The 576,716-nt window shown below is 40.0% G+C and overlaps 7 protein-coding genes and 2 long non-coding RNA genes across 18 annotated transcripts; 5 read left to right on the top strand and 4 right to left on the bottom strand.

The window, feature by feature from the left end:
* Positions 1 to 76,708: 76,708 nt before the first annotated feature.
* On the bottom strand, positions 76,709 to 99,118 carry LOC134430094 (uncharacterized). 3 transcript variants are annotated; one of them, XR_010030734.1, is made up of 4 exons: positions 98,945 to 99,118; positions 93,038 to 93,149; positions 78,863 to 80,205; positions 76,709 to 77,540 (listed from the first exon to the last, which is right to left on the bottom strand). It is a non-coding gene; the product is annotated as an uncharacterized LOC134430094 (long non-coding RNA). The 3 variants fall into 3 exon arrangements; XR_010030735.1 differs by lacking the exon at positions 98,945 to 99,118 and adding an exon at positions 95,680 to 95,843; XR_010030733.1 differs by lacking the exon at positions 98,945 to 99,118 and adding an exon at positions 94,535 to 94,739.
* A 7,439-nt stretch (positions 99,119 to 106,557) lies between these two features.
* Positions 106,558 to 126,533, top strand: LOC134430092 (uncharacterized). Its single transcript, XR_010030732.1, has 3 exons — positions 106,558 to 107,095; positions 110,785 to 110,930; positions 126,389 to 126,533. It is a non-coding gene; the product is annotated as an uncharacterized LOC134430092 (long non-coding RNA).
* Positions 126,534 to 258,471: 131,938 nt separating this feature from the next.
* On the top strand, positions 258,472 to 288,512 carry NR4A3 (nuclear receptor subfamily 4 group A member 3). The gene is made up of 8 exons (XM_063164746.1): positions 258,472 to 258,871; positions 261,338 to 261,493; positions 264,052 to 264,938; positions 267,139 to 267,268; positions 268,232 to 268,404; positions 273,690 to 273,889; positions 275,065 to 275,243; positions 284,613 to 288,512. Exons 3-8 carry the CDS (start codon positions 264,054 to 264,056, stop codon positions 284,873 to 284,875), a joined length of 1,830 nt encoding a protein of 609 aa, XP_063020816.1. The 5' UTR covers positions 258,472 to 258,871; positions 261,338 to 261,493; positions 264,052 to 264,053; the 3' UTR covers positions 284,876 to 288,512.
* A 27,548-nt stretch (positions 288,513 to 316,060) lies between these two features.
* Positions 316,061 to 341,986, top strand: STX17 (syntaxin 17). 3 transcript variants are annotated; one of them, XM_063164733.1, is made up of 8 exons: positions 316,061 to 316,111; positions 321,537 to 321,718; positions 325,718 to 325,783; positions 331,923 to 332,139; positions 336,638 to 336,756; positions 336,843 to 336,893; positions 338,430 to 338,516; positions 339,184 to 341,986. In XM_063164733.1, exons 2-8 carry the CDS (start codon positions 321,596 to 321,598, stop codon positions 339,421 to 339,423), a joined length of 903 nt encoding a protein of 300 aa, XP_063020803.1. In that variant the 5' UTR covers positions 316,061 to 316,111; positions 321,537 to 321,595; the 3' UTR covers positions 339,424 to 341,986. The 3 variants fall into 3 exon arrangements, with proteins under 3 accessions (XP_063020803.1, XP_063020781.1, XP_063020792.1); XM_063164711.1 differs by having other exon boundaries at positions 331,920 to 332,139; XM_063164722.1 differs by lacking the exon at positions 316,061 to 316,111 and adding an exon at positions 316,176 to 316,270 and having other exon boundaries at positions 331,920 to 332,139.
* Positions 341,987 to 344,129: 2,143 nt separating this feature from the next.
* Positions 344,130 to 391,689, bottom strand: ERP44 (endoplasmic reticulum protein 44). The gene is made up of 12 exons (XM_063164698.1): positions 391,533 to 391,689; positions 372,332 to 372,404; positions 370,504 to 370,543; positions 368,987 to 369,102; positions 359,960 to 360,144; positions 359,426 to 359,541; positions 355,554 to 355,611; positions 354,121 to 354,237; positions 350,411 to 350,522; positions 349,796 to 349,937; positions 346,771 to 346,873; positions 344,130 to 344,716 (listed from the first exon to the last, which is right to left on the bottom strand). Exons 1-12 carry the CDS (start codon positions 391,587 to 391,589, stop codon positions 344,615 to 344,617), a joined length of 1,221 nt encoding a protein of 406 aa, XP_063020768.1. The 5' UTR covers positions 391,590 to 391,689; the 3' UTR covers positions 344,130 to 344,614.
* Positions 391,690 to 391,809: 120 nt separating this feature from the next.
* Positions 391,810 to 475,179, top strand: INVS (inversin). 2 transcript variants are annotated; one of them, XM_063164657.1, is made up of 17 exons: positions 391,810 to 391,918; positions 395,418 to 395,587; positions 401,329 to 401,495; positions 427,906 to 428,079; positions 430,333 to 430,500; positions 438,671 to 438,851; positions 442,458 to 442,567; positions 447,119 to 447,290; positions 451,351 to 451,506; positions 452,957 to 453,186; positions 454,183 to 454,289; positions 457,451 to 457,663; positions 464,372 to 464,673; positions 465,987 to 466,794; positions 470,870 to 471,102; positions 472,078 to 472,158; positions 474,272 to 475,179. In XM_063164657.1, the coding sequence occupies exons 2-17, from the start codon at positions 395,482 to 395,484 to the stop codon at positions 474,385 to 474,387; spliced, it is 3,324 nt and encodes a 1,107-aa protein (XP_063020727.1). In that variant the 5' UTR covers positions 391,810 to 391,918; positions 395,418 to 395,481; the 3' UTR covers positions 474,388 to 475,179. The 2 variants fall into 2 exon arrangements, with proteins under 2 accessions (XP_063020727.1, XP_063020736.1); XM_063164666.1 differs by lacking the exons at positions 391,810 to 391,918; positions 395,418 to 395,587; positions 401,329 to 401,495; positions 427,906 to 428,079; positions 430,333 to 430,500 and adding an exon at positions 435,382 to 435,506.
* A 224-nt stretch (positions 475,180 to 475,403) lies between these two features.
* On the bottom strand, positions 475,404 to 529,467 carry TEX10 (testis expressed 10). Of its 2 annotated transcripts, XM_063164675.1 has the most exons (15): positions 529,385 to 529,467; positions 526,555 to 526,743; positions 525,266 to 525,972; positions 519,540 to 519,783; positions 517,601 to 517,713; positions 516,582 to 516,820; positions 512,090 to 512,225; positions 509,120 to 509,295; positions 508,209 to 508,386; positions 493,206 to 493,294; positions 491,909 to 492,042; positions 480,103 to 480,183; positions 477,477 to 477,658; positions 476,311 to 476,521; positions 475,404 to 475,640 (listed from the first exon to the last, which is right to left on the bottom strand). In XM_063164675.1, exons 2-15 carry the CDS (start codon positions 526,732 to 526,734, stop codon positions 475,527 to 475,529), a joined length of 2,784 nt encoding a protein of 927 aa, XP_063020745.1. In that variant the 5' UTR covers positions 526,735 to 526,743; positions 529,385 to 529,467; the 3' UTR covers positions 475,404 to 475,526. The 2 variants fall into 2 exon arrangements, with proteins under 2 accessions (XP_063020745.1, XP_063020755.1); XM_063164685.1 differs by lacking the exon at positions 529,385 to 529,467 and having other exon boundaries at positions 512,090 to 512,222.
* Positions 529,468 to 533,041: 3,574 nt separating this feature from the next.
* LOC134422506 (uncharacterized) lies at positions 533,042 to 552,563 on the bottom strand. 3 transcript variants are annotated; one of them, XM_063164625.1, is made up of 18 exons: positions 552,444 to 552,563; positions 551,687 to 551,766; positions 550,751 to 550,819; positions 550,264 to 550,294; positions 549,046 to 549,105; positions 548,430 to 548,489; positions 548,044 to 548,124; positions 547,225 to 547,361; positions 545,302 to 545,424; positions 543,786 to 543,828; positions 542,756 to 542,869; positions 542,294 to 542,402; positions 540,242 to 540,287; positions 539,887 to 539,946; positions 537,766 to 537,873; positions 536,689 to 536,785; positions 535,501 to 535,698; positions 533,042 to 534,688 (listed from the first exon to the last, which is right to left on the bottom strand). In XM_063164625.1, the coding sequence occupies exons 2-18, from the start codon at positions 551,735 to 551,737 to the stop codon at positions 534,609 to 534,611; spliced, it is 1,467 nt and encodes a 488-aa protein (XP_063020695.1). In that variant the 5' UTR covers positions 551,738 to 551,766; positions 552,444 to 552,563; the 3' UTR covers positions 533,042 to 534,608. The 3 variants fall into 3 exon arrangements, with proteins under 3 accessions (XP_063020695.1, XP_063020704.1, XP_063020712.1); XM_063164634.1 differs by lacking the exons at positions 551,687 to 551,766; positions 552,444 to 552,563 and adding an exon at positions 551,034 to 551,658; XM_063164642.1 differs by lacking the exons at positions 551,687 to 551,766; positions 552,444 to 552,563 and adding an exon at positions 551,211 to 551,658.
* A 793-nt stretch (positions 552,564 to 553,356) lies between these two features.
* MSANTD3 (Myb/SANT DNA binding domain containing 3) lies at positions 553,357 to 563,990 on the top strand. 2 transcript variants are annotated; one of them, XM_063164612.1, is made up of 4 exons: positions 553,357 to 553,506; positions 558,908 to 559,211; positions 559,305 to 559,353; positions 560,660 to 563,990. In XM_063164612.1, the coding sequence occupies exons 2-4, from the start codon at positions 558,939 to 558,941 to the stop codon at positions 561,067 to 561,069; spliced, it is 732 nt and encodes a 243-aa protein (XP_063020682.1). In that variant the 5' UTR covers positions 553,357 to 553,506; positions 558,908 to 558,938; the 3' UTR covers positions 561,070 to 563,990. The 2 variants fall into 2 exon arrangements, with proteins under 2 accessions (XP_063020682.1, XP_063020673.1); XM_063164603.1 differs by having other exon boundaries at positions 558,908 to 559,353.
* Positions 563,991 to 576,716: the final 12,726 nt, after the last annotated feature.

Genomic DNA, 576,716 nt, shown 5'->3' with positions numbered 1-576,716 from the left:
GGAGATCATTTTAATCCAAACAGACTCTCATTTCGAAAGATATAAAGGACATTCCATTGCTTCTTGGGTCCAAAACACTCCTAAACTGACACATTTACCACTTGGTCTCAGTTTGCACAGCACAAAGCACATAAGAGTGCTTTGTCTGCAGTGTTATAATGCTGTTCTTTCAGAAAGCTGATAGTTCTCTAGCCGGAGCTTTGGCACAATGTGACTAACAAAGCTGAGCACATGGGCAGCAGGGTACATGTCTGAGGGATGCCTTGTGTCAGAGGCCTCAGTTTGTGATAGCACTGGGTGACCCTTGTCCTTTCCACATGCCTTCAGCCTGTGCAAGACAACGTGAGCTACAATCAATCACAAGCATCCCTTACATGCCAAGACTTCGAGCCCAGATTACTATCATCAACAAATGCTTGAAGAGCCATTACAGGCTAATTGGGCAGCAAACACTACTTTCCTATCTGTAGGAGCGTGAGAAATTCAACCTCAGCATTAAAGGCCAAAACCCCAAGGAAGGGATCTGCTCAAGACACCATTTGTCTAGTGCCTAGCTGCTCTCTCCATGTTATTATTAATCATCTAAAGTGAGCATGATTTGGGCTGTCAATCTTCCTGAAGAGAAAAAGTAACTTTGTCTGTCTGAGGCTGTTGATAGTTTCTTACCTGACAGTCGTACCTGTAAGAAGGCGATCCTGCAGCTGTCTCCACAGTCTGCTCCAGCTCTGTGCAGCCCCTATTAACACACAGAGTATGACACATAGGTGCTGAAGTTGCCAGGTACTTCAGCATTTGGACTGCATACAGCTTCTGAGCCTTACCAAGTGGGAGTGTGTTTGAGAATAGAATGAAAGGATTTGGCCAGAGAGCTGCTGAAAGGCTATCTCCCCTTCGAGGTGTGTGAGACACCTGGAGACCCTTGCCAGTCATGTAGATGGGGCAAGAAACATTCATGCAGGATCTGCAACAGTGCTCTTTCTGTGTGGTGTGAGTATGTGGCTGCAAGACCTTTCAGCTGACCTTGCCGAGGAAGAAGTCTGAGCCTAGCTTGAGGGAGGCTGTTTTATTCCTTCACTTCAAGCATTAATGCATTCTGAGCCATTTTACCCATGTGGCATGGATTTCAACCAGTTCCTAACCCACTACATTAAATGAGATAACAGTCCAGCTTTCAAATGTAAAATAAAATATTTTTTTTTTATCTAAGCCACTATCTACAATATAAGAGTAGAGGAATATGATTCAAAATATGGATTGAAATGGAAACAAGAACAAATTTTCACAGACAGGACAGACACCCAAAAACATTGTGTCCCAGAGTGTGAGGTAAATTGGCAGAATAGGGGCCAGAAAACAAAACTGTGTGGAGAAAAGAAAAGAAAACAACCCTGTGGTTCTCTGAAAGGGGCAGTCCCCTGTGATGAAGAGACTCTGGAGGCAGCTGTCTCCCCTATCTGCGCCATGAGTGGGATGCACTCCTACTTCCTGTCTGAACACAGAGATAACGTGAACAAGCCGCTGTGACATTTGACATTTCTTTTAGTTTCCCTTTTTATAGCCAAACAGTGTGATTCACTGGGGTTCTTCTCGAAAGTGGAGAGCTGTGAAAAGAAAATTCAAGCACTGGGCTCAGATATCAAAAGGTGACATTCCCACCCTTGTGACTGTCTCGAGAAGGGCTGGGGGTATGTCTGCTTTGTAGTAGCTCCTACCTCGTCTTCTGCCCCATCATACATGCAAGACAGTTCCCTTATGGTTGCAGTTCTGCTTCCCTGACCCTTGTCAGTCTAATTTAGGCCAGACAAGGGAAAATATTGGTGTCTTGGTTTTTGTTCTGGTGCATTTACTTTACAGTGCTCTGGAGCAAGCTCAGCACGTGCCCTCTCCTTTCAAAGTTATGTGATGGGCAGGTGAAACTGTGGAAGATGACAGATTTCAATAAAAAAGCTTATATAGGTAGTCTGCCCACCAGAGCTTTTGAGTTGCCTACAGTCATCAGATGCATATAAAGTATTTAATTTAGCTAAGTAAAGATCTAGTTAAGTTTATCTTAAAGGTGTTGTTAAGACTGGGTGGGAGACACAGACCACAAGTATCCATGACAGGTATGTAGCTGGAAGGGATTCCAGAAATTAGAAGGTCATTAAAACTCCTAGTTGTGAGTGATTCCCATATGCAGCATGCATGCCCATCACATAATACCTCAGTCAACTCCTTTAAAGAAAGACAGGATGGGATGAACTGCCCACTGTGCTGGGGTTGTCAGAGTGAGAAATGGCATGACCTGTGTGTGAACATTTCTGTGGTGAAGCTGTGCCCTGTGGCTTTGCTGCTGCTGCTGCTGCATTTTGCTTGAGCATGTTGAGACCTGTCCAGTCAATGCCACGCACAGCCACTCTATCTTTTCTCCCAGACACATCCTTTGTAGCTTTGCCAGAGATTTTCCCTATGTGGAAAAGGTGTGGGTATGTACATAGAGCTACTGAAATGTTTCATGAGTGTGGAACAAAGCAGGAAGCTGCTGGGCTCATGAAATTGTTGAATAATTTAAGTGGGATGTGACCTATGCTGATCACAAGTCCATCCTCTTTCTCTAAGCCAGGCTGGACTCTGAGCAGGGCAAAGCTGATCAGGTCCACATCCTACTGGCTTTTCAAAATCTTTAAGGATGTGGATTCCACAACTTAGCTGGACAACTTGTTCCACTATGCTCCAAGTCTTCTTTCTGTACTTTTGTGTATGTAAATGCAGAAAAAGGGGGTGACAGGAAGAGCAGGGAGTACACACAGAGGGGTGTGTGTGTGATTATTCATGTGCAGAGCTGTGCTCTCAAATTCTGTTTCTTTTCTGGCAGATGAAAAGAGCACACTGTCACTGCCAACCAGGGCAATAACTGAATGGCTTTTAAAAAAATCTTCACATTGAGCAGAATTGCAGGTTTGATTAATGAGATAATTTTTTAGGGAATATGCTTTTAGTTTGGGATTAGTCTTGCAGTTATGCAAGGATTCACTGCTTTTAAATAACTGGAAAAATTAGTGTCTTGAATCTCTTTCACATTTAGATCTATTGTCAGTTTATTAAATTCAGATTTATTGCTAGCTTTCCTAGCCAAAAAATAGCTGTTAGCACACTATAACAGAGCATAAATTTGAGTTCACTGAATCAAAGACATTATTAAAGAAAAAAATTACTTAATGACCTGTCTGATCTAATAAATCCTGCCATTCGCATAAAACAAAATGACAAGAATTTATGTCCACTAGATGTGTAAAACAAAGGCAGTCATGGTGGTTGGGTTTCAAAATGCTTTCTTCAGCCAGCTGGTCTTTACTGTAGAACCTTGTAGGTAAAAATAAGGTAAGGATAGAAATAGCTGACTAAGCTGCTGTTGAGATGATAGAGACATCTTTGGTAGCATTAAAATCAAAGTAGCCAGATGGTTTGAGACTTCTGAGGTTGTCTGTGGTTGTGCTTCATGCCTGGCAGAATCCTGTAGGCAAAAGACCTGCTTTTAAACTGTGTGCTTACATTGTGAAAGGGAGCTGATCACAGTCCCATTCAGGAAGGCCTGTTTAACAGTTTTACATGAGCTTGCTGACCAGCAGCACTGGGTGCTGGTAAATCTGTAAAGTCACTTTTCCTCTTAATTATCCATGAATAATATCTGACTGAAAATGTCTGAGTCTGGCCTGCCCACCACTTGCCTTGCAGCTGCTCCCTCTAACTACTGCAGTGGCCTTCATTTGTGGAAATAGAAACCGCCTCAATGACAGCCTCTTCAAAGCCTGGCTGAAATTTGCCTTATGCTGTTTTCTGACCTTCAGTGAGCCAGCGAAGAGCATGGGGCTGTCAGTTCCCTCCTGTCCTTGGTGAGCTGCCACTTGCATGGCACACCAGATCACATGCTGTTTACTTTTCTGGAATGAAGTAAAAATAAGAGAATGCTTTTGTATCTGCCACGTAATTTTGCATTTACCAAGCACCCACCATTCATTGTCAAGTCAAATAATTAGCTTTCTACTTTTGCCATTAGGCTGGATTATACAAATATATTATTCAAATTCTTTAAAATATTTGTGTGCATATGCATATGTATGCATATTATGTTGTATAGAAGCAAAAAGTTATTCTGAGGACCAGTTTCAGTTTAGTTCCAAAGCTTACATATGCCTAGAAAATTTCATACACCCATGGGCCATGCCTAAACTTCAGAGTCAGGCATGTATTTGTTCAGACTCAGACATCAGTCTTGTAACAGATGCCATGGAGAATCAAGTGAGTCTCTTCTGTTCTCCTGGAACAGCATTGCCCCAGGGCCATCCTTGAAGGCATCAGCAGAGACCCAAGTTTCTTTGTTTGATTCAAAGCATATCAGCATAGTTTCATTGATTGAAATGTACTTTGGTTCCATTCATTCCCACTCATGTAGTGCTCCCTCATGGCAAGGCCTTGTAAGTATGGCTCAAGCATCATTGTTTCTGCTGTCACATCTGGGCTGAATTTTCCCAGGAGCATAAACACTCCAGGATGGGTTTCCTAGCACAGCTTCAAAGTGGGCATTCCCATGACAGCATTTCAAAGCACTTTCCTTTTATTTTTTCTTTCCTGAATTCTGAAACTTCTATGAGCAGCACAGTAATTCAAAAGCAAACAACGTGCAGCCCTCAATTACTTCATCAAACTAGGCCCATGGAGCTTTAGCACCCTTCCCATTTATTCCATGCTTTACAGCCTTCAATAAGACTAATTCATCATAATATCTCCTCAGGACTTCTCTGTGTGTGTGCGTGCCTATGCCTGTGCCTGTGTGTGTAGGAGTGATGTGCCTGGAATGAGGGGTAATGGCAAATCCAAGAGAGGGGATCTGTTCAGAGAGAAAATGAGAGAGGAAGCAAAACTGTTTTTTGAAGGGTCACAGGAGGTAATAGTGAGCTCATCAAGACTAGGAAGAAAGAGGAAGCAAGTGGACGACTTGGGTTCAGAGAGATAGTGCAAAAACATCTCCACTTTCCTCAAGAGTGCAGGCTTTTTGTCTGGATGATTCCTTGCAATAGCTTTATTGCTTCAAAGGCAGGGCATCCCCCATTGGCCCTCTTTACTTTTCTCTATACAATGCTGTAGGACATTTGGGAGTAGAGAAATTTTCCACCCATAAGAAAAAAGCCCAGATGGCCTGGCAATGTTGAATTCCCTTGCCTCAGGGGCTGCATTGCTGTGTCTTTTCTGGTGATAATATGTCAAAATGCAAATATAGTTGGATTTCAGGCCTCCATGTGGAGCTTTTGCCTAGGAAATGTAGCTGATGCTCACATCATACTTTCATGTATTTATTTTTGTTGGTAAGTTTGAACATATTTTTCTCAGCCTGTGGTTCTCTCCCTGCTGGTTGTACGCATGTAGTGAATAATTAATTCCTGAGAATATAATTTCACTTCCTTAGTCCTGATGTTTTTCTTCTACATATCCAGATGTGCTGCTCCATTAGCATTCTTCTAATGTTAACATTAATGATAACTGGATTTGCCACTGATGGCAGCTGCATTTGCCTGCTTCAGCTCAAAGTTCTGTCAATGGACATCTGTGTGCCTTGAAAGCACAACCCTGTGATTTTAGGGTTGTACTGGCTCTGTCTGCTGGCAGTTGTGCAATAGCAGACTTTGGGGAAAGAGATCAGTTAGTCCTCTGTGGCTTTCTTGTTTAAGGTTAAGATCTGGCCAGCTGTAGAACTGATAGAAAACTCATTCAGGTCAGTGTTTCTCTTCCCAGTTAGTTCCAGCGTATCTTCCCGTACTTAAGTGAGACAGGGCACATCTAAAGTTGTGATACATAGAGCAGGGTAAGTGAAAACATGTTAGGAACTAACTGCTATGTATTTTCAGTTGGTGGAAGCAAACATGAGCATCTAAGTTTGAAAAGGCACAGCCCAGCATTGGGTCCATTTAGGTCTCTCCAGCCCTTTTCTGGAGCATCCATAAATCTCCACAGCGCCTTGTCCCTGGACATGAGCTCCATCAAGCAGGGTGGCAGCTATAGATGGCTTCTAGGCCCACCATGCCAGCAGCACCAGATGGGGAGGTTGAGAAAAGATCTTCCATGCTGCGAGTCTGTCAGGCAGATCTAGAAAGGAGGATGATGCTGGCCCTGAGAGCCAGAAGATCTGAGATTTTCCCCCACCATGAAGGCTTGTCTGGCTTGGTTTAGGGACAAATTAGAGAAAATGCATCTGAGGATCCCCCTTCTTCCTTTGGTGGTCTTGAAGATGACTACTCTGGCCCTCTTGAAGCAGTGATTGGTTGTTGTTCTTTTGTTTTAAAAAAGAATCCTCTCACAAATTAAAAATAGCCCCCCAAAAGCCATATTAATTTCCTTTATTTATTCTAAAATTTCAATGTGCAGCAGGTTCCCTGGTCACATTTCACCTAGAAATGTATAGATGTATACCAAAAATATACTGTTGAAGTTTGAATTTTTACTGTTTCTGAGAGAGAAAGCATATGGGATAAAAGGAACATACTGTGCATGAAACGTGAGTAAATAAAGAGTTTTAAGACTTACCACAAAGCTAATCCATACTCATGGGGTGATCTTTAACTTTTAATGAAAATAAAAGCACTCATCCAGAATTATCTGGTCCTCCAGTTAACAGCAACCAGGGACAATGAAAGGAGAAATGTAATGGGTTTCAACAAGAGTGCACCCAAGTTTGTGGGTAGCAGTCTGTTCTGGCCCTGGGAGAGAGAAAATGTCTGGTGGATGCAGAGCACAATAAATATTTGCAGAATTGTAGAAGTAGTGGCAAAGTCTCAGTAGCATGCCCTACACTCACCCTCACTCGTTGTACTACTCAGTCAATTGAGGTGTCTGATGAAAAGTACTAGAAAAAAGACTGTTGCAAGAAAGATAACGTGACAAATGGAAAACATCATCAGGTTTTACAAGCTTGTACCAATATTCCAGCCACTCAGCCTACCCAAAGATTCTTGCTTGCTTTTAAAAAAGAACCTCTATTAAGACATCTGACTTCTCAGATGGTCCATGCAAAATATTAATAGAGAGTAGGGCTTTGCCTTTTGAATCTGGCGTACACACCAAGCTTGTGACATACTTGAAGACACCCTGCACATCACATAATTAATTTGGTATGGCTTCATTTAGACTGTCTCACACCCAGAGACATGCAGTTGATCAGGTGCTGAATATGCATTATACCAAGAGGAATTGCAGACATGTCACACATCTAGACAGCCTCCAAAGAATAAGTGATGAAAATTGCATGCAAGGTCAGATGGGGGAGCAGTTGGATCATGGGCAGCAATTAGAACATCAAGAGAGGAAACAAAACATTCTTGTTGCAGGTCTCCCGTGTGGTTGCAGTTGATCTGTGAAATTCAGGTCACTTGCCAGGTTTGTGTTGCTACATTAAACAGCATTATAGGAGAAACAACATTGTACTGCACAAGGCTTAAAAATGAAGTTTGTTGCAATACAAAATGACTGTGAGAGCCAAAACTGAAGAAGAAGGACATGTAACCTTTTGAAATAAATATATGATCTTAATTTCTAAATTAGAAGCAAAACTAACTGGGAGAAGAGTTTAAATTTACCTTGCCCCCTCTTTCTGGGAGAAAACCTGACTGTTGATTGAGGGGGCCAGAACCTGGGCCAGAAATGGTCACAGTTAAACCGAGGAGCATTAACTGAACCGGAGTGTATCCTATGGCAATCAGGCAGTAGTGCAGGAATTTAAAACAAAAACTTCCAAAAAGAAAAGAGAAGCCAGCTGTGTCCACTGAGCATGGCATGAAGGGAGAAAGGCTGTGAAATTGGAAGACTCAGAAGAGGGTGTAGCAGTGTGTGCAGGGCTGGGTTTCCGAGGGGACCTGCCGGCAGGATGCTGCCCTCACAGCAGGGAGGGAGAACAGGAGTGTGGGCTCTGTCTGCTCAGTGCAGTTCAGTGGGATCACAAATAATAGATTATAGACATCTGCCTGTTTGATGTGGGTGTGAAATTCTAAATTAGCTAACAAAATGGTGCTTTGTATTAATAACATGCATGCAATTTAGTCTGTAATTTCCCTGAGAGAATGGCAAAGTTAAATAATTAATCATGCCTCAAAACAGGATTATTATAGGGATTAGGAGGAAGAAATATAGCTGCTAAAATTAAAAAAGGAATGTAGAAACAATGCCTCCAGACCATGGCTGTTGTACATAGCATTTTACATGTTAGTTAAACTAGAAACAGCTGAAAATGAGTAATCTTGGATGCATCTATCAACTTCCCGCTTTAGTGAGGAGACTGATCTCTAAAACATTGCACAAAGATCAACTGATGTTGTTTTTAATCAGTCCTGAAGTGTCTGTATCTGGGAAGTTTAGGGCATCTTCTCCTAGGGAAAAGGATGGGCTTTCACATGTTTTTCTTAGCGATGCACCAGGTCAGACTCAATTATTTTTGCTTTGATTTGAGTGGCTCTACTGATCATTTATTGTTTCCTCAGAATAAATGTGCATATTTTCTTTGTGTTAATTTAACCCCTTTGATCTGTGCTATTCACTTGACTATTGACTTCATGTTTAACTTTCAGTATTATTTCATGTATCACTTGATTTTAACATGGTTTTTTTCCATATTTCAGTGAATCTGAAAACAGTTTTTGAAATTTCTCAAATGGGCCAAAACCAAACAAGATAAATGCAAATCTGAAATGCATCAAAAAAACCTTACAGAACAGGTAGATTTGAAAGCCATAGTGCTCAGGTTATCCAGTCAGTGTGCATACTTCCCTGTTCGGGCCACTTTGTCTTTACTTCTTAGCTCTGTTTACTTCAGAATGACAGATAAATATTCCCTGGTGTCTTGTACTTCCTACAGAGTGGATCATCCACTCAGTACATGTAATTCACCTCCAGTGTTGCAAAGAACAGCAGCAGAACAAATTTAATTTGTGGTGTAAGTCTCTAAAAGGAAAGTATTTTTAAAGGAGAACAAAAGGGAAGACACTGCATTTAGTGAAGGCAGGTACCAGTTAACCCATGGCAGTCTCTTTTGCTCACATTCAGAATCACACCATAGATACTCAAAATTGCTTGAGCTGCTGCATGCATGAATTCCTCAGCAATGACTGAAGTCAGTGGAGGTTTTGCAATTGATTTCAATGTAGCCAAGATCCTATGCTGTTTCCCAGGGCTTTTCTTTCCTCCCAGGTGTAAATTTCTAGCATATACAGTTGCCAAAACATTTTTATGCAGGGAGCAGAGTGTCAATAGTGTTGGTTCTGAGTTTTAGATTATAGAATGTTTCTAAAAGAAAAATGTATTTGACTCAGAGCAATGTTAATTCTGAACATACTCATATGAACATATATATTGCAGGTATTTGTATGAAGACCAATTGTTATTCTTCCAAATTGATCTATGTGGCCCAAAACCCAAGAAGAAGAAAGGATCTGCATGGTGCATTGCTGTCTCATTAGCTGTGCTCATGTCCAATTCTGTTTTGAGCATATTTCCCATCTCCTGAGAGCTGTGCAGTGTGGTGGGAGCTCACACGTGTGACCACTGTGTGCTGTGTGCAAGGGCTCTAGCAGGGCCCACTTTCACTCCCAGCCTGTGTCTCAGACACCAAAAAAGAGCAGAGTTTTTACCTACCTTGTGCCAAAGATCATCCAGCCAGCATCAGTGAACTGCACCGGAGGGTGCAGTCTCACGTGCAGGTCCATCTACCAGTGGTATGTGCCTGGAAGCGTTTTTCCCCAAGGAGAATGTTTCTGTTACAAACCAGAACAGTGTAAAGGAAGAACTCATTCAGCTGTGACCACCTAAAACGGAACTTTGGTGTGTGCAAGTGATCTCAGCTTCCTCTTTAACTAATGCAGAGAAACAGGAGACAATTCTGCAGCTCACTGTCTAACAGCTGAGAGGAGTCAGCCCCTGGAAGTACCTGTTTTTCACTATGGACTCCAATAAATCAATATTTGACTTCAGGATTTGAGTGGGCCAAGTAATTTTAATTTCTGTTACTGCACACATTTGAACTACTTTGCAAGGTTGTTCCAGACGGCTCTTTTAATATTCTTTGACAGGTCAGAACACATCCTCTTCAATTATTAATCATATAAGCAAGAAAAGTTTTCCATAAGATGCACTTTAGGAGAAAAGAAGTTTTCCCTTTGGTTGTGTACCATGACAGGCCCAGAGGTGTCATGTCTTAGATCACCTAGTTCAGTTTACAATAATTAAGTCAATATCCTATATTATGACTAAATTTCTCCATCATAATATGACCTGAATTATTCATTTAATTATCCTGGTCCATAAAGACCTGGGTTTGGTATCAGATACATTAATCTCAGAAAACTTTTATTAGTAAAATCAGTTGAAACCAGCAGGAACATTGATTGCTTCACATGTAAAACATATCAACGCTGTGGAGTTTCAAGAGTGTACAAGAATATATGTTAGTAATATTTCCTTTCCAGTATTTTGTTGTAATATATTTAGGCACTTCTATTAGAATTTATAGTTTTAAAATTTAAATTTTTTAATTACTTGAACTATTTTTCCTGATTTCCATTATTTCCCACCAGTGATATTTTCTGGTCAGTGTCCACATTTCTGCCTCCAGTCCACAAGACTGTAGTGTGTTTTTCCCCTCAAAAAATTGTGTATACTTTCTGGAAAAATCAACCTTCTTATCAATCCTGTTTACAATATGGACATATCTGAAGGTCCCAGTATTAATCAGAAAAGCTGAAATTGATTGGTGACTGTCACAGGTAAATTCAAAGGGGAGAACTACTACATACTCCAGAAGAGAGACATGCAGAAAATTACACCCCTTGATACTGATTGTTTAAAAACAAATCCCAAAAAGCTTGAATGTAATTCAATCTCCTATTCTGAATGGCTGGTAACAACACTTTCTTAGTTATTCACACACTGAGCATGATGCCATAAACCAGATCAAAAAGTGTATTTGTAACAAGATCTTAAAACTGACCTGTCAAATCAAGGGAAGAATTGTTTGTTCATTTTATCCCTTTTTGGCAGGAATCACCTGTTTCATTATTGTATGAACACATGTTCAGCCTTTCCATGACCAAGTTCTTTGTTTGAGGTGGAGCCAGTCTGGTTATTGCTGCAATCATTTCTTGCTGCACAATTCCAACTGTTTGCCACAGAGAGACATGGTGGGGGGAGATTCAGCTTGCAGATTTGGACTTTAAAATCTAATTTAGCTTTGCAGCTATTCAGCTGCAATTGATTTTTAGGTGTGTTTGAATAGCCCTTAAGTTTCCAGTAACTGCAGTGGTATCTTGGAGAGACGTGAAAACCTAAGTTTAGATATCTTAATGTGGAACCAAATTTCTCGTTGGATACTGCATAGGGCATTGTATGAATAAAAATATCTTGCATGCTATTTGCTTCTTTGGTTCAAGGTCCTATGTCTCAAAGGCCTGGTTCTCAGCAACCACAGAGTACTTTTGAGCAGCTGCTGGTTTTACACCTGGTGCCCATCTTTCCGTGTGGGCATGGATGGAAGAGGGAAACTATCTTTGGGATTACACAAATACTTGTGATAACAGACAACCTGGCACTCAGGCTCCTCATGCCTGACAAACCAAAGTTTCAGCTCTATTTCTTTGTTTATTTATTTGTTTTCCAGATCCATTAAGTTCACTATGTAGTTGCAAGTGAGCAGGAATTTTCCCATGTGAGGCTGGAATGGGCTGAGCTGCATAGTAACTATGACCACAGTGTTCCTCTAAGACTGGAGATTTTAAGCCTGTGCCTTTGGACAGAGACTGGAGTAGCCATTCCTTGATAAAATGAAAGAGAGATGTAGGCAGGGTTCTTTTCCAAAAGACCCAGGAGGAAATAGCTATTGTTACAGACACTGCTCTTGGTTCCTCAATAAACTGAGCATGCTTTTCAGAGGACACCCTTGTTGATATTTGGCCTATGCTTTTTGCTGTCAATAGAGACTCTAAATCACCATTTATTTTTGTGGAAGCTTTGCTGTTGGATTAAGTTTTCCAAAGGGCTTTTCAGTCTTGTGCAAGAAATTAAATTCCAGCACTTTCTTTCCTTCCCAGCTCTGAAAGTTGGATTTCACAGTAACTTGGAGAACTGCATCTGTGGAGCAGGACTCTTTCAAAGGCTTTATTTTTCTGACTCATATTCTGTATAACCTTCTTATCCCTCACAAGGTTTGGCAGAAATGCACATTTTGAATCCTGGCCCAGCATTCCAGGGAGATGGATAACGCAGAAGAGCAATTCCCAAAGAAAATGTGCTAACACGACTGCTGTCAGCACTCAAGACTTTCTTGTAAGGTTCCTGGCATTGATCTCACCAGCTTTTTAATTAAAGACACTGGTCAGTAAGGAACAAGTTTTGACCACCAGCCAGTCCTGGACTATGGCTTAATGTCAGTGGTTGGAGCAATACACCCTGTAAAACTACAGCAGTGGTAGAAGTGGGCTGAGAAAAAAAACCCCAAACAAATAGCATAGTGTAGCATAGAAGAACTTCCAAACCCTGAAGCACCTTAGATGGTGGTGCAAAAGTCAATAAAGGAATGAGAAATGCTGGATCTGTGTGAAACTGAACCAGAAAATGTCTTTCAAAACTTGCTGAAGGGAGCAGTCGAACAATTAATGGGGAAACGTGGGTGGATGGAAAAGACTTCCCATGTCTCTTTTGTATTTTTCTCTATCAAAATGACAAAGGACCATTTGTCTCCAAGGAATAGTAGTTGCAAGCTTGGAATGCATTAAAAAACAATCAGTAATACTGGGATTGGTATATATGTGCAATGTGGTGTTTGTGCTTTAATTCCAGTCTGTTTCCTTATGCTCAAAGTAGCATTCAACTTTAAATGCTTCGTTTGGTTTGTTTCATCACTATGTGAAACCAGGGATAAGTAACATGTTCTTAGAGGCTGGGTTCTACCAAGTGAGCATCACTCCTCTACTTGCAAGTGCCCTTACTCATCTAATTGTACACCTTAATTGAATTTTGCCATCTAATCTAATGAATCAAGTTGTAAACCACTGTATCTTAGAAGATGAAAATGTCAGTTCAAATTTCATTTGAAATTAAATGACAGGACACCTTTTTGCAGTTTTTGTTTACCTTTTCCAGATCCTAATGTGGCCAATTATTCTAAAATGAATTAATCTATCTTGTGTGTTTTACAAAACATATCCTTACTTTACAAGGTAATTTTCATTGCAACACCTGCCTACAGCATGAAGTGAAGCATGCATACCAAGTCATGGAATCCAAGGATCATCCTCTCCAAAGAATGCTCAATGGAAAACCTGGCACTTGATCAGATTAAGTGGTTAGTCCAGTTTTATCCAAATGGCACCAAATACTGTGAGCCTGCTATGGTATTCCTCTGCCTTCTATGCTGCAAGGGTCTGGCCATGTGCAGAGGGGTTGGTGGTCCATGCACTTGTCCAGCCATGGTAGTCACTGTGAGAGAGGCTGGATGGTGTGTGATGGATTCTGGAGAGACAGGAGGAGCTGAGAGCTGGCTGAGGGTCAGGCGCTGGAGACACCAGAGGTCTGGACCTCTGAGAGACCTGTTTGCTTATGTGTGTGTGTGTCTGTGTATGTGGTACCAGGGAGCAGGGGGATCCAGGGGCCAGCCATTGGATGGTCTGTGTCCGAGGGGAATCTGTAGTGAGTGTGTGTATGGATATCTGTCAGAGGTACCAGTGGGTGGAGGAGGACTGTGGCCCTCACATATAAGTGTATGTGCAGGTTCCAGCTGCTGAGGTGACCAGGGGTCTAAGTGCCAGCTACTGGATAGGCGTGGGTATCTAAGGAGGGATCTATACTCCATATTTCTGTATACATGCATATGCATGGGGCACTGCAGGACATGCTTTAATGGTGGATTTGGCAGTGCTGACTTACTGGTTGGACTGGATGATATAAGAGTTCTTTTCCAACTTAAATGATTCCATAATTCTATGATTGTATGTGTCTGTGTGTGCACCTTGGGAATACATACTCAGCCTTACTACTGGCAGGACCTGGAGACATGGAGCTGCAGCAGCCTCCCTTCTGCTGGACTACTAGATTTTGGGTAACAACACAGAGTTTGTGTTGTTCATCTTAAACAAGTGAGTTTGCTCAGCCTTATTTCTTGTGCACGGCATCTCTGCACACTGTAGAAGTTTTGGAAAAAGGAGTCAAACATGGAATTTCAGCTTAGAATCACTTCCATAAGAGGAGAAATAAATTATTTGGTAGCCTCACTGCCATGGGCTCCTTGCTATCTTCTTATGGCAAAGGAAGAGGATCAGACACCCATGCTGTAATGAAACAAAATCTTAAACACTACCCTTCCTGGGCTGGAAGCTTTGGGAAGTTAGGGTAAAAGACTCTCTGTGGTCCTCAGAAAGCTAAGTGTCATGTTCAGGTGACAGTCAGGATCTGCTCTGCAGTGAAGACACTTTGGAAATTTGGGGTTTTTTTCCTGAAAGCTCCTCAAAATCCATAAGTTGCTGTCATTTCAAGTATATTGATCCAGTGCTGACATGTGTTGTTTACAGAGACTGGAGCAGGCACTAACACTAGCAAAGACAGATCCATAGTGCTGCCTCAGCCAGTCTTGTGTGTAACATGTCAGCTGGCACGTGTTATGGCCATGTTGTAAAACCTCACCCACTTCCCTAGGTCTGACGCTCCTTTGCTGAACAAGACAATGATTTCTTCCTAGGGAACCTGTTCCTTGGGATTACACAAGGCTTCAGCAAGTACAAACAAATACAAGTGTTGTTACCTTCAGTCTTCATTTTCACAGCTCTGCTCTCATTATGTTTAGCGCTTTCTTTGAGCTGTTTTACTTGTACAGTCAAAAGAAGGATCATTATAGCTGATCAGGCCCTTGTGTAGGTAGTCCAGCATCCATGAGCAAGGATTTGATTTTAAATTCCAAGGCAAAGTATGCAGTATTTCCAGTATGGATGACTCTGTCAACCAGAAAACATCTTTCTCCTTGAAAGTCACCAAATACTGGCTTACACTGTGAAGTATAAGAGGTGGCTATGCTAGGTTTGGATAGATGCATGTAGATGTACTACACCTATTGGATATTAAATCTAAGTTTGGTTAACACATGCACTAATTTATGAATGGAAATCAGATGAGGATTTTGGAAAACAGCCTGGTTTTACCCACATAATAGCTAAACAAATGGCCAGCAATAGAGTTTTCAGAGATCTTTGTCAGAGAAGCAAAATCTTACAGTGTAACTAGACTTACCGAAGTAATTCTTATTAGTAGCCACACATCCTTTTGTGTTTCACACTCAGAATAAGAGCAGACCAAAAGAAACCTCTCTCAGTCAGGTCTCTCCATTTGTCTTTTCACAACAAAGCAGCAATGCCCATGTTTCAAATATCCAACAGTTTTCTCCTTCTCTTCATGGAAACAATTCCTTCCTCCCCCAGAAAAACCTATCAAAAAGCCCCCACTCCCAAACATAAAGCTAGTACTAAATGATCAATAAAATACACACATAAATGTGTGGCTTATTACATTTTATGCTTCATCCTGAAACCATTATAAAAGTTCTTACAACATTTTGGCAGTAATTTCTAAAAAGCTGCTCTGTATTGGAGAGGGAGCATATGCACCATGTGATATGACATCTGCCGCAGTAAGTAAGCTTTTAATTGAATATTTGAGGAAATAAACATGTAAAACCCATGTAACTTGATGTCAAATAAGTTATTGTTGCCTCAAGGCTTTCTTGATTTTTCCATTTTTATTTTTGGCAGGAAAGTTTGAAATATTGTACATATTGGAGACAGGAGCACTTCACATACAATCGTCCGTCAGGACAGAAAACATAACGTTGCATTATTGTTGCTACAGCAGCCCCTCCCAAATCTTGGCAGTTATCAAAGTGGCATTTGGGAACTGAGATTAACGTCTCTGCTCACATCTAAATATATATATTGAGTGCACAGGGGAAGAAAGGGAATTGACACACATTCAATTGACTGCTGTACCAGTACTAACTAGAAACATCTTTCTTACATTAACTCTGTGTTTCTTTTTAGCCCTGTAACCTTTCACAGCAAGTGGTGTGGTGCTTTCTCTCTCAATTTTTTTTACACATACAGGTGTGCAGCTCAGAAGGGAGCAGTGTCAATCCATCCCTCCCTACCCTCACCATCTTTGAAAGATGGTGAGGGTAGGGAGGGATGGATTTGTTTTCCCCTGTGCTGCACACTGGCTTCAGGTGGAACATGTGAACAGAGTGAAAGACCAGCTCCTCAGCAGGGAACACATCCCTCTGAAAAGACCATCCTAGGTCATTTTTCAACTTTTCCATTCACCTACAGTAGTCAGTTGATTTTTATGTCCTCAGTGAGACACCTGTCAGTGCAACATATTTCAATCCTGTGGTAGGATAATAAATCTGTTTTTTTCTCAGCCATTCAATATCTGGAGGTGGTGAAGATCTTACAGTCTTGTTTGAGTAGCCTGTGTTGGTGGCACCCGAGAGTCTCCTTGAGCAGTGTGCTCCACACTGGGAGTTCCCTTGACAGGATCAGTCTTTCTCTTTGACCCTTCTCCAACTCACTCACAATGATGTCATAATGATGTCAAAAGTGATTATCTGTGCAGCTTCTTCCAGGATGATTCCCTGCATCATCACTGCATTTATGTCTGCATGGCAAATCTGCACAGGCCCATTTGAATTAATTTAGTAGGTAAGATTTTTAGAGATCTGAATGCTTTACTAAAAAATCCCAAGGCTCTTAATATTTTTAAGCCTACTTCTCACTTTGTATGTGCTATCTTATTCTGCTGTAATTCACCTGGGCAAGGTCTGCTCACTTGGTAGTTCTATAAATTTGATTTCCACAAGCTCAGATGTGACAGGAGTGAAAGCCTGGACCAAGGGAGTTTCCTCTTCACATTTTTTATGCCCTTCTGCCATAGACTTTCCTCACCCATATTTAGCATGGATTTCTCTTTTACAAGTCCCTAACACTTACTGATGATGAACCTAACATCTCCTACCTGTTTAAGAGCTATCACAAGCAGATACTCCATTTTTTCACTGAGCTGTGAAATGAGGGCCCTACCAGGCACTCACAGAAAATCAGACTGTGATGGCTCAGTAATAATAGAAGAGACTCACAAGATGTGTCAAGCAGTTAGATCAGTGGAAGGTCAGGCACTGGTTAGAGCTCTCTGGAGCAAGGTCTTAGTCCTGCAGCCAGATCTCAGTATGCTCACAACATGCAGGATCTCCCTGCAAAAGAAAACATAGGGGAACTGTCAGAGCTTCAGGGAGGCTTAACAAGACAACTGACTCCAGTCTGAAAATGAGAAACCTACGCACTATGGTTCCCTCTGTAGTATGTAATTGGTTATGAAATTCCATCTGTTTTGCTTCACTTCGTATTTTCAACTCAGCTGATAAGCTTGTAGCAGGGTCACATGCATGTTCTGGAAAAGCAATTAGGTCTAGAGGATTTGATAAGTGGGTAGGTGGAAAATGGGATGATTACGATGGAGAATGGGTATTTTTAGGATTATAGAATCATAGTACGAAGGGACCTTAAACATCATCTAATTCCAACCCCCTTGCCATGGTCTGGCCTTTTTCTAGGAAAAGGCCATTGGTAGGCTGCTAGGAGTGTCTGTCTTGAGACGGACACCTGAGGTTAGGGATTTAGATACAAATACTGATACTGGGAAAATGAACAGCAGGTTATGCACTCACCATGCCCACTGTTTTAGGTCCCTAATTATTAGGTCTAATTATTTAGGCAGCATCATTATGACTAAAATGGGTTGTAGATTGCAGGGTTTTTGTTTCTTCATAGCAAACTGTGGTGTGAGTTGTCAGTATGTGACACAGGCTAGTACCACCACATGGAGAGGCTGGAGAGATCAAGGGAGAGAGGCAGGAAGGCAGGAAGGCAGGAGGGAAGGCAGGCGGGCAGGAAGGCGGGCAGGAGGGAAGGAGGGAAGGAGGGAGGGAGGGAGGGAGGGAGGGGAGGAAGGAAGGAAGGAAGGAAGGAAGGAAGGAAGGAAGGAAGGAAGGAAGGAAGGAAGGAAGGAAGGAAGGAAGGAAGGAAGGAAGGAAGGAAGGAAGGAAGGAAGGAAGGAAGGAAGGAAGGAAGGAAGGAAGGAAGGAAGGAAGGAAGGAAGGAAGGAAGGAAGGAAGGAAGGAAGGAAGGAAGGAAGGAAGGAAGGAAGGAAGGAAGGAAGGAAGGAAGGAAGGAAGGAAGGAAGGAAGGAAGGAAGGAAGGAAGGAAGGAAGGAAGGAAGGAAGGAAGGAAGGAAGGAAGGAAGGAAGGAAGGAAGGAAGGAAGGAAGGAAGGAAGGAAGGAAGGAAGGAAGGAAGGAAGGAAGGAAGGAAGGAAGGAAGGAAGGAAGGAAGGAAGGAAGGAAGGAAGGAACATTTATTTCCCTTGTGCTTCTGTCGAGCTGGGAACTCAGAGCTAATGTGTAGGTGGAAATCATACAAGAAAGGACACAATGAACTCAGCCTTCCTGTGGTTCATCTGGGGTCTCATGTGAACTGGGATTGACAACACTGTCAGAAATTTGCTTGGAAAGGTGTGCCTTTGGCAGTCTGATAGGTTGCTGCAATACAGATATCTATATAGCAGAGGCACCAGAGGCTGAATCAAAAACAATTGTCACAAGCCTTAAGGTCACTCCTGAGATGGGTTACTGGAGAGAAGAGCAACTTTTTTGATGGCAGAAGTCTGAAAATGAGTTATAAAAATCTATACTGGGAATCATGGTGAGACTTTAAAGGGTAGACTACTCAACTCAGAAGTAATTCTAAATGAAATGAAGAAGAGAAAGCATGAATTTTCCTCAATTTCACCATTAGCAAACCAGAGATTTTGAATTTGAATTATTTTTTTTTTATGGAACCTTTGTGTTGCCTTTCTTCTGGGAGTCCAAGGGTTGAAGATGGCTATGTTGAGTCTTTGTGGACCACCCTGTGTACTGTATCAGTCAGGGACTTGGCAAGCATTTCAAATGCAGGAAAAAAAAAGTCTCAAATATGCTGTTGCATTGTTTAGTCAAGTGTATACTTTGCCAGGTTTATTTGGACCCTCACATCTGTTTATTGAGCTCTACTTCAAAGCAATCTATTTCTGCAGGACACAGTTGGCACTGTCTAAGTGTATTGTCTACTGCAGGGGAGAGAGAAGACATCAGAGTGTTAGTTTGTCATTAAGGGAAGTGCTCAAATTATTTTCTTTAGAAGCAAATACAGATGACGTAGCAGAAGCTGTGAATGTCCTAACCACAAAATAAATAACACAGGCATCTACAGTACTGATAAGATCAAATAGCCTCCCTCTCAAACACACACATTTTCTTGCATCATTCAAGAGGTAATGTGCACTCGAACATCCTTATATGCCCTCTGTAGCATGCTGTGGAAGGTTACAGAAGCCTCTGTGTAGCATAAGCAGACAAACAATAGCCTTATCCCTCTTTATTTTCAGGGGCAGTATGAAAAAAAAAATCTCCTTGTCTGACCCAGTTACAGTTATTTGTCTTTCCAAAAATATTTTCCATATGGAGATCTCCAAGCCTGAGTGCCATCTGTGAGGACTTCTTGGGTTTCGTTTGCAGAGAAGTCTCTGGAGAAAGCCCGAGTGCAAGGCTGGGCTAGGCTGACAAGATTTTTTCAGTGAGAAACAAGAGCTGTTATGTGTGGTGGGTCCTGCTTGCCTGTCATTGTTGAGCTAACAAGTCCTGGTGAAGGCACTTGGTAGTTGTTGTTCCAGCATGGCTTTGCCTTTTCTGCTCTGTCACTCTGTCCATGGTGGAAGGCTTGGCGATGCAGGAATCCTGACATCCTCACACAAACTGGCCCAGCCTCTAAGTGTGCTCTCAGCAGCCTTTCCTCTACCTAAGGAGGTGAATTGGTCTCTTCCAAAGGTTCGGGTGCTGTCCCTGAAACACGACAGCTCTGCACCTCTCCTGCTGCCAAGTGGCCTCTCAGAAGGCCCATTTGCGGCTGCAATAAATAATAATGAATTCAGATGGACAGAAAGATCACACTGATGTCAAGTAGAATGAAAGGGACCCCAGAAATTTGCTGGGTTTTTTTTCCCTGTATAATACTGTGGATGCTGGTTTGCACAAATTAAAGCACATTGGGACCAGAAGAGTAATGATTGCACTTAATGAGGGGCAATTGAAAGGTATGAAGTAGTTCTTCCAAACAAGTTCTAATCGAAGCTGGAACCATACAGACACTGCGCTCAACAAGCTTTCCTATGAATAATGCACCTAATTACCATCTGCTTTTTTCATAACATGGATAAAAATGTGATCACATATAAAATTCTCACTGTGTTTCCTAGGATACAAGGTGATCCTCATTTTAAACTAGCTTGAAAATGGCAAATGAGTAAACTTAATTTTAATAAAAACAAGGAAACTCACGCATGTGAAATATAATCTGGGCACTTCTGATTTCATGAAGAAGTGTCTGATTTTCATACAAAACCTGCTGAAGAACTTGATAGTATAGCACAAAGAGGCACTTCACACCTGTGGTTTAGACAGTCTTTGTGAAGGATGACAGCGCTTCTCCTAATGGACGGTGTGAGAGCAGTGTGAGAAAGTTTCTAACAAAACAGTAAACCCTACCAAAAGCTGATTTTTCAACAATGTGAGTCAAAAGATGAGCATAAATATCTGTCACAATGCAGCTTTTTCTAATTACTGCCATAGCTACCTTGCTTTTTTATGTAGTGGCAAATACTCTGCTTAGTGAAAACAGAGAAATCTAAATTTATACTTCTTTTACTTGCACCAGACTCAGTGTGAAGGACCTGCTTCATTCTTCTATCACAGAATAAAGCCGCAAGACACTCTGGTCCTTATTCCATGTCAGACCTGTGCCCTGTGCTGGGTTAAGGAGGTCAACTGGGATTTTATAATTTGAGCTCCAAATCCCTCCAACATTTGCTGTCAAGCATAGCACACACTATGCACTAAAGTATTCCACTTATTTCAGTGATGTCCCTCAGATGAATTGATTGGGATGATGGAGAAATTAAGATGTTGTCTGCTCAGCTTCTCATGTTCAGCAGCATGATCATGATAGATTTATGACATGAGAAACTTTTAGAGGAAACACAGCTTCTCAGTGTTTATGGCCTGTATGCAGCACTAAAGGTTAGCAAGCATCTCAAGACCTGTGTGTTCTCAGTACCTTATCTGGTAACACAGTAGACCAGGAAGAGGTCCAGTGGGGAAGATGTCCACTGGGGTGGATGGGAGTGGCTTCAGACAATGCAATCACTTCATTTCATTCCTCTCCATCACCTGAGCCTGACAAACAGCACTAAAAGCAGTTGCCTGACTACTGATAAGCCCTTTTGACTTCAAACATATCCTAATACAACATTAATTGCAAATACCAAACAAGACATGGTTGGATTAATCTGCTCTCTTCCGCTCTTAATTAGCAGGAAGCCTAACCAAGCCATTCTCACACTAAAACTGCAGCTCTGGATTTGGGGACTTCCAATGCTGCCTTGGGGCAGAGGGGGAGCAATGGGGAAGAAAGAATAAAGTAGTTTCCTTTATATAACTGGAGGGGATCTCTATTTTGCAGAGATTAGGAAATGCTGCAAAAGCCACATCTCCTGTTCAGAGACCAGTTTGTTCTGAGGCATCCATGTGATAACTTGCTATTCCTTCAATTCTCTCCATTCCCTGAGGTGGAGAGGGAAGGAGGAAATGACAAGAATGCAGTAGGGCTGTTGGGATTACATGGTCTGCCAAAGGAGCTTGTGCACACTAGGGGCAAAAGGCTCATCAAGGAAGGTGTCTGTGTATATCTTTCAGGGAGGTGTTGCAGATAATGCAGGATCTGGTAGCATTCCAGCTTCTCCTCTTCCCACGTTCTTCAGCCCAGAGAAGCCTGCCCTTCATCAGTCATTCTGGAAGAGGACTGAAAGCTGTACTAATTCACAATGGTGAGCATTCACCCTGGCTTCCCAGGACACAGTGGTCCTCTTTGCCCCCCTCTGACCCTCCCTACGTAAAACCCTGTGAGGCAGGCACAAGATTCATGTGCACACTTCTGTCCTCTTTACAACCACTCCTTTGCCAAGGACTGTGTATTTGTTTTAGTTAAAGAAGCTTGTGACTGAAAACAGCTGCAGACTGAGTGGAAAAATAACACCTAAAAATAGCCCCAGCCTGAGAGCACAATGTGCATTGATTTTACTATGAAGAGTACAAGAGCAGAGAGATGGTGACTAGGCTGGTATGTTCTAATACGCCTCACCCTGCCATATTTAGAGTGCATGTAGTAAGCCAGGCAGCCAAGTTGGTCCATGTAGGTATTTGACTGTTTTGGAAGGGTTCCCAGCAGAGCCACTCCAACTACAACAAATTACTGTCGTATTTTTATAAGCTGACAGTGAGGAAATCACCCCACAATATTACCATGTTCTGCAGAGAACAGAGAATATGTAACTGCTGAATAAGGAAGACAAATATCTCACTGATTGTTGCCACTCAAGGCATTTTCCGAGAATAAATTATCAGGTAGATATTATAATTTCCTCCCATCTGCTGTAGGCTGGGATGTCACCTGAAGCACAGTCCAGTTCTAGTCATGGACTCAAATACATTAATTTCTCTTGCAGTTTGGCCAGCTTCAGCAAGCTGAGCCCATGCAGCAGTTCAGTAGAAATATCTTGTTCAGATTCATTACCACAGATAGCTTGGGTGTTGATAGAAAGCACAACTCCACCAGAGACATCTTTTTTATGTTATGACCATTATGAATATGTTTTTTAAAAGGCTAACTCAGGTAATGAAGCAAACACTTGTTTCAAAGCTGGAAATGATGTCAGTTCCTGCACTTCTGCTTGATAGGGCCTATAGTTCTACCTTTAACCCTCTATTCTCTTTACGCTTTGAAATGTTACTGGCTTATTAATTGAACAATGTAGACCCATGCTGAGAGGTTGAAAAGTGCCCTGTCAGTTTCCAAATTGTTTCTGTGTCAACTACAGGTCTAATTGCACCCTAACTACTGATAGAGGGATGTACTCCCTAGAGAATGTGTCAAGAGGACACCAGGCTCAAAGGATGGGTGTAGGTGAAGAAGTTCAATGCTGGAAACCTTAGTGCTGTTAGACACCTTTAAAATCATGTACTTGTTACATATTTGTCTGCATACTATGGCCAGATTCTCATACCCTTTTAAACAACTAACTAAACTGAACTTCACAGGACTAACTCAGATTTTTGAAAATTTATTTGGTCTTCATGCAAACAGGAAGCTGAGAGAAGCCCAGCACTTCATCTGTGATTGGCAGTGAGGAGGCACTGCTACCCTTTGAGGTGAATTGATGCCAGTGGTGATCTTGCTCGAGGGCAGCAGTGGCAGGTGTTGATCTTTTCCAAAGTCAATGTCCTGGTTTGGGCTGAGGTCATTTCCTTCACAGGGTTTATAATATAGAGATGGTTTTGTTATGGCTGAGCAGGGCTTACACAGAGCCAAGGGCTTTTCTGCTTTTTGTACTGCCACGTTGGCAAAGGGCTGGAAATGAATGGGAGATTGGGGTGAAACACAGCCAGGACTGGTGATCTCAGCTGACCAAAGGGATATTCCAGGCCATATGGCATCATGCTCAGGGTATATAGAGGGTGGGGAAGAAGGAATAAGGTGAGGATATTTGGAGTGATGTAATTTGTCTTCCTAAGTCACTGTTACATGTGGGGATGGCTGAACACCTGCCTGCCCATGGGAAGTGGTGAATGGATTACTTGTTTTGCTTTGCTTTTGTGTGCAGCTTTTGCTTTCCCTGTTAAACTGTCTTTATCTACCTTAAGCTGTGCCAGGGGAAATTTAGGTTGGATATTAGGAAAAAGTTTTTTACAGAAAGGGTGATAAAGTACTGCAATGGTCTCCCTACCAGGGAGGTGGTGGAGTCACCATCCCTGGATGTGTTTAAAAAAACCTGGATGTGCCACTCAGTGCCATGGTTTAGTTGAGGTGTTAGGGCTGGGTTGGACTCAATGTTCTTGAAGGTCTCTTCCAACCTGGTGATCCTGTGTGGTTCTGTGTGATCCTGTGTGATCTCAACCCACAGGTTTTCTAGCTTTTGCTCTTCCAGTTCTCTCCCTGATCCTGCTGCTGGGGGAGTGAGGGAGCAGCTGCATGGGGCTTGGTGAGTGGCTGGGGTTAAACCATGGCAGAAAGATGTGCCCTGGTTTCAACCTGGTGTTGCCTGAACAAGCACCCATAGTTCAACCTTGATTTCACTGCAGATTTTTGAGGGAGAGTGACATCTGAGACCCACACGTGGGAGTTTTGTGTCACTCAGACCTTTTGCAGATACTAAAAGGAGCCTCATACACCAGTGTACAAATCAAGGCCTCACTTCCATACTGCACACTTAGCATCATCACAACCTGACATGTAAATGTGAATGAAAATCCTTATCCAAAACACAATCCAGTTACCTGGAAAGAAACAGTTTGTGTATTTCTGTAAACATTCACAGGCTGTTCACTTTTCTGGCACTAGTATTTTCATTTTTCTAAGTAAAGAATTCTTGCACATGACATGGCCCAGGGATCTGAGACAAAGTGACCTGACCTGGCTGACTAATTATAGAGGGAAGGAAATTAATTTCTGTTTAGGATATCTGTAATTAATCCATATAGTAATAAATGAATTAGTTGATGTTGGAAAGGTATAAATAATTAATAATTGAGAAATAGATGCAATCTGGTCATAGATTTCCCAGAAGGAGAAGGAAGATAAAGTGCTTGATGTAAATTATTTGCTCAGCTTTACCATTTTGATTAAACATTTTTTTCACTAAGAGCAAAACCAAGTGAAACAGAAATGTCTGCATGGTTAATGAGTCAGACATAAATGATACAGTACTTATTGCACTAGCTGATTTTGAAAGATACACCAAAACCGGCAAAATGTGTGCACACAGCAGATAAAATGAAACCATGTGACAACTTTTGTGCTGTAGGAGAGACAGCTTTAAGCAAAATTGCCAAAAGTAAGTTAAAACTCATACAATACTACAGATAATTCAAGACCTAAGGCTAAAACAAAACAAATCTAAGAGTATTATATGTAGCCAGAAAGTTTTTCTGTATATGATTTGCATGTATGCACATCCCCAGAGTTTCCTACAAGGCTTGTAGATTACTTGAATTTAGAAACTATCACTACAAACATTTTCTGTGAAAATGTCATGAAGCCATTGGGTTCCTGTGCTCCTTGATAATGAAAGTAAGCAGTGGTTTGGGTTTTTATGACAGGACCAAGTCCCTGTAAAAAGGTTAATGAATCTTAGAAACTAACTTGGATCTCAGTGAAACCCAAAGGCATGTAAGTTTCACAGAATGCTAGACTTCTTCTGTTGAGTACACCAGATGAACATCCCCAGGGACACAGCTTCAAAGCTAAGTATCAGGGAAAAAAGTGTCTCCAAGAGTACAGACTCATGAAGCAAAGGAGAAATTGTTGTCTGAGCAAGGAGGTGGGAAGACACAAAGATAAAGGGACAACTTTCAATAACATTAGTGGCAGGTTAGAAAAAGCTTCATCATAACAACTGAATTCAGAGCCCAAGGAAATAAACAGAAACTTCAAATTATGAATGTCCTGATTTTAGGCCAATAATGAATTTTTTAATATGAGAATAAATATACTTCCATGGATTTACCTGCAATATAGTATGAAGTCTTACTTCCACAATGCACTAGGCAGCACAATAACCTGAATATTGAGTATCAAAGTTAATCAAATACAGCATGAAATTCCCCTGCTCTGAGCTGTATTTAGAACACAACAATAACCTTGGGAAAGTTATCTTGTCTATGGGAAGTAGATAATTGTTCCAAGTCCATGGTTTCCTATCTCATTTGTCCCATGCTGCAGAACAAGCCACGGCCTGAGCTAGTGTCTAGAGGGTGCACCCTTGCCACAAATACAGGACAGTCTTTAAAAATGCAAAAGAACTTGGGTGATGGCATTGGAATGTCAAAACACAGCCCTTGGTGGCAGATACACAGTCAGTTTCCTCCAATTCTTTTCCACAAACTAGGGCCTCCAGAAGAAGAGGTGGCCTGTGGGCGGAGTTCCTCACCCAAGCACCCTGAAAACCAACGGGTTCCCTTGATACTTTCAGGCTCTCCTGATCATGGATGCCTGGTCATGCCGTGAACTCACACAGTGCACTGTGGTAGAGCTGTGAGAAACCACTGTGTTCCATCTGGTGTGCAGGTGAAAAAACACCAATTTCAACATCTGATGAAGAGTACTGTGAAATGAACACCAGCTTGGTCAGCCTGGTTTGATCAAGTAGGAGACAGTGAATTTCTGATGAAGTACTATGTTAATACTTACTGCTCTGACTTACCAAGGCTCAAATTTTCTCATGAAAATTTAGATTTTAAGAAAGCTGAATTTTTTTTTTTTATTAATTTAGATTTCAGCTCTGCTAATGTCAAGTCTTCACATTATATCTCCTCTTTTCTTTTACTTTTTCTCAATCTGCTTGCTTTGAGTTTGATTCTATTTGGAATATCAAAATCTTCTTAGCTGGTCAACATCCACTCCATTATCACTGAGCAACATTATACTGATAATATATTTTTGTTCTTCTTATCTACAAAGAAATAGGAAATGAAGTGTTATGTTTATAAATATCAAACCTCTCAAGTGATCTGCCTGATATTGTTTTGTCTTAATTTGCAGAGTTAAATACAAGGGACTTGTAAGGGGTTAAAATGTAAAGCACACCTGAAACTGGAACAAGGGACTTCTCTAGCTATAACAAGAGGTGAGGTTTTAGAGCTGGCTTAAAATAATCCAAAGCCCTGAAGAAGAATTTTCCCACGATTCTTAGATCCTGGCCATGTGTTCTTGCCCTTTCCTTTGGGTTAGTGCAGCTGATCACAGAGGTTATATTAGCTTTCCACTAAAAGGAGCTGGCACAACTCCCCTTGACTACTCATTCACGTTTTGGCAGACTAGGTAAGGTTAAATGGGTATCTGTCCCAATTAGTTGTCTTGTGCTTTTCTGAACTTGTTTTCATAACAGACATATGCAAAAAGTGTCAGCATTTCCCAGATGTGTGAAAGGATTAATATTTGTAAAGTCATCTATATTTCAGATTTGTTTGGAATTAAACATACTGTAACAATAAAGTTATTGTTGGTCTTCCTCTGAGCACTCCCATTTTGCTTCACAGCCTAATAGCCACCAGAAAAGACATCTGAAAACTTATTGTATTATTATTTATGATACATACAAAACAAATAGAGAAGAAATGTCACAAAATAATTTAAACATACTCAGCTTTAGCACAGAAAGCAAGATCAAGCTAATTAAATCCGTATTATCACTTTCTGAACAAACCACACACTGTTTTAATGTGTTGTAAATTCAACTCCCATTAAATGAAGACCTGATTGTGCATATATTTGTATGAGAGAGAGGAGATGCAAAGATCCTTCCTTCTGGGATTTGTTGGAAGCCCCTCTTGGCTCCAAGAATCACTGGGGCAGGGACTTGCATGCCTTTGTGCAGTGTCCAAGTGAAAAAATGCAAGAGTAGTAGCACTGCTGTCCCTGTTGTTTCCTAAAAGAGGTCTGGTGAGATGGAGTAGGTGAGAGTTAATTACTGATTTGGCACAAAGCATTCTTCTATGTTCTGCTCTGAATCTCCAAGAGACATATTGGATCAGCTGATCAGATTCCTTTAATAACACAGCTTCCAGGTCTACTCATGCTTATCCTTCTCTGCTTCATAGCCAATGATGGTCATGGCTTGAGGCCACAGTCTAACACTGTGACTCCAGAAAGAATGTTGTTTTTAATGTCAATCCAATGTTATTTTAAAAGAGAGACAAAGAATAAATGCATTTCCTGGAGTTCCCAACTTTCCTGGATACTGTTCAAGCTGTTTCAGAACTCAAGTGCTTCCTAAAAGCTGTCAGTGAGGTTGTGGCAACACTGCAGTGTCTCAGATGCAGCAGCTATGGAGTTATTTGACAGAAATGTGCTGAAAAATGCCAGCTGGCCAAACTTAAAACATTGCCTTCTAAAGACTTCCATTAATATTTGCCATGGTGACAGCCAGGTATCAATCTTGACCATTTCCTCAAGCATTTGCCCACCTGCTGGGGTTACTGAAAGCTGCTGCGCCCACAGGACTAGACCAGATCTGCCAGACTAATCTTACTTGCATTCAGTGGGGTGTCTGGGCAACTCAAGTCAGAAAGAGCACAACAGATACAGAGATGGCTGAAAAAGAGCTAAGGGAATACCTTAAAAGACTGGTAATTTTTCCAAAAGCATCCCAAGATGGCATCCATAGATAATTTGGAAACAAAGTTAACCATGATATTATGTATTTGCTATAAGCAGCTTACTCATTTATAGACATACTTCCTTTTCCCCAACTATATAATAATACTGGCAGTGCAGAAGAACACCCATTCATATTAGCTGTATGCTTAATGTATTTCTGCAGTACTGGGCAGACAACTCTTCAAGGCTAAAAATTCAGTTCTTCATTATTAAAAAATACCAGTCCTTGCTATAGAAGTTGATGACTCAGTGAGAATTATAATTATAATCAAAGCATAATAGGCATTTTGAGCCCCTTATAATTGCTGCCAAGAAACTATTTATTCAGCTAAAGAATTAAATCTTTGTTTGTAAGCTCTTTCTTGTTCACAATAGAAATAAAAGTGTGTGACTTGGCTCATGAGCAGATACCAGTCTGGCTATTTTACTCAGAGTGAAAAATAGGCCTTCATGCAGAAAGACTTGGGATACTTAAAACAATTATTTATACATATTTGCCTCTATAAAATCCAGTGTTCAGCTCCAATGATGCTTCTGATTGCTCTTCTCCTTTACTGCATGTTGAAGACTCTGTAATGTACTGTAGGTTCAGTGTTGCACGCATTTCTGGTACAACTCCCAAAGCTAGAAAATAATTTAGGAAAAATTAAATGCTGGATGCCAAGAAATTAATAAATGGCGCAGATGAACTTGATCAATTTTCTTGGTCCCTTACTTAGCTACTGTAATAACAATAAGACTCCCTGAAAGTACCTGATGATCTTTCTCTGAGAGGAAGGGGAGTGAAAGTGACACACTGAATTCTTCTACTTCTTACAAGCCAATACCTTAAGAAAAAAGACATTTCAGGCAGTGACAATCAATTTATATCAGCAGAAGAAATATTCTGACCTGCTACAGAGTCAACTGATGTCCTTACTTTCTGTCTTCTCTAAACATGTGAGCAAATTCAGCATGCAAAGTCTTTTAGTTTTAAGAAAGCTAGGCAGCTTCATGTAGAGCCTATTGGCTGGAAAAGCCAAATTCTTCAAAAGAGCATCACAAAGTAAGTTATTTTCATCTTAAATAAATATTATGAAGTTATGATGACCACATCGAGCTAAGGCAATGGAGCACCTCAGCAGCTGACCCTTTCCACAATGTCTGCTATACTTATCTGATTAGGTATGAGATTCTGGTTTAACTTGTGTGCTGTTTAGAGTGATTCAGCCTTAAAATCTGTTCTTCTTATTGAGGTAGGAGACCATGGCTTAGAGGATTCTACATGTGATCACATCTTTCTTTGATACTTGTATTTGGATCCCTAACATAAAAATTTTCCTTGTTAGGCATAACTGGGTTAGATACAGTCAAATTGAGTTATATTTGTGCCTATACCATGATGTACACTCGTTGCATTCCTTTCCCCCATCCAAGTTACAGAGCTTTGGCCAGCTGCTAGAAGAAAACAATATTTTGCCCAGGCACTTGTCCGAAATCAAGTGCCTTTTCTTGTGTCTTGTATCATATGTGCTTTGTACAGATCTAACTTATTTTAAGGTAATTTATTTTAAAATAGCCATGCCAACCAAGTGTTTCCATGAGTGAATGAGCATTTGCATTGCATATCCAAGTAAGAGAAAATGGTGGGAAAAAATGCTGATTTAAAGTTATTTCTTATCCCAGTAAAATGAGGGATGCTATAGGGTTGCTTTTTATTTCAAGTTCTCCTGCTGTTTGGGTCAGATTCTGTGTCAAGTCAGTAAGAATTCTCCCTTTAGCTTCAAGAAGATCAAGATTGGAGCAGCCACAGTAGTCTTAATAAATGTAAATCTTATTAGAAATGCCCTCTTTTATAGCAAGTGCCAAGCTGTGCAAAGCTCCAGGCTACATTACCTTACAACATTGACTGAAATGGCAGAAGAATTTACCATCCCCACTAATGAATTTTTTTAATTACTCTTTGCAAACAGGGTGATACCAAGCCTCTAGTGAGAAGAAAATTAATCCTTGAATTGGAATACACGAGTAAGGCTTAAATCATATTTTTAAAAGTCTTTTCTGGTCAGCAGTGTTACTCCTTAAATCAGTCTAGGAAATGACAGATCTTTTTTTATCTTATTTTTATCAATCACTGAGTTTTGGGAAAAGAGCTGCTAACACTTGTGGAGGACTTCTGCTTACCCAATACAGGCAACAGCATAGACATCAGAAATTAAAGTTTCCCCACACCATCAACTCTGCTTGTCATCCTATTAGCTAGGGATGCAGAGCCATTCCAAAGGTCTTTTAACGCCACCTTCCCTTGGGCTGTTACTGAGGAATTAAGCTTCCAAGATCCATTACAAGCTTTAATCTTCCTTCTGACCTCAAGAGATGTATCTGTGCAAGTGGGTGCTGGGATTGCAAGCGCAGTGAAAGGGCTTGGGCGTGGTTAAACTCTGGGAGCAATGAGCTGGAGATTAGGGGCTCCTTCAGTCTTGGGCCCTGCCTTGTGAGACACTGTGGAGGCAAAATTATCATCAGTGATGATAAATTGGTGATGAACTGGCTCTCCAGACTGATGGTGCACATTCCTTAACAAGTGGCTAGCTGTTGGAAAGATCACTGTGTGCAAATTTTATAGTGGCAGAAAAAATGGTGAGAACTGAGCCAGAGGAGCATGGCCTTCTACTGTACTTCCAACAGATATCTCCTGGGAAATTTGGATAGGCCTTATTCCCTTACAAAGAACAGGTGGCCAGATGGGAGACAGACTTTTTGCTAGGGAGACACAATAAAGAGAGGGTTATAGATAAATGTGAAAGTTAATATGTTTTCATTTTTAACAAAAAGGCAAGTTAAACAATGCAGGATCATCAAGAATGAGCCTCATTTTTTTCCCCCAAAAATGAAATTAATTCATACTGTAATTTTTAAAGTTTTAAACTTTTTCTCTGAATTGTCTGGAAATAGAAGTCTATGTGGATGCAAAGTACCTAAATTATTTACAGTCTCATTAGAACAAGAAAGTATCTATTTTCATTTACCTTCTCCTGTGAAAACATTTTGAGGCAACCAAGAAGTCTTTGAACTCTCTAATCTGTTTTCTAAAGAAAATAACATTAATTCAGCTGACTGAATTAAGATAGCACTCATGCATGCAAAAGCAGGAAATGCTCCAGCATGTTACTAAAATATACTGAACATATGACTAAAAGGAACAACCATTACTTAGGTAATTGGTTCAGCTATGACAGGTTCTCAATTTTTTTCCATGCTCCTGTTACATACAGCAGAGTATTTATCTTGTCCAGACCTGAACAATAATCACATACAGCTCATCATTTAAATCACAGCAACCACTAGAACCATAATAAGAGTAACAGAGGCAGAACAATTCTATGGGAAAATATTTTCTCCTCTTTTAGTTTAATAAAAAATATATATCTGAAATAGACTGCATGTCTGCAGAAAGAATGGACATGATACAAACACAGGTTCAAAAATTTTATGTTTTGGGATGTTTTGGGTGTTTTATTTGCATCCAGTTGTCAGTTTTTCTCCAATGGCTCCAGATGTTCCTCTTGATCTAAGAATTGCCACACAGAGAGAGGGCAAGGGAAGATCAGAACAGGATCTACTCTGAAAGTCTGGGTTGGCCTCACAGGGCCAGAAGAGTTGCAGCCACCATTTTGAGTAATCCCACATGCAAAGACAGTGGCACAGGTTACTGCAAGTAAGGTCTGGTTCTGCTCAGCTATAGAGCAGGTTTCCATGATGTCATGATGACATCATGAGTCATAAATACTGAGGAAAGGAGGAACAAGAGATGATCAAATGGCCGCAAGGATTAACCAGATTATGAAAAATAACATTAAGTGGAAGTTGAAAGGCCTGCCCAATCATCCTTTAATGCTATTTGCTATCACATTTCTTTATATCTTGGCCTAGACCCTGTAAGTGCAGTTAAGCAGACAAGATTACGGACTTGGATTTTGCAAGGGCAGAGTCAGTTACTTCTGAAGCCTGCCTTCATTCTGCTCTGAGGGTAAAGAGTTTGTGCTCCCTCCTTTTCCCTCTGTTCATCTCTGAATCCTTTCAGCCCTGGAAGGATCAACTGGCCCTTCCACATAGTGAGCTCAGCAGAGATGGATGAGTATGAAGACCCAGGGGGCTGCTAGAGCCAGGCAGGCATTTGCATAACTCCCATCTTTCCCAGAGAAATGTCTGAGCTCCACAGAATGTTCAGTACATATCTCGTTTTTACTAATGTCCCTGTACCATCATTATGCTGTTTATTTCTGCCCATTCTGAATTTGAATGTGAAGTGTTCATAAATAAAGGCACATACAGAGATGTATTTTGCGACCACTGTCCTTTATTAAATGAAAATTGCTTTTAAAAGTCTTATGAATGCTTAATATGAAGAGCATTAAAAAGTATCTGCAGGCTCCAGGATTTTTTTGGGTAATTGTTTTTTATGTTACAACATGTTTTTACAAATGGGTTATGTTTCTGCTGGTCCTTTATCGTGCTCCTGTCCTTTCCAGAAATTCTAAGTTTTAAATGAAAATATGTGACCTGTGTAAGATCAACTTTCGTTACTTTTGTAACTTGTGCAGAAAAGTAAGTTAGCCACTAAACATGACAAGTTTATTTGTTCATTTATTTATTTTTAAATTCTAATTAGAGAAAGGAAAAGGGTGTCAAGAGTCTTTAGTGATTCACATTTTAACAACCAGGTTATAATTTATTAATTCCCAACTTATAAAATTTTCACAACCTCTTTCCACAGGAGTCCAAGAGCGACTCAAATTTATTTATTGTTTCTACATAGGGTGTCATTAAATATTTGTTATCTCCTAAAGTTTGTTGGGAAACGGGATTATTTTCCACATCAAATCACACCAATGCTAATGGGAAAAGCATTAGATGTTGACCCAGCAAATTAAACTGTAAAATATGAGGCTCATTGTTATTATTACATACAGACACATTTTCCGTGCTCCTTATTAAAGCCATCTTAATAAAACTCATTGTATTTTAGTCATGTTTAAAATAATTATGCCAGAATACAAAACACATGAATATACAAAGAGAGCAAGTTCCACTTGAATATGTTCAATTTAACTCTTTAAAATAATTTTCCAATTGGTCTCCTTCAACATTTAAATTGATTACCTACCAAGAAAAAACACACTGAGGGTTGTTTATGCTTTTCTTAAAGCTTCCAAAGATACTATATCTATTTTATTTTGTAACAAAACCAAAAATTAATTCTGCATCTGTGAAGTTCATCTAATACATATTTCTGTAAATTCTCATTTTTAACCCTTTGTGTTTTATTGCAAATTTTTTTGTAAGCTTGAAAGTGTCCTATCATTGGGTTGAATGTTCTCTCCCTCTGGTGGCTACTCTTGCCTGGAGAATTACTGTGAAAATCCTCCTTCTCCTCTGATTCCCTTATGGATCTGCCCTCCACAGTTTGCCACAATGGACGCTGACCGAATTCATAGGACTCTTACTGGGACAAGGTAATTTTTAGTATTTTAAAACCAGAAATAGGATTCCTTTATCATCAGTGGAGATGAAATCAACATAGAGATTGGGATGTTTAATCTGACCAATCAGAGATTTGCCTTAGGATGAGACTGATAATGACCAGGGTTCTGTTGATTAGCTCTGAGCTGGATTCAAGGAGAGTCTAACTTTGACTCAGATTGTTTGTGTTTGCAGGAGTCACAGGTCACCCATGAAATCAGATCATATGTTCCATGTTGACACTGTTTCATGTGTTTGGTGAGGAGTGAGGGCTTTATCTCCTCTGCCTTTCTCATTAAATAAAAGTAAATTTTTGAAGACTAAAATGTATTGCACCAAGTAAGATTCTTAGTAATTTTGGGGTGGGAATCACAGAGCCAATGACTACAGCAGATTCAGCTGGTTGCTCATCCTACTCCCTTTGGAAACATGGAGCTTTGCCCACATACCAATTCCTTATCAAAGGATATAAATGATTGACTCTTTATGTTAACCCATGTTTAAAGAATTCAAACAAAGATTTTTTTTTTTTTCCTGGTGCCTTGTGGTGCGCATCTGCATAGGAGGAAATGGACCATCACCACAACTCCCAATACACACCACACACTGGAGCTCGTAAGCTCACCAGTCACAATGCTTCCAGTCTCTGGAATAGCTGCACACACTCAGCAGGCAGCTCTACATTCACTGCTCTAGCTATGACATGGGCCAGCACTGCTCTTCTCTGCTCTCCCTGCTGCTGAGATGTCTCTTCACTTGCTCATTCACTCACAATTCTAAAGATTCAAGTATCTCACTTCCAAATCAGGGTGTGAATCATTTGCACTCTAGCGCTGCTGGACTTTTATTGGCTGCAATAAAGTGGCATTCTCATTCCTTTCTTACCAAATACTTCGTAGACTTGCTAAATTTTGCTAAATGAATACTTCTTCTTAAAAATGTAACATAACTGTGAATTTCCCCTGCTACTTGAAACCCATAATTTTTCAGGACAGACCCTTAACTGTGACAAGGTTGAGAATTCATTATGAATTTTGTGATAGACTCCAAACTGAGCTCTCAGGTCAAGTCTTGCTTCCTGAACAAGAGGCCTGTGTGAGAGTCTTGTGGGATAGTAGGAGGTCCTGCCTTCCTGATGTTTGAACTTTCTGCCCTGCTCCCAAGGAAAGATAGCACTCACCATATTTCGTGATCTTTTTAAGTCAGCAAGAACTAATAAAGTCCTCTGTAATTTTGAGTTGAGTAATTGATTCCTTTAAGTTCAGAAACTGTACACAAAGGCTCTATGCACCTACCTATATGTATTTCCCATTAAAAGGTCCCTGACTTTTAAAGATTTAGGTGGAAATTGAGTATTAACCTTAACAGTGGAAATACTGATATGAGACAGACAAATAAGCCCTGGACACAGGTTAAGGAGTCCAACCTTGAAGTCTCTAGACCAGGTGTTAAGGAGTAGGTAGAAGAAACAAACAGGGCCATTTGGGGTATTTATCTGGGCTCTGTCCCTACCTCATAAAAATTCAAGTGGAAGATTCAGTGTTTGGATCCCCTCACAGCAGGCTGGTGAGTATCCAAGAGGTACAGCTAGTCCAGATTCTGTTACGTGGGCATATTTTCACACTGTCCTCATAGCTGGGAACTTTATAGTCCTCTGGCCTTGGTGAAACCTCTAGGAAAGCCCTCTGGAATTTAGCCACGTTCATTTGCTGTAGTCACAGGAGTAACTTCTGGCCTGAATACTTGCAGCTGAGGCACTGTGTAGTTCTCTAAACAGAGGAATAAAGTATGTCCTACTCTTACCTGAAGACCTGAGGTGTACCTTAAAATTGCACGTTAATTTTGGGAAAATGGATTCAAATGGGCTGGAAAATCTCTGTCTTTGGAGGTTTCATCTTTTCAACCAGATGAAGCCCTGAGCAACCTGCTCTGACCCTGGTCCAGACAGGAGGTGAGAAAAGGAACGTCCAAAGGAGGTTTCCTTCCAATGTAAATTTTTCTATGGTTTTATGACTCTATAGCTCTTTTATTTTGGGGTCTAAGGTTCTTTGTTGTACTAGGAATTTTCCATTAAGGCCACTTCAGCTTATAACCTCTGATGTAATGGACGTGCGACATGTGCCACACTGCTGGGGCCAGTAATCCCAGCCTCAGACTTGCCCAGAAGAATCACCTATTGCCTTTTAACAAGACATTGTAAAACATGTGAATACCTGCCTTCCAAGTAGCGTTGGCCCTAGCAGCAGCAGCAATCTGATATGGTTTCAAAGCCCAGACAGCCTGGATCTGAAGAACCCTTTCCCAGAAAGGAATATTTTACCAAGGAGTGATCTGAGCCAGTGTAGGGTCAGTGACCAGGCAGTCCTGCCAAGGCATGCTCTGCTTCGTAGCACAGACTCCACGTGGGTCACACGTCCTGCTGGCTCATGCCACCACCCTGGCCACTGTCCCTCCTTCTGTCCCTCACTCAGCAGCTTTGGGCGGCCAGCACAGAGTGTACAGGAGGGGCATGCAGAGGCTGTAAAAAAAGAATCCACCATAAAAATAGCTCAGGAGGCTCCTCACACCAAAGCTGGAAATAGCAGAGAAAACACCTCCCATGCTGGTTCAGGGGTGGCTGCACGGTGGGGAGGAACCTCTCCTTGAGCTACAGCTCTTGGTTGTCAGTTTGCATTTCGACCGAGCCACTGCAGGCTCCCGAAGCTGTGAGTGTTCCCTCAGAGGCACCACACGTTTCCTAGCGGTGTAACAAGGTGATCCCAGCAGCCATTTAATGTTTGCAGTGAGCAGCGTGGGAAACAAGCATCACCATGTGCATCCTACCAGGGATGAGCTCTTGAGGTGGAAGGAGAAGGAGATGATACAAAATTCCTGATGGAGAAGTCTGGGGAGGGAGGAAGAAAGGAGATGCAGAGTCTTGTCCAATTTGTTTTACTGCATTTTTTGAGAAACAAGTGTATCTGCTGAAATTCAGAATCTGCTCTAAATAGGGAACAGGTGTCATCTTTAAATGTGCTTTCCAGTTCAACCTCCTGGTGCCCAGGAGAAACATTATAATTTTTTTATCACTTACATAAGAGAAGACAGAGTGAGCAGGGGAGGGGGAGCATTGAGGAATGAGGGCAGGAGGCATATAAAAATTTTTATGTGGTTTACAAGGAAGAAGAACGCATTAAGAGGTTTTTTTCCTTCTTTTTAACCCCGTAACAGGTTAGGGATAATACTACTGGCTATGGATCTTACCAGAGGAGTGACAGAACACATTCCTAAGCCCAGGGGTTTTTTTGTGGTTTCAGAAAAATCTATCAATGTGCCAGGGTGCCTGATTATTCAGCCCCTGCCTTGGCGTTATACAACTCAAATGGGTGCCACACAGCATGGATTGAAGATTCACAGAGAAAAAAGCTGTTGGAGTTTGATAGTGTTCTGGATCTCAAAGAAATCTAAAAATACCAAATACAACCGACAAATACAGCCGACACATGTGCAGTGCTTTAGCAAGGCGAACATCTGGGGCTATTTCAAATGCTTCTCTTTTGTGTTGCTTATTATGCTACCCGAGAGCAGCAAAGTGCAAATAATAACTTAGCAGATTTTTGCACTGCTTCTAAGTTCAGCTACAAAGACATTAAAAACAATAATGCAGAAAATTAATATATGCCAGTTTACTGCCCCCATTTATTCTAGACTTAGAGGATACTTCTATGTGCTCTGCTGCAGCCCTCTCTAGTTTTCTGGGATAATTACTATCTTGTGGATGTATACGCACATTTTAAATGTATACATTGATATTTCCTTTATGGTGTGATTTAACTGAGATTTGCAAACTCTTTAACTGAGTTTGCAGACTCTAAATGAACTTCATATGACAAGGCTGAAATGATAATCATGTCACCTACCATTCAAAGACATGAGTTCTGTTGACATGGTACTTTTTATACTGTGATGTCAATGCAAAAAGTTTTCCTTTAAGTCAAAATCAGCCAAACAAGGATTGAGGTCCAAAATAAATAAAGCAGTTTTGCTCTTCCATGGAAGTAGCTTTGCTATAGACTTCAGTGAGATGAGGATTTCACTCAGTCATTTTTGTTTATTGATTTATACTACACAGTCTTTTTTTTAAATAAGACCACTTAAGAGAATGACCACAACTGCATGTGTCATGCATACTTAACAGATTGGGGCCAAAGGTATCCATCTGCACAAGGCTGCTTGCAAGTCAAGACAAATAGCATCATTTTGGAATCTTCTGGATCAAACAATAACTTTCCTAGATACATGCCTATTAGAAGCTTTTGTCAGAAAGGAAAAGTATTTTGCCAGGATGGAACAGCAACAGGGGACAAAGGGTGTAAAATGTCAGCATCCAAGGCCAGAGTCTGTTTTAGGGGCATGGAGTTCATCCAAAATGAAGGTTGAGGAGGAGGGGAAAGCCTTTTTTTTTTTTTGTTTTAAGTGTGTCTTTGAAATTGTTCAATTACACAGGGATGCTAACAGCTAACTGAATGGATCTTTTCTTTGGATTGTGTATTTTTGCACATCCTCAGATGGGCAATCAGCACTATTGCCTGGAAAGTAAACTTAAAATAAACTTATGGAAGTACAACTCAGAGTAGCATGAGAGCAGTACAAGTTCACACTGTGTTGGGCTGTAGGTACACACAGAGCTATGAAGGCCGGCCAAAGATCTATCTACTGGATGGTGTCTGCTATCTGTTTGTTTCAACAAAGAAATGGCTTCAAATATCAGAGGGAGGAGGACAAGGTAAAAGCATGGAAGGGTATCCTGTTTATCAAGAACTTTGACTTCCATATGGCCAAAAATGTTGTAAGAAATGCCATCATCTTGTAAAGTGAAAATGAACCATATTGGGCAAAACCATACCAGAGAATACTGATCATATACACTCACTGGCTCATCTTTAGGCACGTGGTGACAGCCTGCTCATATCCATCTAGGATTTCCATTTTGAGGGATGTCCAGCCCCCCTGGACACCTTTGCCCTTCAGGACTGCCTCTCAAGGAGCTCTGATGACTGGCCATGTAAACTCGCTGGCTCGTCTTTTGGCACGTGGGGACGGTCTGCTTGTACACCTCTAGGATTTCCCTCTTGAAGAATGTCCAGCCTCCCTGGACACCTTTGCCCTTCAGGACTGCTTCCCAAGGCACTCTGACAGCTGGCCTCCTAAAAACAGTCTGTGCTCCAGAAAAACCAAGTGACAGTTCTGCTGGCACCCCTCCTTACTTCTCCAAGAAGTAAGGTCACTATCATTTCATGATCACTTTGCCCAAGGTGGCCTCTGACCATCAGAGCACCCACCAGGCCATCTCTGTTCCCAAAAAAAGGTCCTGTGGGTGCCTGTCCTCTTTGGCTCCCTCACCATCTGTGTCAAAAAGTTATTTTCCACACACTCCAGGAGCCTCCTAGACTGTTTCTTCTCTGCAGTGTTATATTTCCAGAAGACATTGGCATGTGGAAATCCTCCACAAGAACAAGGGTCAGTGAATGTGAGACTTCTCCCAGCTGCTTACAGAATATTCTATCTGTCTCCTCATCCCAGCTGGATGGTCTCTATCAGACTCCCACCAGGATATGTGTCCTGTTGGCCTTCCCTCTGCCTCTCACAATATAAGACTCAGCCATATTGTCACCATGACTAAGTTCCAGAAAATCAAAACACTTCCATCTGACTGGAATGGACTTTCCAATGGTATTTGCCACCTATTTATTTAAGAATTTTAATTGGGTAGTCGTCAAACAGTAACTGTTAGAAAAGTCACGGATACACATGGAATGGTTTTTGCATGTCCATCTTTACCATGGTGCCCATGGGTACCATTTACAATAGGTATTTTGCACCACAGCCACCAGCACCTATCAGAACCACAGAACTCCTCCTGCCATCAAAAATGAGGAGGCTCTGCAAGGCTATTAGGACCAGCCACAAAGCATACATTGAGTATTGCATCCTCACACATTAAACAGTGGCCAGGGAGTCATAATTTTTCTTTCTCAGTCCCTTTCCCTAAAAGGAAAATAGAAACAAACAAACATCCTTTTACTTTCTTACTCCTCTGCCCCCAGTAAAGACATCAAAGTGTGATCAGCACAAAACTAAGCAATAAATGAATTGGAATATTTTGGGGTGAGCAGGTGTTCCACTTCCAGATCATCTTTAAAACCTCAACAGGGAGAGTTACAGGCAGGCTGCATAACCTGAAGAATGGCCAGATCATAGGATTTGTAATTAGAGTGAGTACATGGTGCTTCCTCACTGGGGAAAAAAAAGAGATGAGCAGCTGTCTCAGCAATATTGAAGTCAGTGAGGAGTCCCAATGAAATCAGATACTCATCTGCAGAGAGAGCAAGTCCCGTACATCCATCAGGCAGGCATGTGTCACAGCTAGTTGAAGAGAAATGGCTTCTAGAAAGTTAAGCTTCCTCTGAAACCTCAGTACATCTATTAATAAGGGAGAATGAAAAGAAGGCTAGAAAATAAACTAGAAATACAAGCAGTAGTCACCTGAGGCTGCACATGATTACTTCACTGAAGCACATTACATGCCTCTACAAGGAGAAAAATTCAAAGAAATACTTTATTGCATTAGCTAATGGTAAAAATAAACTAGTGTAGCTTACATACTTATGTGTAACATTTTCAAGACTTGAACAATTATTTGAAACCTGATTCTGACTTTACACCTGTTCTCTGTTGGATTAACTGCATTTATATTGAGATAAATTTCAATGGAGTTGTGCACACATCCATCATTTTAAACAGACAGAGATGCTCCCAAGCTTTTGTCTAAGCTCTGAAAAGATACTAGGCCTTGTTTGAAGAACTAGGAGTTCTAAGTTTTATCCTGCACTGTGCAAATATTATTTTACTGCTGCAAGGCAATGTGTTCAAGATGATCAGTAAAGAAGCCTGGGAGCCAGAATAATAAGCAACACAGTTTTCAATAGATGCTGACCTGGGAGGCCTCAGAGAGAGGGAAATTCACACAACGGTGTCTTTTCCCTCTGTTCTGCTGCTAGCACTGTGCCTCATATCGATTCTGCACAGCAGCTCAGCTTTGCTCTCACTGCAGGCCCCATCTGCCAGACCTAACCTGTCCCTGCCACACCAGGGGACAGTGGGGACAGCACGCACTTTTCCCCTGGCTCTTCCCAGGTGAGACCTGCTGTTATCACCACTCAGCAAGCAGGGCAGCAGCAAGAGGCACAGAGGTCCCTTCTTGCCTCTCACGCCCTCTCTCTCCATGTTTACCAAAGCCTCGTGGCCATTTTGAGCTCCTTTGCTGCCGCCTGAGTGGGTCCCGCGATGTGCTGACAGCTGCATCCACCTTGAGAAGTCACAGCCTGGGCACCAGGGGCAGAGGTGCTAAGAGGTACTCAGGGCCACTGCTGGGTTTCCTTTGAAGCCAAGAGCAGGGGACAGCAGCGAGCAGCAAAGATGAAAACCCACTCAGACCACTCTTTTTTTAACCACAGAGAGCATTTATTGTGTCTGTGTTCCATAATGTTTCTAAACAATATTATGGCCTGAAAGTGAAACAGAATTAAGTTGGATCTAATTTAAAAGTGCTTCAAAACCAGGTAATTGGCGTAGCAGACTAGCATGATTACATGCCTGCAGGATGAGGTGCCTTTGTTTCTCCTCAGTGGGGAAACAGGCTTCCATGGCAGTACCGTGCCACTTTCTTCCTCTCGCAGTCAGGAGAAGCAGAGAAGTAATAGCTCCAGCAAATGTTATTCTTCCTTTGGCTTGGAACAGACAGTGCTTCCCAGGCAATTGAAATTGGTACCGTTCTGTGACAGTCAGACAGCAATTAATCTGCACTCCCTACACAGCTAGATCCAATGGGGCTTCCATCTGTCCACCCTAAAACTCATGGTGGGCTGGGATCTGTGGGGAGATAAGCCTTTCTCACTGTTCCTGTGCACAGACAGCATGGCTGCAAAGCCTTGTGCAGCAAAGAGGGTGAATGAGCCTTTGTAGCCCAACCCTGCCCTCCTCTCCCTCCTCTGTCCTGGGAATGGAGGACTTTGCCAGCAGGACTATGCCAAAGGGCTTGGAATGCTCTGCCTTTTTATTGCATAATGCAGCTGTTTAGAAATGGGTGCAGGGACATAATCTTGGCCCAAAGGTAAAAAACTGCCAGCATTGCCAGCACATGTCCTGGGTGCAAACTCTTCCACCTGAAACACAGGTGACAATACACTGAAACACTGTACACATACAAAAAAACAGTGGCAATTTATATCCTTCCTGAGAATGTCTAAATTTTAATATTACTGCATTGGTGGCTGTAGTGAGCTGGGGGTCGGCCTCTTTCTCCGGGCGACAACGGATAGAACAAGAGGACACAGTCTCAAGTTGCGTCAAGCTAGATGTAAGTTAGAAGTAAGAAGGAAATACTTCACAGAAAGAGTGGTCAGAAACTGGAATCATTTACCCAGTGAGGTGGTGGAGGCATCATCCCTTGAAGAATTCAAAAAAAGACTGGATGTGGCACTTGCTGCCATGATCTAGTTGAACAGTTAGAACATCGGCTGGACTAGATGATCTTATAGGTCTCTTCCAGTCTTGAAAATTCTGTGATTCTGTGATCTCTGTAAGAGTCGGGAGAACAGGCTCAGGTCCAAGGACAAAGGACTTGCCCCACAGGTTAGCCATGGGAAAGTTTGGTGTTTCACCAAAGCCAGCAGCCCTGTGGGATGATCCATCTCATGGGGATTGCTTCTCCAAATGTGGAGTGAGCCACAGTTGTAAAGGTGACCTTCTCTCACTTGCCATGACTGTTTCAGATCAAAAACCTGATTTTCTATGGCTTGGACTAGGGGAGGTGAACCCTTCCCTTTATTCTGCTTGAATCCAACCTTCTACAGTAAACTTTCCTATATTTCACTGATAGTTTTTGACCAGGTCAGTATTTTTGGTCTCTGTTTGATAAGCTGGCATGGCTTGATAGCAGAATTTTTGCAGGGCTTTTTATTTGTAGTTCTTTTTAATTGTTTGAATTAATAATATGTTATGAATTTACACTGCATGTCACAAATTTTAGGCTTATGTGTTTCCAGCAGAACAAACATTCTGAATTTCCCAGGCAGACAGCTGTCATCCAACTCACAGGTCCACCCATGTAGTCCACCCTAGCAGCAGGCACAGTTACAACGCCCCAAAGCAGCAGAATTTTTTTTGTTAGCACAATGCAACCACTTTACTTCTAATGATCTTGTAATGCTGTGCTCTAATTGAATTTTTAATTTCTTTTATAGTATTCAATCCTGCAAACTGCTAAGTTACACACTCAAACAAGCTGCAAGATGAGCTTATAAAGTTTTCTACATTTGTTTGTTTTAGAAAAAGAGTGTATAATGACATATGTTCTTTGAACCAGTGCTTAGCAAGTGAAGTTGTTTGCTAATAAAAGTTTGTTGGTTTCATAATACACACAGAAATGTGTAACTGGGCTATTCAAGCAAACTTAAACTCCTACTTCAGGCTGATTGTTTGTATTTCTTACTTCATCTGTAATACATTGCAGAATATTCTACAAAGTAAACTTGACATATAAGAAGCTACAAAAGAATGCTATTAATATTTAATTAATAACTAAAAGACTCATTGCACAATCAAGAATTTTTAAAGTCACCTGTATGAAATATCATAAAGATACTGCATAGGCAAGTTATCATGCCTGTGTTAATAGACTTTGTTACAAAAATGTTGTTTTGACAATAAAAGCACCTATTGCAGCTCTGGCTTTATCAGCACGGGACTCTTGCAAAATGAAAGGATGCAGAATATTAACCTACAAGAAAAAGACAGGCTGAGAAGACACTGTAAAATGAGAAGTTTGTAGAAAAAATCCAGTTGAAAGAAAAGGCTTCTAGTGAGACATTGCAATGAAGGGGAACACCTACATACATCAGCTACGTGAAGATTTGTTCCTTTGTCCAACAAGAAGAGGACATATTGCAGAAGCACACTGCATAGTCAGCTGAAGGAAATGCACTAGTTTGTCTTCTTCTGGATGAATAATTAACATGCAGTTAATTAAAAGGAAAAATATATGCTAATGCATTCAAGTGAAGTTTTTAGCTACTCCTATATATGTTTTAGAAATCGAATGTGTGCAAAACAACTTATTTTGCAGGAACAGGGTACTAGTTGAAAACATCAGCTGTGCTTAAATGTAATGCCCATTATATGTTATCATTCCGTGACTAGAGAAAACTTGTAGTTGCAGAAAGTGTATTACAAAAATTCTGTATCCTCCTGCACTGAGTTACATAAAAGTGAGCAGAATCCAATTGAAATTCAATTAAAAATGAGATAAAGCAGAAGCATAGACCTCGCTTATATATGGGACTTCCTCCAGCTTCATCCTTTGCATTGTCAAAACTCAAACAGACGGAGCAGAAGGAGTGCATTCAGTTCTGAAACTGAAGCCAGAACAACAAGCAGAAGATCCAGGCAATCTGCTGTGTTCCTCACAAGGAGAATTTACAAATAGTGGGAATGTTTTTAATTGTCCGTCTCTCACAAAAAGAAAGGAAATAGCCTAATAACAACACAAAGTTTTAAAGTCAGACACATCTGGGAGTATTGTGTTAATACTCTGAGTACAAACAACAGGTGTAAAAGTTCAAGCACCAAAAACTAACATACTGTAAACTCAGGAAGTGAATTAAAAGGAGAATCAAACTGAGAGAAATACTGGGGCAGATCTATTTCTGTCAGTATTGAGTGATATGAGTTGTATCAGCCCTTCTTATTCGCCTTTCTTCCCTACCCTGTCCAAGGCACACGTTTACCTGTGGCCTGCACAGATCCTGTCCATTTGATATGTGTAGTTAATGGACATCTTACCTGCATTGCACTCATGCTCTCAGTGTGTGTGTTTCATCAGGCAGGTGTGAAGCTCTCTGTCTTTACAAAACAAAGTGGCTATCTGAAATCTGATTCAGTAGCCCGTGGTGCCTATAAAATGTCCTCTTTTCCTTGCTGGCAGCCAATGCAATTCCCCTTCTTCTTACCAGGTGTAGCCCAATTAACCCAGTGCTGCATATCTGTGAGGATAGGGTAAGTTTCTACCATTTGCAGAGGTGATGGATGCTGTGCATCCATCTGATGTGGTGATGCAGCTGTGCTCAAAACAACCCCTCCGTGTTGCATGCAGGCTCCAAGGCACTCCACAGCATCAGAAACGTGGGCACTGACTGAATTTTGATATGACTGTGGCACTAACCAAGGAATGGGGAAACAAACTTCGCCTCAAACCCTATTCTGGGTATTTATTTTGTCACAGCTATGTTCACATACAATCCACGTGATTCCTGTCTGCTGTGGCACGGGGCAAAGCATATGCAGCTCACACACATGTGACCTTTTGTGCCTAAGCAAATGCATATTGCAGAGGGAGCAACTATAAAACCTATATATTTAAATGTGAATATTATAATATTGTCTTCGTAATTATCATTCCCCTTGCTAGTTTCCAAGATGCTCTGGGAGGATCAAAACACAGCTGCTTCCCTACTGAGAATTTTCACACTTATCCCAGCCCCAGGTTTGTTTCCATCCCGGCCAACAGACGGCTCGGAGCTGCTGGTCCCCGGGCATGGCAGAGCTACGACTGTTGACTGTTACTTTTGAAAGAAGGCTAAAAACTGACAGGCTGTTTGAATACAACTAAGGAGGGAAAAGGAAAAGGACTTTGCTCAATCCAAATGATGGTCTTGCAAATCTTGACTGTTTTCCTTTAAGTCAACTAGCGATTTTTTTTTCCTTGCGTCTACAAGAACATCAGCATTTGAAACACCAATGTGGGCTTAAGGAGAAAATGGATTTTCACCATATGAACTGTATGCATAATTTCCAGATAGGAAATGGCATGTTACTTTATTCACATACATTCACATTCATTTATTCACATGAAAAATAGTTCATATTCTCAGCTATGATTGACATAAGGTACGAAGAGGATTTCTTCTGTAAAAAAGCAAACAAATTATGAGGAGTAGGAAGCAATAAGGTTGTTTATTAACACTCTTCTATCTTCACCCTCCTGCCCACCCCATCACCCATGAGATGGCATTCCAAATCCTTGACACAAAATGATAATATATAATATCAACCATACGTTCTCTGCCATTCCCATCTGAACCTCCAGCACTGCAAATGTAGTCATCTTCTTTCCACAGCGGGAAATAGCAACATTCATACTTGTGCATTACCTTTATTTGGCACTCAAACCCCTGTGAAGTAGAAATTTTACCATTTAGCACCATCCCAGCCTCACAAAATACAGCCTTTCAAAGGATAAAGATAAGCCTATGGTGTCTGAACAGATTCAAGATGCTTTACTAGCATTCTCACTAGGCTCCCGTTTGATTTGCATGATTATTCGGGTGATGGAGGTTAACTACCCTGAGCAATGGGAGGAAATCAAACCATGATCTTACATGCACAAATATGCATGAGGAGTTTTATTTCATTTCCTGCAAGATTACTGGCAATGCCTATAGTAACGCCTATTTTGTTAATTTTAGCTTTTATTACAGCCATCTCCAGGAAACAGCAACATTCCCAGAGATAATCCTTGAGCAGAAAAGAAAGTACATTCACGGAATACATTTCTTGTTGCAAATTATTGACCCGAGGCAAAAATGTTTATCAGCCTTTCTAATTTGGTGGCATAGTACAGCTCCTGGTGCAGGATGAGCTCAACAATTAATTGGTTGCACTGATGATTTAAAAAAAAAATTATACAAACAGTGCTGAATGCAGAGGTAGCTTTCCACCATTTACATCAAGGGGCAACATTGTGCTCATTTCCCTTGTACAAATTCTGGCACTGAATGAAACAAGACTGATTTTTTTTTTTCCCCATGGTTTGTGTCAGAAATCAAGAAAATGAAGTTTAATGAAAAATTTAGTCAAAGCAAAACTTAGTAGTATATTACAGAGATTTCGAAGTTTATAAATAACAGCAGGCAACTTCAAAGAATATCAGGTAGCTGGGCTGGACTGAGTGTGAATTCCCTATCACAGCAAGGCAAGAGGAGGAGGAGGAGGAGCGATATCTGATCCTTCAAGGTTCAGTAAATGTAGAGCAATTGTAATTAATCTTAAGTGACTCGTGATGCAGTGTCACTGTGGCACAGGACTGATGACAAGGAGGTGTTCCCAGGCGACAGAAGTGAGCAATTTGGTGCCTCGTGGACAGTGCTCAGAGACATGAGAGAAGTCTGACTTAGCAAATGTCAGGGTGCATCTAGAATGACTAGAGGTGAGCCAATGTCCTGGTGGAGACACGAAGGACAGGATTCCCTCCTGCCTGTTACTGGCAATGGACACAAAGCCCTTTGCCTGGTCTGCCAGTTAGGGAAAGCTCCTCTCCAACCAGCACTACCCCTTCCTCTTTGTTGTATAGATTTTTAAAGAAACACATCAAAGTAAGAAAGAACTGTTCATGTGTTTATGGAGCTTGCTAGAAAACTTGTGAAGGTCTGTGCCAGCTGGGTCACTTCTGTGTAGATGCTTATGGCGTGGATGACACATGTGGTGTGCCCTCAAGCATGAAACTTCCCAAAGGGGTAGAGAAAACAAACATGGGATTGAGGGACTGGGCTCAGCATCTTGTGGGAGCAGCCTGAGGTGGAAATGGCAATTAAGGGTTATTGTTCTGCAATGGGAGACACTGGGATTAGGTACTGACAGGGATTTGGTGACTAATTTCCCCAGAAGATTTTCCTTTAATATGAACTGATTGGTTTTTTTTGGAGGTTAATGTGTGATGCTTGGTAGAACTTAATTAATTAAAGTTGGCCAGAAGCCAGGCCATCCAGCTCTGTGATTGTTTCTGCTTTTGTTAGTTGAGGAACATTGGACTGGTTCAATACTTCCAGAGAAGGAGTGCTGACACACATGCCAGGTGCTTGGGGAGGTGCTGTTTGCGAGAGGGCTCTTCCCAGTCTCAAATGGATTGTGAAAAGATTGAATAGCCTGGGGAATCACTGAGCCACTGGGCGTATCCCCTTTCGGAATAAGTGCTCTCTATTCCTGACGGTCCTCACTGGTGTTTGGGCTGTTTACCCATGTGGATGAGAGAGACCCAGTTCTGCCTTCAAACAGCTTTGAGAATAAATTTGGTGAGGGGTGGTATGGTGTGGTGTGGTATGGTAGCATGACAGAATGGATTTAGGGAGGAAGGCCAGGGACAAATCAACAAGATGCTCTATCTAGTAATTAAAAATACATATGTATGTAATATATATATATATATATATATATATATATATATATATATATATATATATATGTGTGTGTGTGTGTATACAAATATGTCTGATCTATACATAATGTATACAAAGAGTTATGTAATTTAGCTGTTTAGCTTTCACTTCCTTCCCCAGAAACTGTTAGTGTGTTTCTAAGTGTGATTTTCCACTGCTCTCCCAGGGGGGCAGGGCCTCATTTCATGTGATGAAGTGTCTTTTCTAGCTCAGAGGGAAATGCTTCTGCTCCTGAAGTCAGTGTCCTCAAACTCAGGGCCTGCTTGTGGTGAACTCTCACCCAGAAGTTTTAGGTGACCACTGTTGCCTCTCATGTGCCTGTGGCAGCTGTCACAATCAAAAGTACCTGTACTCCAGCTAGAGCTGAAGAGATTTAAGTCAAATCATCAAAACCAATTAAAACAAATAACTAAGCACACCGAAGAATGCGATCAGCCTAAGATGCTCCAGTAGACCGAAGCATCTGTGCACCCAGCTGTTTGGTGTACAAAGCAGATGTGACAAGATGTTTGGACCTGGTGTTGTTTATGTATCAGGAGATTTGGGCTGGATGCATTCACAGGATATAACAAATTTATCCTGGCTTGTTCTTTTGATACAGCCTATTCCAGGGGACAGACACGTGGCGTACAGAGAACCCAATGTGTCAGGAACACTGAAATCTGGATATTCACTGACAGGTCTCTATAAAAGGGAATAAAAGCTCTTTTTTGGAACTTCTAATTCTTAAAAAATATTTTTTTAACTCTTTTTGAGAGTATGTTCAGTAATATGGAATACAGCAAAATTATTCTTGGTGTCTTTTCACAATTGTTGTTCAATAAAATTCCAACAAGTTTATTGTAATGTGCTCTGACACATGGGATTTTGTAGTGTGGATCTCCTAATATTTGGGATTTCAATTCAAGCACTGGTTTTGGAGTCAAATGCTTTGTGACAATCTCATTCTTCCTGCGACTTCTTACCCCCAGAGTTTCGATCTCTTCTGGTTGCAGAGAAAAGCCTGGAAACATAACCCATATTAAGTCTCAAACACCAGACGGCAAACAGAAATATACAATTTTTTTTTTTCATTCTCCTGATTTTTTAACAGTTAGAGTTGGCAATATTGCAACTGGAATTTGGTTTGAATGAAGACTAAGGGCTGAATGCCAGCTTACTCTCTCTGTCTCTCTCTGAAGAAAAGCAACGCTTGGAAATGCCTGGAAATGAAGGGCCTTGGTTCATGACTTCCTTCCATGGCAGCTCATGCTGCCTTTACCCTGCTTGTAAGCCTAGATTCTAATATTCATGTGTATTCCTAACTGTGTCCAAATCCAAACAGTACATATAGTATAAGCTCAGGTAAAAAATGCTTTGATTTCTGTATATGTGAAATCTGGATCTATTTTAAATAAGCCCATCTCTAGCTAAAACCCATCTCTGAAACTCCTAAAACAACGTATGTCAAATAATCTGAGAATTTTTTTTTAAATAATGTTTTACTGTCTTGTTTCTTCTGCAAGTTTTTTTCCACAAGAAATATTGTGAATTTTAAAAGCACTGATTATACTCTCTGAGTAAAATGGCTTCTGAATTCAAATGCTTGTACTGTAATTCTTCCTCAAAGCCACTAAATACTGGAATTCAATAGAAAAGAAAAAGTTAGTTCAACTGCTCTGAAAAATGCCAATAATTTTAGTGACTGCAGTCTTTTCTACCAAAAATTTCCAGTCTGTTACTTTGCCTACATATAATGTAACCTTCTCTTTTTGGATTGAAAGAGGCTAATTTGTCAATTTTTTTTTAGTAAATGAGAGATTAGTGTGAGGAAAAAAAGCCTCCCATACCACCCCAAATCCTTTGTGTACCTAAATATACCAGAGCCCCAAGGGTGAGCTGTACATGTTTGTGTGCATGTTCCTGTACTGCCAGCAGTTTCTTACACTGCTCAAAGAGCACAGGCTCACAGCTTACAAAAGGTAGCTAGCACAGCTGTCAGGTCTGTGGCTCAGTTTTGGGGCTTTGGACCTCCATGTGCTCTGGCAAACCATAATGAACCCTTCAAACAGCACAAATGAAATGCTCTCCTTGCAACAAAGGATGTTGTTGACAAGGTGACAAGTTTGATCAGTCACATGAAATGGAACTGGTGCTACAGGTTTTGAGTGTTGTCTCCTGACAACTCATGCATTTAGCCACAATATACTCATATATAGATTGAATGCATCCAGGAATCAATGGGGAAGGCAGTAAAACATCCGCTCTGAAGGCTCAAGTTTGACTGAAATAATCCATAAGCATTGTCCTGGTGCCTTTCTCCGTTGAGAATAACATAAGGAACTGCTTGTGAACGTGCCTCAGAAAGGCTCTTCATTTTAGTAACAGGTAAATAAATCCAAATTTGCCCTGATCTGAAGCATTTCCCAGCACAATCCACCCCAGCAGTCCTGCAGCACGCGCTCTCACACAAGCCATGCATGGCAGGGGACAGAAGCAGGCCACTGCTGTTCTCAGAACTGCCTCACCCATTGACTTGCCCTGGCAAGCACAAGGTTCCTGCAGCAGCAGTGTATTACCTCAGCTGCCAGTGTCTTCTATCACTGAAATATTTTCCATCAAAGGGAAACCTCTGCGAAGCAGCAGAGCACAAGGGCTGGCTGTCAGCTTAAACCCTTGTAATGCTTAACCCGTTGCCTCCCCTCCACAGTCACTCTTCAGATTAAAAAGATTCTCTTTGCTTTTGATTAGTATCCTCCTGACACAGTCTAGTGCAAATATTTGATATAGTAGAAAATCAGATATATTGTCAGCAGGCTGTCTTATGAGTCTATTTTCTTTTCCAGTAATCTGCCTGCCATTTGTGGCCAGGGAGTAAGTTCAGTATTACTATAAATTGCAAATAGTTTGCTGGGGAGAGATAGAAAATTTTATCACACAGAGCAGTGAGAGGATGCCACTGAAGCTTCCTGATATCTACAGACTCCTTCACACCCACCCTTTCCCTGTGGAGAACAGACAGGAAAACACCCATTCATACATGCATAAACATACCATGTCTTTGCATACACTACAAAAACTTGCCTGAGCACGGCAGTAAAAACATTGAAGAAAGTACTTTCGTGGAAGAAACATGGGGATTATGCCAGTTCACCTGAAGCAAAGTTATTGCTACTTGTAACTTGTGGCAGCAAACACTAATGGCTCTTTTAATTAGACAGATTTTTGTTGTCCTTGTTCCTTATTGGTGCAACACAGCCACTGGATTTACCTTGAAAATCCAGATGAGCTCACCTTTGCCCCTGGTACGCGCAGCCACTGGCCGTGTGTCACTGGTGAGCCATGTGCACATCACATGCTGGTGGCATGACAAAGGCAAGATGGGCTCTGCCCCCAAAAGCATGCTTACATATGCTCTTTCTCGTGCCATTTTAGCTGTCATGTGGCAGGGGGTATCAGAGACGCCACACGTGGGACAGAGTGTTTACAATTACGCACCCAGCAAAGGGCCAGAAGCTATAACAAAAAAATTCGAATGTGATTTCTCATCTCAAGAAGCCAGATCAGCAGTTACCCTTGCTGCTGGGCCCCACTAGCAGGAACCATGAGACAGCAAGAGAGCCGCGCAGATACCACACACTGTGCCGGCCTGGGGTGAGCCTTAGGTCCAGAATCCACTTTATTGTCTAAGGGTAAATTTAAAGCCTAGCAGGAACTGAAGGGGACTGAAAAAGACAAGATTTTTATAACACAGTTTTTAATAAAAGGTAAATAAAAGCTTTTTTAAAAAATTTTTTATAACACAGTTTTTAATACAGTTATATGGTGTTTTGTTGGGTTTTTAACAACCTTCATTTTCCTGGCATTTATTTTCAGATTTTAGTCTACAAACCGTAAAAAAAAAAAAAAAAAAAAAAAAAAAGCAAGCATCATCTAGCAGTAGAAAAATTATTTCCTATGGAAAGAACCCCAGATAGGGTAATATCATTAGGCTGACATGTTTTTAAATAAAGGCCTCTAAAGACAGGTATGTAGATTCATTCATGTTTAGTCACCTAAGTAAATGGATTAACCCATAGAGCATTAGGCACATGCAGTTCCCACTGTGTCTGAACACCTGTCCATGACTTAGTGAGGATTTCACTGCCCAGTTCTGGAAGCACAGATGTGAAATTAGCAGTTTTGATTTTAAAACTCAGACTTTATTTTACCAATAATTAGAAGTTATTGGGGTTTTTAAAGAAAAGGAAAGCTTTCGCTGTAGTGGGGGAAGAAACAGCAGTGCAAAAGTTATTTACAGGCAAAAGTAAAATATTTTATTCTGTTATGATCAGCATACAGAAATTTTGACTTATGTGAGGCTTGGTAAGTCTCATGTTGAAATCAGTCTGAAAAGGGAATCAATGTTGAGAGTAGGAAATACTGAGAGATTTTAGAAAAAAAACCAAAACAAACCTGTAAGCTTTCCAAAACACTTCAAACTTAAACAAAATTCACCTTGGGAGGTTCCATTGTAGCTTTCTTCTGTAACTTAATTCCCTGCTAAAACTTCCCAGTTAAGTATGCTGACAGCAAAGCGTTAAAGGATTTTCTCCTATCTTCCACCCCTCTCTAGGAATTCATCATCTAGTGTGACTAAGGATGCCACTCTGTGTGTAGAGAATAACCTATTCCCTACAAAAGCATGTGGGTAGTGGGTATCTCAAAATGCTGGGCATATGATGATGGCAATATCAAGTGAATCAGGCGTCCTGAGTCAGCATGCTGGATGAAGTGTTCCAAACCTCTGTAAAGGGCAATTCCCTTGGGTCAGGTTCAGGTCACTGGAGCAATGCAGGGAAACCCGTGCAGAAAATGCTGTGTACAGGCCCTGATTTACAGGCTTGATTTATGGCTGCACCACAGTACTTCCAGCATTTCAGGGGACTCTTACACTGAAAATCCGAACTAATTATCTGAAAATAACATCTGTTGCATTCAAGTTCCAAAGCATGCACCTATTAACAAGGAGGATCAGAAAAGCACTGATTATTTACACATCATCTATTTTAACTACCTGGTAGCAGTACTGAAATCACAACAATTTCCTGATCCCCGGCATCCCTAATCACAGAATAAGAGCTCATGGCTCCTCCAGGAGACACCAGAATAATTAACATACCTTTGAAACATCTTCACCTTTAACAAATGCAATGGGACTAAGAACACAGCTTTGTGTTTCCTAGACCAAGGGGTAAAAAATGCCAGCCATTAAAAAGCAGGTTTGCCAAATTTACTGCTGAGTTGCTTTTTCTGTGCCTATCTGTGTATCTGCTATTGTACAAAAGAGCTTTCAAGAACTGGCCCGAAGAAGCATTCTCATTCTTTCTTCCCATAAAAAAAGCAGACCTGGCACAGGCACAGTAAATAAAAATAACAAGCATATGATGCCCAAGATGCATGTGAACATTAAGTGACGTTGGCAGCCCCCGCAAATAGAACTCTGGTTAAAAATAGCCTTTGTCTAAATGTGGAAAGTGAGTAAATATAGTAGCAGTTTCAGCTTACTACAGAGGCTTACAGGCTCCAAGTAACAGAGCTTATTATAGAGCATGTGCGTCAGCAAAGGGGAGAAAAGGGGGAAAAGAAAGAAGACGCATTCTGCAATTAGTATCTACAATGAGACACAAATTAACTTTTCCCCTCGTTATTTTTCTTGTTGTTTGAGAATTGTTACAGTGCTAAAGTGGAAAAGATCTGGGATTGAGGAGACAGCTGAAGCTAGCACCGAAGAGCAGCACAGGGAGCTTTCTGCACGAAGGCTGGTCGCACAGAAAATGAGATATAAAAAGAGACAACAGGAGAGACTGTGATCTCAGGTTCTCCTGAGACAAATAAGGAGCATCATAGCCTGGCTAGAGGGAGCTCTCCTGGATTTGCTTCCCTCATTTGACTGAACATAAGCCAGTGAGCCAACTTTTGAACTGGCTGAACAGAAAGCAACACCGATGCTTTCCCTTGCCTCTATTCACTCCCTTCTTCCAAGGAACATTTGCAAGTTTTTTAGTGATTGCAAAACTTGCTTCACTGAATGAGTAAGTCTGCTCTACCTCATGTCTCACTTCATAAGCAATTTGCTATGCAGTTGAGGCAGGGAAAGCCCACAAACAAAACCTGTGGGATATCTTACACCTGTGGAAGAGCACCTGCTGTGTAATGCATGTGTATATTTAAGTAACCTTCCCAGGATGTTATTTCCAAGCATGACATTGCAGGCAGGGAATCCTTCAATATTTTTAACATTCTCCTCTGGCTGAATTGACAAAAAGGAGACAAACATTCCCTGCTTTGTGTCTCTGGTCCCTTCAAATCAGAGGGAGAGTGGGAAAGATCCTCTGTATTTCTTTCAGTGCTCAATTCAATTAAAGCACAACTCCCAAAAGTCCAAAGTCCTTCCCTCATTCATGCAGAAAAGGACACTTTTCACAGGGTTCAGTGAGTTTCTGCTTCTGTACACAGTTTCTTATCTTCTGACTTTGCATTGAGAAGAATGGGGCAACAGTGCATTACAGAAAAATTTCGGGAACAGTACATGAGATACGCCATGATATAAAAGTTGTGGCCAGCTAAGAGTTGTCAGCAAAGTTGCCTTATTCAAATGGCATGGTAAATAAATGTTATAAATTCCTAAGTAGATCCTAAATTAGCTTTTGGCATAGTGCATCACTATAACAAGTTAATTTTGCAGCTCCAAGGAATAGCCTTATATGGTTCACTTAAGTAATCGTGTTAAATGAATGTTTAAGTGAGAACCATTTGCCAAATGCAAAGCAAGTACCATATATAACCTCTTACACAACTACATAACACAGCAATGCTGGCTGGTTTTCAGAATTCTGGGGTTTGTACAGATTATACCTGCTAACTCCAACCAACACCTGAGTCAAAAAATACCTACCTGGAATATACTACCATGACTGTTTAGGATTAATAATTTAGCATTTATCCTGCCCTGTCTTCCTCACCCTGCAGAAGATCTTCCCTTCCCTTCCCTTCCCTTCCCTTCCCTTCCCTTCCCTTCCCTTCCCTTCCCTTCCCTTCCCTTCCCTTCCCTTCCCTTCCCTTCCCTTCCCTTCCCTTCCCTTCCCTTCCCTTCCCTTCCCTTCCCTTCCCTTCCCTTCCCTTCCCTTCCCTTCCCTTCCCTTCCCTTCCCTTCCCTTCCCTTCCCTTCCCTTCCCTTCCCTCAGTGTGACAAACAATAGTTTTGGCAATCTTCGTTATTTCATTGTTTTGCTAAGAAAGAAGAAATAAGAAAGGAAGGGAAGGAGAAAAACAATGTGCCAAAACCTTCAGTTATTATCTCAAAAGAATTTGAGCCTCCTCCTGGTGTAGTGCATCCTTCTCCCAGTATTTGTGCTGTTTCTCTGGCTTTCTTCTCTTACAGCCATCAGTGGCCAAAAAAAATGTACTCAGGAAAGGCAATTACAACATAATCTGTGTAAGCTTAATACTGATGGCTTCTCCCTCCCTCCCCCACCCCTGCATCCTCCACCACCTATAAATATGGCAAGCTAAAGTATTAGGGAAACTGAAAAAGTTCAGACAGACATGCCTGTGTCTATTAGTCATCATTCATGCATTGTACCAAAATAACCTGCAATAGATGTCGTCTTGTTTCTTGCTAGAGAGTGCTGTTGAGTTCTTGCATTCACAATAAATCTGTTTGGAAGGCTGCCCTTAAAGAGTTGCCATGGTGATTATTTTGGTACCATAAAGTAGAAGAAGCTAAAGTACTTACTAGCCCTATCCAAAATCTTGTCTTTTGGGAAGGAAAAAAAAAGAAATCAGCAGATGGCATTTGTCAGAAATTCAACATTCTGATTATTACTGGTGTTGTGTTTTTGGAGGAATTCTCCAAAAGGAGAGTGCATGGGGTAAGGGGAAGGGAATGGAACAAAAAAAATGACGTCAGTATATCTGAAATTCCTTTAGCTTGCACTATTACAACAGTTTAGGAGTAGTTGAAACAGTAGGTGTTAAGTAATGAAAATCTTCGAAGGAGTCTCCTTCCAGACTATTTACTAAATACTTAACATACTGTAAGCTGAAGAAGAGGAAATTGTTATTTCCTTGTGAAAACATCACAGACTTCCAAATGGTTAATTATAGCTCCCTTTTGCACCTTTCTTATGATGGAATCTCTTGGGAACATGAGAAATGTCCCAAAGAAATCCATGTATCAGTCTTTCTGCTTTGCATAGTAGAGGCACACAAACACTGCACTTCAAATTACACAGTGCATTTGGTGTGACTGTAATGGAAAAGGTGAATTTAGGTGGATTTAGTGAAACTACTGCACCATTTCACTTCAGTTAAAAAAAATAAAAAAGCCATCAGCTTAGCTGCTCAAATGCTTATTCGCTGAATTCTCCTGTCAGTCTTGGGCCTGTATATGGATTATGCACAGATTTAAATTCCAAAGCATGGCATCAAACTGGGTCAAGTATGTGTGCAAGCATGCACCAGGACGTGATGCTGGGTGTCTGCAGAGTGTCAGTGAGCAAGCGCTGGTCCCATCAGCACAGCACCGACACCAGCTTGTTTCCTAGAGGCAGCACAGCTGCACCAGGTGGGAGAGATGTGTACCAGGCAGAGTGCTGTGCTGACAGGTCTACAAAGCTCCTCAGATTTGGAGTTAGCTCAGGTATTACGGCAGGAGGCTTCCTCACATGATTTAGGGCAGTTGCAATGTGTCGTACGGCTTTCTTCATTCACAAGCTCCACTTCTGCTCCTTTTAGCTGTCAGTTTTTCTCTCAGGCAATTGCAGCCTCCACTTCTTCACATACAAAGAATCCAGAGTTTTGGTGAAAAACAGCTTTGTTTGCTTTAAACTTTATTTACTTAAAACTGTAAAATTGGCCCCTTCCTGGTGAAAGGTGCCAGCTGAACCGCTCCAGGAACTGAAACTCTTTATTTGCTGTGGCGCTCACTTGCAGCCCATTGGAGTCAATGACAAGCCTTTAATTGAGCGGTTTGCTGGCTCCTGGCTCCGGCCTTGCCAGGGCCAGCAGCAGCTGTGCAAACTCCCGAGCGCTCCCTCCCCAGCACCTCCGAGGGAGAGCTGGGTCCGAGCTCCAGGGAGCTGCCTCGGCCCAAAATCCCACCCCGAAACTGCAGCTGCCGAGCAGCCATGGAAATTCACGGAGCTGCTAATTGGGGCTGCTTTCTTCCAAAGAAGCTGTGTTCAGGGCCAGGGGATAATGGAGCTTTGGCTGCCTCTGGCACCTCTGGTGTGTGTTCCCCATCTCTGCCCTGTGCCAGGTGGGGGTATGATGCCAACAGGACAAATGTGAGAACATTCGAGGCAGCACCTCATCTCGTCTTGGGATGAGCTGTGTTCAGCTGCTGGGTCACCACTGTCTTTGGAATTATCCTTGTTTCCCAATTTTCCATCTCTGTACTTAGTCTGGGGTTTTTTTGCATTTTTACTGCCAAAAGCAGGAAGCTAGGTTATGTGGGGAAATGCAAAAGGCAGAAAAAGAAAAAACAAAAAAAGAAAAGACAAATTTTCACCTCCACCTCCAATTACAGCACTTTTGGGGAAGGAGGGATTTGTTGAAAAAGTTTCTGTAAAACTTTCACAGGACACGCTCTGTTAAAAAAGAAGAAAGCCCCACAAAACCAAAACACCACCAAATAAAACTCATAAAAGCATAACCAAAACCAACTTTACCAGCTTTATTTCCATTTCTGTATAGCTGCCAAGAAGATTTCAGAAATGACTTCTGGTCACTTTTGACCAACTAAGTTTAGCTTCAGGTTAGTGACTGGTCATAAGGGCCCTGCTGCACTATAACCTTAATTAAATATCCAGGCCCTGTCAGCATCTTCTCTCCCTGCAGATCTGAAGAGTGACCCAACATTCCTCAGCAAAACTGGTGATGACTCTTCATGGGTAAAGGACAGACAAAGTGGGGATATGTCATCAGAAAGGGCAGAGATTAAAGGCATTGTGATACAATAGGAAGCTCAAAAGATCAACCGAGGATTGTATTGTAAGACTGAATCCAAAGGTAATTCAAATATTTTGCACAGTTAGTAAGGTTAGTAGGAGACTAAAGAAAGTAGGGAAAGAGAGGAAAATTGAAACAATTTTATTCAGTTTGTTCTCTTAATGGGAAGAGAAATTGCAAAGAGGTAGCATGTGCTAATAATTTATTGTACAAAAGTTTTGAACAGCCCCATGTTACCTGTAAAGACAATCATTAAGCACTGGGTACGTGGTTAAGTAGTAAGAATGTCATGTGTGAAAGTTTAGTTTCACCATAATTCTCGAAATATTTACTGACATGTAAAAAACCCCTCTTTGCCGCATGTTATTACCACCAAGGTTTCCCCAAGGAATGAGTTTGTTTAATAATTGGCTTATAACAGATGTTAGAATGAATAAAAGAATATTAACCTGGACAATTTTGGGGTGGAAAATCTGAAATGGTGCACTAGAAGTTCCAGCAAAGAGTGATTGCAGACATCAAAAAAGTAAGAGAACAAAGGGAAAGTCAGTGGGACTGTAGAATAAGCACACCCCATGGGCATTTTCATTCAAGGCAGGGTGTAAATATAAACCACCTGGAGCCCTGGTTAAAAGTTACCTGAAATGATAGGAAGTACATGGGAGACATGACAAGTCCGGTTCTAAAGGGCTCACTCATGTTACCCTTCATTTGAGGTACTGTGGAACAACATTTGACAGAGGCTGTAGAATTTGGAGGCCTGGGGAGCAAGATGCTGAGTGGAAGCCCAGGCTGGACAGCAGCAGCGTTTGCTCATTTGACATCTCTTACTTTATTGTATCTATAATTTGGATGGACTGATGAAAGTAAGCCTGGGTCTGCTGATTCTCTCCTAGGTGCTGTTCCTCTCATAAAGCCTTACCTTAAAGTTCTTACAGTCCTGCACTAAATTATCAGTGTGTTCACTTTTACCTGTGTCAGTCTTATTTCCTCATTTCTTGATGTAATGAGTCGTCTAATTACTGCGACATCAATTCCGTCAGCAACTTCAAATAATTACATCTGTGTATTTCAATGACATCCTGAAGAGTTTGGGGGAGGTTTGCTTCAGGCTCAAAAGCATCAGGTGCCTCCTGATACATACACTTTCTGCCAAGATCTCCCTTCTTCACTACTTTCTGAAACATCTAGAAACAAATATATGTCAGTTCTAATTAAAACAATCACCCAAGTACTGGATCTGACTCAGGGATTATCATTGTAATTTTAAGAGCTGCTTTCTCTGTACAGTTGTATGAAGAGTCTCATTTTGTTTGTATTCTTCATGTTTCAGCGATACCATATTTCAGGTTTTTTCTTACCTTATATTTTAAAAAGTTACACTTTTATACACGCACAAGTTCTCTTGCTGCATTTACATATACTCAAAGGAGAAACAAAAATAGTGGTGAGCAGAAAAGTTTGCTGTGTTCTGTTACTGCACTGGTGTTGTTTGCTGTGTTCTGTTACTGCACTGGTGTTGTTTGCTGTGTGTTTCCCCTTGCTCAATGCAGAACTGCAGTCCTGCCTGGCTCTCACTGAGCCAGGGAAGGGGCAGAGGGAGCTGTAGGAACAGCAGTGGAAGGGGAGCTCCACACTGGTCTCTAAGACCAGCTCTTGAAACAAAAAGTGCCTTTCCAGAGCAGTGTCAGTATGGAATGAGAACACAGGCTGCTGTCCTGTATCCTGTACCACCACCCTGCATTAGTAGAGAAACAGCATGGTAGGCAGGCAGGCTCCCACCCAAAAATGAGCAGCCACAAACCATCTGAAAAACATGTCAGAATTCACCTTTGCAAGATTCAGATGTCCACACCTGTGCCAATCACCTAAATTTTGAAGCATAAGTGATAATACTAGGGTGGATTAATCTCATCCTAATAAAGCCATGTAAAGTAATTCAGGTAATTTATGCCACAGAAACTCCTTTCTCCCTCCTCCCAGAAATAAGAGTTCCATGTTGTAAGGTTCATTTTATCACTGATAAAGGCATTTGGAAAAAAAGCTCATGCTCTTGGTAGAGAGAACACTTGAGGGAAGAAAGTCAGTGATGTAAATGTACCTAACTGCACAGTCAGAAGACTTCACTTACAATAACCTTGGGCCCTTCTTAGCAGAACATTGCACAGGGATGTGGGTGGAGACTTTTTTAAACATTAATGCTCTCTGGCATATGTTCTAAATAAATGAGCGGAATGAAAAAGCATGGAAAAATATTTTGTACTGGGATTATTAATCTCTGTGGTATTCAGCCACTTCTTAGCAACAAACATTCCCCTGAGGAATTATTTCAATCAGAACTCACATCTTGGTCTTCAAGTTCTTTTGGGCATATTTGAATTGCATTTGGTGCATGAAATATATTTTGGGGCATAACCACAGGGCAGTTTGGAAAGACCTTGGGGACAGTTTTGTACGTAGGCTGTGAGCAGATAAATTGCATTTAAAATCATCCACTTGGAATTCCAGTGTTCTTGAGGTAGTGGCTGCTTGAGATCAGCATGAAACATCTCCTGGCTGAACACATGCAAATGTGTTATCAGGTGCATGGTATCCATCCTTAATCACAATAAAATCAGTGATTAGAAAAGTTATGGAGAAGCTTAATTATTGCAAGATTAGGTTATTTCATTAATACTTCAGAGATTGTAATGAACTTTTTTTTTTGCAAGGGGAGCAATAGTATATTTTTTTCTTGTAAAGGCCGTTGTCAGCTTGAGAAGCTTACTTCATCCTGCAGAGCTGTACAAAAGGCTGTGCTGAAGATAAGGAAGGATTTTATAAATGGTTTTTACTACATCTTTGGATAGTAACTTGGAAATTGCATATTCAGTGCTCACTCCAGTGGTCATTTATCAGAAAATGACCATGACCCTGTGGGAATTCAGCACATTATGAGGTAATTCCACGTAGAAAAGTCAAAGTGAATGATGCAAGGAATAAGTTCCAATAAGTCCCTAAAATCCCACACTTCTTTTCTGGCATTTAAGAACAAAATCTGTGTAAACAATGAATATTGGAGTTGTTTACCATCATTACTGCTTCTGTTCCATTTCTGTGGATGCACCCTTAAAGCTGTAATACTCTGAATAGCAACATAATACCTGCAATACCTATATAATTTGTAGGTATAATGAAAGACCAACATTTGGAAGGTCAAATGTAGCCAAGTGGAAGTATTGCTGTGAGCCCAACCTTTTGCTGCTGCCAGGCTTGGTTCCTGCACTGATCTTTCCACATCTGGATCAAAGAAACCAAGCATGAACATTTTTCCCCTTAGAGCAACGTCATGCCAGATCTTTGACACAAAGCCAGAATGGTGTGTGTATTCAGAAGCTCACAATGGCTACACTGTAAATGGCCTCCTAATCTCACCTAACTAGCAGGTATTTTTACATTGCAGACACACACAAACCAGTCATCCAGGTCCTCATTTAAGCCAGGGAAAAAAAAAAAAGCCTTTCTGTTGCACCTTTTTTTTAATTAACTGAACTTTTAGTTCTCTCATGCTGGAAGACACCAAAGGGTATTCCTGTATATTCATCTGGGACCATGTGGGATTGACTGGAGCCAGAGAGCCACATGTAGACCCAGTCTCATCCTTTGACACAGAATTATCCTGTCTAGGTCTGGACATCTGACAAAAGAACCTGAGCTCAGACTACCATTCAGAAGCCATCAAAGACTGATACCTTCCAAGATCAAGGTCCTATGCTGGACGCAAGTATTTCTATCAATTACTCCCAATCAGCCCCTAACCTTCTCTGCTGAGATTTGTAGATCAGAGGCATAAGGTGGCCTCCCATGATGAAAAATGCAGTGCTGTTACTGCTGCCATACCTTCTCTGTGTGCTCCTTCAGCAAGCCCTGAGCATTGAGCTGCATCTGCTGTCTCAGGCTGCCCAGCTTTCTGCACCTCCCACAGCAGCCTTCGTGTTCTGGGCATCTCACCAGGGGCTCACCCGACCCATGCAGCAGGAGGCAAAGGCAGCAGAGCACTCCATCCATCTCAGCACACCGCTCAAGAGCGCGTTTCCTGGGTAGTCTCTATTGTTTTATCCATTTGGTAACTAATTTTCATTGTGTATGCCAAGTTTCAGAGGCCAGTTAAACATTTGGCAACACTAAACAATCAGCAGATTTTCATTTACGTAGCAGTAGTCTTTTGGCAATCGCACCGACTTACAGAAGAACACTTCTTTGAGGTTTATTGGTATTACATATATTTCAGACATTTCCTAAAATAAATACTAATCCATTGCTAGAGAGAGCATTAACAAGAATATTCAGTCATTGCTTCTCAGTATCTATTTCCTGCACCTGCAAAGTCTCCATTAGTCTGCCAGCAGTACTAACACCTATTTTACTTCACTGTGCCTGTCCTAGAATTAAGTAGGCAAATAAGAGGTAGAACTGTCAAATAAGGCCTTGGAGGACATTGATTTTTGTAGTATCTTTTCCCATAATGTGGGGAGATAGGGATTGTTGTTCAGTCACTCTTTCAGAATCAGCTCACATTTTGGTCTCCTCTAAGAATAATAGAGAAATCTATTTTGATTTCAACATCTGCTAGGCCAATGAATGGGAGATTTTCCATATCTGAGATATTTTTAAAAATGCAGATGTTTATGTGTTAAATTCTGCTTGTTTTTCAGTTTACAACTGTTAGAATTGATAGGTTAAAAATCCTGATTCCTCTGTGTAAAATTCTCACCAAATAAAGCATAACAGGGAGGGGAGAATGAAATGCTGTTTTGCAAATATTCTTCTTTGGTTCTCTTATAATTTGCTACCTGGAATCTAATTTAAAATATGTAAATACAGTAAAATGTAACTTTAATCATAATTATCAGTCACCAGGTCTGGATTGCATAGCACACACAGCCTGACAAAGACCATTTTAAAGACAAAGTATCTAGCACTTCTCTAGCAGGTCTAATCCTTCATATCAGAGAAGGTGGAGGGGACTTGTTATTTTGATGAGGAGCATTTTTTATCAGGAGCAGTTCACAATGGAGGGGAAGACAGGCTTTCTCACTCTCCCTGCATTTTTCTTCATTTCTTTTGTTTTCTTTAAAATTAAACCCTAGTAAACTTAATTTTTAAATGAAAAAAACCATTTGTCTAAAGAAAAATCTAAGTATAATTCAAAAGCTTTGAACTGAACTGTCATTTCTTTTTGAAAGAAAACAATGTAATGAATTTTACACAGATGTTTCAATTAACTTGAATAGATATTTCTTAAAGGGAAAGCATCCCCTCCACATTCTACTGTTAGAAACGGGCTTTGCTGTCACTAAAAGCGGTTTGCTGCAGAAAGGGATCTCTGCCCTGATCTTTGCTTCTGTGGCAAGAAGCTACAGAGGTGAGCCTTCTCCACTCCACTCTCCACTCTTTTCTCCACTCCTAAATACATTGTCATTGTTGAGGGTGTCTGTCGAATTGTATTCTTTTCTTTTTCATCCATTTGTGCTTAACTTGAGCACAAAAACATCTTTTCCCCACTTGTACCCCTCGTACAAGCAAGGGGACAGGAAAAGTTAAATGTTTCCAAGTAAAGATGTTGCTGCTTACCAGGGTCCAGTATTTTTTCTCTCAAAGTGCAGGAATGGGAAGGTGACCATGGGGGAAATTACACATTACACTTAGCAGGTGGTAGGTTAAAGGCAGCAGAAGAAATTATTGTTTCACACATCAGAGAATCATTATGGAATGCATTGCCATTGGATATTGGAGAGGCAGGAAGAAAAAGAGTAATTCAAAGGGAGATTAAAACAAGTCCACTGGCAGCCTGTACAGCTATCATATGCTAAAGCGTGGAGACAATATCTGGCTCAAGAAGCCTCCACATTCCTGGTTTCCTGGCAAACCACTGAAAAGTATCTCTGTAATTGCCTCGCTCTGCTCCTCTTTCTCTAAACCTCTGCTGCAGGCCACTGTCAGAAGAGGCGTGTTGGGCTGGCTGCCTCTGGCCGTGACCCGTTGCAGCAGTTCTCGTGGCGCTCGCTGAGGGGACGAGGCTATCGCGCCCCTCACACTGGCCACGGAAGCTGACAAGATGCAGAAAGGAGTGCAAACCAAGCCCTAATTAATAGTGATGCAAGAGCAGCTCTGCAGGCACTGTGCCTCCCCAAGACATGACAACTCCCAGGACTGGCACGGGAGCGATAGGGGCTCCACACCATCCCTGGAGCATGGCTTGTTGCTTGATGCCATAGTTTAGTGCTAAGTATGCAAGTGCATTTTCAACATAGCTGATGGCAGAAATTGCACTTCTAAGCTGTCTGGTGGATTTATATGCTTAAAGGATTATGAACTACTGCAAACCAGTACCATTTGCAATGTTTTGCTTTCTATTCTACATATCCAATTACTTGAGGGCATATTTGATTGTGTATGTAGTTAGAATAGGGGTTTGCTCTGGTTATTTTACATTTTCATTACAAGTTAATGCAGAGGCAGACCTCGATCTAGAGATTCATGCTAAACTTCAACAGTATTACTAAACTGAGTAAAGTTAAGTATATGGGTAGGTAAAGAGGTAAAGAATTAAGCACAGACCTCAATAAACGGGCATCTCTAAGGATGGAACCACACCACAAATAAACAAATCTGGAAGGATATAAACCACACCTAATCCTGCATGAATGGCAGCAATTGTTTGTGCCTGAGCACTCACACACAACCAGATTTGAACAAACAACTTCTGGGATAGGAAGCAGAATCTATCATACGTATTATCATCCAAGTAAATATGAAAAGACTGCCAACTTTGCTTGAATACGCCACCTGATCTCATTGGGAGTTCGAAAGATGTGAAATGCATTTGCACAGAGCTGCTCATTCTGGTGCTGGTCTAGGAGGTGCATGTAGCACATATCTTGCCATGGAGGTATGAATGAGGAAGGAACATCCAGTGTGAGCCAGACTGCAGAGACTGAGACCAGAAATAGGGGAGAATGCACAGAGACCTCTGTTCCGCCTGCATTCCAGAGAGACTCAGACCTCAGACCTTACCTCAGGGATCAGTTGTCCAGTGCTAATACCAATTCTGTGTGAAACTTTGTACCAGAAGGAGGTATAAAGTCCAAAGGGGGGACTTTCACTCTTCTCTAGTTTTCACATTAGAACTAGCACAGGACACGCCTGCCCAGGTGCAGTGAGCAGTGCAGGGAGCAGGATGTGCTCCGGTGTGTCCACCATGGGTTAAGAACAAATGAAATGGCCAAGTAGGGCTCACAGACATTTCCAATTGTTTAAAACAATTGCATTTATTTTCACTAAGGAAAAACCCACCCAAAACCACACAGAGGAGAAGGAGCCCTTCTAGACTCCCAGTAAGACCTTCATAATGAAGGTTCATAATGAACCGTCAGGGTTCATTAAGGACCAAGTTTTTCCAAGCTACTATTTGCTACCTTTTGGAAAAAATACTATGTGCTCTAGTGAGGCAATTCTCACACAACAAGCACTAGGGGATATTTTGTCTAATTGTGAGCAGGCAGAGCCATAGAGAAGCATTTTGGTAGTTATACCACCCTTCTTTTTGTATTCCCAGGTAAGACCATCAGCACTTCATTTGGCTGCTCAGACCAGCTGTACCCCTTTCTTGACCTGCAGAAGCCTCTGCCCAGCAGGTTCTGATTTTATTTACTTCAGGCTGACAGCTTTTCAGAGTATCTGTCTCTCTTCAGCAGCCATTCATGCAGCTCTGTAAACAATTGCAGCATAAGTAAGTAATGGGTTGTTATAGAGAAAACAGACTCTTTTTGAAGATGCATAGTAATGAGACAAAAAGCAATGGACACCAGTTGCAACAAGGGAAATCTCAAGTAGATTTAAGAAAAAAAAAAGTCTGCATGGTGAGAAGAGTCAAGCACAGGATCAAGTAGCCTAGAAAGGATGCAGAACTTTAATCCTTGGAGATATTCAAATACTCACTGGACAAGGCCCTAAACAACCTACTCTATGTTTGGAGACAATCCTGCTAAAGTTGGGTATTGGACTACAGACCTCCAGAGGTTCTGCTCTTCCTAAGTGACTCTGTAATGCCAGTAAATCTGCATCAAATAAATGCATTTTTGCAATTAATCACCAAAGGAGACATTCTCTTATTAAAAGGGAAAAAAAAAGTTAATGGAACACGTTGATGTCCTTTGTAGAGTACAGAAAAGGCCATACAATTAGAGTGAACACCATTTTTAATGAGGAGAAGGAATCCTATTAACACACAGCTGCAATTACAAAGCATAATAGTGTTCTTCTGAGAGCCCAGGGTAAGTCTGTGCCCGTAGTTATTTAGGCATGGAGCTGTAGCATGGGTGCATGGAAACTGCACTATACATGCAGTTAGGGCTTTGATTACTTTTGTGAAAGTTGGCATTCTTTTGCATATGTTCCCACTCCCAACCTAATATCCATTTGCTGCAGACTGCAGCTTCATGCTTTTCGTCACTGAAGTAGCCAAAAGTTTGGCCATTAGATAGAGAAAGCACTTTAAACACAGTCTGTCCAGATGATTCACACTTGAAGAATGTAAAATCAGAAAAAATAGTTATGCATCAGAATGTAAGTTCAGGTGTAATTTTCCTTCACTGGTTATATTTCAGATAGAGCTTGGTCACTGACTCCCTATACATTGTGTCTGGTCAAAACTGATTTAGATCGCTTCAAAAAACTACTTTGACTAACTTCCCTTTTATGATCCTGCAGTACTACAACAGTTTTTACCTTTCATCCCTCCTCCCCCACCTGACACATCATCTCTATTTTTTTATCTAAAAGCCTTCAGCACAGAGTGACAATCACTGGTTCAAACCATCCCAGCCCAGGGAAGGAGCAGGGATGGTTGCAACACCTGAGCACAGTGTCTGCTCCCCATAGCAAAATCAATAATGAGGAGGGAAATAAAGGAGAGATTTCCCACTGCTTAAAGAGGATCTTCTAGTTTGCTAGGATCAGTTCCTGTTGATTAGATATAAAATGTAGGTACTGAAAGACACTACATCCTAGTTCCAAAAACTGCAGAAGTTCTTAAGATGTAGAGTGCCACAAAAAGCAAGAACAAAAATCAAGGGTTTGTGCACAACTTACTTGCTAAATCTACAGCAACTGGGAGCAGTGCCAGACCAAACTGCTCCAATGAAGAGAGGCATTTGCCACAACAAACATTCCACTCCACATCCTGGATCACACAGTTTTAAAAAGACATATTTGAGCAGCAAATAAAATGCAATGACGATATCAAATTTAACATCAGAGAGGAATCTTTTAGTATCTGCCAGTCCTTTGAGTGTCAAATAGAGGGGGAAAAAATCAGAGTAGCTAAGACTCTGCTTTTTGCTTTCCACTGTTTATGATGAAATGACTTATTCAGAGGACAGATACTGTGAATATGTGAGCTGTGCTATGACCAGCTGGCCTATTTTGGATTTCAGCCGCAATACACAGATGGAAAGTATGTTTCTAGATTGCATGATTTCTTTCTCAAATCTGCTTTTTTTTTTTTTTAATCAGCAATTACTGAGGTTACAGAGAAAGTGTGGCAGTTCCTTTGAAGCTTAAAGAGAGTTCAAAGATCATTCAAACACCATTTTTTGAATGTTTTTCTGGAGACTTGCACATTTTTTGTAACCCCACTGCTGAAATCTCAAACAGGTGACAGAAATTATATGTTGTTTCACAGTTTGCCCTATGGAAAAGGCATGAAAAAAAGTCAAACGATTTGACAGAGAAATTTGAAAGCTACCATGTGTATTTGCTGTCTCTGTCAACATGAGCTGCATTCAGTTTAGGCATGAGTCTTTCATTATCAACACCTCAAGGAATATAAGGAACTGGAGGAAATAGCAAGTAGGACCGTTCTAGGTGCCTTGCAGCACTGCTAGAGTCAAGTTGTCAAAAGCAATCTCCCTTCCTTTGCAAGAGCAATTTGCATACAAAACTGCAGAGGCTGAATCAGTCCTCTCTTCTTGCTTCGAATGCTGCAAGGCAACATTTCTGGATTAACTTCCATTAATCATTCCTGGATCTCAGCTTTTTTGTTTCTTTTTAATCCGTGCACAAAATCTCACAAACTGACTCTGACTGATGTCTTATTTCAGATTACAACTGCTATATCAATGCCCTATTTAGGACCAGTATATTTTACTTTGATTTTTACAGGGACATATTATCAAGCAGGTCTAATCCTTCCAAAATGTACACAACTAAACCAGTATCCTATGTGTGATGGGAAAAAGAAAGGTCCCAGGCATACCCATACAGCCAGCTGATTTCTACTCTCCCTCCATCAACAGATGAAAACTGTGAAGCTTCTTAAAACCGGGAAACACAGCTTCCTGGAACCAAAGCACTGTCTTTCCTAGGAACCCTCTGCAAATCCCAAAGGTGACAGTTGTCCCATAATCTGCATGTGAAGGAATCTGAAGCTCAAGATTTTATGTTTTCTCTCCTTAGGGAAGTCAAAGAGACAGCTCAGTCCTCAGCAAATGAAGTCTAAGTCTGGTTATAAATAATTGCTTCTGGAACTGGATTTGTTACTGTGGACAAGTAACAGTTATTAAAGCAGGATTTTATTCCAAAACCTGAAAGTCTACTAAGGGCAGCTACTTGCTGGTGAAACAAGAACATAAGTACCATGATTTTATTTCAGAAGGAGAAAAAATCCCCAGCAACTCCTGGACCTCCCCCATTCTCCCTCTCGCCACAAGCAAAGCACTTTACAGCCATAGTATTTTTATTCACCCATAAACAAATCAGTGGTTTTGCTCTCTTCTTGTACTGACAGGAAATGGTCTTCTGTGACCTGGAAAACTCAGCAAGTTTTTGAACAGAAACAACAGTATTTCTGGGTTGGTTTCTTTACCTATTCTTTAAGAGAAGCTTAGAAATGTATTTTTGTCGAAGACCTTGGCACTCTCTTCAAGAAAAAAAACACACATTGTAAAAATCATATTTTTGGGAACCACAAATCATCTCTATTTACCTTCATAATAAGCCATATTCTCTTTCTGTACAGATTGACTGTAGGACAAAGAAACCTTATGTAAGTAAACCTGTGCTGGAATGTTTTGCTATGCACCCTGTTCATGCACTTTCACTGATCTATTACTGAACAAAGTTAGCAACTGACCTTGAGAAAACAACAAAAAAACCCCCACGATGCCATAGGATAGAAAATATATTCTTTATGTGCCCCAAAATAATGTGTTGCAATATTCCCAAAATGGCAGCTTTGGACAGCTCTCTATGGAGGGGAAGACAATATAGACATAGCCACAAAAAACAAATATATTTGATTAAGTCATACACCAAAGAGTACCTTTCCTGTTCAATCAGATTCAGCTCTGTTGAAATAATATGACAGAATTTTTGCCTCATGTAGATACAAACAGGCAGTGTTCCAGATATCTCCACCGAGAATATCATTTTAAAACTAGGCAAACGAACAAAAAGAAAAGCCTCTTGAATAGTTTCAATTTCCTAGAATTTGCCAAGGCTGCTTACTGCTAGGCTGCTCTCCCTGCAGCACGCTTTTGTTAGACAGAGAGCCCAAGCCCCCTGGTTTCTTTAAGCCTTGTGCCTTGTAAGCATTATGCCCTTAGAATGGGCAACAATACACAATTATTTGAAACGTCAGAACAAAACAAAACAATTGACATCTAGAGTATCAGGTATCAACTTCTCAAAGCAAGCCATTGGTAACTAAACCTTATAAGAGAAAGGTCAGAGGAAAATTATCTTTTACAGCATACAATGTGAGGAATTTTTCTTTAATTCATTCAGCTTTGTAATTCAAATATTCTTTAATTCATTTCAGAAGAGTTAAGAGAGCCCTACTACGAAGAGGAACAGTTTCTCTGAAAAGTAACTCTTCCATCAGATTCTTTTCCCCACACTATCTTATGGACATATCTGTTCATTTTTATACTTTCAATTATTTTTAAGCTTCTCAGCAAAACATTTAGAAGTTCTAGAGGCATAATACTCTAATGATTTTTCCTAAAGTTAGTCCAGTAACTCTAACGTTTTGAGGAGTATTAGAGGTCAAGGGAGACTGAGACAGGTTATATTTTCCTAACACATCTTCAGCATAGCTGCCTTTAAGTTTTGAGTGAACCATAAGCAAGAGAGGCCATTAATGGACAGAGCCCTATTTCTGAGTCCCCCTTTGGTCAGGTGCATAGAGGAGCACTCCAGCATGTAAGAAAAATGAATAGATTCTCCTAGTTTCCAATACCTGTGTCAGTAGGTATTTGTGGTATTTCCCTTCCTAGGACTCATGTACCAAGGAAGGATTTGAGCCAGTGTGTAATATTCGTGCCAGGTCTGCAGTCTCCTGTGGACTTATAAGTAAGGTTAAATAAATGGAAATAAAAAGAGAAAACGAACAAAGAAATTAGGCCAAGAGCACAAGACATACATTTCATACTGATGAAAGAGTGATGTGTGTCTGCTTTCGTCTCTGTATAAAATGCCTGGGAGCTGTGGTAAGTCACTGGGAAAGTCTGCAATATCAACTCTACCACTTCTCCATCCATGAAAAATAAAACTATTAGTGATAATTTAGTCTATTAGACCTGCTGTCATCACACTGTAAATTAACCTGGAACTGATATGAAAAGAGGTGGGCTTTTTTTTTTCCCCTGTGAAAAAAAAATTTAAATATTTAAAAATATTCACTTTCCAGATAGTTCTTTCATTTCTGGTAATTCAAACACGACAAAAACCTGACAACCAGCACTTGCAGAGTGCTTGAGCCTTAGAGCCCAGTAGGCTGGAAGACCCCCCAGATTGTTCTGTGTGCAGCACAGAACACTGCATGCATGCCAGATCGTGCTCCCAAGGGCTCCCTTTTTAACCCTCCCACCCGCACCCCTCCAGCCTCAGGCTGACGTGCTCCCAAGGGGCCGATCCCCTTCCCTGGCATGGATGCTCCAGCCCTGGAGCCGGCTCTCCTGGCTGCCAGTCAGAAGGTGGCACCATGGAGATGCGGATGTCCCCGGGGCTGGGCTCCTCCCCTCCTGGCTGGCGCCAGAGCAAATCGGCTGCGCGGTAATTTTCCTGTAGGATCACGCAGCACTAATCCTGGTTGCTGGTTGGATGCATTGTCAGCATGAAGGTGTCTCTCATCATGAAACAAAAGGAGGAAAATACGCTGTCACTGTATGCCTTTCAGGACTGGCTGGCCAAGCTGAGTGACTTCATTCTCCATCATGTTGAGAACAAAAGTTGAAGAGATTAAAAAAAAAAAAAAGAGCATAGAGAAGGTAGAAGCCAGGTCAGGTTAGTAAGAGCAACCATAAAAAATTAGTTTAAGTGCATACAGTTAAAATTAGAAATGCCTGTGTGTGATATGAGTGATGTCTTGTTATATTTTCTGTGAACTATCAGTGCAAAGCAGATGATCAGAAAAGTTTCAGTCTGGTTGCTGGAGAATAATTAATGAAATGGGTAAATGAGACTGAGAACAGCAGCATGTTTCAATTTTTGTGTCTTTTTTTTTCTTTATTTTTCACACCTGCAAGCCAATGGCTAACAGATCTGAGACAAAGACTAAAACAGGTTACTAGAGCAGGTTTGACAGAATATATTTGGTAATTTTCAGATCAGCTAAGCCAAAAAGCATCCACTCTGGACTACTCTGGGTCAGGTATCTGTCAGAAAAAGATTTTTTATTATTTTTGAGAACCCAAAGAAGAGAGGGAAATGCCAGAAACAGAAAAATACAAATTCCTCATTTAATTACTGAAGGGAGAAGGTGGTGGTGGCATGAAATCACAGACTTGCCTTTGCTTCTGTTTTCAGAATAAAAATCTCACTCAAAAAGAAAAAGAAGGAAATGTGGTTTCTTAGTGGTTAAGTAATTCATATTAATTTTGTAGGTAGAATGATGAGTTGTGCTAAGAACAGATCTGCAGTAAGTATCTCTTGGACCACTTAGTATTCAATGTTTTTATTAGAGATATAGAAGATGAACTGGAGAGCCTGCAAACTTAAAAAACACACAACACAAAGCTGGGAATTACTGCAAAAATGGAGAAATGCAGGCTTGGAATACAAACAATCTTGACAAAATGGAGGAATGCCTAGAAAAAAAGACTGGCTGCAGTTTGTTTAGAACAACCACAAGTATTTATATTGATTGGGAAGGAAAAGAGCATAAAAATGGAGGGAGAATACCTGGCTAAGCATGGGTTTACAGAAATGGATCTAGGTATTATAGGAAATCACCAGTTGAATTATGTGTCTAAAATGTAATGCTGATCTGAAAATGGAAAATCAGAAAAAGATAGCTATGAAGAAAAATTAAAATAATTGAACCTTTTGAGAGATTAAGCATATTTAGCTATGGTTGAAAATGGATAGCAGTGGGGGTCTTCCAACTGAGAATGTGTGAACATATTTATTCTTAAAAGAAAGCTCAAATAATAAGAGAAATATGAAACAAACCAGGCCAAAATAGGATAAATGTATAAAAGCAATTGTTAAGGGAATTTAACCAATGGCAATTTCATTCTAATGCTGTATATCAGAGGTTAATATCTGAGTAAAGATAGTTAAATTGGCTTTTTATTATTGAATTATAATCACTTGAGCAATTATAAAAACAGGTGTTGCTGATTGAAATAAATTATTCCTTCACCTGATCACTATACAGCTGATAAGAACTCAAGATTGCTGCACAAGTACTCTTTTATTTGTGCTGAAGCCTTCTTCAAAGGCATTTATTAAGCCAAGATGCTCTGGAAAGAAACTCCACTGAAGGACAAGGACAAAGATTAAAATCTTCTAAGAAAGAGTGTGCAGGCTGTGGTGTCTGCAGATCTTGATTTGATCATTAAGTAGCCTTGATACTTAGTTGACTGTTGAAAATAAGTGTTTTCAATGTGTCTACAAGAATTTTCTCAGGCTTCTAGAGAAGCCTATCATTTAATCTTAAATCCTTCAGTCTGCGAAGTTTGCAAGAGTACAGTGTAATACTATGTTTAATGGCTCAGCTAAATACAAGGCAAAGTAGTAGATAGTATGTATTTGGCTTAGCCTTAGCAATAAGATGCCTGGAAAAACACCAGGGGGTTCAGCAGAAATATTTTCCACCAGCAGCTGGAAAATAAGCTTGCCTGCAAACCAGTGGATATAGCTGCTGCTCTAAAATAAAATACCAGTACATTGTATGAAGCAGCAGGCATTATCTGAAATACTTTAATGGGATCGATGTTACTCTGTATGGGTTATAATAAGTAAAATGCCTGCTCTGAGATGGTTTATCTGCCATGTAATGGGTGCTCATTCTGATTTTCTCTTTTACAGAACATTTCCTGAACTTTTTTTCTCAACCAGGGTGATTTGAAATTTTAATGTGGACTCTTAATCATTCTTTCTCATTGATAATTCCTCCATTCAACACAAAGTTTCACATATTTGTCTCACTATTGTAAGCAGTGTTATATCTCATGTTAGGTATCACTGACTCAGTTGGCTGGATAAACTCATCTTTATATACTTCTGTGAAAGTCCAGTTTCCTCATTAATGTAGAAATTGTCTACCTTCTGTGGCATAAGCATGCGTTGAAGTCAGCAGTTTGATTCATTGTGTTTTGAAACTGAGATAAATACCGTATTTTGAGGTACTTAAATTTTTCAGACTCTAAAATGTAAGTCTAGTTTTCACTCTAGCAAAATTTCCTTCTTCCTATTCAATCCAATTATTTTGCAGATGGAACAGCTGTCCAGTTTTATCAAGAACAGAATTCATAATAGGGTTTGTACAAGTTTTTACAGGAAGTAAAATGCAGGGTTACAGTTGTGGTGCTTTTATTGTGTTGTTTCATTCTGCCTTTGCTCGCTGCTGTTTGAGCAGTAGGACCTGAACATTTGCTCCAACTGAGGCTGTCATGGAGACAGTGCTAAGTTAGAGCTTAGCAAATGGTCTTAGCACAGTCTGTCTGTCCAGCTGCTTTGCCTTTTGTCACTGACAGAAAACTTTCTCCAGAGGCTACCGTAAATTCCTTTCTCAGCTGATGATCCATGTTGCGCAAAGAAGATTAATGCTTTTGGTACAAGCCAAAATATTCACTGCCAGATGTAAAAGAATAAGACAGCCTCTAGAGCAAAGTCTTTCCTCTGTTGAGAATTGCTTTGGGGCCTGTGTTTCATGAAGAGACCTTCGTGGTGGGTTTCTGAATTTCCTCTATCCCCACCTAAGTAAAGTGGCTCCCAGGAAGATGCAGGCAGCAGCATACAGGTCTCCTAGAGAATCTCCTAGAGAATTCCCAGTCCTCAAACAGCAGTGGAATCACTAATAATAAGTATTACTTGACTTACAAAGAATAAACCTCCTAAAAGCAAAGTTGGCTGATCTTGCTATGAGAAACACAAAATATGCAGGGAACAGAAATGTAGAAATAATTGACTGATATCAGCAAAACAATTGATGCTGTTTCACTATAACTCCATCAAAACCTGCAACTGCAGCACTGGCATGCAGAATAAAAACTCTTTCTGAAAATCCAAGAAAATGCATTTAAGGGCTTTGAATTCAACCAGAAAAAACTGTGATTTAGATAAGTCTTTAAAGTATCAGTTACTTCAAGAAGAATATAAACAAATCATTAATAGCAGATACAACTTAGAACAGCTTCCAAAAGTAGCAAAATAATGCAATTTAGAAGTGCAGTCAGTGTCTTAGTTACCTCAGAAAGGTTAAGATTTTTTCAAAGGCACTGACTTCTACAGATAATTTCTGGAAATTACTTTTAACATAGTATACTGTGTGTACACTATTTTTGATAGTAAAAATTTGAGCTGCTCTGGTTGCCTGGATGAAATTGTATGTTCCTCTGCAATACCTGATTTAACATACATCATCAAGTAAAGTTTTTAGGTAAAATTACTCTATTGAATTCCTATGATGCATTGCTCTTTAACCCAGTGAATTGGTTGGTAAAACTAAAACAACATGAACACCAATCTGAATCACATATTCATTGAAACATTTTGATTATCAAACAATTTCAATCATATATCTCAAGGTTGAAAATGCACAACTGCAATATTTGTGTGGAATTAGGGAAACTTGTCTCTACTTTTCAGAAGGGAAGAACATGGCATTTCTGATAGTAATCTGGTTAAAAATGAGAGAAGCTGAGTAACAAAAGATGTGTTGAACCTTCAGAGAAATGTGATGGTTTCCAGACCTCAATCTTTGAACCTCAAACTGTCTATGAGGATGAAGGACTTGCTCAGACTATCTTTGCTGATTGATGTTTATTGCTACAATTTGATAAAAATTACCTTTGATTTAATAAGGTGCAGTTTCAGGCAGAGTCTGTGGCCACCAAGCTTTACCTCAGAAAGTTCTAGCACAGGGGTCCCAGCAGATGGCACATATCATCATCTTTCCACAGGACCCCTTCCATCTGGCCCTTTTCAGTGAATGACTGGCTTTTCCAGGTTCTGCTCCTTTATGTTAGTTCCCAAGAAGATTTGCCTGAGCTAGAAAAGTTAATAAGAGGTTTCCAGCTTAAAAACATTTTATTTTATGATTGTTATTTTATATCTTTAGATACAAAAATAGTCAGTAAAGTATTAAACTATTAAAAAAATTGAAAAGCCGGGGTACATTCTTTCATTAAAGAAAATTTTGATGATTCGGGCCATGTAACAAACTACAGGCGAGTTCTAAATTCTCTCTTCTGTAAACAGCATCACATGTGGAAAAAGCAAACTTTGACTATATCAGAGACTTAGATGTCCAATTCCAAAGTGTGGAAAAAAGCAAGAACACTTATTCAGATGACTCTTGAAAATGGATACTAACGTTTCGCTGGGGAGCGTCTTCTTAAACAAGTTTTATTCTTCTCAATTCTTAGTTTTGAAGAAATTAAAGATGCCTCCTTTATATTTGGGCCTTGTAACTGTAGCTGAATCATTGTACTATATAAAGTACTATTGCAAGAAGGACATCTGTGTTTTTAAGAGCTAGTTAATGGGACAAAAGGCAACTACTTTTGGAGCTACACATTTCCTCACATATCTCCTTAATGGCACAACACAACATCCAGAATTCTTATTTGCTATTATATTTATACAGAGGGATTCTCATCCCACAAAAATGTGCATGTCATGTTTGGTTAGGGATAGCCTGAAGTTCCTTTTGTGGCCATGGTTTACAGGGCCTGCTGTCCAAAGCTACAGCCTGAGTCATGGCAATCTGCATGGGTAAAATGCAAAAAATCCAGAAAAAGAATATTTGAATTTCAGGGCTAGCCTGTGATCACGGAGCTACCAGACTTTTCTCCTATGAATATATGACTTTAGAAAAAAATCCCATCATAGTAAAATTCACATTTTGTTTGATGTCCAATTAGGGAAGTTATTCAGCTTTATAAGCATCATTTAAAACAATCTAAGAAAAAATTCCTCAAAACAACTGGTTTTGTAACTTCTTGATATTTCAATTTATTAAAGTGAGGATAAATATAGTATTATAATCATTACCAAGCAGTAATCTTTCATAACAAATCACAGACATTTTTCTAATATTTGGAGCAGCTTATCTGTCAGAACTCTGAGTGTACCAATAGGCCTCAATGGTGCTGTCCAGCCTGGCCTGAAACTTTCATCCACCTCCACAGCCTATGGACTAAAGAACTCCATCTAAACTCAATCCCTGTTCTTCATTCCCTCCACAGGCACAGCTGACTCCAGGATAGACCCTGGACCATGCTGCAGCCTTGTTTGTGGTTGTGTCTCCTGCGTGGATGTGGTTCAGGCTTTGCTGTACCTGTGCCTGTCCATGAACCTGTCATCAGCACTCTGCTCAGCCAGGCCAGGCACTGCAGGACTGCACTGTGCTCACTAAGGGTGGCCACCACCACCCTTGGATTTTGCCTTTTCCTCCCTTGTGGTGGAGCCTTGCTCTGGTTGCCTTTTTCATTTCTTTTTGAAGGGAGAAGGGCTTTCCCTGCCAGGCCAGACCCTGGTGAGCTGCCCTGTGTATGCCTCTTGCCTTCAGGGCTCCTCAGCAACCTGGGTGCCAGCAGCAGCCCCAGACCAGCCCTGCCCACCCTGGGTCCTGGTTCTGGCCAGGACAAAGCTCATTTTTGCAGGAAGGGGCATGGCTGGGACCTGGAGGTTGCTCTGTGCCAGCTCATTACCAGAGGTGGGGAGGAGGGAGTCTCTTTTGGTTGAGTGAGTGTGGCAGACGGAGCGCTGGGCTGCTGCTGGTTCTGAGTCAGGGGGAGCAGCTGGGTAGGTCCAGTTCTGAGCCAGAAGGAGAGTTTGGATGGCACCAGTGGTCAGGTCAGGCTCTGCAGGGAGCATTTGGCATGTGAATCACTCTGTTCTGTACACCTTAGTTACTAATACTGGTACTATCTATCCCTTTTCTTATCTCATTGCTGTTTCCTGTAAACTGCTCTTACCTCAACTAATCTGTTTCCATCTGATCTTCACCTTTTGTGCCTCTAATTCCTCTCTCCAGCCTGATGCAGAGGGGAGAGGGAGCAGGACAAAAAAAGCAACACATGGTTGGGAGAGTCTCAGTGGGAGCACTGAACTGGAGAGTAGCATTCCTAAACCATGACACCCTGCCCGGACACTGTGGGATGGGAGCTCAGGCAGGGACTGAAGGCCCCAGGCAAGTTCTGGGGCGCCAGGGCCTGGGGCAGGGGTGTGCTGGGGACCCTCCAGGACACCAATGGCCCTGCCAATATGCATCTCCATGACAAGGGTTTTGGTTCCTGTGCAGGACAACTTTGGCTGTCCAAAGTCTGCTGCCAATGTAAATTGAGACATAACTATTTTTCTCATCCATGAGAACCAGCCACAGCTCTTAATGGCCATACCTGGGTCTCCTAGGAGGTTGGGGGAGAATAGGGCCGGGGAGACGAGTAGGGAAAGTATTAATGCAAATCCTAGGATGTCTTTTATAGTATAGTACGGGTGGAAGGGGATTTTGTCACAGTCTGAAGGGATGCCCAGTGGTTTCTAGAAGCCTTGTATGTTTCTACAACTGTTTTCCCATTTTAGCCTAAAATGTTTTCAGTTAGCAGATAACAGCAGGATGGAGACCGACACTGCAGGGGAAAAGTAACCAAACTGTTCACTTTTGATATCATTCTCTGTGGCTGCTGTTAATCAGTGGAAAAAGAGCAGAGTAATTGGGGTTGATGGACTGCAGATACAGGAAAAGGACATATTCAGGATACATACATTGTTTTTCCACTGTGTTTTATCACCAGACTGCTTAATTAGAAAGCCAAACTTAGCTGTCACTATCAGAATTAATGATGGTGATGTAATTTGAAACATAAAAATATTTTAAATTTGATTGATCAGTAGTAGTATTGTCTGGTTAAGAGACACATTATAAAAAAAATGCCACATGGTGCTTTTGTTTCCCAAGACAATTAAATTCTTTAGTAGCTCTATATGCTCTAAAATATAGTTTTCAGCTCTTATTCTTAAGGAAAGTATTTGAATTACTAATATTTTTTATTTTAAATTTGACAATATATAATGTGTACATTTACAAAAAATACAAGTACAAATATTAGGAATATCAAATATTAGGCAATTACAAATGCAAATTTTAAGTCTTTTGCCATGATCCAGTTACACACAAGCTCACCTTTTTTTCTGCCAGGGGACCCACATCTCCACCACTCTTGGAAAGTGCCAATATCCAGAAGCTTCACGGAATTCATGCTGCAGTTCTGAACTCAGAGCTAGTTATTAGCTGCAGTCTTTTCCCCTCACAGCTTTATCAACACAGTGCAATACACACCCTGATAACTCACAATTGCTGAGGGCTAATTAAAAGGCACTGATATTTCTACTGACAGACTAGATTAGTTTCTCCTTTTCCTATCAATAGATTATTTTTGCAACAGGCAGGAATACGGCCATGACAGGTAGATATCATACTCCTACTTATTAGAAAACTTTACATCTTCCTTATTTCTCAGCAAAGGATTTCTCAGTAAAAAGCCTCTCATTTGCAAAATAGCAAGCAATGCATTACATTTGCCTCACAGGGAGAAAAGGTGCAGAGCTATTTATTCTGCTGATTTGAGTCATATTATAACTGAGTATGATAGGGCTGGGCTCTAATTTTTTTTTTAAACAATGAGCAATGGATTAGAGGCTTGCTTAGCTATTCTTCATTCATTAACACTGTAACTGTCGAATGCTCTGTGCTTAACAAAATCCGATAATTGCAGATAGCATTAGTTCTGCATCTTTGGCGAACTGCCAGCACAGATTCTAATGAAATAAGCCGACCATGCATCGGGGGATTTAGGAAGTACTGCTATGCTGCCTACAATGACATTTTATTACTGATTAAATAATCTCTGAATCTGACTGTTCTGCAGTATTTTGCAACCTTACAGTAGCTAGATTCAAATACTTTATGAAAAAAGAATAATGCGATTCTCAGTGGGTCTAATCTTTCATAAATAGAGTCAAGTTGTTCAAAACCAGAAGCTCATTAGCTAGCTCATTGCAAATTGTATTAATGCTGGAATCAAGCTGTATACGCAAAGAGTTTTTGAAAGCTTGCCTCTAAAGTAAATACATTCAGGCATATGCACTTTGAAAATTAGTATATTCATTCAGTAATAGGAACAATGTTTCATGTTCATGCTTCATAGTGGGCTGATTTTTTTGAAGGTTTCTGATTGGATTTTTAGGCTGGAATCTTGGCTTTTTGAAAGACTCGTCCTCCCTATAAGCCTCACTTCCATTATATCTCTAAAGCACTACAGCAACCACAGGGTTTCTGCTCTTTGTCCAAAGTTTTACTCTGTTTGTATGTCCAAATCAGGCAGCTCAATTCTTTAAGAGAGGATGCCACAGTCAGAGATTTTTCTGTAAAACAACACAGGTTGTAACACTGTTCTGCAGAACCTATAGCAGGCCACCATCCATCCATCCAGCTGCTGCAGATGCCTCCACTCAAGAAATGCAGTTCTGTAAATCAATAGTAAGAAAACAACTGCAGAAAAATGTAAGATGTCAAAATCACTAAATAAATTAGTCGTTCACATACATTTTATTCGTGCAGTTTAACAATCAGTCTTGCTATCATATGGACTCATGCATTATTGTGCTACAGAAGTATCAGATGTTTTCAGCAGCATAAATCTCAAGAACAACAACATATATTTTACTCCAGGGGAAATACAGTCCATGGTATTAATGTTACATTTCAATTTACTAACAGTTCCTTTGACTTCCATGAGATCTGTCATTTCAAAAGTGTCTCCGTAAGACCAGGAACTATGATGAAAGGCCTGGTGTGCACATGGGGTAAAATGTTTGGAGGTTCTTGCAAATAAACTGGCGCAGGACTTGGCAGATCATATTCTTTGACTTTTAAAATAAATTCCTATATATACTTGAACGTTATATTTGTCCTGGTTTGGGACAGATTTTGGGAGGAAACCCAGGACAATATTATTTTAGGGATGCAGTAAAAACAGTTGAGTTTTGGTGACCCTGACTGATTTGTAAGTCTTGATGCAGATGAAATGCAATCTATCATCAGGAAACACAGCATTAAATAAAATATTTGGGAGGAATTTTGCTGTATTCACTGCAGACTCCTTCTTAACCATAACTACAACTTTCTGGGACTTCTTGTCATATTTATGGTTCATACCATGAGTGAATATGGTTTGTATTTAACAGTTATGATTAATTGTTTTTATGCATCAGAGCAAAACTTGATATTTTATAGTTGCTTTGAATTTGAACTATGAAATATTCATTACATTTTCACAACAAAAACTTCTTCCAACAAATCACTCACTCAGTTCATTTTGTATACTAATTTTATGTAGGTCTAGAATACAAATTCTGTGCAGAAGAACGAGCATTACCACAACAGGCAGCTGGTTACCAAACATTGGGAATCGTGAGTATTTGAAGAAGTAATGTGACTTCAATTATTTTTTCTTTGTAGGCTGGGGTGGAGTCAATTCTTTGTTTGGGAAACACTGTTCAGACTCCATAAGTCAGCGGTATTTTTGTAAGCAGAAAATCCACACTCCCTCCACTGATGCATGTCACTCTCTGTGTCTATGGAAAGCTGATATAACTCACATAACAACTTTTAACTGATAATATTTGGCCAGCAGGTCGAGGGAGGTGATTTTGACCCTCTACTCTTCCCTCGTGAGACCCTGCCTGGAGTCCTGCATCCATCTCTGGGGCCCTCATCCCAGGAAAGATGTGGACCTGTTGGAGCAGGTCCAGAGGAGGGGGACAAAAAGGTTCACAGGGCTGGAGCACCTGTCCTGTGAAGACAGGATGAGAGTTGGGGTTGTTCAGCCTGGAGAAGAGGAGGCTCCGGGGAGACCTCCGTGGGCCTGACAGTACTTAAAGGTCACTTAGAAAGGGAGGAAAGTAACTTTTCATGTTAGCAGATAGTAAGAGGACAAGAGGAACAGTTTTTAAACTCAAAGAGGAAATATTTCAGCTAGGTGTTGGGAAGAAATTCTTTGCTCATAGGGTGGTGAGGCACTGGTAGATCTTGTCCAAATAAATTGTGGATGCCCCAATCCTGGAAGTGTTCAAGGCTAGGTTGAACAGGGCCCTGAACATCCCTGCCCAAGGATTCTGATTTGGAACTCCATAATCTTTAACGTCCCTTCCCACCCAAACCATTTTATGATTCTATGAATCTGTGATATCAGCTTCAGATCTATTTAAAATATATATTTGTTTTACCATACCTGGACATCTGTGGTTTAACTTTGATGCACTTATTTTTTATAGCAAGATGAATCATCATAGAACATAGTCTTATATGCAAATATGAAAAAATGGTGTACGTGGTTTTATACCATGAAAATCCAGAAATCTCTGAAAATCCAGAACTGAACGCTTTAATGCTTGACTTAATCCTCAAAAATTGATAGGAACCTGCTGACTTTTTCCATATCCATCCAACCTAGGTTAGCAATGCTGGAGTGAGAAGGAATATTATACTGAACCTACCTGCTTCAGATTTTGACCACTGGTGATGGCTGGCCTAGACAAAGGATCAAGGGAGTCATCCATAATGCCAACAGCTGGCCACCACTTTAAGTTTAACCATTGGCTTCAGTGTCTGGAGACAAAATGCTGAAAGCCTATACTAAGTTTGTCACAATTCAATCACCAGACTTTTGTTGTCATTGAGCATGATGATAGCTGAAGTCATAGTGACTGACTGTGTATATTTTTATAGGTAGCAGTGCTTTATGAATTTTGAAACTTTGGTCAAGGTTCCTCACCAGAAACTGGCATGGATCAGTAACTGATGCACTAAAATTGCTGGTTCAATGAGAATATTTAAAACTGTTGTAAGACAACAGTTACAGCTCCTAGACGCCATTATGTAAGAGGACCAACATTTCATATTAATTAAATTTTCTAAATTTTATGAATAACAATTTTCCTACATTTTAAGTCAGATAGTGAAAGATAAAATCATCTGTTTGAATTCAAAATGAAGCCAGTGTCTGTTTCCCTTCCAAAGCAAACAAAAAAAAGGGCTTAGCTTTGTGGGGTTTCATTTAATTTTAAAGAATTTTCTAAATTAAATGTAGGCAAATGTTGTAATGAAAGTAATTTTCATTAACAATCTGAACTTTCTAGAAAATGATCATAATCAAATCAATCTATTTCAACATTTTCTTTAGACTTTTGCCTGGTATGGTTTGGAAATTCTAAGTGGGTAAATTGTTCCAATCATCTTAAAATCCGTACAATTTCTTAAAATGTTATCATGACTTTTGAAAATATGCTTATGAAAAATTTCTTTGCTACGATGAATAAAATGTAGCTTGAAATGCATTTTTTTCTTGATTTTTAATTATGTGATATCTCTTTTTAAAATCAATTCAAATGAGGAGTCTGAAAACTTTTTAGCATAGAACTCTAACTTCTCTCCAAAGTCCTTCTCTAGTCCTTCTATATTCTGTGGGAATATAATGAATATAAACAAAGTAAAATTTTTAAAAAAATTAATTGTAAAACAAAATACAATCATTTATGTGATGCAAATGTTTTAAAGTCTGAATTTTCAAGACATTTAAATAACTGTGCAAAAATCAGACTATGTGTTTAATAGGTAACGCTGAAGAGAGACCCTGACCAACATGCCTGTAAGCAAATCCTTAAAATATCAACATTAGTATCAGATCTAGACAAATAAGTGATTTGAGCCACAAGATGCCAGAAGAAGAGAGAAATGGAGAGTTGCCACTGTGGACTGAAAAGGCAAAGGAATTGCTAAGAAAAATAAATACAAGTTTGTTAACTAAGCCAATAAAATAAGGGGAAGAGGTTATATAAAAGAAATTCAACTAATTCTGATACATAAGCACAGAGATAAAACTGGAATTCCATCATTAGACAATAGAATATGCAAGAACACAAACCTTAATCTTTGCTGTTTCTTCAATATAAACAAATCTGCTGGTTGCTAGCATTATTGCTGAAAACAGATCTCATCAAATTGTACACAGAGAATAATTTCATCTTTTGGAAATAAAGCTATTATTTCACTATACCTCTTCATCCAGGAAACCTAAATTTAAGTCTAGATTGAAAACAGTCAAAGACACAGCTTCTTATTATGTAGTCAACAACCTGAAGGCACTGCTTTCTCTAAAGGCTTAAATAAAAAAAAAAAAAAAAAGTAAATAGGGAAAGGGGTCCAGAAGGCAGGATCTAATGTAATTTAAAACTGGAATTACATCAGCAGTTTCAAACAGATGGCAGAATGTAGAGATAAATGTGTTAGCTCTTTTAGCTTATTTGGTCTCTCCATTGTTTGCATCATTAAAACATGCAATAGTTTACAATTTAAAAATATACTGTGTATTAGACACTGGAACAATGGACATGCGCCTACTGAGTGGAAGAAGGTAGGATTGAATTAATTTGCCATACTTTAATGTACAGTATCTGGGATGCTTTAGGCAAATCTGCAAATAGGTTTCCTAGGAAATGAGATGAACAAAAATATAATGACCTTGAAATTATAACCCCAAATGTCCCAAGTATTTAGCAACCTAGCTCAGAAGTGGTAATTACATAAAAAATACAAAAGATCCTTAATTGCTTCAGTTATAGTGTATCTAGGCAGGTCAGTTACTGTACACAGCTGCAAAAAATGGTACGTGATTAATAGGGGGCTGCTTATGATAGCACTAACTAGCTAGTGTGTAGTGCAAAACACTCATTTCTTTTCCAATTAAAGGAAAAAAATCTGGTTTTGATTAGGCTCTTCAGAAGGTCTAAGTCTGTAGCAGCAAAATACTCCACTCTCACACTGTTAAATGTTTTAGTCAAGGACTAAGCAGTATATATTCATGAAAAAGAGAAAGGTTTATATAAAATATTGGGGTGAAAATGCTGCAAATATCAAAATAAGACACTTCAGACCATTTTGGTTATTCTAGTTCATTGGCTATAAAACTACAGAGTAAACCACTTCAAATAAAGAAGACTGATACAGGTGCGTCTCCAGAGCTGGAACCAGGCATCAACCTTTCCTGTGATTCATTAAACTGCAGTTAATCATTCTTTCCACATAGCTCTAAACTCATTCCATCAAAGTTTGAAGAAGGAGTCTTTAAAAAAAAAATCGCGTAAAAGAACTTGCAACACTTCCACATGGTACTGAGGTTCCAAGAGGTCCAGGAGAAACGCTGAATTACATGGAGAGTTCTCTGGATTTGAGAACGTCTCATGGTTGACCCATCAACAGGTTGAGAAAAACGTGTGGTCCTGATTTTTGAAGCACTGCTTCAAGAACCTGCCCTGCAGATGAGTCATTACAGTGGTCCCTGCTCAGACCAGAGTGTGCACATATTGTAAGTATGACTTGGTCCACTGGGATTCCAGAGTTTGATTGTGCTCTGGTCACACTTTCATAGGCTCTGGTGTGCTCTAGGAATGGCTCCATGAATGTTTGGGGAGGGGAAGGGACCAGGAATCAAGGGAGGGGGTACAAATAGCAATCATCAGAGGGGATGAAATTCACAGAATTTGTGTGTTTCCTCTTGTCTCTAAGGAGTGGTAGAAAAGTTAGCACGGGTAAGTCAGCATTAATTCCTGGGGGCTAATATTCAAAACTTCAAAGGGTTGGGTAGAGAAGTTTGCTCAGGCATTTATTAGAGACTCACCTTGCAGATCTCTCCATATCCCGGCAGACTTGATTCGTGCGTCTGAAGTCACCAGAGCTGCTAGACAGTGATGACTTTTTAAGGCAGCAAAAGCTGAAGGTCCAGAAAATTAAACAAGGCTATCAAATATGTATTGTTGTGGGAAATGGGCTTTTGAAGTTGTTCTCCAAATCTTGGTCACACCCAGTTTTCTCTTCTCTTCAGGAAAAAAGTTAACAGCTACTTTTCTTGTTTCGCTGAGCATACATGTGTGTCTTCAGTCAGTGAATTTAAATCCTGCCTAATATATAGTTTTCAGAGAAAGTAACAGACAGATTTAAAAGCCCCTAAAACAACTGCATTATTCCCTGGCAGAGGAGTAGATTTACAGACAAAACAGAATCCTTTTGTGCTGTGATTTGACCCTTAAATTATTCTCCATATTGAGCATGATCAGAAGCTGTAGCCTTAGATCAAGCACTGTGAAAATAAATCGGTGAAGAAATTTTGAGAAATAAATACAGACCTGCATTCTGCTTTGCTTTTCGCTGGGATCATGGAAAGTGATAAAGGGAGATTTGGGATGCAGAGAAGTAAGGCAGATTCGGTTACTCTCTCCTGGGAGAAATCCTGAATTATCTTACCAGGGGATCCCTCCTGAAGTCTCACTGAAGCCATCTGCGGCAAGCTCCTTCCTCTGCCCTTAAAAGTCAGAGCTTGCCTAGCTCTGTGGCCACTTGGCTCTGGTCTAGGTTCACTTTGCACCCTCATCTTTTACCTGTGCAAATCTTAGAGAAGAGAACAAGCTAAACTCTCCAGCAGATTTTGAATTTGGTACTCTATAGTCTCATCTTCGGCATCTCACAAAACAGACAAAAAAGATCATTCAGAGAAAGCAGAATTTCCTACAATCAAGTCAAAGTCACACTGAATAGTCTAGTTTCTTTAAAGGGTCTGATTTCGCAAGTTCAGATTATGTGTGAATAATGATTTATAAGTGATGTTTTCCTATAGTATTCCTACTGAAGATTTCCACTCACCAAATCAAAAATAAAATTTTCATTTTTTAGAACTGAAATGCAGAGCAGAGTGGGTATCCCCCCAAGAGAAATTTGCACAAAAACAATATTAACTGCAAGGCAGGTCAAATGTTCACTGACACATCTTGACAATGCCCCTTTTCTTTACATTGACTCTATTTGATTAAACTGATTGAAATGCATTTCATACTTGTGCTTTGTCAGTCTATATTTTGGGCTTCATGAACAAAATGATACTAGATTGACTTACCCAGATACTTCACAAAGCTTGTCATGTTGAATTAATTAATGTTGCTTGTATAGCATGAGAATATGGAGATTCATCTTTTCAATTCTGTATTTGCTTTACCACCAAATAAGGGGATAATGAAACATTACCTTGGTAGTTAACAGACATTTTAAACGTCTTCATTTCTTTAGAAACCTACAATGGAAATATTACGATAATTGTTGCACACATTATGTAACACTAGTTACATAAACCCAGAAATAATAGATTGGTAACCAAGAGTAGTAGAGAATAAAAACAACTATGCTTTCTCTTTTTTCCCTTCCTTTTGGGTAATGGGTGGTGCAGAAACATAAATAAAAATGCTCTTCAGAAACCTGACCATAAATAATTTTGCTAAATCTCCAGAGTCTTGGTAGGATTTTCTGTACTGCAGTCTTGTAACATTGATAGTGAAGTCAGTAGAATGGTATTAACTGCATTTAGAATACAGTAGTGATTCCCCCATCTCATTTATGGTATCCATTTAGGATTTTTTATGGTATCCAGACCTCTCACTGTGAAACATTATGACTTAATAATTCTGCAGTCCACTTTAGTGCATTTCTTTTTGCACTAAATAAAACAAGTAAGCAGTGTAAAATATGAAAAATATCAATGAGTTTTACAAAATCAATTATAACCAATGATGTGAATACATTGTATTTTTAGGTGAGAAGATGAACAAAACATTTGAAAATGTGATTGTCATTCAGATGTTAGATGGTTGAATACAATATTCTTTCCATAAGCTGCTATTACTTGGTTTTGTTAAAAGCCCCTTTTACCTTTAATTCCTTAGTCATGATAATCCAGAGCTGGGAATTTAGGGCCGTGTAGCAAAGGTTGCTTCCAACTGACCTGATCTTTTGAAGTGGAAGGAGGAGTGAGCCTGGGATGCCATCAGCTACAGAGACAGCCATGCCATAATTTCATTGGGTGTCTGGGCCACATTTGTTTTAATTCAGCAGAAGAGACTGGGGATGTGGGAAGGAAGGAAGTGTCGGAAGGAAGTGTCGGAAGGAAGTGTCGGAAGGAAGTGTCGGAAGGAAGTGGCGGAAGGAAGTGGCGGAAGGAAGTGGCGGAAGGAAGTGGCGGAAGGAAGGAAGGAAGGAAGTGGCGGAAGGAAGTGGCGGAAGGAAGGAAGTGGCGGAAGGAAGGAAGTGGCGGAAGGAAGTGGCGGAAGGAAGGAAGTGGCGGAAGGAAGTGGCGGAAGGAAGTGGCGGAAGGAAGTGGCGGAAGGAAGTGGCGGAAGGAAGTGGCGGAAGTGGCGGAAGTGGCGGAAGTGGCGGAAGTGGCGGAAGGAAGGAAGGAAGGAAGGAAGGAAGGAAGGAAGGAAGGAAGGAAGGAAGGAAGGAAGGAAGGAAGGAAGGAAGGAAGGAAGGAAGGAAGGAAGGAAGGAAGGAAGGAAGGAAGGAAGGAAGTGGCGGAAGGAAGTGGCGGAAGGAAGTGGCGGAAGGAAGTGGCGGAAGGAAGTGGCGGAAGGAAGTGGCGGAAGGAAGTGGCGGAAGGAAGGAAGGAAGGAAGGAAGGAAGGAAGGAAGGAAGGAAGGAAGGAAGGAAGGAAGGAAGGAAGGAAGGAAGGAAGGAAGGAAGGAAGGAAGGAAGGAAGGAAGGAAGGAAGGAAGGAAGGAAGGAAGGAAGGAAGGAAGGAAGGAAGGAAGGAAGGAAGGAAGGAAGGAAGGAAGGAAGGAAGGAAGGAAGGAAGGAAGTGGCGGAAGGAAGGAAGGAAGGAAGTGGCGGAAGGAAGTGGCGGAAGGAAGTGGCGGAAGGAAGGAAGTGGCGGAAGGAAGGAAGTGGCGGAAGGAAGGAAGTGGCGGAAGGAAGTGGCGGAAGGAAGTGGCGGAAGGAAGTGGCGGAAGGAAGGAAGGAAGGAAGTGGCGGAAGGAAGGAAGGAAGTGGCGGAAGGAAGTGGCGGAAGGAAGTGGCGGAAGGAAGTGGCGGAAGGAAGTGGCGGAAGGAAGTGGCGGAAGGAAGTGGCGGAAGGAAGGAAGGAAGGAAGGAAGTGGCGGAAGGAAGGAAGGAAGTGGCGGAAGGAAGGAAGGAAGTGGCGGAAGGAAGGAAGGAAGGAAGGAAGGAAGGAAGGAAGGAAGGAAGGAAGGAAGGAAGGAAGGAAGGAAGGAAGGAAGGAAGGAAGGAAGGAAGGAAGGAAGGAAGGAAGGAAGGAAGGAAGGAAGGAAGGAAGGAAGGAAGGAAGGAAGGAAGGAAGGAAGGAAGGAAGGAAGTGGCGGAAGGAAGGAAGTGGCGGAAGGAAGGAAGGAAGGAAGTGGCGGAAGGAAGGAAGGAAGTGGCGGAAGGAAGGAAGTGGCGGAAGGAAGGAAGGAAGGAAGGAAGTGGCGGAAGGAAGGAAGGAAGTGGCGGAAGGAAGGAAGGAAGTGGCGGAAGGAAGGAAGGAAGGAAGGAAGTGGCGGAAGGAAGGAAGGAAGGAAGGAAGGAAGGAAGGAAGGAAGGAAGGAAGGAAGGAAGGAAGGAAGGAAGGAAGGAAGGAAGGAAGGAAGGAAGGAAGGAAGGAAGGAAGGAAGGAAGGAAGGAAGGAAGGAAGGAAGGAAGGAAGGAAGGAAGGAAGGAAGGAAGGAAGGAAGGAAGGAAGGAAGTGGCGGAAGGAAGGAAGGAAGTGGCGGAAGGAAGGAAGGAAGTGGCGGAAGGAAGGAAGGAAGTGGCGGAAGGAAGTGGCGGAAGGAAGTGGCGGAAGGAAGTGGCGGAAGGAAGTGGCGGAAGGAAGGAAGGAAGGAAGGAAGGAAGGAAGGAAGGAAGGAAGGAAGGAAGGAAGGAAGGAAGGAAGGAAGGAAGGAAGGAAGGAAGGAAGGAAGGAAGGAAGGAAGGAAGGAAGGAAGGAAGGAAGGAAGGAAGGAAGGAAGGAAGGAAGGAAGGAAGGAAGGAAGGAAGGAAGGAAGGAAGGAAGGAAGGAAGGAAGGAAATGAGGAGGGAAGGAGGAATGGAAAGGAAAGGAAAACAAGGGAGGAAAGGAAGGGAAAGAAAGAAGGGAGGGAAATATCAAAGAAGATGGGCATAGGTAACAGACTGCAGCAGGAATGAAGTTTTCAATTAGCAGACACAACTGACAAAATTAACTTTTTCAGGCAGCCCCACAGTATGAAAATTAGACTACAGGTTGGAGCCAATAAGTCCAAGGAAGAATATGACAAATAAAGTACAGCTGCACATCGTATTTGTAATAACACAGCTTAATTAGAAAGTGATTAGAAGGCATAATGGTTATCAAATGATGCTTATGCCGGAGATGCATTGCAACTCAACTGCAAGTGCTATGAGACCCTTTGCTTCCGCACAAAAGCCTAGATGAGATTCCTCTGTTACAGGCAAGCTGCCAGTTATTATTTTTTACTGTGGTAAAATGCTCAAAATTTCAGCATTGAAAACTTCCTTACTGTTCAGTGCATAAAATTATTCTGCTTTTATATATAGCATTGTATAAATCTCTTTGCTCCAGTCCGTGACTAATATTTCCACTTGAGTGCTTTCCAAGTAAGTTTTTTGAAGCACTTTATTCTTTTTAGCAGGATCTTTGGGATTACTTGATTGCTGACCTTTTTGGTCCCACACCTGAAAACACTTGCAAACTCAGAACTCCTGACTGAGATGAAATACAACTTTTATAATATATCCAGTATTGGCTTAACGATTTCATGTGACAGAAGCAAGGCTCATGTCTAGGTAAGTAGCTTCCAGGGGTCAACTGACCACGCCAAGAAGTAGGCACATAATTTCTAGCGTGATTTTCTACATTTACTTTCCAGAAATAGAAGTCTCATTTCTGCCATTTTCTTTGGTGTTCAACAGCTCTTTTCTGGCATGACTCCTCTTTTAAGCTTTTTCTTAATAGCATATTGCATCCATCACACTTACGTAGGTTTTCCAGACTTGTTGCTCTCTTCTGAACCCTTTCCTAAAGACAGGACTAGATAGGATTTTAGTGGCAGTTTCTTCAAGGCAGTACCTCTTCTATTTTTACTATGATATGAGGCTGCTCTGTTTCTGCATGGATCATCTGCCAGACACAGCCCAGACATCCATATTGCTATAACTGCTATAATAACTGGTCAGTCCTGGCTTCTATTATTATCTTCTAGTCTGTATCTGCAAAATGGACTTACACCACACTCATATTTTTTCCAGGTGAATGCACTGTAACTACTCAAGACAGCCAATGTTTCACTGTGGTGAGTTCTCCCTGATGATTTTGATTACCCATTGGCAGGATTTGGATGAAAATAGCAGCAGTGATGCAGCCTGTGCAGGTGTTGGGAGAAACAAACTATATTTGCTGTATTCCAGAGGGTCCTTTACAGGACCACTTTTGTCCATATACTCTTCTGATGGCTGCTAAGTGGCACTCACACATTTCACACCTAATTTCTTAAGTGGACAAAGGCAGTTGTTCACAAACTGAAAAACTTCTTATTTCTCAGTCTTTTTAATTATTTAGTATTTTCCTGCGTTAAAATCTTTAATAATCTTTAAAATATTTTTTAAACAGTCACATAAAAGAACATATTAGAAATAATTCCTCAACAGTCAGAGGAAATGCATCATGAGTGGCTCCTGTGTGTTTACAGGAACTACCCATCAGACAGCAACCTGCAGCCAACAAACAGGTCAGCATGTCACAAACAATATTCATTTATATGTTACTGATGAATTTTTGTGATTCTCAAGCAATAGAACAGGTAATTTTTGTGCTAATGGATAATTGAACCAACCTTGCAACCTTCAGTACAGACTTAGTTTCAAGCAACCACATTCAGCTGGAACGAGAGTACTTAATGGAACAGACATTGCTGCTTCATAGCTCACCCAGCCAAAATTGTCTTCTGCTTGAATTGGCCAGTGTGTATACCACAGAGATGCAATGCCAGCTACCTTCTGGTGGAATCCCCAGAAAGGTTTTGCAAGATCTGAGAATGCACACAAGTTGCAGTGAAAGCAAAGTAACCATGAAGTCATTCCTGTAGTTAAAATACTGTGCAGTTTTACTGTATCTTTTTTAATGTTCCAAAGCATTAAGGAAATTCCAGCTTAAAACTCTCTGTAGACAGCCTGCCTGTCTGTGAGAGGGATAGTGTGGTGGATTTGACTTTCCACTGTTTATTACAGTGAAGAGTAAGAACAGTAAGTACAAGGTTATGCACCCTGGTAACTGGAGGCACCAGAAAGATGCAGAGGAACAAACCCGTCAAAGAATATAGGGTGAGCTTGAGGGAATCACATGGGTGTAGCTGGACCTCCCCTATCTAATCCCACCAAGATTTCACACCTTCCTCTCCTGTCCCTGACCATGAATACAAAACCGCTAGGAAAAATATTTGGTGTCAAGAATGGTTAGCAACTAAATAGAGCAGAAGTAGTTAATCAATATCATATGTGAATTAATTGGATCATATTGTAAACAAACTTGAGAAGTTTGCAGATTTTGTTTGTCTTCACTGTGTTACATGAACAAAAGCTCGTACATTGCAAGCAAATTACTAGGATACTTGCCTACAGCTTCATGCATCAGATAAACAATTGGTTTGGCATTTTCAAAGGAACTTAACTGGTTGCCATGCCTCTTCAATGTATCTGTATTAAAAATATACTTATCTATATTTATAATGTGTTAAATACTTTCATCTTTCGTGTTACATTTGGATCTTTTCTCTGTGATATTGCCAATGTCAGAGAAGGATGGATTTCAGTAAACTGTCTGGTGCTCTTGGATGTAGATAAAATATATGTAACTGAAAATGAAATCTCAGATTTGTTTCATGAAGACGGGATGCATTTCAGTTTTAAATCTTAATGTTAATGCTATAGCAAAAAATGGATTATTTTTCCCCAATGTCATAAAATACCAATGAATAAAGTGGTCAGTCTCCTTGCTCAGTTGACATAGCAAAGAGAGAGGGATCCTTCAGAAATATTGATAGGTCAGGAATTTATATATGGAATTTACATTTTTAAAAAGAGACATATTTTACTCTGTAGAAAATCATATTTCACTGCAGAAAATAACAGTTGGTTTCTGTGCAGTTGCCTTGAGACTTGCTCTCATTATCTTCAATGGAGATGAATATGTATATCTGAGGAAATATTTTGGCCTTGAGAGAAAGAAAGAGGGAGCATTTGGACTTGAGTGTCTACATAACTCCAACTTTTCTTGGTACAGTTGAATCTACTGTGACTCTGGAGAGAAGTTGGCTTTTCTCACACTGAATACACAGCCCCAAAAGAGACTTTCATCTGGTGCTTGGTGTATGACAGAAATCATGGAATCAAAAGACTTTATTCTCTAGAACATTGTCTGGTGGGTGGAAAGGTAGAAGAGAGATACTTTACCCTCAGTTTGTTGTTTATCTACAGTTTGGGTTTTTTTGAATGTCCTGAGCTAACAAGCTCTTTTCTGGTCACATGTCAATTCTGCCTCCTCAGAGGGCTTAAGATTTCCAGTCTACAAGGAAAGGAAAGATGAAAAAGATAAAAAGAGTTATTTCTCAAGAATGACCTCTCAATTATTTTCTGTTGATATGGCACTCAGCAGAAGATTCTCTGTAGCAAAGTGCTGCCTTCTTCACTCCTGTCCACTTTTCCAGTTAAAGCAATATTGCATCCACACTCCTGCTTCACTTCTCAGCTAAATCTGTACCTATGTATCAGCAGTAAGTATAATTAAAAGAACAGGCAAATGTGTTGACTCTCTTCTCTTCAACATTTCTTTTTCAAACCTCTCTTGATAGTTTCCTCCCAGAAAGAGAGCGAGGAGTGTGTGCAAACACTTGTTCTCCACCTCAAGCCTGACTGAACAATTTCTCTGCTATTCTGAGTTTCTGGTGAACTGAAAATTACCAGCTGTACTGAATTGTGACAAACACTGTGTATGTGTGTCTCTGTGCGTGGAAGAAAATATATAAACAGAAATTATCATATCTAATGACAGCAAAATAGGTTTCACATTAATGACCCCATCTACCATTTTAATTCTATAAAATACAAATGTAGCTTTAATTTCTAACTAAAGCTTATTTCTTCAAGCCCTCACAGAAGAACATATCAAACCCTCATATATAGAGCATATGCAGAACAAGAATTCTCTAATGCCTTTCCTGGTTGAGGCATAGTCATTGAATAGGACAGCAACCATGTAAATGCAGTCATCATTGCACAGATTTAAAAAAGAAAATGAGATTGCACTAGGAAAGAAGACAGGTATTTTAGAGGTGTGCAGCATCCACTTCATACTTCAGGATGGCTGATCCACATCCAGATATACTCAAAGCTAATCAATATCAAGCTGATTTGCAATGACAATAGAAACTCATTGAACTGCAGTAACACGTTTGCCACCCTTTGATGTCTATATTCTTAGCATTAACATGGTAACAATCTAAGCTGTCTGTGTGTGTGCCATGTCACTCCCTCCATGTCAAAATAAACCACAGTAGCTATATAAAAAGTGTGGTCACAACCCAGCTAGCTAAATTCTTGCCAAAAATTGACTTCAATAGCTGTCTACAGAGTCTGCCAGATTACTGTCGGCCAACTCATACCATGTGTGTCTTTTAGGGTCATGGCTTTAAAAGAACAGCAGAATTGCTAAAATCTATCCATCTTTTCAGATGGAACCCTCTCCATCCCTCATGAATTATAGTCACACCTAATAGGAAGGAAATAGACAAAAGCCATCTGCACAGAGCACACCTAGGAGAAAGTAAATAACGCTTTCAGACTCTGAATGGGAGCACTTCGTGTTGGCAAAATTGGACTACCCAGACTGAGATGCATAGTTGCATCCTAAAAATAACGTTTTTTAAATCACTTTCTATGAATTGCCCTTACCTGAGAACCTCAGGGACAACAAATCTTCCTGGGTATTCAGTTAACTGAAACCCATACCTGATTTTCTCCAAGGACACTGTAAAAAATGCCACTTTTCTGAACATCATGGTCTGGCCAATCTGTTCCCTTGACATGACTGCTGTGGCAGAAGGCTTCTTCACAGAACCTTTTCTATCAAATATGGTCCCTCTTTCTCTAAAAGTTTGCAGTTCTGGGGAGGGATATGAGCAAGAACAGCAGAATTTAAAAGTCAAAGGCATGACTTTAATTTCATCATAACCATGACTATTTAGCCACTACACAGAAAAGCGCTACATTGTAAGTGCAGCAAGGCCACTACATCTGACAGGTGATCTGTGCTATTTGGGCACAGCAGCATTGCAGTGAGACTGTGGGAAACAAGACCCCTCCAATATTTAAGTGTGGAAACTGGGGGTTTTTATTTTACGAGCAGAGCTGGCAGGGACACAGACCAACACTATGCTTACAGGTCCAGCAGACTGCAGGAGAGGTGGATTGCCACAGAATTAATTCTGGTGGATTTAAGGGATACAGTCCTTAGGTCTCTTTCACAAACTCAGAATCTCAGGATTATGGGCTAGAAGGAGGTCACTGATGAGCTAAAAAATGAGACAACCTCTGATTGTCCCCACTGCCACTCCTGTTGTTCTTCTCTGGTATTTCCCATATCCACACTTGCATGAAGATTTGCATGCAATGTCTGTGTGCCCAGGATTACCCTTATTCACATGGCATGAAGGTACAGTGCTCTGATCTGGCAAGATGAAAGGCAAACACTGCAGACCTGCATTTTGTGCAGAACGGATAAAGTGAGATAAGCTAAAGAAGATGCAAGTTGAAAAAGGAAAAGAAAAAAATGGTCCATAAGGATCAGAAAGAAAAGGAATAACAAGAGACAGCAGAGAAAAGAAGGACCAAGAGTGGACAAAGAGAAGCAGCTGTAAAAGAAGTAAAAGCAGATGAAAACACCTAGGGAGACTGAAATATCCAGCTCCAAAGATCTGGGCTGTGACTGAGCATGAGCTCATTTCACAGTAAACTCCAACAGCAGGAAACTCTGCATGCCCACGTGCAAGGGGAATGGTGGCGACACTGAAGTCAGTGGTGGCACTAACTTTACTCACCCTCTGGGAGATGGGAGGTGGCACAAGGCAAGGGGATGCAAACAGCTTCAGCAGAACACTTCCAGGAGAAGAGAAAGTGACTGGTAGAAAACTCCCCCATTCTCCATCTTTCGTCCATGAAGATTGATGAAGTTCTCTGCAGCTCTATCCTCGTCTTTACAGTGAAAGAATCCTGCTAGCTTTCTCATAATGGCAGAAATAATTAAAAAGAGGATCAACTTCAGAAGAACATAAATACACACCAAAAGTCTGTCTCTTTAATGAAATCCCCTCCATACTTCACTGGCAGGCATTCTGCTAATCTAATACCTGTTAATTCTATTTCTAATTAGGGCTATAGCTCACCAGAGGCTGTTTTATACTTAATTTGTTGGGGTTTTATTATATGGCTCAACAGTCAGCCAACCACTGTATGCATCATGTGATCCTGGTTGAGATCTTTCAGGCATTACTGCACACTGAGGCCCTTGGAGAGAACGTGCCACTACAATTTGTGAGTCACGCGTTCCTGCTCTGCCTAGGTCTTGTCATGTGTGTGCTTGTCAGGATTCATCTCCATCTCCATTACCCCTGGGGCAGAAGTCATAGTCTGTTTCTGCTCACTTGTCTGATTTTTAGCAGATCATATTCCCATCTTCAGAACCTTAAGCAAGTGCCATCTTTGTAGAATTTAAGGTGGAATTCTAAGCGGTGATTTAGTTCAACTCAAACACATCTTCTAATTGACAGGAAATATCCTTAGTTCAACCATTTTCCAAGGCTGATGTAGACTGCTGTATAAAGAAAAATAATTAAGGTGAAAGCATTCTTCACTGTTACCAAAATGAAAACTAATTTCCTTAGGTGTTTTTCTTGTAATTCTGTCATTTTAAAAGTACTTTCTTTTAGGAGTTTGAAATGAAGATCTGAGGCAAATTTTAATTGTTTGAAACATATATCTGAGAGACACATCTTCATTAATCCAATTTTTGCCAAAAGGATTGCAATCAAGATATGAACCAGTTAAAGAATTAGCTGGGAAATTACAAGGAGAAAAATAAGAGATCACAGAGAAGCAAAGTCCATGGGGCTTTATTGATCGGAACAGAATATAGGCCAATGAAGAAACATTTTATTAAGCCACTGGAAGCCAGCCCAGGGGACTCACCAAACTTTCATTTGCCTCTAGAACATCAGCTGCCAGGTAAATAAGGATATTAGAACATCATTGACTCCAAACTGGTGAGCAAAGAAGGTCACCAACAGCTGTTAAATAGTAAACCTCATCCTCCCTCTCTGTGGGTGCCAGGAAGGATGACACTTAAAAGTTGTTCAGTCATACACTGAGAGTGAGGGTAGCACTTGTTGTGTCACCCTAAAAAACATATTGGTTCTAGAGAACCACTGTCCTTATCTGAATACACAATGGGTTTGACAGTCACACAAGCAATTCCTATGACTGGAAATTGCAGATCTTTCAGAAGCAGCATAATGGAACTTCTTGCCTATCTCCAGATAGCAGAAAATAACCTCAGAAAATTCCTTCTTTCTCCACTATCCTCTGTTAGGGTTTTACTGGAAGAGGTGGAGAGTACAAATCAAGATAACACTGGGTGTTGTGGAAAATCTTCAGAAACAGTATGTTAAATAAAAATAATAAACAAAATAATAAAGAATTTATAAATCCATATATAAAGATAACTAAGTCAGCCCATCTATCCATTCATCTGGTAACTTTAAAGATGTGACCTAGCTCCAGCCTGCTCAAAAGAGCAGTTGTTCTGGATCTGGTTTTGTCTACAGAAGCATGGTTAGCCAGATGATCTTGTGTGGTATTTCAGTGGGAAAACTACAGGAATCAGAGTTCCTAGATTGGGAAGTTCATGGCAAAGTGAAACAACAAAGAAAGCTGGGCTTCTACCCACTGTGTGTGTAGGTGAACAAGTCACAGCTGGCAACTCAGAAGTGCAGTCAAGCTACCTCCATGAGCTGTGGAAGATTAATTGTTCCAGATAGATCTCTAGAAGGGAAGACCTTGCATGGAAGGATAAAATAGAGAAGATAGATTTGCACAATGCATACTGAAATGATGCATATTGGTGTTACCCTGTGCTAGGCGAGCATAATAAACTTCTCTGAAAGACAACGAACACAGAATCATAGAATCATAAAATGGCCTGGGTTAGAAGGGACATTAAGTGTCATCTAGTTTCAAGGCCTCTGCCATGGGCGGGGACACCTTCCATTAGATCAGGTTGCTCAGAGCTCCATCTAACCTGGCCTTGAACACTTCCAGGGACGAGGCACCCACAATTTCTCTGGGCAACCTGTTCCAGTGTCCAATCACCCTCACAGTAACAACTTTATTCCTAAGATCTAATCTAAACCTACTCTTTCAGTTTGAAACTATTCCCCCTTATCCTGTCACTACATGCTCATGTAAAAGGTCCCTCTCCATCTTTCTTGTAGGCGCCCTTCAGGTATTGCAAGGCTGAAATTAGGTGGGCCCAAAGCACAGGAATGACGGTCATGTCCATCAAGAGTCTTCAGACAGAACAACTTGGATTCTTGACCAGTAAGTCTCTAGCCCAGGGACTGCTGGAGATAGGAAGGAAGGATGTAACAAGGGAGGAGTCACTCCAGAAATGGCCAGTTCTTCTGCAGGATCTGGTGCTGGCTCAGATAAGAAGTGCTAGGCTGGACAGAACTTCTCCTCACACAGAGCAGCTCTTCTGCTCTCTGCTCACCTGTCACCAGATTCCTTCCTGCTTTCAGCCCCGTTTCCATGCAGTGCTACCATCCCTGCACTCCTTAAGAAGGATTGCAAGCATCAAGGGACATTACTGCTGATGCGATCATCAATGACTGCTGCTGGAAATCCATGCAGAAATATGTGCTGTGCACAGGGAAGCAGGCAGCAACAACACCCAGCTCTCCTTCCCTCTCTCCTTTCCTCCCCCTCTAATTGAAATTCAGGGACTGTAAGTCCCACTATCTCCTGTCAGGATAGTTCCATTCCCTGGGGAAGGGGTTAGAAATAGCAAGCCATGCCTTAGCAGCAGAGTGCCACTCCACATGTGTAAAGACCAGTACATGCAGGTGGACTCTGATTTTAGCCAAGATTTTTTGGATGTGCAGGAATGAGGGATAAGAGCAAATCCATGTGCACAGGCTGACCAAAATAGCAATGTTTTGCTTGATCTAATTTTGAGGCTAATTTTCCTCACAGAAGGGACAGAGAAGTGGAAACACCCCAATTCATTTAAGACAAGCCACAGCTGTGTACCTTTGAGGAGTGAGGCTTCCTGTAGTCTCAAGCATGTTGTAGTGACATCTATATGCAAATCATCAGGCCAGGTCTGACAGCAGTAGCCAAACACATTCTCATGATCAGCAGGCAAGTCCATAGTGCCAGGGCAGGTCCCATGTCAGGCTAGGAGCAGGGGCCATGGCCAGGCATGACTGAAACACAGTTGGAGAGCAGAGCTCAGCAGAGACCGAGATGCAGTGGAGGCCCTGAGCAGAACATTTGGGTTGAGGCCCTATGGGAGTTTGATGAGAGCAGCTAAGTTTCATTAATGCACTTAGGACACTGACAATTTTTCTAGGATATATGCAACAGGAGAGGTGAAAAAGTACCAAGGAACTTTGGACTGAGCCAAAGATAGTTATTTACTATTAGATATTTGTCTGTTGTTAAATATTTATTGTTGTTAGATGTTTATTATTACTGTTAGTTACTTACTATTGTTATGTATTTAGCTGTTATTAAATACCTATAATTAGTAGATGTTTAGAATGGAGACTCGACAAGGTAAAGGCCTTGTCAAGCCTCTAAAGGAGGGAAATGATGTCTTAATCTTTAGCTTTCATATTTTTTAGATTCTGTACTGCCTTAGTGTATGACTCTGAACTTCATATAAAGTGTTAGCAAGTTCTCTTCACAGTTTAGTTAGACAAAACAATCCTTTTCCAGCCTGACAACCAAGGACACCATTGCAGCTTCAGGCCCAAAAGGTACAAATAACAGCAAACTGATGAGAGCAGCCGGGAAGGATGGGACTTCATAACCTGAAGGTGTAATTGGACAATTAACCCCAACATGTAAATGGACCAAAACTTACAAAAGTGTGAAAACTTGTGACTGGTTGCCCACCTTGGACAGAGCCATGGCTGGACTCTTGTACTGCCCAAGGTGTATCCTTTAAAGGCCTTTTAATAAATCCCTACTTTATTGCTTTAACTCTGTCTAGCCTCTGTTCCAGGTCAGCCTCTTTAGGCATCAATTCACCCCACAAAATAAGAAGCCCCAGCTGTTCCAGTGTGGTCCATGCCACAGGAGTGTCAGACAGAATCAGATGTGTCCTGTCTCATTGTTTTGCCCAGAACACTTGAAAAACAAGGAAGTAATGGTTAGCACCCGTCTGCAGTGACCATGCCCAAGAGAAGAGGCCTAAGAGAAGAGGCAGCCACCCAATGTGACTTTTGCTTTCCTGACACCCAGAAAAGCCAGCAAGAAACAAACTCTAAAGGGAGGTTAGGAGGAATATTAAAGGCATTCAGTTGCAATAGATTTTTAAAACAATCATTATAAAATTTAGCTCAAAGTACTACTTTTTTAGTATTTTCATAATACATGGTTTATATGCAAAATTACAGAGACCTACCTTTGGATGTCTCCGCTTTTGCTGTTTTCAAATTCACTCACAGGATTCTGAACATTACTTCTTTTTTAACTGAGTTTCTTCACAAGAATCAGACCTCATGGGAAGGAAGTGTCGGAAGGAAGTGTCGGAAGGAAGTGTCAGAAGGAAGGAAGGAAGGAAGTGTCAGAAGGAAGGAAGGAAGTGTCAGAAGGAAGTGTCGGAAGGAAGTGTCGGAAGGAAGGAAGGAAGTGTCGGAAGGAAGTGTCGGAAGGAAGGAAGTGTCGGAAGGAAGGAAGTGTCGGAAGGAAGGAAGTGTCGGAAGGAAGTGTCGGAAGGAAGTGTCGGAAGGAAGTGTCGGAAGGAAGTGTCGGAAGGAAGTGTCGGAAGGAAGGAAGGAAGGAAGGAAGGAAGGAAGGAAGGAAGGAAGGAAGGAAGGAAGGAAGGAAGGAAGGAAGGAAGGAAGGAAGGAAGGAAGGAAGGAAGGAAGGAAGGAAGGAAGGAAGGAAGGAAGGAAGGAAGGAAGGAAGGAAGGAAGGAAGGAAGGAAGGAAGGAAGGAAGGAAGGAAGGAAGGAAGGAAGGAAGGAAGGAAGGAAGGAAGGAAGGAAGGAAGTGTCGGAAGGAAGTAAGTGTCGGAAGGAAGTGTCGGAAGGAAGTGTCGGAAGGAAGGAAGGAAGGAAGGAAGGAAGGAAGGAAGGAAGGAAGGAAGGAAGGAAGGAAGGAAGGAAGGAAGGAAGGAAGGAAGGAAGGAAGGAAGGAAGGAAGGAAGGAAGGAAGGAAGGAAGGAAGGAAGGAAGGAAGGAAGGAAGGAAGGAAGGAAGGAAGGAAGGAAGGAAGGAAGGAAGGAAGGAAGGAAGGAAGGAAGGAAGGAAGGAAGGAAGGAAGGAAGGAAGGAAGAAGAAAGAAAGAAAGAAAGAAAGAAAGAAAGAAAGAAAGAAAGAAAGAAAGAAAGAAAGAAAGAAAGAAAGAAAGAAAGAAAGAAAGAAAGAAAGAAAGAAAGAAAGAAAGAAAGAAAGAAAGATTGTAGAAGTGCCATTTCATAGGAAAGCAAGTAAATTTTGACATACTGGTTGTAAAAGCTCTATTAGAAAAAGCAAAACCAGGAAAACAGAGGAGGGTTTAGGGAATACTTAAAAATACCAATAAGTAAGATAATAATATCTTATGTTTTCTTGAAATACATAGATCAAACTGTATTGAATAGCTTATGCCTCATCTGTAAGGCAAATTAAAAACATGATTACAAATGTTTTGAATCTTGCACAAGATCAAAATGCAGATCATTGCTGGATTGACAACATTACCTGAGTGTTATCAGAGTTATTTAGTGTTAATACCTAAAACTACTAGAAGATAAATATTATAACTTTATTCAATTGCTCTTTCAGTAGCAGAGCAAGGACAGAGATAATAACAGGGCTATCTATTCACCACATTTGTCAAAAGAGAAGAGCAGACAGCTACTTTTTGAAATCTTCATGTATCAGGGAAGATACAAGTAATTCCTTTACTTTTTATAGGTAGTATTTGCCAATAAAAGAATAATGTGAATGATCATAATCTTTGGATGTTTCTTCAGGTTTCATCTCCAAACTTTTCTCCTTCCCTACTTCCAAAACATATTATAGAAAACATGGCTGGAAGTGTTCTCAAAAATCAGCTTAGTTCCTTCCTCCTTTTAACCCACATCCAGACATAACTGAGAAATACTTGCCTAAAACATCAGCAACTATCTCCCTTAATGATGGAGATTTACAGCTTTCTCAGGCAATATAATTCAGTGCTAGGGTACCCTTTCATACTTTAGCCCTTGATTTGGCCATGAATCTCCTTTACTGCAGTTTAGGTCCATTATCTTTTGTGTATGCATTGTGAATGCTCTGACAACAAGCTATTACTTCCCAGCAAGCGCTTGCATACCTAAGGAATATTTCTCCTGCCTTCCTTTGGAGTTCTCTTTTTCAGACTAAATAAATCTAATTCTGCTTTTGTTTTCCTTGCTGATCACAGTTTCCAGTTATTCTTTTTAATCTCTGCAGAGTACATCCATTTGGAACACATATTTTCTGAAGTATGGTATCCAAAACTGTATGGAACAATCCAGCTGAGACTTCCATTCATCCACATTTTGACATGTCCAGATGCTTTCTTTTGGCTTGATTTGGTCTTGTGCAAGCTCTGTCAGTGTAAAAGGACATGAATATTTGGAAAAAAATTAAGGCACCAAATTAAAAACTGAAGGGTTAAAGCATATACTACAGGAGTTTGAGAGACCCAAACTGTGAGAATTTCATGATACTGTGATAACTACATGAATGTGCTCCAGCTACAGTCCTTGGAAGCCAACTCCAGGATTTGCAGGACCTTGCAGCTTTCAGAGCTTCCTTCCCCCAAGAGCCTTCAGACTTACAGCTTTGGGAAAGCTCAGACTCCACTGAGGAGCCCAAAATTTGGCAATATGCCTCTTGGATCTCCCTTGAACCAGAGTGATGAGTGACCTCCTTTGCCAGGAATCCAGCAACTCAGACAGGAATTCTACGGGACACCTGTGTTACAAAGTAATGAAAAATACCTGTAAATTACTCCTAACTAAATATTAATTGTTCAAACCCTATTTAATTGGAGAGCTTCAGCCTAACTTTGAAGATGTACATTTGCCCTCAAAAGAGGCAATACATACAGATATATATATATAGTTGCTCTTCAGAGGTTTTCTTTCCCCAGCAGCCAGGTGTTGTCTTTGCCTCACTACAGTCATGGATGGGCACTGAGAATGATTCATAATTCCATCCTGCCAACAGCATAGTGGCCCTAATTTTCTGAGTTTCCAAACATTGCAGGAAACATAGCTGTAATGAAAGTTAATGTATTTATGACTATGTTGAACTGTCTCTCTATAAAATCCACTGCTGTTCAAAGTAGTGGAGTTCCACACATCTTCCATGGTGGTTTTGAGCAAAGATAAAAACCACTGAACTTCCAGTATCTTGTGTGCCATGTCTTCCAGTCTCTTCTAAAATCTCTTTCCATAGCCCCAGACTCTTTCCCCAGACAATGATTAAAATCATGAAATGTACCTGTGTTAGATATAAAACATCCTTTAGTGAGCTATAGACCTGATTAGAAATAGAATTAGCAGGTATTAGCAGAATGCCTGTCAGTGAAGTATAGAGGGGATAACATTAAAGAGACAGAGTTTTGGTGTGGTTTATGTTCCTCTGGTGCTGATCCCCCTTTTAATTACTTTTGCCACTATGAGAAAGCTAGCAGGGTTCTTTCACTGAAAAGACCAGGACAGAGATGCAGAGAGGTCCATCATCCTTCATGGGTGACAGATGGACAACAGAGGAGTTTTCTACCAGTCACTTTCTCTTCTCCTGGAAGTGTTCTGCTGAAGCTGTTTGCATCCCCTTGCCTTGTGCCATCTCCCACCTCCCAAAAAACTTAGTGCCACCACTGATGTCACTGTCACCAGCATTCACATGGACACACAGAATTTACTGTGAAATGAGCTCCTACCCATCCTCATCCCAGGTCTCTGAAGCTGAGTATTTCTTCATTCATTTCTCTTCCTGAAAAATTCATCTACACAAATCAATCTGAGTCTCTCTAGAAATTTGATCTACAAAACCGTAATATTTTTTTGTCTCCCAGAATCACAAGTTTTCTCTTCCTTTTGCCTCAAATTATTTTTGAAGACCTTCAAGGTCCAAGTGGAGTGAGACACTGAATTCTACAATTTGATTCCTGCAGACAGTAGTTCTGTCTTCTTTTCATTCTGTCTGCTAAACTAAAGATGCAAAAGCTAGCAAGTTATATTGGGGCATTCTTCCACAAGAAGGTGGTTTCCTACAAAACTTCCCATTTAAAAGTCTTTCAGACTCTTTTGACATTTTTTATGTGAATCAGATCCTTCAACTTCACTGCAGTTTCATTTGTCTTCTCCAAAACACGTGCTCAGAACATCTTCTGATCCTGACTTTACCAATACCAGAAACCAGTATCTCCATGTAGACATGACCTTCTAACCATGGCCTCCAGTCAGACAACCAGACTAGGGAGATGGTGGCAAACAAAAGTGAGCACACCCCAACCATTAAGCAGAGCAGACTGAAGCCTACATCAACTGGACCTACACAATTGCATGTATTCCTCTCACAGCATAGAAGAAATTGTGCAGGGCAGTAGAAAGAAAGAACAGTGGGCAAGTAGTTGATGCATAGGGAGAGGCAGTGTTGGGAATTAGATGAGCAAGGTACTTTGATTCAGGCCTTTATCTACAGGCCTGTGGGAGATAGGGTACCACAAGACTGAGTAAGAAAGCACTGCCAGCCTTGAAATATGCAGGATAGGGCTTAGAATACCATTTTCCCCCCCAGTCAATATATTGCCAATGCAAATATTTTCTTCCTCAGAAGAATAAACCATACATCCAGGTAGAGAAAAATTAATATTCCAAACTCAAGCAACTCCTTTTTTCTTTTTAATTTTTAAAAAAGTTTTAGATTTTATTCCTTTCCCTCCCAATTATATGACATTAAGGAGTTAAGACAGCACTTCTGCAAAAGGTCTTAGTCTGTTAGGTTCTTTGTAACCCATTATTTTACTGAAAATTATAATCCTGTCCATTGTTCCCATACTTGTACCAGAAAACATCAGTAGCCTCCAGAGCCTAGCTGACACAAGATGGGTTCTTGAATAGCTCAATACTCAATGGAAACTGGTAGAAAGCAACAGCTATTGTCAAAAGGTGGCTGCAGTGTTCTGATAGATATCTAATGATTCAGTGCTCAGCAATCTGTAGCAAATGTAGCTTAGACTGCCTATCAATAAAGACATTGAGGCCAGACAGGCAAATTTTTAAACACACCTTACCAATGTCACCTACTAACAGAGAAGAATTGATCACAGAGTCATCCCTCTCTTCCTTATATATTATTCCCAAGAGAATACAATCCAAAAAATCCTACAGGTATCACGGTATGGATTAATTTCCATGCACACTACAGCTCTCACTTCAGAGGACAAAGTGCTTGGTTGAGGTCCAAGATCCATGCCAAGAGTGATCTCCCTTCACAAGGGAGACAGGGTCGTACATTGTTCATTTCTGTTCATTTCTTTGTTTCACTATCCTGTGGTAAAATCCTTGACCCAGTGAAGTCATTACAACCTCTGTCAAGGATTTTAATCTTGCCCTATATTAAGTGTCTACTTATAACTAAGGGAAGCTTTCTTGTGCAAGGACAGAGTGTTCTCAAAGTGCCATCTAAGGCTGAAATAATTCCCCAAGGAACTGGGGATCATCACAAATCTCATTACCTTCTTGTACAGGACACGTTGAATTTGCAATGTAACATGAATAGCAACACATATTTTAAAACAAAACACATTTGAACATAATGAACATTAAAAACAAAAGTTAAGGCAGTGAAGCCTTAGTAAAGCCAATGGTAATACCAGATAGTGCTGCAGCAAAAATCTTAATTAAAAATAGAAAAAATTAAATAAAGTACACTGCTCCATTTTTAAAAAGGCCAACCCCCATTTAGGAAAGGCTTTTCATCTTAAACAAGCTACATGGAGCAGTGACTTTACAATTGACAAAGACTTTGAAGCAGCAAAACCCTGCTGCATGTGACGAGATGCAGGACAAAATGGTGATGCAAAAATAGAAAGATAAATATAACTAAATGTGCCATGCAGAACCCAGAAAGCTGAGGCAGGTGTTGTCATAGCTGTCAGCTTTCAGGTTCCTTCTTTCTTCAATTTTTTCAAATAATATCTTGATTCTTCCATAAAAACCATGGAAAAGGACCAGATATGAGATTTTTTTCATTCAAATCCTTAATTCCAAGTGTTTTGAAAAGCCATCTAAAACTGTTGCATATCCTCTAAAAAAAACACCAAAAAACTGCAACCCAATAATCTTGATTTTCGTTTCAAAACTTTGTTTCTGAGAAATTAGGAAAGACAAGTTTTTGCAGAGGAAAAAAATAATAGTTTTAAAATATTAAAGCCTCAGATAAAACACATAAAATACAATTAATTTTATAAACATTGAAGTAAGAAGTACTTCTTCAAGTTACCTAGAAGAAATTGCAGCATGAAAATACTGAGTTTGCGCTTCTTAATGAAGTCTCAGAGGCAAAAGTATCCCAAGTTGTGTCACTTCTGTGACCTGGTCCCAAATGAGAAAATCCCCAGCACTGTGACACTGTTACAAAAATAGCCAGCACTGGCAAGGGAGCATCAAGTGACTTCAGTAAAGGAGGGAAATACTGGCAAGCTCAGGCCTTGACCTCTAGCAGTGATATTCTTGTTTCAAGACTTGGAGGTCTACACACATATCCACCTATTTCTGTCGGAGTCTACCCTAGCTGCAATCTATCCCTGGGCAGAGAGCCAGTGCAGAATCTCTCCAGCACAGAATCCCCACTTGAGCCATGGGTTTAACTGGAACATAATGAAGGGAGTGGCTGAAAATAACCTGCCCTTACAAGGCAATCACATTTCAGGATTCCCAGGCCATAGGGAAAAAGTATCTGTAAACAGCAGGGTCTCTGGGTCCTGCCTTTCCCATCACCTTCTTCTCCTTGGAAAAGGAAACCTTGAGAAACTTCTGTGAAAGCAGCAGTCCCAATGTGGGAAAGAGAACTTTTGGTGGCTTTGTTCTCCCTTGAACTGCCCCTCTGTGGCCATGCCAACTGCAGGCGAGCAGTGGAGTGCACTTTTTCCCAGTTCTGTACAATGTGAGAGCAGGGGAATGTCTGCTCCAGGAGCCTCTTTGCAGACGGTGAGTTTTTTTTCTGTATGCGTTCGTTCGTCCTTTCCGCTAGCTCATAATCTGCCCCCTAGCTTCCCTGGGGCCAAGGGGAGCAGGATGATCTTTATATAGCTGTCCTTGGGGACTGGGTGAATCACAGAGTAGCATCTAATCCCTCTTGCACTCCGCAACTGTAAAACATCCCAGCTGAATTTCAAGCCAGGGAAAATAAGTTGCAGTTTTACATACAAAAATCAGGGAGAGAGATCACAAGGACAGTTAGAGGAGCTATCAGTTTCCAACATAAAACTCAAACTGAAAAATTAAACAAAGGGAAAACAACCAGAGACCAGGGAGGGTGCAGAAACCACCTAGAAAAGCCAAGATACCATGCTCTTTACCTTGGCACTTAATTTTTCATAAATTTTTTAAAAATAATATTCAGTAGTCATTGGGTGAATCTATTGCATGATTTTCTTTTCTTTTTTTCTTTTTTTCTTTTTTTTTTTTCTTTTTTTTTTTTTTTTTTTTTTTAATGGAGAGGGCAAGGAGCCATGTTTTTGTAAAAGCCTGGCCACCATGTTTGGTATCTGAGCTGTATATCATGCACTGTTTGTCATTTCACGCCACTTAGAACAAATCCCAGCTGGCTGGGATCCTAGTCCTGTGGACTGTGAGTCATGGATATTAAGTGACCATCATGTGAGCTCCTGCATGCTGCTGTGTTTAGTGTGTGGCACTGTAAAGTTGTACAGTATCTTATCACAGAAGATCATCAGCATGCATACACAGTTTGAGCAGGAGCACTTTCATAACAACATAAATTTTTCGTTTTAGCAAGAGGCAAGAAAGGGGTAGAAAAGCTGAGGCAAAGGTACAACATTTATGTGATTTTTGGAAGACCTGTAAGAAACAGAAAATCAGTTGCTGGTTCTGTAGCAGCAGATCTGGGGGAAGAGTGGAAAAGGTACTGTCCATAGTAGAAGGCTTTGAAAGAACATTTAAATCTGCTTGAGGAAATCCTGTAGCAGGATTTTTGATGCATAATTATAATCCAGTCCAGTCTCACCCAGGATATCCAGTATCCTACCCAGGATAAGGAAATGAAGACAAGCATTTAAGTATTTGTCTCATAGGAACCAGAACAAATTTTGGGATTGACTAAAATACCAGTCCCAATTCAGAATTTTAAAACAAGCAATGAGATCTTTTCCATTGATGTGATATGGACAATCCTTGAAGTGGATGATTTTAGTCTAGCAGAAGCCCAAATCAGAAGATTTACTCAGCAACCCATTTTATGTTAATGACATGCAAGAAATCTGTACTACAAATCAGACTGGAAAAAACTTAGTGCTAGGGGAAAACATTTTCAAAGGATGCCATTTCATACCTGGATTAGGTAGGTTTATTCCATCCTAGTTGTGAGCTGGGCAATTTTCTGCCATCGGTGATAAAATGAAAATCCATTCTAAACAACATACAGGAGAACCCAGTAAGAGTTGGATGTGAAAGCCCATTTCCATCTTTGTTAGCATGGCTAAGGCATTCAGGTTAGAGATTGCTGTTATCCAGTCCCAAGTGTTATCCAGTTCCTGCAGGCTCCTATGAGTTCACGTACTGCTATCAGAGGTTCTTAGGAGTCTCTAATGTTTCAGCTCCCAGTTCTGGCTCCAACAAAACTACTTCTCTTGCTGCTGGTTACAGCTTAGATCTGTTTTTCTGTCTTTGCATATGATTTTCTTCCTGGTAGCAGCTACCAGCTTCTTCCCACTATCCCAGCAGTTTCCCCTACCTTTGCTTATGTTTCTACCACGTCATAGCAGTGTAGTTAGCTCTCCTTAGGTCAGCACAGCCAGGCGTTCATAGCTTGCACTTTCTAACACTTTTCAAGCACTGAGTCCTTTAAAATGTATTATATTTCTTGAATTAAGCATCAAAAACTTTGCACTTGAAGTCTGCTCACGGGCCAAAAGAGACAGTTAAAACTCACTTCTGATTTTTTGTGCAGAAGCCCAGGATTTTAGAGAAATAAATATGACTTGAATCAAATGAGGAAAATTTATTCACATTGATCCAGACTTAATCAAAATCACCATTATAAGGACATCAGCAAGTTATATGAGAGGAAGATTAAAACTACTAATGCACTGAACTCAAGTTACTCTGACTGCCAGAGAGAAGTCAAACACTATGTTGGGAAGTGTTAATAAAAACAGCATGTTAAATTACACTATGTCGCTACAGCTAGCTCCAATCTTCCTTGATTTTTTTCATTCCTTTGTTAATATAGGGGCAAAATTTAAAAATGCTGTTGAATTTGGAAGAGTTTAAGAGCAAACATCTTCAAATATGGAGAAGCTTTCATGGAAAGAGAACAGGAAGCAGGGTTATTCACAGACATATGAATGGATATCAGATAAAACATAAATCAGTCCCATCAACCCACTGGGAAGATCAGGAAGTACTATAATAAAGCATTAACAAGGAGAAGAGCAGATTAAAAATTAGACAAATTTTCATAAATATGTGAAGGCAAAATAAACACAGATGCAAATGCAGAAACAAGGTGCCAGGAAAAGCTATGAAATTAACTTCACAGGGGATATTCAAGACATTGGTCTGTGGGGAGTCACTTCAGAATAATGAAATCAGAGCTTTCAAGATGCAAAGACATGAACTGGAGAATCCATTCACCATCATCTAACCCAAATACTCAGAAATAGCTCTGGTGAGCTAAACATTATGTTGTCACAAGTTGTACTCGTTTATTACAACCCAGTTTTCTTGAAATGCATGGAATGGACAAGTATGCCTCATAACCTGAATGTGACAGCAAGGTCAGACATGGGTATCTGACTAAAAGTCATTGCTATTTTTCCAGGTAAAATCTTTCTTTTCATTTAACCTGCTTTAGTGAAATAATTTCAGAACTGTCACTTGAAAGCATACTGAGGTAAATTCTCAAGGAATTTTAATGACTAGATGCGCCTGCTTTGTTTCTAAGCAAAGATTAATGCTTTTGCATAAGGGTTGGAAAGCAGTTTTACAGTCAGAGGAAAACAGAAGTCCCCGCTGCTCCCTCAAAGAGAGCACAGGCCTGTCAGCCTGATTCTGGTGTTTGGAAATAGAAATATTTTCTTATTTTCTTTACACAAGTGTGATAACAATCTGTAAACCCATGTACAACTAAAGTGTCTCCAGGAATTACACTGTTTGCAAGAATTGCATTTTAAACTTATTATAATAGTGTACTCAAGAGCTTGAAATTTCCATGCCCACGGGGCAATATAGCACAACATTTGTGATTTGATGTCACAAGCATGTAGACTTCAGCTTTACAAATACTCTCCAAGAAAACATTTAATTTTTCTCTCCGGGGAAAACATTAAACCCTACCTCAGAAAACTGTACAGAAGGAAGGAAATTTGGTTTGATATGGCCATGTTTTGGCTTCCAGTCACCAAAATCAAATCTCCTCCCCATATGTATTCCAGATTTAGCTTCATAGCCCTGCTGCTCTGAACCTAAATAATAAAACTAGAACATATTTTACCCTTTATACTATGTTCCCATTTGTACCATTCCAGAGAGTTTTTCTTATTTTTCAGAATTCTGGAGGTCCACTATTACTTATGGTTTCTAAGGAAATATGCTTTAGATGATCACAATCTGCCCACTCATACATTTCTCTTTCCTTCTCTCTTTTGAAAAAACAGGGTATTTTTATTCACATTTGACTGGATGATGAAGATATCAAAGATAAAGCACTTCTTTGGGTAAAGCAAAAAGAACCAAGCTGGTTCTGCCAAAGGGATCCAGCCACTGTGTGGCCGTGGATGGGAGCCAGCTGCCCAGTCTGCATGTGTGTATTGACAGGGCAACCAGCACCTTGCTTGGCTTTGCCCTTGTCACACCATGTGCTGCCACTCACCCATCTGGTTAGGTAAAATTCCCTTACAAAGCTGGTACGTCAGAAATGGTCCACTAAAACCCTGCTTCTCTTTTTGGAGAGTCGTGTGGATCCCAGCCTCTGGAAGTACACTGTGCAAGATAACACAGATCCCAGCACTGCTAGGATTGCACAAGGGATGAGCCCTCAGAACAGGGGCAGATATCCATAATTATCTAATATCCAGCATTACTGAGGTCCTGCATCAAGTGCTCACCCAGAGCACATGCAGGGGCATGGCTTCAGATCTCTGTTTCTCGGCCAGAATTCATCCTGGTGTGCTCAGCAAGGCACTGCTCAGCCTGGGCTGCAAGATCAAGATGTGAGTACCCCCAGAAGTGTCGTGCCCAGTGCTGGGCAGGTCAGCACCGTGGGAAGCCCACCCAGTGTTCTGTGTTGGCAAAGAGGCTGAATGGCGGCTTTGCTGCCTCAGCTGTCATGCTCTGTTTAAAGGGAGTTCAGGTGTGAATTGCCCCTGCTTCAAATACATCCAGCTCATCATGACAATCAATGCATACACAGAATTTATTTGTACCTCATTCTGATCAGACTCAGGTTGTGCTGGGGGAGGCTTAGACTGGATATTGGGAAAAACTTGTTCACTGAGAGGGTGGAACAGACTACACAGGGATGTGGTGGCATCATGGTACCTGCAAGTGTTCAGGAATCGTGTATATGGCCCTTAGACACATGATTTAGTTGTGGGCCTGACATTGTTAGATTACTGCTTGGCCTTTTGCAACCAAAACAATGCTAGGATTGTGTGATTCTATAGGATCTAGAAAGATTTAAATCAGTTGAGCAAACACGAACAGAGAGCATTTAGAGAACGAAATTCCAAAACCTTAAAAGTGCTATCTAGCCAATTGCCTAATTAAAACCACAAGATATTAATGTTCACATTTGCCCTGTTAGTTTACAAACCACTGCAATTCTCACTTTTTACACACACAACATTGAAACACTATCTGCAGTGTAGGTACCACACATGAACCCTACAAATTCAGAGGAGAGTGGGCACTTAAGAGGACAAGAGCTGCCTAAGCAATTTCAGCCTCTGTCATGTGATGGGATCAGCTCCTTTCTGGGAAACTGGCAGCACATTAACACCATGCAGTGAGTCTGGAGCTGGCTCTGGCATCCAGAGTGTGGGCACAGCCTTGGTCACAGGGCTCAGAGGAGAGGGGGAGCTGAGACTGACAGCTGCACTGCTGGGAGCTGAAGTGAGAAAGGCTAAAGGTGAGGGTCAAATTGCTGCAGGAGCAAGTGTCATGGTATCTGGTTTCAGCCAAGCAAACTACCTACCTGCACCTAACTCCCTTACATATCCAGCATGTTTGTTAACATACTCATTTCTATCTGCTTCACATACAAACATGCCTAAAAGACACCAAAGTCAAAGGATGGGAGTTAATTTTTTCAGTCAGGAGAACTGTGCAGAAAGCTTAACAGAGAGTGATTTGGAGATCCAAAGGATTAGTATCTAATTTAGCCAAGAAGAATGCCAAGAGATAATCCAGAGTGAGCTTTGTGGTGAAATAAAGTGTTTAACAAGAGCATCTTCAAGAATCTCGCTCTAAAAGTTTTTGTGTTTCACTAAGGTAGAGGCTACATGAAGGCCTGAATGGGATGACCATTTCAGTGAAAGCAAATTAACTCCATCAAATTAAATGGGCAGGGTTAATGTGCTGGCCCTGGCTGAGCTGGAGCTCCTTTCCTCACAGCAGCCCTCACCAAACTCTGCTCTGCAAGGTGTTGGTAACTCACCAGTGCTTTGGGTGCTGCTGGGAAGGGCTGGCACAGCAACATCCCTCTCTAACCTTTCCCCTCCATCCAAAGGCTGATCCTGGGAGGGAACACAGCTGGGCTAGCTGGTCCAAATTAACCAAATGGATATTCCATACCATAGGATGTCAGCTCTGATATAAAAGCTAAGTAAAAGAGAAGGAAGGGGAGGCATTCCTTATTTACAATGTTTGCCTTATGGAGCAACCACTCCAAGTGCTGATGCCTTGCTTCCCAGAAGGTGGCCAGACATCATTTGCTGATGAGAAGCAGAGGATAAATCTTTTTGTTTTTTCTTTGATTGTGCATGCCCTAACTTCCACTTCTGCTTTGCTAAACTGCCTTATCTCAACCTATGCGTTGTTTTCCATTTTATTTTCTATCCCCTGTCCAGCTGAGAACGGGGAGTGATAGAGTGGTTTGGTGGTCACCTGGCATCCCACCACAGGGAAGAAAGAGGGGAAAAAAGCAACCTTTATGCTTTTTAATTTTTAATGATTAAGCCTGAATTTTCTTCCCTGCATATTTTAAAATATATTGTAAGAGAATTATGTGCATTGCCTACATAAATGTATGAGTCATGTAACCCTAACCTGACCTGACACTGGTGAGTTATGATTTTATATGGATATCACCGATACATTCCTGACCAACAAATGTGGCAAATCCCTAAGCAGGGCCTCAAAGCACCTCATCATGTAAAATCACTGCCCAACACACCTTTCAGAGTAGCCAAAGAGCAGCAGAGTAGATCATGTCAGGAGCTGTTCAGGTAGGTAACACTGGAAACAGATGGAAGTGTCTTCTACTGTCTGGTGACAACCAGGAAAGCACTCTGACATGCTGCAAGGTGCCAGGGAGGCCCTGGGAGCAAGATACCCTGACAAGCTGACAAGAGACTCTGTGCAGAGAAGGATATTTACAAACGTCCCACCTTTGTGGTCCTGAGGAACTTGAGAGAAAAATCATCCCAAGGGGTCCAACTTAACAGCATAGCCTCAGTTACCATGTGAGAGATGGTGGTGAGCAGAGGGGAGCCTGAACAGCCAAAACAAACACACCCGTTTTGTTCTGAGGAGCTTGGCCTGGGAAAAAAAATGGATTGTCCTTAGAGAAAGCTGTTGATAAATAAACAGAATCCAGCCATCGGTCTCATCAGGAGCTTAAGTGCAAAGGCAGAAAAGGACACTGAAGTGAGAGATGTATCTGGCACACACCACGTGCCCCTGAGGCCGCCCCAGATAAATGAAAGGTACTCCAGACTGAGACACTCAGCTGAATTTCAATTCACATATCAACATCAGTGAAAGCAGATCAGATGCACAGACGGTGGGAGAGTTTCTGTGGCAGAACTGGATTGCAGCAGAGATGGAAACAACCAGGAATGAGGAGAAAAGAGGCCAACCACCACACAGTACTACCATCACATCTGCCTTATATGTGTTCTGAAAAAGGTGATTCCAGACTGGCTTATGGCTTTTTTCAGCTGTCTAGAAATGTGTATGAGTTGCTGTCCAGGGCTGCTGGCAGAGGGTTCTGCAGAGCAGCCTCTGTGAGGAGCAGCCAGGCTGCTTCAGTCAGACCCATTCCAGATGGCTCCAATGGCCCCACCACAGGGCATGGCTGAGCCCAGGAACCAGGACTGTGACACCTTGGGGAAGAAGGGGCCCCTTCAAAGATGAGCCATTCTGTGATTTTATAATTCTAATGCCAGGAAACAACTTTAACAAATATGAATTTGATATCAGTCATGAATGATAGTAGTTTCAGACAAGCTGAAGTGTGAATTGTGGAGTTTTGTGCGTCACATTTGGCCACAGCAATTCCCATGTATCAGGTGAAAGAAATAGTGCTGAGTGTATCCTAGACAATTAGGGAATGCATTTGAAGGCCATTTGTGATCATGTCTGTATCTAAGTTGTCTTCAGACTGAAATACAGAGGGGGTAACACAAATGAGTTACTAGAAAACTGCTAGAAACAAAGCTAACCACGGAGCTGTCCAATGAACAGCTTTTATTTTGCTTTTGGTCAACTTTATGTAGTCTCAGAGTAAAATTGTGTACTTACTTATACTTACTTACATTTGTTTCAAATTCCCTTTCATATTCAACACAGATATTAATGCTTGTGGAATACACGAAGCTTAGGATGCTTTTTAGGTGACATGAGTGCCTTCTTACGCCTAAATGCATATACATTTTTGAGAAAATTTCAGACAGAACTGCATAAAAATGTTTCTAAGACTTAGAGAAACCTTCAGCACTTATATGTGCTTACTGCACTCCCATGAGAAGCAGGAGTTCAAAGCACACTAATTCTCCCGTGGGAGAATGTAACACAACTGTGACACTTCTGTACAGAGGTAGGCACCAAGCACAGTTGGCCTGCCAGTAAAATCTCAGTTTATGAGTTAAAATCACTTGAGCAGGTATTGCCTATGAGGCCCTTTGCCAAGCCAAACAACAGCATCTGAAAGCTGTTATTTACATTCTGTGCGGGAAAGAAGGAGGATCACACAGAGGGAGGTTCCAACAAGAATGGGAAAGGAATAAAATGATTTGCAATGATGAGTTGAAAAGTTGGAAAGGGAGAATATCACATAAATAGTTAAACATTTGTAATTACATTTGTGACAGTAAGGATGTTGTTTGACTTAGCTTGACTGGATTTCTTACCTAATGTATTTAACACAGTATAAAATTACACAAGGATTAAGAGAAATTAAATAGAATGGACAAAGCAAGCAACTATGCAAAGGATCATCACAGGTATTGTAAAAGCAATTACATGAGCTAGCTCAGGGATGTTCAGATGATCTGGAAGGAGAGGGGAGTGTTCAGGTTCAGGAAGGTAACAGCTTCCTGGTGTCTTTCATGTCGTGAGTTGTGACAGCTCTGCAACTTACACTTCTGCATAGCAGAATAAAAGCATTCCTAAGTGTCCAGCCCAAAGCCATTACTCCACCCAGAGCAAAGAGGATTTTTGAGATTCCGGATTCAGGGACATCTAACAAGGCTGGAAATGAGGAAAGCAGTTAAATGTCAGAGGATAAAGGAATTGAGGCAGAAAGAGACAGATGTTTCTCTGGCACATGGCTAAACTGTCTGGTGGGAGACTTTGGCAAAATCTCCTGGTCTGCATGTTCTTATTGCTGTTGAGAGGAACTGGGCTTTGTGTACAGTTATGTAAACAAACAAATGATCTCGAGACTTTCCAGCTTAGAACCCATTTTTCATCCAGATATACCCTCTTTCCTGCAAAGCCTCAGTGCTCAGTTTGCCATGAAACCAAAAGGGCAATGAGGCTATCATCCCCTGGGTTCACATAGTGAAGTAGCCCAGCAACAAGCAATGTAAAACCAAACTACACATTGCCCCGTCCATTAATCTGTGCCTTGCTTTTCTCTTTTAACAGTGATGAGCCAGAGGGAAAACAAAGAGTTGTTCTTGTCAGATTTTGGACTAACACATTCCTATTTTAATCACAAGAAAATTAGATTGGAATTAACAAGGTTTGTGTTTTCAGATGATTTGGGAAATGCTTTAAATGACATTTCTTCATATATTTTTTCAGTTTCAGGACACAGTACGGAAGAATGCAAAATGAAAATAACAATAGTTGACTTGCTATTTTGAACTGAAAGATACAATTCATTAGCAACCTGAAAGCAGCCTCTGACCTTATTGGTATCATTTTGTTGTACTCATACTAGAAAGGGTGGGGAATTCAAACAGATTAAAAATCTTCTAAATTCTGCAAAAAGCTGGCTTGAAGAGAAGGTTTTCATAGGCAAACACATTTTCTTGATTTGCTTTCCATCCAACAGTGTTCTAAGGCCGAGGTTAATAGCAGCAAAATAGAGTGACTTGCAATAGAAATACTTAATGGTCCTCTAGCATATGTGATAACTACACAGCAGGGGCTCACAGGAGCTGGCTGACAAAAATTGCAGTGCTCTGCTAGGTTAATCTAATTAGAGCTCTTCCTTGCAGCTTCGATTGACAGTTTGGAAACCTGTAAACTTCTCTAAACATAGACAGCCTTCCATTTGCTGCAGTTCAAGAGAGGACCCTCTTATTGCACTCTTCCCTTGAACTGTTTCCATGGAATGCTGTCCATATTCAGAAAAATGTACAGGTTGCCAAACTGTCAACTAAAGCTGTAATGAATGGCTCTAATTACATTCAAGTAGCAGAGAGCATTGCCATTTTAATCAAATCTGAGCCTTGTGAGATATTTGGCACAAATACAAGAGAAAGCCTGAGGAAAACACTGCCAAAATGTTAGCAACCTTTTATTCTAAATTCTGCCTGTCGGAGAACTGAATACCAACTGCTTTGCAAAGGTTTTTGTTTTATGGAATTTTTTATTGTTGCCTATATGGTCTCACCATGAATTATTATCCTGTTCTCTAACAACAATGCAAAACAAAATAAAAACCACAGCCCTGCAATTTCAAGACTAAAAATGATGATCAACAATTTCACTAATCAGTCAGCTACAGTCACGTTGCCAGTCACAGAGGCAAAGGGGACCTAATAACATCCTTTCACTCAGACAGCTTCTGCCAGTGCTCAGCTTCATGTTGTGTACAGCAAGAGACGTACAAACAAACTGCTTTGTCAAATATCCTGTCAGATGCTGGCCCAGCCCCTTTCCAAATGGCACCACTTTATGTTCTGCAGCCCTTTATTACCCTAATAGTGTGAAAGAGTTATCCTTACCGGAGTCTGGTGGTCTTGATGTTCTGTCCCTTTTCACAAATCACAAATTTGGAACCAACTCCAAAGTTATAGCTTTTTGTTTATTGATTTGTTTGTCACACCTTCAAGACCTCACACTGATTCAAATGTAAAGTATCAAAACTAGTTAGTGCCTGAAACGAAAAAGATAAGGAGTTATTCAATTATTCTTTAAGTTAAATGAACAAGAAGGAAAGCAAAATTTATAGAATTTTACAAAATCTACACTGTAGGCTAAATGAAGGCAACAAAGGAATTCTTTCTTCTTCTTCCAGAGGAATTAATTTGATAACATAAGGTTTTCAATTGTATTCAACTTCCCTCTCATGAAAGCATCTACACCAAGAGCATTATAGGTGAAATGATAAAAGAGGAAGGATTCACATCTCAGATTTTTTGTGTGAGCACAATCATTCTCAGTCCACCACCATTCTTCATTTCAGGAGATGGCTTTCATTTATTTCACAAGGCATTTTGCTGGACTTGTCCTGCCAGTTGTCACACAGAAGTCCTGCTGCTTCATGTCCCAGCAGACAGGCAAATGCCAGCCATGCCTCACTGCTTACTGTTGCATTACTGGAGTGCTCTTCCTCCAGCTCCTCTCCCAGCAACTAAGATCCTCAGAAGAAGCCTTCTTCTAAGTCCCAAGAAGTTTCCTTATTCATATTTTTTTCATTTGCATGACCTATGTTCACTCAGTATGGTTTTAAAATGGGCAAAACCTAAAAGAGGGGCAACCCAGGCCCTTTGCAACAGTCTAAGAACTAATTTTGAAGCAGCCTTCAATACATCACTACTCAGCTTCCTGAATAGTGACAGGGGCTGTAGAGAGGTTATAGGAAGCCTCACATGGTATCCCTTGGTGATAGAGCTTAGCAGCCCTCAGGAAACAACCTCTTGATTTCTAGACCTAATCTCTACTGCACACAGAGTTGAATTATTAGAGTAGCAAATCAATGGGTTTTCTTTGCTTTTTGGTGAACTTGTTTCTAAAGAAGCATTCTTTACTTATCTTGAAGCTTTTTTTTTTTTATGTGGTAAGAACTTTTGTGTATAAAGATAATTTTACTGTTATCTTTTTCTGGAAGCTGCATGTTTTGAAGCTGCTAGTGAATTACTTTTCAGGTGCATGGGATATATCATTGACAATTTCACTGTTGATGCAACTGAAATATCAGATTAGCTAATGTAAGGGGAAAAAGAGTTTTTAAAAAATTTTTAATGCTGGTTGTGTTCTCTATTCTTTAAATATATTCATTAAGTACATGCATAGGTCTTTCTGGCTTCAGCTAATAACAGATGTTTTAAACATGATGTAGAAGCTCCACACAGAAGGATATTTCTCTCCTATCAACTTCAGTTTGAAGCATGAAATATAATTATCCTTATATCATTATCTTAGCCTGCATAGTTCAAAGAAATAAGACACAATCTGGAAGTGTTTCTGTGCCAAAAAATGTGCTAGCCTTTTCTTCTTCGAAAATCTGAGTAGCAGCTAGGAGAGAGGAAAGAGAATCCTTCATTCGGGGTAATAAAAATGAGAGTACTTTCTTTACTTGATGTTCCAACACAAAGCCCAGTGTCACAACTGCCCTTCCTTCACAGCTAAAGCCTGGGACAAGATCATTCAAACTGCATGGAAGACACCTCAGTCAAAATAATTTGCTCTTCAGGCATGCTGAGTGCTTTCTGCAATTGATGCACCCCTGATGCCAAAGGACAGCACAGCCTTGGGAAACCAGGACCAAGTTTCCTGGGAGAAGTAATGTGCCCTGTTCTGTTCTATGTGCCCTGACACATATGTTCCATGTTACTACAATGGAAAGTAGCAATGGCAGAAGTAGGAGGTGCAAAACAGGTCAGAAGTAGGATCAGCAAGCAAAATAACAGCTATTTTATACAAATACTTGGATTCTCTAAGTTTCCCCTGAAACCTTGATAAATTAAGGTGGAATCAGCTACTTCACATATTAGGAACACCACTTGCCTGATGGTTAAAAGGTACAGTGTGGACATTTACATAGGAGTTAATCACTGTAAATTGTTCTTAGAGTCAATGGGCATCTAGTCAGTCTAATTAACACAAACTATGGAGACACTGTTCTTCACCTTAGGCAGATATTTAAGATATTTAAGTGGATCCCATGCTAATAGTTCTCATTGCTTTCCACTGCCAGCATGGATGGCAGTTATGCCTCCCCTGGCACAACCTGAGGCCATCTCCTTTTGTTCTCCTATTGCTTGTTACTTGGTGGAAGAGACCAGAGAACATGACAGTCAGAATGGACAAGAAGAAGCCAGAAGCTTCTGTTAGAGCATAATGCAAAGATCCAAATGGTACAGGTTATTTACTCCAACAGGCAGCTGTTTTCCTGTAGTTTTAATGCTGGAATATCCTAAGGGCCATTGTACAATGTCCTGATGCCAGCCCTCTTCATTACACAGTGTATGCAAACCTTATGGCAGCTCCATTTATGACTGAGGCAGTGCCTGGACAAGATGATGATGATGAGTCCATGGTGAGGCAACCCCGTCCCAGAGAATTGCTGTGGAAATTTAGTGGTCCAAAGGGTTTGTGGAAAGGATTGGTAATACAACAGTGTGCTCATCAACCTTCCTAGAAGTCATTGCAAATGACTACTCCCAGTGTCAAAAGCCAGGAAGCCGTGAATGCTGCTCTGCCTGAGTTCATTTTTAAATTGAAGGTGGAGGTGAAGCATGGGCAGTGTTCCACAACTCTCAGCTCAGTGATAGGGTTTTTTGTTTCTTCCATTATGTTTCACTATGTTTGTAGGTAACTTTTGTAGACAATACAGCCTGTTATTCCAGATTTTCCAACATATTTGAACACTCAAGGATAGATCAAAGCATAGATGACACTCACTGCAAAGTGTCTCAGATATATATTTATTTATATTTGGAACCTTAACATAGCTAATTATGATACCTAGCAGAAGCAGCATGACTCGGGTGGAGCAGGTTGCCCAGAGGCAGCAGCAGGGCATGTGTGACTCAGCTGCCAACAGATGATACTCAGTTTCACAGAGAGCTTATCATCATACTGCTGCCCTCTACTTTATGAACAGCATGGGTCAGCATCATACTTAGAATTCCAGGGGACCAGACTGGAACTCCCACCACATTTCAAGCAGCAGATTTTACTTGAATGTTTCAAGAGTGAATTGTAACTCATGAAGAATAAGCACAGCTTCCTCAGTAAACCACAAGTTTGCTAAAGCACCTTCTCTTATTTTTCTCATAATATAACACACTGAATGATCATGAAAATAAAGTCATGGGATAGCACACGATTATCTAAGATGAAGTCTTAATGTGTATTTAGTTGGTATACAAAAGGACGCAAATCTCTTGGTTAAAAGTAAATTTATCAGTTAAACCACTCAAATGATGGCAAGAACTCAATGATCACGAGTGAACCATGTTATCCAGAAAATGAAATGCAGTTGTGGCATTTTCATCTCACTGCTGAAGTTAAAGTAATGGCAAGATATCAGCTATAGGCATAACCAGTTATATTGTATTGGACGCTGATTAAGCAATCAGGAAAGGACTTCATGCTGCAACACTGAATGCATAAGAAATTGTAGACAAGACTAAGAATGACTGTGGTGGTGATGAAAGTTGTGTCTTTGCGTGTATCCTCATGTACACACACACTTTCCCTGTCTGATGGGCCATGTGGTTTGCCTCAAGATAAGAACACCAGGTGAGTATTTCAGGATGAGCTGTCTGGATAGATCCCCATCTCTGGCAGGGACATCTGCAGTGTATGTCCAGCACAAAAATGGGAACACTCATTTCTGGATGGTGAGTAAAAAGTACTAAATCTGATCAAATAGGGAGATAAAATCCAAAAGTAGTTACATAGATGCTTGGTTGTCTTGTAATTGCCAATCTGCAAGGCCAAAAACTTTAAACCTGTACATTTCTAGCTGGATCTTCTTATAATATAACCCTTAAGTTGTTGATCAAAACTGAGACTAAATGGATCTAACCACACCTAGGCATCTCTGTCAAATTTAGAAAGCAAGGGGTCTCTGTGAAGCTTGTGACACAACGACCTACTAAAATCCTTTCTAATGCTTGATAGAGCTGTTATTTAAATACAGCATGGGCACTTATTTAGATATAGTACCAGCAAAAATCTAATCATAATCATCCACAAAATCACTCAAGCCTGGCCAAGGACCTTCTCTTTACTATTCTGCCACAGTGACAAGAAGCTTTTACATGAAGATTTTTCTGTGTTAAAGCTGATATTTCTGGAGATATTTAAAGGTGTGGTAGAAGATTTGCTTTAAGAAATTATGGACTGGCCAGCCTAAGATGCCTACAGATTAAATCTGCAAAGAATCATGGAAAGAAGTCTGAGCCAGTAGGATTTGGACTATAGCTAGACCTGAAAATGTTCTGTTCAGATTGTATTAAGATGTCCTTTGAAATCTGGCCTATTCTGGGATTTTATTGCCATATCTTAACATATATTAACACATCTTACATAAATGAAAATACAAGTCATTGCCTTCACATGAAGATTTATGGTCATTAAGTCCTGGCAACCAGAATCACAAGCAACAATGAGCAATTGAAAAAATTGAAATGTTACAAAGGATATTATTTCTTTCCAATTGCATGATAACCAGAGATTCACTCATAGTCATTCAAAACCTTCTCAGAAGTATTTGTTCCCTTTTGACTGGCCCACACAACTCATCAGAAACTCTACAAAATGGACTTTTTATTCCTTGCCCCATCACTTCCTGAAGCTGAAAGATCCCCAGGAAGGAGACAGAAAGTGACTGCTGCATGCAGTGATAGACCTTAGCCTTAATTAAGATCTTCATCATCTGAATCAATGATCTGATGCAGAGGCCAGTCAACTGATGAAATCAGTATTTTATGTATTTCTATAATGTATTCAGTATTTCTTTTATGTATTTATATTATGTATTCAGTATTTATATCAACTGCTAAATCAGTAATTCCCCCTTGAAGAAGCCTAGGAAGACCACTTTCAACAGCCTGAGCTATTCCTCTTATCAAAGTCACTCTTCTGAAAGGCACCACACACAACTTGTTTGTTGCAGCAGGGAAGGCTCCAATCTGCCAGGCCCTCCTTTGCTCCCCAAGATCTTCACAGTTCGTACCAAATCCCATGCTTTGCCATCGTGGCTACTGTGTGAAGTGGTGGGTTGATCAGGGCATTCACATATCTCTCTGGTGCCAGCACTTTGAACACAAGCCATCTGGATGGACCTTCTGTTTGGCTTAGTCCAGACACAGGAAGCACGAGGCTGAGCTAAAGGACGTGCCACGTAGGCCACACAACCAACAAAAACCGAGGAGGCTTGGGCATATCTGAGGAGGGCTTCTTGATGGCAAGGCAAGATAAGTCTGTTTGGGAAGCAGTCCTGTTGCCATAGTCACTTTTGGTGCTGACACTCTTATAATCACTCTCAGAGCAGAAACTTCTGGGTATATAAATAACAAGAATATGTGTGACCTGATTCTCCTGCAACTTTCACCAAAGACACTGCCACTACCATCACGCATTATTTCACACTGATTAAAAGCATTAGAGGAGAATTAGACCCAAAAGCAGGGAGTGTGATAAATGCGTCAAAGTTTTTTGGGCACTGAATCTTTTAGTAAATATTATTAAGCAAATATACAGCTCTTAGAAAATCAGAGTCAGAGAACAAAGCGAAAGTTTGCAGCTGGAAAAGACTCTTGGTAGTACCATGGAAAAAGTGTAAATAGTATCAAATGGCACACTCTTCATGGATGGGGCTCCACCCATTTATGGTAGAAGAGGACTGGGCCCAGCATCTTGGTCTGTGTTCAGCTAAAGCTTCCTCTCACAAACTTTCAGCATCCCAGTTCTGCTGCTTCAAGAAACATGATACTTCCCAACATGAAGGATTCATTGAAGTTAGAAGGAGGGGCAGGAAACTTGTCTTTTCTTTCATTTGTTTCCCCCACTTGCATGCTTTGGTACCTTGCCCTGGAAAGACACATTTTATGAAAGAATTTTACAGATGGTCCTGCTGCTTAGAAGATCCTACAATTCATTTTGCTAGCAACAACCAAGAGTGACCAGCTCGATTTCCTACAAAAAGCTGGCAGCAGACACTCCAACAGCTACAGCCAATGCAGGGACCAACACAGATGAAATAACTGTCATACTAAAGATATTCTTTGATTGTAAAATGGACAAATAAAAGTGAACTAAGGGGGAAAAAACAGTTTTGGGAAGTTCTGTGCTCAAATTGGCAGCTTTCAGAGCGAAAGGCCATAATGCTACTTCACAAAATTCTGACTGATGTGATGATTTGTAGCTCCCATGCATATCAAGAGGCAGTTTGGGTATTTGTAGATTTATACTCCTTCAGTCAGTTACAAATCACAAAGGAGCAGTCATCCATTAAAGAAAAAGATTAAAGTAAGGGAGAAGAGTCACTGTAGCACAGGTATGGAATCAGAATCATGCCAAAGTGTGTTTTACTTTAATAGAACTCTCAAATTTGTCTTTGATGATAGTCTGATAAGCATGGAAAACATGCATACACATCGCATAGTTTGACACAACAGGAGTAGACACAACTAAAGGCCTGTGTTCAAAGACACCAAAAGAGCCAATCACTAGTTTGTGCTCCAACAGTCTCTGCACAGATTTGCAGAGCTTTCTTTGTATGTCTGGAGTCAAAATTCAGATTTAACTTCATCTTAAAGGAGTCTAGGTGACACAATCCAAAATTTCCATAAAACTAAATCAACACGTATCAGCAGGACAAAGAGACTGCTTCTCCAAGTCAAATCATGTGTGTAGACAGAGACAGCACAGTTGGCACACAGAGTAGTTAATAATGGTTCACCATCAGGCTGAAGACAGCATTGAATGGAGATCCATGAAAGGCTCTTCTGGGTTTAAAAGTGTTTGGTATTTTCATTAGCAGCTTATATGAAGAAACTGATTATAGGATGCTTACATTAATTAGTCAATGACGCAAAAGAGTGCTGGATGTCTACAAACTGGAGAACTGAGCTGAAAAAATAGTCTGAAATTCATGACAGATACCTAATTTAATTAATTATCTACATCAATATAGGAAATGGACCTACTAGGTTAGCACCAGTCCATTAACAATGAGTATAGGAAGACTGCATCAGAAGTTTGCCAGTTTTTGTCAGAAGTAAAAACACAGAGCTTTCATAAGATCTGATGGCCATTTCTTTGGGCCTTATCTATGATAATCTATTTGAGGGGTTGGGTGGGGCCATGAAATGCATGAAGAATTGATGCATAAAATCCCTTACATGCTTGAAGCAGAGCTATTAACTAAAAAAAAAGCAAATTATTTATTAATATCTAGCATAAAAATTTGAGTTCTAATGTGACAGTACAAATTCATAAGTTGTGTTCACATTTAAGGAAAAAAGTGCAAGTGATCGTTCTTAAAAGCCAATTGCTTTCTGTTTAAATGGGGGCTTCCTTTGTGAACACTTTGGAATTTTCATGAGAAATAACAAGAACTTTTTTTAGCAGGAACTATGAATGAACTTTTATATAAACAATGCCAGTTTCTTTGTGCATAATAATTTTTTTTTTCTTCATGCCCTAGCAGACAGTTTTGGTCTCAGCTTCGGTCAGGGTGGCTGCTTTGTAGTTGTGTCCAGTCCTGGCCTGGGTATCCTGGTGATTTGCACCTTAACCCTCATGTCCTGAGTTGATTCTCTGGCTTGATCATGGACCTGCCTCACACTTTGACCCACAAAGGGCTGTGTCCAACCCTTGCAGGTGCATCCAAGCACAGAGTGATCCCATCACTGACTCGCTGACCTGCTGCTGACCTGACCTGCTTGCTTGGCCTTGGGCCTTCCATGCCACTGGGGGCTTCTCTGGCAGTCTGGACTCTCTCTTGTCTGAAGGTGTTAGCATAAAACATGCTCCACTTGCCAGGTTCAGGTGCCTCTCCTTCCTGCCAAAACTTGTGATACTGTGTTTTGCCTGCTGCTGCAGTTAAAACCACATCTATGGGCAGACTCAAAGAAGCAAGATGAAATCGTCGTGGTCAGGTTGGGGAATGTTGGAGAATTTTGCTCAGACATGGCTTATAGAAAGAGACCATGAAAATATACAGCTGGTTGAAAAGTAAAAGGTAGCTGTAAACAGCAAAGTTCTCAGGCTTGTTTTTTAATAACAAGTAAATACCTTGTCTTTGGATAGTGATGGGAAAGCAGAGTGACAAACATGGAGGCCTTGAGAACAGTTAATAACAGGATGAGAAAAACAAGTTTTGGTCTCAATAACAAACCACAGGTATTGAAAACAAGAGGAGGGGCTGGTGTGTAATCTGTAGCCAATAATGAGCTCGGGTTTTGCAATATGTATGAACTTAATTAACACGGTTATAAAAATGTGCATGTTGGATCAATAAATTGGAGTTCGATGCTGACCAATTAGGGTGGGTCGGCTCCCTTCGCTTCCTCGGGGGAACATACAACAGAGCATCTTGACATTACAAAAAAAGCCAAGTCTGGTGAAAATGGAAGGTATGTTTCACATTTAAAGTTCAGGCTTGGAAATATCATCCTCAGATGAGTATGAATTCCATTTTAAATGGTCTTTTCTTCAGAAGCTACATTTAACATGACACAGAATTGTGATAGATATAACCATAGGTATCTCCTAATTTTTCCTCAAACTTCATTTGTCTCACAAGCCCCTGTGATGCAGGGTAGAAGGACTGCAGTATAGGAAAAAGATGACACTTTTGATAAATAAGTTATATATGTAGTGTAATTTGCCATTTGTTTACAGTCGATTTCGACATGGAAACCATCTGATCAGAAGAGAAATCTCCTAAGCAAAACTAAACAAAATGAAGGACATTCAGTTAAACAATGAAAAGGAGGGTGTTAGGAGGAAAACTGATGGCTCCTAAGGGGAGTTTCCTCTCCGTATAAAGTAGTTAGCCAGATGTTAAAGCAGATAAGTCAACAGCAATAGGTTCATCTCATTCCTATAGTTACGTTTTCTATGAACAATGCAAGTCGATGTTACCAGCTCTACATGGTGAATAAAAAAAACTGCCTGATACCCCCCTGTACCTGTTATTGCTGACAGGTCCATTGCATCCCATGATTCCCTGTGTACTAATGCTGGGTAGATATGGATTCAATACACCATGGCATGGTGTCTACCTAGCAAGTAGCTTTAGGCTTCTTTGAACTGAAACCTCTGAAGGTTAAGAACGTCTGAGGAAAAAAACAAATCATGCAACAGCAATGTGATTTATTTCAGTGTGAAGTTTAGATACTTCTATGATTTGGTAGCAAGTAAGCAGAGGTTTTTTGGATTGCAGTTTTAAATTTGAGCACCTACTTCTTTTTCTGGATGGAATTCCAGGGCACTAGAAGGAGCAAAGGAAACAGACTCCATCAAGACCTCCCAGTCTGAACAGGAGACTTGCACTGCAGGTGAGATGATATTTATTTAAATTTATTTAAATTCCATAAACTTTGGACAGTCTCCAGTTCTCAAGTTGGGATCTTATTTGATGTTGGTGGGCAGTTACAGCCAACAAGGATGACCCAAGATAAATCCTAAGCAAAAGAACATAAAAAGCCCTTCTGTGAAAATTGAAATCACTGGATTTTTCTCTCTTCCCTGTCCCCTCAAAAGCTGTTGATTTATTGCCCTGAATCAAAGCACGTAATTCAAAACCAAGAAGTTAAATAGACATTGAATTAATGATTTGTGTAGGAGAGCTTGCATCTAGAAATTATTGTAAAAATTTAGAGTACACTGCAAAAAGGAGAAAATAGCTTTGTAAGAGGAAGACTTACTAAACTTCACAAGCTAATAGAAAATGTTGAATCAAACATTTCTCCTCTGCCCCATTAGCATTTATTTCTCCAAATTTTACTAATATGAAGTTCATCATTCTCCTTACGCAATAAAAGTCTACACATTCAAAATGGATACTTTACTTATTGCTAGAAAACATGTTTAGTTAAAACTCCATCCTGAGACATGCCAGTGGAGGCTTCATGCATCAGTATTTGCCCAGGCAAATCTCGTATTTGTTCATGCAAATGTCCAGCTAGGACACATAAATATTGATTTGTTTGCATAAGAAAGATATTTGTGCTGGCAAAAGTTTTTGAAACTGTGGCCTGACATCTAGGCCCAGAATATTTAATGGCTTTTGAAGACACAATGTTAGCAGGCAAATTTTTTTGAAGTTTGCAAAAATATAACAAATTTGAAAAACATATGTTCAAATATTCAGGTTCAACCATTATGAATTTTGAATACAGCATTTCAGACAGAATAAGGTTTCACAGAAGGAAAGAGGGTCTCTATTTAAAGCAGGAGCCTGGGAAAATGAAGACATATGTTCAATTCCTGTTACTGCAATAAACTTTACTGACACTGGGCAAGTATCCTAATCACTCAGTCCGTTAGTGCCCAGCTGGAAAAAGCAGGAACACTGGTGCTTACTTTTCCTGTCTTGCTTCATTTGCCTTGAAGGTCTTGGAAACAGGATTGCTTCTGATTATGTACAGTTAGTGCTTGCAGGAGCAGGGCCCAGATCTCAACTGGATGCTCCAGGAACCACAAAGAGCAGGACTGGACAGTGTGCAATTAAAAGGGTGAGAACTTTCAGTGTGGCATTTCTAAACACATTTCCTTAAGTGCTCCTTAGAAAAGGGGGAGGGAAATGTATTTCTTTTTTTCTAATTTAAGTTTGAATTAATGAAAATATTCATACTGAAAAATAAATCAATACTTTAAGGATGTTATAAGTAAAATCCAAGCATTTAAAATTTAGGCAGCACTTCAGCAATTTTACTGAAAACAAGGCCAGCAAGTTAGCATTGAGAACTAAAACCCTAACACCAATTTCTGCTGCTACTCCTCAAACTAGTGGTAGAGAAAATTACTTTTTTCACATGAAATTCTGGAAAGTTGTGTTAGATGGGGAAAGCAGGTACAGGTAGTTCTCTCTTTTGCAAAAATTTGCATATGAAAATGGGCAAACACAGTGTGATGTAAGACAGAAAATGTCAAAGAATGTTGTTATCCCTTTGCAGCCAGGACTGAGTATTAATCACTTTCATGGTTGCACACAGCCTTCCACAGAAAACCAGCAACCGTGTGTCACTGGGAAGAAATACAACTTTTGTTTACAGTTTCAAATTTAATACTTGTAATTAAGCATCTTTGTCATTATTAAAAAAATTACACAGTCTGAGGTAATGAATAGTATTTATTTTTTGAGTCAAGATGGGCTGTAAGAAAAAGAACATCAAACATGCAAATTGTCTTCAATTGTCACAGAACTGAAAGGTGGTTATAACTAGGGCAGCACAAACATCTGACTTATGCCATTTGACAATCAGCCATTGGCTATTTTTTCCCACAGTAAAATAGAAGAGTGAAAGCTGTTCCATTTCTGATCAAATGAAATTGTTAAGCTTGGGTGTGGTTTTTGTTTGTTGTGGGTTTATTTAATATTTTTGTAATTTTTCATCTAGTTCACTATTAAATGTAATTACCTTCTAAGATAGAATTTTTTGAATAAAAAAATAATTTCTGTTTGGAAAGCATCAAGTTGATACCTTTTGAGTTAAAACAACCTAGGTTTAACAAATATTTTTATTTATTCTCTGTACAAAGAAAGCAGTAAAAAGTGTTTCACTCCACTTAGCAACACTAGACATCTCTTGGTTCATGTTACTGGCATAGAAAAGATTTGCCAGCTTCCAGGAAACTCCTGAGACTTACTGCACACCATCAGTGTTAATACGTATGGAAAAAAATTACAGCTGTTTGAAATCAAAGGAAATCTGGCCATACTCTACTTGAGGGTGATATAACTTCAAAGTGACCAAGCCTCACTGAATTTCAGGATATACCTGGGCTAGCAATAATCTGTACTCACCTACAGGGAGCTTTGCAAAGCTGCAAGATTCAGACACAAAAATGAATAAGAATTTGGTAACAAACAGCATTTTCAGGTCACTTCAGCTACATGACTTTCACTGGAGTAAAGATCCATGTTCTACATCTCCATGTTCCAAGGAGAAGTATTACCTCCTTGGAAGCAAAAATTGATGACTTCGAAACACACACACATTGCAGTGTGGGATAACCAACATGCTCCATTTTGGCCAACGAAATGTTCCAGTGTATCTTTTGAGGTCCAAAAACTTCTGTCCAACTAGTGGCATCAATATGAGCATTGCTGAGAAATCATGGCGATAATGTAGCTTTTTCTTTACAGCTCTGCTCTTTCCTGGCCTTCTTTATTAATATCATTATCAAAATAAGACCTAGATTTTGAGAAAAGAAAGGGATGTTTTCGTTTTTCTATGCATACACAGAAAACAAATCCTTATTCCAATAAATTGAAAATCAGCTCCCATGGCTATTTCACTGCAGAACCAGAACAATTTTGAAATTGCTGTTCAGCTTCCCACATGTAACTCCCCCCTAAATTATCCGGTTGAAAGCCCTGTTGATCTGTTTCCTTAGCAAGAGTCAACAAAGACCTGAATAAAGTGATTCTCAAGTCAGGAAAAGCTTTTGAAGCAACCATATCATTCTTTTTCTTTCTTTCCCTCTTTTCCCTCCAAAAGGGGACAAGTAGCACCAGTCCTGAAACTTTGGGCAAATGCTGGAAGCCTGATCAGTCCCCATACCAGGGAAAAAGTCCTGTATGATAACACTCATCCCTTATTTCAGAGGGGCCATATTTTGCTTCCCATGGAAAGATCTCTGCCATTTCCAGCCAGAGGTTACAGAAAATTATACAAACCTCCGGGTTCCACATGTGTCTGGGAGTCTTTTACATGACTAGGTTATACCCATAATTTATTTGTTCTTTTATAGGGCTTTCTCTCACACAGCAATTCCTATCATGCTACCCAGCACTTAGCATTGATCCCAGCCAAGCTCAGACATCCCTTGGGTGGAAATGCAGAGACAGAACTGATGCATCAGTTTAATGGCACCCACATAACCTTTGTGTCATGAGGATCTCTGTGTAACCCCTTGGGAGCATCTCCCTGTCCCATTTTTGCTACAGAGCCATACAAAAGGTCAGAGACAGAGTAAGCAGGATGTGTCCTGAAGGGTCATCCTCTGATCTTAATTATTCTGATGTAGTTCCTTTGAGTTATAGGTACCATTTTTGCCTGTGAAAAGATGATCTAAGGTTTCCCCTGAACCCTGACTCTATAAACACGGCTTTCTTATTTCCCCTTTCTCTTTGTCTAACAGATGGCGTTACAGAACTTCAAACACCAAGGAAATTTGATGTGCTATAAAGAGTGGAACATCATAGAATTTACTTTCTTATTTTTTTACTGAGGAAGCAATATGAAGCCTAGTGCTAGCTAGCAATGTTCAAATAAGATGAACTCTGAATCCCATGAATTGCAGTAACTCCGTGTGTCTGGTAAATGATGCAGAGCTTATTTTATCCACAATATAGGGGTCAACCACAGGGAATAGTATTTTTTAGAATCTTTAAGAAAATTCTCACACAAGTGTATTAATACCATATGTATGAAAATATGCCACCAGGGAAAATAGAGATTGAAATATTGTTTAAATGCAATAGTATGTATATAGCAAATATAACAGCATACATTAACAGTTAAATATACTTTAATTTTTTTTTTTTGTCTTTTCAGTGAAAAAAATAGTAGATCATTAATTTCTGGTGATATCTTCTGAGATCAAAAGAAATCAATAAATATTTACCTGAGAAATAGCTCTTTTAAGAAATAAAAATAGATATATTCCTTCTTAGTGCATTAGACTGGCTAAAGCAGAGAGAGTATGTAAGATTCTTTTACATGGACTTTACTGGTTCCTTCTTTGTTTCATGTACAAACTCATTGGCTTCAAATGCTTCCTTACAGCTGAATTCTAAGCTGAACTGTATCCATGTTATCCATGTTTCACTGTACTCAAGAAGTGCATGTCCCTGTATCTACAGCAAACATTCTCGGACCACTTGTCATCCCAAATGCCAAATCATGTGAGTCCTTTTTTCCAGAGTCTCTTCCCTCAGATTAATCTGGAATCATATCACAAAAAGCACTGAGAGTTTACAGTCAATTTACTAGTTTGCAGTAATTCAGAAATCTGATGGTTTGGTTGGTTCAGATAGACATCTGGAATTGGTACTAATCCATTGGATATTTTTTGATTTTTAAAAAGTTAAAAATTAATGGAAATGTAATTATAATATATCTGTTTGTGCACAGCGGTCCTACCAAAAAATTCACATTCAAACACTGACTGTTATTACATGTCCAACAACAACTATTTCAGAAGAAGTTATGCAAAGATGTAGTGTGGTTCTGTATATGCCAACTGCTCGCTAATTAATTGGATTTATCAAGGAGTTCTAACCTCCATACACAGTAAGTGAAGTTCAAGGCCCAGAAAGAGAGAGAAAATCAAAACTAAATTAGAGCAAAAGAAATAAAATCCTGCAAATATCTAAGAGAGAAAACTCCATTCACTTTACCTTGTATGACCCTGTGGGGTCTGTTTTCCACATCTATTCATGACAAGTATATTCTAGGAACTTGCTTTGCAAAATAGCAAATTCAGTGAAAATTGAACAGCAGTTTTAGTGTGCAGATACTAGGCATACATGCAGGCAGCATGGTTCACAGATTTTCCTTAGCTGGATAAAACCGCTGTCATCTTCTTCCTTTAGCTGGGTCTGCATCTAGGAGCAGAAATGTTATTAAATTCTCCATATCACATACTTAAAAAGAATAATTATCAGGGCTGACAGTGAAGCAGAAAGGGTGCTAGGCATCCTGGACCACTCTAACAACTTACCACAGTCACATTCTGCCTGTTGCAGGTATTTCACATGAAACCTCTCAGGCTTGGTGCCCTCTGTGTTATTCTTTTTTACTGTGGTAAGCCACACATTTAAAAAATACATAAAAAGCCCACCACGAGATATTCAATCAGCTTTTATTCTAACACCACAGCACTTCAGCCCACAGAAATCATCAGATATCACTACTTAATCTTCATTAACCCTCCTGAAATCTTTATCAAAGATTTCTTTTTATGTACCAGCTGTCCTTCCTCACCAAAAAGTGTGTCTCAACACCAAGTATTTCTCACCCTTATTGTATGCGCTCATCATAAATCCTGATAAAAAATGTGTAGACCAAGAAACAGACGTGCAGCATTGCTTCTCCCCAGTGGTTGTTGGTGCCTAAATATGCTCATTAGAGAAAAAGAAAATCATGCTTCTGCTGCACATCATTCACAAGGCATTATTAGCAAGAAATGTTTCCAAGTATTACACTGTTTGATTTCTTGGTATTATCAGATTATTACTAAGCAAGCTTGCTCAGCATCCACTCATAGTTTTAGATTTATTTGGAGTTTCTTGCCACTTCAAGCACAGCTTTTAAACAGTCATTTATAACCTGTTTTTCATCTAATGAATGGTAAATTGACCACTAGTATGTACCAGCATAAATGAGAAGTTAATAAAGGCCACCTAAAACAAGGAGAGATTTTTGCAAGTACCATAACACTTTTCCCTTCCCATCATAACAATGATTATAATAATTACTTCCTAGCTTATTGTGGCACAGAATCATAGAATCATTTAAGACTGTTAAGGTCAGGAAGGCCAGCTGTTCATCTAGCACTGCCAAGTCCACAACTAAACCGTGTGTCCCAGTGCCCCACCCTCACCTTTCCATACTTCCAGGCATGGTGACCCCACCACTTCCCTGGACAGCCTGTTCCAATGTCCAACAACCCTTCCAGTGAATTATCCCAGTGAATAAAGCTTTCATAATATCCATTCTAAATCTCTACTGGTGCAACCTGAGGACATTTTCTCTTGCCCCATCCCTTGTTACTTCAGAGAAGAGGCCAATAACCTCTTCATTACAACTTCCTTTTGGTCAATTGTAGACTTTGAAATAGCATCATTCATAGCAAATTAGGCAGAGATCCTATTCCCTTGTTACAAACTGCAAAGACAAAGTTTAGTACTTTTCCTGGGAATCCAAATTTTTCATTGTGACCACAGTAGTCTCTTGAGCTATATCACCATGTATCTTGCAAAATCATGTATTTCCATCTCTTCTCAAGCAGTTGTCAAGTCAAAAATATTTTAAGCCACTTGTTTTTATGTAATACCTTCATATTTTCTTACTAAAAGCTCTGTGTAACTCTTAAGCATATATAAAACTTTAAAAATCAGATGGGATCTTGTGAGGTAAAAAGTTCCTGCACATAGTAAAATACTCCTTTGCATCAATTGTATTTTTTTCAGAATTCCTGACATAGAAATAACTTAGACTTAATTACATCTTATGTTTTAATAGTTCATTGGAAATTTTGTTGTACTTTTATTAGCTGGTTGCTTTCTTATGCTCTTTCAAAAAATATTGCTTCCACAAGTGGTTCTGCTGCCTAGAAAATGTCTCTGAATCTGCGTCTCTACCCACTTCACCACGATGATACTCATTAAAACTGTTTTCTTAAAATGACTGTACATCTTATAACATAGCTACAATACCAATGCTGTCTGTATACTTCAATCAATGCTTTTTTAAAGCCAGTTCTAGGTGACCAGCATCATTGTGTTCTTCACAATGTTCTTCTTCATCCTGCCTGTTTTGGATTCTCTGTTTCAGCTGTGCCTTATCTCTTATTTTCACATCTTTATAGGAGCTCTTTTCTCTCTTGCACAACAGTGGCCTGAATTGCAACTGGGCTCCCTTAGGGTCTGTGTTAATCTGTTGTCTTAAGGCAGCTCATGGTTGATCTAGTAGGTAAGAATTCCATTTCTAAAGATTAACATGTTCTTGCAAATGCCATTGTGAGTCAATGAGCTAATTATTCTGATCCCACTGCAGGCAGCTGTGTTACAGGTAGAGTTCTTTCTTATTTTCCTACTATAATGCCTTAGTGTAAGGATCATTTTAATGTCACTGCTGGGAGCTGCTGTGGGCTCCTTCAAGTTCTCTGTAGACTCAATTTGTGTTTCTTCAGTGAGAACAGACATGCTGGTAGCAAGTTTGCTCACTGCTTGTTTCAAAGACAGGAACTGCACCAGCAGATTTTTGTACTTAAGAGGTTCCATTTTTTTCCATTCTGCTGAGATTAGGATGTGCTTTAGAGATGGTTGCTCCACCATATTTGGGTGAGATTTTTGCCTTTGATGAGACCAGGACATTCCACGTTCTCAGTCTGTTTTCTATACCTGGGTAATGTACCTGTATTATCATATATCAGCAATATTTATTTGGCTTTATATCAAAAGGAGATCAATATTCAGGCTTTGCCCAAAGTCTGAGCTAAGACAACCAGATCCTCACTCTGGCCCATCCCCTCCAGCCTGTTCAGAGGGCTCTGCTTGCAGCAGAACATGTTTGGCATTGCTCCCAAGGCCGTGGGAACACACAAGAGCTGCCACCATGACTGGAGGCTAATTTAGAGTAACAAATGGATTCAAGGAAGACCAAAGCAGCTCCCAAACAAGCGGCAGTCAGAGGCAGAGCTAAATTTATCAAGCAACACATTCTGTCCACTCACTGCTCATTCATCTCTAACGACTCTGTTTGTGAGCATAATTATGTTTTTCTGCAGTGGTTGTTTGAGAACATTTTTCTGACTATATCATGGAGCAACATTCTAACTAACCCAAAATAAAGCCTTTTTTGTTTCTTTGTTTGTTTGTTTGAATAATTAAATCCCAGATGAAAGATTTAGCTTCTCCAAGGAGGGCACAGAAGATCCTTTCCAATAGTCATGAAAAAATATTTTAAATCAGATTTGTTCCTAAGTCACAATATGCATAAAATCATTCTTAATATAGCTTTCTGGGATTTTTTTAGTACTAATATGAACTTCAAAACAAATTCATGGTATCTATGAATGATAGCTTACTGTAGCAGGAAACAAGCAGGACACTTAAGTCCTTTGAAAAGCAGAACCATATTCATTTACTCTTTTTATTTATATCTGCTAAATCACTCTTAAGCCAGTCATTATTCCAAACCCCAGAATAATACTTTACTAGATATGCTGCAAGCCATTTAAAAAAAAAAAAAGTTGTAATATTAGAATGGAATATTTATGGAAGGTAGTAAGTATAGCTCAGAAAGCCTGAAAACATACATTTGTTAACCTAAAAAAACAAAAAGGATAATTGGATACATCTGAATGAAAGAAAGCTGAAGTTTTAATTGGCCAATGAAATATCATAAGTAGCTAATGCGTGATGTCCCATTTAGTTTAACATTTGCTGTAGGAGAACTTACTCAACATCTTCTATTCACATTAATATTAAAAAATCATAAATTGCTCATTGATATATTTTTAACAGATCTGTGGTCATGCTGTGTGAATTTTATGCACCAGATTATATTTGAAAAATTCTTGTGGGCCTACTGAAGTTGGCAGGGCTACAGATGTCCACAAGTTTGGAATACTGCGCCCCCATCGTGTCCCAGTATATAACTTTAAATGCAAGAATCAAGTCCAGAATTATTATTATGGAATACAATTAAAAGAAAATTCATTAGCAGGGCATACAGCCAACTCCTCTCTTTCACTCTGCACTTGAGGGATTACATTCCTGTAAAATACTGGCTTGTTCAGTTGTGCAAGTTGGACACACCGAGCTCTTCTGAAAACCGATGTCTGTTTTGAAACACTGGGCTTTTGTGAATCTCTCTCAAACTTTACCTAATCTCATCCTGGGTTATCCTGAAGAATATTTTTCCCTCCAAGGTCTCAGATGCCTGTGTGTCTTTGCTGCTCACCAGCACCAAAACTATCCACTCATGTGCTTAAATGAAATGGGAATTTACAGAGAGCCAGGCAGGCACTGAAAGCTCACCCTTAGTTCACAACAACCAGAATTTGTGAAACATGCTGTGCAATGAAATGAATACATTTAGAGCCTGGGTTTTGATTGTGGCTATTTGAGAGCATAAGGAAACACATGTATCAGATATTAGTCTTTTGACTTGGAGGTGTATTCATGCTGCAATGGTGAGAGAAGAACATTACCCTCCAGACCCTGTTCACACCACCCTTGAAGCAAATGGCAACAGTCCAGCAGTCATAAAAGAGGCCAAGATGTGTCAAGAACATTTTTCAACTACATGATGACCTTTATGTTTTCTTTCACATGCTTCTCATTACAAAGCAATTAACAAAAGAAAGGGGGCTTCATGAAATGGTTGGAAAAGAACTTACAAATTAAACAGTAATTAAATACATAACAAGAAACTATCAATTCATGAAGAAAACAACAGACAGGATTAAATAGCACCAATGCCTTTAAATCACAGCCTCATAAAGTGTTAAAAATAAAAATACAGTTCATAAATATATGTTTGAATTCAGGAGCAAAACTGCATCTGCAATGAGAGAGTTACTGGATGAGCAGACATATTGTTTGAGCAAATTCAAATTTGCCTCAAGAACAATATTTGGGTACTAAACTTTAGGTCTACCAAAAAAGATTGTTTCTATAGCTTTTCTTCATGTGGCAGCACAAAACCTGTCAGAATAGTACCTGGTTTAAATATAAACCATATAGAAATCTGGAGAAGTAAGAAAAAGTAGTATGATGGGAAATAAAGAAAACCAAACAAAGAAAAAGAAATTTCTCCAAAATACCTCTAAAAAGGACAACAGGCAAAAATCCTATATGTAATGAAAGACAGAGAGCAGGGAAAAAAAGCAGCATGAGACAAGGGAAAGGAAATATGCATGTAGTACTTTGAAGCATATTGAAGTGGGTACTGATAGAGAAATAATAAAATTTTGTCAGTTTAATAGGATTTCAGCAGGCAAGTTTAGAGACATCCTAGGAAAAACAATGAAGGATTTCTCAAACAGAAAAGAAATAAAGCTAGCAATGGTGTGAAGGGCTACTAAACAAACCCGCAATATTAAAAAAAGTTATTTTAAAAAAGCTTTCTCAGGAAAAGAAGAGAAAAAGAGAAAAAGATTCCATTGAAAAGATTGCATCTAAAAACCTTACAGCTGAAGAACACTGTAGCAGAGGATCAAGGTGCTGATATCTCAGAAGGTGCAGTGTTGGTAAATTGGAATAAATGGGGAAATCCATCACAGGTACACATTCCTTGTAAGGAAATACTTCAGAGAAATGCTTGTAGTGAACAGGATGTATTTCTAATTGAGTGTTCAAAGTTGCCAGAATTCAGCTTTTTGTTGCTTTAAATGTTATCCATTTAAAAATAGATAGATAGATAGATAGATAGATAGATAGATAGATAGATAGATAGATAGATAGATAGATAGATAGATAGATAGATAGATGTCAAATTTCAAAGAAAATCCTGAAAGGAAAACCCATTAGTGGGCTGAAGTGTAGCTCTGTAAGACAGCACTGAGGGGGAGTTTATGGACTTTATAGCTAGGGTCATGCCAGAAGCAACACTGGACACACAGGTGTAACAGAGCTGCCTTTGTGCCCCTGGCTGTGTCACAGCAGCGTGGAAAATTTTCTGCATGAAAACACCTTAGAACATTCACCTTCTGTGCAGTTGAAATCTATATGATTTTTTTTTTTGTGTCATAACAGCATTTCTTCAGGAAAAATTAAAACAACTAACAGCTTCCTAACTTTTGCACACCTCTGTTTTGGTGTGTATAAGATAATGATACAATATATGTCATAAAAAAATTACCTTATTGGACTTGAGGTGTGCTGTATTCCTGAAGATTGAAATCAAACTCTTGAGAGCAGGTGGGAATGGAATCAATGTCTTTCTTTAAAAGCAGATTCACCTTTAGCTCAGTGTATCATTCTTGCTTCTTTTCAGATGCAAAGGTCTAGGACTACATCACCCACAGGGATGGGATTTGTTACAAATAGAATACTCATTTAGTTATCTTCCTATATTATGTACCTTACATATGAGCTGTGCAATTTTACCTCTTCTGATTAGAGCTTTACACATGTAAAAGGTCTTTCATTTTATATTTGATTGAAATTTTGCATATTAATCAAGCACTGTATGTGCTAGGTAATGTCCAGAACACAGTGTTTAGGCACATACTTGATTTTTTACATCCATTAGTGGCATAACTAAATTTGACTGGCTTCTTTAGTTATTAAATACTACTGTGTACCAAGTTACCTGTTGAACTGGAGTCACAAAGATGTGCTTCATGAACAAAAACAGTACAAGATGAAGGTAGAATTCTCATTCTCTGTGGAATATAACATTCCGTGTGTCAGGTGAACAAAAGAAAACCGAGAGTAAAGTTTTTTTATTAAGTCATTTCAGCTCTCTTCTCTACATGTTTGCTTTAACACATTAGATCTTTAAATTGTAACCTTGTTCTTTTCTTAAAATAAAAATTGCTTGCAAGCATCTTTTTATGCTAAAGTTTAGGGAAACAACATTTTGCATACACATTTGCAAAACTTCATGCAGCAATATTTTGCGTGGGCATTGCAGAAATTGATGGAGATCCACAATAAACACATTTTTATAGAGGGACATGGCCACATGGCTTTTCAGGATGTGACCTAAAGAATATGACAGTATTATTTGTCATTATTAATGAGTGTAATTGAGGTAAGAAAAAAGAACCAGTTACTACACATAATAAAGTATCAATTCCTTCACATAAAACATTATAAGAATGCTTACATTGTGCTGCAAACCACCAAATATCTGCATTAGGAGAATAATAAATTTTCAGAGTAAACTTTTTAGGAAGTATGTAATGTAGAAATTTAAATTGCTGTGCAACTTTAGCTGACTCTCACTGCACTTTCATACAGCACTTGGTAAGAGAACTAATTAATTTTGTACCATCTTTCTTCAGGATTCCTACCTCAGTTCAAAACTGAGTCAGTCAGTAAATGAGGAAATCTGCAACATTTTGCAATTCATTTTCCATAAGCTCACAAATGGCATTCATCACTGCAGCTTCTGCATGAAAGTTATTTGAAAATGTCGACTAATTTATGTTCGTAGCATTCCTGTGAAGACACAAGGTTGACTATCCCCAAGCTGGGGAGCTAGAGCAGAAACAAAGGGCAATTAAAGGCAAAAATATGGATGTCCATTTTGGAATGCCTCATAGTTGGTTTTTTAAGAGCTCTTAATGATATGCAGCATTTTATGTATCCAACATTAGGATCCCGTTGATTCTGTGTCATCCGCAGGCAAAAGTGTAAAGTGGTGCCGAACATCTTTTAAGAGATCATCCATAAAACAATTGATTTAGGGAATTCTCACATGTCTACAACAAATAAAATTCACTTATCTGAACAGCATCCAAAAAGGAACTTTTGTTTTCCAGGCTACTCCATGCCCCAGTCTCCTTGTGCATCCTCCAATTTCTGCAGCTAATGAAGGCAGCCTACAGAGAGCAGCTCCTTGGCTGTGCAAGCCTTCTCCACTGAGGGCACAGACCATCCTATGTAAAAACAGGGAGGGGAGCAAAGAATGGGCACAACATATAATTGGATACTCTTTCATATTTCACAATGAAGAAGGAGATTTTTTTTAATAATAATATTAACAACAATGTGATTTTGCTTCAAATTATGCTCTTGTGGAGCTTTGAGGCCTGTAAGAATACAATATGCTTAATTATCTTTGTAGGACTAGATTATGTTGTTAAACTATATTTTAAGGACAGCAATTCATTAATAAAACAAATGCTGTATTAAACACATTTCAGAAATATCTCAACAGATAAGGTATGTCGTTGTCATAACCCGTAAAATAAATTAAGCACAGTATTTCTGTTATTGTACAGGAAAATAAGGGCTAGTTTACTTTCTTCTACTTACTCTTAAATTTCTAAATGGAAAATTTAGGTCCTTTCAATAATGACCCAGCAAGTGGCTTCTACCTTCTGGAAGGAAGAAGACTGATAGAATACACCTCTTCAGAATGTTTTTTTTTTTAAACTACAATATAGTCTAATTATATTTTAAAACATTTAGGAGACTTTTTTGGTTTGTACAAAAATAATACACTTAATATACCAAAAATGTGATCTAGGATGATAAATGGTGATTTTATAAATCTTCCCTTCCCTTCCCTTCATTTTAAAAATAGGTTTTAGATAGCTATTTTGGCTGATGGGAGCAAAAACTGGGCATTACTTACCTACACTATAGCTGCCCTTTCAAATTTACATTTAAGGATAGATTCTAGCATTTTTTTCACAGGTAGATTTTGCATACAGGAAGCAACTGAAAGCATATGAGAGCAATATGTACTTCAAAAATGACTTTGCTCATCTAGCTGGTTAAATTAATGAGCAGAATGGATGGTAGAATCAAGAATAAGCCCCTTGATTTTAATTAATTTCCCTCATCATAGGTTAACACTGTGGTTTCTTCACAGTTCACTCCTGAGCACCTTCTTTTTAAGACCCACTTCAGGTCTGTGGCGTAGAATTAAGATTTCTTCATTATTCTCTTCTGGAGACTGTACAGCAGCTCTCCATTGAACAATTGCTCATGGCTGCTTTTCATAGTGTTAGGTTCAGGCTGTGACTTCTAGAATATGGTAACAAGAAATCAGCTTCTAAGGGCAAGAGGCAAAGGGGCTGTTTTAGCTATGACCCCTCTGTGGCTTGTATTGGGGTGGTAAGGGCACAGAAAAAGAGCACCAAAGGATCAAAGAGAGCAAGACCAAGTGAGAATCTGTTCCTAATTATTCTTCTGCCTCTCCAACAGTGATGTTTTTTACTTTCTGATTACTTAAAAATGTCTAGAAAAGTTTTGGCTGCAAATGTACCATGCAGAGAATATTCTCATGGCAATACCAAATAAGCAGAAAATTTGGGCTACCTTGAGGAAAAAAGGTTGTATGCTGGTATTACAGAAGCATCTTTTCACCAGTAAGCAGATAGCACGACCTTTGAGAGATCACAAAACATGAAGGTCTTAGATATCATTCTCACTTATCTGCTTTAAAGAGTAGAACTGCACTTTAATAAACAAAGTTTGAGTGTTTGTAATCCAGCAGAGGTCCACATATTTAAAATTTCCCCATGGGTAAAAGAACTATGTGGTTTGAGTACCAGATGAGTTGATCTGGAATATTTTATTATTCTTATTTAGCCTGGTGGTCTCTAGAAGACGACAATTCTATTTTCAGCTTGCTTTTTTCTTTCTTAATTTTCCCATAACCATTTAAATTAAGATTTCCATTAAATCATGCCTCACTGTTACTGAACGCAGTTCTGGGATTTAATGTTCCTTTATCTCAACAGTTGTATTCAGATATTTCTCTGGTGTCCCAGTTCTGCATGTTTATAAGTTTCCACATGAGCAGGAGTTATCTACATCTTCATATTGTTTCCTATCCTTGACGAAGCCTTAGACATATTGCTGACAGATTGGTTCAGAGCCAACATGTAAGCAACAGTGCTAAATGGAGCGACAAACTTTCTATTACTTGCCTCTATCATAAATTTAAAAACCTTGTTGGTTTTGGGCTGCATATGTCACTGAACTCCTGACAGAGCAGTTACGTTACAGGATTTAGTTAAAGTCACTTTTCTTAAAGAAGTCCTTAAGCCTAACCAGGAAGATAGTCCAGTCAGTTGTAGGCTCAGTTGTGAAGACTGAGGGGTCCAGAGAATTTCTTTATTTGGGAAGAAAGAAGCCCTTTGGCTCTCTTTCTCTTAACTGTATTAAATGTTAAATTACCTCTGGGTGTACATTAAAAACAAAAGCAGGGTGGAGAAAAAAGCTCTTTTAGGGTACTATCTGAGTATGCTGTTTCTTAGCCTACCCACTGTTTTGAGCAGGAGTCTAGAGCAATGACTGTGCAAATATCAAGGAAATCCATAACCTTGCTTGTGCACCTAGGAAGGGAACAAATGAATACAGGAATACTATGTGTCTGTCCATAGCAGAAGGGAAAATGTGAAAGTAAAGGAAATATGAAAAAAAGTGCTCCAATCTGCTATACTCCTGTCTTCAAAGAAATCAAACATTATTTCAGGAAGGACAAAAAGGAGAATCTGGGGAACTATAGGCTGGTCAGCCTCACCTCAGTCCCTGTGAAGATCATGGAGCAACTAATTCTGGAAGCCCTTTCCAAACACGTGAAAGACAAGGTGATCAGAAGAAGTCCGTGTGTCTTTACCTCGTGGAGCTCATGCTTAGCCAAGCAAATACCTTCCCACAATGAAATCACCTTGTCAGATAATGGGAAGAACAATGACTATTGCTTGCTTTAGCTTTATTAAGGCCTTTGGCACAGACTCCTATAACAGTCTGGAAGACAAGGTGACACTGTATGGGTTTGGTAAATGGACGGAGGGGGGGGATTAAATGCGGTTGAACAGCCAAGCCCAGGGGGTGATGATCAATAGCACAAGGCGCAGTTGGAGGCATCCCACTGGTGGCATACCCCAGGGGTCCACAGGGGGCCAATATTGTTTAACCTCTACATTAAAAACCTTGACAATGGGGCAAAGTGAACCCTCAGCAAGTTCAGAGGTATAAAATTGGAGGAAGCGAACATCGGCACAGGGTGGAACTGGGCAGAGAGGAATATGAAAAGGGAAATGCAAAGTTCTGCCAATGGAGAGCAATAACCCCATGCACCAGTACACACTGAGTTTCTGAGGAACAGCTCCACAGAGCTTGGGAACCTGGGGGATAAGTTGAAAGTTAACCAGCAATACACCATAGTGACAGAGATGACTGGCAGCATCAGGAAGAGCATTATTGAAGCAGATTGAAGGGTGAAAGGGTTACCTTTTCTTTCTACCCAATACTGTTGAGGCCATGTCTGAAATACTAGGCCATTTCTGGGCTCCCCAGTACTGGAGAGATATGGGCTTACTGGAACAGACCCAGTGAAGGGCTGTGGAGGTGACTGAGGGACTGGATCACCTCATACAAGGAGAGCTGAGAGTCTCCTGCCTGGAGAAGATTCAGGGGAGAATCTCATAAATGTGTGTGGACATCTGATGAGAAGTAATGAAGAAAACCATGTTGTTCTCAGTAGTGCCCAATGACAGGACTCAAATATTCAAATATTGGTTTGGACATTTAGAAAAATCTTTTCAATAACTTAATACATAAAAATCCCAATTTTTAAAAATATGTAAATAAGTAAATCCAAAAAATTTTTCTACTCATTTAACTTCATGTTTAATTTGTTTTGAAAACTGTAAAGCTTTCCTTTTTAAACAATGAGAGATAGACTTCTGTCAGCTACTCTTCATGAAATTAGAATTTTCATTTTCTGGAAAGCGCTGACACATTAAAATTTCACCTGTCCTAAACTGAAGCAAAGTAAATAGTAGGACTATTTTTTAAATTCACCTAAGGTAAACTTAGATGAAAAGTTTTCATTCTCTTTTTTTCCCCAATTTATAATATTGAACAGAATCCTGAATGAAATGTCTTCCAAAATGAAGCATCCAAATATTCTGTCATGACAAGATTATAAAAAAGTTATCAGAATGCTTTGTTTTGATTGAAAGCAAAACAAACAAAGTATAGTCAATCCTGACACATTCCCACATAACATTTACAACTGAATTAATTGGCATTTTCGGAAAAACATTCTGCTCAAAATTTCTGAGCCCCTCCAGTGACAAGTGTACAGAATCACTGCTCTGTCCCAGGCAACCCGCCACCCATGCACACATCCTGTTGCACTGACAAGATATCTATTGAGAATGCTGGCCTTTTTAAGGAGGAATTGCATTGCTGTCTTCATATCACCAAGGCAAAATAGGGAGGAAAAGCAGAGGAACCATTCTCAGAGGGGTGTCTCAAACGCATAAGTTCTCCTTATGCTTCCTCTGAGGAAGTCTTTGATCCATTGGTTTTGCTTCAGACCATACCTGGAAGAAGCTACTCCTTTTATGGGTCATTTAATATATTGCATGTTTACAAGAAAGAATTTGTATGCTTTTACTTCATAAAACTAACCTCGTTGGGGAAAAAAAAAACCAAACCAAAATGCAGTTAATGGGGTTCTTTTAAAACATTATCTTTAAAAATGTTCCAAACCAGTCCCAAAGTGTTCTACCAGAGGGATTTGAATTAACCACTAAAGTTTGTTGGTTAATACCTGCCTTCAGTTAACCATGTTAAAGAATCACACATGTTTTACCATGATTTTTATGATTTGGTGCTCTTGATTCTCATAAGCACCTTAGCATTTGAAAGGTGATCTGCTTTTAAAATCTATTGTCGGTTTTGTTTTAGTCCTTTCAGATGTATTAAATTTTTTAAGTAGACAGTACTTCCCTCCTTTCTTCTTCATTCAACTCATCAGAGGATTTATAAGGACAGAAATTTTCTTTTTTTTCTCCCCACTTCCTTTGGTACAGTGACTTGCTGTAAAGATCTCTACCTTTACCCCAAGACACAAAATTTCCTGCAAAGAATTCTTGAAAACTGCATGGTACATGCTCAAAGGGAATCTCTTTAACTGATTCACTTAGTAGTTGTCTGTAGTCTTAAATGCCTTGTTGATAGGAAGTTTTAGTTTTTTTGTAGGACCATATCAGAGAGAAGAGTCTCAGAGGAGCAGTAAGGCTGAGGATACCTATGCATCATATATACCATTTACACACAGTGAACTGTAGTGGGCACAAGCAGAAAATTTTAGTCACAACAGAACTCAAACAGAAAACTAAAGCAAAACATGTGTTATTTAGGCTCAGTTATGTGCAATTTTGCATGAACTACAGCAGTTTGTTCAAGCAGAAGAGCATCTACAAATCTGCAGATCTGAACAGATATGACAGGAAGAACTGAATGTACACTGGTGACCACTATTCGCAAATATTCTGAATACAGTGAACACACATTTACAACTGAGATACAGGTTTCAGAAAATGCTGGCCATATGATCTTGCATCCCATTAAACAGAAACTTTTGACTTAATATTGACTTTTTAATGACAAGTAGCGAGATAGAAAACAAGAGTATTGACAAAAGAGCTTTTATTTTCCCCTCATGTCATCTGGTCATGTCACTCACTGCAGTTAAATCCAGTCTCTAATTGCAACAAGCATTATGAACAACATTTGTTAATTTCTTATGTGGTGCTATGCCAAGCCTGCATTCGAGTGCATACTACAGTATTTCTGCATCTATAATTTTCTCTGTCTAAAGTCGTCTTCATATTGAAAGGGCTGGGCTTGTTAAAAGTGAGTGCATTTTTAATACTTAATGTCCTTAAAAACATAAGCACAGACATTTTCTTGTCTGCATGCATACCCTCATCTTTTATTATGTCTTACAATTTCATCTGTGGGAAGGGATAAAGTTTGAAAACACAGGGATCTTACACCTGTTGCTCCATTTACATGTGTGGAAGATGACTGCAAAATGCAAGAAAAACACATTATTGTGGATATGAAAATGTTTCACAGCCACATCGCATGAGCAGAGGCAAGTGTAGGAAATGACAGTAAATGAACCACTGCCTTTTGTTCTGCATCACTCACATATTGGGCACTATAAGTCATTATGAACTCATCAAGGCTGCCATATCTATGAAAGCCCCTGCCAAATCTGCAGCTCTTTTACACAACCAGACTCTTAGAAAGGAGCAGAAATACAAATGAGAGCGAGCCCATAATATTTTAGTGCTAAATAAAAGGATTGGATGCCAAAATGCATATCCAAGACCAGTAAAGACACAAAATATCTACCAGTTATATGAGATGTAGCTTTATTATGATTGTATGTCAGGAATATTGTTCTGAAATATAAAAACACAGGCTACCAGATGCTGAAGTGCACATGACTTTTTAATGTGTCTCTTTAATGCTGATAAACTAAAAACTGAGGCAGTGAATGTTTATATTTGCAATGATTGGTATCAGTCTAGTTTAGAAAATTCAGTTCCAGATTTTTAACTCCATTTGCTCACATTTTTCTACTTGGATGCATTGCAAAATCCCCAATTAAATTCCATTTTATTATTCTTAGCTCAGGAGGTGGAAGATAATTTCAGTCTCAAAGTTCATTCACATACTTTGCACACACAAGGCTAAGAAATTGATTTTTGACACCAAAATGAGCTCTGATTTCTCATTCTTCTAATTCATTTTCTGTGTGAATTATTCAAAAATGCTCAGGTGAAACACTATTAAACAACATGTAGTGACACCCTTTATTTTGTTATTATTAAATTAAAAAGCAGTTTTCAATGCTTCTTAGGAGGTAGGGATCTCAACAGAAACCTTTCGAGTAGGGGTGCAGAAGTATGTGCATAAATGATGTTGAGTAGAGCCATTTCTTATAGAACATGAGTAACACAGATCCTAAAATATTTAAGTCAAAAGGTTAACTTGAATATGTTAGAAAAGTAAGCATTTACAGAAAGTCTTTTACCACAAGTTACAACACAGTGGTGGCTATAAGGTGTAGCCTTTAGTGAGTTTTTTTGCTGGCTCATAGTGTCAGACATGGCAATTCTGCTGAGGGAAAAAATAGCATGTATCTGGAAAATTATACACATATGCATATGAAAAGTTATAAAGTCTTTTAAAAAACCATGGCCTGCTTTTTCCTCTGTTGTGAAGTATGGGAGCCAAATAGTTTCAACTTCTTCATAATGGTTTTTACAATGAATAACCTATAGTTCTGTTGATTTTTCCAATATTGTCTCTTAAATCTCCCTTCTGCAATGCCACTACTACAGCTCAGTATGAGAAAAATTAAGAAAAAGGTTGAAATGATAATATCAGTATCTTCTGCAGCTCTTAGCAATATTTTCCTTTTCTGGAAAAGAGATTTTCCAATCACCTTATACTAGGTATACCTATAAAGTCCATACAGACAATATAATGTCCATACAGGCAGAGACTGCAGGCACTTTTCCATAAGTAATTATTTCTTATTTCAATTTTCCTTACGCAGTAAATATTTCCATAACAAAGGAAATAAAACCTGAGAAAATATTTCATTAGGGCTTCATGATTTGACCAACTAATAGTAAATAAATGACTGTTGACAGATTTGTGTGAGTGCATTTTTCACCTGATGTCTTCTTTATCTTTCCAGCTAAATACCATTTTTAATTTATTCTACACACATGAAACAAGGATGCAACCAATGCTCTCAGAAATATTTTTCAGTACCCTGTTGCTCCCATTAGTCTGTATCTTGGCATGAATTTTTAAAGGGTTCCTTATAATTTTAAACCCTATTCCTCCCATTCAACTTGAAAGGGATGCCTACGTTGCCAACAGTTAATATTCTCATAAATGTTTCTCATAAACATTCACTTCCTTGCTTTCAACTCAGCATTTCTGGGATCTTTTAAAATTATTTCTTCCTCATGTCTACTGGGATCTTGCAAGCTGTCAACAGATTAACTGTGGGCAGAAAGAAAGATCATCTTTGTCCGTACAGCGTAAATTCTCCTGCGTCTTTCCTGGCACAGTTCCATTCAGCATCTCCTTTGGCACACACTGTTGTCCCTCTTTACACCAGACCCCAACCTCCACCTCAACTGTCCTTCCCCTCGTGCCACATACATTTTAATTTCTTGGTATTTCTGATATGTGATTTCTTAATCCTTCAAGAAATAGGTATTAACTGAATGAAGCAATGATTTTTAAGCATGCATCCTTTAGTGAGTATATTCACACAAACATTTCCACAAAAATCAATAAAGACTTATACACATTTGCACCTAAGGCTGCTCTACAGGCTGTTGAGCTGCTGATTTATCTTAGACAAACAAAACTGAATGAACTCAAAGGATCTTAGACCTCCCTTCACTTTGACTCTCAGTTCTGGGCATCTGTCTGGGTTAGTCTTCACTTCATTCTCCATGTGTTAAATCTTTTAAAACAAGCTGCTTTCCTGCCTTTCTACTACCTTATAATTGGCATTTACTTTTCATTTGCAGCAAGAAAAGCACTACACAGTTTCTTTAACTGCATTTAACACTGATCACTACCCCTAGGCACGCAAGTTGCCACTTCTGTTGTCACCCTGAGCCCTTTCCTGTAGCGCTGCTTTGGTTTTTGAGAAAGGTACCTGTGATGAAAAAGACAGAATTCCTTGACACAATTTCTCTTTCCTTTAAAAAGTCTTCCGTTTTCCTTGTCAACAGCTCCTGTGCTTCAGATACCTCAACTCTCCTCCTCCCATTCTTGCTGTAGGTTGCAGTATTTCTTCAGTGACCTCTTTTCCTTGTTACCCTAGGGATGGTTGCCCAGGCTTTTCCAAACAGGGATATAATCATGTTCAGCTGTTTTTTGGTTTTCTTTGTTTAAGACTGTGTCCTCCCTCGAGTTAAAAAGTATCCATGAGCATTAAACCAGCTCAGGCCTGACATACCCAGCGGACATACGCAGAATACAAAGATTTTGAGACTGCAAAAAGGCACTGTCGTGCAAGTTTGGAGAGATATGTGGAGACACAGATGCAGAGGGAGTAAGTTCCTCTGGTGCTGCACCACGTGTGACTGCTCTGTGCCTCTGCAGTCCCACAGATACTGGGGCCAGCTGGACAGCGCTGTCAGGTCACCATGAGGGAGGAGATGCTACCATGGGGCCCGAAGCTCACAGTAGTTCCAAAGCAAGAGAGAGATGAGACAAGCAGGGAAGAAGCATGAAGTCCTACCAGTCCATGCAGCACATATGGCATGTGAGGAACATGTTGGGAGCAGAGTAGGAATCTACAGCTGGCAGGATACAGCAGGACAGTGCTGTCCCTGGGCAGGTCCCTGCTCACTACCTCCTTCCAACCCAAGGTATGTCACATTTCCCTTGGGAAAAGAGCTGCTGTCTAATGTTTTATTGCTTAGAAAGGATGGACAGTAGATTGTGACATTCTTGATTTTCCCTATTTTACTGTTCTCTGCTTTTACTTTGAAATTGTTATGTGCTTCCTTCTGCTGCTACGCTGAATCCATTACAATCTAAATTTTTCCTTTCTCCTTTGCTCTTACATGAGCCTTTCTACTGCTTCCCCCTGCTCAAAGCAGAGTCACTTACAGCAGTTTGCTCCCAGCTCTGTCCAGTTAGATTTTGTATTCCTCCCAAGATGGAGATCCCACAAATTTACTGGGCAACTGCCAGAAATTGACCATCCCCACAGTAAAAAAAGTGGCCATTTCTTGTATTACAATTTGTGCCCATTGCTTCTTCTTTTACAGGGAACCACTGAGAAGAAGCTTCCCTGAACTTTTCATCTTCAACCAGTTTTCTTTTTTGTAAGTACAAAGTGCAGAGGAGTGCCTCCTTTTGTCATCTCCTTCACCACCTGGATTAGAAAACTATCATTAGTGCACTTCACTGACCTCCTGGACCACTGGGTCATTTGTGCCCTTCTCTGTTGTCCCTCCAGAAGTTATTGTGGTGGCTGAAGTTCCCTTGTGAGCAGCAGGGCCTGTGAATGTGAGGCTTCTTCCTGAAGAAGTCGTCATCTACTTCTTCCTTATAGGTACTTCTGGAAACTGGGAGAGGTGATTTCACTGGTCAGGATTTACAGCAGACATGTCTGTGTAAGTTAATATGTTTATGTGCTCCTGAGAATGGCCAGGAGGAGAAGTGGTTCTCCAGATCAGAAAGGCATAGATAATGCCCTGTGGTGCATATGTATACCCAGAATCATGAGGAAATGAAAACAAGGTCCATGGATGAGAGTCTGATGCAAAAACAAATCCACTCCAGAGAGAGAACTACAGAGGGCTGCATGTGTCAGCCCTGTGTGAGATCTGTTCCAGACCCTTGGCTCTGGAGGAGAAGACAAAATGGGGAGGAGACAAAGGAGTGGGAATACAAGTGGAACCAAGGGCAGATAGACACAGACACCAGAAGATAAATGCTATGACCAATTTTTTTCCCACTGACATGGTGTCTCTGTCAGCAGTTAGCCTACAAGCGGAGTTTAGAATGAGCTCCTTTTACCATAAAATTGCCAAATATGCCTAATCTATCCCACCCATTTTAGCACCTTCAGTAATAGAGCAGATGCAGTGCATGCCCTGCAGGACAAGCAAATTGTTCACATGTCATGTTTTGCTCAAGGATACAATTTGATTGTCAGTGATTTCTTATGCAAACATAAAAACATACAGAACATAATGGTTATTTTGTTGGAAGGTTGCAGTGGGCGAAGCAGTTTCTTCACAACCTGACATACTTGGCAAAAAATTTCAGCCACAAAATTTCAAAACACAAATCACAAGGGATTTCTCACCCGCAAAAAGCATTAGCGATGGTTTCTACAACTGAACCATAGAATGGTTTGGGTTGGAAGGGACTTCAAAGACCATCAGGCCTCAAACATTTCCAGAGATGAGGCATCCACAGCTTCTCTGGGTGAACCAGTAAGGCATTTTAGTGGCAACAAGCAGAGTACACAAGGGCAGTTTGTACATGAGTGCACTTCTTAGAGAAACCTCCAGGTAGAGTAATTCTTACAAGACCTTTCAAGGAAAGGGTAATAATAGTGAGTTCAAGTATGTTATGTGGGCCACATCATCCTCTTTGTTTTCATGGTCAAAGAACAAAATGCCTGAGATTACAGCTGCATTGTTCCATTTGGTGGACACATGACTAGTTGAACCATACAATGAATTACTCATGGCTTTATTTTTAGACCTTCATTTCAGGTACTCCTGCAACTATCCTTGTCTCTGGCACGACAGTGCATGGCACAGGGAGTCAGACCTCCAAAAATAGTAAGCATTCTACATTTTTGGTGGGAGAACACATTGGAGAGCACTCACACTGTCACACCCAATATAATCCTGCCTCTTGCTGCTCCAGATACCATCTTTGACACCTCTGTCAGCTCCTAAAATGGAACCAAAACTATGGAGTCAGCTTTTCTGTAAGAGCAACTCATAACTGGCAGAGGACAGTTAAAGCAGCCTTTAAATTATCAATGCACAGAAGAATCCCTCATTAGCTCCTCCACAAATCTTCTTTTTTTTTTTTTTTTTTTTTAATCCCTTTTCCCTGTAAGTAGATCTCTGTCTCAGTGATTGCATCTGGATGACTGCAATCCTCAGATTTTCACTAACTACTTTTGGGTAACTAGAGAGATCATCTTTGGGCTAGGGTGTCCAAAAATGTCCTTAATAGTGGCACCTCAGTCACTTTGGGAAATCAAAGACATTTCTGGCTTCATTCAAATATTTTCCTGGAAAAATATACTGCCTTTCTATCAGCTCTGGAAAGGAGTAATACATGATGTATGCCTTGCCATACCATCTGTGCAAACTTACCACAACATATAGCAGTTTTCACATCTGTAGTTCCAATTATCCATTTTAAAACAAATACATTTTCGGTTAAATCCAAAACTTCTGTTTTGTCCAATCAGAATTCTTTCCCTGGTAAGGCAAGGAATGCCTACATGCCTAACCAAAACATGTAAGCTTTTCATGGGGATCTTTACATGTATGGGAGCTGGTACCTTGGTAACTGGAATTTGAGAGCCAAATTGTCTGCTAGTGTCATCCTGCAAAAGCCATGTCCTTCAATTCAGCTCCACTGATTTATATGCCCAAACTGCATAATGAAATTTAGCCAACTGGAAAGTGGAATATAAAAGCATGTCAGGCTTTACAGTAGAAAGCCTTGTAGCTAGCATTTGTTTGGACAAATAACAAGCCCTGAAGATGTTGGCTAGATTTCCTTAACAAGTAGTTTTATTAATGTCAATCTCCTGTATGGGGAACACTGTGTTAATCCCAGGAGTTTAAACAGAAACAAAATTATATTTTTTTTTTCATTTATAAATAAATGAATAAAATTAAGGTCACAATGACAGGAAAGTAGGTCCATGGTTCCCTCACAACCTGCAGCTCCCCACTGTACTTCCTTGCTCTTACAAAGCTTCAGGATCAAGAGCGTGAAAATGCAATTCCTCATTAGTTATCCAAGAAACTACTCAGCCTATGCCCAGGTAATGGCTTCAAGGAACATTATTTAGAAGTCAGAACAGCAACTGTCTTGAAAGACCTAGAGAGCTGAAGTCACCCTATGGCTTGCTTTCTGCTAGTTTCATTCAGCAGTGCTCGCTTTGTTCCCTTTGGCTCCATTTCTTGCTTATTTGTTTCCTGTTGTATAACTTTTGTCCAGCAAAGCTTCAGACTGACTCGGGCTCTGCAATGTCCACAGAAAGTGGGGGGGTAATGTTTTGACATGTTTTGCCAGAAGTGCTGTGTGGAATGTTATTTGTGCTGGTGGCTCCCCACAGGTTAGGCACGAACGTAGACGGCTTGCCTTGTTCGTAAACCCATCCAGCCCTCACACGTTCTCCTTTTCCACAGGTGACTCCAATGTTTAATGTAACTCTAACGTAAAGAATAGCAGAGCTAGTTAAACAGAGATGAGTACCACTCCAAAACAAAATCTGTTTGTATTTATATTTAAAAACAGGAGGTGTATCCTCTAGCAGATATTCCAGTCTGCCTGGAAAGCGTATATGCGCTATTAAGGGAGGCTTACAAAGGCTTTGACGATTCCTATGGTAACCCAGTAGAAAGGCTGTTTCCATGGGGACTAGCCAAGCCTATAAAAACCTTCTGTCTTCATTAGAGTATCTCTGACACTGAATGCTTTAACAGTTACTGTTCTGGAATAGTTAACAACAATCTCTGCTCTGGGGAGAGAATAAATTCTTTCCTTCCGGTGGAAGTCCAGTTATTTTGTCAGCTTTCAGTAATACTCAACTGAATACCTGTCATGTATCAATATAAGGGACATACTAAACAGTGGTATACACTTTAAAAAGAACTCTGATTTACCCTCCCCAGCGTTACAGTATATGCACATTATGCATTTAGAAATGCAGTTAATTTAAGCATAAGGACAGAATAAATCATACTCTTTAAATTTCACAAGAATTAAATATATCTGGATGTCTGTGTAGTTGATTATCTGTCAAGGTGGTGTTCTGGTTCCCATTCAGATTCCCCTTCTCAGTCACTCACAACTCCTTCTAATATACTCTACCAAAACAAAACAAAATTATTTCTTTTGAATGTAAATCTTTCATGCTTGATCTCAGCCAAATTTGCTTTTCTCCTTACTTTTTTCCTTTTCTTCTTTTTCCTTTCCTATAAACTCAACAGTTTTTGACTTATGCAAGTAGAAATAAAGCTTTATTTCTTCCATATGTTCTACAAAAAACATTTATACATTCAGAACTCAAAAATGCCTGAAGGAACAAACTTCAAATTTCATCTCAGCAATGTCTGCATCATCATTAATATTGCCACCTCTTTCCTATACATTAATGTGACTAATTTCTATTTTCCATTCTCTTTTCCTTTAGTATAAGAGCATTTCTTAGTGCTCTCCCTCCCATGTCTCTGAATATTATTCTGCATGTAAAGACGTGCTGTCTAAGCTATAATATGCAGACCTCTGAGTAAATAAATCAAAGAAACATACACACTAAAATCTCTGAATAATTTTCAAAGAGTTTAAAAATATTCCCCAAATTTCATTTTTCTTCAGATGCAGCTCCACATATGCCAGTGCAGTATGAGTTCTTCACTGGAATTTTAGTATCAGCTTAAGTAGACTAAAATTCTTTCTCTCTATCTGAAAAAAAACAAATATCCAGGTGCCCTTTATGACAATATTTGAGATCTTTCCTTAAAAAGTCAAAGCTATGGTCCCTTGCTGTTCATAAAAACCTTAATAAAGATTTTCTTCTCTATTTAATATATTTAATAATGGAAAGTTCTCTTCAGAGTAGGGATTCAGCATTTTTCAGGGAAAAACCCCAAAAACAAGAGGACTTTTTTATGGCATAACTTTGTTCCACACTTGCAGATTTAAATTTAGCAAAGAATTAAATATCAAAACACCCCTCCATTTTGGATGGATAATGACAGAGATGATGATTGATGCCCCCAGCCGGGACCACTGTATCTCTGCTCATTTCATAAACTGTTGCTGAGAAGCATCCTCCAGCCTGGGAGGTTTAGAGAGCTCAAAGCCTTCATGTATCTGTCTCTGAAGCCTAGCTCAGCCTCAGCAGTTGTACAGGCTTAGGTTCTTCAAACAAGACACTGCTTAGATTAATCTGTCACTCATGGAGCACATGTGACAAAGCCAAAAAGTAGCGTCACACTTCACAGCCTTGCTTTCTGTAAAGATGCTTTGGTTTCCCCCTTGAAGTTCAGAAACTGAAAATTGTTCTGATGTGGAAAGAAACTGAAAATTGTTCTGCCATCTCTCATATTTATAATTCTTTTCCATGTACTAGCATGCTCTGAAAAGCACCATACACACACCACCTGAAAGACACATATCTTGTCATTTGACAATAACTGCTTATTTTCCAATATGTGTTTAGACACATTGCCAAAGACAGTTTCTGAATTATACATTTGATTCCAAGTATCACTTGATTACAGATTGCAGAGTGTGAATGCACCTTCTGGCATGGTATAATCTGATGAAGTTCCTGGATCAGTCAGAGCACTTTGGGTCATGATGGTTTTCTTCTTCATGTTAATGCTGAGGTGTGACCTTGTCTTAACTACTCAAACTGAGAACAAATCTTCACGTACTTACTTGAAGTCAGAGCAGCAACAGGAGGATAAAGAAGGCTTACCTACTTAATAGCTTTCTGATTGAGGATATGCAGTGCCTTTTTGAAAATAAATGGTATCTGATCAGGAAAAATTAAATAAGAAAGAAAAAGAGGGAATACTATCTAATATACACCGTGATTCTAGTTTATGCCTCAGTCCATGTGAGGAGCTAAGTTTTTAGAATTGCAATGGGATTAAAATCCAATTTCATGTGGGTGCCCTACTCACTGAATCTCTTTAGGCACACGGGCCTATAGACATATATTCTGTCCCTTAAGTTTACTTATTACTGAAATTGCCATATATTCATGGCTACTGCATATGCCAGCTGGACACACCACCAAATGCTTCCACATTCTGAAAAACCTGAGTCCTAACCTGTTGTGAAACAAGACACAATACTAGCCAGAATTCTGTGAACCCACAGTGCACTGCTGGGCAAGCAGACTCTATCTATCCCTGTCTCCCTGTCACCATAGTCTACATCTTCACAGGCATTAGAAGTAAAAAGAAATTACACTCAATAGGCACCGTAACACCTGTCAATCTGAACAATGAAAGCAATTCTCTTCAGGATGACCTCTTCTAAGGAGATGCCTTAAAATTACACAGCTTTTAAAATTCCAGTGTTTGCATGTTGCTCAGCTCAAACACTAACATTTAGACGGTGACAATATCACCAGCACCCCTTCAAGCAGAGCCCAGGGAATGCCCCTGAATCAGCAGTGTACGTGCCAGCTGGACAGAATAAGGTCACTTCTCTCCCTCACATCTCTTTCACAGCAAGAAATTGCTGAGAGGAGTAAGCCTCACTTGATGTTCTTGTAGTCAGGAAATCGTTGCCAATTATTGCAGCTGTGAAGGATCCCTGTCCAGAGCAGGGATGGCTCCTGAAGCCAGTCCCATGGGGCACAGTGTGCAGACATTATAATACCGAGGGCCTGAGTGCTGTAAAGGGAGAAGCCTGGGTGATGAGCGAGCTCGTTCCTTCTGCGTGGTGAGACTTACAGTTCAGGATGATTCAGTTAGGGAGTATGTCAGCAGAGGGTTTTTAATCTTGTTAAAGAAAGCAGTCTTCCTTCCTATTGGATACCTACTGGCAGTCTCTAGAGAGATGACTTCTTCCCAGCGCTGCACAGGATCCCACTGCTTGCTGTGCTGGAAGGAATGTGTCAGAACTAATCTTACAATAACAAGTTGCACTAACTGCTGACATGAATCTTGGCACTGACGTAAGCCTGAGTTGTTTAATTAGTATTTATGAAAGATGAAGTGATACGGTTCTTCAAAAAACGGTTACATTCTGTTACCATAATCTGTTATCATAAACTGATATAAAGATTTCAACCAAACTGACATTACTTGGGAAGGGGAACAGTTATCTACAGTTTAATAAAGCAGAAAAGGAATTTGGGGAGCACAGCATTATGAGGAAGTCAATACATAAGATTTGGCCTCATTTCCTATTTAGCATCTCATTTAAAAAAATAATTTTGAGTGAAAAACGCAGCTTCTTATCATGAATGCATTCTGAAAAATAGGTGACCACCACAAATGTTTTAAATAGCAGGGATGTATTAATTGATCACATTGACAAAATCAGGATCAGAATTTAATATCTCCCTAATTAAAAAAGAAACACTGCCATGATTCATAGAGCACTATTCAGAACACAGAACCTCATGGGCAGCAAAACTTATAAAAATAAATCCAATTAGTGTTTGGTAGATTTCTTTAGATTGTTAATTAATGTTCAATTTCTATAGATTAATAATAACATACATATACACAGACACAGCATGTTCTTCCATCTTCAAAAAAGAAATCCATTAAGAAATTGTTATTAAAAATTTCCTGGGGATATTTTCAGGTGTTTTTCCACTGTGATAGCATTAGCTCATGATAAATTCTTCTCATAGCTCCAAAAGTGTTTCATTTCTCACAATCAGATTTCTTTCTCCCTTTGAAAATCCAATGGGAAGTTGTTTGAATAGAAGGATACTCAGCAACATTCCTCTGTATTTTTCAAGCCAATTTGTGCATATCTCTAGGGAATGACCAGGGACTTAGGGCTACCCACAAGGGTGGGAAACATTTAAGCATGAGTATTTAGCATGGTGATGTTCCATGTTAGCATTTCTATGAATTTACATCGGGAATGAAACAAACATCTCCCAAGTGTTGGACTTGCTCTTCCTTCAAAGCCCCTTCCCATACACATATTTAAGTTCAACAGAGGGCTGATGGAGGCCTTGCAAAAGGAAGTCTGATGTTGTCAAGGTAAATTACTTTCTTTCCATGCCTCTCATTTTCCTTCCATACAGAGAGAGGGAAATCTGTGGTGTCAGGTTTTTAAAAGCCTCTTTCAGGAGAATTCCCTCATGTCTTCACTACCTGGATCAGTCTCATTTCTTTGCATTCAAGTTTCTGCACAATTCGTAAAATATCTGTCTCTCTTGTCACCATTCTCCACATATTTAGTGCTTTATTTAATTTATCATGTGCTGAATTTTGCTTCCAGATAAAGACTTTACATTCACCAAGAGACTGTTTTTGCTGCAATATGTGTCCACAATAAACAGTATATATACAGCATTGTTTAGATCTTTATCCTAACCACATATCACAGTGTAAAGATCATAGAATATATTGAGTGGAAAGGGACCTTTAAAGGCCATCTAGTTCAATTGTCCCAACATGACCATGGACACCTCCTACTAGAGTAGGTTTCTCAGAGTCCCGTCCAACCTGGCCTTGAGCATCACATCTTGCTTTCCCCTGAAAGACCCTCCACTTCCCTGATTCTCTTTTATCCCATTACTGTGCAGTGGGTTTCTCAGCTAAAGTCACTGTCTGCTCTCCAGCCTCCCTAGGTGGGCTGGAACCACAATGTTCTTACGATTCATCTATTCTCCATCTTTTAGTCTAGATCCTTCCCTTTGATACGCTCACTTCACTCTTTCAGCCTCTTCATGGTGATCCCTAGCCTACTCAACCAGTCCAGTACTGTCCATTTCCATTCCTTTCACTGACTTTAAAATGTCTCAGAGTCATATAGATACCTACACACACATATACATATCTTAGATATGACATTAGAGCACAACAGGGCAGAGTTGAGTATGGCCGCTTTATCTCTTTATTGAGATCTATGTGTACCTGAGGAATGGGATTCAGTTCTTTAGCTAGGAAGAGAACATGAAAGGGCTAAGGAGAGAACACCTACATCAAGGTAGTGATGTGACACTCTTCCCTGCCCCTTGCTGTTAAACTGATACTGAGGGAAGAGGGACTAGCACTGAACATATCCCATCCAGATTTTCCCCACCAGAAGGCAGGAAATGTTTAAGGCAAATGCATAGAGGAAAAGCCTTCCATTGATCACTGAAAGAAACTATTGAGTGCAGCAGCATCAGTAGGCCTAGACACTATCTGTGTATATATGTATTTCTGCCCCGCACTATTTCTTCAGACTCTTTCCCATCTCTGATTCACAGAGGACAAAAATCCATCAGAGCCCTGAATTTTAAACCATTTTCTGGCATCTCAGGGATATAGCTGCAATATCTTGTTCAATCCAAAATGCTGAGAAAGAGACTGTAAGATGGCAGTGAACTAGCTAGAACCCCCTCTAGCTGTGGGGTTGGGAGCCCGTTTCACCAGTCTGACAGCCTTCCTCACCAGGACTCAGAGCGTCAAGAGCTTCTCAAAGTCCTCCTGGGTCGGTACAGCTTTCTGCCACCCCCAAACAGGCGGGTGGTTGTCAGGCACAATCTGGCCTGGACTGTTTTTCATTGTATAAAGTTGCTATGGTATCACCAATTAAAAATTCTAAAAAATAATCTGCATCTGTACAGCATGCTAAAATAACCTACCAAATGACACGTCCTTTCGTAGAAAGCGAGTCTACTAATTGCTGAGGGGCAGATTCCTCCACCCTTCCTCTCGCTGAACAGTGCCTTCAAGCTGCAAATACTCCCACTGCTTTCAGCATTTGCCAAGCCTAAGTTTTCCACAGAAACCATGAGTCAGGCTCCAAAAATCAGAAGACAAGCTTAAAAAATCATGAGATTTAATTACAGCAGGTGAAGTATTTTGCCTTGACGATGGATTTGGCAGAGTGGGCATTTAGCATAAGAGTCAACCTCACAGCTAAAAGCAGGTGATCAGCAGCTTTAGCAGAGTGATCCCATCTGAAAATATGTGGTCTAACACTTCAAAGCTTTTTGTTAGTGTCTAGCAGGAGATTGTTAAAGCTTTTGTTAGTGATCTAGCAGGAAACTGAGATCTGTGTTTCCATAATTTTCATTTTCATCTTTCTCTCTTTTTTTCCCTTTTTCTGACCCTTCACCTTATTTCCAAATGCATTTCAGTAGATAGGTCATTGCAGGAAGAAGGTGAAAGTCAAGACTCAGGTAGAAAAGACGGTTTTGGTAGCCAGGGCTCTGATAAAGTCATGGATGACAGAGCTGGCCTGTGAAGACAGCACCAGGCTCCCTGGAAGAGTTGGGCTTACTGACCACAAGGTAGAATCTAGCAGTGACCTGGTGGACATGAGCAGCAGGCAGAGTGTCTGGTTTCACAAAACTTTGGTTTCCCCACAGTAACCCATGGGCTTAATACCAAAGACTTGAGATCAAATGACTTAAAGACTAAGCTTCAGACAGTTGTATGTGAGATCATGAACTTGAGACCCGTATTCCCTCTTCCATCTCACAAGCTCCTCCTTCATGGTCAAGAACTCAAGCTCATGTCCCCAGCTGAGCACCACAGACAGGTGCAGAGGCCCTGGGCACACCAGCATGCCGTACTGGCTCTGACTGACCTCTCTGGCCCTTCCCTCTTGGCTGGTGGCTCCATGTACCCTTCGCTGCTGTCCAAGCTGTGTCCTTTGGAAGGCTTGTCTTTAGCTGCCCTTCTGACCCTGGCATGCTGACTGGCCCTCCTCAGTGAGGAGATCAGTGTTCATCCTCAGGGATGCCATTATGCTGCCCACCTCCAGGTCAGTTGTGTGACAGAACAGCTCATGTCATGCCATGGAGCCACCTGAATTTAACCCTGGGGTGGCCTCATGTTGGGAGTGCAAAGGAGACTCTGTGGAAATGTGGACAGCAGAGCTGAGGGCCATCACTCTTCCCCTGATGGCAGGAACAAGCATGAGGGCAAGTGCTACATGCTGAACATGCAGACAAGTCAGAGACAGATTTAGACCTGGTCAGATCTGATGCAATGAGAGCCTCCTACTTCATTTACTTCATCCAACTATCATGAGCCTTTTCATGTCCCTACATATTACCAGCAATCTGTTATGCCTTCGACCGGAACAGTGAGCTGGAAAATCATAGTGCACAAGAAAAAGAGACCTTGCCACATTCCCCCTTCAACTCAGAACTTTCATCCTCCCCACACACAAAACACCTCAAAGATCTGCAGCATCAGCTTGTCAATGAGGAACAACTTATCTTCCAGAAATTATCACCAAGAATTAATTTTATGAAGTCTGAAAGCAAAACCCAGAAACAAGCTTGATCACATGAGTTTTACAAGGTTCTATTAATTGGAAATACATGCATTTATGTATGTTCATGTTAAAAGCTACTTATTAATTTGACTAATTAAATGAATATTTTATTTTCTAGGAGTTTATTACAGTTTGGCCACAAACAGGCTGACAGTAGCATTTGCACAGAAGAATAAACAAGTTCAGAAAGTTCCAATTCTTGGAATTTGGCAAGAAAAACATGGATTTGTAAAGTCAAAAGATCAAAAAGCTGTTGATGAAAAAGAAAGACTTTGGTAACTTACAAAAAGAAAATATTAGTTCTTATATTTTTCAAAATGGGTGTTAGGAAGAGCTAAGTGAATAACTGTCTGTCTGGGTGCTGCAAGTGGGAACATGTCTAGATGCTATAAATTTAGAGATGAATAATCTTTCTTTATAACAAGTGTAAGAAAAAGTACAGAAAAGATGCTCCATCTCAAGAAAAGTCCATATAAGCGGAATCAGCTGCCCTATGAGGAAATAATTACAGCAAGCTGCAAAAATAGAAATAAAATCTCTGACGAATTGCTGGTGTATGAATTCCTGTTACAGTTTATTTATGCAGACAATATAGTGTCTGGGATGAAACAGCTCTGTTGGCAGAGCAAGCATGAGCCACTGTATGTGGGCTCTCAGAGCACTGCATGGGAGTGTTTACTTCAGCTCTCCTGGAACCATGCAGAAGTGACGTTACCATGCTGGAGCCTGAAATTAGCAGTGATACCACCAGAACCAAGAGAGAGCCGAGTGTGTGGCTGACATCTTCGTCATCTGACAAAAAAAAAAAAAAAAAGTAAAACAAAAACCAAACCCTAAACAAGCTAAGAGGATGTATTTGAAGTATTTGAAGTATTTGAAGCCTCTTCCAAAACAGATCTCACTGATCACAAAGAGAGGTTGCATTTTGCTACTGTGATCACTTACCTGCAGTGTTTTCTGCAGGACAGGGTAAATGACAACTACCTGACTCTTCATGTTTGCATGTTTACATTGATTTATTTTTTGAAATAAGAGTTCAAATTGTACTGGATGTTGTCAAAAACCCCAGTGATATTTTTCTGATCTAGAGGATAAATCTGAAATTAAAATGTATTTATTAAATATAACCAGTTTTATGTATGGAAGACATGCTAATCTATTCTGTGACACGACACCATCAGCAGGCATTTTTGTAGCCCTATTGATGAGAACAGTCCCAAATGAAAAAGAGGAGGAAGTCCTTGTACAGGAGAGCCAGTGAAGCTGTGGCACACAATTGAAGGAGCAGGCCCTGGGGAGGCTGTCAGCACAGCCTGCTCTGCCTGCCCTGCATCACCCATCCCAGTGAGCTCTGTGTGCCCTCTCTGCACCTCTGGACTTGTGGATAGGCAGAGGTTAAGACCAGCCTTGGAAGAAAAGCATGAACACCCACCACAAGGAGACTATGGCAGCTAGAAAGTGACAGAGCAAAGAGGGACAGACAGAATAAGGGATGCTGTGAGAGCACAAAGAGCACTTCTGTGCTGTCCCTTCATGAGAGGAATTCCCCATCAGTCATCATGCAAGTTTTAGAAACTAATGGATCAGCACGAAGACCAAGCTCCAACTCATGGCCCATCTGTTTGGTCCAGCATCCCGAAGTAAATGCGAGAAGATCCATTGACTTCAGGGAGAGAGGATCACACCCTGCCATCAGCTGTTTCCTCAGACACTAAGTTTCCTCAAAACCACTATTTTGTTTTGCCCTTAGTGTTCAGCTGTTGGGAGATTTTTCTGTGCTTCCCAGTAACATATTTCTGAAGTGCTCCATGCAAGGCCTGAGCATGGACAGAGGGCAGCCACTGCTGGTGTACCCAAAGGTGGGCTCAGCAGTGGTGCTGAGAGCTATCTAAACCATTTAAATCTTACAGGTTCATTGAGGTGATGTTTCATTCCCTTCTGCTGAAGTCGATGGGAGCCTTCCCATTGATTGCATCCCAGGACTGCCCTTTGGGGTTTGCTCAGGCTGCTTATCCCTATGAAATATATGGTTTGGTAAAGCGTATTCTAAGGGGCAGGTGACTGAAATAGGCACACCTGAGGAGAGCACATTTCACCTGCTCACAAATTGCCAGTGTTGAGCAGTACAGCAGAAAATTATCAAAAACTCATGCATTGAATAGAAGAGGAAGGAGGGAACAAGACGTGCAAATAAACATTCTGATGCAGAATGTATTTTTCTGCCTCCAGATTCTACCAAACAAAACAAGTGGAGGTGTCACCTTTATCTGAAAGAAAAAAAGAAAATAAAAAGAAAAACCAGCAATAAAAGCAAACAAACAAAATGAACCAAAACCATGGGGAGGGATCATTTAATACATTTTCAAATTCAAATATTTTTATGGTCTTTGTTTAGCATCTCCATAAGTTTTCTGAGTACTGCTTTTATATGATACAAATTTCTGGTTGTAGCAATATGTGCCCTGGATATTATTTTTCTTTAAATACTCTGATTTGTCTTTGTTTGAAGATAGAAGGAATCTTTGCTTGGGTAAAACCTAGGATTGATATACATCCTCAATTTATTGAGACTTACAAAAAGATGAAAACATGCAGAACATTTTCTCTATCGTAGGAAAATATAAGTTGTGTTCTCCTCAAATTTATCTACATCTTTAAACAGTGTCCTCTCTAGTAAAGGAGGAAATTCTGAAACAATATCTTCACTGGTAAAAGAGGAAATTCTTTGAGGCTATATACTATGGACATGCTGAAACAGATGTCAGTAACTATTGTAAAAGCTTTTTTCTACCTCTTAGAGATCCAAAACAGAACTACTTTTTGGAGAGTGAAAGATCTTTGTAGTATCTACAGTGAGCATAAAAGCAGTGGCAGCTGACAGCATCAGCCCAAGCAGCTTGTGGAGATGAATGGGTAGAGTCTGTGAATGTTAAGTAATTGTTCACAGTCATTTACAGTAAATTTGATGTAACTGCAGTCTAAAACCCATAAGAAGGAAAGAAAAAGGTCACTTCTCAATCATCTAGATGCCTATTTTCTTAGTTCTACATATAGATATCTAATTATGTATATACAAATAGATGGCAGCATTAAGATACTGTGCTTATTTCAGGATATCATGCAGAGATCCTTTTCAGGCACTTGACTACCGTTTCTTCTTCTCCAAGTGCTCCTACTGAGTGTCAGTACTGTTGAAACTACTCAGGGAGTTTTAAAAATTTCAAAATTCATCTATTTGTAAAGCATGGGATTTGGAATATATCCACTTTTGAGCCTTTTTGTAATGTATTGATTTTATGTATATATAGTCATTATGTATTAAAGAAAAATATCTTTTTGTGTACATATCTATTATAAAATTCATTTGACTCTGCAGTACTGCATTTGCTCTGTATTTTTCACGACGTTACAGATGTGTAGTCTTAATTTGTTTGCTTATTTTTAACAACATTCAGTAACAGAAAAGGCTGGGTCATAATGAGCATGTGAAGTGCTGTGTCAAGCATAAGCCATTGCTTTTCACAATATGAGTGCAGTGTTCCCTAAGGCATTGCTTGGTAAATTGCATTAGTATTAAAAACAAAGCCTTCAGACAGGAAGACTGGATTGATCCCTTCTTTTTACTCTTATCCTTACCATAAGAACCTGATCCATTTCCAAAGGGCTTACCTTAACCACTGAGTAGTTTCACATTTTTCTAAGACAATTGTTATAAATATGCAACAATTGACAGGACCAGTAAGAGAAATTACAGATGTAGGTGTCAACTGGCAAGAGACATAACAACAAGACCACAGCAAGCTATTTGGAAACCCATCCAGGTAGGACTGCTTTAGAGCATTTTAGGGTATTATAAGACACCACAGAATAAGAAGAATGTCAGCATGCCCTTTGTTAACTAAAGAGGGCCCAAGGGAATAGCTGACACTTTTCTCATCGCCTGTACCAGCCCAAAACAGATTGTGCATCTCGTTATCTGAGTTGCACCCACTCTCTGAGACAAAAGGTTTGAAGCTGTCAGTACTGCTAAAACAGAGTGCATCATCCTACCTGTGGTGGATCCTTGGATACTCCAAATCACTCGCCTGCCCAGCAGGGGTTGGATGTTTCATGGTGCTATAAAGGGACTGCAATGATCTAGTTGGAAATTGGAGAAATATAAAAGTCTTCAAGACTCTATGGAGACTGATTAAGGGACAGGCTCCTGTGCATTGGAAATAGCTCCAGATGACTTAAAGATTTACTGAAAAATTCCAAGAGTTGTGGACAATTTGTAACATGTGAGATAACGGATGGCTGGTATAATAACATTATTTGCACTTTCACAGATGCCTGTAGCATTACACTCATACAGCAAAATCATAAGGACTAGAAAACTAGAAGGACCTTTTCACTTTCATCAAACCTTTTCAGTGATTCCAAAACACAGACCTTTTTCTTCCTGGAAGTGTAGAGTTATTTTACTTGATCCTAAAAGCTGAGATTTTGTTGCTGCATGCTGCCACACAGGGCAGTATAGGAAACAAGTCAATGCCTGGAGATAACAGTAAAGTAGTCACAATCCAGAGGTTTTTTCCATCTTTTATTTTTAGATGGCAGTGTAGTAAGTGGGAGAATTGGTGAAAAGGTGTAGGATGTAGCTGGGAGCTAAGGCCACACAGGCTGGAACAGTGGGGTGGTACAAAGCAGTTGAGGAGTGAAAATATTTCTTGGAAAGGTAATTTTAAGCACTGACCTTATGTAATACATGGAATGTGAGTAGGCGCTGAAGCCATCTAAAAGAATCTAGCACAAAACAGGAAAAAAGTACATTTTTTTTTTCTTAAATAACTTTTCATGTTTTAGGCATAGGAGTCTATCAAGATCAGAGCAATTTGAGGATGATGCTAGTTGCTCACCGTGAAAGGAGCAGAATGTTCTTTTAACAGGTATAAGGAAAATTTAGAAGGATCTGAGGGTCTGTCTATCCTTATGCAGAGGCTCAAACCACTGCAGGGCTATGGCATAAATTAGACCAGAGATGAAGTTGTATACTCTTTTCTTCATGATTCATGCTTTCCTGCTAGCTGCATGTCCTACGAGATGTCTTGTCATCAGAGCCTTGTTTACTCCATTCATTTAGAGTTTCACGAAGTCCAGTCCAGCTGGCTGAAATTGGAGGTGTCCATGTAAAAAGGGTACAAACACTAGAGGCTTAGATATGAGCATAGATTAGCTATGGGCAACAATTCTGAGAACTAAAAAAGGGAACACTGCATCACCGGATGAGCTCTGAATGGAACAAAAGGATTAGCTTAAACACATGCTCAAAATAGAAAATAATTTTAGCAATGTTGTTCAACTAGGAGCCTTTTATTTTTTTCCCTCAGAACTGATCTGCAAGGGAAAACTACAGCAAAGCAACTTCTCTTTGAGCTCTCAGGGCTAAATTCTCTTTCAGTGCAAGTTCTACAAACTAATTTAAGAATCTCAAACAATGAGCTGGATGATTTGAAACAGTCACATTATCATGAGTATTGTGAATGCTGCCTTGGTCGGAAAGCTTGCCAATTCACCTGCCATTCTTATGCTGCCCAGAGGCCTGGGTGGCCTCTCAAGCAACGACTAAGCCTTTGGGCAAAGTTCAGAATTTGGAGAAGTGAAAGCACAGTTTAACTGTGTGTATACCTTTCCTTTTCAGAAGGCATGTCACAATCAAGGCTGTAAAAATCACATCCATTCCTTCATTTCTTGCTAGTGCTGATTTGGACAAGAAGACAACCATGGTTATGAAAGCAAATTACAGTCTGATGTGATACAAGCTGCAGTTCAGAGTCCAGAACAAAAACATTGCCCAGTAGATTGACCATATTTCTCCTATAGAATATTGTTTCACTGTTAGCCTGCTTCAGAAACAGTCCCAGGCACATGCAACTAGGCAAATCTTACTGGAGCTGCTCTATTTATCCTACATAGCTACAGGACACCAACCACTGGCTGCCAAATGTATGTAATGAACTCAACACCTGCTCATAGCTCCTATAACACACACAGGTTGGGGAATAACATTTGATATTGTTAATAAATAAAATAAGAATGCAATATAATTTTCTCTCACACCCATTTTGCCTTATTGTGTGTGTTTAGGAGATGGGCAAATCTTCGCAGCCTAATCCATTCATTTAAGCTAGTTAGAAACTCATCTTCCCTTTCCAGACTTTCAGTAGCTGTTGAAATATGGTTGAAAACTCTTTAATCAAACCAAATAATTTCCATAAGAGGATACCTAGCAGCAGATGTGCATGCTACCAGCATGTGTTACCAGCACTTTGCCTGAGTTACTCAAGTACCTGGCAGTTCAATCAGCCTTTAGAAAGAGGAGAGCATTAATTGCTTTCAGCACCTCAATACAACTTCTTGGATAGCTTTTAAGATGACAGCAACTTGAATGGCTAAATGTGGGAAGAGAGTTTTCCTCCAAAAGCCCAGCATGCCTAGGACCAATGTTAAAATATTAGAGGCTAGATTTCATGGATACTGAACATTGATCAGATTTTTTCAAATCTCAGTAAATTCACAATTTGTTGCAGCCTTTTTGCAATTACTCAACTTAGTTCAGTTTGAAAGGATGTCTGAGAAGGCCCCACTAGGCCCCATTCAAATATTTTAGGTCAAAGAACTCCCTGAACTAGGGATGTAAATTCATCCTTTCCACTTTTTGTCAAGTAAAACTCAGTCCTCTTCTGATTTTACTCTTCACAGCAGCAGGAAGGATTTTAAAGCTGAGCTGTTTATAGCCTTAACCCATTGAATTACTTTCTGGTGAAGTGGTTGAAAAAGTCTTCCATTGGAAGAACAAGTGACAGTATGCAAGTATTCCAAATCATAATGAATTCACCAATAAGTTTCTGGGTTTAAAAATGCTTTCCTTTACATTGTGTAGCACAAATGAAGTCAGTGGGGTTTCAAATTAAATAAAACTTGGCACTTCTTCTCAAAAAGCCATATTTTGTTTTGCTAGATCTGCATAACTCAAAATTGCTTAAGTGAAAGTTTCTTTCACATAAGAGAGATGAATTTAGCACAAGAAAGAAATTCAATCTTAATTTAAATCTCAAAGGCAAACAGGTGTTAGTCTGTGCAGAATTTGGCCCTCTGGGTCCTTTTATTCTACCTCTACATTTATGTTCTCTCTAAAACAATTGCGTAATTTCACCATTCACTCAAAGATAAAATACAACCTGTCACTCTGAGACCAAGGCATGGATCTCCCATCTCTGAACAATGTCAGTCCCAATAAATGAAAGAAACAGAGAATAAATGCAATGTCAAAGTAGCACTGGAGAAAGCCATCTTTTTTTATTCTGATTTTTCAATTTTGCCTAAGATATGAAGAAAAGGACATCCTCCATTAAAAGTGTTGCAGATTTTTTTACTTACTGCTCAAATTTGTCTAGAAATAAAAGCAATAAGGATTAGTCACCCTGTTATCATGTCTTTTGTTGTTATTTTATGATCTTGGAGTTCTCAAGCAAGAGAATGTTTGCAATGTTTGCAATTACATCATCTTCTCTGAAAATTTTTATTTGCGTTTGCCTAAAAATAATGGGTTAAGAGTAATTCCAAGCTAGGTAAGTACTGACAATACATTTATTACTCAAGTATATAGAATATAAGTAAAGTTGTAGTACACAGGCACCCCAATTGAACAGCAGTTCTGTTCAAGTATTTAAAGCATTTTGGGCTGTTTTGACGTTCCTGGGTTTCTTTTGAAGGAAACAAGCAGAAATCTTAATTCTGGACCACATGAGTCTGGGGACATGTAAGCGTCTCCTGGAGGACAGCAGTAACCAAGGAGGCTCTCTGGCTGTCTCTGCGAAAAGATTGTGGGGAGCAGATGCTCAAACTCAAGGCTCCCCAGGGAGTTTGTCACAGCCACCAATTATTACAGTCAAAGAAGTGGGCTAAAAATAAATCTGATTTCTTTCCTGTCCTCTAGTCGAACATTAAATCAAAATGGTCTATATGAAGAGCCAAAAACCCTCAAAATCACAAAAACCATTTACCTCCTTCTCACTGCTGCGTCATTAAAGTACCATGTAGATATGAAGGAAGAGAGGGTATTCCTTGGCAAATATTTCATTTTCTTTGTGAATTCAAGGGAATACACTCCTTGCATGTTCTTGAAGTGCAGGGAAATGGGCTGGGATCCGGTGGGATTTGGCACGCCAAAGAATAGACTTTTTTTCTGCCAGCAGCCAGCAGGAGACAATGTTGCAGTGTTAATAAACCACGATTAATTCCAACTCCTGGAAAACAGTGAGCTCTGCTGACTACCTAGCAAGCCTCTAATGGTCAGTATAGAAATGTGAACAATATTTTTAAATCTTTAGAAAGGACTGAAGCATAAACAGCATTAAGGTGGGCTTTCCGGGGAGCTGTACCAATTTACCTTTCCTAGCACAGACCTAAGCAAATTACTTCAATTTTTGGAAGCCTTTGAGGAATTTGTAAGAATTATTTTGCAGAGCTGGCTTCTGTGGGTGCTCTGGTACCCCTGATGACACAAGGTTGCATCATCCTAAATGAAAGTTTTTGAAGATATTTTCAGACTAACTTTTTGACAGAGACCAATTTTCAAACTGCTTCATAGGGAGTTTTATCAGTTTGAACACAGAAAGAATTCTGATAGCCTATTTATGTGCAGGGATGTGACAGATACACACACACATAGTCTCTGTACAGAGAGAAAGAGGGGCAAACACATAGGTGCTCTATTCTGGTGGTGGCTCTGTCACCACCTGAATGGTCCAATGGTATTGCCAGACATTGATCTGGAAAACAGGTACACCAAAACCAAAATATTAATTCCTTGGTCTTCTAAGAACTTTAAGAAGAAGAATGACCTCCATTTTTGGACTTCATAATACACAGTCCTTTGTCTAACAAAATTGGATTTGATCCAGTGTCTTCATAACTTTTATGAGTCCAATATTTCTCCTTTTGTTATCTGCACACAAGATAGGCCATGAAGAGAAACTAATGCACCACCTTATTCTCAGTTGTCCCTCTCTGTCATCTCCCTCTATCTGATGTTACAATGCTGAGACATGCTAGCAGTGGGAGTGGGAAGCCATGAGGTGACCTATCAGCTGTCCAAGTGAAAAAGCAGAGGAACAGCGTGAACAGCTAGACTTCAGGAAAAACTGTGTCATTTGACAGTGCATGTTACTCTGTCAATTTGCCTTCCTGATTGTTTCCTTTCTTTTACAAACTGGTGTTTGTTATTCAGTTGAATCATGCATGTCAAGGGAAAAATAGCACTGAGCAACAGATGGGTCAATTTCATTTCTCAGGGTTTTTTTTTTAGTTGGTGGGATGGGGACAGAGCTTCAAGCTCGTATTTCTTTGGTATTTCCTCAAATATAAGCCCAGCCCATAAAGTGGCAAATTAAGACTTATCAGAATAGTTATAACTAAATGAAGAAAAGCTGCAAGGAGGACAAAGTAGCCTACATATTCTTTTCCTCCTTTTTCCCCCAGTGAAAGTAGAATGCTGTCACATTCCTACTCTGAAGTCCAGGTCGGAATACCATGTTTCAGTGTTTGATAGAGAACGGCCATTAAATCAAAAATATGCTTAGAGAGTAAGACCTGTCAGGGGACATGCTATCATGCACCCTTCAGGAAGATTCATCTTTCCTGTGATTGAGCATGTCTTTAATAAGAGTCTGGCTGCAGAAGAGGGACACTGGTGCAGCTATTCTTAGAGATCAGCCAACAGGACCAACAGGCTTGTATGTCATTCCTTATGGCTCAGGAGGGGTTTGGATGCTGAGCTTATCAGTTCTGACAGAGACTCTATGATCTGTGTCAATGTGAGGAGCATTCCTCCTGTATCTGAAGGCAAAGCAAAGGGGAAATGCAATGATGGTTAACTGCTGTTCACAGCTGAGCTGCAGGCACAGACACCAAGCTTTACCTTCAACAAGAGCCCAGCTGTCGTAGGAAAGAGCAGGGCTGGTGTCTACAGAAATCTGCCTAAATTCCAAGATGTGTTGATTTCTTGGCTGTGGAACTTGGTTTTTTATGAAAAAGCAGGTAACAAACAACTCAGAGACTGGGTTTAAAACACACAGTTGTTATTATGGCTATGCCAAGACTAACCTTGAGAGTCCTTACACTTAAACTAAGGCAATGCCCAGCAGAAGCAGTTACAGAGCTTTTGGCTAAGTAGTGAGCAGTCAGTATTTCTGGATGACTACTTGCTACATTACAAAAATGTCAGCATAGTGGATATTTATTTGCAGAGAAAAATACTGTCATAAAGGGTCACTCTTAGCATCCAGGTGTCTGTACTTACATTGCAACAAAAGTTTTTGCTAGAAAAGCATTAATAGTTCATTTCTCTTTGTCCTGAATCATCAGTGACAAGCAATTTTGGAAAAGGATTCATACTTAGGGGACAAAAAATGACAACTCCTGATTGCCAGCATGATCCACATATCCGGCAAACTCTACAGTGAAAACAAATTTCAGTCTTCAGTGGGTGCACTTTTCAAATCAATAGATCCCCTTACCTCTGGCAGAAAGGGAGGAGATTTATCTATATAAAACTGTAAAATGTTGCACTGAACATTAGGACATCCTCCATTAAAAGCAAATTGGACAATATTTGCAAGGGCTACCATGAGTAAGGCTATGCAGAAAATGCTAATATTTGACCATGCATTTCGTGTAGTAGTTACATGGGTATTGATCAATGCTAAGACTGCCTCAGCTAGTTCTTTGATTGTTTAAAAGGATATTTTTGCTCTTGTTGTCAATTAAGACAATGATGGCTTTCTTCATAGACACTAACTTGCTAAGTTCGTCTGTGCTAACTGCTCTGAGGACCAGTTTTGTCTTCTACATTATATATATCTCCACCGTGCCTCAGGCTTTATTGATCGTTTTTTTCAGGCTGACTAGCTATATCTTAATGGTATCTCCCTCTTTCTCCTTATTCCTCATTGTCCTTTCTTGGTACCTTATGAGAGATCCTTCACTTTCTCACTGTGTGCTGAATGATACTACACTGAACCAAACATATCTGTCACTGTCATATTTTCTGGAAAAATCCCTTCACCAGGATTTCTTCACCTGGGAAGCTGAGAAAGCTCAGAGAGGAATGAAAACAATAATTATCTGATTGCTTCTCCCTGTTTTGCTGCTTTGGAATGTGGTCTGGAGATGGTTTATCCAACAGGTGGTTGTTTGATTGGCTTCATGTGAATTGCTTTAACTTAATGACCAATCACCATCCAGCTATGTCGGGACTCGAAGCAGCCACAAGTTTTCATTATCATTCTTTGTAACTGTCTGTCTGTATCCTTTCTCTATTCTTTAGTACAGTTTTAGTACAGCATTCTTTAATATAATATAGATCATAAAGTAATAAATTAGCCTTCTAAGAACATGGAGTCAGATTCTCAATTCCTCTTTCATCCTGGGGACCCTGAAAATACCACACATATCCTCTGTTGACTTTGCTGTGTCAGAGTCCTCATGATCAGGATATGTTGTGATCCACAGCTGAGGCCCTTTACTTGGGTGGATTATCTGGACTCAACAAAGAGGATTTTGCCCTCTGTTCATTCAGACTCAATGCCTGAGGATATAAACAGCTCATTGGTTAAACAACTTCCTACATCACAGCGGTACATGCCGCAAACCACTTCAAGGGATGAGAGGAGCAATTCTTCAGATAATCTTGCACATCACAGGATTTATTATGTATGCTATCAAGTGTTTTCCAGTTTGCTGCACGGTTGATAGCACAGTTGAGTTTTGTAATACTTCAGAGTTCTTTTGTAAGTGTAGTAAGAGACTTAATCTGACTAAAAACCAAGCAACTTAAAATGGTCTGGATCCTATAAAATACTCTCCATAGCTGGACCATATGAGTCCATATGAGTGTTGACCATACTCTGGTCAACACTTGGAGATCTAACCTCATGTCACCTAAACAAGGAAGCTCCCAGGGAGTCAGGTCTGTTTTACAGCAGCAGATTTAAGAAATGAGGAACATTTCTTCCCTGGCTATATCAATAATTCCACAAGATACAGGAAGACCCTCAAGATGTTATCACAATTGCTCAGTTCAGTAACTGAATTCTGAACCACATCCCTCACTTACTTTTGATCCCAAATGTGGCACTACCCAGCAAAAAAAATGTAGCCTGCCATTTTATTTATTATAAATTCTGCAGTCTTAACAGAAAATGAAAGGTTTCATCTCAGATAAGTAAAGCTTCTTCATGTTTTATCTTCAGGTGACATTCTCCTTAAAGAAGCAATAAACAGAAAAGCAGTATTTACTGACAGAGGTTGAAAATGACATTGCTGGCATCCACAGATATGTGTTAATCTATCATAGATAAAATCTGTGCCTTTTCCCTCCTTCCACTCTCTACAGGTCAGCCATAATAATTTCACTGCCTTTTAAGACCACAATTTGATTTCGTGTATCTGATCATCAGTTATTAGCTTCTGCATAAACTCTTTTTTGATGCACTGTATTGCACTAGAGATGAAACAAAGGTCATAGGAGTAGTTCTGGGAAGACAGACAGTAAATCCTGGTATGCAGAAAGCGGTGCTCATGGTTAGAAGACAGCTGTAGAAGTGATTTTCATGGTATGGGCTAAGGAGATGGGAGACTCATAGCTACAAATCTTTCTCTAGAGGACACATTATTCACTACCATAGGCAGAAAGACAAGGTCTTCAAGGGATTTTTTTTTAACTCCCTTGAGATTTTTAGTTCTAGAACCACAGAAAGACCACAGAAAGAATTAAAGTGTTAGAAACTAAGGAAAGACTAACATAAGCAAGAGTAACATAAGGAGCATATGGGACTGATCTCTAGCTAGTCATGGTCAGAAGAACAAGCTGCCTACAGAAGACAAAGGGGAGAAGGGACAGAGAAGGAGAGAGTGGGAAAGTGGGAGAGAGACACTCTGCAGTTTGAGGAGACGATCTGAGATGCAAAAAAATGGTATTCTGGATGGACTATAGGACTCATTGAGATGTTATAATCTGATGAGGAAGCTGAGAAATATATGCAGGACATTATTTTTTCCTAATTCTACAGTATAGATTCTATTCATAGAAAATTCTATCAATTTTCTATGCTTCTCACAATGAAAAGTAATTGGATTCAGAACTTTCACATCGCTTGTCTGCTTCTTCCATAATACACATGAAAATACAAATGTAATCTTCAAACACCCAGGTGGGTTAGACAGATGAGAAAAAGTGAGAAATGAGAAAAATTAGAATTTTGTCTTGAAGTTCTAAGAAACCTTGGTCTATGGATCATCAGTTCCATGCAAAAGTGATAGCCAGAGAGGAGCTGCATCACAATGATCAAGGTAAGAGATTCCATGGTTGCCTTTTCCAAACACTAGGAGTTCAAGCAAACATGTCCAGCATGATGGCATTCAACCACAACTGCTTGTTGCTGTCATCTGAAGGGGTCTCTCCCAGGAATGTATGACACAATTGTCTGCATTTGGAAGAGGAAGAGGAAGATGATCCTTCCTCTCTGCTCAGCACTGGTGAGGCCACGTCTGGAAACCTGCATCCAGCTCTGGGCTTCACAATACAGGAAAATACAGACTTACAATAGCAAGTCCAGAAAAAGATAGAAAAGATGATTATGGGACTGGAGAAAAAGCTGAGATGGCTGGGACTACTAAACCCAGAGAAGAGAAGGCTCAGGGGGGATCTTATCAAAGATATAAATATCTGATCAGAGGGATGATGAAGGAGCCAGATAGTTCTCACTATAGCCCAGGGATGGGACAAGAGCAATGGACACACGATTAAATACATAATTTCTATCTGAGAACCAGGAAACCCTTGTGACCTGGTGGCTTTTACCTATTGTTTGCTATAGATGAGCTATTAAAGTTAATTCCCAGCCAGGTGAAGACTTTTTCAGACAATGGCACATGCCTAGAGCATCCTTGTAGCACTGAGTGCCTGGAAATACTCAGGTTTGCAAATCTAGCTTGACCAGCAGGGAAGAGCAATGTACCTAGCTCTCACCAGCTGCATGTGCCTGTGGAGGAAGAATAGAAGAGAATGTCTTGGAATGCTTGCTCTCAGTTTTTCTGCCTTTTGTTTCTTGGGACTTGATCTAAGTAATTTACTGCCCAGTGATAACTATTGTCCAGAAGTTAAGCCCACAAAAATTACTAAACCCTCTACAAGGAGTTACAATTTTATTTATTCCTTATCATGAATGCCTAGCTTTACTACCCAAGATAATCAATTCCACAAGATGAGTACAATGTTGAGTTATAGCTGTTTCACACAAGTGTATTTTGAAACAAACACATTAAAAATTTGATTCAGCGCCTTCCATATTGAAGGCATTAAATGAATGGGACAGCAGTGCCGTTTGTTGCTATTAATTATGAATTAATTATTAATAGATAATTCAAACTGAACCCAGCATTCTTTGTATTGGTTTTGTACTGAGCAGTATGACTAATCTCAGCCCATTGGGCTGACTCTGCTGTCTTGCAAACACTTTTTGATATCGTGATTGTGGAACCACGTGCTCCCCTCAACTGCTGTACATATGCTGCTCCCACTGGATGGATGAGGATGGAGATTCTGTCTATGCCCTGTCCAAGGAAAAGGTACAGAGACCAATGAAGGGATAAAAAAGAAGTGTGATAACATGTCATGCGACAGTCCTCATCACCAGGGGGAAAGAAACAGAGCATGCTGGCTACTTTTCTCAAAAAGAAAATATTGTGGCAATGACTTCCCTCACACCTGTGCATGGATTTCCCAGGCTAGAGTTACTCCTCCTCTGGACTACTACAAATATATAAGTATTAAAAAGTGTATTAATGACAGTGACCTGCTGCTAAAACACTAATGCAGTTTATATGACAGATCAGCATCATTCATCTCAGCAGGATGAAAACAGGGGCAGAGGAACTTGCTTAAGGTCTTCCAATACACCAAGTGGTAGAGATAGAAATAGAAGCTCTTCTCCCTGAATCTCAGCTTCGTGTTCTCTCTACTGCACCTCAAAAAGGATCCCTCCACATTTAGGAGAGATGTGCAAGAAGTAACTCAAAAAACTTAAGATAGCTATTAAAAAAAATTGTGGCAGCAGGAGAAGAAAAAAAAATTGTGGCAGCAGGAGACTTCTCTAAAGTCGATAACCAAACTGTCATTTCAGGTAAGGGAGACAGTAGATGGCAGTGTCCCCCAATACTTCCTAAGGAGACACAGTTCTCATACTCAATATCCCTGCTACAGAGCACAGACCCACACCCCAGCCAGTGACAGACGCCAGACAGGACAGACTTCACTCCCCACTGCAAGTTAAAACCAGGCAGTGTCTGGAGGAGTAGTGCTATGCAGGCTCCCAGCTCCTTTCTCCTTAGGAAAGCCTTGTAGCTCACTTTCCCTGTCCTGCAAGTCAAGCTGCTGTATCTGACATCTGACAGATGACAGTAGAAGATGATGACCACTCCTGGACTGAAGGAAACAGTGGTCAGTCAGCTCATCAAATATGTTCCATAGTAATAAAGCATGACAGCTTTCCATTTCTTAAAGTCCTGACATCTGGCCTTCAAACACAAGGTATTAAAAAGCCAGGAAAAAGGTCCTAGGGCAGAACAGAGATCTGGCTACAAATTGTGTGTTTCCACTGGCTTCCTGTGTCACAATGAACAAGACAGTATGTCCCTCTGCATTCTTGTTCCTGTTGAAATGCAAAAATGTCTGCTTGGGGATATATAGTAAACATTAAAAAGATTCTGCTCTCTCAATCAACAAAAGAATTCAGAAAAAACTCCAGTGACTCAAAGAATCAGATTTCTGTGACAGATATATAAATATCTGCTGAAGTCTTCTTACAGGAAATTGTCAAGATTATTCCATTACTGTTTGTAAGACAACCACCATACAGAAGCTCCTAAGAGAAATCTAGAAGAGATATAAAGAAAATAAATTTGGAAAGAAACAGCATTCTGTAATGGTTTTCCTAAAAACAGATCAAAACTGGGAACTGTTGTAGGGCAGGTATCTTTCAGATTTCTCTGAAAGAAGATGAGCACAACAAGTGGAAAGGTCAAGAATTTATACATTGACTACTTCCAGTGTTGCTGGATATTCTGTTCCCTTGTAAAAATCAACATAGTTCTGTCAACCACAATATTGGTATGTACAAGCTCGTCATCTGACCTCTTTCTGAGCTTTGGTATTATCTTGTGCTCTGAAGACTTTTATTAGAGGACTTTGCAGCAAAACAACCAGTGCAGAGCCCAGCGATGTGAACTTTTAACACCAACCATCAGACTACAGCAGGACATAGACCTCACAACTGGCCCCGGGTTCAGGGTTAAAGAATAATGCCAAAAGAAGCCAACATGACAGGGTATGCCACCAACATTTAAAATTAGCCTTAGTGAGTCATTCAGACATGTGCTAGAAGAGCAGATCCCAAACCATCCACATTCTTAGCCTTCTTCCTCTACAGCTCCAGAGTGTCACTAAACTTTTAACTACAGCATCCCAGTCAGCTGGTTTAGATATACAAAAAGAGATATAAACAATAGTTTTAAATATACTCAGAACACACTCTGATACGTGCCATGGTAGTGAAGGTCACAGAGGGATAAGGTGGGGGGACAAGAACTGATTTATAAATCAGTTTTGATCACTAGCTAATTGCAAAATTCCTTCCAACATGTTGAGGGAAGATTTCCCTACAGTTACAACAGCACAAGATGAGGAATTTCAAGACTTCTATAGGCAGGATGGGGGAAGATTCTCTTGCAGAAACTGCCAAACTGTTGGACTTGTAGCTACACAAACCTGGGTCCTCCCCACGTCAGTGGGAGGACCTCTTCACACAGTGCATTTTGCCGCTTAGTTTTCAATGGTCCACTCAGTGGTGCTGTCATTGCTATGGGGAAGGGAGAGAAAAAAGAAAATAAGAGCCAGGCACCTGAAATTCCCTCACACGCTGATTTTAGAATTCTTACAATGTCTGGACTGATTCTTCAGATCTTTCAAAGAGTGAGAAAGATAGAGTTCCCTTTGTGCTCACAAAGATTGGTTTCTATGATTTTCTCCAAATGAATTCACTTGGTCATATATAGGCATCTGAAATTTTGTGCAGTTAAAAGTTTGCCTGGTTTGTGTGTCCAGAGCTAGAAGTTTCAAGGACTGAGAAACCACTCAGAAATAATCAGTGAAGGACATAGAAGAAGAGGTTGTTCAGCTGTTTAGGAAGACAACAAAGAGTATTTGTGTGTGGATCCCTAATTTTAGGAGTCTCCATGGTACACAGGTATCTTTTAAAAAGGCACTTTTCCAGAAGTGGAACGAGGCATGAATGGCAGAAGAAAGCTGTGTTGTCAGAGAAACTTGGAAAATAGACATTAAATTACCTTTGTTTAATGCTTTTAGACCTTTAAGGGCATATTACAGCTATCCTTCCTCTCAAGGCATGCTTCTGTCTTACAATCTCCGTACTATATACCAAGTCAAGAAGACCTTTACACACTTTTAGTAAAAGCTGCCTGGGCCAGTCCTGCTTCTCTGCACTAGCCACGCATACTGCAGCATACCACTCCTCCTGGACCCATCCTGAAATGTCCTCAACATACATTCTGTGGCTGTGATTTTAGCACCAACTTGATGAAAGAATAAGCTTTTCTCAAGGGCATGCATCATCAGCAGTCCCTCAGGAACGTGCTGGCAGGTGTTCGGCATCGCAGACCTTGCGTAACTCCACAAGATGAATTGCCAAGTAATGGCTTGGGCTGGGGTTCAAAAGTTGTTTCTGTTGGCACTTTCAATTGTGCCACTGGTGACACTAAAGACAGGGAAAGGATCCAAATTTCAATATCTGGCAGGTGTTGGCCAAGGATTTGAATAACAGAACTTACACACTTCTCAGACTCCTCAGTTTTCTTTAAGAAAAGCAAGCCTCCGGTTCAACTTGGTGTCACAGAAGCCAGTGACTTTGAAGTCTATGAAACTGATAGGCAGTCTCTGAACACAGGGTGAAGCTTCAAAACAATCCACGGCTATAAATCCTTGCCTTCTAGATGTGCCTGTGTTTTCCTTCTCTCCCTGGGCCATCAGGAGAACACCTTGTCACTGTCCACTCCTCTAAGGGACATGTGCCCAAGTGCCCCTCAGCCAGTGTGGAGCCCCGGCAGAGCCAGAGCAGTGCACGTGATGTGAGCACACGGGAGAGCTGCGCCCTCCAGCCCTGTGCTTGCACCCAGCACACCTTGCCATCAGACCCCGTGTCACACTCCGTCCCAGTGCATGTGCAGGCATGCTTGTGTTTCATGCCACATGTAATAAAGAATAATTTTAAGAGGGATTGTCCTATTCTGTAACAGCTGTGACATGCAAACAGCTTGTAGAGCCTCTGGCTGCCAGCTTTCACAGAAGCCTGAATTGAACAGGGCTATGCCAATAATGGATATTTCTTTTAGTTCAGCAATCTAAGCAAACAAAAAACAAAGATTAGGTTATACTCTTATTAACCAGGATATAATTCTTCTGCTTCTATTCCCCTGCTTCCTTCAATACCAAAAGTATCACAGAGTCCTGGAATAAAATGAGTTGGAAGGGACCACAAGGATCATCTAGTTCAAGTCTTAAGTTTCTATCATATAAGTAGCTGTCATACTTCTTTCCCCCATAGGATAATGCCCTAGAGAATAACTGACCTCTAGAGATTTCATACTTTTCACTTATCTTTTAAAGAGACAATACACTCCTTGTTTTACAATACAATGTGCCAGAAGATCTTGAAGAATGTAAATCACAATTTCAAACTACATTCCTCAAAATACATAAATAGAAAAATTAATCAATTTATTAGGTGATCTACTACTATGGCATCTTACATTTCATCATTTGGTTCAAACAGCATCCAAAATTTGCTTTACTGGTCTTTTAAGGATCTAGGACAAACACATGTTGAGAAAAACAGTTTGGAGGTTTTCCCATCCCTTTTATCTATTCTCCAAACAAAATTTCAGGATTTACATTAATTGTTTTGCTTTACACTTTCATCCCTAATTAGCAATCTGCGCTATTTTAACAAGGAAACAGAAATTATTATTTGTAGTGCATAAGGTTCCAAAGGCCTCCCAAAAAATTAGTTTCACGTTCTATATGTTCTGGTGAAGCTACTGGCAGAAGCTGCCATCCTAGCTAAGGAGTCCACAACCCTCACAGGCAGGAGAGAGTAGGACTGGAGAATGAGAACAGCATGAGAGGACAGTTAGGAGACTTTCTGCCAGCTCCTGTTATGAGTGTATTCCACTAGGAGTGAAATGCAGGTGAAAACATTCATTATATATACATGTTATAATATATATATATATATATATACACTGCAGTAGCAGTGTGCATTCAACAACAGCCATGGCAATGTGCAATATAAAATGACTTGACAAACCGCTCTGTCATCCCTACCTGACCCCTGACTATCAGAAATAGCCTGGGACTACTCCTTGCAGAAGCACATGCTCCACCACATTAGTCACAGCTGTACAAAACCCTGACAGGAGTAATCTCCTGCAAGGTCTTCCATCTAGAAATCTCTGGAAATGTGAATCTTAAAGTGTTCTATTCCAGGGGACCTATTAAAACTATGCTAAGAGAAGTTACAGACAGGATCCTAATGGTATAAAATATCCACCTCTCCCACATCTTTATGATCACCAGCTTCTTTAAATCCTGGCAATATCTAAGACCTGGTGTTTCAGAACAAGAATTTTAACTTGATGGCTTGCCTATTTATCTATATTAAATTAAATCAAAGCTAAAGCTCAAAAAGAAATCTAAACATTTTGAAGAAGCTAATTTTTTGGGGTTTTTTCCTTTTTGTTTGATAATCACTATATTCTGTTGAATAACCAATGTATTTCCCAATATAGCTGCAAGGAATTTCACAATAGCATTCATTCATTTAAAAAACAGGAGAGAGTCAAAGCTCTTCTGTCTTACATCACTTTCAATGAATGCTTTAGAGCGAAATGGCAATCATGAGACCTCCAGCCTACACAAGGAGGAAGTGGTTTTGCAGGCTTGCCAGATTAAAGAGTGACATCACATTATCTTCGTCAATGCTGATTCCAGCTCTTCGATAATCAGGCAAACATGGAAAGTGCTGTTCTCGTATCACATGGGCAGCCATCACTTTCCATTCATTAGTGGAGCTCTGCCTGCCTCAGCAGAAGCCCTGCCTCCTCTAACGTAGGAAACTTGCAAAAGCTAAGAAAATGTGACAGAAAGAGCAGCCATCTCTCCTCTTGGGCTGGCCTATTCATGATACACATTCCAAAGCCACTTGCCATTTGTTTATATCGCAAATCAGGGAAAATTGAAACCCTGCCCTTGTACAGAAGAGACTGTTACGTGCCATCACTTTCAAACAAGTGTTGCAATTCTTGTGTATAAGGGTGAAACCCTCTCAGAGATCCAGGTTTTCAAGTTGCTTATGAAACATGGACTTGTAAACAAGGACTTAAACCATGACAGAAAACATTATTGTGTGTGTAGCACCCCTTTCTGAAAATGTTCTAACACAAACTGCAGATCATGGGCATGATCCCACTGATTAAGAATTCAAGAAGGGCACCACAAAATTTTTTTGTGACTATTATGTTTTTCCACAGAGTGCCAGTACCTGCCAGACTTGTACTTTGCTGTAAGAGTTATGCACTGAAACTTTGTTGAAATAAAAGATAGCTTGGGTTCATAGCAAACACTCCAGAGGGTTTTCTGAGGTTATAAATTACACAATGTGTGGTTTCTGTTAACAGAAATTTGGGCTTAACCTGCAGCCTTCTTGAAGTGAAGAGGCAAGAATATCTTTCTATAGCACCTATATATAGTCCTAGCATATTACACAGCACAGCTGATACACGCTCCTGATCTGCCTGGAGAGGAAATTATCTGTCACATATGGTCTCAAAATTACACTCATTGCTGTCCTTTAGCTGAGACTTAATGCTTCTTCTCTACATAGAACACAGAGTAGAGATGTAGTTATTCAACACTTGTCAACAGAACTCCAAAGAACAGGCAAGATCTTTTAAAGGAGAATAGATGTGGTCTGTGCCCCAGGGACACTGTGTGGTCCAAGGCATCCCCACTGCAGAGCTCTTACACCTCTCACATAAGTCAATGTCCCACAGCAGAGCTCTGCAGAGCACCAGCAGCACAGACTGTAGCACAAGGCTTCCTTCAGAAGCCCAAGGGATTCATTCAAAGCACAGAACCAGACAGCAGCCAAGGTGAAGATGAGGCAACAAGCTTCTCTCTTCAGGTCCCTTGTGGGCATCTTCTTCATTCATTTCTACTCTTTGTTCTCAAAGGCTGGAAAACTCATGTGAACTGGGAGAAGAGGACAGGCATGGAGATAGTAAAGGGAAAATCTTCAGCTGAGACTGGGTCTCAAGAGAGCATTAGGCTATTCCATCAACCCAGAGACACATTTTCTGGATTTGCGCTTGTCTGAGTTTGGAATCCAATTAGGCAAGAGATGCAGATGAAGCTTTTCTCATGGCTAAGGCTTTTAAAAAGTTCTTCTTTTTGACATTCTGGTGTCCAGGAGGAGACCAGGTGACTAGAGTCAATGTCTCAATAAGAGCACACATAACCTTGTTCTGTTGCGTGTAGCCTCATGATTTCTGTAGGGAAAACCTCTTTAGGATCACAAAACTTTGCCTGTCTAAGAAGCTATAGAAAGATGAAAAGGAATGGAGAAAGGGGGACAGTACACTGTAGGACAGGTGTCAGGCCTGAAATATTTCTACTTATCCTGGGGTGACTTCATATCAAAAGTTTCCTTGATTGCTAGATGACTCGTAAAACAATCAAAAAACCAAAACAAACAAAAAACCTAATCAAAAAAGCTAAACAAACAAACAAAAAACCAAACAAAACCCCTGAAGTGTTCAGTATAACATTTTAAATGACAGGATTAAAAATATAGCTCATCTAAACTCAGTTTACCCTCACTGTTAATCTCTGGGAACTCTGGGTAAGCTTAGAGGTGAAAGGACACCAAAATTTATCAGACTAGAAGCAAGTTGTTCCCTGAAATAAACTAAGTTCCCTTTTTCATTTGCACAGCTAAGTCATAAGTGGTAGAGGAGGAAATCTCCCAAGGCTGTCAGACCCAAAAGTGGTATCACACGACAACGCCCACAAGGTTAAATAAGCACCACTCTGATAAATGCCGGTCAAACAAAGGAAAGAATTACTGCTCCCTTTTTGAACTGGAAGCCCCAGTCAAGATTATAATCCCCAGATACTATGCCCCAAAAATAAAAATTTATAAAAATAAAAAATACACAAGCGTACATTGGAAAAAAATCAGCCAAGGAGGTCTGTCATTTGTACTGTTACATACATACTCATATAGTTCACCTGAACTGAAGCACTCTACAAATGAGTGCATCTCCTCGGGAGATTTCATTGTAAGAATGAAATTTCTCAGCTCTCAAGAGGCAGTAGACAGTAAATCATTTAGATCATGAAACCTGGATAGCAAACAGCAAGTGCACCTTGTAGCAGAAATTCACTTCCTCAAAATAGCGGCATCTATGCTGAATTTATAAAAATCCATTTTATCCACTTCTCTTAATCTAGAATCTTGTGTTGATGATAGATGAAAATGCTCTCACCACAGATATTTCCTAACTGAAAAGGAATCGGGAAGTGATGCCCAGCTTCTTCTGTCATTCAAAGGTTTTGGTTAATAAGCGTCACATTAGATCCATTTGAAAAAATTTTGCTTATAATCACGGGATGTTTCCTTACTGCTTCTGTTAATACTCTTTACTTGGAATCTAAAGGTCTAACAGGAGAAGTGGGCCATTGTGCTACACGCTATACATACTACTGTCACAAGTGGATTCTTCTCTGAAAAACTTAGGTTCTGTCAGACATTCAGGTAGGTATTGATGGGGAAAGACTGCACTGTGGACCTTAGGAGAGGTGATAGGAATGTGCATTTACACAAACTGGTTTTGCATAGCCTAGGTCTGAGCACAACTCCTCATGTAGAGCGGTCAATAATGTGTACCCTGTGAAGGCACATTATAGGCAGTTCAGATGCCAGGTGTGAACTCTTTTTTGTTAAAAACATAGCAAAGTAAAATGAAAATATCACAGAGGAAAAGTCAGTCTTATTTTCTTGAGGCTATGTGAGTAACGATAGGTGCCTTTTGGAATAGTTATAGCACACAATGGCTATAGTACTCAATGTCAAAGGATTTCTTGAGGGTGTTGTTTCTTTGTCCACACTGAAATCCTTCTCCCCAACCCTGCCAGTGCCAGAGTCTGTCAGATTCTACAGCTAGCATACCAAGCACAACCCACCTAGACCCAGCCTGAGGCAAAGGCAGGGTTGTCTGTGAAGGCAGCCAAGCACTCAACCATAAAAAAAATAAAAAAGTCACTTTTCCAGAGAGAAATGAAAGTTGGATCTTTTATCTGTTACCTATGGTCAATAAATTAAAAATTCTCTTCAGAAAATCCCTCATAAAATTCTCTTAGCTCACTGTTCTGCCACAAAAAGACAGGCACCCCAAAATTTTGCCTGGCACAACACATTTTACTGCTCTGACAACAGAAGTGATAAAGAGAGAATCTGCAACCATAAGTATACATCAGAATCACATAGCTGCAAGAAAAGAAAACATAACTAAGAACAGTAAACAGAGCTTAACAAGAGCCCTCTGTTTTCAATCACGAAAGTAGTTAGGAAGTGAACCAGATTTAATCTCCTCCCTTCTTCTGTAAAAGGGTGGTAACTTCACTTGCTCTAAATGTTGGAGCTAGTCACAGACCAGGTTAGCACACACCAGGTTTATCATTTGCACAGGACCAGGCAAGGGAATGGAGAATGGTCAGTCCCTTGACATGTGGCTCACAGCAACCCTACAGCACAACCACTAAATTAGCAGTTCTCAGTGGCTTTCCTTCGGGCACAGGCCCTTTATCGCTGGGTTGAAAATATTCCCACTAAAAAAGCAAAGGGAAACCTCTGGGTTGTAACAGGAGCAGAAATATAAACATGGTTGTACACTTAGCAAAACTCATTAAGAAATATAGATCAAAGTTCCCAGCCAGAGTCAACTGCCTTCCAAAATAATCTTTGCAGCTGCCATGAAAACCACAGTAACCAATGGCCAAAGGCTCATCTCTTCTGCCTGACATGGAAGCCTAAAAAGAGAGGTGAAGGAAACAAGGTGCAAAAGAAGAGAAGTCCCTCTCAACCAGAGGGATTTGCACCCGAGGCTGCCTCCTGCTTCCTTACACCTGCCTCCTCACAAATCAGAAAGGCTATTGTGAACTGGGAACTGATAGCTGCTATCAGATCGGCATCTGTTTGGCACAGTCCAGCTCCTTGGTGTGTGAGGTGATCCTTAAATGAAAATTCATTTAGGAACTGCTACCACTTACAGCAAGACAAATTCTATTCTTGGTTCTACATATTTGAGAGGGAAATGTAGACAGTGTTAAACAGTCTATCCATCCATTAATTACACATACAATAAATTATGAAACACTGTGGGACTATATATTTGGCCAAACAAGCATGATGGGACTAGAGGATACAAAAGTAACATCTGAAAAGGACCATGGGGTGTTTGTCAATCCAGCTTCTCTAACCAGAATGAAATGCTGAAGATGCCCCTACTTGGTGCCCAGAGTTCACAGGTGGAAAAATCCCTACATTTCTGGCAGGGACTGCAAAGATAATGCAGAACTTGCTAACCATCATGTTGCAGAGAGTTGAACTTCATTCCCACCCAGAACCTGGCAGGTGGAGAAGCAAGAGGAGGGAAATTAAAATGAGAGTCACCAGCTCCTCTGGAACACCAAGCAGCTTCAGAGCAATATCACTTCCACCTGCCCTACAGAGGCCAACCTTGTTCTCTGATGCAAGAGGACCTTGCTCTTAGCTGAGGGATGCTCTACCTTGCACAGGAAACAGTCATCAGGAAAAGAGGAAGCACAGGCTCTCCACCTCTCTCCTCTGCACCACAGTCCACAGAAAACTACCTTCAAAGATTTCTAGTTCCTTAAATGTGAGACTCCATCACCGAAGACACTCACTGACAGAGCAAAATAGGATTCGTGACCAGAGAAAGTCACTCATATTTGGACATGTATGGAAAGGAGAGAGAGGATGATGAAAGAAGAGTGACAGGAATTGGGCAGAGCTCTGTGTTGGTATTACGTTCCATTATTTAATGTTCCTAGACTGTTTGTTCAGTTTAGGCTTCTTCCATGGATGAGATTGTTTGAGTTTTCAATGACTGAAGTCATTAGATCTCCTTAATGCCACATTTGCTCAATCGCTGATCAGCTCCTTTCCTTGCTTGTGTATTCTGGAAGGTCACACAGATACACTAAAATGGGGTCATTATGCCATATGCTTATTTACTATGTGTATGTTAGACCTTTTGTGTGCTATTTTTTGCTTGTTATCCATCATTATATGTATTTATCTTCAAGTAGCATATGGAGTAGTAGGATGGGGCATATATATGGAGTCAACAGATGGTGAGACTGTGTGTGATTAATATGTTCTCATAACTTTTTATTGTCTCTTGTACTTATATGTTCTACTTTCAAGTGTCATTACTTTTGTCATCCCTGTTCTCATTTCTTTATTCTTGTGTGCTATTAAACAAAGACAAAAAAATTCAATGTCTGGGTTTGAGATCTGTCTTTTTAGTGTAAAGTCTTTTTAGTGTATAAGGTGCTACATTTATTGAGGTGTTTCATAGGTTATTCAGGCCAACAGAGCCCATGTGTTCCGATCTCTTTGTATAACATCAAGCACAGAATTTCATCCTGCAACTTCTTGAGCTAAAGGAGTGTTGCTCCCAGCTACTGCATGAACACCATCAATATTTTACTGTCTGCATTTCACATGGCAGTCATTCTATAAATGGATAAAAAATAATTTAGAAAATTAAACAATAATTCATGCTGTTAATTGTAACTTAAAGGCAGACAGAAGGGTGTACCTCGCGTTTAAACAACTTCTGGAGGCACTGCAGAAACCTGGCTGATTTCACATGCACACTGGGACCTGTGGCAGGGAAGCAATTTTGCACATGCTCTGGCCTGATCCCACATGTGACACCTCCCAGACAGTAAACAGCTTCACTCTGTTTCATTTTGACTGTCCTTGCTCAAGTAGCACAATGGTTCCTTGCGGCACAGGAAGCAAAGGCATGTTTTCCCATCCAGTGAATAGTTTTCAAGAAGCCTTTTACTTTTCCCTTATCTGAAGGGGTGGCCATGTTATCAAAGGTCTCAACTTAGCTCCATTGCCTTTCCATCCCAGCTTATTACTTTTTTTACATGGAAACTGTGTTTCCAATATTTGTTAAAATCATTCACTAATGTCTATTGATTTTTATTGCCGGTTTAAAATTTTGCTTGAACCCATGATGGTCTCTTCTCCCCTTAAGCCTCATGCATTCTTGAAACAAGGAAAGCTGTTTATCAAACTCTTCAGGAAAGGGCTTTTGCTCTTACAACAGCATGATCAGTTCAGGAATGTGCATGGCAATGAGCGCAAGCAAAAACTTCCATCTTGATCTATAAGTATACAAAGCTTCATGTCCTTGTTTACCTTTCATTTCATTATTCAATGAAATGTAAACTGACGTTGAGAAACTGCTGCTGTACATGAGATTATGGTGAAAAATCTAAGCACAGGATGATGAGAACAACATACTTCCAGATACTGAATAGGAAAGGAACTGTAACTGTATGCACCCCTGATTTCCCTGAAATATTATTTCTATACGGTTTTTATGTTAGACCCCTCTCCACATGCACCATGCTTGACACAATACTGTTTAATAGCAAGCCACCAATTAGTAACAAATGAGTAAGCAGCTTGCAGTGATATATAGGTTGAAGTATATCATTAATAGCCTGTTATTCTCTCATTCAGAAAATTACTACCAAAGTCATAGGGGTTTTGCAAATATTAATAGTGTAGATTAGCAGAAAAACAAGACTCATTTTAATATGAGGTTCTGAGTATTACAATTATTCTGTGAAGGTGATTCTATGCCTATTTATAATAAGGCACATCACAGATAATACCAGTGACCCAAGTTGAACACTAACACAATTTCAAACAGTCCCCCAGTAAAGACATCTCAACTATACCCTCTTCAGATCAAATAAAGAAGAAATATATGAGTTTCTTTATTGGCGTTTTTACCTGGACAGGGTGAACACAGACAGCAATCTTAGATGACTATCGATGACTGTCAATATTGTCAACAGCTATCAAAAGTTAAACTCTACTCTCAGGCAATCACCTGAGACATCAGCAATTAGTCATAGATCATTGGATGTTGGGGCTTTAATTTTGGAATGGTTTTGAAACTGTGTTGTACTCATATTGATCATGATCTTTTGTTGTGTTTGAGTGGTGAAGGAGGATGTGTGGAGCAACACTGGCCTAGCTAGTTAAATGTGCAGGTGTGACCCAGAGTGTTGCATGAAGGTTGATATTACACAGCACTGGTCAGCTCGAATAACCTGTGAATCAAACTGTCAGGCTTTGAGTGAAAACCAAACACCCACAAACTGAATGAGAGAAAGTGAAAAAGGCGACCAAAGACATGTCATCAGACTCGGTTCTCCTCATCTGTAACAGCCTGATGACAAACACTTGCTGTTTTTTCATCTTTCTAGTAGACAAGGCCCTACTAAAATTAGAGGTGAATTTCACAGCAGATTTATAAATATGGATGACAGTGTGAAAGAACCATGAAATTTGAGTGTATGAGTTACTTGTTAGCTGGCTGATTACTGTTCCTTCCTGGTAAGTACCAAGATAAAAAATAAAAGAACAAACCAGTGAAAATGAAGATTTTAAATCCCTTGTTTGATCCAACTGGTTTAAGAAGAAAACATGCTTTGTGGAAATCCAGGAGATCGGTTACTGTCTTTGCTGACACCCCAGAAATATTAACATGTTGACTTCAGGGGACATTCTTGTTGAATCAGATAAACTAAAATGAAGAAAGTACTCATTTTTAAGAACCCTGAATGCTTTTAATTGCTGAGGTTTTCCCAGCCAGAGTCTTCTGCATGTTCCCAGCCAAGAAGGACTTGGCAATAGATCCAGATATATTGCGAATGTCTTTCAACTTCTGGAGGCTCAGGTAATATAAGCACAACCTGTTTATATTGAAGGATGAGTAGTGGTCTCAGATGAAGAAGTGAGGAGAAGAAAAAGACCATACAAATGGTATAAATGTGTGTTAATGATGTGCTGAAAATATGCTGTGATGACAACAGATGTTGCAGCTGTTACTTTCCATAAACACAAAGTACAGGCAACAGCAGGAGTGTGAGCTGGTATGGAAGGATGTTGAATTCAACTTCCTTGGAAATAAATTGCATTTACACCATTGTTTTCAAACTATTCGAGAATGCATGCTTTCATTGCTTATGTGTTCACTACAAATATTTTCCCTGTGAATAATTACGTGGCATCTTTTTGTTAAATAGCATCTGGTTACCTACACAAAAAGACCTGAATGCAGCATTTGAGTTCTGTGTCTGGAATTTTACTCTGTCAGGTATCCCGGCATATGCTTCAGCTGACACATCTCTTTCTGATGCTGCAGCAAAAAAAGTACAAAGAGAAACAATGACTGTACATGCCTCATGCCAGTGTTCTACATATATTAAACATATAAACATATATTAAACAACTTTAAGGGTAGAATGTGTGGCACTGATCAACGGGCTCCAGTTTTGAAGGCTTCTTTTCTGTCTATGAATGGCACACTTCGTTTTCTGGGACTTCATTTTCAACACTGTTTTCTAGAGAGAGCTTTGGCTATCAACTACATAGCAGCAGGTACTGAAAAATAATTACTTGAATTTCACTAAGCTGTTGATTTTTCTTCCCAAAAAAAACAAAAAAAAAAAAAAAAAAAAGAAAAGAACAAAAAAGAACAAACACAGTCTGAGATTACAAGACTCCTCTTCTGTGTTGTCCATAAGTTTGACCAGGAATATGGCACTGAAAGAAAAAGAAGACACAGTTTGAGTAGGCTAGCAGAAAGATAAAATAAAAAAATGTGGATTTTTTTTTCAGAAATCAACCTTGATTTTGCACAGGATACATGTTGACAAAGAGGTACATGCACCGCACATTACATTTTAATGAGACCTCCTCACTGACCTTTAATCAAACCCCAGCTGAGCCCTTCTCTACACTCTTCCTTGATATCTGTACCAGTTTTCAAACTTGAAAATAGGGTATTTTTTTCTCTCCATATATGCCCAGTTTGATTATTTCTCCACATTGGTTAGTCCTTTGAGTTTCTTTCTGTTCAAGACTTTAAATAGCCTCTTCTAAATACTTATTCATCAACTCTTTCAGATAGAATTGATTTCTGTTCCATGAATGCTCTGTTTTTGCAGAGGAGCACAAAGGTTTCCTGTTGCTGACAGCTGACAAGAAAGAATTCCTGTCAATCAGTTCTGTGCTCAAGATCAGGTAGAAAATTTCAGCTTTCTCTTCAGTACCATACACATTTTAGAATATAGGCTAATATGGTCTTTCCTTAGACAAACCATTTAGAAGTAATTGCTTTTAAGTGCTGGACAGGATTGCAGACTTGCTCACACTGATGTAATACAAACACAAAGAAGCTCTCTTAGAGATCACATGGTCCAACCCAGGTTGCTTATGATCAGCTTATGACCCATTATCATTTCATGTCTTGACTCTGGCCTTCTTCTGGTGAAAGGAACAAGTCTTGTGGTTTCAGCTACAGAGAGGTTTTGGTTTGCAGCTTGCCTTGTCAGTGAAGGTCACCACCCTGCCTAGAGAGTGTACTTGAAGCCACAGAGTGAGGAGATCCACTTGCTGCCTCTCCGCAGTCTCACAAGCACTCCTGTCATTTCCTCTTCAGACAGACCTTGAGCAGAGTCTCCTCACCCCAAGCAGCACTTGTCTCCACAGAATGTGTCCCTGTGCATTTGGAAACATATGTCCCACTGAGTTTCGCGGGAGTTTTGCAGTAATAAAGCACTGTTCACCATCAGGAAGTAGGACAGACACTTATGAAAGTGCTAGCATGAACAGGTTATGAATTATGACAAAGCACATTTGGAATAAAATCAAAATGTTTGCACAGTACAAGCAGCTTCAAATGAGAAAATAAACACCGAATTACAGAGGGTATCTTGATTCCATTTGGAAAGACAGAAGTGGGGTGTTAAACAAGAAAATTAAAACATTTCCTCCTCTTATCTTAGCTTTGTCCTGGCATGAGAACAGAGCCTTGCATTTTCTAGACACTACTAGAAAACACATTTATAATGGTACTCAAATATAGCTATTACCATGTTTAAATATTTCCCTACTGTTTATTACTTACACGGTCAGCTATAGCTGTTTCCAATTCAAGACAATTACGACATGCAGACGAAAAAGCTGAAGGGGAGGAGGGAACAACTTTTGTTCCTAAACAGCTTACCTCTTCAAAAAAGAACAATGTTTACTGAGATAAATGAAGAGAGGGTGGTTGTTTTAGATCACTATGACTAATGTTAAGAAACAGCTGGTAAGGAATATTAGGTAATCACATACACAGGCTGCACATTGGGAACATTACGCTAACATACCTACTATAATTTTATTCCTTTCCCCACGCATTTATTCAAAGCTGCAGCTGTGATACTGGCTTTTGAGCACTAAAAACTATCAGGAAAAGCAGCATGAATCATCATCTTTTGCTTGTGTTATTTAACTTAGTCACTCAAGAGCAGTTCTTCCAAGAGAATAATAGAAAGAAAATGAGAGATTTGAGAGATTTCTGGAGACTGTATTTCCTTTACCTTTCCTTTTTCCTTTCCATTTTCCTTTCATTTTTCCTTCCTTTCTCTTCACATCTCTCCCCTTTTTTGTTCTTTACTGGAGATAATCACTAGATTCTTCAATTAATTCAGAGTTCTAGCCACCACACAAGTGGTGAGTAATTCATTCAGATACATTTTGAAAATATCACTCAGGATCTCAGACATGCAGTGGGGTTCTGCAGTGAAGTATTTGTGATGGTCCCCATTTCTGAGGACTGACTGGGATTGACCTAAATTTTGCAGGCAGGTAGCACCTTTCAGATGGCAGCACATTTGTTCTACCATTTCACAACAAACCAGTGAGGAAGGAGAGAGACACAGCAAGGTTTATTCTGTACTGATGGCAGATTCTGTTATGTCCTCACTGCCTCTGTTCCTGATCCCTTTAGAACAAATTCTGACAAAGCAATTCCATCTCATGTCAAGATGTTTCTAGTGGCTTTGTGATTAAACACGCTATTGCTCATGAGGTCATCCATTTAACTTAGGCCAGATGACAATTAACTTTATATCCTACTGAAGGCAGCCCTGCAGCCCAAAGCAAGCTCCTCTTTGCTCAGTGCTCACCAGTCTGCTGCTTTTTTAGCAAAACTGCCATTCCCTTGCAGTTTTATGCTTCTGTGAGCATGAGTAGGCCACAGAAGTCAATTCACTCACAGAAGGGTCTCTACTGCTTCTGGGAAATGCAACTACACTCGAGGCCAAGAAATCAACCTAAAGGCAGGAAGGTTCCTGGAAAACTGGGTTCAGTGGACACGCCTGCAAACACCAGCAGGAACCATCCTAAGGACCACTGAGTACTTTTAGAGAGGCATAAGGAATTTACAGGACCAGCGCTTAAAGCTTCAGGTTATTTTGGATGCTCTGTGACACTGAGACCACAGTTCAAGCCATCCGTTCCTTCCACTGTATGGCAAGTAGAGCACTCCTGTCCTAGGTTTTACCAGTCCTTTATACACACACACATGTGCAGGCAATATTTGCCCATGCTTTGGCATTTTGTCAGTAGCCTTTCAAGCCTCCCTCCTCCATATCTCACTTCCCTAGCTAAGACTTTTCTTCTGGATCACAGGTTTGTTAATGCAAACTTACTGAGATTCTGGGAACAGCCTCGTGCCCTTGCCACAACAAGTAAGATGTGGGAAAGGAAGCCATAAGGAATAAACATGGAGTTAAAAATGCATAAAATAAATTGGTGGAAATAGGTCTACCTTACATTTTTAGAGGAAGACCCAGAACAGAGCAAGACTTTATTGCTACACATCTGTACATGGCCAAACAGGGCAAGATCCAGCCAGTGACCTCCCTCCAATCTAAAAGTTCTAGAATATGGGAAGGATCAGCACAATTACTCACCTGATATCTCTAGTTTTCAGTTTCTGTGTCCTCTCCTTGGCATCCAAACGACAGAATCAGTTTCTGTCCCCGCAGGATTTAAGGCTGGTCCCTCTGAATTGAAATATATTATCTCCCAGAACTTACTCCTGAAGCTCTCCACTACACCATGCAGCACTCCACAAGCACTCAGCAGAGCTAAGTAACAAAAAAACACATCAGGCTTATGGACAAAGATCATTAAAATTCCACCACCACTTACTTCATGCCACAATAGATACATGGATCTATAAAAGAACAAGGCCTTTCTCCTTTTCACCATCCTATCACAGCCTTCCTTTGAGCTCAGTTCCTTGGGAGTTTCCAATCAGATCACATCCTTCTCCTGAAACACAACTCCCAAACTAACCATTGTTTTTCTAACCCAACCTGCCCATTAGAGCATCTTATCTGTCTCCAATATTTTTTCCCTGAATTTCCCCATTAATATGCTTTTTTTTTCTATCTCTGATATTTTTCTTTTAATTTAAAGACAAGACAGCCAGAATGGTTTGTTCTAAAAAAACTTCGGTCGTTTACTCAAATGTTTTATATTTCAATCACTAACTATCAAAATTTAGGAGCTAACAATCGTCCTTCATCTGAAGGGATGTGACAGAGTCTCACCTACAAAAAATGAAGGTGCATGGGGGTAAAAAAGGTATTTATGATACAACAATATGTATAGCCAGAGTCAAAAAAGAACTTCATAACAACAACCAAACTCAGGCAGAAGTTTCTCAGATTATGCAGGTCAGTGTGGTAGGGATGTTCAAGAACACCCTGTATCTATTTTAGGAAATCCCTGCTCTGAAGTGTGCCAGTGGTACAGGAGAAGCCAGAAGTGGTTTCCAGCTGGCCCCTGCTCACTACCAGGCTCTCCTTTGATTCTACCTCTTCCAAGATGAGTGGCAGACAAACTCTGGAAGATTTATTTAGCTGAGTCAAAAATATCACTGTAGCTTGTGAATGCTTCTTTTCTGCACCTCCCTGCCACAGATTGCTACCCCGACAGAGCAGGCAGTGGTAGAGTACCTGGGTCTGCCTGTCAGTCCACCCCCTAACACAGTTTTATGAAATACTAGATAGTGACCTTGGGCAGCCAAGGAACTGATGTGAATCCTGCTTTGCTCCCTTTGCAGCAGAAGCAGTAATCCCTGGGAACTGACACGGCTGGGGACCAGCCATCCCTTAAGGCTCCACAGCTACATCCACCAGTCAGTCCCCAAACAACAAACAGGCAGCTCCAAATATTCTCTGGCACAGTTCCCATCTATTGACCAGTGGATTCTTCTCAGATGGCAATGCATAAACCAGTTTGTAGCTCTCCCTTCTTCCCAGCAAAACCTGCTTCTGCACAAATCACTGTGGAGCCTTATGGGTACACTGACCACCAAAAGAGAAAAAGTTTGCTCTCAAGAAGCACTATTCCACCAGTCTACTGGGACATCATTTGAGAGCTCAGAGGATAAGCACAACATTCCTGAGTTCACTGCTCCTCCAAGTTGCCTCCCACCATCCTACAAGCCATTAAAGTCTGTCATAACAGTGACAAAAAAGACAGGAGGAGGGAGAATTCCTCCACAAAACTGTCAAGTTCTTTAACTTAGTGAAATTTTGAGAAGTTTGATAATTGATTTTAAAATGTGGCAGAGAGGGAAAGCTAAGAACTTTGTTAAAACTGAACACAAATCAAAACTCAAGTTAAATATTTTTTAAAAATTAATTTCAGCAAGTTTTTGCCAGAGGTGGCAGAATTCTGGATGGACAAAGTCTATAAATTTTCCATGCACCTAGGCATATCAGCAAGCATAGTCAGTGTGGGTGTGGGCAAGCAGTAGTATCTTCCAAGTCTTGAAAAATGTGTCTGTTAGCCAACAAGGCTATAAATACTTAACTGTAAATAGCATTTATGAGCCTACAGGTGACCACAGACAGGGCTGTTTGATGACTCCCAACTAGGTCCTTTGGAGGGGAAAAAAAAATCATTCTGTTTCGTCCACAAGGAGAAACACTAATTTTCAAATGATCCATCTCAAACTCTAAAATCTTGTTATTCTGTCTAGTTTTGAGCAAACCAGAACAGAGATATCTCTGGCAATATTAACCATTTGAGATCCCAAATCAGTTTGTCCCTAACTTTGTCTTGCTGCCACCACAATCTCCAGCTTTCTTCCCAAAAGTTTAGCAGGGTCTGCCAGGACAGTGTTGCCACATGGCAAACAGGAGTTTCACCCAGCTACACCCTCATCTTTACCATCATTTCCAGACAGGTGAAAGGTGCCTTGTTAGCAGTGAGATTTTCAAAGGACAAATTAAGTTAAAGCTGACAGTTCTGTCTCGCTATCTAAAACTACGATCTATCTGGACAGGTGCATAGTTCATCGGGAGGTATCAAGTGCCTGTTCATGGACACCTCTTACCATTATAGACAGCCCCCGTCCTAGAGACATGATCATAGCAAAAATCAAAACAATGCTGAAAAAGAAATCTCTTACAGTCATTGGTGATAATCTAGAGTGTTCCAAAGTGAAGGGCTGACTCCCTGTTACTTGTTCCCCACCAGACCAGCTCTGTTTATTGGGGCCATTGGCTCTCAAACTGTGCCTTTTGGCTTGTTGGGAGGACAACACAGGGATGATAAAATTTGCCCGGGCTTCAGATTACAAAAGGTTTTATTTGCATCAACTCTACTGATTACTGCAATGACTTCTGAGGTTAAAGAAAGCAATAGGTTCATTCTAACAATGCAAAGCTGATTCTTCTACTCATATTTTTCTAGGTCTCACTCCTCTCAGGGGTATTTGCAGCTCTCTTTTGATGAATCAGGGCTTTCCAAACATGGCACATTAATGAACCGTCTTAGTTTTAGGGGAATTATATTTAGCCAAAGTGAGGAACAGATGGTGATCAGAGGTCCTTCCCACTATCTCATATAGTTCCTGAAGTTCATTCCCACTATCTCATATAGTTCCTGAAGTTCATTCTACCAGCAGCATGAAAAAACAGGCCCAAAAGCTGCTACTGGGTTTCACCGCACAAGGTTTACACTGGCACCTGTGGATGTTGGCAGGAAGTCTTTAGGAGGATGCCAGTGCCCTCAGGCCTGACACAGGCATAGTCATACCTTGATGCCTGATCTGACTCAGGTGTTCCCTGGCAGCCTAAGGAAAGCATGCTGCCCTCCCTCATTAGGGAAGCAGGTTTGTTGCATGTGCTACGGTCAGGACAAGAAGTTTGGATTATGGCCCTAGTTCAGGCCACAGTGATAAAGTACAAGACTTCACAACAGGTATTCCCCCACAGCACTAATCACAGCTTGCTACCTACTATATTCCCTTTTCTTCTTCTCACTCTCATTTGTTTCACCATTCTCATTCTCTCCCAAATAAACCCAACCACCCCTGCTTACTTTTCTTCCCACAGGCCCCAGTGTTGTGACATAAACACCTTGACACTCTAATCCAGGTGATTCTGCCATTCCTGATGGTATCAACTGCAGCTTTTGCCAGCTTCTTGCTTTATTGCATCATGTTCAGGAATTTCTAATTTGAAGCCCAGTAATCTCTCTTCTGTTCAGGCCAGGCCTTGTCAGTTTCTTACCAAGACAGCTAAATATAATTGCTCTCCCTGGAGAAATATCAATTTTACAAAAACAAAAAAAGGCAACAAAACAAACAAACAAACAACAAAAAAAACCACCTCACAATCCTATATTTGCACAAATCTCATCAATAAGAATAGATTTAAATAGCATTGTCTTCTATTTTTAGTGATTCCTTGATAGCAAAAACTGATCCTACAAAGAACACTCTTAGAAACAGTTGCATTGTGCACCACTTCTATCTACTCATGCCTCTGACTGAATGCATCTTCAGTGAAACCACTTGCTCCTCTCTTGTTTTAAACTTGAACAGCTTGAATCTGCGATCAACCACCATGTAAAAGCATAAAGAAAATGGATGGCTTAGAGGCAAGGTATCTTTTTTCTTCAAAAAGCTTAAGGTAATTTCTATAACAACATCACAGGCACAAACTTTTCTGTTACCATGAGCTTCCTGGTTCTTCTAGGTGAAACTTTTCCCCAGGATAACATTTTTCCTTGTTTGAAGCTAGAGGGAAAAATAAAGTGATTTGCCAGGAAACACCAGAAGATCATTGGCAGAGTCAGGAGGAGTGTACTGATTTTTATCACCCTGCCTGATGTGCCCACAAGCCAGCAGAAGTCAACTCAAGCCTGTGTGCTTTCATTCCGTCTGACATAATAGTCCCATTCCCCAGGACCGGTATCTTCTTCTTTGTGGGATTACTGTCCTGGAAGGTCCAAAACAAATTCAGATTCCTAGCAGATATTACAGGACAAGTTCTTGAGTGCCAGTCAAGCAGGGCACCTTATGTGAAGCCAATAAAGTGACCAACAAAGCACTTGATTTAGCTGCTCATCAACTGCACATACTTGTGGGTTTCTGTTGTGTGGGAAGCACACATTCAAAGCTGGTCATGTTCCTTTCTTCCTCTCATGTGATTCTGTGTGGATTTCTTAGCTGTAACAAGTACTTCAATTCAAGAAACATATATTATGGTCTATTGCTTTATTAACTCATGAATACTAATGGAGAAAAAATCCCAACAAGTAAAGGGAAGATAAGTCTCTCTCACAGCCAAAGACACATGTGCAAAGGATTTTTGTTCAGTTGTCATGGTTTAAGGATGGTACTCCTCAATTCAGTGCCCTCACTGAGACTCTCCCAACCACCCACTGCTCTCTCACTCCCCCTTCTCTTGCCCCTTCTGCTGCAGCAGAATGGAGTTGAGAACTGGAGGCACAAAAGATGAAAATCACAGGCTGAGATAAGAGCAATTTACTGGAAACAGCAATGAGATAAGAAATAAACAGTAACAGCAACAGTATTAATAACAAAATTATGCAAAAGAGAGAATGATTCACATGCAAAAATACTCACTGCAGACCCCAAGGCAATGAGCAATGCTGGATGGCTTCCCCTGTGACAGCTTTGTTCAATCATACTTTCCTGCCCTTATCTTAAGACTGCTGTTTTCACTGAAGTGATTTGGAGATTTCCAAACTGAAGAAAAGTATGAACACATTGACATCATGGAGGTTGACTGCAGAAATTCTTCTTGCCATGCCAAAACACCCTCTGGAACTTCCTCCTCGGACATTTAAGTGCCAGACAAGGCACTTACAACCTTCCATCACACTGGTCCAGCTTTTAGCAGAGATACATGACTCTCAGTGTCCAGAACAGGTCTTTTTGGTGCTGCAGCTAATTCAGATGTCTTTTCGTAAAACAGCAAGAAATAATATGATAAGGTTCAGGCTGATGTCCACTTTGCTGAAAAAGAATTAAACGACAGTTTTCACAGGAAGGTGAATTTGCCCTCAGCCTGCAATTCATTAGATCCCAGCCCTTGCCCTCACCCTTTTGCCTTGAGGGAGTAAGAAGAGGAGCCATCACTCCCGACAGTGACACAGCCCTGATTTGGAGAGCTTGAATGATGGTTTCCCAAAGAAGGGCTGAAAAACATCTTCACACCTAAAGCCTTCCCTTCCCTTACAGGATTATTTTTCTCTTTAAAGCAGTTCCCCATTATGGCAAAAACCAGACTACATGCAATGGCTGATAGTCCATTATTCGTACAGTCAGCAAACATCAGCTCTCAGGACCAGTGCTATTTTGAGGCCTATCGATAGAGTTATTACAGGAGAATAACCAACATCATTACTGCAGTCTAGACAGCAGTGGCTAGGCCTTAATTGCAATAAAGAAGTTGGATTTGAGTACCACAGCTCTAGAAGCTGATAATGAAAAAGAAAAAGAAAATTCATTAGAAAATATAACCTATGAAGTTCATCTAGATATGTTCAGTTGTTGTCCCTGCACACCTAAATGAAGACTCTGCACATGCCAATACAACGAAGACAAGACCAGAACAAATAAATGCAATTTGTTTATGAGTAGAAGCTTTCTAAAGAGCAAAAATGTAATAGAACAAGCTTGAAACTACTGCCATTTAATATGGATACCTATATGCAAGGTGCAGCTTAACAATATGAGTTTTTTCATGATTAAAGGCCAGAGCAGCAGTACAGTTACCAGATATTCATAACGGATGCCATACTCTTGACAACATGGGTTTTAATTGCCTTGGAAATTGGGTCATCATCTTTCATGAGTGAAGACATAAAAGAGAAGGGAAATGCTGTTTTTATTCCAATTTGCTCTCATTCAGCATTCTTGTTGCCTTCACTCTTATACTATCATATTAAATTTATTGAGATAAATCTACTAGCGAATGCTTTTTTATATATGTACGTTCTTAAGGTACTTTTTAAAATCAATTTGCATATCCTTTCACTTGTTCAGCTCAAGTTAACATTAATATATAGCTTGGGCTTAACAGAAGCAATATTTCAAAAATTTCCATACCACTTGTTTTTAAAAGGGAAATGTTCTCCAGAGTGTGTACTCAAGTCAGCAGAGAGTATATTAAAGTCAATGAATTTAGAAAAATAGAGAGAACAAGACCTTAAAGATAGAGCCATACAACAATTTCTTTACACAAGGCTTGTGCCACAGGTGTACTATCAACATGCTTGCCTTCCACAGAACTCTTCAGCCAAAGGTTCCTTATCCAGACTTGGAAGCCCAGCCTGCCTCGAACATCTGTGATTTCCTGAAAGGACAATGCTTTTTCCAGAGGAAGCAACTGGCTCAGTTCAAATGTTGTTTTGTTTGTTGTGGCTTTCATACAAATTCTGGGATTTGAAAGGTGAATGAAATGCTGGCTGTTTTTTCTGCTTCCATGTGAAGTGTATTTAAGAATTAGACTGTGATGCATGAATCAGTTGTCAATTCTTTTCCTAGATTACCCTTCAGAAAAAGTATGACATCATTAACTTCAGCACACAGAAGAGCAGGTTGTTATGATTTTTAAGTGTATCATTAAAAAAACCTTTTAAGTAGTTATTTAGTCATTGAAAGCATCACTCCCATCCTCCTCATCCTTATAGAATTTTGAAGCTGCAATTAAGCAATCTTCACCTAACGTAGAAAACTAACTTCTAATACTGAGGAAACTTCAAGATCCCTTCAGCCACACAGTTAACACATTTTTCTTAAATTGACAGCAGAGATAATATTTTTGTGGAGTTATGCATCGGTAGTTCCAAATATTCAATCCTGATGAAAAATCTCCTGCAACTCTGGAACTCTTTTGGCCATTGAAGAAAGGTTACTATAAGCATGATTGCACTTTTCTTTTTAATCTGAGTAATAACTTATGTACAGCATACTTTGCTGTGCAAGTGGATCAGGAACCTGCCAGTGCTTCTGCAAAGTCAGTGTTAGATTTATGAGTATAAATATTATATGTTCTTAAAAGACAAATAATTTTAATGCACTGTACATTTCCAAATTGCAATTATTCCAAATAAGTGCTTCTTTTTTAATTAATCAATAGACAGTGGTTGTTTCCCCCCTCGAGGGAATGAACAGCTAGCAACATATCGATATTTTCACAGAGAAATTGTGAGATTGTTGCCAGAAACAAAGTATGTACCCTTTCCAACTTATTTGACTAAATTTTTTCTCATCTGAAAGAGAACACATTATTATAATGTACACAAAGTTGTAGTTCTATCAAGAAGTGTTACTTGTGGATAAATCTTGGAAGAGAGGACATTTCAAATTTTGTGTCACATATGAATGGCTCTACACAGCACCAGTATTTCTACAGGTGAAGTTCCACACAGAAAACAAAGTTTAATCAAGAGCATATGTTTTAGCATCACTTTGCAAATGTTCAATTCATGTGACAAACTAATGAAATAAGGAATCTCCTTTAAAGGACAGAAAAAATTGTCATCTTCCCCCCCCCCCCCCCCCCGCCCCCCAAAAAAACCCAGCAGATTTTGTATTCCATTATTAAGCCTCCAAATTAAACCTGCACTCTCATGATGCAGTCAACATGTGATTAGAAAAATTAAAGTTATTAAAAGAAGCAGTTTCTGAAAACCACTGTTCAGATGAGCCAAGACTAAACTTCCAGTTGGATAGGAACTGTGAGGCAGATTTGCTTAAAGTTTGCAGGGAGAACTTCCCTTGCTCCTAAAACAATTGAAAGACTTTTCAAGTAAAAAAACAGGTTCTAGTAAAATGCAAACAAGAAGAGTTAATTTTTAATAATGGATATAAACCAAGTCCTTAGGTAAGACAGAAATAAAATTTTAAAATGGTTTGCAACAAAAGGTCCTCTGATTCTCTTATTGTCCTGAAGTACTCCTTTCTTCTAGGCTTTCTGGCAGCCCAACAATCTTGGGCTTTTTCTTGAGGTTGGAGCTCAGCTCTGTGAGGAGCCCCTCCAGTCCTGAGAATCACTAAGGCCCAGTTGTGTGTTTGCTCCCCTGCTCTCTGTAGCCATTTCACTGCTCCTTGGACAGCTCTCAGTCTCAGACATCCCTCCTCTGCCCAACCAAGGAGTATAAAAGCTTTTTTCTCCTCCAACACCCTCAAGATGATCTCCAGGAGTGACCTGCCCCTTTCTCAACAGGTCTATGCTTGAATCTGTCATTGTTTTTTTGTGAGGGACCAAAACATCACAGCAGCAGAGTAAAAATAAAACACCATCCATCCCTGAGCTTCAGCCTAACTTGTATCTCACTGCATAAAACTGATCGTTTTGAAGCACAAAACTAATCCACTAATCCATGTTGATAAAACAGATTCATTGCCAAAACAGTGAAAAGAGGAGTCTATAAGGCCTTTCAAACCTGTGTGTTCAAAGAAATACTGCTGACTGCTGAAACAATGCTGACTGCCCACTGGCACAGTACAGAAAGCAGGAGATGAAAAGGGCTTTGCAAGAAAGAACTTTCTGAAGTAGGGCTTTGGTCCACAGTTCTGGGCTGTCTGCCTTATTTGTTACAGTGCCCTGGGTTTGAAGATTTAGAAATGCCTACAAGAGAGTGCATTTCGATTTTCCATGGTTGACATCATATTATTCCATCCACAACATGCCAAGACAAGGACTAACATGTCTAGTCCATTAAAGATACAACAGAACATTTATTATTTCCTAAAGTTTAATCCAAATTTCTCAACATCGCCAGGGGTAAGAAAGTATCATAAAACCAGAAAACAATACCATGAGATACAACTAAGCCATCAAGTTTTCTTCTGAGCATAGATACAATCTTAACTTCACAGGAAAAGGAAGAAAATTGTGGAGATTTGTCACAAATCCAATCCCAGCTTTCTTTATTAAGTTGAAAGATGAATTGAGAATTAAAATACACTGCCAAAAGAAAGAGGGGAAAAGGGGGGGGGGCTGTTGTTTCATTCTTCCCCACCATTTAGCCTTGTCACCAGCTGCAGCAGCATTTGATCATGGAGAAAAGACAGTGATCCTATTCTTCCACAAACATCGTCAGCAATTAACAGGAGAGTAAAACAGTAGAAAACTTTGATAATCTCCTTCTATCTGCAGGATAAATCAAAGTTCCCAAACTTCTCTGGAGCACTGAACCACTCCTGGAATCTTTTGGACCACCCATGTGGGACTTGTCACATGCTGGGGAGTTAGCAGTCGTGTGAGGTCACGCAGCAAGGAAGAAACACTGCAGCAGAAGATAGTGATGGCAGACTCCAACATCCACCATAAGTATAACATCCTACAATGTTATATCATCCACCATAATGAAGTGTGACATCCATCATAATGAACAAACCACATCACTGGTTGTATTTCCATGCAGTTTGCAGATCTCCAGAAAACTTAATATAGCCTTCCAAACCATCAGGGTATTAGAGGTGAAGTATTAAAAATCACCAAATTTCTACCCACTGCATTTTAGAAGTAATATCATACAGTGGACCTGTAAATGTGCTGTATATAATACCTGACAATGATAGTGAGAACCAGGACTCAGGATACCTGAGCTTCATTCCAAATTTTGCCTCAGATACCTGTACCAGCAATTACTTAACTTACCTATGCATCATTTTCTTTGGAAAAACAGGCTGGACTGCATGGTATCTTCATCATACACCCATTCCTCCTACTGTGACTGGAGGAGACTTTTTGTTTTTCCAGGGTCATTGTGATGTAAGAGGTCCATAAAAGAAATAACAGAAATAATATCTCATAGGTGTATTCAAAATCATAATATGTAGTGAAGTATTTTGAAGAGTGTGGATCTAAGTCATTGCAGCAATGCAAATATTACATATATTACATATATATACATATACATGCAGTTAGGATTATCCTTATGTACTACCAGTCTAGTCCGATGCAAATTCTTACATTATTTTTGGTTGCTGTTAACTTTCCTAAATTAATGTTTTGACTCTTGGTATGTTGAGATCCCATAATTATTTCCATGACTCCAGCATAATTGAGAGAACTGGCTGATTTCTAACGCTTGCTAAGAAGCAAGAAAGAATTTAGGGGGGAAAATGGTGCAGCTGTGTTACAGAAAGGATACTACATAGCAGAGTATCTCCTATCATTTCAGTCACTATGTAAGCTTTCTGTCTCATCCTGATTGGATTTAATTAAAGTTCTTTCTTATAAGTGTAGCTCCCAGGTTTGGCCACTGCAAGAACAGCTTTGCCATTTTTAACTGATGCTGGCTTGCTCCAGAGAGTTCAAAATGCATCAGCTCAATCTTTCAGCCACACCAGTTACCCAGCACCCATCACAGTGACACTCAGGTTAAAACAGAATCAAATTATTCTGCTTTTCCTTTCAGAGCCCTCCATGGGATCTAAGCTCTCAGGTAAAGGAAAATTATTTTACACTGACACTTTCTTAAAAAGAGAAATTCACAGCCTCAGTAGTGACCTAAAGCATGCTGGCAAGCCAAGGAAAAGTTCTTGACTGACTTCTGAAGGATGCCTGGAGAAGTCTCTGTCCCTACAGAAGAACTGCAAGGGGGACAGCAGGCATGCATCCAAGGATGCCCAGGGACTTGGAGTGGCCAGAGGCAGCCTGCTGGCACACTAGAGTGGCCAGCTGCACATTGCCTGCAAGACAGCATTGTGTTCTGAGGGCAGCATCCTCGCGGTCTCCTGCCAAAAGCCATGCAGACAGGCCTTCTCCAGGGACTCTGTCTTTAGACAGATTCCTCAAGCAGAAATGCCAAATGACCATGAGTCCCTGTGACTTCAAGACTGAAGTCCCTTTTTGTCATGCCCTTTGTCATACTAAAGTTAAATATGACTTTTACAAACATGGATGTTCTGTACCTGTAATATAAAATTATCTATATTGCCGGTAGTACTGGAATAACTCACAAAGCTATGGGGCAAACATGTAAAAACAACCCTAATATTTTAGTTATCCCTTGTACTTCACAGTAAATCAGTATAATCTGTCTTTTATTAGGTTACTGGATGCTGTGGCAAGAAAAAAATAAAACATATTTGGCTTTTAAGCACTTCAAAGTGAGTACTTTGAAGCCTCAGTAAGTGATAATCAAGAAAAATGGCTCTAACAACTTATGATAAATCTTCTCTATATATTTAAGCAGGATTACTTGTGAAACCTCAGAAATTAAAATGATTATATATAGCCTTACTTAAGACTTGAATTTAATAAAGCATATGATATTGGTTTTCAAAATCCTGTCTTTTAGAGCTCAGGTAGCTATAGCAATGCCATTCAAATGAGCTCTTCTGTGATAAGGAGAACTAATGAAAAATGGTCCCCTTCAACCCATAAAAGAGGCAAGGAGGCAAGAGAGTGTATGCAATGTGGATAGTCCAAAGTTAGACTTTGCCCATTGCTGCCTAGTAAAGAATGGAGTGTGAGCTTTCTGCCCAGCCTTTCCTCAGCAGCACACAAACCTGAGCCTCCTTCCTCCGTGCAGCCCCTAATTTTTCACATAACTTAAAGCAAAGATAGTAGTGCAAAATGGCAGCTGGACAGACAATACCACAGCATAAGTCTCTTGCATAAACCTTGAAATCAGCTTAAAAATAATTTATTTTAAACAGTCCATTCAACTAGAATTACTACCAGAGATTTTATCGTCATAAAAGTAATTACAATTTTTACTGTGGTGTGATTCCAGAATTTCTTGTTTAGTTATTAAAAGAAATAAAATAAAATTTCATGAAATCTCAAGCCTCTTGGAAGATAGAAGAATTTTCTATAAACTTCAGCCTCTTGTTTGCCTTGTAAAATCCCGTTATTGAGCAAGAACAAATTCATTTCTCCATAACATTTTTCTGTCTTTGAGCACAAGAGCCATCTTTCTGATGATCACTACTAGCCCATGGAATCCAGGTACTCTTGTATAAATACTTCTAAAGTGTAAGTTAATATTCATAACATGATTTAACATTTCTAGAAATTAAAAAAAAAATTTAAAAAGGGGTCCTAAGAAGGCAAGGAGACTATGAATTCTAAGTAATAAATAATTTAGTTATTTGACATTTGGGGAATTTCAAGTTTACTGAAGTTTGCAAGAAACAAAGAAGCAATTGTTTTGCAAGTGTACATCTTTCCAAGTATTCTCCAAGTGTTTTCACACAACACAAGGGACATTTTTAGCTCTTCTGTCTGTCAAGCTTACACATCATGGACAAATATTATAACAGCAGTCTTGCATCTAAGAAAACTGTTCTTGAAGATTACACTAAGTATGTATATAAAGAAGCTGAATTGGATGCCTAATGCTCACAGCTAATTGCTTTGGTTTTTAACACCTCTCATTTAACAATGGCATGTTTCCTTTCCATTCTTCAGGACTGGTAACAGAGCCTAGAGTTATGAGGAATACCTATCAAAAGTACTGAAAAAAGAAGCCCACCTATACCTTTCTAGACAGCTGATCTTTCTATTGAAGTGTACTGGGGAAAAGATTTTATAAAATATTTTGAGCAGCACATAAAAATAACACTATAAAGTTACCACACTGGAACTAACACAATGCAGGTAGTCCCTTGGGGGAATCAGTCTACCTCATTTAGGGATTTATCTTGGTTTTTCCAAATCTTTAGATTAAAAATATAGCAATTTAATATTTTTTAACAGAGCCAAATCATAAATAGCTGTAATACATGCTTTTTGACTAGAGGCCTTTATTTCAGGTCTTGTGTGACAGATTTTTCAAAAAGGAAGCACCTCATTTCAGCATTCATCAGACAACCATGGTTGCTCACAAGGAGTTTTTGGATGCAGCATTTTCATTAGAACAGCAGCTAATAAATCCCACACCCCAAGCTTCAAGCTCTAACTGGATTACCAAATACATTCGAAAACTTCCTGCTGCAAGTAAGGCTGGGCACAACACCCAAGCAATCAATCTGAACAGAGCCTGTGCACATCTCATGTAATGAGATGGACACTGCAGAAATGCAATGGGCATTTCTGGAGACTGCCAAGGGGCCAACATGGATCCCTTTCCTGGAGAAGCTTCTCTCGGCTCAGGGACAAAGAGAGACGACAGCACATGCATGTGACTGTAGACAGGAGAAGGCTTTTGTAGACAGACCTTTCCTCAGCCTGGCAGCAAGAACAGCAACACCATCCTGCAACATTCATCAGCCCATTGGCTTCCAGCAGACTGGAGGAGGGTTGAAAGAAAATAGATTTGCTTAATGCAAGGATTTCTTCACCAGGACAGGATAAAAATGGAAGTGTTTCTGCGCAAATATTTTCGGAATGTTCACCAACTTGAATTTGAATGGTAGGACTATATTAAACAAGGTATCAATAAAAGAACACTTCACTTAAAAATAAGACCTTCTGAGCTTAGACATACTGTTTGAAATGTTTGGATGCCAGAATAGCTGAATACTGCATTCACCACCCTGAGCCTTACAAAGCACGAAGGAGGAAACAAAACAATCCTAGAAAATTTAACGAGGAAATGGAGGATATTCACCATTTTGCAGAAGACTACCCCAAAAGTTGTTTTGTGACAAAGTCCCATTTAAGAACTCAAAGCAGTCATTAATAATAGGTCTTACAAAACTGACAGGCCATTTTTTGACACTGTCCAGCGATGTCTTTGATTCATAAATCATTTACTTTATCAGTTCTGCTATGAGCAATTCCCAGATTTAACAACTGCAACATCTTCTGGGAGACACTGAAGAAAGCAAAAGGCCACCAAGGCAGCCATCAATTTCTGCTCTTCAGAATTAGGGAAAGTAGATTGGTTTTAACCCTCTTACTGTATTTAACATAATTAATGTGCTTCTGTGATATGGAAATGAAAACATTCAAAACTATAAGTATTTAAGTAAATATTCAAATAGGAAACTCCTTATAGAGCCTACACTCTTCCAGAATGTATGTGTTCCCTTGTCCCTTCACCATACAACTGTGTGATTTTCAGTGTCTGCAATTTAAATAACAACCAGTAGACATTACAAAAAGAATTTTAGCTGTTGTAAATGCTGGGCAAAACAAATTTGAAGTAATTTGCAGTTCTAGGAATGTTCCACCTATTGCATTTTCATCACATTCAAAGGCAAGTTTTTGAGCTAACAAAAAGCCAAGAATGAATTGGCCCTAAGTATATATCAAAAGTGCCTTTTCATGACAAGGAATGGCAGTTGTGAATAAAAACTGTATAGAATATTTTTTTAACAATTCATTATAACTAATAATTTATGTGATTCAGATTATTAGTGAAAACTGTTTATCCATCCCTTGTGCAGACAATGAATGCTTGGAGAGAAATTACAGTAGATCAGTAGATTTTAACTTGTTCATAATACCTCTTTAGGATTCATCTATTGGAAACCAGAGGCCACAATTCTGGAGAGTTGAGTTAAATGTCAAAGTAAACTAGTTTCTTTCACATTGTAAGCCAGAAAATCAATATGTTGGGGGGTTTTACCAACAAATATCTGTGCCTGCTGAGAATGACAGTTCAAGTTCTTCCCACTTCCCTAACACATGTGGCTGATAGCAGTCTGAGAACAGTATCCCAAAAAACAGTGAGAGCAACATTACACACCTGCATGTATGAGCCATCTGGATTTGGCAGGAGAAAATGTGGTGCTGTTTATACCAAAATGCCATGTAGCCACCTCAGCTAGACATTCTTGTGGAGATTCAGGGGCAAGGAAAAGAGTAACAGGAACAACACTCCATGGTTTCTTTTTGCCAGGTAAAACTGAGAGGTTAGAGCAATCAGTAGTAATAATGGTTGATAAGGGTATTATGGGGTAATATGACAGCATTTTCCTCTACAGTGCAAACCAGAAAAGTCCATTCTTTTGAAAAACTTTTTAATAGCAGCTATTTGTAATTAATTTTAAATACCTCTGAACATACATAAAGGTTTCTTGCATATGTTATCTTAAACTAACCAGTAATTCGTAGACAACATTTGGTTTCAGGGTTGGAACAATCCTGTTAAAATTGAACTTTTGCACCTGAAACAGATGTGGACTTGTGCAACAAAATCAAAGCAGCACTTCTACCATCTAATACTTCATCTCTGGCAAATGGTTTTTCAGATTTTTCAGAAAGTTTCTTTTATGTTGAAGCTATATATTTATTTGTGGAGCTGCCACTTCACTTCTGAATTTTAGTGATGTGAAAAGAACACAGCCCAGGCAACATCTTAGGCTATCACAGAATTCAACAGAAAATTACCTAACAATTCTAATATCTTGGCAGATTTGAGCCTATCCTAAGCAAAATAAAACTTCAAGTATCCACAAGAAAATGTGACTGAGATATAGTTTATGTACCTATCTCCACTATGCTTAATCACTAGGATCTGGCAGAAAGTATTATCACCTAAATCCAGATTAAACAAGTTTGACTGGAGATCTTGTGAAAATCTGAAATTATCTTGGAAATCAAAGGATGATGGCAATGATGATGAGAATGGCAACAATAACAATAATACCAGCTGATGTTGGTATTATGAATCTTTTTCAGTTATAAAAAATGGATAATATTGCCTGGCTGATGAAGACATGTAAACTAATCCTAAAATGAAATAAGGATTTGAGATTTTAATCCAATCTAACAAGACTAAAGCCCCTGAACTAGCTATCTTGCTCCTTACCAAGTAACTAAACTGATTCTGTCCCAAACTTTCCTAACTCTTACATGTCAATAATATTAGCCAGTACAGATGTCCTATCAAGACTGATAATATCCTACTCCATAATCTTTTTCCTAGACTGTGCCCTCTATTCTTTCCATAAGTGTCAAGACAGTGTCAACTATTCTTTCCATAAACAATGTATAGGTTCCTTACCCTACCTACTAGACTCACCTGTAATTATAGGATGCCAATCCTTTGGAATAATCTCTCTTTTCTTCATTTAGCAAGATCAAAAATTGATTTAAAAAATTCATTGTGATATAAAACTCAAGGTTTGTATATAACTCCCTCTACAGCACTCTTTGTACAAACAGAGTATCAGTGGCTTCCAATAAGCAACACACATCAATCAGCATTCTTTTAATTATTCTACAGCAGGCTGAATGATTTCAAGGATACTGCAAAATCCAGTTAACTTACATGAAAGAGAATAAAGGCAAAATATAAAGGTCAAAACAAAGTCCTGCCTAGTCACCTTCTTAGCCTCTTTAGTAGGCCTCCGATTCACCCCTTACTTGTGTATTGATTTCCAGTTGAAACTAAATATTTTGGAAGAATATAATTGCTGTGTTCCTGCTGGAGATGACTGGCTGTTTAGTTTATATTTCCATGCTTGGTTTTATAAACTAACAATTGTTCCCATTTGAAATCAGGTCAGTGTCAAACACCTTCCAAAAACATACAGTGAAATAATTGCCAAATATTGCTTGACATTATTGCAAAGACGTTAGTGGTTATTTGTGTTAAGTTTCCATGCTGTGTGTGCCAGAACCAAAATGAATAATAAGTATACCATGTAAAGTAATGACAAAATTAAAATAATTTTGTGGCCAGCATCATTTGGTTACAGTATCAAAGCAAAAATATTACTGGATGCCAAAAGATAGAGTTCTTTCATCACAGCAGGACCATGAGCAATGAACAAATAAATGTGTTAGTGGAACAGTCAAGGATGATGAAAATCTACGCTGCTAAAAAAATAATATGCAGAACCCCCCTACCCAGTGTTCACAATTACTTGTTAATGAAAAGTTCACAAAATAGAGTACTGGTTTGTTTTTTTATTTTCACAAACCTGATTGAATACAAAACCTTCTCAGTTGTTCTGGCAGCCTTCTGTGGCTACAATCTGGAAGGAATAATCTTCCTCAGATACTTCCTTGAACTATCTCACTTTGAATGATAACACAGAACCCTTATGATAGTGTATAGTAGTTGCAGGTTTTATTTCTTTGTCCAACTACTCTGTGAGAAACCAGTCTTCAATATCTGATTTCTAAATAGTTTCAAATCACCTGCTAATTTTTCTCCCTTTGCCCGGAACCTTGATAATCTTTCATTGAGAGCAAAGCTTTAAGGTGCTTGTCTGACATTTGATAAAATATTATACAGTTTACAATTGTACATATTTGGCTATTGCACGATAATCCACAGTGAGATGAAGGAAATCCCTACAACCTGAGGGAATTACTCTGTTTTTCTTGTTCTCCCCTGGGTCTGACACAGCTCACAGAAAGAAGGGTATGTACACACAGACCAGGGCAACCAATAGTCTTGATTCTGTCCCTGCCTCATTTTCTCCATGGCTTCATGCATTACAGGAGCCTGGCAGAGGATGAGAGCAGATGTAAAGTTTAGGAAGCAGAAATTAAGACAGGTGAACTCATTTCCAGGCCCGACTCTTCCATAGATTTCACAGAAATTTCCAGATTTCCCTCCCTGCCCACAAGACAGAAATATTTTTCAGTCCTCAGTTTTTTGTGTGTCTTGTTTGTAGCGCTGACTTTCAGGGGTGTGATGTGACCATGCACTTTCTCAAGTGTGCATTCCTAAGCATGCTCATGGCCAGCTCTGAAGAACAGAGCAGTGCTGGGAGTTTCCACACTGACAGACTTTATCCTAACTGCTAGCAAAACTCTCATAAAAAGTCCTTTCTGACATATTTTCCTTGTCTTTAAAATAAAGATAACACAGCTAAAGGCTAAAGAAGAGATATTAAATTTTTTTGTTGCTTGGTTTTACCTATTCCTGCATTTAGTGAGACTGAATCTTGTGTAAAAGAAAAAAAAAGGTGTAATCATCATACAAGTGAGAGAGGTCCAAAATTAGTATTGCCCAGGAAACTGTAACTTTGTTTTTCCTTTAAGATCTTCACTTTGACACACTAACACTATTTCAACAGGTCAACTGTTTGCATAATCATAGATAAAGGTCAAGCATCAACAACCACCGAAGTTGTTAGGGAATGACTCTGTAACTAAATAAATAGTAGAAGCTTAGAGAAAAACAGAGGCAGTTTCTATTGATGAGGAAAGAAAACCACACTGCTCCGGAAACCACGAGCAGAACAAACTTAACTTATTTCCTACACAAAAATAATAAGGCAAGCACTTGAGGAAGTCAAAATAAATGAACCATGAAGGGATTACAGAATGCAAAATGATCACACTACCTGTGGAAAGGTGGCTAGAAATCAAGTGGCTGCTGGCTTTTCAAACTGAGAATTAGGGGCATTAATGAGAGTTAGCAAGACACAGGTTTGAAGAAATAAAAGGAGATAATTCTTCACATAACAGGTGGAATTTACCCAAATGCTCTTCTGCTATCAGCACCTAATTACAAGAAAAGCATAGACAAATTGGATTAAGTTCAAAGAAAAGCTGCAAAAATAATTAGGGGAGACTAAACTAAAAGAAAATACATGTATAGTGTTGATTAAATGACATAAAATTACAATTACATCTAGAACAAATATTTAAAATTTGCAAACTCCACACTGGTCCATAAGCAGAATCATTTAGAGAGATACAAGATAGTACTACAGAAATATCAAGGAAAAACTAAGTTATGAGCATTGAATTTCAACAGCACAAAAAAACATTTAATTAGTCTCTGAAATGAAACCATTACATATAATAGTAGATTAGATAAACTCTAGCATTGACAAACGTTTGGGAATGATCCTGCACTGCAGTAGGAGAACTAGGGAATATAGTAAGAAGTTTCAAGGATTTTTGATCAGCAATTTAAAAAAAAAATTCAAACCTAGTTGGTAATTTTTTCATTAAATGCCTATTTTATTAAAAATATTTATCTTTGTTGATATTTCAGATTGCATTATTTTAAGAATTTTGGGGGGTGGTGTATAAAGTACAGCAAGGGGTGTATATAGAGAGTATACAGAGAACTGTATCAATAATTTTTTCATTCCTCTTAAAATTTATGTTGGAAAATAATAAGTACTTAATCTGTGTCCTAACATGTCAAAATTCTGTCACTGTCATTTGCAGTTACAACTTTATATCTAGATCTCTTCTTCCAGATGCGCTCTTTCCTTGTCCCATGCCTTTCTTTAGTCACTTACCTTTCTGTAGTTGCCCATTCCCTCCAAGCAGCAGCTGAGGGGCATTTTTTGACCAAAAATCCATTGCAACACCCCTACCAACAGGCAACTGCAGTCAGAAAGGTCTCCTTGCCTCTCTCCCTCCTCAGTATTCTGTCAGCAGGAGACAATAAAACAGCTCTTCAGAGACAGGACCTCACCCACAATTCTCATAATTTGGCACTTCTCCATGTTCATCTGTCAAAACCACTGAGACTGTGCCATTTTAGTGTCAGTCCTTAAGTCTTTGCAGCTTAATTATGGATTTTTGACAGCAGATGGTGGAGAACTCTCCAAGGCTTCAAAACCTCACCACAATTTTAAAAGGGAGTCTTTCACAAGAAGGCAAAATGAAGGTAAAGAGACCTAGTAAAGTTAAGTTTCCTTGCCAGTCACATCCCAGCTTCCTCAGGATTCAAAAAAACTTCTTCACAGAAACTTTCAGCAGCTGTATCCCCACATACTCCTAGGCTAAACAGCACCATCCTGGCCATGCTCCCTCCAGGCTTCTTGGGCACCTCCTTGTTGGCAGAGCAAGACAAACCAAAAAATCCTTGACTTAGGGCAAGCACTTCTTAGCAACAACTAAAACATCACCATGTTATCAACATTACTGTCCTACTAAATCCAAAATACAGCACTGTACCAAGTACTAGGAGAAAATTACCCTTATCTCAGCTGAAACCAAGACAGTACCCACCCCTTATTCTATTCCATTTATGTCATGAAAGTCCCACACTTTCCAATACACTATCACCTTTCCTGTGTTTTGCTAAATACACAGATTCTGCCACAGGGGACATGTGAATTGGACTTCTGGATCTGTGGGTGGCTGCACATTGTTCAGGTCATAATAAATCATCTCTAGCATGGCTAATTTCCTCAGGTACTGGATACTTCTCTCCATGGCAGTACATTTTCCTGAGTGACATAAATATCTTCCTTGAAGGAATACTTTTCCTTCACCCTTGACAGGAGTTACTTCCAGAGGCTGAGGACTTGCATCCCTTTTCCAAGTGCCTTGCCAATGCCCCCTTCCCTAGAAAATGATCCCAGCTGTTTGGCTTTCTTCCTCTCTAATTCCTCTCATCACCCCATCATCATCCTCTAATTCCTCTCATCACCAAGGCAGCCAGATGTGCTCATCTGATTGACAGCTAAAATACTTTGCATATGCTGGAGCTCACTCAGGGATAGGGATGCAGATGTTGCCTTCTTTTCTGCCTCTTCCTCAGGTTCTTGTGGTGGTTCTGCTTAGTCCCCTTTCAGTAAAAGCAATGGCTCCATTTCTTCCCTGTGTATAAGAGGAAGCACAGGCTAGTGTCCTGGTTCAGCTGCAGTGCCTGTCCCAGGGGTTGGAATGGGATGTTGTTTTGTTGTCTGATCCAGAGACCATTTCCTCCCCTTGAGGGTAATGAATATGGTCGGACAGGGCTTGGAAGGCCTCAGCCACAGCCCAGCACTTTGCAGTGATTCTTGTCTCTCTGGGTTTGCCAGGGTGACATCACACTTTTTCCAAATATTTTACTAGATTTTCCAGATCGTGCACTTGTTCAAGGATGAAGTTCTGAAACACTGGAAGTGCCCATAGCCTTTGGCACTCGCCCATACTCTCCCATATACCCTGCCACCAACAATTATCTGGCTTCAGGGCAGACCACTGGGTGATATTCTTAAAAAGTTTTTTATTCTTAAACAAGACCTGGAACCCACTCAGAATACATCGCAATACAATCATGCTGGTTTCATCATCCCAAATATATTCAAAATTCTCAAGAGCTGTTTTAATTGGCCTGGAGGAGAAGGGGAAGATGAAGGGATGTATCTCCACCATGGATTGGGTCTCCAAGAAGGAAAGATAAAAAGTACAATTGTTCATCGTTTCTGATAGATTCTTCCAAAGTAGAGAGATGATTGCAAGACTGAGCACAAATACCAGATCCATTTCAGAGCCAGCAATTCTACCATATCATAAACCAGAATTACAAAGTACAACATGACATCTTTGGTCCAGTTCCCACAGGTGACAAACAGCACAGTGGGGAGCACCTACTGCAAGTCAGGTATCGTATAATGCAACTTAAGAACAAGCAGACCAACTTTGAGAGAAAATGAATCAATGGTCTGACCAGTGACCATTAAACTATAAAACAAATTTGTTCTAGCATGTTCTGGTCAGATTTGTTGCTACCTCAACCCATCCTGCTTACCCTAAGTCAGGGACTTTTCAGTGTCCCTGCCAGTGAGCAGGCACACAAGAAGCAGGAGAGGAGCACAGCCAGGACTGCTGATCCAAACTAGCCAAAGGGACATTGGTTGGAGTTTGCTGGAAGGCACCAGTCACTAGCAGACACAGGCTGGGCATCACTCAGGGGTTAGGGACCAATTGCACTGTGCATAATTCCTTGTTTCTCTTGGGCTTTATTTCTCTCTCCCTTCTTGTTGGGCACTTGGCATCTAGCCAGGGCCAAACCACAACAAGAAGCAAAAAGAAATACATTGGAGCAAGATATGGCTAAAAATGGAAGCACTTATTGTAATCCATGAACTAAACATAAACAAATTAAGCAGGTAATGACGTGGCTTCCAATTTTTAAACCTGGGGAGATTCCACAGGAAACCTTATCTCTAGTTTACAAAGAAGCTTTCTGCTGTTGAATATCATAAGAATCATTTTGGCTATGTACTTCTGAAATATGATAAGGACCATTTGCAGACCATACAATCATTTAATGAAAACACAAAGTACTAGCTTTTTCCAATGTACCAAAGTAGCAAAGTTGTACAATAAGATCATAATGGCAATAGTTCATCCATGAGTCTGGGTTTTACCTGCACAGACTGTTTAATGTATTTAGCTTCTATGAAGAATTTGATAACAGTAAATCAACATTGTCATTATTTAATAACATGGCTGCATTCCATCCTGCCGGGTGGAAATAGTCAATTCTGACTTTCCAACATCTTAATTTCAGAGGTCAATTTATCAAATGGGCAGCATTAAATAGAAAACACCCAAATCAGAGCAAACCTAAAGGTCTAATATGATTTTGTTTGGTATGAGAAATATACAGTGACATATCCTTGCCATGCAAATTTATCCAGAACACACAGGGTGAAGAAAGCTGTGTTGTATCATGTTTACCACGTACACAGAGACTCCTATATCACAGAAGCAGAGCCACAGTGTGAAAGACTAGTCTCCCAAAAGATGGGTAAGAACTTTCCTGAGGAGGCATTCCAGTGGTGCAGGGGCAACAGTGGCAAAAGCCACTGGGATCAGCCAGCACTCCAGGACAGAAGGCGGCCATAGCCAGGCTGAGGAATGCTCTCCTTGGGCAGGCAACACTCTCTGTTACTGCAGTCTGGCTGGATCCTGACCCAAACAAGGGGCACTTCTGAAACACCTCATGCTTAAGATGCTGTAATTTGTCCCATTAACATATCAGAAAAAGTGCTAACCCCAAAAAATGCAAACAAGATGCTCCTGCATCCAAAACACTTAGGTACTCAGAACAGTGTCAGACTTAAGACAACATGAATTTGGATATACCAAATATTTGGTTCTACAAATGATTACTTTTCACTACTTTTTACAACCTCACAAGCAGAAAAAAGGCCTGAGAAAACACAGATCTTTTGTAGATCCCTTGCACCGGCAGCAGGGGCATTGTTTCCTTTCTCTGCCTGACCACAGAAATAAAATTAGTATTATGTCTTCACCAAAACTTCTCTTGGGCTAGTCTAGACCTAGCTAGTGCTCTTCCCTTCTAAGGAAAAGACCCTGTTGCCACCTCTACCTGCCAAGAGAAGGTGAAGAGGATGCTACTGCTTCAGAGAGGGAACATGGTTTCTGGGAAGTGCTGGAGCACAGATGCCTTCAGCATCAATGACAGGAGCTCAGCACTCTTTTCTCACCCGAGCCAGTCAGGGGTCACCTTCTGGGTTTCCATCTCACAATGCTCCCAGGCTTAACAGCACCACGCAGTTTTGCTGGATAAGGCTCAGATGCTCAGCTTTGCAAGACCAAATCCATTACTTAAAATTGAATCAGGGTTACCAAGAACTAAATGGAAATAGTGTTGTTTCCCAGGACACAGCAGATCTTTCACAATGTACTGGGGTGCATGTTTTTTGTCTCCACTCAGCTATGAACAATAGAAAACTCTCTGCTTTTATTAAAAACTTTGAGGGATTATTATTTTAGTTAAGCCTTTAAGAATTCATACCTATCTGGAAAGGGCAGATTGGGTAATGTGCTTCCTGTTTTCATCATAGCTGGATACTGCTTTTTGCTGTTGCCTGTTATTACCCAGTTAATATGAACTGCTAGAAGTTTATTTTTAGCTCATTTGAGCCTATTGTAAAGTCTGTTCAAGAACTTCCAACCAGAAAATGTAGCTCCTGCATCTAATGCCGAGTTTAGGAATATATTCTTATATCCTTTTAAACAGCCAAAACATAAAGTGAAAATAGATAATGAATAGTTGTTGAATATTAGCAATCTGTTCTACTCAAAGATTACATTTTATTTTCAAATTATACCCTTAATTTCTAAAGTAAGTATTTATTTGATAAAGAAGTCATGCTCCATTCATTTAATTGCCAATTAAAACAGCAGAGATGAATAAATATTTGCCAAAATGAGCAGAGGATTATTTTTATTTGAGGAAAAATATGTAATTATCTACACGTCTTGAAATTACAGAATTAAAAGCTCTGAAGTCTTCTGTGTCAGACACCATTTGTTTCATCTATATCAAATCACATTCAGCACAAATGAAAAGTACTTAAGGATACTTTTAAAATGAGACTGAATGTAAACTAAGGAAAAGACATCCTTTTACAACAGTCTTTCAACGTCTCACAGAAAATAATTTTAAAATATAGTCATCATCATCATTACAATCAAAAAATATGTTAAGTAGGAAGAGATCGATCAGGATCATCAAGTCTAAGTCCTGGCCCTGCACAGGACATCCCAAGAGTCACACCATGTGCCCCAGAGCACTGTGCAAACACTTCTTGTACTGTCAGGCTGGTGCTGTGACCACTTCCCTGGGGAGCCTCTTCCAGCACCCAACCACCCTCTGGGTGAAGAACCTTTTCTTGATATTCAACCTCCCCTGATATAAACTTCTTGATATAAACCTCCCCTGACACAACCCCAAGCCATTTTATTGGATCCTGGCAATGGTCACCACAGAGAAAAGATCAGTGCCTGCCCCTCCTCTTCCCCTCATGAGCAAGCTGTACACTGCAATGAGGTCTGTCCTCAGTCTCCTCTTCTCCTGAAGAGCAGGCTGAACAGACCTGAGGTCACCTGAAGTGACCTCAGGCACTCGTCATACAGCCTCTCCTTGAGGCCCTCCACCATTTTCATTGCTCTCCTTTGGACGCTCTCTAAAATTTCATATTTGATATTGTGGCAGCCAAAACTGCCCCCAGCACTGGAGGAGAGGCTGCCCCAGTGCAGAGCAGAGCAGGACAATCCCCTCCCTTGCCTGGCTGGTGATGCTGTTCCTGATGCCCCCCAGAACACACCTGGCCCTCCTGGCTGCCAGGGCACTGCTCAGATTCAACTTGCCATCAACCAGGTCCATTTCACCAGTACTGCTTTCCAGCAACTCAATCCTGAGTTTGTATATCCACGGCTGTCCCACTCCAGGTGCAGAATCTGGCACTTCCCCTTGCTGAGAACTTCATACACTGATGATTATCCAGCTCCCTAACTTGTCAAAGTCTCTCCTCCAATAACATCATCATCACATAGAATCACAGGGTAATTCAAGTTAGAGGAGATCTCAAGTCCAGTATCTTGCTTATAGCGGAACAAGTCTCATGGGTCCATTCAATCTGACTTCAAAATCCTCAAGAGTGGGGAGTAGATTGTCCCATTTCGGCTGTTCTAACAGCCTGGTAAGGCTCTTGATGGCCTTGAGGCAGGCCGCGCTCCAAAGGACGAAAGGAGTCTTCAGGTTTTTCAGTTCTTCAGTGTTGTTTATTAATTCTTATCTACAATATTTTCTCCCGGCCCGACAGAGGTCCACACAGCAAGACAGCCATGAGCACACTCTGACTCCCTCGGGGCGGCTGCTTATTTTTATACCAAAAACTACGTGTAAGATATTTACCTTTTCTCCCCAATACCTTTCACCCTTATTGACAAGTGCACATTCAGTAAGAACCAATCTCAAAGTGCCACCATCACCATTGAAGATGGATGACAAGAAGAAGAAGAAGAAGAAGAAGGACAGGACATGCCCTAATTCCTCCATCTTGTCTCCTAGAACTCCCCTGTACTGAGATTCTAAAACCTGTGTTTTCACTCTATAATTAATCTATCCCTTCACCATTTATCCCCGTGCGATCCTCCCATCCTCATACAGTTGTTGCTTCCTTTGCAGTATCAAAGTCTAGCCACCAAACACTTCTGGCAAGGTTCCAGGACTTCCGAGCCCCTCAAGGGTTGTCTCGGTGACTCTGCACATCAGGAATGATGTGCTGAGTTCCCACAGTAGATAACCTCTTCTGGAAAACATATTCCAGTATCTTGAGTGTCTTTGATGTGAAAATGTTTCTCCTCAGCCATACTGTGAACCTCTCTTGTTTCAACTTCTGCTTGTTGACTGCCACTGCCCCACATTGTGCCACTGAGATGTGCCGGGCTCTGTCTTTATGACCTTGTCCCATGTAGGAGGATGCTGCTATTAGGGGCCCCCAACACATTCCCCCCTTCTTAGGCTAAACAAACCCCACAGTCACAGACTCTCTCCCTTGGGCAAGTGCTCCAGCCCCCAGTTGTGGTCCTCCTCTAAACCCACACCAGTTTCCTTCTTGTTTGCAAGGGCCCCAAACTGAACACAGTGTCCAAATGTGGTCTAGCAGGTGCTGAGCACACGGGAATCGCCACTTCCCTCCAGCCACTCACTGCACTCCCATTGCTACAGCCCAGGATGCTGTTGGCCTCCCTTGCTGCCAGGACACATCGCTCGATCCTGCTCAGCCTGATGTCCATGACCCTTCCAGGCCCCTTCCACAGAGCTGCTCACCCTGTCACCAGCCTGTGGTCCTCGTGGGGTCCCTCCTTCCCTGGCACACGGCCTGGCATTTGTCCCTGATGAATTGCTATAAACTTCATTATGACAGATAATTCCATGTATGATTCTTAAACAGAAGCTTAACATTTCCTCCTTTCTGTTTTACTGTACTACTGCAGACTCATTTTACCACAATTTAGCTGAAAGAGAAGGATCACATAAGTCAGTCATTTACATCACATAAATGTAAAATCTGTTCAGAAAGGGAGATAAAGAAGTCTGTCCCATTTTTCATGCAGAATTTCTTTTTCACTGTTTCACTTGACATGTATATTTTACATTTGCTGTTGTAACTACTTTGTCTTTGACAGACCCAGAAGAATCACAGAAGCATTATACTAAAAAAAGTCCCAACTTTTTGTTTCTTGAGCTAGTCTGATAAGCCATGAGTCACAGTATTTTCTATGTGCATACACTCTCAACAATTCCAATATTATACCTTAGCTATGATAATCACTACATTATTTACTTTAAGCCAATTTTATATTAATAGTAGTAAGTATTCTGCAGGAAAAGTGAACATTAGTTGGCAACAAATACTTTGAAAAGGATTTATAGGTGAAGGAGGCAAGTTTGACAAGTTAATTAACAGTAGTTTCTTTAAGTTTCAATTAATTGCATGTATCAGTGATACTAAAGGAATTTTTTGTTTTGTTGTAAAAATAATTTATTTCTGGCCATCTGCTGCCTGAGAAATTTCACAAAGAATAGTGCACTTAAAAAAAATGCTATAAATTACAAAACTGAATACAGGGTATAAGCCCTATAAGGATGCTTTTCTCTATCCTTTCAAGAAGACTGTAAGACTATAAGACTATCAATACCAAGTTTAAATTTTTTAAAAGGAAATCCAAAAGCTTCAAGAATTATCAAAGCTAGCTATTACAGGCTGTTGAACAAAGGACACATTTTCATTTTTAAAACTTTGAGGGCATGGTTGGGGTTCTTTGCTACATATCACTAGCATTGTGATTTTTATTTTATTTTACTATTTATTGTCTTTTACTTAAGAAAATTCACCCTGAAGATAAAAATAAAATCAATAAACATTGTCATTACAAATCTTACAAGAAAATTAAGACAATTTGCAGTGAAAGCTACCTGTGTTTGTTTTTCTCTTTGAGTATCTATTCAATATTAGGTCTGCATTCCTGCTCACCTTTCTTTACATCTCCCTCAAAAACAATTAAACATCAAAGACTTCATCATTAGGAATTACACAGCAAGTATTTGGTTTAATTAGAATATTCATAGTCCCCACGTATAACAAAATGCATTTATGGTGGGCTGAACCTGCTCTGCTGCCAGATGCCCCCCCAGCAGCTGCCTTACTCCCCTTCCTCAGCAGGACAGGGGGAGAAAATTAGAAAGGATAAAGACAGGGAGGTCAGTCATCAATTACTGCCACAGGAAAACCAGGACACAATAAGATGTGAGAAACAAAGACATAAGTAAAACCATCTACTCCTCACTTCTGCCTTCTTCCCAGGCAGAAGTGGGACTTTACTCCTGACTCCTTTACCCCTGACTCATTTACCCTCTCCTCACCAAGCAGTATAAGGGATGGGGAATGGGGTCTGTGGTCAGTCCATAACAGCTCCTCTCTGCTGCTCCTTCCTCCTCATGCTGTTTTCTGCTCCAGCCTGGGTCCTCTCCATGGGTTGCAGATCTTCATGGGCTGTTCCATTTGGCCCCTTCACCTGTGCTGCAGTTCCTTCAATAAAGACTGCTGCAGCATGCGGTCCTCCATGAGCTGCAGTGTGGATTTCTGCTCCCCATAAGCCACAGGGATTCAAGCCTCCTTCATCATGGTTTTTATCTAATAACTGAAGGGGAGTCTGTGCTGGGACAACTGGAGCACTTCCTCCCCTCCTGCTGCTCTTGCCTCAGGGCTCTCAGGGCTGGTTCTCTCATATTTTTCCTCAGCCCTCACTGCCAGGCAGCATTTGCCCTTTCTTACACAAATTATTTCTGAAGCACTACCACCTTGACTGCCAAGGGCTGTGGTGGGGCCATTGGATTTGTCTGGAATGGGCTGTGGCCAGCAAAGGGCAGCCCTGGCTGCTTGCCACAGAGATCCCTGCATCATCCCCTGCCAGCACCTGGGCACCCACAGCTGGTACAGCCCAGCCCAGACAAAACTAAACTCTTTGGTCACCCTCAGGTGCCCTATAGTGCATAGGGTGGTTGATTCATCCTGGTCATTCAGAGGGGTCTCTTTTCCCTTCTTTCCAGAGAAGCCTACCTCTAGGGGAGAATCTAGGACCATAAAGAACCAGTCTTGTCATGTGTGTCCTCACCTGTTACAGCCAGAAACATTCAACACCCGTTCTTCCACTGTCTCAGATTCAAACACTGATTCCCTCACACGAGCAGAGTGTGGGAACACACTTGCTCACCTGCAGAAGCTGTCTCCTGGGATTATTCTCCTCTTTAGACAAGTCAAGCACATCGAAATTATATGGTTGAAGGCAGAATCTGTCTATCATGCCGCTGGTAGCAAGCCTTCTTCACAGAAGTATACCTAAGGATAAGAGTTTTGTACAGGAACCATAACACTGATTTAATGCCTTTGAAGCACACTGCAGGTCCATTTACTTATCAAGCAAAACAATTTTTTTAATCTTACTGGCAAAATTATTTTAAAAATACAAGAAAGACTTTAACGACAAGCAACTAACATAAGAAAGGTGAATTTTGACTTAACAGCACTCTGGCTATTTTAATTAATGAAATAAAAATGAGAAGCAAGGGAATATTTGAACTTAACCTTCTAAACCAGTGAGATTGTTTAGGGCAGAGGATAACCTGCCATGAGACGTCATATCACTGAAGCACTGTATTTGCAGGATGAGGAGACAAACAATTAAGGAAAACAGTGCGGCAGCCCAGGCAAGTTCTCTTCCAGCAGTGCAGAGGGAATCCTGGGTCATTTAAAGATAATTTTTCTCTGATATTCTGATGTGTAATCTGTTATGCCCCAATACAACACCATGTTTCATTAGCCACAGAAAATACTTCCCACACTGGAATCAAATACAATGATGGAACAGCTTTAGATGTTCAGTAAATTGACAACTGTGCACCACAATTCTGGTACGTCAAAACCCAAACTACATAAAACTGCAATATTTATCTCCAAAACCATAACTGTCTAAACATTTACATCAAGTTTCTTCCATAAAACACACATTGAAAGTTTAGAAATGTTGACTGAATCATTTCCTGTGACTCAGTGATTTGCTATTGCATCTGTGCAGAACGCCAGGAGAACTGGTTTTAGCTTGACAATTTTACAATTCAGTGGAATGTTAATGGCCTCTTAAATTTCATATGAAACAGCTACTTATCGTGTCCTTAATCTCTTATCAGATATTATCTAGAGTAAAAAAAATCAAGGTAGATTATAACCATGGAGAGAAGAAGCAAGAAAATTCTCCCATGCAACCAAACTCAGATTAAAGATTAGCAAAACTGTGTGCCAGATATTTCCTGTGATTGATCGGATATCTAGAGAACCATTACACTGCTCCCCTGTCATATATTACCCAGCACACACGACAAGAAGGGGGAGGATGCTGCTGCAGATAAAAGTTGTAAAGTTTTGCTCATAATAGCAGCCAAAAGCCCTGGGGTCACCCTTAGAGCAGTCCACAGACATACAATCTGTGGCAACCATCTCTTCAAAGCCACAGTGAGATCTAACCAATCTAAAGGTGGTATGAAACAGGGCAAATCCCACACCTGTCCTTAAATCTCATGGGATATTTTCTGTGGCTTTGTAGAACCTCTACTTTTTTTAACAGGTTTCACATCCCCCATATTTCATAATCATAGAAATGAAAAGAACTCAGTGCATGTCTGTATAAAACTCTTATGGAAAGAGTGAAACTGAATACCCACATTGTGCTGGCACATGGACAGAGTAAACAAACTGGAAAGGGAGAAGGAAAGAAAGAAAGAGCAAGAGATCCATTTCCTTCCCCCCCCACTCCTTCCAACCCTTCTACTTACTCCAAGTTTAAGTTTAAAGTAAGCTTTAAAAGTAGGGTAAAAAATATTGTCAACTTGATAACTTCTCATTTACACTTGTCTATCAACACCTTTTCAAAGATACCCAGGTTTTAGAATGCACTGTTTGTTTGTATTAGCAGAAGCTCTTGCTGCATGATTGCTTAAAGCAGATAGGATGTAGCAAACTGCGTGGCTTTTGTTGAGCCTGCCTTTTAGAGCAAGTATCTTTGAGGCACAGCCTACTGAGAAGAACAGCTTTTCACAGGAAACAGAGAAACTACTGTGTGCTTGAGACAAATGGGATTTTCCCCAGGCAAGAGAGATGTAATAAACATCTCAATACTAAATTAGTAAAGAAATATGTAAGTTTGTGGGTTGATCTTTGCTTTTACGAAGACAAAGAATAAAAACATCCATGGCAAAGGACCTACAAGTTCCTCTAGAGCAGATTTCAGATATAAATAAAAAATTTAAATGAATTCTCTGATATATGCCTGCAAACCAGCCAGTGTGACAAGAATGTGTAAGGAATGGCAGAAATGTGGATCCCATTCATACAGTCACACCACACCAACAGACTAAAGCAGCAGAATTGCTGTAACACATCACACTCACATTCTTCCTTTTTCTCATGCTCCTAATGTTCCATGTGCACCTTATACCTGCCTTTCCCATTCTTCATCTTCAGTTAGTGCTCTGTGTTACCCCATGTTTGTTCCCCTGTTCCTGATATGAGGGTCTCTGACACATTCCCTGCCCCCACATCCAAGCGTTCTAGCCCCTTCCCTCCAGTGGGGCTGCCTGCTCCTCATCCCTTCTTGCTGACAGCTGCTGCAGTGTCCACTGGTAATTATTAGTAACCATTTAAAGACAAAAACTCCAGAGTCTAGTCCCATCCAAAGTGCAAGCACAGTTTTGAGTTGGGGAGCAGGGGGAAAAGGAACCCTGAAATACCTGCATCAAAGTTGTATGCAAAACACCACCTAAGGCCAAGGTGAAGGTGCATGCCCAAAGGTCTGAGCTGGCTGCACAGATATGTTATTCTGAACACTTTTTTATAAATATCTCATTTTTTACTTAATGTCATGATAAACAGAAACACTCCCTGACAGACAAGCTAAAGCCTAAATGTAGGATCCTTGAACCACTAATGCTTATGCTTATACTTCTACTGCTGATCCTGCCAAAAAAAAAAAGGTCTAATTGTTTCTGCTTTTTATTTTTATTCAACTAACACAATTTTTAAAAGAACCAAGTACCTAGTGTAGTTGAATACTCCCAAATGTAAAATCTAGTTTTTCCCAAGTTTCTATTACAGAGAGAAAGGTCTTCGGTAAAGAAAATTCTACAGTCATCAGTGAAAGGAACAGGTTTGTTCTGGCCAACTGAGTGTTGAAGTTGTCAGTCATTCAAGTTGTCAGTTTGTCAGTGTGTTCACAGAAAACAAGAATTCAGACTTATGAAAATATATTACTTGACTTTGCTCTTCCTAGTGGGCCCTGAACCACATAAAATTCTCTCTGTCCTTAATTATTTTGTCTGAACTTAGGAGAATGATCCTATATTTAGCTGTTAGTGTATAATCCTCATGAGTCTCAGGCTAAAAATGTTGGTTGATATTTGACCTGCCTTTCCCTATTAGTCATTGCTTCTAAAGACCATTGTGTTTATGCCCCATCTCTTCTTGCTGTAATCTGAATGTCCACAGGAACAAAGGACTAGGTAAAGCAGTGAAGCTTACTCCACATTTTAAAGTGCACTTCCATATGCTTGACATTCAGTGTTTTGTTGCTGTTTGGCTTATCTATTTTTCCCTTAGCTGGAGATTTTATTAGTGTTAAGTGATTCATGTGAAGAAAAACATACAGAAGACATGGAACATATCTCATGAAACAAGAGAAGACCAACATCTAGGTCATGGAATTCAGCAAGTTCAGAAAAATTCAGGCATGTGAAGAGCTAAAAATGCAGTTTATCTATCAGTTCCTCATGCAAGCGAAAAGAATGGAAAAACGGCATTTGCAATTTTTAGAAAGGAAAACTTCAATTTTCATTGGAAAATTTGTTTTAAGTGGCATAAAGCCACAGCATAAGTTCAATGGGTAGATAAAGCCAATAAATATCTCCTTGCAGCTGAAAATATGAAGTCTGTCCTTTTTCTTTTTTCTTTTCCTCCTTCTCACTTTCTGTGCCCCTCTCTTTCTTGGCCCCTTCAGAAGGCCACCATAGTCCACTGTCTCATTTTGCAGCTGAAATTTCAGAAGACTGCCCACAACATAGATGACAAAAATGGATCCTTCATTTCAGTGAATTAAATAAGCTCCTGGAGAAATACAAGTGTCAGAGGATGATGGAAAAAGAAAGGGAGAGAGGATCTCATCTTTTGGTAGTAGTGAGCTGGTGTGCCTGCTCATTCTGTCTCATCCCTTAAAAAGATCCTGCTTGAGCAGACATATCTGTGTCTTTGTACCACACATTCCACACCTGGTCTGGATCCACAATTTATCTCAGTGATGCACTAGCTATCCTGGAACTGCATCAAAAGTAGCTTATTTACTCAGGAATCAAACTTCCTCCTATGGCTTCAGAGCACTCCATTTTGCTTTTCAAGGTGTTTTGGCATGTACTCTGTAATTCAGTGGATCTGTTTTCAATAACAAGGACAGAAAACCTTCTGTCTACAGTTCAGGAGCTCTTTTTCTGATTTTAGAGTAACAAGAATAATCTGCACTTAGTCCCAAGACATCACCCTCTGAAGAAGCTTCTGTCCAATATTCATCCTTCATGGCTTCATGGTTGAGCAGATGCACAAAATTCTTCACTACCTCTCAGCTCAGAAAGGGTTCTACACTCAGCTCCATGTTTGCAAAAGAGATCTGCAAAAAATGTTCTTTGTTTGAAAGTTATTGTTCCTTGGGGGTGGTAGAGCATGCTCCTTCTACAAGACAGAATAGACTCCAAGGCCCCCCATGGCACACAGCAGCTTCCAGGGAATCTGTGATAGGCCAATACCCCCCATAAGCCTCTAAACCATCCACAATCCCCAACAGCCACCATGTCAAATGACAATAGTGCAGAATCCCCAAAAGAGTTTCAGACTTCTGACAATGAATTAGGAACTTTATTACAATAAGTAGACTAGAATTCCCCTTAAGAAGGCATTCCCAAAGTATGGTGCAGCAGGCCAGGCTAAATGCTCGAAGGCTGGCCAGCAAATTCTATGAAAACACTGTTTTCAATAGTGTCTCTTTTAAAGGTTTGATGAGACAGCCCAGTGGTGGTACCAGAGAATGAGGCCAGCAAGTATCTATCCATCAGAAACCTTGGCAAGTACCAACCTAAACCACATTTCCCCTCGTCCTTCTACTTCTGGCAGTTTTCTCAGACCCCTTCTGCCTGCTACACCTCTACAGATTTAAAGCTCCAGCATGTGCACACCATTACCAGGATTCCCCTTCTCCATCAAGGCTCTGACTCTTCTGAGGAGCAGCAGGTTCCAGAGCCACACCAATGCTCACCTTGATGATCACCCTGCAGATGTGGGTGACCCTGTCTAGAGAAAAACTCTGCCTTTTCAGTTCTTTTGGGTATCAGAAGTCACCAAAGTGGGCTTCCTTCAAGACACCTCTTGCTAGGGGTCCAGCATGAGTAACCTTAGCCTTGGCAGCACACCACAGCTCAGTGAAGTTTACATACTTCTGTTGAAGGCAGTCACATACAGGCTGTCTAGAGATAGTGATGTCAACAGGTATTGCCCAACATTTTCCCTACTTAGTTTTATTGCCACTAGATTGCCTGATTTCATCTTGCGTAAGATTTTTGTGGTTAACAAAACGAATGATGGATTTTTGACACCTACAAGTCTCCTGTCATTTACAAGAGGGCACTTGAAATTAAAGTGGTGGTGTTCCCTGCTGCTGACTACGCGGCATGCCGGACTATGTGACTGTCCTTTAACCAAGAGGAGCTCACACCAAACAATGTTGCCACAGATGTCTCTCCTCCCCTTTCTTACCAGGCTGCTCCCTCATGGAAGGAGTGACCAGGATGTTCTGTGCTTCAAACCACACTGTGGTTTCCGCAATGTCTGCATCATTACCGAAGAAACTGCTCTTAATCACGGCTATTCCTTCCAAGCACCAAAAGAGAAAAAATGCCTTTCCAAGACACATTCATTGTGGTTTTAGGAGAGAAGTGTTTCTACAAATTTGGATAAGCCAGTAATTGTGACACAGGTAGGTCATAGAAGTGCAGTGTCATTCAGCAGATGGTGCTCAGGCATGAGGGAACACCTCACAGTTGGTATTACTCTGACCTCTGCTCTCAACCCAGCCTTCACTTATGGACAAGCCCAAAAACTACTCCCATAAAGGTTATACTTCTTCCTACCACATGATGCTGTATTTTCTACCCATTTCTGTACTGCAACCAATATGGGGAATCTTTATGTAGTTGATTCACTCACCAAAAGAAAAAATGGGATTATGGAATTACAAATGCCATGTGAGTTGTCTGACAGGATATATAGGATCTTTGATGTTCATTTTGGGTATTTTTTGAGATGGAGATACCACAGGTTATCTTTTTTGTGCAACAGTTACCATCAAATTTAGATGTAAGTCTGATGCCTGTCTCATGGTTTTACAAATTGCATAATACATGTCATTAACATCTCTAAAAAAAGTAACTTTCTAAAATCCTCTCCTGGATGTGCAGATGGAGAACATACCACCCTCTAATGTCTTCTTGGTCAATACAACACTTGAATCTGACCTTGACCATATCTCCAAGTATATCCTGTTTAGAAGCAGAACAAAGCAAAGCTGCTCCTCAAGTTAGTATTAGAATTTGTTTTGCTATTTCTCTGAGAATTACCACCATACCCAAGATTACACTTGCTATCTACTACAGTTCCTCACTCATTAGAAATTTTGCCAGTGACACTTAACAAACTAGGAAAACAAGGGACAGATCATGTATTGAGAAGATAAATCATTGAATGGGGTTTGAAACATCAAAAAGTTTTAGCTTTTCTTAACAGTTAGAGTTTTCTATCCTTTTCCTGTGCTTGGCACTACTATATTCACCTTTCTGCCTTTTCCTGTACTTGCCAGGACATTTCTTTGCAGACAGACAGGAAAACTGTCATCAAGAAGCAAGAACAATGTGAAGTACTTGCCCTATATTCTGTGAATTGTCAATAACTTCAAAGAATGTCACTGTTGAAAACTACTCCATTGGAGGTCCTGAACACCCTTTGAAACAGTCTCTTTCCCTAGCACAGCACAGGGAGTCCATTTTCAAACTGTTTTGGAGATATTAGTCGCATTAGAAGTGTTCATCAGTGTAGAAAACAGTAGAGAGCAGAGAAGCAGAAGTTGCATCTGTGTTGTAAAAACTGGGGAGAAATGTGTACATAATTTTTTTTATCTGGAGGATATGATAGCTGTAACCAAAGGTGCAGGACAATCTCCAGCTGCAAGCAAGCAGAACATGGTCAATATCATCAATATATCCCATGTGTGTATTTCTCTTCACTTACCAGACCCATCATCACAAACCAAAACTACAATCAAAAGCTCCTCATTGTTTCAAAATCCCCTTCAACTTGTAGAGGGCATGATACTATAAACCCTATCCATTAATCCCATCATCATAGTATTTGTCCTTTTTCCTTACCTTACAAATATTAAAGTACAGTTTTTTCTTTGTTCTGTTGTTTGCCACCTTAACAGCCTTTCATTTATGGCTGTGGATTTAATCTAAATATGTGACACAAAGACATGGACAGTTTTCATTGTACTAATACATTGGCCTTTGAAGCAAGATGTTGTGAGTCAAAATAGTCTCTTTATATTAAAATTATTTTGAAATCCTCTTCTACCCCCAATGAGGTATAATCCTTTCAGCATGTGTCATGCAATATATGTATTTATGCATATCTCATGATGTTTTTGCCCTGTATTTTGAAAAGAAAAAAAATATATAAATATTACTGAATCCAACAATACGCAAAGTAAGAAAAATAGTCTGCAAACTACATTCATTCTGAAATACACCATTCTCCTAGTCAAGAGCCTTGAAGTGCCAAGACAACTCCATTTGCTGATGCTAAACAAGTAAATATACAATTGTCTTGACATAGTATGAAGCTTTCCTTTTCAAAACATTCGTGTTCCCCACAGGCTCCTGCCACAAATGTTGCAACAAGTCTGTCGGAGGTTACAACTAATTCAAGTTGTAAAATACTTCTCACTTCCGTCTCTGTGTCTCTCCTTACAAATTGCAAAACAAAACCAATACACAGTCAACCAAGGATTAATATCCCTTTTAAATATTTGTACTCAACATGTAAAAACAAATACCTGTCCTATTTATTCTAATACATTTATTATGAGCAGTCTAGACTATTTAAAAATCCCTCTGACTTAACATTTTAAATTATTTACCTGTGCAGAGCAACATTACTGAGAAACTATAAAAACACTCAACTATATAACTTTTTTTGTTGTTTTTGTAGACACCTGAAGATCTCAGTAAAGGGTGTGATGTCTTAAGCAAAACTGTTAGGAGGAACAGAGATACCAATCTGGCATTACACTGGCATAGCTTATAGCTAAAACACAACATTAATTAATACTAGTAATAATTGTGTTTGGAGAAGGGGAAATTGTATTAATTCTCCCATACCAACATAAATTGAAGCTGTAGCACTCTGAGTAAGAACAAGCTCTTCTGCATGCATGCATCCTCTTTCAGATCTAGCTGTGTAGAATGAAATTGCCACCCCTCCTGGTTGTTCCTCATAGCCCATCAGGTGCAGGTTACCTTTTGCAGAGCCTCACTATCAAAAGAGCTCTACCTCACTCATATCACTCCAGTCTGCAGGTTATGAGCTGTTTTAATCAGACCTTCTAGATGGGCCTGTAGTGGATAACATAAGCATGCTTATTTCCATTACGGGATTTACCAGGGTGATTCTCTTCAGTAGCAAGATGGGTAATGAATGAAGAGATGGTATTTTAACATCTCCAGCAAGTCCAGCTATTTATGAATAGCTGGTTATCAGCAGCTGTTTGTGGAGTGACTGTGCCTCAGAAGAAAACAATGCCTGCTGGGATCCAGCATTTAACCCCATTCAGCCTCCAAGGCTTCCCCTCCACGGTGAACCTTTAAGGTCTGAAGATAGTGACTGATAACCTCATACCTACATACTTCCTCAAGGATAGGTAATAACCCCTGCCATAAATATACAGATACACGTAAATCACTGTTTGCATCACCCATGGAAATCTGGCTTCTGACTCCAACAGTGGTTCCATTTTAGAAGGACTGAAACACAACCTCATGTCCTCAGGTAATGGTCTGAAATATAAGAGGGTGCCCGTGAAAGCTTGACTATTCCATTATTGTGCAATTTGATTATGGCAGCCCAGGAGGAAAGTGATGTCATTATGCCAACAGGTAAGAAATCATTCCGTTACATCAGTGATGTCTTTACCTAAAGGCAAAATTTCCGTCATCTTCAGTTTTCAAGGTTTTCAAAAAATATGTAGTCAAATTTCTCCAGTCAAATGTACAGCCCTGTTGTTTGGTTTGAAACGTTAGCAGCTTATATCATGTCATTTAAATTCTCTGCTGTGAGTCTAAAGAAATAGAAAGTCACTAACACTGAAGTGTCAGCTCCAGAAGTGGAGAAGTTCACTAAGAGAAACTGTTTTTTTTATAAGTTGCTCTGATACATCTTTGCCATTGTGTTTTTAAACTAACAACTCTTCCCCATGGCATCTAATATCATGGCACTCGTTGCTACTGACAGCCAATCTTACTGAGAGCTTTTGAGAGTGCTTTAGAGTATAGTGAAACACTACACTTCAAGGCCTTATACTTTGAGTTAAAAGAGATACTTTTAACCAAGTCCTGTAGTAACAAAGCCAGTGACTGAAACAAGGTAAATTGCGACTACAAGTAAGGAAGAAATATCTTGATCATGAGGGTGGTGAGGCCCTGGGATGGGTTGCCCAGAGAAGCTGCGGATGTCCCATCCCTGGAAGTGTTCAAAATCAGAAGGGACAGTGTGGTCGAAGCTCTCTTCACAGAGAGCAGCAGGCACAACTCTCCCAGGCATTGTCCTGGGGGAGGCTGTGAGAAGATCAGAGAAAAGAATGATAAATTATTCTTATCTTCACTTGCTGCACCTGTGGTTGTGCACATGTGGAATGTGTTATGGAGATTTGTTTACCAAAGGGTGATTTCTTAATTGGACACTGGTGATGGTGTTTAGATCCAATTGACCCATCTGGTCAAAGCTGTATTGGACTGTCTGCATGGGCAATGACTCTCTTAGAAGTATAATATAGTATAGTAAAATGAAGCAATTGATCAGCCTTCTAGAATCATGGAGTTAATACTAATTATTGCCCAGCGGGGACCCATGCTATGATAGGACAGGGCTTTAAGCAACCTGATTTTGTGAAGGATATACCTGCCCGTGAGACATGGGCTTGGACTAGACGGTCTTTAAAAGTCCCTTCTAACTCATATTGTTCTATAGTTCTGTAATTCCTTGATTCCATGAAAAGTAGAACACTTGTATTGGCATATTCTGGTGACTTTGTCCAGAGCATGAAGATCTTTCTGCACAGCTCTGCATAAGTAGTCAAATATTTTTTTTTTATTTTAAGTAATAAACCTGTTGTTAAATTAACTGTTCTAACCCAAACTTATGGTACTGACATAAATCCTTAGTCACTGATGCAGAAAATGCTTTGAATGTTTGCCTTGAACCAACAGTCAATGGTACCCAATGAACACCAGGTCACCCTTCAGCTCAAAATCATCAGATGAAAGACTGCAGTTAGGTTGCAGAGAAGATTGAATCAGTTCCTTGAAACCAAGGCCCCAAACCCTCATCTTTCTCCAAAATGTAAACATGCTCATGGCCACAAGAAAAAGTCATCATTGCATAGCTTAGGTCTACATTGTGATGAGAAGACACATAATGCCAAATGCACAGAACACACGAGATCATTCTACACGCCATGTTAAAAAATCTTCAGTTAATAAGTTATTGGAATTGTAATTGTGAATAAATCCACAGGCTGCTAAGTTTCAACAACTGCATATGCTTTAGGGTCAACAGCTTTTCCAATGTTATGGAATGACAAATATGTAAAAATAGATTTTGGTTTCATAATAATTCTGTATTTATAAAACTAAATTAGCATTGCATTTAAATATCCTTCTTTCCACAACTTCATAAATGTAGTTACCATTCCAAATCAGGCATGTGAAAATGACTTGCTGAAATTTTCTCCAAATTCCTGCCTTCTCCTTCTGGTGTTTCATCTTATACCCAAAATGTGTTAATGCGCCACCATTACTGATTAAAACATGAGACATTAACTAATAGAAGGTTGCTACTCCCCAGAGCACTGTTTTTCAGAAATGAGTCAGCAGGTATCTCAGAGACTGCTTTCATCTGAACTAAAGGGATGCTTCAAACTCTTTAAACTTTTCCTACACAATGCAGGTGGAATTAAAGTAATTTCAGCATTACACTAATGTATGCATACTCTCAGGAAAAAGAAAAAAGGACTTGCGAGTTTTAATGCTATATGATACTGTTTTTCTCCTTTTAATTGGTTATTTGGTGAATTGAAACAATGACTGCAAGTGGTTCAATATACTTCATACATATCAAACATAAGGCTACAGTCTACTGTCATATTACAGTAGAAACATATATACATCAGTTTCTGCTGGAGAAATTTGGTTTCAATAAAATGTCTTTGATTATAGGCACAGAGAGTTATTTGTTCACTATTTCATTTTTTCCTCAAAAAGCTTTACTTAATTATACTTCAACAGGGTCCTTAAAACTTCAAACGTACTATGAAAAGTAGCTCTGTGGAAAAAGAAATTAGCTTCTTACCAGCTCTATTTTATTATATTTCAAATCCAGAACCATAACTTTTTATTCCACCATATGGATATCACAGCAAACAACAAACATATTACTGGAATATAACAATTACTGCTCCACAGCTGAGCAGCAGTAACTGACCCCACACATGCTTTTAACAAAATCAGATCCATTATTTTGAGCGCTGGTAAGGATATACACTATGCTCTTCTCACAGCCCCAACAATGCAGTTATCTTCTTCCAAAATAAAAATTCACTATAAGACAGCAGTCTAGATTCTGCGTTTCTTCCTGAACTATCAGCAAAACCATGTACTGAACTTTACTTCATGTCTTTACTGAAAATTACTGAAGACTAAGTGTCTTCAGCACCACTAAAGGCCAACAGAAAAATTATATGGCTCAATGTAGATCAATGCCTAAAATGTTCTGCAATCTTTTTTACTGTGGAGACAGAATAGAAATGTGTGGTGAATTTCATGTGATCCTCAGATCTCAGGCTGCAGTAGGAAGTCTCATCCTCATCACACATAGACAGAAATCTCCTGATTTGTGCTCTCTAGAGACCCAGCAAGTATGGAAACAAAAGATGTCTAGTTTACAGAATCCCTTTCTGATTGTAGGGGGAAGAGTAAGTTTTGCTATGAGGTGTTTGTTATAGCTAAGTGGTAAGTTTATCTTACAGCAAACTACAGACTATATTTTGGTAATTGAAAAGTATTTTTAAAATTCTGTTATCCACAAAGAAAACTACTCAAAGTGTCATCAGCACTTCCAGGACTGCACTGAATGAAAACATCAGTGAGAGATAGAGGCTCAACAACAATGCAGATCCATACATCCCTGGATTCCTGTGTGCACACCTCCACCTGTGGCAAAGAGAGAGCTTGTCTCACATTTAGTCTGTGTAAACTGGCCATCTTTTAAATGAACTCTCAGATTCAGCAATAGTGATTAAGGTTGTACAAATCAAGACAGGAAGAAACTTAGTGGGGGAGCTCCACCTAGCTGGCAAAATTTCTCAATTTGGCCCAGTTTAGTTTCACACGGTGAGCCTACTTCAACGGGCAAGTCGTTAGCACACAAAAGCTCCCTGCAGAAACCACAAAGCCACATGGGTACTTTCCAAATGCAGTCAAACATCACACTAATCAGGCATGAAAGTCCTGAAGCAGAAGGCCCCTTTCCAGAGATCCTGTTTAGAAGAGAATCGGGGGAAAGCAATCCTGCTGAACACCCTCCTCCTCTACCTTCCTGTTCTCTTGGTTCCTACTCAGAATGGAGGGAAAAAGCAAAGGAGCAAGCAGACCAAAGAGAGAGAAAGTGTTAGAAACATGGATGCTAAGTGCCTACATCCAAGTGTACATCACAGCTTTGATCCTCAGCCCCTGTAGAAAGGACACAGCAAGTTCATAGTCCTTTGTGATTCAGATTAAAAAAAAAAAAAAAAAAAAAACAGTGGAAGAATTGCATAAAATTGATGAGCAAAGACAACTTTTACTAAAAAAAACATTTTACAGAGAAGTTCAAAATGCTGTGAGGTTAATAAGCATATTCCTTCTTCAACAAGCTGACTACCAGAATGAACTCTGGGAAAAGGAGTCTGGGTCTTTTCTCATGACCTCCCTACCTTTTGGATTTATTGGTTGGTTTGTGCTGTGGGGGTTTTACCCTATTTTAATTACAATGTAATGCAGTTACATTGTTGGAAGCTCTTTATAAGGCCAGTGGAGTTTGAACACTCAGTCAAAAATCTGGAGTCAGCTGAATCCTGTATTGTGACAGGTGAGGACAAAACCAAATATGTAGAAGTACTTTTCCCCAAATTGTAAACTATCGTGTGTGTCACATAAGTTCAGTCTGTTTCAGTCTATGGAAATGACAGATACTGGACATGAAAGATCTTTAATGACTTCAAGAAGGATCCAACAAACCAAAGACCAGTATGTCTGATCTACTGATCAAACCAGTAAAGGTGTCTAGTAATTGACTAAATTCTGAGAAAGGGAAAGGAAAAGGAAAGAGGTAATAGGTAATTTGTAACAGGAATAGGTAATTTGTTTTAACAATAAAGAATTCATGGAGTAATATTGGAACTGGTAAGCTTTCTTACCAGTTCATAACTTTCTTAGTATTGCAGAAAGGAAAACTTAAACAGATTCTATTGGTCCAGAATAACTAAATTTGATTGAATATATTGTAACAGAGTAGTAGAAGAGAACTATCTCAGTCAGGCACCAGAAATACACCCCTGATTACATGGATGATTGTGATTAGATTTATTGCTAATACAATATCTAAATATTGCCTATGAGGTGTAGAATATAAGCAGGTCTAAAGGGTAACAATATAAGCAGGCTGAGCAAGAAATCTACAGGTCTGCAGTTTTGGCTTTGCAGAACACACAATCACAAAGCACCTACAGAGCTACTTTATGAGTTTATCTCCACATGTGACTGTGTCTTAGCAGTTTTGCTCACCTGTCTAAAAGTGAATATATTCCTTATGAGAGCATCAAGAGAGTTCCTCCTGGTATCTTGTCTTAGGACAAATCATATTGCCCATCAGAGACAACCACATGAGAGAAGGAGTACATCTGTGGGGTGAAGACTCCCACATGGCCAGACCATCTTCCATAGCCAGTCATATATATATGCCAGCAAGTTACTTGAAAGAAAATCTCCAGTTAATGCATTAATAAATGCATGAATAAAAGCATGTTACTGGCAAAGTCAGCAACGTACTTGGGATAAACCCCATGCAGAGAAGGGGTTTGGAAGTCTTATTTATTTATTTTATAAGCATTAGGAATCGAAATAAGTTATTTCAAATTCCAGAGACGCTCAAAGCATTAGTGGACTCAAGTACCACAAAATCACCAAGAGAACTCTCACAGGTTTAAATTTGCTCTTCCTTCTACCACTGCACATTTTTCTGGGCCTTCCAATGGAAAAGTCAAAATCAGTTGTCTGACAAAAATGGACAGATCACAGCAAAGACCTACATACAGGAGATAAGAGTGACATTATGTTTAAAAAAAAATAAATTCAGTCTGGTAACTTTAAGAAAGAAATTACTCAAACCAGTACACATATACCAGATATTTTTTACTATTATTTTATGAGTTATAAACCACTTAGCATTGTCTGTTAATTATAAAAAGTACTTGCATGGAGCATCTTTGTTGCTTGTATATGGACTAAACTCCTCATTTTCTACTTACTGTGCTTTTTTTGAAGATGGGAGTCTCAACACCAATTCTCAGAACTTGGTTGTAGGCAGTTTTAAGCACAGACTCTCTTATTGCCTTCAGTCTGATTCAGGAGACATTTTCCATGGGGACAGCTTCTTGGTATTTTCTAACAGGTGCTGAGCAGGTAGGCACTAGAAAACACATATTTCAGCATTATCTCACTTGCTTCGTACCGGTGTTCTTAAAAAAAAAAGAGGAAAAAGAACACACTGGTAAGAGTAAAGTTACTTCCAGTGTGAGTGATTAAATCTTGCAGACAATAAACAATAACTCTATAAGTTTCATTTTCTCTTTTTATTATTAGCCTATGGTCCAGGAAATGCATCTAAGACACTATACAGACATGCATTCACAAGACTGTCTTTGTTGCTTTGTTGTCTAGGTTCTCCCCTGAGACCATGAAGTTAATATACCCAGAAGGTCAGTAAAAAAAACTTTTTCATTCCTGACATCACCACCTTCATTTGTGGGGGTTTTGCCCCTTTAGAAGTACCCCCTCTTGCTCGTTTTTAAGCTTTCATCCTGAAGACTTAAATTTAATTTGATTAATGGGAAAGAAATTGTTTTCTGTGTGTCCTCCATCCAATATTTATCTCCCTGTAAAGAGCTATCAACTCCTCTCCCCTGGAATCTATTATTTAAGGGAAAAAACATTTCTGTTCTTATATGAAAATATTCCATGATTCTTGTTTCTTTGCTGAGGCTGGATTTTTTTAATTCTACTCTACCTTCTTTTTGATAAAGTGGCTGAAAATGCATGCAATGTTGAAGATTTCCATGGATTCATACACCAATTTGATGGAATTTTCTCTTTTTTTCCACTCTTTTTTTTTTTAAACTTTTTGCTCTTTCTACCTTTTCCTAAAATGGTTCTGCTTGCCTTTTTGACCCCTATTGAGTACTGAGCTAACATTTTCATATAACTATTCACAGTGAGTCCAGGACAATTTCTGAGTATTAATAGACAATACAGAGCACATCACTGCACACATATAATTAGTGCACATGCACTATTTTACATTTATCAGTTCTGAATTTCCTCTACCATTCTCTCACTCAGTTGTACAAGAACTGCAAGATTTTCTGCACTAGGGCTGCTTTACAGCCAGCTTTAGGTTTGATGTCTCTGTAAGCTTCACACTCCCCTCACTCTCCTCTTAAAAGAAGTTTAAAAGACTTCATTTTATTTAAAAGAAATTTTTATGTTTAAAAGTTTTTAAACATAAAAATTGTGCCAGATCAGTGATCCCCTAAGCACTCTGTGCAGTATTGACTAAAACCAAAGATGCTTACAGAATGGCATCAGAACACAACCCTGGAACACATACCACTCCTGACTACTCCTGTCTGCATGCTGTGTTTATAGTTCTGGCTCGATTTTCCACACTGCTGTCTCCCTGGCCCCAGAGAAACTCGTAGTGTTTGTCATGTCATCGGGTGTAGAATGTCAGAGCTTAGCCACACACTGTGCAAAGAACCACCTCCTCTTGTTCTGAACGTGGCTTCCTCTGGCACCCCTGACACTTGGGCTCTAGTCACCCTCTAATGACACCCGTTCTTTGGTGGACTTCTGGTTTTGAAGACTGAGCCATTTGTTAGCTATTTGTGAACTGATTCAGAGTTTCTTTAGGCTCCGGATCAAAACTGAACTATCAAGCAAAAGGACAACAACAGTGAAATGGGCTATCAATATTGTCCAATGCTTTTTTGGAAAAAATTGTAGCAAGTATTTTCTTGTTGATATTTGATCTATAATTTAAATGTAAACTGAAACAGATTAGCGAGGTTCTTGCCCCAAGAGCAGCTGCAACACTCCTGCAAACAGAGTGAGAATTAATAAATTAGACTCTGGGATCTGGCATGTGAGGGAGACTGAGCTGCTTGTGTATGATGAGATCTGTGCATGCCTTTATGTATCATGGTCTTTTCTACTAGGGAGTAGATCTTCCCCACTTATTTGGTCTGCAACTTGCTTACTCTTCCATGGCAAAGCCAAGACAATTAGAGTGAGAGTTAATAAATTCGTTAATAAATTAGACTCTTGCATTTCAACAATATGTAATACAACTGTAAATTTGAAGTATATTAAGAATAGATGTGCAGAGGAAAGAGGGAAGCAGAAAAAATTAAACAAAAAATTTTAGAAACATTTTTCTGAGTTGTCTTTCTGCTTGACTTTCTATTGTCTCCTCTTCGATTGGGATTTTTCCTCACCCAAAAAACCCCAAGCTTAAGTAACACTTTTACTGCTGGCCAGCCAAGTGAAAGTTGTGAAGGGTTGTGAGGAGTTATGAGGTAGACTACCAAAAACTGCACAGGAGAGCAGACAAAATTTACCCTATTCTTACCCTATACTTTCATATACTTTGTTATTTGGGCTTTTAAAACAGAAACGGAAATCATCCTCATCTATGCCCTAGGGATTTTTCTTCCCCTGGTCATTGTGGAAAGGCGAGGTTGAAGCAAGTGAATTTTCACTTAATTCCGAGGACAGAGAGGTTTATAGTTGCTCTGATGTGTTCCAGGAATCAATCCCTCAGTTGTGGGCTAGCTGCAGAAGCAGTTTGTCTCTCCCATTCATTCCCCATTTCACCAACAATGCCATTGTTCCAGAGGAATGCAGCTGTCGTGAGCAGCCGTGACTGCAGAAGGTGCTCCCTCAGGCAGCCTGGACTGCTGCCACCAAGCATTGTAAAGTGTAAGACCAAAACCAAAACCTTGAACTTGCCTCGGTGCTCAGCAGGGCTACAGTGCAATGAGAGAACTTCAGGGCAATATGCTTTCAGCAGCCTGTAATAGGGAGGAGATGAATGGCTCCATTTTGCGTCAGCTTTGCAAATCTATACCATATGACTGGCTACTAAAAGTCAGTGGCCAACCCGAGCACAAGGATTTGTAGCTTCTAAAGTTATAGTGAAATTATGGAGGGGAGGGAGTGGTTCAGTACTTATACAAGTGACAGGCACAATCTGAATGCAGGAAACTGCTTAAATATAAATAAATCTGTACTGTGTGGCAAATCACACTGCCAAAGGCCTGTGTCCACAAAGGAGACAGAGGAGCCCTGCAGAAAACAACTTTATTCAAATAATGGGAGAGTCCACTGGGCCAGACCCCAGTGGGATCTCGAGTTGTTGGAGGACCCAGCCTCCTTTTATCCTAAACTCCTGTTGCGCGATGCCCTCCTCCTCTCCCCATTGGCTGAGGTACTAGGAAGGTACAGCCTTCCCAATCCTGTTACTACATATCTCCCCTACCTCATCTATGCCCATGGCCACTCTTTCAGATCCTTGTTCTCAAGACATTTGTAAAGACATACACACCCATTTGTCCTATCAGTACAATTTTGCATCCATGAATCCGCTCAATCCCACACACTGTTTAGCCAAGAACTTGCTTTAGCTTAGCATTTAACTCCTTTCTTCAGTTTTAAAAAACAATTAGGAGAGTTTTCAAAAAGGAAAGTGTTCATGTGAAAATGTACATCAAAGCTCAACTCTTTATATCTATAAAATTATTATACCAAGATGCACAAACTGATTTTACGAGGCCAATTCAAGCATCATTCCAAAGTAGTGGTTAACAATCAGGTTTTGTCTAAATTATAAAATTTTGCAAAACACAAGCTTTTTAATCAACCAAAATCTTTACTGGAGTTGCAGAACTTCAGTGGGACAATTCCTGTATTTTTCTTCTGGGTCTCCCAATGCACCTACTCCAGTCCATACAACCTTTAAGAGATCTTGCCCAGTATTTCCAAGACTTCCTTCATTCCATTCTTCCTGCTTTATCACTCCTAGCAAGTTCTATCAACGATTTTCAAATAATTTCTCTTGTACATCTACCCTTCCCCTACCCAACCATGTCCACCAATAATCAGCCCAATGTCCAAATGATCACAGCCAAGACCAATAATTTATATCCTCAATCACCCATTTTCTAGCTTTTCCCTCACCACTGACTGAGGTAATTCAAATTAAATTAGAACAACCTGCAGATGACTGCACTGGTTACCTTCCATTATTTTTGTAGAACTTCTTCCACAACTAAAGTGCAAGCAGTTAATTAAGAGCATCATGCACTTTTGAAGTATCAAATTAACTCCCAGCAAGAAATAAACTGACCCAAGCATATTTCTGTAAATAAATTACCAAGAATACATACAATATCAAATCACTTTGACACACAGAATTAAAAGGGCCAGCATGATAGCAACCAGTGTCCTTCACACAAAGAAATACCACACTGCCTCTTCTCACATAGAGGGGATTAGTCCTTCTACAAATCAGCTTGGAGGAACAGAAGAAGGACAGCAGTCACCAGTCCTCTGTGACTACTTGCTGCTCTTTGGCTCTACAAGCCTTAAGAATATCACATCTCAGGCTTGAGTCTTCTTGCCACTGCAAAAGTCTTGGCTTTGCCATGGAAGAGTAAGCAAGTTGCAGACCGAATAAGTGGGGAAGATCTACACCCCAGTAGAAAAGGCCATGATTCATAAGCAACTCTGTCTCCCTCCCATGCCAGATCCCAGAGCAGAACTCCTTACTAGTTTTGATTCATGACTGAAGTCAGTCCTGAGCGACAAAGTCAGTAGAAGAGTGCATAATGAAATACAAATGTCAAAAAAATGTTTAGAAAAATGCTGAATGTATTAAAGAAAAAGCCACACATGCTTTAGACATTAGCAGGTTTCATTAGCACTTCTCCCACAAAGAGACCAGCTTGGAAAAAAAAGGTAAATAAAAGTTATTAAAACCCTAGAAAGTTAACATGAAATCTCTTCTTAATTTTACTACATAAATGAACAAAAGCAGTCAATTAGGGATATGTGAAGCAGGAAAGTCCAGAACTGGCCTACTGTGGAAGCAAGGAGACCCAAAACAGAGACTGGAAACTCTAGGGGTACAAGGCAGAAGAGAGATTAGAGTGAAAAGAAGAACAGAAAACATAGAAACCGAGAAGGCACTTTTACGTGTGACCACAGACATAAGCTGAAGGCTGACATTAACAAACCACACTATCTTGTGCTCGTCTGCTTATGACTTCCCACTCTATCCCATTTTTGCTTCTCATTAAATGCAAAACAAGGGAAGAAAGAAAACAATGCCACTAAAATCTTTTTTAGAACATGGAACCCTTGCATACAGCATTGTTACAATCATATTCAAGAAATGTACCAAGACACACTTGTTTGTAATTGAGATACCAAACTGGATTTTAATACAATCATGCACGCTGTTATATTCCATCCAAATGTGTTTGTCTAAATTAATTTTCTTCACTTCAACAAATGAAACGTTTCTGGAAAAAAAATCAACAAGAATTTGCTCAAAATAAAACTTTGCAAATCTGCTCCTAGACATATATCACAGAAGGAATAGAATGCCTTTCTTTTTTGTATTTAGAATATGTATCTGACACATTGAGTTCTGTAAAACAGACTGAGTGACTTCACTGACAAGTATCGCAGTCTACCTGAAGTTAGAGATCAAACCTTTAGAAAGAATAGATATTAAGAAAAAACCCAAAGAAACTCTTCTGATTAGCCGGATCACAGACAGCATCACTGTAGGGGATTTTTTACTCCCAACACTGAGCATTAAGAAGCATCCAAACCAGAGTAGACAGCTATAAAGGAGACAAGCTTTTTGCTTTATTACACTACAAAGTATGACTTTGTGTCAAACTCACCTTTCTCTGCTTTTCCCTAAGCTCTATCTTTGTCCTGGTTGAATTTCTCTTCTATTGAAATGAACCACTACACTGGTAGAATTCTTGTCTGTGCACATGAACGAGAGAGTTGCCATTTGTTTGTTTTGGGCTGAGCCCCACCAAGATCACCTCTGACTTCCCATTTTTTTCTTCCTCCTTAATTCAAGACCTTGGGACCCACCATCAAAAACTGACATGATGTTAAAGTTAGCTTTTCTTGGCCCACTCTCAACTATCTCAACTCTAGACTTTCTGCAGGAAGAGAGTTTACTGCACCCCTAAATGCTTTTGCTATCAAAAACCCTTAAATTGTCCATCAGTCAAACACTTGAACCTCAAACAAAAAGCCCAAGATGAGTTTAATGGAAGCTTGCTAAGAGTGTTTTTTTGTCAAATACATCTAAAGATCACTTTTCACCTACCAGTGGTACACTGTATGACAGCTCTCACCAAAGTTCTCTTTGAAATTTCACAGGAAATAGATCCTAAGCCAACACTTCCTGGAAAGAGAGGGCTGTGACTCGACTCCACCATTTTCAGAAAGGTTGGTTGAGAGCTTGTTCATAACTAGATCCTTTCATTTTTTCCCCTTGCCTCTAGACAGCTGCCAGTGGCTTGGAATTCATAACTTGGGCATGGCTAGGTAATGGCAATGATACCATCTATCCCACTGATGATGTCACAGGCAATTTCTCCTATTGCAATGGTAGAATATGCCAAAAGAAATCCATCACAGATAACTGAGCTGTTCCTAGTTTCAGCTCACCTGTGCAGCCATCTCAGTGGAGGAAACTTCTCCTCCTTACAGATAAAGTAGCTGCAGAACCACTGAGCTTCTCTCCATGAATGTGATTACTGAAGTTAAATCATTTTGCTTGAGAACTGAAGCTGGCTTAGTGTCAAAGATGATGGTAGAAGGCTGACGTAGTCTCTGCACGTTGTTCTAACAGACCATGTACCTCAGAGGAGGGCATACATCCAAAACTGTGAGATTTAAAAATGTTCACACTTGTCCAAGGAATTACTATGTCAAGTATGCCCTAGAAAGTTGACTAGCAATTAGGAATTACAAGTATCACTATTCAACACACTACTAGTGTGCTCTTTCACAGCTAGAAAACACATACAAAACTCCCCACATGCACAGAACTCAGTGGAAGCCCTAAATCACCAAAGTGGCTAATCCCACAAGTGAGAGAAATTGCTATTCTGAACTCCACTGATATAAAAGCACAAGTCAAGAAAAATGTAACATCAAGTACTTTGTAATTAAAGCAAACATATCAAGTTTTAGAGGTTAACCTACAAGGAAGCACAAAGAGGGCCAACAAACCACACACTAGAAAGCCATTAAAATGGCTGGATTTCCTGAGACCCCAAGCACTAAAAGAGCTCTATTAAGTAAATCTGCCATTTAAATTTTCTTTGTTGCTGCTTTGCAAAGACTCTCTGGAAGAAACACACACCTTGGTGCTAGCAGTAAGGGGTATGAGAGACAACTGTGATGCTCCTGTACTCAGAAACCTTACAATCAAAACTAGGTAATGATTTAATTTCAACACTATTCAGCAACAGTCTAAGCATTAGAATTGAATTTCTTTTTACAGAACTGTTTTCCACTAGATTCTTCAGACAGGCCTATCTTTGAACCTAGCCCTACACACTTAGGATGCAAGTGAGACGGCCAAACAGGAAAGCCAAACACGCTGCCTGTGCCTACACTCCCACCCAAAGGGGTTATCTGGCATACAGCTCTGCTGTGGACAGACCCAGAGGTGTTACCAGCCAGGCTGACCTGAGGATTTGTGTACCCACCCCAAACCCCAGGTAGCCCACATACTCAAGGGAAAGCTGAGCCATGCCTAAAGTGACAGGAGGCATCTCCTTTTGAGCATCACTTCAATAGGCGCTATTGCCATGCAGTGCTGCCATCACAGACAGCCCTAGAAAACGAGTCCAAACCGCTGTCAGCAAGAGAGATCGCAGGAATCCTCCTTAGGGCGCCTCAGGCAGTATTAGTACAGTTCATCCAGCTGCTCGCTTATCCAACATCAACTCAAGAGCTGTGGGGGCGGTAACTCTGGCACAGGAAAGGCAGCAAATCGCTGGGGGAGAGTTGCATCTTCAGCCAGCACAGCTGCTTGCAAAATGAGTTATCTTGCTACATACACTCCTAGCCCCGAGGGGCCCAGTGCCTGCTGACACACAGAGACTGCTGACACACAGAGACCAGCCATCACAGCCACTTCTACACAGCAGACCACCAGCTAAAGAACTTGCCTAGGCTCTGAGAACATTCCCTTCTCTCCTGGACCAAAAGGGATCCAAAACAACCACTGCCTACCTCTTGGGAGATGGCTGCAGCTGAGCCTATCGAGACACCCGCTCTATAGCTGGGAATACATTGCCTATGTTTATAATAACCAGCTAAAATACACAGAGATTGCCTGTAACCCTGCCTGGGATCTCAGACTAGAGAGAACAGCAGCACTGAAGTTACTGCTCCTGCCATGTACTCCCATCTTAGCTGCACATGGACTCAGGCTGCAGAGTGACTCCTGAATTACTAACTCACGGCCAGCACTTGGGCACATAATGATTTGTGTGTCAGTGAAGACATGCTAAGAATATTGTGGCTGTTCAGCCTGGAAGAGAAAAGGTTGTGTGGAGACCTCATTGCAACCTTCCAGTACCTGAAGTGGGCCTACATGGAAGCTAGAAAAGGAATTTTTATCAGGAGCTGTAGTGATAGGACAAGGAGTAATGGGTTCAAACTGAAATAAAGGGAATTTTGAGTTATGTGTATGAAACGAATTGTTCACTGTGAGGTTGTGAGAAACTGCAGCAAGCTGCCCAGGATGGACATGGATACCCCATCCACGGCCGCGTTCACGGCCAGGTTGGCCGTGGCAGTGAGTGGCCTGGTCTGGTGGGAGATGTGCCTGCCCGTGGCAGAGGGGGTTTGAGCTGGTTGATTTTTAAGGCCATTTCCAACCCCTGGAACATTTCACGATGCTGAACTCCGAACAGGCTGCGAACTGCCACCGCTCAGGGCCCCTTACGCCGCCGGGGAAGAGGCGGAGGCAGAGACAGCAGCACCTGCTGCCCGAGCGCACTGCGGCCCTCACGGCGCAGTGACCTGCCCTGCGTGCCCGGGCTGGGCCTGTGCGCACGCAGCCCAGAGGCCCCGAGGGAGCGAGGCCGCCGGGACCGGGAGCTCCCGCGGGAAGCGGCAGCGGGAGCGGCAGCGGCGGCGCGCGCCCGCCACTGGCACCGGCCGCCGGAAGGTTATTTATAGCTTGGCCCGGATACGCGCTGACGTCACGGAGCGCACCGCCCCCGTGCGTCAGCGTAAGGCGCACGTAATGGGAACGTGACACACGCACGGCGCGCAGGAGCTATTTATAGTCGGGAGAAGGCGGAGAGGGGAAAGGGAAAAAAAATTAAAAAAAAAAAAAAAAAAGGAAAGAAAGGAAAGGAAAGGGCCGTTTGTTGGCCGTCCGCACGCGCTGGTGGGGGGAGGGCGTGGGCGCCGTCAGGTGACAGGGCCAGGAGCGGGGGGAGCCGCGCGTGACGGGGGCGGGGAGGCGGCGGGCGCGAGGGGATTCCCCCTCCTCCCTCTCCCCCCCGACCCGGGGAAACCCCCCCATGGAAAATAAAAAGTGTCAAAGTGGCGGTGCTCGGGTTTCCGGGAAGCGGAGCTGCGCCCGCCCGGCTCTGGCGGTGCCGCTCCTGAGCCGCCGCTCCTCCCGCCGCCTGCGTGGGACGAGCAGCCCCCCGGCAGCTCCCGAGCGCCTTCCTGCCACCGCCATGGCCCAGCGTGGCGGGAGCGGGGCTGTCCCGCGGGGCCGGCGAGCCCCCCTGGGGCAGGGACCCCGAGGAGATCCCGTGCTGGGGACGCGCCGTTCCCCGGAGCCGGAGTTGTTCTCGGTGACAGTCCCGTCCCCGTCCCAGCTCCCAAAAGTTGCAAAGAGGCTTTTCGGAGTTTTTCCCTGCGCCAATGACACACCCGAAAGGGATCTGGAGTTTCTCTTACGAAGAGAGCCTGCGGGAGCTGGACCTGTTTAGTCTGAAGAAGACTGAAGAGGGGCTCTCACTAATGCACGCAAATATCTCCAGGGCGGGTGACAAGAGCGTGGGGCCAGACTCTTTTCAGCGGTGCCCATCAGCAGGATAAGAAGTAGTAGCCATAAGCTAAATCACAAGATGTTTCACAGCGTGAGGAACAACTTCCTGACACTGAGGGTGGCAGAGCGCTGGAACGGGCGGCCCGGGGAGATCGTGGAGTCTCCTTCTCTGGAGACGTTCCACACCCACCAGGACGCGCCCCAGCGTAACCTCCTCTAGGTGACCCTGCCTTGGCAGGGCCTTTGGACTCGGTGATCTCCAGCGCTCCCTTCCAGGCCGGGGCCGCCCCGGGTGTCCCGGGAAGCGGCGCGGGGACACCTGCTGGCGCCGCCACCGCCGTCACGCGGCGCTCAGCCGCGCGCGCTCGTCACGGGACCGGGCGCGCGTGCCGCCGCTGTCACCTGCCCGCGCCCCGCGGGGGACAGGCAGGGCGGGAGGGAGAGCCCCGGGGGAATGGAGGGTTTCACCCCCAACCTCCGGGGCGGCCCCGGTAAACGGTGGGAGAAAGGGGTTAAAGCAAATAGTCCCAGATGGCGTCCTGCGGCCGCTTTTCCTGGGAACGGCCGCTTAACTTAATCCTGGCTGGGTTCCACCCCACGGCGTGGCAAAAGGCAGCGAACTCTTCGGGGAGGTGGGGGAGCGGCAGCGGCTCCGCCGGTGAAGGTTTAAAAACCAACCCGAAAGCAGCGCGTGAGCAGAAATGAGGGATCAAGGGAATTTAGTAGAGTGTGCTGGTGTGACACAAATCCTGCGGGTAACGCGGAGCCCCCCAGAAATGTTTGTAATACGGCAAAACGATTAAAGAGCCAATTGGACAGCTAGAAAGAAAGGAATCGTGAAATGGTACAATTTTTAATAAAAGCCTATTTATGAACCGCAGAGTAATCAGGGCTGGAAACGACCTCGGGCATCATCCAGTCCAACCTTCGACCAAGAAGGACTTTCCCGGGCACCAAGAGATATGTGCTTATAGACAGAAGAAGATCCATTAAGAAGATCCATCCTAGGTGGAAAAATAGTAAATAGTAAAGGAGTTTGTTGGTGAGACAATCACCAACAATTGATGGGGTTTTTGATGATGCTGTAGGAAAAGAGGAAATCCAAAGGCCTCCAGTGTTAGAAAGGACCCAACTGGGGGGTCTTGTCATTATTTAAATACCATGCTAGGAACAGGTATAATGAATGGTAAAATTTGTAAAGCTTAGTGATGTTACTTTTCTGTTGAAAGCATGATATTATGGCTTAATATAAGAGCAGCAGCATGGAAAATAAAGGGAATTGCCTAAACTCTGAAGGGTAGAAACACTGAAAATTTAACTTACTACTTCATCAGCAACAAAAACAATAAAACTGGGAAATATAATAGGAAAAGATATCTAATTTAGAACAGATGGCAGGAAGCTTTTTTCCCCCCTTGCATGGAACCACAACTGCGCAGAATGATCAGTGGGGAATTTTGGTAGGGTGAAAACACCACAGTTATTCTTGCACTCAGCACATGAAAGCTTTGGTGAATGGGAAGAGAAAAAGGGAATGAAATTTGCTTTTTAAATTGCCCAGAACTTCTAATTAGTTTCTATTGCCAATTTTAACTGCAACATGACAAAGCTTTTGCCTCATCATCCACAACAAATTTCTTATAAAAATACAAAACATATCCTAGTACAAAATAGGAGAATAATTCTCTTCATTAATTCTCTTGCTGTGCAACATTCTGCTCTCTTCCTGTAAGGCAGAGTATTGAGATTGGCCCAAACTATGCAGGACAAGATCTTTGCAAACACATTTGCTGGTCTTCTTCCTTGGGAACATGCAAAGGTCCTTTTACCAGAGAAACACATACAATCATAGAATGGTTTGGGTTGGAAGGGACCTCAAAGAACATCTAGTTTCAAGCCCCCTACCACGATCAGGGACACCTTCCACTAGATCAGGGCCCCATCCAACCCGGCTTTGAACACTGCTCAGGGGTGGCTCATCTGTGCAGCAGTGAGCACCTCCACTGATTTTCAGTTCCACTTGGTGCTTCCCATTTGCCTTTGTGAAGCTCAAACACTCAAAGGAGGATTTCTTAAGCAAGCAGAAGACAAGGCATGGAATCTCTTTGCTGAGAGATTCTCCCCCTCGTTCTGTCATTGAGACACATAGGCTTTCTGTAACTGGATCTCTGCTCTATGTGCCCCAGAAGCAGTGATGATTGTTCTCTAAGACTATTTAGATGTGTTTGACTTTCAGTTCTTGTTACAATATTTCAAACTTTTTGCTATTTGAACCACACCATTATCTCATACAGGACTCCACCTGTAAGTTTTTGTGTAGTTTTTTGCAAACACACACTGATGTTTTTCTTGTTGAGCAGGGCTTACACTAAATTAAGGACTTTTCAGTTTCTCACATCAACCCACCAGTTAGACTGGGCATGCAGAAGTTGTGAGGGGACATAACCAGGACAGCTGATCCCAGCTGACCCAAGGGACATTCCATACTATGTGGCATCATGCTTAGCACATAAAGCTGGGGGAAAGCTTGGGAACAGGCAGGGCATTGGTCAGCAGGTGGTGAGCAGTTGCACTGTGCATTGCTTGTTTTGTAAATTCTAACTAGTGGTGGTAGTGGTAGTAGTAGTAGTAGGAATAAGACTTTCCCATCCATTTCTCTGGTATGAAACTGTCTTTATGCCAACCCATTAATTTTACCTTTTTCCCCAATTCTCTCCTCTCTGATGCTGGATGGGGCACATAAGCCAGTGGCTGTGTGGTGCTTAGCTACCTGCCGGGTTAAACTGCAACATCTAAGCAGCACACCTGCACTCAGTGCACTTTGCTCCTTTTGTTCCTAAGTTTGTTTTGGCACTCCTCGTTCCCACTATCTCCAGAGGGCTGCACAGAGGAGCACGTGTAACACAGCTCCGGGCATGGCGTTCCAAGCCCACTCTGGGCTGCAGCAGCCCCGACTTGCCAGTTTCATTCAAGTTTGGATTTCGTGATTTTCACAACCCCAAAGACTGGACGCTGAGCTCATCACCCTGCTCCTGGGGTTGGGGCTGTAAGTTCAGGTGCATACACCACGACACATAGTGCAGGGGGGTGGAAATGGAACTGATTTCATCAGCTCATTCTAGCAGCGTATCTCAGCTGATTCAGAGATGCCAGAAGGTTTAGACATGATTGAAGAAAGCTGATGCTTAAACTCTCTTAACCTGTGACGTGATACTAGTGCCCACTTCTGATCTTTAAGATGTGATAAGCTTGAAAGAAATAGTCCAAATTCTCTCAGGTAAATGATTCATTTTTTTATATAAGAGGGGAAAAAAGGAATTACTGTCATTGAGGGGTTTAAGGCCTTGTGCATTAGTAAGAAATAAACAATAATAGTAATTAGTCTTCATTTCTGTGCCTTTATTTCCTAAAGGAATAATTACTCTGTTGTAATTTATTACTCTGTTGTAATTTTACAGATGGGGAAACAGAGCAGGTAGAAGTAAATGAAACTGTGCACATGTAAATGAAACTGAAAGGCACAAGCCAGGAGAGAGATGAAGCAAAAAGCAAACTTGGACAGGCAGTTGCCCTGGCAGCTGGGATCTTTCACTTCTGTCCTCAAACACCTCATCCTACTACAGCTGAAGAACTGCTACCCCTTGGGTCTTGGGAACAGGCAATTCAGATAGCACAGTAGTGACAAGACAAAGAAACAGACAGGGAAATAATAGGAAACAGAGAAAATGCAGTCCAAGAAGAGGTAAGAGAGTAAATGAAATGCAATGCTGAATAACATAGAAAGATCCATAGGTTTGGAAATCATTAGGAGCAAAACAGGGTAACCAGAAAGTCAATGTAATAGAAAGCAGATGAAATTTAAAAGATCTTAGAAAAAGTAAATAAGTTACAAGTTGTTGCTTTTGAGGAGCTATTCTTTATCAGCACAAATAGAAAGTCTGCTAAAAAGGTAGTGCCCGTGCCTGCTGAACAAGCCTAAATCATTATCTGGTATAAACTATTATTTTTTTTTACAACTATAGAGTTGCATTTGTTTAGTATTTCATGTGGTAAGTAAAAAGACTCCTTCTTAGGAATAAAGATTGACAATCCAGTCAAGAATTAAATGTAGAAATGAACGGCCCAAAAGGAAGCCAGAAAAATAACTTAAAAAATAATAATTATAATTGCTATAATTTTATTAATTATGAGATAGAGGGGAAAATATTACATTTTGGGGGTTGTAACCAGTCCCATGGCCTTGATCTTTTATTAAAATCTATCTCTTTGTAATAAACATTACAGTCTGTGAGATCTTTGCCTAGGATAAGATGAGCTTCAACCCTTTTCTTCCCCACTGTCTCCTTTTTCTTCAAGTGAGCACAATCAAGTAAGGTTGTCCTTTTGAAAGTATCAAGGCCAATGCAAAATGTAGTTCTTTTGTATCCATTATAAGTCCAGTTTAAAGCTGCTTCATTATTACACAATTAATGTACTTCATTTAAGATCCCTCTGAATGCTCCTTCATCTCCTTGTTTAATAATCTGCTGTGCTTGCATGTTCTGAACCTTGTCTGGTCCTGGCTTCTCCCATTCCTAATCAGCTCTTATATTGGCAGTAGGAATTATACTGTCAACAGCCCCTCTGCTTAATATGATCACAGTTCAGTCTGTGGGCTTGTCTAAAAGGCAATCATTCCATTTGTTAATATGTGACCTCCTTTACTTTTAATTTGGATCTCCACAACCAAGGAAGAATTGTCTATTGTCTTACAAGCCAGGCAAAGTGCACAGGCTGAGTCAGTCCAGGAATATTCAAGCCTCCCCATCTGTGGTATTGCAGAATTCCAGGGCAATTCCACCAGTTGGTGGAGCTTCTGTCTGGGAAAACAGAGCTATTGTGAACAAAGCATACTGTGCATATTTCTAACATTCATAAAAGACTGGGTTTGAATCATTTGAATCTTTCTCAAAATTTCTTCCTTTGGGGCAAAAAATTTCCAATGCATGGCCATAATCCAATTATAGTAATTTGGAAAATCTGAGCATAAACCATGCAGCCATGTCTTTAACTAGTTGTGAAGAGAAAAGATAAATGTTTGACTGTAAAAGTAGGACAGCAGGCTGGATTATATTGGGACTTCATTTACTGAAGACTAGGACTCGGTTTTAGCAGGGCACGGTCTGCCAAATACACCACCAAAGACTAAGATAGGCCTTCCCCTCTTCCTCATCATGACCTCTCTATGACAAAGGCTCCTTTCAAGCAAAGGAGGCAGAACAAGTTCCTTTTTTCAGTTTGGAAACCTAGCAGTGATAAACTGGATGTCCTGACAACCTTTTGTAGCATGCTACCTCTCATCTAGAAACGTGCTGGCCTAATGTTATAAGGCAGCTGAGGCAGAGCTGCTGTTCTAGGCTATCAAACTCTGCTAAGTGTCATTTTGACCAGGGTCATACCCTATTTTCAAGACCTAAGTGACCTTGATCAGCACCAGAAGGTGTTACATTTATTTTCTGCACAACAGAATACCTCTGAAGGGCAAGATTCTGACTCAGACCTAAATCCAATGATGTTTTAGATGACAAGATTAAAAACTGCAGTGTTTTTTCTAGTACGCCATGCACACAAATCCAGAAATCCAAATTAATCATTTAACCCTTCACATGATTGCAGGGTACAAAACAGACAAAGTTCAACACTATGATAAGGGCCGTATCCCAAATCCCATCTCTCTGGAGCAAGGAGATGTAGTTTAGGCCAGCAGGAAGTCTTAGGCTAGTATAACCCTACCTCACCTATGAGATTTTTCAAAGACAGCTGGAAGGAGGTAAGTACTACTTTCTGTAGTTCTGACAATTACAGCACTCCCTAAACACAGAAGATCTGTGATTCAGCTCCTTTCTTATTTTAAGAAGACTCAAATCCACACTGACCTTTATCTGAGAGAATGGCCTCATCACCAGGTTATTGGTTGTCTAGGAAGGTATGGAGGGGATAAAGGAACTTTAACACAGAAATCATGCTCAGTCAGGCAAGAAAGTTCTCTTAAGGCCATGGCAGTATTTTAATACTATAGGTGTGTGATATAAAATAACACCAGCCCTCCTTGGAGCAGGAATGGATAGGATAGGCAGGTCTCCTCCATCCTAGCAGACAGCCTGAAGCACTAGACTACAGTGCTTGCACACAAATGTGAAAGTGGTTTCACCACTTCAAACAAGTGGTTGAGATACCACCCAGAATGATGCAGAGATTACGGCAATCTCCTGGGAGGTGGGGAATGTAGGTTAAGTTTCCCCATTCTCATTCTTGCCTCCCTGCCCCAGACAAACTTGGTGAATCTGAATGTCCTGTTTTCTGTGCAAGTGCTGGAACTACTGAGCTACTGTGTAATTTGGGTGCACCAGCCAGCTCCTCTTTGGGGTTTCCCTAGAATGGCATTTAGGTAGATGAACAGTTGTTTTCTACATCCTGGAGGAAGACAGGAAATTTTATTTAAAATAATGCCAGGGGATACTCTTTGCATAGGAAGTTAGACTAGATGCTGTTTCTGTGATACTACTGAATCTATCATAGAATGCCCTGGGTTGGAATGGATCCTAAAGATCATCTAGTTCCAACCCCCCTGTCATAGGCAGGGAACCTTCCACTAGACCATGTTGCTCCATCCAGCCTAGCCTTAAACACCTCCAGGGATAGGGAATTCATAACACCTCTGGGCAACCTATTCCAGTGCCTCAGCATCCTCACAGTAAAGAATTTCTTCCTAATATCTAATCTAAACCCACCCTCCTTCAGCTTAAGGCCATTCTCTCTTGTTTTATCACTGTCCGATTTAGGTGCCTCTGGATAGATGGCAGCTAGTCAGGATTTCAGAAGTTTGACTTGGGTATCCTAACCCTAAAAACAGTGACATTTCATTGCCTTGGCCCCAGAAATCTGCAGCCTAAAGACTGGCCCTGGTCTTGGGGAAGCCGAGCAAATTCTGATAATGAGTTGTCATCGAGTTATTTGGCCATAAACGCAAACATGTGTGGGTACTGGAAGTGAATCCCTCATCCTCTCCACACTGTCTGCTCCCACTGTAACCTTTGGTTTCCCCAGTTCTGGCAGCACCCAGCAAACGTCCCTGTCATGGTTTGACCCGGAAACAGGATTTCTGGGATGCTGTGGATAGGGCCAATGAGTGCTCAGATTTGAATATTGCCATCTGGCCCAACCACTGGGCATTGGATCCACCTCTGAGAACACAGGGTAAAAGCAGGGCTCTCCCCCTGGCAGTTCCTCTTTGGATTTCCGGCGGGAAGGAGTTGGGTCTCTCCCCCGGCCCAGTTGCTGGCTGGGCGGGGAGAGGGGAAAAGCCATGCGGCCCGGCCCGGGAGAGGTAGGCCTGGCCCTCCCCAAGGGTGGAAAGAAGAAGTAAAGAAATGGCAGGAAGCAATGGGCAGCCTGTTCCCCCCTCTCTTGGAGACAGACAGAGAGAGAGTGCAGCCTGTGTTTGTGGCTGTTACCTTGAAATTTAGTAAACATGTGCTGGCAGCAGGCAGCCCGGCTGAGGAGATGGGGGGGGGGGGGTGCAGCCAGGAGTCCAGCTGCTCAGAGGAGTTTTAACCCTTCTGGGACAATGAAAACCTTACAGAACATTAACCCTTCCTAGACGAGTGATGAAGGTCTGGACCAGAGAGAGAGAGTGAGAGATGTGGAAAAATTGAGAAGATGAAGTGGCATTTTATGCTGGACTCTTTTGTGTAGCCATGGACAGAGCCATGTTTCCGTGTGATACAGAGACTGAGTCCAGGGGGAGAAATGTCCCAGAGCCAAAGAAGATTCAGTGTGGGTACCCCTCGGCCCCAGGGGGTATATAAAATATGGGGGGGACAGATGTCCCAAAGGTGAAAGACTGTGCTTTTCTAGAACTGGACAAAGCATCCTTAAAAAGACAACCCTGGAAGCAGCCCTGATTCTTGCTCGGTGGTGAGAGCACCGGAACAAGGACGGAAAAGGCCACCACGACACATGGAAGGACTCCCTCTCCTCTTGAGGAACTGAAAGTTGAGCATTCTAAAGGGTGGTGCTGGACCCAGAATTGGTGATTTTGGAAGATGTATTGTATTGGGAATTTAGGGAGGAGGAGGAGGAAAGTGTTTTTGTGAGGTTTTCATTTTCCTTGTCTTTTTCTTTTTCTTTTGTGTGTAGTCTAGTAATTGTTTTTGTAGTTTAGTTAATAAACTTTTCTTTTTTTCAAGTGAGAGCCTGCTTTGTTTGTTCCTGGTCAAAATCTCACAGCAGACACCAGAGAAAGTGTATTTTCATGGTGGCATTTGGCCTTGTGCCAGTGTCAAACCTTGACAGTCCCTCAACAACCTTCCCCACTTCCTTGAACTTTATTTCACCTAAGGCCTCCTTCATACTGATGTGGTCTTCCTCCCGTTGTCGCAGTGCCTGGTTTTATTATCCCGAGTTATCCAATAAGCCCTGGGAATGACATCCTTCTGGCCCTCTCTCTTGCACCGCCGCCTCCAGCGAATCAAGCTGTGTACACACCAGTTAGACAATTTGCCTACTGTTGTTCCTGTCCCCTTATCTCTCCCCCCGCCCCCGCCTCGGTGTTTATGCTTAATGGATTGGGAGTTCCTTGCGCCATGAACTTCCTTTTCGCCTCATGGGAAGCACACGGAGTATAGTGAGTGACCTCTCATGTCATAAATAACTGCAGGACAGCAAACCGTGCTCTCCGTTGAGGGAACCACTGCCTCGGTGAGCAAGTGCCCGACTCCCTGCACAGCACCCGCATCTGCCCGAAGTACATAGCGCACTCAATGCCACTTTCTAATCATTTTCTCCAAACATCCCATTTCCTGTTCTTTAAATAGCACCTCAAAGATTATTTTAAAGGCTTTCAAAACACTCTTGCCGCCGGTTTTGGGTTTGGAGTGGGTTTTGTTGGTTGGAGGTTTTTTTTTAGCCTTCTTGCATGACGATATTTTCACGTCGTGGGAGACAGGAACAGCTCGAGGAAGCTGCGAAATTGCACGGAGTACCCGGGGGAGGAAAGGCGGGGGGGGCAATTCGGTTTCTAGGACAGTCCACCTGGCACCGACGTTTTGCTCTCGCACACGCTTTCAGTGCGGAGCTGCGAGTTTCGGGATGACTCTGGAACTTTGTAGCCCTCTCGGGGGTAGCCCGCCCGGAGCGGGGCGAGGGGCCCGCAGGAGGGCGGCGGCGCTCCGCGGAGTCCCTTTCCCAGCACAGAGGCCGCGATGCAAAGGAGAAATGACAGCATGGAAAACGGAGTATTTTTATCGGGGCCAGTGCCCGGGGTGAGGGGTGGGCGGAAAGTGCCACCCTCTCTGTCTCTCCTCCCTTGCCCTCAGCCGCCCACGCCGGCAGCGGCATCAAAGGGAATCTCCCTTGTCGCGCCGTGTCAGCACCGGGGATGAGCGCACCGGCCCGTCATGGCATTTTCGCTTCTCCCGGCGCTTACTCAACAGGCGGGAGGGGAGGGAGGGCTGGTTTGGAGGGGGGGCGGGGGGAGGACTCCCAACCAGCGCCGCTTCTGCCATGAGGTCACCGCGGCGCTATGCGCTGTGCCCGCCGCCGCCCCTGCTCCGCTCCGTTGCGTCAGGCAGGGGGTATCCCCGCCGCGGCGGACCGAGCGGGGCATCCCCGCCGCGGAAACACCCGCGCTGCTACGCTCGTCCCTGCCCGGCGGGCCGGGGGGTGAGCCTGCCTCCATCCCCTCCCCGCCTCCGCACCAGCAGCCCCCCGCGCAGGGGGCGCTCGGCCGCGGCTCGGCAATGTCAGCAGCGGTTCGCCGGGGGCCGGGCAGGGATGGCGTGCGATGCGATACGGAGGGAAGGCACCGCGCCGCACCGAGGGAATCGCGCCGAGCCGGCCACGCGGAGGGGAACTCCAGCCACAGCCACCAAGAGACTTTGGGGTTTTTTTTTTTCAGGAGGAAGCCGGGTCTGGCACCCCCCGCCAGCGTGCGATTGCAGCTTTACCCGTCCCCCCCGCCCCACCGTGGGGGCTACCGGGAGGATGGGTGTGCGCGCCGGGGTCCCCGTGCGCTGCCCCGCACTCCACCCCCTGCGCAGAGGAAGCCGGGCGGGGGCGTGGCCCCACGACAATGGGACTCGCCGGCGCTATAAATACCCGCCCGCATCTATATTTGGTTTGGCCGGATCACAACCGGGGGGGCCGGGAGAGGGGTGTCCCAAAAATAGCCCCGCGCTCCCGCCCGCCGCCGCTGCCGCCGCTCAATGGGCTCCGGCCCCGCCCCCTCCCTCGCGCGCGATCCCGAGCGCCTCGCGCGGGGCCCGGCGGGGCTAAATTTAGCATCGCCGCTTGCGTCAATGACGCGGCCGCCGTGCGTCAGCCCCGCCGCGCCCCGCCCCTCGGAACGGGGCCCGCCGCGTCCTGTGCGTGGATTGGCCGCGGCGGCGGCACGAGGGCGGTGACGTGGGGGCGCGGGCTGGCCCCCGCCGGGGGCCGGCGGCGTCCGGAGGGGAAGCGCGGCCGCGCGGGGAGCCCGGCGGGTTCCCCCGCGGGGGGAGCGGGCCCTGGCAGCGCCGCGGCCCCGGAGGGAGGGAGGGAGCGAGGGAGGGAGCGGGGGACGCCCCGGCGCCCGGGGGAAAACGGCGCGCACCGCCTCGGGAAGGGGATCCCGGGCTCGGACGTGGCCGTCGCGCCGCCGGTCCGCGGCTTCCGCCGAGCCCTGCGCCAGCCCCGGCTTTGCCTCCCCGGGAGGCAGCACGCTCCGCGGCGGTGCCGGCGGCGGGACGGTGGAGCGAGAGGCAAAGCGAAAGTGCCGCCGCTGCCGCCGGTCCCTCCTCTTCGGGGCAGCAGGCTCCTCGTCCGCCTCGGCTCCCGTCCGGCGGGAGGACTCGCTTGGCGGAGCCCCTCTGTGCGAAGCACAAGCGCAGCTCCGGCCCTCACGGCTGCAGTGACAGTCGCGGACGTCCCGGCCGCCGGCGGTGGATGTAAACACGGCACCGGGCACGGCGGCGGGCGGCTGCTGCCAGCGGAGACAGCGGGGGAGTCGTCCGCCGCCAGCCTGGTGCCCCAGGCAGACACACGGACACCGAAAGACACACGGACACAGACAATCACACGCAGGCGGCAGCCCGGACGCTTCTCGGGGCCGCTAGCACTTGTGCCCGCTCTGTGAGCGGCACCTCCCGCAACCTGCTCCTTGCTCCTGCGCACTGCAAAGTTTCGAAAGAAAAGAAAGAGTGAAAAAAAAGAAAAAAAAAGAAAAAAAAAAAGTTGGAGAAGAGAAGATAATTCGGGAAAAAATTAAAAAGCAAAAAGAAAAAACTTTTTAAAAATGAAAAATAAAAAAGTGAAAGAAACCTTTATTAATTAATCCTAAAAGTTCCACTGAGTAACCGAGCAAAGCTTTTTTCATTTGAGCCACTTCAGTAAAGATAGAATAATTTTGTGATTATCACTATCTCAGTAATAATAATTATTTTTAATATTGTTATTATCAGCTTTGGGAGCCACTCGCCAGGCTGTGGCGGGCAGGCGGCCCCGAGGCGGCCGGCCGGCCGTGCCGTCCCGCTGCCGTCGGCTCAGCACGGCTCAGCCGGAGCTCCGCGCCGCTCCGCGCCTCTCGGCTGTGCGCGGCTGTGCACAGCTCAGCTCGGCTCGGCTCGGCTCGGCTCGGCTCGGCGCGGTGCGGTGCGGCGGGAGCGCGGCGCACACACTGGGGCGGGGGGGGGGGGGGGGGTCAGTAGCGTCAGGCTCCCATGGCGTCACTATTGACGTTTCGCATTCCAGCCGCTCTATGGAGAGGCCGCTAGGGCTCCTCTCACATAAATGACGTTCAGAGAGAGGGAGCGGGAGAGCAGCGCAGAGAGGCGCCTCCGTCCCCTCTCTCCGGCGCAGGCACACGCGCACCCCGGGGCACTCGCACCGGGACGCGGGCACAGGTCCCGGCCCGGCTCCCGCCGCACACACACACAAAGGCACATCGCGGCGGCGGCCGCCGCTCGGCATCCCTCGCCCGCCCGCCTGCTCACTCCCTCCCTTCGCCCGGGGACGGGCTCCTGGCTCCTCAGGCTTTTTCAATCCTTTTCCATGCCTCGGGATAACGCACCCTCTGGACCTGCAGCTACCCGGAGTCTGAGGGATTTTGTGTCTCGGGTCCTGCCGCTGGACAGCGCCTACACACGCCTTTAAGGAAGCGGGCACCTACAAACTAGATGTAAAGACGGAACCTCCACAGCAACCGAGTACGTATGCGAGTGAACGGGAGCGGCTGAGGGAGAGGGACAGCGCGGCGTGTCCCCACTCCGTGAAAGTTGCGCCGGCGGGGTAGAGATGCTGGGGAGATGCCGGCGGCGAGCGATGCGGCTCAGCCGACGCGCTGCCGTGCCGGGCTCTCGCTGAAACTTTTCCCTCACCTTCCCCCCCTCCTCCCCCGTCTTCCCCGTGGATGTTCAATTGCCGCTCGTCTTCCGAGCGTCCCTGCCGTCTCGGCAACTGCTGCCGTGCGCGGGGCACTGCTGCTCCTCGCAAACGGGAGGGCTGTGGTTGAGCGGAGCGGGAGCCGGAGCCGGTGATACTAAGGTATTTCTGCTAGTTGTTGTCATGGAAATGATGCTGCCGGCGGCGGCGGGGAGTTTACAGCGCCGGTGATGAATGGCAGCAATTTGTCTCCCTCCTTTAGCCGCGCTCGGGAAATAGGTGGTTCTGTTTGCACAAGTTCAGCTGTCTAATAGGGACGGCGAGGCAGGTTGAGCTCATCTCACTTTGGGAGAGAGCAGCCCCCCTCGGCAGCCCAAAGAGCTCGCCCGAGAGGTAATTGCTGGAATGTGACATATTGTATTGAAATGAGACGGGATGTTTGCATGGCACGTCTGCCGGGCATCTGCTCCTCGGAAATGTGCACTTTTCCCTTCGGAGGTCAGGAGCGGTAACGAGGGGCCGCGGTGCCCCGGCACGGGCGTTACCGTGCGGGGAGGCTGGGCTGCGCCGCCGCTGCCCCGCTCCCTGCCCCCGCGGCGCCTCTCGCCTTTGCCTCCTCGCCTTAATAGCTGCGAAAGAAGTTTCAGTCTTGGAAAGAGGCGAGAAAGCGCGGGCGTTGGGTTGTGATATTATGTAGAGGGACAGTGATCGGGACAGCATTATCGCGATAGCCTGTCCCGGGCGGAGATGCCGCTCACCTTAGCGCGGCTAGTTAAGAACGCTGTCACTTAACTTGCAATTTTTGGATACGATGGGATCCGTGAGAGGATATTTCCCAGGGAAAGGGCGTAAAACACTGTTTTCTGTAGGGGGATTAGTGTGTTGGGATAGGATTTTTTTTTCTCCAGGAAAAAAAAGTTTGGGAATGAATCGCTAACTTTTATCCAAGCCGCTTCACTCGATTACATTCTTCGCCCTATTTTTCTCTCCTCCGTGGAGACCGTTGTATGCTGGAGTCAAGCCCCGGTAAAAAACAATGGACTAAACCAGACCAGACGGTTTCTTCGGAGGTGAATCTCACGCGATCTCGTGGATATTTGCTGGAGCGACCGTGCGGCTCGGGGCGATCCCTCCCACTCCCCCCCCCCAAAAAATCGCCAGCTAACCGGCGGTGGAAATCCAGCACGAAACTTTTTAATTGAATGGAGCTTCCCCCTCCGCAGTCCCTCCCGGGTAAATGAAGGTTTCGAAACTCGCCTGAAGAAGTCACAATCACAATGGAGTGTTTCACGGTTTCCTCCTCGTATTACAGGGTGGGGAGGGGTGTCACTCGGGGCTGAATGTAAAGTGCACCGAGGAAGAAAAGAGCTTTGACAAGGGTAGTTATTTCCTCCTAATTTACAGCCCTTACGGCCCTGCGCTCCTGGCTCGGGCGGCGGCAGCCCGGAGGGGTGCTGCGTGGTTAAAAGCGCAGCGAGTGTCTCTAGGTAACCGGCGGCTCGGGGGGGCAGAGAGGAGCCCTAGGGCGCTCCGCGCCGAGCGGGAAACCGCCTCGTAGGAGATGGTAAGGGAACAAAACCCTCGGGAGAGAAAGGGATGAGCTGACAGGCGCTTAACACCCCAGGTGCTGGCGGGGGTTCAAAGGCGAGGGGCGCGGGGAAGGCAAAAGAAAGACGAGGAGCGGGAGAAAGAGTCGCCGGGGAGCGGCTTCCGTGGGCAGGGGCCGGCGCGGCCGAGCATCCCCCGCGGAGCCCGGCTGGCAGCGCCCCGAGGGTCGGGGGGAGGCGGCTGGGCTGCGCTCCCTGCCCCGGGCCGGCGATGGTGGGCCCGGAGACACCGCACAGGGTTAGCGGGGCCGGCAGGACATCCCTCGAGTGTGGCCGGTACCTTGCATAGAAACTCCCAGCCTGCTTTTCCCCTGTCTCTGCATCCCGAAAAGAGAAAGTTCTCACGGGGAAGTGGACGCTCGGGGATGCTGTCCCGCTTGTTGTAGTCACCCCGCCCGGAGTTCTCCTCTTGCCTTCCCCAGGCTCCTCTCCCGGAGAACAAACCGGCGGCTCCGTTGTCCCAACCCGGTGCTCTCTTGCCTTTTGTGCGATGAGGGAGCGGGAGCCGGCAGGAATGCGCTCCCCGGCCGGCTCCCCCTTCCCACCCGCGGGGCGAGGCGGGGGCTTGGCGGGGGGACGATGCCCCCGAGGCGCCGCGCCGGGGGAGGGCGGGGGGCTCCCTCCGCCCCGCCGGGCACCGCCGCCCCTGACTGTGCCTTGTCTCCCGCCGCCGCCGGCGGACAGAGCCCGGGTCGGAAGAGCGCCCCCCGCCCAGGCCAGGCCCCGGGCCCGCCTCCGCAGAGAGGTCCCAGCCGGCACCCACCCCGCCGCCGCCGCCGCCCGCCGCCGCCTCCGTCCGCACCTCCAGCCCCACCATTCAGCGCGCAAGATACCCACCAGGTAAGCTGCCGCTCCGGGAGAAGGGCGGGAGGAGGAGGGGAGGTCCTGGCGGGGCCCCTACCCTTCCCAAATCCCTCTGGCATCATCGGCCCCCGACGTCCCGGGGAGCTGAAATCCCGAAAGGATCAGAGCAGCGCGTGCCTTTCGCGGCGCTCTCGGCGATGCCGTGCCGGGGCACACGGCTTGCGAGCCCCTCGCCAAAGACGTGCCAGCTCCAAGGGGGGGCTGCTTGGGGGTGCTGGTGTCCCTGTGAGGCGCCCCTGGCGCTAAACTGGGCATCCTTTATCCCACGTTCTCGCAAAGAAAGCAGAACACCATGGTAATAGCTTCCAATGTCCCTGCCCCGATGCTTTCAGCCATTCATTTAGGTTTTGATGACAGGTTGCTCGTTAATGCACCTCCTGTGGGGCCTTTTCTTTTCTTGTCTTAATATTGTTGGGTAAAGAAAAAAAATCCCAGGTTATTTACTTTGCGGGGGAATTAATACTGGTGCCCTAAGTGGAAAAGTAGGGGTTAGACTTAGACAAGTGCGCTGGCAAAAGACGAGGTAGGAGGAGTCCCACAGAGCCAGGAGAGACCAGACCTTTAGGTTAGGGATATTTTTTCAGTCCTCCGGTCAGAGTTATTTTAGACTTCTGTTTTTCTACTCCACTTTGCACAGAATTCAGTGGCAGGACACTGTTATGCTCAGAAAAATGCAGGAAAAAAAAGGACATAATGATCTTGAACTCCTGCTCATTTTCTGAGCTAGCAAAAAAGCATTTTTCCTTCATAGAGCTGTGTATCAACATGTCCAGTTGTGACATTAGCTGTGAACTCACTCTGTTGTGTTCCTCCCTCAGTTCTCAGTGGAGGTGTGTGGAGAGAATTTCTTTCCCTTTTTATTTGATTAAGCACTGATCACTATGTTTTAACAGCCAGTCCTTAAACTAACAAATGATAATGATACAACTCGCCAGGAAATGTGTGTGTGTGGAATGGCATGGACAGAAATTGACAGGAAAAAAAAGAGAACAGCAGAATAATACATAAATAACATTGGGAGGCAAGGCTTAGGGGGGAGGGTTGTCCTGCCTCCTTCTTTAAGCTTTTGGATTTAGGGCAAAGAAGGTCTTAATTTCAGGAAATAGCACTATTTTTTTTTTCTCAAATTTTAGTGTTTTCTCGAGAAGAAGAAAGATGTGAATGGTTTGTGTGACAGTGTGATAATTTGTAGTTTAAATATGATAGTGCTTAGTTTAAATATGTTTATCTGTAAAGCAGGCAGGAAAGAATTAAAAGTTGATTTAACACAAATTATTTGGAATCCTGCATGCCAGGAGTGAATATTTTAAAATTGTAAGTGAAAAGAGTTCTTAAAATATTGAGGAAAACCTCATTATTTCCAAAGCAGTTTTTTTTTTTTCAATATGAATTATTTCTCAAGTGCTTTTGGAATATAAATTACCATGATTAAGAAGAGATGAACTGCACTTAATTTTGATATACATTTTATCCATATTTACTTTTCTCTTTATTAGAAAATTTATACTAATTGATGCATTTTATTCCTCTGCTGTGGAACCAAAATACACCACACACTTTTAGTTCAAGTTGCAAATATTGGTCTAGAATCTCACAGTGTTTAGTCAGGCAAACCTCAGTGAATTGCAGAATTGGGTCTGCTTCCTGTGACCAGCAAATTACATGGCAGACTAGTAGGAAATGTAAAAGAAAATAACAATCAGATCTTTTTAGCCAGGCACTGTGTTGCTTTGACCATCCCAGCTATTAGTGAACCACATTAAGTTTCATGACTAATGAATAAAACCAACTGTATTACTGGCCTCAACCTTGCTTTCCCATAAAAAGAGAAATGCCACATATCTTTTCTCCTACATTTTTGCAAATTGAAGGGGATGTCGTATCCTCCACTTTTTAAAGGAGAACATTCTACCAAAGATAAGCCTTAAAACTAATAATGAAACAGCAACCCTAAATTATTAGCTGACCAGAAATATTCTTCAAAGGTCCAGAGCTGAGTAAGCAAAATTGATGCAAGTCCTGAGTAGAAAACCTTGTGATTTGAGTAATTCCTCTGACATGCGCTGCAGATGCTGCTTCTTTTAAAATAAATGTAATTTTTAATATTATGCATTTGATAACCTCGTTTACTCTTTGTGAAAATTTTACAGCATGATTTGAAGGCATAGAGAGGTAGATTTAGAGTCATAACTCTTCTCGTTGTGCTTATCTAATTCTCATTGACACCTATGTATATTAAGCAGCAGATGTAGGGCAGCTTGAGATGGATTCTTCTCTCACTGACACTGGTATAATATAAACTGGTGAGTTTCTCCCTTGACTAGATGAGAGCAGACTCCTAGTACTGAATACTTAGTTGCTCCCTGGTGCATATTTCTTGTTGAAAGCAAAAGGCTCGAGGCTAATTTAAATGTCCGAATGGGAGTTGGGCGCCTATGTGAGCTCTGGGAAAGCTCTAGGAAGGAAGTTTGTGATGCCTGGGCCACAGCCTGGTGCCCTGGGCCTGTTGTTGACGCGCCCCTTTGCCCTTGCAGATATGCCCTGTGTGCAAGCGCAGTATAGTCCTTCACCGCCCGGTTCGAATTATGCATCCCAGACCTACGCCTATGGCTCGGAGTACAGCTCAGACATCATGAACCCCGACTATGCCAAGCTGACCATGGACCTGAGCAGTACCGAAATCACTGCCACTGCCACCACCTCCCTTCCCAGCTTCAGCACCTTTATGGAGGGTTACTCTGGCAGCTACGAGCTCAAGCCTTCCTGCCTCTACCAAATGCAAACTGCCTCCTCTGGCCAGAGGCCCCTCATAAAGATGGAAGACACCCGGCTGTCCCCGTACCAGCCCTCATTGCCCCCGTCTACAGATGAGGGGATGCCCAGCACTTCCATGTACTTCAAGCAATCGCCACCCTCCACGCCCACCACGCCGGGCTTCCCTGCCCACCAGGCCCTGTGGGATGAGCCCCCGCTGCAGCCCACGCAGACCTGCCTGCCTCCCGGGCACCTGATGGACGCCGCCCCCATGAAGACCGTGCCTCCGCGCTTCCCTCTCTTCCACTTCAAGCACTCGCCTCCGCACACGCCGTCCGCGGCCGCCCACATGTGCTACGACCCGGCCTCGCTGAGCCTGCCCCTGGGCTCCGACAGGCCCGCCGCCAGCCAGGCTCCCATGGAGGGCCATTCCTACGGGCTTCACCTGGCCAAAAGACCAGCCACCTTAGCCTTCTCACCGCTCGGCCTCAACGCAGCCACCTCCAGCCTGATGGGGGAGAGCAGCGGCAGCGGCAGCAGCGGCCTCCCGTCCCCTCCCAGCCGGAGCTCCTCGTCCGGGGAAGGCACCTGCGCTGTCTGTGGAGATAATGCCGCCTGCCAGCACTACGGGGTGCGGACATGCGAGGGCTGCAAGGGCTTCTTCAAGGTGAGAGATCCATGCTCTGCTTCCCTCCCTGCTTGATCCCACCTCACTTCCCACCCTCTCTGTTCTGACGTGCTCCTGGTCCTGACCTGGGGCTTCAGGGACATCGTGTGCTGAAACTCAGGCCCCCACAGCAGGGTGGGAGGGATGCCCAAAGTTTTTGAAGGTCAAGGAAAGCCTTGTGTAGGATAAAAGGATCAGCCAGTCTCAGCTGAGAAGAGGCCATGGCAGTGATCTGGGGGAACCACCTCTGGTCTGCCAGCGCTCCTCAATGAAACGTAGGTCACCCCAGTTTCAGCTATAAACGGCATTTATTCTGTAGTGAAACTCATCTGGAGTACATTCAGCCTGGGTTTTACTCAGTCACCAATTCCAATTACACTTTGTTTTTAGGTGAGAAAAGAAACCCTGAAACTGTAAAGTTCACTTAATATTTTAGGCAGTGGCAGCAGTGCCCTTTGCTTTGCAGGGAAAATTGGCGTGAGGAGGAATGCAGGGTGGTCAGCACCGGGAAGAAACTGCTTTCACTCAGGGGACAAACCCAAGTACTCCTGGTTGCTTTTGGTTGCTGCCTTGTCATTCCCCTTCAGCTCAGGAGCCCGGGGAGCCCTTCCCAGGGGAAAGCTGCCTGCAGAGCAGTGACTAAGCACTGCACGGGGTCCCGGTGCCTGCTCTGCAATGCTACTCTGCTACTCTTTGCAGCTGAGTAGCAACCCAAATAACTTACACACAGCAGTTTCTCAGCTGGAACTTTGCGCTTATATTTTCAAGAGTTGATTATACTCTTTAGATCTTAGGTTTGGGTACTTTGTAATTTCCTTTCAGCAGAGTTTGAAGGTCCAGATTCCAGTATTAATTTCAGAAATAGCTTGTTTAAGGGAAGAGGTTGTGATTGACTTTTGGTAGGATGGTTCTGCACAGCAAGTTTAAGATTTGAAACATTTGGGGTTGATTTTGTGTATTTCTTCTTGCTAAGATAGCAGTTATGCCCTTATTCTGGTAAAAGATACAATGGGAACAAAACCAGTCCCAAAATATTTGGGGGGAGGGCTTATAACATTTTTTTATTGTAGGTGGAGTTGTCAGTGTTACTTAATAATAATCTGTTGACCACGTGGTAATACACACGTCTCCTATAAAACTAATTTGTTATTTAAATATAACTAGAAAAGGGAACACAAATAACATGGAAATAGCAGCTCTTTTTATCCCAAACCTGCCCCTGTGGAAATCAATAGCATATCCTTGAGTTGCAACAGCACCTAATTCTGCAAAATTAAACTGTTTTCAGCTGCAAATCACAATGAACAATATTTCCTGTATCTCATACATTCAGTACATTGAGGCTGTTATTTGATAACAAACACAAATTATGGAATAAAATTTATCCATTAATTTAATTGCAGTTAAAGATTTAATATTGAATGTTGAGTTGATCAATTTGTTCCTGGTGTCTTTTCTAGTAATACCTTTTTGAATGTTATTTATTGATGTATCTTTGATTTTAAGCATGGCAGCATGATATGTTTTTGCATTGATATTTGTTACATTCTTGCAACGCTTACCAGGTTTCTATACATTTTAATTTTGCTTTATTTTTTTCAACATGACTTTACAGTTAATTAAATTTACATAACTGTGTCATCATTCTGTCCTTTTTCTTCAGGTCAAGTTAACTTTCCCAGAGTATTTAGCCAAACATATTTTGTAGGGGTTGCTGGTGTTTTTATTTTTCTCCCTGATGATTTTAATGGCTAACCAAACCAGTTATTGTGGTATTTGACTAACAATAGTGATAGCAAGAGAAGTACATTGCAGATCATTTTGATTTTATTTTAATAAGGTCAGCAATAATCAAGGGAATGAACCAAGTAGAAAATTGTTCCCAAAGGGATATTAAAAGCGGAGATAATCTAATCCCCAAAGGTAGATGTGATGACCTGGTAATTTCAGATATGATTTTATCATTCAAAGTTGCCTGTCTCCAGAGACTTGCTTCAGAAAAATCCTAGATGATTTTCATTGTCAGCAGCTAGCACTAATAAAATTGTTTTTCCTGCAGGCTAGTGTGTTAGGAAATTAATTTTATCTAATTATATGAATTGCACTGTCACTTTTCATGTTGTAATTAAAACACATTTTGTCAGGTTCTAAGCTGCTCAAGAAACAATCAGTTTACTATCTTTGTGTTGCATTTTTGCAGAGAACAGTTCAGAAAAATGCAAAATATGTTTGTCTGGCAAATAAAAACTGCCCAGTGGACAAGAGACGTCGTAACAGATGCCAATACTGCCGGTTCCAGAAGTGTCTCAGTGTCGGCATGGTTAAAGAAGGTAAGGACTCTGGCTATTTATGATCCCAGAAAACTAAAATATTATGTTTTATGAATCTGTGTCTTTGTGTGTGTGTGTGTGTGAGAAAGCATGGATGTCTCTACAATAAATTTGACAGTGATGAGATTCATATCTTACCCCAAAATATGTGCATTTATGTAATAATGTATTGATTTTATGCTTTTCACCCCTATTATCATATTTAGACCATAGACCCCAGAGTTCAAGAACAGCAAGGTCACAAGAGGATAATTTGACAGTGGCCAAAATGTCTCCTTTATTAACTTTGAACATTGCTCGATAATGCTGTTGGCTTCCCCTTGTTCTCTCACTGGGGGCTGCACTGGATTGTGTGCATTTTGACATAGGATCTCGTTTCATTCCCGTAAGCTGATTGTAAATTTGCAATTAATTTAAATGGAAACAGGATCAACTCATTAGTCCCAATTCTGCAAATATTTAAGCATGTGAGTAATATTGTGTGAGCAGTCCCATTGCAAATACTGACATGGATAATATAACCTATATAGTGAGACCGTGTTTGTTCAAATGCTTTAAGAAAGCTGAAATTACTTTGAATGAATGCCTCTGCCATTTAAAAGGCACACTGCTAGTAGAAACATTAAAATCTGTGTTTCACATTCAGCTTGTTTTCAGCAGTGGAGTGTCACAGGCACAAGTGCAGGGGCACACTGACATGCTGCAAACAAAGCATGGACACAAGGAACACAGCTGGGCTCTCACTAAGCAGCTACATTGCTGCTTACAATCGTAGGTCTGACACAGTTCTGGTGCCATTTGTGTTCCTTTGCAATCAAAGGCATCAAGAGCACATGCTGAAACTGGAGAACACTTATTTTTACTGGTCTGGCCACCGTAAGGAAAGCGGGCTGTTCATTCTGATCCATCATTTGCTGGTACCTTCACAACTGATTCCCTTGGGATTTTTTTTTTTTCACCTAGTTGTCCGTACCGACAGCCTGAAAGGGAGAAGAGGTCGGCTGCCTTCCAAACCAAAGAGCCCCTTACAGCAAGAACCCTCTCAGCCCTCCCCGCCCTCTCCTCCCATCAGCATGATGAATGCCCTCGTTCGAGCTTTAACCGACTCCGCGCCCAGGGAGCTGGACTATTCAAGAGTATGTCTCACTTTCCTTTCCCCGTTTGCTTTCCGCACAGAAATGATTTGCACGCTGCATTTCTCCTTACCAGCTGCTTTGCCAAAATGAAATTAAGTGTGAAATTTGGATGAGGGTAGAAATCGGTCCAGCCAGCCGTTGTCTTTTCGTGATAGGTGGACAATGAGAGGAAAGGAAGTGCAGTAGATATTAGTGTTAGTAAGTATTCATTGTGAGGATCTCAATCACAAAAAATGATCTAATAATCTGCAGTATATTCAGTGGCTGAGTTAAAGCAAAAATGCATGGATAAATAGAGCATTCTTCTTGCAAAAAGGCTGTGCCAAAACACAATCAATTATGATGTCATTGATTAACCAGGAGCAGTACTTGTATGTCCAATATCTTTAATTCCATTTTCTGAAGGCTAAAATTTAATAGCATTTCCCTAATATTCAGATAGAAGGGTTGCAAAGTGTGACACTGGATGGATAAGACCATTCCTGTTGAAATCAACAGGAATTTTGCCATTATTTAAATGGGAATAGGGTATGCTTTGGATACCCCAGCCTAGATATTCCTTCAGTAAAACTCACATTTTTAAAACAAGCCTGTTAAAATTAAAATTCTGAAAAATCAGCAAAGCTTTACCAAAGATCATATATTTTTGTAACCTTGTTCTTTAATGTAGCATAGTCACAATTTAAATATTCATGGAATATTCTGAAAGCTGAAAAAAAAAGTTCTGTAGTTATTAAAATACAGCATTGAAATGACTTGTTAAATACAATTTTTAGGCATGTTGATATAGGATAAGAAAAAAACTACAGCTACGGAAAAACAAGATCAAATTCTTCCCCCTTAAAGAAATATGATTAAATTTGAGATTGTTTAAAAATAGCAGCTGTACTCAGACAATAACTTCCACTGGCCATTTATCACTTGTTGCTAAGTAATATTTAATCCTAAAGTATATTTACTGCACTTATATAAAAATTACATTATGCTATTTTAGACTATACTTATATACATAATTTAGCAATTTAAAGCATGCTGTAACGTATTTTCTTCAAACTATTCTGGAAGTATTAAATCATATTATTTTTCAAGTTATTATCAAGAATTTAGCTGTTCAGTGTCTGACAACCTACTATAGGGAGAATGCATTAGCCATATCTACATGTACTTTAACTTACCCAGAATGTCTCAGGGATCGTTCTGCAAATACCAAGGTGTGTGACAAGCTGTGCTCTTTGATAGAAATCTGCTGGGTTTCACAGAATTGCAGGAGTCCAGGGGCCATAGTTTGTATTTATTTATTGATACAAAGTTCTTTTGCATTTACAGAAAACTGAACAAAAATTATGTACTTGTGACTTTTTTTCACTGTCCTGCAGTAATTATTTCTCTTTTAATGAAAACAGCCCACAGATTTAATTGTTGAACAATTCTGTTGGACTTTACACAGAGCATATGATTGACAGTAAATTAATTTAGTCTTGGTAGCTAAAAGATTAAGTATGATTATCTGTTAGGACATATTAATATCTAAGTTTTTCTTTACACTAAAATATATTATAGTCTGTTATGCCCGGTGGTGCTGAAATGACAAAAATATTCTGCAAGAAATAAGTAGATTCTTATTTTTTTCAAAGACCCTTATACTTACTTTGAAAAGTTAGGGCAGATCAAAAAACAAATGCTGTGTAAAGAGCAAGATAAACTGAATTTAATGAATTTAATGAAACATATAATAAACACACTGCAGTGCTAAAATATTCCTATGAAGAATAATCCTGTACCTGTAAAGACTAATTTATGGCACATTCAGCTAGGCTGTGACCCTGCTGAGCACCACAAATGGGCAGATCTGGAGACCTGGCTTTGGAGTCAGCCCTGACACTTCTGCTGATACGACCTTAATGTTTAGCCTGGTCTTCGTGTTTACAAGCTGTAATATCTTGACCATCTTAAAACTACTGATAAAAGTTTCAGAGAAAAGTGTGTATCCCTTCTCTCCAGAAAACCCTGTAGAGACACATACTCACAGAGCAACCCAGGAAAAAAACAAAACCAAAAATAAATTACATTAGCTACAAACTTTACACCAAAACATTGGAAACAGTTCTAGTTCAGAACATGGCTGCTTTTCATCTCAGCACTGGTTTTAACTTACCAGTCCACAGCCGTGGTATATTTAGGTACTTGGTTTCAAAAGGCAATTGCCAAGGGCTGTAGCCTGGTCTCACACCTGTTTACTGGTACAATTCCCTGAGTTTACGCTTTTAAGGAAGTGAGATGAGAAACAGACCCTTGCCATTCATATTCATGCAGAGTAGGCACCCATGTAAATAGAAATGTTGCCTTTTCAGAGGGGGAGTGCAACATTTAGGCAATAATCCCCCCCTTCCTGGGCCACAAAATTAAGCACAAATCATGGCTTTTGGAAAAATGAGTGTAGGCTTTCTTCTGTGCAGAGAAATTATTGTTAGGCTTTTGCAGCTGTAGCCGTCGATGAAGGACTGATGAAAGCAGGCAAAGGGCAGAGCTAAGTTGTGCTGTCGGGCTTCCCAACCTCAGGCTTTCCAAATCTCTTCAGATACAACATACAAATTAATGTTGCTTGCTGCACATGCAACCCCCTCCTTAAGTAACAGTCATATTTCATTTCATTCCCAAAGGAGCTCCAAGGAAGGGAGGGGGGCAGAGCTTTGTCTTTTGTATTTCTCCTGGTTTGCCTCCAGTTTGCACAGGGCAGGTTTAGAAATGCAGATCGGAGGGAGCCCTTCCGTCCTGTGACGCCTCCTGACCAAGAGCAGGATTGCCAGCTGTCTTGGTCACAAGTTAGGTCAAATATCACTTCTTCTCCATGAAATAATCATGGAAAAAACCCACAACTGTGGTGCATGAAACAGAAACATAGATATTGTTTATGGTTACTTGTATGCTCCTAAGCCTATTACAAGTAAATAATATTTTAACAACTCTTTGTAAGTGCTAATACTTTATAGTGAGCAGTGATGTATTGCAGCAGCTGAAAATTATACAGTTCCATCTAATCTTTTACCTTTCTTCTAAAATTGCTCTCATGGGATAGACTATGCAAAAAAAAAAATACAGGTTATAATTTTTTAGATGCATTTAATTTGATTCAGTGCCCAGTGTGGGGTATACCACACTGTAGCAATCACAGTTACATGACATAATGCAGCATTCAGCTTCATAAGAAAATGTTAAAACTTTGCCTTACCTTTGCCAAAGGAATGTTTTATAAATATTGGGAACAAATTAACACCTGGCATAATTACTCTGAGTTGTGATGAGTTATATTTAGAATGAACCCCTTCAGAATGGGTAGTACCTTTTCTCTTTTCCTTTTGTTTTCCTTCTTCTTTACTGCTCAAAGGATCGAGGATATATCTCAACTTAGCAATACCTGTTGTGAGGCAGGAGTTTCCTTCAGCCTCTTTCGTTTCCCTGTGTAGTAAGGGTCAGAGTCATGGTCAGCCCCTGTGTAGCAAAGCACATCTCCCAGTGCCAAAATGCACACTTTTTTGCTCTGCATGGTCCCTTCTAGAGGGTCCAGAACATGTGTGGTGTCTGAAAAAGCAAGTTGTCTTTGCCTGCCCATTAATTACCTGTGTGAATCTTGCTGCGGTCCAAGGTGATTCTTGCTGCTTGAGTGTCCTCAACTGCTCCATTCAAGTGGGGGCCTGAACACATAAATATTATGCAGCATACAGATTCTACTGTTGCTCCCCGTCTTCTCTGTATTGTGGCCTCTACCTGCCTCAGTGTCACAGGATCCTTTGGAGCAGCTGAGGCAAAATTTGTCTTTATATGAACTTCATAAGAAGGATTGCACGTGTTTCACCAGCTGATTAGGGATGTGAGCTGGAAGGCACCGTGAGAAACTCGTGCAGTTAGGGTTTGCTAAGCAGAACAGAGTCACTAAGAGCTAGTACCAGGAACCAGATGCAGACAGAGGTCTCTAGGATTGCTGTGGTTCTCCCATCAGTCAGCAACTCTGACATTGTGTCCTTCATCCCTTACCTGCCAACAGCAATGAGCTCCAGCTAGGAGAGGCAGAGTACAGGACAGCTACCTGACAAGTTCTGCTTGCGGCCCCATCCCTCTGTCCTGCACAGAGGTGACTTTTGGGTGATACTTGCAGCCCATGGTTGTAATATGGTATTCCCATGCTGCCAGACCACTGTTACTGATGGGGAAGGAGTTTTTCCTGCTTCCACTCTGGCTTGGAGAGTAGCTGAAGTGGCCTGTAGGCTGATGGACTCAAGCCTAAGTGCATGTGGGAAGTTGTTTCCAAGGAGTATGCAAGCTTCTTTTGGCTGTGCACACTACCTCAGCCTTTCTTTGGCTGAACCCATACGAGAGAGAGTGGATATGAAGTCTCTCCCAGAAATAACCCAGCAGGTGTCTGATGATGAGGATGTTACTACAGTAAATGCCACATTATTCAGTACCTGCTCAGAAAACCAGCAGCACTTTCCAAGCACAGAATTAGACTAAGCCACAAAAGCTCCTGTTTTATTTTCTGCCAAGAAAGAGAGAGCAGTGTCAAAGGAGTGACAGGGATCCACTGGTGATGAAGTAGGAGATAGTGGGGAGGGAGCTGTCAGAGGGTCACAGGGAAGCTGAGCAAGCTGAGACTGTCAAATGGTTGCCTGGAAGAGTTATGGCCACATAAGCAGGATAATAGGTTCTGCTGAACCTCAAATGCTTCAATTTGAAGGATAAGAGGTGATATGGGGCAGCTGGTTTACTTTGAACCAATTCTGTATTCAAATGAAGCAATGCTGCATGTGTCAGATAAAATGTGATTTATCTTATGTGTCTCTATCACTGTCAGATAAAATGCACTTTGTGAGGTTTTGGAAGAAATCTGCATTTCTGACATACTGAGACAAATTCATCAATGGGAAAAGTGTTTCATTGTAGTAAGCCAAATAATGTTCCTCTTCTAGTGTGGTGCAAATTATCCTACCCACCAGCTTTCTATTTCTGTTTACTAATAGCATATAGGTACTTGTAAAATGTGGTATTATATTTTAGTTATAAATTTGAAATTACTTCTATACATATGGAAATATTTTTGTAATATCTGTCTGAATAGCAAAATGCCTGTAGGTAACCAAATAAGTAGGTAGATGTAGACCTATTTTTATGTCTTTATTTATAATACCAGCTTTGCCACAGAAGGAAATGTTGTCGGGCAAATAATGCTGTATGTTTCACAGAATGCCCTTAAATGCATATAACCTTGCTTTCTGTGGCTTTCATTTTAGTACTGTTCCACTGATCAGGCTGCTGCAGGCACAGATGCAGAACATGTACAACAGTTCTATAATCTTCTGACTGCCTCCATTGACATAACTAGAGGCTGGGCAGAAAAAATCCCAGGATTTACTGACCTCCCAAAAGAAGATCAGACATTACTCATAGAATCAGCTTTTTTGGAGCTGTTTGTACTAAGACTCTCCATCAGGTAACTATTTGTTTAATTTCCTCTTAAGATGATGTGAAAAATCATCCATCTGAATGTTTTTAAGGAATAAATATGGCACTATCTTTGAACATTGTCATTTGTACCAAGAAAAAAGCACAAAATATTGGCAATGTCTGCATACAAAGGATATGGTGTTTAATTTGTTTAACACTGCAGGAAAAATCAAGAAGGTGATTTAAAAAGAGATCATAGGTGTCACTAATGTGCTTCTTTTATTTGATCTGTCCCATCTTCCTCCTACATAGTAATCAAAATTGATCCTCAGGTACTATTTGAGCAAGTCTGCTTTGTACTCATGAGTATAAAATATAGAAACACACTTCAAGTATGATTTTTTTTTCTTTTCCCTTTTTCTTCTGTTTTTGAAAGGGATGAAGAAGATTTAAAATCTTATTCAGATTGGTTTTCTTTTTAATACCAAGTTATTTAATAGAGTGAGATGCTGTTTGTCACTCTAGCACTAGTTAAGACACTTTACTGATTTCACTTTCAGGAACTGGCAAAATTGCAGACTGGTGATTTCAGTTATGCCCGTGTTTATTTAAGTTGAAAATGACCTTTTCATGTGTTTTTTCAACAAAAATATTGGTAATGGAGAGGGAATAAGAAGAGAGCTTGGCTGTAATTTCTCTCTTGCACACAGGTTTTCATATAAAAGAGTTTATGCAGTTATGTGTGTTGTCCTGCATTACTGCATGTGTTCTCCATTGTTTTTTCCTTGCCAATTTTTACAATCTGAAAAAAGCAGATGATACTAAGTAAATGCTGAGGGTTGCAGAACCTATCTTTTTATTAGTTTTGTATATCAAAATGCACTCACTTAGTATTCCTTTGGTTCAAACATACAGTATTTAATGCAAAATGTCTTCTCTGTTTATGCCTTTGGGCAGGACCAAAATCTTAACTAATTAGACAGTCTACACCACATGCTGCAGCTAACCTCAGGCTTATAACTCTACCAAGTAAGCAATCACAGAAGCTTGTTTGTTGTACTTTGGCCCCGAGGGAGAAACATATTGTCAAACGTGAATGCCCACATATGTCTCAGGATTATATGCCTTGGATTTTAAATGACAGACGCTTCAATACTGGTTATGCATTTTTCTGTAAAGTAGAAGATGCATTTATAATTTTTTCAATTGTTTTTATTTGAGGTCTGATACTGCTGAAGATAAGTTTGTATTCTGCAATGGACTCGTGCTTCATAGACTTCAGTGCCTTCGAGGATTTGGGGAGTGGCTCGACTCTATTAAAGACTTTTCCTTAAACTTAAAGAGCCTTAACCTTGATATCCCAGCCTTAGCAAGTCTATCAGCTCTAACTATGATTACAGGTAAGTGCTTCTTTGTTAACAGAAAGCTTCGACTCTAGTGCTTTGCTTTATAATAGATTCAAGCAATTTCAGTTAATTTAGCTATATTCAGGGTGAAGTGATTATGATTTTTAAGCATTAACCAAATTGAAATTGTGGATTAACATTAGGCTATCAGATACCCTTCTTAAATATAGTCTAACTATTTCTTTGCAGCTTCATTGTTTTCTCAGAGTAGTCTCCAAAAAGCAAACTGCTTCCAAGCAAATTGTGTGGCTCCTGCAAAAATATTCAAGATACTTTCTGAAGTCCCAGAAAATTTCAGTGAAATTACCAGAGCTAATTCTTCTGTGTAGGAATGGTAATATCAAGGCAGCTTGAGACCTAGAAGCCATACAGCTAGCATAGCTCATCTCTCAGCAAGATAGCTAGACCAGAAAAAGTGCTCCATGAGGGCAGGCAGGCTGCATTTGGTAACCAGGCTAGCCTAGGTATTCCATGTACTGCTTTTCTGAGAGACAAAAATCAGAGAATAATGAGAAAAAAAATCACATTTCACAGTTGTACAAAAGCTTTTGGGTGTGCATGTGACTGTATGACCCTTTCTGCCTGCTGGGGTGAACAGCAGGAAACTAATGTCAGAATCTGCCAAATTTGTCCAATAAGTACAAAACAGGGGAACATAACCTTTTAAAGTGTAATTTTTGCATTCCTGAAAAAATAAAGCCCAGCATACCTTGGGCATCTTGCAATAGAAGAGTCATGGCTGATGGCAGCATAAGGAGTTGGGAGAAAGGGTGTCTGAGATCCACACAGCAGAATTTGGAGCAGAAGTCATCTCCACAAAGAGCCTCACACTCATATCAGAAAAACTGATAGTTTAACAGTGCAACTGTGCCATCAGTGTGAGACAGGGCTTCAGTGTGCCCTGAGCTGGATCTTCCTAGGGATGCTTATAAGCTCCACTTGGATAGATACTGATTTCCTTCTGCGTTTCAGGCATCTACTACTTTGCAGGCAGTGGCCTCAACAACACCAGCTGTAGTCTTTATTTTACCTGGGATGAGAATGATGTCAGGGCAACCCTGAGATAAAACACTCAATGACAGATATAAAAAAATAGAATTGGCCAATTCCTGCTGACGTTTGCGGGGCCAAGATTTTGGGTTCAGAGTTTGCACAGTATGCTGTCTTCCTGCATTTTGGTGAAGGGTTAGTGTATGTATGTATCTCTTTGTCTCTTAAGCATTTTCAGGTTTTTTATTAATTTTTGTTAATTTCTTCTGCAGTTGGAAAGGGTACTTTAAGATCTAGATTCCAATTTCTTTGATAAAACATTTAAGACCAGAATAACTCATTGGAGCTGCTTTACTCTGTATAAAAAAATTCCCAAAATGAGTGGTACGTGTAAGTCAGAAAGAACATTCCCAACTTTTTTTTTTTCTTCTGTGTATATACATCCACTGGCATATGTTCACACCTACTTACATATATGTACTATAAACACCTACATGTATGTGTATGTGTGTGCATATTTATATACATGCATAATGTATTTATGTATGTATATGCATTTAGATAACTAAATCAAGGACAGGTGCTGTCCCTCTATATATTTACATGCAGGCATATATGCTCATATATATAGCACATATGAGTGATTTAGATTATTAACTATATATGAGATATGTCTTTTTCAGGTAGCCATAGGTAGTGTGTTGTTGATTATCCTCCTGGACACCAAGAGTATGCAGACTGATGAACAGGATTCCCAGCAAGCTACGTGAATGTAGCAAAAGCAAATGTATAGGAGGAAAACTCACTGCCCTTACAAAGCCACCTTCTGTTTTAACATGGTAATTTGTTCAGTTAAGCACTGCTTGCTCGGCCTTACATAAGGAGTCAGAGTTGTCCAGTGGCTGGCTCAGTTCACCCTAGGATAATTAGAAACAGGTTTTAATTGGATACGTCCCACATTTCTTTCTTTCCTTGATCCCAACACTTCCATGAGTTTGCTATATTGTGGTGGTCTTCCCAAAGTTTCCAAACAAATGGAAGCCATTGTTGCCTTTAAAAGGAGACAATTTCTGTATATAGAAGCTTTAAGATTTTCTCTGTCAAGTTTTCTCTTCTGTGTGAGATGGTGTTTAAAATTAATGTTGTTTTCTGCTTATTCTTTTATTTCGTGAGGCTGGTATATCTCTGCTGATTTGTTCTAAGGACAGCATGTATTTTCATGTGATCTAAATTAGACCAAAGCTCTAGTGACTTATATTCACAGGTTTCAGATATCCAAGGGCAGTTAGCTAACTCAGGGACTCAGCCAGAAATTTGGTCACCTGAAAACAGATAGCATTGTATAATGATGAACAATGTTAAAAATAAAACATGCAAGAGGAAATCAGGTGATTCTAGCTAGTGTATTGAAATTTTTTATTCAGGAAAACCTTGAGATTTGGCTCTGATGTGGCATCCCACAAGAAATGGCTTCTTGTCTCCTCCCTGCAGTTTGAGTATGATAAACCATGTGATGGTTTTCAGCTAGTCAAACCAAAAGAGAAAAAATAACAAAGAGAAAATTTGCAAAGATGAAACCTGAAGAAGTCGGAACTGTTGAACATTTTTAAGCATTGTTTTGAAGCTTGGCTTAGATTTGGATGGGTGGTTTAGGTGCCATTCTTTATCTCCAGGGAAGGCACCTTTTCTGCTGTAATGGACTGTTGGAAGCAATGGGTAGTTGGCAAATTCTGCTTCAAGCCTTTTCTGTCAGTCAGATGAAGGAAGAACAACCTTTCCCAGGAACACAGGATATCCAAGTATTGAGTACCACTGTCTTTTGTCTTAAGAGAACTTCATACATTTCATGGGGCCACAGCAGGGGTGTTGTGTCTGATGATTTTTGGACAAGCTGGTGGTCAGAGGGACACCCAAGGTCCTATCTCTGGTCTGATTCCAGCAGGAAGGGAATCTGACCATGGTTCTCCCGTGTCCCAGGTAGACATCCGTGTCACTAGGCTTCAAAATAACAAGTGAGAAAGCTTTCTTTTGTGAATCTAATTGTTTGCCTTTAGTAACAACACTGTAAAACCAGAATGCTGCCTTGAGCAAAATTTTCTTGATTATCACACAAATTGCTTATGACTTGATGGCTTAACAAAAAAAAAAAAAAAAAAAGACAAGACAACAGCCCTGTGATCTGTAGTAGTCATGGCCTGTTTTAATATTGTACAGCATCTTAGGTAGCATTAAATTCAAGAATTGTCTTTCCAGATAAAGAAATATTTCTGCTGAGGATAATGAGTGGGTAATCCTACTTGATTTCACGAGTGCTGTCCTTAGCCCAAACAAATATGTGCTCTTAGAAACCAAACCTTCTTATATACTACCAATCTTTGGCAGTTTTGAGGGAGAAGAGTAAGAGGAGTCACATATTCTTTCACATATTCTGTCTCTGTTCTTCAAGAGTGACAGGGAGAACTAATGTCTGTCTCCCAGTGAAGGAAGAGGGAATAAATGTAAAATTCAGTGTTGGAGACTAAAAGACATTCTACTGGTCCCAGTGTCCTAAGATATATGAAGGCTGTTCCTTCATTTTGGGATGTCAAATTGTGTGTCCAGTAACAGCTCCAGTAGTTCCAGCAACCTTCAGTTAACCCTGCTGACTTGTTTGGAGTTGCAAAGCTCCATGTCCTATCCCAACCACAGCTGCAGATGACAGCATAGGATGCAGGGTTAAGAGCACGTAGGGTCATTTGTTCTTTTCAGTGTAGTTCTATGCATTGTTTGCTTTGGGTAAAACTAAAGGTATGTACAATATTTTGCATTATAGATTCCATTAGAAAGTCCATATATTTTTGCTTTTTCTATCTCTTTTATGTGTCCTGGAAATCTGTGGTATGTTGCCTAAAAGGAAAAGCATTATGTCAGATTGCTGATGAGTTTTCAAGTCCTCTCAGATAAGACATCAGCTTGAAAGAGCATCCAGAATGAAAGAAGTTGCATCTTTTGTACTGTGGAGGCTTGCAAACAGTTAACTTAGAACTCTGTCATGTCAAAACACATCTTTTTACTGTAAGGTGCTCCTTTAGGATCTTCCTCTCTCTGTCTCTCTTCTCTTTTTTTACTTCCTTTAGTTGGTTTAGAAAAGCTGGACACAACTTCCTCCACAGCATATAAGTGTTGCTCTAAGCATAACCCAGAAGAAAGTAGATGGGAAACAACACATGACACTCACCTCACACGCCTATGAAAGTAAAAAAAATTAAGTCTGTCATCTTCTTCTTTGGATCACTTATTCTGTTGGTATGTAGCATCTAATGAGCTAAAGAAGAGCACCAACATGGAAAGGAAATGCTGGTCTTGGGTCAGGTTCTGTTAATTCCATACAGATGATTTCTAAGAGTTTAGTGTGTTCATGGATCACAAGTGTTCCTGCACAGCCACTCCATGATGGACTGGGCAGTGTTGAAGACAAAGCTTTGCAGAGTAGACTAGATACTAACTCAGCCTATGCTGGGAAATGCTTCTTAAACTTCCCAAATGACTTTTTGTTAGTTTTTTTCAGTCAGTGTGAAAATAGAAAGACTGAGAGTCTAGTACAGATCATCTGAAGGGCACATTCTAATTCAGCCTCAAATCTTTGCCTGCTCTAGAACTGCTAGTGTTTTCTCTCTCTCATTCTCCTAGTTGATTATGTTTTCCTCTCTGCCCTTTCCTTTCTCTATCCACATCAAACCATCATTATTTTGCCCACTTGACACTCTCAGTGGGATGCTGCTGAGTACAGAGCATGCTAGCCCTCATTCAGCCAAGCTCTTTCAGCATATGTTTTATTTTAAGTGTGTTACAGACCAGCCCAGAACCACTGTATATATTTGGCTTATTCACACTCCTAATGCTTTGCTAGACTGGCACCAGACCACTGAAGAATATTGTGAGGTTTCAATTAATGAGGAGTTTGTATTTGTCTTCCTGCTGTTGGGCTTTCTGTTCCAGTTTACAAACCCAATTTTTAGCACCATCAGTCATACCAAGAAACAGTGATGAGACCACTGTGGCTAAAAAGGGTACGACTGCTGCAGTTCCTTCTGAACATGACTTTGTCCAACCTCCCAATGGAATCGACACTTACCTACTCTTCAGCAGCAGATATCCTTCAGTCCTCTTGCCAGGATATCCTCTGGAGTGGGTGCTTCATGTGCTGGGTCTACATACAAGCAGGTGGCAGACTGGAGGAGTGTAGGAGAGCTAGTTATAAAAAAAAAACCCTCCAGATTGCATTGTCTGCCTTCCCCCTGCCACTTAGCTGAGGGAAATACTGTCAGCGTCAAAGTAAAGTACTCACTCCTCCTTTTTCACTCCCACCTCTTTATTGAGGCAAGAACTCTTTACTTCCACAGCAACCAGCAGTCTCTGTGTCATATTATGGTTTTCTTAAGAGAGGAAGCAAACTGTGGTGTTCTGTGTGGCCACTCATCTCACCTGACTTCAGGTACCTTGCACAGCTGATGGAGAATACAGGGCACCTCCAGAAGATGATTCATGCACCTAAAATTGTAATAGTCTTCTAAAAATGCCCATCCTTACACTGATGTGAGGAGGAGTTTGAGAGGTCAGTGCACCAAGGCTGGGGACCCTTGTGGAGTGTCTGAGAGTTAGGCAGGATAAATATGGGCCAGACTGCAACAGGAAAGGGGACTCTTGGATCTGCCAAGTTGCAATGTTCCTGTGTAACAGCGTGTGCATGAGAAAGCTGTAGGCAATTGAGCCTTGTGCTTATTTGAATTATAGAAGGGGAAGAGAAATGTGAAGGGGGAAGAGAAAATCACATAACTACACTGAAACCAAGAAAATCAAGAGGCTATTTTAAGTCTGCAGTGTTCATTCGTTGCATTTCTGGACACCTCAGAATTAATTGAATCTAAAAGTGATGCCCCATGACACAGAGTGCAGAGCCCAGGGTCTTTGAGGTACTCACACTCTTTGAGAGGCATTTGCTCAGATAGTGTAAAGTGAGGAATTTGTAAAAATAGTGCTCAGTCTGCCTGACCCTGGCATGATCTACCTCAGGTGAAAGGTTAGGGTCTTTGCTTTCTTCCTGTTGAGCTTTTGCTGATCAGTGTAATGATAGCACAAAACCACATTCAGCTTCCCGGGAAAAGAAAAAGGTGTAAAAAACTTGCTGTGTTCAGTTTACCAGGATAAGCTAAGTTTGCAGAGCTTTAGAGGTAAGGCTTTTGATGAGTCATTTTGACAGCATCTTTGCCATAAATCACCATTTTTCTCACAAAAATCAATGATATCCTAAAACACATTCTTGGTTTTTTACAGGCTGAGAAATCCTGTATTCACTTAACATGTGCCTTTGTCATTATAAGAAAGTCTGACTACGATAATATTTACACATCTCCTCAATCAGTTAAAGAGAACCTATCTATTTTCACCAGCCTTTCTTCTTGGGATAAATCTTGGCCTTATCATTCCCATGTGGATAAGAACATCCTATGGAAGACAGTGAATGATTAGAGGCCCTTGGTGTCAGAGCCACTGCACACCCTTGCCACAGGGGCCTGGTGCTGCTCCCTCTAGGTTGTATAAGAAAGACTGTGGGTCTTTCTTTGTACACACAGAACTGGGCGTTTGAAAAAGGCAAGGAAATGTGTTTCCTGTTATTTGAGCCCTGTTCAATCTAAATCTTTGAGCAAATTAGGCCCTAGATGCCTCAAGTCTACCAAGGAGAGGGGCCTATTCTTAGATAAGCGTGCTCTTCAGAAAGTAGTTATGTTCTACCACCGGAGACTGCAGTGGCAGGGCATGCAGTGTCCTTCCCTAGCACAAGGGCTTCCACACAGATGGCTTTGCCTTTCTGTGAATGCCTTAGGAGTTTAAGACTGAAACCCCTAGAGGCAGCTCCAGGCGTGAGGGATTAACCCTTATGGAGATGTGCAAGTAGTGAAGGCCATTGTGTGGCAATTCACTCAGGGGAGGATGATTCGGTTTATCAGGGACTGCTTTGATATTGTAGCACCAGACTTTAAGGACAGAGTATCTCTTAATTCTGAATTTCCATGATTTTGTTATGTAAAGTAAGGCTACTGATATGATAATCTTTGCACACATAGTGTTTTGCCTCCTACATTTCATGGCTATTCACGAAAGACATGATTTTTTCATGAAACCTTCTGAACTTGTCAGTGGGAGACAAGCTGTTTAGTTCTGGCTGGAAATGCTAACAAAGTTGCTGCATGCTCCAGAGCCAGAGATAATTTTTCATACTCTGCAGCAAGGTACCCACCTACTGAGGCAGGGGTTTGAAAATGTGCTCTGGTAATTTGTAGTGAGGTTTTGGTTCCATTCTAGTATTGCAGCTCCCTACATCTATAAAAATATCTTCACTTACACAGCTAGGAAACAAAACAGATTAAAAGATGGGAACTCTTCAAAGATTGCAAGATTAATTTAATGTCCTGCAGATTCTCTCAGTAGGCTAGTGGTAAAAAAAAAAAAAGCCCTACAGCTCTTCCAACCTGTATAAAATATTTATCTGCCAAGATTTTTAATGGCAGAATCTGCCTAAGTATTTACTCTCAGTGACCTGTATAGTTAAGGCTTACATAATTACTCTATACACCATTTACTGGAAAGGCTTTAAATATTCATTGACTTCTCATGTTTTAATGTAAACAAGGCACTTAGAATACCTAGAGTTTTTAATTCCTGCAAGGTGAAAACGATGTCTGAAGCAGATGTCACTGGTTGGATAAGTATTGCTTTGAAACAACAGGGCAGATTGGCAGTACTTAAATGATAGAGCACAGTGAATTCTGGACAGAGATGTCCATGTCTGCACATCTCTGATTCTGATCCCAAACCAGTATTATTCAGGAGCTAACTCTGCCTAAGTAAATACAGTTGGAAAAAAATGTGTAAAATGGGTGAATATCAGTGGAAAACCAGACCTTTGCATTTCTGACTGCCCTCATTGAATCCTGTCTGTTTTATTGGTTTGTACAGAGTATCTAAGCCAAAACAGGTGGTGAGCAAGGAGTTTATATACACAGGCCTGGGCAAGGCACCACTGTGCCTGGTGCAGGCAATACTTCTGCTTCTGGAAGTAGAGAGAACTGTACTCATTTCACTGTTTATTAAGGGGCAGACAGAGAACATGTCTAGTGCTTGCTCCTCCTGGCATGGAGGAACAAGACTTGGGGACAGTGGGCACAATGTGGCTGCTGGCTGCCAGGGATGGGAGAGAGGTCCAGGGAAGGAGATGACTTCAAAACCATCAAACACAAGAATTGCCACAATTTCTTCTTATCCACTGCTGTCATTGTTTTATATATCTAATTGACTTAATATAACCTGCATTTTCTTTGATTACCGTATCTGGCACCATTCTATTTCACATGTAAATTATTATGACTTTGCTGTGAAGCCATTTCTTACTTACCTGTGTGTTTCAAAGTCAGAGACAAATGAATACACCACAAATTTGAGATTTTTTTCTGAATTTTTTTGTTCTGTTACTTTAGTTCATCCACTGAGCCTTGATAGCAAACAACATAGAATTCTTTCCCCAGTAAAAAGTCTGCTTTTAATGAATCACAAATCTGATTAATTCTACTTATGCTTAAAGAACTGTGAATGCATTTAACATCATTGTTGTATTTTAAAAAGAAATTTGAAGGGTAACAAACCCCAGCTCTCCTTCCTTTTAGGAGTGCTGAGGTTTTTGTGCTGGATAACATAGCAGCTGTTCAGGCATTGCTCACTCAAAGCAAAATAGTTAACTTCCAGGCTTCTTTTATCTTAGAGCTTTTAAAGATGAATAAACTAAAAAGCAGCAGCTGATCAAAATAACAAAGGGTAGTAAGGTGCCTTTAGTTTCTTATAAGAGTGTCTGCAAATTCCTGGTGGAATTCTAGGCTGGGCGCTGATGGAGCTAGCTAAGGATATTGATCGCCACTTGAATTCACTGAATAAATAATGGTTGCCATAGTTATTGAGCATTCACAACTGGTGGGGAAGCACGGAAATCTCCAAAACACCTCCTGTGATGGTTTTGCTGCAAAATCACCCAATTAATTCTGCCTCATATCATGGAAATTATGTCAGATACGCAGGATGCTTGGATTCCTTGTACGAGAATTTCAATCATAACTGAGCATCTCTGTCACCTGTTTTAGTAGATAAAGAGAAAAGGGCACTTGCCCTCTCTTATTTTGTGTGGCAGAAAGGTTAACTGGCTCCATGTAACCCCAGCTGTTCTGAGAAATCTGCACTCTCAGAGCACTTTTTGCTCTGAGTTCCAGAGTATGCACCTGGGTTACACCTAAGTAAATGCATTTGTGATAGGGATGCTGACGTGGTTTCTTTCCTCTGGCTTTGCAGAACGACATGGATTAAAAGAACCAAAGAAAGTGGAAGAGCTATGCAACAAGATCACAAGCAGTTTGAAAGATCACTTAACTTTCAGTTGCCAAAACAAAGGACAACCGCTCGAGTCTGCAGAGCCGAAGGTACTGGGTGTTCTGGCTGACTTGCGTTCTCTCTGCACACTGGGACTGCAGCGCATCTTTTACCTGAAACTGGAAGATTTGGTGCCAGCCCCTTCTATCGTCGACAGGCTGTTTCTGGACACCTTACCCTTCTGAGTCAAACCATCCTCCCGAGAGGCAAACGCCCGCCAGAGCAGGCAAACGGATCGTGACTTACAGCTAACATTTCTGCCCTCACCTAACAGAAAAGCCGCTCCGAGTCTAACATGAGGTCTTTTCTGGCGCTTTGTCCTTACAACCTGAGGCCTGAAACTTACTGGCTTACTGGTTTGGGGTTGTGTTCTTTGTTTTCTTTCGTGTGATTTGGGTTTTTTAAATGGCTAATATGGCACTTTTGGACAATGCTATCCCAGCAGCAGTAAAAGGTTAACATGACTGTTTTAAATCTGTTGTTTAACACCTCATGGTCTATGAGGAGTAAAATTGTAGAAGCTGTGTTTGAAAGAACAGCAAATTGTTGTTTGCCAGGGTAGTATGTGTTTTGTGAGGATACCTTTAGCATACTTCCTGCATCAAGGGCACATACATCAGCACAATCTAATCAAAATTTCACTTTTTTAGCAAAGTACATTCAATTAAACATTTCATACAAATCAAATATAGCAAAATGACAATGGCTGTTAGCTCCCATGTTCAAGTGCAATTTTTTAAAGTGCTGTCTTACTAAGTCTCGTTTATTAACTAATTTATTTTATTAGGAAAACAAACAGAAGAAATCAAGGGAGAAAATTACATGCACTAACTTACCTGACAGAGTTTTCCAAACTTGATTCCATGTAGCGTGACTTATTGACAAATGTATGTGGAAGACACGGGAGCAATTGTGGCTCAGTTGTTCCTTAGCTAAGGAAACCCGAGTAAGTAGTGATTGGAGCATACAGGGTCAGTATCAGGGATAGTTCAGTTCTAGACTTCTAACACTTCTAAGCGACTCGTTAGTAAACAGACAGAAGATGGTTTTCAAGAACAAGCAAGTCTTGTAAAATAGTATGAATGTAAGTGCTAGGAAGGATATAGTGGGCTGCGTTTAAACATTCCGTGTTCGTACTCCTTTTTGTATGTTTATACTGTTGATGCCATATTAATTAATATGAGATAATTTGTTGCATAGTGTCTTTATTTGTATAAATGTTTGTATGCATGGTATATTGTAATGGCTTTGCCTGTATTTATTGCAATGACTGCCAGCTCATGGGAACCCTGTTACACATGATAACTAAATGGGGTGTTCACACTGACTCAGATACACCAGTTGGAAAACTATATACATATATATAATGTGTATGTATATATATGTATATACCTATATTTGTGTGCGTGTGTGTGTGCGCGTGTCTTTTTATTAACAATTTGTATATAAAATATCTGTCAAATCACAAGCAGAGTTATTTTACAGTTTATTTGCAGTGACTTCTAAGGCAGTACTGTTTAGCACTTTGATATTAAAATCTTGCTCATGTTTTGCTAAATTCAAATAATATTTAAAAAGTTCAGTTCTAAAAAACTTTATATGCACTGTATTAAGTCAAAATTTTGTTGGTCATTTTGCTAAAGAAATTTTTGAATGTCAACCTGATGTCACTGTATCTTTTGTTAGCTTTAAACATTCTAGCTTTTGTCTTTTTTTAAACTATGCTGTTTATATGGAAATTAAATTATACAATCAAACAGATGCCAAATGAATTGCCTAATTGCTGCAAAGGATAACCCAGATATCGAGTCACTGTATGGTTTTCAAAAAGTAATCTGGTATTTTATCACTTACTATGTTTGGATGTGCTTTTATGAAAAAATTATTCTTATATCAAGATTTATAGTAGTGTCAATAGGGAAACAGACTTCTAATCACTATAGTTAATATTTCTGGTTTACCTGCAGATAATATTTGGAGAAGTATTGCTTTTTGTATTGACTTTTAAGCTTATGTGCAAACATAATAGCATAATTAAATATCAGAGAAGCTAATGTTTCTTGTAGGTTGCTGTAACAAGCCTGACCAGCAAGACAAATATATTTTGACTGAATTTGCTTTTGTATATACTAAATATATATATATACATATATATATATATACACACTCACACACATGTGCGCATACAAGAACATACAGACATAAAATCCAAAAAAAGAATGTTTGCTTTTGTCTCCTTGTGTAAGACACAAGGTCCCTTGAGAAATTACTTTTATCTAAGGACAAATCCTGCCAGGTGCTGAGCACCACCCAGACAAGGGCTTGCAGGAGCTTTTTGCGAGCGCGCCCTTATCAAGGATTTTGAAGCAAATCAGCATAGTACAGTAAAATTGCTTTTTTGTTGAGCAAGGTTTATTTATTAAGTGGAATGTGAGTGGGAGGAAGCAGGTTGAGAGCCCCGTGTGAGATTTCACGTAGTCTGTGTCCTCCAGTCTTCCATAGACAGTCTTAGCTGTGATACTCTCCCAAATCCCATCATCTGTGGAATTGTCCTTCATGTCAACTTCAATACACTGATTCATCCTAGAGTACAACCGGTGACCTGTCACAGTGGTAAAAGAAAGAGTTAATGCAGAATAAATCTACTACTATTCTTAGAGCTCTCTCAGTGTGAACATGCCTTTGTCTAGGCAGAATTCAGGAATATATCAGGTGTTAAGGGAGAGTGCCTTGCTTTTATTTCAGACAACAGTGTCTCAAGAGTTTCTTCACTCAGCTAACCACAGTACTTTCTTTCTTTTTTTTTCTTTTTTTTTTTTCTTTTTTGTGGTGTTAACCTGTGGGTTGAAAGAAATGCTCATGTACATATACAATGTAAATTAAAATTATTAAATTGAATAACATTTTTTTTCAGAGGCCCCATGTGTGTTGAATAAGTATGCTTAATTCTGTTAAAATCTGATGTGAATTTTTTATCATTTATAAAACATTAAAAAAATTGTCTACTTGAGTCTTAAAAGTGGAAAAATTGGTGAAGCATGCTTAAGAACACTGGCAATTTAATGGCTAGTCTTTTGATTAAAATAGCTTTTATATAAATACATGCCTGCAGTATCTGGTTATGCAATCTCAGTTAGATATTGAGAGCTGGATCATGGTTGTCCCAGAGGTTGAACCACATATAGACCAGAGCAGAGAGACTATTCACCCCTCACTGTATTTCTCCTCTATGACAAAAAGGGATTGTAGTTGTTAATCCAGAGCTGATGAGGCTGCAGAGGAGGGAGTGGATGGCTACAGGGCTCATGGCACCAATGCCTGGCCAGGAAGAAGACAGACTCCCATCCTGTATTCAGCCCCTGTGCATCAGTAAATCCTGCTAAGGCATCGCTCCAGCAGGCACCTGCACCATTTTCTTCCAATGCCCATCCAGCTCCTTTCCTTACCGTGCCATTGCCTTGCAGGATGGATGGCTTATCCCCTGCCAGACAAAACTGTTTGGCTACAAATGCGTTTCCAACAAACGCAGTTTGGAGAGGCATCTGCTGCTATTCCGGGCATTGCCGTGAGTACGGATGGCTCCGGCAAAGCTCTGCGAGCGCTGTTCCGCAGGAGCTGCTCGGCTGGAGGCTACATCAAATGATGTACTGTGCTGGGCTGCAGGATTGTTTTGTCACATTTCCTGCCCTGGAAATGTGACAAAACAAAAGGTTGTGCTAACTCTTCCAAATTATTTTCGGGGTTTTTTGTTGTTTTTTTTTTTCTAGGACATATTTTTAAAATTTCAACTATGAATCTTAGGATTGTTAATGATAATGACAATGAGTTTTACATATTAGCTCCCTCTTGAGCAAAATATGCAGATCTTGAGATCAAGCCACACCAGGGCCTGAACTTTCACCCTACAAGATGAAGTTTATCCTCATTAAACTTACAAGTATTTCATTTTGTAACTATTTTAGGGTCTTGTGTCCTTAGACATGAGACTCGGCCTATATCCTGATCTAATCTGCACTTCTGTTTTTATGTGTGCCTTGTGTGCTTACACCTCTAAAACACATCAGCAGCAGAGGCCTTGCTAACAGATGTGATGCCCAAAAGTTGATTTTGGCAGTGAAAGGTTGGGCTTAGTCAGGAATATAATAGCAGGTTCCTGTAGTAACCACCACCCTTGGACAAGAGACAAAGGCACCCAAAATTGAGGAACTTTAACTAGAGGTGAGTCAAATCCCTTTCTACAGCTTTCCTACTTTTTACATTCAGGTTCATTTGCCCAATATACAAAGCTAAAATTTCAGTTATGTTGTAGAAAGGAGGGAGACAGAGTGGTTTAATTGTATAAAATTAAGTGTGGTTCTGGGAAAAATTGGCAACACCCTCTGAGGACACTGAAACATGTCTTTTGATTAATTATTTGTATTATAGCAACACCTAGAGGCCACAACAGAGATCAGGACCCTATTTTGCTACCTACTCTAATTAGCACCTCCAGTTCCCACCCACAAGAAGCTCCGGTCCAAACAGAAAAAATAAAATAGGAGAATGCCAACCCAAGGGCATACAGCATCTCGGTCATAGAGTTGGGATTACAACCTTCTTTTTGCTGAGCTAGTGTCCAGTGAATGCTCTTACTTCATTTTCCTTTTCTTTCCATTATACTGCCACTGTGTCAAATTATAAAAACATGATAAAAGCATTGACAAATTCAAAATAACCCAGGTATTCAAACTGACTTTTCTTACCCTGCCTATGAAGTTATCCATGAGACTATTCAAAATCGTGGTTAATCACGTGTTTTGTCAACCAAACTAGATAGTATTTAGAAAAGAAATACTTATCTGTCCTTTATTAAATTAATGAAGTCAAACATTAGGAATATTGCAAGATATGGATTAAACAATAATTGCTAATGGACAAAAAGGATTAACTTTTAAAAATGCCAAACTATTGATGTAGTAATTGAATAAATGGGGTGCCAATTAATCAAATTCTTAGCAGCAGAGGACATATTTGAGAATTGTATTCCAGACCTGCGTTTGTGAGCATTACCAATGCGGTGATTTGTCAAATAAAAGTAAAAGAAACTTGTTTACCAAATGGAAACACTTATTGCAAATTTTATTCTGTTTTCTTTTTTAGCTTTAGTCACCTTTATGCCTATATTCATAATATGGAATGTTGTGGCTGTGTTTGATCACAGAAGGAGTTTAAATACATGAAATTGTTATATGGCTGTGAAAGTCAAATGAGATCAAGATTCTGACCTTACCCCACAAAATCAAGGATTTTCTTTATAAAGAAGCATGGCATTCCACCTTATGCTGGTTTTGGTTGGGATAGAGTTAATTTTTGTCACTGATGTGGCTGTGGCAGTAGCTGATGTGGGGCTGTGCTCTGGATTTGTGCTGGAAGCAGTGTTGGTAACAAAGGGATGTTTTTGTTACTGCTGAGCAGAGCTTACGCAGAGCCAAGGCTCTTTTGCTCCCCACCCTGCCAGTGATAAAAGCTGGGGGTACACAAGAACTTGGGAGGGGACACAGCCGAGGCAGTCTCCAACTGACCCAAGGGATTTTCCATACCATGAGCATGATGTTCAGCAATAAAAACTGGGGAAAGAAGAAGGTAGGCGGGGACATTCGGAGTGGTGGCATTTGCCTTCCCAAGTCCCATGACAGAGGCCTGCTGTCCTGGGGATGGCTGAACACCTGCATGCCCATGGGAAGGGATGAATGAATTCCTTGTTTTGCTTTGCTTGCATGTGCAGCTTTTGCTTTCTCTATTGACCTGTCTTTATTATTGGGAGAAACCCAAAACTTTTCTCCCTTTGACTCTTCTGATTCTGTCTCCGAGCCCACCAGTGGGGACTGAGCAAGTGGCTGTGTGGGGCTGAGTTGCCTGCTGGGGTAAAGCACAGCACAGATATAAATGATGTTCTGTATATGGCAAGAGCATTATGTGTGTATAATGAAATTACTCAAGTAGTACAAGGTTCTGAAGTCATGCCAAAGATAAGACCATGGGGAAAAAAAAGCATTTTTTCCACATTGTTTAATATTTTCATTGAATCGTTGAAACATTTAGGTTGTAAAAGACTCTAAGATGGAGTCAACAGTTAACTTAGCACTGCCAAATCCACGAAAAAGGTATGTCCCCAAGTGCCACATCTGCCTTTGAAATATCCCAGAGGCAGTGACACTATCACTCCTCTGGACAGCCCATTTGAATGCTTGACAATCCTTTCAGTGAATAAATTTTTCCTAATATCCAATCTATATCTTCCCTGTCATAACCTGAGGCCTTTTCCTCTTGTCCTGTCACTTGTTATCTGGGAGACTGATTCCCACCTGGCTACACCCTCCTTTCAGGCAGTTGTAGAGAGCAATGAAGTCACCCCTTGTTGTCACAGGCCCCCAGCTGGGTAATAATTAGCATTGACTCCATGATTGCAGAAGGCTGATCAATCACTTTATTATATTGTATCATACTATACTATATTTCTTTAAAAACTCATCCCCTTGCAGACAGTCCTATACAGCATTGACCTAATTGGTCAATGAATCAAAACACCATCCAGTGTCCAATTAAGAAATCACCCTTCGGTGATTTCTTTGGTAAACAAATTTCCATAACACATTCCACATGTGCACAACCACAGGTGCAGCATATGGAGATAAGAATTGTTTCTCATTCTTTTCTCTGATCTTCTCACAGCCTTCCCCAGGACAATGCCTGGGAAAGTTATCTGTTGCTCTCTGTGGCCAGAGAGCTGCTGCCACAACCCCTGAGCCTCCTTTTCTCCCCAAACAATCCCAGCTCCCTCAGCCACTGGTTGAAGCATTTCCCATCCAGACCCTTCACCAGCACCATTGCCTCCCTCTGGACTCACTCCAGCACCTCAATGTCATGCTTGTTCTGAGGAATCCAAATCCAGGGATTTGAGGTGCAGCCTTACCAGTGCCAAGTACGCAGGGATGATTCCCCCTCTGCTCCTGCTGGCCTCATATTCCTGACACAGGCCAGGGAGCCATTGGCCTCCTTGGCCACCTGGGCACACTCTGGCTCTTGCTCAGTCACTATCACTCAGCACTCCCTTTTCCACCAGAAGCTTTCTAGCCCCTCTGCCCCCAGCCTCCAGCCTGGGGATGTTGTGACCCAAGGACAGGGTCTGGCGCTTGTTGAAGCTCAGACAATTGCCTCAGCCCATCAATCCAGCCTGTCCAGATCCCTCTGCAGAGCCTTTCCATAGATCAATATTCCCACCCAGTAGATTGATATTCCCACCCAGCTTGGTGAGAGTCTGCAAATTCACAGAGGGTGCACCTGATCTCCTCATCCAGATCACTGATAAACCTATTAAACAGAACTGGCCCCAAGAGCAAGCCCAGGGGAACCCCACTTGTGGCCAGCCATCAGCTGGATGTTATTCACCACTACTCTCTGGGCCTGGTTGTACAGACAGCTTTTTTTCCAGCAAGGAATACGCCCATCCAAGACATGGGAAGCCAGTTTCTCCAGGAGAATGTTGTGGGAAATGGTGTCAAAGGCTTAGCTGAAGTTTAGGTAGACAACATTTCTTTAATCCACTAAGTGAGTCACCTTGTCACAGAAGATCAGGTTGGTCAAGCAGGACATGCCTTTCATAAACCCATGTTGTCTGGACCTGATCCCCCAGTGGTCCTGTATATGCCACTCGCTGATACTCAGGATTATCAGCTCCATTTTAGATTGTTTATCAGTTTTCCTAAAAGGAACGGAGAACTCGGGGGCTTATTTAGGTGGAATTTTATCTCAAAGAAACAAATAAATAAATTAACTTGCTAAGTGACATTTAAAGAAAGAAATGGTTTAAAGAAGCTGGAATAGCTCAAATAAGCCAAAGTCTTTAACTTGCTAAATAACATATTAAAAAACTCACTTCATGACAACTTCCACGGTAGTCTATGATAAAACATTAGTGTAGAATGAAAGTGAATTACAGAAATGCTTGATACTGAGGAAACTTTCAAATATAGCAGGCAGAAAACAGAAATTAATTTACCTTTCATGGGCTCTTATTATTTATCTTGCTGTGTTTCCTAAATAATTGACGATATTGATGTTTACATAGGGATTTGGTCCTTTCCAACTTTGCTTGATCCTGTGAAGAAGTCAGAATGCTGCATTTGTAGTATCACATTTATTGCCATGGCAACAGTCAGGGATTTCACAAACACTAATTAGGGTTGGCAACTTGGAATGTTTTCAGTGCAATCCCATATAATTTTCCCTCCTTTATCCATTTCTCATTATACCTTACTTCAACAATTGACGACTTCAGTCTGTGTACAGCTTTTTTCCCACATGACTTCAGGATTCAGTTAATACCTCCTCTGATTTGCAGCCACCTTTCTTATACGTTCTCACACACTCAGTTAAGAAGCAGCTGCAGTCCTACCTGCATTTGTGTTAAGCTCCATCTCTTCCACTTCAAATTAGTCCAAGTTTCAGTACAACCAGCTGGCTTCTGCCTCAGCATGTGCAAAAGTAGTAAGGAAAGGTATGGAGGCTTAGCTGTATCTTCCAAGGTACTTTTAAAGGTAGATGCTAAATCTTGCTCAAGGTGGACTACAAACCTTCTGTTCACAGAAGCCTAAGTTCTGTGAACATCCAAAAAAATAATATTAAATATTTTAATTCAAGTATATCAAAAGCGTTTATGGACACTTAATTTGTTATGCAATAATACTAAGAGCTGTGCCCATATGAGCCTCATGGCCTTTAACAAGGCCAAGTGCAAACTCTTGTGTCTGAGTCAATCCCAAACATGGATACAGGCTGGGTGATCAGCCAGCTGAGAGCAGCCCTGTGGAGAAGGACCCAGCAGGACTGGTGGATGACACAATGAATATGAGCCTGCAGTGTGTGCTCACAGCCCAGAAATACAACCGTACTCTGGGATGCATCAAAAGAAGAATGGCCAGCAGGTTAAGAGAGGTGATCTTCCACTCCCCTCTACTGAAACCCCACCTGGAATACCATGTTCAGGTTGGAGCCCTCAGCATAAGAAGGACGTGGCCCTGCTCAAGTGAGGAGCCAGAATAGGCCCAGAAAGATGGCTGGGAGCTGGAACACTTCCCCATGAGTACTGGCTGAGAGAACTGGGGTTGTTCACATGGAAGACAGAAGGCCTCAGGAGACCCTGTTGTGGCCCTCCAGTACTTTAGGGAGGCCAAGAGAAAAGAGGGGGAGGGACTCCTTATCTGGGAGTGTAGTGGTAGGACAAGGAACAATGGTTTTAAACTGATAGAGGATAAATTTATATTAGACATTAGGAAGAAATTCCTTATTCTGAAGTTTGTGTGACGCTAGAACAGGTTGCCCAGAGAAGTTGCAGATGCCCCATCACTGGAGCTGTTCAAGGCCAGGTTGGATGGGGCTTTGAGCAATTTGGTCTAGTGGAAGGTGTCTCTGCCCAGTGCAGGGAGTTTTGAACTTTAAGGTCCTTCCAACCCCAATCATTCTATGGCTCTATGACTAATCATGTATTATGGTCATCCAATTGAGTTAGCACTCAAAAGTCTTATCTCAAAAGTCTTATCAAGCCCTGTGTGGGTAGTGAACTTTTGAGCCTCTCAAAAAACAAAATGTATTCATTTGCTAACAAAGGAAGGAGGTGAATTTGTGATAGCATCACCAGCAAGAGAGGAGGTTTTATTTCATTGTGCATGCTCAGGGTAAGAAAGAGAAATGTCTACCATTCAAAGGAAAGATTCCCATTCTGCAGATTACTTGAGGACAAGTCCCAGCTGGTTGGCAAACTGTCTTCCCAATAAAAAAGACATCCAAACAAAACCAAGGAGAGAAAATCAAATTTGGAAAGGAATATGATAAATCAAATTGGTTAGAGTATATTTATACTCCAAGACACTACAAATTAGTAGATAGAAAGAGAAAAAATAATGGAACCACCTGAATCATCGTTGTTACAGATGAAATCAAACAATTTATTTCTAAGACAGAAAGGATTTTGTACATTATTAATGGAAAATAGGTATTTGAAAAATAAATTCTGAGTCTGATCACCATCTTCTTTCCCTATGTGATGGGGTGGTAAAAAAACTTTAAATTCTGGAAAAATGTCTCATAAAGTATGAAGGAATTGAGAGCTGGTCTTGATGGTAAATCATTGAATCTTTGTAGGAGGTTATACTGGAAATGAGGGAAAAGTTACTATACTTTATAAGGATATCTTATTCAAATAAACAGTACGATGTGTTAAAAAACCAAAGAAATTTAGATTGGACAGTCAAGTCAAAAGTGAACCATTGGAAGGAGCTCTGTATTTCTACAGACACTGAGAAAGCTGACATTAACATCTAAAGAGTGCCTTTAACTGAAAGAAAGCCTGTTGCCTCAGAAGTTTATGTTTGCCTCCCTGTTTTGTGAGGAAAGACTGGACTGTGCCAGCTTGCCCAGTTTTTGACAATGCCTCCTGCTGCAGTTCACTGCAAAGATCAGTTTTAAAACCTAGTCCTAGTGCTTTTGAGAAATTTGAACCCAGAACCCTTCAGCCTTTGGGATCTTATTTTCATAACTTAACTTTGTTCCCCCTATCCTTAATTTCAAAAGGCACGGCCAACTCATGACAGGGCTTTTTGCAAGCTTTGTGAACTGGGCCACAGTCAAGAATTTCCACACTGAATAATTTTATTACATAAAGTTTCCTGACTGCTGTACAGAGCTGTGCAATATTCAGCTTGCACATCTGCTTTTTGTCTGATTGCTAAAGGAAACTCTGGTGGACTGCTGGCCCTTTGAAATTAAGGAGTTGGGGAACAAATTTAAATCATGAAAATAAAATGCCAAAGCTGGAGGGCTCTGGGTTCAAATTTTACAGAAGCAATGATGCTCTGTTTTAAACTGATCTCTTGAGGGAAGCACAGTGGAAAATATTTCCATCCACTGGGCAAGCTGGCATATTTCAGTCTTTTGGAAAGAGAATCAGGATCCATCACATGTTCAGCTGCACAGTTACACCCATTTTGGACCTAAGTTACAGCCTTCAGTAAAAGACTTTTCAAGGTAAGTTAACAAGGATGGCTGAACCTGAGAAACTGAAAATACAGATAAAAATAGATAATATATAAATAAAAAAATATATGTTATGAACTTAACTGAAATCTTCAAATTCTCTTATGAAATATGAGACTTTTTAAAAAAAGGTTGTTTTACTCCAGGCCTCCAAATCAGCCTCTCTTCCCATGAGATGGAGTTGTTAATGCAACACTAAAAGGTCCCCAGGCTTTCAGGGGCAGGGAAAATCCCCAAAATCTAATAAATATGGTGGAAAATACTATTTGGTGTTGGCATTCTCTACTTTTCCATACTGCATTACTCTTGCAGCTCAAGAGTAATGCAGTATGGAAAAGTAGAGAATGCCAACACCAGGAAAGGCCTGGTTCTGTCTGGGCAACTGCATCATTTAGGCTGCAGCACTGCAGATGTGACCTGCACACAGCAGAACTACTGCCAGAAGCAGGGACACCAACACCCCACACTCACTGCTTCCCTCTGTGGTGCCTTCCCTTCCTTGGGCTGGGGCAGGGATCGTGTAAATGGGAGGAAAAAACAGCAAGAAACTCATCTGGCTTAAAACTAACCTGGTTTTCCCAGACTGGGGTCTTGTCTGTGCTCTTCCTGTCCAGTTTCTGTCCGGTCCCTGGGGTAAGAAAGACATGGACCTGTAGGAGAGGGTTTAGAGGAGAGCCATGAAAATGATCAAAGGGATGGAGCAACTGTCCTGTGAAGAGAGGCTGAGAGAGCTGGGATTGTTCGGCCTGGAGAAGAGAAGGCTCCACAGAGACCTGGTTGCAGGCTTTCAATGTAGAAAGGAGGCTTAGATGAAAAGCCTCTTCCCATCCCTCGAAATGTTCAAGGCCAAGCTGGATGTGACTTTGAGAAACCTGGTCTAGTGGAAGGTGTTCCTGCCCATTACAGGGACGTGGGACTGGATGATCTTTAAAGGTGCCATCCAATTCCAAGACATTTTGTGGTTCTGTGATTCCTGTTCTTTCCTTACAGGTCTGCAATGGTATTAATAGACACTTATTGACACATTTGCTGTCAGGGTACTTTGGCTGAATTTTTAGATCTGCTGCATAGCCGCAGCATCAAATAGAACTAAGAATAGCCATGGGTACTTTTTGGAATCTTACTGCCATATATTATTTGCACAGGAGTAGCCTGCAGAGCTCCCAGCTGAAATAAGGGGCCCATTGTGCCAAGTTCTCCTCACTTACATAATTGGAGACATCCACAGACACCTCCAGGTCCAAAGACATTTACAATAAATGAAAAGAGACAGAGGAAAAAATATTACAGTTGCCGTATTGAGAGAAATTTTATGGACAGCGGCATTTAGAGATTGGTTCTGTCATGTGGCAACTTTGGGAAAGTTAAGAAGTTAATCCAGATCCTACCATACTAGCCCATTGCTTTAAAAGATAAACCCTTCCTCTCTCATCCATGAGTCAGCAGTCTTTTCCAAAGCTGTGCTTTCGGACTAGCAATCGTCAAATTGCTTGGGGAGACTCTAACTTGACATATTTAGTACGTTCTTCCCACATCCCTCACAGAAGCCCACAGATGTCAGCTTCAATCAGACTCAGTCAGGACTGCAAAACCCATCAGGTTTGCAGGGCTAGAAGGCATGTGAAGATGGCCTAAAAAGTAAATCCTCCCAAAATTACTGTGTTTTCTGCACTCTTTAGAGAGAGAGAGAGAGAGAGAGATGAAGCTGCAATGGAGAGCATTTCTAACAGCCTGCCCTAAAATAAGAGTCTAGTTATTGGCTCCATATTGGTTTTAAACCTATAAATTTCTAGACCAGATGAACACTTTGGAAGTGGACTACTGAGGTGAATCTCAAATCTGAGAATCAAATCTGTATTGTGAAGAGCGGTCACCATCAAGTCAGTGGAGCCCAAACCAGTCACAGAAACCTGCATGTCATAACATATAAAGCAAAGGATGTCACTGCAACTGTCTGTATATTTATTACAATCAGAATAGGTTGTAAAAAAAATTTGTTTGTTTTCAATACTGACTATTAGATGGGTGATTTATGACTGGATCATTTAAAAGATAGTAAATCAGTAGGGAGGCAAGAGGGAGAAAAAAAGCTTAAATAAAAACCCATATATTGTCAGAAAGTTGCAGATGATCCACAGTTGCAGAAGATTTGAATTTTATGGATTAAGACTACATAACAAGTCATGATAGTTCCAAGGGAAGGTCCATCCAGCCCAGCATCCTGACAGTGCCAGGACAAACCAGAAATGGGCTGTGCAGGCTGATCATGACTTTAAGATCACTGAAAACCTAACAGTCTACTTACTCATCAAGCACTGGTCTAAACAAAAGTTTAGACTTCTGTTTTTGTGAGCCCCTATCACTAAAACAATTTTGAGCATCTACCCCCAATATACACATATTTGCATATAAACTACATACATACATTTATTTCTTTATAAACTACATATCTATACTAGTAAAGTTCTGTATTTTTCCTGCATCCCACTGGACCATTGCCTTCACAGGCATTTTGCAGCCCATATAGACAATTAAGGATGTTAAAGACCTGCCTATTTGGCTACCTGTAATCACAACCCTCTCTCATCTGCTTCTTGCACTTTGAATGAGATACCACTCAGACACAGAAAGGGACAAATTGTCCAAGCTTAAGAAACCCTGTTGCTTTAACACGCTAGCAACATGAATTTAATGTGGGAAATATTAATAGGAACTGGAAAATGTTCAAGAACATTCTACCGAGTATTAAAAAAAAGATGCAAATTTGCAAGTAGAAAAGAATTCATGCTGAGGAGGAAAACATTTGTGAAATATAGAAGATGCAGAAGTTCTAGTCAAACACTAGCAATAAAGATACAGAGGATGCAGAAAAAGGATAATAGCAGTTATTTGCAAATTTTAAAAAATGTACCCTGCTAAAAACAGATATATCAGAAAAGATCAATGGGAAACATAGTTAGAAGGAACATGCAAGAAACAGACTAAAAAAATTCTGCACCAAATATTGGTCCATTGCTAGAAACAGGTATTACAATTTTGAACACAGGCTCAGAAAAGACAGATGTGTTCATCACTATTTCTCTTCTCATTTCAGAAGGAAGCAGGAGGATAAATCTACCCAATAAAACACTGTAGATGGTCTAGAAAACCTGGCATCTAGAATGAATAAAAATATGATGCAGAGTCAGCTGCAATTACAGACGTACAAATCAAGCAGCTTAGAGGGAAACACAGCACAGAAAACAGGAAAAACCTCAAAGACCTCTGACTTGCCAGTGTATTCCAAATATTTTAAAATAGCAGAGAGATAATACAGGAAAATACAAATGTATTACTCAGATGCTGAACCTGGACAAGTAATGAGAACTTTCATTTAGAAGCCCACAACATAGAATTCAACACTTAGGTACATTTAACAATAATCAATATGATTACATGGAATGCAGGTTTTTTAAAACAAACCTTCCTTGTTTTATCTTCCACAACTTTATTTTTCACAGCTGACAATGACAACTGTCTTCATACAGTATATTCACATGCCTGTACTTTACATCATTTATCCATGGATTTTAAACATCACATTATATGGAACTAAAAGGCTGTAACTCAGGAATTGGTTCCTATTAATTTATTAGTGAATTATTTTGTCATTCCTACAGTTTCCACTGATTAAATTTGCATAATAATTCATGTGTCCCATCATGGAGCATAAAAACTACAATGCAATTGAAGTGACAAATTATGCACCACAAGCAGCAACTAGTCACAGTAAACAACTCACAAGCATTGACAATTTTTTCCTTCTAAATCTTCAGGTGAGGTCTTTGAAAAATAAATCTATCCTGAGGAATGAAGATCAGTTTGTGTATGATTTGTGAATAACAAACAAAAAGGCTAAATGGTCCCTCCAGTCCTAGTAACACCCATGCTGACACTGCATCACTGACACAGCCAGTTGCTCTATTTTTAGGAAACAGCAGAGCAATCTCATCACACACCACCTTGACAGAATTCTGTGCAAACAGACAAGACCCCGTTTTCCTCTAGTGCAAGCTGCTGTCTCTATTAGTTTTGACAGAGCTATTCCAGAGTTTCACCAGCTCCAAATCTGGAGTTGAGGAATAACATTGAAAGCCACAATAGCAATAAAATACTATGGATTGCCTGTTTTCTGAAGGACACAGGTATATTAGCTTTGAATAGGTTTAATGGGCTTTGTGTACAGTTATGCACTTTACTGTACATATTTGTGTTTCTGTCCTGTTTCCCACTTGTTGCTCCAAGTTTTCTCTTATTTTGTTCCCATAAGGTTCTCTTCAGCAATTTTTCCCTGTGCTCCTTTGTCTTTCCAGTGGTTTCCCATCTTGTTGAGCCCTCAACATTTTGCTTTATTTCACTGCTAGGGGTCTGTACCAGTTAGCACACAGTGACATTTCTCTCCCCTCGGGTGATGTCGCGATAACCTGCACCCTGTGTCATGACAAGTTTCCCTTTATGTCTGACACCTGCGCCTCAGACACGTGTAACTTTTTAACTTGCTGCTCTAATCTATCCTGTATCCAACTGTGGCAATCAATCTAGTCTTCCTCCCTGTTCAGGAGGTCCGTGGATCAGCTATGGCTTCTGTGAGGAGCAGCACCACTGTGCTTCAGAAGCACTTGGTACAAACTGCATTCGCTGTACTCCATTCTGAGCCCATGAAGACCCAGCTGTCCAGTCTCCATGTAAGCCTTGCTATTTTTAGTTTGTTGCCTCCTACATTTTACCTCTTGCAGATTTTCTGACATTTTATTTCATTTCCTTAGTGAAAACATATGGCAAACAGATGCCTAAGCAAGGCCCCAGGCACTCATCTCTTTTTTCAGACTTTTCAGAATATCTGGGAAAATTCTGAGGTTTACCCTGATATGCATCACACTTGCAATTTATTTCAAGCACTGCATTTTCAGCGACGGGCACACAAAATACCATCGACTTTGGGGAGATGTCATTGCAAAATCAAATTTCTGTCTCTCTTTTCTTTTTCCAGAGGCAACTTTGAAAACATAAATGAACTAACCACCGGGTTTCAAGGTGGTCATAGTTGGTTACCAATCAGGGGAAGCAAGGATGATCTAAAGAGCTTCTTTCTCCTTCTCACATGCACATCTCAAAATTTAGAATCATTCCTCTACAAACATCAGTTTACCAGTCCCTCCCTAAACCTTAAGTAACGTTTTCCACACAATGGCTTGACCACAGCCTTGTCTGAGATAAAAAGGAAATGATCTGAAGACTTGAAAACATTAAATCTAGCTCTGATTAAAAATTGCTGGTACCCTCTGAGGCTGGGATTTAGCTGTTTTGCATAGATTATGGGTATATTGAGCTTGGGCAGCAGCCTTTGCTATGGCCAAGGCATCTATTCCATGGGAGAGAGTGTCTTTCAAATCACCAGGAAAATGGGCAAGTCCTCAGTAGAGCAATCCATCTCTGTCATGAACTTTTCCCTGTGGTACTTCTTCCCCCATTCCCATGCCTCACCCTCTGTTATACTATCCTAGGGCAATGCATTTCAAATTAATATTTCAATATGTTGAAATTATTTCTGAATTTTAATGGTGCACGTGTATTCTGAAGAAAGTTTATTTGGGTAAGGGGGCTCTACGTGGATTTCGGCGTTCTTTCTTAAGGTTGCTTTGTAATTAATAGCTCACATGGGACCTGGAAGCCAAGAAATAGCATATCTGTTTTCTCTCTGCTGTGTCTCCTTCCCAGGATTCATTCATGCCCAAAACATGAACTACTGAGTGCAGAATTTATGATGTAATCGTGTTTAGAAGAGAGTACTGAGAGCCAAACGTGTGGAAGGTGCAGATTTACCCTTAAAATTGAATCTGCCTCCCAAACATGAAGATAGCCAAGGTGTGTCAAGATTTGCTCCAGATATCAGGCATCAGGATGTAGATTTATTCACAAAGTGCAAATGTTTAATTTAGAAGCTGTTTAAATGAACAGCCTCTTGAATTTATTGTCATACTTCCTTTTTTCCTTTCTCATTAATAATGCTGCTTTTTTTTTGCACAAAGGATGAGACTATTGCAATGCACTGTTTTCTGTATTGATATGCAGCAATCAAATAAAGCTGAATAAAATGATTTTAACATTTCGAAGACATTCAGTGGAAGCTGATACAAAGGCTGGATGAAATTGCTCTAAAAGGCACAGCACACAGAAAGACTGTAAACTCTGAGGCCACAGGGTCTTTTTGAAGTGGTTTGCTGGAATTATGTTTCATATTTTATATCAAAATCACACAGGTGAAAAAAAAAAAGCACAACTTAATCAATGCCACCCTGATTGTTTTATGTGATGTTTCTTTCTTTTCCAGATAATCTACATCAACCTAAAACATTCCTGATGAATGAAGGACCCCTTTTTGTTGCCAAAGGAAGGACTAGAGAAAATAATGGAACAGAAGCCAGCACAGGTGATTCTCAAGGGATGCTTACTTTTCCTATACCAACACATAATGTCCCTTACAGATAAAGGAGCTGTTTTTGCTGGTTGTACCAAGGAAGAGCTAAAGGACACAGAGAATTTCATCAGACCAGGTCAGGAGTGGGGCTGCTTGGAGGAAGTAAAGCTCTGTAGTCCTCCCAAAAGATGACTTTTGAGTATCTAGGGAGCATCTTATTCCCCAAACTCCAGCTGGTTGGCTGCTTAGCTGTAGCAGTTGGTTAGTTGGGCAACAGGGACAGCAGCTGCCTGTACTGAGCTGAGACCTCCCAGCCAGCAGGACTGAAGGGTGCTTTGGACTGTCCATCCTTTTGCACGGGAATGGGGCAGAAGACTCCCATGGGCAAACCCAGACATTTCTGCAGGTCTCCTTCTGTTCTGTGCCTGAAGCCTCCCTGGTGCAGACTGTTGGACCATTTCCACAGCACTCTGTTGATAACGTGCTGCTTAATTTGCCTCTTTGTTCCTATTCACCATTTCACTGTTAATCACCAAAAGTGTGTGAGCAAAGCCTTTGGTAGCCTGTCCTTCATGGCTGCAGGGCAGAGCAAAGGTGCAGGACCCCAGTGGGCGCAGGAGAGGCCGAGCACCACCCTGGCAGGGAGTGCCACTCTGCTGGGAGCCCTTCCAGCCTGTGCCAGCTTCTGTTCCAGCACTTCCCGCAGCGCCGCAGGGGCCACAGGAGAAATCTGACTGCAGAATTACGTGATTTCTGCTTTAATTAAATGAAACACTTGTATTCATGTCGGAAAGGTACAGACATTTCTTTCCCCCGGAATCACTGTTTTCAAAGGAAACTGATTGCCATCACATGCATTAAAAATGTATTTAACGGTGACTTTATCAAATGTACTGAAATATCTACGTTACATGCAAAAACGTAACATGTTTCACCTTCTCTATCTAATCCAAAGGCTTCTTATTTTCTATCCACCCACTCGGGCACACAGTTATTCATTAGGTACAAAAATGAACTGCACACATTAAATATATTCAGATTATTGTAAAACTGCCTCCACCTTGCTACCAGAATTGCCAAGGTAAAAATATATATCTCTTTTTCAAAAGATAGATGGTGATAATATAGAAATGTTTCTACTTCCATAGCACCTATACTAATACAAGGAGTCAATTCTATTTAAAAATAAATTCACACTTGAACAGTTGCTGTACTCTATACATGTATTTCACACACTCAGAAAAAAAATTGTTAAAAAAGTTATGTAGCTGTAGTCAAGCATTTAGAAGTTAGGAAATAAGAGTGAAGAAGAATCTTCTGTGCCTGAAGAAACTTTTTTCTCCCCATTCCTGTATAAGCATTATGACATAGTCCAAAATTACATGAAAATATGCTTTTTCACCACAGGAATCCATCTTGTTTAAGCCCAAGAACATCTTTTTCTCTTCAAATTGTTCTACTTCAGCCACCTGTACTATGGATATCGATAATATTATTTAAGGCCCCTTCTAGCCAGGTTTTCTAGGCAAACAAATCTTTGCTATGATTTGTCCCTCAGACCCGCCCCACTGGGTGGGCTCAACCAAATACAATGGAAAAGTGGAGGTTTTAAAGAAGAAATCTTTTCCATGTTTCAGGACAAACAAGGAAAAGGGAAAGCCCCACCAATGCCTTCATCGAAGTAAAGGCTGAAGGTGAACCCTGCTCTGCTGCTGGAATTCAGGTGGCACAGCCCTGAGGTCCTGCACCTGTCCTGCTGCACCACAGCTGTACCCCTCACTTGGCCTCTCTTTTCTAAACATCTGCTTCTTCCAAAAATCCAATTTTTATAAAAATCTGAGCATTTTTTAACCCAAAAAATGTTCCAAGTGTATTACCTTATAGCTTGGGATGATGGGGATTACAATACAATCAGATTTACATCCAGAAATCTGGTTTCACTCTTTTCTTCTTTCCCTTGGTACTCCCATTGGCCTCAGCCTCTTGCTTTTATCTGGCTGATCATCTTCGGGCTCTATATTTCTCCCCCACCTTGCACACTCAGTTTGTCATCAAAACTCCCCCTCTGAGCTGAACGTTTGAGCTGTGCTATTTAGGTTTGTAGCCCGGAAGTCTGCAGTAAAAAATCTACACTCAAGGCGTGTCAGGGCAATTTCAGTATTAGGTGATGAAATTCCCCTTCTTTCTAGTCACCTTTCAGTCAATGTTTCCAACAACTGCCCAGTCTCTCAGAACCTTCAGGGTAGCTAAGATGGAGCTGGGTCACAGACCATAGCAACAATGTCTATGTCAGAGAAAAAAAAAAAGAATTGATATCAAAAATCAGCACACTACCTGAGGGTTCATCAGCCATCTCTGCCAAACACAGATCTTGGACAACATATTGTAATTTTGCTAAAGATTGAGAGCATCTCAATAGAGATGTCTGCACATTGGCAGGAAATTGATTGATTCCCACTGTTCTTTTCATTCAGAGTCCGTTTCCATTTTCTCTCATAAGACAGAAGTGTAGACAGCAGTAGATGGTGGATAACCTCTGGTGTATTCACGGATGCCGTGCAATACGTATATACCCATTATCACATTGATTTTCCTGTATGTGCCTTTACTGTCACTCCTCATTGTTGCTAATGATTAAATGAAGTAGCAGGCAGTGAAAAACTACAAGAGCTTTCAGTTTGACACTATCTGTAACAGCAGCTAATCTGCTTCTCTCCATGAATATCCAACTCCTCCTCTAGGAATTACCATTTCCCTATTTTGTAAAGGTCTCAGTGTTGTGTTGTACAGAATAACCATCTTTATTTTGTTTCTCTCTTTCTCTTGCTTTTTTAAGTCCTGATTTGATGATTCAGTTTGTATCCACATGCACTTAGTGACAAATAACACTCTGCCTTAGCAGAAAATGTCTATTGAAGGGTTGCTGAGAGACTGGACATCAATCTAGAGAAGAAACACTACAAAAACTACAGAGCCCACCTGCAGTGAAAGCAAAAAAAAATACCCAACCCAACCTAAATTCCAAAGTACACATCTATGCTGTATAATCATAAGAGATTTTGTTTGAGTTCCAATATGTCAACACTGAAATAGGACATTTTTACTTCTTAAATGAGTCAAATACTAGTGACTGAAATTAATTGCAAGATTCCTACTTGCTGTGATAAAATGTGACCATTACATGGAAAATTTAAATTGAAAAAATGAGTTTTAAAGCATAACATCTGCACTCTTCATGCCTCATGCTAATTAAATGATATATTGTTAAAGAATCAAACAGTTTTATATAGTTTGAATTTCTATTGTTTCCAGTTTGTTCTTTAACATACAAACCCACAAAAGAATAGAACAAATGGATTAAATAAATACATTTCTATGATTACATCAATCTAACATTTGACAATAAAATTTTAACTTTTCATACCATTTTCTTCTGAAATGTTACTGTATCTTGCAGCTTGCCTGGTCTTTGGAAGTTGCTTCAACAATGAGTGGATAGAACAAAACTACTGAAGACTCTACCCTGCTAAGAGTGGTGATGAAATTGTATCTTTGACACTTCTTCCTGAACTTACAGTACTATGCTTGTTATGTATTTTTACAAATGCTTTTAGCACTGCTGTAGTGCTTCCAGGTCTGCTGTAGTGCAGCATAGACCCGGGGCATTGGGACAGCGGAAAAGAAGGAAAAGCTTTTGGGATGAGTCATCCATAGGGTAACAGAGCTGGAGAAGGAACAAGGACAGAGAGAAAAGACTAGTGGCAGAGTACTCTGAGGGTGGCTACGTAAAGAACAAGGCTATTAATAACAAGAAACACATGTAGGGTGTGGGCTGGAAGATGGCAGATCCCAGCATTCCAATCAGCAAGCTCATCCTACTGCTCCCTGAAAACCTCCTTCCTTATCCAAAGGATGCAGAGCCAAACTACCATCCCACTTATGTTCTTTCTTTGCAGAACTACCTGTGAAGACAGACTTCCACAGGAAACACAAGTTGCTTCACTGCTCCTCCACTTGTATCTGCACGCAGCCTTTTTCCTAGGAGCCACCACTGGTAGAGAACTGGGTGTTGCATGGAGAGCATCAACTGGTGGGATAGCTTTTCATGCTCCATGCTTGCAATCCTGGAAAGAAAGTCATAGAGGACACAGGGCTACAGTGAGGAAGTTCATGAAAGACTAACTTGTTCTCCTGAAATGTATTTCAAAGGCACTCTTCAAATGGCAGAAATGTATGTGTTAACATAAATCTTACAGAGTAATTGGAGCCTAAAACAGTCTACAGGAATCTTGTTTACTGCATCTGAACATCAAGTTCTGCTGTGAGTCCATTAACCTGAACACAACTAGTCCCAGGAAATTTCTTTAGTGATCAGCTCTGAAACAGTCCTGAGAATCACAAGGCACGTTCAAATTCCTGGCAAATTTTCATCTGATTCACTAAAGAGCTAAGAACCATCTTTAGGAGAGCCAGACTCTAATTTGACAAAGCCCTGAGCCAGAGTCCCAAACCAGAAGTTTAACCCACACAGCCTTAGGTTAAAAACACACCAGTGCAAAATTTTAATGCCCACTCTATCTTGGTTCTTGAACTACTTTCCTCCCATATGTCTTCTAGACTTCCCAGACAAACAAATTGAATCTGAACTCATTCCTACCTTCAGTGTAGTCCTTTTGCCATGCAGATCAGGTGTCTTCTTCTCTCATCCAAGAACTGCATCACTTCTGGCCTGCTTCTTGCAGCCCCCATACCTAGACATCCTCCACATCAAGTTTGCCCTGGCCTTACCTCTAAATTTTACAATACTAAAAGTGAAGTTGTTGGCAGATTTCCCATTTGCTTCCAAGGACTGATGCTGAGGAGTGAAGGGGAGCAGTGAAGACAACCTGATTATTTGTCACAAGAGAAATCAAGAAGAATAATAATGACGATCCCCTGAGGTACTGGATCCTCTCTCCCTCCAAATTTTTGGTGTATTGCTTGGGAAAATGATGACAACTATTTCTGCGGGGCCATAGTTCTGTTGTAAACATAGCAAGAGACTGGACAGGTCAGAAATATGTATAGCAGTGCAGCAGTAAAACTCTCAATAAAATCCTAAGGTAATCAGAGTCACATTAAAAATTACAATTGAGGGGACCAACTAAGAAACCCAAGAAAATACCTGCAAAAGAAAGACAACTAGCACTTGGCTCAACAGAAGTGTTGTCTTGGTTTATTTTGAAGCTTGGGGCTCATAAAAGCTATTTTGCGTTGATCACCTCCATGCTGTTCACTTTGGGACTGCTGTCCAGCTCAGAGTGACCATCAGCAGGAAGCAGTCAGATAGACTGAAAACAAGATCCAATCATGTTCCTCAAACTGTGCAATCAATGTGCAATATTGCCAACACAGCCACACAACAATTAGAGTTCTTTTGTTTTCTCTGTGTTTTACTTGCCTGCAGTGATGTGGAAGACAACCATTCATAAATCATCCAAGTCCATTCTGTGGGCAGTACTTGCCACCAAATATAAAACTGCTTATTTAACTCACTCTCTGTACCACCCCAGCTAAGCTTAGCCCCATCACCCCTAAGCTAAGGCCCCCCCTTAAGCTTCTCTGAAATTCAGAGCTTTTGCACACAAAGAAATAATCTACATTCACAGTGCCCACAGAACTTAGATCCAATCTACTATTTCCGAGATATGAAATAAAACCATTTTAGTCACAATTTAGTGTTTAACTCAAACTGTAATTATACTATCTTTTAAATAGAACTTAAGATATTTAATTTAAAATGGCCTTTATTACATGTTCATGTTTTCCCTTTTAGTATTGCAGAAAACTGCAGCAGGGAGAAAGAAATATTATCATGGCTTATCTAAATACTAAACAAAAATGTAAATATTCAGTATGATGTGCAGGGAATTAGTAGTAGCTTTAGCTCTAATGCGACTTGCACTGCTAACTCTCCGCAGAGCTAGCTGAACGTGTATCCCAAAGTACTTACCAAGAAAACCAAATTTTCTACCACATTTTAAAGTAAAATAGGCTTCAGAGGCTTTTTTTCTCTGAGATAAATCTTTAAAGTAGGTTTGTCTCTACAGGACTGAACTTCAGGACTTCATAGTCTTACTGCCATACTAAAGGAAAATAGAATAAGATTTAAAGATTATTTATAAAAATAATTCTTACTATGGAATCAACTCTCTTTGCATATCTCTTTATGCAGTATCTTCAGTTTGTACTGTTACAGAAGTTGAGCACTTCACAGTTTTAGTGCATACATGGCACTGCAGTAATATGAAGAAATGAAAAGATCTACCTTGATTTCACAACTGAGTAGATAACCTTCAGCTTTGCATCTTTGATGCTAGATTATTGATTTTCTTTTTCAGTAAGTGTTGATGAGCACCTCTGCAATAAAACAGTCTATCAGGGAAGAAAGAAACAAGTCAGAAATGTGAACTTAAGCCATTTGTCTTATGCCATCATCCCCCTTCATGGCTTAGATACATATGACCTATGAGGAAGCAAGAGACAGTGAAGGAGTTAATTGTGACTATCTTCTCATTTTGTGTCTTTCAGAGAAAAGGGTCTGACTTCTGCTAGAAGCAAATTAAACTTTTCAAGATAAAACCAGCAAGCATCACTGTAAATGTCCAGGTCATGAGGGGTCCCTTTGTTGCAAAGAATTTGATGATTCTGGAAAATGTGTAAGACTGAAATAATCAAAGCAGCACCGGGCCAAAGAAGTTTCTCATTTGAGAAAGTATTTTATGACATATTTTTATCTTGCTAAGATAATTTGTCAGTTACATTTAAAATTGTATACCACTTGCCATGTATTAGAAATGACAGATACCTTCTAGCAATAGATTTTGAACTATACCTCAGCCATTCCTTCACTTCTGACTCAGCCTGACTTTCTTGTGAGTAGAAGTATTCCTCTGTAAAATTGCTTTATTCATTTTGTTGCCCTGAATCATTTTCAGTGCAACTGTGTGGCCCATTCCTAAGGTAAGGAGCCAACCATTTTGTTGGCCATTACTATTCAAAGTAAGACTTTGAGATTAGAATGAAGACTTGCAGTAAAACTTCTCAGACCTGGTTAAAAAAAAAAAAAAAAAAAAAAAAAAAGAGACAGATGTATCAAATGCTAGGCATTGTTAGTAGAGTAATAGAGAACAAAGTGGAAAATACAATTATAATCTTGCATAAATATGTATTTGCCCACAAAATGAACACTGTGTGCTGTGTGCAGCTCTGGTCCCTTCACCTCAAAAAAAAAAGCCAATAAGAAATGGAAAACACCCAGAGAAAAACTGCGAGGATGATCAAAGTTATTGAGTACATTGACCACAAGGAGTGGTTGAGACAAAGAAAAGGCAATGCAGAGCAGAAATGAGGTCATTGGAGCAATGAGTAGCAAGAGGAAGTTGGACAGCAATGAACTGTCAGAAGAATCAGCTTCTTTATACAGACAGCAGCATACCTGCGAAAATCTTTGCCAAAGGACTTTTCTGCTCAAAAGAGCCTTGCTCTCTAGAGGAGATTAGTTGAGCATTTGGAAGAGAGACCCACTGAGATTACTGATAATCCAAACCAATTCTTGTTCAGGAAGGCCCCCCAAAAAAGGTGAAGGCTGGGAGAATACGGAGGAGGAACTAGCACACACTCTTTCTTACTCTGACCTCACCGTGCACTTGCGGCCGCTGCTGGAGACAATCCAAGACTCTGTGGCACACAGGGCCTTTGAATCAGCAGTGTGATTAATAGCTCATTGTACTGACAGGTAAATTCCTGAGCAACGTGATGCCAACTCGATGGCCTTAAAAAGTAGGAGGGTTGATCTAGATTAGATATTAGAAGAGATTCTTTTCTGTGAGGGTTGTGAGGCACTCAAACAGGTTGTCCACAAAAGCTGTCGATGCCCCATCCCTGGAAGTGTTCATGACCATATTGATTGGGTGGAGCTCTAATCAACCTGCTGTAGTGAAAGATTCCCTGCCTCCTTGTTTATTCACCTCTCAGCACAAGGAACCACTTTGGCAGAGCTGAACAATATTTTTCAGGTTATCACATAAGGCAGAAGACAGAAGGCAAAGACAACTCTAAAATCTTAAAAGTAGATATGTAACATCAAGTCAGTGGAAAAGGACCCTAAATGAATGTAAGAACTCTAAATTTTAATTTTTTTTTCTCAAATTCCCTGAAGGTTTTATTGAACAGGCGGTTGCTCATGATCTGCACATTAGAGAAACAGCAGAATCAGAAACACATTCCTAACTAAGCAAGAAAAATTAAAAATTGATTTTAAAAAGACTTTAATCTAAATTGATTATGAATGTAAGATGATGATATTTCACTTCTGGTTCTGCAGTTAGAAGACATCCTGAATCCTTCCTTCTTTGCTAAATAGTTTTAGAAAAAGAATGTTGTATGGTAGGTATCATGGATGAACTGGATGGATGAATGAATGTTTGTTCAGTTGATTTGCCATTTTCTATTTTCTATCCATGAATATAGTTAGTCTTTTTTTTTGCTTTTGACTCAGGAAGCATTGGAACCTTGACAAAGAATTAAATTGTCACTATGCTGATTTTTATGGAAATGTTACATTGCCTTGATTGGCACTAAGATTTGGCGGAGAATTTCTAAGGTCTTGAATAAAAACCCGAAGGAAATGAACCAACTTCCTTTAGTTGGTAAAACTGCCTTGTGTGGAAACTCCTTTTTTTTAATTGGAGTGAATTGTTGGGATTAAGCTTAAGATGATGCCAATATAATCCAGTATAACAAGAGACAAATGTGCACAAAAGACATTCCCACTCAGCTGAGTGAGCTCAACCCTCTGAAACAAAAAGGTGCTGAGGTGACCTAACAAACAAAACTGGGAGTATCCATAAACCATTGCTACAGCACATGCTGAAAGCTGATCAGTAGCTCTCTGTGGGAGAAATCCTCTTCAGTGGGAACAAAAAGACATTAAGAAGAAAACACCAAACATGGATTTTAATGAAATTCTAGTCATGGGTAAGTTCCCAAGTATGGCCACAACCCCAGCAGCACATTTTTCAATGATTTACCTGCTTTGATTATGCCAGCAGTGGATAGCTAAGGCAGCCCAGGCAAAGCACTGCAGGTGCACATTCCCAAGTGCCAGCTACACAAGCTCCCACCAGCTAGTGATGCTTGTTTCACCCTGCTCTGGTCTGAAGAGAAATCCTACTGCAGACCAGGCATTGTAGACAGTCTCTGTAGCCACCATCCTCTCTGTGCAGGCTTTCCTGTGTGACCCTTGCAGGGGTAGATCTGTGGCAGGTACTACAAACCATTCCTGCATCAAGGTCACACTGTGAGACCTGTGAATATGCTGGGAAAGACCCAAATAGCCAGTGCAATCTTCTATCAAAACAGAATCTGCTATGCCCTAATTTCTTTCTCTCCTACTTTTACACCCTATGCAGCATTACTGATACTGCAAATATGTTAATATATGATAAACCTCTTCCATTTCACTCCCATTTGAGAGCCCTAATTTTGCAGTAGTATACAAATGATTCTCAACCGAATCTTAGATGGTTTTGTCACAAAGTACATGGAAAGAAATTTGGATCAGAATTCTAGAAAATGTCAAAAACTATAGCATAACTTTTGCCAGCAGGACGAAACAGTTTACCCCCAAATTAACCCCCAGTATTTTGCTTACATCAAGAATATGGGTTTTTTAAATACTGCCACATATTCCAGCAAGAACATCCCTCAGTCAAGAATTATGGAAAGAGTTTGATTGTTTTTCCAAGGATGTATGTTAATAGGGGATCTTGTTTCAAAGAAGCTCATGCTCCTGAAAGACTGTGAGAGAGAGCAGTGTTCACTGTAACACAGTAAGGGCTGTTTTCCATGACACAGTGGAAACTTTATGAATGGTTTTTGCCAGCACAAGGCGTTTGACACTGAAATCAGTGTATCTATAGCAATAATGTTGAAAAAGGCAACAGAATTTTGAAATGCTTTACTGGAAAAAGATACATCTTTGGGAACATAATGCAAGCATCTTGGAAGTTCTGTGTCTATTGAGCAACACCCACTGAAATATCCCCAGCATGAGTTATCTGAGAGTCTGTGCGTAAGGAGAGATTGCTGGGAATAGAGCTAAGCATGTTAAATTAATTGCCCATTCTGTACCCATGTATCAGAAAACTATGAATGAGCTCATGTGGAAAAAGAAATAGAAAATGCTGCAAGCTCTTCCTCAGTCAGATGTACAAAAAAGTTCTGTGCCTTTCTAGGATTCCCTGTTATTTTCTCATACATATTTACTGGTGGTACAGAACAGTTTGATAATTATATAGGGATGCACACAGTCATCAGATCTGTAAGAGACCACTCAGAATTGATCACTGACTTGCAATGAAAGTCTGAGTCTGTCTGTAATTCAGGAAGTTGAACTCCATCTACACTTTTTTTTTTTTCCTGAGATATCTTTTGCCATCAGAGGTAGTATTTTCCCAGACCTGAAGGTGGAACTCTTGTTCCTTTGATGATCTCTACACGAGTGACATAGCATTTTGCATTGTCATTTTTAGCTTGAGGAGATTTGGACTTCTCTGAAGTCACTGCTGGGCAGTCAGGAAACCAGCATTAGCCCTGGTAGAAGAACTGGATAGTCAGGCATGAAAGTCATATTCACAATGAAATGTGCCAGAAGTTCTTCAGAAGTTGCCTGTTAGAACTCTCTCTCTCTCTCTCTCTCACACACACACATACACACACACACACACACACATCTTTCCTTTTGGAAATACTGTGATCCTGTTCCTTTTGCTGCTATACAAGTAGACTTCTTGTTTTTTTTTCTGGAGTCATCAAGTGTAAGGAAAGGATTGGCTGTGTATAACCTTGTGGTTAGGCCACATCCATATTGGACCAATGTATTCTGCTGTTTATGCTTGAACTACAGTGGATCTTTGGAAAAAACCTCCATGTTTTTACTGACAATTTTGCACTGTTTAAAAACAGTTTCACAATTTGATCCTATAGCAAACTAGGATATGTCACATTTCTAGTCTCATTTTTAGTCTAGTTTTGCTTTCAGAGTTTTGTAATTTTCTGAAAAGCAACACTTCTCCTCAAATATCTCTAAGTACTACTTAGACAAGTACTACTATGCTTATGACAAAAGTACCTCCTCACCTGCATTGGATTATATTGTTTATGTATATATTATATATATCCATATATAACTCATGTTAATGCACATCTTCCACACCTTTCCTAACTTTCTTGTGGACTCTCTTCAGTGTTTAACATGCCTTTGAAGTGTTAATGCTCAAACTGAATGCATTTTTTTAATAATGGTTTCATCAGTTCTATAAGAAGATGGAATATCCCTTCCAGTTGTATTTGATGTTCCTCTGGTTTTCTTCAGAGTATTAGCTATCAAAAGCTTTGTTCTGAGACCTCATGTTTAGCTGCTTATGTCCAGGTCCTTATTAGCGCTGTCTCATGCCAGTCATTCTCCCAGATTCCAGGTGTGCATTTAAGGCTTTATCTTGAATGCATGGCCTCCAGTTTGACTGGCTTCAGAGGAGTATTTTTGCAGAAGAGCTTACAAAGCAATTCAAAGGAGTTTATCTAGGCAAATTGCTCTTATCTCTATTTATAAGAGCAAAGCAGTCATTTGGTATTTTTGTGTCAGTGATTTATAACAGCATCAGGCCAAGAATAACAGCACAACAACCTAGCGACAAATCTTCACGTAGAATCACTCCTCTCAAGAACTGCTACCTGAATAATTTATTATTATCTTATTATCACTTATTATGAGGAAAGGCTGTGGGAACTGGGTCTGTTCAGCCTTGAAAAGAGACAACTGCAAGGGGACCTCATCAATTTCTACAAATATCAGGAGGGAGGGTGTCAGGAGGATGGAGCCCAGCTCTGCTTGGCAGTGCCAAGCAACAGGACAAGAGGCAACAGGAAGAAACTGATGCACAGGGAATGCCACCAAACACCAAGAAAAAAATTATTTTCTGTGCTGCTGACTGAGCACTGGAACAGGCTGCCCAGAGGTGTTGTGGAGTGTCCCTCACTGGAGATACTCAAGAACTACCTGGATGCAATCCTGTGCCATGTGCTGCAGGATAACCCTGCTTGAGCAGGGAGGTTTGACCCAATAACCCACTGTGGTCCCTCCCAACCTGACCCATTCTCTAATTCTATGATTCTGGGAGCTACATAGAATCTGCACTCCTCATTGTATTTATGAGAATACCATAAATGGATAGATAATGGATAAATACCAGATGGAAGCTATTACTTCATCATTCCCACCTTTATCTACAAAAGTTAAATCCAAACACATTTAATCAAATATTTTTCATAAAAATATGTTGGCCGGCATTTAATTATCGGCATTTAATGACTGTATCCAAGGACAGCACTTCCACGATTCTGCTCCTAATCTGGGTCAAACTGTGAAACTGTGTCAACTTCCTTAACCATTTTAAAATATATGTTCAATGTAAGCTTTTTTTTTTAGTACCATGGCATTCCCCAGTATTCCATTGCCATTCCAGAAGCTGTACTGTGAACAACAGAACTAATGAAGCCATGAGATTCTGTTCATTTTGATTCTTCAGCCCCTAAATAGGCTTAATTATAACTAAAATTTATTCTTCATTACTCCTCTGAAAACCCTATCAAGCAGTCTGGAACTGTGTCTACATAAAGTGGATGGCCAATATATACAAGCTGACCGGCTGCTTGTTGCTACAAGAATGTGTAAGAGCTGAGCTATTTGCTTACTATTCCTTCACTGAGGAAACAAATTTAGGTTTATTTCCTCAGTGACACATCAATACCCACAAAACTTACAGGACCATAATGACTTCCTCCAAATTAGATTGGAGCTGGCCAAAAAAGTCATGGAACAACAGATGAACAGATAACATAAATCTTGTTTAGACCATCAAAATCAACATACATTCATATTTGTTACTCTGGAGATCTTTCTTAACTTTGTTTTATTGATGTTTAGCTAAAAAAGGGTCCAATATTGATGTAACACAGTTGCTCTACAGATATTACCAGACAGTTTTACGCTTTGATTCAGATGTGATAAATTGATCAGAAGTGGTACAGGTTGCCCTCGGAGGCTCTGCTCCACCTGTCCCAGAGGTGCGGGCACACCTACAGGGACAGATGCTCTGGTGTCAGGGTAGGATCCAATAATCGGTGTGTCAGGCACAAACAGATTACACTTATTTTCAAAATGTATTAGTGGAATGGCCTGAAGTTGTCAGGGGAGGTTTAGGCAGGATATCAAGAAAAGGTTCTCCACTCAGATGGTGTTTGGGCCCTCGAACAGGCTCCCCAGGGAAGCGATCCCAGCACCAAGGCTGACAGAGCTCCAGGAGCGTCCGGACATCGCTCTCGGGCACACGGGCGCTCTTGGGGATGGATGGTCCTGTGCAGGGCCGGGAGCTGGACTCCATCACCCTTGTGGGTCTCTTCTAGCTAAGAACACTTTATCATTCTATAAAAAGCTCTTAAAATTTTGTCGGGAATCTTTGGGTCTCTTTTAGAAGAAAAAAATCAACTTTTCCCTCCCGACAAGCCTGATCCCAGACTCCCGGTACCCCCTCCGTGGCCAGGACAGCTTCTCCGCCTCCTTCTCTTCCTCTTCCTCCTCGTCTCCGACCCCTTCCCGCCCCCGGCCGGTGGTTCCCGAAGGGGAACAGCCCCGTGGAGGATGGCCCGGGGGCGGCGGAGGGGGTGTGCGTGTGGCGGGCGGGGGCTGGGCCGCGCCCCGCGGCGGAGGGGGAGCCCAGCGCCGGCTCCCGCCCAGCGTCCCGAGGCCGCCGCCGCCGCCCGCGCTCAGCGCCCGCCACACGGCCGCCCCATGGTGAGGGGGTGAGGGGCTGAGGGACCGGGGGCGGGCGGGGGCGGAGGGAGCGGGGACCAGCGGGCAGCGGGGCTGGGGCGGCTCCGCTTTCGCTTTCGCTCCCCGTGCCAGCGAGGCGAAGGGAAGAGAAGGGCCGAGCCGGGGCCTGGCGAGCGCACGGTGAGCCCTGGGCTGGGCCCTGCCGAGCCACGGGGCCGGTGAGAGCTTCAGCGCGGAGCGAGCGCCGGGCTCCCCCCGCGACTCCCGGGGCCGGGCCCTCGGCCAGGCCGCGGCGGCCGCCGCTGACCCCGGCCCTGCCCAGCCCGACCCGGGGCCGGTGGCGGAGCGGCGGGGGCTCGTCCTGCTCCCGGCCCGGCCCGACCCGGCGGAGGGGCTGGGGGTGACCGGCCGGAGGCACGTGCCCCCAGCAGCGGCCGGGCCCGAGGTTCCCCCGCGGTCGGGCTGTGGGGTGTTGATCGTGACAGAACGTGTCACACCAGTTTGGATTGTCTTGTTTACTTGTTTACTTATTCTTTGCAGCGTGACAAATTGTTAAGCCTGGCATTGCCCAGGCTTTTAAAACTATAAGTCAGGAAAAAAAGAAGTAGTTTAGTCTGCTTGAAGCCTTTATGTAAGACTTGAAGGCTGTCTTTATTTTTCATGCTTTTCCTTTTTTCACACACGCCTTGCTTTTCCAGGGCACGGTTGCAGGCAGGGTAGGCCTCCAGAACCTGTTGATCTTATGCTGCAACAGGCGAGGTTTAGGTTGGATGTCAGGAAGAATTTCTTCATAAAGGTTAATTAGACATTGGAGTGGGCTGTCCAGGAAGGTGGTGGAGTCACTGTCCCTGGGGGTATTTGAGGAAAGACTGGCTGTGGCACTCAGTGCCGTGGTTAGTTGACAGGGTGGTGTTGACAGGTTGGAGCTGATGATTCCGAAGGTCTTTTCCAACCTAATTGATTGTATGGTTCTGGGGTGAGACCAGAGGTGAAGTTCTGTTAATAGTGAGAGTTGAGTATTAGGGCTCTGATTGCAGGTTGAGCTGTTGTGGCCTCTCGTGGCAGGCGTCAGCCCACTGCAGACTCGCTCCACCAGTTCAGCTTTGTGCAAAAGGTGCTCATGTGTTAGTCATTAGGTATTTTCTGCCCTTCTGCAGCTGGCTTAAACATACAAATCCAAGACAAAATGCCTGTTGTCTGCTCTGAATTCTCAAAATGCAGTCATGTGCCCTCGCCTTGCCTGGATCAAGTTTGTGTTGCCAGGTGATCCACAAGAGCACAGATCTACTGGGAGCCACAGCCTGACCTGTACCGCTGCTGATTGTGGGTGTTCTGTGGGGGATCCCACACATGTCTGTTTATTGCACTAAGCAGTTTCATGTTACTTTGTGAACACGCTGGGGCTGGTGACTGTGCCTTATTTCAGCCTAACAAAGTTCTTTTATTTTGATTCATTTTAGAGACAAAAAGTAAAAGATGTAATTTAGTCCCAGAGTGCAGTTTGTCTGTAGCCTACCAGAGGAGTGTGTTCCTCACTAACTACAGGCCTTGGCCAAGTGAGCAATAGCATCACTGCAGTCGTGGGGCCAGTACCACTCTAGGAAATGTTTCAGGTCACCCTAAGTAGAAAGCTGTTGTACATCCTTATATTCCAGTTAATTTTATTTACAGGGAAAAACTTCTTGGCCTTTCAACCCTTATCAACAAGGCATTTATGCTGGAGGTACTTTTTGTAGTGGCAGTGGTTGTCTAAAGTGTTGTGAGTGAATTAAAATCAAATCAGTGAATTACATTGTGTTTCCCTGGGCAAGCAGAACTCCTGAGGTTTGTTGTGTATTGTACTGGGTTTCAGGGGAGAACAATAAGCAGTTTAATGAAAGTTCATGAGTGTTAACAAGCAAAAGTTCACAAGTATTAACGTTTGAAGTGTGTTAGCAGCAATTTCTGAAATTCATAGCAAGTAACAAGTATGTTACCATACCTGGAAGAATTTTACTTCTGGTTGACTGCAGCTATGTGACTTGTGCTGCTACAGCCTGCTTTGGATATGTCTTTTTTATTTACCTAGTTGACTGAAAGTTATTCTGCATCTCAGTCTTGATCACTTCTGGGTTAGAGTTATTTCAGTCACTGATACTCATATCCAAGGACAGAGGCAACTCACCTCCCTAAGAAGCTGAAGCTGAGTGCAGTGTTTTCACTTGGTCCATGGGCCAGACAGGGCTGCTACTCAGAGGAATCCTGACGGGATGGAGATATGGGCAGACAGAAACCTCAGAAATTCCAGCAGAGGCAGTAAGAAAGCCTGCACCTAGAACAGGTTGGGAACACTTGATGGAGGGCAGCCTTACAGGAAAGGACCCTGGTGCTGTGGTGGTTCGGGGGCTGGAGCACGTGGCATTCTAGGAGGAAGAGAGAAGGGTTTGTTCAGCCTTAAGAGAAGGTGGAGGAAGGGGAGGTCTTGCTCTCGTGGGTAGGAGCTGTAGAGCCAGGCTGCTCTTGGAGGTGTGTGACAGTGGGATGAGCAGCACTGGACGCAAGCTGGTTTAGCTACAGGGAAGGTCTTCATGGTTGTGGTTTTGTCTGTTTGTTTGTTTTTAGCCTGGACAATAGTCAAACACTGAAGGAAGGGCTCTAGTGAGTGAGGAATGTCCATCCATGGAGGTGCTAGAACTTTACTGGACAAGGGTCTGTGCAATGACATCTGATTCAGCTTGTACTGGATGGCATGTGAAAATCCCTGCCAACCTAAACTGTCCTGTTACTCTGTGATTGCTGAAGGAACAGACATTATTGCTACAGAAATCAGTTATTAAAAATCATGTTTAGGAGAACACAAATCATGTAAAGTATGGAAGGTTTCCTTGAAGTTGCATCAGCAACAAGCAGAAATGCATAACATCAATTTTTTTAATTTAATGTTAATATTTTATGAATGTTAAAAAAAAGGAAGACATTGCATTGATAATTTATGGCTTAGAATTTTTGTTGCAGAAGCTACTGTACTATTTGAAAGAAAATTAATCAGGAGACCTGATGAGAATGTAAGGAGTTTTTATATTTCTTTCTTAGTTTTTCAAATTTGTTACACAGTGAATTTTAGGCAGCAGTGTCTTTAGAGTAGACACTGTCATGGAAGTTACTTTACTGTCAGGAAATTCTTAATGAGAAGAAAATTATTAGCCAGAGCTCTGCATGCAGCCAAGTCTTCAAAATGCAGAATTCAGATCATCTACCCAAGGCACATGGCCATTGTTTACATCAACTGTGCTTTCACAGTGCTCCAGACTGTAAGTCATCTAAACTATCAGTTTTGACTCTCATCAATCTCCAGATGTCATGAAAGGTTAAGGACAAAGTTATTGTTAATTTCACTTACTCTCTGCTATATTTCTTCTAAGGCAGAATGGGCTGTGTGTTTCTGGGAGTTCATGTTGTGTTACACATTTGAAGAATTTGCATCAACACTTCTTCAAGATGATTCCGTATTAAGGAGAAGCATGACATGGCTATTAAATATCTTTAGGGAACCAATTTTTAATTAATTCTAGCTCATAAACTCATGGACTAGTGTATAAGCTGCCAGGAAATTAAATGTCTGTTTGAGGAGGAAGTACTGCAGTTTGGAGTATGATGCTTCTTATCTTTTGGACATTATAAAAAAAAAAACTCAGTTCTAGACTCAGAATAGAGTTCATCTGTGATCTATGAGTGCCTCTTTCACAAGTTAGGGACTGTAGTGACCAAGGTATAATAGAATGTATTTTTTATCAGCTTGCATTTAAACTGCTGTTTTTGGAATGGTGAAAAGAGTGAATCAATGCAAAAGGTATAAAGTTCTTTTTGCAACCTGAAAAGTGTGAGGTCACCCATCCACTGCATGTTTATTTGAAGGTTATTATTAAATGCCTTGGGTTAGAAGGGAATTTGTAAAACCACTTGATAGTGTGTCTTTATAATTTGAAGTGGGTATGATTTAGCAATGACTGCAAAGTCAGTTGATGAAATAATTTCCTTTTGAGGTTCTGGAAAAAGAAAAGATGTGTCATTGAAACCTTAAAGATTGACTTCACCTAACTTGGTCTACTCTCAGTAAGCATTCAGCTTTCCACAGTTTTCAATTTCTTTGTTGATTGGGATAGATCAAAGGAGGAGAGTCTCCTGTTAGCATTCTGTTCTTCTGAAAAATGCAGCGTTGTTTTATTTGCAACCATCTTCCTCCCTGTACCAGAAGTGCTTTCCCTTTCTTGCTGGAGGATGCTTCCCACTTGGCTGCTTTGAGTTTGGAGCAGGTTTGTAGGTGTGCTCCCTGCAGCCTGCACCAGAGGGCTGGGGCTGAGCACTGAGCAAAGACCCAGTGCCATCAGCTGGAGTCTGCCCCATGTTCTCCTGCCTGCAGGAATCACAGCTCTCACAAAAACACCAACACCCTCCCTCTGCGTTTTCACACCCTTGGCAGATGTGGGAAAAGTGATGTCTAATTTCACTGTTGATAATATGTTTGGCTGTGGGAAAAACAGGAATGTTTTTTAACCTGTAATGTTCTGCTGTGCCTCACCTGTACCAGGAAGAATATGCTGGGTTAATTACTTTATATCAGTTTATTGCCAAAAGAGGAAAATTGGGAAAGCTTTCTGATATGGTAGCTGATGTACTTCAGGTACTTCCATATAACCAAGTTAGCATGTGTCTTTTTACTGAGACTTGTGACAAAACTTTTTCTTACATGTCTTCTTTCCCCTTGTGCGCATGCAGCGTGATGGAATTCTTTTATGTTACTCCTATGCTCTGTAGATAAATGCTATTACATGTAACAATACACACCTCTTTTGGAGAAGTGAAACACAAAAATTATGTTTTACACTATGCAGGGAACAGAATTCAGGCTGCTTATGTGCCTACTGGTCCTGCAAATATTTCAGCAGCCTATTTATACCCCTTGTTAGGTGGTGCCTTAGTCATTGTCGGCAGGGAACATATGCAATTTGGAGTGCAAATCTTCATTCAGGAGCTCTTAACATTACCAGGAAATGGAATTCCAAAATTATATTCTGGTGTGTTTTCAGGACACGTTTTACAAATTTTAGGATGATTCTGAATGAGAATTGGCAATATGCGAATTCTGATCCATCAAAGCATCTAATTTGAAGGTTTTTACCAAACCTTTTTATGTATCATTATGCTGTAAAACATTTGCCTCTGCCTTAATTACTTAGCTGCTTTTTTTCTTCTTGTTAGTGTTAAGTTTTATGAAAAATTATCCCCAAAGCCTGCAAATAAGTAAAGGTAATACATTTAAATGCAAACATCCAGATATTAATACTGCTTAATTTGGTTTTGGGGGATACGTGGTTATCAGAAAGACAGATTTATCTTATTTTGATTCCTTTAAAAAATGATTCAGGTTTAACTTTCTTGTTTAATTTTTTTTTTTTTTGGTTTTTAGGGGTTTTTACCTTGGTGAAGATATATTGGACAACTGTTGGCTTGAAAGCTGCTTTTAGGATGTTTGAAGATGAGGAAAAAGTTAAACTCCGCCGAATCGAACCTGCAATTCAGAAATTCATTAAAGTGGCAATTCCAACAGATTTGGAAAGGTTAAGAAAACACCAAATAAATATTGAGAAGGTTAGTGTTCACTTTTTACTAATGTAGTTATTTTTGCAGTATAGAAGCAGTCTCACTGAAAGATTACGTAGAGTTTTTGATGAGAGGTTGATGACAAAATGCTTTGATTCAAATTTGGCTATAGATGAAAGTTCTATATTTGTAATTGTGTGCACAAAGGCCTTTACATTTGTAGTAAACACGAATGTTAGCAGTAGTTTGGTGGAAATACTTGTATGATAGTTCATATATTATATCTTTTACATGAATTTTAGCCATAATGAATGTGTTACACTACTTTTGTGAGCTGTCATGATGATTTTCTCTTCAATAGTTTTTGTAAAATTAACTTTCAGCCATGCAAACCAAACATCCCTAGAGGTAAAAGGATAATTTTATAGAATCTGATTCTGTTTATTTTACAGGCTACTTTTAAGCAAAAATCACTAATTATGTCCAATTGCTTAGAGCAGCAACATTATTTACTTATGATGAAGCCAATATCTCTAACCTCATTTCATGAATATTGATTTAAACCTTAGGTTCCAGAGATAGTCCAAACAATTAATCTCCTAAATCACTGTTTGAAGAAACTATAAAATCAATATATAATGAAATTTGAACTTGAATACACCTTTCCAGAGGAAGTGGCTGCCATAAATTCATCATCATTGCTTCTCAACTATATGAGAGTCCAACTTTCTATATGACCATTTTGGAAAACTTAAAAGCTATAGCCTTAAGAAATAAGTTCTCTGGAATTCTTCTTTCTTTCTACGTTTTCCCTCTGAAAATTCTTGTTTTCTATAGCACATTCCATGGATTGGATGGCCTTTCACTCCAAGAGGGAATAAATGTGTATCCAAAAGAGGTACAGATGTCTCTAAGTCTCTGTTAGATAGCAGCAATTGACTTGGCAGTACATTGGTACTACACTTCCTGTAGTAGTACAGGAAGGTGGAGATTTTGTTTGGCTTACTGCCCTAGACTTTGTTGGTGATATGCAACAATCCTTTCAAAAAAAAAAAAGTGCTGTAAGACACTCTCTCTTGCTTTCAAGAGAGAAAAATTTCATTTAATTGTTTCAGTTTCATTTCTTGTACCTGTTTTAAAAGATGCTGTGTGAAACATTTTTTACCTTTGGCTGGGAACCATTGTTGTGGTGGGAATATATGTCAAGGTGACACAAAATGAGAAATTAGGGTATCTGAATCTTCCTGCAGTCTTATCCGAGTGTGGATGTTTGTGTAAGACATTTATTGAAGAGCTTTTAGCAGGAGATACTATGACAAACTTCTGAGTTCTCTCCATGTCCACTGGATACTTTCAAGGAGAGGTGGAAGGGATCCAAAGCAGAAGCATGAAAGTTTCTTTCTAAAGAGGGCTCTCAAGAGAATATTCATAGAGCAAAAGAGATGGAGTGTCTGAGAGTAACCTAATGTTTTATATTTTTGTTGTGGAATGCAAACTATTTGGCTATAGCACAATTATGATTAAATAGCACAGAAATATGGGACAATAGAGTGATTTGGGTTGGAAGAGAAACTTTAAGATCATCCAGTCCAACCCCCTGCCATGGGGTGGGAACACATTTCATTACATCAGGTTGCTCAAAGCCCATCCAACATAGGCCTTCCAGGCCTGGGACATTTACAACTTCTCTGGGCAACCTGTTCTACTTCCTCACCACCCCCATCAGAAAAAAAATTCTTATGTCTAGTCTCAGCTTACCCTCTAAACATTTAAAAGCATTGCCCCTTACGCAGTCACTACAGGCCTTAGTAAAAAGTCTTTGTCTTTCTCCAAAGCCCTCTTTCTTTATGGAAAGGCTGCAATAGGGTCTCTCAAGAGCCTTCTCCAAGGCTCAATCCCAACTTTCTCAGCCTTTCTTCATAGGAGAGCTGTTCCAGCCCCATTTTTATGTCTCTCCCTGGACCTGACATGAGAGGTTAGGATTCCATAGCTGTTTTTACTTCCTGGACTTCCCTTAGTTTTACATGTATTTGTTCAGGATAAGATCATAGAATGTTAAGGGGTTGGAATGGACCTTAGAGATCATCTAGTCCCAGCCCCACTGCCATGGGCAGGAGCACCTTCCATTAGGCCCAAGGCTTTGAACACTGCCAGGGATTGGGCATCCATGACCTTCCCAGGCAACCTGTTCCAGTGTCTCACCCCCCTCAGAGTAAAAGATTCCTTCCTAATCCCTAACCTAAATTTCCCCCCTTGCAATTTGTACCCATTGCTCCTTGTCCTATCACTACAGCTCTTGGTGAAGTTTCTTTCTCTGGCTTTCTGGTAGGCCCCCTTCAGATACTGGAGGGCTGCAGTGAGGTCTCCACACAACCTTCTCTCCTCCAGGCTGAACAGCACCAGTTTCCACAAGAAATAATGTCAATACCATCTCTTCTCAAGCTTTACTGTCCTTGAGGCACCAGGGTGAGCACTGTCCAGGAGTGTGGCCTACTTTGTGTGGCATGACAAAGAGAAGTCAACAAGGAGGAATTCTCTGACCATGTGAATGTCAGTGTGTTAAGTCATTGGATTCTTTGGGCTCGTCACTAGCATATTCTGAGTTTTGAAGCAAAGTAATAAAACAATATATTAAGCAGATGAATGTGCTGAGCATCTCTAGAAGAAATTATGAAGAGCAGTAAAGGAATTTTTCTTAACTGGTAACAGGATATTTTATTATTAGTTGTTTGGACAATGTATTACAGTCAGCTGAAGTCAAATAGGTGATTTTTCCCTAGAACCTCAGAAATTCCTGTTTCAGTACTCTTTGACTAAATTGGAAGATCTACTGTTGACACAGGGCTTTCTGTCCATTTTATTTTAAAGAACACTGGCAGTAATTTTAATGGCATAGCAATTTATTCAGATGTTATTATTATTCAGTTTCCTGGAAGAATTACGTTAATCTGACTTTGCTGAACACTAAACCTTTTATCTTCCATAGCACTACAAAGTCCTAACATGAAAGAACTTTTTGCTTTGAAAATAAGTAGTAACTTTAGATTTCTCCTTGTATTTTAGGAAGCTGAGTAACTTATGATCCTTATTGCTGTGGTATCTAAAATTATGAAAATAATTATGGAAAGATAGAGGCTATAGATAAAGTTTTTTATTGGTAACAAAGGTTATTAAGAAATTGAGGAATTAGATTTTACATAAAAATACCTTAGAAATCATGGTAAATATTTTGCCTTTTTATCTAAATAATTAAATAAATATTCTAATATCCAATGTGGTAAATACATTCTTTGATAGTTTCAGTACACATTCCAGGAATCACAGCTTCTACTTCTATTACTTTTTTACTCTTTTTCATGCTGAAGTCTCTGTATTATTTGTGTCAACTGCCTGTAGCAGGCACTGATTTGTTTGATTGATGGAAGGGTTGATATGTGATAATATGCAGTTCTTTTGCCAAACTTGCTCTCTGCTAATGTAATAGTTGTTCTGGTCTCTGTCCCATGGGAAGTACTGTATGGATAGTTTCCCACTAAAGTTAGTGGAGCCTCATGGAGGTGCCAGATCTGGCCTGATGGTTCTTCTAGCTGTGTTTGTAACTATATAGAAATGTTCAGTGTAAATGTAGACAGCAGCATTGTGTAATGAATGCCATTTTCCATGTCAGTAGTATCAGATACTTCATTGTCCTGTACTGTCCTTCATGACCAGTACTGTTTATCCACTATTCCACAACTTCCTTCTTTTTCTGCTGTTTGTTTTACTGCCCACCAAATGATTTATGCCACAGCAGTGTCAGGATGCAATATCACTTGGATGTTAAAAACTGATACTGATACTGGTTGTCTGTAATTCAGTAAAATATATTGTACAAAATTTTTCACAAAATACATTGCTATTTACCTCTCTAATTTTGCAGTGGAACTATTTATGACTCAACTTTCAGTTTTGGAAAATTAAAGTGATAATTTACCAGAGGTGGCTTTTTTTCTGCATAGCCAGTTGGTAAAAATAGCAATTCTGAGAAGTCCTTTTCCTCTGTTTTAGTATCAGAGATGCAGGCTCTGGGACAGACTGCACGAAGAGCACATCAACGCAGGACGAACAGTTCAGGTAAGGATATGAAAGTGGCTGTGCTGCTGATGGGGTTGAATTACAGACATAGTTCTGGACACCTCAGGGGTGGGCCTTCAGGGAGACGTACACTTCACAGGTGGGTTTGACAAGCAAGCACACAGTTTCACTTCATTTAAAAGTTAGGGATTTCCTAATTGTGTCCTATGAGGCAAAAATGGTCAGAAATGTTTCCGTGTTCTTGAAAAAGCAAAAGTTTGGAGACTGTGATCTTTTGCAAACTTTCCTCTTACGTTATTAAATTAGAAGACAGCTCTTGCAATAAGGGATACTGCTAATTTTAAAGCATGATTTCAGACAGAGAACATCTGGACTACTAGTTAGATGTGCACATCTGTTGTTAGGTACATGATATCATCAAGGGAGGAAATACCAGCACATTTGTCAGCACAGGCATCATCTCAGTGACTTCACCCATAATAATCCATAACTCAGCACACAGGGAACTATACACTCTTTCTAAAAATACATAATGTCTTGATGAAAATTATGCAGAAACTCAGCCAAACATCAGCTAAATAGCACACAGGCAAAGTAGATTATCAGACAGAAGGACCACATCAAGGACCACATCTGCAGCACAAAGTTTGCTGAGGCAGGTGTAGCACCTGGTGTCTGTAACAGCTGCATGCCAGTGTTCTAAGGACAGATGTGTGTTGGCCAGGAGAGGCATCTTGTGTGGGTTTCTCAGGTGTGGTTCAGAGGGACCTGTCTTTGCTACTGTAAATGACCTACACTGCCCATGGACAAGCAGGATTTGCCAGCACAGGTGGCCTAGTCATAAACCATTGCTCACAATTCTAACACTGTGAATTTCCATGTTTGTTTCAGTGTCTTACTGACTCTTGTGGGAAATTAGAATAAACTAAAAATGAAAAAAAAAAAAACCACCACCAAAACCAGCTCACCTCAGAAAGAAGAACTTAATCCTGACTGAACAACAGAATTAGATAGTAGGCAGAGCTGGAGTTACATGTCTTTTTTGAAGAATAGTGAGCTTTTTCTTTAGTGTAGATGATACGATGTGACACATAAAATCCAGTTAATATTCCTGCTCATTGGAGGTTTGAATATATTTTAATTTTTCACTGAGTACTTTTGAAATTTTAATACAAGTTTATTCTTCATATTCAAAGAGGCTTCCAAAGGTGGAAGTTCTGTTAAAACAACGTCATTTTAACAGGTGTGGTATAGTAAGTATGTATTTGCTTGTGTCTGTTCTCTAATCTGTTTTCATCTCTGAGTTGTGGGAAAGGCTTCTCTTGTAACTTTAAGTTACCAGTATCATTTATTTAGCAAGACAAAAATCTGTCAATAATTACAGAAAAAATAATTGTGTTTAAGATGTTATTTTTAGATATTTTAAGTGTTTTAATAAGAAAACTGCTTATATTTCTCAAGAAACATTTGTATTTGTCTTGAATCTAAAGCTTGATGTTTTTACAGTCAAAGTAAATTTTCTTAGGTTTTATTTAATGCTTATTGCTTCTAGCTCTGGATACAGATCTAGATGCATTAAAGTGGTTCACATTCTGATACCCAGAGAGCAGAATAAGTATCTGGGTCCATGCAAGAAGAGCAGACTGGCTCTTTGTTTTAATTAAATAGTTAGGAGTCTGGAGTACTCGATAATAAATTATATGACATGTAGAATGTGTTTGCCGTAAGCTGTTTAAATGTTTACTGATGGACTTGTGATCTGTTTGTTTGCAAAGAAATCAGATTAATTATTGTGATACCAAATGTTCTCTGCAGCACACACTTTGCTCTCAAAATTAGATGTTGTAAAAATACATTAGGAATCCCTAAGTCAATATTGACCCAAGGCATCCGCCACAGGTTTTAGACAAATATATGCACAGCCATTCTACATTTAATCCATGTGCACATAATTAGCCATTTTTCTGAATTTTCAGTTTACCCAGAATAATTACTTCTGTTGTAATTTTGATGATGGTCAAAATTATAATAGAAGTATAGATGAGTGTAAATCTGTTGCTCTCCCTTCAAGTGACTGGGTGACACATTAAAAACTTCTATAAAGGATGGTGAAGAAAACAGATAAATCTTGCTCAGGGCATGAAGAGACCCTTTCAAAAATGTTGAGAAAATAGCTCTTGTGTATCATGTATTAGTTTTTCTGAACGTGCTCTTGTATATTTTCATTTTTAGGGACAGTCCATGGACTTCTTAAAATGTTAGGGCCTGAATGAATTTGAAGTTTTCTAGGCTTTGTCTGCATACATGCTGACTGTACCACACAATTAATTACTTCAAGGTTTAAGCTAATTTCAATGAAATGGCAGTATTTTGTTGTAACATCTAAGGACTGCCCTGATCATTTTGGTGGTGAGAGGAAGAGAAAAGCCACAGGTACTAGAGAGGAAATAAGACATTAAACAAAAAAAGAAAAAAAAAAGAAAAATGCAGTGGATGAACAGTCTGGCTTTAGTCTTTATTCAGCCCACAAAAAGAGACTCTGTTCTGAAAAACATATTTAGGCTGACATAGTCTCTCCACTGTATTACTCTAACCTGGAAAGCTGCTTGAGGAATGTTAATCTATTTTTTCTTTTTCACTTTTATGGTTTCTAGTTCAGCTGAAAATGGTTTACAAGTTAAAGGTGGTTTCTGATCAGCTCTTTTTTGCATAAATCTTCAAACCTCAGGTTGTTGGCTCAAGGTCCTGTATGGCTCAGGTCTTCTGTAACATTTCTAAAATGCTCCTCTCTGGCGTACTGTGTAGATAAGCTGAGAGGGCATGAGGAGTAGTGTAGAAAACTTCATTTCTGCAGGAGGTTCTTTGTGGTTTCAGTGAAGGATCATGTAAAATCAGAGCATTATTGCAGCCTGTGGCCATCTGCAGGGTAAAGATGTCCTTAAACTCAGAGTTCCTTTGACCTAGGCCAAGAATTTTTTAAGACTTGAGGGACATGGAGTAGAAGTGAACTGACTGATTGTGTGGTAGTGGTCCAGAAAAGCCAGATAACTTAGTGAGATATATAAGCAGGAGGGCAGTCAGTGTGGTCTCTCCTACAGTCTCTTCAGTCAGCAGTAATAGGATCCCAGGCAGAATAGTCCAGTTTGGGCACCACACTTCCAAGGAAGGCATGAAGTGAATAGGGAGAGACCACTGAATGCAGTCAGAAATTGAGAGAACAGGACTTGTGGTGAAGATCAAGAAATCACTTATTTTGCCCAAAGAGCGTCCAAGAGCATCATGCTGTCTGTCTGCAAACATGGAGAGCATGGTTGCAAAGAGGACAGGGCTTGTCTTTCCCTATTTTGCACAGAGAGGATTAGAAATACCTGGTTTAAGCTGAGGCCAGAGAGATTTCTGTTAGACATAAGGAAATGCTATAGTATGCTGAATTCTGGCAGTGAGGTATGAAGAAGGTTGTAGCTCTTCGTGCAGAAGTCCTTTTAAGACCAGATTAGATAAACAACTGACAGGAATAATATAGGGACAGTGGATCATGCATTGAAGGGATAACTTCCCAAGGTTTTCACCAGTTCTATTTTCCTGCAGTTTTTGTGAGAAAGCCATTTGAAACAAAGATTCTTGTTTGATTTTGGAAGTTAATGGACTAAAATTGCAGTTGTTATAAAGAAAAATTCTGTGTCTTTTGGGCTGAATTTGGAGAGTGCAAATCTTGGAAGTCTCCACAAATGAAAAGAGAATTTTTTATTACCTTCCTTGCTAAATAATCTTGGTTTTAAAAGTGCAAACAGTTGAGATGAAAGTGATACACTTTCATGCTCTACCTAGAAATTAAACTCAGTGCCATTAAAATTATTATGAGAAGAAGTCAGAGTCATTTGCATATCCATAACATTTGTGATGTTCCACCCTGGTGAGCTCCTGGGATGTGACTCCTCACAGCAGGGCTGAACTTTCCTGCTAGGCTGAATCCATTCACCTTCTGTTTTGACAGTAAGTGGAACACAAGTCCTCCCTACAATACCACAAAGGAAGAGCTCCTAAAATTAAATTTCACTAAATTGGCTAATATCATCATCTGATTCCTCCATCTTCTTGCATAGAAATATTTCTCTTTGATTAGCAAGGTAATAATGAGCAGTGGAAGTGAGGATCTGGTTTATTTATTATTTATTATTTATTTATTTATTATTTATTATCTGGATCATTGCTTAGGGTGAGTACTTCATACCTCTTTAAGCCTCTGTTCAGGATCTGTGCGAACTCCCATCAGCCAGTTGTGTTGTGTTGGTCCCTGCACAAACTTGTGATTTGCCCCAGCAGCAGCTGCCATGGTACAGATCCCAAGCAGAACTGCATTTTAAGTCAATTTCAACTGCAAAATTCTCCTTTTTCTTTAAAAGAAAAAGGAGCTACTGTGGAACCATTGTTATCTCACCCCAAACTCATTGTTGTCACTGTTTCACTAATTTTTGTTTGTTTGACATGCCTCTTTTTTTTTTTTCTCCAATTGTTGCCAAAGACAGGATAATAGTAATAATTTTCTTTACTGAAATAAAACTGCATGATCAACCTCAGTCCCTTGCATATAGTTCTAGAAATTAGATGATTGAGTGTTGTGTTTTGATAGTCCCCATTTTGTTACTTCAGTGAAATTCCAAGATTCTATAAACCAAGAATTTTGGCACATGGTGCAGTATGAAAGTGGTGACGTTCTCCTTTTCTGGGGACATAGGGGCTCGCATGGGGGGAGATAGCAGGAAGCAGGAGGTAGACTGAGATGAGGAATGAATGAGGAAAGTTACTGGCTACCATGTTTCTAATTCAGCTCAGTGTCTTCCACAGTTGGGGTTTTTCTTTTCTCTCTCTTTCTTTTAATTGTCCATCAGTGGTTTTACCTGAGGTTAGTCTTGAATAATGCAGCCTAATTTGGCTAATAGTACTCTTAATTTAAGCATACAGTATAATCTAATCTAATCTTAGTAATTTGCCACATGATTTTAACGAATCAATAGTTCTTTCTTTGGAAGCTTGTGCAACAGGTTGTTGAATAATTTCCTTCCTTCTTCTCTAATTATATTTTCTACTTTTTTTTTTTTATAAATACTAAAAGCAATTAATTCCACTAGTGTATATAAATAAAATTAGTTCCATCTAGATCTTGCTTTTCCAGATAGTCAGTTTTACCTCTCTAAGGCATGATCTGTACCTGGTTTGTATTCTGGAAAACCTTTGTATTTCTAACCACTCATTGGTGTCAATCTATTCTCTTGCTCTGTTGTGAGAAGAGTATTCAAATTAATTGGTAAATAAGCGACAAAGAATAGAATTTATTGTGTCACTGTAAAGTAATGCAGAGAATATATTTTTGTCTTTTTTTTATATAATTAGATAAAAACTCTGTCCTAAAACAGTAAGTGGTGTAATTTAAACTGTAAATTTTGTCTTTTCATTTGTAGGAAAAGAAAATTTGTGTGTATTTTTAAAGCCCAGGCAATTAAAAGCCCCTTTATTTTTAATGCAGAAAGAAATTTATCTCATGTGAAAGGCCTGTACACATCCAGTTCTTGCTAGTTGTGAACAGTTTATATCTCCTCAGAAGTCTTGTGACTAAAGAAGTATTTACATGTTTTATTAAATTTGATATTCCAATCAAACAAATGTATTTGTTGTTCATCTGAAAAAAAGAATAAAAGAAAAAAGTAATCTTTGTCCCTGAAGTTGTCTTCACAAAATGAAAGATTTAGGGTAGTTGGGGGTTATGAATGACGGTATCGTGAGGTCCTGTGATCACCATCGTCACTTACTATTATAGAAAAAGCAAATTTTGAGAAGCACTCACTTACTTTACTTGGATATTATTGCAACTTATTGCAACTTGTGTAAATATTTTGGCAAAGACCTAAATTGACCAGAGAAACAGAAATAACTTGAGCGATTACACAATTAATTAATTAATTAGTTAAATACTTTAATTGAAACCCAAAATAAACCAAACTGACTTGGAAAAGTGGATAAAGTACAAAAACGACAACTGGAAAAATTCAAAATAGTGGTGGTGATGGCTTCAAAAATGTTTCTCCCTTGATTATAAAGAGGATAGGTGCTTCCCAGGCACTGAAGGCATCTGGTGTTTTCACAGTCAGCTACAAAATAACTCTTAATGCTCTTGCAGCAGCTCCGTGCCAACATGCGCGAGATGGAGAAGTTGTGTTTGCGAGTGCGGCAGGAAGACATCCCAGTTCTGCAGAGAATGATAAACCCCATTAAAGAGGAAGCTTCAGTTGCCATTAAGGACTTCCTGCAGCTGCATTCTGAATCTGCAGAAGAACTTAAAAGGCAACTCAAAGGACAGGAGGATGCCTCTTTAACCAGATCTGCAACTCTAGGAGAAGGTAGTAGAATTTAATTTCTGTATTTATTGTATCTCTGTCATTGTATCCAGTATGCAGTTTCTCTAACCAGATATAAATGGCGTAAACAAATAAGATTTCAGTTGAAGAGTATTGTTAATGAAGAAGTAGATTTCTTTCCTTACACCACACTTTTACCAGCCCTGTGACTGAAATTTTGATAAGCAGAAAATGCTTAAATACCTTAAAAAATTAAATATCTTTGGCCTTCTGTGGCAAAGGTCCTGGACCCCTGGATCTTGAAATAGTGGACTGTTATAGGAAGCAGAATACTTTCATTTATGTTTCAAGGTAGCTTGGCTTCTTTTGTCCCCCCTGCAAATCACTTGATTGTGTGCAAGTAATAATTTTGGCCATTTTCATTGAATTGAAGAAATACCAGGAAGATTTTTTTATGATAGACAGTGTAATACAGCATTGATGAAATATATGGAAAAAGAGAAGCAAGTTCCTAGGTAAGGAAGAACATCTCCTCCTTTAACATTTTAACTTGGTAACTGACAAGAAAGGAGTATAAATCCATTTAAATAAAGGATTTTGAAAACATACCATGACATGCTAGAAATTGGATATGTTTGCTGGTCTTCCCTCCTTTCTGTATAAAATGTCTTTCAGTCTTTGTTCTACCATTCTGTCTTCAGGAGAAGTCTCTGTTATGCCCTGGTGCTGGCCAGTGCTCTCTCCTGATGATCTGTGAGAAGGTTGGTTCCATCAGGAATAAACCTTTCCCATATCTGTAATTTGATTGCTGCAGTAGCAATATTACTTAAAATGATCTGAGCATTTAATGTGTCCTAAAATCAAAAGAGCATTCTCAGGCAGTAGCATTGTTGTAGAAGAACCTGCTGTCAGATTTGATTTCATGACCATTCTTGTTGCTACATGCAGAACTAGAGGAACTTTTTTCAAGTGTGATTAACAAGCCAGTGAGCGTCGTGGTTGAGCAGGGAGAAAAAGAGAATTGACAACCGGGCTTGCTTTCAAGAATGTCATGTGCAGTAGTATCAGAAAACCTTGTGAACATGGAGATAAATCAGACACAATCCCTTCTTGGGTTAGAAGGGACCCTTGGACCATCATCTAGATCCAAACCTCCTGCCATAGACAGGAACACCTCCAACAGACCAGGCTGCTCAGATCCAACCTGGCCTTGAACTCTTCCAGGGATGGGGGCATCCACAGCTTCTCTGGGCAGCCTGTGGCAGTGCCTCACCACTCCCATTGTAAAAACTTCTCTCTTACAAGGCCAGCAGAATAAACTGAATTGGCTTCTGACATAAAAATCTCAACCTCTTGAACACCTTCAACATGTTGTAGTTAGTTGTTCAGTAGTTTGTTCTAATATCTTCATGGATTTCAATATATATGATTCCCTTCATATATATTGGCCATTACTTTCAGTCTCCTTGTGTGCTGTTCTCTGTTGTGATCAGAACTAAATTTAGGATATCTCTTCTGTTGGTGACTTTCTGCAGTTGTTCTCAGTTCATTCCAATATTTCATTGGAAAGGCTTTGTTCTGGCTTACTGCTTCTGTTTTTTACATAATTACGTAGGTAGCAAGTGGGAACTAGAATTTAATTTCGAAGTACAAGACTGTTTCTGAAATACCTTTGAACTACAGAGGATATTGAGAATAACAGCATTTCAGAAGGACAAATAAATTTATTAGAATGATGAAGATGGGAAGAACAGAAAAAATATTACAGGAATGGCAAGCATCTGCAAGTTTACTTAGGAATGTGGAAATAATTCACCCCATTTAAAGTGAAACAGACAGACAGACAACTAAATACAATTAATTAGTTTTTTTTTTTCAAGTTTGCCTGCCTGTGCAAGCAGCCCTGTTGAATTGCTAACCCAGACACAGTGTATTGCCTATTCCTTTGTGCTTAGAGGCTGCAGTCCTGAAAGCAAATCTTGGCTGTTGATCTTAATCAAAGGAAGTTCAATACGTGCCCGTTCTTTGTAGCATGTTGCTTCCCATCTGCTAGAGAAGGAAGGAGTTTACAAATTCAAATCTCCCATTTAGAAGGCATGTCAGTGATATGATACAGTCCCCTCCCCCATTCACCATCCTCAACTGAGGGCCAATAGAAATGGAATTTAATTGCATATTAAACAAACATTAACAAAAGGTGAGACTCCACTCTTAAAATTACTAAAATCTTTTAAGCAACATATTGGATCTTCCAGAGCATTAGATTTTTATCTCAAGTGTAATGAGGTGTAAGGCTCCTCTGTGAAATCTGCAGAGGTGTTCTGTATTATTGTATTTCTGTGGAGATGCTGTAAAAATGAACTGGTAGAGACACTTCCATTCTCAATTCTATTAAAATTGGTTAGACTTGATAAAAAGTGAAGTAGTGAATATAAATTTCTTACTCATACTTTCAGCCCAAATGTGACCACCTCTTGCCCTTCCTGTTCTTTACCTTAGTTTTTTTAAAGCGAATAAAGAATTTTCATGAGGAATTTTTTCTCACTGATTTTTAGTTACTACAAAACGATAACATGTAAACCTACTTACAGTTTTAATTTCTTTGAAATGTGTGTCATGCAAAACCTTGGTTTTACAACACTTTCAAGGATATGCTTTTCTACAGTAGGTCGGCATAGATTGTTAGGAACAGACCAGAGCAAGGTCTTGGGAGCAGGCAGCTTTGCTTAGTGAGATTTTTATTTTGCTTTTGAATTATGAATACTTTAGTTTTAACCAACTTAGCATGCATGTGGTTGATTAGGGAAGAGTACACCTTTCTGGGCAGAAGAAACTTTATTTTGAAATAGGATTGTGTAGGATTGAAATGAAATAAAACCCTCAAAACCCGTGATAAATGTCAGAGTATGTGCCTGAACAGTTTTCTCAAAAAATGCACACATTTGGATATAGAATTAATTATATTGAAAGGGGAAAGGAATATTTTAGAACTGAGTATGCAAACTTAATTAATCTGAGGTTATTAATCAAAAATATGTTCAGGAAGAACAGGTGATGATTGTAAAACATGAAGTGCCTTCTGTGTCTGGATTCTTAAAGGAAAAGGGGCAGAAATACTTAAAAAGAAAAACAAGCCCAAGTCAAGCCCCCAAATTGCTTAGTGCATTCGTGTTACTCTGCTCACTTAGTAATTATGTGTAAATATCAATTTCATTCATGTTAGAATTCTACTGAGCTGAGAGTAGGAAGATTGGGTCCTTCATCTATTTTGAGATATTGGGATAAAAAATGTTGAGAAATGGACAAATGTTAGGAAAATGTATAATTTTTATTTTATCTTAAATTAATTCCATGAATGAGCATGCACTGATTTTTTTTTAAGAATATGATTATATTTATTTGTTTTCCATTGGACATATCTGTTGTTGTAACAGTTATAGAATATTATTATTGTACCTTGGCACAATCGTTGCATCTAAAGATTTTAATACAATATTTACACTTTAGTATTGTTAGATGTATCTAACCAGCCTTCCCCATAATAAGCTTTCTCTTGGGACTGCCTTCCCAAGGACGTTAACACCAGTGTCCTGCTGAAGGAGCGATCCCCCTTCAGAAGTTGAATCTGTTGGAATTGAGATGATTTTTGCACTGTGTTTACATGTACACCTTCTCCAGTCTGCCTTCCAGACTCCCAGCCTCTTCCTGAGTCCTTGTATTGACAAGCCAGACTTGTTTGTTTTTTTTTTTTATTGCCCCTCAATTTGTTGTCCACAATTACAGGCATGTCCATGCCCTCTGCAGTGGCTCTGGAGTGACGGGAGGAGGGCTGTGTGAGCCTGTTCATGTATCTGCTCTCCCAAGTGCCACTCACTGTCTGTCATTCCCCATTTTTAACACCATACTTTGTCCAAATGCCTTCTGCATTCAGTCAGGTGATTTAGGGAGGAACACACTTGAGAATATCTCGGGTACAGCACTGAGCTGCAAATGTCTGCCATCCTTACAGTACCATTTACTCAAATGATCCAGCTTGGAATGCTGGGTACTACATTACTTGGGTTTCACTGCTTTTACTTTGAAAGCTTTTTCCTCCAGCATCTTTTAGTTCTCAGTGGCTGAAAATCAAACCAGTAGCATAATAATCAATCGTAAAATGAGTCTGTTCAGTTTTGGGAGTGTTCCTATGTGTTGTATATAAATGAAAAGTTTTTGTCCCAAGCCCAGTTTTCTCAGCCTGGTCGATACAAAATGAATGAAATGACCTTGAATTCAGGAGTATAATTTAGTATCATGTCAGGACTGGTTGTGAAAATGTGCTGATAGAAATGAATCTATTTCTTTGTCAATAACATCCTTTTAAGAAACTGTGTAGTGCTGTAAGGCATCTCCCTATATGATCATTTTTGGGGCTGTTGCTTGGCTTGAATCAGGTTAAGTGTCAGATTACCCTTGAGGAACTTCAGGAGTGAGAAATTCTGCACACCACCTGCATCCTGGTTCAGTGCATTTATTTATAAACATCATGTTTCTCATTCAGAAACTTTATATAACACAGAAGTGAAGGATGGCTCCCAAAGTTTGATCCAGATCTACTCCTGCCTTCCGGAAATACCTCAGGAAGAAAATGCAGCTGAGTCCTGGGAAAGTTTAGAAGGGGTATGTTGGAACTCCCTCCCTGCCATGTTGGTGCTCTTTGTTTTAGCAGCTATCACAGAATAACATTTTTTTTTTATTATTTGCAGGACTTGGTTGAGCTCAGCCAGTTGGTGACTGAGTTTTCTCTCTTAGTCTGTGTAAGTATTAATTCTGCATTCTGTCCTACAGAGTCTCCCACAAAAACAGGGTGCATGGGTAACTCCTAGGTGGGGTTGGGTGGGGACAAAAACGCTGAGGATGTATCTCTCCTGTGATTCAGGCTCTGCCAAGGTGACACTTTGAGGAGGCAGCAGTCTCCTCTTTCAGCACTAGTGCTGGGAGTTGCTCCCAAATTCTTGTCAGTGGAGCAGCTGTAATGTTCCTGCCAGTGCACGAGCTGAACCTCAGCAGAAGCTCTGCTGTGCTGATTGCAGACTTCTACCCAGGTCCTATTAGTTTTTACAATTTCTAATTGTAATGGTGGTGACAGCTCTTACTGCACAGGGTGTGTGTTTGTCAGGTTTCTTTTCTCACTTAATCAGGAGTGCTAGAAAAATCCTCACTTTTATCATGCCCTTTCTCTGCTCTCACCACAGTGCCAAAATGTTGGTTTAGTTCTTGCTGTGCCATAGGGACTTTAAATGCACAATTCTCATCTCCTAGGAGAGTTCTTAATCTCCTTGCTGTTGGGTTAGTAGGGATAAATAACCTAGCTTTTATCTTTTCTGCTGAGTATGTGCTGCTTCATCGATACAAAAATACTCAAGTAAGAACCATTAGACTGGAGAGGAACTGCAGAAATGTTCATTCAGTATTCTAAAGGTTAAAGGAAGAGGTCCTGTTCCCAGGACTTACTGGATTTTACACTTAACCATCATTAGATATAATACCAAGCATTTAAGGTGGGTGGACTGCATTGTAGATGAATACCAGAGCTGGTGTACTCAGCAGTTTCTGACTGAAAAAGAGGCAAAAAGTTCAGAATGCCTTTTATTTTCAGCTGCACATCAGCCATCTCATTATTTTGTGACATAAACCAGCCTGCGTAGATTAGAATAAGAACAAACAAACCCACAAACCCCTTTATCTTCTGCTCCAGTGTTCCCTGGGAGAGACTGCAGGGGCACCTGACTGACTGCATTTGGAGAAAGGATGGAATGTTTTTGTAAAATCAAACAGTAAAATACAGAGTAACATCAAGTGTATTTTCTGTGCCGTCACTATTTCTAAAGTTATTGTTCTATAATGTCATAATTAAATACTTCTTAGATTTTTTGATACAGCTTTGTATATTGGAGTTAGTACTGATCTTATAAATGCCCTTTATAGAAATTTTTTGAACGTGAGACTCAGCAGGAAACAAAACAGGCTACTTTGGATTATTTTTCCTTTTGGACTCTGAATTCCTCTATCTATAGGAAAGATTTAGAAACCATTTTGAGTTGTTTTCTCTAACTGCAGCAAGACATTGTTTAATATCCACCCCATATTATTACTTAATAGTTTAGATTTTTTTTGAAGTTAGTCTGTAGCTTCAGCAGAGTTTAGCAGATGCTAATCATGGAGCACTACTAAGGCTGCCGGGTGCAGATGAAAGCTGCTGTGGGGCCCTGATTACAGGCATTAAAATGGTGTGTATTGGCTCACTGCTGCTTCCCAGCAGGTTCCCTCACTCATAATTCCTTTGCATCTAGTCCCAGCAGGAGAAGATTGACAGGATTGAAGAACATGTCAACAGTGCTGCTGCGAATGTTGAAGAGGGAACCAAAAACTTGGGGAAGGTAGGGATCTGCTCCTGCTGGTGAATCAATGGTGCTCTGCCTCGCAGCCACCCTCTGTATTAACCCCATTGATCTGCCGTCTTTAATGCTGAGGGAACCAGCAATTAAGGAAATAAAGAAGAAATGACCCACAGGTAGCAGGGGAAAAAAAATCAATCTCTCTTGTAATTTTCTATCACATCCAGGCTGCTAGAAAATACAATTATTTAATTTGGGGGGGCCTTTGAAACACTATTCTGATGGTTACTTTGTTTTACCTGCAAAGACAAGTGCAGTGAGTGACTGGTTCACAAGAATCACGTAAACATTAAACAAGAGCCTGATCATAACCTGTCATTGCCATCCTGTTCCATGTCAGTTGCTAAATAAACCCCAAAGCTGCAGTCAGAGCCATCACTGAAAAATCGTAGCATTTCCTCAGTTTCTGATTTAAGGATGGTGACCAGGTAACACCCAGTGTGCACACCATGTGAAAGGACTTGATTCACAACTGCATACACAAGACAGGATTTTGAATTGGTGTTAGCATGTTCTGTCATACTTTTTTTAAATACTAATTTGTAAAGTTTATTTATCACTGAGCATTCATGTCATTGCCGAGAGCAGTGAGGGGAAAATGCACATCGCCACAGGCAAGTATTCTGACTTTTTTTTTTTTCCTTTACAGGCTGCAAAATACAAGCTGGCAGCTCTGCCTGTGGCAGGTGCAGTCATTGGTGGAGTGGTGGGGGGTCCTATTGGTCTCCTTGCAGGCTTCAAAGTAGCAGGAATTGCAGCTGCACTTGGTGGTGGGATTTTGGGCTTCACAGGTGGAAAATTGATACAAAGAAAAAAACAAAAAATGATAGAGCAGGTCTCTTCCAGCTGTCCAGAGCTTTCTCACCAAAGTGCCAAAAAATCCAGCTGAAGTATAGATTCATTATGGCCAGGAATAACAGTGTACTGAGCTAATGACAGACTTGCAGCCTTATGCTTTACATACAAGGCTGAGTTGTGTGAATTTTGATGACAGTTCTGCTCCTTGGGAGGGCTGAAAAAGTCGTGTCAGAATTTCTCTTTTCAGATACGGTGACATCAGTCCTTTGAAAATTATATGGATAACTTTTAATTACATAATTATTAGATAAGCTATATTCACAGCTATAATGGTGGGTGACAGGTGCTTCATGCCAAATTTGCACAAAGTGTCTTGCAGACAATGCAAAGAGATACTTGGAAAATCCTAGTGCTTTCCCATGAATGCCATGAGAAGCTGGAGCTTTTACTGTAGTGCTCCAAAGAAAAGGAAATAAATGCCATCATTCTTTCACACTCATAGTATTTTAAATTTACCTTAATTTATCTGGATTCCCAAACTCTTCCAGTTATTCCCCAGGATATGACTGACTCTGCCTGTTTAATAATACATAGGGAAGCACATGCTGTTGTAAGAAAAGGTGAGAATGTGAGTGAGCAAAGTGGAAAAAAGTTATGTGTATATCACATCAGCACTGGAAGCAGCTTCTCCCCTTTCCAGGCAAAGCAGTTAATTTGTAAACTTCCCACCTGGCTCAAAGTGTAGTTGTGAATTGAACAGTCTAAGCAGCAACCCTGCAGCACTGCCACTGGAGGGTAATAATTTTCCATAGCTGTTCAGCTCCTTGGCTTGTGCTGAGAACACTGTACAGGATGAAGAGCCAAGCTCTGGCATTCTGCACCTGAAGCCTCCCACGTGAAGCAGCACTTACTGCAGGATGTTGCCTTTGCTTCTCCTGGAGCCCAGAGCGCCCTGGTGGGAGAGCTGAACAGCTTCCCTGGAGGGCAGTGCTGCAGCCAGGCCCGCTCCCTCCACGGGCTGCTGTCCCTCAGGGCTGCTGTGAGGCCCAGGCCGGCAGAGGAGCAATGAGGGAGGTCCCTTCACACCGACAGTGCCAGCTGGCAGCCCCAGAGCTGGGGACAGGGCTGGAAATGTGAACCTGATAGAGCTTACGACATAAACCACGCCTGTTTGGGCAGCTGCACTCTTGCATTGCTCTCCGGTGCCAAAACTTCTGCTTCCACCCACACTGCAGTGTAGCTGCTCAGCCTCTTCAAGAGTTTGGGACATGCTGTGGAGCCTGTATGGGGTGAGATGCTGGCAGTGCTTTTGCTTGCTTTTTATAGTGGACACCTGTTATCTGACCCTCCTTAAGAAGCCTTTTGCTTCTGGAGCTTTGATTGTTAAATGCAAAAGTGTTAATGTGTTGTTATTGTTATATAATTGTACAATTGTCACATAATTTACTGTTCGGAACATGGTCCTACCTCCACCCTTTCAGGACACTTCCCACACTACTGCTGCTACTGTTTGGGGGAACAGAAATTGAGGTTGGGAAGCCGCTTTTTGAAGTTTTTAGATTGGTCAATTCATCCTGAGCTCTGCTTGAGTTGTTTTCTTAGGTGCACAGTGAAGTCAGTATTGAGATAAGGCTCCCTAGCAGGGAACACGGTCCAGGGACGTGTACTATAGAAAGAGCTCCCTTTCAATAACCAGTACTTTGATATCATCACTGGAAATCACTGTCTGCTAATGACAGATGATGGGGTTTTGTGCCTAGAGACATTGTAAGCAACTGTTAGTTACAGCACAAATAACTTCTAAGCAGTGCTTCCTTATTACTTTTAAAATACTGAAATTGCTATCAGCCAGAGCATTATGTCTATTTTAAGTAGGTCTGAGATTCAGGGAAACAATGTGTGCAAGAATAGTTTTCACAAGTAATGGCACACATTGTCAGAACTGCATGTGTTAAAGCCTCGGTGCCTGCACTGGTAAACTCAGCTGGAGTGCAAAACATGACCTGAGTAATTCAGCTCATTTGCTTCTGACAGGCAAAAAGCCCTTTCCTTTCAATGCATCTACTTCTGATGTAAACACAGTTAATGAGCCTGTAACAACTTCATAGTAAGGCTGTTCATTCCTTTGATATTTATTTTCTACATTTAAAGGAAGACAATAAGAAAAAAGTGTTCTTAATCAGAAGCTGGTTGATTTTTTGTATGATCTTCAAATGTGCTCTCTGCTTTCCTGCTGTATGCTGTGAAACCTTGTGCATTTAAATGACAACAGCCACATCAGCGATGTTGTGGACTCCATCCTCTCCCCCCAAACTGGAATAATGCCAGGACAATCTAAATTCATAAGACTGAATTCTGCCCCAGCTTATACAAATTCAGCTTGGTGTGCACTCATTTTATGAAATGTCTACTACAGAAACTATTCTTCCCCCTTGCATCCTTGTGGAAGCAATTTGAAATCATTGTGTACACACTAGATGTGGGAGACTGTTATTTAAGCAATGATATTTTAAAATAGGTGGATTATTTACATATGCAAAGAAACATCAGCATGTGAGTAACCAAACTAGCAATTAAATTGCTAGGCATGTTACTCAGAAGATTTGTAAGATATAAATAATTCTTTCAGATGAAATAAAAGTTTTTGCCTACGAGACTGGTTGGAGCATTTACTGAGAACATCAGGGTTTATTTCCTTTCAGCTTCTAAAAGACTAACCCCTCCCAAATTTTACATTATTAAAATAATTGCACTACCAAGATACAAGAATCCTGTAATGAGTTCCCAAACACATACTTCAGCCTTCGAAATATTTACATTGACTGAAATGAATAGAACTTCCTAAAATGTCAGTAAATCCAGTAACTCATACACACACAGTGGCTCAGAAAGGGACTCAAGTTCAGTGGAACACAGTTTGGAATGGTTTTGTTCCCTAAGGGGATAACACTAATATTTTTGACAACTTCTCCTGGAAAAGCTGTGAGAAGTGTTAAAGGGAGTGGGAAGTTGAGCACCAAATGGTTAAAACCACAGATGCAGATGTTCAGAGTGCAAGGGCTCAATTTGAAACACAACTTGGCTTTTGACAAGCACTTGGCTTTCCCAGGTAAAGGCTCAATGGGCAAGCCCAGCTCAGCTTTAGCTGTGCTACCTCCTACCTGCAAAGAGAAAAGGGACTTGAGCACTGGTGCAGCTGGGTCAGTGGTCATCAAGAACTCAGGAAAATCAGGTCCAACTCCAATGAATGCACCAAAATTACTTGAGCATGAACTGTCATAAAACTGTTACATCTAACCCTCAGACTAGTGCTGGGGATGCCAAAGCTCTGGGAGCAAGTCCTTACCCTCAAAAGGAAACTTGAATTAAGGCAGGGCAGAGGGGGCTCATCTCTTGCACTTCCTAGCTGAGAGCACCAGCCAGTGGACTGCTGGGTGATGGTGATCATCTCTCTTCAGAAAGAGAAGTTTAGATACCTTCTACCAAACAGCAATTATAAATCCCATTCCTCCAAGAATCTCAAGGAAAAATAGGAACCTCAGAGAAGTAAGGTAAGTACTTGCAGGTATCATGTAATAATAGACTAAAATTTCAGGTCCTAGAACTCCAGAAGTTGCATAATACAACCTGCAGATAATAAGTGCCAGCCTTAAAACCATACCCTGCTCACATCTTCTGATTTCAGCTGGAAGGCAGTATGACTCAGCTGCCAAAAATGCTTGATTTGTGATGAGATGGAGAATGGGGCAGGAAAAGACCTGGCTTTCAAGCATTTTATGTGCACTCCAAAATGCAGATTCACAAAACCAACAAAAAAGTATAGCTGTAAATAAAACTTTGCAATATTGTTTCAGCTCCCAACTCTGCAGCTGCATAGTCAGCTGTAGCTTAGTGTAGTACCAGCAACTCTGTCCTCAGAAACGCTCCTTAGAAATCTGCTGTGCCTGGTGCTGCAGGGGCTTGAGTCAGGAGCCTGTCGTGGGATCAACTTTTGCCACAGCTGCTCAGGACCATGTCACTAACTGTGTCATGTCCTCTGTCAATAACTGAGCCAGTGGCATCAAGCTGAGAGGCAAAATGGTCCTGAGCAGTGACTGCACAGGCTGGGGCACTTTCCTAAGTAAACCAGAACCCAGTGTTCCACCTGTGCAGAGAACAAACTTGCTTCCAAGGACACTGAGCCCTGGGGCCCAAGTCACAGATGTACAGTCTGTGCAGTAAGGGCACAAATCCAGTAATCTCCAGCAATGCAGCACAAATCAAGAGATATTCTGCCCTCTCACAGTTACTGTATGTTCACCTCACCCAGCAGCTTGAAGGTTCATTGAGGAAACAGAATGCCACAAGGAAAATGGTAATTCCTTCTTCAGAACAGAATTCAAAGAGTACACAATAAGTGAGGCACAAGCCAGGCAAAGAGTAACAGAAAATTTGCAATGGTTGTTTGAACAGTGTCTGCCAGGGAGGCAGGGACCCAGAAGGAAAAAAAACCCCAAAATACCCAGAGACTAATGGTAACATACATACAGATAAAAATTTAGGACTGACAAACTCAGGTACCAGTCCAGTCCTAGTCCTCTCTGATGCTGAAAGGTTTTTAACATTCCTGTCCTTCTGCCACAATCTGGTGGGCAGCATAACAATCTGAGTTCCAGGAAATCGGAGCAGGTCAGTACAGCCCCTTCATTGAAAATATAGCCATTATCATCAGAACTTTTCCTCTCCTCACTTGGTATTTTAATATTCTGGATTGTTAAATTGCTTAGATATTTACAGCCAGTAAAGCACCACACAAGATTCTGTAAAACTTTAATTTATTCCCCTCCCAAGTATCCAGAATAGAAGACCCTCTTAAGTTGGAGAAAATGTGACAAAGAAATAGATTACCAGGATAGCTGTTCACAGAAGAAGAAAAAGCACATACTACCAAGGTTACACAGAAAACAACCCAAAAGTCCTATTTAATGGGATAGTGCAAGTTAACAGCATGTCTCTGGCAAGGATACCTTCATTTGGATTATAAAAGTTTTACAGAGTTAGATCAAGAGTCTGGATGGGTCTCTGATATTTTACTATAGCATTAAGAATGTATTGTTTGAAAGATGCTGTACAGAATGACCCACCAAACCAAATGTATTTACAAGCCTGGGGAGAAAAAAATTATTTTTCAGTTTATTCAAAATAAAAATACACATAGAATTATGAAAATATAGGTTTACTATTTCCACCACACAGAAGTCAATGCTGCTGTCTGAAAGGCTTGCAAGATTATTTCAAGTTTTTTAAAGTTCATCTTTTTCCCTCAATAAGGTGTACCTATGTTCACTGGGTGCCAGTTTCTGGAATGAGCTCTCTGGTGGGCTGCTTGCTAAATCCTGAATTGGCTGAAAAACAGAACAAACAGTAAAATTGTTTGTTAGACTAATAATGAGTCATCTCCATTAAATGAATTTATAGCATTATGTGAATGCAGAAATGTTGGGGGTTTTTTTGGAAGGTATGTTCAGAGTCCCAAGTAGGTGGAACACAGACACACATTAATTAAGCAATTCCAGTTAAGGATATTCCTTTTGTTGTAACATCTCAAGGGCAGTGGCCATCACATGAATTTCTGTACAAGTCACACAGAAGTATTTCAAATGTACCCCATTGTGTATTTGCTTTAATCCACCACTGGCTTTGGAGGCATTCTAGATTTACCTGCATGTGTTTTATGAGATATACCAGGGCAGAAGTGACTTCACTGCAAAAGTATTTTAGAATTGCTTTTCCATGGAAACTAAAAGAAAACACCCCATACAAAAATACATGCAATTCAAGGGGCATGGGTGACCCACGACAGCAGCCTCCAGTTTAGTGAGTGCCAGTATTTATTTCCATTGCATCCACATCTTCCACAAGATGGCAGGATGCCATGCAGAGATGGCAATGTAAACATCCCAGGTTTTGTGTGCATTTTTCAAGGCAGAAATGAGGCAAGAGCGAGCCTGCAGCTCTGGTTCCTGTGCCTGTGCCCAGATGGGCAGGCAGCAGGATCCAGGGACTCCACAGGCTTCCTCCTTCCCTGGCCAAGCCTCCTCCTCAGGGCAAGTGCCTGGCCTATGCCTCAGTCCCAGCCCTTATTTCTGCCCCTCCTCCTGATGACCTGAATTCTGGTTGCTCAATGAATTTCTGAGAAACACAGGGAACTACAACTCAAATGAATTACTGCTGAGACAATTCAGCCCACGTGTTTTCACAGCCAGTCATGACAACATTCAAAATCAGTCATTCTCTTGGCCAAGGCAAGCCCTCCAGGGCTTTCACACTTCTAAATCTTTTGAGCAGGGAAACAGGAGGCTGCAATCGACTTAGAGCAGTGCCATCCTTACCACATTCTGCAGATGCGCAGGAAAAGGAGACTGTAGCTGTAAATAGTTTCTGTCCCTCAGCCATGGAATGGCCCAAGGCTCCCCAGCACAAGGGCACCAGTGCTCCTCTGGCACCAAAGTGGCTCTGAGCCCTGGACAACACCATGTATACCTTGAACAAAGTGTTTAAAAAAGGTTCTTTCTTTGGAGGGTGCCCAAGGTAGAGAAAATGTTCCCTGACAGTTAAATTTGCACTTTTCAGCAGGACCCCAAGCTTGTGAGCTGAGTGGAGTATCAAGAAGATACAAAGGCTGATAGAGACACCATTAGAAGACTGCAATGAGCATAGGGAATTGGGACTGGTCATGTCCTTTCTTTTCTGACACTGAGGGCCTTCTGACTTTTGTCTGGAGAAGGATCTTGTAGTTGTGTTTCTGAAGAGATCCCAGAAGTGACTTCCAGGCATGTAATTACACAACATGACAAGGTTTGAGTAGAACCATGAGGAAATCAAACTGACAAGTGCAGCCTGTGAGCACTGCTAATGCTGTTTGTCAACCACATTAACAAAAGCAGTAATGCCTATTACTGCTCACCCATCCTTTCTTGATGCTCTAATAATTTCCTTCTGCTTACACTGGTAATATATAAAATATTCAATTGTTGTTTCCCCTTAGAAGCACCCTCTAGTAGTGTGCTGTGTGGAAATAATGCAGCTATGATGGATTATCAGCTTTTGCACTGAAGTCACAGGAGAACCTAAGAGCAGCTCTGTGAAGTCAGAGTCATCCAGCCCAAGATCTCCTGTTTCAGTGGAGAAAATAAATATTCTTATACTCTTCCCTTATTCAAGGCAAATAGGTACCATATTACCCTAATGCCTACCACCCCTGATACTCCCTTGCCTTCACCCAGAGAAGGTTGAGGAGCCAAGCAAAGGTGGTAATGTTATGCTTCTGTTAATAGATTTTCTCTTTCAAAAGACAGAAGTTTAAAGTACAAATATACCAGAAGGTACAGCTCTGACAAAGAGTAATAAAAAGGTCTTTACTAAATGACCAAATGAAATGTATTTGCTGTAACCTTACCTGACCAGGTGCTACATCAGTTGGATCAGGGCCATGATGAAACTCTCTATGCAATTTTCCAGAATGCAAGTCTAGTACAAATTGCTTCAGTTTACCTGGAACTCTGGAACAAAATCAACAGAAACATCCACATGTTTATTACAAATTAAGTCCAAACACAGGAGATTTAAAGTGCACTGCTTAGAGTAGCCAACTCCTGTTTACCTAGCACACTATGCCTACTTTTAGGTGATTAATAGAGGACAGGGAGCCACATGGTTTGCTAAGGTATCCCACCAGCTTCTTTTTCTTTCCACTGTCTCTTGAGAACACAGCAAGTATTTCATCTTTTCAATAACTCCCACAGAGCTGTACCAGCCAATAACTTCATTGTGAACTCCCTTCAGCTCCCCACTAACTGTAATGTAAGAGGGAACAGCAGGTTCCAAATGCACAGTTTACAGATACAAATGACACTTGGGGAGCACTATTGACAAAACATCTTTGAAAGGCTCTCTACTGCCTCAGCAACTGCACACACACCACAGATAAGCACTAAGAGGATATCAATGTAAATCTAATCTGAGATCATCTACTGTCACCCACAGCAAACGTGCTAAACTACAGCATCCAGTTTTATTTGTGAAATGTCAAGTTGACCAAAAATCTCAAAGGGAAGAATTAATCTAGTAAGTATTAAAGATGAGATAAAAAATTCTAGTGTGGGCACTCCGCATGCAATCTAAAGGTAATGTGTGAATGGACACAGGTTTTGCAGGGAGTATTTCATGAAATTAATTACATGTAGGAAAGAGGAAGAAAGTGTGGTCAGACAAACTATCAGCAATATTTAAAATCATCAGAAAATGCTATGGATAAAATGCAGCAAATATTGATTCAGAGGGTATCATTACAGCAATGTCTGTAACCAATCAGTATTACACTGATACTTTAAGAGGCCCCTTCCCATCCCAGATGAGATCATTAATTAGTATCAATGGAGAAAAAGGGGTTCATTCCAGCCTGGTTATAGGGACAGCTGACTTACTGCTCCCTGCTTTTCCTTGGGCTCCTGCCCCTGTTCTAGGGCAGACACATTGCTGGAGGCATTCTCCTCTCCTAATGCAGCAGGGGCACTCGGTGCCTGCAGCCTTGTGTGGCTCAGCCTGTTCTTGCTGAAGCTACAGCACATCTGTTGGACACTCCCTGCTATCGTTTCCACCCTGGAACAGCAGGATGAATAGGGCCAGGTGGCCAACAGATGAGGATAAAATAGTGATGGTCTCATTTGCCTGCCAAGTGCCTATTCTCCAAAAAGACAATGAGCTCCCTAAAGAGAGAAGAAATCTTTTAGTAGCCCAGCTCTCAAAGTGCCACATCCAAACCCTGTTGGCTGCTGGCAACACTGAGGTTACAAGAGACAGCCCGGAGCCAGTTTATCAGAGTCCAGAAGGTTACTGAAGTGGTAGATGAAAATCTCAGAATTAAGATTTTACTTATTATTGAAAAATAAAACCACCATACAAAACCACCCAAGAAACAACAAAAACATCCAAACCACATGTACACAAAAGAGTATCTTCCCAGGAGCTCCAAGCTCTTCCTGTTTCCCAAACTGTGTTTTGCTATTTCTAAGTATCAGCTCAACGTCCTAGAGTAAGGTTGAGTAATTATTTATCATTAGGCAACTGTCAACAATCCTGACATCTCTTTCAGCTTCATTTGTAAGTGACAACTGGTACACATCAAGCAAGTAGCTCTCATTATTTTGACAGTGTTTCACAGAAACTGAACATTTAAGAAACATAACATCAAAGCCTAAACTAAACATCTCTACTACCTCTCAGTGAGATGTTAATTTGTTTTAGAGCTGTTTAAAAAGTGCCAATAAAAAGAGAGGTTTTAAAATGAAAATATCCTATTTTTTTCCTGGGGTGTGCAGTGAATACAATCTTCCAATGAAACAGAAACACAGGGAGAAAAATAGTCACTTATCAAGAATTTCAACATACACAGCTTCAGATATTTGAAAAGCACTAATCAAGATACATCACAGGCAACATTTTGTAGATAAGCCTGTGGAGAACTGCAGAAAGAAGCTAAGTTCAAACTCTCCTCCCAGATGTCAGTATCTCGGGTAGAAGAATGTCTCCTGGAACAGCAGAACCAAACATGATACTACATTGACGTTGCATGCTAAGTCTGAATCCTTGGTTTTGACAAAAATTAAATATCCAGCCTAGACATCTAACCAGGAGTTAGCAGGCAGTGTATGTGCAGCTGCCTCCTTTGAGACAGAAACTGGAGGTTTTTTTAACACCCAACCAGAAGACAAAGACAGAGCACTTGTCTCAGGTGGAAAGCCCCTGAAGAGAACATTTACACATTTTCATTCCTTGACTGACCCATGCCAGACAGAACAGCTGCTCCCAAGGACAGAGCACCATAGTCAGGCTGAGGCAGTGAGGGTTATCCCAGCAGTATTTCACCCAAGCACCCCAGTACTTTGCTGTAACATATTTTATCCAGATAAACATGCCAGTGATTGGCCATTTTCCAAGTTGCACATGGAAAATTTCACAAACCCACACAAATATTTCTTTGCCAGCTTTCCAGGTGTAGACTAATGCAGGAAGGCTAGAACTGCACTGCAGGAAAACCCAAGCCAGCAGGCTGGGAATTATTACATGCTGCTTTTCACAGTAATCCCTGAATAACACAGTACTTCACATTCCATGTAGTATTTTTAATCATTTATAGTTGAGATATCTAAATCATTACTAAGAATGCCATGCCAGGCTTCAAATGCCTAACCATGGTGGAAAAGAATCTTCATATGAGATTCTTTTCTTGCATAAAGTAATACAACTCCATTTAAACAATGACTTCACGTCAGCTCATCCTGCTATAAGTCTCTGACACTAAATCACACAGAGGCAGCCTTAGTGACATTAGATTTACTCATCTTCTTACGACAGTACTGATTAAAGTATGAGCCTTTTCACTTGCTCTTTTCAAATGAAAATGCACCAAGAAAAATACTTACGACAAGTCACTGAAGTCTGGAAAGACATACATGTGCCTGAAGCTATCAATGGCAATGACAGGGCAGTCTGCTGGAGTCTTCTGAATGTGGAGGAGTGGGTGCCTGAATTTGTCACAGTCAGCATGGAGGAAGTTTATTGTACCTTAACATTGTGAGCAGACAAAAACCCATGTTAGGATTTTTATTATGATCATCTTGAAACCCACTTGAAACCACTAAACCCCTTTCCTAAGTATTACAAAGGTGGAGATATTAGATAGATACAACATGCAAAACCTGAAAATAGGTCTGAATAAGCAACACCACCAAAATAATAGATTTTCTTAAAGTGTTTTTTTTTTTCCATATTACAAACTGAAGCTTTGTTTAATGCCCTCTCAAAACACATTAAGTCATTCAGACAAAAATGATTTCTGAAACTTACTTACTAATAAATTGCGCATCTATTTTAATAATTTCCAGAGGAGTTGGTCCTCACTGCCAAAAATGCATCAAGCCCTTCAGTCTCAAGAGCTTGAAAGCTACAATTCTGTTTGGCCTTTGCTTCCACTCCACTGAGTTGTCTGAAAAAAATTATACCAGTAAAGTCAAGAAGTAGTGGGAATTATTACAAACCTTTTTCACCTATTAACTGCCGTGCAACCTCCTGTTGGAATTTCTCTAAACTCTCCAAGTCATCTTTCATGTGGAAAAGTATGAGAAAAGGAAGGCCTTCTTCTGTCAGTTCCTGCACAGAAAACAAAGGACAAACTAATATCTCCCATTTCTTAAAGGCACCAAATTAAGTGATTCCACAATTTTCAAATTCAGTGAGAATTCCACTTTAAAAAACAGGCAAAAGAGCAAGACCAAAGATGTAAACTGCTGACCCTTCCTCTGAGATACCCGAGTGATACAGTTAACCACGTTTCCTCCCTCTTATCATATACATCATACAAAGGATGAGAGAAAGTCATTATCAGCATTTTGGGAAGGGACACACTTTCACTGGAATACTTGTGCAAAAGAAATAACTCAATTCTGAGGAAACACAGCAGCTCCAGAGAAACCACCAGACAAATAAGGCTTGAAACACCAGGGTTGTTAAATGCTACAGAAGGCTGAGGGTGTACTCTAGAACCCAGTTCTAGCTTATTCACATAGTAAATTGGTGGTTTCTTAGCATAACACAAGAAGTGTCTTTGAATAATTCTATTCCCTCCTCACTAAAAAAGAGAAAAGCAGAAGCTAATGACACAGCCAGAGCAGTTATGATCAACTGCTGCTCTCCTGCCAGTAACTGTGTCCTGACTGGTCATCCTTTGCTGGACAGGTAAACTTTAGTTCCTCATATGAATCTGTTCTTGCAGCCTTTTAAAGACCTCTGCCCACAGACAGATAAATACAGGATTGCCTTGAATAATTTATTCAGAATTTTCTTTTAATCAAACAAAACACAAACGCTTGCTCCAAAAGTGATTTTTGTCATCTCAACTCACTACAGCCTGATTGAAGAAATAATAATTTACCATCTAAGAAATGCCTACAGTTGTTTATCTTTCATTTCCACAAATGCATTTGTATAACAAGCAAGTGCTGCTATTGCTTTGATTCTAGCCTACATCAGCACAAAAACTGTGCTTTTTGGGAAAGACAGTAGTGGCTTATTCTGCTGCCTAATAGAAGGGTTTCTTCAGATATTTTCAATTTGCTGTAAGCTGAAGGAAAGACTTCCCCTGTCAGTAGGCAGCCAGTTACACAGGGTTCATGAAATGACTCAACCAAGTCCACCAGGTAAGTTGAAGCATGGTTTTTTAAACAGAAGACTGCAGAGATCCCCATAACTTCAGTGCTCTTGAAATCCAATCCCTAAAACAACAACTAATCATATTTGCTCATTCTCATTTTTACACACACATTCAGCTGGGTCTCAGCCTCCTGTCCTACTACAGGACGGGAAAAAGTCTGTCTTGTACCACTATAATTATGGCTCCATTTCTCTCTCTTCAGCAAGTGCATTTCCAGAGGGAGAACTCCTAAACAGCTTCATATTCTGGCTCTAAGGTCTTCAGTTGCTTGCAAGCAGCTAAAATGACAACCTCAGCAAGTTACATTCACAAGATCAATTCATCTCCAAACAGGCTTTAAGAACAGCTGCATGAACCTTGCTAATTTTAGCCCTTCTATAAGATACCTCCCTTTGTTTCCTGTGCTATTCCAGCTTTCATACCATGTCTCTCTGACCAGGCAGGACAAGTGGAAGCTCCCTCAAAAGGAGAGGGAGCTTCCCTACTGTGTTGTTTGGCACTAAGGAAATCAGAAGACTTTCCATTACATCTCAACTTCCCACATCACTTCTGTGCGCCTTTGAGGAACTTCTTACTGGTTCCAAACCTCACAGCTCAGCACCACTGTTGGATGACACAGGTTCACTGCAGCCATTTAACACAGAACTACACAGCCTGATTCCAGGTTAAACAGGGATTTCTTCTGAATTATATCCTGATCCCAACAGCCTTTGCCAGTCAAGCACAGGAACTCAAATGGGCAGTCCTTGAGCAGAAAATCCTGCTTCAGAGCTCAATTACTGGGTGTTTAAAGTGCATTCTAGGGCCATCAATACAGTTTAACAGTCACAGCAGTTCATATTTTTATCTTGTGTGCAGTATGCACAATATGAGCCCATTTAAATAACTGTACAATCTCAGCATGCAGAAATATCTCAATTTTGGCATGTTTAAATTTGTTTGGGTACCAGTAACACGGAAATTTTTTAACAAACTTTGCCGTGCAAAATGTCACATTGCAATTGTAACTATCTGCCTAAGCAAACCAGAATCAAGGGTTAAGGGAACAACCAGAGAAACCACAACAGAATGTGGTACAAGCTAACAGTGATGAACCTTGGCTTCCAAGGCTCAGAATCCTGTTTCACCATGGAAAAAGTACACTGAGTATCTACCACACACTTCTAAAGATGTTAACATGTGACATCTTTTACATTTTGAGTTGCAAATGAAGAATTAAGATCTGTTAACTATCAGAGCTTTCCAATAAAAGCTGGCAGGATTGACTAGAAAACAGTCAATAATCATGGCCTAAGTAAAACCACCCTGTCCCTCCCTCTGCCATGAAACCTGAAGTGCTGCATGTGCCTAGAACAGCAGATTCAGGATAAAAAGAATTAAGTGTGCAAACTGTGAATGAATCACGACTGATTCTCTGGTTTCTCATCCAGTATGGACAGTGTACCATTATTTGTGATAAACCTTGGCAGATTTTCTAACAGATTCTGTACTTATGTACAAATACTCCTTTTGAGATGCTACAACCTTGATAATTTTCCAAGGACTTTTTTTCACGTTATTTATTTTACAAAGAACAAAGTAAAATATGGAATAGGATATGAACAAAAGAAGCTACAAAAGAAAACAAAAAAATCTTGAAAGAAATAATAATGATGAGAAGAAAATATGTTTAAAAACAAACTCCCAAATTCTACCTGACAAATTGCAGCCAAAAGAAGAAAAGCATGGGAAACAACACATGAAACTAAAAAGATTAAGTTACCAGTGCTTTTACACAGATTGAAAATAAAAGCCCCACATGGTTTTCATTACCATTCCCAGAAGATTCCATGGTCAGCCACCATTTAGTGTGCTTATTTATCTGATAATGCTTTGGAAGTGGTTAATACAGTAATATTTTTCTACCACTCACATTAACATCAATGGGAGGGAGCTGGGGATGTTTAGCCCGGAGAAAAGGAGGTTCAGGGGAGAGACCCTGTTGCTCTCTACACCTGCCGGAAAGGAGGCTGTGGCCAGGTGGGGGCTGGCCTCTTCTCCCACGTAACAAGTGACAGGAGAAGAGGAGATGATCTCAGGTTGCACCAGGATAGGCTTAGATTGGATGTTGGGAAAAACTTCTCCATGGGAAGGGTTGTGAAGCACTGGAACAGCCTGCTCAGGGAAGTGGCAGAATCACCATTCCTGGAAGTGCTCAAAACCACGTGGATGTGGCAACTGGGGACAAGGTTTAGTGCTGAGGACAGTGGTGCTGGGTTAACTGCTGGACTCAATGATCTTAGAGGTCTTTCCCAGCCTTAATAGTTCTGAAATTATAGCTGCTTACTTTGGTAGTGTATAAATCTACTACAGATCTGCCTCCAGTGAATTTCAAGAGTAATCAAAAAGATCCTAAAGAATGAAAAGACATTATCTGACAGCCATTTTCTGTCTAAACCAAAATACACAAAGCTTTTTGATGTGGAATAGGGACCTTGAAAGAGACATTTTGGTTTCAAGAAAGAAACCCCAAAAATAGAATAGCAGAAAAAGTCTTACCTCTCCATTTTCAAATGTGATTTCTCGAACTAGTGGTACACATTTATCTTGTGTCCATGCATAAATCAAATCAAAATTGGTTAGTGAGCCTAAATACACCATATCTGGAGCATTTTCCTGTTGAAAATAAAAACAAAGTAGGATGAGAAACAGTAAAAATGACATTGCTGCCTACAAAGATTAGCTACTCCACATAAAATTACAATATTCATACAAATATTTAAAACAAATCTTACACCAATATTCAACGTTGTGCATGCAAGATTTCTATTAAATGTGTGATAAAAGTACAAATGGAAAATAAATATTAAATATAATTTATGCAGTCTATTCCATTTTATAAGACAATTTATAAATAATGGGAGATACTCTGTTTCCAGATTAGGGATGCTTCAAGTAAGGGCTACTTAGATTTCTGCTAGGCTGAGAAAAACTATCTCCAGACCTAAACTAAATGCAGATAGTGAGCTGCTTCAGTGAATGCTGATAGTTACAGAGACTCATCAAAACCCCCTCCTAATGTCCTACAGGACTTGAAACTGCTATTTTACATTTGCTTTGCCAAAGAGATATGAATAAATAATAATTTTCCTTTATTTGCTAGTAGCTTTAACTTGTAATTCAGTGCTAGCATCCTTTAATTAAATTACAATTTTGGTTAACATGAAGTGAAGCATGACTTCGCAAGCTGCAGCCATGATTAAGCACACCTTAATTCAGAAATGCCATATAAATTAGGTAACTCCATAAATTCTGTTGTTGGAAAAAAATAAAAATGCTTTGAAACTCCCTTCCCCCTCATGTCTATTTGCATCTATTTCCTTTTTTGTAAGCAGCTCTTTTCATACAGTAAATTTGAGAAAGGAGCAAAGTTTTAGATAGTATGGCTCTATAAAGCAATTCTTGCAGGTTTTCTTCTGTACTGAATTTTCCTTCCAGTAAAACTATGTTTATGAGAGTTTGTTAACCCACAGTTAATTTTATTAATTTTTTTTTTAATTAACAGAAGAGCTCTTAACCCTTGCGGACTAAGGCATACAAGACAATTAAGTATAGACAGTCATAAAAATACACAGTAACTGTCACTTGCTTTGAAAAACATGAAGTGTACCAGCTTCAGAGATTTTAAAGTTCTACAGAACACACATGATGTGTTGACTGAATAAAAAAAAAAGAAAGATTACATTTTTTGACATGGATATTTCAAACTATAGGTTTAGGTTTTGTGCTTTAACTGTTAACATGTGAGACTGATCTTTTTCACTAACTCAGAAACACTAATTTCTATTATCCTATTCTTCACACTATTCAGTGATGGAATAAAACTAAGATCTGAGATGCAGTAACATACTGAATGATCTGAATACAGTCTCCATTTGTTTGTATTCACATATAATCACAGCAATAAAAATAAAATACATAGTTACACTTACCCCTGGTGGCTTGTAGATTACATTGTCTCCGCTAATTCTCTCTGCTTTTGAAATAGCCCTACAACAAACCAACCAGTAAGCATGTCTTGGTATAGACAAATAAAATAACTGAGATACCAAATTCATGTTTTAATTTTATATCCTTTCCTTACTTCTTTTTTTAACCCCTTCACAATTTGAGAATTAAAATCCTGAATTTTTAAAGTAAACTGTAAAGTGACTCCATAGAAACTTGGCCTGCCTGGATAAGAGGGCATTAAGGGATTCAGCAAGATGCATCCCTAAGATCAGAAGTCTGGACTAAAGGCAACAAAGTGACAAGTGATAAATGCCAGGACAATTTTGGGTAAAGACTATCAAAGAATTAAAGAAAAAATCCTGAGGAAGCAAAGAGGAAGGTGGATTCTTGTTTGCATTTACTCTTCCTATTCCACAGTTTACACTAAGAATTTCCATCTCCTCTACCCTGACAGAGAAGGGCTTTGAGGTGCTCTGTAGGAAAAAGCAATGAGAAAATGGAGGGCAAGTGAGCCCCCAGTGTCCATTTTACCCTCAGAACACACCTAGAGAGAAGACACAGCATGCAGTTCCTGGCCACTGATGATACAGCAAGTGTACCTCTAAGATATACAATTCCTCCTTGCTATTCAGCTTACTACCTCACCTTGCTAAGTTCCTCTCTTGTCTTTAGAATATTTTACCCCAAATCACAGCAAAGCGCCCTGAAAGCTGCTGGTTTGTGCACCAAAATTATCATCTCTTATTCAAGTAAGTTGGAACAGCTGTGCATCCAATGAAGAAGATAGAAAAGTAAGAGAAGTCAAATAAATTATCTGAATTTACTTCACTGCAAGATGAGCTACATCTTCCAGGGGGGTCTGAACAATTTAGAGTGCCAAGAAAACTACAGAAATCATAAGGCTGAACTCAAAGTACCTATGTTTTATTGATTTCTTTTGATCTAATTATCTTATCACATACAAAAGGTGCCTAGCATCAGTTATGTTACACCACCAGTATTTGCATCAGTTTAGAGATGTGTATTTTAAAATGCATTTTTGTATTCCTAGCATGACTCTCCCCATAATGTGAAATGAGCCTTCCTAGCGACAATCATGACTGAAGTAAACCACTTGCATCCCAAATAAACCTTCATGGAATAAGAAAGTGAAGCCATGGAAGCCACCTGCACAATCACTGCTTGCAAAGCTGATGATAATCTATAATGAAATACATGCTCCAGGGTAACCCTGTGGTAGAGCCCAGAATGTCCTCTTATGTGTTCTTCCACTCCAGTAGCTGCAGCTATGACTGATTTTTTTTCAGATAACTCAAATAAAGTGGGGACATGATGTGAAAACCCCAAATGCCTGAAGATACACCTTTTTAAAACAACTACTAAAATGGAAACACTTCAGTTTGCATTTTGTCTTTTTTGAAGCAATAATGTACAAGGTGAATCTCTGGAAAGCACACAACCCCCCCACCCTCCCCTGCCATACTTACTTGCTAATGTAAAATTAAAACAGTTCCAAGATTTATCACTTTCTGCCATAAATTACTTATAGTCCATCATAGCCTTTTAAGATGAAAGTATTTTTTGCCTTTTTTTTCCCTGTTCAACATTCTCTTCCATGTTCAGAAACATTACAGATTCATTCCTCTCTATTTCTAAAATCTAACTCTAACAATCTCTTAATGAGATTCTTCATCTATCTCCTCCTGCTTACAAGCCTTCTTTCAATAATCTTCTTCTGTGGTCACTTCAGATCTTAACAGAACTGTAAGGACCAGTTAATTTAAGAACAGTTTTAAGCATCAAAATCATCTGCAACTAAATACTATTAACAGAGTTTTAAAATAAGCTATTACAAGTACCTAAAGACAGAATAATTTTGGCATAAAGGGACAGTTCTGCCTTGACAGAAGTTAGTCAAGCAGCTATGTTCCTCCTGTCAAATTGATTGTTTTACTTTAGCTTAAGAGAAATTTGAACATGACCACTCATGTAACCTCCCCAAACCAAGTAGCTGTTGAACTCTGTCCATAGCAAAACCAAAAGTCCTTTCCAGGGGCTGTTAGGATGCTCAGTCAGAAGAGTTCAACTGATCAATGCCAGCTCCCCATGAAAAATTTTGCTATATATAATCTGAATAAAAAACACTGATCTGTAGCCAGCATCTCTCTTGGAAGTCTTTGCACATACAATTTTTAGGAAGTTGAAGAGCCTCAGCTACTGAGAGATGAAAACATTTAGCTCCCAAGGTTGCTGTTGGGAAGGCTGCACTTTAAAACACTAACAGCTCCAGGCTAGAATGGGAATGGGTATCTGGAGATAAGAATAATGATAAACCTGCTGTGCAATCTTTATTTACACATGCAGGTTATCAATAATCAAACTCTGATCCATTCCACTATGTCTGCTTATTGCTTATATCTGGACAAAAAATAAAAATAAACCCCCTATAGTACTTATAGTACTTCAAGAACAGTGCCCAACAACCAAGTGCTAACACTGAATTGGTGGGAAACTGCTTCTCATTATGGGCAATTGACAAACTGCAAACCAAGGATGAACAGACTCAAAAAGCAGGAGAGTGAATGTTGGAAGTATTGCTATCTTACTAATAAGTTTTAAAATTATTTTTGAAAAGTTGAATGAGGGGCAAAAAATAATTTAAAATTCTAATAGCAACTCATAGTGGCTGTGCTGAGAACAAGGATGGATGCAGCCATCAGAAAACACTTGAGATAATGGCACTCACCAGGGATGAGACTGACAGACCTAGAGACCACAGATTTACAAGTCATGGCCAGGGCTGCTTACACAGTTGTAGCAGTACCTGACTGGGGACTGAAGGAAGGGAAACCATGTGCAACCCTGCACTTTGCAAACACTCATACCCACCCACAAACCATTCCTAGAGACAAACTGGAAGAGGCATCAGGGACTGACAGCAGGTTTTGTCCAAACACATGAAACATTTTCTACCTTGATACATCCTCTCAGTTTCTCTGCTATTCTCCACTACATCCAATTAAAAAAACCCCTGAGGCAACCCTGTGCAACGTAAAATCTGGCATAAATCATGCAAATTCCTGATTTTACAACTGCGGGTAGACTGGAAACCACGACAATCACATTAATGCCCAATCACTTCAAACTGGGCAGTGCTGGCACATTAAACACTGCAGAATCAATCTAGATTTTAATATGCTATTTAAAAAGTGAATCACTCCCAATCTATTCTTCTTCCACTGAATATTTTGAAATATCACTGTAAATCTGTACAAGGAGAAATCCGAATTCCTGTAGATTTTTCTTCCAGACTTACACTGTGTAGCTCACCAATGCAATTTTCTAAGCTACTGCACTGTGCAGTGACATAAAACCTGCATGAAAAAGCCCCAGGCACAGAAATTAGGTATTTTGGAACAAGGTCTGCTCCCCTAACACCAAGAGGAAATGAGTAAGCAACTACATTCCCTAGAGAGAAAAGGAAAAGAAAAAAAAAAAAAAGACAGGGGAAAGAATAAAAAAAACCCTCTCCCTCTAATAATGCAGGTTTTTGGGACACAAATGTCTACCATTCTCCCACCCAAACCTCCTCAGGTACATTTAAACTATACTAACAAAGAATGGCAAAAAAAGAAAAAGGAAGGAAAAATTAAAATTTTAATTTCACAGCAAACATTAAGGCTAAGAAGAGTTTTGTCCTTCTATCCCTTCAGTGTATTTATCCATTAAGGTTTAGTCTCTTCAGCTATGCCACACTGAAAATAATAAAGAAGTCTATTTAATAAAATTATATAGACCTCATTAACAGAATTTCAATAATGAAGTCATGAAATCAAGAAATTTCAAAACTTACCCAAAGGCAGAGAGGAACACACAATCATCATGCAAAATATTCGCTACTCTTTCAAAGGTTCTGTAATTATCAGAGTCCTTTTGCTCAAAGTACCCAATAATATTTCTTCTGCTGCGCTGTAAAAACAAAGGTTGAATTATAACTTGCATCAAATTATCAAAAACTGTCATTACTCCCTACAGATATTAAATTGAGAGATGCCATTCATTCAACAGTCAGTAAATGCAGAAATTATTTCTTTTTTGCCTTTCCAATATTCAGAAGAATATAACAATAATCCTCGTGAGTATTTTTTTGGTGAGGAATATTTAAAAGTATCTTGTCAAATACAACACATGATTCTTTTCAAATTTTTAAAAGCAAGATAAATAACTTAGTAGTGGAATGAATGCAGCTCAAAGTGACCACACTAATTTTTAATATTGCATGTGATCCAGTTTTCCATTCAGTTAAAAAAAAACTACAAGATACTGAACATTCCACAGTTCTACATTGAAAGAAATTCCAGATAAGGAATAAAATTGAAACACTTACATCAAGAGAACTAATTTCTTCCAAATCCTGGACCTCCCGAATAGGGTTACTCTTCTGCTGCCTGATGTAATCTGCTATTGCTGTCACAGATCTCTGGCCCCTGTATTCCCTCTTCATCATCATGCCATTCCGGAAGAGCTTCAGAGTTGGGTATTTGCTTATCCTGTACCTCTGAGCTATATCAGCTAAAAAGAAATTAAGACAATGAAAGCAAAGCTCTACAAATACAGAAATATACTGAACATGGTTTCTTATGCATGTACCTGTCTGCCTAGATGTGGAATCTCTGAATCAGCAGTTCAGTCTTTAAGCAACAAGAAGACAAAGCAAAAAAAAAACCTCAAAAACACTCCCCACAAAAATAAAGCCCCCAAAACCTCCCAAAGCAAAAGCACCAAAACCCTTCACATCTATATTCATCCCATGTACTGATTGTCATGAAGGGAAAAATTACCAAATCTGTGTTAAGCAAAGACTCAGCTTGGTCGTGTACACCCATTTAGTACACTTCCTACAAACAACTAGGAAGGCAAATTTAAGAGCATAACAAGAACATGAGAATCTTCAAAGCTTGTCAATCTCAGTTAATTAACCACTTGAGAAAATATTAATAAAATAAATAATCTATTTTTCTTCAAACTTAGGATTTTCATCTCAGTTGCAATGCTGGAAATACAACTGTCACGTCTAAAATGTTTGAGAATGTAAACCCTGTGCAAAGTGTTTTTTGAAGGCTGTGAAGGCCAGAAGACTGCTGTTCCAGTTCTGAGATGTTCAGGTTTTGAACAAACACAAAATTCCAGGTTTCTAGATTAAGGCAAACACCTCTCTGGTCAACCAGTTGACCTCTCTGGTCAACAGTACCATCATTCCCTCCAAGACAGGTCTTCATTCACATCTGTACATACAGTCCAGACTTCTTCCAGACTTGGATCACACAAAGCTTCACACAACAAAGTAACAAAGTAATTGGCATTAATCTAGGATAAGAGCACTAGCTATTTTCACCTTTATCTAACAGCTCAGTCATTTATTTATCCACAAATATTCTTTTACAAATGTAAAAGAATAAAACCAGAAAGAGGCCTTACAGGAAAATTACAAGACCAGCAAAGAAGAATGCTAAGTAGAAAAAATACAAGTTTCCCACAATTGTGCATCCTGTGCCCTTACAACCACTACCAAGGCACAAATGTGGTTCTTTACCATAACCCACCAGAGTTCTTAACATGCCCCTGTGTCCCTCTTCCACTTTGCTAAATCACTGGGACACAGCAAATTGCAATAGGAATGGCAGCTAGTTCCCAGCCACACATTGATAGGGAAGCTTACACATAACCAGCAAGTGATTCATGCCACACTGAGCAGGATCCAGCCGCCTGGAGTTTTTACAGCAACCTTTGCTATGGTGTAGAAATGTGGTTTCTGCATCTCCAATATTCAGCAACTTCTTTAATCAAAGTTTTTAAGTATTTAATAGCTTTGAATGCTAGTCCCCCTTTCAGATGTGGCTGAAGTCCAGCAAAGAACTTGACAATTTTATGAGGAAGAACTGAAGAAATTAGGTAACCAGATATACTTTGGGTTCTTAGGAAAGCAAGAATAAAAAGAAACAACAAAGACAAAGTATGTAATGTTAGATAGATTTCCAGAAGCACTTTCCTTTGGACTTTGCTTTGCTTAATTATTCCTTCCTGTTCACTCCTCTCCTGGAAATAAATCTAGAAAAAAATAAAATCTCACAGGCCCTGTGAAAATTACTTATCTTCTTTTACAGAGTGGGATGCAGTTTACTTATATCTCTGGACCTAAACTCAACTAAATGCCCCCCAAATATGCTCAGCTTCCCGAGCTACTTAACCATTTGAGGAGACTCGTTCCAGTCAACCACACCCACCAACCACACTTCTCCTTCTTTTCTCTCTCAAGGAAAGACAGAGGTGGTGAATTGAGCAGACTGACCTATCCTTTGGAGACAGAGAAGTTTCATTCAGTTGACAGAGAGAGGAAGGCATTGCAAGTGTGGCCTGTACACATATCCTTACTTTTCACGGACTCCTTACAAGTAACAGGGTACCCTTCAGGTCACCTGGATTAGCCCACAGCAGGTAGGCAACCAAATGGGGTCCATGAGCACAGTACTGAATGATGCGAGAAGAAATCCACTCTGACAAAAACATCCCTTCTCAGCTATATATTTACCACAAAGCAGATTTACTTTCTATCTTACACTTACTCTTTTTAAAAGAGAATGGAGAAGTCTGAATTCCATGCTGCCTGGAGAACTCTCAGTGAAACCAACTGCTGCTACAACAATACTAATCCTATTTGCAGCTTTAGTTACTGAAAATAGTCTTTGTACAAATTGCACGGCTTAGATCAGTCTGAGAACTGAAAACAAAAAAGCCTGAAAACAAGACAATAAGAACCAGGTCTGCTCCACAAAAATGTTCTCTAACATCTTCCAAGTAAACTTCAAAGCTTCACCAGCTTAGCCCAGTTCCTAAAAAGCTTTGCATCACTATAAAACAGCACAGAATTCAGCCTATCAATTCTGACTAAGAGGCCTTGACTTGTTTCCTAAATATCCCAGAAGTGCATTTCTTAATGCACTAATTACAGATAAAATTAAGGTAAAACATTTTATGTCCTCAGTGAAGAGTACTTTTATTTCAAATGAATACAAATTTCTCCATGGAGGATGTCAATATATTCAACATTAATGAACATTAGATTAATAATGTTTTCTTCCCTTAAACTCTACCACATTTTAGTTAAAGTACCTAAGAGCTGCCTGCAGGAAGGTGGCAAGTACAGCAGGAGAGGAATCACTTAATATTTGCTTGGTAGAAGACAAACAACATCTGCAAGCCAGGCATTTCTGCCCCTCTCCCTGCTGACAGAAGGACCTTTGGTCTGACAGTACACGTGAGCTGGTCCAACCTTGACAGGGTCTGACAAGGGACAAGGAGCACAACATGTCCAGGATTCACAGAAACACACTGAGATCAGTGACTGCTCCTGTTACAGAGCTGAGCAAGGGAGCACCAGACTCCACACTTCTTTGTCTCACCACATGGACTTCTCCCTCATGTTATTTCCACAGCTATAGGAGGATGCAAGGGTTGAAGAAGGGGCATTCAGGGGATCATGCAGGTTCTCCAAGAAGGAGATTGCAGTACCTAAGGATGTGGATCTTCATCAAGGGCTGAAGTTGTGTAAAAATATTAATGGCAATAAATGCCCACTGTCCAAGCTGAATTCAAACATTATTTCATAAGTCAGTACCTGCATGATCTTTACAAATTACATTGAGATTCTAGGAATGCTGATATTTGAACTAACACAGAGAAATGACACTCCTACACAAGTAAGTATTTGAAAACCATCTTTTTACAAAAAATAAAATGCAAGTACATGAAAAACTGTTTGAATTAATTCAAAAGTCAAATAGAGTAAACCTTAAATGCTTCATTAAGCCCTGGCACTTGATACAGGTAGAGTTAGCATAAGCAGTGCAACTACAAAATTATATTCCTTTTAAAATTGGAAATACACAATGCAAATACATGGAATATTGTTTGAGCTCATTCACAGATTGCATTAGTTATAGTAAATCCAAAATTAAATTTAAAAATATTTCCTGACATTCCCACTGCCTGTTTTCTGATGAAAGGAGGTATTCGAAACAGACAAGGGCAACCTACCTAAAAAAAAAAAGTCTCCCAACTACAACTTTATGACTTTTTATTTTCTTCAGATATGAAGGTGTGTAAAAGGAATAAGCCTTGTGTTTGTATTTTGCTGAATTAATCATTAAATTATAAATCTACTGTTTACCAGAATAGTTTCACATTAATTATGATAGGAAGCTACTGACATACTTGATCATCATCTTCTCTTCTACAAAACGGAAACTTTGATCACAGCAATGACTGCTGGATTCAGATGATTCTCCTCTTGATTTTGCACGTTTACCTGTTGACATTCAACCACTTCCAAACTGCTCAGACTTTTTTCCACTATTCATTCTGCCAACTCCAACATAAATATCTTGCAGTCACCCAGTTCTCTTGAGATATGCACTGATTGATATGTCTTCTGAGCAAAGCTCTGTCTTGCAACAGGGAAGAGACAGCAGCTCTTGTTTTGAAACAAATTTTTATGTGAAACCTGACATTTACACTCATGTTTTCTAAGAGTCTCCCACATCACCTTCTGAGCAAGATCCTCTAAGAAAGCAGGATTTGTGAGCTATCATTTGTGATCCATATCTCTATCCTATCTCTTGTACTGTCAGCCATTTCTCCAGAGTATCATGTGTTCCTCTATTCAAAGGAATGCCAAAGCCCATTTTTTTGGGGTGTCAGGCTTTTCCCATGGTGTGTACACACATGAGCCAAGCCACAGCTCCAAGCAAGCACACAGCCAGTCACTTCTTTCCCAGAATGCTTCAGACTCCACCATTCTAGGCTACCACCACAAGACACTATCCAAAGTTCAGCTAGCTAGATGTCAGATTCCATCACCAAGAATCTCAATTCCACTGCCACCAAGTTGAAATTAAATGAACCTGAATACAATGAACTTGAGTACAAAGACTTAAGTGTTGAAAAATTGCACCAAGACTCACTACATTGAAAAAGGCTCCCACCCACAATGTAGCTAAGAAGGTCCTCCCCAGTGAAGGACTAGCAATATTTAAAAGGGTCACCATTAACTCAGTACACTGCTCTAATTTTTCAGGGCCATAATTCACACTACGACTAAACTAATATTTAGATTTTAAGTCTACAGGACTGGTTTTCAAAAAATGTGTCCAGTAGGATTTGAACAATATTGCTAATTATCCTAAATGCCTACCTCATCATTTAAGGCAGCACCTGTAGAATTCACATGCTGAACAGAGGACTGTAACAGCCTGAAAAGTTATCTGAAAGAAAATCAGAGTTTCAAAACTCAAACCCTGTAAAAATAACTTCTGAAAATACTCAGTGTCCCTTTTCCTAGAGGAGAGGGGAATGGTCTCTTTATGTGGTCTGAGGAAGAGCTAGCACAAACCCAAGCTACTGCATTTCCTAACTTTGGTGTTACATGATGGTGGTAGGAGTTGCAGCTACACATAGGGAGAGTTTGAATTTTCTGGATCTAACACTAATCTTTACTTTATGTGTCAAATCATCTTAAGTCTTCCTTACCCTTCTGCAATATCTTCCATCTCAAAAATAACAAATCCTTTCAGCTGTATATTTGAAGCTGGAATGACGAAATGAGTATTTCTGCTAGCTCACTTGAGATCAGTCAACATCTTTTGAAGTCCCTCAGGCTACCCACTAGGGCACACTACAGATGACAAATGAAATCTGTCTTTGATAGGTACCTTTTACTTTCATAATACACCATAAATTCTCCCCAGTTAAACTACTGCTCTTGTGACACTTGCAAGAAATCATAAGCCCCACTGGAATACTCAGAAGCGGCAGAATTAGAAAGGAACTTGGGAAAGAATATAAACTAAGCATCCTACTCCAATGATTGTGGTACTGGTGACTGGTATGACGGACCAAAACAGGTAGAAGGAAAGCAATCAATATTCTGTATCAAACCCAGGTAACAGCAAATTCAAACCACTTTCTGCTGCAAAGGAGCATTCACAACAGCCATGCTGCTCTAAGCAGGGCCTCATCAGTAGGCATCCCATAATCTTTGACAGACTAACAAAGTCGCTCTCCTAAGGAGTGCCATCAACAACCTCTCCAAATCACTTACACTTTTTATTTTACCCAAAGATAACTCTCTCAGACTGATTTTTTTTCCCAAGAAAAGTGACACGAATGCAATGAAATCCTCATGTTTGTTTAGAGTTTCATTTAGAGTTCCTTTATGAACTTCCAAATTTGTTATCATTCAATTCTTTTGCTTACCAAAGGCACAGTAGCAACACAATCTCATCTCTGCCGACTAACATTATCAACATGAGCCCACATTGCAGGAACAGCCAGTCACAAAGAGCAGCAGCTCACAAAATTTAGGGAAAATACCACTCCCAGACACATTTGGAGTGGAAGAACAGTTCCCTAAACAGTCTGTCCAGCAAAGCATCTCCTTACATACCCTCAGTGAGAAACTGATTTATGATTGGAGGCACAAAGATGTACTGTTTTTATTTAACTCAGAAACCAAAGGAAAACATGGTGCAGTAGAATCAAACCCCCAATATATATACTTCAATTGACAAGAATTTTGTATTGCAGCTCCTAATGCTGAACTTAGAGAAACTGTCCAAAATATAAACTCTCCCTCAGATAAACATGAGTTCTAGATTGCAATATCCACTCACAGAGAACAGAAACATAGGAAATCTATTGTACCAAGTGAGTTTCCAACACTGCTGCTTAACACAAATGATTAAAAACACTGAGACACAAGCAAGAAAAAAAAACACCAAACAAATAAAAAACCCCAAACCATGAAGCAAAACCTTTCTAATAACATCTATGCAGTAAGATCTGTAATTTTATACGGAAGATCACTTTCACCAGGTATTATACTTGGATAAGAGGTGTCCAGTATTTGAGACAGCTGAATTACTAAACTGAACATACCAAAACCATCAAAGATTTTAACAAGACACAATGTAGCAAAATTCAGACATTTTTAAGTTATAAAAGAATGTGGTCTTGGAAAAGCAAAGAGTACCTGCTTTAACTACCTCCTCCAGATTTACCTTTAGTGTATGTTGCACACCAGCTTAAACACAGCCTGGTGACTTTGCCTACACATTCCAGATATAATTATCTTCTATAATATTACAAACTAGTGTAAAATATAACACATACAGAGGATTAATATAGTGTTAATATGTATATTTTGTATTTTATCACATTAGGGACTATCACTTTCCAGAAAAACATATTTATATTGGCTATAAGAGCAGACAGAATGATGGTTTTGTCATTAGGCATCAAACATTTGGCAGTACATCAATAATTCTCTTTAATTTGCTTTACCCTCAGAAGCTGGTGTGAGCTGTTGGGCCCTGCAGTGTGCTTCAATAATAGTGCATTAAATAGAAAGTATCTATGCCTGAGTAACCATTCTGAAAGCTGTTTTTGAGTGGCCAGAAATCAGCTATTTGGATTCCCTACAGAGTCTTGGCCTCAAAAAGAACCAAATCATTTGTAATGCAAATAATCCACCATCTCTACAACACCATTCTAACAGCAAATTACTAGTGGTATGAAATCTACAGGCATAACAAACCACCAAAATATTGACATAAAACCTCTAGTGTTGCTAAAATATGTAAACACATACAAAAATATAAAGCTTGAGTAAGAAATCCCAAACCACTAAGAATCCTGACACCAGCAATAAGCAAAATACTACACAGGCCCAACCTTGATAATACAGTAATATCTGCTTTCTTACTAAAAAGCTGCTATTGCACACATTAAAATCCAAGTTAAAATACCTAAAACTTTAGGACATGCCAAATAATGGTGTGCCATAAAAAGTACCATTGTTTAAAACCCAGCATATAAATACTAGAAACCAGGAATGACATGCACAACTCTGTTGTTTCAATTCAAAAAGGCAATGTAAATTGCCTGTCATTAAAGGATTTTATTCTTAATTCTCACATTTTACATCTTCTGCAACAGCAGTCATGGTCATCTACTTAAATTAAGGACAAAAATAGTAAATACTAAGAACTAATAGTATTCCAGAAATATAAAGATAAACCAAAACTCCTGGCTGCCTCCTACTACTTAGCCCACTACAAGTACTCCCAGGAGGGCTGACAATCTCTCCTGTAGCATCTCCTCCTCTCAGCTCTCTGTAACAAGCACCAGTTACCTTAATTCAAAGAGCACATGAGAGGATTAAGCATTTCAAACTTTTAAAGCATTTCAAACATTGGTGGGGGGCAAAACAAAAGTTTTCTTAACTATTGCTGCTAAGACATGTCTCATAGCTAAACACTGGGCATCCAGCAGCCCAGACTCTGAGTTATTTAAGAAACTGAAGCTACAGCAACCAAAGCAAGGACTGCAGCAGTTAATTTAAACCTCAAGAATAAAACACAACAACACAGGATGATTTTACTATGGTCTTTAGTGAGAACTTTACAGAAAGTTTTGTTGTCGCTATCTTGACATGACAAGATGAGCCAATTTCCAGTGATGCTTGTCCTTACAAATTAACAGTTTTGTGAAGCCCAAATAGTATAATCAGTATCAATTAAACTGAATTTTTCTGTTAATACTCTTTGGGAATCATAAACCACTGTTAAGAAATTATTCCTAGAAATGCTGGTCTCCAAGAAGCATAAAATAACACAGCTGATCCAACAGTGTAATAAAAATCCTGGTACTATCCATTTGCCTTTCAATGTGCAGCAGATGTTCCTCACATTTTACTTATTAAGGGATTAAAAAAGAATTTTAGGAATTAGTACCAGCATAAAGTAAGATATTGCATATAATTTTCATGCCTGGGCATGGGGAAAACCCAACCCAAACAGGGAACTGTTTGCTGGCATGTGTAACAACAGCAGAGCAAAGCTCTGATCCCTGCCTGGCTGTGTGAAAGGAAACTTACAGCCCCTGCCATGACTCCAAGGTGCAAGGAAGATTTGATCAGAACATATTCTCCATGCTAACAGTGGAAGGTTACCCCTTCCTCTTCTTGGTTGTGAAGACCTGCATCATTTGTTGCACTAGTGCTTCTCTGACATGTGAATGAGCCAATTCAATTTATAATCACAGCCCTATTTCCCTCATTAAATGAGATAAACTGAACTGATAAAAAAAAGGATGTTGATGGATGCAATGAGAAAGAAACACTGGAAATTGCCCTGACAAATTCAGAAGAGGAGGTTTGCTGATATATTAAAAGCAACCCTGGGCTAAATGATGGGCCATCTACAGCTACACTTGGCACAGCTATTTAGCATATTTTTCAACACAGTTACTAACTTGGTAGCAGGACAGCACAGAAAAACCTAAATCAAGATTTACTTACAATGCTGATCACAGTCTACTCTAGCAAACACCACTTGATTCTTATCTGGATACTCTTCTTTGATTACATTAGAAGCTTCCTCAAAAATAGGATGCAGCATTTGGCTGAAGCGGCACCTGTAAACAGAACACAAAATCATGACTTCAAAATATCGCCTTGAAATCTTTCAATTGATGACTACTGGAATATTTCAATCTTTGAAGGAAAAAGGAAAAAAAGAAAACAAAGAAAAGCCTTTGAAAAAGATCACATCTGTCTGTAATCATCCCAGTAATTGAGTGGATAAAAATCAGTTCAAAAGTAACTTGAATGAATCAGGTGCAGAAAAATAATTCTGAAAGAATACATAGTTCAAGATATGCTCCCCTGCTTTATCTCTCTAGGAAACACCATTAATCAATTAGAAGCCTGTAGGAAATACATTCTATTCAGAAAGTATGTTAATTTTTTCTACCTGAATTACCCCATGGAAAGTGATTTTTAAAATGTAGTAAAAGTTGTTCCTTAGATTGTTGAGATTGAAATATTCACCAACACCTTCAAGAAATATCACAGGTAATTTTCTATGGGTCAACAATACAAGTTATAAGTATTATGTTTTCTATTATTGCTCAGGTTTGGCAGAATTTGAGCAGACTATGTTTACAGCAGCAAGAATAAAGAGAACCCTGAGGGTCCCTTCCTCCAGTAATGTCAGATTGTGATGGAAATTCTCTCTTTTTGCCCACAGAAAAGGTGGTAGGATTGTAAAGATGCTTCAGTGGCTTTAGGCAGTTTTGGGTAACAGTAGTGCACAAGCAAGCCCATTACAAATATGTCAATAAAATTATTTTATATTGTGTCCTTCCAAACATATGGCAGATTTTTAAATTGGAGATGTATAATGGCACTGTAGAAATTGTGAGAATGAGACTTCAAGGAGTAGACTTGCAATAAACCAGCCTGCACTGAAACCCACCTTAAACATAACAGTGACAGCCTGGGGATGCAGTTATGTCTGCAACAGCAAACATGTAAGTGAAGAGCAAGTCTTGCTCTCAAAATGCCAAGAGAGCTGAAGTCCACCTTCTGAAAAAACCTGACTCTGGGCAGCCCAGCTGTGTGCTACACATTGATGCAGCATGTATATGTTATATTCCACAATGGCTTCTTGTCTCCCATTCTTCTCCACCCTTAAAACAGAGAATTTCCGTGATCAAAACTGATCTGTTCTCACTCATAAGTCAGGTTACATCACAGACTGGCAGTGTGCTATGTTGAGGGATTATTGCTGTATGCCTAAAAGTAATGATCATAATTAAGGCTGCAATGTTTTAAAACTAAAGCCTATAATAATGTGAACCAAGCAAGCATAGGGAGAAGCAATCAGGACATAAACCCAGGAAAGAATTGGTTTGAAAGCAAGAGACTACCGTATTTTCAATTAGAAAACTACACCCAAACATGATAGTTTTCAAAAGACAGAAGCTTAAATATTAAAAAAAAAAAAAACAAAAACAACAACTTGAATAACTTACCAATCAGCATAAAAATTAACTAAAGCAACATCTGCATTGTCTGAGAAGAAAGAAAAAGAAAAAGCCCAATGTCACATTGTGAGGCAAACTTCTCAGTTCTTTTATTCAAGATTATAAAAGTATGTGCAAAAAAACTACAAAAGCAAATATTTCTAGATAATTCAGCATAAAGCTTAGTCTGATTGCTAGAAAACTGCTGGGGTAAGTCTCATCTGAAAAATAATCAATAACAAACTGGAAAATATGGAAGAGGCCTTCAGTCAAGTGTTCTATTGACTTTATTGATATGTAAGACAAAAAAAATGCAAATACTTAAGGCATATAAGACACACAAAGTAATTAAGTGACATATGCAGCAAAAATTATTTCTGGATTTACAGTTAAGGCACTCCATCCAGAAATTGAACTCTAGTAGCTCTTAAGCACTAGCTCTATTATTCATAAGTGTTAAAAATCAGTCAAAAGCTGAAATCCCAACTATTTGGGGTAGAAGACTGACGAACAGGCAACCTGTCTGTGCAACTTGCTCTGGTTTGTCCTTACTTGTCTTATTTAACCTGGATACTATGGAAAAAGGTTGCAAAGAAATTTTCAGTCCCCAAAACCAGAAAAATAATAAGGGACACTAAAAAAACCGCAGTACTACACGAATACATATAATGAAGTAATGAAGTAATGTTATTATGCATTCCTTTTTACATATTAAGAAAAAAATAATAAAATGGATAAATTTCTGGCCCAAAAATGACGTATTATCTTTATAGAATTTAATAACTAACCATGCTTTAAATTAATTTTTAGTAGTAGTACTGACCTAGACATTTAAAAAATTGAAATACATGCTCTAACTACAGAATATCAGCCACAGCTTTATAAAACAGAAATGCTGACAAAGCAGAAAACTGACAAAGCTACAGAGCAGTTACATGTGAAGATAAGGATGCTGAAAGCCTGGAAAAGACAACATGCTGATAAAGACAACTCTTGAGTAGGCTGGAGAACACCACAGTTTGATTACAATTATGGTGTTAAGATTTTTATTATCAGCAAGGGATGCCAGTGGTGAAGGGGTAAATAACAAGCACTGAAAAGTTAAGGGTCACCCCCAATGTATAAAGTATTTCTTGAAAGTAATGGGATGAATTTCAGAAGCACTCACACTTAGCATATATTTCCCTTTTGTGAATTACAATGTATAAAATAATTTTACATTTTCCACTGTAGAAAAGGTATTTACAAACAGCTCTCATATCACAAAGCAATCTCACATTATAAGGCAGGTTCTAGTCCAGACATTATTAAGGATTTTTCACCCTGGATATATTTGAAACAATGCAATAACTTTTTCCTGCAAAGACAACCAGATACAGGCAAGTTGCATACTTCTCAGAGGGAAAGGTTTCAGACAAGAAACACATATCCCGTTTAATTTAAAGATTCCCATTCTATGAGCCACCAGAATCAGGACAGTGCTTAACCTGGCAGAGCTGAACAAGCAAGATACTTAAGGCCCATAACCATGGGTTTCACTTGCTGCTATTTTTTTGGGGGGAACTTTTAAAATGCCCTCTAGACTAGTTTTGGTTATGCAATCAAGCATTCCCTTCTGCAAACAAGATAACAATTATTTTCTTAAGACACTTCAAATTCTCATTGCAATACATTAGTTCAGACAGCTAATTTCAACCACAGGCATTTAATATTTCTAAGCCAATTGCAATTCATATATTCAAAGCTAGGCTATGAATATTCATTTAATACCACTGCAATGTTCACACAAATAAGTAACTGCAGACATACAAGGAAAAAAATTACTCAAAGTACTCACTTAAAATGTCATCTATATTTCCACTATCTAGACTTGTTATTTCACCTCTTGCTGGATCAAAAAGCCAAGACACCTAAAAAGAGAAAGCAAGCCAGTAAGGTATGTTTCAGCAGTGAAGTAGTAACCGATGTGTGATTTTTAAGTGTTGCAGTTCAAAAGCTGGAGAGAACAGTAAAAGAACTGTAATTCAGTCAATGCATTTCAGATGACGGCAGTACTACAAATATACAAATAAACTACCAATATAACGTGCTTTCCCATTGAAAGAAAAATTAGTTTTTTTAAATACCATTCTCTGTTATGTAGCCAGAACTGTTACAGGTAAATTTGCACCTTTAAGAGTAACTTATACCCATAACTTCACTCTGTAGAAAGAAATGAAACCCCATTTCAGCAACTTCACACAGGTGGGCACGTATGTTTTACCCAGAGACAAGTAATTCATTCTGTCACTTAGAGGACTTGTCTGACAAAAAGTTTCTCATTAAGTAAAGCCTCAACTACCTGCATTTTTATTGCTGTTTTAGGAAACAATTTCAATACATCTAACTCGACTAGCTACAGTCTTTTATCTCCTTCTGTATTTCCACTTGACACTGCTTCAGTCCCAGCATGCAATAGATTCATCAGACTATAAAAACCAAGACACCACATCAGCCAAATCATTCAATTACAAAGAAACATTTATATTACTCTTAATGCAACTCTTGTAGCAATACACAGTTTTATGGATGGACACTCATTTTCAGTGCAACTGGCCCAGATATTTTTCTTTCTAAAATGCACTGAAAGAAATAGGAGGTACAGCTCTATCCGAGGTGAATTACAATTTATTTTTGCTTTGAGAGAGACAAGTGTGCAAATGTTTGAGTAGGATAATATAGATTCTTGTCTGGAACATGAATGCTTCCATCCTGAGTAAGCCAGTCAGAAAGTGACCACTTCTGTAAGCACAATCAGAGCATGGACCAGATGCTCTGCTGTGATGCCTTCATGCCTTCAAGTGATGGTATGGTTCCTCAGCTGACAGAGGTAACAGCAAAGGAAAAGGAAAGTTTTTGGAAGAGAAATGACAAGAATGCACAGATCAAGGAGTTGGGCAGAGATCAGAGATGCACACAGACATCCCGCACTGAGATTCAGCAGCACACAACATACATGCTTTTGATGTTCCCAAGAGACTTATTTACTTCTTGGGGTGCAAACAACATCTGCCTATGGCTCAAGAGGCACCAAGGAAAAACACAGGTAAAAGCATAAAGATCATCCAAATAAAACCACACAGAGCAGCTGTATAGCAGGAACCAGTAATATGGTTCTCTGCTATACAGCTTCTGCATTTATGGAAGAGCTTGAGACCTATAGTAGGACCATGACTACAAAGAACAAGCCTCCAGGATATACCTACCTTTGTTTACAATTTATCAAAAAACTCACTTAATGTCACACACCAAATTTTGTTGCATTTATTACAAGTGTATATGAAATATTGGGAAAAAAACTGCCGAACTGGATTCCTGCTTTCCTTAAGATCAGCTTCAAAGATGGTAGGAAACTACTGCAGTGAGACACTGTTAACAGCTCTAAAACTATCACTGTAAATCACACACTGGTGAGATTTGCAGCAATCAATCATTTTCAATTCTTTCTGACTTGTGGATCACTAATCAGGAAGATTATTAATGTGGATCACTAATCACTTCCCAGTGAAGATAGGGATCCTTTGGCATTTCCTATATGGAGGCCCTTGGGTAGCAGATAACTCTGTCTTGCACTACAGCCCGAAAACACACCAGCTGTTGGAATACATAATATGTACCAGTGCTCTTCTCTTGGTAGTTGAATAAGATACCATTCTTAAATGCAAATCTAAGATTTGTGGTGGAGTTTGCACAGTCTTCCTGTGGCACTTCAACTGCTTGAGACAAATGTCTTAAGTGTGGCTCTGAGACAACTGCACAGAAACAAACTGAGCTGCGAGGTCCAGAGATTAAACAGGCAGTGTAACAACACAATCTGCCAAAAAATCACCTGATTAAGCAAGCTATGCAATGCACAAGTTCCAGCAGGCCAGTGTTCAGGGAGTTCCCCTGAAGATGCTGGCATTGCTGACTAGTGAGCAGCAAGAAGGTAGGATCTGCCTTTGGAGTAAGAAGCTGCCTGTATGGACCCAGATCCACACTGGCCAAATTACAGCCAGAGAAGTAACAGCTGATGGCAACTCTTAGTGCAGACACCTTGCTTGGGTGCTGCCTGGGATGACAGCTTCCATGGTGTTGCTGGGGGGAGGTTCTGGCAGTAGAAGTTATGTTTGTAGTGAGTGATGGGTCAGGTCAGCATGGGCTGGCACAGGTTTTGCTTGTATGCACGTGTTGCTTTGTTGCAAATGTCAGGTTTGACCTGAGTACAATTGAAGCAGTAGCTACAATTAACAATAGCAGCTGAAATATTGCTCTAGACAATAATGGATTGAGTATTTCAACAATAGTTTTCTTGGCCATCATCTGATCCTACTGAAGGTGACTTTGCAAGTTCAATGTTCTAAGGCTTTAGCTGCCTTGCAAGGCCTCAAGAACCTCTGATCACCCTGAAGACCACAGAGTTACTTAACCTGCCTGTAATCTTGGACAAGGTTTGTTTACAGAGAAAATTCACACAAGCCTCTGGAAAGCAGGAGCTTTTCAGTTGCTGCACACAATCTCTGCATCACCATTCATACTCAAAAAGAATTTCCATTGTAGGTCTTGGCATAACTATTTTCACAGGAGCTCAGCAGAGGCACTTCATATTGTCTAAACAAACCAAATGGGTAAGATAACAATTTCTTATACCCTCCTGGCTTTTTCTAGTATAACTTTCCAGCAGCAAGACAAATCTTATCTAATAGAATTAGTTACACGTAAATTAAACATAACATAGATAAGTGTATTATTTGCAGTCAAGAAATAGGCTCTGTTACTTAGCAGATATATTTCAATGGATCAGGAACTGCGGTCATATTTGTAGATTGCCACAACACACTTTAAACACATTTTACTTGCAATGCAAATATTTAAGTGCACCATGAAAGCACAGGACTTACTAACCAATGAGATCCTCTTCTAGACTGTGCTATGTGCAGAAAAGAGGAATTAAAACTAATACTTCTTTATTACACAAATAAATTTTGTGATTGCTTTCTTAACTCTTACTGTGGAAATGTGCATGGAAATGTGCAAGCTGCATGTACTAAGACATTAACACCAAAACAAATATTCCAAGTATCTTCATGTATTGAAGGTGAAAAACAAATTAACCATATACACTATTGTCCATTTGTGTTGCAGTAGTGGAAAAATACTGAGACTAAGAGCACCTTCCCCCAAAAGTTGCACAAAATCTGAGATAATTGAAATACTTTTCTCACTAGAAGTATGAAAATTTCTGTTTCATCAAATATATTCATAATCACATTCTCAAACATTTAATACTGACTAAATAACTGTGGGTGCCAAACTTCTAATAATAAGTAGACAGACTCATGGAAAAAAGCATTCCTTGAAGAAATGTCAATAAATATGCAAGACATACTCCAGGCTGAAGCTTTCATTAAGGTATAATGCCTGTAAGGGAGAAAACACCTCTTTTTGACCCAGTAATCTTGCTGCCCCATGGGATGCAAGAGGGTTTATGATATTACTAGCATTAATATTTATCATAAAGGAATACAAATTTGTATTTGAATTTCTAAGAAGCTACACTGTTTTGAGAATATTTTCTGACCTTTTTTGAGGCATATGCTTGATACCCATGAGCAGAAAACAAGACATTTCTGAGGAAATAATTTCTGAATATCAGCTACACACTTTATAACAGGTATTTATAACATAAGTTCTGAAAAACATACTGGCTAAGGAAAGTACTCAGAATTTTTCACTTTTAAATGCAAACTTTACATTCCAGTGCTCATAGCAGGACATATGGATGATGGTTCATATTTGTATCTGAAGTGAAAAAAAAAAAATCAAACTGGCATTACAAGATAGCTACAAACTCATTGAAGAAAGCATCTTGGAAAAATAATTCAAAAGGAAAATTGGTTACTGAAATGCACATGAAAACAACTCAACTTTCTGCACTTACATTGGATAAAATTAAGTATTTTTTATTTCTATTTTTTAAACATTCAAACTGAAAATCCAATGGTAAAAGTAAGTAGCTATGAAATAGTATTTTAAAAAATAGAGTAGAATATAATACCTAAAATACTTGAGTGAAGATGCTCAAGTTAGATTAGGATGTTTATAATCTACTCAGAACATTTAACACTACAGAAAAATAACAAAACAAATGTAGACTGAAACAAGCGAATGCAGAAAGCTTTATGCACTTACAGAGTACATTGCTCGGGGGAAGAATCAGGAACTGAACAATGTGTTCACAAAGATAAAATTTAGCTCATATGGGGGAGGGAAGAAGAGGTGATGACATACACTTTTACTCTTCTGGTCCTCAGAAATACTGTCAAATAAAGCAGGAACATCATGGCTCAGGTTCCTGGGAGTTTCTGAAGATAACAGTGGTCATGCTTTTACTGGGAAGTTTAATTAGTACAGAAATCTTAGTGTTTCTGATCAAGACTTGGTCCTCACTTGAAGTCAGCCAATGGCTTAGAGAGCCAGTAGCAGTCACTTCTGAGGAGTAATTAGCTGAGATTTATCCTGATTGTTTCCAGTGAAAGACCTCAAAGCACTGCTGGAAAGTCACTATGGTCCTCCCAAACACACCATGCAATGCCACACGAGTATCCTTACACAAAACAAAATGCCTGGACAGAACCTATTCAACCCATACCCAACACTGAACTTCTGCCAGGTGTCACATCACTTTCCCAAAGAGGAAATAAAAACACATCCAGTTTCAGCTCACCTTCTGCTAACAGTATTCCTTTTCAATTGCCATTCCACACATCCAATTAATAAGCCTGCTGGTTACTCAAGAGATTTAAATCAACCTTTTATCAACATTTTACCAGCACCAGTTAGTGTTGTTATCTCTTTAATTGCTAACTGGAGAGACAGGCCTATAGTTTAATGGTATTTCAAGTGCATTATACTTTACATGCCACTTTCTTGCAGAAGATTTTAACAGTTTAAATGTGCATAACCTTAAAATTGAAAGAAAAGAAAAAAAGAACCAGGTCTGCTGCATTCTAGTTCTTTGTGCCTTGATTTTTTAATGCACATAATGAAGCAGAGGTCCTCATTTCTAAAGCAAACTATCTGTAGAATATAGAAAATGTATTCATGAAGCATTATGATTTCTAATTAGCACTACAGCTGCAAAGCAATCAACAAGAACAGCCTTCATTTTCACTTGCTAAACTTTTCATTTACCTTTTCCTCCTGCTGGGAAATCCTAAAGGCAGACAACGAAACCATCTTTCTCCCCTAACACAAAATCATTTTACATTTGGCAACCAGGTCTAGCCCACACCTAAGACTGGCATGTTGAAGTTACCACCTGAAGTCCAAGTTCCCCAGGACCCTGCTGCTGACTGTCAGCTCCTGAGTGCCTCTTTTTTTGTGCATGCTGCTGATCTGCTGCTGCTCTGAGGTCTGCATTAAACTCCTGGACAACAGGAAGCAGACGGGTTTACAGCCTGCTGTAGGATGATACAAATTGAAAGCAATCCCAGAAGACAGCAATGCCAAAGCTGGCTAGACATTTTAAGAGCCCCTGAATTTTGGCTTCAGAACCATCAATCAGGAACATCTTGCTGGCAGCATTCCCAGAAGACCCATAATGAACCACAAAGTTCAGAGCAAAGAGAGGTAACAGTAAATAGAGAATGCTGAAGGAAAATAAAAAAAGAACATTATTCACCCTCTCAGTGAGAGCAGTTCAACTCTTAGTTGTCACCACTTGATTTCAGACTGTGCCCAAATATTTTCATAACTTAGACTGACTGCTGCCATCCCTGGTGAATATGCAGGGTTTTATTTATTGGTAAGGTAAGCTGCTTTCATTGTAAGACTATGAGATAAAGATCTATTAGTTCAAAACATTAACTAACAATCCCTTCTCAATTACATTCAAGTTTTCAGAGCTATTTTTAAATGGGCAACAAGAAACAACTTCTTCTAATTTTTCACTTAGGAACCGAATCTTAAATTTAGTCAGGAAAATTTAAAATGCTCAAAAGAAGCTACTCAAAACAGACTTAAAGATTGCAGTTACTAATGTTCAGGAGAACAGAACATGGATAATAAATATTTAGAAAGGTAAATTTACTTCTTCAGCCTTGATAGACAGTTCACTGTTAGGCTGTTTTAGCCAAACAGTGCTATAACTGCACAAAGCTAAGTAGAGACCATCCTATGAAAAAGAAGTCATGCAATTTTTTGTCTTCCACACATCTTCTTGTCTGCTCCCATTTTAAGTGTGTGGAAGGAATATTTAGAGTAGGTGCCTATCTTATTAATGCTGAAAAACTTACTTTCAAATGAAACTACTGGAACAGACAAATTCACAATTTATAATGCTATCTTTGAAAAGCCAAATTATATTGATCTGACAGGCCAAATTAGGAAAAAGAACTCACAGCTAATGGTTCCTAATACTGAACTTAGCACAAAAGCAAAGGAGTTGAAGGATTTGACTGGGAATGGCTCAGAGCTGCAGAGATCTCTCAATGGCCTGATACCACAGCAGCAAGGATTTCCAGAAAAATGGCTAAGTTAATCTCTCAACAGTTTGTGAACTATCATTAGAAGACACAAGATGTTCATTCAAAAAGTCCATTGCAGAGATGAGAATTAAACATACTTATCACAACATGCAGTCCAATGCATTGCATTTTTTCCACAAAGCTATTAGTAGCAGAACCATGCACCCAAACACAATTCTAAAGCTTAAGTCTCTGAGCACAAAGCTATGGATCATGGTCTTTTACAGAAATGTTTAAGCAAGGGTTCAAAAAAATGACATGAGGCATGTCTAAAAAAATGTCACTGAGATAAGACCTGTAATTTATTTCCAGCTGAATTATTTGTAACTTTCAGTTATTTCTCTTGGCCTTTAGGGAAAAGAGTAATCTCCAGTCAGGGCTATAATGCACTGGTTTCCTTGCCTCATACATCTACACAGAGAGAACACAGTCCATACACCCTTAAAAGATGTAAACAGATGTCTGAACATCTGTATTAAATTGTGAATAATGTTCAGAGTGCTCCAAATCTTCACAACTAGGAATCTACCTTAAAGCCTGTTTCACAGATTTAAAACTACAAATTCAGCTCCCCAGGAAACTACTGAAAACTCTGAATCTTTAGACATTTGCCAAGCTGCTTCTCTTAAACAAGCACCTAGAATTCCCCTGAAAAAGAAAGGTCACATTTGTGCAGCCTTTTAGGAAAAAAACACCTCATGTTCTAATAACTCTTTCTTTTCCATTTTGCCAACTGCTCTGATTATTTGGCAACAACACAAGGATACACTTTCAAGCAGGAGTAACACATATAAAATACAAATGCAACCTCCAAAATGATTAGCACAAATTAAGCAGCTGTTGCTGTGTGTGAGAGCCAGCACTCTTAAGATCCTCAACTTGTTAAAGCATGATCCAGCAATTTGAAATAAAGAGCAGCTTGGTCTTGTCAAGACTTTGGTAAGGCTGGCAGAGAAGAATAGTTTGCTGCCCCTTCTCACTAAGTCAAGGAAAAAAGCCCTGTTCTCTGTTTTGGCCACTGCAATTAAATGTAAAACCCCTACCAAAAAAATTCGTTGTAGACAGCTTAAATATTGGAGACTGTGTACTTTTAACTCCATTCCTCATTACAAAAAGCAACACATTACCCTGCTATTCATTATAATCTATGGGCTTTCCTGTTCTCTTTATTGTAGTTTTTACACAGGGCCATTGAAGAACAAGAAATTAGCTTTTTTTAAAATAATACAAATGTATTTATGTTTTGTTCATTTTTGAACTGGTGATGAAAATGCATATTAAAATAAAACAAAAACTTCTACATCCTTCTATTGGATGAGTGGCTGTGGAATTCAGAATCTCTCCTTTAAAGCATAGATGAAGAAACCAAAAGTAGATGTAGTGTTTCCATAAGAATCTGTATTTCTTATGTCACATGAACGTTTGCTACCTTGGAATAATTTGAAGTATTGAACATATTAGTGGATAACAGAATTTTCTATCCTTGCTGCCTGCGCACATTCTACTGCTTTAAAAATAAATACAATTTTCATTTTGAGACATTTTACTACATATTGAGCTTATTCTTCAATAAGACAAAACCAACTATTTTAAAGTGAAATGATCAACTTCAACAACTATGCACTTCTAGCTGCTTAGCTTTTTATTAATGACACAATCTAGTTACAATATTGAACACATTTTTACCCTACTTCTCCAAAACATCAAGTTCTCCATATCTTTGCCTTATCAAGAAAGGTGGGAACTTTAAGCAAAGACAAACCTGTCCAGTTTTACCTTTCAGCTGGAACTTGTTTTAAGAGTGGGTATGAATTACCCACTGCTCAAATGCCAGTATAATATGACTACCATAAACATACAGCAACTAGCCCTCCATGAGAAAAATATCCACACTGGACATGGCTCTAAACCATGCAGTTGAGGCATTGGGTTAAGAGGAAAAAAAAATGTAGAAAAGGCAACAAATAGACAAACAAAATACTTAAATGAAAAATACAGCTGGGTCATCTAGTCCACCCAAAGGGATGCAAAACATACTGGTTTAACTTGCACTCCAAGGGGAATATAAGGGAAGACAAGTAGACAAGCCAGTTTCGATAACACTGTTTAAATTGTACCATTTACCTTAGTGCAGCTGCTCGTCTGTACTTCTGAATAACAAAATCTCTTTGAAAGCACAGAATCACAGCCATTGTGATTCAGCTCATCCTTGTTTGATGCTGAAGGTGATAATGGTTAGAACTAAACAATGGAGCAGGGCAGCAAACTATGGATGATTCTGCGGCAATCAGCAGTTCAACTTAAATTCTGACTCTCCCACTTTCACTATTACACAGTCATGTCATGCTATTCAATCTCCACCACAACGAACCCACATGTAACCACCCATTTATAACTTCAGATCCAGAGCTTTCAGCACCAATACTACCAATATCACTAGGACTCTCCTTGTGCTACAGATTTTATTTTTCCTTCCGCATGACTGAGATGCCACTTTTCCTCAAATTACCTGCTAATACTGCAGCAAGAGGCTAAGGTATTGTTTGTACAACTATCAAAAGACAGCTATAATAATTTGTGATGCAGCCACTCGTAGTGTATGAAGTGTTTGCCCACACATTAAAACCACTGAGATTCAGTCCAGTGTTGCTCCTCCCTCTTCTTCTGACAAATCAAAATGAGGAACACCTCAGAATGTCAAAATTACAAGCTTTCTAAAAGACAGTGGCATTTTGATAATCTCTGTTTATCGTTCCCTTAACATCAGAACTCTGAACTTTAGAATAAATCCACTTAAAACATAATCTGAACTTACATTACTTTGGTTATTTTATTTCTTCATTCCAGGCATAATTGTGATGCACACTCCACAAACTTCCACTCTACACATGGAAACTGCCAATCATAGCGTATTAAAGCTCTTGGGACATCCATTAGCTTGTCTCTAGCAAACAATTTTTAGGCTAGCATTTATTATTTGTTACCTTAAAATGACATATGAGTAGATAATGGAAAAGATCTTTCCAAATAGGTGGTGATTCTGTGTAATAGAAATACTACTCCACAGCTGCATTCTAATTGACAAGCTGGCATTGGAAAAGTCTTCCAATTCAAATGAGGAGGTTAAAACAAAAAAAAGATATCTTTTTACAAATTAATCCATTGGCTTATCTTCTAGGGAAAAGCACTGATTAAAGCAATGCTACCTGAACCTGAAAAGAAAAATTCACTTTTGGGAACCACAGCTGCATGCACCTTGAAGAATGAGAGGCTTATTTCAGACTGTATAAGACCAATTTCCTTTCTGCTCTAAACAGCTGCTAAGGTCCTGCACATATGCAGTCAATTTATCCTGGATTACTCTGGACAGCAGAAGAATAAATAATGCAGACGACCGGACACATACCACAGATATTTTGAAACGCACAAAAGGGAATCATACAGAGATTGGTCTACTTCTCTTCAAGGAATATTAGACCTGCCAGCTTCAAGCTGACTCCCACAAAAACATCCAAGCAAGTATTCCAGACTGGTCCTAAAAATAGTATGAACACACTAACATGGTGCAGTGCTTGAACTGGGAGCAAGTTTCAGACACCCTGGCTCTGCAGTCAACCAGCTTCATGTAGCAATCTCACTGCTCTCAACAGGGAAGCCTGCTGCAACCAAAACTGCCACCAAAACCCCCAGTGAGGTATCACAGCTATTTAATGGTTTATTTAAAAATATTTATTCTCTACATAACACCAATTATATGTGGACATTTGCATTGGTTTAACAAATTCTGCTGGCCTATGTTGACAGAAAAAAATTCTAAAAAGACCTCTCCCCCTTCAATTACACCTTTTTAACCAAAGCAGATTTAAATGCCATTCGAAGGTAATTCCTGAGAGGCCCGAACACTTGCTGAGCTCCCTTCACTAATTAACGGATCATTAGAAGGAAAGAATCCCTAACTGTTCACCCCCTGCACCACATACTGTCTTAATTACCTTTGTGAAGCAACCAATTTGTCTTTCAGTTATTGTGTCCAAAATCCCAAGTGAACTGACTCAATAGGGAGAAGGAAAAAAATAAGGAAAAAAAGTTGTTTCATACACACGTTCATGAAAATTCATATTTTGCATGACTGGCAAAGAATCTAGGAGCTGTGTTTCTAGCAAGAGTTAAGAAAGGAGATTTCAGTAAATTACGAGAGTCAGAAGTGATAGACTGACTAAAGGAACAAAAAGCTTTTCTTGGGATTACAAATATGGATACATCACTGAAAAGCTTTCCCTTTGTGCAGCTTTTGAGAAAGTTAATTATATCATCACTTCATAATCACGACAGCTATGGGAAACAGCAAAACACTATCACAGCTGTTGTTTGCTTTTCCAGACCATTGGAACAGGCACCTATTCCTTGCCTTTCAAAATACTTCCTTGCAGAGTTCCTAATGAACAAGTTCTCTCTGTGTTTATGCCTGATTGCCACACGAATCCAGTTGGAGACAAAATATAAGCTTTACTGCCAGTTATTTTACAACAGAAATTAGACTGCTCTTCTTCTCTCATTTTCACAAATTTATGAAAATAAAACCCAAAAAACCCTTGCAGACATTCATACTTTTTTTGGATGCACCTCAATGAAACACACAAGAAACAGGCAAGAATCACTGATGCCAAACAAGACAGAAGACAGGCTGGCTGCAAAAAAACATGCCAAGGAACCAGGTCATTTACTATCCTCCATTTCTAGAGTTCTATGTTCTGCTCAGGTTCCTGTTTCCTGAACATCATTTAGGATAAAAAGTTTTAGTCATTAAAGAAAGCTAAGCCACAGAGCAGTATCTTGCTTTGGAACAATGTAGCAAACCACATACCTGAAATGTCTCTGTGAATTAACATAACCTTCATTTTGGTCCCAAAGTGAAGCAGATGGGAGACTCCAACACGTAAAATGTGAAAAATTACATCTTTCAGAAAACAAGATTTTGGACCTCCTGTGTTTCACTTCATTGCCACTGATAATGCAACTTTTACATATATGACTGGAGCTCACACTAAATCCCATCTATAATCTACTACGATATTTATTTTTTACCTAAAAATATGTACCTCACAGGACCATTGAATAAAGTGACAAGACTTGAAGGCACTCGAGTCCTAATTCAGCTCACTCATAAATCGTGTCTCAGAAAGCCAAAAGGACCCCAAGAGCCTGCTGACCTTCAAGGAGAACCTCTTCAGAGCTCAAAACCAATCCACTCCACTGGGCAGAAAGCTGCCATGGCAGAAGACTTGCACAGGTTAACACAGAATTTCTGGATGATTAAAAAAAAAAAAAAAAGGGAGCAAACAGAAGGTAGAGGTAAGAAAAATACTTGGTAGGAAGACAGAAACACTGCTTGAGCTGGCAGCAGTCCAAGCTCAGCTGGAGTTGAGAGAGGGATGTCAAGGTAAGCTGGCAACAAAAGGAAGAGAGGAAGAGAGGAAGAAAATTGTAGGCTGCTGCTCAGCTAGCAGGAGACATAGAGAGAAAGCACACAGAAAAGGCTTAGACACTCAATGTTGTCTTTGGCTGATTTTATACTGATGAGGTCTGAGCCCATAAGAGTTCCAGGGAAAGAAGCATTACTCAAATGAGTAGAAGACCAAGTTAGAAAGCTCTTCTGCAACTGGGATGTGTACAGAGACACAGACCCAGAACAAATGTTTTTTTCTCTAGGTCACCAGGAGAATCGTGGAAACAAATTTTCTTTCCAGAAGCCACATCCATCCAGCATGTATTTGGAATAAGTAAATCAATCTGTTTTCTGTGGCAAGACATTTAGCTCTGTAAACAAGGAAAGAGTACTGGATGTTGTTTGCCTTGACTTTAGGAAGCTTCTAACATAGCACCTCAAAGGATCCTTAGACCTAAATTGTTGATGCATGCACTGAATAAGTGAACTATGAAGTGAGTGACACAGCAGCTGAACTGCTGAGCTCAAAGGGCTGTAACCAAAGATACCATGTCCGAGTGGCCTCTAAGGAAGTTTCTCTAGAGCAACACTGGGTTTGAGATTTGTCTGTAGGAACAACCAGAAAGATGGAACAGAGCACCTCCTCAGCAATTCCCCAAGGATACAGGAACTAGGTGAAGTGCTTTCTAAGCTCGAGGGAATATCTGCTATTCAGAGATACCTCAAATGGCTGGAGAAGTGGCCTGACAGAAACCTTGCAAAGTTCCACAAAGGCAAAGTCCTGTATCTCTGTTGGAATAACAGGCTGGGAGCCAACCAGATGGATAACAGCTTTGCAGAAAAGGTCTTGGGGAGCAAGTTGAACAGGAGTCGGAAGCGTGACCTTGAAGCAGAGACAACCACACACTGGGCTGTGTTAGCAAAAGTGTAGCCAGAAGACCACAGGAAGTGATTCTTTCCTTTCATCTGGCACTGGTGTGAGCACATCTGGAGGACTCTGCCCACCTTTGGGACCACCTGTACAAGACATTAACATATGGAAATGAAGCCCAGCAGATGGCTGTGAAGGTGAGTAGTGACAGGAGACCAGGGTATACAAGGAGAGGGTGAGACAGCTGCATTTGTTCACCCTTAAGGAAAAGTTATCACTGTTGCTACCAGCGACCTAATCAGAGGTTATAGAGAAGGCAGAGCCAGACTCTTCCTAAAGATGCAGTGACAGGACAACAGACAATGTATACAATCCACACCTTCAGACAGACTTCTCAAAGAAAACTTGCAACAAAGTTTTGATTCAACACCAAATCAGGCGACAAGAGAAGTTGCAGAACCTCCATCCATGGAGTTCTTTAAGGCAATTGGAAAAAAACCTGAGCAATTCCATCCAAGTTAGTCTTGCACTGAGCAGGGAGTAAAACCAGATGACTTTAAGAAGTCCTTTAAAATTTAAATGATCAAACTTCTAGTGGCAATCAAAAAAATCAGAACTCTACAACTTGATCCTATCAGGTAAACACAGTGAGACTCTTTAGTATTCCTCTCCATCAAAGCTTTCTTGCTAAAGCCAGACACAGATCAATAAAGAAGGGAGGGAAGAAACCTAGAACATTTACCACAACAACAACAGATGAAAAGGAGATTTACTGTGTTCAGATGAAAAGGAGATTAACTGTGTTCAGCAGAAGCCTTGTGCTGCATCTATGATTCCCAGTTATTTGCTGAAAGTATGCCCAGAGCACCTGCCTTCAGGTAGCCACGTGCATCCTCAATGCTTTCACCATCCCAACCACTACATGGTTTAAGGCACAGAGCACTGCACTTTGCATTTTGCTTAGTGCCACTGTAGAGAACATTTTATGTCCTATCAGCACCCATAGAGCAGATCTTGTGGATCACTACCACTAAAGGTCTATGTGCATGCATGTGAAGGAGCTTCCAGGTTTTGGTTCTCTCACTTTCTTCACTAGAAGAAGCTCCAAGTCACATGTGCTTTTCTGGAAGACACAGTACTGGAACTTTGCACACGTTTTAATGGCATGAATGGCTCTTAGCTATAAAGGGTGTACTACCAGGGTAGTCAGTTTCTCAGCAGTAGCATATATAAAAATAGGAAAAATTATAGAATTCTCTCCCAATATGCCTTGTTGCTTTTAGCAAGGCACTTTTACCAAAGTGTGGAAACAGTACTACAGCTGGTTTGGAAAAACAGAGCATCCTCAACCAGCAGTGAAAAAAACATTCTGAGATAGTGTCATAGTATAGCAATAACTTTGCAGAATAACTCTTAAGAATGTAAAAAGAAATACCTGAGTCAATTTGAAAACAAAATTAAAGCTATTCAAACTTCTAAAATCTTATCTATGAACTTTTTTTAACTAGACAATATGAGCACTTGACATTCCTAAAAGTGTTGGAAAAGTGCATGTGTTTCTACCTATGGTTAGGATGCTCCTGATGAAGGAAGACATGTCAAGGAGAAGAGTAAAGGCAGAACACTCAAAAGGAAATTTGATCTCACTTATTTTCTTAAATCTCTATAACACACTTCTTCTCCTCTACTTCTCCAGGAGCTTTCTCCAGTTTGGAGTTTTGGAAGAATATTCTTTAGGCTCTGATCTCTGCACCTTGTATTGCTTCTGCTTTCCTCCCCAAATGTTGCTTTGTTTCCTCCTCTAGACCACCAGAGAGCTCACTCTCAAATGGGGTGGGGGGAATAATGAATGAGTTGCTGCTAATGCATCCAAACCCACTTAAAGCATTATTAAAGCACTTGCTCTTGAATTATCTCTAGACTCTCCTGAAGAGGTTTTGAAGAAGGTCTGGTATAAAATTTACAGCATACATTTTTGTACACTTGCCTTATGCATGAGACAATTCCCTCCTCCTAAGCAAACAAAACATCTGGAAGATATACAAGTGAGGCTTATAAAAGAGTCTGCAAGGTGAAAAATTGGTTCTCCTGAAAGCAGCACATAATCCTAAAGTCTTTCAAATTAATTAGGTTTGATTAAACCATATAGTAATGCTGCTTTCTTGAGAAAGCAATATAAGGATCAGTCTCTTGCTTAGGAAAACTGTCCTACCAAAAAACCATGAAAAACCCAACCAAACAAAAACCAAAGCAGATTATGGAAGTGAACAGCAAAGATATCAAAGAAAAAAGCAAGGAGTGTGTCATCACAGCCACCAGCAACAGAATCTCTGAGATCTTAGTGTCAATAACTCATTTAGACATTTTCCAGCATTGTTAGAGTCTTCTGTTCCAAGAAACAGTTCAGTTTCTCCTCTTTTCCCTCCTGAGCACTCCAAACAGGAAACTTGCCTAGCATAGCACTAAGAATACAAGCTGTCTTCACAGGAATTCAAGACTCCCCTGCTTCCCCTCTCCAGAGAGCAATGTTCCTCAGTTACCTGCTTTTTCATTTAGAAATCATGGCAGATGATGGACAACTCAGAAGTCCTGTGCTACCCTCAAAGGGAACCCATTTCATTGTATAAGGCATAGTGGTCTAAATTTTGTCTGTAATTACAATTTCTGACTCATGCTCATATTCAGAATATGATATTTTGAGCAGCAGTCTCAATTATAAATTTAGTTTTCTAATACAAATGCAGAGAGGCAAATGCACAGCTATATATGGTCTAGACATAAAATTTACAAAGTTCAACTTCTTCTTGGGCAACCTACTACACATTTAACACTAAGTTAAAAGACAATTTTTATTTAATTTTACTGCCATTATTTGGGTACTTGGTGTCATGTTATCAAGACATGAAATGCAGTGGCAATTAAACAAGAAACAAAAACATTACCCTACAGTATTTTTCCAGTTAGGAACTTCCCTCTTTATTTCCCTCACTATCGGTTGGTGGTTTCCTCCAGCCACAGTTTTGCTCAGGGGCACTGTGCCTGAGCCTCCCAGGGAAGCACTGAGCAATACAAGTGCCTCTCAAACACAGGCAGAAGAAATATGTGCAACGGTGTCTTGTTCTAGAATTTTCTTTAAAGGCAAAGTATACCTGACTGCAACTACAGGCAAACATACAGAATGATGGAGCAAAGCCAGAGAGCCACACCTTGCCTTAGGGGACAATGTGATGAGCCACTCTCCCGTCAGCATTTATTCCACTGTCTCGGATTCATCTTAAAGATGTGTCCTGCCCAGTATTAAGAAACATACCAACAAGGCAGACACATCTCACTCTCCAAGGGCCCCATGACATTTCTGTGCGTCTCTTATTCTGGTCTTGCCAACAAACAGCTGTACAGGACCCTCTGCAGTCTGTGCTGTGCCCTGCTCACCCCTCCTCTCAGCTCTTGAGGCAGGGGTCATGCCAGCCTGCACCTCCCCTGTCCTTGCTCCAGATTCCTCTCAACTCCCAGCAGCCCAGGACAATGCTGAAAAGTTGGAAGGGCAAAGAGTTGTGCTGGGACTGCAGGTATCCCTTTGCACTGCAATCTCCCTCCTGTCAACTCAAACTTCAGTGTGACACCAGGGAAGAAGAATATTAGCACAGAAGAATATGAGACACAAAGCCCTTTACAACTATAGTGATCTGTCAAACTTTAAACAAGAGAATTTATTTTGATTTGACATTGTATCTTTTCTTCTTTTTTGCAGCATATTAAATTCCCATCTGGAAAAGAAATATGCTTATCCAAAAGTCTGCAAAAGAATTCCTCATAACTTCATTGCTACTACTAAGCAAGACCAGCTTAGCAAGTCGTTTTCACAGCTACATATCAGTGTGTATTCTGTCTTATGAAACCCTGATGTAACACTAACAAATTCACTTATCCACAAAATATGCCATGCTCCAAGAGCCTCTGTTAGGTGGCACACCCTTTGGACGAGGAGCAGAAGGCCAAGTCGCGCTGCTGGTCTTAAGTATTCCAGGCAGTTGGTAACAAGAAAAACAAAGTTACCGGAACTTCAAAGCTTATCTGATACATCTCAGGGACATCAGGGACACTGAGTATCACAAGAAAACAAACAACACACAAAGTTTTTTCAAAGGAGGCTGCGGCCAGGTGAGGGGCGGCCTCTTTGAACAAGGCGAAGTTTTTTCAGCCCTTTTGAAGAAAGAGGACCCCTCGCACTCCCAGACTGCTTGGAACAACTTTTCCAAAACCTTTAACAAACCTACTAAAAAGCATGATTCATTGGCTTGATTCATGTAACTAGGCATCTTACAACACAGGACCACGGGTGATAGAATGACACTGAATAATTACACAGATAACATTGCATTTAATTTTATTTTTTTAAAAAAACAAACCTATGAACTGTATTCTTCTTAAATTTTTATGTATTCTATTATTTTAAACCACATTTGAAATGGGTTTAAATGAGCCATACACAAAGAAACAGCAGACAAAATACAGAGAAGTTGCAGATCAATAGTTGCAGCTATTTCCTGCTAGTTTTCTTTTTTGTTGGCAAACATAATTCTTATTGATGCATATTTAACTTGTATTGATCAATCGTGCCATGAAGAAAGAAAAACTCACTGACTTCCGCCCACTTCTTCAAATTTGTAGTTGTCTATTTAATGGACACATTCCATGGTGTCTTTGAACAGCACATGCTCCTTGGTTTTGCTCATTAGTCTGTACGTAAAACAATAGTGAAAACCAATCTAGCACATAAGCAATATTGTTTTAATACACAGATGACTGAAAAGTATGAGGTTCCTAACTTCAGTCTCTCATATAGTCTTTTAGCATGCTATTGCCATCTATATATAAACATTTCAGAAGGGTTTTTTCAAACCCTACCAACGACATATGTTTTCCAACCCTGAAATGACAGCAAGTTCATACTATTTTACCCAGAGCTTACCCAGCTAGAAGTGCACATTTCAAAGGGATAATGAATACTTGTACTGTTCATTACAGAAGTGTCCTCACATTCCTAACCAGTTCATCCATTCATTAGCAGCTATATTACTCAGTATACTTCCTTGGACTTCTAGAGTTCTATCTACCATTACCTCCAATTATTCTTTAGTTTTCTGGCCCATCTTATTCTTCCAAATGTTTAAAATAGATTGACTAAAATCCTTAGTATCTTAAGAGAAAAATCCTACTAAAATTCATTTCATTCACACAAGTCCCCCTTAGTTCTTCAAGTCACTTATATTATGAAAGGTCCAGAATCTGACCCAATATATCTCTGGAAAAGTAAGAATGAATCACCACAGCAGACTGGTTCCTCTTTCTTAAAAAAAAAAAAAAAGAACTATAGGGCAAGCAAGTTATCTCCACAAAACACACACATCAATGATTGCATTTGTGTACTGGCAAAGCTGGAAGGTGGCTTAGGTCATGCATGTAATGCCAGCCTAAAAAAAGCCTAAGAAAAAAAAAATGCTGTAGTCTGTCAACTAAAGATCACAGAATCAATGAGGCTGGAAAGGGCCTCTGAGATAATCGAGCTCAACCTATGACCCAACACCGCCGTGTCAACTAGAGCACGGCACTAAGCGCCACATCCAGTCATTCCTGAACATCTCCAGGGACGGTGACTCCACCACCTCCGCGGGCAGCCCACTCCAGTGTCTAATGGCCCTTGCTGCGGAGAGATTTCTCCTCACATCCCACCTACACCTCCCCTGGCGCAGCTGAGGACCACCGCGTCCTCCCGCCCTGGCAGAGGAGGCCGCCCCCCTCCTGCCCACAGCCTCTTTCAGGGGGCTGCAGAGCCGCCCCCGTTAGCGCCGTTACGGCCGCTCCCGCCGGCTCCGGCACCCCCAGAGCCGGGCCCAGGCCGCGCCGCCCGCCCGGACACTGCCCCGGGCCCGGGCCCTGCCGCGGCCCCACCCCGTGCGCGCAGCCTATCGGCCTCGGCCACACCGCCGGGCCCCGCCGCCGGGGCCGCTCCCTCCCTCCCGGCCTCTCTCCCTCCTTGCCGGCCGCCGGCACCTGCTGGGCGGGGGAGGGGAGCGAGAGAGGAGCCCCGAGCGGGGCCCGCCGGCCACCCCAGCGCCGCCCTGCCCGAGCCGGCGCGGGGAAGGGAAGGGCAGCGGGGGCCGGCGGCTTTTACCAGGAGGAGCAGGAGGCAGCCAGGGTCAGGCAGGAGCGGGAAGATGGCGGGTCTCATGGTAGATCGGGAGGCCGGGAGCGGGGAGGGGAGAAGCGCGGCTCCCACTCTCCGCGGCGGCGGCAGCGGCGGCTCCTGCACTTCCCCCGTCGCCAGGAAGCACCCGGGCAAGTTCCACCGCGGGGCCCGCGCTCCGCCGCGCGCTCCCGGGGCACGCCGGGAAGCGTAGTTCCGGGAAGGGGAGGGCACGGAGCAGGAGGAGGAGGAAGGAAAGGGGAGAGAGAGAGAGGGAGAGCGGGAGAGGAGGCGTGGAACCCAGAGCGCACCGGGGCTGCCCGCGGGGCGGTGCCTGGAGGCGGTGGCGCGATGAGGAGAAGGGCGGGGTGGAGGTGAGTTACGGGGCGCAGCTGCAGTGCCGGGCTGGGGAGAAGGGAGGGGAGGAAGGAAGGCGAGAGGGAGGCGGCCTGGGCGAGGCAGGGTTAACCCTTCCCGCCGTGGTGGCGCGGCTGTCCCGGGGCACCGCACCCTCTTCCGCTCTGGATCGCTCCGTGCCAGCCCCCAGCAGCTGCCCGCGTTTCCTTTCGATCCCGCCTTGTGCCTTCAGCCCGGGCTGGGCACGCGGGTTTGGCGTGGGGAACAGGAGAAGGGGAGCTCAGGAACTGTGCGCCTTGGGGGCTTCGTGTCCTCGGAGTTTGGGAGGAAACTTTGTGCTTGAAAGCCTGTGTGTGACGGGGCTGGGCGGGTTGGGAAACTTCAGCTCGCGTGGAGCGTCATCGTTGATGTTTATTCCTTGGCGCTTCCACAGATTTGCGCTTTCTGTCGCTTCCTCAGCTGTAAATGCTGAAAATGAAGAACACCCGAAGTTCAGGGCTCGGCTTTCTTCCAGTAAAACTTTGGACCTTGCAGAATACGTACACGCTCTGAGACCTTGCAGAGCTGTCTCAAAAAGATGACAGAAGGCTGCGCTTTGCGTTTGTCACATTTCCAGTATGCACACGTGTGTAAGGAGGGGGACGGGTGTAACACCATTTAGAAGAAAATCCTTCACATCGGCCTTTTTCAAGTTAGGGCTCCCTTGGTTTTAAAGAAAGCCTGACAGGCTCAGACTTTGTGTGGCCCTGCAAAGATCTCGTGGCCTGTCAGTTTCGTGAGCTGCAAACACTCTCACACACGTAGATATACATACAAGTCATGTATCTCTTATTGTCTGAAATTGAAACTTGGCTTTTATCTCTTCTGCTATGACTACCTTGAGAACTTGTGCTCTTTGATCTGTAGAACGATTATCTTGTGCCCTAACTCACATTTGAAAAATCTTTGATATTTTTTCAAAGCTGTCTTCACTTGGAAACTATCAATAAAATTTGATAGCATGGTTGTGCTATCATGTTTAAATTTTAACAACCTCATGTTTTGCTGAGTGGATATGTGATGTAATTCTTGCTGTGTTATGCAAAGTAGACAAAATATTGTGCTTGGTATAAAATTTCACCTTGAAGAGGCCTTGGTGTCCATGTGAGTGTTCCTTCATTTTAAGTGACTTGAGATGGCTAATATTTTTCTACATGTAAGCTTAAAGAAGAAAAGTGAATTATTTACTTGATTCCAAGAATATGATGCATATTACAGATATTGCCAATTATGTAGCATTTTATAAGCAGACCTTTTACTTATTTCATGGGGTTTTTATTGACTATGTCTCATTTTTTTTTGTTAATGAGGATCTTTATCAAGCAAGTCTTACAGACAGCAGCCTGTTATATATATATATATATAATATATATAATATATATAATCTGTTTGTTATATATATGAGAAAAATACCTGAGGAATGTTACAAGTTTTCCTTTTCAAGTCCCTCTTAATATTTCAGAACTTCTCTGATGCAGAATTAGCCCATTCAATGGAATCATAACACTTTACTAAGAATTGCTGTAGAGGCAATGGATTGCTTCTCTCACCTGTATAATTACTAACACTTTATGCAGAACTGTTGCTTTCATCGGGAAACTATTAACATTTTTTCATTATTAATTCTCTTCTGTATGCAGTCAGTTTTATGGAAAAATTATTGTTGATGTTATTGGGATGTTTCTGGTGCTTCACTGAGTTCTTTGCTATTTGCTGAATTTTGTGCTGCTGCCCCTAGATTTCTTTTATTTTAGTTTATTCGTTGAGAGGTAAAACGTGAAGGAAATGGAGGAATTAGATGGTGAGATCCCCTGAGAAAATGCTTGTGGAGGTGCTGGGGTCCATCAGTACTGGTCACTTCTTGAGCATCACCTCCTAAGTGCACAGGGGCTGGCAATTCCAAAATGTCAGAGGTCAAACACACGAGGTAGAAAGCTGGCTTGGCTTACCAGGCATCTTCTTTTGGAGCTAATGGAAAAAAACCAAGGTGTATGCCCAATAGAAGTAAGGTCAGTTGATGGAATCTCTTTGGATTTCAGTAAAGCTTTCAGTACTGTCTCTCATTATCCTCCTGGACAAAATGTCCAATACACAACTGGATAAACAGGTCATGTGATGGGTGAGAGACTAGCTCATGGGTTGGGCACAAAGGGTTACAGTGAATGGGGTGACATCAGACTGGGACCTGTCACTAGTGGGGCTCTGCAGGGCTCCATCCTCAGCCCTGTGATTTTCAATTTCTTCATTATTGACTTGGATGTGCAACTGGAAGGGATGCTAAACAAGTTTGCAAATGATACAAAATTGGGAGGAGCTATTATCTCCCTCTAGGGCAAAGAGGCTCTGTAGAGAGAGCTCAACAAGTCAGGGGCCTGGGCAATCACCAACTGTGTGAGGTTTAACGAGGCAGAGTGCTGGATTCTGCACCTGAGTGCTTGGACAGACTGATTGTGAGATGCTGGAAAGCAGTGCCGTGGAAAGGGGTCAATGGGAAGTTGAACCTGAGTCAGCAGTGCCCTGGCAGCCAGGAGGGCCAGGGGTGTCCTGAGGGCACCAGGCACAGCATCACCAGGTGGGCAAGGGAGGGGATTGTCCTGCTCTGCTCTGAGCTGGGGCAGCCTCACCTCCAGTGCTGGGGACAGTTCTGGGTGCCACCATGTAAGAAGGATATTAAACCATTAGAGAGTGTCCAGAGGAAGACGATGAAGATGATGAGGTCCCTTGGGGTGTTCAGCCTGAAGAAGAGGGGACTGAGGGGAGACCTCATTGCACTCACAACTTCCTTGTGACGGGGGGACAAGGGCAGACACTCATGTCTTCTCTGTGATCATCAGTGACAGGACCGAATGGAATGGCTTGGAGTTGTGTCAGGGGAAGTCTAGGTTGGATATTAGGAAAGGGTTCTTCACCCAGAGCATGCTTGGGCACTGGAATAGGCTCTCCATGCAAGTAGTCACAGCACCAGCCTGACGGAGTTCAAAAAGTGTTTAGACAGCGCTCTGGGGCGACTCTTGGGCATGTTCAGTGCAGGGCCAGAAGTGTCCATTGTTCAGTGGTCCCAGTCTGTCCATTCCAGTTCAGGATATTTTGTAATTCTATATGGAGGACTATAATAAGTTGATACTTGATAACAAACTTTATTGAAAGTTAAGCTTTGAATTAAAGCATGCATGGCAACTGTTCTGAAGAACAGTCTGTTTGATTTGCACAGAAACACTTTACAGACTTTGACAAAGCTTATGGACTGAAGTTTGTGTTTAAGGCAATGAAACTACAATATATAGGTATATATTTCTTAATGCAGGCTATTTTTCTGGTGAATTTTGGCTAGAGGTAGATTTAATTCACTGGTAAAACCTGTGTTTTTTCTTTTCTGTTTTTAACAGAAGTTTATTCTCTTTAGCATTGTTTGAATAATGTTAATGACTCATCATGAAAATAATTCTATTGTTAATGTGGTTTTGGGTTTTTTTCTAGAACTGAATATCTACAAAAAATGTTGGTGGCCCAGATGTGACCTACAGTAATACCTTGAAAGAGTATGAATATTTCAGCAAACTGCCTCTTCAGTGGTTCCTCGTTAGCGTCTGAAGTGCATGCTGCTGCTGTTAATGGAGATAAGAGTACCCTCCAAAAGCTAATAGCAGGTAAATGTTTTCACTGTAGATGCATTTGGATTACTTCAGAACTGAAGCTTTTTGGTTTCAACTTACAGCTCTGATCTTTAAGATACTTTTGATGTCTTGGTTATATGTGCTTCTAGAATAAATGTTGCCCTGAAAATATGACTGATTTTTCTTACTTTTTATTACCTGTTGCTTTTGATTGGTACTTCTTTGTGAAGTAAAATAGAAAATTGGTTAGTGATAGAACTCCTTTCAGGGAATTTGAAGTTCTGAAGAAGTGCTTTGTGCTGAAATACTTCAGCTGCAAATGCTTAATTTTTTTAATTGCTTTTTGGCAAATTTGATAAATGTTTCTACAGATAATTTATTATTGTTTCTGAAGTCTTGTCACTGTGTAGTATGTGTTAACAAAATGAGCCCAGCCTTATTTATTACTTTGATTCTGATAGACTGACAGTGTTTCTCAAAAGAAATTAAAAGTAATGAGAGTGTCTAGTCCTGTTGAATCTGAAGTAAAAAAAAATGCACATCCATTAAAAAGCTCAGTATTTTGCCTTCCCTTACTCTTCAGGAATGGTATGGCATTCCAGGTTAATAGTTTTTAAAAGCAGTATATATTCTATGTTCCAAAACCAGTCTTGCATATATTTGGAAGGCTGCCATATTATAGGTGAAGACTTGGATTTTTCAGAGCTTCTGATTAAATGCAGTTCCAGGTGATACTGAAGAAGCTCTATTTGCTCAGTGTTTTTTGGAAAATCCTATTCCCAGAGTTTAGCATGAGTTGAAGGACTGTGAAATAGTAAGAAGCACAGGCTGTATTTATGACACTTACTGTCATTTTTAATGTGTGTGAAGGATTTAATGATAACAGCATGAAACCAGCAATCAGATTTCTTTACCTATCTTCTGCTGACCTCTGTTGAAGGCAAGGTGAAGACTTGTTTGGATGTATTGTCCAAGCTGCACAGAAAGCAGTAAGGGGCTCTTCTTTACAAGGTGTATCCAATTTTCTCAAAACATAACTAGAACTCATTTGATTCCAACAGGATCACACTTGAGGGAGCTGACTTTATAGAAGCTGCACTTGTTGAAACAGTTATTTTTTTGTTGGGCCTTCAACTTTGTCATGTGATAGTTCAAACATATACTGTTTGCATTTAATGCTGTTTGCTCTTTTTAAAAACATTTTATAAACAGCAGATGATATGGAGATACTTCTAGAAAACTGTGAGATTCAACTACAAAGCAGCTTTAAATATCCAAGTTTCTAAAAAACCCTTCTGCCTGCATGTGGAGGTGAAAAAAGTGTGGGCTTTCAAATTCTGAAGAAGCAACAAAGAGTGTTTGCTAACTTCAGTGTGTTTTTGTTAAACTCAGCGCCAAAAGACATATTTTTGGAAACATGAAAGAAATATTATTTCTTGTTGCTGGTACATCTTGTCAAACATACCACAAAACAGCCATTAGAACCAGAAAAGGAAAATGCTCTTCTTTCAATGATGATCATGCAGCAAGAAGATAAAAATGCTGTTTTACTTTTGCATGGGAGAGAAAACTGCACAGTCTTTGTAGCATTTGCTGTACTAGCAAAATTTGGCTTTTCTGCTTTGCCGTGTTTTGACAGGATATGACACAGACCTTACTTTTTCCAGAACTGGACCAAAAAGAAAAAAAGAAAAAAACCAACCCAAAACTTCACGTATTGCCTAGCAGAAGAAGAATGCATTAAAGTAATATTTTTAGCTGTTTACCAGTCACTGTTTAAAATATAACTTGATGCCAGAAGCAAATTGAGCAATTGGTGCTTTTCACTGAATTTCATGACTGAACTCAGCAGCAGCAGCTAATTCAGGACAGTACTCCAGTGTTATGTCTGCTGGATTGCTTAAAAACACCTCTCTAATACAGCCAAGCTCTGCATCTTGGATACATAGCTAGAGGTGGATGCAGCAATGGACAGTCCTGACTTTCTCCTCCTTTCAGGGAGGACCCTTTATTCCCTAAATTCATTATTGCTTTCCTCTTCATGCTTTCCCTGTTCAGTTATTAACAGAGGAGGGGCATAGAGGCTGGCCAAACAGTCTCTTGGAGCAGCCCCTCAAACCTCTTTGGTGATTTTTCCTTCTGCCATCTGTAGCTTGGTGGAGTGTGTGTGGTTGTATACAAACAGAGATGCTTTATTTGCGTATAATTAGAGTATGGATGAATTTTAAAGGACCAGGTGTTTGAAATAATACAGTGTGTTCTGGATAATGTGTTCCTTTTGACACCCTGTGCCAGAAAGAGGCACAGACAGAATCAAAGGTAGGTAGAAAATTTATTTAGAGAGAGGAGGCTTTGTAACAAAGTATCTCTCTATGTTAACCGCTGCTAATGCTTAATCACAGGACTTCCTAAAAAGCTTGTGGGTTAAATGCCATAGAGTACATGCCAATTGTATAATCAGTGTTCTAACAGAAATGCACTAGTTGTTTGCATTGCATGAGTTGTCCTGTGCTGTATCACATTGTTTTAGAATTGTACGTTCTTGGGCTTTGGGGAATGCTCACAGTATTTTCTTTCCTGTGTTTTACACAACACTGAACATGTCTTTAATTAACAATTCTTCAGTGTTAAAATCCATCTGTATGATTTTGATCCTAGGGAAAAAGCGAACAAAAGTTAATTTTGTATTTGGAGGATCATTTTCCATTTTATGCTTTGGGAAGAGGCATCTAATTGTTTTAATTGTTTAAAAGAAGAAAATAATGATTATAATAATGATTATACTGAAGTGTCTGTTCAGTCCAGCTCCTCATTCTAAAGCCCTTATCATGCATTGCCTGCATCCAAATGCTTCTAAATCTCTGATGTGATGTTTCACTGTTAATTTTAACTGAACCATGGGTTACAAATATGCAGTTGTGTGCTATTTGATCCTACTCTCTACTTCTCTCTTGCCTGTTCTACATTGGGGAGGTAGGATAAACCTGAGGTACTGCAGCAGGCAAGATTCTTGCAAGTGACAAGAAATGGTCTGTCTTTTAATAATTAGGGAGAGTTCAAACCCTCCTGCTGCCCTTTCTCATTTTCTGGTTTGAAAAATGCATAGAAATGTTAAGAGTCTGATATGACTGTTTGCATGGAGTGTGAGGAAATTATGAAGTACAGCTATGAGAATTAAATTTTGGACTTGGACCCTGGATTCTGTTGTGATCATGATCTCTGTTGTCAATAAGCTTATGGAGTGTATATTCTGGTGGGTGAGGACTTTTATTCTAAAAGGGAATGGATCTAAAATTTCTTTATTAGGCAGATATGTGAAGAGAATTTATTTTTGCCAAAGCACATTTTAGGTACCCTATGTACCTAAATATGAATGTTTTGAAGGCTACCTGTGCTTTCTTGATTTGCAGAAATGGTAATTTGCTGCAGCTGTGAGGTTCACAAGGTGCTGTGGCTAGTGACTTTCATCAGCTTAATCTCCCCTTAGCACCTGATGGTGATACAGTAGCTCCTAGCCCTTGTCCTGTCTCTTAGCCTGAGCACAAGACACCCTTTTAGGGAAATGCTCATAGGATTTTAATCATTCTAGGGGCCTTGCAGAGCCCTGGTAAACAACAGAAGAAAACCTGCTGCTAGCTGAAGATTGTTCCTTTACCTTCAAAAATAGTGCAGGAGCTTCAGGCAGATTACTGGCATCAAGTTTTGAGGCTCTTGCTCATTTTTCCCTCAGTCTGTATGCAGTCATGGAAACTCCTTGTCATCAGCTACATCACTTTTTGGGAACTGAAAATGAACATAGATATCTGTTGCTCTGCTTAGTTATGTGGCATTTGAGCTTTAGGCCATTTTTGCTTGTGGTTAGCCTCTAAATCTTTTGTATGTGTGTGTATATATATATCCTCTGACATTCTGTAACAGAAGGGGAACTGGAATTTGAGAGAAAGGTGCTGGTTTTGGACACTGCTGATTTAAGAATCATCATTGTCTGAGCATAAGTCCATGTGCTTGTGTCTTATTGGAAGAAATGAATTTTTATGAATTTCTCTTAATATATTTGTTCAAGTCCCATCAGCTTCAAGCAATTTAAGACACTGTTGAGGTTATGTTAACACTTAGCAGTGAAATGTAGTGATTGGTCATTAAGTAAAAACAATTCACATGAAACCAATCAAACAACCAGCTGTTGGATAAACCGTCTCCAAACCACGTTCCAAAGCAGCAAAACACAGGAGAAGCAAATGAGATAATATTGGTTTCCTTTTTCTCTGAGGCTTCTAAGCTTCTCAGGAGAAGAATCCTGGGCAAGGGGATTTTTCAGAAAATATGATGGTGACACCAGTAGAAGACTTCTTGTGGGAATTTTTGGGGATTGTTTGTTGTTTTGATTTTTTTAGTCAACTGCTAGTGGCATCAAGATTAGTTGTAAAACCAGTGGGTTGTCAAGGTGAAGTCAGAGAAAACAAGTCCACAGGTGAAGAAAAAAAAGAATTTTTCTATATCTGCATCACAGAAAAGTTTGGAAATGTTCTTAAACTTTTTGCAGAGCAAAAAGACTTTTCTCAATGCAAATCACACTTTCAAGGCAAAAAAAAAGTGTTACATAGTGAATCATGTGATTGACATGGTAATCACTCTACAGTTTTAAAGGAACTAAAAAATGTACTGAGTGAGTAAATTATTTCTCTAACTGGCACGATCCTACTTGACAGTGTTTTTTGTAAGTGGCTTGATTGGTACGGAATGAATTTTAATTCTTTATATTCCCCTTGATTCATATTTAATCTCCTTGATTCTTCTTCTGGTGAATCAATAGAAATTATAATTAAGAATAAAATTACTGGATATGTATATAAGTGTAGTATGATGAGGGAGAGCAAAGACTCTGTAAAGAAGCAGCATGCCTCTGCTGGAGTGCTTTTGAGGCATCAACAGTCAGGTGGACAAAGGAGTAATTAAAAAGCAAAACTAACTTGCCTGTAAAATTCAATGTTCCTTGGGTAACTGTAGACAATGGTTCTCCTTTGGAGATCTGAAGAGTCTGGATGTGTGAGATAGTTGACAGCCATGAAGTTAAAGGTGCTTGCCTTTATGTGGTGGCATCATAGAAATATGAAACTTTATAGTGAAACAGCTTTGTTTGGAGGGTTTTTTGGACTCTGAGTAGGAATAGTGTTTTGACTTTTTTTAACAGGATCTGAAATTATTGCCTTATTAACCTTATCAATTCAATAAAGCTTGAGAACTATTTTAGTAGTGTCCATATTGTAAGGCACCCTGAAGTAAATGATGGTATTGATGTAATATTGATGTTTATGCTTTTAAAATAAACATTACTGTGAGTAGGCTTCAAAGTTTGTTTTAACTACAGTGTTTACAGGTTTCAGGAGGTCTATTTGGCTTCTGTGCTGTTGATATTTTTTAAACTAATCTGTGCAGCTGGGATTGATGTAACTATTTGAAAATTATTTATAGTTATGCCACTGCAGAATCTTACTGGTGGAAGGTGTATTCATGGAACTAATGTTTTCTGAATGTCCTTTTTTTCTGCAAATGTATTTTGAAATATTCTGTAACTGCCAAGTAAAAGTAGGACAGAATGTAATGACTTTGAGTTTATCACATACTCCAGTTTTTGTTCAGCCTAGTCACATTATAATGAGATACCTACTGTTCATATTATAGTAAGATGACTTTTTAATTAAAAAGTACTGCTTTTAGCTAGATACTGATATACTTCACTGGTTTAAATGGGTGCTTTGTTTTGGTTTTTTCAGGAAACTCTGAGCTGAAAGATAAAGAGGACCAGTTTGGAAGAACTCCCCTTATGTACTGTGTGCTGGCTGACAGGCTGGACTGTGCAGAGGCGTTGCTGAAGGCTGGAGCTGATGTTAACAGAGCGGATCGCAGCCGAAGGACTGCTCTCCATCTTGCTGCACAAAAGGTAATTTCTGTGAAGAGCTCGTGAAGTCAGGGCTTTCACCACAGCTGGGAGGTGGACTGACCCTGGCTGGGCACCAGGCACTCACCAAAGCTGCTCTATCACTCCTCTTCTCAGCTGGACAGCAAAGAGAAAGTGTAACAAAAGGCTCATGGGCTGAAATGAGAGCAGGGAGAGATCCCTCACCAGCTCCTGTCATGGGCAAAACAGGCTCAACTTAGGGAAATTGGTTTAATTTATTACCAGTCAAATCAGAGTAGCATAATGAGAAATAAACCCAAAATAAACCTTAAAATCATCTTTTCCACACCCTTCGTCCTGGGCTTAACTCCTGAATTCTCTACCTTACCCAGCAGCCAGTGGTGCAGGAGAATGCTGTCAGTTCATTACTGTCTGTTTTTGTCCTCTACAATCTGTCCAGTTACATTGTCCCCCTGAAGAAGTGCTAGAGGAAGTCTACAACAATAAAATAAAAGGCAATTGAAAGTATAACTTGAGAGCTGCAAGAAATTTTGAGTGTGGTTAGGCCTGGAGGAAGTATCCACGGTCTCTCCACAGGAGACTAAGCAGGCTGCTCATGGGGGAGGAAAGAAAAAAGGGAGTGGCTTTGGCTGCTAAGCAAGACATTTGAGTTCATAAACTGTGAAAAAGACCCCACAGAGAAGATTAGAAATTCAAACTGAAACAAAGAGCTTTTTATTACTATTTAAATTTTTATAGTATGTTTAAAACCATAACTGCTCAAAAATTAGCATTTTTTTGTGGGTGTTACTGTCTTTTGGTACCATTTAGAGCACCTGCTATGATTTCCATAGCAAACCATTTCCATACATATCTTGTCACCTGTTCACATATTTCATATGTTTTAATACAATCTGCATTTCTTTATAATTTTATTTTAATTAGGTTTATGTAAAGGCAGCTGTAGTATAGGCATGATATTCAGTAAGGAGCAGTTAGATAGAAAACCATTTTGGGAAGACTATAATAAGGTGATATTCTCCAGGTACATTTGCATAGAAGTCTACAGGAACTCAGGAACTTTGTGGTTTGTGTTACTGCATCCCTTACAGGGAATTAAAGTGTTGTAGGTTGTAGTTGACTTGAAATAGGTCAATTCATCTGCTTGGTTGCATACCATTACACTCTGATGACAATAATTCAGTCATCATCATAACCTTGTTTCCAGGATTAATTCTGTATTTCGAAGGGACCAACCAGCTTACTTGTGCGTTGTTGTTTCAAAGATAGGAATTTCATAAAAGCAGCAATGTCAGAGACTTAAAAAATTGCTGTGACATACTTTACTGTATTCATGCAGACATTCAGCTTTTATGATGTGATAGACACGTGAACATTTTAACTATATTAAAAACTTCAGTTTACAAACTATGTTTTCCCCAGATTTTAAAAATACATTTTAGCATATTAAACCATACAAATTCTTGTCTAAATCTTCATCTGAATGTTTGTGTTGTGGACATTTGTATTGTAGCAATTCAAGGCAAGAGAGATTTTGCCTTGGCTAATATCCTCTAACTGCATGTTATCCTCTAACTCCATTTCCTTATGCCTCGCTTCAGTCCTGAAAGTGCAGATTGTAACATGGGATACTTGGACCATCTTAGATGGACTTTCAGCTGACAGTACAAATGAAAAGGAAGGTAAAACAGCATGAGATAAAGATTGTAGCAGTAGATTTTATGTAGTCACATAATTACTGTATAAGGTGCTAAATAGATGTGATGCACTCCCTAACAAAAAGGGTCAGGAAGCAGCCCTTGCAAATGCTTTTTATTTGCCTCACTTAGCTGTCCTCTAAAATTCCCTTCTGTGTTTTCTGAATAGTTACTTGTTATTGATGTCAGCTTATGAAATTAACATTTCATGTGTGTGAAATTTTGTCTGTAGTCTTTCCATATTAACATTTTTAGATCTACATTTCTGTCACGTCTTCTGAAAAATACGTAAAATTAAAATTCAGAACAACCTAATGTTTCATGCAGTTTTGGCTATTTAAATAATGTTTTGCATTCTGCTTAAAACTTGCTGATACTTTTGGTTTATATTCCAATTTTTTTTCTCCAAAAGTAAAATTTCTCAGTACAGCTGACTTTGAGATAGAAAAATAAACATGCTATGACATCATCCATTTCCAAAGTTGATTTGTCCTTGTTGGTTAATCATGAATATACATATTTACCAGGGCCACCGTATGGTTTTTGTTGTGCTCAAGCTTGTGAGTCAGTAGCTGTCCTGTGCTTCATCAAAACCAGGTTGACATGACTTTATAAATCCCCATTAATTGGTAGTCACAGGTGCAAGCTGTTTAGAAGGGCAGTGCTTGGAAATTCAGATTCCTAAATTGTACATGTGTTGCATCCTAATTTTCCTTTTCTTAGGAGAGAGAAGCTAGGTTACAGACCTTTACATGCAACCAGTGAAGAGGTAGGAAAGAAAAGACACCTCTTTCTACACTGATGCTAACTAAAGCAGATGGAGGTAAAATTAAGGAAGGTTTCCTGAGTCAGAACCTTCCTCTCTAAGTACCAGGATTACTTTTGCCGTTCTTTGCTGTCTCTTTGGAGGGCTTTTGGGACACCTTGCTCATCAGATCACAGCAGACAGGCATTCTGAGGGCTAGAGTTTGTTTGCAAACTCTATATATTTCTAATATTTGAGACTCCTTAGGTCATCATTCTACAGGCTGCCTTTATGTGTCCCTTTGCACTTTTTCCTCTGAAAAAGTCTTGCAGCTGATTTCACAAAAAGTGGTCTCTGCTGCCTTTCTTTGGGAACCTCAGAACTGTCTCAGAGGCAAAGAGTTTGCGAGAAAATGCTCTTCTAATGCCAAACAGAAGCAATGATTCAGCTGTTGTGAACTGAAGAGAGCTGAATGTCTTAATTTGTGTGTTTTCAAGATGGTGTCTCTCCCATTAGTAATCCTGGTTATCATAAAAACAATTGGTTTTGTTGTCTGTAGGATGAGGTGAGACTGCCCCCATTTTTCTGTCTGGAGATTTCACTGTAAGAGAACTGCCAGTTCATGCCTTTCAGTCTTAGTAAAATTGCTTGTGGGTTTTTAAATCCCTATAATAGAACAAATATTCAGAAATGTGGCATTGACCTGAATTCAGTCATAAATCATCAGAATTAGGTAAAATGGATTAGGACTTCAGTTGCTTTTCTTTTCAAGGATGGATTTCTGCTTGGTAGGACTTGAACAACTGTAACACATCGTTCCATTAACACTTGTAAAATTAGCTTCTGGCTCAACCTGTGTGAGTTGCAAACCTGGCTGTGCTGGGTGAGTGTGTGTGTGCATACACCTGTGTACATATCAGCTCTACATTGTTTTATTCTTAACATCCACCTCTCTGCTAGTTTTATGCGTCCATCATGTTTGTCATTATTGTTACATAAGGAGTTCATTCTGTAATAGCATTTCTTCCAGTCCTTCAAAATGCCAACAATCAGATCCAGCGTTCAAAATGCAGATTGTTATTTGTTATTAGTACAGAGTTCTTCTGAAATTATAGGTAAAGATTTTGGCACTATCCATATGGTCATATAAAACATTATCTGATATATAGTTTAACAATAGTTCCTTAATCCTTTTTCTGTTCTCTAAGTCCTTCTGAAGTAGTTACTTTGTTACTTGCAGTTGTGTAGTTGATCTCCTCGCAATATATTGGTGCACTCCAAGTGCCTTTGCTTTGTTTCACAAATGTCCCAGAAGACGTCTTTCAGAGCCATGTTTTGTTAAAGTAGCTCTCTTTTGATTTGGGTGTCAATAAGCAGTACCAAAATTTTTGCACTTGCTATGAAAGCAGCTCACAATCTCTAGCAAAACTATTTCTGATAGCATACCTAGGCAGGCTGGCCAGTGCTTTTGCATGTTCTTTCTGCTCCAAGGGTTTCAACACAGGTAAGAAGTGATCTGATGATTTTGGTACCTCTGTCTAGTGCTGTTTTAATAACCAGGCCGTATTTACCAGTCAGTGAGGAAACTCATGTCTCAGAACTCAGAGCTGCTGTGTCATCCTGGTCTTGCCATGCTTCATTCAAATGGTTTTTGTCACTGGACCGTGTCTACAAAGCAATAGTTTGGTGAAAAGCTGTCAGGTTCTCATCTCAACATCTGTTCTCATGTCAACAGAGGATTCTTATAATCTCTCTGTCTCAGATTTCACTAGTGACGTTCTGGACTATTTGCAAGAAGTAAGGCTTTAGATATCCACTTTCTATCCTTGTCACCTTTCTAAGACTAAGCATTCTCACACCTTTCTTTGCAAAAAGTTCCTGAAATTAATAAGGCATGGTCAGAAATTTTGGCTGTTCTATTAGAAACACTAATGCTTTTTGAAAAACACCTGTGGTTATATATTGAAATTATTACCTTCGATGAGTGGGTGCTTCATGCTAATAATTATGTTCTTAATGGTTAGTCCTCTGTTTAGTGATGGGCATCCTTTGTATTACAGCTTTTAAGTTTTATACATCTGTTGGTCTGAGAAAGATTTTTGGCTTGAATAAAGAGATAGTTTCTGTGTGCTTAAATGTAACAAATATATCTTCTTTCAATGGAAAATAATATAGTACAATGCAATGTGAGATGATGGGCTGAGAATAATATCATGAAACTAAAAATTTATATTGCAGATATCTACATATGAGCTAGTCATGTAGATAACTTAAAAGTAATGCACTTGAGGGTGCAGTCATTCACCCTAAAGTGAGATGAGTACTCTAGGGCACGCTGACCAGCTGATTCTCTCTTTCATGCATCTGTCTGATGGAGGTTTTTGTATTGTCAATATTGTAATTGTGACGAATTAATCTCACCCAAGGCATACATTTTTTTTAGCAACTCGTTTTCCAATTGTCTTTGATGTGATCTTTCATAGGATCTATCTTTCTTTTATCAGCCTTATGATGGAGGGGATTCAGTCTTTGTAGGTAGAAGGCCATGTAAATTAAGTTGTTTGGTGTTTTTCCTTTTGGATTTTATTCTGTTCCACTCCTTTGGTCTCTCTTTTCAAATGGACAGATCCCACAAGCAATTTTGAAAGGGTGCACACCCTTTAAAAAATAAGAAAAAGGGGCAGGTCAAGTCATTAACTTAATAAAATTTAAATTAGAAGCAGTCAAATATAAAAACCCTTAAAAATACAAACTCACCAGAAAATGATACAAATTATTGCAGGAGTGCACCTGCAAAGATTGCCATGGGAGTTTCAGAAGGTGGTTGTAACTTCCTGAACACGGATGTAATTTACTGGGAACTGAAACTGTGACTGATTGCAACAGAAGTAGAATCATTAGCATAATTTGTCACTGATTTTGCACTGAGGAATTGTAGTACTATATGGGTAGAGATTATTTAATTTTGTAGAATTTAGATTATTGTGAAATAAACATGTTGTGGGGATTTGAGTACAGGGATTACAGTTTAACAACAGGCATTCATTTTCAGTTGCAGGCATTTTGCATTTGTAGCAATTTGCTTCTAGTGTTAAATTGCAACTTTTTGAAACACCCACGTGTGATACTTATGAATGGAAATGTTTCTACATACCCAAAATACATGTATATGTTTTGTCATTTATCTTTCATCAAGTAATTCCAGTTTAATTTGAGGTGTGTGGGGGAAAGCAGGCCTGCCTCTTTCAAAATTTCTCACAGGGGATCCTCACTTGTTAGCAATCTGCTTCTTTTGGGGAGTAATCTACCTGAATCTTTCTGAATACTTTAGGCACAGCCTTTTGTGTTCATAGAGATAGAAGAAAAAATGCAATTTTTTTTGTTGGTTTCTAATAATATGCACTTCAAATAATCTATCAGGATGCTTAAATGTCAGGAGGATATTAATTTTGGCTTCAGGAAGATTAATACAACCCCAGAGGGAAAATGTGACTTTAGTAGCGTTAAATATTATATAGCTTTTATTATTTATTTGCTAACATTGTTGTTGATAAATAACAGTACATCCAGGATGCAGTTAGGAGTTCTGTGTAAAGTAGAAGGATATATTTTAATGGTCTTTGATTTTTTCTTTTAAACTAGAAAAAATGTACTACTGAGTGTACATTGTTCCTGTGTATTCAGTAGTAACAGTAAAAGTAAAGTAAAAAAAGACAGCCTGTGGCAAGCATTAGACATGGTAGAAAATTGGAAACACAAGGTAGTCTGTAGTTCACTTATTATATGAAAGTTTATTCTCAAGTCTTATCTAATGAGTACAGTCAGGTTAGTCCAAGAACTGCAAAAAGAAATTTTTTTTTCCTTTTCTTGAGCAGTGTTTGTATTAAAAACTCTTGAAATAACTTGCCTGGGAGCCAGTTTATACATTTTTCTCTCATTACCTTTTCCAAGATGTGTTTCCTGGAGCTGTGGTCTCTCAGATCTTTCATAAGGCTTTATTTGATCTGCATAAAAGAGCACATGTGCTTCTAACTTCCTTTCCCAATCTATGTAATAAAAATAAATTATCACGTCAGAGACAATGGTGGCCAGTTCATGTTCTTGTTTTCCTCAGGCCAATAACCTTTTATGATGGTTCCCCCTTAACTGAGAGCTCATAATGAGTAATATTAACTCTATGCATGTAGGTTCCTGAAATGTAAATAAGCTTTACATTAATTCTGTGGTATTTTCATGTGAACATACAATTTGATTAAATGTGAGAAATCTGAACACACCAGGATGTGAAACAGGACTGTTTGCCTACCTGCCAGGAGAGGTGATTTTTTTAGCATGTGGGACTGTAGTTTCCTTTGTGATTAATTAAGCCACAGACAATAACCATGATACAAATGTTTTCTTTAGTTTCCTGAACAATGAGTTCTCTCTAGTGAATGTGGCCTGAAGTTGCTCAAGGGTGGAAGGCAGAGTAGTTCCTTGTGTGTGATTTGTGTGTGTTAGACTGTAGATAAGCTGTCCTGGCTACCAAGGGGTTGGTACCATCCACAGCCTTCCCCTGAGCCCTTTTCACAGCTGTAGAACTGCTCACTGGCCAGTGAGTCGGCAGAAAATGAACTCTACAAAAGAACAATTAATTTTCTGCCTATTTAACACAAGGCCCCACATTCCCAAATTATTTTTACTGTTGGTTGATACTACCATTGATCTGTGCTGCAAGCCCTATTGAAATGACTAAAAATAGCTACAGGAAAAATTTAAGGAGAGAAAATTCACATTGTTACAGAGATCTGATTCACAGTAGACTCCCCAAGAAAGTTGTGCTGTCACTGCTGAGAATGAACAATAACACAGAGACTTTGCAAGGCTGAAATTTCTTAAATGAGCAGTGACATAATGAAAAATATTCTCAAAACCATAGGTAAGAATTTTAGCATCCTATTTGAGTTCAGGAAGGATGGGAGCCCTTTTGCAATTGATGTTTTTCTGTGTGTGATAAATTGCTGCTGTGACTCTTTCAGGATCTTGTATGTATTTCCTAATTCTGCTTTTGAGTGTTCTTTAGATTTCATTAATACTTCCAATTGCCTCTGCTGTGTCTTTGTTCAGAGTGAAATTTGGGCAGTACTTTGCAAGACTGAAATGCTATTCTCATATATTCAGGCAGTGCACTATCAGCTTGCGCACTTTGTCATGTCTTGTAACAAGGCAAGAACATGCACATTTATTGTTTCCTCATTAAGTGTTAAGCTGCTATAATCATATGGTATCCAGCAATTTTCTGTCTCTACTGTCAAAACGTGGGTTAAAATCCAGCCAGTTCTTTTCTCTGCAGAAGATAAAACTGTGGAAATACTGTTCTACATGTTAGGTTTCAGTTGCAGATACTAAGACATCTGAATCTGATTTCTCACTGGTTTTATGTTAGCATGAAACCATATTTTAAGACAAGGTTATGCAAAATTTTCACGTGCCAAAGTATTCTTTTGACTTGAAGTTTGAGATCAGAATTTCAGACTAACTGTAAGATCAAACTTGGTTTCTATACAAATTTCATTGATAAATATGGTATGAATGTCTAGAGTCAATGGCACTTATAGAGTTGATTTTTAAATCATTTTAGTAGCAGTTGGCTACTAAACTAACTTACTCTGGTGAAACATGTTTGAAAGTATTGCTTGCAATTTGTGGCTACCTCCCTGACTATAGCTGCTTTCCAGCAGATATTTTACACATCAAAGGAGTTATTGCATGGCTAACCAGAAAAGATAGCGTCTGTTACTGTCTGTGTTTAGGATTGGCTGGTAAAAGAAAACAAATAAAGCTGTCTGAGATGCTAAAATGAATTATTCTCTAAATATGACAGATTTGCTCTATAGCCTGCTGTAGACAGAATGGTTCTATCTACTTCCAGTCGGAATAGCAAAATGTTATTTTCCCTCATTTAGAGTAGTAGAAGTAAAAGCTGAAGGAGGATGGAGGATGTTTAAGGAGAGGGTTTGCAACAGGAGCACGTGTGGAGTATTTACCCCAATAGTCTACCCAGTAGTAGAGTATATTTGCGTGGAAAGGGATGGACTGAGTGTCGTGTGTTCCTCTGACATGCATTTGAAGTGTTGGTCTCCAGTTGCCTGGGGCAGTTGTTGACTGGCAGCCATCATTGTGCTATCCAATTTTTATTTTTGTAGTATCCAAGGATTTTATTGTGAGGTTGTAAACATAATCTAAACACAGAAGAAAGAATAAATGCATCTAAGGTTTTCGGGAAGATGTGTGGATTAGTTCTTGCTTTGTGTAAGGGATGTTCAGTATGATTCTCAAGGAGGCACATCTGGAACACAGCTTGAAAAATACAATGGTGTACCATTTCTGATTTTGTCTTGTAATAGTGGAAAAGATTCTCACTTAACAAGAGTTGTGATCATAAACCAAGTATAAATAAGGCTTGCAGTAGCAAAGTCCCAAGTGATAACAGGTACACAGCTCACTCTTTTCTTTCGACTTCTTGCAGACAGACGGGGATACAGAAGATTGTTATTCCCCTTTTCTCACTGTTTGAATCTGGAGAATAGTGTTGAGAATATCCTTCTGTAGTTTTATACAGGATATGTGTCAATGTTCATTAGTTCATTAGTGTAAATGTCTTAAAGTCGCTTACAGATTTTGCTAAGATTAGGTGTTAAGAACAGTAATTTTTCTTCACTGTTTGGCACCACCTAGTCCTCTAGCACAACATTGTTGTGTTTTGTTTTTTTTTTTTAATAAAGCAAATTGGGAGAATAATATGTGTTCCATTTCTCTTTAATCAAGGTATGTGTTAAAAAGAATGAGAGTCTGCTAAATATGAACAAACCATAGCAGTGACTATAACCTGGGATAAGTAGGAGGTTTGTAATATAAACAATAAAGGAGTTTTTGATCCTGGAAAACCTGAGCAGCTTCTGAGAACACTGTGCTCACTGTCACCAGCATAGGCATAAGTGCCTGTACATGAGTGGCAGGTTGGGAAGAGTTTGCTCCATCTTCCCTGGGGTGAGGGTTGGGTCAGGCCAGTTGCACCTCTGTAGGTCTCCTTTTCACAGGGGCTTCTGTGGGGCTCAGGACTAGGAATTCTGAACTGATCTCCTTTTGGAAGGGGCAGGCAGCTATTTGAAATGGGTAAAATATAAATAAAACTGTATCTCCTAAATGTTTCTCTCTGGTATTTGAAAATGACAATATTTGTCTCCTCTTTGCAGTGATTTATTATGTTTGGAGTACATTTTAGAGTGGAATAGTAATAATTAATATTTATTCATAGAAATGTTATATACTGTTTCAAATTTTATTTGTAGGTTTGCTTGAGTTTTGTGAGAGCCAACTTATCCAAATGTCCTGAAGTTCAAGTTTTCTTCAGGCTATAGTCATAAGGGATCTGTTTGCCAAACTACTTACTTAAATATCTATATTTTGTGCTCTATTGCCCATAAGTAAAGTGTTAAATCATCTATGTCTGGTTGAAACGATCAATAAATATGTATTCACCCCCAGAAATATTTTGTAAGCCTAAAAAGTTAAAACAATAAAATACTACTTTATTTTTTTTACTGAATAGATCTTTTCACAGTGTTTAGATTTCTTAAATTAATATTGTATTGCACTTGCATAGTAATTTCCTTTATCTTTGCAACCTGTATTTTGAGCAAGACCGTATTCCTCATTTAAAATAGAATAGCAGATATTCATGTTTCATGTCTTTAACTAAAACTTTAAGTTTTCATGTAATTTGATTTAATAATATTTTTCTGTTATTACTTTCAGAAGCATAGGAATCCTTTGCTGAAACAAACATACTCCTTTTAGCATAGTTGAAGAACCAGTTAATTAATTTTGGCAGGGCAGTATCAATTGCTTTTTTACTGTTTAAATAATTTGCATATTTTTATTCGCATTATTTGTTTGGTTGCCTGATTTTAACGATATTCCTGTGGTTGTGGTGTTTTATTTTGGGGTTTTTTAATGTTCTCTTCTATCGTTTGCTGTAGCAAACAGCCACAGTTTAGGGACTTTGCCTCCAATCTCACTGGTTTTGGATAGTACCACCCTGAGAATAATAAATGGTTTCAATTTGCCTCAGAGTGATGTGACTTGTGAGGTCCTGTGTCACTAGATACTGCATATTGTCCTAGAGAAAACAATTGAAGCAAATTTATAATGATAAATTCAAATTATTTAGTCCTGGTTTCTATCACTCTGCTGCAAAGAAAAAAAAAGTGTAGATATTAAATGGAATAACGACTGTAACATCTGTCTGCCATCTAGCACAGTATTGGGATTCCTTTTTCCTTGCCTCAGTGTTTCCCAGCTCAAGCTTGGTTTTCTGGGGTTAATTTTCCCGGAGTGTCTGCCTGGGTTTTCGAGGAGCCCTGTACAAAGGGAGTCAGTACAGCCTAGTGGAGAGCAGAGTCATGAGCATTTGCATCTCTGGAATGTTTTTATTGACAAACGGTAGTCTGCTATTGACATTCGTGTCCCTTGATGATACTTCTATCCTAGCTTATCTTTGCTGGTCAAATGCCTTAATTGTTCTGGCCTTTAATTCAGTCAAAGTTGGTGCAGGAGTGGAAGAGAAAACAGAAGGAACGGGTCTAACAGAGCATCAAGCTTGAGCTGTGAAGCTGCTGGCAACGATCAACCTGTCATAATGTTATGATTTGTTCATTTTTATACCATTTATTAGCCTTTACTTGTTGTGCCATTTGGCCTCCAGGGCAGATAAAGTGCTGTCTAATTTGGTAGGTTTGCTTCTGTCAGAGTGGCCTCGACAGAGAAGGTGTTAGCTGTAGTGACAAATAATCAATAGCTGTCGTTGTCATGAGAAACGTGAGTAGTTGGGCCTTTCATCTGGAGGATTAGAGGTCTAATTGGATTGAGAATAGGGAGGGTGAGCTGTTGGGTAACCCTGTCAGCTATGTTAAGCTGTCAAATGTCAGCTTGCCTGAAAGGAAGAAGGAATGGTTAGCTTTCAGAAACAAGGAAGAAGACATATGAAAGCTTTTTAAAAAGTAACAGATAGAAAAGTAGAATAGGCTAACATAGGCTTTAACCCTTTCTTGTTTAATTACATATCTTGCTAGTTAATGAGGACGTGTGGTGTGCGCTCTCTCACTCTCTCTGAGACAGGCAGAATTTGTGTGAAACAGATTTGGCAGTGTTATACCAGATCAGACTGGTTTTATGTCTTGAGGAAAAGCCAGTTAACTACTCAGATAGGGAATATAAATGCAAAAGATTATGACGTGGGGGAAGAAAATATCCATTAATGGAAGGAATCACTTAATAGAAGCTGTAAGGAAATCAAATACTTTATTTTAATATTTCGTTCTAAAGATATGTTGATGCCAGTATATTTTTTGATATATAAGCAGTTGTTTCAAAGTAAGTGGAGTAATTATTACAATCCATTCCTGCACTGGACTTCAAAATCATCAGTTGAATTTTGTCTGCATTTTCTTATAGTTGTTTTTGATCTTTGCTTTCTAGTCTGTTTCTTGGAGAAAGATTTCTGTTGTTCTAAATAAGATAAATCCAATGAAAGATCCATTATACATGTAGAACATGTAATTTTATGTCACAGATGTGCTAATATTTACCTTCCCGGAATAAGTAATAGGACTAAAATTTTAATGAAGGATTTGCTTATAAAATTGCTGAAATAGTGGTTTCTTTACTTGTAATCTTATTCTGCCACTTTCTTGTAAGCAAGTCTTAACTGTAACCATGCCAGTATTCCCCTTCTCTAAGTAACACATTTGCCTTGAGATCTGCAGTACTTGGCCGTGGTTATCTGTATAACAGATCTGGAAATAGCAAGGATTTTAGACAGTGGAATAAAGCTTTTTATTTTGCATCAGCTAATTTAACAAAAGACAATTGTATATTTTTCTTATTTTTTTTTTTTAATGGATTTCTAGGTATTTCAAAACTCACAGATTTTTTTTCTTATGTGTTTGGTCATTTATTCTGAAGTAGTGGTTTTACTATCGGTGTTTCAATTTGGATTGATTCCCCTGCTGCTCCCCTCTCTCCCCTGCAGCACTTATTGATGGTCATCTGGACTTGCAACATGGTTTTTACTGGTGGTCTGCTGTAAATACTGGCAAACCCATCCTGCATCTCAAGTTTATCTTCATAGATTAGTACAATAGTGTAAGCATTCCAGAGGCAGAAATCTTGAACAGATTGTCTGTTACCACATTTCAGTGGTGTTGTGTGTCAGGAATCAGGGGGGTTTTATCCCTTTGAGATTAACTGCCATGCTCTCAAACACCTATCTTTGTGTGAGAGCCTGAATTCATGTGTATTGAATAATTTTTGGGTTTGCAACTACTTATCTAACATGTACTGTACCTCTGTCATTTATTTTCTGATAATCCAGTTCTCATGACTTATCTTTCTCTGCTTTGTTTCATTGCTTCCCCAGCTTGGACTTTATGGTCTTGATATTTATTTTTGAGTCTGACTAACCTCATTTAAGTACACTTAACCTTCTGGTGTGGGCTGCAGGATGGACAGATGAAGAAGTGACATCATAGCCTACTCTCACGGCTTGAAGGTGCTGAGCTACAGGAGAAGTACTGTGCTGCTGTGGCCTGGTTGGCTTCAGTATCCATAATATCCATTAAGCTGACCCAGCATTTCTGCACTGTGTGCTTGTCTGCAGTGTAGACACACTGTGGTAAAATGAGCAAGCCCAGGCCTATTTATTTATTTGTTTTTTAAGTTATATATTTAGCTTATTGAAAATCTATCCATGTCCCTGATTTTTTTTGCAAAATTATATCTTTTGTTTTATCCATTTTGATAAAAAGAGTGTCATAATTCAGTATCTTAATTTCTAGAGTATTACCAAACACTTGGTGTGAAAATCCTCATCCAGTATTTTTTCCCAGACAACTTCCTTGCCATGACAGTGATCTGTGGTTTCCCCAGTCTTTCCCATTTTTTCTCTGGCTCAAACATTGTTATTGGTGATGTTTTCTTTCTCTTTTGCTCCAACAATATCACAGCTATTTTTGTTAACAAAATTGATTTATTTTTTCATTGTACAAATGACACTCTCCCATTTTTAAACTTATACTTTTACCTCTCTGCATCTCTGTTTCACTTCTTGCTCTGGTAACTCTCCTCTTTTCCTCCACTTGGGTTTATATATTTTGCTACCATGCTTGCTGTGCTTGAAATAATCCAAGGAGGATATTGTCTGGCCCAGAATATATATTGTGTTATCATCCTTGTGCCTCTGTTGAGCAGTCTTGCTCTTGAGCACTTGAAATTTGAATATGAAATTTCATTAAAATAATAAGAAAAGGAATGTCTCCAACTGCAGTGATTTTTCTAAAAGATTTTGCAAATATGGTTTAAGTGCAAACCATGGTGGCAGAACATTGAGGAGCCCTGCTTGTGTTGTGTTTCCCAGTGAAAAGGAACTAATTCTGCATAGCATATGGAATGATATCTTAAATATCTGTGCAGCCAGCTGGTAGAATTACTTTATTTTCATCTATTGAGTTCAGTGCATACTTTTTGTGAGTAAAATTTGGAAAAGCTTCTGGACTCACCTGTTGTTACTTTTTCTGATCTTTACTAAGGCCTCTTCCATAACAATAATTTTTCAGGCTACTATCAACAAATAAAATAATTTGTATTAATTTCTGAAGATTCTCAGTTACCAAGAGTGAGTAGATAAAGCGATCCTGTTTTAAAAAAACACCTTAAATGAGTACTTAAGTCTGAAAAAGTATTGGTGCATAACTTCAACTCAGACATTTTATTGCAAAGACCAACTAGAACTGAACATGATAAAAATAGGCCCAGCAAAGAAAAGTAATTTGTTCAGGCAGGAGCAGTGCTTTTTCTGTAAGAACATTGTTCCAAATTGCTTGATATTTGTCTCTTTTAAGTTGACTTAATCATCCTGGTTTCAACTGCTGATTGTCTCCTACATACTGTTGTCAAACAGCTGCCTCCTCTCTCTCATTTTGCTTTGTTCAAAGGACAGGTGAAAATTTCTATCATTTGATCTTGAAGATAATGATTCCATCTTAAAAATGGTATTTTCTTTTTAAACATGGTGCTTGCAGTAGTGGGAGAGTTACACTTGAGATCTGAATAGGATTCTTTTTGTTTCACTTATTATTGTTTCTTGAGCATGTTTCTTGAGCATTGTGGCATCCCTCAGTGCACAAGGGACTTGTCCAGCTCTTCTCCCAGGACATTGATGTCTGCTGCCAAGTCTGTACCTTTAAAAGTACCTTTGCAGACAAAGACATTTCCCTGTCTGAGTGTCCTTTATAAAACATCATTCTTGCATTAATTGCCCCTCTGCAGCTGACCCCACGAGTGATCTTTAATGGTTATGAGAAGAAATGTTGTTGTTGGGACTGAGAAACCACTTACTTGTGTGTGTCCAGATTTGGCACTGACAAATTAAAACAGAACTTCCACTGTTATTAGCTCATCAGTTTGGTTTAGTCCCATTTTGTGGACTGTAGGGTGATTTCTGTTGGAATAAGGTGTCTTTTCCCAGCTATTCTGCAGTAAAAAGGGAAGATATTTGTTTTCACTGATTATAAATGTTATTCTAACTTCAGGCAAATTAGTTTTGTGTTAAATGTACCCACATATGCTTCAATAAATGAAGTACCAGCAATAGATCATCTTGAAACAGGGCACCTTTCTGCTGAAATCTCCAGGAATCTTCTATCAGGTGTCTGACACATCCTTAATCTGATGCTCAGGCTTGTCATTTGAATCAATAGGATACCAGATAGGATGTCTTCAGCATGCAAGCCTACTGCTATAGGAGGTATTTGAAAAATAAATTCAGGTCTTATGGCCAGCCACAAACTCCAGGAGCACTAATCTTTCATTTGTCTCTCTCTTTGTCTGCAAACAGTTGGTTAAATTGTTGATTAAAGAGAATTAAGTGAATCACACTTAAGTCAAAATTGATATGTATGAACTGCATAAGCAAATTCTGTTGCTGCCTGAAAAGCAACAGCTAATGTCAGCATTTCATAAAATACAAAATTAATTTAACTTGCCTGTTAGGAGTCTAAATTTTTTTGTCTCTTTGTAGAGTGGTTTGAAGCTGTCTTTTGTTACACTTTTTTTCTGTTAATGAAGGATTAAGGAAGAATGCTACCAGTTTTTATTAATGAGGAATATTTTTTGCTGAAATATTGATTGATTTATGTTATAAATATCATCTGTCTGTGTTCAGCCTTATGATGGGAACACTTAAACATAGCTAGAGATCTGCACAAAGGATGTGTTTTTCAGCATGGTTAATATGGTGTGGATTTGGGAAGGCTTTGCAACACCAACCTTGAGCTGTTATTTTATCTGCCTCTAGTCCAAACAAAGAGAAATAAATCTAGTACTTTTATTACTGCTAGGATGCAGTTTGAGTAGATTATGAAGGCTTTGATTTATCTACCAGTATTTAAATAGATTATGGCTTCATTTTGAATATCAAACATCACTGCAGTATCTATAGAAACTATTAAATTTTGCCATATGTAAAAGTAGCCTGAAGTGTCTGAATAATTATTTAAATTAAGAGTAAACCTACCTTTATTGCTGGTTGTTTTCAATATGGATTGTCTGTCTACTTCTGTAACAGTTCTGGAGATTTCACTGTGGCTGGAGACCTTTTCTCGTCCAATAGAAATTGATAGGTAGATTTGCAATTATTTCACACAGCGGTTTGTTATAGGACTTAATATGTTTGAAATATATTTAAATCACATAAAAGGCATGCTTTTATTTGCAGACAAAACAGCAGTTAAAATAATAACAAAAAATTCTGTGAAGCTGTGCTCAAAATTGAGCATATATGCAACGTTTTCACTTTGCAAGCGTTGTTGCTTCCAGCAGTCTGTAAGGACATGACATGCACACAGAAGGGTGCAATTAAGAAGTACAAGGCAGTAGTGACACAGTACTAGTCAGAGTGATGCTTAGTAGTAATGGCAATTAGTTTGCTTCCAGAATGAAATAGCACTGCACAAAGGTAAGATAAAAAACTTAGACCGGACTAATGGCTGTTATTTAGACTTGTTTTCAGGTAGAATTCTGGGGTGGATTATACTGTGATCTGTAACATTTTTATTAGATTTTTTTAAATGCGTACGTGTGTTTCAGGGATATGTTTTTCTACAGTGCTCTTACTTCAAGACAATTCAACTCAAAGCCATTAAGATGAAGAAAATGAATGTAGTAACTTATTTTCTAGTACTTTTATTTTTGTGGAGGAGGGAATCAGTACACTTTCTGAGAAATCTTTCAAATCATTATTTTTTGAAATAAAGTATTTTTTTGAAAGCTTAGTGTTTGATTCTTTATGCAGAGGTGGGCAGTGATCCTGTAAATATGAATGATGCATCTCAGGCTTTGTTGTAAATCCCCAGAGATTGTGTGTTGTGGGTACTTCTGCCTGAGTGACTTCAAAAGAACACTACAGGAAAACAAGTTCAGAAACAGTGGAAGAGATCAACTGGAAATGAGAATGCTAATTGCATTTTCATCCTTGAAGTGTTTTTTACATGAAAGCCACTAATTTCAATAGGTTGACCATAACATTTATTGCTGAAGAGCTGAGAACACTACAAAGGAGCAACATGTACACAGGCCATGGATAAACGAGGTCAAAGGCTGGAAGATACAAACACCTATTTTCTTTCAGCCTGTGCTGGGAAACAGTTTTACCTTGGCTTTTACAGCACTGGTCCATTGTCTTCTCTCTTGTGTTCTTTAACTGTGTGCCAGTTGATAGTTCTGTCTATTCCTATGGAAACCAAGAGAGTAAAGCCAATCTTGCAAGAGGCTTTAGGGAGAATTGCTTGTAGTTGAGACACTGCCTTGCTTTCAGTCAAAATGTCTGATAGAGCTGGCCTCAAGTCGTGCTGATGTTCTCTGCTGATGTATTGCCTAAGATGCTTTGCCAGACAGATGAACATGTTCAGCTTGAAAACTGGTAAATAAGGTTTCTGTTCGGCTGTCTGAGAGATTTTCTCCAGTTGAGTGTTTTACTTTTGAGTCTAGAATGCTGCTAACAAAGTTGCTAAAAGGGTACTTCACGAGATTAAACCCAATGTCAAAAATCAGTGATGTTTTTGTCATGGTTGACTTGAAGGGGTTAGCAGAGCATTACATATTTAAATCCACCAGTGTTTGTTAGATAGAAGGCATGGCATCATCCTTACCATCCAGAGGTAATAAAGAGTTTGCAGATCTTTTTTGTCAAAGCTCTAGTCCAATGGATGACTGCTAAGGGTTATGCGTAAAACAATAATCCTAAAGATTTTCTCTTACTTTTATTTTTCAGTTACTTTTTAAATCAAGGAGTTAACCTTTAGTTAGTGATAACCAGAGAGACAACCTGATATTTTGATGGTAACTTTACTAGTTTTTACTAGAAACTGGGGTTCTAAGTAGGGGTTCTATGTTGACTTGGTTTTTTTACAGGAGCTGTTTAAAACAAATTTACTGATATTCAAGGAGTGTAAGAATGGTGCAGTCATATACAGTAAAGGGTAGCTTTTACAGGGCTTATAGCTGTTGTAACCAGGCAATATGAATTCAGTTTCAGTGTATTAGAAAACAAGAAGCTCTAGTATTTCATGCATAGGTAGGATTTCAAAACACAAGTGCTAATTTATAAATCCAAATAATTCTTAATTGCAATTAAATTCATATATCTACTTGCTAGTCTCTCTTAGTAGTTTTTCTTCTGAAGAATTCTTGTGAGATTTCTGGCAAGTAGTTAATAATATATCAAAATACTCCTTTTGATGTATGGATTTCAGTTACTTTTGGAACAGTAGGCTGTTCTATAGATATCAAATTAGACGTATGATGGAACAGATTCTGTTTTTCTAAGTGCTTAGTTTGTTTCCTGAAAAGCTACTGAGACTAGTAGGTGTTGGTGACAGAAGTCCATATCATTCCAAGTGGTTTCTGACATTCTTAGAATGTGCCTCTTCTCAAAGAGATGCTAAATGATGAAACAACCTCTAAAGAAACCATGCGCACAGCGCCTTTCCTTTCCAAGGTCATTAAAATATTTGGGCTTTGAAAATTTGTTTATTTTGTGCAAAGTTTATTTGTAAGGTAAAGCATCTTCTCTTCAGCACCTCCTCACTGGAGAGAGAGTGAGCATGTTTGTGTATACAGTAGGATTATCTTCTGTAAGATGGAGTAGATCAAAGAGCAGTTTCTACTCGGTGAAGGTAAGCAGGTTAAATTCAGTTGCCATTTTTGTTTTAAAGAGAAACCTCATGGATGTATTTGTCTTTCAGATGCTTAGCTAGCAATTAAGGAGTTCAAGTTTTTTGACTTTCACTGCTGCTTGAAAGCATCTGACAGCAAAGAACTGTTCTCCACTTGGGCTTTAGCATCTGTGCTAATCTGTTGGTGAAGCATGTTAATGCAGTGCCAAGTGGCTGATCTGTTCTGCCTGGGTTTTTAAGGCAAAATCTGAAATACTTTCACATTGTGCATGTTTTACCTCCATGAGTGTCTATGTTACAATATGATTTAGGATTTGTAAAGGTATAGATTTCTACTGGCTTTAGAAACTGATGGGCCACTATTAAAAAAGTACAGACGTTTTTGTATTTTAGGTGCAAGCAATGATTTAGGTCTCGACTCCAGCTTCTAAGGAGTGCTGGGTTTAAAAGGCTTAACTAACCTAATCTGACTATTAAAAGATCACAGTAATCTGTTTTGGGTTTTTTACATTTATTTACTTTGGACAGAATGTGCTCCTCTGGAAAAGGAGATCAGTGGCCTGGTATGCTAAATTTCAGTGTACGTTAGCAGTTCTTAATCTTGGTCTAAAGCAAATGAAAAGTGTACATGAGTGAATATATATGCTATAACCTATGATATAGTTAGTTTTTCTGTTCTCAAGATGCTGTTATATATATATTCGAGCTCTACTTTCTTAAATACTGTTTGAGAGTTTAAAAGAAAAATTAAAGCATTATTAATATTTAAGTACAATAATAATCTAATAGATGTATAATCACTGCCTGTGTTACGATTGGTGTAGTATTAGAACAGGAGATGTTTTATCTTTGCAATTAATTTAACTGTAATAATTTTGTGCTGTTCTGTTTGTGAAAAAGTAAAAGTAACAGAATTATATATTACATTCCTCTGAAGAGGATTTATTGATTGTTAAATAGTCTGTCTTTTCACAAAAGATTGCTAAGAAAATTTTGCTAAAATGTCTTACATAAGTGCTGCTTAATTAATAATGAATATATTTCAGCAATCAAAATTTAATAAGCTAATAAATTATTAACCTATGGCAGAGATGTGTAATTATCAGACCTCTGAAATCCTTTCTGCCGTGGCTGGTGGACTTGCTGCGCTGCAGTCTTCAAACACACCCCTTTCAATAGGCTGACCTTTGTGCTGCTCATTTTGTGGAGCCTCTGTTTTACCACTTCCCTGCACACTTGCTGACCAGGCTTAGTTACTGCAGGGGCTGTAGTCAGGGGTTAATGCCTGATTTTTGGTAAATTTCATCTCATGAGTACAGAAACAGCAAGGGATAAGGTGCAAATGAATTTTAATCAATGAATCATTCTTTAGGAATTGAGACATTACAGAATTTATGGCATTCAGTAACACTTTAAAATAGTGGTAAGTAATGTTTTAAGATGGAAGGAGCTGAGAGAGACAGCCCATTTGACCTCAGTAGCATATAAGAGTTTGAAATTATATGGGGCTAAATATGTATGCAGAAATAGACAACTGGGTAAAATGAACACCTTCTGTCAACAGTAGGTTCTTTAAGAGTAACTGGATATTTAGTTAGCTCATTTCATGGAAATAAATTCAATAAATTGCCTTTTTAGGCCTGTACAAAAATATTAACTGTGATGCTAGATGGAAAACTGCAAGCTTAATTAGAAATTAGGACACAAAATGTAAGAGAATGGTGAATTATAATTTGATAATGAACTGAAAACAGATAGACCTGAAATATGAGCTGTAAGATCAGAAATATGAGCTATAAGATCAGAAGGCATGTGTTAGAATTCCTTGGTGGTTGCACTTGAATCTAAATATTTTTCATGAGCAAACTTATAACCATGAGTAGTATTTTTTTAAGGATACTTAAGAATGGCACAGTGTTAGGCATGATTGTCAGTCAAAGAGAGGACAGCAGTGGCTAGGATATCAGAAGAAGAGGAATACTGAAGGTAATTGAAATTTTTAGAAACATTATAGTTCAAAATGCAAGTCCCAGGGGGGGTGGGTAGGGGGGGGACAACAGACAACACACCTAATGATTTATTCTATGGATTATAAATTTATTATTTGAAACATGACTGACAAGGATGTAATGAGCTAACTGTTTGGAGAATGTACTTAATTTATGGGAGAAGTGCAGTTTTAGGTACATCTCACAAGATATATATATTATCAGTAGGCAAGTGTCATTGGGATTCGGTAGGGTGGGACCCCCTCGGGTAGCCCTGTAATCTCTGCTTACTTGTGTTCAAAATAGAAGAGTTCCAACTAGAATAAGTGCAGAGAGCTGATGATTTTTTGAGGGCAGTGTAGGGTTTATCCTTTGTTACTGAGATAAAAACCCCAATGCTTGTTTAGATTTTAAAAGCCACAGTGTATTTTCATGGGTAGAAGAATGAAATGTGTCCTTGTGTGTGTGTTGGCTTAAAAAACCCAGAAAATCCAAACAAGAATCAAAACCTAAAAGCCTGAGTCTGAAACAGAGAACTGGGAGGAGAAAATCCTGAACACTGTAATTCCACTTAGAAGAAATCACTAGGAATTTTTGAAAAGGATTAGATGTTCTTGCTCCCTATGGTGCTAGAGGATGGATTTACTAATCCAGAGGGTCAGTTTCAACCTTCAGTTCTAATTTGTGGTTTATCTGTAAATATTTCTAAGGCTTTCTGTTCTGCTGCAAGTGTATGCCCTGACTGCATCTTCAGTGCTTATGACTGCCAGCAGTGAAAAGCCCTTGAAAACCACCTCCTTTGTAAGGGTTTGTGCTCTTTTGGTCTGTCTGTTCCCAGTGCTGGGAAAGCAGGTATGTCATTTTGGAGTGGAGCCAAAGTAGCATCTTCACGGTTTAACAGCTTGGCATTCTTTTTTATGACCCCTGCTGTTTTTACCAGGAGGTTGTATAGAGATGCTGGGCTGCTTTTTCCCCAGTTCCTCTAGCAACCCTTACAGTGCCCTAAATCTTCACAGGCCCATTGTAGGTATTCCAAAATTCAAGCCTAGCTGTACTGTAACCATTGTCAGCTCATGTGCTCTACACTGTAAATCATTACAGATCAGTCTTTCAAGCAATGTTAAGTACTTCATGTGGATTAGAATTGTTACAGTTTTTGTAAATGTGGGCTCAGCAATTAATAGGGAAATAATTAATTTTTCTGTGTGCATTGTCCCCTTTTATCCCACTGATGATGAGGGGATGGCAGCCTAATTGTGGGTGTGCTTTTGATGTGCATGTAGAGGTGCAAGATCCTCTGACTCTTAGCCTTACCTTGTACAGCTCAGTTTCTCCCCTTGTAAAAGATGTTGGGCTTGTTTATGTTGTGCTGTATTTATTTATGCAGTGTGTTTTTAAAATCTGAATATTAAAAGTTTTGTGTCAGAGATGTACCCACACTACAGGGGTTAGTCAGTGCAGAAGCACACAGCTTAATATAATGACCAAGTTAACTCACCAAGAAATAGTGGGATGAGAATGGAAATAAATTTTCACAGACCTCTGTTGCACATCAGCAGAACGTTTCTAGCTAGAACACAGGTGTACTCTTTAAAGCAAGTTTGTATGCTTGTGAAACACTTAAAATTTGCTGTGAAAAGTACTTAACTTCTGAGGAAGTGTTTGAAATGGGCACGTGGCACTGGGTGACTCAGAGCAGGACTCTGTGGGCTGTACAGAGTGGAAAGATGTGAAGTGTGAGATGATGTTTTTAGTGCAATGGCAATACAACCAGTAGTTTCAGCATCAACCTGTGATTAGAATTACAGCACCACTGAACAGAGCTCATTTTTTCTTCAGCCTTTCACTTAGGTGACCATATGGGACAGCCTGACTGTGGCTGTTTGACAGATGCCCACCCAGCTGCTCTCTCACTACACTTCCTCAGCAAGCCAGGGAGAGGAAATAAAAAAGGTTGAAAAAGCTGCTTTAGATTAATAAAGAAATAAGCACATTTTCTTCTAGACCCAGAAAACTAGGTAGAAAAATTTACCAGTGATTTTCCACTGAAACCTTTCCCTGGCAGCAGAATCATTCTGAATATACTAGACAGCTTTTTTTAATGACCCAACTTGCAATTTTGGGGATAATTTTTTCAAATTTAGAGATATTCTAAATTCTGGCAAACTCATTGGCTCTGACTGAAATACTTCTTCCATAACTCTCTTCTCCATTAAAATGTTCAGAAAGTTTTTCTGACTGCTTAGCTTGGAGTCCAGAACTTTCTTTGAAGTTATTACTTGATGACAGAGCCATGATTGCTTATTGAGCTGTCTCCCAAAAAATGTGTTCTACTAGTACCTTTTGCTGATTTTTTGAAATAGCAGAAGTATTTCTTCTGATTATGTTGAAGTCAGCTGTTCTGTGATACTCTGGTAGTTTGCAGAGTCAAGTATTTTGATTTTCAAAAAATTTTAACAGAATCTAAAGGAATATTAAGAATTAGCATTGGAATGGTAAATTTTGGCTGCTAGGAACCAAGTATTCTGTACAAGTATTTCATCCTGTTCTCTCATGGTGTTTTCTGCTTATAGTAGAATAAATTTTGAGTCACTATCAATGGTAAGAGACCATGGACTGACTCAGAGAGCTTCATGCTGCCCAGCAATGTTTAGGCCAGTCAAGTGCATTATTTATGAGTAAAAACCTAGCCAGCTTACAGACTTCTTATACACAAAAACTTTATTAAAAAGAGGAATTGGCTTTTCAAATTAAGCATTCCCTCCCTCCACCTAATAAGACCTAAATTGCATCAGCCTTCAAGGCATGTTGATACATTCCATACTTGTAAACTTAAGCAGCAATCAATTAAAGGTGGGGAAATTTTCCATTGTCATTAAAAAGTGCAATATTGTTTTCTAAGAAGTGAAAGGAAGACAGCAAAATTCATGGTATTACTAAAGAAAAGAACAGTAGTCAGAAGCAAAAGCACGAATAAGATAATTCAAATAAGTAATGTAAGTACAGGTGTTTTCTGTGGTAATCACTTGGAAGAAACAGAATCTTTTGTGTTTCAGAATGAAGGGATTTATTACAAATTCATTTGCTAAGGAGAGGGATTTGTTGGCTAAGCATGCAAGAGAATAATGTAGTAGTAACTGATGGAAAAATGTGTAATAGCAAATATAAAATACAGTATAGGGAGAGAAATTCTAATAATAAAAGGGCATGTTTCCTTAGTTTTATGCATTGTTTTAACTTTCAGTCTTCTTTACAGTGGAATTCATTCAAAAAGCAGAATGTACTTGTAAATCTTCCAATAAGTACCCATCAACAAGACAAAAATAATTTTCTTTCTCTCATGGATATGCATGCCCTGTGTGCAGGAAATATTGAAAACTGCAAATGTATTATCCTCTGTGACAGAGAAAAGCAACTATATTTCTTCCAAGACTAATATTCTCTTAAGTTATTTAATATTTTTCTCCTCCCATTTAATTGCCAACCACATCATGATACACTGAGATTTTTTGCTAATTTTAATTTTTCTTTTTTAATGAGTTTTCTAAATTTTTCTCATATTTGCCTGTTCAGTGTAATGGTAATAATGAAGAGTATTCTCATCCCTAGCTCCACCCCAAATTTATCATTAATTAATTCTGAGTGTGTTCTCTGTGGTTTAGGAGCTCTGCAGACATCACACTGTTCTGCCCCTGTACTTCAGAGTATGCTTGGTATGTGTCTGTGTACTACAGGGACAAAATCCTGAGGTTGTGCTTTCCCTGACACCCAGCAGAAGAAAAATATGTATTTGGTCACTTCTCACTGGGAATGCTGTAGTAGTCTCTGGCAAGAGAAGTTTGCATGTTCAGGCAGGTCTGTGGTAGGTTCTGTGGCAGACTTTTCTTGTAAGCTGTCACTGATGAGCAAGGACTAGTAACAGTAAAAGGTAGAGGCAGGATGAAATAATTTTATCTGAGCTCGTTCATGATTTGCTTTCCTTGATTTGTATTTTAAAATAAAATAGTGTAGCAGGAAAAAAAGTCGCATACATTTATTTTGGCCATACCTGGTGAAATCCATTCTGCATCTGTAAAGCTCAAGTCTTCCATTGCTATTAGACAGAAACAGAACAGTAATTTTTGTAAAGTATGCCCTTCCAATGTTTATGGCTGCTTTGAAAAATGAAATCTGTATAGTTTTTATGCCCTGGCACTGGATACTGTGGAGGCCTCTGGAATCCTTTGGCCTGTCTCCATCCTACCATTCTGCTGACAAAAACACTTTGCAATTCTGAGCCTTATGAGATACCAAAGTGCCCCCGTTCATTAGCATTGCTTGCCCTTGTCTACTTGGTTGCTTTTTTTCATAGTTTTTCCAAAGACAGCCTAAGGGAACTAAGCTAACATGCAGAATTTGTAAAAGAATTGTAGCAGACTCAAGTATGTTAATTTGCAGGTAGTTTCATAAGCAGAAGAATCCAAAGACATGACTTCTATTGATTTTTGTGTCACCTTTCCTGTGTACATTGTCTGATAAAGCTTCATCAAATGCTCCAGCTTTTCCCTGAGTGGGGGACAATTAGTAGAATTTATCTTCTCTTTTGAGCTCTCTGTTTTCATTATAGTTACAGTTAATGATCTATATGGGAAATTGGCAAAAACTAGTATCTTGGGGAAAAATTGGAAGACAGTGAGCAAAATTAAGAGACAACACATTCTTTTCACTTTAGGAAAGGTTAAAAGTTACAGTACGAAAAGAGCTGAGGTGTTTAAATCATGATGACTGAAGGCAGGTGCAGATGTTTTGCTTTAATGAGTTATTGCTCCAGTTGCTGGTCCTCGATTGCAACTTAACTGCTGAAGATGATTTGATCCATGAACTTTGGGAAGTGGAAGCATGATAATGTTGCATCTCTCCTAGATGGAAAATAACTTTCAAGCAAGTCAAGGCTGCCTGTACTACTAAATCAGTACAGCTTCTTCATGATTGCATGTTCATGTCTTTAATTTTTCACTGGCTTCTTCAGTGATTTGAGAAATAAAACCAGATTGGGTTTTTTGGGATCCACCCTCATTTATTATATGATTATATTTATATCAAAGAAGCATTTCTCTGTTATTTCTTTTGAAGACATAGTGAAAACCTTGTGAAAGTCCTAGTGTGAAGTATTTTCAATGTGTTGTAACGCTAGGTGTCCCATCCATTTATTGTATATACTATAGACCAAAAGTCGTGCAGTTCTCAATTTAAAAATGTAAGAAACAATCACTTCTGCATATATTTGCTGTGTATTCAGATAAGTACATTTTATCTTTCTGAATCATTCCCGGTTATTTTTCTTACTTTCATTTTGAAAATTATGTTCTTTCTTCATGTTTAGTTTTATTCCTCATCTGATAACTGTTTACCTTGCTGAAACCAGCAGGTAATGATCTTATTTCAGTTTTTACATGATTTTTACTGAGGCTAAACGGTTAAGAAAATTATAATATTACAGAATTTTTTGTATTAATGAACCCTGTCTTATTCTGCTAATGGAATATAAATATCTAAAACCAAGTAGCATGAGAGACCTAAAAATGAAGAGTTCATGTTAACAAAAAAAATTTTCATTAGATGTTTCCAAAGCTTTGAGCTGTTTTGCTTCAAGCTTTTTTAGGCACAGTAAAAAAAAAATAAATCTATATCTATGCATCATAATTTGCTTTGATAAACTGACATTAATTTCTGATATTTTTCTTTACCCAGGGAAATTACCGCTTCATGAAACTTTTGCTGGCTCGTAGAGGGAACTGGATGCAGAAGGACTTAGAGGATATGACACCACTGCATTTAACTACACGTCACAAAAGTCCAAAATGTTTAGCTTTGTTGTTAAAACATATGGCACCTGGAGAAGTGGATACCCAGGACAGAAACAAGGTAAAAGTACTGCTTATTGCAAGATAACTGCTTATTTTAAGACAACTGCTTATTTTAAGATCTGTAGCAACTTCAGGAATTGGTTTTACATCAAGCAGTTGTGTGGAAAAAATTATTTTTCATAAACTTTTTCTAGGTCTTCAAAGTAGAAATATTAATATTTTTCTGATGTTAATGATGTCAAAGTTCATTGCACTGGCTCCACTGACCTTCTTCTTGAGAGTAGTTACAACAATAGAAGATTCAAAAACCATCCAAGTCTTTCTATAACATTGTGATTCTTGTTGGAGTCTGGATAGCATGTGCTTATGTTGCTTTTCTGCCTTTGAAAAACCTCACATTTAGAATCTTGTAATGATAAGAGTCACTAGAAAACTGCCTATAATTACAGCAGTCATTCTGGAGGAGTCATGCTGACTTCATGACCATGCTAATTAATTAACAAAGGTATGCATAGACCAGCCAAAACCATTTAGCAACCTTGCCTGTTCAGCAGATTTCCAAGCCAGTATTTAAAGCATTGCCAGATTCCCCACAAAACAGGGAGCACTTTTCTCCTGGTTCATGTCATGAGTAGTCACAGTAGCAAAAATGGAATTCAGGTTGGTGAAAGATGATCTCAGGCACAGAGTCAGACCTGATTGACCCTGTTGGGCACATGGCTTTTTCAGTTTCCTTGCTGCAACTGTGCACATCAAAATTGTCAAATATAATTCCTGAAGATGAAGGAGAACAAGTGTCCTTTACGTCTGCTTCCATGTCGGTAACTGACTGAAACTGGTTGTAGATGAGAGAAGTCAGTGAACCAAGGCTACCAAGGCCTTCTGGTATCCAAAACTTTCTGCTTGCATTGCAACTGTCAGCTTCCAGGAATACTGATCAGCTCCAGTTAATAAATAACACTCCTTAATTTAGTGCACATTTTTCCTGGTACAAGACTGTGGTGGTGCTTTGTGGAGCCCTTCTTCAGTGAGTGACAGGCAGAAAAAAAGGCTGTGCTATCTTATTGTTGCTACCATGGTATTAAGCCAATAGCTGGCAGCAACAAACACAAACAGGCTCCTTTTTGCCTTCTTCCTTCACAGAAAGTTGAAGATATGATGGTGAACTTACAAATTCCATGTCACTGTTTCAGGATGCTAAGGCAGGGTATTGTACTTCAATACATAAATGTCCTGTAGGAGTTATTTCTCTGTTTCTAATCAAAGTGCCAAGTGATGTTTGGTAGGGGTGTTGGGGTAAGAGAGGTGGGAAAAAAATTCATTCTTTATCTTATAACTCTGTTACTTGGCAGTTGGGAGAGGTGTGTCTGGTAAATAAAATACTTGTTAATATGCCAATGTTTTGCTGGTTAAGAAACCCCCACACACCGGTTTGCTTATGTAGTTAGGAACGTTGATAAGGCCTGTGAAAAAGCTGTTGGCAGTCAGGAATTGGCAGTAGGAGCATGGATTGCCTTTTGAAGTTTTATTGGACTGCCATTGGGCATTAGATTCACTAATATTCAACCTCAGAATTCTGAGTTATCCCAGACAGTAAAGTCAAAACCTTAGTTCAAGATGGATCTGAGTCCAGTGTCAGCGTATGGTGTCACCTTCCCCTAGTGGAGAGTAGTCTCCATCAATTTGTGTCATCCCAACAGAGCCTGAAATTTAAGAGGGACCACACTAATCACTGCAGTTGCTCTATAGTGCAGCTCTGGGGCTGAGGCCTGGTTCAGGTCAACATTCTAGCTTGGATGTCATTGCTTAATACCAAGCACAGATATTTTCTCTGGGTGTGAACTGCTGCACCAAATAGCCATCAGGGCAGTGCTAAGTGTCATGCACATTTTTCTCTTGCCATAGTCCAACAAATCTTCATAAAAAGCAGTCTCCTAGCAGAGATACTTATGTTCCAAGCATAAAGGCTTCTCAGTTTGGATCCCTTGGATGCAAGGTGGTGCAGCTTAGACTTGACTCAGGCCTCAGTAGGTGTGTGATGATCTGCCCTTACTGAAGTAAATGGGCCTTTATTCGGCTTTGTTTAAAGCCTATTTTCATAGATTTTCAGTTGTCAACCACCCCAGGTACATGTGATCAGTTTTTTTGTCAGTCCTCTTTACTGAAGTGTAACAAATGCTTGTTTATTTGCCTGTTGTTTAAGGCTAATTTTAGCCAACTTTAATTTTCATTTAAACATTAAACATTTAATTGTTTAATGTTTCAACAATTCTTCAACGTGTTGAAAAAGCTTGTGAAAATTGTATTTCAGCAAACTGCATTGCATTGGAGTGCCTACTACAATAACCCAGAGCACGTGAAACTTCTCATCAAACATGATTCAAATATTGGAATTCCTGATATTGAAGGAAAAATCCCACTTCACTGGGCAGCTAACAACAAGGACCCTAGTGCAATCCACACAGTGAAATGTATTCTGGTAAGAAAGTCTGCAATATATGTATATAACACTTGCTTTCCTTACTACCTTCCTCTGACAGAAACATTTTTTTATTCTCATAAGTTTTCTCATTTTGGTCCACTGACTCTTTGAGAATGGAATAATTGGCTTTTCCTAACATCCAGAACTTCGTAAGAAGTAATCCTAAATATTTTTGCTGTCTCGAAAAGAGTTTGTTTGATTTCTATGGGTGAATGTCTTTGCTTGAAGTCTTGTAAGGGGGGAGGAAAGACTTAAAAGTTTTCATGGATAAAATGGCCAGTCATATTGCTCATTTCAGCTGCATTTTGCACACTGATTTCTTTGTTATGTGTCTTTCCTTCATTATTTAAAAGTTTATATCTAGTTATCTGTCTACTAAAAATTTTGGTTAAATTTGGTTTCTCAGGTTAGAATTCTGGGAAATATTTGATCAATGGTCAGTCAGCCCACAATCAGTTTGCAGAAGGACTTTCTACGTGATTTTGTGTATCAATTCAGTACTGTTTCCTTGATAGCATATTTTCTCTTTTTGCAATATTTGAGTTTATCTTCTGCAATGACAGCTATTATGAGTACAATGAAATCATATGCTCAGCCTGATTTTTACCTTAATTTTTATTTTGTGAAAATTTCTGATCTTCACTAACATGGAAAGATACAGAAACCTCAATTTAAATTTTCTGTCACATTAGAACAAACTTTCTGTATCTTTGTCTTTCAAAGGTCTTTCAGAAGTGGACACATGGTGATTGTACTTTAACTACAAGGACTTGTATTTCTGTCTGCCTGATTAGCTGGCAAGCTGAGAACTTAAATATGAAAATGAAAACTTTCTTTGCTTTTTTTCAAATCACACTGACAATCTTACAGTCACTGATACTTATTTACTATAATAAATAGTTTTAGAGAAGATTCCAGCATCAAAGAGATTGCATTTCTGTAATACTGCTCTTTATTCAATATATTTGTAATTTGTATCCAGCTGTGAAACAATTTGTTACAAAGTTTTGTCACGAACTTTGAATTTGTATATCTGCTTTTCTGCTGGAGAAGTAAACTTGCTGCAAAAAATATATGGATCTTTGTATTTAACTACAGACTTTTTCAAACATTCAGCAGTCAAAAGACAAATATTTTTTAAAGTTGTGATGTGTTTGGCTCAGACAAGAGCCTCACACCCACACAGGCACTCACTCACCTGCCCTCTTTCAAGGCAGAGAAAATAGAAGGAAGGCAAAAGAAGACTTGTAGATGAAGATAATGCCAGCCCAGTATAGAAAGCAAGAGCTGCATGCAGAAAAGGAAATTTATTTACTCTTCCCATCAGCAGGCAGATGTCAGCCACTTCCGGCAAAATGGAAAAAAAAGCTTCAGCATGCTTATTCGTGCTTGAGAAAACAAATGGTGTAGCCATGAACATCCTTGCTGCCCTCCCCCTGTCCCTGAGGGTTTTTTCTTAGCATGATATTATATGATATGAGGTATTGTTTGGGTCAGTTTGTGTCAAATGTCCCAGCTGTGCCCTGTCCCAGTCTCTTCCCCACCCTCAGCCCATTCACTGGGGTGAACAGGGGAGCAGGATGTGAAAAAGAGGAATCCATGCTATTCCACAATAGCCAAAACATGGGTGTGTTATCAACAGTTTTAATCACAAAGTCCAGTTGCTGCAAGGAAAATTAACTTCATCTCAGGCAGATATACTACAAAAGATCAAAAATACTTGTCTCTCTACTGAAAGTGTTCTCAAAGATTCTCTTTAGGTAATCCAGAATTATGATAATGTCCAGGATTTTTGGTAGACTTTTTTGGTTTGGTTGTGTTGTAGTTTTTTGTTGTGGTTTTTTTTTTTTAATCTGACAATTAAAAGAATCAGAGAATAGTTTGAGTTGGTAAGAAACTTTTTAAGGTCATCTAGTTCAACCACCCTGCCATGGGCAGGGACATCTTCAACTACATCAGGTGGCCCAGGGCCCTGTCCAGCTCTTCAACTCTTCCAGGACTGGGGAATCCACAGCTTCTCTGGGCAACCTGTTCCAGTGCCTCACCACCCTCACACTAGAATTTCTTCCGAATATCAAGTCTAAACCTGCTCTCAGTTTGAAATCATTCCCCCTTATCCTGTCACTCCATGCCATTATAAATAGTCCTTCTCCAGGTTTCTTGTAGGCCCCCTTTAGGTACTGGAAGGCTGCTGTAAGGTCTTCCTGGAGCCTTCTCTTCTGCATGTGAGAACTCTCTCAGCCTTTCTGCATAGGAGAGGTGCTCCATCCTCTAATGATCTTGGTGGCCTCCTCTGTACTCACTCCAACAGTTTGATATCTTGCCTGTGCTGGGGACCCCAGAGCAGGATGAAGTACTGCAAGGGGAGTGTCAGGAGAGCAGAACAGAGGAGCAGAATCCTCACCTTCAGCCTGCTGACCACACTGCTTTTGGTGCAGCCCAGGACCCGTTTGGCTTTCTGGGTCACAGGCACACATTGCAGGCTCATCTCCAGCCTCTCATCCTTTACCCAGCACCCCCCCAAGCCCTTCCTGGCAGGGCTGCTCTTGGCCTGTTCAGCCCCAGCCTGTGATAGTGCTGGGCTTGCCCTGACCCCTTGTCTTGCACCTTGCACTCACCTTCATTGAACTTCATGAGTTTCCCATGGGCCAACTTTTACTTCTTGAGCTTGGCCAGGTCCCTCTGGATGGTATCCCATCCCTCAGCCTTGTCAGCTGCACCACCCAGCTTGGTGTCATCTGCAGACTTGCTGAGTGTGCACTCAGTCCTTTCACCTGTGTCATTAATGAATGCATTAAATCTCACTGGTCCCAGCACAGCCTCCTGAGGGACATCATCATTTTTCATTGGGATGTTGAGACAGTTACTGCTGCTCTGGATGCAAATGTCCAACCAATTCCTTATCCCTCAAACAGCCCACCCATCAAATCTCTCCAATTTGTGGACAAGGATATTGGGGGACTGCATCAAAGGCTTTGCAGCAGTCCAGAAAAATAACATCTATAGCCATTCCCATTCCACTGATGTAGTCACTCCATCATAGAAGGCCACTGGGTTGGTCAGGCAGGGCATGGTGACCACCAGGTCCGGTGACCACATTCCCTCTGTTGGGGCTGTCTATCACCTGTCTTGAGAAGTTATCCTGCCTTCATCCCAGGCATCTCCTGGATTCCCAATAGCTCACCGGGCTGCTTCTCTGCAAATGACAAGGTGGTTGAGGTTCCCCAGCAGGACAAGAGCCTCCAGCACAATGCCTCCTGCAGCTGGAGCAAGAAGGCTTTGTCAGGAGGCTCCCCTTGGTCAGGCAGCCTGTAGAAGACATTGACCACAGGGTTCCTTTATTGCCTTGGTCTCTGATTCCTGCCTACAGCCTTTCTACCTGTTCATGGCTGTTCTCCAGGGACAGCACATTGCACTCTATCCATCTGTTGTAGAGAGCAACCCCTTTGAACCTTATTCCTGTCCTGTAGCCACACACCAGTCATGGATTCATCCCACCAAGTTTCAGTAATGGCAACTAGGTCGTGGCTTTCTTTTGGTCGTTTCCAGCTCCTCATGTTTGTTGCTCATGCTGGGTGCAGAGGTTTAGAGGCACTTTGGCTGGGCTGAAAAGCGTGTGTTCTTGATTTCATCCAGGCTTTTTTATGCATCAACTTAGTTGTTTATATTGCAATTAGTTACATCTATATGTGCTTAATAACAGAGTAAGTTAATAACAAGTTTAAATGGAAAAGTGACTTAGCTATGCTGTAAAGTTGATGATAGAGGAATGTTGTTATTAGGTAATCAATCTGTTGACTGAATTTTGTTGAGTATAAATACCTTTTTGTGCTGGTGGTAGTGCCCTGAGTTTAATTCTGTAGTAAAAGCTTCTCTCCAAATTGAAGTGTTATTCTTACTTGTCTTGAAGTGACAGAGCTTCACAGCACAGACACAGCAGAACTCACAGTCTTCCCCTCCTTTCTTAGCTACTTTTTCCCTCATTACCCAGTTCCAAGGCAATTGTCTAAGCATCATGTTTGATTCTCAGTCCTCTCTAGGCCTTCTAACTTTACCGTTTTTCACATTCCATATTGTATTTCTAATGGATGTACCCACAGAGTAAGATTCTGTAATCTTGTGTTTTAAGGTATAATTGCATTTTTAAATTTGCAAAAACACTTTCTTGTGGTGATAGCAGTATAAAAGGCAAGTGTCGGTGTCACTGTTGCTTCCCCATTTTTAATTACATCCAACCAAACCATTTCTCTTTGCTTTCTCTAAGCACTGTGCTATTGCCCAGACAGCAGTGAGGTATCTGTGTCTGCTTCCAGACTACCTTTAATGTCTGCTGGCCAAGTTATGAAAAACAACTCTGCTGTTGTTTCTCACTTGTTATCTTTAACACTGTGGAAGAATTCCACAGAAAATTATTTTTTCTCTAGTATCCCACATTGAATTCTCCAGCGCTGCTTTACAAAAACTTGACAAGAGTTTAGCTGCTGGTTTTATTGAGACCACAGTCTATGGTACTGAAAAATACTGTCTTGTTTTTCTGTACTCTGCCCTCTGGGTGTGGCCAAATATTGTCTTCTGTTTATAAATTTTTAAAATTAAGGATCATCTTTCTGTTTGGTATTTGTGTAGTACAGAGTCCATTGGTATTGTCAAAATAAACAATTATGAAAAGAGCTGTGCTGAATGCTGAGAAAGTAGGTTGGGTGTGCAGGGGTGACAGCTGGGCACAAATTGGTTATATCTGATACTGAAATCCATGAAATACTGCCAAAACTGAACACAACCTATGTAGAAAGTAAACATGTGAAGTAGAGAGAAACTCTAATCTGGAGATCCTCTCATGGTCAACTTCCTTTTCCACCTTTCCAGATTGTGCTTGGTTACGTGAAAAACGTTGGGAAGATTTAAGGAGAAAAGAACAGCATAAGGTTCCATTATTATGATGGAAGCAACTGCTTAGTACTCTCTGTCTATTTTGTATCTCTTCTCTTTTTTTATTCTTCATGGTAAGAGACATGACATTTGTTTATACCACACTTTCCATTATTGCCTACAATTCCATTGTTCTAATTGCCGCAGAAAAATGCTTAGCTTCTGTTTCTTCTCTGTATTGTGCTTAAAATATTAATACAGTATGACAGTTTAATTATAGCTAACCAAACCCACTTAAAATCTAAAGAAATTATACTTGTGAATGTAGGCAGAAACAGACTTAGAAAATTTTAATTTAGGTGGCCAAAAAATTCAAAACACATGAATACTTTTAAATTAGAATATAAATAGTGGCTTTGTCATTGGAGAATCTGTACTGTTTTGCATAAATAACACTCTTGAGTATGGGTATATTCTTGACAACATCAGTGACTTTATGCCAGGAGTTTTAGGATTAATTTATTTAGGATGTTGTTGTGCTTCTGGAAGGCTTGAAAATTAGCTGTCAGGATTACATCAGCAAATTATGAGTGATTTGTTTTCTTGTTTGTCCATTTTGTTCAAACACATTTTCCTCTGGTGGACTTAGAATTTCAGTAATAACTTCTGTGCCTGTTATAATTCATGTTTAGCCACTCTTAAAAGTGATTCTCATAAATTGAATTTGTGCAGTAGGCTCTATGCTCCCCCTGCTGAGCTCTATGAATAGACAAAAAGTAAGCATATTATCAGTTAGCTTTCTCTTCAGAATTATTTAAGTTAGGGAGCAACATACAAGCTTTCACTGTAGTGGTTCAGGTAAATGCTTTTGAATGCTTGTCAAAAGAACTGTTATGCAGGCTTTGATTATTGTGTTTTGTGCGTGTAATAATGTTAAGTTTGATAGCACTTTTAGTTGAGAGTCATATTTATCAATTTTGATGTTTTTAATAGTTTATGGTTATTGTACTGATGGCTACATATATTAGTGAGCTCCAATGTGTTTTATGTTAATTTTTGACTCTAACAAAGCATGGCTGATGGTACTGATACCTAATCTAAAACTGATGAAGTTTTTTGTCTGAGATGGGCAGCTTAATTAGCATTTGATTAGCATTGGCAGATGTTATTGCTCAGATACTGTACATCATCTTTGAAAAGGCATGGAGAACAGGAAAGGTGCCTGAGGACTGGAGGAAAGCCAGTATCACTCCAGTGTTTTGAGAAAGCCTGGAGAAGACTGAGAGGGGATCTTATCAATGAGAAATACTTTAAGTGTGGATGTCAAGAGGATGGAGCCAGACACTTTTCAGTGGTGCTAAGCAACAGGATAAGGGGCAATGGGTACAAACTGAAACATGGAATTCCCATTTGGATATTAAGGAAGCATCTTTACTGAGATGAAAAGTGACTGGGCATTGGAACAAGCTGCCTAGAGAGGTTGTGGAGTCTTCTTCTCAGGAGATATGTGAAACCTACCTGGACTTAATTCTGTGCAACCTGCTGTGGTTGAACCTGCTGTAGTGGGGGGTTGGATTAGATGATCTCCAGAGACCCTTGCCAACACCAGCCATTCTGTGATTCTGTGATTTGCGTGCAGTGTGCAATGTATGTAGCTCCTTAGATCTGGAAAACTTACATTAACCAAATATTAGGAGGTTTAACTTGGCACTGTAAGAAAGCAAACAGTAAGAAACAAAGAATCAGGGCATTGCAGAGTTGAAGTTACTACTGCTGTATTAAATTAGCCAGATTGCACTTAGAAAATATAGTGAAATATGACTCTAAATGTTTGGAGGGTTTTGAGGGTTTATTTATCCATTACATAGAAAATATAGATTGTACAACTTTGGTCAACTAGTATTTGTGTAGAAACCATAATTCTGGAATTTCCTTTTTTCTTCTTGACTTATTGTTCTCAATGTTAGATATTTGTTTTCTGTGTAATAGTTACTGCACATCAAGTAATGCAAATGCAAGTGATTCTGCAGCCAATTTGTGTACCTAGTGGAGCCAAAAGGAAAGATTGCAGTTAGTTTCATGAGAAAGGGGTCAGGAACTTGCTTTAACAGTTAACAAGCTGCGTTTACCACAATTCCTTGCTCCTCTTTCATAAATGTATTGTGATATATAGTGTGTATTTTCAGGAGGATTGCTTTTCTCACTTATGAGTTAAAATCCCCTCTAGTGTTGGAAGTTAAAAATCTCAGGACTACATTCCCTTTTAATTCTGCACAGGGGTCCCATAACTTCATTGATTTGTTCTGAATTCTTGGAGATAGAAAAGCACACTCACTCCCTCTGATTTACTTAAACTCTTGTTTTGACAATCTGCTTCTACTCTAGATGATAAGTGTCCTGCATCCTGAGTTTCTACTGTATTATTGTTTACCACTTTTTAGTAATGCCTCTTTTTTACAGAAAAGTGATGTTTAAAGTTTGTGTTTCATGGGCCTTTATGATATTTGCCATTTGAAGATCTCTCAGATGCTAAGATGATGTTCATTTGCATCTGTTCCAGTCTTCTGGAATCAGAAAGAGAAATCTGTATAGAAAAACATTTGAGAGATGAAATTATCACAATACAAAACTATATAGCTAGGGACCTTATGTGAAAGTAATTTAGCATATTTTTTAAGAAAAGGTGATGAAAAGTCAAGTTGTATTTATTAACGCCTGTGTTACATGATCAAGTGGCTAATCATGAAACTTTAAAAGACTTTTTAAATTCAAAATTAAGCCCATTAGAAGTAGATGCTTTATTAGAAGTACTCTCTTCTGTTGGCTAGAGATGTAGACATCTCCTTTGGAAATACTTTAGGGACATAAAAGGCTAGAAGAATATTGTAGTAAAAGTCACAGAATTAACTTGTGCAAAAAGGGAAGTGTTGTTGGAGAAAATCTGAAGATATAGATGTCATTTTCAACTTGTAAATTGTGTAAGAATTTCTAGTTATTTTCCTAAGAGCCAGAGTTAATCTTTTAAAGATCTGTTTAAGGAACCACTTGCACAGCAGACTGGTAGAACTATGGGGTATGTACCAGAAATCTGGTCTTGTACTATAATTAAGTATAAAAAAGCATTCCAGAAGAAATACTTGAAAGTAGCCTATACTGTAACAAAAGCATTTGATTGTAGAGCAACATTCTACTGGTCAAGGACAGTGTATCTCTCTGAAAAAGCACCTGTAAAGATTGTATAGATTTTCTTTTAAATTTAAATGTTCTTAAAATGTTGTTGTTTCTTTTATTTTTGAAGGAAGCTGCACCTACAGAATCTCTGCTGAACTGGCAAGACTATGAAGGACGAACTCCTCTTCATTTTGCTGTTGCAGATGGGAATGTAGCAGTTGTGGATGTCCTGACCTCCTATGAAGGCTGCAACGTGACATCTTATGACAACTTGTTTCGAACTCCCCTGCACTGGGCAGCCTTACTTGGTAAACTGGGTAGCGCAGAAGTCACTTAGTCATTAATTAACTGTACTGTTTAATCTTTGTCTCTGATTTTTATTTAATTCCAGCCTGGCAGTATGACAATCTCTTAGAGCAAGAAGAGTTTCTGCTCAACCAGGATTAGAAGTTTGTGTGTAGACTGCTTATTTTAGCTTCAGATTCTCCAAGGCCTTGTACAATGCATCGCTTCAACAGGTTATATGTGCTGATGATTTAAGAACAATTAGGGTATATTGAGATCTTGCATATTCAGCTTTGATCATATGTTAAAAAAACCAGATGCTCTGGAGCAGTGGTGTCTGAAGTGGGGTTTGCACAGCCCAGCATGAAAGCAACACAATCTATGGGAGTGCATGAAGAAAATGCCAGAGTTTATCTTTTATCTGAAAAGATAATTTGACTAATATTTCATATAGATTTAAGCTAGTACCCTTGTTTGGTCCATATGTAAGAGGGTCACGTGGGGTTTGCAGGGCGCCTGGGGGAGCTGAGCTGTTCCACAGTGCAGAGTGGTTGATGGTGGCATCACGAGTCTCATACTCACTTTCAGCCTACTGTGATGTTCTGCAGTTCATGTCTGCCTGGTTAAGTGGATTTATGATTATATTGTCTAGTTTTTATTGAACTACTCCTCACAAACTAAATAAGGGCTTAAGAAGATTCCCACAAAGAAAATGCAGATACTCTGATACTGCCAGCACAAGTAAACAACAAAAAATGGCAAAGTTGACACTTCTAGTATAAGCTCTTCATCAGACACGCTATGATAATCTAATCAGATCCGACAAGGAGTTTTATTTGTATAGATTTCTTCTCTGTTTAGATTGTTACCCTGAGACTCAGACACTCTGTAAATTGTAACCTTGCACATGTGAATTTTGATTTGTGTTTACAAAAACTGGATCCTTGCAAAACAAGTTAAAACATGATTAAATGTAAATAGTCTAAATGCAGGGAAACACAACCCCTAAAATGACAGACACAAAGATAATATGATTTAGAAAATTTACCTCCTATTTCCATTCAGGAGGAAAAAATAACCACTGGATAAAAGAATCTTCAAACAATCTCTCTCCCCTTTTAACTGGCTTCATCCCAATGATCCTTTGGGACACTGCAGACAAAGAATGCCAATATAAGAATCAGAATCAGATGTTCACTGGAGCGAGTTACTGCAACTCCAGTGGCAGTATACATGTAATTTGATTATGTTTATTAAAACAAAATAGAGGGAAGGGTGTTCCCAAATTTGTATGTATGTAGGGATATTGAATTTTAACAGAGAAATTGTGAAGCTTTTTAAGTGTCACAGGATCGGCTTTCCAAAGAAATAGTCATTATCAAGTGGTTCTGTCCAAGAAGCAAAATTTATTGCATTTTGAAATTGATTGTATTTGAGAGAAGTTTTGTCTGTTGGAAAAATGGATTGTCTAATCATTGTAGAATAAAGGGGGAAGATGTGCCAAGACCTCCAGACTATTTTGTGAACCTGATGAGGTCTGTAGGTAGCATATGTTCTTTGGGAATTTCTGATTAGTAAATCATGATTAATTTTCAGGGTTACAGTTTTAAGTTGAAGGTGATGTTCTATGTAGGCCTTAAAGAGAGTGAGATGTTACTATATAGGTTAACAACAGGAGATTTAAAGCAGTGCAGGGAGGGAGGCTTCCACAACTTTTCTTAGATGTGATGGGTTGCATGTGACTGCATCTTAAGGGCATTGCTGCTTCTCTTACCTTTTCTTTTTGCATTGATAAAAGTCTTACCAGTTACATCTCTGCTAAATAAAAGTACAACAGTAATGACAGTTCTTGACCCCAAGAAATGAGTTTTAATCTTTACATTAATGGCCAAGTGAGATGCACCTTTGCACCTATTTCTTTACTGTTGCACCCAATACAATTTTTTTTTTAACTCCTTCAAGCCTTATTCTCATGGATAATTTAGCTAGACCCTGTCCTCATTATGGAGTTAGGTTCTCTTTTTCTAGTTGTCTGTCCTGAAAGGTCAGGAATCTTTTTTATCAGGCTTGGTACTCCTAAGGTTTTTCTGCTAGGATTTCACTCCAAAGCAACTTCTTCCAGTGAACCTCAATTTCACTTCTTAGACTCTTCAGGTGGGACTAGAATAGCAACATTATCTCTCTCTCTCTTTTTTTTTTTTTTTTTTTTTTTTTTTTTTTTTTTTTTGGTTTTTCAGTTTTGTTGTTGTTGTAGGAAGGGACAGAATAATGTGATGTTTTGTATCCAGTGTTCTCTTAATGGCTGGCAAGGAAGAAGAACCTTCCTGTACACCCTAAGGCCCCTAGAAAGAAAAAATGCTCTCATAACTCTTCATCCTTTTTGACCCAAGTTACCATTTTCTCCCATTTCTGATACTTCTGTATGTATAAAGTCTGAAAGTGCCATTTCACAAAAGTGGGCTTGCTTAGTCCTCCATGTCTTAGGTTTTAAAGAGCTACAGAGCACAACCGTGTCTCAGCTTCATTCTGGAACTGTTGGTGGTTTCATTAAAAATAATCTACTGCTAGCAGGAAGGTTTACCTACCTTTTCATTTATTCTGAAGTGATTCAAGACAACTGTGCAAAAGTAACAAGGGGCAAAATTGGTTGCTTTTCTGACATATGAGGTACTGGAGGTTTTCACCTGTAAAATCAGAGTGGTTTTATAGTATTGCTTGAAATACCAAATCATTAAGATACTCTGTGAGCTGCATATGCTGACAGGAACAAGTATATGAACGAACTGGTTGGCTTTAGTGGCAATATACTGTACTTGTCTTTGTTTTCCTGTCTGTGAAGTGAATATAAAGTTTACCCATCCTCCAAAAGTGTTGTGATTTTAATCTCAAAATATTTTGATCAGTTTTTATGAAGGAGTTGTGTGTGAGCTTGTTTATAGCAGCTGGTAGTAGGCTAGCCTCTGATTCCGCTATACATTCTTGGATGAAATTTTGGTTAAATAAAACCTGAGTGAAGAATTTACACTTGATTTCTGTAAAGCAATGTGATGTGTGATGAAATTGTCAACATTGATTTAGCTTGTCTTTTAATGCAGATGGACAAATGCTCATCATCATCAGCCTATGCTCACTTTACTGTTTCTGACTGACCTGTCACTCAAATGCAGCATCTCAACTAAGTTGTTATAAGCTTTTTTGGAAATATTCAACCACTTCATTATGAGGTTAATATCATAGCTGTCAGACCAGTTACTGCTGGTTTCTTTATTTAGGGAAAAGCTCTAGTGATTTTGGTTAAAAGAAATTTTGTATTTATAAGTCATTCTGATTTATAAATGCCCCCCCAAAATGACAATACAGAGTAGGGCACCGTACCACTATTGGGAATAAAGTACATGCCAGACTTAATAGTTCAAATATCAAGTCTTATGTTTCTCTCTTACATTTAAACTATAATGGCTACAACACAAATGTGTGACTATTTGTGAAAGTCTGTTCATTTTATTGTTTTGTTTCAGTTTAGGTTTTTCATTTGTCAATGATGGGGTTTTTTTACCTTTTTCTTAACTAAGCTTTTTAGTGACTTTAAGGTTTGATACCAATTTGTTTTTATTACATTATTTTTTCAGGTCATGCACAGATTGTCCATCTCTTACTAGAAAGAAATAAGTTTGGAACTATCCCATCTGATAGCCAAGGTGCAACACCCCTACATTATGCAGCGCAGAGCAACTTTGCTGTAAGTAGAACATACCCTAAATGTGAAGTAAACATATTTTGCTGAAATCTTTATAGTTTAGCAGAGTGTTTGAGTTGTTTTTGAAATCATATAAGCACAGTGTTGTTGGCATGAGTTAATTCAGAGTTCTCCTATGTAATCTGATACCAATGTGGTTGATTTCAAACTATTAAAGATAGATGTACAAAAACTAACTTTCTTTACAAAAAAGGCCCTTTGAGCTGTATGTTTGCATCACAAAATACAATAGTCATTCAGTTACTTCAACAGAAAGCAGAATGGCACCTACTATTTCACAGTGCTTTCAGGTTTCAGGGCTCATTATAATGAAGTCTAAGCAGTTATGAGGTATCTAGAGTAAGATGACCTGTAGGAATATTTGCACAGCTGCTGCAGGACCAGTCAAACCAGTCTTTGCGTTCAAGAAGGTAATTAATTTATGAATATTTGGCATTATGAATGAACTGTTGTCTCATGAAGCACAGCTAAAGAGTTGAGTGCCTTTTGTCATAATTCTTCAGGAACACTGTATTTTTAAAATTTTTAGAAATATTTTTTAAACTCAGACAACAAAGAACATTGGTTTCTCAGACAGCTTAATTCTTATACCTTGGTATCATAGGTTTGTTTTTTTTTTCCAGAGCAAGTTCAGATACAGTAGAGCCAAGTATAAAACTCAGCACTTCATTGATTGCCAGTCACAGATGTTGCAGAAGTAGTTCTCAAGCACTGAAAATTAAGAAAGCTTTTCTTAAGCTCCTTTATCTCTCATAGTTTTCATACCCTCCCTTTATAGAAAGAGTTATTTAGTGTCTAATAATGTAATAATTACATAGTCCACATTGCAACATTTTCTTAGCAGGGATAATAATTTGTGTCTTTCTTACATACCTACATGTTAACAAGGAAAAAAAAGAAGGAGAATTTAAATGCCCCTGAGAACAATTCAAGTTAACAAATCTAGAAATAGTATTGAAAGAGGGAACAGAACAATCAATAGTTTTGCTCCCAAGTGAGTTTTGGGATGTTGGTGGGGTTTTTTTTGGAGATGACCTTACTAAGACCATCCAGATGTTTTTTAAATTCTGACTTTTATTGAAACACATTCCTCTGTGTAATCTCTTAACTTTAGAAAATTTTTTGTTGATGCTGATTTTTGTTGATTTAGGGCTGTGTACAATTTGGGCCTAACACATTTAAAATATTTGTGTTGTAAAAGCCTTTCTTTCATGTTTGAGTTAAAAAAAAATATCATCTGGTGATTGTCTCCACATTCTTTTATCTTGTTTTGGTTTTTTGGGTTGTTTTGTTTGTTTGTTTGTTTGTTTGGGTTTTTGTTTGTTTTTGTTTTGTGTTTTTGTTTGTTTGTTTGTTTGTTGTTGTTTTTTGTTTGGTTGGTTGGTTGGTTTTTTTTGATGTATTCCTAAAAAGATTTTTCATACTGGTTTTCTTTGCCTGGGCTTGATTCAGTTAAATGAAACATCTTCATTATGCTGCTGCCTTTTGATCCCATCAGCCAGCCAAATTGTGATATCATCTGTGTTTTAAGGGGAAGTGAAGTACATGGTGGAATCAGACATTCTTTTGTAATCTTGTGTACTTACAATGAATGTACTGTTTGCCATATTACGTGAAAAATCACACAGGAGAGTTTCATTCAGATCTGCAGGCCTCTTTTAGCTGGTGATGTACTCAACAGCCCCTGCCTAAATTATGTCTGGAGTCTGTTTTCACCAGTCCAGTTGTTTTTGAGCACCACTATTTGCCTTTTTGTCTCCTTTACATACATTTCATTGAGTAATTCCCACCACTGCACTCCATATACGTGGTCAAACTACTGAGTGGAGATACATTCATGTTTGTTCTGGCAGTAGCATCTCTATGCTCATGGTTTGAGAGCCACATTGTTCTATTCAGTCTGCCCAGTTTTAGGTGTAGTTTTTCTCAGGTAAAATGTGATGTTTCTTAGTCCCTAACAAGAAGAAAATTTGTATAATATGACATGTTTAGGTTTTTTAAAGACTGAAGAGATTTAGCCAGCACTTAATTTATGGGAAGCATTTGTTCCCTAAGACTAACTTATCCCCACTTACTGTAGACAGGAAAAGTTCTAGAAGAAAAGACATTACCCAATATAACCACCCAAATTTAGATGTCTTGGGTATCCCAAGGAGGTCCCAAGAAACACTGCTATTTAAATTTTTGAACTTCATGTGTGAAGGAAGATGAGAGAATCTTTATTTCCAGATCACAGAATATTCTGAGTGGGAAGGGACCCACAAGGATCAAGTCCAGCTCTAAAGTGAATGGCCCAAACAGGGATTGAACCCAGGTGTTATTAATACCACACTCTAACCAACTGAGCTAAGATGCTCCCTTCATATTGATTTTAGTATGCAGGACTAAATTCTTTTTTCCTGAATTTTACCAGAGGTATTCAAAACAATGTCCTTTCCTTTCATGTATTTATATAGATTGATCTAGTAAATGAAATGTGGATACCCGTGTCTTATTTTTAAATATTCAAAAATAATATGTAGTATTTTTCAGTTTCCTGATAGCACAGAATTAAATGTTTCATGCTTAGCTCTCTCCTTTACTGTTATTTTTCAGATTTATTGTTTTTTATGTTGTTTCCTCCACTTTTTTTAGTAATTTTAGAACACATGTAATCTTTCATATAATACATGTAGAATTAAATTGATTGATACTTCTATTTCCTGATTTGTTAGTTATCCTGGTGTAATTTAATTTTGTTTTGTTTTCAAGTTGTGGTAACTTCATTTTGGAAAATAATGCTTATAGTGCTGTGGGATTTTCTTCTACTTTTTCCAATTAAAAAACTGTAGCAAAGAAAGAGTCATTGAAGAAGCGTTGCTTTGCCAAAACTTAGCGGAAAAATAAAATATTTGTGTTTTTTAGAATGTTTGCCCCAGCACTGAAGCAGTGCAGCCTTTGCAGTGCTTTTCGCTCAGCAGGATTTCCAGCAGGGCAGAGCCCTGGGAGGGTGCTGAGTTTCTGGCCTAATGAGAGGCTATTTGTGTCTGAGGTGTGGTGGTGGTCAGTGTGAGAACACAGAGATACAAACTCATGCTGGGTTTGTGTGGAAAGCTTTGTGCTTCCATCTCTCTCTGCTTCTGCCTGGACCTTTTCACAATAAACTGCTAGTTCAGACCTAAATTCACAAAGCTGTGAGGATCCTAGATCAGTAGCATAAGATAAATGAGACATTTCCTATTTCTTTAGAGGGATGAAATAGTAAGTAGTAGTGAAAAAACAAATCCAAATTGATCAATGGTACTTAGGCGTTCAAACACCTTCATGGTTAAAATAATTTAGTTCATTCTAGGCAGGAAATTCTTGTCCTGCCAAGAGTAGGGGGGTAGCTATTGTTGGGTCACACAGAGGAAAGGCTAAGATGGTATTAATAATAAAATATAAATATAAAATAATGAAATCTGGGGTTTTTTTCACGTTTTTATTGGCTAGCCTACCAGTGACTCATATCAAATGTTTCCCAGCTGTTACATACATGGCCTTTTAAGGCATTAGATAGAAAAGGGAAAATCTTCCTTTTTAGTTGTTTTCTAATAGTTGTGATTTTCTCTCCCTTCCTTTCCTGGGTGACTCATTAAGAATCTGGCAGCAGGTTAAACAGTGGACTTGTTTGCTGACAGCTTAACACAAACACAGCATTTAAAGAAATAATTAATTTTTTCCTTGATTTGAAATTTTAGTTTAACAGTTACGGTGGAAAGACTGGACTCAGGTCTAAAGATTTCCTTAATATATTCTGAAATATAGTATTTCAGTAATTAGTAACCTGATTATTAAACATGAGGAAATATGTCTATGCTGACCCCTCCTTTTTTTTAACAGTCAAAATATTAGAGAAAGACAAAGTAAAATATTTGCATGTGCAATTGTATTTATAATTGGAGAGAAAAAAATATATTGGGAAAATATTTTGAAAGAGCATTGTGTTCAGGTTTGGGTTGGACATCAGAAGGAGTCCCATCACAGACAGGCTGATGGAATGTTGGAATGGGCTGCCCAGGGAGGTGGTGGAGTCCCTGTAGTATTTAAGGAAAGATTGGATGTGGCACTAAGTGCCATGGTCTGGTTGACATGGTAGTGTTGGGTCATAGGTTAGACTCAATGATCTCAGAGGTCTTTTCCAGCCTAAAGGATTCTGTAATTTTTTCATCACAGCATTACTGTCAGGTGTGGATAAACCCATGATATTTTTCCCATCACTTTCTTCACAGAGACTACGGTGTCTTCTGCTTCGTTGTGACGAACACATCATATTTGACACAAAAAAGAAAAAAGTGTTAAATGACAGTGTTAAACTCATAGTTAAGGGTGCACTATGATCATTGGTGAGGGAAAAGGCATAGCAGAAGATGCAGTGTTCCTGTTGAGCAGTTACTCTTTATAAACATAAAACGAAAAATGAATTTATTTGCTTCATAAACAGCTACATGAGACAATGGTTTCTTGCTGTTGCAGATTCCTTTTAATGTTAATTTCAACAGTATGTCTTTTCAGGAAACAGTTGAAGTATTTTTGAAGCATCCTTCTGTAAAAGATGACTCAGATCTTGAGGGAAGAACGTCCTTCATGTGGGCAGCTGGCAAAGGCAGTGATGATGTCATTAGGACTATGCTGACTTTAAAATTGGATATGGATATCAATATGACAGACAAATATGCCGGCACAGGTAAGATGCTTTACAGTAAAGAGCCACTGCATGTTTCCAATCTGTGTGATTTCCACCAAGTGGAAATATTGATAGAATCTGTATTAATGTTTTTCTGAATGTGTACTTCAATCCTGAAAACATTTCTGCATTATCGTAATTATACGTGTCAGTCAAGTCTTTGCCTTATTGTGGGAAAGAAACAAATCTTTTCTGCACAGATTGGAACAGTTCATTTGAAATGTAGAAAGAAGAAATGTACTGCAAAGCTATTTGGTTAGCTCTGTAATCCTGTGAAAGGAAGAGCTGTTCTGTAATTTGAAAAATAACATGAAACATAGTTGCATAAAAAGCTCTTCCTGAAAATGCCTGTTCAAAAATGTATTTAACAGTACACAAATACTTTGAAACAATACGGAGCAAACTAACCACTGAAGTAGCTAAATTATCATGAAAATCATTCCACAGTTATTTTTAAAGATAGTGAAATAAAGATTAGATCTGTTGCACTTCTGTTGTGCAAACAAGAGATCCAACTTGATATCCCCCAAATTTTTCATCTTGTTATTTGCCTGAAACAAAAGTAGGCAACACAGTTTTTCAGAATTCAAGTGTGCAAGTAATGAAATACAGAATTTCCTGTAGTAACTATGAATTTATCTCCTTTAGGGAAAAATTTTTTTTTTGGTGGAAATATTGTACCTACACAATGATTTCAACAAAAACAGAATAACAGTTTTGACAGGTGAGAGAGACGGGTTTGAAGTGTTTATGTATTCAGCAGCGTTGGAAATTTAGGTAGAGTTGTATAGTATGCTGATGGCATCTGAATGAAAAATCAGGAAAATATGGATATATTTGGTATAAATTTGGAGGGGTTTGATAGCAGGGATGCAGGGTAAACTGTGTGTAGAGAGATCAGGAACTACAATGCCAGATACAGTCACAGAGTTAGAAGTGCAAAATATATATGTCAGGGTTGTGTTCAGGATTTGAAACTTAGTATGCATCAATATTGAATTTTTAAAGTTTCCTTTGATTATATGCTGGATCTTAGCAAAAAGAAATTTGCAGTTAACATAAAATTTTGTTTAAATATCTAAATTCTTGTTTTTCTTAGACTGTAACACACACTAAATACATCAGTCTTTCCAAGTTGTGATAGTTTGGAATTTTTGAGTGTAAGAAATAGTGCAACAAATAAAATCTCAGTCTTCATGTTTGATTACAGTACAAACTAAATATTCTACAATTTTGGTCTTATTTCATCCTTTATCAGTCTCACCTACACTTGCTACTTCATGACAGTTCCCTTTCAAATTGTTCTCAGTATTTGCTTCAGACCTTAAGGCGCAGCAATGTTGTTGTTACTGTGCAAACCTCCTTACAAAGGGGTTTTTTTCTTTGCAGGCAGTAATCAGTAATCACATACTGTGTTTCTGAAATTACTCAGGTGTGGATTTCATGCTTGAATAATTCTGGTGGTTGGCTTTATTATCTTTCAGTCTTAAGCCTTTCCTAGCGGTGATATGTAATCACCTTTTAATCTCGGTTTCCATGTAGGGCTTTTAATCCAAGGAAATGAATGGATTTTCCATTTGCTTGGGAGTGCCGCTGTGTAGAGCTCAGGAGCAGCCTGCAAGTGGGGAGCTGTGCTGCCGAGCAGCCCGAGCTGCACCACTGTGCCAGCGAGCGCATAGCATGGGCTTTGTTGTAGCCAGCTCTGAACAGAAAAGGAAGCCCACCACTAAATCACTCCCTGATTTATTTTCTTTAATCATTCCCAAGTATTCGTGAGGGAGAAGCAGTGTTGCGTTGGGACAGGAAACTATGCCCTGATAGAGAATAGCGCACATGCCTCCGTGCCTGGGATACAGTTGCTGAGCAGAGTTCAAGGCTGTGTTTTTCTGACTTTTGTGTGCACACTCGGTTCAGCTCGGTTGTAATGTTGCGTTAACGCCGCCTTTTGCATTTACTCAAAAAGAGCGAGCTCTCCATTGAGCTCTGCTAGAACATCCAGACTCTGGGCATTGTGTAGGAGAATGACACCAAGGGAAAGGAATTTCCCTCCTCTCAGAGATCCGCGCTGCAGGAGCAGTACAGGGGCAGCTTTATAGCTCTGCCGTCACTGCGCACAATGGAGAGGGCTCTGTCTGTCGGCTGAACAAAGGGCCCATTGTCACCAGCTGGCTGAAGAATCTCTTCAGTCACCGTGACTCCATCACAGAAAATTTGGCTTACAAGAAAATATTGAGCACAAAGTGCGAAACAAGATGCCTGCGTCAGAATGAGTGATGGGGGGAAGAACTGGCCAAGCTGACACAGCAGCTCTTTTTCTATTGTATTGTTACACACACCCCATGTGTCATCTGATGGAGTGGTTTACTGCCTCTGGTTTCATAAGGGATTCAGGACAAAAACCAGAACCTAGAGTTTATTGTGAGGTCAGACCACGGAAAGCAGGCCCATCCAAATGTACGAGCGGCAGGGATCTCATGGCTGTCCAATTCCTACTGATAGCCACCCTCTCACAGGGGCTGCTGCACAGGCACTCCCTGCTCACCCGTGCAAGGGGCTCTGCTGCGCGTTCAGGCTGCTGCACTCGGACTTAAATCATGTCCTCTCAAAGGCATGATTTCAATTTTCACTCCTCACGGTGTCTCTGGCTCTGACCCCAGTGCTTAGTCCGTGTCCCAATGTTACTGTCACTTATTTTGTGACTGTTTTAACCCAGCACACCCGGTGGATTCGGGTCAATGACAGCACGAACAACCTGAGCATTTCAGTAGGGCCTGTGTAACAGGTTGAGCTGGGTTACCGTCTCATAATACTGGTTGCAATCAGTAGCTGGCAAATACAAAAATGCTGGTTTTATATTCTGCCTGTGGTTCAAGAAGCTGCTCCTTCTAATGCTGGTCTTTGTGGCGTGTGTTTCTGTATAATGCCTCTGCTGGATCCTGACTCTCTCTTAACACTGAACAAATGTGGACATGTAGGTACTGTTTACAGCCCCACATTTTGCTTGCATGAGCAAGATTCGGTTCTCAGTAAGCATGAATATTTCTGAAATTTCATGGGGAAATATGAATTCACTTTATTAAGTGAACACTTATAAACCACACAATTTTGTGGTTTTATTCTATATTATTTTGATTTAATTGTCTGTAATATATTCTACATTTAATTCAGCATGAGAATGTAGATTGTCTGATTTGACTGCTAACTGTTGGAAATAACCCAAAGCATTTTGAAGTCAAACTGTAAGTGGAGCCACCAATACATGTGTGCTTTCCATTGGTTTGAAGTCTCATTGCTGTGTGCAATTCTTCTTTCCTTCAAAAAGAGCCATGAACTGGTCATCCACAACTCTGGCTGACAGTGCCTGCAGGATGCTGTGTTAGGCAATAGCAACTCCAGTTACAGGGCACCACATATTTACCTGAGTTCTGAAGTATCTGAAGTAGCAGCATCTGTTTTTTCTGTAATCTTTTTCTTTTTCTTGAAGAGAGACAGAGATACTGTGCAAGATATGATGGTCTTACATAATTTCGTATAAAATTTTCTCCAAGTAATTCCGAAACAAAAGCAGGAGGCAAGGAGGAGTAGGAACAGCTGGGTGGTTTTCTGAAGTTAGTTTTAATTGAGACAACTTTGCTTACTTGAAAGAAAAAAGTCATTTTCAGGAAAGCTTTGAAGAAATAATGAAAGCTTTCTTTCACTGATGATGAGCAATCTCAGAAATGCCACAAAGCAGAGGCAGAAGTAAATCATGTTTTGTTCCCTTTATCAGAAGCTGCTATTCTTCCACAAATCCTCACTATAAGCCAATCTTGGTGGTGTTAAATGTAAAATTTCTATTTGTGCAAGTTAGAAACATGTTTCAGGGCTGATAGTTTTTCTGCTTGTTGCTTGTATGGCAAGAAAGTGTTGTTACATCATCACTTCTTCAGTTTCTTGAGGTTGAAAAGTACTTTTCCCACCAAAATAGTTGTAATTAGTTTTTATTTTGACTGTTCTAATTGTGGACCTCTAAAGCTCATGGTATTGTGGTTTCCTTTTCCCTACTCCTTTATTCTTCCAGCCTTACACGCTGCTGCCCTTTCTGGCCACGTCAGCACAGTGAAGCTGCTGCTGGAGCACAAGGCACAGGTGGATGCCCTGGATGTGATGAAACACACCCCACTCTTCAGAGCCTGTGAGATGGGTCACAAGGAGGTGATTCAAACACTCATCAAAGGTCAGCTCTCAGGGCTTTCCAAACCTGTTCAGGAGTTCTGCTGCTGCCTCCTGTGGGGATGGGAAATAAACAGCTGAGCAGGAGGTGGGCCAGGAAATTGCTTCTCTAAAGCAGGTTCTGTTTGGAAGTTCCCCTTGAGAATCTAAAAGATTATCAGTGTTGTGCAAAATGGCTAGAAGTGTTAAATACAAAACTTCCATAACTGGGATTGTTCTTTTCAAAGCTCATTTCTGCCCAAGCCTTTGCAAGTACATTCTAGTCTTTCAAACCAACTCTTCCCCCAGCAAGTCCTTCCTTTCTTTTTTTTTTGTTTGGGTTTTTTTCCCCAGTAAATAAGACGAAATTAAGCTTTCTTCACTTTTGTGAAAAACCATTTTTAGGGTTCTTTGCAGACTTTTTGAGTGAGTCTTTATTTTTTTTTTAATGTAGATAGATATCAAAAGTCCTAATCATTAGTATTTTCTTCTGGTTGGTTTTTAAAAACAGTATTTTGTTTGTAGACAGAAGTAGGATTTAACAAAGTACACAGTTTTAGATAACTAAAATATCTGCTGAAGGGTAAGAAGTGCAGTGAAAGAACAGTGGCATCTCAGATGCAAAATTCTGTCATTTTAGCTTCCCAGAAACATCTCCCTCCTGCTTCAGACATTATCCCACCTATGCATGGATAAAGTATCCAGGCTATATTTTACAAGTTTTCTATCAACCAGCCTTTCTTACTGAGAAGTGTTTTTCCTTCCATGATCTGCTGGGCATATTTTAACCTCCTGTTAAGATCTTCCCCCCACTCCCTATGCCATTTAGCTTTTGTAGATGTAAGAAATTTGTCTATCAGAATCTCAATTGTGTTTAATTAAATATTTAATGATGTAGAGAGTCATTGTTGCTGGTTGGTTCAAGTTCTTGTATTTGTGGAGTTTTACTTCTGTACAGAATTTTTACATCTTTCAATAACTTATAGAGACATAAATTATTTGCATAAAAGAGTCCTAGCATGCTTGAATTTAAAAAAATAAGCTTATTTTAAAAATTATTACATTGTGAATATTTTATCTTGTCTGCTTTAGAGATTTAAAGACATCTAATCTGAAATCTAATTTTTAGAAGCTATTTTGTTGTTAAGAAAGAAAGGTTCTACTGAAAATTCATAGACCTAAAGCAAATAAAATAGGTTTTTCATAGGCAATTGATAAGTCTGGATTTTCTAAAGCATATTAGAGGATAGTCAGAAGATGATAAAAAAGTTAGATGTCTGACCTTTGAAACTGTTTCATTCCAAATTAATTTTGATTTAAGTTTTAGGATTTGAGTAACAAAATTGAAGTTGTTTTCCGAAATACTTCTCTAAATTGTCAGTTTATGAAATAAGTTCTAGTTGTACATAAACTCACTTTTTTCTTAGCATTCAATGGTATTTTCTTTTTGTGCTCAAAAATGTATGTTTTTACAGGAGGAGCAAGAGTAGATTTGGTTGACCAGGATGGGCACTCACCCCTTCATTGGGCAGCCCTGGGAGGAAATGCTGACGTGTGCCAAATCCTGATAGAAAATAAAATCAACCCCAATGTGCAGGATTATGCAGGGAGAACACCTCTGCAGTGTGCTGCTTATGGAGGCTACATTAACTGCATGGTGGTGTTGCTGGAAAACAATGCAGATCCAAATATTCAGGATAAAGAGGTATGTTCTTCTTCTTCACTGAGGTATATAATTAACTTTAGAATAACCATAAATCAAAACATTTTCCTTTTCTTCAAAGTCATTCTCTTTTCCAGGACAGAGCAACATCTGTGCTGCTGTTTGTCACAAAAGGAAATGCATCCTTATGTCATTTTCCCTAAGCCTTCACTTCTAAAATTTCAAAAGAAAAGTAGTATTTAAATATGTAGTATGAAGATTGGTATTCTTCCAGACCACTTTTGGTTTTTCCTCATTGAAGTGTGATCATATGAGGAGTCATATTAATGATCTGATTTCTTCTATAATTCCTTATTAACAGCTGATATGGGAATGTGATTTTAGTCTGTTCTCCAGAATAGAGAGAGAGAGCAAGAAAGTAAGGTACTGCAAGGGAGATTGCACAATAACTGCTTCAGTTGCTTGTCCACATTAAGTACCCACATATGTATCACTCTTCCAGGTGAAAAAAAAAAGGACCAGGTTGGTTTATTTGTTCTTTTGTGCCATTATTCAGGCAGTAATTGAAATTAGGAGCCAGAATAATTGTGCAACCTATAACAGATTTCTTTGTTATATGACATAATTTCTCAGAAGTCAGTAGAACCTCGTCAGTCAAAAGAGCTTCATCCAATTTATTGAAATTTTCTGCAGCTATTTGTCGTAGGGCATAGATAATTCCAGGTAATGGAAAGGTGCTTTTCATTATGAGTTCTACAGAGCATGCTGTACATCTTTTGCAAAGAAAGCAACTATAAGGCTTTCAGTTGCTTTTCAGCTGTTTTAGGTGAAAAAGCACTGGTGTCGAAATCTTGTTAAAAAAAATCCATTTTTTAAGTGTTGTGTTCTTTTTATTTTAACAAGGAAGTTTATTTAGAAGAACTGTTTGTTCTTCATGTCCAGAAAAGCATTGAATTACACTATGATTTATGACTTTAATTGTGGAGTGCTAAAGTTTGGGGGTAATGTTTATTTTTGTTCTGTTCTATTGTTTTACAGGGCAGAACTGCCCTGCACTGGCTCTGTAACAACGGCTACCTTGATGCTATAAAGCTGCTTCTGGGCTTTGATGCTTTTCCCAATCACATGGAGAACAGTGAGGAGAGGTACTGCTTGTCTCAAGGTGTTATTTTGTAATTGTGCCAAAGTGCTGCCTTCTCTTTAAATGTTAAATGTTCTGATCCTGCAGGAGAATCCTCATCTTGTATCTCACAGGAGTGCTGTAACCCAGGGCTTCAGTGTAAGCAGCTTTTCTGATGTGAAAGTTCCCTTTTTTAACTAAGACATTGCAACTTTTATACTTCTGAACCATCTTCTGGAAGTATTTATTCATTGTAGTCTTGTTGGAAATATTAAAGATCTTTCTTTTTGGCAGATACGTATGGCCAAAGGATGAAAAGGCAGTTCTGCTGCTGTAGGAATAGACTGGAATTTTATATTTGATACAAATACAGTAGGAAGAAAGAAAATGGGAGAAATGTAATGTTATGTTTTAAAATGGTGATTACAAAGTACCTGGTGGCTACCTGTATTCTAAAGGCCTGGTTTAAAAAAAAAAAAGTCTCCTATAATCATAAAGAGACAGCACATTTGCATCTCTTTTCTTTGTCTTTCATTGACATATAAATAATAGATTTTTAAAAGTGATTTGGGTTGTGGAGTTTGAATTAGTCACCTGACCATGAAGATAATTACTATTAGCAGAAATTTCTAATGCCCTTTTTTAGAGTAGATGACCTCCTCATAATTATAAGATTATGAACAGCATGCCCTATAAATTTGAATATTTCAGCATTTTAAATAACTTAAGGCTTTTGCAACCTCATATTTCAATTTGAGACTTCTGTACTTAACCCCATGTTTTAATTGCTTTCTTCCCCTATCATTTTTCTTTCATTCTCCACTCTAAAGCACTCAGATCTCTTTTCCTTTTCTGTTCTTGTTTTTTCTTGAGAAACACAAATGAAAGTATAACTAGTTTCTAATTAAGTAGTGTCAAGGCTCTCTTTAGTAATTTTTGATAGAAAATTGAATAAACAGTTTTAATTAAATTACTTTTAGTAAGTAAGATTAAAAGCCACAATTTTGCCAGATTGGAGACTGCTGTTATCCTTTGTAGAAATGTACTCCTGATGCTCAAATGTCAAGAAAAGACCTTAGCTGTGGTTTATCACAGTCATTCAGATAGTATACATTTTTGTTTCCTTTCTGGAATTAATATATATTTAATGTGTAAGTCTAGATTATTCAAAATACAACTAGCAATATTCTAAATGTCTGCTGCTAAGCACTAGTGCATGTACAGAACAAAAGAGATCCCCAATATTGCTAGATGGATCAATCTTTCAATGTAATTCTCCTAAAATACATATAAAAATTGCATACTTGCATCTTAATAAATGTCTGCAAACTTTGTGTTGTTGTTAAGAGATTGAAAGTTTGGAAAGTGGAAAATAAAGTTGAGTGTTGCAAGAGAGAGGAAAAATAACCTCATGGATATGGTTCACCTGTAATTGGATGAAATTGGTTTTTAACCAGTAACAATTTCACCATGTAGTGGCTTTTTCCCCCCAAATATTCCTAAAGGAAAAAAAGCTTTTCTTCTACACTTTCTTAGAGTGTAGTATGAGATACCAGTTAAAATTCAAACAAAGTGGTTATAACTAAAAGATTAGAGAAGAGATAGAGCTGAGATTGCATTGAGAATTTTAAAGTCTCTGCTTGCTTGCCAGATATGTGATCAAGTGCTAATCTGGAGGGTATTGGGTTTGTTGTTTATTGCAAATTTATTTTGTAATCCAGCTTAATGTCCTGGGTGCATCAAGCTGCTGCTTGACCACCTTCATGTCAAATTGCCTATAACAGCTGATGGCTGATGTCTTCATGTGCTTCCCTGTGAAGCCAGCTTGATTTAAAAGCTATCTGCTTTAGAGAGAGCCAAAGGAAAAGGAAATTTACATCAGGCTTTGAACTGACACAAGAGATGTCAGTATGTACAGACACAACAGTGTGTTGTGTACAAAAATAACAGTATGTAAGTGTGCACTCGTAAAAACCCCTCATCAGATTTGATTAAAGTGATTTTTTTACTTTCAAAGGTAGCTTGGATGGAGTTAGAGAATCCACGTTTAAAAATATCGATCTTCATGACTGCTAAAGTAAACTTCATAAAGTTTACTTTAGTATCTTTTGTGTCTTTAAAGTATTCAAAATTAGGAATACTTTAAAAATCTGTTTTTCTGAAATAACGTTCCTTCTGAAGTTCCCATTTCTGGGTTATCCAAAATCTGTATCGCTTTAAATGCTATCAGCAGCACACCTTGACATCCAAATTTTCATGTTATGTCACTGTCTTTATTCCTGCAGACACTTCAGTTCAGATGCTGTTTATCCTTCCATCAAGCCATTGCTGTGTGGCAGGTCCAATTGTGCTTTCTGTCTGTTTTTCTTTGCTCACCAGCACTGTGTCCCAGCAAGTTACCATCAGCAAGAGCCCTAATTTTCACAATCACATGCCTTGACACTTGCTATTGGCTGGTCCTATGTTACATGGTCTTGATTATGGTTTGTGACTGATAATTTTCAGTCACTAAATGTCTTTCCCTGAAGTTTCAGTGTTGGTGAGGGAGACAGATTTTACTCCCATGTAGAGAGTGGGAAATTTGGAAATTATTTTGAAAAAGGCCTTGGCATCTTTGCTACCATTAAAACCAAAGCAATTTAATATTTTTACACCTTGTCCATTTTAAAATAGAATTAAGTTTTCCTAGTACCTTAAAGAAGATACTATCCTTCTGTATGGATCTAATCCTGCTGCTCTGTCAGTCGTAGTGTCTTCAGTCAATGTTATAGAAGCTAAGCCAGATTTGACAGTAGCTTTCTAGAACTTAAATGCAAATGGAAATAACACAAAAATGTTTTAACTTTTTATATTTCTCTATGAAAACTTCAATAACACATTTTAAAGACTGTTTTCCTAGAGCAGCTAATGTTGTGGATGGGGCTTTGGGAGATTTAGTCCAAACACTTCAGGTCCACCTCTTCCCCTTTCCATATTAGAAGACCAAAATAAGCTTTAAACATAACCACAGTGTGTAGAATGAATAAGGTAGCAAAATAATGCCTAAAAAGATGAGAAAAACAGCCTACTGAAACAGTGCCTAATTTGTCTTCATGCTAGAAGTTGCTTTTTATGAAATGAGGGTGAAGAAACATTATAGCTAGAATTCTAGATCAATAGTAATTGTTGTGGTTTTTATTTTTTTAGATATACTCCGCTTGATTATGCCTTGCTTGGTGAGCACCACGAAGTGATTCAGTTCATGTTAGAACATGGGGCTCTGTCCATAGCTGCCATTCAGGATATTGCTGCTTTCAAAATCCAGGCTGTCTACAAAGGATACAAAGTTAGAAAGGCTTTTCAAGAGAGGAAGAATCTTCTAATGAAACATGAACAGCTGAGAAAAGATGCTGCTGCCAAGTAAGTCTGAGACTTGAAACCTACTACAGCACATAGACATTTGTTGTAAGTTTGTATTTATCTGTGCATGATTTTATCTATTGCTCATCAGTTTTTGTTCTTCTTGGTAAAATTAATGAAACTAAAGGAAGCATATAACTTCCATATAACCACAGACAGATGGAAGTTATTTTCCATATAATCCCAGTTTAAATAACAAACTTTGTGTAATATACCAGAGCAAGACAAAATACCAAGGCTGAAGAAATAGCATGTTACTGTCCATGAATCTTTGCCTGATATTCTGTATGATAAAATGGCTTGGGAAACATTTATCACTTTAAAGTAGTGAAAATCATGATTTGCCTATCAAGTCTTGATATCAGTTTTGACCAGAAATTAATCAGTAGTTGAGGAGAAAAAACCAAAACCAAATCAGGGAAAGCCTGGTTTAGTAAGGCTTAACTCAATGTTTCTCTAGCAACCTGAATTCCTGGTTTCTATTTGCAACTTCATTTTGGGCCTTATTCTCTGCACTTACATTTTCTGGTCTTGAATTAGAGAGATCCTATGAATTGGTTATATTGGATTACAGCTAACTAACATATGCAATTCAAATTATTGTCAGCAAGATGTGTAGGTTCTGGCTGAGTTTCAGCCCAATTTAAATGTGGTGATGGTAGCACGGTGGTGAAATTCTAAAATCAGAAGGTACATAAATGATTATCACAATACATTGCTTCCTTGGAGTTTATCCTTAAGATTCTTAGTATGAAATTAGCACCTGGTTTCTCTTGAAGAAATCTGATTCTGAAATGACAAAACATAACAGTCTGAAAAGATTTCTGCATGATTTGGGAGTATTATTTTGATAAAAAGAGATCACATAAAAAAACCCCAGAATATAATTATTGCACCTAGAGGTATTTTTGCTGCATCTGTGTATCACAAATTCAGCTGCACTCCACTCTGTATCAAATTTGGAAGTTTGATGTTCTGCATAATTGACCAGTCAGACCTTCATTGGGTTTAATTGCTGCTACTATGAAACAATTATTATTTCCCAGGAAGAGCCAAAGCTAAAGAAACACCAGATAACTCATGTCTTGCTCACATCTCTACATTCTGAAGTTGTAACCTGTAGCTCTCCTACTGTTTGCCTTTTCTGCTGAAATCAGTACAAGTCGAAACTATGCACAGAGAATCTGCCTTGAAAAATATTTATTTTTAATGTGGAGAGCTCTGCTTATTGCTGTGTGGTTACAACTGACCTTACCAAATGAGGTAGTTTTATCCTTTGTGATGACAGTCATTTTTAGAAGAATCTCTGATCCACCATGTAGAAGAGTAAATGGAAAAGAATTGCCTCATGGAAATTTGGGGGTATTTTTATAATGGTTTTCCTTTGTGAGTTTTTGATGTAGTCTCTGAAACTTACTTAGCTGTTGTTGATTTGTTTGAAAACAATAGAAACAAATTCTGTGTACCAAATACCATAAAAAGAGAATTACAGTACAATTGGAGTGTACAAGCAAATCAGGTTGTCACATAACAAATTTTATTTAATTGCAGTTTTATGGTCTGTAATAAACTGAAGGGGACATTATGTTGTCATCATTCTGCGTCCCCATCTGTGCATTCCACAGCTGAAATTGGCCAGGGTGTTCCTGCATACAGAAAACTATTATCCCTACTGGTGTTTGAAAATCTGCTCTCCAGATGAAAGGAGACTTTATGTGGGGATCCAGAATGATGGTGAACTCCTAGATTGAAGACACACACCCTCTCCCCAACTATGTCAGTGTAGATATTTAAACTTGCTTTGTAATATGTTACTTTAGAGAGTCTCTCTAAGAGAAATCACTCCTAAATCTACTTGGGTTTATATAGTCTGTTCTGTTTTTTTTTTTTTTTTTCCTTTTTGCAGTAACAAAAAGTCACCCAGCATCTCATACCTGTATTATTTTCTGGTAAAATTACATTCACTGTATTTAAAGCCTGTGAAAAATTTCTATATAAACAGCATCTCCCATGTTTTCTCCTATATCAAAGAAATTGTACTTTTTAAAATGCAGTTTAATGAAGGCCAAAACAACATGCACACTGTTCACACTGTTATGTCAGTGAGCAAAGAGACACACCAGGGGACCAATGTGGGTAAGCTGGGAATCCTTGACAGAGCTCAGATGTGAAAATGCAGTTCACAGAAGGCAGAAGCTGGGACAGACTGCAAAAGCAGAGTGTAGATGCATTGCTTGGGCATGTACATGGTGCCAGAAACACCAAAACTCAAATGGAGTTGAGACTTTAACGAAATGTTTCAGGTTGCAAAGTGAGTTTGTGTTTCTACATTAATGAAAGTAGTAAAAGGCTGAGCAAGGAATGTCTGGGCTTGTTGCTGAATGGTGCATTTAGTGACAACAGACTCAGGTGTGACAGCAGCACTCAATGCCTTCTGTTCCTCAGCCTGCCAGAAGATCTCCCAGGCCTCTTTCCTCAGAGAATTGGTTCAAGGAGGAGCAGAACTGCCAGCTGTGAATAAAGGTTAAGTCAGGCTTGAGAGAACCCAGCCCAGACAACTCCATGGGACCAGGTTGGCTGCATCCAAGGGTGCAGAAGGAACTAACTGATGCCCTTAAAAGTCACTTTCCAATGTCTTTGAAACATCACAGAGACCAGGGAGAGTCCCCTATGATGGGAGGAAAGAAAATGTTGCACCCAGCTTCAAAAAGGGCAAAAAAAAAAATAAATCTGGGGAACTGTAGCCTGGTTGGTGTTTCTGGTCTCTGGGAAACTTTTAACAGGCAAATTTGGGACAAGAGATTTTGTCTGGAAATAGAGAAATTCTTTCACCCTTGGGACAGTCAACCAATAGAACAACCCAAAGAGATTGTATGGTCTCTGTCCATAAAGGTTTTCAAGACATAATTGGGTAAGAACCTGAGCCACCCAATCTGACCCTGTTTTGAGCAGCCTGTTAGCCTTGCTGACTTCCTGAGATCCCTTCCATACTTTAAAAAGAGGATTTTGGTTTTCTTATTGCAAAACCAGATATTTAAGGAAATAATATTTACGTGTTTAAAACATATTCAGAGAAAACTAATTTCCAGTGTATTGAATTTTGAAAGGGGTGCATAATTAATTCCTCATTTGTTCACCTTCCCTTTCAATTTCTCAGGATGAGTTCCTGAATCCATACTTCTGTTTTTCATTCTGTCCAGTTGAAGGAAACTGATTGAGAATGTGGATGTGAAAGGGAAATGGATGAAAGTGAGTAAGTAGCTGATGATGTTTAGGAAGAGAAAAGCAGGAAGAAAGTAAGCAGTTCAATTAAACAGCCTTCAGTAGATTTAGAAAAATGTTCTCATGCCAAGAGAGTACAAGTAGATTATGAGGTTTTTCAGAAGACTGGTGGTTAGCCCTGCATGCTGAGAAAAGATAGGGGAGTGTGGCAACAGAGAAAATAATGAGCTCTTCAGCAACCTGAAAAGGAAAAGCACATATTGGAAATTTGATGTAATTACTAAAATTGACAGTAATAAGAACATACAATGATAAAGCTAAACAAGCTGAGATGCTAAATAAGAACTGATAAAGGATGTGAGGTAGGTATCACAAAAAAGCATTGTAAACATACTCATTGGAAAAGGAAGAGTAAAGAAACAGTTGGTGTCCATGAGAGATGCTAAGTAGACTGAACTGTTCTGTGGGATTTTTTTTACACTTCAGAAGAAATTACATCAAACCAACTCAATTTTCTTTTGTGTCTGAATAACAAGTTTTGTGACCATGGAGAAACAGTAGCTGTCATTCAGACTTGCCTGAATCCTTCATACTTCCTCATGGGAAATTTCTCATTTGTCTCCTTTAAACTAAAAGTGTATATTGATGAAAATTTCATATAAATCCATCATGAATTTGTATTTTCATTTAAGAAGTAAATTTGAATTTGAAAATAGCACCAAGATGCAGAAGATTGTAAGCACATTGAAGACTAAATTAGAAATCAGAATGGTGGTAAAATACACACAAGAAATGACTGAGGAAAAAATAGGTACTTGGGTAAGAACTAATGGACTGCTCTACACATTTGGGGAGACCCATCAACATAGGAATACTGGACAGAAAATAACTGTTGTCTTAACATTTTTGTTAAGGACTATGAGTTTAAAAGATAGTTATAGATCAGAATCTGAACACATAATGAGTCAGTGGTATCATTCTTTTGAAAATAATCCTCATGCTAGATTGTGTAGCAGGAGATGCTGTTTATACAACATGAAATATAACTGCTCATAGTCCAGAGAAAGCTTTACCAGTAATAGGATCATACCTCGAGATCTATTTTCAGTTGAGATTTTTTTAAGCAAGTTTTTGGGGGTTTTTTGCAAGGATAACTTTAAAAGCACTCGCCTTTAAAATATCCTTCAGCGTGTAGATAAAAAAAGTTAAGTTTCTATTTTTAACAGAATAGAAAAGGTTGAATTCATTTTAGCAGAATCAAAAATTCAAAACATCTCTGTGTCTTCACAAATGTGCATGTAAGGCTGAAACTGTTCCTTTCCATCTGCTAAAGGCTCAGTTTTCATTCTTTCACTTTTGAACAAAATACAAATTTGTGACCATTCAAGACAAAATTGTGTTGCATTTACAATGGAAAATGTTGGCCTGACAGCTCTGTTCCACTGTTGAGCTGTAGCTGCCTAACTTGTGAGCCCAGATTTGGATCCTGTTGGAGGATCTGGTTTGCCAGAACCTCGAGAATGACTGGGAGCCCTGAAGTTAGAATCCTGACTACTTCCTTTATTTGTTCATGAAACCTGGCCTCTCAAATTGGACAACAGTAAAACTTGGAAATTTTAATTTCAAAGAGATCCTTCATTGTAATACAAACTGAATTTCTGATTAAATAAAGCAAAACACAAGAGGAGGGTCATATGTATTCAGGAGCCTATTCAACTGAGCTGTACTGTGACAATTGTGATGATGCTTTATGAATAGGGAGCTTTGAAATCCTTTTATTCTTTCTTCAGTTTAGTCTGAAAAATTAGCACACAGATAAAACCTTTAAAGAAAAAAACAACCCTCTTTACTTTTTGTTTTCTGGACCTGTCTCATTTCAATAACTTTACAACTGGTATGTTGCTGAAGTTATTGTTTTGAGTCGATCTGCCCATCAGCGGAGTGAGGGTCACTGGAGCTCGGTTGTGTATCACACAGCCCATCTCACACTTCCTTTTCTAATGCCCTGAATGGAGGACATCGGTAACAGGCTGCCCATTCTTGTGAAGAACAGAAAATTACTATTCTGTGAATAGCAAGATCTGATTTATCAGCTCAAATGGCACAGTAATGGCAGTGAGATCCATACTGTACACAGTCCTAACATCCCCGCATAGTCCGGTTGTGGAATGCCAATATTAATGGAAAGCAGACACTTTTTTTTTCATGCCAGAGGGAATACTGAATCCCAGGCTGCTAGGAGTGTATTTTTTTAGATCAATTAGCAGCTTTTTCAGGTGCAAAGTTCAATCAGCTTCTCCTGCAGAGCAGAGTTGATAAGATAGCACTGACAGATAAAGTTGGGGCTGCTGGCTGGCAGCTCGCGCTGCGGTGACACGCGCTGGCAGTGACACCGCGCACAGGAGCCGGGGCTGGCGTGCTGCAGAACTCACCTGTCACACGCCGTGCTGGGAGGTGATGTGGCAACAGTCTGCACACTGTGTTGGAGCACTGGAAGCAAGTTAAAATACCAGGCAGCTACATGATACGGCATTTACCGCCTGTCCGTTCCAACAGGAAAAGTGTCACTTCATCCAGCAGCCAGGGCTTCATTTATAAAAACGAGTTCCGTGGGAGTAGGGATGTAACATTTGCCGTGTGCTGGTGGGTTTATTCTGCTTGGTAGGAACAAGAATTTAAACAATGAAGTGCAGTGACAGCCCACTATATTTCAAAATGGGCTGCAAAATTTTATTCAATGGATGCACCTTTCCTGAGTTTGTCCAAAATTCTCTTTTATGGCTACTGCATTAAGAGATGCATGACTTATTTAATTTTGGAAATCCAAATGTTGCCATTGTAATTGGCATACTGTGTGCCCACAAGTTTTTAATTCACATCTCGTATTATCAGTATTTGTCATTTAAATGACATATAATGTTTCTCTAAAATTAATTATCCACCAATGAAAAATACAGCAGCAGTAGCTAGTTGGTTTATAATTCTCTGTACTAACTGACACATTTAAATACGAAAAAATAATTTTCAAAGATATTGTGTCTTTTGTTAAATGTTTTTGCTTTTCAAAACAGTGCATTGCATTACTACTCACATGAAAATATTGCTCATTAGTAATTGCAAACACAGTTATTAGTTCCGTGATTCTTTTTAAAATCTTGCTTTTAATTTTTGTATATTTATAAAACCTCCTAAATTTAGTTGTTTTCAATAAGTGAGTGTTTTAAGATCAGTCAAAACAACTGCAAACTGAATGGGCAGCTGGCTGACAGGGACTTAACCTTCATCAGGCTGTAGCTGCAAGTCAGTTGTTGTTTTGGATCAAGTTAAGACATTTCAGTGCAATATGTGTCCTTTTCTCACCAAAAAATGTCAAATCAAGGATTTGTTGTGGCAGCATCAGATTTTTAGAGAGGAGTGTGTTCAAGTTAGATACATGCTCCCAAGATTTAATTTTCAAAGTTCTTATGGTATGGGCTGTAATTGCAGGAAACGTGAAGAGGAAAGCAAGAGGAAAGAAGCCAAGCTGCACCAAGGGGTGCAGAACGTGGAACAAAGCAAGTTTCAGGTACAACAGAATCCCACAAATCGGGAGAAGGCCACCAGTGTCCCAAGGTTACCCAGCAAAGCAGCTGACACACAGAGCAAGAGGCTTCTGTCCCTCAGTGCTTCACAGATCCAGCCAGGGAGAAACAGCAGAGGTTCACCTAAAGCTGGTCATGACAAAGGGACCCCAAAGGAGAGCTGCCTGTCAGCAGAGCCTCCAAGTGGAGGTCATAAGATCAGGCAAGGTTTGTGATCTTTTAAAATTGTGCTGTTTATCTGCTTTGTCCACTTCTTGGGGGTATTTTATGTATAGCACCCATTTTGTCCCTCTGTGATTTCATATTCTTTCATCACTTGAGCAATTTGTGCAGCAGGGTAGAGTTAGATACAGATTCTTTTACTCTGGGTGAAATAGTGAAAAGCACCAGTACAGTGTCTTATGGTGTCTATAAAAATACCTAGAATATGTGAAAACAGGCTGTGGGCAATTGTTCTATTAGTTGCACCATTCAGAGAAAATAAGATTAAAGATATTTGACATATCTGTGGTGCTCATGAAGAATGTAAATGGAGAAATGGTAACTCTGCTTTTTAAGCTGGATTTGTCCTCTCACTCGATCCAACTGGTGTTTGAAAGAGTGCTGTGCCTTTTTTAGGTATGCATTCTCTTTTTGTTACTGAAGTGATGCCAGGAAAGTTGATGGAACAAGGATCAAACCATGAAGTTGTGCAGTCAGTTCTCATTAGGTGTTTTAATCAATCCTCTTGTGACCAAAACCTTAATGGACTTCTTTGGTCATTTCATTGGAATTAAATATAAACTTAGACCCTTTGGGCTGTGAAAAGCGTGATTCAGCTGTTGAGTGTTTTCTGATCTGGTTATCAAAAGGGTATCCTGTAAAGATGTTACAAATATAGCATAATTTCATCAGGTTTTGGATGATCCAGATGATTTTCTGGAATGAAAGTATATCAAAGATCTCTTTCTTTTCTTTTTCCCCTCCTACCTACCCTGTAACATCCTGTCTGTTATGTTTCATCGTCTCTGGTCTATTTTTCATTCTCCTGTTAATTTCCAAGCAGAATGGAAGGTAGATGGAAGATGGGGAATTTTCAGTTTTGTACTCCAGTCTGGCTTCCAGGTCACCCTCACCAGAGTATTTAAAAGCAGTGATAATACAGCAGCAAGGGAGAAATAGGAAGGACTTCATAATTTTGTTCAGGATGTCAGGGGAAGTACTGAGAAGCCGAGTGCTTTGGGTTGTCAGTGGTTTATCCTGTGCCAGCATACAGCATGGATAGAGCAGGAGTTTTTCAGGCATCCAGCTCAAATGCAATGTTAGAAAGAAAACCATTTGTACAACATTAAGCAAATGAAGGCGTTTGGGACTCTATTATGACAGGCAATCATGTCCTTCTGATTCTTCCTGCTTGCATTTTTTTGTTCATTTAAGTGAATCCAAGTCTGCCCCAAAGGTAACTGAGCAAAAAATCAGAGACATAAATCACGTTTTGCTGGGTCAGAGAGTGAATTTGTTTTCAATTTCTCTGTCTAAAGATTCATTGAGGAAACACATCAAAAGCAAGTCAAGCTGTGTCCATTTCCAGTGTGGCAAAGCAAATGAGGGAGCAAAAGTTGAAGTGAAACCTCAGGCTGGGGCTGCTGCGGAGGCGGACGGAGAGAAGCACACGGAGCACGCTGTGGACACAACGGATGCCTGTGCTCGGAGGAGCAGGAGGCTTTCTGCTCCTGCCTGTAGGGCTGCCAGTGCTGGGGAGAAGCTGAGGGATCCAAGTCAGGCTCCCTCTGGCAGGAGGGACCACGGTGAAGGAAGGGCTGTGCTCTTCTGCGATGTCGGTTGTACCGGCGGAACGGCGCAAAACTCAAAGCCGGGTGAAGCTTCTTCCAAAGGCAAACGGCACCAGCAGAAAGCCAGAAATAAAGAGGTGAATGATAAGAGATGTTCACCAGCTGGTTCTAGCAGACCAGGAAGTGCCAAAACAGTGTTTGTAAGCAGCAGAAATGACAGCCTGCATGCTGTAGAACAAACTGTCAAAGTGGGAAACAATGAAATGGCAAAAAAGGCCTCTCCATTATTGTCTGCTGAGGCAGAACCTACCAGGACTGTGCCAAGAAACCCAATAGCATGTTCTGCTTCTGATGACGGTTTGAACTTGGAAAAAACAGGCATAATTGGATCCAGGAATGCAGATGATCAATTATGTTCTGTTGCATGGCAAAGTACAAATATTGAACTAATCCCTTTAGAGATTCGAATGCAGATCATAGAAAAAGAAAGAAAAAGGAAAGAGCTTTTTCGGAAGAAGAACCACGCAGCCACAGTCATACAGAGGACGTGGAGAAGGTAAGATTACTGCTTCAGGGGCTAAAGAGTGGGATGCAAGTGGATGTAAATGAAACTAGGATTGTTGGCAATGTGCTTTATTTAGCTTGCAATGTTGCCAGTGCTAAACGAGGCAGTTAATAGTCTTTCTCCACAATAATCTTTCTCCACACAAGGGGAAGTGGGTTCCAGTGGTGTAGAATTACATTAGTAAGTTCATAAAAAGTGCAAGGTAAGTGATGACTTTTAATAATCAGAGAAATCATTAAATTTCTATTTCAAGCTCTGATATTTCTTTAGAGAGTGCAAATCAGGATTTGCCTAGACCTGGAGTTCAGTGATGTACTTGAAATTGTGCTCTGACCTAACATTTAACCAGATAATCAAACCACAGAATGTTTGGGAGCTTTGAGTGTTCATTGACAAAAATTGAAGGTAGCTTGAGTACCTTGATTAAGCAGGAACAACTGCTCTACAAAAAATGCTTTCCACATAATTTTCCTGCTTTCATGAATGTGTGAGTTTCAGCCTCAGAAATGCAGTCATTCTACAAGTACATGCTCCTTAATATTTAATTTCTTATCAAAACAGGCAGGAAGAGTATGTAAGGGAAGTATATAATATGCAAATTATTCTTATTTCTTGTTTTTATTTAAACTTTCTTTGATTTTACTGGATGCAGAAAACTATAAATTGCATACGTTTACTAATATTCTTTCCAGGTTTCTCACTAATTTAACAGTTTCTCTGAGGGACTCTGAGTTGAAGATGTCCCTGGCTATGGCAGGGAGGGTGGATGAGATGGTCTTTAAAAATCCCTTCCAACCCAAACCACTCTGTGGTTCTGTGATTCCATGCCATATTCCTGTGAACTGTGAGGCAAAGCAGCCCCTTTTTCTGCCAGGGTTCCACCACTTCTGCTCTCTCTGCTGCTTGCTTCTTGGCCTTCATTTCTGATGTACATCCCAAGTTCTTGTCTTATGGGTTCAAATCACTCAGATACCAAAAGCTAAAGGAAGCCAGGACTAGGTTAGGAGAGTGTATCTGCAAGTGCTGCTGCTGCTGGCTCTGCTGCTTTCTCTCAACACCAGTTTAAAATCCTCTATTACAGAGGGGCTGGCACTTGCTGTGGCTCTAAGACAAAGCAGAACCTTGTGTAGTGAGTGCTTGTGCAAATTTCCCCACAAGAATTGGGATCCAAAGCCATGCATTCAACTGCCCTACCTGCACAGAAATCTGCATTCCATTCACACTACAGATTTTGGATAGGCCTTTCCAAACTGTGCCCCTGCTGGAGCAGGGATGGTGTGTGTTCTCTCCCAGAAGTGCATGCACTTACTAACCCTTTGCATTTTGGATATTGTGGAGATTAAAGATTTTTTATGTTACATTTGTTATTTAAATACTTAATAGTGAAAAGTAAATATCTTTGCTCTGTTTGCAAGAACTCATAAAACACTAACAAAGATCTTAAATTCTGCAAGGCTGCAGGAGACATTCGTTGGGCAGTTCTTCCACAGTCCTGTGTTTGCTTTTCTTCCAAACTTGCACAAGGTAAAGAGCATGTACTAGTAGACAGCAGTAAAATTATACAATGTTATTGTATAGTTCAACATTAGAAACATGTGGAAGTACATGCTTGAGTTCTGGAATGTCTCTAAATTAGAACTAAATGCATTTGTCTCACTCTGAAAATTTTGTAGTCTTGATTTGCTTATTGAAGGCAAACACAACAGCAGAGTGGTACTGGTCTAGTTAAGTGTATTATACTTGCCATTCTCAGGAGAATGTTTCAATTCCCAAATCTGCAAACTTTATAAATGTACTTCTCAAAAGTGTATATTCTAAGGTGTGTGGCTTGCCAAAGGTTAATTGCTTATCCTGCTCAGTGAGGCTTGCAGATTCTGTGTCTGTGCTCTCTCCTGGGGAGCACCAGGGCCTGTACCATGCTCCAGGGCCCACAGGATGCCGACAGAACCTGGAATAAGTTGGTTTTTGTCACTGTTGTTCTCCCACTGGAGTCAAGCTATATTTTTAAATATATTATTGCTGTGTGCATACTCTGGCCAGCAGTGGTTTTTAAGATTAGAGCTTCTGTAACAAGGAGTGAGAATGCCACTTGCCAGCTTTGTTGTTCTGCACGTGGATATTCCACTTTTATGTGCAGTAGTTTTGTTGACTAAGCATCAGGTATATTTTAAGGCACCATGTCAGATTCAAGTTGTATCAAAGTTGGTCCCATTCTCCTTTTTTCTTACTAGGATCAGAATGATCTGTTATGAGAGAGCGGAGTTAAAACAATATAGAGCACTTGCTGTACAGATAACTGCCTACATCTTTCAGTGTCAGAACCTCACAGTCATTTTCTTGTTGCTAAAAACTACCACAAGTTCTCTGCAAACTTGAAATCACAGCTGGGTGCAAAGGTGCAGTGACTGTGAATGGGTCATTTCTTGTATCAGCAAAGGCATCTGGCAGTAATTACTGAATTCCAAGAGAGTAGCTTAGTATTCTTTTCTGCTCCAGTATAAAACAGTCCCCCAATTGTTTTTTCTGCAGTTAAGTATTCACTTAACCCATCCTTAGCTCAAGTTATGTTACCAAGTCACTGCAACTGTTCTCTCTCTCCACTTTCTTTTCCTCTCTTACCCTGTTGAAAAGTTAAAAGTGGCATATTATTTAAGAAGACTGTATAATTTTTTCCTTCTGTCTCAATAATACTCCCTGTTCTGAATTCATACCATGCTTCACAACTTGCAGGCCCTGACAAGGTGCAGTTGCTGCCTGCATTTATGTACTTCAACGAGCTCCAAAACAGTACATGCCTAAATTCTGAAGTTTCACTAAATTAAGATTAAATACATTTGTCTCACCCAGCAAATTTCACAGAGGTAATTTACTAAGCTTATTGGAAGTTTAAAATTATTTGGGCTGTAATGGAGCATATCATCCCCCTTTGGCATTCTATTGTGCTTTCATGTACTCATTTTTTGTATATGGCTGCTGCTTTGTTTGAATTATGTAGCTCATTGGCTTAGAACATATATTTAAACAATTTGTATTTGGCTTGTTGTCTTTTGTTTTAATTTAGAACGTGTTGCAGAGGGAGCAACGGAAAAAATCACCTCCTTCTCTCTCCTTCCTCCTTTGCTTTACCGGGCATCCAGCAGAAGCCTTTTTGAATGCCAGAGGGGATGATGATCAATGTGTTTTGGCCTGTTACCAAACACTTATAATTAATATTTTACAAGTGTTACTCAATGCTCATTTGTGACAGGTTTGTACTGGGAGGATTCAGAGTTAATTGCTAAGCCAGTTAATTGACTTGTGAGCGCGAAACGCCGATATCCGATTGAACACTTGCGTCCGATTCCAGCGGAAAAATCCCCACACAGCTCCTTGCTGCCGGTGCCATTTGCCACCAGAGTGTGAGGGACACATAATCTGCTGCTGCCACTCACAGAGGGATGTGACTGTGTGCAAGATCAAAGCAGCTGGGGCAAGCTTGGGTCATGAGACAGGGAGCCTTTCAAGGGAAGGGAAAGAACACAGGTTGCTGAAAACAAGGCGAGGGGAGCATCTTCAGAGGAGGGGTGGAGAGCAGCTCAGCTTTCTGCAGAGGAAATGTGCAGTGGAACCCACAGGAGGCAGATTTGGTTTGTCTCTTGCACTGACTGACTGAGGACATGAGGTGCTAAGGCACACGAGAAGGTTTGGTGTTACTAAGCTGAGGAATATAGTGAAAAAGAGGAAGTGGTGCTGATTATACTGTTACCATAAATATTTATAGTTTTGTCTTCTGATGATTTTCTATTTATAAAGCAGCTGATCAGCTGATGTTGAAGCACTGTAACTTTTGATACCTGCAATGCCAGATCTTTACTAACTATGTGAAATAATGGATGCATCCAAAATTGAACCCAACTCCTACATTTTCTTCTGAACAAACATTTCTCATCCAAGTGACTTAGCACATCAGTGGGAGTTCTGTTTTCCCAGTTACTCATGTAATCCACCATGTGAACTGATGCGTGGAAAGCACGGAAGTTAAAACAGGTCACCTAAAACAAGTGCTCTCCTCTCTTCTGCTCTCTAGTTACCAGCTCAGACAGGAGTTGTTTCAGCTCCTGAGTGCGAAGCGGCTCTGCAAGGAAGATGAAGACAAGTGGAGACAAGAGGCAGCTGCCTTCTTCATTCAGGTTGCTTGGAAGAAGCAGCTGAACCACAGCCCCCTGAAATCAGTTCCTTCATGTAAAAATCTGAAGTCTGTAAACAAAACCAGTTCAGCCATAAAAACCAGCAAGCAGTCCATCCTGAAGCAGATATATGGTAGTTTTCTTTTCACTATAATTTATTTGTACAACTATGCTTTTATTTTTTTGACAGAATGTATTCATCTATGCACTTCCTACCTAATTGTTAAGAATTTTAGCTATTTATAAAAATTAGTCTCAGGTGTTCTGGGCAATTGTATTTCTGTTTCAGGTTAAATAAACCAAACAACTCAGTGATTTAAAATGGCTGCAGCTAAAGCTGTTTGAATCCCCACACAGCATTGTTTCAGCACAGGTCTTGAGCAATCAAATAATTCCGTTGCCAGAGCTGCTCACATATATCAATGTGGAAAGAGAACAGAGCAGTTAAGCTGGGGATAGCTGGCTGTATCCATGCAGAGTGGCTGTCTGGATCATGGTTTGGTTTTTTAAAGCATTGTTTTAAACTTTTTGTTTGTTTTGTACTGTTTTAAAAATATTTTCATACAAAGAATATGTTCCATGTTGATAACTTTCCTGTATGAAGATGTGGTCTTTATGGCAAGAGCAAGATTGTCTTTTACAATTCTGCACTGCTTTGCACTGTGTCTGAACGCGCACATGCAAAGGAATGCATCTGCAAGAAAAGGTAAAGTCTTGCTTCTAGACCTTGAGTTCCTTTACAGTGTGGATCACTGATGGAGTAAGGATATGCTAACCTTATGTACTTTAACAGGTGGTAAGTCACTTCTAGCGTGGCTCTGTAGCTTTGAGAATCAAAAAGGATAAAATAAATAAAGCTAATAAATTTATTTTCCTTATTTTTTTATAGCAACTTTTTTATATATATAGGAAGATGTATTTTAACATTAGTTTGATCTCAGTTGTAGTTGTCACGATTTTCTGTTATATGGAATGTCTCATGAGTTTCCCCATAAAAAATGAGAAATTTTTAGGATAAAATAATGCTGTAGCTTACTGAAATAGTTTGCAGTTATGCACAACCACATGTCCATGTGATAATCACAGAGCTGTTCATTGTTTGTTAAAGGGCGTTCTCAGGAAGGCAAAGTGTGTCAGTCAGCAAGATCTCCTTCTAAGCTGAAACTTCCTGATGTGCAGCTGGTCTCAGGTAGGTCACATCCATTTTAAGAATACATTGATGTTCATATACCTGAGATTGCTTTCTCCTTAGATAAGAAATCAATCTGCTTAAGGACTGGGCTGTCTTATCAAAATGTGCAGCTACTGGCAAACTGTTGTGATTGCACACTCCTTCTTTCATCACTTTTGGGCTTAACTGAGCGCTGCACTTCTATCCTTGAGTGATTTGGATGAAAAACTTCTTTACTAAATGCCATTAGTCAGACTTTTCAAAGTGTATTGTGGACTGACTTGGGGTTGGGAGCTATGGTAATGTTGGTGCTTCATCATGCGAAGGTTTAGTGTCCCACTGGGCATTTGGTGTTCCTGGCTGTGCCACACCTCAGTCAGAGAGGCCACATCTAGATGGGAGCACAGCAACTGCTTCAAGGAGTCAGAAGTTCAGGTAATTTGCAAAGGAAAGTAAAATGCATTTTTCAAGTAGCTTAACACAGTTCTGAAGTCAGAAGGAAATCTGACTGGACCTATCCTTGAGTTTGTTAAAACTGAAGGTGAATTTCTGCCTCGCTAAGAAGAGACAGAGGCCTTTTTCTTTCACTGCCTGGGAACTGTTTTAATTAAGAGGCATGACCAGACAGGTGTTTGATTGCCACCTCTTCATGCAGATATGAATCTGAATTTTAAAAGAGCTTTTAGCTCTTTTCGTTTAACTTTTCAGGACAACAGATCTCCCTGTCTTCTGAAATAAAAAGGCTTTCTCTTGAAGCCGGAGTGGCCTTTGCTTTCATAACTTGGTGACGAATAGGTTAGTGATAGGAACTCTGCCCAGTTCCTTTAGAACACTACCTACTTTTATTCACCTAATAGGAGCTCAGGGAACTTTAGCCCTTACTTAAAAGACAATAACATGTTTTTCATCTGCCTGCCTTTGTGCATGACAACATTACGTTTGTTGGAAAAGTTCAGAGCTGTCAGTGCCTAATGCCAGATACTCCGTTTCTGACGTAGGTGCCTGGAGTAGGTCAGAATGGACTGCTCAGTTTCACTCTCCCCTTGCAGCAGGTACAGCTGGGAAGGTGAAGGCTGACTGTCAGCCCGAGTTTTCATGTTCACAGAGCTCGTGGAAGAGGCGTGCAGTGACAAATGTGTAATGGAGACTGACACCCAAGTCAGTCAAACACTTTGCAAGGGGGATATGCAGAGAGTGTGCAGAGGAAATGTTCAGGAAAGGGGGACAGGTAGAAAAGGAATGGGTTATACAGGCATGGGGTAAGTGCTTTGGAAGATTCTGGCAAATAGGCCCCTTAAGATTGTTACCATTAGAATAGGTCAGAACTTGAAATCTGTTCTTTTTCTAGTTTGGTTGGCTTTTTAAAATTAAATAGATTCTTTTGTCAATTCAGCCAGTGGCACTTAAAAGAGGTGCTCTGCAGCAGAACCAGACAGCCTGGTTCTTTGCTTCCCTGTGGACATTAAAGTGTGTTCAGAGTTGCAAAGGAGCAGGTTTTGCAACTCTTGGCATTAGAAAGATGTCCTTAAGATGTGCTGAGTTCACACCCTCAATGAAACATTTGGATTTGCACTTGGGATGACTCTTTATCCCATTCTAGCTTGGAATAAAGCATTGAAATGTTTGCAGCTAATCTTTACAAACCCAGGGAAGGAAAACACATGTATTATTTGTAGCACTTTACAGGACATAAAAAAACATTGCATGAGCAATTCTGAGTACTCCCTTTAGCCCCTGGACTAGTTTCCCTGACTTGCTAGAAAGAGCCCACTGCCTACCTCATGTTGCTAAAGCTTGCTCAACACAATCTCTTTCTGCTCTTCAGCAAATTCAGCCAGGAGTATGTAGTGTTAGTCTGGAGCCCTACATTCATTTATGGGGGTGACCCTCACTGTGCCCATGAGAGGCTGCTGCAGTCCCACAGCAGCATCATCATCAGTGTTCCACACAAGCTGTACCCAGTGCTACAGGAACCAAACTCCACTGGGAAATCAGCAGTGAGATGCCAGGAAAAAGGCATTTTCTGCTCCCACCAGATTTGCTGCTTATGAAATCTAGAACACAGTGTTGATGAAGCTGCTTTTCACCCACTAGGGTTACTCATCAAAACTATTTTGTTTTTTTTTTACAGTGAACAACTTACAGTGTGTTAATCTGTTGGAGAACATGGGAAAATCAAGGCAATTTTCATACAACATGAGACCAACTACTGCTGCAAAACCAAAAAATACAAGACTAAAGCATTAAGCAAAACAATGTTTGGAATTTAAAATCCATTCTGGTACAGCTGTTATCTTTCATAATGTATAAGCCATCTATGATGTATTAAACTTGAACATTTTCAGTTTTGTATTATCACAGCATTACATGCCAAGCAGACTGCTAAAGAGCTGGACTCATTTTGTGTACAAACTGTTTTTTAAATGCAACTGTTAATTTCTTTATCAACACAGGATGAAATCTGAATTGCATTTGAAGACAAAAAATGAAGCACTAAGCCCAGTATTGCAATAACACGCAGAGGCAATCAAAGCTTTCCATTGCAAAAAGTAGGAATTTCGAATGTGTTCATCAAACAGTGTTTCAAAAAAGAGGGAAACTGTATTAAAGACACTACAGTTCTGAGAGACCTATGTTCAATTTTACCTCAAGTTCATTAAATTAATTCCAAAATCCAAGCAGGAATGGAAGAACAGCCTTCATGCTCCACTTCTCTACTAAAGAAACAATTGTTCCTTAGCTAACTATGGATTTGGAAGGAAATGTAGACATGCTGACATAAAACACTAAAGAAATTGCTTTCACAACCTATGGAAACTATTAGGGCTGTGTTTTCTACCCCTTGAAATAATCACCAATTTTTTAAATAACTCTTTTTCTATGTGCATTAAATAGAGAAGCAAGAAAAGATGGCCCCTACTGTAGAGAAAAAAAAAGTTCTTGTAAAGCTTCAGAGCTGCCACAGTGTACAGTATTTACCTTGCACAAAGTATTTAAAAATATGAACTCAGCAAAAATAAAATACGTTACTCTAAAGCATATTGTTTTCTAATTTTTTTCTACTTGATACTACACAATTCTATTGTTTTTTTAAATAATGTGATGTTTCAAAATAATAGATGAGCAGAGTCAGTTGAAGTCTGTTTCTCTGTAAGCTCTTCAGCAACAAGAAAACCTCAACACCCCTCACTGTGGTCACCACAGTTTACTGAAACACTTTCCAGTAAGATCTACTTGCTTGAAAAAAAAAGGCAATAGAGGTATTGCAGTTCTCTGTAAAATTTTTATTGTTTCACTTACAAAAAAATTGACAAGCTTTGTTCCAACATCTTCCATTCAAAACTAAATAGAAGTAAATGCTTTACAATAAATGCAGTTTGACCTCTTCAATATACTGAGTTTATAGGGCCAGGTGTCTGGGGATGAGAGGCAAGGTAGATGTTGAAACAGTAATGGAGGTCTGTGAGCCACTGCTCCTGAACTTCACCACTCTTCAGTGTCTAGAAAGAAGGAGAAAGGTAAAACTCAAGCACTTGCAAAACTTGGCTTTGTTTTTACAGGTAATCAGGTGCACTGTTAAAGGTACAAGACAGCCCTGCTCCCCTGCACACAGAGACATTGTTCTTCTCTTTTATACATTTCAACATGGTGTGTCTGTTAAAGCCCAAATAATAAAGTGTTACAACTGGGTACACTAAGTGATTGCATTACCAAGTGTGTGAGTTAGCACCAGATGTGCTTTCCTTACTCTTAATTAGAATGGCTCACTTACTTTGCAATTCTGCAATTTACAGGCAATTAAAATGCAAATGAGCATGGTGCCACCAGTGCAGGAGAGTGCCCCAGCCCAGTCTAAGGAGAACTGCTACCAACAGACCAGCCCAGCCCAGGAATTCCCTCTTCTCAGGATTATGTAGGTGGCTTAAAAAAACCCAACAAATACAATACAACCCACCCACGGGGGAACAGCACAAGAATTAATTGTGGCATTTTCAACACTAAAGAGAAGCAACCCCCTCCTAACCTGCAGGTTAGAGAACCTCACCATAATGTCTTACATCTGCTTTCACCAGCACTGTTTGCAAACAGCTCTTCTTGACCGTTTGCAATGATTTTACAGATAAACATGACATACACGTGGTGTCTGGGAAACAGGAGGAAGTTTCATACCATGATGTCCTTGATGATCTGCTGCACCAGGAACTCGTTAGTGATCATATGGCTCCTGAGCTGCCCGTGCTGCATGAGCAGGCGCAGCAGCTGAGCGACCACGGGCAGCTCCTCCCGGCAGATCCTGCTCACCTGCAGGCTTTGCAGCATCAGCCTCAGCAGCCGTGGCAGGAGTGCTAATGCAGAGATGCATGATCTCCACAGCATGTCCCTGAGGGGAAAGATAATCAAAAGTGAAATGATTGAGGACACACATTTCAAGGATGCTCCTGTGAACTGGCTGCATGGCTGTACAAGGAAAGCTGCTTCTGTGGATCCAGTCACACCAGCTGCATTCATCAGAATTCATGGCAAAGCAGAAAATGTGTACCAGAAAATGCCAAACTTAAAAATATTCCAGAATTTTGTACAGCACTGGAAAAACATTAAGGCCTTGCCCTGGAAGCTGGAAATGTTGCTTAATCTCTCATGCAGTGCAATTTCTGCTTCATGCAGCTGCGAAGAGGTTTTGGTTTCAGTCACTTTTCAGGTACACTTGAATCTTTGTTTAAGATTCATAAGAAGTTAAGTAATAGACTCAGCTATTTGTGATTTGCAAATCATTAAATAGAGTAAGACAAAAAGGACTTGGGCTTTGAATTTTCAGGAAGCTTTCAGCAACTTTTCTGTGTATGGAAAAGTCTGACCTGTTTAAAGACACTCCTACATTTCAGGTGGATTTATTTGAACTTGTTATCTGTAGCTTTTGGGTTTTTTAAGTCAAATGGCTTTGCAGTCTATGATGCCTGTAATGATGCCTGAGAAGTTTTAAACCTGAAACGTAGTACATACTCATAAAGTTAAATCCTTTACGAGGTGCATTTCAGTGTACCTAATGAAGCTAAGGTTAAAGATTAAGGTACAAATATCCAACTTTACAAAATCAGGATGGTTTTGACATCCAAGTAGAACAATTTGAGATGAAACCTGCTTCAGTTACTGTTTTAAGTAATTCCTGGTAACTTTGCAGGTATTTTTCCTAAATCTAAGTACTGATTTGAAGTAAGCAAAAGAGAGACAGGAAAAAAAAACCTCCAGGGGAGGGGGGTGATATCCTTTCATTTCACATCTCTAAATACTCGTGGCTGCAAAAGATAGAGACAAGGTGGTAAGAAGAGCAGCTTTACCTTTTCTGCAAATGTTCTGCATCCTCTCTGTCTATAGTTAGCAGAAAGTACAGAAGACTGTAACAACAAGAGGCCAAGAACCTGTGCAGGTTTTCACTTATGATGCAGGCTTGATCCAAGAGCTTATTTATGGCACATAGAACAGATCCAGCTGTGCTATCAGGTATTACAACCAATCCAACCTGTATTAAAACAGGACCAAAAAAAAAAAAATCAACAACCCAAATTCATCACTTTATACAGAAGATCTTTTGCTGGGATACAAACAAACCTAGAACTTTCCTGTGGTGACATGTATTACTTTGTTTCTGTTCAAACTCTACAGACCGGTGCATTTTTTCAAATCTCTGCTTTCCCAATAAACTGCCACCCACACCAACAGAAGGTTAAATTGACATCTTCATTACTGCCTTCTAAGCAAACACTCATCTCAAACATATTTGCAGAACACAGCACTGCTTTGAGCCTTGCTCTGAATGACAGTGCAGGCACAAACAATCTTGTGGGCAGAACAGGTCTTTCCTTTTAAGCATATATCATGGGACTGGGGAGGCCTTCTGAGTCTTGAAATGGCAGTGAGCAGTCACTGAGGTAGAAGGAAAGTCTGATTTATGCTACAGAAAGGAAAGCTTCTACTGGATTGTCACCAGGGTGAGTCTCCTTTGAAGCCCAACAGGAGCTTTATGAACTGAGGTTAATCAAAGCTAAGGAAATATATGGTGAGCCCAAAGTGGGGTGATGCTCTGCTGTTGTTAAAGAGAGAACATCATCTTGAGTAAGGATTTTATAGGCATGATAAATAATTTAGAAAAAATTCTTGGTTTTTGTAGAGGCAGTGAATTAGAAAGCAGTTTCAATTTTGAAGTACTATGCAGTAAGTACTCTAGATTTTCGTCTTGTACAGCCATAAAAAAATCATGCACTGCTAGTGTGGCACCATTTACCTTTAAAGAACTATTTAAGGAATTTGAGAGTAGTCTAATTTGCTCACCTGCAAGTACACTGTTTTAAGCTGACAGAGGGAACTGGTTCACTTAACAAGGTCAGCTGTTTCTTTCAGAAATGCTTAGAAAAAAGATCAATAAAGTACAAGCTACAGAAATGTGAAATGTGTTTCATTCATACCATTACTTGTGAGAGGTAAGAGATACAGAACAACTATGAGTTGTAATTTTAAATCCTTCCAGCCTAAGACACTGGGTGTATTTCAAGGCCATGAGCACAGATTGCTGTCCCAGGCTGACCTGTGCCAGGTCAGGTGCAGAGGCAAGAGGAGGATGATGATGGTCTTTTATCTCACAAAAGGTGGGACTGCAGCTGTCACCACAACCCTGCTGAATACTACAGGACACTGAGGCACCAAACAATTAAAATGAGTAACATTCTTCCTGATCAGCTGTAAGTAAGAAATAATGGCAGAGATCTAGATGGATAAAAAGAACCATCACGAAGACCAACTGAGCCAACACTACAGATGGAAAGTGCTGGTCAGCCAGTCTGAAAGATGACAGGAACAGAGACATTTCAATTTATTCAAGTCCAGTGGATGAGGCTGCTCAGGTAAGTTCTCATACAGGATGTTGCCTCTGTGGTGCCTCTGCTCCCTGAGAGGTGTCAGCAGCCAGCTGGAGACCTTGGGCAGCAGCCTTGCCAACCATAAAACCCCACTTAATGGTTTGCTCTCAAAGGCACAGGGCAGTAGAACACATAAGCCTTTTTAAAGTTGATTTAAGTCAGCATCCACCCCTAAAAATGCAGACTATGGTTATAGGTAAGCTACTCCCTATGGAAGCTTTGGTGTAGTAACTTGTCAGTCTGGCTCCAAGCAGGGAACGGCAGACACTGGGTAGATCACAGCACCACCCTGACAGCAGGGCAGGAGCAGACCTTGTGGTCCTCCCTCTCATCAGGCAGCATCACAGGGAACTGCAGATTCTGTCCCTGACCATTCTGTTACCCAGCTCTGGCTTTGCCATCCCCATCCTCAGCTCAGCATGTTCAGCATTAGAAGAAAGGCTGCAAAACCCACAGAATGGGTCAGCTGGGACCATAGTGGTCATCTGGCCCAACCTCCCTGCCCTGCTCAAGCAGAGGGGTCATCCCACAGCACAGGATTGTGTCCAGACAGTTCCTGAGTACCTCCAGTGAGGGAGACTCCACATCATCTGTGGGCAATCTGTTCAGGGCACAGTCAACCTCACAGTAAAGAAGTTCTTCCTCGTGTTCAAGTGGAGCTTCCTGAGCATCAGGTTCTGCCTGTTGCCTCTTGTCCTATTGCTCAGCACCACAAAGAACCTGGCATCCATCATCTTGGCATTCTTTAGCTCATCTAAAGCTGCTGGTTGCTCTTTTGAAAAGCAAACCAAACCAAGAAGTGTTTTATTTATGGACAAACTGCCTTGAAGACAAAGACAAGTATTCACAAATCTGAGCAAAATTACCCATATAAGTTTAGATACCAACAGTTATCATGTATTTTTCAAACTCGCCCAAATCTTGTTTAAAGCTTTTTCAAGTTCTGAAATGATACATTAAATACACAGGATAAGTAGATTTGAGGATTAATGAGACTGTTAGCAAATTTATCACAAGGAAGTTTTAATGTAGAAGACAAAATGGTACTTACCAGATATTTACAGATGCCAGTCTGGAGAATGTCAAAACACTGACTTTGTGAAGGTATAGTGGACAAGCTGTGACAGATCACCTGTTTTAATAAAACAAAGTTATATTTAAGCACTCCAAATGCAACCAGCAATCACTCACTGTGCTTTCATACTTTGCTGACAGACCTAAATCCAAAGAACCTACAGGGACATGCAGCAGCTTTGTCTCAAAGTACTGATTCTTTCCAGTAGAGAAGAGTAGCATTGTCAACATAAATTATTCCATGTTTAAAGAGATGATGGTCTACACCATTAGGGTTTTTGGGAAAGGCTGTCTGCATTACTATCTGTGTGATAGAAGGTCAAAAATATTCTATCAAGCCAGACTGCCACACCAAGCCTCCAAATGCCTTTCCTCAGAGCTGAAGAAATTTCAGAAAACAACCTCCAAAATAACTGTATCAAGCATGAAACAGAGGGGTCACAGTGAAACAGAAAGTAATACAACAAAGAAGACTGTAGCAAAGATCCATTTTCAACATATTTTCCTCTTCAGTGCCAAAAATGTCATGGTCAAAAATGATACAAAATGGAAAATCTTGTTTTACAAACTGCATAAAACTTTCTGATGCTTGTACAATCAGGCACTAGCAAACTACCATGAAATGTTCTGTCTCCTGAATAGGGTAAAGAAAGCTCCAGTAGAACTGCTGGTAAGCTGTACTGCAATCCTCAGTAGATGGCTTTCTCTGCTCCTCTTTTCCTTCCCCTCTATTCCAATGACTCACACAGTAGTTGGAGAGCTTGGATGCCCTCTGTGTTCACAGTCACTGCTTATCTCACCAGAGTGGCAACCAAAGCCTCTGGAGAAGCCACCATGCACAGCACAAGTGCATTATCAGACCATGAGCAAGTGCAATGTCCTGCTAAGGACAAGGAGGATGGAAGAACCAATAGGTGAGGAACGGAATCTTCCCTTTGTGCTTAAGGGAATCAGAGAACAGCAGGACCAGATGTTTGAAGGATGAAAGAATTCAAGTCCGTGAGTCCATGAGTTTTACAAGTATCTTACTAAGCAAAAAGCATTCCTCTAAGATGCCTCGTGACTCAAAATCTAAGGAGAACTTGCACAGGAGGATCTGACCTGAGGGATTCAATTCTGTGATACTGTTTTGGTTTTGAGACTTCAGCTGAATCAGACAGGTCAAGACACCCAAACGAGATAATGACAAAATAGAACATTTCAACTGTGTTGTGTCAAAAATAACAGTCCACAACATTTGCAGCTGGAGGATGGGAAAGAACCATTAGCTCAAGGTCCTGTGGTATGAAAACTCAGCCTTAACTAATGTGGATGCCAGTGCTGGTTTAATCAGAAATGGCAAAGAGGCACCATTTGTGGTGACACAGAAGTGCACTCAGCTTTTTCCAAAATTACATGCCACACCTGTTTTTAGCCCTGCTTATGCCAGCCAAATTCAGGAGATCTTTAACACATCTGCCTAGTGGCACATAACATTGTTGGGCTGTCAGGACATTGCTCATGTTAATCAGTATCACAGGTGTAGTGCAAGTGTTTTGTTTGACTAGCAGGACTCTTTAAAAGACCATTTCATAGATACTCTTGCACTGAATACCTTTACATTTATTTTATAATGAAACAATATTATTAAAACTGAGTACACCATCCTAAATATAGTAGGGCTTTTGTCCACTGCAATTTGAAAGTGATAAAATATTAAGTACTCTGGAATATTCCCAAGAAATCCCCTCAAAACATCTGTGTTATTAGTAGTGTCAAGGAATAAAGTGAAGCTGCAACAGAGGTGATTACTGGGGACTGTCATGTCAGGGACAAATTGTGACACCAAGCTGACCTGGTATTTTAATGAGCAGCACTTACACAAAAGGTAAAGCTGCACTGATGAAATCTGTTGGGTGACAGCTCCTAGCTGAGAAACCCTGCCAAGGCAGGAGGACTGGACTAACCTACGGAAAAGATCACACAGGTTTGATGAGTAACAGCTACAGGAAAAAATCCATTAAAAAAGTGGTGGGTCATGTGCCTGGAGACTGATAAAAACTTGTGTGTGCAGCTATGAGTTTTATCAGTTGGAAATGAGGAGGAAATTCTGTAACAGCTGACCACAAGTGGTTGTAATACAACCACAAAACGGGCAAATGTTACTCCAGGATGTAAAAATAAAGATAATCCCAACAGAAGTGCTCAGACAGAATAAGGATCATTTCTCCAATACTACTCTGTAAGCTCTCACTTAGAATTAGACCATTTCTGACATACTGTGCCAAGTAGGAGCCACTCATTTTCAGGAAAGGCAAATTCAAATCAAACAGACAGAAAAATTGCACAGAGATCCTGTCCTACCAGTGTCAAGGCAAAGAACTGAACCTGCCTGGGCTGGCAAAGTGACACCCAAGAAGGGATTTTACTGTCACTTACAGAGTGGTGAAAAATGCTGCACCAAAACAAATGTAACCAAACAACAACTAAACAATGATCATGGCTGGCTGGGAACAGAGATGAGATGGAAATTGGGAAGGATGATTATGAAAGGAGAAAATGCAGGAGACATTTGTTGCTCATAGGGCAGAGCTTGGGCACTTCACAAAGGGGTTTGCCATGAGCTTGTGAGCACCAGACACAGTCTGCCAGAGAGACCTCTTGTGATTCAGTACAGATCCACAAATTAAAGACCTTGAAGGCAAATCCACCAGGCCCACCCAACAAAAATACAGTTTCATTATTATTTCACCCTCAGGACTATGTCCCTGGAAAAAGCCCACCATCCACTGAGGCTCTCCTGAGAGGAGAACTGACAAGGAAAACAGGCACTACTGGACAGCAGCATAATTCCTTAGAAGGGCTGTGGTAAAGTGCAGGTTGATTTTTCAATCTTTTAGTTCTTTCTGACCCTCACAACAGCACCACCATTCCTTACATCACTTCTGTTTTCCTACAATTAAGTGGGAGAGGTGATTCTTTTCAATTCCATAAATTAAATCCTGCTTGAAATGGCTTTCATACCAAATGCCTGTTATAAAAAGTGTAACTGAAACATTTTTAGACATGGAAATGAAAGGAAAAAGAAAACTTAATTATCACATGAAAATTAGTATTTTCCCTGACAATTTATTTTCCTTAGGCAAGGTTTTGCATGATTTTTAATTTCCATAATAAAATGTCACAGCTGATTCATTACATTACATTTGATTAACATTTATCACATTTTTGGCACATTCATAGATTGATTTTGGACCAAAGCCAGAGTAGTTTTGTTTCACAGCAATCCTGAAGTGAATGGACTGAGAACAGGCATTTTTGATCAGGGAGGGGTGGGTTTTTTCTTTTTGAGGCAAGTATTTTGTAACAGGTTTGGCTTAGGCTTAGACATTTCATTGGGGTATTTTTTCTTTTCTTTTTGATTTTGTTTGAATGTTCACTTGAATAAATTAACCTAAAGAAAAGAATTCTCTTAAACACGGGGATTATCTGTTATCATTATGCAGCAAATGCTCCAGCTCCTGTAATCCACTGGCAGATTTTCAAACCAAACTCTATTGATCAGACAAGCCACACAGCTGCAGCAGCAGGTTCCCCTCTGGTGCTTGGGGAAGTCTTTGCTACAGGGGCCTCCTTGCTGCCACACTGAAGACAAACTCCAACAGCAGCCAACCACAAAAAACCAACAACAAAAAACCACCCCAAAACAAAACAAACAACACCAAACAAGCAAATAAAAAATAAAAGGCTGAAAAGGCCACTCAGAAGGCACAGCCTGACCCAGGTTGTTTGGAGATCCTGGCACCATGGAGTATTTACTTCAACTGGATGAGTTAAAAGCATTTTTGCCACTGACAGCCCCCCTGACTGACAACGCAATCCCACGCAGGCTTTTCACAGCTCTAATGCAGAATCAGAGGAATTCATCAGTTTCATGTTGTTCATCTCTAAGATGCTCTTGCCTCCAGAAGACAGAGTTGGGATGAGCCAAGGAAGCCCAGGCTCAGGGTGAGCCCTCATGGAACAGGAACAAGCACACCTGGTGAACCGACACTAATGTTTTGTTCATTATTGAACTGTTCCCACTCCCTCAATGCTTCCTGTGACACAACAGAATCCTGATTCAAAGTCTCAAGGAACCTACTAATAATCAGCAACTGTCCAGAGAAAATTTTTGTATTATTTCAAGTTGAGTCATGCTGCAAAGTAGTCTTCTTTCAAAGAAAAATACTCACCTTCCTCTGAAGACACACACAAGCAGGAGTACAGAGAGGAACCCAAGCAAGAAGGAACGATAATGGATGGAGTATTTTAGCATGCCACTATGTGGAGTCAGACCAAAGGCAGTTCAGACTCCCTGAGAAATGATTTTATTAAAAAAAAAAGTTGACACACACCACATACTATAACCTAAGGTGAACTTAAAAATATATTTTTCAACTCCCGTTGACATGGGCCTCAGACATGGATAACTAAAATGTAACAGGCTGTTCTGCAGTGAATTCCCCAGCCCTTGTGAAATGCCTGTTTGGAGCAGGACTGTATCCAGTGTAACATGTTAGTGCAGAGCGTAGAAAACGAGAAGTTTTCAGGTGATGGGGCAGGCAATGAAGCTTGGCTTCTGAAGCTTGGCCAGCTCCCCCGAAGCACTCTCACTTATCAGACACTGTACTCCCCTGACAGGTGCTGCTTCTCCTTCTGAAATAAATTGATTTGACAGGGCAATATTAACAGTGCCCTGAGTTGTTGAGAAAGCTGCGTACAACAAGAGATCTTTGTTCATCTGCCTTGGGTAAGCTCACAGGGGTGGATATGAAAGATATTCCTGATTCACTGACTCCAAAAACAAAAAAAACCCCTAAACAAAATCCCATAAAAACCTCCACATGAAAACCCTACACACAATAAAACAAACAAAACCTAACTTAAAAAAAGAAACAGCCAAAAAAAGGAACAGAGTCTGCAGGAGAACAATACACAGGTGAGCAACAAGGGGAAAAACCACACTATTTGGCTACTTTTACATTCAGGGTGGCAAAATGGGAATGCAAAAAACTTATTTAAGAATTATGAATGTTTAAGAACATATATGTTGTCCCACATACTGATAGAGACTTGGTATTTCCAAAGACTTAGGAGAATTATGACACACAGTTCATGTCCTGGTCACAGTGTAACTGCAGCACACAAACTCACTGCATGTGCTAACTGTGATGCCTGCCCGGCTGCAGGCTCCTTGGCTGTGACACAGGGTCTGATACAAAATCTATATTTGAGAATCAATTCAACTAAGTGAAGTTATCTTTATTTGCCACTGGACACAAATACCTGAATGGCAAGCACCACAGCTCACCTCCTGTGCAACAACTGGATCAAGTCTGGGCACCAGCAAGATTTGGTGCTCCCAGGCAGGGAGGGCTAGAGACAATCACCCTGGTTCTCTGAGTGAGGGGCATTTCTGAAAACATGGCTATCAGCAAAACCAGGGCTTGAGCTCAACAGCCACTGTGCTATCCAAGGGTGCACAAAGCCACACCTGAAGAACAACATAGGTTGGGTTCTCTTCTCAGAGCCATCTTACTAACAGAATTCAAAGAAAGGACACCACAAAATTGCAGCCATAAATATGCCCTTCTTTCATGGCTCTGCAGCTTCCTCACAGCTATAAAATGTCACCACAGCCAAATGCTCCTCCTCTGGATGCCTCATTGTCAGACTACATGCAGCAGAGTCAAAGGAACACCTGATGTTAAGTATCCAAATTCACCTGCCTGCCTCTTCTACAAACAAAAGGACTTGGAAACAGAAAACCCAACACTTAGCTCTTGTTCCACAAAGTCTGTCTTTGTAAACTTAGGTTAGGTATCACAAGCCAGGATTTGAATATAAAGCACAGTACCTGTGGCATTGTAAATTCATGCTAGTTATGAGCAGTACCACTGCAGTGAGCTCCCAGCTGTTACAAGATATGCTGGAAGTATTTGATGCAGGTAAAATGGAGCACTGGCCTGAAGAGCAGCTAATGTTTTCTGGAAGTTTGTGTTTTACTGATTGTGTTTTACCTGTGGGGGCTGGTTTTGGTGCTTTTTTGTTTGCTTTAAGTTTTACATCTTATGAAAGAGACCTTTGAAAAACAGCTTTATTAATTTTAGGAGGCATTCCTTTTACCTAAATTCCTTCCCTTCTCTTTCTCTGAACTTTGCACTACTTTCCAAGAAAATAATTATTTTCACCTCTAAACATTAAAGCTGGGATAGGATGCAGCTTTACTAAATGCTAATGGGCTTATACAGAATTTTTTGTCTACTTTAAAGAAGATTAAAATTGTATTATATTCCTAGTTTAGAAGGAATTTTATTTAGAAGGAAGCTTATTTAGTCTCAGGTGCCTTTTCTCCCTAATGTAACTTTGACCTGTAAATCTCAATAAAGACAACAAGCTGAAATCTTTCAGGAACTTCAATTCAAAAATCTAAAATGTAAAAAAAAAAATTTAGGGTTTTTTTAAAGCATTAATCTCTGCTTCAAATTAAGATACAGCACTCCAATACCACCATTTACTTCTCAAGACAAACATCCTTGCAGGGCTTTTAATTTATATCCACTGACTTGCTACCTTTATTGATTAGCTGTAATTTTTTCATAGCACATCTGTGCAAATCCAGCCTTCCCATCTGTATTTCACTTATAAGACAGAACAGGCTTGGACACAGATTAGTGTATTACACACATGCATCTCCATGTTTTTGAAATCAAGTCTGCTTTTAAAAGCAGCTGATGTTTCCTAGTGCTTGCTCCTAAACATTTCAAACAATTGGTTGAATATTTTCTTTCTTTGAGTCAGCTGTGGGCTCGATACAGCTCTGGAATCTCGACTTCAAGCAAAGCCTCAAATTATAATTTGCTTTTCCCCTCTGAAATGTTCGACCGTCACAAGCATCAAATATTACAACAGAAATTACCATGTATACACTGTTACCTTGTTAAACTCTTCATTTCTCTGGGCACTTTTTCATTCCATCCTGGCAGAGCAATTCAATTACAGGGGAGTGAACAATATCACTGACAAACACTATGGGCACAGTTAAAATGAGCCAAGGCTGAAGCTCTTCCCTCGGGCTGCAACCATTTATTCTGGAGTCCCATTTATTTCAGCTACAGGGGGGTGATTTTAAATAATTGGCTTCAACAAGACAGAAGTAATTTTAAGCAGAAGTTCCTCCAGAAAAAGAACCAAAGTTCCCACATTTAACATCTCTTTTAGACAAATCATGAAGACTAACCTTTAAATGCTGCTTTGCATAGCTCTAAAGAGACACTTTTCTGAAGCATTGTTTCTTAACTGAAAATCATCACTATTTAAAAGCTTCAAAAAAAAAAAACTGGGTTTCAGATTGCTATGATTCCAATTCCAAACCACTCTCTAGTCAAAAGAAAAGCAAATTACAAACAATATCCCTCTGAAAACAGGTTTTGTTAAAAACTACCTAAAAGCATTACTTCCTATCACAAGTGTATTTGTTATTGTTATCCACAATTGCATTGCTATCCACAAGTGCATTTGTTATTGTTATCCTACCAAGCACCCTGGCTATAATAACACCCCAGAAGTCCAAACTGCTGTTTGAAAATGCCTCAAGTTATTCTTTTCCTTTCCAGAAGTTGCCCTTTTTCCAGAGGCACACTGCTTTTTCTCCCAAATCTCTGACAGGCATACATTATACATGGAATTCCCTCTTCCAGCTCTTTACCCATAGAAACACACATCACCCATTGCACAGCTATGGACAGGAAGGTGGGACTACCTTTCCCTGCACTGGGAAACAAAGTGGAGCAGTGAGCAGTAAGGCCAACAAGCTGTGGCCTCCAGATTCCCACCTGGGGCCCTTCCTCAGTGCCACCACCCTCCCTGCTCCTGCTTCATGACCCCGACACCCTGCTGGCTGAGGGACAGCCCCTGCAGGCTGGGTGCTGCCAAGCAGGATGCTGGAACAGAGTTATAGCCCACCCTGCTCTAATCTAGAGCTTTTTCTCTTCCACCTGCTTATTTTCATAGAACTTATGGGAAATCGGTATTTGCAACTTTATTCTTTGCAGCAGAGAGCTAAAAACTAAAAATGGTTTAGACAAAACTAGAGGCGGAAGAAATGAAAGAAGACGGTGGAAGGACTAACAGGAATCTGATCACTAATCTCATTTATTGATAGGAAACCAGGCCATCAAATTCTGATTACATCAGAGTTCTTTATTTATTTTCACCCACATTAAAATACTTTTCCATTGAGAGGAAATCCTGAATTACAACGACATAATGAGAACTCTCAAACAAACAATTCTCAACATAGAGTAGAGGCCTGATCTGCAGCCAACAAGCCCTGTTCTTATTTAGCAGGTATTTAAAATTACTACAAACATTTTGCTTAACATTACAGCATCACCATTGTCCTTCCTTATCCAGCAAGGGAACAGATGAAAGGTTAGCATTCCGAAGCTCTGTACTATACCAAATTCCACCAAAAGCATGACCAATTCAAGCCAGGGTTTATTATTTCCTGTAGTACTTCTCTATCTAAATAAAGCAATTTGCTGCTACAGCTAAAAATATTTTGACTCCAAAATTCTATCACACCTTGAACTATCTCCACTTGGAAGAAGGCAGCCTCCAAACCTACCTCCCCGACACTCAACGCACACAGAACCCTCATATCACACTGTGCTGCCAGACACCCTAGGAGAGCCTCGTCATTTCCTGGCAGTTTCCTTCTCCCCAGAGCCTGCAACACTGGGCTCTGCTTTCCTGGCTGGGATTTTTTTGTTGTTGCTCTTTAGGGGTTTTTTCCCCCCTTTTGAGAGCGGATTAGCCTGTTCAGTACCAAGTGAAAACTACTTGATCTCCTAAAAGTATTCCTGTGCAGCTTGTGGCAAATCCCAAACACAAAGGTTTTTAACAAGCTTGCCTTTGTCTTTTCTTTTCCTTCTTTACTTCCTTGCTTTTAAAAATTTGTCCAGACTCCAACTCCCAATGTTTTAATGGACTACAGTCCCCAGAAATTTTTTTTTCAGAAACTGAGCATTCTATACTATATTGGTCAACATGTTTGAGGTTGGAGAATGGTACCCATACGAGGAAAAGATAAAACCCCTAAAACTTAAAGAACACAGTGCTGTATTAGATATTTAAATACAGAGAAAAAAGTAATCTAAAAGATGAAGAGCATCAGCATGGTTTTGTTTATGTATCATTTACCATATCTATGTCTGCATCTGAAATCAAAACCAGATGAATGAGAAATGAATGTAATTCTGCAATTCATAAAAGGAAGTGGTTGCCTCAATACTAATGATCACTTCTCATTGTAACACAAGCAGATATGCCACCATTACTACCGCATCAGAGGCAAGATTATCTTATATTTTCTCCAGTATGAAAGCAAACTACTGAAGAGGTGCCTCTACGTTTTTGTTCCCGAAATTCCATGGGGGAAAAAAACTAGCAAACCTGGGGGGAACACCACAAATAGCACTGCAGTACCTGGCAGGCCTTTAGTGGGGGCAGTTTGACTTTCAGATCAAATAGAAGTGTAACAAACCTACCAAATAAAAGAAAACAAACCCTTACTCATACTGTGAATTCCATTTTGTCTAGAAAGCAAAAATAACAAAGAGATTTGTTCATGGTGAAACAAAAATATCTGTTTTGTTTCAGGAGCTTTCAAATAATCACAGAATCCCTAGGGTTGAAAGGAATGTCCTCAAGTCCCTCTAAGCCAAGGCTCCTGCTCAAGTGGAGCCACCTGGTGCAAGTCACCCTGCGCTGTGTCCAGCCTGGTTTTGAGTACATCCGTACAGGGGAACCAGAATGTCTCTAGGCTACTCATTCCAGTATTTGACCACCCTCACTGGGAAAATGCAACAGTTCAGAACTCTCTTTGGTTAAGACCCTACAAAATCAGGTGGGTCTAGAAGCTCTCATCCCTCTTCACACAGATTTTTGATGTATGGGATTTTTGCTCCTATTCTTTTATAACACAGTCGCCAGAACAGACATTAGGCTGACACATAAGTGCAGAAGTAGTGCAGTTCTCCACAGGATGTTCAAATCTTTCATTATTAACCAAGGATATCCAGCTCTTTGCTTACTGACCACCTACAAAATCAGGTGGGTCTAGAAGCTCTCATCCCTCTTCACACAGACTTTTGATGTATGGGATTTTTGCTCCTATTCTTTTATAACATAGTCTCCAGAACAGACATTGGGCTGACACATAAGTGCAGAAGTAGTGCAGTGCTCCACAGGATGTCCAAATCTTTCATTAGTAACCAAGGATATCCAGCTCTTTGCTTACTGACCACCATCCCCTTCTAACAACCTGGAAGAGCACCTTGTCTCTTTCCTGAGAAAAGGGACTTCAAGAAAAGTGAGTCTCAAGTTTCTGAAGACACTGACTCTCCTTTACAGCACCAAAACACTGAACATTGTGGTAGAAAAGACTCAAACTCACTATCAGGAACCAAAGGCACAAAAAAGAAATCAAACTACTTCACTGTTTCCTTTGTGAAAACAGTCCTATTTCACTGCCAACTTTGAAAGATTTATTGAATAGAAGCAAAAAGAGGAAGGAGAAAACATTAAAGGTGACATTTTTAGAAACAGGTAAGGTGTACATAAATCCTTCAGATGCTGTATGGATGGGATTACGTTAACTCTGAGAAACAAACAGTTGCTCTGTGCATTCACAGAAGCAACAGGAAAGAGAGTATTCTGATCCCTCCATACTGGGGAAAGGTATTTTGTTGAAAAAATACTTCATTACTGTCCAGAAGAGACAAAGCAAAACAAATGAGACAATTCAACTGCTCCACAGGCTGAATGACTGAAGGCAGGACACCTAAAAATGTGTGTGAGTCATGCTACCAAACAACAGCCCTGCTTAAAATACTTTCTAATACATAGCAGCACACATTCCATATATATCTCAGACTAGCATCAATTTCAGAACATTATCATTTAAACACTATGAAGTAGAAAACATCTACTATATTGCTTTCTTGAATGAAAAAACAAAACTAAAACCTTCTGTTTCACTCTTCGTATTGAATTCAGAACTACAACTTCATAAATACTGTCAAATTGGCATGTCACTACAACATGATTTCACACCTCAAAGTGGTTTCTGGTGAGCTGAACAATAAAAAGAGCTAATGAAGAAAGACAGCTAATGCACCTCTTTTGAATAAAATCTGGTGGCTCAAATCCCTTTTAGAACTCACAGACAAATTAAGTTTTCAGCTCTTATGATGTGAGGTACTGAATTCAGAGTGAAGTTTCTATACCCAGCATATTTTGGTTAACTAATCAGGAATTATTCAAAATAATGACTAAAGCCACATTAATATTGCTTGAAAGTTCAAATCTTATTCAATGCAAGTGCTTCTTAATTAATAGTGGCATTTACTCCTCAGGAAAACTCTTTATAATTGGTATTTTTACAATTAATTTGTTTTTGAAAGCCAAAATATATTGCTGGTCCTAATATTAGTGCTTAAGAATCCCCACCAAGGTTTCTACCAATCTTTCCTTGAGTATGACTTTGCATACTACGTGTCTAAACATTTAACTTTTAAAGCAGCTTCCTTCAAAATATTATCTGATGGCTGCAGAAAAATGTTGGTTGTTTGACAGCTTTTCTATTTTTCATTCTTTTGTCAACTCAAATCACGACAGGATTTAGCCATCTGTGGAAAAGGGACGGAGAGCACTCAGAGTTTGTATGCTGTCATTTAGAATTAGGGTTGATGTATTACCTCTGTCACAGCCCAGTGGTGTAAAAACTGGTCCAGATCAGTTAGGTAAAGACGGATAGGTGAAAGCTGTGTCTGGCTAATGTGTGGTTTTCCTCTAATGCCCTGGAGACTAGTCAGCTCCTCTCTGGAAAACCCTGGGGAAGAAGAAGCAGTACAACAGTATCACAAAACAAGCCAAACAGTGTTCTACTTCAACAGCATCATTGACAAACACTGTCTTTTACACTATGTCAACATAACATCTTTTTCTTAAAAGCTCTTGCTTGGTTTAATAAACTAAGTATACTAAAGTACAAATTTTGACTTTTGAAAGAAAACAAAAATATTTTCAAAACTCAATAGTACTATAATGTGATATAAAAACACCTTAAGAGGCCTACTATCTTCCCTATATGTATCTCCAAAAAAATAAAAACATGGATATAATGCAAACTACTTCACATATTTCCAATAACTTAGTAATAAATAATATAGCCTCAGGTATTAAAAAAAAATCTTTTGGCTTATTATTTCTAGATAGGTATTAGATGTCTTAGTAAAACAGGATGACCACTCCACAAGAGTGACTTGGTCTTTGCTTTCATTTTCTCTGCTATAAGTTCAGCACTCTTTCTACCATTTTAGCAACAAAAAGGTAATTTTTGAAAATAAAGTATCTGAACATTATAAAAAACTGAGGTGATAAAGAAAACACACTATTTTTTACCACAGCAGAAGTTTGTGGGAGTTACTTCTCAGCAGTATTACACCATTTTCAGCACTGTAACTTCCCAAAGTTGCATCACCACAGAATGCAACTATTTTTATAGCTGAGTAAGAATAGAGTAGCAGAAGTAGCTCTGCTCACACGCTGACCTTGGCCAGCTCACTTGAACGTACTTTGATTACTTTATTCTGATGGAATGTTTTTAAGAGCGTAAGCACGTTCACAGGAAATCCCAGAGGCACTCATTTATATTGTTATGAGCTAATAAAAGGCATTTCCTTCAAGCTAGGAAAAAAAAAATCTTTTTTTATATGTCATATGCTAAATTTAGGTTTTCCTCATATTTTCCTGAAAAAGTTGCTAGAATGAAGGAAAAGTATGCAAATACTCAGCCCAAATGGAAACGTGTAAAAGCAGAGTGTCAAAAATCAGAACAAGAAAATAAAATCTCATATCAAAAATATGTAACAAGATTAGAATTACTTTCAGGAAGTACTTACTAAACCATTTACTCTAAATTAAATTCAGTAATTGACTATCAAAACAAATTTCATTTTGTTAATTCTGAATTATTACATACATATGGATTACCTATAAGGGTTGAAAACAAGAAGCTGAAATAGTCCACATCATTCACTGAATTATCCTGCACTTGGCACTTCCAGCCTGCAAAGGATGATCTACACAAAACCAATAGCAGACAGTTTATTAGAAACCATATAATTAAGAATTCATAACCTACCTGCACAATACAATCAATTAGCATGCTTAAATATTTACAGTTTTAGCATTCCTGTTTCTAATTGTTGTTAGAATAGCACTTTAAATAGTTCAAAACCAGAACTGGCTCTTTTAAAGACAAGACATACTGAACTTTGTATTCCTACATGGCTTTAGGTTGCTAAAATGATTAAATTAACTGAGATAGCAACTTTTCATTAATACTGGTATAATCTTCAGTACAGTGATGACACCGTAAATTAAGCTAATTTTATTTTCCTAACTTGGTGAAAGTTTTTATATTACTAATGCTGGGCTATATTTTTCATCATAGCCACTACTTTTTATACACAAACAACAAACCCCACTGAAAGCAGTCTCAGCACCTCTTTCGGAAAGGAGCAATAGCAAAACCCGTTATCAAAGCTGTCTGACACTTTCCATCTCAAGGGCAATCTGGAAGAAGTGGAGCAGCAGCCTGCTGTGGTGGCCCAAGTCAGAAGGCAGTGCTTGTGGAAGCTCGGAGCAAACAGACACCAGTGACCGCCTCATGGCAGAGTCTGGCCCACGTGGCAGTGCTGAACCAGGAGGAAGCCAAGAGCTGGGAACAAGGACATCTCACACATGTTTTCCTCACAAGGCTGCAGCTCAAACCCACATCACATTATGCAAAAATGCATATTATTCAAATTGCCTTGTATGCTGCTTTTGGCACTGGCACTGTAGACTATGGATCTTTGCTGTAAGAGATTGCTGCCTTCCACTCTTACAATCTTGTGAAATTTCAAAGCTTCTGAATGCAATTTTCCAAGCCAACTATCTGCCTAAGATCACTTTTTTCCCCTAATTTCTCTGTGCCAACAGCCAAAATGGCTTAGCTCATGGGTAACAAAATTCTGGAAAGCTTGTTACGCAGGAATTTTTTACAGCTCTGTGCTTTGGGAGCAAAAATATCAAATTTGGAATACTTTTGTGCCAGGCATATACATTTTGCCACCCACAAAAATCCATCCATAACATTTCAGCATCCACAAAAATGACAGCTAGAATATGCACGTGTCTGGAGTTGCTCAAAAAGAAAGGAGAAAAATCCCAGAGTTTCAGAATTTCTTTAAATTCAAGAAAATATTCAGGATTCCATCAGATTACCATGTAGGATATAGTTAATTTTAGGGAGACAAAAATCATAAGTGAGAGAGCACCAAGGTTTTATTCAATAAAGCTCCTCCTTCACATTGAATTGTGAATGCCTGGCAGTAGGGAGCTGCCATATTCCAGGTGAGGCAGCACAGGCAGCTCTGCTCGCTCCCCTCTGGCTCCTAGCACACCTTTGGTCCTGCCCTGAGTTCTGGTTCATCACCTCCTTTGCTTAACCCACAGTCTCTCCATCTCTCCCCAGACCCAAGGCTGCTACTTGGCTGCCAAGTTCTCCCAGGACAAATCCCTTGGGCATGGCCAATGGTCTCCAAGGAGAATGTTGAATTTTTTACATCCTTCCAAGGAGGTCCCAGTCCCATTCATTACAGCATGGAAGAGACTTCACACATACCCAACTAAATCAGCAAGAGCTCTTGCCATTACTTCCCTACATAAGGTGGATATTCTCACAGGAGTCAGATCCATACACTAGAAGGGAGAGTGAAATCCATGACCTGTTCAGCACAGCAGAAGAATGTCCCTAAATCTGATGCAGAAGAACCATGATTCTGACTTGAGGTCACTCTTTTTTACCAAAATAAACACTGAGGAGCATGGAGAGAGATTCAAGGGAGTTTAGGACTTGCTAGACTAGACACAGAAATTCAAACTGTGATGTAACCACTGAGCAAAAAGGTGGGAAAGCAAGAGGCTGGCAGAGACATCAGATGAGAAGCTGCAAAGGCAATCAGACAAATGTGAAAATAAATAAATCTTGGGTAGGAAAAGGGAAAGAAAGAACATGTAATAAGCCCCAATTCAGGAAGTACAGATTTGCACGATAAATCCTGTTAGAATCTGGTTTAAAAGAATCAAATAAAAAATTTTTTTTCCATATTGGAAAAATTCCATTTCCATATGCAACAGTTAGAAATGCTTTGAATTCCTTACAATAGGACTAGTGCACGCAAGAATTTTACATAGCCTCCAGAAGAGACTGGACAAAACCTCAAGATTCACTGCAGGTTAGCAAGCAGAAGCTGCAAGTGGTTCAGGAGATGCCTGGACAGGAAAAGTAATTCCAAAGCTCATTGCTAAACATCTGGAAATCAAACAGTTCATCAGTTTTGTTTTCCCACGCATCTACGAGCCCACAAACAGGACAAGCACGTTAATCATCCTAAGAGAAAGGCTAAGGGCCACTGATACAGACATAAGGGGAAGCAGAGAGAATCCTTGCAGTTCTGCCCTGGGAACATGGAGGCAGCATAAGGAACAAACCCTTGACAGAGCTCTTAAATGGTTTAATTTAAGATTCATGTCTACAAGCAGAGCTACACTGAGTCACACACACACAAAATCAAGATCGCCAAATTCAGCTCAGTTTGCTTTTTTAGAAAGTGAAAGCTATTACATGCACAGAAGCAGCCTCAGTGTTAAAAGAGCAATAAGGTTAAAAATAATCTAGCATTAAATTTAGAAAGTGACAGAGAAGGTTGTCTCTGATCTTCAACTAGGCCTCTCTGTGCATACACCTTAGAGTATGATAATATTATGTGTCATATTTTCTCTGAAAAAAATTGAAGATTTATGTCTCATTCAAGTCATGGATGAATAGATCAATCAGGATTACACCATGAAGGATAACAGTCTGACCTCTCCCTGCCCTATTTATTGCATCATCTATAATGAGCACAGCATATGAGGCATAATTAAAAAGGTAGAAGAAAGTATTAGCTCACAAATTCAGACAGGTTATACAAGATGTGAGAAAAATACTTCTTGAAATTGTAGAACAAAAGTCAGTGGTACCACATTTCTTCAAGCATCATAAGATTCATTTTTTTTAACTTTCAGGACAAAATAAGCTCACATAATTTATAATGGAAGCTTCTCTCATCCCTTTTTTTCAGCTAGTTATCCACAGTCCTGCAATAGCTCAACAGTGACTAAAAGATTATGTCACTACAAAATGCCACTAACAGCTGTGGAGATATACAGTTTCAAGCATTTCTAAGAGTAGCACCCATATGATCTCTACTCCTCTACTTGAATTTACAGTGAATTGGAGGTAATTTTTTTGTTTTCAGGAGAGAAAATGCTCTGAAAAATCAGAGCCCAAATGTTTCATACTGAAATCCTAAAGTTATCAGGTACTTCTACGTACTTCTGCCAACACCTTTTCTTTCCCTCATCTTTAAACTGGGAAAAACATCACCTTCCCATCTCCTGCAGCTGTGAAAATTACTTAAACACAACAAAAAACTTCCCTGGGTGGGGACAGGGGAGGGAATCCCTTTGTTTTCCAAGTGGGACCTAATACAATAGAGAAAACATAGAGCCTTCTATTGAAACAGGGCCAAACTGTAACATGAAGTAAATGCTCCTTCAGTGCTCATGTACTCCATACAGAAGCAGGATGAAAAAAAATAGGAAATCATGTAATTGAAACACCACATGAGAATCTCACAATAAATTAAAGCCAAAACCAATGTATTTCTAATAATACAAACACAAACAGAGCAGCATTACAGCCTAGAAGTTTGTCTAAATACAGGTCTAACCAGCTGTCAGCACCTCAATTACCTTAGAACCCAAGTGCCTATAATGCAGACACTTGGTAAAGCTGCTCGAATTTTGAAGTTCACATTAAAGGAAATAAAAAATAAGGTAAGAACACAGATTCTAGAACAGATGCTGATGTACTACAAGTACATTAAAATTATTTTTTAAATCTCAGTTTAATATATAAAAACTACCATGAAAAATTGCGGACTGTATGCACTTTTAAAATGTGTTTTTAAGATGCTTGTAAATTACATGTCAGACATCTGACTAAAAAAATTATCTGCTTTATATGTGGAAGAAAGGTAATAAGCATATTATAACTTCTCTTTTTTGTAAAAATTATTACTGACAATGGGAACCTGTTATCAAACTACATATGAGTGAGACCTCTCCAGTCATGTAGTCCAAACCCACATTAACTATGATGAATTACATCTTGTAATTTCCATAAGGTCACCTGCTCTCAGTGGGAACCTCTCTTTTGAGGTTTTGAATTGCACCTTTAGGTAACCTCCTCTGTACACCAAATGGTATTAAAAGAAAGGCTGAATCTAATTAACTTAAAAATTACTGCTTCTCTTGTCATTAGCAGAGCAAATATTTCTCAGTCAAAGCAAGTGTGCAGCACATTTCTTTTATCACTTGCTGCAAACTTTCAACTCCAGATGGACTTCACTACTTCAGTTTATGCTGCTGTTATTTTCAGGTTGGCTGTATCACACAGCTGCAAAATAACAACTGCAGTTTTGCACACAAGTGGTTATTCCTCGACTGCAGACTACTATCTCTCTGTGCCTCCTGAACCAGCTAATTGATTTAGCATTCAGGTTTAAGGTGTTGATTGTGGCTTATACAGGCACAAGGAGTCTATATTAAACTGAGATTTAAAAATTAATTTTAATGTATGTACTTGTAGTGCATCCACATCGGTTCTAGAATCTGTGTTCTTACCCTATTATTTATTTCCTTTTATGTGAACTTCAAAATTGAGCAGCTTTAACAGGTGTCTACATTATAGGCACTTGGGTTCTAAGGTAATTTAGAGGTCTCTAGTACAACTCTGATGAACCTTGCTGCACTCATTTTAGAAATTATCCTTCCACTTGTCCTCTTATAAAACACACTGCACAAACTCCAGCACAGACAGCAATTCACCTGTCTAGCTCTTGCTAAGTTTTCCTTAGAATTTGGATCGGGATTGGGTTTTGATTTTATGGTTTTTAGCAATAAAATTCAAAAAAAAGTGTGACTAATTTCAATCCCAAGTTCAGTCTCCAAGTATTTTTAAAGTAAAATATAAAAAAGCAAATGCAAGATTCACAGTTCTTCTGAGGCATTAATACTATCACCCTTGTGTTCATAAATCTGAGGGTGGTAGCATTCGAGAAGTGCAAGGTGAAGGGTTTGTGTTTTCTGTTCAAGGAAAATAAAATTCAATTCCTTCACCTTCCAGGAAAATGCTCCCAGCACCATCATTGGGAATACCTAGTGCAGAGCATTCCCAAAGCTTTACAGAATTATTTGAACATTGGCAAGACAACAGCCTGAGATACACAACTTGTACTGTACTAAGTGATCCTATTTTAAATTGATTTTATCAACCACTGATCAAGATTTAAACCAAGCCCTCCCACAACTGTTTTTTAATTCTGGGTTATAAGGTCGTTGTAAAAGGAGTTTCCTCTCTATTTTTTCACTGATACTTCTGTTCCACACAGAACATCTAAACAGTCACAGGCATAATCAGTAGCTGATTCATTCATTTCCTGAAAAAACCTAAACCCATTCTAGGCCTCAACTCTTTGAAAATTCAATAAAATTTAATAAAATTATTGAGTACAAATCCTCCGAACAGTTCAATGACTAAGTCACTGTGTTAGAAAATAGGAAATCAATCTCCTTTTCAGATGAAGACAGTGAACACAGACTTTCTGCAATCTCAGCAACTGCTTTAACCACCAAAATACTATTATTAATTTATTATTAAATTGTCCTTCAAACACATCAGGAGCAGAAAACTTCCTGAGATTCTGTACACCCTGCAGACAAGCACTGCATGAGGATGGCAATCGAGCATGGAAAGGCTCTAGGACAGTGGCTACAGGAACTCTGCCCATCTCTGATGCCCAGAGAACAAACTGTTCTGGTTCCAATCCCAGAACAACTCCTCAAGATAACCTGTTGTAACTTCAAGCAGCTGCACAAAATATTATGGAACCCCAAGAACCAGAAAGGAGTTACCAGGATGAGATGGCATTCACCATGGAAAAGAACTCCAGGGGAAGTGAGCAATCTGATACCTGAGAACTTCCCTGACACCTGCAAGAGTATGGAGTGACAAATGCCAGGGTGTTTTTGGGTTTTTTTAGTTGTTTTTTTTTTTTTTTGGGGAGGGGTATTTTGGTTAACACCTGTGTCATGCTTGGGAACAGACCAAATGGTTTCTGAAAAACGTTTTTCCATGATGCATCTCCTAGAAATCTTGTTAATGGTAGCTGCACATGAATATGAAAGACCCTGTAAAAATACAGAAATTTACACAGCCTCAAGGTAGGAACAAAGGTATCAAGAGACAATTGGTTTAAAGGCAGGAGATGGTAGGTAGGAGTGATCAGCTCATACAGCAGAAGACAGACATCACTGGACACCACTGGTGACTACCAAGGTACAGCCCAGAAGGAGAGATGACAGAAGTCCACAATCCTTCACATTATTTGTATATAAAAGTACTTAGAAGTGTAAGTTAATCAAGGCTACCCTGCCTTTTTTGTCTCTTGACAAAGCAATTTGGTCACTTAATCTACCCAACAGTGGAAATGACACAGCAGCACCTCCCATGTTTTGCTGTTCTGCAACTCATCAGGATACAGCAGAGCAGCGCTTTTGGCATATCCAGGAGTTCAGTTAAGGCCTTGGAAATATGAGAAGCTTCTTCCCCAGTAGCCAAAATAATCACACTGCAACGAAGGATCATAAAGAATTGTTTCCACTGCATGAAAGAGGCCTGAGTTTTCCTTCACAACCCAGGGCCACAGATACATAGAACAGCACTCCTTTACCACTTGTGAATCTTTCGTTGTGATCAACCAGAAATTGCATTGAGAAAAAAATCTTTGCTGATACACTGAGAAGTGTAGAGAAAAGGCTTCCTTGTTTCTTTTGGCTTCCAATTTTTATGACCTGTGCTACCTATGACCTCTCAACATCAGCCCAGAGTTTATCTATCAACACAGAACTGTTCAGCTACTGATCAGTATGCATCACAAGTGGGAGACTTCCACACAGATACTGCAGCGTCCTTCCCTTAGCTCTAGAGGACCCATTTAAATCCTTCAGCAGAGTGCCCAGGGATTCCTGTCTGAGCCCAGAAACACTGCTCTGCTGATAAAACCACATTGGGACAACACTGTACATGTATGTCTCCTAGCCAGCCTTCTCACAGGACTGTCATGGACTCTGCATGTCTTACAGCCAGCCAGCTGTGTAATGACAGCTGCATTGTCTGACTGCCATTAAAAATAGTGTTTCATGTTAAAACACCTGTCAAATATGAGGTAAAGGATCACTTATGGAATTAGCTATGAGCATGGAAATGTTACAATACATCCCAAACATTTCCACATTATCATTGTCAGGAACTGTGTGTATAAACAACAAAACATACTGAAAAGAGCAAAATTACATGCAAGTACCACATCAGGACTGTTGCACCTTTATGGAAGAAAAATATACAACATTTTCTCCCAGTGTAGGCATGGACTTGCACTTCTGTAAAACGTGTTCTTTTAAAACATTAAAAAGCCTTGTGCCAATATTTATCTCAGCTTTGGCACAGTTTATTCCTGTTCAGCTTTAATGAAAAATAATTTCTGTCAGATGGAAATGCAACTGCAATAAAGTATAAACTCATGTCCCTGCATCAACTTAATCAAATCAGTTTTGAGTTCTACTGCTAATGAGGATGAACACTCTCAGTTTTCATATCAGTTCTGAAAAAGACAGGAAACTATGCCTGTAAAAATTATGTTGAAATTGCTAAAAAGAAAAAGGAGAAAAAAATAAAAAATTGAATCTTTGAATACTTCTCCGACCATATACCCATCTCATCATTCAGACCAACTTAGCTCCAGCTGGTACAGGGCCTGAATGTAAGCTCCAAGAACAAGTGAGGGGTTTTTATCTTCCTTTTCCTCCAACAGGTTACCACGTATAGCCACTGGTTTGTTAGTGTGAGTTTTTTGTTTTAAGTTTCATTATCTCTTTTGAAGGATCAAGTCTTTCCATTTGAAAATGGAGCAAAATACAATAAACATCTGAAAGGAATTACCAGGGATTTGAGGAAAAATATGAAGCCTATTTTAAGAAAACAACAATTTAAGCTATGCATTGTTAAAAGTAAGCCTGTCAGCTGCTCATTTGCTCCAGAGCTGCAGAGGTTGTCTGAAGCAAAGCACTGCTTTCACATTATAAATGAGAGCACAAATCAGAAGAAACATTCACTAATGAGCAAACGGCATTTACTGACGGCGGCAATTGTAGCGCAGCAACATAATTCTTTTCCCTTTGATTAGGAACCTCACACTACAACCAACCTGGGGAAAAATTTAGGGGCTACGTCCTTAAGTACAAGCTTAGACTTCTCCCTCTTTCTAGTCCTAGACATTTACAAAACAGTGAGCAAGAAAAAGGAAATTTGCTGACCAGATGTGGATGAAGGAATGCAGTGTAACCCACCCCAGGGTCTGATTCTCAAGAACTACAGATCTTTTCTCATCTTTCAGCAAGGAAAACAGATCATTTTTTCACCCTTCATCCTCAGTAGCATCCCAACAAGGAAAAGCCAGCATTTTGAAAGCATAAATGTTTAGTTTATTCAATACTTCCTTAAACACTTTTGTTACTATTTTAATACTTTTCTCCTTAACTTTTGTTTCTAAATGGAGGGGTGTAAACATCCAGCCAGGAAAAGGCACTTCAGTGAACATAGACCTTACTATTGTTGCATTTTTCCTAGCAACTCATTCACAACTACTATACTCTCTATAAATGTATGATTTTTGACTTATTCCCCAAGAGGTACTGAGCTGACTTTCCATTATATACCATTTGTATATAAAACCAGAGTTTTCTCTTTGTTTTGTGTTATTTATTTAATATGAAGTTAGCTTACTTTGGCAAAACTTTCATTTTATTGATGTCTTTTTGAAATAAATATACCGTTCTGGAATGTTTTCTACACTACTTACATGAGAATTACTGAATTCAGTTGCTCTATCAGTATTGCTAATCACAATAATGGGTTACAATATCCTCTCCAAGTTCTCTCCTGGTTGCAAACACTTCAGGGGAATGTGCTATTTTTCTTTTTCTTGACTACAATTATGCATTCAATAATTCTTTAATCAAGTAGTGTAGAAGGTCTTCATTAGCTACATTTTGCATTCTCACTGTGCCTCCTCATGCTGTACTGGCAAAGGCTGAAGATAAAATAACTACGGAGGCTAAATAAATAAAAAGTAGCATTTAATTACAATGGAAATACCCACAAAGAACTCTATTATAACCCTAAATCATTTTTGAGTAATGTATCTGAAGACACAGGTTTTTACACCTCACAGCAAACAAATGTTAAAATGTCCATCTCAGCTCTTTCTAAGCACCAGATTCCAGAGGATAGCAGGAGCCAACAGGCGTGCCTGGATGCTTGATGAGACACCAGCTGAGCTCCCTCATTATTGTCTGGAAAGCAGCAGAATATTTTAAAGGCACTACCTCTTAAGAGTTCATTTACAGTTAGATCAAGCAGAATGCAAGTTACCCCAGGGTTATCTCAAACCTATGAAAACTTGGAACTCCCACACAATTTACACCAGAGAGCACTCAGCTCTCATTTATATGGTCCTCACCCTGCTCCTTTGCTACAGCAACAGAAACAACACTTGGCGAGACCCCAGCAGGGAAAGAGTCCCAAAAGAATAAGAAATGGCTGTTTGAAGCCATTGGAGATCTCATTTATGGACATTCTACTTCAAGAGAGAAATGCCATAAATTAACTCCCATTGTTTTTTATCTAGACAGTGAAATATTATCTGTCCAACTCTCTATTACAGTGAAATAATTTCCAGACACATTGTTCCAATGGATAAAAAGTTGTAAAACAACCATAACTATTATGCATAAATAAGGCACATAAATAAATCGCATTTCAGTTTCCTTATTTGTACTTCAAGGAATGAGGGGAGGCAGCAAAATTTTCCCATAAAGTCAGCAATCTAACTTCCAAATATATATATATATATATATGTTTGGTCACAATACCATAATCTGCATTTTTTTGATCCACAATTCACAGAACAGAACATGTAACAGTAAGTACGCAGATTATGTTAGTCATCTTAAACACAGCACCATATACAAAAGGGAAGCAAAAAAGATAATTCTGTTTGCAAGAGTATCTGACACTTAAACACCACAAAATCAGAGTAGCAACAAAAAACATTGAGCCTGACAAATGGGTTTCTCTGCAACTGCACCAGTACAGAGTTGGTACAGCAGACCACTTTTTCAGGCAAATAAAGTGATCTACCTTATACAAGAAGGTACATTTACAATATTTAATACATTTCCACATTTGACAAAAATACCTGCCTCAAAGTCAGTCTTCCAGAAAGTGCTCAAAGCATAAGCTCATGCTTTACTGGCTCTTTAAAACCATTTTGAAGTAGCCCTTCTGCCCAATTGCAGAAAGCAGGCATAGGGAGATTACACCAAATTTTTTTTCCAGTTCTACTTCTGATACTGCTAAAGTTTATTATCTTAGTCCATATCAGACCATCAATGATTTACATATTTCTTTACTTCCTGGAGAGAACTGTCTACCTGTCCATATCCATGGCCTCAAGGAATTATCTGAACTCCACTGTCAAGCCGAAGCTATGACTGGAATTTCAAGCCAAAGATTCACTCATGCCAAATATTGTATATTCCAAACCAACACTCAAACCATTTACCCTGAACTAGCAATGAACTACTATTTGCTTATTTAATAGTTATTCTAATAAATTATGAATGAAAAATAAATACTGAAATTAACTCTTCTAGAAAAGCGGCACACTGCATCAAGATGAATTGCTTATCTCAATATATCAAAATAGTACCACCTAAAAGATCACCAAAAAATCCATCCAGCAGATTTGATGCAAAACACTTTCTAAAATACTACCCCGACCCTTCTATTTCTCTGCATAAATGTAAGCTTATCAGAGGCTTAAATCAGAGAACTCATCTCCTGTCAAGAAGCTGCTCTCTCTCATTTCTCAGGCAGAAGTGACAGACCGTTCACTCACGTCGCTCCACACCCTTCCTCACCTGTATGACTTATACCCAAAACCCTGGCATGCTTCCATCTCTCAGAACTCCACCTGCCTGGATTTATTGAAGCTACTTACATCTCAGATCCCATACAGTAGGCAGAAGGCAGGCACTTGAAGAGAACAGCAGGGAAATTAAGCCACTACAAGATCTTCTGATCCTCAGTTTCGCCTGAAACTCACCAGCTGTAGCCATCCCAGAGATCCCAACACCAGCAATGTCTGTTCACTGGCACAGAGATCATGACCAATTAGTGCAACCTGGCCATGTTCACAGCAGCATCCAAAATGGGGTGGCTGCATTTCAGCTCTCTTTTCAGAACAGTCCTTGGTCTGTGCCAGCTTCAGTAGACCAAAATGTAGACCAAATGTAGAATGTAGATCAAAAGCACTACAGAAACCATTCTAATAATTTAACACTATAGGTAACCAACCTCCCAGGGGCTCACAAACCTTCCCAATCTATATGGAAATACTGCCAACATCATTCTGATTCTCAGCACACAATAGCTCACTTAATGGGCTCCTGCACACCACTTGGGTATTCACTTCACCATTGAAAAAATAAAAAGTGAAACTATTATATATTTTCAAAATTCACTTCTAATAAACAACAAAAAAAAAGGTCTGAAAGGTAACACACAATAATTATAACTTAATGTTACCGCCTGATATCATCACAGGCTTTGAACCATCTGGATACACTTACTGTTAGTTTTATAGTTTGCACACAAAAAAAACTTTGAGTTCCTTCAGTTTCTAATGATTGTTCAGGGAATAACTGCAAGTTTTATGATGATCCATAGGTACTCTCAGTGAATCCACCTTAACATAAGCTGGTCCCTGACAAATGAATACACACAGCTCCATATGAGCACTCTCGGATGCATGTAAAACAGCCATCCTATGCCAGTCAAAATAGCACGGGAATAAAGGCTGTTGAGGAAATTAAGAACAAGTACCAAACCCTCTGACGCTCCTGAATCCATTCTATTCAAAGCCTGACTGACAAGCAGATTCCATAGGAGCAGAGAAATCCAGGGAGAGTCCCCGCTCAGCCCAGGGAACGGGAATGCACCGGAAGAGAAACAGCGCCATCTACTGCCAGCAACGGGGTACTCGTAAAGGACGGCTCCCTGTGGATCTGGGACAGCTCCTCCGTCCAAGTCACAACCTAAAAGTACAGAAAATGTCCCACGAGCCAGGCTGTGGCACAGAAATATGGAATTGAAAAAGTTTTTTTTATAGTACCATTCATTTGACAAACTTGAAAGTTTAACTCTCCGTATCACAAGAGCTGTAAATGATGACCAGGAGTTACCCAGTCTCTCTACTTCCTTTAAGGCTTTACCTTCCACCATCCATGCCCAACCCGACTGCCTGTATTAATTATTTCCACTGAAGTATATTTGTGTCCCCTTGCTACACAACCCATTCCAGTATGTATCTCTGCTTCCATAAAATTTTGCTAGCACTCATACCAAGCACTCTCATTTAATCCTGCTAAAACTGCGCTCTCCCATTCCTTTTCAACAGTCTTGTACACAGCTGACTCTGACTTCTCCCCAGCCTTATCTACCTAAAATGACCATTTGTCAGTCACTCCCCATTGTCACAACTGACAATCATTCTTTGCTCTTCTTGAGAATCCAGTCTGTCATGTCATTATCGAAAAACAAGCCACAAAACTGGATACAACAGTTTGGCTAGGTCTTTTTTGTAAAAGATAGAAAATTGGTTCATTTATCCTGTGTGCAATAACAGGTTATGAAGCTCATAAAGCCCAGTTAAGGTTCATACCTAGAAAATCTACTATTGTTTCCTAGACTACACAACTTATTTTTCAATAAAAAAGAAGTATCAGATTCTTCTGTTCTTGAAAAGAACAGAAATATTTACTTATCTCCCTATCTTTGCATTTTTAAGGAGACCAAGCAACTTTTTTGGACAACTCCCTCAGCCAAAAACATTTCTATCATCTTGGTTCCCTAAGTCCTTAAGACACCCTAGATGAGTCTTTTAGGATAAAATGTTGACTGCCATGATCATTGGAAAAATAATATAAAAAAAAACTTAAAAAAAAAAGAGTAAAAGGAGCCTTATCAAATAAAACCAATGCTCAGTCAAGAGCAATCTCTCCTTTTCAAGTTTCATCAAAACTTGCAAGCTTCCAGAAATGAGGACTGTCAGGAATTATCCATAATAAAAAACTGCACCATTGGAGGTACATCAGTACATTTTTCTTTCAATTAGAGATTTCAGATAGACTTCTTGATCTGGTTGATTATCCACAGTCTTTGAATCCAAAGTAAGTTTAAAATGTGTTTCAAATGCCATAAATTTAAATCAAAGTACTTCCTTTGCACCACTGAAAACAAAGAATTTACTCCTCTTCTTCTCTCAGAACGTAACTTGCTTCTGGTAAGAACACTGCCTTCCATCTGCCACTTGCATTTTCTGCTGAAAGGATCAAATGCCCACAACCCACCTGCACCATTATGGTAATTTTTTAGAAAACAGGCAACCCATTACTACAAAAATCTCCCACAACGAAAATCCACTAGGATCTAACAACAAATTAAGCACCTGAGCACTTATTACTCACTGAAGCTCTTACAATGACTGAATTGGTTACACTTTGCCACTGAGCTTCCAGTATATGGCAGACAATTTTTCATTTTTAAAAATAAAATCTGAAGCCCAGATTCCCAAAACTAGACAGAATTTCACTTTTACAGCAGTAATGCATTACAAATACAGGATATAAATTTCACCATTATTGCTTCTTATGTTAGTCACCTTATCCACATGTTACACAGCTAATACAAATAGGTCTGTATTTGACAGTACATTGTGTTGTGTTGTATTTTAATTCAAAATGTTTCAGATCCAAAAAGCATCAAGAATCACTTTAAGTATAATTCATATAAGCTTAATTCCTGCTTGCTTATCCAAGGTTCCACAATATTGATCAAAAATGTATTTTTCCCAGAAGCAGCAAAGCAAAACACCCTTGTGAAATCTCAGCAAGCCCTGCACTCACTTCAATGGAACAGCAGCTTTGCTCCCTGACTTCACAAGCAAACCTACCCTCTTTCAAGCCAGGACAAAAAAAAAACAAGAGCATTAATAATTTCAAACAAGGCACTTGCCTAGCAACTATAAATTGGCCATTTAGGTGTGGTAACTGGAGAAAAAGTGAGCTGAAAGAAAGCAGAACATGAGAAAAACTGATTGGTTGTTTTTCACTATCAGCTGTGTCAAGTTGAAGCATTCACAAGGAAAAGCTGCAATTAGTGGCAGAACAAAGACCACTGGTGATGACCTTCTGGGTAGAAGGTGCTCAATACCGTGCAGCCTTACAGATGTTTTAAGAGAGAGGCTAAAGCTGTTTTGCATCCTTACTGAAAGGACCTAGGTAGTAAAAGCACTAATGTTTGTATTTCAAGATGAAAATTCTTGGCAGACTTCATGAATATATACAGAGACATTAAAATAATATGGACAGATGAATATAGCACTTAAAAACATGGCTTAGGGGTGGACTTGGCAGTGCTGGATTAACGGTTGGACTTGGTCTTAAAGGTCTTTTCCAACCTAAACAGCAGAATGATTTTCTCAACGTGTATCATAGAAAATTGGGCAGTGTAAAGACAGTCAGAGCAACAGGCCAGGGACACCGTCAGTCCCTGCACATTATACTGATTTCCTGTGTGCAAGCTGATCCCCAAGTTCACGGCCCACGACTGACTCTCCCCACCCGGGGCCGTTTGGCCCGAGCCGACCCGGAGCGCGGTACCTCATGTGCAGGATGCCGATGAGGGTGGCGGCGAGCTCGGAGGACATCCTGCCCATGATGCAGCAGCGGCTGAGGCAGGCGAGCAGGCTGGCGGGCAGGCAGGGCAGGAAGTACACCAGCTGCACCAGGCGCCGCTGCGCCTCGGCCGGCAGCAGCACCAGCGTGCCCTCGAGCGGATCTGCGGCACACAGCGCACGGTCAGCCCCGGTCACCCACCAACCACCCCACTACCCACTGACTGAGGGGGTTATAACCATATAACCAGGGGGAAAAATGGAGAAAAACATAAGGCAATACTAGCCTAGAAAATGGGAGGCTCGGTGAAGAATATCTTGCTCTCTACAATCACTTTGTAATTGTAAAAAGAGATTGCTGCTAGGTGAGGGTAAGTTACCCTCTTCTTCCAGGTAACAAGTGATAGGATGAGATGAAATTGCTTTAAGTTGTACCAGGGGAGGTTTGGCTTGGGTATTAGAAAAAATTTATTCACTGAAAGGGTAGTGGATCAAGCTGTCCAGGGAAGTGATGGTATTACCATCCCCAGAAGTGTTCAAAAAACATGTGGCATCTGGGGACGTGGTTTAGTGGTGGACTTGGCAGTGCTGGGTTACCAGTCAGACCTTAGAGGTATTTTTCAACCCAAATGATTCCATGATTCTCACTCAAAAACTAAAATTTCCAGTCTATCATATTTAAGTCCTACTAACTTGAAGAAAAGATCTCAATCTTTTTACCCTCTAGTAAATGACACATATAGTTCATTTTAACCTTTAAGAAACTGAACCAATCTGCAGTCCTGTCCCCCATCTACTCTTTAGGTTCACCTAGGAAACAACAGGATTTTCTACCTACTGCAACCTGCCTGCCAGGTGAGGGACAGAATTCCTCGTGCTGTAGTGTCAAAGTCTTACCATATATTCGAGCAGCAGTGGCTTGTAAACTTTGCAACAACTCCTTGTTAGAACGAGAAGCAGCGGAATGAATGATATCAATGAGCTGATTGGAAAGCTCGGGGTTCCTCAAGCCAAGCAGAGCCAGTTGCTGAGGTAAGCCAGCCAACCAACGAGACAGAACTTTACTTCGACTCCTAAAGAAAGAGGGGAAAAATCAGTTGCAGAAAAAGAAGATAAAACAACAGAAACCCACACAAATTTATCTTCCCAGTCTTGACTAAGTTGCTTTTCTTTCTCCTTTCTAGCTCAAACTGAAACAACAGTATGGACTAATTCTATCTTTCAGAGCCTACAATTTCTATGTCACCCTGGCTTATCAAATCAAGTATAATTTAGAAACCAAAAGCATTTCATCAGCTTTTTACTAAAGTGATGATCACAAGAAAAAAAGCTGCCAAGTGCAAATCAAGAAGTTCAAAGTAGGTCTTTGAAGATGTCAACAAGAGCAGCATGATGATGGATACAGATTATTGCACTCACAAAGACCTGTCACCAAAAACTTTTCAAGGAAATCAAGTACCCATGACACAAGAGAGAAGGGTCTTGCATAGAGATGAACTGCTCAACAGCAGGAAAAGCCTGGAGAACAGACTGTTGAAGTGGGTGAGTTGGAGGTGGGGTCAGAGGTCTCAAATCACTTGACATGGAAACAGTGGCTGGGAATAAAACATTTGATTCGTCTTCCACAGAAAGAAGCAGATGCTGGTATCAAATGAAGCTAAAAGGAGCCAGGATTAAACAAGCAAAAGTAAGCTGGGTCTTGGCATAGCTGAGCTTGGTCACTCCCTGCCAGAGGATGCTGCAGCTGCTCTTGATTTAGACTGGTCCAAGGAATGATGAGGAAAGCTCATGATACAGATACCCACTGACTCTTACCAGTATATAAATGCACATGTGCACACACACACTACATATGCATATATACACACAGTGCACAGTATGTGTGCAGTGATTAGGGGTGAAGATAAACTAAAACCTCAAGAGAAAACCTAATCATGTAATAAACCAGTCAATTTGGGTTTTTTTTCCCACAAGACAGTAACAGGCCAAAAGCTCCTACTTTATCCTTTGAATCAGACATATCTAAGAAATAAACACATTCACAAAAAATTTTTAAAAATGCTCCAATGTGAATTCTGTTCTTCTTACACCATTCTTGACAAGCTTCTGAGAAAAAAATAAATTCAAAGAATGAGGAAAACACTCAGAGGAGGGAACTACAGCGGAGGGAAGGAGCTACTGAACAGCCCACATTTTGAAGAAATTAAAAAATCCCACTTGTTCCTAAAGGAAAGAAATGGAATAGTGCAGTATACAAATATTATGCTGTCTTCAAATGTCTTGTCAGACATAAGTGCAGTCATACTTTTTGCAAAGAAATTCAGAGATTTTGTTCATCTGTTACTAAAAAATGTAACAGATCCATGTAGAAGACTAAGAGGAACAGCAGCAAAACTACTGCTATTTGGGATGTCTAAAGATAGAAAGTTAAAGCTTTCCAGATGGTCATATGATCATATGAAATGAATTAGATGCTCAAGACTTTCAGGTAAGTAGAGTGATTATGTAACTTCAGGGAAATTAATTAGTATGAAGATCTCTTTTTCACTCTGTGTGAAAAGAGGAGAAAACTGGGATATTCCCAAGTGTTTTTCCCTGTCTTTCATATTCCCTATACTTTTTACAATTTTCAGAGCATAGCACTAGATTATTTCTGGCTGTAGATCTAATTACATGTACTCAGGCATTACTACAACAGAAGATGTAACAAAGCAAAGAAGTTGCAGAAGGGAACAATTTTCCCAAAACCTGACTGTGTTAGCAGATGCCACAACTTCTGAGAGACCCGAGGTTTGATTTTTTTTTTTAGTGGCAGAAACAGATCACATCCCCCAGAAAGTCAACTGTGTCCTGGGCTGTACCAAAAGCAGCGTGGGCAGAAGGTCAAGGAGGGGATTCTGTTTCTCTAGTCTTCTCGGGTGAGATCCCACCTGGAGTCCTGCATCCAGCTCTGGCTGCCCAGAAATAAGAAGCTATTGGAGCAAGTCCAAGGAGGCCATCAAGATCATCAGAGGTCTACAGCACCTCTCCTATGAAGACAGGCTGAGAGAGCTGCTGTTGCTCAGCCTGGAGAACAGAAGGTCTTCCCAGAGTCTTAGAGATGCTTTACTGTACCTGGAAAGGACCTGCAGTTCCCAAACGAGCCAGGACTGACACATAGACATCAACACATGATTTGTGCTTAAGGCTTTTATGTCCTGGAACTAGATGACTGGCTGAAAAACACATTCTAGGAAAGTTAAGATTTGGAGACCATCTGGACACACCTGATTAATAAAAACTGCTGCAACAGCATTATACAGAGAGAATAATCTCCTCATACTGACTGCATCTGAAGCAAGTCAGGTATCTAAAAGCTGCCCATGATCGAATAGATCCTACGATGAACCAGGAGCCCAGAAAGAACACACTCTTAAACCCAGTCCCTTTGGAATCATACCCCCAAAACAACACAGTATTTTTCTTGAAGAAAGTAAGTCAGAAAGGCTACACAGCCACTATCAGAACACCAACAAAGGCACTAAGCTCATGACCTCAGGCTGAAGTGATGGAAATGCTCCATGGCTACAGCTGCATGATCCTGACACATCCACTGACTGCCAGAGTCAGTAACAGTAAGCTTGTAGCAGTGTACTTCAAGCTAAAATTTAAGTCATTAACATCTATCTAGTACCTATGCTAAGATAGACAATAAGCTGGTACATCTCCATTTCACAGAGCACACAAACTTTCAAATTCCACTGACACAGTGTCAAAACAGATTCAGAATGAAGTTTTACGACATCTACACGTGAATTCAATATTCTCACTCCCAAAATAAACACATTATTTTGAAATTAGAAACAATATGCCTTTCTTTTTTCTTACCTGATTCTTTGTGTCCTCAAATCTTCTTTTTGGTAAACTCTGCTAAAAAATTTCAAAAGCAATGTACGAACTGGAAAGAGCAGATTCCTTTGCTGGTACAGTGTATACACTGCTTTTATCAAGGGTTCCGTTGCTACTGGGAAAAAGAATCGGAAGAAATACTTTTTAATCTTCAGATTTCATACATGCACACACACAGAGCTGGGATCTTTATCTACAACTGTTTACACTGTAGTCCAGAGGGAAGTATCAAAATATTTTGAAGTATTTTAACTGACTTCTAAACCATTGAAACAACACTTCTTGTGCAGCTTGGGAAAGAAACAGAAAAGAAACAAAGAAAAAAGAAAGAGAAGAAACACAAAAGAATAGAGACAACATGCAAGTGAAAACTTCAGAACTTCCTGAAGGCAGGTTGCAAGGTAGCTGAAAGGCAATTAATTCCTGCTTTTCACAGCTATCTTCCAATCCTTTTCCCCTAGTGCAGCAACTTCAGACTAATGTTCTCATTTACCTCTGCTCCTCAAAACATCACTGTCACAGTGCCTTCAGTTCTCTCTGCACTATCCCTTTCTCCCTGCCACACACTCACCAGCTCTCCCTGTCTCTGAACCAGCTGGCTCCAAGTGACACTTGCTAATTAACCAGAACATAAATACCTCAAGATGCAGCTGGCAAGACACTGCAAGAACTGCTAACTCCCCTGCAACCTCTCCTGCCATGAAGTTCTCATCAACCATGTGTTATCACCAGACCTAACACAAAATTTCAAAGCTTTACCACTGTAACCAAATTGGATAAAATTAGCCAGCAAACACAGAACTTACTGTAATAGACTGAAAAAGAGACCAAACATATTCTTTGGAAACCAAACTAAACCACAGCATGGAAAAATTAACAAAGCATGGAAAAATACCTGAATTCAGAGGAGACAAGCCTAGAAAAATAGGAAAGCATCTGAAAATTTAAGCAATACATGAAAGGTATGAGACCTGACTCAGTTTGTCACAGAAGAGCTTGTGGTCCCAAGAATTCAATCCAATTAAGGCATACGTAGGTAGCAGCAATCACTTAATTATCTTCATAAACCACAGACAGAAACATCTGTCTTTTCATCCAGGTACACAGATCAGTCTTAGTAAGTTATGTGTGCAAAACCAGACAAAATATTGTGTTCCACACTGAACAGAGCAACTTCTGCCCACAGAGACAGACAAGAATGCTTCTTTCTAAAAATGATTGTGGATCCACCCAGGGGCCAGTCTTGGTCTGCAAAACTCTTACTCAACTTCAAGTTACCATATAAGGATTCTCACTACAAAGCACACTACAAAAATCACCTGAAATGGCATGGTCACATGCCAGCATGAAGCAGGAGCCATTTAGAAGTTAAAATCTAACATATTTTTCAACAGAAAAATAAAATCCATTCTAATATTTAATGTAACTAATATACATATTATTAAATGATTTTCAATGCATCAGGAGTATCAGCTTACTCAATTCATGTATTCTTCAGGTGAAGATGCACCTTGGAAAGCATTTTTTAAACAGAACAGTAGCTTATTCTTAAATGACTAACAATAACAACTTTATGTAGTTTATAGCTAATTGATAAACTGTTCACTGAAAAAATATAACAATAAGTATTCTAAGTGAGTAGAATTTTCACTTCCCTAAAACTCTGTGGCATTTTAAGTAAAACAGGTCTGACTGTTTGAATTGCTTCATGTGAACTGGAGAAGTTTAAAAATGGAAGCAATTTTAAAAAGAGCTCTTAAAAAGTAATACTTTAAAAGGCCCACATCATACAGATGTCCAAAACACAGCTGAAGAACGCATGAGGTTTTAAAATACCTGTTTTAACTGGCACATGTCAAGCTTCCTTCTGAAGTGACTGAGAGTGCTCCCTTTTGTTGCATGAAGAAAATTTATTAAAAACACAACTAGCAGGCAAGCTGCTGAAGTCATACCTGAGAAATGCAAGAAAACAGCACACCTCCTAACTACAGAGAGGTCCCAAGTTTGATCTTAAGTGATGGAGATAAATCTTCAGACAACACAGCCACAAGCTCTTCTACACATTTACAGAAAAAGGGGATATCTGCATTTCACCCCAGCATAAATCTCTACTCAAAACAGGCAATCCAGAAAAATGGAACCATGCTTGTGCAGGATAATGCACAGGACATTCCCTATGGTTTTATTTAATCTCTTTTTCATTAGCTCTTTTGGTTTTTCTACGTAAACTTCCCGTCTTTTGATTTCTATTGTGCTCTTAACTTTTTTTTTTTTACTGTAATGGCTCATTTTTCACTTTTCATTGTCTTCTAAAGAACACGTACCCTTTCCAGGCTTTAATCTCCAGATCAAATTGTTTTCAACAAATCAAGAGTTCATTTTTTTCTATGTATCATCTTTTGCAGTCCTATCTGACAACACAGTTCAAAATTTCTAGACCATTATCAAAAAACCAATCAAGGACAGAACGTTTATCTTCCACAGAATCATATAATGATAAGAGTGGGAATGAATGACTCTGAGCTCATTTGAAACAGGATCAGCTAGATCTGGCTGCTCACAACTATGTCCAGATGGCTTCTGAGTATATCCAAGAATGGAGATTCCACTATCACTACAGGCAACCTGTGCCTTGGTCATCTTTACAGTGAAAAGGGTCCTCCTCATGCTCAGACAGCATCTCCTGTGCTTCAGTTTGTGCCCGCTGCTTATCCTGTCACTGGACACCACAGGAAAGAGCCTGGCTCCCTCTTCTTTGCTCCCCTCCTTCAAGTATTTACATACACTGATGAGATGCTTCCCAAATCATCTCATCTCCAGTTGACTCAGCCTTTCCTCACAGGTGAGGTGCTCCAGCGTCTTCACCATCTTCACAGCCTTTGCTGGACTCTCACCTGTATGTCCATGCCATTCTTCTACCAGGGAGTGCCAAACTGGACACACTGCACCAGGAGTGGCCATACCAGTGCAGAGTAGAGGGGCAGGATTACCTCCCTCAACCTGCTGTCAACACTCCCAATGCAGCCCAGGACCCCACTGGGCTTCTTTGTCACAAGGGCCCATCGCTGGTTCCACCTGGACCCCTGGTCCTTTACGGCCAAGCTGCTTCCACCTGGTTGTCCCCCAGCAGGTACAGGATGGGATTGTTCCTCTCCAGGTGCAGGGCTTTGCACCTCTCCTTGTTGAAATCTTCCTGTTGCTCCATTATGTCAAGGCTCTATCTCCCCTACAGCTGGTAGATGAATTACAATCTGACACCTAGTCAGGTTTTCAGTACCGCACAAGGATTATCTTGAAGGGGTGAGATAAACCATCCACGTGAACAGACACAGCTTTGTGAGATACCTAATTTCACACTGAACTTCTACAGTATCATCAGAAAATTATTAAATTGTCCACTGTTTGGTAGAAGTTCGGCAAAGTTAAAAAAAAAATCAGTATTTCATTACAAAGAAAGCCTGAAATATCTAACATCTAACAACTACTTGGAAGCTACTTTCCTGCGTAGCAACTCCTCTGCTTTATCTTAGGTGGTGCAACAGGCTCTGACTTTGGATTCTTATTTTTCTTTAACACAAAGCTAAATTTGAAGTGCAGATAGGAATGAGCAGTTATTACCTTTGTCACCAGGGATATGGGAATAGACAGATTCCCAATTAAAATGGATTTGGCAGGAAACATAACTAACTGCCAAAATGTATTTGAGGGACATTTGACATCTTTTCATTTTACAACTCTAACTATTGTATCTGTTGCTAAGGGCTTTTCTTTAAACTACTTGGATGTGGAATTCATTTCTATCACACTGGTAAAACATAAAAGACTGCTGTCACTTTTCTGGTTACTGATAGAAGTCCTTTCTTGAAGTTCTATATACGCAAGGTCTCATTTGGAATACAACCAAGTAGCACTTGAAATGAAAGAAAAAAAGCAAGCTAAAATATTAGACTGGTCCTGCAAGACATAACTGGAAATGTTTTGTCTTGGAAAAGAATTCAAATCAAACACCTTGGAAAATACTCAACAGCAGATTCCATCAAAAGTATCTTGACATTTCACATCACCACAGAACTAAAATGGTCATCAGACAGTACTTGAGGGAGTCTATCAGCTATGTTAATGACTTTAAATAAGGACTGATACATTAAAGTATCGTGCATCTCTACAGCCTAGTAGTTACTTTTTCAATATAAAGCTAATCTTCCATTTATAAGAGTATCTTAAGAAGCAAAACCAGAAAACAGGTACAAATATATTCATACCTTGGATATCAACAGTATGAATTTAAAAGCATTCCAAAAACAGTCTCTAATGCTACATGCAAGGATATCACCATGAAATCCATTTTACCTCTATGACAAAATGCATTTTGATGTAACAACTGAGAACATAAAGTGCAGCATTAAAATGCTGAAACAACTCAAAGCTTTGTCAGTGCATAATTTTGCTTTAAAGAAACTACTAATCTTACCCTTGTTTTGCTGTATTTGCATTAGTCTCCAAGTCACCCCAAGCAATCTGTTCACTTGCTTGCTATTCAACTTGCTGCCATCCTGAAGAGTGTCTGTCACAAATTTCCTTATCATGTCCAGCCAGCCAGAGTCCGTCTGAAGTGTTGAAGCACTTGCTAATGAAACCATTATGTCACACAAGGTTAAATTCAGCAAAAGATGGTCGATGTTGTTTGAGGATTTCATACAGTTCCTGTTGCTAAGGAGAGGAGGGGGGAGAACAGAAAGATTTCAAAAAATTATTTTTGAAATAAAAATGGACACCAGCTGATACCCTTGTACATACACCAGTGTTCTACACAGACTGCAAAGGTGCAGAATGATTTCAGAACAACTTTAGCATGAATTTAGTCTCACATCTGGGAGTTAAGAATGGAGACAAGTTACTACTGGCCTGTAGCAAAACAGAATTGGTGCATCTGTTTTGACAGCTCAATAGTGAAGAAACATATGTTTGGCTTCTGCTCCAGTACTGCTCTGCCCTACAGGACAGCCACAGTGTGCCCATATCCCCTCCAAGCTGTCCTCACCCAGCCCCATAATACAACTAGAGAAGACTATATGGAGGTGAAATGAATGTTTGAAATATGTTTAATGTAACTCAGCAGTCAGCTGAAGAAAACATGCAGAAATATGAAGCCAGTTAGCCTAAAACAATCACCATTTAGCAATATGCAATTTCCAGATCAAGAGTTGAATAAAATGCTTTTATTTTCCTAAGGCAGCATTTAATTTTCTACTGGATGCTATTCAGACAACTTCCTATACAATACTTTTACAAAGAACAACTTAAAACATCTCAATTTGAAGCAGTGCACCCTTCTTTTAACTGCATCTCCACAGATCTTCAAGAAATATGCAATAAAAAGTTTTATTTTCCATCATTAAAAACTTAATATTTGATAAAGCATGTGAGTCACATTGTCCCACTTCTCTTATGAAATTAAAAGCTGGTACATGACATGGATTTTATTCTTACCTTTTGCATGGATCTTTCTTTTTGTGTTTTACTGTATCTTGTAAAGAATAAGGAAAATGACGCATGAAGTGGTGCTTGAAATCAACAAGGTAATTCATTCGAAGCCATAGTTCCTGTTAAGGAAAGCAGATGATAGACAGAAAACGTGGTAGCAAATGAAATAAATCCAGACAATTATGTCCCAAAATTCATTATTGGAATCAATGAAATTAGGAACTTTAGCCTCTGATTCCAAGTTTTTTATACATCTTTACTTTCAAGTGTTGTGCATGAAAGTCCACAAAACAAGGGAGTATAACAAGATGCTGTAAGTTAAGGTTGAGCAACAACATGTTGCCACATGAACCACTTTATTTTTTAGCACATTTTTATGTGGATATATGCAATACTAATCTGAGTTACAGATCTGAATGAAAGTACTTTTATATCAATTGATCAGGGTTCTTAAAATCAGAGTGGACTTAAAACATGTTCCGATACCTCTTTGCAGGTTAGCAGACAGTCACCATTCCACAAAGTGTCCAGCAGAACTCACCACTAAAAAAACCTGCATTGCTATCAAATTGATCAGGCAGAATAATCTTTTCAATATTCAACTATTAAGAGCAGAGAATGACCATTAAACTATTTCAAAGATCAATAGCTTTCCACCAAGCATATTCAGGTTTTCCATAGTGACTGTGATAGCCACTTTGGCCTGCAAGCCCAAGGGCTATTAAATAAGCAAAGCTTTCATTTTCAAACTGAGCCATTTGAATGCATTTTGTATATAATGGTAACTATAAAGACAAAAAAATTAATCTAAAATGAAATTTGCTCCACAAAAAAAACCAAGTTGTATGAACCTCATATTTTTTTCTCCCCACAAACAACTTAAGGTCATAATCCAACTGTGTGTACCCAAACCACTTTATATCTTGACAGAGGAGTGTGCCATTCACATGACCAAAACACAGGCACCCTATGGCTAGGGGCAGCAGTTCTCCAGGATCCTTCAGAAAAAGGATAGGGACAGGAGGCTGCCACAGGAATTTTCCAGGTCAAGTGCCTGCTTTTTGCCCACTTCCAAGAGGGCCTCTAAAAAAGATGAAGAAGAAAAAACAGGAACAGCGTGCTTTGCTCAGGCACACTGAATCCATCCCTCAAAGCGGGGTATGTTTGGTAACTTTGGTTTAATGTAATGATTCCACAAATGTTTTCCAGTAATTACCCTATGTGCAGCTTTTCATTTAGCAAAGGGACCTACAGTCCTATACACAGGTTAAACCAAGAGCTGTCAAGACCTTTCTTCCAACTACTCAATAGCCAAATTTTCCAATTTGCAAATTTTTTGGAAAAGCGGCAAAAGTTAGCAAAACAAGTAATTCAGTTATCTAAGTAAAATACAGAGAAAAAAACCTGGGAAAAAAAAAAAAACAACTTCAGAGGATACTTCCTAAAATCCTTTTTCATCCAATGTCTTATGATCCTACCAATAACAGCAACACAGATTGCACCAAGCAATTACAGGATCTCAAACCACCATTATCTTCTACCTTTCCAAACATTTAGTTTGTTCACTCCCCCAAGAAATTTTTCAACACACAAAAACAAGGAATCTTTAAACAAACTCCATTCTATACTTTGTTCCAGTTTATATTCTAGAGGTTATCTGGGAGACAAATATCGGCTCCTCTTTTCTATTACCATTTCCAGTTTCAAAACCTTTGTGCTGCAGTCAAGGAGGATTCCTGGAGACTTTTTACTGAACTCCTGGCTCAGTTCAACAGATTATTTTCTACAGTAAGAGGCAACAAAATCCAGATTCAAAATCTACTCAACACCTAGGCCTTTTCTGCCTTAACAAAGTGCCTTCAGTACTTCAAATCACCAAACCACTAGTTTCTTATCCAAACAAAATGAACTGTCATCATTATGCCATGGATCATTTCTCCCTTACCATTTTGTATGTTTCATCGTGTCGCTTTGTGAGTTTCCACAATAAATGTATTATGCTAAGAACTTGCTGCATGAGCTGCTGAGATTCTGATTCCAAAAGGTTTCCAAGAATGGGAGCTGATTGTGCAGGAGATGCTTCAATCCAGCACTCAATCAGTAATGGAATTATTATCTCAATAAAACCTTTTAAGTTTTCAGCCGAGGACAGGCCTTTTTCTGCACTGTCCATTACACTTGTCAGAGACCTAAACAACAAAAGCAAAAAAGCATAAAAAGATAAAGATCACACCTTTCAAAACAAGATTATAGTAATACCACTTTCCTCATTTCTAAATAATGGGAAAAGATACTTTTTTAACACATTAAATATTTGCTGGCTTTCTTGCTAGATATTTCAGTATGGAAAAAAGGGAGTTCAAACCATCTACAACAAACCTGCTCCCAAGTCTCCCTGCAAGTTTGTGTGCTTCTTTAACAACTTCTTAGATTTCAGTATTTCTTTCCCCATTGTTACATGTAAAGTCTATGAAATGGAGAAATACAATATGCATTATCCTATCACCTTCAACCAACAGTAAGGAATTAATTATATTCAGCACAACAAAATAATAAAAAGTCCCTTTTAAGCTCATTAAAGCAAAATAACGAAGCTGACTACAAGGTGTTGTCAAATGCATGAGGTTTATTACAGTTAATAACCATCTCCAACTATAATAAACAAAATGTTTTTCATATCAAATGTGGAAAAAAAAGTTCCTGTAAAATATATCTTTGGTTCCCACCTGATGTTTAGCTACTGTGCTCTGAAAGGCAACTTAACAGAAAATTATCTGATAATGAAGTTAAAAAATTCTAAAAACTAAGATACAGTTTAAATTAATACAATATCTCCCAGAAATCAAAAAAAGCAACTCTTATTCTCCCCCTACTCAAAAAACACTTTGTGTCTCTGAAAGGACAATCAGCAGTTATGACCCAACACTGCTACTGGATAAATTCAAGCAATTTGAAAAGAAGATTCTTTAAATGAACTAAAACCTTGGTAAATCCTGTTAATTTTAACGAGTACAGATTCCTTAAAAAGAGGCAACAACAGTTTCAATCGATCATTTGTAAAATTGTTTTCCATTGTGATTTTGTTTCCTAATTCACAGCGGGGAATTCCTATCATAATTCTAATTTCCTAACATACATAGGATTAGCACACTGAACCTGCTGCTAAACTCCCTTTTATTTCAGTAATGATCTCCAAGTCATTTTTCTTTACATATACACTCAAAATAGGAACTGGAAAACTTTCAACAGACCTGCAGAAGTTTTGTTGACAAGTATTTTAATTTCATATTGAAGATGTAAAGCAGTTTTCCCTAGTCACTTCTAAATTATCCAATTAGCTATATCTTCTGTTAGTTCTATCCTTCTAGCTACATGTTTTGCCATCACCTACAATACAAATAATAATCATTTTATTCTGCCATTTCTCTCTAGTTGATATCAGTGTATCAAGAAAATCACTAAACCAATATCCAGGTATTAATGACATGTAAAAGGAACAGGGAGAAGGAATTAAAACAAAGTGTGAGACAAATACAAGCTATTTTTCAAAGAAGGCAAGACGGGGGAGAATTTAGATCTCCACCAGAAAATAAAAGGGATAAGTGGAAACATAACTGATCATAAGAAAAAAAATTGCTTTACTTTTACTTACAATTATCAAACATGTTAAAATTTTATAAAGCTTAGCTTTAACTGCAGCCACCAACATATCCAATAAATATCATTTGCTCTATTTGGTTTTTTGCCTTATTTTCTTTCTGTAGCACAGGCACTGCAGTAGACACCAGCTTCTTTAAGACTAGAAAGAGTTTATGAATGGTTCTATCTTACACTTTTCAATTCTCAGTTATCTCAAATACAGCAGACAAATCCCATCCTCCAGTTACAATCACAATGAATTCTAGCCTGGTGATGCCAAGACTACAGTCTCATTGAAAAAGTCAGGTTGTCCTGTACATGCTATGCTGTTACAGGATTATGGCCTCAGACAAGTCTGGAATTTAAGTAATTGGCTGGAATAGTTCTGAAGTAGTAGTCTTTAGTAATTTCTTTTCCAAAAAATACCTGATATTACAGCAGAACTCTGGAATTCCAGCAATTTATTTAAGGAACACAAAAATCTCCCAATTAAAAAGTGAATAGTGCATTAAACCTGAGGCGCTGGTAATCCACACTGGAAGATTTCTACAGAAGTGTAACACACAACTATTTCAGTACTTTTCTGAAACAAGAAATGGAAAAAGGAAGAATTAGTGCCAAAAGGGGTACTCCTCCCAGCTGCTGAAAGCATTGGGGTAAGAATACTTAGCACAGCTTTCATGTACCCCTGCAGAAGAAGCCCCTATCTCTCCAGGTAAGACTCCTGCACATATTCAAGGTTAACAATAAAAGTGTAAAATACATTTTAGGTGCCAGATGATGACAAAGTATTATAGCAATCTGTCCAGCAGATATCCTTAACAATACAGGTTCACTTGACCTGGGCAGGTTTGATGGCAATTGTGCTGTCACATATCTGTTATCACTACTCTTGAGTGGTAGGGTGACTTTTAGAAACACTGCGAAGAATATCACCTTTATATCAGAATGAAATACTATTGAAGGGAGCTGCAAGATATTTGTGTACCCTAAGCTACCATTTTTCTTTAAAATGCCAGTATTTTTATACAGCAGGACCAAACAAAAATTGTCTACATATCTGCCATTTGACAGTAAGAAGACAACAGAAATTCAGCAAAGGGAAGCCAAGGAAGCATAAAAGAAATAGAAAATAAGGAAATAACTTGCTGTTCTTTTAAAACAGGAAAAGTCTGTGGAAGTTAAGTTTTTATGGCTTGCAGTTTAAGCCAGGTTACTTGTCCTCCTTTTCTGTGTGCACTGCCAAATGCAGCAAACACACAGCACACCAAGTGAACTGCAATCTCCTTTTCTCTTTGATGCACATGTACATTTTATCGGCTGTGCCTCATCTTCCATTTCAGTTTCTCAAGTCATTTTTGCTTTTCTCTGCAGCTTCATATTGAACTCTCTCAGCAGAATCTGAAGCTCAACTCTTTCTCTTCCAGTCAAAAAAAAAAAAATAAAATCCCACGCCTTGGTACCACCACATTTGAGTTGTGAAGGCTTTCTCTTTTTCCACACCTGAAATGAGTTTGATGCAAAAAGCAGCACAGTCAGCACATAATGTAGAGAATACATTCTAACAATTTTCTAATACACTGCAATTTTTAATTTACACACAGTAGGAAGATCCACCACACAACAGAAGATAACAGTGTCTTAAGATTTGCATCTTTGAATCATCCAGCATTCCAAGCTCAGAATCTATCCTTTTTATTAAACAGTAATACTGCAAACTGATTCAGAATATCTCATTCCATCATCACTAGGTTATCATTGATATGTCAGCCCTGTGCAATGAGCTTGCAAAATTAAATAGATACAGGAACTTTAACAATTTAGTATGCTGTTATGCTGTTTGGAAAAACAAAGTTGAAACTTACTTGCAGTATTAGTGACAAGACTACCAATACACACACACACTCTGCAAATAATTACTTATGGTTTGGTCACCTCATTATCCTTAGCTAGTCATAGACTTGACTATTTGGCTTAAAACACACACACACAGAGTACTGCACCTCTTATTACAAATAATTTCTGTCCTTGCAGTAGTGGCCATAGCAGAGGCCTGGGAATGCCCATACAAGGCAACAATTTGGATTGGAAGTGACAGAATTAAACACCTTGAGATTATTAGAAATTATTTCAGTGGCCAATACAAAAATCACCACCATAACTATTGGAACTTCACACATAGTCACTAAAACAAGCTGTACCCTTGTGAAAAACGAATACACCAAAAATATGCACAAATGCAATAAAATGAGAACATTTTAGTACCTTCAGCAGATGATCTTTCCCTCTCTATTCTTCTGTTCTGCTGCCATCAGCTTGCTTTGCCAATCTCGCCTTGGATTCTAGCCATGTTTCCTTCTATTCTTCTGGCTCCTCCTCATGCTTGCAAACATCTTTTTGTAAGTATTTATAACCAGAAGCACATCACGATGTTCCACCAAAATCTAGCTCCTCAGAAAAGCGGAATCCAATTCAGGTGACACCAGATGTAAAGTTTATTTTCCTAGACCTTGGATACAATGCATCTTCAGCTATTACACAGCCTGGTACATGACACACTGCATATCACCCAGGGCACAACACAAGCATCCTCTGACACACAGTGGTGCACAACTGTGTGCCTCTGACTGCAAAGATGAACTCAATAGGACTGTTCTGTGCCCAGCACTGAACCCTTTCCCTGCCTCAAGGGGGCATCACCAGCCTAGTCAGTGATGTTTAGTTGTGATTTTAGCTGCCAGCTAAAATTTTACCTGCAGCAGATACTGCTGGTCATGACTGAACCCTTATGCTGACAGCCACTTTTAGGAGAAAGAGCTGACCTTCTTACTGAGCTTAATATGTTTCCTACACCTACCAAAAGTAATATGCTACCTCCAAAGAGGAAGCCTAGGAGAGCAGCAATGGATGCCTCTCCCTGACAGAAATGGAAAACACCTGCCAATTCAGGTCAACCTGGGTATTTCAGAGAGATCACCTCTTCTTCTGTCCTTTATTCCTTCAAAGATATAAGATAGAAATAGTAATGGAGTAGGCAGTGGGTTTAATCCCCCTTTTTGCCACTGACTTCCTAGATGAATTTGGTATAACTGCTTTACACCTCTTATTTTGTCTACTCCAGCAGTAAAACAAGGACTGTAATTTTTCTTCAAACCAGCTTGGTATCTACAGAGAACAGAGCTATGTAACAGCTAAACTGCTTCCATTTTTTAAGACACCATTCCAGATCTCCTGTCAGCAGGTATGTAACATCCATAGTAATGCATCTGAGGATGCCAATGTTCAAAAAGCACCATAAAGTGAGGTGGGAGGTTCACCTCTAGTGGGTGAATCAGGGAGGAGAAGAGAAATCAAAACAGCTGTTTGTTTGTCCCTTAACTTCAGCTCACATCTGTTTAGAGTACTACTGAAACCCACACAAACCCTTCTGTGACTAAGCACACTAAGCTCCCTTTCATATTCATCAGCATGTCTCAGCCGAGACATCTTTCATCCACAGTGAATATATAAACTGGTGAAGTGATTAAAATATCTAGAATTGGAAACTCAGCAGAACTTCATACCACCAGACACATCCCATCCTGCTGTCCTTTTTAAAAGGAGCTACAGTCAAAGATAACAGATTCCTGAGCTGATGACAGACTCTTGAAGGTAAAAGCAAAAAAATTCAGTAAAATTCATTATCACAAACAAGCTTACATTTCACACAAAGAAATTTGCCTACTTGTCCCTAGGTCTGTTAGACATCCTGCAAGAAGTGACTGTCAGTTTGCATTCCAAAAATATCCCAACAGAGCTGGTAATCCAAAATTACCATTAATAGCATAAAACAAAGACTTTATAATGGAAAGGTTCTTGCTATACACATAACACAGTTATCTGCTGAGTATTTCTGTATTTTCAAGCCTCTGCAGTAAGACTACAAATTACACTAAGTGTCCTAAAATATGGCTAAGGGACAATCCCACAAAAAAAATTAAATTGCGATCACACAGTTGGCATTAATTCCCAAACTAGTTAACATTTTCTCACCTCAGTCTAAATGATGAGTTGATCTTTGGTCGTAAGCCACCATTTTCAAACAGTTGTATAGGTTGCTGATTATTTGCATGGAGCTTCCAACTAATGCACACTGGGTTCCTCACAGAATGAGAGTTGTCCTTCTGCTCTTGAAGCCCTTCATCCTCTGTATCACTGGATCCATCTACCACTGCCTGGAGAAACTTCTTGAGCCTGGTAAGAACGTTCAACCTCCACTGCTGAGAAGTTACTCTGCGATTTGGGTTAACAGAGAGCATCCAGGAAAGTTTGTCCCTGCTTTTCAGTCTTTTTGAGAGTTGCTGGTGAGAAATAAGCTCTACAAAATTCTTCAACAATATAATGCTGCGGTCTGTAAGAAGAGCTGGGTATGCTTCCAATAAAACGTCCAAGACTTTCAATGAATCCTCCTGAATTCCCTCACTGATATGAGTCATGGCACTAGAGAGATGGGCACTTACCAAAGGGAAAAATGGAGCAATCTGTTCTGCTCTTATTTTTGAAGCCAAGAACTGCAGCAGGTGAACAGCTGCTCCTCTGACACTGGAATCTTTGTCTGTAAACACAGCTGCCACCTCGCTTATTATACTGGAAAGGTGTGCATCAATTACAAAGGGATACTGAGACAGGAGTTCTTTGAGTCCAAGAAGTGCATTATGCTTGACCCCGGGACTATAGTGATGCATCTGCGAGAGCAGATCCTATAAGGAAGCAAACATATACACTTGCCATCATTATTATTTTAACTGTTCAAACTTCCCCCATGTATTTTCTGCACATTTTTCCTAAACAATTAAAAATGCACAATATTCTTATGACGTACTGCTGTTCGTAACAGCAAAATGGGTCTAGAACGAACATGGCATGCATTTTACAGCACAACAATTAACAAATAATCAGAATTCAGTGATAGGAAAAACAAGGTATAATGACTTGTCCTTAGGTCTCAAATTTATGCACAACCCTACTGACTCAACAGAGGGATGACCAAAGGAAAGTCCTCTCACTCTTGTTCTCAAAAGCAGAACTACAAAACCTCAGCCTGAATAGCTTTCCTGTTTAAGCACAGAGCTGCAAGAGATAGAAGATGGCACAAAGAAAGTAAAACAAATCCAACTCCCAGAGAAATACAAGACTGTTTAAACATGAGGCTGCATTCAGATAGCCTGATGCATTTACCTATTTTTTATAAATGCTTTTTTCCCAAATTGCAGTAAACATAGTCAACCTAGACAAAAGGCAAGCAATTTTCTGTCATTTCAGAATAGTGTATCACAGCATACCTTTATGTTAAGTTTTCTATTTTGTGTAGGAAGCACTCCATCTTCTTTAAGCTGCTCAGGAATTTGTATGGCCTTTGTTTTGAAGGTAGTATCAGTTGCATTCTCTAGTTTAGGCTTTTTTTTCCCAACTTTGAATTTCACTTTCTGGAAATCCTCCTGACGTTTCCTTTTTTTAGTCATTCTGATTCTCTGCAAAAAGAGAATTTAATCAGATTAAACACAGGACAAAAGTAGTTTTTCCACCAAAGAGCAGCAACCTCCTAACAACAGCTACTGTTTTCATTCTTTTGTCTATGCATAACTGACTGTCCACTCCCGAGACAAGATGCTAGACTAAATACACATGCAGACTGACCCCATGCAGCTGCTCTTCCAGCGTCCAGAAAACATTCTGCTGCTCCTTTGGCCCTCTTTGCTTTGAGAACTACTTTATCATAAAGCATCCAGATATCTGCATCTGCCACTGCGTTACCAAGAGTTAAGTTGCTGATTTGGTTTTGTTTTAAAAAGTTCCTGCCAACAAAACAACTTTTTACATGCTCAGTTCTTGTCAAGCCAAGGAGCTCAGCGAACCGTTCCCTTTCAGGTGCACATTGCTCACTGAGTCCATCACTAGCAGCACACAGCCTGCACATGGACAATCACAGGTTTAAACAGGCCTCCACTCATAAAAGGACACATAACACCTAAGAAAACTTACACTGAAAATACCAGGCTGTGCATTTAAATATAACTAGAAGCAGGGGGAAAGAAGAGGACAAACGGGCAACTACGGACTGAAAAAAAAAGGAAAACAAAAACATTTTTAATAAGGTGTAAGAAATGAGATATCTGAGCCGCTGTACTTGTAAGCTGTACAAACACACTGGAATAGAGGCACAATAACCAAAACAAATTAAAACTCCCATAAGTTTCTAAATAGCTTTTTAGTTTTGTTCTATCTGTTTTGATACTGAAGTACATGTCTACCAAGTTAAAAAAATGAACACACTGAAAAGGTCCCAACAAACACTACACCACAGATTTATTTAATCCTCTCAAAAAAAACCCCAAACAAGCCACCATCCACTTTCCCCACAAAAAAAAAACCTGAATCAAGAAAAACCCAAGCCAAAACCCCAACAATACAACTGACTAAACACAGAAATTTCTAAATAACATATCCAAACAATGATTCTTTTCTGGTGGATGTGATAATCATTCCTACAGCTGATTTTCCCAATGGACTTCAAGCTTAAATTTATGCTGTACTAGAGTATTTCATATATACATTAACAGGATAATCATTAAAGAATGTTTTAAAACAAACCGTCATTTTCTATTATTTTAAAACAATTTTAACTGATTACACCAACATTTGACTGCAATTTAGTTTTGCTTTTCACACACTAGGTTAAAAAATCATATGCAAGACCACTTTAACTCAAGTACAAATTTGGCACAAGTAACCTATGAACTCAAAAGGTTTTAAAAAACTTGGAGCCTGGTGCCAAAAGAAAAAGGTCCTTTAGTGTCCAACTATAACAACCACGGCTTTATAAACGTTTGATTTTTACCATATGCATCTTTTTAGGAAAGAGTTACAAGAATTTCACCACTTGATATATAGAAATGGCTAGAAGCTTTTGGCATAGAAGTTATTTCCACTTACAAGCTTTGCTTTTACAAGAGGAATGTCTGGCTCCCAGTCAGCATAAAAACTTCACAATACAGGTGTGCACACAACTGAACAGAGCAATTAAGTTCTTTTAAAGGAGCAGGCTTGTAAGATATCCTTTCTCCTGCTAAAAGCAGCACAGCTTACCTCACAATAAATATTCTGGGAATAATTGGTAATCTAAGCCTATCCATTTCCAATTCATATGTACCACGCTATACCAAAGGATAAAATCCTTACAAAATATAAAGATATAAGCACCACAGTGGCTACATAATAAGACATCAAACAAAACTGTCTACAGCTGATGAAATTATGTAACCATTTCAATGAAGCTTCTTGCTGAAACAACTGCCTTGGACACAAACTGCATTTTACGAGGAAGGAGAGACTGTGGGAGCTGGGCCTGTTTAGTCTGGAGAAGACTGAGAGGGAATTTCATTATTGCATTTTAATTTCTCCAAGATGGGTGCCAAAAATATGGTGCCAGAGTGTTTTCAGTGGTGCCCAGCAACAGGATGAGAAGCAACAGCCATACACCAAAACACAAGAAATTCCACCTCAGCATGAAGAAGAAATTCTTTACTTTAAGGGTATAAGAGCACTGGAACAGGCTGTCCAGGAAGGTCTCTGGAGACAATCCAACCCACCTGGATGCATTCCTATGACACCTGCTCTAGGTTATACTGCCTTGGCAGGCGGACTGGACTAAATGATCTCCAGAAGTGCCTTCCTACCCTAGCTAATCTGTGATTCTGTGTATTTCCACCTGGCCCTCCTCCAGCGAGACTGAGTTAAGCACTAACACGGTTTTACAATCCAAAGCATTAAAACAACGTCCAATCGATGCAGGGTTCCTTGAACATAAAGTAGCATGCATCGCTTTTCAGACACCACTTCCAATGTCACTCAGGCACCCTCACCTCAGGCTCAGAAAAAATACTCGGTTACAGGTAGGACCTGATAATCTTGGAGCTCTTTTCCAACCAAATGATTCTGGTTTCACTCCCTCCCAGCTCTCAAGCAGCATCCTTCGGGAACCTCACAATCTTGCTCAGTCAGGAAAATCCTGAGAAACCCGAAGGCAAGGCACACGCCCTACCCGACTCCTCCGATCAGACGCGCATTTCCCCGCGGGCGAGCTCTCTCCCGGCACAGCGCAGCGATACTTACAGGCGATCACCTCCGCGCGGCTCCCGCGCCGCCAGCGCATCCCCCGCCGCTGCCGCCACCGGGACCGCACCGCGCCGCCCGAGCCCGCGCCGCGCCCGCCGTACCCGAGCGCCGGAGCGGCCGCTCCTTCCGCGGCTCTAGGCGGTCACGCTGCCTTCCTCGCCGTCCCGGGACATCCTCCGGCTCGCTCCCCGAACGCCGCTTCCCTCCGCCCCGCTGGAGCCGCTCTGCGAGGCGTTCAAATAATGCGCGTCAGTGCCGGCCCGGCGCCGGGGAGGCCGCGAGTTCGGCCCCGGGGAGCGCCGGGCGAGGCGGGAGCGGCGGCGAGGAGAAGCCGCCGGGGGAGGTGGGGCAGGGGCGGCGGCGCGCGGCGGAGCCGATGCCGCCGGTTTCCCCGGGAGCGGCACCCGGCCCGCGCCGCCGCGGCTCCCGCTTTTCCCGCCGCCTCCCTGGCGCAGGAACGTGAGGGAGGGCGGGTCGCACAAAAGGCGGGCGGCCCTTGGCGCAGGGGCCGGGCGAGCGCGGCGAGCCCCGCCAGCAGGGCCGGACCGAGAGGGACCGCGCCGGCCTCGGGATCCCGATCCCGCTCCCCGTCCGCCTCCTCCCGCCCGGCCCGCGCGCGGCCGCTCGCTCCTTCACTCACCAACCACGCGCGCGGCAGCGCCAGCCCCGCTTCCGCCCCCGCCGAGCGCCTGCCCGGAAGCGGCCGCCCACGTGAGCGGCGCCGCCAGCGCCCGCCCCACGCGCCGGGGGCACGCGCGCTTCCGCCGCGGCCGCGCGCGCTGGCGCCCCCTGCAGGCGGGGCGGCCCCGGGGGTGCCGGCGGTGCCCCCTCCGTGAGGGGAACGGGAGCGGCGGGCACTGATCGCTTCTCTGTGGTGACCGGGGACACGACCCGAGGGAGTGGTCCCAGGTTGTGTCAAGGGAGGTTTGGGTTTGTGAAAAATGCGTATTTTGTGATTGGCTTTTTGTGACCGTGTTCACAGGGGTCCGAGGATGAGGGAAGAGACGAGGATCTGACTCCATGTTTCAGAAGGCTTGATTTATTATTTTATGATATATATCAAAACTATCCTAAAAGAATAGAAGAAAGGATTTCATCAGAAGGCTAGCTAAGAATAGAAAAAGAAGGAATGATAACAAAGGCTTATGGCTCAGACAGAGAATCCGAGCCAGCTGACTGTGATTGGCCATTAATTAGAAACAACCACATGAGACCAATCACAGCTCCACCTGTTGCATTCCCCAGCAGCAGATAATCATTGTTTACATTTTGTTCCTGAGGCCTCTCAGCTTCTCAGGAGGAAAAATCCTAAGGAAAGGATTTTTCTGAAAATATGTCTGTGACAGCAAATATTAAAATTAATATTATATGTGTTGTGTTAGAAAGTAATGCTGTGTTAATTCTCTTAAGTAGTGTGTTAAATATAGTTTTAGGTTATAAAAAATGTTAAAATAGAAACTATGCTATGTAGGATACTTTTTTTAAAGAAAGGACTTGCAGCAAGATAGCAGCCACAGGACACCTAAATCTTTCAGAGAAAAAGAATTTATTGCTCTCTTATCAGAAGAAACTTCTTCCCGCCTGAAAGGCACTGTTAGGATTTGGAGGAAGAAGTTGGCAATGACCAGACAGAATCCTGTGTTTGAATGGAATTTATGCATCATGTATGAGGTGTACGAATATGCAACAGGCTGTTGTTTTTAAGGGTTAATCCTTTGTTAACAGGTGTCCTTTTTCAGGCTTGTGCTGCCCAGAAAATGGTACCTGGACGTCCGTAATTCTTTGTGTCTATTGTCTCATATTGTCCTAATTCAAACTGTCCAAATTATTATAACTCTAATTGTATTACTATTTTTATAACCATTTTATTACTATTAAACTTTTAAAAACAAGTGATAGGCATTTTTCACAGGTTGGATATTAGGAAAAGGTTCTTCATGCTGAGGGTGGCTGGGCTCTGGAACAGGATCCCCAGGGAAGTGATCACAGCACCAAGCCTGAGTTAGATGTGTTTGTACAAGGCTCTCAAGCACATGGTGTGGCTCTTGGGGTGTCCTGTGCAGGATATACCCCCAGCCAGGAGCTGAACTCGGTGATTTCCATGGGTCCCTTCCACCTTGGTTTACTCTGGAGTTCTGTGAAGATGAACTCCCTTCCCTTAAAACATGGCTGCTCAGGCACCACAGCAGAAAAAAGATGCATTAATAATAACCAGTACCCAGATAAGCACAAGTCCTGTGAGGAGCAGCTGAGGGAGCTGGGGTTATTTAACCTGGAGAAAAGGAGGCTCAGGAGGGACCCTATCCCTCCCTCTCTACAACCACCTGAAAGGAGAGTGTAGCCAGGTGTGGGTCAGCCTCTTCTCCCAGGCAATCAGCAACAGGATGAGAGGTCACGGTCTTAAATGTGTCAGGGGTAGTTTAGGTTGGACATTGGGAGGAATTTCTCTACTGAAAAGGGTTGAACATTGGAATGGACTGCCCAGGAAGGTGATGGAGTCCCCATCCCTGCAGGTATTTAAGGAAAGAGAGGAGTGCCACAGTTTAGTAGACATGATGGTATTGGGTCATGGGTTAGGCTTGATCTAAGGCCTTTCCCAACCTAATTGATTCTGTGATTCTTCCAGTGAAGGCACTGCAGAGTCAGCATTGGCATTTGAGGTTATTGTTATTATTTCACACACACAAGGTTATTATTGCACATATAAACCACGAGGCATGCTGCAGGCTTTTGTGCATACCCAGATAAAGCTTGCTGCTCCAAAGGGGTAATGAATTCCCACATCAGAAAGAGAGCACGAAACCCTGGGAGACCCAGGAAGCAACAAACAAGGAGGATGTTCCACACCTGTCTACAACAAGGTCTCAATTCACACCAGGCACTAACTCTGCAGTTGCAAGCTCTACACTTCTCATTTCCTGCCAATTAACCCGTGAACACCCTTCTCCCTTCCCCTTTGTGCCTTCTGTGAGGAATAGGAGTTCTGCAGCTTTTTGTTAAAAATAATTTCCTCTAAGCTCTCTGGTCTCAGTAAAATATGTAAAAACCTAGATGAAGCTTTACAGAAAATTAATTTTCTCTTAGTTTAATTTTTGTTATTGGTTAACTTTTAATTTTATTAATTCTCTAGTTACCTCAGAAGTCTGCCTTACTGTTATTGTGAGAAACCAAAAAAATATAACATTAAATCCCACCAACAGCACTGTTTAAATATTACCAGTAAAGATAATACTTCTTTATCTTCCTTACTTTGCAGTACTGGCACAAGTAAAACATTAAAATGTATTCTGGAACAAATATACAGTTTTCCATTAGGATAAGAATACACCAAGCCATCACAAAATAGAGGCAGATAAAAGAACAAAATAATACAATGCTTCTTCAGCCTCTATTTGCACCTGGTAAGAAAGGAAAAAATAAAAATAATTGTACAGCTGGATGGACTATGTTGGACTGTGTTTTTTGAAAACAGTTCCAGAAGCATTCACTTGCTGACTCTTATCCAGTTCAGGCTTCTCAGCTGTCTTTGAGAGGCACAGCAGCACTCTGCAGCATGCCATTCAACCATTTTATGTCAGTGTACTACAGATTTAGGGGTCTCTCCTTTGTCAGCATGCTCCTCCTGTACCCAAGCAAAAAAATCCACCTCAAATCCAAGTCACTTCAACTTTATTGTAACTCTATTTCCACTTGAAATGATTCCACAGTAAGAGGAAAAAGAAGCTGTCTCAGAGATGGCCATTTACAACAGTTGAATATTCTAATTTTGTTATTTTAATACGAGATTGTTTTGCATCTTGAAAACAAACAGGAAAAAGGTGTTTCTATTTTTATTTTCAGAATTCAGAATTTTTGCTGATTAAATTCACCTCCATGAACCAGGCATTAAAATTATTTCTATACAGAGTAAATGAACTGTAAGAATCTGGTTCCATCTCTGCCTCTGATAAGAACAGATTTAGATGCATTCCAGAAATTCCTCAGAGTTTCTTTAAAACACAGTGTTTTAATTTTTCTCTGAACTGTTTTCCTTCCTGGGTCCATTCACATAATAAAACTCATAAATTTTGTTGCTGCTTTCTTTGTTACCTTAGTTTTACTGCATCTTGCATTCCACGGTATGAAGATGTGAAACCATCAGGATGAGAATTCTCAAATTCCATCCAGATCTCAAAAAAAAAGTAAGTTAACACTAAAAAGTTCATATGCCATCTGGCCCCAGCATGTCTAAGTTACATCAGTATTTGGCTGCAAAGCTGAAGAGCTTTAATTAGAACCACTGAATGCTACCCAGCATCACAAGCAGGAATTTAATTTTAATCACTTTAAAAAAATATTTTTTCCCAAGCAAACTAATCTATAACCATTCAAAACATTTTTTCACCCTCTTACAAAAGTAGAAGTCATTAATGTAGAGACATGTACACTCAGTCAGAACCAGAACTAATTTAGTTGGAAAAAAACTCATGTTAAAAGAGCCTGAAGGACAGTGTAAGCCAGCTTTCATTTCATTCTCACACTGGCAGGATAAAAGACAAAAGATACTCTTGCCACTACATCAGTGCCTCTTAGTCAGAGCCTGCTTATATTTCCTGTTGGGAAATATCTCTAAATTTGCAAACTTCTACAAACTTTGCTGAGCTTCTATGCTCCCTAAATCAGCTATAATCCAGACACTTCTCGTCTCAGCAAGAGACTGGCAGTGCTGACTTTTTATTATTATTTTTAATCTTATTAAGAAAAAGATATGGAGACTTGTTCATAACCCTTATATGGGAAAGAGTTTTTATTACAAAGGCTTTTTAGTCAGTCCCAGCAGCCACAGGGAATAACTTCCAAGCATTTCTAGTGGGATGAGTTTGTACTGCTGAGTGCAGTAGTTCATTCTGCTGATAATTCTTTGTAAAAGAACCAACATTAAGAAAAGTTCAGACTGTCAATGTATTTAATAAAACTGAAGAAAGCAAGTTTACCTGTTTTAAAAAGCTTTTTTAACACAGAAAGAATGAGCATGAGCTTTACAAACTTTCCACAATATAGAACTTTCAGCTAAATGGAAAAATAAATAACAAGAACATCAAAAGCAAGTTCTTAATTTAATATAAAAAAACACTGTACAAAACTTAAATGTAAAACAAAATAACTCCATGAGGTCAAATGAAGTAAAGCAACAAACTTACAGTAAGTAAACATTGCTGCATTATCTCTATTAAGTACCATGTCACTGTGTGCTGCCATTGCTTGGTCCCCTCAGAGTTCCACTTTCAGTCAGGATCCTTATAACATTCGGTATATCGATTCCTTAGTTAAAGGCAAACAAACAAACAAAATCAAAAAACAAGCAATTTTATGATAAAATTCATTTAAAAATACATGTTATACTGAAACATTCAGATGCTGAGATGAGTTTTGGATCTTTCCTCATTAAAAGAAAAATACCTTAATGGAGAACAATCAGTATGTGCCTGGAAACTGTAAGCTTTCCTACAATGTACTCATCTTTAGTGTTCATTTTTTAACCTTTGTGAGGTTACACACTCTGAGAAGCTTAGAAACATACACAGGAAGCTTCTGAAGAGAGAGCAGGAGTTGACTGAAGACATGGGAAGGTTTAATAGCTGACACTTATTAGAAAGTTGTATGCAAAAGGGAGACTACTCGTCTCTGATTCATTATTATTTCTATGTTACTGAGCAAATACACTTCTTTCAGGAACTGGTAAATAAAAAAATTCTTCACTGTTGGTATTCATAAAACTAGCATTTCTCCACTTACAGCTCAGAGAAGATTCTAATTTTTTAATAACAATATATTTGGTTTTAGTTTACTGTCTCTTGCCATGCAAATATTACTATGCAAAAATGAGAGAAGAATTAAAAAAAAAATCAGCAATTACTAATGCCTGTATGGGAAAGCAGCTATTCTGAAATACCATTCCTAAACTGGATCCTGCAAAAGTTAAGGGTGGGAAAAAAGAATTCTCTTCAACTCTCCCTAATACCTCAAAGTTCTTTGACCCATATAAGTCCTTAATATTTCCCAGAGCTAATAAATGATATTATGTATATGTTTATATATGTGCATGTGTGTGTGTACATGTGTATGCAAATTACCTCTGAAAGCTGGATTTGATGCTGCTATTTTGTGCAGGGTGTCAGTAACCTCCTCAGCATTCATGTTTCTTACACTCTTCAAAAATTCAGTTGTGATGTTGTTCTCATATGCTGTTTCCAAAGAGCCACTTGAAAAGTTCTGGGCTTCATCTTCATTGGCTGGTAAGAACTGCTTAGCTGACCAGCTGCTTGAGTAGTCTAAAGAAGGGAAATACTACTTTTCAGTAAAAGGGGATTCTGAAGAGCCTTCACCACTCATTTCCCTTAACAGGGCTTTTCAAAGCCAGCATGCCCAGTCTGGCACAGCAGCATTGCTGGTACTGATCACACCTGACTTTGCTGCATTTTCAAACCACCAAGAGGCAGGAATGCTGTCCAGTTACAGAAAATCCTGGAGAAACAAGGGTGGGGAGGTAGGTGAAAGCAATTTCCATTACACTTACAAAACCAGAATAAATGTCTCAAATCTCCTATATTCAAAGTCACTGCAATTTTTGGTATTACCATTGTAAAAATTAAGGTTTTCAAAAGCTAAACTTTCTAGAAAAACTAGAAAATTGACACAGTACAGAAAAAAAATCACACAGAATAACCTCCCTAGTATTCCAGGAATCATGGCTTTCCAAGCATAGGGTTGTACTTCCTAAGTTTAAGAAAAACAGCCATTTGTTTCTATCAGAAGAAAACGACCTCCAAGCAATCCAGGATTGTTTGAAAAAATGAATCAGAAATACTGAGCCCAATTAGCTGAAGTATTCAGGTATTAAAGAGAATTATTCATCCTCTGCCACATAACTTTCTACTAACATCTTGATTTGACTAAACCTGCAGGAAACATCTCCTCCATCAAGAAGGGAAAAAAATATTGGGGGAAAAAAAAGCCAAAGAGTCTTTGAAAGTCTCCTTAGAAACAGGTGCCTTTGAAAACAGATGACAGGACAGTCAGAGTTGGTACTAACTCAATTTCTCCCCAAATCCTACAGTTAAGTAGGATCAATGTGTTTTAATTGTCTTCTAATATTAGTAGAGAATGGGGGAAAAACCCCAAACCATTTATGCTACTTGACTCTGGCTTTATTCTGCTCTTAACCACTGCTTTTGGAAAAGCAGGAAGAAAAGCTTACTATCATTTATGCAACATTTAATATTAAGATTAAACTATATTAAAGACTGCAAAGCCAACATTACCAGTGTCAGAGTCATTAATATCTGCTGAAGTTGGGCCAGACTGTTCTGTGGAATATTCTAGTGCTGCTTCTCCATTATATCCAGCACCTAGGTGGTCCTATGAGTTTAAAAAAAAATAAAAAGAAGTTTAAAATCTCACCAAGACAACCTCTTGGAACAATGAACTACTACATTTTTAATGATCACAAACCAAATAAAAAAACCAGTATTTCTGCAACAAAATCTGAAAAATCACATATTTCTTTGCAAATCATAGGGCTAATAACTTCTCTGTACACACTGCCCATCAGATCTCTATGTCTGAAAAAGCTCTATCTTAGGCAAAGAAGTGATACTCATTGAGCCTAATTCTCAACTTGTCAGATTTCAAAAGGAAGCATTTTACACTCATAATAGAAGATTTAGCTAAAAAAATTACCAGTTGAAAGATCACAGTTTAGAATACTAACAAGGCCTAATGTAGGAAAACATTTTGGTCTTCCACACCTTGTAGGTTGACAGTTATTTCAGTTAGGACTTCATTATTTTGTAACAATGTCAGCAGCCTCAGAAAAGTATTCAAAACACCTCCATATGTACTGCTTATGTAAAGATAAGTCAGTCAGAAGAGGTGAAAAATTGGGTTCCTAATAATGGAAGAAGAATGAGACCTTAGAAAAACAGTCCAAAGAGTAGGACCAGAAGTTGTATAAGAAAAAAAAAATCACATCACTGATGCGTGGTGAATAAAGTGAAGCCTGGGAACAGAAACAGGATACAGAACAGGAGTGTTATGCAAGTCAGTAGAGATGAGAAAAGCTTAAGTCAGAATTAAAAATGGGCAAAATGAGCAGAAAAACTTAGATGGAAGCAAAAGCATGGGAAATAAGTGACAAGATGACCAAAAATTAAGACTTGTCAACAGAAAAGCTAAAATTTTACCCTATCATCACTACCAAAATTTCTGTATTTAACGAGCAAAACTTACAATACAGTCTCCACAGTATTTTTGTTTTATAGAATCATCTCTAAAATTAAAATGCACAATCACAGGAATCTAAAGGTTTGTAGAACAAACCAAAACAAAATCCACATTACTTTGTTTGATGCAGCCTGCTGACGGTATTCCACCAGTGCATTTGTGAGAGTCTGTGTAACTTTCAGGATAAATGAAGCATCATCTTCATTCAGTATCTCAAAACTTTGCTAGGGAAAAAAGAAACAAAACACACCATAAAACATTTTTCCTCAGAAAACCTGAAGTATGAAAATTTGTAAACAAACCTGCAGGAACCTCCTTTTCTCTGTGTCTCTACCCTTTTGTCAGACTTAGATGGAATTACAAAGCAAATACAGTTTTTAATCCCATAAACTGGGGGAAGGAAGGTAGAATGAAAGAGAAATCTAAGAGAAGGAAGATGCAGCTATGCATCACAATCATTTGAAAAGGAATAAAACAAAAATACGCCTGGAAAGATATAGAAGATAATGCTTTTCCTTAAGTATTTTGATCTCTTGCCAAGATGCCTGCATACAAATGAATGTGTACACCTTCCCTGAGGCAACATAGTCATAACCAATTTCTCTAGAATGTAGCAAAAAACCAGAATGCTACTGAATTTAAATGTACATGCTGCCTTGCCTTACAATAACCTTATTTTTCCCTAAAAGTCTACAGAAAAATCAATCTTGAAGCTGTGAAGCTCCACTAGGGAAGCAAGTTCTAGCACCAACAGCACTCACAGAGAGGGCTACATTTGTCATCCTCCTGTCTATACCAAAAAAGTTCTGCTGAAAACACATTCTTGGGGACAAAGCAAAAAACTCCAGACATGTCCTAACAGTTCAAAGTCTTCTGGATTAGAAACAAACACACCAGACAATGGAAAATAAGTAATAGAAACTTAGCATTAAGTTCATATGAGACAGCATAACAGAGACTGTATTGTATTTTTACCACTAATAGTACTTCAGTCTCCTGGTTTACCCAAGTTATATTTAAGGAAGATCTTCTCAAAACCTATCTGGAAAAAGAAGAGTAAATTGTGGCAAGAATATCTTTGCTAGGAGGTAATAAAAGAATATAGTATGGACAATTATTGGACAGCTTTACAGAATACAAACAGCAAGTGCAGAAAAGATACCTGTAAAATTACTTTTCACCACATAACAAACTTTTGAATCCAACAACAATAGAAACACAATGCAGCCTTTGAAAAAATTACAGTAGATGCAAAAATAAACGATTTCCACACTTTGCAAAACAGAATAGTGTTCCAATCACATTCCCAATAGCCCTCTTTTCTTCTCAGAGGACAATCATACTAAAAAAGAAGATGCCTCAAAACAAATTCAAGTTTTATTGACAAGGTGTAGTCTCTATACCTAGTAATTTCCTATAAAACAAGAGGACAAAACCATTTTATGATAGTCAATAGTGCCTTAATTACCATGCAGTAGATCAGTCAAGCAACTAGCAGTAAGGATTTCCATTTCAGTGCTTTTATGGAAATCACCATTTCTGTATGCAAGATCACAACTGTTGTTGATACATCTAATAACTGGAAAAGAACAGTTTTCCACTGTTACTGAGTGTATCATTGCTGTCCATGTGTACCTAATACACATTTTCAACAACTGAACAGAATTCCAGTGTACTGACACTTACTTCAGAGAGGCACATTTTGCAGTTATGGGGGAGCCCTGTTTTAAATACACAACTTGCATTTTATTTCTTAAAAATCCCTTCTTTCCTTTCTATGTATCTGTGATATTTGTCTTCATTCTGCTTCTTTCTGTTACTGAACTTCATATTTCCAAATTCCTCATTTGAAAATTATAGACCAGTTATAGAAACAAAGGAGAAATAAAGTTTAAAAAGGTCATATAACCTAAACATGTAGTTAAGGAGTGAAGCTAAGATATAGTTGAAAACAAATAATTTTCAATGCAAGTAATTCCTCTGACAGTAAACCAATATTTTGGCAAAAGCAATGTCTAGAAACTTGAAAATTAATAGACACATTATAAATTCAGTGACATTCATTTTATTCTGAATCCTGCCTTCTGGCAAAATGGTAATCTGTTAGATTACAAGACTGCCTACATTCTGCCTTTCATTGCTTGCTACATTTTAGACTTAGCAAACCAGTGATTTCATTCTTAGTTTTTTAATTTTTCTTCCAAAAATTTTCTTGCAAGCTAGGATTTAACACTTACCAAATAACCCAACAGTTCTTCTTGACTAGTGAATTCTTCAGGATCTTCTGTAAATTCTTGCTGTTTGACATAAAAAGAGGTCCTTAGATCTATTATATGCAGCACATACAAATAAACAATAATAACTATGGTTACTCTACAATACAAATTGCTTGTGCTCTTATGAAATGGGTACATAGGTTTTCATAAAAAAGTAGGAAAAAACCTTGTTGTTTATAGTTTTGCCTTAGTAACTTTGTAGCTAATTTATTTGGAATAATATTGAGTAAGCAAACACCATTGCCAATCATATATGAAGAATTATTTGCCCAAATATTTGGAAACTGGAGTAACCCATTAATAGAAAAATATTCACCTGAGCTTCTGTGTTTTCTTCCTCTGATTGTTTATTGGTCTCACACCTTAAAATAGAATAAATAAAACAATAGTTCACTGATCCAGCAAAAATGTGTAGCCAGCCAATAACTGCTAATCAGTTTAAATTCCTGCCACACTACTACTACAGTAGTTCTGATACACTCTGAAAGAAAGGTCACATATTATTTCCTTAGAGAAATCCCAGTCATCCCAAATCATCATAAAAATTATTTATGCAGTGTGGATTTGATTTAGTGTGGTTATCTAGCACATAAGCTCTAAAACCCAGAGTTAATAAAAAAGCTTGGCATTGGTGGTAATAGCTCCAAGATTTTTGTACACATTGCAGCGAGACAAGGCTCCTAATTACAGCTGGATTTTTATCAGCACTTCAAAAACTAGCCTTTAAAAATTCAGCTATAAAAAATTGGTGGTTTACAATGCAGTCACCAAATAATGGGCATAAAAATATTCATATGGCAAAACATTCCTGTGCCATATTTGTGCTGTTCTGCCATTACCACTACTACAGATACATTCCAACCTTTTGCAAGCCCAGGAACCAGGGCTGAGAGTGGCTGGGTGTTTCTTAAATTCACCAACACCATATGACTGCCAAGCCTAAGCCCTCTTCTGCCTTGAAATGTTTCTTAGGAATCAAAAGTTTAGTAAAAGCAGATGATGATAATATAATTTATATTGTCAGATGAGTGTTCAGAAACTTAAATACAAAGAAATGAGGAGTCATAGAAATTCTCAGACAGGCACTGCAGAATCTTTAAGTGGAAACAAGCTGTCAATGAGGATCTGATCTTAGTTCTTTTAAGACACTATATATTGAGTTCTTATCTTCTCTAGTAGTCTCAAAAGAATAAATAACTAGTAAAGAAACAAGGTGAAGCCCTAATTTAGTTACTAACTTCCAAGTCAGTGTCTCACTGCAACACCTGGCTGTTTATAGTCACCCAGAATCCATCTGAGCCAGATTAAAAGAAAAACATTAAGTGATATTCCAAAGGAAGCTATTCTTAAAATTTAAAAGTACAGGACTGCACAATGAAGATCAGTACCAGGCAGAAATAGACCTCAGCATCTCCAGACATGGATGGCTGAGCTTTTATCCATTTCCTACTCTTCATGTTTTCACAGACTGGTTCAGATTCAGAACTGTTAGTTATTTGAAAGCCAGTAAGTAAACACAAAGATTCATAAACCTGGACTTGAATCTGGTTTCAATTCATTGTTTTCCATAATGGCTGCTCCACAGAGAGGCAAGTCTGAAAAAATGTACTTCAGGAACATGAAAATTTCTTCTTTAACAATGAACAAGCAAAAGCTGTTAGCCCTCCATGTCTGGGAGAGACACTACTGGTTAAAAGTTAGAGCACATTCCAAGGGAATGCCATTAAGAAAAAACCAAGTAACTAACTTGGAACAAAAGTCCTGTGTCTGGCTTGATGCCTGTATATCCCTTTCCAAATGCCCTCCTGTGGCTCCTGGTGCTGCAGGAAGATGACCAATGCTGGAGATGTCCTCCTCACGCAAAGGCTGACAGTTACTCACCTCACAACTCTGTTACTAATAAGATGCTCACAAGCAGCAAGCACAGTTTCACCATTTTAGAACACAGCTGCTCCTTTGAAACACTTATTCTCCTTTGTAAAGGAGAAACCCCAACTGTTTCAACTACTACTGATTGTCTTTCCCTTCCAAAATCAGTTCACATACCACTTTAACCATCTGACATGAACCTGTGACAGAGGCAGTTTTAAACCCTGAGGAGACATACTTTTGGAACACTTTGAGCAACACATGACAATAATACTTTAAGGATAATAGTTAAATACAAGAGCCAGCTGCATCCAGAGCAAAGTCTGAGGTCACTTTACATACACCAGGTTTTCTGTCAATGACAGAATTTTAAGGCTCAGCACAATTTCAGAAGACATGGATTTTACTATGCAAATCCAATACAGACAATTGTCACACACAACATTTTCCTTTAAGTTAATTTAAATGGGTTTGAAGGTGGTGATTTTTTTTCTTTTACCATTCTGAGTCATTGCTGCTTTCAATAGCATTATTAGGTTCAACTTTTTCATCTGGTTTTCCCTGTTCTTCCTGCCTTTCTTCATTCTGCTCCTGAACATTATTTTCACCTAAAACAATAAAAAGGTATGTTAAGTGATGTTTTTCCAGTGTTTAATTTTAAAAATATTCTAAACAAAGAATACTTCTAAAGACAACATCAATAAAATCTAAAGGTGGAAGTAAGGTATCTTATGAAGAAGTAAAATAAAAATTGAACCTAAAAATCAGTAGAAATAGAATGTTTTCTTCACAAACACTGGGATTATTCCTTCCTTTGCCACCGACCCCAAGGCCATCCACACAACTGTGCAAATTCACCTTTATAACTCTGTGGAAGCCATGAACAGGCACATGTAGTACATAATTCATGCACTGGTGAAAGTTAAAAAAAAACAATAAAAGAAATAATTTTTCCTCTTACCTTGCATAGGCTCTGTCAGTTCCCCATCTTTATTATCTGTTTTTTCTGCATCACTAAGGGGCGCATCCACATGCTGAACTTTAGCTTTTGAAGGGCTGTCCTCTGCACTGGGAGCTAAACAAACATGCTTGAAATGTAGCACAATGGACATTTTCTTGATAGAGGGTGGTTCTACTACTGCACTTCAATTTCACCTAGCTCTGTTTCTAGGCAATAGTACTTACAAACACCAAGAATAATTTTATTAGCATTGTTATGTGACACCATATTAAATATGAACTACAAGTCAGCAACAAAGTTTAAACAAAGTATTTTATAGCCTGGTTATAATTACATGCTTGCATCTCCTAAAAAATGTAAATACTATAAATGTAGTAGAATGCTACGAAGTCACATGCGAAATAAGACACATTAACCAACAGGTTACAGTCAAGAAATCTAATTTGAATAGGACTGAGCTTATTTCAGACCCCTTTTCTAGATTCAAAATGGCTATTTTTCTCTTCAGAGTACAACACTGCTAATTTAGATGATCTCATTACTTCTACTGAGTTATTTTAAGGTACCACTTACATGCTAATATGCATTAAAATTAAGTACATTAGTTTTAATTCAAATCTTTATTTTTCAGGTAATGCAAATCATAGCAAAGTTTAGCCATTTCCTCAACTGGCATTCAGCAATACTGTCTGTCCACCTGGACAACACTGTACTTACAATGAGCTTTAAAACATTAACTGAGTGGGGAAATCTCAGAGATACCACATTCCTACAATTCTGTGAGTATCAATGTCTAGTAAAACAGAAAGTTTTCTATCAGAGAGAAGAGCTATAGCTGTGCTTTAAGAATTCTGTATGGATTTCTGTACTGCAAATTAACTACTAGCACAGAGCCCCAACCTGCTCCTTTTGTCCAGTTCACCAAAATGCTGGTGAGTATCTGGCACTGCAGAGACAACACTGGTCTGATTTATATCAAAGGAGGACCAAATTAGAAATTGATAATTTGCACCCCACTGAGCACACTTACATTCTTGCCATTTCCTTCTCGGTTTTGGAACACCTATAACAACCTAAAAATAAAACCCATTTATGTTAGTTATTTTGTGAATAAAATTATTTCATAGATATTTCATCAGCATTAATTTTTATTTTTCTAGGAATATATGACCAGTAGTGTAAAATATATGTGTGTAAATCCCTCAATGGATATTCAAAAAGCCGATAAGTTAGTTACTGAGGCATTTATTTACCACAAATAAATTTCTTCTAGAGCTTAGAAAATAAAAGGAAATTAAACAGCTGAATTCAGATGATATAGCAGTAAAATTAAACAAGGTTACACACAATGTGTTTAAAAGTTCCCTACATCAAAAATGGATTGCTATGGAGGTAATAAACTACCGAGAAAAAGAAAAAGGTCTATAAAATAGATGGAAGTAAATATTTTCATATCCATGAACATAAATCTCAAGTAAAATAAACAATCTCAAGTCAAGAAGAAATTCAAGTAAGTCAAATGAAAATGTTGCTGCTAACAGTCAGTTGATTTTCGTTTTAAGCAGAGGTTAAAAATGAAGGACAGACAGAATGGATTTGATAATCTGAAATCACTCCCTTCTACAGCATTCATTCTTGACTTGATCTTCCAATATTCCCATATTTGTTTTTTTATCAGAAAAGGGTAGGATCAGAGCAGGCTCTAATCCTTGAACCTAAGTGTGATAGTATCACACAGAATGGGAGGACACTGCCAGCTTTAACATAGGAACCTTGGGAGCTCCACTTTGGAAGGAGACATCTATGCACGTGAAGTAGCATGAGCTAGGGATCCTGTCAGGAAACAAGTTGATGGAGAAAACAAATTAAATGTGTACCACAAAGAACTGTGAGCACCTCATTAAGCTTGTCATGAACCAGCTGGTGGTAAGGTGAACCTCAAGAAGAAACTTCACCAATATCCTGTCCACATAAAGGTATTATAAATACCACTGCAGTGTAAGTAAGTATCAACAGAGAGCAATATGAAGATATCTCCACATGAATATGTTTCTAAGGGTCTGTCAGTTTCCCATCTTTATGGGCAGCCCCCTAAGAATTTAAGTTTATGGCACTTCTGTGATGCCACAGCACTGCTGATTATTTCATGTCAACCTGCAAATTCCCACACTTCCATCTGTACTATGAGAAATTTTACCTGGCTTCCCTGAGAATTGCCACAAGCTGCTTACAAAACAGAAACTACTCAGAAAAATTACAAAGCCAGTTTCCTAGCAACAAAAAAAAATCTTATTTTACACACACACACAGAGCTGTGAATTGACTAAATATTAGTATATATATTCTGTGTTATTTGTGCACTCAGATAGAGAAATTTTGTCCAGAATAATCCCAGAAGAATTGCTAAAATGACAAAAAGCATCTGTAAAAAGGTTTAAAAAGTAAGATTTTCCCACCTTCCAAAGCAAATCCATCCACCATAATGGAAATTACATTTTTTTTCTTTATTAAATATAAACCTTCTATAATTCTTAAGAGAAATGTACCTGTATTTGTTTTCTTCCTTCTTTCTTCTCAATTGTTAATCCAATTTGCCTAACTCTTTTGTTTAGTTCAGAGCCTTTACCCTTGACTTCATCAGATTGTGCTATCTCTGGATAATGTTGTCTCTAGAAAATAAATGCAAGTCTTTAAGTCACACGACTCCTTCCAGATCTGGCACAGTTAATAATCATTGGAGATAAATCAACTTCTACATATACACAGCAGAACTTATTAAAATAGTTATGCACAGAATAATTTAGGGAATTGAAGCCAAATCTTCAGCCCAAAACAGGGTTGACACTGAATGCTGAACTGGTTGCGTCGGGCTTTGCCTGCTTGGGTCTAAAAACCTCTGGAGAGAGGGATTTCCCCTTTCTCTGGACAACCTGCTCCAATGCTTGACTGCCCTCACAGCAAAAACTTCTTTGTGTCATGTAGGAAAACGCCCTGCTTGAATTTATGTTCCTGCCAAGAAGCTCCAAAAAGGGTCTGGTTCTGCCTTCTTAATGACCTCCTCTGAAGTACTGGAGGGTTACTGTTAGCTCTCTCTGACACTTTTTCTTCTCCAGCCAGAAAAAACCCAATTACCTCAACTTCTCTTCATAGTACAAGTGTGCTTCAGCCCCTGACCATCTTGGCAGGTCTCCACTGGACTAGCTCAATTTCATAAATAGCCTCCTTTCTGCAGTAGCACAAAACTGAACACAATACCCTGGATATGGCCTAGCAAGGATCAAGAACAGGGGAATAATCACTTCCTTTGATCTACTGGCTGTACCCTTGTTAGTAGAGCTCAGCTTGCTGCTAGCCTTCACTGACACCAAGCTACACTACTTATCTTGAGCTTGTTATCCACCAGGCTCCTTTTTCAACAGAGCAAATTCCAGTCATTTAGTCTCCTGTCTTTTCTGCTACCCAGGGTAATCCAACTCAGGTGCACAACTTAAAAGTTATCCTTCATGACTTATTATATTTTTATAGTATTTAAGAATTTAGGAGAGATGCAGTTAACAAGTGTAAGATTCAGAATTGCAGGAAACAGTTCCAAGTAAGCAGGAAATGCAATAGCTGACAACATCAAAACTCAGCATGTTCATCTCAATCAATGACCAGAAACAGCATGGTGTTTATGAAAGACATCACTGCAGATTCATAGCAGCACACCCAACATTAGGCCTGAAGCTACCCCAAAATACTATGTGAACTCAGCTGTCTGTGACTTTAAGATGTGTTCAACATAATACCAATTTTGAGAGACTTTTATGGGGAGTATCAAAATACTTTTCAGTATATTGCTTTCTCAGTTTTGTTACAGCCCATCCTAAGCCAAGTAAACACTCAGAGACTGGAAAGCCTAATTTCTCTAAACATATTAAAAATTATAATGTTTGAATGTTTGTGAGCTGACATGAACCTCAAGAGCTTTGTCATAAAACAAGCAACAGAACAGACATTTCTTGTCAAGCCTCAAAACAGAATAGGAGTTGGGTTTTCCCCCCACTGATTCCACGTCACTCTATCTAATAATCTGGTATGTATCACATTCTCTAATATACATCATGTTCATTTATAAATACATTCCTTTTAAAGCATATGAAAGATGGAATAGTTTCTTCATTTATACTGTTCTTTTACATAAGACAAAAATCAGTCAAACATCTATTTCTAGTCTAGTTTAGGTATAGATTTCATTATTGATTGACCAAAACAGAATAAACTACACTGAGTATCAAGCAATGGACAGACATACACATCACTGATGAGAAGAATTTTAAGTCTATTCATCACACCTGCACAATTGCAATACCAAGATTTTCACAGAAGCTCATGTAAAACCTTAATTTTATTTTTTTAAAAATCAAAATTTGACTAATTCTCCCCTTTAATCATTGCATTAAAACAAACAAACAAACAAAAGAACTTACCAAGTATGCCAGTCTGTGCTTGGAACCACAAACATGCATGAACATGTTACTCAGTCCTGTTTTACAGTAACATAGTTGACATTCATAGAGAAAAGGAACATTGTCCTTTGTTCGGTATTCTATTATGTAATTAAGTCCTGTATTGAAAACAAAAACCAAACAACTTAGGAAATTTCATGTTTGCTGGAACAAATCATCAGTGCTGGTTGCAAAGGAGCTGATCTTAAAGCCCTGACATATAAGGAAAAGATTACTACTGCATGTCAAGTACATCAATGAAGACGTTTGGAACCATCAGGTATTTTATCTTTTGGGTGTCTAGACTTAGAGCACCAAAGGTATAAAACTGATGTTTTTAGGATGTCTTATGCTTACCACATAGTACTCAACAATTTATTTCAAAAATCCTAAAAAATAATAGCAACAATTATTTTTTAACTAATTAGAAGGGAATGTATTTTAATGAATGTCCCTAGTTGGTTTTTTCTGTCAACTCCTATCTCCCCTCCACTGGATGGGTAGTTAAATTGCAAAGAGCCACACTGATCTCTTAAGTTAAAGCTCATTTTTGTCATATCACTTTAGATTGTGTCTAGAGAATATTGTCAACTTCAGGTATCTAATCAAATATGTTCCAGGCCAAATCCAATGATTTTGTCACTGCAATTTGTCACTTCCATACCATACTATTGGGTACTCAGTACAACCATAAGGAGATTTTGTAACACATTACCTGACTTTACATTTTAAAAAGCTGATCTGTACTCTTTAAAGGTAAATATCACAAAACCAAACAATTACAGTATTAAAAGCTCTCACCAAGTGCAGGTTCTGATTCTTTACATGTATTAAGCTGGTCTTCCAGTGTCTGTCCATGAAGCTTCTCTGGCTCAAGTGGCGCTGTAAGGAATTCACATACAAGTGAATCCCTGCTCATACATGGTCCCACATCACAAATTAAGTCAGTTAATATGAAACATTATTTCCCTCAATCTTATTTCCACTCTTTCCACAGCATTTGAATTGCAAAAATTAGGTATTATTACAAATTATTACTGCAGATTGAAAGTACAATGATCAGAAATAAATTCCCAATGACCTGCTAAGATCTAGACATCACTTGTAATGTTGTACCTCAAAATTTTTTATTTCTTCCACTTTTTTTTTTTCAGGGAGGTGTGGGGAGAGGCATTAAACATTCTTACCAAAATTGGAAAGTTTCGCAGGTGTTTTCATTTTCTTCCCTAAGCAACTTTCTGTTTTAACTAAAAAAAAAAAAAAAAAAAAAAGAAAACAAAAGTAAGAATCTGAAAGAAGTGGATATAAAATTGTTAGTACAGTTGAAAGGACAATTTGGTAAAATAACTGACTACTTTAGAAAAAACTTTTTGAGCTTTTGCTGATAAGAGAAAACTAAACTATGTTTAGTTTTGAATGTGCTAAGAGATTTTTTTCACAGATTCATGGACGATTTTGAGTTGGAAGGGACCCACAAGGATCACTGAGTCGTGTACAAGTCCCTGCTTGGGGAGTTGGTCCCCATGTACATGGTCCCACATCACAAATTAAGTCAGTTATCATGAAACATTGTCCCCCCAGTCTTATTTCCACTCTTTTTAAAGCATTTGTATTGCAAAAATAAAGTATTACTACAAAATATTACTGCAGACTGAAAGTACAATGAACAGAAATTAACTCCCAACGACTTCATAAGATCTGGACATCACCTGTAATATTGTACCTCAAAATTTTTTATTTCTTCCACTTCTTCTTTTTTGGGGGGGGGAGGGAGGTTTTGGGGAAGATGTCAAACATTCTTACCAAAATCAGGAAGTTTCACAGTTGTTTTCAATTTCTTTCCTAAGGAACCTTCTGTTTTAACTAAAAAAAAAAAAAAAAAAAAAAAAAAAAAAAAAAAAAAAAAAAAAACACAAAGAAGAAAACAAAAGAATCCCACAGAAGTGGAAATAAAATTGTTAGTATAAAAATAATTTGGTAAAATAACTGACTGAATACTTGAAAAACACTCAGAGCTTCTGTTGACATGAGAAAACAGCTATGTTTAAGTTAAGTTTTGAACATGCTAAGAGATTTTATTCACAGATTCACAGACTGTTGTGAGTTGAAAGGGACCCACAAGGATCATCGAGTCCTGTTCAAGGAATGAACCCTTGACCCTGGTGTCAGTAGCACCATGCTCCAAAAGATGGACAAAAAACATTCACACTAAACAACAACAAAGTTATTTCATGTCACAACATCAGGCAATTCAATGAAGCAGGCAGAGAGGAAGATCAATCAAGTTCAATGTCTCTAAACATTTGAGGGCAACCAGGAATTTCAGGATATTTATTTCAGCAAGCATACAGCTGCTAAATATTTCATCACCTAAATTTCCATTACAGTCCAAACAAAAATTCTCAGATCAGGTAGGTCCAATGACTATGTCTGACTTGAACAATAACTTTCAAACAGAATTCTAGGAGCAGTGAACTGTAGAAACCTGAAAAAACATTTTGGTGCATCATGAAACCAAGTTAGGAGAACAATTGCAGATGTAGTTAGACCTTCACTCCTTCTGGAACTAGACCAGTTCATCAAGACCCAGAGGAGGTTTAACGATTTATTAAACTTATTAAAAGTATTAAAAATATCTTCATTAGCTGAAGCAAATAAAACCCTTTTCAAAAACAAATGTAAAGTATATACAGTATTTCTACATGCTTTAAGAAGCATAGGTTTTTAAATTATATTTTAACTTTTGAAGGTCTCTAATGTCTTGAATTCTTTAGGGTTTCTCAAAAATTTAACATAGGTGATTTTTAGTCTTCTAGCTAGTGCTTGTTAATCAACTTTGCATACCTCTTGCTCACATTACTGATTGATTAGGTAGCTATATCATAAAAAAGCACAGGATAGGTCTTAAAGAACAAGTCTTGAGAAAGTCTTGTTTTCATTTGTTTCATAAACAACTACATTGGGGTAGGGAGAAAGATGTGGGTACAGGACACAGCAGGAAGCAAAAAATCTTGCACTTACTCATGCCATGAGTTTTCAGTGCTTCTTCAACCTAAATTACCAAGTTATCAACCAAAAAATAAGAAAGGCACTTAAGAGTCAAAAAACAACAATGCATAGTTTTCATTATATAGAAGTTCAATTAATACCAACAGCATAGACTATCTCAGGTGAAAAACTACATGAAAATTAAAAAAGAAAAACATCTCTTTTTCTTCTGGAGATTGTCTATGATTTAAGCAATTCCATTTTCCCTTTATTAACAGCCACGTATTCTCATGTATTGTCTTTACTAGACATAAAGTTGTAACATTTTCTGACAGGACTAACGTACAAAACCACATTCTACTTTATCATTGTAGAGAAGACAGTAAGTTAGCAAAACTAGTTAAATATCTGAAATTGTATGTTTCACCACCACAATAAAAACTAGATTTCAAACCCCATAATGTATTGCTAAATAAATTGGTAAAATCTGACAAAAAGTGCATTCCAAAGCTGATCTTACCGTCCTGTGTTTTGCTCCAAGGAAATGAGTCTGCAAGTTTAGTGCAGAAGAACACCAGATTTTGCAAATCTAGATGAAAGAGAAGAATTTCTAGCATTGCACACAGACCAAGACAAATAAAATACCACTCATATCAAAACAGATCTACTATCAAATTGTTGGTATAGCTTAAGTTCTACACAAGTACTAGCACTTCAAAGACAAACTAGAGCAATAAACTAGACAAATTCCTGAAACTGAATATTTAAAGGCTTCAAGACCACTAAAAGACAGTGAAACAGACCAGAGTCTCCACATCACGTGAGAATTTCAGATGCTCCAGAACTCTGCCATTATCTCATAACACTGTCTGTGCGGGCATGTGTGGATAAGTGAAGGCGGATCCAAGACCTTCCTCACACACTCTAGGGAAGGGAGAGCCACAGGCAGGGCATTAATTGTGACAAGCCATGACACCTACCTGAGGTGAGCCTGTTCCCCTCAGTGCTGCATCCACACTTACTCTGATCAGCTCAGGGCCTGCCTCACTCCCTTTGGAAAACTTCCCTATCACAGCTGGCTTATGCCTGGGTCAGTTCAAAACGGGAGCAGATTCAGTTTAAATTCACGTGAATGAACAGCAGCAGCCCAAATATTTTCTTCTCCTCTTAAAATCCCAGTGTGCTTTAAAAAAACAGCAATAAACCTGACAACTAGGGAAATCAGGATTTTTTGTTCTGAGCAGGATCTACACTTAATCACCCACTAAAAACAATGCTTTTATTTAGAAACATAATATTATTCACTTTAATAAGCGATTCTTGACACACAGCCAAGTCAAACATGACAAAGTCACCAAAACAAGTTCAGGTCCAGTGCTATTTACCAAGCTTGCACAAGAGAAAAAAAATAACATTCACACTTGGTTTAGGTACAACTTCTAAAGTGAATACTTACATTGCAGTAAAAGGGGTTTATTTGCTTCTTTATTTCACTTTCAGGGTCCATATTCAGTCTTTAGATGATAAAAAAAAACTCTAGGAAAATTGCAGAAAGATTTCAAACTGTTGTTTGAGCTTCACAAAATTATTTCCATTTTTGTTCCTCTATATGAGGGTTGGGCACATTCCAGCTTTATTTTGCGTCTCGCCTTGAGTTATATTCAACCTTTAACTTCCCAGGCTAATGATCCTATTTTCAACTCGAGAGCAAAACTACAGCATGGAAAGAAACAATTGTTCTCCGCGAGCTTCCCTCGGGAAACATTAACGTCACCAAAAGATTACGCAGAACAAAAACTAATGAAACAAAAATTAATGAAACAAAAACTAATCCGGGGCATTTCAAGCTTCCCCCTTCTTTCCCGGGACAGGACTGTGCGCACGGGCTGGGACAGATGACACAGACAGCGGGACCGGCCAGCTGGCAGTGCCGGGGGTGTGCCTGGGGAACAGGCGGCACAGGCGGGGTTCGGCAAGGACACGCTCCCACCCGGCCCGCGGCGGCCAAGGAAAGGGGGAGGAAGTAAAGGAGGGAGGGAGGGAATGGAGCGAAGGAAGGGAAGCAGGAAGGCCCCGAAGCTCCGAACCGCACGCCAGGAGCGGCGCAGGCGGCAGAGCGCCCTTCCCGGCACTTCCAGTCCCGCCGGAGCGGACACAGACGCTGCTCCCGCCGGAGCCGGCAGAGCGCCGGGCCGCCGCTGCCCACAACTCACCGGCGGGCCGGGCAGAGTCCGGAGCCCGGAGGAGCTGAGGGCGCTCCCTGGTGCCGCACCGGCACCTGCCACCGACCCGCTCGCTGGCGGGAGCTGCGCCACGCCGGGCGCGATGAGGCACGGAGGGGTGGCGGGAGCCCGGCCGGGCCGGGTACGGCACTGCGCGGTGCCGGCGGGCGGGGACGGGAACGGGATCGGGAACGGGAACGGGAGCGGGGCGGCCGCGGCAGCTCCCGGCTCTTCCCGCGGCCGCCGCTGGGGGCGCTGGCGCGCAGGCGCGTGGGCCGCCGGGCGCTGTCGGAGGTAAAGCCCGAGCTGGGTCCGCGGCCGCCGCACCGGGGCGGCGATCGGGGACTCCCTGCTCCGCTCCGGGGCCCTGGGATCGGGATGCGGATGGGCACGCCGCGCTAGGGACGTGCGTCCCGGGAACTCGGGCTGTGTCCGGTGCAGGAGGAGCTGCCCACCCACTTCCTGGCGGCCGCCGGGTGTTCGCACGCCGCTCCCCACAACACACACACGCGCATTTCCCGCGGCCGCCTCCGACAGCTCCGCCGCACCTGCGGGCGCGGGATCGCCCGGGCCGGGTGTCCCCGCGGCACACGGCGGTGTCCCCGTTGCACGCGGCGGTGTCCCCTGCGGGAGAGGCCGGCGCCGCGGCGGGCGGGAATCCAGCGCGGGGTTTGCGGGGAGCTGGAGGGAGCGGTGTCGGCGGCCTGCGGGCGGGGAGCTGAGGGAGGCGGGGAAGCAGGGAGGGAGGGAAGGAAGGAGGCGAGAGGCGCTTTGTTACGAGGAGCCGCGGGGCCGCAGGGTGGGGTTGTCCCCGCCGCCGGCGCTGGTCCCCGCGGGCGCTGGGTGCCAGCGGCCGAGCCCCCCCCGCCGCCGCGGCTGATGCGTCCGCACCGCGCCGCAGCCCCCGCGCCCGCCCGGCGGGGAGCGGCCGCCTTTGTGCTGCCCGGACCCGCTCTCCGTCCTCCTGCAGGCAGAAGAGGAGCTAGCGAGGAGATTAGAAAAAGCCCACCAAGCTCGAGTTAATGTTTGAGAAGTTCGGGTGCGGGAGAGTCTGGTAGGATTCCTGTATTGTGCCTATTTTTGGTGGATTTCAGGCAGTCGTTCGGAATAACAACCTGCGTCCATTACCTTGCTTGCGGGAAGTGCTTTGGATGTCCTCCCATAGGTAGCGGGATGACCCGCTTAAAATCTGTGTTTATCTATAGTGTAATATGGTGCCGGTACATATATATATTAATACATTTCCGTGTATAACTATATAAAATGTGACAGGAAACATTTGGGTAAATTATTGTGAATTTTGCTAACAGATGATCTTGTTTGTTTGCTGGATGATCCATGATAACTATTTATTTTGTATTAAAGCGTAGGGGGAAGCACCCGAGGAGGTGGGATTTTTAAAAATCTGTTTAAAACACGTTGTCTGTATAGATCTCATTCATATTTGCAATGTGCTCTTAATTACCTAGTGATTTCAAGTCTCAAGGTAGGCAGGGTCAGGCCTGGAACACTGATGGAAGCTTGGTGAGGAACACCAAGGAAACATTTGAGGAAGAAGAACACTGTTTACTGCTGCTTCTGTCATTCAAATGAAAGACAAACCTGTTGTGGCTAGTTTGGGTCATTGCATTTCCATGCCTTTCTTTCGTCCTCAAGCACTGGATGAAAAGGACAGAATTGTGATTGATTTCCAGTGTTGTTAATTACTGGTTATATTTAGAGCTTCACCTGCAATTGAAGTTAGAAACACACATTTTATTTTTATCAATCTTTGAATATTTCTGGTAGTAATTCTGTTGGCACTGGTCAGTGCATTTCATTTTCACCCCATAAGTGATCACAGTTTGCTAACAAACTCTTTTCTTTCGGTTTGGTTAGTGTAATCTTTTTAACCTTTGGGATAAGTCTTCCACCATAACTTTTTCTCTGCATTTTCTTGTGCCTAAAAAAACATTTCATGGACTACAAATGCTCACACATGCCAACTTAAACCGATTCTTTTTCCCTTTTACTGTGCTTCTTTGCAACTGATTGGAGCTTGGGTGTCTGTTTAGATGTGTGCAAGCAAACTGATGCATGTGTGTGACATATTTATGAACAGATGTGCTTTTCCTAACTTCTGTAATTTTTTTTCCAAGCTACTCTTCGAGCAGATCACATCACATTTCCTATAGCCTTTAAAAGAAGAATGCTGCACAACATCTCACAGTAAAGATGAGGAGCTGAGAGATGCTTCTGTTATCTTAAAGCTATAGAGGTTTGTGTGAGAGGACAAATGCTTAGGACACTGCTTTAAGGCAAGTTGTGAATTGAGTCATGCCAGGGGAAGATATTTAGGATAAAAGGCTTTCTTGCTGTATGTGTCTTGGAGCCTAGGCACCTGTAAGAGTGGGAGAAGCTTTCCAGTCTTTGTTTCTTAGAATTTACTCTGCAGCTGTCCTCATGTGCCCACACAAATCAATCCAGTTTACGAGATGAGCTATGCACAATAAACTACTTTTATTTCAGCACAGATTCCTGCTAAAATATATCCCAGGCATATGTCCTGGAAGGACTGTTTAGCCTCAAAATGGAAATTCTGTGGGCTTGTGAGTTCTTTCTCATATTCTGCAGAGGAGCCAGTGGGCTGCAAGAAGGTGAATAATATGCATAAAGAAAAAAGAGGTGAATATAAATACATGGTGGCGTTCTGACACAACTTCTTGCTATTCTAACTTGTCCTGACATCTCAGAGAGCTTTCTTGTTCACCTCATTGCAAATGGGCTTTAATACATTGAAGAAAGTAGGTTAAGCATGTAAGATCTTGAGAAGTCTTCCAAAACTCTTTTATTCTATGTATTAGACTGCTCACACCAGTTCTTGAGTTCCTTTATGCATCCTAGATCATAATCCTGGGTTCTTCACAGAAAGAAAGGACACAAGTGCAATGTGTCTGTTTAGGAAATAATTACTAGGAATGTGAAGGAAAGCCCAATATATTCTTCTCAGAGTAGGACTTATCTTTCCATTCTTTAATGTTCAGAATTTGAACTTACAGCTGGGGATCTCAGAAGCTCCAACAGTCAAAATAATAGAAGTAAATGATAATGTGGTATGAAAATTATACTTAAATTTGCTCCATCTATGAAAGATGAGCTTTTATTCTAGTACATAATGCGTTAATATATCAGAAGTCATATTTGTAAATGTTTTAGATATTTAGTGACATCAGCTGATCACTGATTTACTGACCCAGCTGATGGCTAGTCTGTGGAGCTAGATATTTAGCACCTGGAATCCTAGTAACATTGTTTAACTTTTTGAATGTACTCTCCAAAGTTCTGAAAATCCTGGTTTTCTAAATAAAGGGATTTTCTAAACATAAACATGTAGTGATTTTTTTTCATTTGAGGCTCTCTCACCTTTTCAAAACTAGAAGATTTCCATGTATCAGCAGATGGTAGAATCCGTCCTTTCTGATCACATGGAGTGATCCTGGCTTTTCAGGATCATAAGGTATTGGAACTCACAACTTGCTGATGGGACTGTATTTCATCCCATTCCTTGGTGGAATTGAGATTAAGATACAGAACCAATGTTTAGTCCCAAGAATTTCGTTTCAGCATCTGTCCAAAGCAACTGAATGGTTTGGAATGGTGCAATAAGTATGGAAGTAAAATGGATTAGTAGATACACTCTATTCCATTCTAGGTCTATTTTATCTTATATGTTTTCAGCGTGGTTTCATGAAGTGAACTTGCCAGTTTTCAGTATCTTTGCTAGGATGTCAATTTCCTAACTACTTTTTTTTTTTTTTTTCTCCTAATTTGTGTTTTATTTGAGGAATTCCTGAAGCAGCTGTACACCTCCATTAGACCTATATATTGTAATGACTGGTATGCAATGAAAGAAGTTTCTTTACTTACACCTAGTTTGTTCTTTGGGTTTATAGCTGTTTAAGAGTTCCTGTCACCAATGTGGGGGGTGACTTAAGTTTTCACAGGCCATAAAAAATAACTTGACACAGTGTGACAGAGGAAATACTGGATCAAGAAACTGTCTTCCTTAAACTCAGCCACCCAACTCTCTTCCTTCTTCCTCCTTTTGCTTTCATGTAAAATAAACTAGCTCTTCTATGAGCAGTAGCACTATTGCATTTTGTTTTCCTATGGATCTTTCCCTTAGTCCCCTAGATCCTGTTTGCTGCAAAAACTTCAGCTCTCCCATGTCCTTGTGGCACCAGGATTTGGTAAGAGAACAGAACTGTGACTATGCAGGACCCACATAGGTGCCCAGAAATAACCAAGACAAGCACTGACAGAAGGTACAAACCAAGTGTTTGCTCCTTTTTCAGTAGGGATACAACTCTAGCTGCTGACTTGACCTAGACTGTTACTGGCTTCTGTTCACTGTGCTTCAGTTTTGCTATTCCAGGCTTTTTTCCACTGTGTCCCCTGTTCTTTGACTCCTTTGTTTTGCTGGCATCATGGTTTAACCCCAGCCAGCAACCAAGTACTGGGCAGCTGCTTGCTCACCCCTTGCCCACAGTGGGGTGGGGAGGAGAATCAGAAAAAAAGGTAAAACTTGTGGGTTGAGATAAGAACAGCTTAATAATTGAAACAACATAAAATATAGTAACAATAATAATACTTGTAGTGGAAAAGAGAGAGTGGGAGATAGAGAGAAAGAGAGGAAGAAAACTCAAGAGAAAAAAATGATGCACAATACAATTGCTCACCACTTGCAGGTCTCGGCCAACTCCCTCCTCATTTATACACTGAATGTGACATTTTATGGTATGGAATATCCCTTTAGCCAGTTTGGATCAGCTGCCTTGGCTGTGCTCCTTCAGATCTTCTTGTGCACCTGCTCTCTGGCAGAGCATGGGGAACTGAAAATTCTTGACTTGGAATAAGCACCACTAAGCATCAACTAAAACATCCATGTGTTATCAGCATTATTCTCTCTAAATCCAAAATACAGCACTGTACCAGCCTCCAGGAAGAAAATGAGCTCTGTCCCTGCTGAAACCAGGACAGCTGGGCTTTGTCATATTTTATGGGCTACTCAAGAGAGCCACTGTTTTTATGTCAGGTTTAGGTTTTCATTGTGATATGGTCTTGTCTGTTAGCTTTCTTTATAAATATAAGTAGTTACCTTTACTGAAAGAGATGGGAATAACTGTAAGTACTAAGATGTTTGGAGGAAAGGAATTACAAGGATGGCACAAAGTCCTAGTGCAGTGGAGTTAAGGAAAAATATGTTGAGAAGAGGAAACCTGATGGTGATATCTAGTGCACCATCAAGGAACGTTATGAGAGAAGTAGTAGAAACAATAGGCAAAAGACTAGAAATTTCATTTTGGGAAAGTCCTAGACTGTTGGGAATATGAACCAATTGTCTTATAAATGTATCACTGGGTTTAATGATTAAAAACAAAAGAAATGAGAGCTAGGCAGCATTTCTGCCCAAAATCTAAAAGTAATTTGGGCTACACAGTTACAGCAGAAATGAAGGGGGAGAAAAGTGTGAAAAGATAGAAGAAGCAAAAATAAAATATATTTCACAGCCGTATGTTGTTAACTCTTTCCTATTGACTACGTAAGTGCTGGGCTTCAGAAGAGAGGTGGTTGCTGACATGGTGTAAGTGTATAGCAGTGGCTGTGTTAAGGCCAAAACCCTTTTCAGCCTGTTTGTTGGATCCTGAGTGACCAGCAGCACAAGTGGAAGGAAGTACCACACGTGCAGGGCCATCAGTCAAGGTTGAAGGACCTGTGCCTTCCAAGCGGTTGGTTTCTGTTGTTATTTCTTGTCTCCTTGCAACTCTTGCTGCCTCTCCATATTGTAATACAGGTCAGGATCTGATGCCTGTTGGGTATCAGCCAGGAAGGCATGGAGCATGGGGGAGAACAGAGCTAACAGGTCTTTAAAAGGACAACTTCTTGCTATCATTGCTCATACATCTTTCAAATATTGGAGAGAGATAGGAGAAATTATTATACACAATCAGCAAGCAGAGAAGAGGGTATTTTGTATACAAAAAAAACCCAGACATGCTGAAGGTGGTTTCAGACATAAACCTGAAGCTAACGAGGGCTGAGTTTTGAAATTTGTTCCTAACTTGAGGGCTTGGAAAACTTTCTGGGAGTGAAAAAGTGCAATGAACAGGAAAACAAGATATTGAGAGCAAGTTACTAAGTAAATACTGAATATTTTGTATCCAGACAAATTGTAACAAATTGTAAGACAACTATTCATTATAGTATACTTCTGGCGCTGTGCATCCACCAAAGTGGCAACACAAACCAGCATGTAATTTTATTTTATCTTACCTGATCATTCCATTATGCACTCTAGAACTATTCACAAGCTATTCTAGAAAACAAAATTGTTCAGAATCCTGATACTGCAACCAGTTCTAACTTATGTTTATTTTGTTTTTTTCTTTTTTTTTCTTTCATTGTTGTTTTTGTAGGAATTTTGGCTTCTTGGAGAAACAGTAGAAAATGCAAAACGAAATAATAAAGCCTGCTAAGTACTTCTCAGAAGTGGAGAAGAGTGTGCTGCTTGCATTAGTTGAAAAATACAAATACGTGCTGGAATGTAAAAAAAGCGATGCAAGAACTATTGCTCTGAAACAACGCACCTGGCAAGCTCTGGCTCATGAATATAACTCACAGCCCAGTGTATCACTGCGAGACTTCAAACAGTTAAAGAAATGCTGGGAAAATATCAAGGCACGGACAAAAAAGATAATGGCACATGAGAGGCGGGAGAAGGTAAAAAGAAGTATTAGTCCACTTATAAATACTCACATCGTAGGGAAGGAGAAGATTGGAAGCATAATGCCTGAGCAAATGTACTTTTTGCAGAGCCCACCAGAAGAAGACTCTGAATATCAGCCTGATGCTTCTAGTCAAGGTATAAATGTTGCTGTAATGATGTAAGCAGTATTGTTTTGAATGTGATTTTGCCAGTGATTCTTTTTCAAATCTCTCCACTTAGCTGTGACTGCTGGATATAAAAAGCAATTTCAGAGCTATGATATTACAGGCTGGGTGTATTTCCCAAGGCCTACAGGAGTTAAACGGGTGTGAGGTTTTTTACAGATTTTTTTCATCTGTTTTTGACATATCTGCTGCTTTGTGGCAAGCATCACAGTTGCTATCATGCTGGCTTTCCAGAGCACAGTCCCAAGGATATCGTTACAATTTTTAAAGTATCGTTTTGCTGGTTTAAAAAAAACCAAACAAAAACTGCCAGCAGCAAATTGATACACAATTGCCTGCTGCAAGAGTTCCCTGTGGTCTTTCCTCCTTTGTTTCCAAGAACTAAAAAGAGTATGTGGAGCCATATTTCATGCTGCAGTCCACACTGGAGAATGGCCTTTCTGAAAAAGTTCAGTACTACATTCTTCTTTGTTTGGCAAGCATACTCAGAAGGAATAATTCAATACCAGGAGGGAGGGTGGCTACAAGTTTCTTGCAAATTTTATTATGTCTCACACAGGATCTCACACAGAAGACGGTTCTTGCTCAAAAGACAACAGCAGCTACATTGTTAGATAACATTCTTAGAATGTCTCTTTCATAATTGTATTTACCATAACTAGTCATTTGGATTTGGATAGGAATGTATTTTGAGACCCTCATTTGCAGTGGTAACTATTCTGTTCCCTGCATAGTCTCTTTTATTTCAGAAGAATTGGTAAAGCCTTCTCAAAGTTAGAATAATGTGATTTTTTCCTAAAAATATACACCCCTGTATTTACAACATCTGCAGCAGAGATAAGGAAAGAATAAAAAGTGCTCTTCCTACTATTTCCTCAATCTTTTGATATTCATGTTGACCCAGCTTCACCTGACACTCAGCTCTTTCAGAAAATATTGCAAGTCACATATGGATTTAGCTTAAATGCCTGCATTAAGGTTTAGCTCCAGGCTCAACCACCTAAATTTAGGTGTTCACTTACAAGTGTCTGCATTCACTTTAGTCTTTTGAACTCCCACTATAGCCTTGGAGGTCTTTCAACAGAGCCCCAAGTGGTTCTGTTCAGCCCATAATGCCCTTAGTATTCTGCAGCAGAACTGCATTATGTAGTGGCTGCTGTGCTTTGCTACAGGAGCACAAGTTTTATATGCACATGTCAATAACTTATATTATCACATTTCTGTTTCTTGAACGAAGAAAAGAATACTATAACACTTTTTCTTCTTTTTGTTTGCAGAGTCATTTGTTGTGTCCAACAGAGAACTTTGTGATGAAGACAAAGATCTGGTACATTTTCCAGTATGCGAAGGCACCTCCCAGCCTGAGCCTTCGTGTTCTGATGTCAGAATAGCAGCAGATAAGAACTACAGAAGTAAAGCATCTCAGGAAAGTGCTCTGAAAAAGATGCATGAGGAAGAACATCATCAGCAAATGTCGATTTTGCAACTTCAGTTAATCCAAATGAATGAAGTTCATGTGGCAAAGATTCAGCAAATAGAAAGAGAGTGTGAGATGGCTGAAGAAGAACACAGGATAAAAATGGAAGTGCTAAATAAAAAGAAAATGTATTGGGAGAGAAAACTGCAGACCATTACAAAAGAATGGCCTGTATCCTCCTATAACAGACCCTTTCCTAATTCACCTTAGAACATAGAAGGGCAGAGAGTCAGTCTGATTTAGCACATTTATGAGTAACACGCACTGGAAAGAGGGTTTCCTACTGTGAATGTACAGTGACAGGATAGGTGCCTGGCTGATAGTGAACACACTATGACTCTTAATGTTTAGGGAAACAGTGGTATAGTTCACCAAGAGGAAAACTCTATTGTTTATTTGTAGGTAGTTCTGATTTGTTTAACTCACACACATGCACAGTGTTCTAAAATGTGAACATATTTTTTCCTCTCAGAACACCCTTGATCCTTGTGAAGTTTAAGGTACTCTGGGTATTCTTACATTGGGAATTCATAAGAAAACTTAATAGCTTTAAACATCAGGCTGTAGTGTTTGATTTCTATCTCTTCCTATCTGCCATTTCTCACATGAAGGCAAGGGTTGGAGTTGCTCTCTGCTATTGAGACAAAAGGTGATGGACAGCTATTAGTTGGATCATTATGCTGAAGCTTAGGGAAAATAAACTGGTTAATACAGTCCATAACTTATTTTTCATAGAAGATGTGAAAATGAAGGATGTAGCAAGAGGGCCACTGTAGTAATAGACCTCTCCTGAAGAACAGTAATGGCTGGCTGACTGAGAGGATGGTTGTGGAATGGCCCTCCAGTTGTTTGAGCCTTGACACTTGTGAAGTCAAAAAGAAGGTGACATCTTCCTCAAAAACCACTGTGCTTTTTCTTTCATTTCTAGGTCCTCTTGTATTGAAGTAGAATACCCAAGCAGGAGGCTCAAATGCTTCTGCCAGCACTGTGTGCTGCTCTCCTGAAGTCATTCTGAGGGGAAGAGCTTTTTAAGAATTCACAAAGCTCTCAAAATGCAGTGAGCCAGCCAGTCATTGGCAAAGTCTCCCTCTATTTTCCTATGCAATACTTGATGGTGTAGCAGCTAGCTTGATTATTTCTCCTTAGCTAGAAGAAAAGACTAAGACTCACCCTCTTTTCCTTCTCGTAGGGTGGAAAGCAGTTCAAGGGAATCATTCCTGTCTTGAAGCACTGTTCTGTTTTGTTTTGTTCTGTCCTGTGTGTTATGGTGGTGTGTTTCTTGCCTTTGCTGTCAGTGAGGGGTGATGGACATGATTTGTATGAAGGCATTCACATGAAAGTCCCCACAGATTTTGGATGTCCAGAATGATAGATAGTAGGAAAGCACAAATGAAAATAATCTTTACTCTGGCAATCATTTATTCTAGTGGGGCAAGAGTTAAGAAAATGTGAAACGCAGAACCCCGCAAGAATTCATAAGAACTTCTGGTGTTTGAAAACCTGTTTTACAGGAAGGTGTACAACCATCATTTGAAGCAGTGAGAAAAATGAACAAAACCATAAATTTTCATTGAAAAATCTGAGTATCACATTATTCAATAAAGTATTTTCAGATCATGACTCCTGAGGGCAAGTCCATACTGTGAGCATGTGTTCAAAGTGGAGTATATTACAAGGCATACATTCCCAGCTACACTCCTATATCTTTCCCTGGATATCCTTTCTGGTGGAGTGAGTTCCTTTTAGTTTTGTTTTGGATTGAGTAGGGTTCTCTGTGTGTGTGTGTGTGTGTGTGGTTTTTTTGACCTGCTTTCACTGCTGGTGATTCATCTTAGTTAGCACTGCCATTATCAACCACAGGACTCGCTGTGGTTAACAGTGTGGTACCTGTGCTACTTCCTTAAATGTGCTAAAACCAGGAATCACAATGGGAGCTGTTTATAACAACTCATTTTATATGACAGAGAAAAAAATGCTGGGCTGCTGCAAGATTAAAAAATAGGGCCTGGGTGAAATCTGAAGACAGATCTTTTTGACCACAAGCTCAATATTCTTATAAATCGGCTGTGTGAAGAAAGTGCAGGAATTCCAAAGAAGGATGTTGTTATGGGCACTTCTGTTTTTCTGCTGAATGAAAACACTTTGGAAGGTATAACAACAGTAGAGGCAAAAGAAAAGTAAACAGAAGTAAGGACCTTGTTCTGAGATTGCATTCTGCGGTCTGGAAGATGAGTCAGTTTGACTGGTTGTGACAATTGTTCAGGCAGCATCCAGAAAAAAAGGATAGGGAAGACATTTGTCTTAACCAATTAAAATATTTGTCTTAACCTTCTGCACTCATTCTAAGTGAAAGTAAATTAAAACCAGATGTTAGAAGGTAATGAATGGAGACAATTTCATCCCTGTGAAGAGGGCAAGAATAGAGAGACAATCCAGGTCTAGATAGCCCTGTGAAAATGATGAAATAGAGAGGATCTCACAACATGTGAGACAAGGGTAGCTTGAACTCCTGGAAGTTATATAATTGGTCATGAAAGATTGTTTTATTTTTATATTTAAAAATCCTTTAAAATAAGCATGTTTTCAAACTGAGCTAAGTGGATAATGCCTTGCTTCTTGGTATATTTTCTTATTCTGAGACCAAAAGTTATAGTTCCTAGGCCGAACAATAGACCCTTTTAATTCAGGTTCTATTTACAAGAAAGCAGATCATAAGAGAAATATTAGAAAGAGCCAAGATAAAGGTATGAAAGAAGGAATGATCATTACATGCATAGGGGAAGAATGGGAACGTTACACCTAACGTAAATTATACAAGATGGTTTTGTGGTACGGACAATAGATCGTTCACAGGTGACACAGGCTCTTGCTTTCCCATTTGTAGTTGACTGTTGGTTGATGTAAAATTGGGTGATAAACATAGAAAAATGTAAAAGATCAACAGGAGGAAGTAATGTATCTCCTTGCCATACTTTGACTTTATAAAGTGATCCATGTGATGGAATTGAAATTGCTTGAGAAATTACTTTTGCCTTTATTGTTGTTGCAATTACTCCCTCTGGTAGTAGAGTTTATCTTTACTTGTGTTTGACTTTTCTTATATGTAATACAGCCACCTCAGACAGTATGTCCATTTGTTTCTCTCTCCTTTTTTTCTAGCTTACAGCATTCAAATACTTTCACATAATTGTGTTTTCCTGTTAACCATTTGGCCAAAGAATAGATGCATATTCTCCAGGTTTTTCCACAGATAGAATACAGCAGTATTTTAAGAAGAATATGCCTGTTCTTTTCTGGATTTGCTATAAAACTTTTTGTCAGGAATGAACTTAAGAGATACACAGGGCAAAATGATCCCTTCTTAACTCCATACAAAAGCATGTGTACCAGATACATGGTGGCCATTGTTCTCAGCCTCTGTATTCTTATAAAGGAAACCAAGGGCCTTCTAGACAAGATGTGATGAATTCCTTTATGCTCCCCAAATTAACATGAACGTAGCTCCAGGTGCTGTCTTTCCTTGAAGGTAATCTAGTTTCTTGCCTAGTATAAATTTTTCATGTATTGATTTTTTTTCCCTCCTGCATTTTTTCCTTATGTTTCTGTTCACCGTTAGTTTTTTAACCAGCAATATGAGCAGGGGGTTTCATTCAGATACATGTGTTTTCCTTTTTCCTTTCTCTTGCCCAGACTGCCTATATCACAGCATTTGAACATGAATGGGTGCTCACCTTCCCTTTCCACAGAAAACATGGTTAGTTACCTTTTCCACACAGCTGCCAGTACATTCTGGATTCTGCACGCAGGCTAGGAAACATATTAGAGGATTTTGAGGAGAGGTTAGTACTGAGAAATGGAGAGGAGCACTTCCTCCATTCCAGCTCCGTGTCATTTGGGAGGACAGTCTGTGACATGATGTCCTTCATCAGGACCAGAGCTAATGCAGGTGCTGAAGCTGTGTAGTTGGTTTTCATTCGTCCTAAATCCTTGGGGTTCTGCAGAAGTTAGGTTTGAGGTTTCCTGGTTAAAATCTTCCTTCTTCCTCGGTAGTTGAGGAGTCTCAGTGCAACCCTTTCACAGCTTCCTCGGATGAAATTTCTTACCTTGACAAACAACCTATCCTGACATCTATTCTACTTCTTTCAATGCCCAGGCTGCTTTATCACCAGAGCAAGGGAGCTTGCTGCTTGCCACAAATCCTCTCTCGGAAGCTCCTTCCTACACTGCAGAGATGTGTTTAGGCAGGGCTGAAAACACAGCCCTCCCCAGGCACTGCTCAGAGAAGTGATCCTTACAGAGCAGGTGCACCTGGTGTGGCTGAGCTCAGCCCTCAGACTTTGGGCTCAGCCTCAGACTTCGAACTATTGCTACTCAGGGTTGCAATTTTCCCATTGTAGCCCTGTGGCCAGAGAAAGAGGGGTGGCTCAGGGCTGCCTTTTTCTGAGCATATATTGCACCTGAGGGTGTTGTGCTGAATTTTGTTTAATGAGCATTCATCTCTGTACCAAATTTTAGCAGTCTCCCAAGTATTTGTATGATTGCATAGGTATTTTCAATGATCTTTTGCAAATTTTTTTTTTCTGGTTCTAGTTACAGTAGCTTTTATGTGTCCTTTTCCTTCCTTTTTCTTCCCCACTTGCGTTATAATGTTCCAGTTTTGTTCTGAATCTCTGTGGTTACAGACTGTACAACCACACATTCATGTAGTATCATGTAGCATCATGTTTTCAGGTACTTTTCTCATTATGACATTGAAATAATAAACTGCTACACATTTGTATTTTGCTACTCTGTGAGTAGAGGAATTACATATAAATCTTAAAATAACACCTAACTGATTTTTTTTCCAGACAAGTCCCACATAGGTAGTCCTGTGATTTCATATTTTGAGCTACCTTGCTATTTTTAAAAGTCTGATGTACCTTAGTTGCTTTCATAAGAGAATTACTTGTCTTCCCACTTTATTTTTCTGTTTCTTCTCAAGATATTTGACTCTGTATTCACTCATCATCACTCTCCCTGATTTTTGTTCATTTGATAAAAAGAAAGATGACCATTGGTTGCCATCTATAAAAATAGGATAATATGTTTTCCAGTGAAAGCTAGCAGTAGCCTCTGTTTCTGGTATCACAGACTGACTTCTGTGCTGATGATCAGCTTGATTCTCTGATATCTAAGGTGCACATAGAAATGTGGGCAGATTGCTGGACCTAAAACTAGAGCTATAAAATAGAAATGTACTAGCTGAGGCTCTGAAAATTTTACTGTTCTGATGGTGAAGGGATTAGGCATCTGACAACACCATCAGTCATGTTAAAAACAAATTAAAAACTTGCAAAGTCAAAAAGAAAAAAAAAAAAAAGACTAGTTTTCAGAAGGAGTCAAAGTGAAGACAGCTTTTAGCTGTCTCAAGAGGTAACGTTGTCATACATGTCAAACAATTTCCCCTCATGGTCTTCACTTCTCTTTCCCTTGAGACTCTGGACACCTCTATCATAGCATTCACAAGTGCCTGACAATAAGAAAAGTAGCTACTTTCAAGTAGGAATACCACCAGAGTTATTAGACTTCACTCTTTGTAAAACCGAAGTTGGAAAGTTTTCCAAGACTACATTATCCAGACACACATGCACTGTGGAAAGCCACGTGAAATCTGTCCAGCGCAGTCTGCAAATGGCATAGGATATACAGCAAGGAACAGGAAAGGGTTGTGCACTCCATGGCTGTGGGTTGTAAAACTATTGTGTTCAGGAGAGTGTGTGGATGAATCTCACCAGACGGTCAACCTCTCTAAGAAGGAATCAAGAAGTATTTTTGCCAAACCTTCTAATCTGTCAAAACAGCCACACAAAAAATGTAAAAGGAAACAAAAAAAATTAAGCACTCCAATTGCTAGAAACAATCTGTTCTCTTCTTGATGAAGAGCTGGCAAGATACAAAGCCTACACTAGACATATATGTATTTAGGGAAACAAGTCTTTGTTTTAACAAAAATAAGTCAAGATAGATTTGTAGATTGTCCTTAATTTATTTAGGTGAGTTTTTAAAATGTTGATTAAGATTGTTTGTTTCTCTTTTGTTGTTCAGTCCAGCTTCAGAGTAGTTGTGTGCTTCAGTCTCTAACCAACTGTTAGAGCACTTCATTAATCAAATATGTTTGCCAAGAGAATTTAAGTGGGTTTGTATTCAGCAGAACTTGAGATTAATTGTATTCCACAAATCTTCAGATATTCATTCTCAGCTATAAGAGTCTGTTCTTGAAGAGACCAGAACCTGAAACTGAAATTATATGCCTATTTAGTAGTAATTTATTTTTTATATGGCACTTACAAGTTGCCATATGAGCTGCTCAAGCTCTGCCCATTGTTTGGTCATGTACAGATGCCTTTTCTTTTCTTTGAGTTATGCCCTGAAATTATGTACTAAGCCATGAATGGACCAGCTGAATTGCCCATATAAATTCCTGCCACACATTCAGTGTCATGCTATTATGTGAGGAGGGGAGGAATCTTGCTTCTGTTAAATCGTGGAGTTTTGAAATTTGACCTGTTACTCTCACCAAAGCTTTGCCAAAAATTGTTTTGTTCTGTTAGACACCTACGTGGTCCCACTGATCGCTGCTTCAGCCCAATGAACTGCTTGGCTTTAGAACTATTTGAATTCCAATCCCATGGACTGTAGGAAGTCTGAATTGACACACACAACAAAAATTCCATTTATCCGAAAAAAGGTTTTATAAATACTGAGATTCTGAAAAGTGCAAATTTATGAAGTGACGTGATGAATTTGGTATTTAAACCAGGGCAGAAATTTTGGCAGGCTGGAAGGTATCACTGCTGACCTAATAGAGAGGTTCAACCTCTGCTTTGGGAACAATAATATCCAATACAAATATTGCCTTACCTCCAACTTTATGTCTCAAATGAAGCATAATGAGAAGTCCTTGCCAAATAAAGCAACAGTGGTTTCCAAAATGCACTTAATTTGCTTCCAATTGCTGGCCTGCAGGAGGGCTCTGAGGCTGAAATGGACGCTAAGTTGCACTCTGTTGGTGGCTGAGAGCATAAGAAATCTTACCCTGCTGATTTTATGCTCTTTACCTCAAATGCAATACTCCTGCTGGGATATGCTTGGCCACACGGTGGTGCCAGTTCAACCCTGGCAAGGTGCTCACATTCTCAAGTTGTCTGACATCCTTTCCAGTTTCCAAATCAGCGGTGGTGGATGTATTTGAATAAAAAAAAAAAAATAGGAGGTTTTTAGCCAGCAAGGCCAACCATCATTGCTAACTGTATCGCTGAGGTGCCTTCTAAAACTGGTAAGGTGGCAAATTTAAAGGTGTAATAAATAAATGATCACAACAGTGCTTTGACTCAGCCAGTTAAAGCACTGTCTTATGGGGTAAATCTTGCTTTTACTCCTCTAGTAGACTGATAAATAAGTTGCCTACTTCCAGTTTACATTTCCACAATCCCACTGAAGCCAGCAAATTTCTCTACACCACGCCATAGCCTCAGTAGATAAGTGTTGATCTCTGCTCTCAATCTGGTCCAAATGCCACCAGCTCTACTTCTGTAAATCCAGTGCAAGTGGGCTGTCAGGGAGCCAGGCTGAGATCATCAGGTGTGGGACAGGACTGGCTTAAACTTAGGCCCTTCTCTTACACCCAGCATAGACACAAGTGGCTGAAGCCCCACAGCACAGCAAATTTAATCCCATATCCTGCCACAGCTTCAAACACAAGTAAGGGCATAGGACAGCCGTGGGCAACTTTAGTGGTGCATAAAACTGGCTTTGGGTGGTAAACAATTGGTTTTTTAAATTGTTGTACATTAAAATGTTCCAAATCATGGGGCAACTTAAAATTATGCCTTGTCAGTGTTCCATTACCAAGCACAATAAATTAACACAGCTTCAGTCTGGCAGGTGCAGTTTTCTGTCAGCATTCTTAAATAATATAAAAAAATAAAGCCAACTGCTTTAATCCATGCCCACTTAAATATATACATAAATTCAACCAAATAAACATATTACATATAAACCAATTACATTTTTTGTAATATTTCATATTCTCAGCTACATGTGAAGTTTGCATTTGTTTATACTTTCCACTTTTTCTCAAAAGTTTAACCTTAAATAGTGAGAGATCTGATCTTCATCTTCTTGAGGCTATAACATTTTACAACAATAGCTGAAGAAAAAGTTCTGGCAATCAGTAATTGCAAATACAGTGATATTCCAGTCTGTCCTGCTTCCCACAGACCTAAAGGCATAGCCCTACTCGTGACCTTCTTTTTGTGGTTGTGTTTCTGAACTTCCAGTCACAAGTTGCCCAAGCTGTTCTACCATCGAGCGGCACTGATGTGTACAGGGCTTGTTCTTCAGAGGTGCTGATCTGCTGGGTTTTTGACTGATTTGCATTGCTGAGGAAGAACTTCTTGCTTCCAGAAATTTGTGCAGTTTAACAGCATTATTTTTACAGTACCAGAGAAGAGGAAATGCTTTAAGAGATAATATGTTTTCAAATGTCTTATGGACGTCTCTGCTAGTGCTACCACCTTGTGATGATACATTAATGGTGGCCTGTCCTGGATTGTCAAGCAAATTCTATTCTATTTGCCATTGGTATGGCAGTTGTCTTCTGTTAAGTGGGCAGTTTTCTTTATCTCTTCCACAATCACTCCTCCCTCCAAGGAGACATCTGCTGATAACAGGCTATTGGATGTCACTGCATGACTGATAAGAACTAGAGCGTCCCATTGTGAGATGCTCCACCCAGAGGGAGGAGCCAAGCATTCCTACCCAGTTATAATCTTGAGATTCTGGAATACCAGCATGGCTTTCTCCACTGGATTTCCCAGAGGAACAGCTGCCTCTTCCTGGATCTTCAGGGGAAGACTACACCTTTCTACAGAATCCCTGCTCCAACAGAACCACACCTGACACTCCAGGAGGACTGCAGCCACAATTCCAATGGGACTGCTACCAACACCCTGACCCACAGGGTGTCAGGTTCTGTTCTGACTCTGTCAGTGTTGTTTAGTTCACTGCATTGTTTATTTTATCTTTTTTAATTTTCTTCCCTAGTAAAGAACTGCTATTTCCTGCTCCCATGTTTTTTGCCCGAGAGCCCCTTAATTTAAAATTTAAAGCAATTTGGAGGGAAGGGATTTACATTTTCCATTTCAGGGGGTGTTCCTGCCTTCCTTAGCAGGTACCTGTCTTTTGAAACCAAGACATGACCATATTTTGAGAAGTTTTATCTCTCCAAGTTGAAAAAGAAACTTTCACCTCAATTTTTCAGTGACCAAGGGTAGGATCACTGCAGTACAAATGCAGAGGCATTAAAAATTGGATCTCTAAAATACTGCCATCATAGGAGCTTGAGAATCTCAAGAGGAAACCTGAATCTAGGCACTCTTCGTTGTCTTTTTGTAAAAATGGTCAAATAATTAGGAAACCACTGTTTCTTTACATGGTGTTGTATGGGACCTTAGATTCCACTGTATTTTAACAATATGTAAAATTACACTTTGTCGTGCCTGTTCTTACGGTCAGCAAGCACCTGAAACAGAATGAGCACTTAAGTACTGGGCTGTTTGTCATAAGATACTTGAGCATGTATCACTCCTTCTGATACTAAGTATTTTAATGGAGTATTAGATGGTATCTCTTGTGATCTTTGCCCTTTAGTAGCAACAGTTTTTTCTGGGGTTTGCTTTTTAAATTGTGCTAAAACTATACACCGTTAAGATCTTTTTAGCCAAGTGGTAGCCGCTAGGATGATCTGATTTTCCTAGCATGGTGTCAGCTCAGTCATCTCACCTGTTGTAAAGTGTTGTTTTAGTATTTTAGTGCCTAAGACACCACCAGAGCTGGTTCTGGAGTGTGTGAAAGTAACTTCTGGAATTGCACCTTTAAACAAATTTTATTTGTACTGCTGTTTTTGTTTTTTGGTGTTTTTTTTTGTTTGTTTGTTTTTTTGTTTGTTTTTGGTTTTTATTATTAATAAAAAATACCCATATTATAGTTTGAATCTGTAAGGATCTCATAGTATGTCTGAGTCCTTAGAAATGTGATGAATGTAGTTTTCATTATCTTTATTGTGCAGCTAATATACATAGCAAATTCTTTGTTTTCCCTACAGAAACAGTGAGTAAAAGGAGAAAAAGTAGGACCCTAAAGTGCATATATTCCCATGGCTTCAACAAGAAGTACCACTAGGGGAAGAAATTTAATAATTTTTTTTAGCCAGGGGAATGTACTGTATGTTTGACACTCCCAGCATATGTAATAAGGATGACTAACTGTACATTTTAGTGCCTTGTTTCTTGTAAAATGTTTAATCATAAATTACTAAACATAAATAATTATGAATTTCTGAGAAAACATATCTAAATATTGCCAATAGAAACTGTATATTCACAGAGGAGTCAATAAATCATCATCTATTGTTACACATTAATTAGATGAGATTTTTAGTCTCCATTCTTTCAGAATTGTTTTCAAATAATGTCATTTAATTTACACACAACTGTGCTATTTCTGTCTCTTAAACTAAACTCCACTCAACAGCATGGAACAGAGCAACTTTCTTAGTTGCACTGCCAGATTTTGTGGGAGAAAGTGCTGCTTGTGAGGCCTGTTGTACATATTCACCACAGAACTTTATATTAGGTTTGATTAAGTGCTGATACTGTCATAGGTTCCTCTCAAATGTTCTCACTGTAGACCTATTGGCAGACCAGGTTTGAATTTGAGTTAAGCAGCAGCAGTTTGCTTCTGGACAGCCTGTGTCAGGCACAGCTGGGCAATGAAAAGAATTGGTTCCTACTAAAAGCACCTTCATAATCTCAGTTCAAAGACCATGTAGAAATCCAGGAAACTAAACCATGCTGTGACGCATCCAAGAAAGTCAAGATCTGTGCCACTCATGAGCAGCGCGATGAACAGTGGGGTTTGAAAACCCACAAGGCTGAGTGCTTAGATAAAAGGAGAGGAGAAGGAGAGCAGTAAGTGGATAAGGATAACCTGACCTTTCTCCCTGCTTTTACAGGTTTCCTGCACAGGCAATATGTGCTGAAAGCTATGCTGGCATGGGCAGTATTCCAATGGTGTCTTGTCTGTGCCGCATGTAGAACCTGATAGTGAGTATTCCAATGTCCACCCCAGAGGAGCTGGGATGCAGCTGTAGGGAGACCTGGATTCATGTACATAAGACTATGCAAAAGCTGTTCTGGGTTAGGCCACAACTCCATCTAATCTAGTGTCCTACCTACAAAAGGGGATTTTAGCATCTGCCCTGCATATTGTTAAAGTAAATGTGAGTGTACAATATTTCACAGCATGCACTGCTCCATGAGGCAGAGTGTCTGTGAGACCTTAGTGGAATCTTATTGTATATAATGATCTTCACTGGATTTTTCTTGTAGAAATCTGTTCAAGATATTTCTGAACCTGTGTAAACTATAAGTAACAATGTGTTCCAAATATAACCAGGGTTAAGAAATACTTTTCATGATCAGCTCTAAAGCCAATTGCTGCCATTTAGCTTGCTGGCCTCACTCTCCATATATAACCTTGAGTTAGGAACTCAGAGATCTTAAATCTGGTTCAAATAAGATAAGTGCTAATAATATTAATAGGTCATTTAATCTTTTTCTCTTACAGCAACACAAGGCTGGCTTTTAAATGATAGAGAAAATGACAGAACAGAAGGAACCAGGTTTGTGGCTGGTGAAACCATCAAACTCAACAGTTTTTCCTTGTAATCAAATCTACAAGATTCAGCACAGTAGGCCATAATCAGGATTTTTTTTCCAGATAATTTGAATGTTCCACGACAAAGGTAAAACTATGAACTGAAGGACCTCATATGACAAATGGTTATAAAGCTGGCTGGTTCCCTGATGTGACTCACTACCACACTACTACGAAAACACTTTAATTTCTAAACCAGCTGGGTTGGGAGGTTTCGCAGTTCATTTTCGTAGTGACAAAGTGAAGAAAACAACACAAGCAGAGTTCACTTCAAAGTGGAAATAAATGAACTTGTTGGCAAAGAGCATTGTTTATCAAACAGAAGGAAATGAAAATTGATAGTAATAAATACAGACAAGAAGCCAATGAGGTTCATCAGAAGAGAGTTTCTGAGGTATACAAGACAGAGGCCAAAACCACTTAAAATTTTAAACTGTATGTTCCTATTAGTATATGCCAGTGGTAAATTGTTATTGATACAAAAAAGGAAAATATTGAAAGTGTTAGTACCTTATGTATTTAGAAAGCAGTGAGATATTGTTTCATGGGTCATGGCTTTCTTGTCATATGAGGATGGCTGAGAATCCCATAGTCCTTTCTACAAAAAGAGAACACTGGATTTCTTCTAGAGGGAAAGACCAGACTTGGACAGTTGGAGTTTTTTCATTAAAATGTGCAGGACACTTGTCCCAAAAGTCCAAGGAATAATGGCTGACCATTAGTGCTCAGCTGGTACTCAGCTTGGAAGACTGGGAAAATTCTGAAACCTTGAGGCCCATTGGTGGCTGCTGGTTGAGAAAAGGGTCATGAGGGAAAGCTGTGTGTAATTAGTGTCCCTTCTACAGAAAAACCCCACAACCTTATCAAATAAATCTGGTTTTGTTCTTAGGCAGTCAGAATTATTATTTAGAAAAGGTAACAGCACTGATAAAAATCACATGAGTATTGATGGACTCCTTGCTTCAGTCTAGCATGACTTATGGAAAAGAAACAGTCCATATTAAATGGCCTTTAATCTACTTAGCTGATAGGCATAAAAACCCTTGAAAAGCAGTTCTTGATCAAAGATTTCTCTAGAGCTGTTCCACAAGCATTAGTAGCAGGAATAATATTGAAGGAAATGCGTAAATCATCATTGTCATTTACAGATGGCACCAACATTACCAAGAAAGAGGTGACTGGGCAGGGCATACTCATGATACAGCCTGGCTTGCTCTGTGGGATGGGCAGGTTTACAAAGGCATCTCAAAGCAAAGACAAAACTCTGAATTTGGAACTGGAGCACAGAGGCCACAGGGAAAAGCCTACACTCAGTGTCAGTAGTGTTTCTGGATCACTGGGCAGGCATCTAACAGGGGCTCCTGAGGGCTTGCACCAGCACAAAGGATTAAAAGGACACATAAGGGCTGGATGGTGGTAAGACATGAAAGTGTTACCTTCCCACGTAGCCTTGGAGAGTGCAACAACAAAATATTGTTGGACCTCACACCTACATTTCACACCGATGTTGAAACAGAACAGGTGAGGGTGCTGATGGGAGCACTCAAAGCCATGGGTGAGAGAGGATGTCTTGTACCAGCCATCGTAATGGAAGGCATCGTTTGGGGTTGTAAATTGGAATTTGGTGAACTAGTATGAGCTGAATGCATAATAAATCCCCTCAGGAATAAAAAGATCGCTGAACGGCTTTTTGAGTAAAAAAAAAAAAAAAAAAAAAAAAAAAAAAAAAAAAAAAAAAAAGAAGAAGCGGTCTAGCAGAGTAATCCCGAGAGCGAGAAGTGACGGGCAGCCAACCCGCCTCGCAGGTAACTGGGGCTGCTCCTCCTGCTCCTCGTCCCGATGCCGTCCCGCCGAGATCAGGTGCCTTTCCAGGGGATGCGGTAACTCGACCCAGAGGCAGCGGGCGGCAGAGAACGAAACGCCAGAGGCCCGGGGCCGTGCAGAGCCGGGCCCCGGCCCTGCCCGCTCCCTCCAGCGGGCGGCAGCCGCGGGCCGGGGCCGCGGGAGCTCCCGGCGGGAAGGCGGCTCCTCCCGAGGAGCAGGAGCATCCCCGGACCGCCGCTCTCCCGGGATGCCTGCGAGCCCCGAGCGGGAAAGCTGCTCCGTGCGAGCGGCTCCAGGGGCGCCGCCGGCAGTGGGAATCCCCCGGGCATCCCGGCACCCACCCAGTTCTCCCCGGAGAGGGGCTCCAAGGATGCTGCGCAAGGGTCGGCGGTGCCGCTGCCGCGGACGGGACTGGTTTAAAATTTATCTCCTCCTCTGTGTTGGAAACCAAGGCAGCATCTCTATTTCGTTTCGGGCTGAGCCGGTGAGGGGCTGGTTTACACTAAGAGAAGATCAATCACTTCCCCAGAGAAATCAGTATTGCACGCTGCCTATAAATAGCCTGCTGTACTTTTCTTGCAAGCTGAGTAAGAGCAAGCAAGGCTTTCCACATCCTTTGGCTACTTCCACTCCACTAAATTCTAGGCTTTTGTGGGTTTAACACAAAACCAGAACAAGGGAAACACATTGCAGGTGAAATCCCCCAATTTTTCAGCCTGTGGAATTGTTCCCATTGATACTGGGCTCCAGGAAATCCTCCAGAAGGGTCAGGCCAGGATCCTAACCAGCAGGAGATTTTGGCAGCCTACTCTTTGCTTCCTACTCAGAAAGAGAAATTCCCTAATTTTCCATCTGTCTGGTGTGTTCTTTGCATGGCCCGGTCAGGGAAATTCTTGAAAGTCTTCAAAGTATTTGTTTTGCGCCAGGTTATGTCTACTCTAAGAAAAAAGGTTTTATTTCAGTGATGGTAGTTGCTGTCCTATAAAATATTAGTTAGGGCAAGCTGTGAGCATCTGCTATGCCAAAGTAGGCCTTATTAAAAAACTCTGGTTCTTTCATACAGGTTTTTCCTCATCAGGCCAGCATATATGAGAAATACCAGGTACTAGCTATCATGTTTTAAAATCACACCATTTTGCCAATCCAGGCAAAGCCTCAGGGAAATTCTCCCAGATTTTGTTTATCCACATAGTGCATAAATCTTTTAACCACTCCATTTGCCTGAGGCCACATGGGGGTTACACACTGCACATAAGCATAGGGAACATGCCGTAGCCTTAGGCAATCTGAATTGTTGAAAAAATTGTATGTAAACAGTTATAAACAAGTTTTCAAGATCTCTTTTAAATAAGCAATAAACTAATCCTTGTCATAGACAGATAGGCTCCCATGTCTCAGCTGTATAAGAGCAAATTGCGTAAGACTGTGCCTGAAATACCTCAGTTTAAAAGCACCATCATTGTGTTCATGTGAAAATGAAAACAAAGACAACCAAATACTGAGGAGGCTGATCAGCACAGATAACACTAAAGTACACACAAAATAACCAAAGTCCCCAGTTCTTGGTAGCATTCCTATTTGGATTGGGTTTTCAGAGAAAGCTTACCTGTACCTGCCCACTCAACTCCTAGGTGCTCTTGCTACAAATGTCCTAAATAGAACCACTTTCAATCACTGTTCATAGACCCAGGAAATTAAATTATATGCAGAGAACTCAGCCATGAGTAACTTTTTCCCATTCTCAAGCTGAGAGCTAAACAAAAGATCTCTAGACTACACATTTTTTGACCCAAGGGAAGAGGCCCTGGAAAAATAAAAATTGCAACAACATATAAACTTGGAAAACCTGCTTGACTAATAGGAAAAAAAGACATCTCGACAATCATTCTGACCCAATCTAACTTTCAGCACTGCATGGTTGGTAAGACAGCCACTAGCAGCTGTCCCAGCTGGTAGCTGCACCCTGCTCCCAGCTTATCATTTTCTCCTGGAAGTGACCTGGTGAGCTGGGAGTTAGTATTCAGGCACCAGCAGTGTTCCTTCTCCAGGCAGCAGCCTCAGCAATGCCCACCAGAGCCACTGCTGCCTGCAAGTCATGGCTCTATTACCCATGCCAGCCTGAAGTCCTGGCAGCTGTCATGGTTTAACACTGGCCTAACACCAGGCATGCATGAAAAGTCATTTGCTCACCCCTCTTGCTCTCAGCTGGGCAGAGGAGAGAGAAAAAAATTAACAAAGGTCTCATGAGTTGAGGATTGGGAGAAAACACTCTA

This window comes from Melospiza melodia, chromosome 1, assembly GCF_035770615.1.
Source record: "Melospiza melodia melodia isolate bMelMel2 chromosome 1, bMelMel2.pri, whole genome shotgun sequence".
Classification (NCBI taxonomy): domain Eukaryota; kingdom Metazoa; phylum Chordata; class Aves; order Passeriformes; family Passerellidae; genus Melospiza; species Melospiza melodia.
Note: the sequence above shows the minus strand (reverse complement) of the source record. Positions and strands in the feature narration are given on the sequence as shown.

What these genes read in the sequence shown, in the direction of transcription:
- NR4A3 (XM_063164746.1), top strand. Translation starts at nt 264,054, where the DNA reads ATGCCCTGTGTGCAAGCGCAGTATAGTCCTTCACCGCCCGGTTCGAAT. An exon ending in GCTGCAAGGGCTTCTTCAAG is followed by an intron (nt 264,939 to 267,138) that starts GTGAGAGATCCA and finishes GCATTTTTGCAG; the next exon opens with AGAACAGTTCAGAAAAATGC. An exon ending in GTACTAAGACTCTCCATCAG is followed by an intron (nt 273,890 to 275,064) that starts GTAACTATTTGT and finishes TTTTTATTTGAG; the next exon opens with GTCTGATACTGCTGAAGATA.
- STX17 (XM_063164711.1), top strand. Translation starts at nt 321,596, where the DNA reads ATGTTTGAAGATGAGGAAAAAGTTAAACTCCGCCGAATCGAACCTGCA. An exon ending in ACCAAATAAATATTGAGAAG is followed by an intron (nt 321,719 to 325,717) that starts GTTAGTGTTCAC and finishes CCTCTGTTTTAG; the next exon opens with TATCAGAGATGCAGGCTCTG. An exon ending in AGTTTTCTCTCTTAGTCTGT is followed by an intron (nt 336,894 to 338,429) that starts GTAAGTATTAAT and finishes CTTTGCATCTAG; the next exon opens with TCCCAGCAGGAGAAGATTGA.
- TEX10 (XM_063164675.1), bottom strand. Translation starts at nt 526,734, where the DNA reads ATGACTAAAAAAAGGAAACGTCAGGAGGATTTCCAGAAAGTGAAATTC. An exon ending in CACTGCTGCTCGAATATATG is followed by an intron (nt 508,387 to 509,119) that starts GTAAGACTTTGA and finishes TGTGTGCCGCAG; the next exon opens with ATCCGCTCGAGGGCACGCTG. An exon ending in AGATCATCAAGGACATCATG is followed by an intron (nt 475,641 to 476,310) that starts GTATGAAACTTC and finishes CCTTCTTTCTAG; the next exon opens with ACACTGAAGAGTGGTGAAGT.
- ERP44 (XM_063164698.1), bottom strand. Translation starts at nt 391,589, where the DNA reads ATGAGACCCGCCATCTTCCCGCTCCTGCCTGACCCTGGCTGCCTCCTG. An exon ending in TAATCTACAAGCCACCAGGG is followed by an intron (nt 354,238 to 355,553) that starts GTAAGTGTAACT and finishes TATTTTCAACAG; the next exon opens with GAAAATGCTCCAGATATGGT. An exon ending in TCACATTTGAAAATGGAGAG is followed by an intron (nt 350,523 to 354,120) that starts GTAAGACTTTTT and finishes TTTTCTGTGCAG; the next exon opens with GAACTGACAGAAGAAGGCCT.
- INVS (XM_063164657.1), top strand. Translation starts at nt 395,482, where the DNA reads ATGAATATTTCAGCAAACTGCCTCTTCAGTGGTTCCTCGTTAGCGTCT. An exon ending in CCTCCAAAAGCTAATAGCAG is followed by an intron (nt 395,588 to 401,328) that starts GTAAATGTTTTC and finishes TGGTTTTTTCAG; the next exon opens with GAAACTCTGAGCTGAAAGAT. An exon ending in TCCATCTTGCTGCACAAAAG is followed by an intron (nt 401,496 to 427,905) that starts GTAATTTCTGTG and finishes TTCTTTACCCAG; the next exon opens with GGAAATTACCGCTTCATGAA.
- LOC134422506 (XM_063164625.1), bottom strand. Translation starts at nt 551,737, where the DNA reads ATGGACCCTGAAAGTGAAATAAAGAAGCAAATAAACCCCTTTTACTGC. An exon ending in TAAACCCCTTTTACTGCAAT is followed by an intron (nt 550,820 to 551,686) that starts GTAAGTATTCAC and finishes TCTTTCATCTAG; the next exon opens with ATTTGCAAAATCTGGTGTTC. An exon ending in GAGAAGGAAATGGCAAGAAT is followed by an intron (nt 542,870 to 543,785) that starts GTAAGTGTGCTC and finishes ATGTTTGTTTAG; the next exon opens with CTCCCAGTGCAGAGGACAGC.
- MSANTD3 (XM_063164603.1), top strand. Translation starts at nt 558,939, where the DNA reads ATGCAAAACGAAATAATAAAGCCTGCTAAGTACTTCTCAGAAGTGGAG. An exon ending in GCCTGATGCTTCTAGTCAAG is followed by an intron (nt 559,354 to 560,659) that starts GTATAAATGTTG and finishes TTTTGTTTGCAG; the next exon opens with AGTCATTTGTTGTGTCCAAC.